This window comes from Pelodiscus sinensis, chromosome 2 (assembly GCF_052426305.1).
Source record: "Pelodiscus sinensis isolate ZL-2025 chromosome 2, ASM5242630v1, whole genome shotgun sequence".
NCBI lineage: Eukaryota > Metazoa > Chordata > Testudines > Trionychidae > Pelodiscus > Pelodiscus sinensis.
This window is the reverse complement of record NC_143053.1, coordinates 85,029,840-85,606,555: the sequence shown is the minus strand read 5'-3', so window position 1 is coordinate 85,606,555 and position 576,716 is coordinate 85,029,840. Positions and strand designations below refer to the sequence as shown.

The 576,716-nt window shown below is 42.4% G+C and overlaps 3 protein-coding genes and 2 long non-coding RNA genes across 10 annotated transcripts; 1 reads left to right on the top strand and 4 right to left on the bottom strand.

Moving 5' to 3' along the window:
- Positions 1–76,050: 76,050 nt before the first annotated feature.
- LRRC30 (leucine rich repeat containing 30) lies at positions 76,051–77,635 on the bottom strand. Its single transcript, XM_006139062.3, has one exon. The coding sequence runs from the start codon at positions 77,224–77,226 to the stop codon at positions 76,330–76,332; it is 897 nt and encodes a 298-aa protein (XP_006139124.1). The 5' UTR covers positions 77,227–77,635; the 3' UTR covers positions 76,051–76,329.
- A 26,322-nt stretch (positions 77,636–103,957) lies between these two features.
- Positions 103,958–267,024, top strand: LAMA1 (laminin subunit alpha 1). Of its 3 annotated transcripts, none has more exons than XM_075920947.2 (63): positions 103,958–104,231; positions 135,557–135,727; positions 136,039–136,151; positions 147,845–148,087; positions 149,775–149,954; positions 152,850–152,939; positions 154,581–154,698; positions 160,752–160,930; positions 162,901–163,006; positions 163,519–163,679; positions 166,668–166,808; positions 167,360–167,533; positions 169,576–169,677; positions 171,533–171,744; positions 172,721–172,832; positions 173,638–173,748; positions 174,532–174,659; positions 175,385–175,471; positions 175,711–175,922; positions 176,921–177,027; positions 178,117–178,297; positions 182,420–182,556; positions 186,082–186,318; positions 188,207–188,350; positions 188,699–188,878; positions 189,508–189,693; positions 190,380–190,507; positions 191,374–191,494; positions 191,631–191,768; positions 192,901–193,022; positions 193,694–193,780; positions 194,174–194,367; positions 195,689–195,831; positions 203,804–203,902; positions 205,931–206,042; positions 207,179–207,341; positions 210,472–210,682; positions 211,520–211,636; positions 211,721–211,884; positions 213,437–213,572; positions 214,692–214,785; positions 215,280–215,396; positions 225,853–226,035; positions 226,661–226,812; positions 229,978–230,121; positions 231,441–231,574; positions 233,381–233,531; positions 234,062–234,186; positions 237,842–237,992; positions 239,858–240,002; positions 243,517–243,658; positions 246,372–246,486; positions 246,699–246,869; positions 248,597–248,748; positions 249,276–249,461; positions 249,981–250,185; positions 251,667–251,779; positions 252,678–252,867; positions 254,481–254,639; positions 255,346–255,499; positions 257,190–257,323; positions 260,631–260,853; positions 266,804–267,024. In XM_075920947.2, the coding sequence occupies exons 1-63, from the start codon at positions 103,973–103,975 to the stop codon at positions 266,962–266,964; spliced, it is 9,507 nt and encodes a 3,168-aa protein (XP_075777062.2). In that variant the 5' UTR covers positions 103,958–103,972; the 3' UTR covers positions 266,965–267,024. The 3 variants fall into 3 exon arrangements, with proteins under 3 accessions (XP_075777062.2, XP_075777061.2, XP_089632427.1); XM_075920946.2 differs by having other exon boundaries at positions 226,658–226,812; XM_089776301.1 differs by lacking the exon at positions 103,958–104,231 and adding an exon at positions 126,742–126,865 and having other exon boundaries at positions 226,658–226,812.
- On the bottom strand, positions 237,476–259,783 carry LOC149525300 (uncharacterized). Its single transcript, XR_016348795.1, has 2 exons — positions 258,148–259,783; positions 237,476–237,990 (listed from the first exon to the last, which is right to left on the bottom strand). It is a non-coding gene; the product is annotated as an uncharacterized LOC149525300 (long non-coding RNA).
- A 1,422-nt stretch (positions 267,025–268,446) lies between the features above and the next one.
- Positions 268,447–380,218, bottom strand: ARHGAP28 (Rho GTPase activating protein 28). Of its 4 annotated transcripts, XM_089776302.1 has the most exons (16): positions 379,798–380,218; positions 361,112–361,415; positions 312,584–312,786; positions 308,544–308,761; positions 302,205–302,292; positions 300,720–300,877; positions 296,529–296,694; positions 296,326–296,417; positions 295,040–295,117; positions 292,105–292,267; positions 290,400–290,482; positions 288,646–288,843; positions 287,031–287,174; positions 279,490–279,614; positions 275,744–275,808; positions 268,447–273,736 (listed from the first exon to the last, which is right to left on the bottom strand). In XM_089776302.1, exons 2-16 carry the CDS (start codon positions 361,270–361,272, stop codon positions 273,645–273,647), a joined length of 2,034 nt encoding a protein of 677 aa, XP_089632428.1. In that variant the 5' UTR covers positions 361,273–361,415; positions 379,798–380,218; the 3' UTR covers positions 268,447–273,644. The 4 variants fall into 4 exon arrangements, with proteins under 4 accessions (XP_089632428.1, XP_089632429.1, XP_089632430.1 ...); XM_089776303.1 differs by lacking the exon at positions 361,112–361,415; XM_089776304.1 differs by lacking the exons at positions 361,112–361,415; positions 379,798–380,218 and adding an exon at positions 335,408–336,262.
- Positions 380,219–469,631: 89,413 nt separating this feature from the next.
- LOC142827116 (uncharacterized) lies at positions 469,632–493,909 on the bottom strand. The gene is made up of 3 exons (XR_012901545.2): positions 493,552–493,909; positions 472,460–472,577; positions 469,632–470,518 (listed from the first exon to the last, which is right to left on the bottom strand). It is a non-coding gene; the product is annotated as an uncharacterized LOC142827116 (long non-coding RNA).
- Between the last annotated feature and the right edge of the window lie 82,807 nt (positions 493,910–576,716).

Sequence of the window (576,716 nt, the reverse complement as noted above, 5' to 3'; positions counted from 1 at the left end):
AGCAGGGGCCCATCCCCCTCCCACACTCAGCAGCAGCAGCCTCCTCTCACTTTGCTTCCCCAGCCACAATGCCAGCTTCCGCCCAGGGTGAGCAAAGCAGCCCCACTCCTCCCCCAGAGCGGGGCGCTCCAGACAGTGCCGGACCGAGACATACTTGCACCCTGGGCGCGCGGTGCCTGATTGAAGTGGTAAGGGGCGTCGCGCCCCCAGGTGCACGGCGCATGCACGGCCCCACTCCCAGGCGCATGGCCCCCCTTACCACTTCAATCAGGCGACCCCCATAGGTTGGCGCCCCAGCAGCTGCCTGGCTAGCCCCTCCCTTAATCCATCCCTGGCTCCTGCCATTGCTGGGTGAGTGAAGGGGATCAGACCCCTGCTGCAGGTAGCAGACCCCCATTACTTCACCCACTGGTTGCTGGCTGGCTCCTCTTGCCCATATTATTTGGGGTACATAACCCCTTGTGCACCCCATGTGTCACCCCCGATTGCAGGCATTGGTGAACATGTGTGACAATTCCTGCATTTAGCACTAGCATTATTTGTGACCCAGCACTAGCCAAATTGATTACAATGAGCAAAAGCCCACTCCATCAGCTGAATATCTAGCAAATCTAAGCAAACAGGAGCAAACTGTATTCATCTGAACACTCCCAGAGCCTCGTTCTTTAAACTGAGAGAGTCTCCCTCCTTTGGGACATTTTAAGCACAGTCTTCCTTTTCCGTATTTCCACAATAATTACAAACATTGCATTTAGTACTAACACAATTTGTGACCCAACACCTGCTCAGTTGATTACAATGAGCAAAACCACACTCCATCAGCTGAATATCTAGCAAATCTAAGCAAAAGAGAAACAACTGTTTTTACATAAACACAGCCAGTGTCTCTTCCCCTTTTCTCAGCTAGCTGTCAGGAGAAGCATTCATTCAGACTCTGCTTACAACTGTAACAGAAGAGTTCTCTAATATGTGCTGTGAGGAAAAGGTATTATTAGAGACCATATGATACAAAAGGATTCAAATGTAGAAAAAAATCCGTATCTATTTCAGTAAAAAATATTGTAGGGAATAGGAGCTAGAATAAAAATCCATATTAAATTATTACTAAAAACAGCTTTCAAAAGTAACACAACCAACAGAACATAGATGTTGTTTTTGCCCTGACATAGCCTTGTGAACTCCATGTGTTCTCTGTTTAACCGCTCCCTTAAGTACCACATCGTGGCTAATCTCCTTCCAACGCTGGATGATGAAACAGTATTGGACTCCAGAGTTAGGCAAACACTGCAAAAATTTTACCATAAATATATGTTTGAGTATTTAAATTAAATTTGCTTTGCATTTCTTTTGTTTTCATATCCATAAAGATTCTCATAGGACTGGGCAGGAGTATATGCCAAAATAACATATTTTACACAAACAGAATATTTAGTGGAAGTATAGTGACGAGCAAGGTTCCCTCTAAGCTGCCCTGCAGCACAGCCCCACAGCTGCTTAATCAGCCCCACCAAGAGCTCAGGGCTCCATGCATGTAGCTGCTTGGCTGTGGGGGTATGTCTACACTACCCTCCTAGTTCGAACTAGGAGGGTAATGTATGCATACCGCACTTGCTAATGAAGCCCGGGATTTGAATTTCCCGGGCTTCATTAGCATAAGCGGGGAGCCGCCATTTTTAAATCCCCGCTGCTTCGAACCCCATGTAGCGCGGCTACACGGGGCTCGAACTAGGTAGTTCGGACTAGGGTGCCTATTCCGAACTACCGGTACACCTCGTTTCACGAGGAGTAACGGTAGTTCGGAATAGGACCCTAGTCCGAACTACCTAGTTCGAGCCCCGTGTAGCCGCGCTACACGGGGTTCGAAGCAGCGGGGATTTAAAAATGGCGGCTCCCCGCTTATGCTAATGAAGCCCGGGAAATTCAAATCCCGGGCTTCATTAGCAAGTGCGGTATGCATACATTACCCCGCTAGTTCGAACTAGCGGGGTAGTGTAGACATACCCTGGGAGAGTTACTTCACCCTCAGAAACAGCAGCAACTCCCCGGCTGCGTCTAGATTGGCATGATTTTCCAGAAATGCTTTTAACGGAAAAGTTTTCCGTTAAAATCATTTTCAGAACAGAGCGTCTAGATTGGCACGGACACTTTTCCGCAAAAGCGCTTTTTGCGGTAAAGCATCCGTGCCAATCTAGACGTGCTTTTCCGCAAAAAAGCCCCGATCGCCATTTTCGCAATCGGGGCTTTTTTGCGGAAAACAAATCTGAGCTGTTTACACCGGCCCTTTTGCGCAAAAGCTTTGTACAAAAGGGACTTTTGCCTGAACGGGAGCAGCATAGTATTTCCGCAAGAAGTACTGATTTCTTACAGTAGGAAGTCAGTGCTTTTGCAGAAATTCAAGCGGCCAATGTAGACAGCTGGCAAGTTTTTCCAGAAAAGCGGTTGATTTTCCGGAAAAACTGGCCAGTCTAGTCACAGCCCCTGTCCTCAGTTGCTCTGTCCTCAGCACGGAGCTGCTGCTATTGCTGAAGGAGCCAGGCAGCTCCCTGTGCGGAGCCCTGAGCCCCTGGCTTGGCAGGATTGATTAAGCAGCTGTGGGCCGTGCTGTTGTGTTGTGAAGCAGGAACCTTGAAAACAAATGTCTTGATTTTATAGTGATAGAAATGTAGCCGTGTTAGTCTGGGGTAGCTGAAACAAAATACAGGACTATGTAGCACTTTAAAGACTAACAAGATGGTTTATTACGTGATGAGCTTTTGTGGGCCAGATCCACTTCCTCAGATCAAATAGTGGAAGAAAATTGTCACAACCATATATACCAAAGGATACAATTTAAAAAAATGAATACATATGAAAAGGACAAATCAAATTTCAGAACAGAAGGGAGTTGGCAGGGGGAGGAAAATGTCTGTGAGCTAATGATATTAGAGGTGATAATTGGGGAAGCTCTCTTTGTAATGGGTAAGATAATTAGATTGTTTATTCAGACTCAGGCGTAAAGTGTCGAATTTAAGCATGAATAACAGTTCAGAGGATTCTCTTTCAAGTGCAGTCTTAAAAGGCTTTTGAAGCAGGATGCAAGTAATTAAGTTGTTGAGACAATGTCCTTTCTGGTTGAAATGGCAAGAAACTGTTTTTTCTTTGTAATCCTGTCTAATATCTGTTTTGTGGGCTCTGATCCTTTGGCGAAGTGTCTGAGGCGTTTGTCCAATGTACATAGCAGACGGACACTTTCGACACATGATAGCATAAATTATATTTCTGGATGCGCAGGAATATGTGTTCTTGATCTTATAACTCACTTGGTTAGGTCTGGCTACAGTGCCCGTGCCAGTTGCAAGCCTGCCAGCACCCAGCCAGCAGACCCTGAACCTGGCATGGCATGAGCCAGCCACCTGCTGTCACCCAGCCCTCCACCACTTCCCTGGACCAGGCTGGCGGCTCACAGAAGCCTGCCCGGGGCTGTAAGAGGCGGGCACCCACCTGGTCTAGTGCGGAGATTGTGGACCTCATCGAGGTTTGGGGGGAGGCCTCCAACGTCCACGACCTCCACACTAGGCACAGGAATGCGGCCATCTAGGGCAGGATAGCTGCCAGCCTGGCCACCAAAGGCCACATGCGAACCCAGGAGCAGGTTTGCATGAAAATCAAGTTAGTTCAGTGAGACCCCCGACCCTGAGCCCTGAGCTTAGAACGTAAGAACATAAGAATGGCCGTATTGGGTCAGACCAAAGGTCCATCTAGCCCAGTAGCCTGTCTGCCGACAGCGACCAACACCAAGTACTCCGGAGGGGATGGACCAAAGACAATGACCAAGCGATTTGTCTTGTGCCATCCATCTCCAGCCTTCCACAAACAGAGGCCAGGGACACTGTTCCTACCCTCTGGCTAATAGCACTCCATGGACCCAACGTCCATGAATTTATCTAACTTCTCTTTAAACTCTGTTATAGTTCTAGCCTTCACAGCCTCCTGTGGCAAGAAGTTCCACAGGTTGACTATGAGCTGGGACGGGGGGCTAGGGAGCGGTAAGTGGAAGGAGGTGAGGGAGGAATGGGGCATAAGCCCCCGATGGGGAGGACTGGGGTGGCTCTGCGGGCTCCTCGGGGTAGGAGCTCTCCTGCAGGGCCTCCTGGATCCTGACAGCCCGCCGATTGACTCCCCCCGGATGGCAGCCTGCAGCAAGTGCAGCCGGGCTGATGGCCGAGTGCTGTGATGTGCCGAGTGTGGGCACTCAGAACACTCTACGTCAGGACTGCTGTGCTGTCCCTCATCGAGGAAGACAAGCAAGCGGGGAACCCTGAGAACTGTCTGTCCGGGGTGGGGGTTGGGTCCCTTTAAGCACAGCCCTCAGCTAGCCTGAGGCAGCAGCTCCACACTCTAAGTCCTGATCTGATGCCCTGCCAGCACTGGTTCCAGCCAGCTTTAACTTCAGTTCAGGGTCCACTTAATGTGGACATGCTAATTCGAATTAGTTTTTAGGTCTAGCTGCACTAATTCGAATTACCTTAGTTCGAATTAACTAATTCGAATTAAGTTAGTTTGAATTAGTGCTGTAGTGTAGACATACCCTTACTTCCTAAGGGTGTGTCTACACAGCATCCTAAACTCAAAATAAGACAAGCAATTTGCACTAAGCAAATTGCGTATCTTATTTCCATTCTATTTCAAAATAGCTTATTTTGAAATTTGGCGTGTTTACACAGTGCTAAATTTCAAAATAATGGACTATTTTGAGACATCCCTTAACCCTTGTGGAACAAGGGATACAGGGATGCTGAAATAGCACGTCTGATATTTCAAAAAATATTTTGAAATAACAGGCAGTTTGTTAAGATGCAGGGTAGCTATTTCGGGATACTTCTAGTATCCCGTAATAACCGCATAGTGTAGATGTACCCTTAGATGTCATGGGACTCTTCGTTGTTTTTGCATGATTCAAAGAGCTGTGCTCAGTCAAGAAAAGGAAACATACTATGTGATCTGTGTGCCCTATCAAACTAGCCTGAATTTCACATATAGAAAATTAACAAGGAACTGCTTGTGAATTAGCTGCACACTAAGTTCTTCACTGAATAATTGAATAAAAATTGAAAAATTGGGATTTGTTCATGTACAATTTTCAAATAGAAAAAACAGGTCAATGTACTGGGTAACTTATTTTCTATGAAATAGTTTCCCAGATGAACTTATACGCAATTTGCTGTTGAGCAACAGGAAATGGTATTTCCTTTTGCATTCTCTTCCTCCTAGATCATGTGAGATGAAGGAGTCAAAACAATCTTCTGCTTATCTACACAGAATACGACTACGTTGTCCCTGTGCCCTGCCTATATGATACACTATTTCTCTCTTTAGTCAAAGTGTTATAATATAGGGGAAACTATTTCATTTAAAGAGTTTAGTTGAACTAAGTGCTGATATTGCAAGTTCTATCAAAATTTCAAAATTCCCTGTAAACTCAAAACCCTATTTTAACACAGCATATCCTATGTGGTTATGCTGTTCATCATAAATAGTGATGTTAAATAGAGTGTATGTTTTTACTAGATACTTCTCTATCCATAGGTTGCCAAATTAGGGTTTGCTTGTAGCCAGATGTTTGGGAGGAGGGTCTTGGAATAAACATCACTTCTTTTTCTTGCCTTTCCTCTCTATTCAAACTGGAATATACAACAACAAAACCTGTAAGCATACTATGCTTTTTAAAAGCTACTGTTTCATACTGATAGATTCCTTTGTAACACCATATTTGTGGCAGTCTTTCCGTCATGCAGAACTGTGAAATTCTTTCTTATTCCTCAAGTGAAGTTATCTTAGGTACATGCAACAGTATTATGCAACTTTTTGATTCAAATGACATAGAAATAGCTCAGAACTATGTTCCTGCACATGGAACACCTTCTTGGAATTATTTCCTCTCCATATGGGCAAACTCATTTATCAACTCAAATGCATATATTAACATTTTCTATAAAGACAATGCATTTTAGTCTGAATGACTTCTTCAGGAATCCTAACCACATTGTATGAAACAATAAACACTGGATCTATCATAGAAAAGCATCTTTCTTGGCACTGCAATCGCTGCTTTGCTTTTGAGGAAATGCACACAGACAGGATGCCACTTCTTTTCCTTCCACCAATTGCAAACCAGCATTTGTCTGAGAAAGAAATGTCTCCCCAGCAGTTATTCTTATTGGTCTTGCTAGGCCCAATATGCTAGGCTTAGCCCCTCTGAGGTTAATTGGCAAAAATGGTATTTCACGTGCCTTTTGCTGTTCCTGAGAATTTTGGATTATTTACTCTTCTGTGCAAATGTTATTTCATCTGAATGAAAAAAAAACTCCACTTGCTAATTTGTTTACATTGTTAGCTTCTATGTAATAGAAAATCTGGCTGTTTCTGAACTAGGTCTTCCAGTGACATCCCATTTTTTAGGATGGAAACTTTCTCTTGGTCCATATCTGCATACATGAACACAATCCAAAATGTAAATATTGCTTACTATATTAAGTCTTTTTTACTTTAGAATTAAAGGTAAGTCTTGAACAAACACCAAGATAATGTTTATCTGCAAATGTTTATAATTTGAATATAAAACTGTTGATTTTTATATGTTGGAGAAAATGCTTTTTCCCCCACTCAGTTTCTTTTCTTTAAAAAATTACTTTTCTCCTTCTTTCATTCATGTTTCCTTTCCAAACTTTCTAAAGTGGATTTGTAAAACTACAGATTAAGTTGCTGCTTTATACAGTCAAAAGACTGAAGCCATTTTTTTAAAATGTTGTTCATAAAGTTGGGCAACTAAATCCATAACTGGTATGATGGTCCTCAGTTCAGCAAGGCATCTACCCATCTGTAACAGCCCATTCCTCACCGCTATAGCAACTCCTGCTGGTCACTCAGGGAATCAGCTCAGTTCAGCCCTGGAGCATCCCCTTCCAGCCTTTGTCTTGCGCGCTGTTACAAAGCGGTGAGCAACCAGTAACAAGTCGCGCATCCCTCCCAGACCATGGAGTCCTTCCTCCAGGGTACTGCCCGACTGCAGTGCCTACTCACTGTGGGGACCTCCCCTTCAGACAAGCCCCAAACCCCTTTGCCCACCTTGCCTTAGTGACCCACTGTCAGTCTTCATCCGGACCTGCCTCAAGGCAGACTATAGTCTGAAATGGCCATTCATCATTGGCAAGGGAGATGGACCTGCTGTCTTCTCCTGCTCTGGCTGCCTCCCTAGTATATTCAGGCTTGGAAAGGAAGGCCTCATCCTTAAAGTTTGCCTGGCCAGAGCTCCCCGTTCTACCTGCCTTTCTTTAGTACTTCTCAGTCTCAGAAAGCCCCCACAGATTCCCTAGCAGCCAAGTCCCTCCTGTTCCACAGCTGGAGCAAGAGTGTGTTGCCTTTTTGCTCCTTCCTGGGAGCTCTTATTTATACAGCCCCACCTGGGTCCTAATTAGCTGGTATCTTCCACAGCTGCTGGCTCTGCAGCCCTATCCCTCTCCCTGGGCTGGATTGAACCCTTCATAGGGCCAAGGCAGGGCAGATGCCTGATCACACCATCTGACAAACAAAGCAGAAGTAATCTCCTTGATGCCAGTGGGAATACTCACAAGCATAGCACTGAGTACATGTGTATGTAACTTGCTGAACTGGGTCCTTAAATAAGTGGGTGATTTTCAAAGTTGTTGAACACCCTCATCTGTCATTATGTTGTCTTAACTTTACTTAACATTTCTGCATATGCAGATATTTCCTCACTTAAAGTAGGTTTGATTAGCTGCATAAGTATGCCTTGATGGTCAATTTTAATTGATCCTGGAGAATATGCTGTTGTACAAATGACGGGGGGAAAGCTATCCCAGTGGCGTTCCTAAGTGACAATAAAGCACTTGCCAGAGGTATTTGGAAGAGACATGAAAAAAAGAACCATAATGCCGTAGACTTAGGGTATGTCTAAATTGCATTCCTCCTTCGAGAGAGGAATGCAAATGCAGACAAATGAAATTGCAAACAAAGCACAGATTTAAATTTCCCACGCTCCATTTGCATAATTGCGGCCGGGCGCTTTTTCAAAATACCCCATTTCGAGATAAAAAACGCTCTTTAGACGCTGTTATTTCAAGAAAAAAACCTTCTTTTGACATAACTCTTAAAACTGAGCCACGATTATGCAAATGAAGTATGGAAAATTCAAATCCATGCTTCATTTGCAACTTCGTTTGTCTGCATTTGAGTTCCAGTCTCAAAGGAGGAATGCAGTGTAGACATACCCTTAAAGACCAGCCCAAAGCAAGGGTGGACCCTCAGATTTCTCGTTTTCAGAATGATAGTACTTAAAGATCATCCTAATGGTGATGCCCATTAGCTCCAGACCAAAGGCTGGAGTGTGAGTTGGGGAGTGTGACAGACCATCAGCGGCCTGCACACCGAATGGCCCGAACCACGGAGCTGCAGGACTATAGCAGAATGGCAGCGGGGCCAGACCCTGCCTCCGCGCCTCCACCGGCGGGAAGCTACTGGCCCCTCCCCTGGGAGGGCCCCGGGAGGGGCCGTTGCAGGGAGTGACAGCCGTGAGGCTGCTAGGGAAGCCGCCACACCGCCGGAAGGGGGGGGGCTCCCGGACTGCGTCTGGCGCAGCGGGCCATTTTAACGGTCCACCGGCAGAGAGGAGGGCGGCCTCCTCTCAGGGAGGGAGAGGTGAACCAGGGCCCAGGGAGGACCGGGTGCACATCCGAGACCAGCAGGCGGCCCGTCCCCATCCCCGGGGATCGCGGGACGGCCCCCGCAGCCGGCGGTCGGTTAGTCCCAGGTCGGAGGATGACCGGGACAGGCCCCGACACCCACGAAGGGAGCGACTCGGCCGGGACCGGACCCGCGGAGACAGACAGCCCCATGGGGCTTGGACGGAACAACCACAGACCTGGACCCCCAGTAGGTCAGGGGAGACAGTGGGGGTGCTCGAAGGACTAGGGGAAGAGAGGAAGCAGCCCCTGGTGGGAGCCTTCTGGCATCCTTGGGCAGACACGTTACGGGAGGAAACATCCCCCGTCTGCCGTGCGGGGCGACAGCAAACCCCTGCACTTAGGGCCCCGGGCTGGGACCCAGAGAAAGGGCGGGCCCGGGTCCCCCTCCCTCACCCCCCGTTAGCACCCGACCCCTTTTTGAACCTGAACACATTCCGACGTGCGAACTGTGGTGGCCGGATGACAGGGCCGGCCAGGGCACCGCCCCTCCGAGGGGCAAGACTTGGGGCGCGAGCCCCCTCCTTTTCCGCTAAGGCGGGATATCGGCACCGGGTTCGCTGAGCCCCCCTCTCTGGCTCTGCAGGGAGGGGATGATCACACCCACCATCTGGGATGTACGACCGAGAACTCTGGCTGGGGAGCTGGGTGGGGGGAGGACAAAGGGGTTCGCTGGGCCCCCTTACCCGCCTGGTAGGGGATGATCGCACCCCACTGACCCCCCTCAGGGAGGTTCAGCAAAGCCGATGCAATGGCTGTCTAGCTGACAGGGCATCATTTGCAATAGTTTCAGAAGCAGTCAGACCATTTGCAGAGGATGGCAGAGGGGTAAGTGTGGTATTTTGTTCTCTTGCCACCGAGCATCTTGTCACGCAGACACATAACAAGATAAACCCTGTGGTTAAAAGAATATGGTAGTGATCTTTTGGAAGAGCTTTCACAGTACGGCTGCTATTAGGGGTATAGGGAGTGTCTTATTCACATTTGCTCTCCTGCATGGTGAACTCAGAGGGCAGTCATGCTGATGGTTATTGATTTGTGAAAGGAATAAAACTAAACAAGGCATTTCAACTTTTTTTTAATTGAATATAGTTCAGTGGGGTACCAATTCAAGCCCTGTCTGATCTATAGTCTCATATGGGGACTGGGAAATAGCTATGTACGAAATTCCAATCAACAAGAGATCGATGAATGCATGACCTTGCTTTTATAGATAATGAGAAAAGGTTTACAAGCAGCACTATTACTTAGGAAACTGCCTATGTGAGCTCTTGGATGATATGCTTCTCTTCCCCCTCTTACAACAAACAATCCCTTTCCTTACAATCTTCAACAGGAAGCATTTGGAACACTCATTTTGACTTCCGAATAAGACTGTGTGCTTGACTCTGTGCAAGTGGCAATAGTTACCGAAAGCACGGAAACACAATGCTATGCCTCAATATGAATATTCAAGTCCATTTAGGAGAACAGCCACGAAGAGCATTACAATTGCTAATTATAAATGTGGTAGCCAAAACCCCCAGCTTCCTTCTATTATTCTTACATCCTGCAGATGTCCTGACTTAGCTAGCTAATCATCAGATTCTCTTGGGAATCATTGCTTTGCCCAATACAAGTGCTGTTTTAGGTTTGTAGTGTTTTATACATCACCACAGAACAGCACTTGGGAAACTGCTGTGTTTCCCAAGTGCTGTTCTGTGGTGATGTATAAAACACAACTCTGAAGCATGTTCTAGTTTCTAGAAAAAAAATATATTTCCCTTTAGTCAAAGCTGAAGTTGTGCCTTCAATCACAACACAACGTGCTGGCACACAGGTAAAATAAGTACTTAGATACCTCCCATCAATGCATATTTTGATTACTCTTGGAAGTATTGCTCTCAGTGCAAAGGACTCTGAAGAGCTGGGTTATATGCTTGTATACACTTGCTGGCCAATGCCTTGACATTATATCTAATAGAACTTCAGTGAATGCTGTTTTGGGGGAAATATAACAGAATGTTCCAACCTCTCATGCACTCTAAATGGACTTGGATTATTGCGCTGTCAGTGGATAGTATGAAAAGACACAATTGCACTCATACGTTCCTGTTGTTCATAACCTTATCACAAAGCACAAAATCTGCTAATCAATGCTTAATTTGTGTGAGGGCTTGCCATGGGCTGAGCCCTGATACCTCTAGATGAGGCTGTTCATGGCCCCAGCACCTTAGGGCTTGCTGCATGAATGTAAAGAAAAAAAGCTGTACCCCAGCATCTCTTTCATTACAAATCAAGCACTGCGGCTACCTCTTAGCCTGTAAGGAAAGGGAAGGTGGAGGGAGGAAAGGGTTACATCATGATTCCACAACTTTGCAGCTTAGGAACAGCCGCATTTTGCAAGAGATGTCACTTGTAACTCATTTATATAGTATTATGTTTGTAATGCATTTATGGTGTGGTATTCACCGCACTGCATAAGCTGACCACATGAAAACTCATATTCTTTGAAAAGGCAACTAAAGGAGCAGAGGAAGAGAGATAATTAGAAGAGTTGGCAGAGCTAAAGCATCAGATCACAATGGCAAATTTGGCCACAAAATTGATTAGCAGCATGAGAGACTCTTCTGCGACAGAACAAATTCTATTATTCTGCCTTCTCTTTCCAATAAACCAAGAGAGCTCAAATCTATACTTGCTACAGAATCCATGGATTATACCCTTTTATGGTACTTTAGCAAACAGATAACTTTTAACTGTTTAAGCCACTATTTTGGGGCACATTGCTGAATTACTTTATCTGAAAATACAGCCATCTTCATACACATATATGCTGCATTACATCTGAGGACTTGAGTCCCAAATCCTTAGAAAAAACATCACAAATCCAATTATGTTTACATTGGTTGGAGATTTTTCAGTCAGATTTAACAGTTGCTAGGTCACCTTCCTGGAGTTCTGGAACTCACTGGCCAGCCCAAGGGACATGAGGCAGGCTTTCAGAAGTGACAGATGAAGTGATGGGAAGAAGAGAAGCATGAAAATGGAAAAGCGATGTGGAAGGTTACATGGACAAGAGGTGGGTGATAAAAGGGAGGAGAGGTGAAAGAGAGAGAAAAAAAAAGAACTGAGATGAGAGTACAAAATTAGAAGAGGGAAGAATAGAGAGGTGGTAGCTCAAGTGAACCTTGAATAAAAAAATATGAAGAGTGTTATAAGAAATGTGAAACTGCATGATTTAAAAAAAAAAAATCTATGACCGGCATCGTTAAATGAGATCCTGAAGCCTTGACCCTGGAATTCATTTATATATAGTGTTTACCAATGCACTCATCAGATTAGCTAAATGACACAAATCCCTGTTAGAGAGTGATGTATAATCCCCTTGGAAGAGATGGGGAATAACAGCAGAGATAGGTTTAGGGTCTCATTCACTATTGTGTTGAACTTTCTGTAGTTATTGGTGCTAGGTGCTTCCTTTATTATTTGACAGTATATTGCATTTAGTCTGCACAAGGCACAAATCAATACAAAACTATAATCTTAGTGTCTTGTCCAAGATCATCCTGAACACCAATGGCACAGAATCCACATTTCCTAAATTCCAGTCTAATGCCTTAACCTCAGGACCATCTGATCTCAGAAATCTGAGATTCTTCTCAGATCTTTACATGGTGCACAAGACTGTTGTGTTTCAGTGCACATAAGGGCAAGTGAAGTTAAATATTGAGCATAGTCCTTCACAATGAGTGGCTGTAAATTTTACGATCCCAGTGTACCCATGCCTATAGTCAAATATGTTTAAGATTAAACACATGAGACTAGACAAAGAACAAGCATGCCTGAGGACAGATTGGCTTAAGTAACATGCTGAGGATGATAATGAGGCATTTGGCTGTGCATTACTCTATTGACAGATGTATCATCAACCGTATTCTGTCCCAAGCCAAAACCTCGAGGATTGGAGCTATGATCATCTACCACCAAATCCAGTGGGCTGGTCATTTCCTTTGAATGCCAGAGACTTGAGCCCTGAACAAGAGGTGTGAAAATAAAAGCTTCAAATATACCCTCAAAACCAACATGAAGAAATGCCATATTGACAGACTCATGGGAAACCCAAGCCCCCTTCGTCCACCCAAATGGAAAAAGGACCTTGTGGAAGAATCTGCAGCCTGACTCAACAATTGAGATCTACCCCTTCCATTGGGAAATGTCTTTCCTAGTTGTGACAAGATCTATGGGTTTCAGATCTCATTAGCCACCTGCAGATCCACTAGTGATAACTGGCTATCATTTTATGGAAGACAAATCAGCCTCAAACTCTGATGGATCAACAACAACCCTATTGGATATTACTCTTGCTATTAGGCAGGAATGATTTGGGCAGTTATTCATTGGTATTCTCCCATGCTGCTTATCTCTTTTCACCTTGCATCTCCACAAGAGTTTGCTGATGATGTCTCTTGTTTGTTTTCTTTCTGTGATATAAATGCTGGCTGTTCATACATGTACTTATCGTCTTGGAAATCTAGACTAAAGTACACAAACTTGGTTACACATTAAAGCTTATTTAACAAAACACACAGAGAAATTATTTTTTATAGCTCAGGTGACAGAAAAGTGTGTGCACAATTGATTGATCATACCAGACACAGATCAGAAAATCCAGAGAGGGGGAAAATTAAGAACACATTTTCCTGAAAAATCTTTAGGGTGGTACATAAAAGTCAGTGCAATGTGGAACACAGATGAGAGTTTTCTGAATGATGTCATTGTACTTTGAATCTAAACACAGTAGCTGAGAAGATATTCCATCACTTTTACTGATATATCACATCTAAGCATGAACATACATTTTTAAAACCCCGCAGTATTAAAACTATATTTTTGTGTCAAGTGATATGAACTTAATCTGTTTTGTAAACATTATGATCTCAAAACCCTGGGACAAATTGTGTCATCAAAAGTACACACACAATTCCCTCAGGCTAAGAGCTATGCTTGAACTACTAGGTGCATAATTTCACTTTCTGGGTCTGATTCTACTCTTATAGTTTCAGATGTTAGGAGTAACTCCACTGAACTAAATGAAGTGACACTCATTTAAATACTTCAGTAAGAGAGATCAGAGTTGAACCCCCTGTGTTTCAAATCTTTGCAGAAGAATTCTCCTTTCAGATCGCATGATATTCTGCACTGGTGTCAAGAATTGTGCATGCTGAGAAAGCAGAATATAAAAATATAGATCCATTGTATAGATGTAATTTGCATTATGCAAATTGTGTATCTTATTTTAAGTCTATTTTGAAATTTGGTGCATCTACACAGCACCAAATTTCGAAATAATGTGCTATTTTGAGTCATCCCTTAACCCTGGTGCAATGAGGCTTACCGGGATGCTGAAATAGTGCACCCATTATTTAAAAAAATATTTCAAAATACTGGGCAGCTTGTGTAAATGCAGGGTAGATATTTTGGGATACCTCTGTTTTCCTGAAATAGCAGTGCAGTGCAGACATACCCCATGAGAGTCAAATTTTGCTCATTAGATCTACTAAGGGCTAGATTCTGTCACTTACCTCTGATGGAGCCCATAATTCCATAATTCCACTCACTTCAGGAGGTGTTACTCAAAAATCAGGAGTCAATAAATTTAGAATTTGGACCAAGATATTCTGAATATACAGAACCCACTTCTATTCCATGCATCACATTGTAAACTAACTGCTGTTGAAAGGAATTCCAAAACAAGTCAGTATCCCAGAAATGAATTTGGGTACCCCCCAATAAAAATCAGGATGATTTCAAAACTACCACACGCTTTGGAATCTGCACTCAGGAGAGATATCCTGGTTCAGGAGTATGCTGCCCAAGACATTTATAGGTATTCTTGAACAATTTTCTCTACCCTTAAGTTCCTTAAGTTTTTCTTTTCCACAGTCAAACTCACCCACATTCATCCAAGCTATATATTTGAGGGAGTTTGTGTCTCTCTCTGTGTCTGTCCATCTGTCTATGTTCAAGAACTCTTCGTAAACATTAAAAACTAGGACCACCAAATTTGGTATGCAGCTTCCTCTTATCATATCTGAAAGCAAGGTCAGGGATTAATTGTGCCAGGACAATGGCATATGCCTGGAATATGATTGTTTCTCATATAATGGAAAGGGAGGGGGGTCTCCTAGCAGGGACAGTAGAATGACCACAGGCACACTGATAAGAGAGTGGCCGACGGGGGGCGGAGCTCTGGATGTTACTGGCCATCTAGCTCCCTGGCCACTCAACAGTACGTTTTTTTCATCCATGTGTGGAGTGAATTTTGTCATGTGCACCAACTTTGAGGTCAAATGTGCTTGTGTGAATGTGTGCCACCATAGCACCCGCCAGTTACTAACAAAAATCCTTCATAGAATATCTATATTATTAAAATGTTATCGAAGAAAAAAGAATACTAAAACAAAGGATAATTAACAAGGTGCATGACTTTCAATATTTATGTAATATGAAATCAAATAAAAAAGAACATTAATATTGCAAAATGTTCAGTAGCCATTTGGCATCTTATTAAAAAAGGTGTCTGCTCTTGCTGTCTTTGCCCCAAAGGAGAGTTGAAGGCCTGGGGGCCTGAGCTGGCAGGGATTGGGTTGGGCTGTTGGGACAGATGTTTAAAAATTTACTCAAGAAACAGGATTTTTTAATATTTCAGTTCTGTTTACGTATCTCAAATCTTTCAGGCAATTTGCTTTGCCATTCATCAAAGCTGGTGTGATTCAGCTCTGGGGAGAGATAGAGGAATGAATTCCTTGTGCATATTTTATTAATTTATTTTCATTTCGGCGCCTAAGCAGTGTCTGAATAACATGGGTGGGCATCAAGCTTCAGCATCGTAGCACCAAGTTAGCACAGTCTCCTTCCCAGATCTGAATTGCTCTCTCTGTTGTATGGGTGCTTCCAGCCTTGTGCTCTGAACAGCAGCCAAGCAACTGGAGTTACCTGGGAGGGAAGTGGCAGAGAGGACAAGGAGGTGCGGACCAGCACCTGGGAGGGCTGCCTGAGAGGCGGGATTGAGGGGACAGAGAGCTTCCCCTGCTTTTACTTTAAGCAGCCCAGCACATGGGGCTGCCTGGGAGGGAGAATGGAGGAGGGGTGCTGCTTCCATTTGCAAGCTCATTCATTGACTGCAGCCCAGTGGACTGGCTGAGGAGGAGGTGCCGCTTCTACATGCACAGTGGCAGCAGCTGAAGCTGCCTGAAAGAGTTGGGACTCTCAGGGTCAACTGTCCCTCTGCCTCCCCACCTCCCTGCTGACTGCCCCCACTCTTATGCACCCACCCAAACAGACCACGCTCACCAGCTTCTCTTTTCCTACTTTCTCCACCTACAGGCTCAGGACTCAGGAGGAGGTAGCTAATTAGTAAAGGCACCACTAACGAGGTGGGCATGTATTAATTTCTTCCTAAGCAGCTGCTCAGCCACACACTTTACAGCAGGGCTACTCAACTTTGGAAGCCCTGGGGGCCACAATGATACTGTCAGCACATGCTGAGGGCCGCATCTTAAGTGTGGTTGCATATACATGCAAATATATATGCAAATATAAATGCAAATAGCTTTTTTCACACTGAGGGGCATGAATACAAAGATTAAAGCAAGACTACACAACACACAGGCCCCATTTAAGTCGGTTCTGCTGATATTAATAAAATGCAATATTTACCCGATTTCCACCCATAGGACAGCACTTTTAATGAGCAATGAAGTCCAGGAATTTAACTATGAAAACACATATCAACAGAAGACCATTATATTGTCTACTCTTTTGTTTTGGCTCCCACCCAAGGGCTGTGCGTTGAGCCCCGCGTAAACCCAAACCGCACCATGGGCTGCAAACAAAAGGGCTGCGGGCTGTGTGTTGTGTAGTCCTGCTTTACAGGGAACTATGCCACCCAGGCAGCACAGTCCTTGCTGTCCTGGCCATCCCTGGGGAGCTTCTGACCACCAGGCAGGCCCTGGAAGCCACTCTGGGAAACTGCTTCACTAACCCCCATAAGCCATTGGGAAGGCAGCATGTTCTCTACTGCCCCAGCTCTGCCATGAGCTTTTCATACACTCAACCTCCTGCCCTGACTCCTGCACCTCCCCACCCCCATTTCTGCCCTCCAACCGTTTCCCTGAGTTTGGGATTGGGCTCATCTTTAATGTGTAGTGTTTTGTGATATGGGCTATAAAAGGTGTTATCATAGTTCAATTGGTGTTACTAATATCTGAGAAAAGGGCATCCTATCAGTAAGAACAAAAAAATGCAACTTGAAATTAGCATAAGCCATATTACTTTTGAAAATGCTCCCATTGAGGGGGACCATAAGTTAATTGTGCAAAATAATACTGCATGTGCAAGTGTCATATTTAAGTGTTGATGTACATTTAAAGTATACTGAATTAATAGCCCTAAAATAGTGATAACAGACATGGTTCCAGCTGTGTTTCATGAGCTGTATTAAGGAAACTAATGCACACTTGCCTTTCATCAGACTTAATGACACATTAAATAACAGTTTACAATGAATACAGTTAGGTGAAAATATTAATAGGAATTTAATTTAACATTTATCCTGTAGTAACAGATAGTCACAGTATATGTCTTACCATGTGATCTGGTTTAAAGATAAGGGACATAGCTTCCAAATCACCTTTTGGACCCTTTACTACCTAATATTCACAAAATGGCACTGGTATGCCAACCACTGCTTTGATTGGAGTTGTGCTTAGCAACTATACGCATTGTGGATCTGCACTGTGTGCATGTAGCCATCCTGCTACTGTCCCAGAGTCCATGTAGTTTACTTCCTGAACTGAACTAAGCAGAATGAAGGCTGCACAATTTATTTTATAAATAATTCAGCACAATGATTAAGTCAGATTAGGAACTTCAGGATTTGCCAGCTTACAGATGCTGACCACTACTAAAAAGGAAATAGTGACTACGGTATGGTTTATATACACTCCTTTCCTGTAGATCCGATGGAATTTCCAGGACTGTATTTTATATAAGGTGATGTATTTAATGGTTAGTCATCGCTCAGGACAAGTGAACTTTTAGATTTTCAGAGGTGGAGAGGGGAATTAGGTGTCTTATTCCTATTGATTTTCCATAGGAATGGAGCATCTTTTGTGCCTTTGAAGATGTCCCCTTTAAATTTCCAGGATTGCCTGGCCATTCCATGGCTGGACTGAGCTAAGAGATGCAAAGTGCTTGCTGATTTTCTAGTGTTCCTATAATAGTTGCAAATTTACTTAGAGATTCACATATGCTTGAAAGAGGAAAGGAAAAAATTCAGAAATGTGCAGGTGAGTTTTCTAAACTCATCTTCTCCAAAAAGAGGGAAAAATCTGTTTTCCTACATTGTGTAGCTTATGACTGTACTACTAAGTGTGACTGAGCATCCTAGACAAACCAAATGATTGAAGTACAGTTGTATCTGCTATAGAATTATAGAGCTTTGCTGAAAGGGGATTTTCTTTGAAGACAGGTATGTGAGTTACAGTGGAATGATCTCAGAGGGAAACTAAATTCCTGTGACTTTCACCTGCATCTATCTTAAGGACAGCTCTACCAAATAATGAGGTGCAACAATTTACTTAGACTCCTGGCCATACTGGTATATGATTGCTATAAGGAAGAGGCACAGGATAAAGTAAACAAGTACATTACTATGCAATGCACACTCAAGAGTGTTGTAATTGTGGACATAATTGTAACAGCAGATTCACATTGTCCAGCTAAATGGAAAAACTGTAATGCAGACCATGAAGATGACAGCTCGGTTTATGGCTCTCAGTATTATATATCTAAGGTTGGAAATCTTCCCCTGAATGAGTTACATTGCAAGTTTCCTTTTTATATGGTTTTGCCATCAATAGGAAAGATAAGCTCATATGTCATTTCACTACTAGTAGGGCTCAAGATATACTATCACCTAAATGTCTCTAATTATAATTTTTAAACATGTCACTCCAGTATAAATATCCTTTAATACCACACAGTACCTTTAATACCACAGAGCATTTTTGCTGCTTCTGAAATTACATAGCATGGGGAGGATAAAAATTGCAGCCTGAATTGAAACTTTTTACAGCATCTTGGTTTTTTTATAAGCACTGTAAGTATACTATTATAAGCAAGGAATGAATATATATATATATATTCCAGCATATTTTAATTAAATCCTGATCTTCATTCCAGAAAACCACAACAAATGTTTAGTTTGTCCCCATACACTATATATTAGGGAAATAATATTTAAAGGAATGAAGCTTCCCCCTTTAAACCAGTGAGACTGGTCTGACATTTTATTCCGCCCAAGTTAGATCCCCTCTTCCTAAAAACTCAAAATTGTAATAACAGGGGTAAAGGGAGAGGCAGATTTACAGTTTGAGTATAGGAGAGACAATAATCCTAATAACTCGAGAAGAGAACCCAATATAAAACTGTTTTGATTTCATCTTGTCCCTGACTTGTCCCTCAATCTGTCTGTGGAAGGACATAAACTGCTCGCCTACTCCTTCTGAGGATTCCCAAAGTCATTTTTCAATATTACATTTTAGCATGAACAGGAAGCTGTCATTCTGTATCACTGCTGTGTATTCCTTAAGAAGCTTTAGCCACAGGACTGAAAGCTGTTTTTATTTTGTGAGATTCTTTGGACTAGAACATTTAGAAGAAAAACAAATCACTTATGTCCCATCTGTTGCATGGAGACCAGCAAACACTGAGAGCTTGAAATAAAGCATTTCCAGGGGAAGCAGCAAGGTCTAGTAGACAGGTCCTGGGCTGGGAGTCAGCAGACTGGGGTATTATTTCTTACCGTGCCTCTGATGTGGTATATGACCTTGGGTAAGTCTGTTCACCTCTGGGCCTATCTCTCCTCTAACTATCCTTTATTTAGACTGTGAACACTTTTGGCTAGAGAAGTGTTTCTCAAACTGGGGCACCCAACCCCAAAAGAGGGGGGATCATATAAGACTGTAGTGAGGAGGGTCAAAAAATAGCGGTATGGTATGGTATGGCCTCCAGACCCAGGCTTCTGGAAAGTGGCAACAACTGGCTGGGAACCCAGCTCTGAAGGAAGTGCCGCTGCCAGAAGCAGTGGAGAAGTAAGGAATATGGTAGTTGGTACCGGGGTAAGGGTGTCATCACCAGTGTTCCCTGTAAGCTGAGTGCTTGGGCAGCCACCTAGGAGAGATTCAAATGCTGCCCATTTGATTAGCAGAGTGCCCACAGCCGGCAGCATGTGTTTTTAATGGCAGTGCACATCTGCACTTGCCTCAGTGCACATAACAACATTTATTCTGCACCTGGATGGAAAAAATTAGAGGGAATGTGGGTCGTCACTGACAGAAATATTTTCAAAGGGGGGCCCCTCAAAAAAGTTTGACAACCCTTGGGGTAGAGACACTCCTGTGTTTGTACAGCACTTGGCACAGAGGCTAAACCCAAAAGACTACTGTAATACAAATAATCAATAATGTTAACGGAGCTAAGAAATAGCATATTTTCATTACTAACCAAGCTCTTAGTTCTCGTTAAATTAAGGGGTTTTCCCCTATTTCTGGCTACCACAGATTTGAGAGTGGTTGCTAGATAATATAAAAGTTTCTTTAAGGAATCCTGTGTCCAATTTGACTCTGATATTCTATGTAACCTGATAGGCAGAGAAGCTTCTATCTGCCTCTATTTATCCCTCTTGAAAATGGAATTGCCTTTATAAAACACATTGAGATCTTTGGCTGAAAGGTGCATTGTATATGCAAATTATTAATAGAGATGGACTGAAGCAACAAATCCAGAATCCAATGTCTGAGAATATTTGATTGGATAAATCAGTCCAGTTCTCAATCTATTTATTACTCAGTGTCCAAGATATTTGGGAGCCTTCCTGCTAATCTATATTTTTATCATTACTTTTCATAAAGGAGTTAAAGGACACTCTTAATGATTTGCAGGGTTGTTTTTTTTTAAGGTAAAATAACCTGTACTGTGCCCATATCAGATGTATACTGTGAGTAAGTTCTGCATTTGTCTGTATTTAATCCTTTAAAAAGCAATCCTTTCCCATGCCATTTGCATGAAGCAAAGGCCTTCTGTCTCCATTGACTGTGACCAACATCTTCTGCCTTTGTGACAAAGTAGCCAAGCGCAAAACGTACAAACAGAAGTTCAGTCGGACTACTCATGAGGAAAGTTACTCACAAGCTTGAGTGTCTCCAGGGTTGAGCTCCATGATAGGTAGAAAAACAGCAAGTTGAAGAAATTGAAGTGATATTGTGATAGACTGTTTCACCCCCAAACGGTGCTGTGTGATTAAAAGTATAATAGATAGCAGCAACCTGCAGCAGCACAATGTATCCGCTAGAGTGGGGAGCAGCTTTCTGTGAAAGTCATGCTCCAGAAATTCAATCTGCACTCCCTGTACAGCCCATTAGTCAAAGATTTTGCCACCCATCTAAAGGGCAGATCATGGTCTGGAAACAGAGAGAGGGAAAAGTCAGAGACAGATATAAAGAGGATTGCAGAGACACAGAAAGAGGGTCTGAGAACAATAGGAGTAGAAATGAGGACCTATTGGAGAACAGCAGGACTGTGTGGGAAAGGAGGATTGCAAGCAGGATATTGAGGGGGCTGAGAGCATGAGCATGGAAGAGAGGTGTGATACAGAAAAAGGCAAACTTTTCCCTTTTAACCCTAAGAGAGGAGTTTTAAATAAACCAGGCTTGGAAAAAACAAAAACAAAAGAAAGGAGCTGAGGGTGATGGTGAGTGTAATGGAGAGGGAGAGTAGAAGAGAGAAAAGCATTCTGGAGAAATGAAAAGCATCTTAGAGGGAAAAAAATCTCTGACATTATCAAAGACGTTAACTAATATATCGTAGAAAAGTTTACTGCTAAGACAGACAAAAATATGAAGAAGCAAGAAGACAAGGAAGGCAAGATAAAACAGTAGAGGAAGAAAATAGAGAAATTTGGATAAGCAGAGAAATGTCAGAGTATGTTCATCTGTAGTGGTTGTATAGACGTGTTACTGTCAATAGAGTGTTAAAACATGCAAAACCAGTGATTAGTATGAGCTAAACTCTGCAGTTGAGGAAAACAGAGATGCTGGCCAGTACATCCTCGGGTGAAGAAAGTCAGCCTACCAGGGCAATAGAACACACTGTGGAGCTCCTTTCACTTCCACCTAAACCTTCCATCCTGTGCTGTTTCAGCATGTGTACTAGCCAGCTATGTGTATGCATGCACCAGGTAGGGAGTGGATAGACAATCTGCTTAACCTGCAAACAATATTTGTTTTGGGAGATAGGCTGCGATTAAACAATTCTCTCCTTTGATTCTGTTAACTATTAAGGGGAGACCTGCCTGCTTTGGAAGAAGAGTGTCTTTGTTTTTTTACCAGCACAGATTAAGGTTTAACATGAGCTAATTAATTTATAAATTAATACTCAGAACCTAAGCAGTTCTGCCAACTCCAGTGAACTATCCAAAGTGTACCAAGCTAAGCACATCTTTTCAGGACCTTCTTTTTTTCTATTTATAGAAAATATGTGAAAAGACTGCAGTTTCTGCCAATTAAAGTATTATCTTAAAACACTAAAATAAATGGTTCCATATAATTGATCACAAACACTTTGCTGTAAGTGACACTCCATGTTTAAGCTGTCATTGAAGATAAGAGTCACACAGTATTGTAAGCGTGGTCTGAATCAATGCTTCCATTACAGCCAGCTGGAATGGGAAAGGAATCCTGGGTGTGGTTATGCCCACTCTGTTGCTTAGATCTGCTAGGTATTCAAGTGTAGTTATGAAAATATTGTTCACACTGGTATGGGAAAGAAATCCTGTGGTTATTATGTAAATACAGTTTACTCAGTTGCTTAGGCCTGCTAGATAGCCAGTTGTTGGAATGGTATTTTGCCTATGGGAACCAATTTGGCTGTTGTGGGATCTCAAACCATGTTAACCCTAAAGGTAGGAATTGTAAAACATGACCACCAATACTTGCAGTTATTGGGAATGCAGAAAAAGCAGATTCAGTGTTTAACTCAGTTCAAAGGAGAGACACTGTCATTGTGAAGAACCTCCCATGGACAAAACTTTCTCTTCCAGCAGGCTACATGTCCTCCAGGCATGAGCTGTAAGACTGGTTCAGCCTGTTTCTCTTCCCATCCCCCCTCTAATGGTGGCACTAAGACTCTATAAAGAGTCTCTTTATTATTTTAAAATGTTATTCCAGTGGATGCTGGAATCTTTTGGCTGGACTGTGCTGCGGGCCAAGAGCTGAAATCACTGAGAAGCTGACATCACTGAGAGTTGAAGCCACTAGGTTAGGCTGGCCGGCAGGAGCGGCGGCAGGTAACCAGTGGGGCAGCTGGCAGGAGCAAGTGGCTGGCAGGTGGCTGGTGAGGCGGCTGGCAGGAGCAAGCGACCGGCAGGTGGCTTGTGGGAGCAACTGACAGGTGGCTGGTGGGTGCAGCCAGCAAGCGGCTGGCAGAAGTGGCCAGCAGGCGGCTGGCAGGAGTGGCTGACTAGAGCAGCGGCAGGTGGCCGGCAGAGCAGCTGGCGGGAACAGCATGTAGGTGGCATTGCCTCATGGCCAATGAGTGGAGACATCAGGATGATGTACATATGGATTCTGGATCTACACTGACTGGACAGAGCCATGAGTGTGGTGTTTGAAGTGGGGGAAACCACACTATATGAGTTGGAGGCTGGACTAAAGATCTTTAAGCAAAACACTCTGCCCTGCAGACTCTGGGGATGGTACCTTGCTTACGGGCTTTCTTTGTTTATATCATGGGTTTTCTTTGTTTATGTGTGTTCCTATGTATTGATGCTAGGTTTCTGTTATTAAACAAACTGTTTCTATCTCTGACTCAGTGCTTTTGAGAGAGGAAGAATTGTCTCTAATGACACCCAGTGGGTAGGTTGGAATTTTCCCAGTATACTAGGTGGGGCTTGAGCCAGTTTGATTACCTTGTCGGATGGATGGATAGAAACCCCTAGATATTGAACCCGGCCCTGACTGCTACTGGTGCTACCTGGCAGAAGGGATACAATATTATTTCCTATTCTACAACCTAATTAGCATAGCTCAAGTAATCAGATGGAGGGCTTCCAAAAGTCACTGTGCCTAAAAGAACTTTACCAGTTTAGAGAGATCAGGGAAGAAAAGACTAGGAATTGTAGAAAATGTTAATCCTTTTCCTTCCTGGTACACAGGGGCTTTGCCTGTGGCATCATTCCTAGAAAAATTAGCCTGTGTTAAGATTTAACTGGCTGAGTCCAGACTGGGTTTTGTCTTATCACATTTGTACAAAGTGTGTAGGAATACATGACTCTGACGACATGAGATATGAATAGAATCCTTTCTGGCTTATATAATTGCCTGTGCAAGGACTCTAGTGAATGGATTTGGGTTCCCTATCTCCCTGCTGTTTCAAGCCATCTCCTAGTCCAATATAAATTACACCGTGCATGTATTAAGGCTCCATCATTCCAAGGTCAGTAGGAAGAGAACACAAAAAGGAGGAAGGACAAAGTGAATGGTCTCTACATTTTTTGCTCACCTCTCCGACTGTAAGGTCAGAAGGGACCATTATGATCATCTCCTCTGACTTACACACAGCAGGCCATGGCGCCTGACCCACCGACGCCTGTAATAGCAGGCCTATAAACTCGGGCTGAGTGACTGAAGTCCTCAAATCCTGATTTAAAGAATTCAAGTTAGAGAATCCACTGTTTACTCTTTCAAGCCCATGCCCCCGCTTCACAGAAAGCCCAAAACAACTTCAGGATCTCTGTCAGTCTGACAGGGAGGGGAAATCCCTTCTTAATTCCAAATATGGTAATCAGTTAGACCCTGAGACCCTGGTTCACCAACTAGACAAGTAGAAAAGAATGAACCCTATCTACAGCCCTACTTTGGACTATTAGAAGTCTTTTCTAATAGCAGTCATGGATAGGCCACATGCCATCGTAGGGAATCTCATCATACCATTCCCTCCATTTTCATCTACTTGCCTGGGAAGGCCGTTGCAGAGTTCTAGTAACTAGTTACAAATTAGATGCTCTTTGGGGCAGAAATCACATCTTTAGCTTGATTTTATAAAGGTACCAAACACGTTTTTGGGTACTTGATAAATAAAAATGGACAACTAATATACCTCTAATCTATCTAGGCATTTCTAATATGGCTATCACTCATACACAGGCACTGCTGCAATGATGGGTAATGCAGTCATTACAGATTCAGCTGTCATTCTGTTTTATCATCTTTCCTTTTAAACCTGTCTGTAAGAGAAAGGAAAGAAATTTCTGTTTGACATGCATGTAAGAAATTTTCTTCCACTGCTCATGTGCATGTGATATTGAAGGCTTTTGCTCTGTTTTGTATTAGCATAATCAGAACCACTGCACTCTGACTATCATTTCATTAAAGTAATTCTTGTTGTTAGTCTGGAGAGAGACATCTGCCTCAGTGGCATGGGGGTATATTCAGTGGAACTTTCCTGAAACTGGAACTATTCTGGAATTATATGGGGTTACATGAGATGAGAATATGTACAACAGACATGGATTTTAAAACTCTTAATGGATGCCCAGTGTGATGCTGAGTTGGGGTTCCCCCCAAATCCTGCACCCCATCTGCAGCAAGACTCCACCTGCCAGTAGAATAGAGGGTTTATTGCTTCTCCAGGATACACCATAGACGTGATGTGGTTACAGGAGCCAGGGCCAGGATGCCTCAGACCCCTTGGGTTAGGGGTCCATCACCCCTTGCCCCTCAGTGCTCAGCCCAGGCTGTTCCCTTCATGTTTCTCCGCCAGCAACTCCCCTTCCCCCGAGCACTCAGTTCCTTAGTTCCAACTTGTCTGGCCGGTTGGGTTTATGTCTATGGGACTTAGGCAGCTCACCTGCTGACCAGTAGGGGTCATCTACAGCCCACAGCCCAAGCACAGCAACCAGCAAGGTACTGACACTGCATCACAACATGTGGGTGAGTCAGTGGGAATCACACATCACAGCTCAGAGGTACCCTGGGTTACAGAGCAGACAGCACCCCCACTATGCCTCACCCAGTTTGGGGAAAAATCACCCTCAAGCTTTCCTGCTGCATAAACGATCAAACATTTCTTAAGAAATATTCAATCTTTCCTATCTCAGCTACAGGACTGTCATTTTAAAAATGGGATTGACCCTTGGTATCCCAGGATATCACCTTCTACAACTGTGAAATCCCACCACCCTGCAAGTCACAAGAGATTGGCCAGGTTATAACAGATTATGAAAAATATTTAAAAGGGGCTCTTGAACAGTTGTGTCTAGCAGAAAACAAACTAGCATCCTTTTCTGTTAAAGAGAAGAGATTATTTTAATAAATTTTACCAAGGATTCTGTTCTGTGTATTTAGGAAACAGGGAAACAGAGAATATCTCTGGAGAATTGTGTTAAGTCCACTTTGTAACATGCCAATGTAATACTATACTTCTTAGAATTCAGAACACATGAACCTAAAGAGAGAAACAAACCAGACTGTTCCCTAAAACATAGAACTCATGATTAACTGATCACATATTTACCTATGGAACCCCTGAGCCTAAAAAAGCAGGATGAAACCTGCAGAGCTTCCAATTTTAACACAGTTTTCAATATACCACAGAGTGGTTAGTACAAGCCTTTGGGCATTTCTAAATATACCATTCTAAATGGTTTTAGACATGAGATTCTAAGAACTGCAGTGTTAAGCATTATTAAACTGTTTTTTCGTTCAAAGCACAAACCTCCATTTGTTTCTGGAAGAGCTTATTATTCATAAAGTAACAAAGGATATTTCACAACATACCTCTTTGTCACTCATAGGTTAATGGAGCTAAGAAAAGTTTTCATAGTAGCTTCTCATGACTGCAGTACCAGCTCAGAGGAAACAAAAGAAACAGAATGGAAATGATATAATGATATAATTGTCTGGCTACAAATTAACCTCTTCCAATGACACCCAGAAAGACAACAAAATATTTAGGTCCTAGAGAAAGAAAACAATTAAAGTGATCAGATGTCAAATGAGTTCAAAAGGCTGACATTATATTAAGTAAATAGATTTTAAAAGGACTATCATCACAACACACAATGAAAAAAATGCAGGAGAGACAAATATGAGATTATGTCATACTTAGGTAAAGGCAGAGAGTTTCCCAAGTCCCTGTGCTTTGGACACTTATGGAATGATTATTACATTTTTGACATTGAACATCAGAGGGCAGGGCTGTTCAGTGGTTGTGATGTATACCTGCATTGTGCTATAAATAAAATAATTTTATTTGTTAAAAATAAACAAAACATAACTGTTTACCAAGGAAGTAATAATATGGATTGATTGTATACACATATTACATTAAAAGTTACATACAAACAAAGGTTGCAAAAAACGAAGTGCCCCAAAAGTAGGAATTGTCAATTTTATAATTGTCTGCAGTCTTAATTCACCCTCCCTCACCCGGCTCATGCATATGCATTTTACTGCTGTCTTTAGGTACTTGGTCAATATAAGGCTCCAATTTAGTCAAAGCCATGGGCAATAACTAAAAATTCACAGCCAGTGACCTGTTCATAACTTTTACTAAAAATGTGTGATTAAATCTTTAGGAGTGCTACTGGGGTGGGGAGAGGGTGCTGCTGAGGGGCTCCTCAGGATCAGCTGCACCAGCTGCTGGGACCAGCGGACCATGGCTGCTTTGGCCGAATGTCCAGGGTGGGGGCCACTGTCAGGGGCTGCTGGAGCAGTGGCTGGTGTGATTGTCCCAAGGGCCACCTGAGTAGCATGCTCCAGAGCCAGCTGTTTGAATGACCCTGGGGTCAATCACACTGGTGCTTGCAGAAATCATGGAGGTCATGGAAAGGCATGGAATCTGTGACTTCCATTACTTCCATGGGGATATGTCTACACTACAGCACTAATTCGAACTAACTTAGTTCAAATTAGTTAATTCGAACTAAGCTAATTCGAATTAGCGCATCTAGACTTAAAAACTAGTTCGAATTAGCATTTTGCTAATTCGAACTAGCATGTCCACACTGAGTGGACCCTGAACCGAGGTTAAGGATGGCCGGGAGCAGTGCCGGCAGGGCATCAGATTAGAACTTAGAGTGTGGAGCTGCTGTCTCAGGCTAGCCGAGGGCTGTGCTTAAAGGGACCCGACCCCCACCCCGGACAGACAGTTCTCAGGGGTGCCCCGCTTGCAAAGCAGTCCTGGCTTGGAGTTCCCTGAGTGCCCTGAGTGCCCACACTCGGCACATCACAGCACTCGGCCATCAGACCGGCTGCATTTGCCAGAGGCTGCCATCCGGAGGGGGGGTCAATCAAGGGGCTTCAGGAGAGCTTCCACCCCGAGGAGCCTGCAGAGCCACCCCAGTCCTCCCTCACCTCCTTCCACTTACTCCTCCCTAACCCCCCTTCCTGATGTACACAATAAAGGACACGTGTGGTCAAAAATAGAAACTCTCTTTATTGAACAAAACTCGGGGAGACTGGGAAAAGGAGGTGGGAGATGGGAAGAGAGAGGGTGGGAAAGGGAAGGGCAACTAAAATGATCAGGGGTTTGGAACAGGTCCCATATGAAGAGAGGATAAAGAGACTGGGACTTTTCAGCTTAGAAAAGAGGAGACTGAGGGGGGATATGATAGAGGTCTATAAAAGCATGAGTGGTGTGGAGAGGGTGCATAAAGAACAGTTCTTCATTAGTTCCCATAATAGAAGGACGAAAGGACACCAAATGAAAGGAATGGGTATCAGGCTTCAAACTAACAACAGAAAGTTCTTCTTCACAAAGCAAATAGTCAACCTGTGGAACTCCTTGCTGCAGGAGGCTGTGAAGGCTAGAACTAGAACAGAGTTTAAAGAGAAGTGAGATAAAGTCATGGAGGTTGGGTCCATGGAGTGCTATTAGCCAGGAGGTAGAAATGGTGTCCCTGGCCTATGTTTGTGCAAGGCTGGAGATGGATGGCACGAGACAAATGGCTTGGTCATTGTTTCGGTCCATCCCCTCCAGGGTACCTAGTGTTGGCCGCTGTCGGCAGACAGGCTACTGGGCTAGATGGACCTTTGGTCTGACCCAGTACGGCCCTTCTAAGCTCAGGGCTCAGGGTCGGGGGTCTCACTGGACCACCTTGATTTTCATGCAAACCTGCTCCTGGGTGGCCAGGCTGGCAGCTCTCCTGCCCTAGACGGCCACTTTCCTGTGCCTAGTGCGGAGGTCGTGGATGAGGTCCATGATGTCTGCATTAGACCAGGCGGGCGCCCTCCTCTTGCAGACCTGGGCAGGCTCCCAGGAGCCACCAGCCTGGTCCCGGGAAGAGGCGGAGGGCTGGGTGGCAGTGGGTGGCTGGCTCGAGCCGTGCCAGGTGCAGGGTCTGCTGGCTGGGTGCTGGCAGGCTTGCACCTGGCACGGGCACTGTAGCTAGCCCGTGCCCCTTTAAGGGCTCTGGGGCTGGGAGGGGGGCAGAAGAATTTCCCTGGTGGTGCCCAGAGTGGCCACCAGGGCAAACTGGGAATTGCTAGCCTCCCACTAGTTCGAATTAAGTGGCTACACAGCCCTTAATGCGAACTACTTAATTCGAACTAGGCTTAGTCCTCGTAGAATGAGGTTTACCTAGTTCGAATTAAATGCTCCGCTAGTTCGAATTAAGTTCGAACTAGCGGTTCGCGTATGTAGCGCCTACCAAAGTTAATTCGAATGAATGTCTGTTGTTCGAATTAACTTTGTAGTATAGACATACCCTGGCATCCTAATCGTATATTTTTTCCTACAGGACCCTTGACTCATTTGATGCACAGGTTTGTTGGAGCTCATTGTATGTATCACTCTTCAAAATCTTTTTATCCTCATTATTTACTATGCACCATCCAAATCATACACAGAATACAGAATTAATTTGTTTGTGGGCTTTTCTAAGTCACTCTCGTACAATATGAATTTATATTCACAGCCCTCTAGTGAGATAAAATGTTATTATCTTTCCCATTTTACAGCAAGAAAATGGAGGTACAAAACTATCAAGTGTCCGTTCATCTTGACGGCCCAACTTTAGATGCCTTGAGCCTGATTTTTCAGAGCACTTTGAGCTTTTATAGCACTGAATATGTTCAAAACACAACTCCCATTGACTTCAGCTGTGCCTCTACATGCTTGCTGTATCTGCAAGCATATCCCAGGTGTCTCAAATTGGGCACCCAGAAATTGAGGAGGACACGCAACTAGTGACCACTCATTAAAAGGTTAACTGGCTTTCCTAGCATCACAGGAACTCTGTGGCAGAGGAAGGGATAGGATGCTACCCTGATTAACTGGATTCTGCAGTCTCAGTCATGATACCATCCTTTCTCCTATAATCCCGTTTCATAGAATACTAGAACTGGAACGTTACCTTGAGAGGTCATCTAGTCTGGTCCCCTGCTCTCATGGCAGGACCAAGCATCAGCTAGACCATCCCTGACAAATGTTTGTCTAACCTGCTCTTTAAAATATCCAATGGTGGAGATTCCACAACCTCCCTAGACAATTTATTCCAATTCTTAACCAACCTGTTAGAATTTTTTTCCCTAATGTCTACCCCAAACCTTCTTTGCTGCAATTTAAGTCCATTGTTTCTTATCCTATTCTCAGAGGCTAAGGTGAATAATTTTTCTTCCTTCTCCTTGTAACACCCTTTTAGATATTTGAAAGTTGCTATCATGTCGGTCTTCTTTTCTCCAGATTAAATAAACCCAGTTCTTTCATTCTTCCCTCATAGATCATGTTTTCTAGGCCTTTAATAATTTTAGTTGCTCTTTTTTGGACTTTCTCCAATTTGCCCCCATCTTTCCTAAAATGTGGCACCAAGAACTGGACAGATTGCTTCAGTTGAGACTTAATAAGCACAGAGAACAGTGGAAGAAGGATTTCTCATGTCTTACTTATTAAAGTCTTGCCAATACATCCCAGAACGACATTTGTGGGGCTTTTTTTCCAGTAGTGTTATACTTTTGATTCATTTAGCTTTTGGTCCACTATGATACCCAGATCTCTTTCTGCAGTAATTGATCCTGAGTAGTTATTTTCAGTTTTGTATATCTTCCTTCCCAGGTGGAGTATGTTGCATTTGTCTTTGTTAAATTTTGTCCTATGCACTTCAGGTCATTTCTCCAGTTTGTATTTTTCATTTTTCATTTGAATCCTATCTTCTAAAGCACTCATAATCCTTTCCAGCTTGGTATCAACTGCAAAATTTATAAGTGTACTCTGAGTCTATGCCATTATCTAAATCATTGATGAAGATATTAAACAGAACCTGTCCCAGAACGGATCCCTGCAGAACCCAACTTGTTATGCCCTTCCAGAATGACTGTGAATCATTGATAACTACTCTCTGGGAAGGATTATCCAATCAGTTTTGCACCCACATTATTGTAGTTTCGTTTAGGTTGTATTCCCCTGGTTTGTTTAAAAACAGCATGCAAGGTGGTATCAAAAGCCTTACTAAAGTCTGGATATACCACATATATCACTTCTCTTCTATGCACAAGCCTTGCAACACTGTCAAAGAAATATATCAGGTTGGTTAAACATGATTTGTTCTTGACAAATCCATGCTATTAGTTATCACCTTATTATCTTTTCCATGTTTCCAAATAGATTGCTTAATTATTTGCTCCGTTATCTTTCCTGGTACAGAAGTTAAGGACAATCCAGGGAATTACAGACCAGTCAGCTTATTCCCCGTTTATAAATGGGCACTATATTTGTCTTCTCTCAGGCTATGTCTACACTACAAAGTTAATTCGAACTCACAGACGTCAGTTCGAATTAACTTTGATAGGCGCTACACATGCAAACCGCTAGTTTGAACTTAATTCGAACTAGTGGTGCGCTTAATTCGAACAAGGTAAACCTCATTCCACGAGGACTAATGCCTAGTTCGAATTAAGCAGTTCAAATTAAGGGCTGTGTAGCCACTTAATTCGAACTAGTGGGAGGCTAGCCCTCCCCAGCTTGCCCTGGTGGCCACTCTGGGCACCACCAGGGAAACTCATCTGCCCCCCTCCTGGCCCCAAAGCCCTTAAAGGGGCACGGGCTGGCTGCGGTGCCCATGCCAGGTGCAAGCCTGCCAGCACCCAGCCAGCAGACCCTGCACCTGGCACGGCACGAACCAGCCACCCGCTGCCACCCAGCCCTCCGCCTCTTCCCGGGACCAGGCTGGCGGCTCCCGGGAGCCTGCCCAGGTCCACAAGAGGCAGGCACCCACCTGGTCTAGTGCAGAGATCGTGGACCTCATCCACAACCTCCACACTAGGCACTGGAAAGTGGCCCTCTAGGGCAGGAGAGCTGCCAGCCTGGCCACCCAGGAGCAGGTGTGCATGAAAATCAGGGTGGTCCAGTGAGACCCCCGACCCTGAGCCCTGAGCTTAGAAGGGCCGTACTGGGTCAGACCAAAGGTCCATCTAGCCCAGTAGCCTGTCTGCCGACAGCGGCCAACACTAGGTACCCTGGAGGGGATGGACCGAAACAATGACCATGCCATTTGTCTCATGCCATCCATCTCCAGCCTTCCACAAACTTTGGGCAGGGTCACCATTTCTACCCCCTGGCTAATAGCACTCAATGGACCCAACCTCCATGACTTTATCTCACTTCTCTTTAAACTCTGTTCTAGTTCTAGCCTTCACAGCCTCCTGCAGCAAGGAGTTCCACAGGTTGACTATTTGCTGTGTGAAGAAGAACTTTCTGTTATTAGTTTGAAGGCTGCTACCTATTTGTTTCATTTGGTGTCCTCTAGTCCTTCTTTTATGAGAACTAATGAAGAACTTTTCTTTATGCACCCTCTCCACACCACTCATGCTTTTATAGACCTCTATCATATCCCCCCTCAGTCTCCTCTTTTCTAAGCTGAAAAGTCCCAGTCTCTTTAGCCTCTCTTCATATGGGACCTGTTCTAAACCCCTGGTCATTTTAGTTGCCCTCCCCTCTCTCAACCTCTCTCTTCCCCTCTCCCACTTCCTTTTCCCAGTCTCCCCGAGTTTTGTTAAATAAAGAGAGTTTCTATTTTTGACCACACGTGTCCTTTATTTTGTACATCAGGAAGGAGGGTTAGGGAGGGGTAAGTGGAAGGAGGTGAGGGAGGAATGGGATACGAGCCCCCAATGAAGAGGACTGGGGTGACTCTGCGGGCTCCTCGGGGTGGAAACTCTCTTGCAGCCCCCCGATTGACCTCCCTGGATGGCAGCCTGCGGCAAGTCTAGCCGGTCTGATGGCCGAGTGCTGTGATGTGCCGAGTGTGGGCACTCAGGGCACTCCAAGCCAGGACTGCTTTGCAAGCGGGAAACCCTGAGAACTGTCTGTCCGGGGTGGGGGTCGGGTCCCTTTAAGCACAGCCCTCGGCTAGCCTGCGATAGCATCTCCACGCTCTAAGTCCTAATCTGTTGCCTGCCAGCACTGCTTCCAGCCAGCCTTAACCTCGGTTCAGGGTCCACTCAGTGTGGACATGCTAGTTCGAATTAGCAAAATGCTAATTCGAACTAGGTTTTAGGTCTAGATGCGCTAGTTTGAATTAGCTTAGTTCGAATTAACTAATTAAGTTAGTTCGAATTAGTGCTGTAGTGTAGACATACCCTCAGTCTCCTGGAATCTCTCTACCATTCCATGACTTTTCAAAGATAATTGCTAATGGCTCAGATATTTCTTCTGTTAGTTCCTTCAGTTTTATAGGATGCATTTCATCAGGCCCTGGTGACTTGAACACATCTAATGTGGCTAAATAATTTTAACTTGCACATTTCCTATTTTACCCTCTGATCCTATCTCATAGTGGCATTCAATATGTTAGGCATCTAATCTACATTGTTCTTAGTGATGAAAATTGAAATAAAGAAGTCATTAAGTACCTCTGCCATTTCAACATTATCTGTTATAGTTCCTCTTCCCCTCTCCCCACTGAGTAATGGGCCTAGCCTGTCCTTGCTCTTTCTCTTCTTTCTAATGTATTTGTAGAATGTTTTCTTGTCACTCTTTTGTGCCTCTAGCTAGTTCGATCTTGTTTTGTGCCTTGGCCTTTCTAATTTTGTCACTACATACTTGTGTTATTTGTTTTTATTTATCCTTTATAAATTGATCTAGTTTCCACTTTTTGTAGGATTTGTTTTTGATTTTTAGATAATTGAAGATTGGGTAAGCCACACTGGTATCTTGCCATAGATCTCCTGATTAAGCCTCAGTGCCATTCATTCCACATCTTTCATCATCTGCACAAACCAGAAAAGACTCCTACAGATAGAAGTTTCTTTCGCCACATTCTCTAGTTCCTTCTATGAGTACTCACCATTCTGTGAGCTGAATAAGGCAGAGGTCATGTATAGAAAAATAATCTTTCATTTCATTATCATATGCTATCATTATGTATATGCACAAAGAGGGCAAATTAAGTTTACACAGACAACCTTAATTCTGGTATTTCCTAACCCGAGTGCTTGACTTTGAAACCTTAATATTCTTTTTAACATGAAATTTCTTTTCTTTTTTAAACCTCAAAGTTTGGAAACAGCAGAACACAAAATAAAAGCACCTCCATGTAAAGCAAAACTGATCGCCATCCCTTGATCCTCAACGTGTCATTAGAAAAACTGGGCTCTTTAATTCCAAAGCTCAGTTCTCTACTACTTTAGCAAACAGATTAACTAGTAGCAGTGGAAGGTTATTATCCTTTTTGTGAACCAAACACTAACAGGGAAAGGAGACAGTTTGCCAGTGGATTTCACAACTATTTAATAGATTAAGTTGAGTGTCAAAGGAATGTATGTTCTGTTAGGGAGTTCTCTCTAGTGGTTCATAGAATCATGGAATACTAGAATTGGAAGGGACCCTGAGAGTTCATCAAGTCCAAGCCCCTGCCCTCATGGCAGGACCAAGCACTGTCTAGATCAGGGGTGGGCAAAAGGGCCTCCGGGTTGATCAGGCCCGCAGAAGCCCTGCTGTTCCCTCTGCCCCCAGGCCAATTAGGCAGAGCGGGGCAGGAAGAGAGTTTGCATGCTTCCCCATCCTCAGGCCAATCAGAGTCTGGGGGCAGAGGGAGCATGCACAGTTTCTTCCGCCCTGCCCCCGCCCTGAGAGGAGCGTGCAGCACTTAGAAGTGCCACCTGCTCCTGGCAGGGTGGGAGGAGGCTTCACGTGCTCCCTTGCCCTCCCGGCCTAATTGGCCTGGGGATGGGGGAGCATGGGAAGTCTATTCCCACCACCAGGGGCATGAGTGCTCAGTGGGAAGGAGGGTGGGAAAAGGGGCTCCCCCACCCCCTGACCAATCATGGTCAGGGGATGGAAAAGTGCAAAGCATCCTGGCTCCGCCCCTTCCTTTTGAGGTTCCACTCCTTCCGGTGCGGTCTGGGGCCACTTCAAAAATTATTGCCCACCCTGGTCTAGATAATCCCTGAGGGTATGTCTACACTACAAAGTTAATTTGAACTAATGGACGTTAGTTCGAATTAACTTTGATAGGCGCTACACTAGCGCTCTGCTAGTTCGAACTTAATTCGAACTAGCGGAGCGCTTAATTCGAACTAGGTAAACCTCATTCTACGAGGACTAAGCCTAGTTCGAACTTACTAGTTCGAATTGAGGGCTGTGTAGCCCCTTAATTCGAACTAGTGGGAGGCTAGCCCTCCCCAGCTTTCCCTGGTGGCCACTCTGGCCAACACCAGGGAAACTCTATTGCCCGCCTCCCAGCCCTGGACCCCTTAAAGGGGCATGGGCTGGCTACGATGCCCGTGCCAGGTGCAAGCCTGCCAGCACCCAGCCAGCAGACCCTGCACCTGGCACGGCTCGAGCCAGACACCCGCTGTCACCCAGCCCTCCCCCTCTTCCCGGGACCAGGCTGGCGGCTCCCGGGAGCTTGCCCAGGACCGCAAGAGGCGGGCACCCGCCTGGTCTAGTGCGGACATCGTGGATCTCGTCCACAACCTCTGCACTAGGCACAGGAAAGTGGCCATCTAGGGCAGGAGAGCTGCCAGCCTGGCCACCCAGGAGCAGGTTTGCATGAAAATCAAGGTGGTCCAGTGAGACCCCCGACCCTGAGCCCTGAGCTTGCAATGGCCGTACTGGGTCAGACCAAAGGTCCATCTAGCCCAGTAGCCTGTCTGCCGACAGCGGCCAACCCTAGGGACCCTGGAAGGGATGGACCGAAGACAGTGACCATGCCATTTGTCTCGTGCCATCCCTCTCAAGCAGCTCCACGCTCTAAGTCCTCCTCTGATGCCCTGCCGGCACTGCTTCCGGCCATCCTTAAGCCTGGTTCAGGGTCCACTTAATGTGGACATGCTAGTTTGAATTAGCAAAACGCTAATTCGAACTAGTTTTTTAGTCTGGATCCGTTAGTTCGAATTAACTAATTCGAACTAAGTTAGTTCGAATTAACGTTGTAGTGCAGACATACCCACTGGTATAAATTGCCTAGGGAGATTGTGGAATCTCCATCACTGGAGATATTTAAGAGCAGGCTGGATAGACATCTATCAGGGTATGTCTACACTACGGCAAGTGTAGAGGGGAAGAGAGAGGGTTGGAGAGGGGAGGGCAACTAAAATGATCAGAGGTTTGGAAGACGTCCCATATGAAGAGAGGCTAAAGAGACTGGGACTTTTCAGCTTAGAAAAGAGGAGACAGAGGGGGGACAGGATAGAGGTCTCTAAAAGCAGGAGTTGGGTGGAGAGGGTGCATACAGAAAAGTTCTTCATTAGTTCCCATAAAGAAGGACTAAAGGACACCAAAGGAAAGGAATGGGTAGCAGGCTTCAAACAGAAAGTTGTTCTTCACAAAGCAAAGAGTCAACCTGCGGAACTCCTTGCTGCAGGAGGCTGTGAAGGCTAGAACTAGAATAGAGTTTAAAGGGAAGTGAGATAAAGTCATGGAGGTTGGGTCCATGGAGTGGTATTAGCCAGGGGGTAGGAGTGGTATCCCTGCCCAAGATTTGTGGAAGGCTGGAGAGGGATGGCACAAGACAAATGGCTTGGTCACTGTCTTCGGTCCATCCCCTCCAGGGTCCCTAGGGATGGCCGCTGTCAGCATACAGGCTACTGGGCTAGATGGACCTTTGGTCTGACCCAGGACGGCCATTGTAAGCTCAGGGCTCAGGGTCGGGGGTCTCAGTGGACCCCCTTGATTCTCTTGCACACCTGCTCCTGGGTGGCCAGGCTGGCAGCTCTCCTGCCCTAGCCGGCCACTTTCCTGTGCCTAGTGCGGAGATCGTGGACGAGGTCCATGATTTCTGCACTAGCCCAGGTGGGTGCCCGCCTCTTGCGGTCCCGGGCAAGCTCCCGGGAGCTTTTTTTGCAACAGTGTCATACTGTTGACTCATAATTAGCTTGTGGTCCACTGTGACCCCTAAATCCCTTTCTGCAGTACTCCTTCCTAGATAGTCACTTCCCATTCTCTACATGTGGCGCGCCTTGCATTTTGTCCTTATTAAACTTCATCCTGTTTACCTCAGACTATTTCTTCAGTTTGTCCAGATCATGTTGATTTATGACCCTATCCTCCAAAGCAATTGTAACCCCTCCCAGCTTGGTATCATCTCCAAACTTAATAATTGTATTCTCTAAGTCATCATCTAAATCGTTGATGAAAATATTGAACATGGTCGGTCCCAAAACAGTCCCCTACGAAACCCCACTTGTTATGCCTTTCCAGCAGGATTGTGTTAATAACTACTCTCTGTGTATGTCTACACTGCCACCCTAGTTTGAACTAGGGTGGCTAATGTAGGCATTCAAAGTTGCAAATGAAGCCCGGGATTTAAATATCCCGGGCTTCATTTGCATCTTGCCGGGCGCCGCCATTTTTAAATCCCCATTAGTGCAGACTCCGTGCCCGCGGCTACACGTGGCACAGAGTAGGTAGTTCGAATTAGTCTCTCGAACTAGGGTGGCAGTGTAGACATACCCTCTGAGAATGGTTGTCCAGCCAGTTATGCATCCACCTTTTACTGGCTCCATCTAGATTGTATTTCCTTAGTATTTTTATATAAGAAGGCCATGTGAGACTGTATCAAATGCTTTACTAAAGTCTAGGTATACTATGTCCATCATTTCTCCACTATTCACAAGGCTTGATATCCTAGGAAAGAAAACTATCAGATTGGTTTGACATGATTTGTTCTTTACAAATCCATGCTGGCTGTTACCTATCACCTTATTTTCTTCCAAATGTTTGCAGATGAATTTCTTAATTACTTGCTCCATTATCTTCCCTGGCACAGAAGTTAAACTGACTGGTCTGTAGTTTCCTGGGTTGCTCCTATTTTCCTTTTTATAGATGGGCACTATATTTACCCTTTTCCAGTCTTCTGACTTCCTCCTGACTCCATGACATGATGCAAGAAGCCACCAGTGTAGACATAGACTAGGAGTTTCCTACCATGAGCAGAATGAATTTTGTGTTGTGCACCAGTACTGAGTTCACGTGGCTTGTTTGGATGTACCACTGTGGCATCCAAGTTATTAATAAATATTTTATGAACCCTTACCTTTTCTCTCTGCTTCCATGTCACTTCCCCTTGGCTCCATCAGTTCCCCTGGTGCCTGCTGCCCTCCAACTCCTCACCCTCCTCTGCTGTCCTGACTCCTTCCCTTCTCACTGCCCTCAGCCCTTCTGCGACCTGCCCCCCTCCACCAGCCCTTCTCTGCCCCCTGTGCCCGCTCCTCCAGTAGCCCCACTCTGATCATGTGAGCTACCCCTCCTCATCCCCTCTTCTAACACCTCCCTCTACACACCTGCCCTGCCTCTCTCCTCTGGTGCTGGTCCATCCCCTGCAGGTCTCTGCTCTTCTGCTTCACCCCCAGAGTCCCCTGGCACCTGCACCTTCCCTTAGCCCTGCACTCTCCTGGTGCCTCCCCCTTCCCCTACTGCCCCTGTCCCCTTTGCCCTTTTTTCCCCTGATGCCCATCCCCTCACCACTCTCTGCTCCCATTCCCCTCATGCCCCTCTGCCCTCACACATGACTTGCTCCATCCCCTTCTTTCTCATGCCCACCTCTTCTTTCAAGCCTTCTCCCAGCACCTCCCCTTTTCCCCTCTAGCCCCCAATGCCCTTACCCTCTCTCCTCCCAGCATCACCTGGTTCCCCCACCCACTGACACCTCCCCTCTGCCCCTTTTCTCATTGTCTCCACTTGGCCCCCTGGCATTTGTCTCTCCTCCATGCTGTTCCTTGGTGCCTTCCCTTTTCTTCCCCCTCCTTCCCCCCCTCCTCAGAAGTCCCTTCCTCCCCCACTCCCTCCCCCTCCACAAGCTGCTCACCTTGAAGAATCGGGCCTTTACTGTTATGGGAGGAATGGTTTATTGTTTCCTTTTCTGCAGTGCATTGCATTCACAAGCTTCTTATCCTAACACTCAAAACTCTCCATAATTTCCCTCCCTCCTTGTTGAGCCGATTCTGTCTCACACCATACCATCGCCTCCATTGGCCACATATGACAGTCTCAATTCCCAGTTTGTACCACAATGGCATTTTTAAAAATAATCTCATGAAATAGTATTTTAAAATTCTCTAGTCTGTACATAAGCACGTCCATACTGGGTCAGATCAAAGGTCCATCAATCCCAGTATCCTGTCTTCCAACAGGGGCCAGTGACAGGTGCTTCAGAGGGAATGAACAGAACAAACAATCATCAAATGATCCACCCCATCACACAGTCCCTGAACACAATTGAAGAGAAAGACAAAATAAATGCTTTTTGGAATATCTGAACACTTTTTATGATGGGACTATACAATCAATATTATGCCTTTTGTATGGTGCAACAAACAGTAGCTATAAAAAGTCACATGAAGCAGAAGAACCATAGAAGATAAGTGACACAGAAATATTTACTGGAAAAGATACAGGGAATGTCAGCAAAATGACAAGCTACCCCAGTTAAAGTTTAAACCCATTAGAGCTCCCTCAGATGAGGGGAGGTCATATACAACTCAACTCCCCTTCTAGAGAAGAAGGAATGTTTATGAAGCTAAATCTCATCTAAGTTCCTCACAAGTATGAAATGTCACAATGGGATCAGGACTATTACAAAAGTCATAATATAGACATTGCTGATAATGTAACAGATGCCCTGGATATTATTCAGAAAAAAGTGGGACAGAGAAAAGGTGCATTTAAGGAGACAATACATTTCTTTGGTTGAGTTGGCATAACCTAATCCAATTTTCCTTTCAATTTGCTGCAGTCCCAGATGTAAGTCAAACAGAGCAGTGACACATGTATCCCCAGCGGCTGCAACAATAGACTCTTGTTTGGACATTGCTTTTGTGTCACATGTTTAATTTTGTTAGGACATCAAGGGATTGACATTCCTTTCTTTATTTTTAAATAGATCTGCTTTGTCCTGATGATGAACAGTCCTTTTACGGTTTAAAAAGGATGTTTACAGCCTCCTTGCTAAGTTTTTCAACATTCACATTGGTACAAGGTGTTTCTGGCAATGTTCTTTGTAACTCGAGCAAAACTAAAACTGGAAATGCTCTGCTTTGCAAGGGGAAAAAGCCGTCTTATATTTACAGTAATCATCAATAGCCAGAGCTGGCTTTCTGGTGCCTGACAAGGCCTGGGGCTAGGCACTCTCTCCCATTTTGAGGAAACAAAGGAGAATTTTAGTCATGGATCTAAATTAGTGTCTTGCCCTTTCCATTGCCAAGGCAGTGTTGAAAACAGAAATGGACAAAGTGTTGAGTAGAATGGGAAGATTATCACATAAAACCTCCACAAATGAGACAATTCACAGTCCTCCACAATGCTAGGCTTGCTTTTTTGACTCATGAAAACCATGGCTATTGGATTGTGGTGAGAACAGGGAAGAATTCTGTGCAGTCCTGCTCCTGGTTCTAACACTAGCCATGTTACAATTCCACAGAGTCACTGAAGCCTTTTGGTGGCAATTAATACATAGATTGATCAACTTGCCCACCATCTCTGAGGGTATGTCTGCACTACCCCGCTAGTTCGAACTAGCGGGGGTAATGTAGTCATCCGCACTTGCAAATGAAGCCCGGGATTTGAATTTCCCGGGCTTCATTTGCATGAAGCCGGCCGGCGCCATTTTTAAATGCCGGCTAGTTTGGACTCTGTGCCGCGCGGCTACACGTGGCACGGACTAGCTAGTTCGGATTAGGCTTCCTAATCCGAACTAGCTGTACACCTCATTCCACAAGGCGTACAGCTAGTTCAGATTAGAAGCCTAATCTGAACTAGCTAGTCCATGCCACATGTAACCGCGCGGCACGGAGTCCGAACTAGCCAGCATTTAAAAATGGCGCTAGCCGGCTTCATGCAAATGAAGCCCGGGAAATTCAAATCCCAGGCTTCATTTGCAAGTGCGGATGACTACATTACCCCCGCTAGTTCGAACTAGCAGGGTAATGTAGACATACCCTAAATGTGTGGATCACCAACCCCTGTGTGACTGCTCTTTTCGTCTGGTACCATGATATCACAGTTCAACTTACAAAGCTCCCTTAACACATATATGAAGGCATTTCCTTCTTATAAGATTCTAACCTCAATGACTAGTCAGTAATTCCCAAGGAGTGCAATGAGGAGTCCTTCCATAGTTACAATTTCCCAATGTATAATATCCCTGGAGACCTAATGGTGGGAGACAAATAGTCAACCACAAGGCAAGCCAAATTAGTCTGATGGTCAAGACCTCAAGAGCTCCTTTCAGTATATACCTACTCTTTCCCCCTGGAGAACATATTCCTTCCTGGATTGCAGAATTAATCAGTTAAGAAAAATAAAAGTAATAATGTAAAAGTAATGTACTACAGGCTAAGAAACAGAAAGGAAACAGATGAGGAGAAAGAGAAAGTCCATGGTGAGGTGTACAGTGTTTCTGACTGGCATCCAATTCTGGCTGAAAAATCAGTTGAATTTTAACTTAGATTTTTACTTAAGAATTTCCAATTCCCAGGAAGGAGGCTGTTTCTGTACACCTCTCAGAGTCCCATTTGTGGGAGCCAAATCTGTTGCCTGATCTTTATCTTATATATAATTATATAGATTACTTATGGATTTCCAGGTACCATTTTGAGGGTTGATACATCCTTTTCCTAGAATCAGGCCCATAATTTAAATTATTCTATGGTTGGGAACCTTGATGTAGACAGTTGCAACACTCACACTATAGGAACTCTTTTAAATTTACAAATATAGTTTATTAATACATGTATCACAGTCACAAACATCCAAGGGAGGATTTTTGGAAGGGTAGGAGAGGCAGCAGCAATGCGCTCCAGGGTGCAGCTTGCTTTTCATCCTGTTCCCTGGACACTAAGGGAGTGAGAGGAAAGTATTTGCATTCTGTGCATGCCTCTCACACCTGGCCGGTGAAGGAAAGATAGGGAACTTACATTAATGTTTTCATATACTCACACCATTCCTTCTAGAACAACCTGAAGTGTTACTATCATTCTCCTCATCATCATCAGTGGCAATATTTAGGCACCTCCCATGGGCTTCTCCTATCGCCCCTAGGCTGGGATGCCACTTTTATGTTTATATGTTACATTGACATTGTTATGTTTGATACATATTCAGTAGGGTTTTCCCCTTTCTCCTTATTTGTATTTCTCCCCCCCTTACTAATGGTGAAGTGTCTTTTACCTATAGGTCAGTGTTAGAAAAAAAACTGCCCCCCCAGTAAAAAGTTTGGCCAGGCCGCTCTTGCTATAGTGGGGTGCAGTACTCCTCGGGAGAAACCAGCCGCACCCTTCCTGCATACCATTGCCTTTAGAAAAAGGGAAGGTGTGAAAAGGGGAAAATAGCCTCAGACTCTCCCACCCGTCACCTTGGTGTGAGAACTGCGGGGCTTACCTGGTCGCAAGAAACCTGCTCAGCTTCGACCCAACCCCTGGGACACAGACCCCCCACTTGGTGATCATTGGGCCATATATGGTAATATGCATGCACGGGAAAGTGATGTGCAGATTTGGGGATAAATACCCATCACACAGCTCGCTCGAGGAGGTCTTCGCAACACACGTACCACCGTGCGTGTGCCTTCCCGTATACTTCAAAGCGCTGCCGGCCTGATCAACCAACCAGCCACCTCCCCCGACTCTCGGGTATAACCAAGGCCTTCGCAACTGAACTGATATCTTCGAAATGTTCCGTGTGCTGTGTAAGTTGGTATGTATGATATGATTTTTCTTGTTGTATAAGCTTAGTGTTGTAGTTGTTTTGGGTAGTACATAGAGTTTGTAGTTATCACTGTTATTTAATTAGTGTAGCTGGATATTTTTAGAATAGAGACTATTCCCCTCGCCATTCCCATCCTTATATATCTGACACGTTTAACTAGAAATCATAGAATAAATATAATAAATACTGTAAAATCATTATTAACGCGATCTATTAAAAATCTCAGAATAAATACTATAAATTCATCACTGTTATAAATAAATATTTTTTATTTGATAAAACGGTCCACCCGGTTCTGTCCTTCCCTCCTTGGTTATGAATCATCGGACCTGTGATTCTCGCAACAGTCAGTATATCATTGATGTCAACTTATTATCATATATATCAATTCATTATCATGGGTCTTTTGTGGTTATCTATCACTTTTGTTATTTCTGTCCTATCTGGTTATTCAGTCTGATCTTAACTGGTTATTTTGGGTTATTCCAAGTAATGATGTACCTGTTACATTTGAGGATATTCTTGTAAGCCCCTATGCCACTGCACATTGGTTTATCTAGAAGGTGAAAGTTCCTGAATATATGCACATTGACTTTGATATCTAGGTGATAGGTCCCAGGCATGTGTATGCTAGCTTTGTCTTAGCTAAACATATAGGCTACGTCTACAGTGGCCCCTTTTCCGGAAGGGGCATGTTAATTTCAGCGATCGCAATAGGGAAATCCGCGGGGGATTTAAATATCCCCCGTGGCATTTAAATAAAAATGTCCGCCGCTTTTTTCCGGCTTTTAGAAAAGCCGGAAAAGAGCGTCTACACTGGCCCCGATCCTCCGGAAAAAGCGCCCTTTTCTGGAGGATCTTTTGCGGAAAAGCGTCCGTGCCAATCTAGACGCTCTGTTCCGAAAATGCTTTTAACAGAAAACTTTTCTGTTAAAAGCATTTCTGGAAAATCATGCCAATCTAGACGCAGCCCTTGTGTTATAGCCAAACTGCCAAACTACTTTGAAAAAAATCTATTGTAACTTATTCTAATAAAGATATAATCAAAACCATAAGGAAATTAGATAGATAGATAGATAGATAGATAGATAGATAGATAGATAGATAGATAGATAGATAGATAGATAGATAGATAGATAGATAGATAGGCAAGCAAGTAGGTTAGACCTATAGGCTGCACCAAATATCTCAAAACTGTTCCTAAAAAGCAGTAGACCACTTACACCTCAGGACTGAAAAGACAAAAAAAAAAAATTATACACTTCGGCACTTTCAATGTAATTAGAATGTATCATGTGGCGTCTATGTTCAATAATGTTCCAGTGTTCTTTTGGAATATCAGGAGGGGTGGCTGAAAGCATCCTCCCCCTCAGTCTTACTTTTCTTAAGTGTTCAGCACACAAAAGTTTGTATTGTTCCTAATGATACATGATTTCCTGTACCTTTTAACTCTCCCACAGTGAAACTGGGGATAACCTCCAGAGATAGCAGAAAGTCTCTGAAAGGTGGGGATAAAGATGCTAGAAGCTGCAGATGTAAATGGTTTTGAAAAAAGAAAGGAACTGAAAACAAAGACAGCATCAGCCGAGGATACTTTTTGCTTTTCAAATCCTACTCCTTTGAGGGAGAAGACAAAAGTTGAGAGAGAAATAATTTATTTTATGCAAAATTAGACAGTTTTAAGCATTTGATATAAAAAATAGCAAGTCCATGTTTATGTATGATTGTATGTTTAAAAGCTGGAAATAATAGCCTGCAAGAGCTTTTTTAATTTTTTTTGTGTGTGGGGGGGAAAAAAAAGTTAAAATCCCTTCCTAACTAGAAAAGCAGAGATTGGAAATAGAATACAAAACAAATTGAGTTGAATGCTGCTTTGTGCCAAAATGGAGAAAATTAATCAGCTTACCATACAACATATATGAGAACACCTGCAGTATTTTAAACAAAAAGGAAAAGAACAGAACCAGAAACATCTGACGAATCTAGTATTCAAGCTGCTGATTTTTGTCAAGCATCCTACAAGCACTTTTTCCTTTTTTCTTAATTTAACCATAATATGGGCAATTTTTCATTTGTTCCAGGCATATATTTAGACCAGGCTCCTCCCCAAATTTAAGTTTCATTTTATGGAATCTAAAAGCAATATAAACACTTCCATTAATTTTCTGTTTTAATCCCAGTGGTTCCAGGCAAGGCTCTTTTTTGTTTTCAGAAAAAAAAAACCCTGCAAAAATGTAAGCTCTGCATCATTGCACAATGCATGAGAACAGGGAGTGGGCAAGTGACCATAGGAATGAAGTCTCATTGTCCAAGACAGAAAAAATGCAAAAGATTAAAAAAAAAGAAAGCCTGATTGCAAGAGCATATCCATGCCACATAATCATTCAAAGTGACCAGTGACTATTAATAGTTACTGGCTAGAGAGAATGGTGAAAAAAAGCAGAATAACTCTATAATGATGATAAAAAAATCTGTGGTCCGTGCACCCCTCTCTGATTTCTTCCCCCACGCCTCCCATGCACAGGGATACTGGAACCTTGAACTTGCCTCCCCCCCCAGAACTCAGCTGATTCATGCTCTATCCCCACTCCTTCCCAAGTTTGTGCAGCCACAAATTAGCTGGGAAGGAGGAGGAGCAGGGATGGGGCATATATCTGCAGATTCATGCTGCTCCAAAAGCACCGGGAGGGAGAAGAATAGGTAAGTGTGGGGTTCCAGTGCCCCAGTGCACAAGAGGTTTGGGAGAAGGGGGCAGAAAGGGGGTATGTGGGCTGCAGGTGGAACCCTAGGGTGTGTCTACATCACACACTTATTTCGAAATAACAATGAAAGTGTCTACACAACAATTCCATTATTTTGAAATAAATTTGAAATAATGGAGGGCTTATTTCGACTTCTGTAAACCTCATTCCACAAGGAATAATGCCTATTCAAAGCCAGCTATTTCGAAATAGCAGTAGTGTGGACACTCCACTGGTGCTATTTTGAAATAGCTCCTCTCCAGGGCCATTCAAAGTAATTACTCCCCAGTGCCTCCTGAGGCACTAAATCGTGGTAGCACATCCACATTAGGGGAGCCTGCCTTGGACTAATTTTGAGGTTTCCCTGTAGTGTAGACGTGCTATTTTGAAATATTTCTTCCAGAATAGCTTATTTCAAAATAACTGTGCAGTGTAGATGTACCCCTAATGTGCTTCAGGCTGCCCCCCAGTGCATTTCAATCTTGTGGCCCACTGAGATGAAGGAGGACCACTCAAACAATGCACTCCTTGGTCTTAGTTGTCCCATCACTTCTCTATCACCTGGTGGTTAAGGCATTTACCTACAATACAAGAAACATGTTCAAGTCCTTTCTTCAGTGGCCATTGAGTAATTTAAAGAAGAAATGACAACTTGAACAGAAAAGACCCATGCCAGATTATGTCAATGGGTGGGGCACTCTCCTACCATATGGGATACCCCCTTTCTAATCATCACCCCACTTCAGGCAGAAAGGGGAATTGAAACCAGATTTCCAACCTTCTAAGTGAGTGTACTAACCATTATGCTATAACTGTTGAAGGAAAACAGTCTACCTTGTTTTAAACTGATTTGTTTCAACCCAAAACACAGCTTTTTCTCAATTCAAAAAGTGCCAAAAAATTCAGTGGATGTGGTTTGACCCAAACATAAAAAATTGATTGTTTCAGAACTTTCAATTAACCAAAAAGGTCAGTTTTTCACCAAGCTCTATTAATGACAGTAAAAGCTTCTGTGGGAATGGCATGTGTATAGTTAAGGGAAGAAGAACTGACCCTCTACAGATAATGCCATTTCAAGATAACATTAGTTAATATGGATGCATTTTACCTGCCTAGATCAAGACCAGTCTTGCTTCCCTTTAAGTTAATAGCAAAATTCATCGATTTTAATAGAAGCAGCTTTATACCCCTATATGCTTAATAGCTTTAATATAATCACTCCCACAGGTACAGCTCAGTGCTTGTGATAGAAGCCTAAAGTTAGTAATCCTTTTTATATTGATATTTATATGAAAGGCGCAATTATAATATAACACTAATATGGTCTGAGTAGGTAATTTGAAAGATTAACCCATATGACATGTGGTGGAAAATGTATTTCCAGATTCTAATTAGAACTAAACTGAACTCTGTGGTCTCATCTTAATTCACGTGGATTATCTTACACATTATGTTAATACAACTGGTTTTATTATTAAAAATGAGTTAGGAAGATTTAATGAGCCTTCAGACTGATTGAAACTTTCACACAGGAACAAAGTAGAACTCCACTGTTGTCTGTTGGTGGAACAATTTTTTTTTAAAGTCAACTTATCATTAGTTAGGGTCTTTTGATAGGCTCAGACCTTCAACTCTGCTAAGGAAGAGATGTGTTATATTATCTTTTGAAGTACATAATGTGAATTTTCATTTAAAGTATGTCTTTACCACGTTTGTGAATTACATAGATGTCATTTCAGTTTCATATAGAACTATCTTCTCTTGGAAGAAATGCCCACAGCCTATACAATTAGCTATCAGTTCTTTGGAACACATCTTTTTACCCAAATTGCCTCATGTAATGAACATTTCTGAAAATTCTAACAAGCTAAGAGAGTATTTTGTAACAATGAGCCTTATGCAAACAGACAAATTAGCACATTGATTGAACACAATTATTTGTGCTAAGAAAAGCATGCATTTGGCAGCCCAAACTTAAGGTAATTTATTGTCAAGGCCAGAGGGCATTAGTAGATCAAGCATTTGATGACACAGACCATATTTCTTTAACTCCCCAGGGTACACAAAGGTTTAAAGCAATTCAGTTTACGATTCAAGTAAACACACTACCTAGTAGATGTGGATGGACTCAGAACATATTGCAGTGAAGATAAAAGATTGAGAAACATATTGTAGCTTGTTACCTGGGGTTTCTTTTGCTAAATGTTTGACCTTGTAATCAAAGTGACTTCTACCTTGTATTGCCACTTCTTGTGGTGGGGCTATTCCATGCCTCGCTAGAAGATTATTGTATAATGCTGAGCCACATCTGGAGAGTGCATGGCACCAGTTTATCAATACAAAACAGATATTTATGATCATATATGTGTGTATTAGATTGCAGTTGCTGTGTAAGACTATGGGAACGCTGAATAATTCCTGCCCCTGAATCAAAAGCTAATGTGAGGAGGCCAAGGGGCCTTGCCAGGAGAGATGTGCCTCTGAAGTGGGCTACCAGTAGATGCTGTATGAATGCTTGATCCCAGGTTCACAAGCTTGTGTCAGTCTGGCTGGTAAACAAAATAACTTTATTCTGGCAATCACATATGCATGGTATTTGCACTAATAATTACCTAGTTGGAAATTTACCAGGCCAACAGGGCCCGCATCTCTAGTGACCACAGGAAAAGACTTAATGGAATGTCAACACTGATTTCGCTGCTGAAGTTACAGCCATATCAGGAGAGCAATGGAAATCAATGGGACGAGTCTACTCCATTCTGTGTCAAAATTGTTCAGGCATTATGCTTTGAACCTAATGAAGGCTGCATTTTGCAGTTAATACCTTAGTCTGACTATAAATTAAGTTATACCCAACATATGTAAAGAGCCGAAGGGAATATAACCTGTCGTTAAGAAGGTTACCAGTTATTATTTACAGAATACCATAGCTGTGTCATATTAAACAAAGAAAATTAAGATTGAGTACCTGCTCTCAGAGAAAATTTTACAAGGGGTAAAATTTACAAAACCAACTGTGTCTTAGAAGTTTAAAGTGCATTTCAAAAGAGACGTAGGCATTGAGGAGCCTGAACATCTGTAATACTTAACATACCAAACCACTCAAGTATTTTTGAACATTTTACTCAAGAGCAACAGAAGAAGATGACAACTGAGAGGGAGAGAGTCAACCGTAAAGTGTTGGGAATGGATCATCTCTTCAGCAGTAATGAAGGAAAACCACAAGTATATAGCAGCTGGAAGAAAGAGGGGTGCAACAAGCAACACCTAATTGCAAAGGAGCCACTTTAGGGCTGCAAGTACTGGGCTCTGACAAATTTAAAGGATCAGTTCAGGAAACGCATGGTGGGGAAACAGTTCCTAAAAGAGTCACTTTAGACTGACAAATATTCATAGAGTCCAGGGAATCTTCTAGGATGGTGTTGGAGCTGGATTATGTTCATGAAACTGCACAGGAAAGCTGTCTTGAGGCGTATGAAAATATTAAAATATATTGAAATGGTCTGGATTCATAAGAGGGACTAGGCACCTAATTTTCTCCATGCCTGAGTTAAGTACCCAGGCATGGAGAGAATTAGATGTTTCATAGTAGGCATCCTTCAATCTCGAGAGATCATGGGTATGGGTCCCTGAAGAATACAGAATGTACTCAGTTGGTTTTATGGCAATGTAGGTATGGCTCAACAGACATTTAAAGATGATTTTTTTTGTCCCCATGGACTCTGCTTTCTGTGAGATCTTTTTTTCCTGTGCTAAGCTGGACTGCTTCCTCTCATAACTCTGAAGACCTTTGTTAAGCTCTTGTTTCCATCTCTTAGCATCTCATTTCTTAAGGATCATCACTTTCTTTCCAGCAGTGGAAGAGTAACTCATGAAGATGTTTCAGTAGAATAATTTTCTGCATTTTATGACCTCTGACAGTACATAGTCTTTTCTTGGGGCCCTTTCTACTGCAAAGTCCAGCTATGGCAGGGCAAAGCTCCTCAACAGCTAGTTCTTAACGGGCAGGCTTTTCATGATGGTGTAGAGCTCAGAGTAGCTTACTACCCAGCAATCCATCTGCTTGGTGCAATCCTTCATTGTTTATGCCTGTTGACAGGGGCAGATGACCATTTTGCGGGGCCCAGGGCAGCAAAATTTCGCGGGGTCCCCCTTTGCCACGGCGCATGCGCAGTGACGCCATGTGCAAGCGCAGCGGCACCACGGCACATGCGCGGGGCTTTTTGAAGCGCGGGGCCCGGGGCAGCCGCCCTGCTCGCCCTGCCCTATATCCGCCCCTGCCTGTTGAATTCAATGGAACTGTCATCTTTGAAATTGTATGATGAGATCAAGAAAGCCTTGGATCTATTTTTGATGTTGCCTGCATCAGCTGCTACTTGGATGCTTTCATCTAAGTGCAGCCAATAGTTATTGGTGAAGCATCAAGCAGTTTGTTTTATGTTGCTTCTTGCTTGTAAGGTTTTTTTTTTCATGTGGGTATCTCTTCGTTGGCTTGAGCTGTGCATTTGGCCTCCATGACTGGTGTCATACAGGGACACAATGGGGTATGCATCAAACCAGTTATTGGTCTTGTTTTCCTTTTTCCCAAAGACTGACAGAGCTGTGTCATAGATTGTGTTCTTCAGCTGCTTCTGCTTCAGCTGGGCACAATCACTAGCATTGTCTTGTACTACTATGACTCTTCTTGGTTTGCCGTGGCACAGATGTTAATATGAGGGCATCCTTTTACTGTGTATTTCCTTTGGTTTACATCTGAGCTTGCTGTATATTAGAGAGTGGTCTGTGTAACAATCAGCATGTGGATAGCTGCAGGTAATTAGGGCAGTGCTGAGGTTGGTACAACTTGCGATGAGATCCAGTTGGCACCAGTTGCAAGATCTGGGATGTTTCCAAGACACTTTGTGTTGAGGTTTTATCTGAAAGAATGAGTTCAATACACAGAGATCATAACAGGAACATAATTTGAGCAGCCTTCAACTGTCTTCATTCATCTGACCAGTTCCGTGTTGACAAGTTAGTCCATACGTCAAGACAAGTTAGTCCATACGTCATGATCAGCTCTTATCCATGCACTGAATTCCCCTGTCAGGAAAATATTCATATTTCAGAATCCTGTTGATGGTATTGTTCAACTGGTCATAGAATTGGCATTTGATATCAGAAGACGAGGAGAGTGTTGGGGCAGATAAATATGTAGTCTTTTTCCCTGAGAGATCCACTTGATGCCTGTGTTTCTTGGAGTGATGTGATATCCACATTGAAGCATTTCAGCTTGTTATTGACCATGGCAGTTTTATGTGCATTGTTGATTTGTTAAAGGTCTTCAGATAATCCAGTTGTTGTGGAGTGAATATTCCAGCACCCTATAAAGTAAAGATGTTTTCTTTCCTTTACTTGATTTGTCTGGTGCATTGGCTACAGTCCACTTGTGATGTTATAAAACTCTAAGCATCAAGTATCCATTGAAGCAGGCAGATGGTGTTGAGACACCTTATTGTCTGAGGGCTACCCAGTTTTATGGATGACAGTGTTTGTCCAATGAGATATGACCTCTCCTACTGCTGGACCCAGACCCTGATACTCAGCTCTACCCAATCGAGGAAGAACTTATAACAGGTGACTACCACTTCCCATGTTATATCAATTCTCAAGGTGAAGCTGAAGTACCTCTCCAGGGCACAAGCATGGCCAGATGATATGGAGGCCCTAAGTTACCCATGCATCAGGACTCCCCTCTTTGCATCACTGATAAAATCCAAGAGAAAAACACCCAATGTATCTGGTACCTGATCTGGTGCAGGAGTTGCCAGAAAGATACTAAGATGCCCACACTAAGGGTACGTCTAAACTACATGCCTCTGCCGACAGAGGCATGTAGATTTGTTTGTTCAGCAAAGGCAAATGAAGCCGCGATTTAAATGATCGCGGCTTCATTTACATTTACATGGCTGCCGCGCTGAGCCGACAAATAGCTGATCAGCTGTTTGTCGGCTCGCGCGCTAGTCTGGACGTTCCCCCTGTCGACATCAAAGCCCTTTGTCGGCAGCCCCTGTAAACCTCATTCCACGAGGAATAACAGGGCTGCCAACAAAGGGCTTTGATGTCGACAGGGGGAACGTTCAGACTAGCGCGCGAGCCAACAAACAGCTGATCAGCTGTTTGTCGGCTTAGCGTGGCAGCCATGTAAATGTAAATGAAGCCGCGATCATTTAAATCGCGGCTTCATTTGCCTTTGCTGATCGGTCTAATCTACATGCCTCTGCCAACAGAGGCATGTAGTCTAGACACAGCCTAAGATACTTAGGTGCCCATAAACACATGAACCAGCAAACTGAGTGGGGAGCTGCCTAAACTAGTCAGTCATAAAGGTCCTCTAGATGTTTGTAGCTTAAACCCTGCCCCTCAAAGGAAACTAGGTACCTAAGGCTGGCCCAGAGGAAGGCATTGCACTCCATTCAGAATTCATAGTGCTCTTTTGGAATTAGATCCTTAAATCAAGAATATACGGGGATGGAGGGCGGGGGATTGTGAAAAATATTGAAGCAGAGCTCCTGGTTGTTACACAAGAACCCACTGGTTAAAGCATTGACCGGGGATGCAGGAAAGCTTCATTTAAGTCTCAGCTTTTTCATCTCCTAGGGGCAGCAGCAAGCTACTTGTCTATAGGGTATTCTGGAATGGATTGTCTTCCATCTCTCCAGTTGGAATTGTTCCACTGTGTGAAAACTACCTATTCATTGCAACAAAAAGAGTGAGAATGACTTTATAATTCAGTGGTTGTGGCACTCATGTGGGGGAGACAGCTCAAGGCCCTGTTCCGGTGAATATTTAATTATTTATAGTGAGTGGCGCAGCTTCAATAGGAGAGATTAGAAAAAAATCTGCCCCACAATAAGTAGAGCCCAATGGCTGTGGGACTCACATGGCACCCTCCCAAAAAACCAATTTTTATCCTTCTCACCTAGCATGTGGGAGACCTGGGTTTAAATTCCCACTTCTGCCTGATATAGAGCAAGGACAAGAATCAAGGTCTCCAACAGTTAGCTAAGAACTTTAACTGCTGGATTATTCAAGAGGCCTCTGAGACCCTTTATGCAAGGTTAGGCATGCTCCAAGCACACCTACCTGATCAGACCTAGCACACAAGATAAGTGAGGGAATGCCCCATTTGTAAAGGCCACTAGGGTTTGTATAAATTTGGCACTAATTTGGGGTTTGTGTAAATTTGGCACTGCAGAGCAGTGTCAGAATTTTGCTGGCTATTTGTGTTCTAGCTGTTAAAATTTAGGAGCCTCAACCCCAGGGACAAGCAATTAAAACTAAGGTGCATAGAACTTCCTTGGTTCCTACAGCTGAGTGGTGATTTTAGGAATGCCAGTGCTGCCCAAATGTTGGCCTTAGGAACCTAATTCCTTTGTGAATCTAACCCTATAGTCTATTCATATCCCTGAAGTGAATCATGTATAGAAATCATAATTTGTTTTGTTCTTTAGGGTACATTCCATGATGTAAAAGTATCCTCCAAACACCTTATATGGAGGTGACATTCTGAACTGATGCAGTCTGAAATGGAAGAAAAAGAGGCCCCTACCACATTAGAAAGAGCCTTCAGATCTCCCAATATGAAGTTAGTCCTGCACCAGCAATCAAAATGTGTGACAAATGGCTAGTGTAAATTATGGTGCACAGTGCAACAGCATACAGGGAGGTGTTTCCCATATTATTATGCATTTTGATTATAAAATCTGTTTTAAAAGAGGCTCTCACTGAATAAATTGAATTGCATTCTTTAAAAGAAAGCAAAAATAATTCTATCCTATGCAACCATAAGCCTCTGCCCCTCAGAAATCATCAGCACAGTTTGAATCATAATTCTTCAGATCCCCTAAAACCATTTTTTTTTTAGCCACTTCAGTTATAAAAGTAATTTCTATCCTCTGTAAGCCAGGTCCTGCGACAAGGATGTGACACATGCTTTGCTAATAGGTTACACAATTACATATATTATAAAACCAGGGGTTCTATCCATAGGTCTCCAGGGAGACTGTTTTTTTAGTTAAGGTAAGATACCATTTGACACATTTAGTCTGCAAGTTTGGTTGACTGATAAGATTTGGGTTTCCCATGTTAGAGTCGTAGGATAAAATGTATTTAAAGGTGTAGAAATTACTTAGGAGCCTAAGGAATAGGAGTCCTAACTTTCCATGGGACATAGCTTTTAAGTCACTTCATCACTTTTTGAAAACGTTAGTTAGGTTTCCATTCCAACTCTGCATGAAATAACTGTTAATTCATTTGTAAAACCAGGGGTAATACTCAATAGCCTTCTAGGCTGAAGGTAACAAAAGGCAAGCAAATAGAAACAGCAATCTGTAGAATTGAGGGCCAAAGACCCTTGCTCTTTTGACTTCGAACTCAGTGTACCTTTACTTCAGCTACAGGGTATTTTGTGGGTCTGAGTCTGTCTCTCCTGTCTGCAGAACATTGTCTGACTGCAGTTAAGTAGAAGAGATAACCTGATTCAGCAAAAATACAGACCATCCAGCAAAATCCACTATGCTTGTGAAGTATGGAAATACTAATGTCTCCTGCTGCAAGAGATGGGCAAACTGCCTGAGAGAAAATCAGAACCAGCCAGACGATTTCCTATCTTTGCAACCAAACATCACGGAACTCTTTTGGAGGCTTGAAAATAATATTGTAGTCCCTTTTATAGACATTATGGATTAAATGAGTGAGTAGTGATGTGGGTAGATCATCTCTTCTTATAACTGACTGGTTAAATAGCCACCTTAGTCAAAAAGATATAGCCAAGATATAGCTAGATATGCATAAAAATCATATTATCTGATGTTTCCAGCTTTTCAAAAGTGTTACAGCAAACAATGAGAGAGAGACAAGATGGATGAGACAATATATTTTATTGGACCACATTCAGTTCGGGAAAAGAGGCAAGCTTTTGAGCTTACTCCAGGCTCTCCTTCGGGTTCTCACCAACAGAAGTTGATCCAATAGCAATATTGCCACATCCACCTTGTCTTTCTAATATTCTAGGATGGACGCAGCTACAGCACTGAGTTATATTTTTTATTTCACAAATGGAAACCATTGTCTATGACAGAGTTCTATCCAACTGTCATGATCTCTGTTTTTTAAATACATTTATTGCAGAATGTCAAATCTGTTATTGGTTAATTTCCATGATCGGTGTGCTCATTTAATGCATATTGGATGAGTGCAGACTGCACTTCTTATATTAACATACAAATGCCAAAAAGACTACATTGTTTTCTAGCTCTTTGATCAAGGACCATGTCTAAAAAGCTATGAGGGTTGATTCTCCACCCCTTACTCCTCTGAGAGGTTCCAGTAAAGTCAGTGGTACTACTTGTGAGAGTCAGGACTGCAGCACGTGACCCACAGTGTTCTTTTTGATCAACAATGTCAGCCTTTCGGCCTCATTTCTCTTTTGTACTCTTTCCCCCACCACACACGTGAGACCCTTCCTATGCTAACAGAACTAACTGGAAACATATCAAAGGAGCAATAGTTCAGTCTAACAGCTGTGTACCAGTTTGTGAGCTATGGATAAGAACCCTGCACTTACACGAAGAGAGAGAGAAATTAGGTCATCTAGTCTCTCAATTCTTTTTCAGTTAAGATAAAGACAAAAGGAGAATTTACAGATTGACAGAGAACTATTTTGCCAAAAAAGCACCCAAATCTCAGCCTTTTCAGGCCTGATCCTGAAAACTCTTAATCATTTGAGTACTCCAACTTCAGTCAGTGGTTCCAATCCCACAATTGGATCCACACAAGTGAAAACCCCCACTCCACTGGTTTAATTTGACAAGTCTTGGCCTGAGCCTCATTCATTATACACTTCATGAAATCAGTGGAGCACAAGGTGGGGCCAGACCTGATTACATTTTCAGGGTGCAAAGGAGTATGCTCATATGAAGCAGGATTGTGCAGGTAAAAGTTTGTTGGATTAGGCCCTTCAAGTATAAAATCCACACAAAAAAATCCAAATTATTCAAATTAGGCCATTAGGTGTTTAATCTTGACAGTTGCTGGGTGCCCCCACACTCAATGATATTAGTAGGAGTTGGGATCACAACAGCTTTCAGGATGGACCATTTGATCAGTACAGCCACCTCATACAATGTGATTAATATAAAACAAACCAATCTCTCCAATTAAAAAACATACCAAACAAAGGCTAGACTTTAATTTAGCATTTAAATGATTCATGATAAAGGACACAAAAGAATAGAAATTTTAGACTTTTTTTTCATATGTACTGTTCATAAGAATTATAAAGTGAAAGGAGATAAACATCAGGAGCTTCGGAAATAAAAAATCCGAATGAGGAGATATGCTGAAAGTTACGGAACCAGATAAATGTCTGATGGCAGAAACATGCTCAGCTTCCCCAGCATGTTATTAACATCCAAGAAAAACACTACTGAAACGTTACAAACTAATTAAATTGGGCATACAAAGAAACCAATGGGAATAAATTATGCAAATAGATTTTCACTACATGAAGCAACCGCTATGAGTCAATGTAGTATTAGCCAAACACTCTAGTGACTCCCCACCCTAGGGCCTTGTGTCTAGAAAAGCACGTGCACACACACAAAGACTCATCTATTCCAGGAGTAAAGCTACACGGCAGGATTGCAAATGAACCTGATTGAAAAAAATGGAGTAGAATCCTGGCAAGGGGGAAAAACAAAGACCAACAGCCCCAAAACGAAAAACTTCCCACAAAGAAAAAAAAATAGATAAGTTACAATGTGAACAAGAACTCCTAAAGCAAGAGCACCATCTGCTGGTCAATAGTAAATGGAAGAAGGGAAGTTTTAATACTATACTATAATAGTTTGAGTACATTTACAGTAGCTGATTTAAAATTATGATATAGTAATAAAGTACACTGAGTTATGTGGAGTAGGGTCAAGCCACCAGCAGCTGCATGGTACTTTATATTGGGCTCACCTCCAAGAGACCAACTGCTGTCTCCTTTCTCTCCAGCCACTTTCACACTATAATTACTCTCTTGATAATAACTAGCCTGCTCCTTCACAGCTGGATTTCATAGAATCATAGGACTAGTCCCTGCACCAATGACAAGACTAGGTATTATCTAAATCAGGGTTTTTCAACCTCTACCAGTAGAGACAACACATACAGTTCTTGGTGTGCTATTTGGGCTCCATCCACATGCACATATACTATATATACTACTCAAATAGCCCTGTATGCTGATTGGACTACAAGCAGCTCCTGGGCCATGCATTGAGAACCACTCATCTAAATGATCTATTATTCATGTTCAGTTAAGTCTGGCTGTCTCTCCCGGAGCCCAGGTGTAGCCAGGTAAAACAACTGGCTTCTCTGGACCACATTCATCTCTTTGGGGCCTGTAAGGGGTACGCTCCCATCATGTGTGTCCTGCAACAATTATAGAAAATCTTGTTATCTTGTAATTATGAAAAATTGCTAGTAATTGATATTTTACACTTACATTACATTGTTTCTCTGCAGCCTCAAAACTCTTTAGAAATATTAATTATGTCTCTCATCATTCCTGAATGGTACGTTACATGGGAAACTATAGAATGGGGAGGTTAGACATAGAGATTGGCCCAAGCCACAAAATTTGATTTGGTTTGGTTTGAACTCCTCTATCCCTGTGCCAAAGTTTAGAATGGTAGTACTCTGGGTTTCAGTTCAATTCCACCCTGTTCAAGGAAGTTCCCCCAAATCATACAGGGAGATAGTTCCAAAGATAGAAATAGAACGCTGGCTTCCCTAGTCCCAGTCTTGGGCTTTAAGTACCACTAGACTTGCTCTCTTTGAGTTGCTTGAATACTCACATTTTCTCTAGCATGTTATTGCTTTTGGTATGATGACCTGTTATCCCTGATGGGCTCTTTCCTCTAGTCCAGACACATGCGATACAATAGCTTTGTGTAGATTCTCAGCTGATTTAGCTGTAAAAAAAGTTTGTGAACAGTCTTTTCCACAGCCTTTAAACCACCTCCCCACTTTAAAACAGTAATGGAATTTGATCAGAGTCTTAGGAAAATGAGCAGGTTTTGATAATGTCAAAAGCATTTCTCCATACTCTCCCCAAGTGGTTCCACTGGAGGGACAGGGTCCAGTGAGTGAAACAAAGGGTACGTCTAGCCAGTGGTGCTATTTTGGGATATGTCCAGTATCCCAAAATAGTGATTTCTGTGTCTTAATAGCATGCCCATTATTTCAAAATTCAATCAAAATAACGGGCTTGCTATTCTGACATCCCGGTAAACCTCATTACACGAGGATTAAGGGATTAATCTGAATAGTGATCTATTTTGAAATTAGAAATAGACTATCTTGAAATAAGTTTGAAATAAGCTATGCAATTTGCATAGCTCAAGTTGCGTTGCTTATTTTAAGCTAGCATCACTGTGCTAGATGCATTGAGTAGTTGCAATTTTGCATTGTTGGCTACATTGGGTGTTAAACTCAGTATATCCAGCTAAACAATCCATGCTAATTGGATAGCCCTATTTAAAAATCACTGTAAGGGATATCAGAAGATATAATCTTGATGTTCTCTAATACCTACTCATTTTCCTACCACATACATGCACTCATTCATCATGCAGACTTAAAAGAGTCTTGCATGATGAAAAGTAACAGAGAGGTAGCAGTGTTAATCTGATTTTAGTAAAACAAAAAAAAGCAGTCATGTAGCACTTTAAAGACTAACAAGATAGTTTATTAGGTGATGAGCTTTTGTGCGGAAGACCCACTTCTTCTTTCACTTCTTCGTGGTTCGCCCCACAAAAGCTCATCACCTAATAAACTATCTTGTTAGTCTTTAAAGTGCTACATGACTGCTTTTTTTATTTTAAAAGAGCCTCTGAGACATTTCCACTCTGAGTATTAAGTTCTTGAGTTTTCTATTAATCTGCTGTCTGCTCTGTTATTTGGGTGTATCCTCTTAGTTTGCTCTTGCTCGTTAGTGAGGTTTGGATTCCCCCACAGTATTGCTTCCGCCAGTGTTTTGTAACTCTTCAGTCTGGGACATAGGAACACAGCCTTCCCCTCCTCCCCAAAAAATGGGTCATTGGGAAGACAGAATAAGTGCTACATTGTCAAATTAACAGCTGTGTGTGACACATTGGCTACGTCTACACTGGCCCCTTCTCCGGAAGAGGCATGATAATTTCGAACTTTGGAATAGGGAAATCCGCGGGGGATTTAAATATCCCCCGCGGGATTTAAATAAACATGGCCGCTGCTTTTTTTCCGGCTTGGGGAAAAGCCGGAAAAGAGCATCTAGACTGGCACGATCCTCCGGAATAAAGCCCTTTTCCGGAGGATCTTTTATTCCTACTTGAAAGTAGGGAAAAGCCGGCTTGAAAGTAGGAATAAGAGATCCTCCGGAAAAGGGCTTTATTCCGGAGGATCGCGCCAGTCTAGATGCTCTTTTCCGGCTTTTCCCCAAGCCGGGAAAAAAGCGGCGGCCATGTTTATTTAAATCCCACGGGGGATATTTAAATCCCCCGCGGATTTCCCTATTCCAAAGTTCGAAATTAGCATGCCTCTTCCAGAGAAGGGGCCAGTGTAGACGTAGCCATAGGGTTGGGATAAAGTAAAATAAATGTATTTGCAATTTTCTCAGTGGCATAATGCCTCAGATCTAAAACAAAGATTGCTTTTCAAGGCCTTGTGTTGTGCACATGACTCTTTCAGTTGAGATTCTCAATCCTCATATGGAAGAAGAAGCTGCTTGTTGTGCTGAAGTTTTGGTAATAAGGAGAAATAGCCATCAGGAACTAAAAGATCACCAAACTCATTTTAATCTGGGTCCCAAATGGATCTGACTTAAGGTCACTAAAGCGGACAATACCTAATGCATTAACCAATGAAGCCTCTGTGATCCAATGCCAGCTGGCAGAGAGCATAAAAACAGGGTGCGTCTAGACAGCGGCACTATTTTGGGATATTTCCGGTATCCCGAAATAGCATTTTCTGTGTCTTGACAGCATGCCCATTATTTTGAAATAGCTTTCAATATAACAGGCATGCTATTCCGACATTCCTGTAAATCTTGTTCCATGAGGGTTAAAGGATGTTTCGTAATAGTGCTCTATTTTGAAATTTGGTGCTGTGTAAACAGCACCAAATTTTGAAATAAACTATTTCAAAATTAACTTGAACTAAGATAGGCAATTTCCATAGCTCAAACTGTGTGCCTTATTTCGAGATAAGTGTGCAGTATAGATGCACCCTCAGAGTGCTCAGGGGTTGGAATGTGCCTATTGCATACTAACAGAGGGACAGTGAAGGTAGTACAGGTACTTGTACTACTTGTAGCCGAGAGACTCAAGGAGCTGTCCCATGGCAGACACACATAAGGCTTCCTCATGCTAACAGCAGATGATAGTGACGTGTCTCACATCCCTGGGTACCACTGGGAAGCATCACAACCATTTCTGTGCATATCAACTAGATAACAAGGCCTGACATGAGGACTTAGCGTATGTTGTCTTGCAGGAAGTACCAAAAATTCCTCCAATAACTATCTTTCACATGGCAATTTCTCGGTCTCTTTAATTCCTTGGTAGAAGATCAGTTTAGACTGAAGTAGTTCTCAAATTGGGAGGCTTCACATCAATTATTTGCCTGAATGACAGACTGTTATGTTTCAGACTCCACAAGTGTCCAATCTTGGGAGGTTTGAGATTTGTGATAAGTGGAACAAATGTATGCTGTCTTCATCTCAGAAAATTGAATTTTGGTAGTTAATTTCCTTCTACTCAGAACTTACTGAGACTCCTGATTCAAAAAGATAGTGAGACATTGACAGTGAGACATTGGCAGTGAAATGGAGACATTGGAAGTAAGATAAAGAAAGCCCTTTTATCTCCTTCCCATCACACAAAGCCTGTTAGAGGTTCTTGATCTCATTCTACAGCGAAGTCACGTTCAAAGTACATTATCGGGACCTTCAAAGACAGAAAGTGTAGTCTCTGTGTCTCAAAAAGAGCTACAAAAGCACTTATCATTTCAAACTCATTGAATGCAAATTCAGCCATAGATTTATGACTGTCCAGTGATAACAGCAAAATGCAGGACAATGTAGCACTTTAAAGACTAACAAGATGGTTTATTAGATGATGAGCTTTCGTGGGCCAGACCCACTTCCTCTGGCCCACGAAAGCTCATCATCTAATAAACCATCTTGTTAGTCTTTAAAGTGCTACATTGTCCTGCATTTTGCTTCAACTACCCCAGACTAACACGGCTACATTTCTATCACTATTCAGTGATAACAGGTTCTTTAGTCATAAGCCTCTTCAGGCTGAAGGCCCATAGCCTGGAATTTTTGACAGAATCCTTGGAAACTGAGATCCAGTGCCATATTTCCTCTGCCAAGACAATTGACTAAACTCAGAGAGCTACACTAAAGTTAAATTTAGCTCAAGAAATCTTTGTTAAAATGTTCAAACGACGGTGGTGGCCACTCATGAAAGAGGTAGCAGGAGCACTGTAAATGGATTTTCTTGCTTGTCAGCTAGGTCAACAGGTGGAAGAACTTTGCAGGAGAATGTAGGCTTCTTTCCCTCCTCCCAACCCTTCCCAAGAAAGGCTGCTCCTTTGTAAGTCAGGAAAGATCATAAGAGGCTATATCTTGCTTCATTTGCCTCTAGATTGCTTGACAGCTGAGAGGGGATGGTGACGTAGCTTCTTGCCCAGAGCTAAACTAGCAGCTAATGGGCTCAAATCACTCTTGCTGGTCCTGGGAAGTGAAGACTATGCATTCTTTTCTTCCCCAATGATCAGGGGATCAACATTTGCATTACCTGATACCCCCACAATTCTGCTAGTGGAAAGCAACTTAACATTTCCATAGGAACCCCAGTGGTGAAGCTGCCTATGTGTTGTGACAAATCATCATACCCCTGCATCCTATGGCTAGCATTGCCTATTTCAGGTCTGTGCTGGCTTCCAGAAATACCCCCGTGAAAGGGAAAGATTTTTTTTCTAAACGCAACTTTCCGTTGCCATGGCCTTGTGCTGGGATTAAGACATCAGACCCTGGTGTTATCTTTATCTAGCCTTACATCCTGGTGCTCATAGGATCGTGCTATTTCACAAGCAGAACAACCAAGGTCAAGGTTCATGGAAGATTTATAAAAAAGGGCACAGCATGGCTTGAGCTTATATAGGTTGTGGAAGAGGGCATAGGAATGAAAACACGATTTTCAGTGTTGAAAACTCCTTTCACCGAAATAGGAGAGTTCGAAAGCATATTAATGAACAGCTACTTCCCCATGAGAACTGTTTCTATCAGCAGCTCTTCTCTTTGCTTCCGGTCATTATCCTGAGCAGTGACGTGGAGATGCATGTCTGGCCTGGAGGTAATGAAAAGGTAGGTGTTTGAAACAGCCAGAAGAGCTTTGGATGTAGAAACAAGTATCCTAACTTTGAACTGACGGTTCTTTTATTTGAAGATGAGGGATGTTTTCTTTTATAGTATCAAATAAAAATCATGACCAAAAGGATCACCCATCCCACCACGAGCCTGTTGTTATGAAAGCACACAAACTGCGGGGCCTGAGGTAAATAGTTTCTATTGTGTTTAGTTGTAATTCCTGTGCTGATACAAAATTACACCGTGAGGCCATATTTAACCTGTGGAAGACTTGTTTTGTGAGGAGGGCCATGTGACTATTATGCCAGAAATTATATGTTGAGCTAATGATATATTAGACAGGAGCTACGCCTTCCAGGAATCCCTACATGTTGTGTTCGTTAATTTAGGAAGTATCATGGGTGAGGCAGCAGAGTGATTCCACCTGCTGCAGGGCTAAAATGTAAATACCACTGTCCACAAGGGAGAACACAAAAGAGCTCCTTCCAAGCCATCTACAATCTTCCAACCCTCCTTCTTTAACCACAGGGGACACTGTGATTTAGAAAGCAGCCTTCTAGCATGTTGAACCATTGTGCTGCCTTAACAGCGAAACCTTTAGTTTAACAAATGCGATCATTTTTACGTGACCGGAGGGATTGTTACATCTTGTTTAATATTTCATGTATTTGACATCAAATTACCAACTTACTGCTATAATTTATTAAACTACCCTTCTGGTCATGTTATTTGCTAGATTTTTTTGTAGCATGGTACTTCCTTAGTTTGCTCTATTATATTAAACAGTGATTTAATTTGTATTTTATTCTCCTGGGCCTGGAAGGAAATTTAGCTGACAGTGAATAACCAGCTCAGGTCTATTTCTGAGTCGTGAAAAGGTCCTGAAATCAGAAATCTCACCATGGTGTGTGAATAGAAGTTTTTCTGTCCTTCCCCAAAGTGCATGCCCTCTTCCCCCCCCCCCCCCCCCCCAAAAAAACCCCATACACCTGACCTAGCTTTTATGGGTGGTCTTAGCTTATGCAAACCCAGTGAGATGCATGCTGCAACTAGACTACCAATAGCTAATTAGAGCACTCTTTCCCCAGTAAGCACGATTTGGCTCTGGCTTTAATGAGCAACTATAGAGAGTAAATTAAATTCCTAACACATCTCAGTACCACACCCTGAGGTGAATTTCACGTACTGGTTCAGAGTAGGGTCAAGGGTCCCCATGGACAAAGAATGGGCTTTTATTATAAAGGATTAGTGTAATGGAGTTGGTACTCAGCTCACACAAACACCCACATTTGGCTGAATACAGGTTTGTGCACTGCCTCAGTCTTAAAAACCTTGCAGCTACTCAGCCTTCTGGCCAAGTCACACTCCTTGTGCAATCACAACCCCTTTCTGAGTATACCTCTAGCAGGGGCCCATCCCAGTGCCCTCTGTAGAGTGCCTCTCTGTGTCCAGTCCAGTCTCTCAGTCTATTTCACCACTCAGTAAGATAATGGTGCTTCCAGGGCTTTTCCCCCTAGAGACAGTGTCCTAAACAGCTCCTCACTCTGTACCTGCCTGCCTGCCTGCTTGCTTGCTTTGCAGGTCTGGACTGCAATTGAGCTGCTGCTAGTCCTGCAGCTACTTTTGTAGGCCTTCCCGGTTCCTGATTGGCTGGTTCCTCCAGAGCTACTCTAGCCTGCTGGGAGGACTTCTCTATGACCCTTCTTTGGCCTCAGGGCTTGGTCTACCCTTTCAAAGCTAGTCTGACCTGATGCATCCTACATTTGATCTTCAAACTGACATGGAAGTGTAAATAAGAGAACAAAAACCTGGAGGATTGAAAACCTGTCAGAATCTTCCCATGCAAAATAGGTGACACTTGATAATCTTTACATACATGTAGATTGCCTATGTAAAGGCTGTACCCCCCCTCTGGCACTGTGAGTGCTGAATGTGGGGGGCTCATATGAGACTTTAAAATACCCTGCCACTAAAGGTTTCTATTTAAAAACTCCACAAGATTAGACCTTGGATAGTATCACTGGCACCACCCAAATGCAAAAAAACCCTTTGAGAATCCAGGGAGACACATTGGATAATCTCTTCCTGTGGGATACCCTCAAGCTCTTTCACCCTCCCTCTGGAGAGAGCTTAAAAAACCCTTTAATTTCTTAATAGCTCACCTTACAGTCTCAGGCATGTGAACACCGAAGCTCCTGCCTTCTAGGACCCAGGAATGAAATCATGATCTTAAAAATGTGATGTTTATTATTAAAACAAATGAGACATGCTTGGTAAAATATGGTTGCTAGATGTTACAGAGCAACTGAAAAAGAAAGATTAAAAACTCAGGGTATGTCTAGACTGCAAGCTTCTTCTGAAAGTGTCCATACTTCAAAAGCAGAAAGAGAGTATTGAAAAAACAGAAAGAGAGCATTCATACTCATTAGATGCTCTCTCGCATGTAAGCTATGATTACTGTGGTTGGAGTGGCCACCAGGGCACCTGTGCTTTTTCCTGGAGGCCTCTTCTTTTGAAAACACTCCATCTTCTGCATCCACACACACATTTTCCCGAAAGAGCTCTTTCAGAAAAGGCATTCTTCCTCATAGAATGTGGTTTACCAATGTCAGAAAACCCCCTGCATTCTTTTGATGTAAGTGGACATAAGTGATTTTTTTTCGGAAAAACAGCCGTTTTTCTGGAAAAACCCTGCAGTTTAGACACACCCACAGAGAATTGCTTCCCTGGGATTCAGTTTAAAAGTTACTGTGTAGGGGGAAAGAGGGGTGGTAGTACGTGGGCTCAGCACAGAGAAGTCCAACAAACCCCAAACTAAAGAAAATAACCTAACTGCATCTGACTAAATATTCTATTAACATATCTGTTGGTCCAAGGTTTAGTCCTATCCGAGGCATGGATGTTGCTGAATTCTCCATGCCCTGCTTCCTGACTTCATTCATCTCTCTGAACTTTCCTCTGGTCATGCACTCATGGACTAATCAAAAGAGTTTTTAATATAAGCTGGAGATGTATCAATCAGAAGTGCCTGACAGAAAAAGACATGGGTGCTTTGGTCAGTTCAGAATGATTATGATCTGCCAATGGGATGAACCCAGTCGTAGGATGCATCAGGTGAGGTATTGCCAGTAGAAGTAGGGAAGTGTTATCACTATTATACAAGGCACAGATGAGATCTCATCTAGAATACAGTGTGCAGTTTTGGTCTCCCATGTTTAAGAAAGATTCAGTCCAACTGGAACAGGTACAGAGAGAAATACTAGAATAATAAGAAAAAAAGAGAACCTATTTTACTGGAAGAGACTTGCTGTGCTTTGTTTGTTAAGCCAAACAGAACTAAAGCTGAGGGGGAGATGTTATTGTTGTCTGTAAATACATCAGAGGGATAAACATAAGGGAGAGAGAGAGGAGTTATTTTAGTTAAGGAACAAGGATGACACAAGAAACAAATAGCTATAAATTACATCAGTAAGTTTAGGTCTGAAATTAGACAAAAGTTTCTAACCATCAGAGAAGCGAAGATTTGGAACAGCCTTCCAACAGGAGCAGTGGGGAAAAAAACCTAATTTGTCTCAAGACTGAACTTGATAAATATATGGAGGAGATGATAAAATAGATTGCCTACAATGATATATGTCCCAACTGTGACTAGCCAACAGCTGGAGATATGACAGTAGAAGGAGAGGGCTCTGAGGGTAAATCTACACTTCCACGAAGATCAACTCTTCAGAGGTCAATCTTCCAGTGTTTGATTTAGCAGGTCTGGTAAGAACCTGCTAAATCAAACACCTAGGCTGCATCTAGACTGGCATGATTTTGTGCAAAAGTGGTCATGCAAAATCTTGCCGCCTGTCTACACTGGCCGTGAGTATTTGCGCAAGAACCACTGACTTTGTAATGTACAAAATCAGTGGTTCTTGCACAAATACTCTTGACGCTCCCGCTCAGGGATAAGCCCTCTTGCGCAAGTATTCTTACACAAGAGGGCCAGTGTAGACAGCAACGTTAATTTCTTGCGCAAGAAAACCCGATGGCTAAAATGGCCACTGGAGCTTTCTTGCTCAAGAGAGTGTCTACACTGGCATGGATGCTTTTGCGCAAAAGCAAATCTTTTGCGCAAAGGCACATGTCAGTATAGACGCTCTCTTGCGCAAATACTTTTAACGGAAAAACTTTTCCGTTAAAAGTATTTGTGCAAAATCATGCCAGTCTAGACGCAGCCCCAGAGTGCCCCCATCAACGCTGGACTTCTCATGACTAAGGGGAATAAACTGGAGAGTTTCTCCCATCGACCTCTTACTGTGGGGCTATCCCCAAAAATCGATTTTCTCCACCAGTATAGATCTGGCGTTAGTTACTACAGAGAATTGTTTCCCAGGTGTCCAGCTGCAAAGTCTGGCCACGTGCTCAGGGTCTAACTGTTTGCTGTATGTGAGGTCAGGAAGGAATGTTTCCAAGATCAGAGTGGCAAAAATTGTATGCGGGGGAGGGGGCTAACCTTCTCAGCTTGGGCACAGGTCACTTGACTCTTTGAACTAGGGGTGTAAGCAACTAGTTTAGTAGTTGACTATTTGATAAGCAAAAGCTTGTTAGATAGTCAACTAGTTCCTCAACTAGTCACTTCCCACCCCCTTTGCTACCTCTATCAGCAAAGGCCAGGGGAGGCAGGGCGGGTAGTGCGGACTGGCCGCAAGCCAGGAATCATCATCCAGGAATCATCCTTCACCTCTGCTTTTTAAATGTATTAGGAGTCTTCCAGCTCTTAATACATTTAAAAATCAGAAGTGCAGTGGGGGGATGGGGCAGTGTGAGCCAGGACAGCTGATTCCCAGCTTGCACCTGGTCCCACACTGCTCTCCAGTCTTTTTACATTTAAGGCTGGTGTGCAGTGGGGGGACCCAACAGGCTCTTAGTACATTTAAAAGGCAGAATCACTGCCGGGTTAGCTCTGGGGCCAGGAGCTAACCCTGGTGCAAGTTCCCCACTTATCAACTAATCGATTAGTCGATGGAAAATCCTTCGACTAGTCAATTAGTTGATTAAACAAAATTTAAAATCCCTAGTTTGAACTACAATAAATACGGCATGCTCTATAATATGAATTTTTTAAATCAAGATTTGAAGATATCAGTAACTCAGCCACAGGTTATGGCTCTACTACAGGATTCAGTAGGTGAGGTTGTATGGCCTGTGCTATCCAGGAGATCAGATTAGATGATCACAAAATCCCTTCTGGCCTCAAAATCTAAACGTCTATTGCTTATTATATTTCATTTACTTACAGTACAAAAATTGGAACTGAACTCAATCTATTCATACCTTAGTACAAAATTTAACACGAATAAGGGCATACCATTATGCAAATTTTGTATATTTACAATGAAGCTCCACAGAAAATTATTTCTCCTGTAGAAATGTTTTGAGGAAAACAAAAAAATGACAAAAAATGCTGAATTTTTGTTTCTAAACTGAACATTTTCAACCCAAATCAAAAAACTTTCAGTTGAAATTTTAAAGTTTTTGGTTGACATCCAAAAAATTTCTATTTGGAAATGCCACAGTGATGCCTCATGGGAGTTATTTCTGGCAAAAACATCTTGACTAGTCTCTCCCCCTTCCCTATAAATTACTGTCTATAGCTATCCCAGCAAAACCATCTTATGAACATACTAGTGTCATAATATCCTTGCCTACCGACAGGGCTGGCTTTAGGCACCAGCAAACCAAGCACATGGTTGGGGCGGCACATTTCCAGGGGCAGCATTCCGGCTGGCCTTACCGCCCGACGTGGGCCTGCCTGTGGCCGCCCAAGGCAATGGGCGGGGCGGCGGAGCTGGAAGCCTGCAGAGGGCGCACGTGTGCTCTTGCTGCCTCACGTGATCGCCTTGGAAGAAGGATCAGAGCCTCAGTGCCGGGCGCGGAGGGAGGGGAGAGCTGCCTGTCAGCCAGGGGAAGCTCACAGCGCAGCTGATGGGGGCCTGACTGAAGCCAGCCCTGGTGCGGGATCCCAGCCCTTTCCAGGCACTGGGCAGCGGTTGTCACTGTCACATCCCGAAGCCAGCCTGGGATTCCCACCGCTCACATGAGCCCGAGACGGGCAGCCATCCCCTGCGGGGCTCGCCACCCGGGAGGTAAGCTTGCTTCGCGGGCAGCTAGGGAGAGAGCTACAGCAGCTGCGGCCTGCCCTTGGCCCTGCTCCATGCCCTGGGCTCGGTGGAGGTGAGACAGCATGGTCGTGCCAGCCCCAAACTTGCCCTCATTGCAGGCCTGCTGTGGGGCGCACGCACAGCAGACCCAGGGACGAAATGCGCTGCCCGTGGCAGATCTCTCGCTAGTGGGTGACTGGCCCTGCCTGTGGCTCACTCGGTGGCGGGATCCACAGGCGTGCAGTGCTCGGCAGCGGGCAGGTGCGTGCACAGGGTGGGGAGCGCAGTGGGCTGGGGCGGTCCCGTTGCCCCGCCCAGAGTGAGCGTTGAGGCGCGCGGCAATTCAGATTAGCGGGGCCCCCGGGTGTTGCGTGGTCAGCTTTGGGGGATGGCGGCCCTGTCCCGTGCCCCTCTGTGGCCCCCGCATTGTCTGCCCGGGAGTACGGCGCAACACCCAGTCCGTGGGGCGCAGGCTCCATGGGCCGGCTTTTCCGTCACCAAGGCTGGGCTGGGGGCCGGCGCGGGACAGCCTGAGCCGGAGCCGGAGCTGGGCCAGGAGCAAGCTGGGAACTTGGGCAGCACTCTCAGCACTGCCTTGGCCCTGTGCATCTTCCCAGCGGTGAGCACACAGAACCCAGCTGTGCTGCACGGAGATGCGCAGCTCTGGCCTGTCCCGGCTCGGCTCACAGGGGCTTCCCCAGCCCGGGAAGAGATTTCCCCACAGGGACTCGTCACCATGGGCTCTGCCCGCCTGTCCCCTCCCACAGTGCCCCCCAGTGGAGGGGCGGGGTCTCGGGGGGCGGTTGACGCGCATTGCCAGGGGAGCGGGGTGTTGGCGGGGTCGGGTGGCATGCGCTGGCTGCCAGTTTGTAAACGCAGATTGGCTGGCGTGGCCTACATGCGGGTGGGGATAGAGGGGGGGCCTTGCCTGCCCCGGCTCAGAGATTTGGGGTGGGGAGGGAGAGAGGTGTTGCTGCCTCGCTCTGGGAGCTGAGCTGCAAACCCCTGGCCTTGCAAGTTATGTTTCGTGGCTGTGTCTGCGCGCATCCCCAGGGGGACTCGTGCCACTTTCACCCCTCCACCAGGGTGCTCCGACATTTCCGCGTGTGCTGTGGGGAGGGGACACGAGGGTTTGGCGGGGAGACGGAAAGGAACCGGAGTTCGATCAGTGTGGGGAGATAGGAGGGGGAGCGGACTGGGTCCAGTCGGGATCGGGTTTGTCTGGGAGGGAAGAGAGGGCGCAGGGTGGATTAGGTGAGGGAGAGTAGGGGCAGGGGGAACTGGGTCCAGTCACTGAGGGGTCGGGTTTGCCTGGAAGGGGAGAGAAGGTGAAAACTGGGTTCGGTGAGTGGGGGTGGGGGGTTGGGATGTGCGTGGACGGGGATGTGTGTGGAGGGGAAACAGGACATAGGCTGGGTTTGAACAGAAGCTGTGGTGGGAGTCAAAGAGCTGCAAGGTGAAAGGGACGCTTTCCTCCTCAGTGTCTGTCCTACGGCAGCAGGCCAAGGGGGGGTGGCCAAAAAATGTTTTGCTTGGGGCGGCAAAAAACCTAGAGCTGGCCCTGCCTATCGATACATGAAAAAAAAACTTTCCAGGAGATTAATGTCCTGGCATTTAACCTTCCTGTACACCTCTAATGCACGGCTGTCAACACTTACATATGCTGCTAGATATAGAGCTTTTGGAGTGGACATTTAATAATGTAATTATCTATGTCTGAAATAAAAACAGGGTTTGTATTTTATCTCTACTAATAATTGCAATATTACGTTGCTTATCACTCTTTGAAACACAAATTTATGCACAACAAAAGTTCATAAAAAGCAGAACTTACATATATCCTGCTACTTCCATAAAAATAAAGATTGTAAAGCCTGAGTATGCACTAATTGTATTCATCATCCCTGTTCTTCATTAGCAAGTTAAGTTATGATGACATTTTGCTGTCTCATACACAGCAGATTCGTTCATTTCTTATATTAATCCTCAAATAGATGTGTCTTTTAGAAAGGTTTCCCCCTTTTCTAGGAACATAGGACTTAATGCTTAATTGTATACTTGAAAACTGCAGTTGCTGAGGATAACACTAAAATTCCTCTCTTAATAGAACCCAGTGAGATGCAAACCATACCACTTAGGGTTACCAGTCCTCATGCCTTCAATTAGCAGACTACTTAGCTCTGTTTAGTACTGTATTAATACCTCAGCATTAAAGTAACAGCTGAAGCTCTTGCCTTTGCAATTTACAAAGTATATTGTATGTATCCACAATTTAACTGTTTGTTATTAGGCTGTTTCTGCTGCCAGTGAAACAAATGGTTATTCACAGGAATCAGTTGCTTACCATTCATTTTTTTGAGGGACATGATCTAATACCTACGCCCCTCCCCCCAGGTCTATATGTGAAGAACAAATTAAATTTAAAATGCAGTGATTTCTGAGATTAAGAAGTCAAACACTGGAAGGGTTTTTTTTTTTAATTTTCTTAAATAAATAATTTTAAAACAATACACCTGCTTTACCTCTGATTTTTACCATCTTTACACCAGTGTTTCCTTACTGACCTCAGTGGAGATACTTCAGATTTATTTTTAGGTATAGAAGGATAAGATTTTTAATTGGTAAATGTCAAATGCATCATTCACACATTCATGCAGCATTCGATAAAATATTTCCATTGATAACAGATGTTTAAAGCTCTGCTAAGCGAGATCTTGTGAGTGTATTAGAGTTTAAGGATATTTACTTGAAACCTGAAGTTGACAATTCATGTTTGAACAATTGCAAAGCTTTAATTTTTTGCCTATATCTGCTACCATTAAATAATTATTATCCAAGACACCCACTATCATCCTGCAACTGAAAATGTATATAAACATTGAAAAATGCTTTAAAATAAGTGACATTCTCTGTCAAAATTATAAAAAAGTTAAAATTGAATTCTATCAAGTCTGTTTATACTGGTTTAAGAGGAGAACTGGCTTGAAAAACCTTAACAGCTCTTCTGTATTACCTGCCCTTATTGAGTATGATACATTAATGAAGATAAATATATAGAACCATATCAGCCATTACTTTTATGTTCCTTGTTAATGATGAAAGTTACAGAAGAAGTTGGCTTTGAGGCTCTCACGAGCTGATGATTGGATGCATAGTGCTTCCCTTAATAGAAAAATACTTTCAGTTCACTTAAATATATTCTGTTGCCTGAGTAAAGTTACTTCATGGCTCAAATTGCAGGGACACGTGGAAAGGAAATTAGTGCAGTTGTTCATCGAGTAATATTAGTCACATCTTAATCAGGCAATCAGTATTTGGTAGAATGATGATATCTCATGAACGCATGTGTGAATTCCATGTAGAAATTCTGATGGGCTAGGTTTCAGGGATGTACTGTGTACTGAAACCTATGCTGTAGGGACCCTGAAAACCTTTGTGGGAAAGTTTTCAGGTTGGAGATAGGTGTGTGAGAGACTTGTTTCACTTTGAGGACATTTAATCCAAACCACGTAGAGACCCCCCAACTGCCTTCAATCTTTACCTGTAATTTACAGTGATTATCTCGTAGATGTAAAATGGAACACAAGAACAGCCATACTGGGCTGGACCAAAGGTCCATCTAGCTCAGTTTTCTGTCTTCAGAAGGAATGAATAGAACAGATAATCATTAAGTGATCCAACGCCTGTCACCCAGCTTCTGGCAAACAGAAGCTACAGACACTATTAGGGTATGTCTACACTAGAAAGTTAGTTCGAACTAACGGACGTTAGTTCGAACTAACTTTCCTATGCGCTACACTAGCGCTCCGTTAGTTCGAACTTAATTCGAACTAACGGAGCGCTTAGTTCGAACTAGGTAAACCTCATTTTACGAGGACTAACGCCTAGTTCGAACTAGCTAGTTCGAACTAAGGGCTGTGTAGCCCTTTAGTTCGAACTAGTGGGAGGCTAAGGCTTCCCAGGTTTCCCTGGTGGCCACTCTGGCCAACACCAGGGAAACTCTATTGCCCCCCTCCCGGCCCCGGAGCCCTTAAAGGGCCACGGGCTGGCTACTCACTTTGTGCCAGTTGCAAGGCTGCAAGCACCCGTGCCTGCACAGCCTGCACCTGCCACACTATGAGCCAGCCATCCGAGGGCTCCCAGCCCTCCACTGCTCCCCACGACCAGCCTGGCGGCTCCCGGGAGCCTGCCCGGGGGCGCAAAAGGCGGGCGCCCGCCTGGTCAAGTGCGGAGATCGTGGACCTCATCGAGGTTTGGGGGGAAGCCTCAAATGTCCACGATCTCCGCACTAGCCACCGGAACGCGGCCGTCTATGGACGCATGGCTGCCAGCCTGGCCGCCAGGGGCCACCAGCGCAGCCGGGAGCAGGTGCGCTGCAAGATTAAAGACTTGCGGCAGTCCTACTCCCGGGCCTGCCTGCCAGGGGCTGACCCGGAGGCCTGCCCCCACTTCCATGCCCTGGACCGCATCCTGGGGCCTCATGCCGTCCCTGCCCCCCGGGACGTGATTGACCCCGGGGCAGAGGGACCGCTCCTGGACACCGAGGAGGAGGAAGAGGGCTCTGAGAGCCAGGAGCCTGCTGCCAGCCTTCCCAGGACCCGGGACCCCCGAGGCACCCCACAGAGCCGCTCGCCTGCATCATCAGAGGCCGGGGAGGCATCCACCTGTGAGTACCCTCGTGTTCCCCTTATGTGTACGGGGGGCTGGGGCGAGAGGGAGCCCCGGGACCGTGCGCCTGGGCCTTGCCCACTACGGAGCAGCAGCTGGGGATCCTGCAGGGGCCCTGGCCTTGCAGAGGGGAGCTGGGTTTCACACACCTGGGCCCCTGGGGTAATTGACCGCTGGTCTTCTTGCACCACAGCTGCAGCACCGGGGACTGCAGGGCGCACCACCCCGCCTGCAGCAGCCGCCCGCGCCCGGGCAAGCAGGACAGCCAGGAACCAGGAGGACTACCAGAGGCGGCATCTCCGGTTCCTGGACCGACAGCTCCGTCTCCAGGACCACTGGGTCCAGGAGGACCTCAGGCTGCGCCAGAGGAGTCTGGAGGCCCTGGAGGAGCAGGGCCGTGCCCTGCGAGGCCACCTCCAGAGCCTGCTAGACCGCTTTCCATTTCCTCCTCCCCCTGCTCCCCCTCTTGCTCCCCCTCTTGCTCCCCCTGCTCCCCCTCTTGCTCCCCCTCTTGCTCCCCCTGCTCCCCCTCTTGCTCCCCCTCTTGCTCCCCCTGCTCCCCCTCTTGCTCCCCCTCTTGCTCCCCCTGCTCCTCCTGCTCCTCCTGCTTCCGCTCCTGCTTCCTCCACACCCCCTGTCCTCTCTGCCCCCCCCTCCACAACCATTCCCCACCGACGCCCCCGGACCCGCAGTGTGGCGAGACGGGAGAGGCACCCAGACTCCCACCCCTGAGCTTTCCTTTCCCTTCCTCCCTTCCCTCCCCTCCCCTTCCAGCTCCCTCGTCCCAGGTTTCCCCCTCCCTTCTCCCACCTTCATTCCTCCCTCCCCCACCCCAGTTCTGTGAAATAAACAGACGTTTTTGTTGGAAAAACAGGTGTCTTTATTTGACAGTAGGTAGGGAGGGGAAAGGGGAAGGGGGGGGTAGGGTGGAAGAAGGCCCCGGTGGGGTATGCAGGGAGAGGTCAGTCCTCCTCCTCCTCCACCTGGAAGCTCTCCCGCAGGGCTTCCCGGATCCGGATGGCCCCCCGCTGGGCTTCCCGGACGGCGGCGGTGCGGGGCTGACCGTAGTGTCCAGCCATGCGGTCAGCCTCAGCCATCCAGGCTGGCAAGAAAGCCTCCCCCTTCCGCTCACACAAATTGTGGAGCACACAACATGCCGCCACCACGGGAGGGATGTTGTGCTCGGCCAGGTCCAGACGGGTGAGGAGGCATCGAAAGCGGGCTTTCAGTCGCCCGAAGGCCCCCTCCACCACGATGCGGGCCCTGCTCAGCCTGTTATTGAAGGCCTGGCGGGAGGGATTGAGGTGTCCCGTGTAGGGCTTCATGAGCCAGGGCTGCAGTGGGTAGGCGGCATCCCCCACCAGGCAGACGGGCATGTCCACGTCCCCGACCCTGATGTGGCGGTCGGGGAAGAAGGTCCCGTCCTGCAGCCGCTGGCACACGGAGGAGTTCCGGTACACCCGGGCGTCGTGTGCTTTGCCGGACCAGCCCACATTTATGTCCGTCAACTGTCCCCAGTGGTCACATACGGCCTGCAGGATGACGGAGAAGTACCCCTTGCGGTTCACGTACCGGGACGCCTGGTGTTCCGGGGCACGGATGGGGATGTGCGTCCCGTCGATGGCCCCCCCGCAGTTGGGGAAGCCGAGGGCGCCGAATCCCCGGATGACGGCATCCGGGTTGGCGAGGCGGACCACCCTGCGGAGCAGCACCCGGTTGATGGCCTTGACCACCTGCGGAGAGAGACACAGCAAAGCGTCAATCAGTGGGGCGCCCGGGTGGCTGGGAGCGTGCGTGCCCTGGCAGTGCCCCGCGCCCCACTCCCGGAAGCAACCCCCCTGGCGGCGTGTAGTACGGCCGGGACAGCCCGACCCCTCCGGTGCGGGGCGCTTTCGCCTCCTCCCACCCCCCCCCCCCCCCTTGTCCCTGGGGCGGCCCATCCCCTCCTCGCAGCCCCCCTCCCCCCCGGCTCGGTGGCCGACGAGCGCCGTACCTGCATGAGCACTGCTCCGACAGTGGATCTCCCCACGCCGAACTGGTTCCCGACGGATCGGTAGCTGTCCGGCGTGGAGAGCTTCCAGAGGGCGATGGCCACCCGCTTCTGGAGGGGGATGGCGGGCCTCATGCGAGTGTCCCTTCTTTGCAGGGCAGGGGCGAGCCACTCGCAGAGCTCCAGGAAGGTGTCCCTCCTCATCCTAAAGTTCTGGGTCCACTGTCGGTCGTCCCAGTGCTCCAGGACGATGCGGTCCCACCAGTCGCTGCTGGTGTCCAGACGCCAGATGCGGCGGGGCACGCCGGTGCCGGGGCGCCGCTGCGGCTCCTCCACGGCCCCCAGGGCGGCCAGGCGGAGAGGCAGGGGGCTGACGTTCCCCAGGTGGTGCCAGGCAGCCTCGAGCCATTGCTGGCAGGCTTGCAGCAGCAAGTCCAGAACGTGCACCAGAAGGTGCAGGGCGAGCCGTGGCTCCATGTTGCCACCTGCGGCGGCCCCCCCGAAGGGAAGCACCGACACAGACGGGCACAGAGACCGACGCTTTGCTGTCCCTCGGCGAGGTTGGCAAGCAAGCAGGAAAAGCTGAGAACCGGCTGTCCAGGGGGGGTCCCTTTAAGCACGAGCCTCAGATAGCCTCAGACAGCAGCCACACAAAGCAACTGCTGACCTGATGCCCTGCCAGAACCGGTTTCAGCTGCCCTTAAATGCCCCCCTGCGTCCAATCAGTGTGGACGCGCTAGTTCGAACTAGCAAAACGCTAGTTCGAACTAGTTTTTAGTTCTAGATGCGCTAGTTCGAACTAGCTTAGTTCGAATTAACTAATTCGAACTAAGTTAGTTCGAACTAGCGCTGTAGTGTAGACGTACCCCCTGAGATATAGTAGCAAATCTATTTTGTGAATAAAATTAAATATTCCGCCTTGAAAGTCACTTGGATTGCAGTGCATGTTTGTGTGTGTGTGCGTGCAGGAAAAATGAACAGGAATTAAAGTGCAAATGACACCAACTACAGTAAAGCCCATTTAATATTACTGAAGTCTGAAAGATGACAAATATACCATTTATAATGGTTTAGGCCGGCTTTAATTTGTTTATTTATAGTAAAGAGCAAAATTTTGCTCACAGTTTCTCCTAAAAGACATGCCAAACACTGATAGTTACAGAGCAGGATGTTGTAGAAAATACACTTTATGCACAGTTAAACTAGATAGTCAGATTTGACTCACTTTCAAAAAATTTTACTGAAACCATCTTTAGTCTTTATCATCTTCCTGTGTTAGGAAGTGGCAACCACTAATTAAGGAAGTGCACTGACATGACTGAGTCTTGGTGACAGCGTTAATCTTGAACACAGTGCAAGTTTAGCTGTGTTGTCTTTTCTCTTTAAGGTAGCTGAAGAGCATATCCAGTCCCCCCTCTACAACCTCTGGCAATGGTCTGGACAATGGGTTATGTGAAATATGGAGCCCTTTATCCATTGGATTCCAAGCAATTTTTGGCAATCTGTGCAGCAGATATAGATCATCTGGAAGGGTCTGGATTGAATTGTAAGCTACATTTAGTAGCTCAAGAGCAGTGATGGAGCAGAGAGACCGTGGCAAGGTGCGAATATTGTTATCTTCTACTATAAAGATCTGCAAATGTATTAGGTACTGGACACTTTCTGCAATGTTTTCAAGTCTGTTGGAGCCTAAGTGCAAGAAATCTAATCCCCTCAATGCAAAAACACATAAGGGGATGTGAACAAAATGATTGTTACTCAGGTTCAGCTTCCTCAGGCTCGTCAGCTCAGTGAAACTTGAAGGGAGTTGTGAGATGCAATTGTGGGAAAGACTCAAAACTTCCAGCTTTCTGCACAGACTGAGCTCTGCTGGCACTTCACTCAGGCAATTCATATCAACAAATAAAACCTTCAGGTTTTTGAGTAGCCCAGTCTCTTTAGGCAGGCACTTCAGGCGATTGCCACATAAGTTCAGCACTGCTAATCTGTCTAGTCTCCCCAAAGCAGGAGGAAGAGCCACCAGCTGATTGTGTGAAAGGTTCAATTTCTGCACCTCCGACAAGCTCCACAAAAAGTCAGGCACATTTGTCATCCCCTTCATTATGAGGCTCAGACTGACATAACGCAATCCACGTTTTAGCAGAGACTTTGGATCTTTTCCTGAGATGAGAGCTTCTTCCCATGCAGGAAGTCTCTGGCCTTTCCTGAGCAAAAACATTCTTCTTTGATGCTTGTCTTTTGAGTGTTCAGCTCCCATTACACTCCAGACTGATGCTTTTGAAAGAAGTTAGCTTTCCTTCCTTTCTAAAGTCAGTAATGAAGAGAGGATTGCAGCCTTCTGAAGAAAGTAAATCAAATCAAATCAAATCAAATAAAATAAAATAAAATAAAATAAACCAAAGAGATCTGGAGAATACTATGAAGAGCACCTGCTTCTGGGTACCAAAACCATCTTCTGCAGCTGCAAAGGGAAGGTTTCACTTTTTTAGGATGGGTTTCAGTTGCTTTTCTTGGTGCTGCAGATAGTAATGAAGGACTTGCTCCCAGTGCTGCTGGCCAGACCTGTTCAATTCAAACTGAATATCACAATGCAGCTGTCACTGTCATTTGGTCGAGGCTTTATTGGACAGATATTATCTTCATTGCAAAGAGGTCAGAGATGCTGTATATAACTTTACCATCTCAGCTTTCTTGGATATCTGGTGTGTGCAGGATAATTAACAAGAGTGACTTAAAAACAAACAAACAACCATCCAACCAACCAACCAACCAAACAAACAAACAAAATCAAACATACAAAGGTTGGGGGAGTGGGCAGAGAAGGGAAACCTTTTACATTCCACAGAAGAACTGGGGAAGAATCTTCACATCTTGTTTTCCTTGCCTGAGTTTGGGACAGGTCTGGAGTAAGCTGAAGGAGCTACGCCAGGGCTATGCCGGGATCCAGGAGCTCAGCTCTCACTCCAGGAGAACCCCACTCCTGCCCCTATTTCCAGGAGCTCCACCAGATCCTGGGAGGTGAGAAAGCCCTTTCCCCACCCGTGGTTGTGCACTCGGGGCTCAAGATACTCATTGTCACCCACCCGGAGCTCCCTGCTGAGGAGGAGGATGATGATGAAGAACTGCAGGTTCAGGAGGAGGAGGATATGGCAAGCACCATGACTCTGACCCTTGAACTGCTACCCCAGGGCCTGGACGTGTAGCAGGCATCCTCTGACAGTCGGGAGGGATGATCAGGTGAGTGCTCTCAGTTTTCCACACACACACAGGGTGGGGGATGGGGTGCAATTGTTGATCAGCCTTCTCGGCCTGGACATCATGCTGCAGTCGGTGCATGTGGAAGCATGTGCAGCACCAGTTTACACCATGCGGCCTCAGGAGGCAGCCCCAGAGCATCCCTGGGATCCTGCTTACGGGCTCAGGGGTGGCCACACACACATGTCTGACCCCTGAGGATGATGCCCTCTCACCACTAGTCACTCCTGGATGCAGGCCGGGCACAAGGGCACACGCACGACTCCATACAGACTGAGGAGTGCCACACACAGCACACGGCCTTACCTGCACACGTGAGGCACCACCCGCTCCCGTGGACAGCGCTGCCAGGTGCAGGTGTGTGTGCGGGCCTCATGCAAGGCTAGGCTGCTCCAGGCCCCTCTCCTGCCCATGGGATCCCACTGTGGCTGGACAATTCCCTTGCCTGAGGGACCTGGAAGCGGGTGGTATTGGGAAGTGTGGTCCCCTGGGCACCTCGGGGTCCCTGTGATGCAGGTCCTGCTGTGCAGGCCACACATGGCCTGACTCACGAGACATCACCGTCCTCTGGCCCAAGGACTGTTGCTCACTGTTCATAGAGGAGGACACGGCGTCAAGGACTGTATGGGGCGGGATGGCACAAGCCCCCAGGGACAGGGTTTCCCCTCTACTCCCTGCCCATCCCTGCACTGCCCACCCCCCATTTCCCTAGGGGTCCCCCTTTCCAGGACTCCCCTCCCCCTTCCAGGGACTGCAGCCCGAAAGTGCCTTATATCCATGAGGAGGGCCCCAACAGTGGACTTTCCCATGCTGAACTGGTTGACCACCGACCAGTAAATGTCTGAGGAGGCGAGTTTCAAGATGCCAGTGGTGACCCATTTTGCCAAGGGGATGGGTGGCCACAGGTGGGTGTCATAGAATCACAGAGCTGGAAGAGACCTCAGGAGGTCATTGAGTCCAGCCCCCTGCCCAAGGCAGGACCAATCCCAACTAAATCAACCCAGTCAGGGCTTTGTCAAGCCGAGACTTAAACATCTCTAGGGATGGAGATTCCACCACCTCCTAGGTAACCCATTCTAGTGCTTCACCACCCTCCTAGTGAAATAGTTTTTCCTAATATCCAACCTAAATCTCTTCGGGTATGTCTACACTACCACCCTAGTTCGAACTAGGGTGGTAATGTAGGCATACCGCACTTGCAAATGAAGCCTGGGATTTGAATTTCCCGGGCTTCATTTGCATAAGCCGGCCGGCGCCATTTTTAAATGCCGTCTCGTTCGAACCCCGTGCCGCGCGGCTACACGTGGCACAGGCTAGATAGTGCGGAATGGCTTGCTTGTCTGCACAATCTAGCCCGTGCCGCGTGTAGCCGCTCAGCACGGGGTTCGAACGAGCCGGCATTTAAAAATGGCGCCAGCCGGCTTATGCAAATGAAGCCCGGGAAATTCAAATCCCGGGCTTCATTTGCAAGTGCGGTATGCCTACATTACCCTCCTAGTTCGAACTAGGAGGGTAGTGTAGACATACCCTTCCACTGTAACTTGAGATCACTGCCCCTTGTTTTGCCATCCGTCACTACTGTGAACAGTCTTTCTCCATCCTCTTTGGAACCTCCCTTCAGGAAGTTGAAGGCTGCTATCAAATCCCCCCTCACTTTTCTCTTCTGCAGACTAAACAAACCCAAATCTCTCAGTCTCTCCTCATAGGTCATGCGCTCCAGCCCCCTAATCATTTTGGTCGCCCTCTGCTGGGCCCTCTCCAATGAATCCACATCCTTTCTATAGTGGGGGGCCCAAAACTGAGCACAATACTCCAGAAGTGGCCTCACCAGAGCTGAATAAAGAGGAATAATGACATCTCTGGATCTGCTGGCAATGCTCCTCCTAATGCACCCTAATATGCCATTAGCCTTCTTGACTACAAAGGGACACTGTTGACGCATATCCAGCTTCTCATCTACTGCAAGTCATTGGAGGGCAGGGGCGAGCCAGGCACACATCTCCATAAAGGTGGCTTTCTGCAGGCAGAAGTTTTGGCGCGACTGCTGGTCATCCCACCTCTCCATAACCAGCCAGTCCCACCAAACAGAACTGGTGTCCAGCCTCCAGAATTGTCTCTTCACTATGGGGTGCGGGTGCAAGGGTCTTGCTCCCGCACGCAGGGAGAGGGCCATGAAAACAGCCTGCACAAACTGCTGCACAAACCGCAGCATGGCAGTGTGGGGCTATTGCATGCTCAAGGGCAGCTCCGGCTCCATGGCAAGAAGAATGCTGTGGTGTCCAAAAGCTGGGCAACCAGAGCACATACTGCTAAAGCATTGCTGTCCCTCAGTGAGTTAGGCAAGCACGCAGCAGAAGCAGAGAAAGGACTGTCGAGGCGGGTCCCTTTAAGCACGTCTCTCCGCTAGGCTTAGGCAATAGCACTCGCAAGCAACTGGTGACCTAATGCCCTGCCTGAACTGGTTCTGGGTGGCCTTATATGTGAGCTAGCGAATAATCAATGTGGACGCTATCTTTCAAAAAAGCAGGTCGCTTTTTCGTTGAGCTTTTGCTGTGTAGAAAAAAGTTTTTCCGAAAGAAGCTTGCAGTCTAGATGTAGCCTCTGAGTGAAAGTGAAACTGAGCTCAGCTTCACACCTCCAGCCAGGCCAGTTAGTTCAGGCTGAAAGCACCCCTGGACTTTGATGAGATGCTTTGTGTGTGGACCAGATGGGGATTACAAGCAACATCTAAGTAACAGCTAGGATTAACCCTGGAGTGAAGACATATTCTTAGTGTTGCAATAACGTGCTGAAGTTTGATCAGGATGAACCCTCCAGAAGACGCAAGTGAGTAGTTCAGTTTCAGTGCTCAGCCATTGTTCTCTCTCCTGAGACTGCCAGTGAGGATGCACATTGTGGTGCCCTAGCAGTGATTTTGTAATATGAAAACTTGTCCACTATGCACTGGACTGAAACTACTCCATAATTCTACACAATTCCCAACTAACCATTCAGTGGGCATAGAATCATAGACTACTAGAACTGGAAGGGACTTTGAGAGGTCATCAAGTCAAGTCCCCTGTCCTCAAGGTAGGACCAAGCAGCATCTAGATCATCCCTGATAAACGTCTATCCAACCTACTCCTAAATATCTCCAGTGATTGAGATTCTGCAGCCTCCCTAGGCAATTTATTCCAGTGTTTAACCACCCTGGCAGTTAGAAAAATGTTCCTAATTTCCCTTTCAGCAATTTAAGACCATTGCTTCTTGTCCTATCATCAGAGGTCAAGGAGAACAGTTTTCAGTTCTTCTCCCTTCTCCTTGTAACACCCTTTTAGGTACTTGAGAACTGCTCTCATGTCTCTTCTCAGTCTTTTATTTTCCAAACTAAACAAGCCCAATTCCTTCAGCCTTCCCTCGTAGGTCATCATCTCCATAAGTAATCATCTCATAGGTCATCAGCTCCACATACAGTTCTACCATAACCTAACCCAGTGGTTCAATAGACGAACCTGTTACGCTGCCATTATAATCCCTGTTCTACTTCATTCCTGCCATATGGTAACTCCTGCCATAATGTTGATGAGCCTTTATTTACCATTCAGTCAGCAGCAGCAGGGATAAAAGAATCCACCTCAGCAGATACCATTGTTCAGCATTCTTCCTGCTTCTGACTTTAATGTAACCACAGGACACAATAATAACCTCATTTCTTGTATTTTCCAAGAGAACCATAATTAATTGAGAGTGCTCTCTTAGTATCAGCGAGACAGAAGATTCATAGGTAACTGAATTAAATTCTTTTCTTGAGAAAAGAATAAGAATACAGTGACTTCATCTGGATTGCTCAGAACTGAATTTCTAGTCAGAATTGTCCCCGGCCCTGTGGCTGTTCAACATGTTCCTAGTTTCCCTCTTCTGCATTATGGTTAAGTCAGTGCTTGCAAGTCTATGCCATACTGGAGGAAAACTACTATGTCCTAGTCAAAGGACTTTCTGAGGAATCCCATATTGCTTTTCTGGATTAATGCAAGAAAAACTTAGGGTACGTGTAGACTGCATTACTCTTTTGGGATACCGGAAGTATCCCGAAATGGCAACGCTGTTTCTTTAAAAGCATTTGCTATTTCCCAAAATAGCAGGCGTGCTATTCCGGTGTCCCTGTAACCTTCATTCCATGAGGTTTAAAGGATTTATCAGAATAGTGCCTTATTTTGAAATTTGACACTGGGTAGACAACCCTGAACATTTGAAAATCATCAGACAGTTGCCCCAAAATGTCATGAGACTGACTTACAGGTGAGGTTTGTTTATAAATAAAAACAAATTTAAAATAAATGCTGGGTTCTATTTATTCACCTTCATTTCTGAGCTTCTATCATGCACTTGAGACACATTTTCACACTTTAATCAGAATCATAAGAATTAAAAACTTACTGTACATACTCGTTCATTAGCCCATTTGTTTATAAGATGACCCCCTCAAGCTGGAAAAGAAATATGACCAAACCCTGGCATGACAGGACATTTTTTACCTGAAGCATCTGCGGGTATAGAGCCCTGCAGCTCTCAGTGTCTGCAATTTGCCATTCCTGGCCAACAGGAGTGGTGGAAAGTGATGGCCAGCATGTACTTCAGCCTGTGCTGATTCCTGCAGCTCCCTTTGGCTGGGCACAGTGAATTGAAGCCATTGGGAGTTGAAGGGCTCCATTTCTGTGGACACTCCACTGTGCCAGAGGATTACTCTGATGGACCAGGAACTGAAGTTTGCCAATCCCTGAAATATAGAGTTGTCTTATGAAAGAGTCATAGGGTTTTGCCATTTTTACCTATCCATCTTGGGGAGCCGAAGTTTGCTAACCCCTATTGTAGATCACCAAGGATGGAATGTCAGTTCTGGGCTCACTTCTTTAAAAAACAGTGCTAAAATGTTATTTTACTTAAATTGTATATTTGTTATGTTATAATTGAGATAAAAGTAGTGTTAATATAAATAAAATGTATGGACAGCAATAATATTTTTCTCCGTTCATGCCCATGTAAGCAAATCACTTAAAAATATGTTTTCCTAAAGTTCAATTTTTGTAGTGCTTACTGTTTGCTTTTCCTAGTACTGTTCTACTACAAGACTAGATTATAATTACTGTTTTTTTATAGCGTGTACTTACATTGATTGTAATTTATTAACATCAATATCGCAGCCATTGAAGTAGCAAAAGCTTTATTTAGTGGAGTAGATTGGTTTGAAATGAATGCTAAAAGAGTGGTGATGCAGATCTGCATTCAGTTTGACCCATACATTTCACAAAATGATAGGCCTTACATGCCAGTCACAAAAATACAATGAACGATAATGCTATGGCACTGGTGTCAGTCTGCTACAGTGTAATGGTGTAATTTGATCTCTTCATGCATGTCGACCACTGAACCTCCTAAGTCTTGAGCCAATCTGAAAATATAATGTGCAGAATCAATGGAATGTGTAATAAAATGAAAAGAACTTGTTATCGCCTCAAACTTGCCAATCTACGGGCCTGCTTGGAAATAAACAAAGAACAAGTATCATTTGAAAGTGATAAAGCAGGTGACATTCCTATATAAAGTCCTACGAAATTTAATTATTTTCTATGATTTCCATACTAGTAATTAAAATAAACAATGGTGAAATCAAAAGAAAATGGCCTTCTTATGATGAAGCATTCAAACTTAAAGTTGTTGAATATGCAGAAGCAAACAATAATTACACTGCTGCTCATGAATTCTGTATCCATACCTTCAACCAAGCTTGTAACAAATAAATAATGTTATAAAAGACCTTGATGTTTAGGTGCACAATTTAGGATACCTTAAAGAGTGATGATTTTTAGAAAGCAGTGAGTACCTCTCCCTGAAAACTAGATCCCTCCAAAATTTCAGGTTAAGAATCTAAAAATTGAAGCCTTCAAAGTCAGTTAGTTACTTTTTTAACATATTTGCCCTCATCAGTAGTCTCCATGCCACATATTATGGAAATTGGGAATGTTTGGCATTATACTCAATAGATATTTTTTGATAGGAACCAATTATAAATATTTTGAGCAAAATGGCCTTTATGTGCACTCTAAATTCTGGCTCACGTTAGATGCTCTTTGATCAATGACCAGTCCTGCTCCTCTCTTGAGATGTAGGTCTCCTTGGCATATAGTGTTGCTGCGGCTGATAATGTGAGATAGACCTCAAACACATGGTATCACAAATAACAACATAACACATTGCAATGACTATACTAACATTTATGAATACATTTACAAAAAGGAGGGTAAGTAACATTTATCTCTATAGTTTAGATTACGTGGGGAAATTGAGTAAAGGAAAAGCTAAGAAACTATCTCAAGGCCACATTGCAGGTCAAGAACTCCTGGCACCCTGTTCATTTCACTAGACTGGGGATACATTTTTCAAAGGAGACTAAATGATTTAGGAATCTAAGTTCCATTTTCTAAAGTGACACAGGCACTTAGTAGTCAAAGGGACTTAAGATTCAGGTCAATGGGACTTAAGCTGCTAAGTACCTATATCACTTTTGAAACTACGTTGCTTAAGTGCTTTTGAAAATTGTACTGTACACCATAATGTCTCTAGGGACTGAAAATAAACACTGAAAAGAAACTGTGAGGTAACTGATTAAATAAAATACCAAATGAACTACCTGGTTCTGACTGCTATTGAATTGACTAATGCACATAACTCAAATTGAGAATTTTGTCATGGCCATGATCAAAACTGGCAAGTCAGCACTATAAATCAATGTGAAGGTGTTTAGGAAGTTTCAATTCCAATTCCAATACATTATGGCAAAGATTACAAAGAGAATCAAGAAGTTAATTCAGTCAAAACTGCTGTGGTACCTTAATCCCAGATTAATGTTTCATACTTTATACAAATTTTACAGATATAAAAAGGAATTAAATTCATTTACCTTGATATACCTGATAAATGTCAAAACAGAATCCAATTAAAATCCTCTAAAATGCATACTACTGTTTCAGTCCTGGTTTATCAGAGATACTATCAAGTGAAAGGGCAGGTATCTCACCATTTTTAAGGATTGAATGCTGACAGTTACAGGTGAATTTGACTTTTAAATTATTGGTCTGTAACTTAAAGCACATTAAATACTTGGCTTTGAAAGGTTTAAATGAGCAAACAGAAGTTCTAAAGGAATCAGCAAAGCAATATATCTCAGGGTGCATCTACACTGCACCCTTAGCTCAAAATAATCTACACAAATTGTGTATCTTATTTCGAGTTAATTTTGAAATAGCTTATTTTGATATTTGGCACTGCCTATGCCACGGAATAGCTATTTTGGGTTACTGGAAGTATCCCGAATCATAGAATATTAGAAGTGGAAGGGACCTTGAAAGATCATCAAGTCCAGTCACCTACCCCTGTGGGACTAAGCACAGGACTAAGCACAAATAGATGTCTGTCTAACCTGTTCTTGAATGTCTCCAGTGATGGAGATTCCACAGCCTCCCTAGGCAATTTATTCCAGTGTTTTACCACCCTGACAGTTAGGAAGTTTTTCTTAATGCCCAACCTAAACCTCTCTTGCTGTAGTTTAAGCCCATTGCTTCTTGTCCTATCAATAGATCTCAAGGAGAACTATTCCTCTCCCTCCTCCCTCCCCCCCAAAATAGCGCTGCTGTTTAGACATACCCTAAGTGTCAGTGGTAAAACACTGATATTTGAAATCTTCTGACGTGAGTTGGGGTATTATATGAAATTACCGTATTTTCCGGCGTATAAGGCGACTGGGTGTATAAGGCGACTGGGCATATAAGACGACCCCCTAATTTTCTATAAGACTACCCCCCCGTTAAGAGGCCAACCGGCAGCGCCCAAGCGCCCCTCCACCTTCCCGGCTTTGCTCCCGGTGTCCCTGGTCTGCTGGAGACGGTCCCCAGCAGACCAGGGGCACCGGGAGCAAAGCCGAAGCGGCGGCGGGATTCCGCGCTTCTGAGGCTTTGCTCTGGCAAAGCCTCAGAGGCGCGGGACCCCGCCACGGCTGCGGCTTTGCTCCCGGTGTCCCTGGTCTGCTGGAGACGGTCCCCAGCAGACCAGAGGCACCGGGAGCAAAGCCGCAGCAGCGGCGGGGTCCCGCGCCTCTGAGGCTTTGCCAGAGCAAAGCCTCAGAAGCGCGGCACCCCGCCGCCGCTTCAGCTTTGCTCCTGGTGCCTCTGGTCTGTTGGGGACCGTCTCCAGCAGCCCAGGGACACCGGGAGCAAAGCCTCTGAGGACGCCGGCAGCGGGGCAGCCCAGGCGCGCCCCTCTGCAGCTTTGCTCTGCGTCTTCCTGGTCTGCAGACCAGGGAGACGCGAAGCAGCTTTTCTCGCAGTCTATGTCCTCCGGGGCGAGAAAAGCCCCGGCATATAAGATGACCCCCGATTTTTGGGGGATGTTTTTTAGCATAAAAAGTCATCTTATACGCCGGAAAATACGGTATACAGAAACTGATCCCGAAAGGTGCAGTGTGATTTTAATACTCAGTATATGTTAGAGGAGCTGAGAGCATGCTTAACCTCACAGAGGCCGAAAAACAATAGCCTCATCAGTGAATTTAAATTTGAAAAATAACTTGCAAGAACAACAGTCAAAAATAACCAACATAGTGTAAGTCAGTACAGTAAAAGGGAGGCCTATCCAAAATGATCTTCTCTTTTTAAGACCATCTAAATGAGCAATTTCCTAAGAAAGGAAATAAAATATGAAATTATTCTGTAGCAAAATAGCATAAAAGATTAACTGCAGCATAAGTCAATGCAGTTTCACTACAGCGATCGGGCTCTGGGAAGATTTGTTATAGCTAATGATTCTAGCTGAGGTGGAACAGGACATTCGACAGCCTTGAAAATAAATAGGTGTCTGAAGAGCTATAACTTGTAACCAGGGCAGCCAACAGTGAGACAAGTTTCTTTGTAAAGAAAAAAAAAAGAACATGCAGCTTCAAAGGAGTGGAAATGTTGCTTAAGAAAAACTAAGGATGTATCACTCTAAAAACAAGAGGGTTTCTTTTCCACTAGGCTCCTGAAGACCTTCGTGAAACACTTGCAGCAGAAATGATAAAATAAGACTAGCCTGTCTGTTAGTGGCAGAGTCTGTGCATTTGTCATGAAAAAATTTGTCAGCCGTGGCAAAAGTCTGATCCACCTCTCCTGCTCCCTACACAAAAGGCAATTCCTCTCTTTCAACCCTGTGCAACATGCAGCAGATTCAGTCCACAGAGCACTATGTGCACATTTTGTTGATTTGTATGCATTCCCCTTCCATGGGTTTCAGTTTCAGAATTTGAACAAATATAGATCATCACAGGAAGAAAGCAATTATAAAGAGAATTTTTTCTTTGTTTCCTCCCCTCAGAACAGGATTTAGATTTGCTCAACGTTTATGAACTCTAGTGAATTGGTACATGAATCTAGACTGAGTTTCCGTGCCACTACATGCCCATTATTCGGGCCACCAGTTTGACACAATCCTGAACTCCCAGTCCCTCCCCTTCATTAGGTAGCAGCCTGGAAAACACCAGCATTCTCAGTGTTAAGATAGGTCTAATTTCAGGCCTACAAATCTTAACAGCTTCACTCTGTATACATATATTGGTTTCTGTTATTTCCACTCCAAGTCATCTGATGAAGTGGATTTTACCCATGAAAGCTCATGATGCTATATATTTAGTTAGTCTTACATTTAAGTCATCAAATCGGCATGTTAAAATAAATATTCACTTGCACACTTCTGACACTAGAAGGAGATGTTGCTCTAAGCTTGTTGATAACATAAAAATCACATCTGTGTAGCTGCTTTGCTCTTATTATAACGCTACATTGACATTTTTCATATTTTAGAGTAACTGAACAATCACTGAACTGGTACGGCAGGGAAAACTCCAACGATAGGGGCTTATGAGTCACATCTGTTTTTCGGACCAAGTTTTCCATGCACTGCTAAACAGATTTCAGTTAGCACTTGGCTTCTACTCAAGTCTTTCCCCTGCTGCATGTAACTGTGAAGTTTAACCAATGAGCCAAGTATTATCACATCCCTACTTACCTCACCTACTTTGTCAATGCATTTATGCTAGTCATTTATTAATTTAAAATTTCTGGTGGCATATGATATTATCAATATAATTTTATTTCCTAGATTTAGTCAGTGTTATGCTTTTTAATTCAAGAATTTTTAAAAACAAAAGAAACCATCAGAGAAAAAATGCCACTATTTGGGAAATTCTGGTGCTGACCATTTCTTGCAGAGCACAAAGGAGGCAGTGAAAACATTATTTAAGAACAATTACTTGTATATGCTCAAACATATATGCAGTCACATAATAATCAAATGATAAGATCTAAGTATGATATTAATATTGAATCCACAATAATTATTGCATGGTTGAAAATGTACCAATGAGCTACATTTTCAGGAAGAGCTAACATTCTGCATTTGTTGTGGTGGGAAGAAATAAGTTGGAAAGTACAAACATTCAGAAAATTCCATTCAGGAAAGTGCAAACATTCAGAGAATTCCAACACTGCCCAAATATTTGCAAGTTAAAAGTTCTTTTAATCAGACCATTACTAAGGATAGGGCTTTTAATAACATCTGAGTGATTTAACAGCGCAAAGCCCTTTAAGTTTTGTTTTGTTCCGTTCATTTATTTTTTATTTGGAGCAACTGATTTTAAAACCTGAGCTGTGCAGTCCTTTTTACTGTTTCTTTAAGACATGCTACTGTAGAGGGGCAAAGCTGTTCCCTGAACGTTGTCAGTATCATCTGCCCTGTAGCTCAGAGCTTTCTAGTTTCAAAAGATGACTCCACTTGGAAACTTACCCAGGGTATGTCTACACAGCAGGGTTAAACTCGAAATAAGCTATGCAACTTGAGCTATGCTAATTGCATAGTTTAAGTCAAAATAGGTTATTTCAAATTTGGGCATGTTTGCATAGCGCTTATTTCAAAATAGAACTCTCTTCTTCTGACTTCCCTTACTCCTCATACAATAAGGTTTACAGAAGTCAGAGTAAAAAGCCCATTATTTTGAATTTATTTCAAAATAATAGACTTGCTGTGTAGACGCACAATACGTTATTTCAGAATAACATCTATTATTCCGAAATAATGCTGCTACGTAGACATAACCTGGACACACAAGAATCAGTTCCTTGGGAAAGTAAACTTTTAGGGAACATATTTTGAATACAGTAGTGTATTCAGTTTAACAATCATTGGCTGTGTCTACACTGGCATCCCTTCCGGAAAAGGGATGCTAATGTAGCACTTTGGAATAGGCAAATCCATGGGGGATTTAAATATCACCCGCGGCATTTGCATTAACATGGCTGCCTCTTTTTTCCGGCTTGGAGATAAGCCGGAGAAAAGCGCCAGTCTAGATGTGATTCTCCGGAAAATAAAGTCTTTTCCGGAGGATCTCTTATTCCTACTTTCAAGAAGGAATAAGAGATCCTCCGGAAAAGCCTTTATTTTCCAGAGAATCACGTCTAGACTGGCGCTTTTCTCCGGCTTATCTCCAAGCCGGAAAAAAGAGGCAGCCATGTTAATGCAAATACCGCGGGGGATATTTAAATCCCCCGCGGATTTGCCTATTCCAAAGTGCTACATTAGCATCCCTTTTCTGGAAGGGATGCCAGTGTAGACACAGCCATTATGTTTGAATCCATTCTTATTTTATAACCAGCCTCTTGCCTCAGGATTCAGCAGTTAATAAGATGATGAGGAATGCCCTCCTGATTAAGGGTCAGATTGTCTCCTTTGCCACTGTAAGAAAACATGGCCGTTCTGGGCAGAGAGAATGAAGAAAGCTGTGCTTCCGCTACATTGTGGCTGTTGGCCCTACATGTGATTCTTCACAAATGTTGGATGTACGCCAGGGAAAGAAGGGAGAAGGATTTTGGTGGTTGCCCTTGTCTTAAAGGCAGACAATGTCATTATTTTAGAGTGCATTTCTCCTGAAGGTATTTGTAGTGGTTGGGCTATATCCATGTCATCACACAGGTCCAAAAGCCCAGTGTAGAGGAAAATGAGACTTGTATTGATGCAGATAAACTTTTCAATTTGTACAACCTGCATTTGGTGTGAGCCCTGCATTACCCTACTGCACTGTATTTACACTGGGGCTTTGCATTGATGTAGCACCAGTGTAGCTACAGCCGTATGACTATCCACAGCATAATCAATCCCTGAGCCTTTCTCCCCTTCTTTGCAGGGAAATCCCGCCTGGTGAACAGAGGTTTGGGAGACTCCATCTTTCCATTTGTCACAGAAGGGTGGGTCCAGTCCAGACAACAGCAATGCAAGCTTCCCAAGACCAATCACCAATATATCTCAATCCTGATTTAGGAGGTTCATCTTGTGGTGCGGAGAAGGCTAATGAGTAACTTAATCTCAATTTAGTTTCTTGTCCTTCCACCTAGATACTAAGTATGGTCACTTATCACAATGCCTTTTGTGATGTGGTTACACCTGTGTAGCCATTTCACACAGTCCACCACCAAACAATTTTTTAAACAGTTTTTAAAAAGTATGAAAACACACAACAAATAAATCTTAATATTTACTTGGGGTTTTTTAAAGGTTCTAGGCAGATTTAATTAGCACAAATAAGAATTGGTTGCTGTAAGTAGAAAGCTCTGAACTCAAACAATGTATGCTTTAAGAGTTCTTGGCTTCACACTGCAAAATCTAGCATATGATATTTACAAGTTCTGGGCCCAATCCTGAAATGTTTGCTCAGTTAACACTCACTTTGGCCACTTTACTGGGAGGTTTGCTTGAATCAGGAATGCAGGACTGAGTCCTCTGTCAGCAATATGCAAAAGTAACCACACACATCTTTACAAAGCAATTATATCCAGGAACCCAAAGCTTTCACCTTCTTCTGCACATACCAGTCAAGCATGGAGCATAGTTAGAACTAGTTTTAGAAGGGACCAAAGATCAGAAGCTTTTGGGGAATGTCATGCCCCACCAGTGCAGGAAGATATGTGTAAAGTGGCATGGCAATGAAAGAAGACAGTCATTATTTTCTTTTAATAGAACTAATCCCAGCAGGTGGGAAGTAGCTGGTTTTAAAAAAAGTGTAAAAAACGAGTGGTCCTGTAGCACCTTAGGCTATGTCTACACTTGCGGCTTCTTTCCCAAGTATGGCCGTTTTTGTGCAAGAATCCGCAGAGCATCCACACTGCCTGCCCGCTCTTGCGCAAGGAAATTTACAGTATGGCGTGGTAAGTGAGGGCTCCTTGCGCAAGAGCTATGCTCTTTTTTAACAGGTTTAAGCCCTCTTGCACAGGAGCTCTTGCGCAAGAGGGCAGTGTAGAGGCTTGGCAGGGATTTCTTGCGCAAGAAAGCCCTATGGCTAAAATGGCCATCAGAGCTTTCTTGTGCAAGAGAACATCCACACTGCCATGGGCGCTCTTGCGCAAAAGCACAGCTCGCACATGGCAGTGTGGACGTTTTCTTGCTCAAGACTTCTTGCACAAGAACCCTTGTGCAAGATGTTCTTGCGCAAGAAGCCACCAGTGTAGACATAGCCTTCGAGACTAACAAAAAATACATAGTATCATGAGCTTTTGCAAGCACAACCTAATTCTTCAGATGAATGAAGAAGTAGGTTGGGCCCAGTGTTCCCTCTAAGCTGCCAGGCAGCACAGCTTCACAGGTGATTAATCAGCTCAGCCCAGTCACAGGGTCAGGGCTCTGTGCAAGGAGCTGACTTACGGGGTGGGGCTGATTAATCACCTGTGAAGTTGTGCTGCTCCGCCCCCCCCCCATTTTAGAGAGAACTTTGATTGTGCCCACAAAAGCTCATGATACTATATATATTTTGTTAGTCTCTAAGGTGCTATAAGACCACTCATTTTTAAATTGTTTTTTTTTTAAAAGTTACAGGCTAATATGGCTACCCCTCTGAAAATTTAAACATGCAAGGCACTGGTTTCAAAAGACACTGCATCTCCTTAAGCTTTATGTTATTTGAAATGATGTTATAAATAGTAATTCTGTCCATTTTGTACATTAATTGCAGCATCCATGCACATTCTCTGCCCATCTGCATTACTCCCCTCCATGGGACAATTTCTTACAAAGATGCAATCCTGCTAAATAGTGTGTGATGTAAAAGTAATAAATTCTGAATCTTTAGTCATTTATGTGCATGTTGAGAATTTTTTTTGAAGATGAGCTACATTAGATTGGATAAAAAGTGCATAAAGGTTATAGATATTCGTCAGAGACCAAGTATAAGATACTACTAGATGCTCCTGGGCCAATGCGATAATTCCTGTGGTCCTATCAATAAAAATGAAGCTGACAGCATTGATTTTCATTGCCTGTGCTCAAAAAATACCACAATTAGACAGTTAGTAAGTGGATTTCAAATTTCTTTGTGTCAATAATCTAGTTGTGATTATTTCAGTAGAACAGGTACTGGTGTGATTTTGAAAAGGATTCTGAAGTGCTCTTTTAATGACACAGTTTAATAGTGCCATCTAATGGACATTTAAAATGACTACAGAATTAAATTCCCAGAATGCACAGAAATGATGCGCTTAGTAAGATTTCCAGAGTGGATAGAAATAGAACATAGGACCTTGCTAGTAAAACTAAATAAAATATTCTATGTTGGTGCATAAATAATAATAAACCAGAACAGATCTTTTTTCACAGCTGTTCTAACTACAATGATCAGAAAATGAAAACTGAACTGTGGCTAAAAATTAGAATGAGGAAATTTCTTAAGTCACATGCTAGCAATATGTTTCTATCTCTGCAGAGAAACTGTTCTTTACATTCTCTCCTATATGGTTTTGTGTTTCTAAGGGCACGTCTATACAGCAGGCCTAAAGCCGAAATAAGTCAAATGCATAGCTTAAGTCAAAATAGCTTATTTTGGCTTTTGGTGTTGTCTACACAGCAGGAAATCTGAGAGGGTATGTCTACACTACAATGTTAATTCAAGTTATCTTAATTCGAAATAGTTAGTCTGAATTAAGCTAATTCGGATTAATGCGTCTATACACAAAAACTATTTCAAAATAGCGTTTTGCTACTTTGAAATAGCGCATCCACACTGATTGGATGCTGGATCGCATTTAAAGCCAGCTGAAACTGGTTCCAGCAGGGCATCAGGTCAGTAGTTGCTTTGTGTGGCTGCTGTCTGAGGCTATCTGAGGCTCATGCTTAAAGGAACTCCCCTGGACAGCCGGTTCTCAGCTTTCCCGCTTGCTTGCCTAGGGACAGCAAAGCATTTTCCTCTCTGTGTGCTTTGGTCGCTCTCATTTGGGACACCACAGCACTTGGCACCATGCAGCAATTGCTGGAGCCTGCCTGGCACCATCTGCTGCAGGCTGGCCCTCCCCCTGTCCTCTCTGGGGGCCGTGGAGGAGCAGCAGCAGCACCCAGACACCAGTGTGCCCTGCCGCATCTGGACACCAGCAGCGACTAGTGGCACCACATCGTCCTGGAGCGCTGGAGAGACCAACAGAGGACCCAGAACTTCACAATGAAGAAGGACACCTTCCTTGAGCTCTGCGAGTGGCTCGACCCTGCTCTGCAGTGACAGGACACATGCATGAGGCCCGACATTCCCCTCCACAAGTGTGTGGCCATCGCCCTACGGAAGCTCTTCACGCCGGATAGCTACCAATCCTTGAGGAACCAGTTCGGCGTGGGGAGATCTACTGCTGGAGCAGTGCTCATGCAGGTACGGCACTCACCGGCCACTGGGCCAGGAGGGGGGGGCTGCAAGGAGGAGATGGGCTGCCCCAGGGAAAACGCAGGGGAAGTGGTGTAAGTGCCCTCCTTGGAGGGTTCGGTCTGTCCCAGCCATGCTACAGACTACCTGCGGTGGCCAGCATTGCAGCGGGGGTTGCTCCTGGGAGTGGGGTATGGGGCAGTGGTGGGGAACGAACACTCTCAGCCACCCAGGCACCCAAGTGACTCTCGGTTTTGTGTGTCTCTCTGCAGGTGGTGAAGGACATCAACAGGGTGCTGCTCTGCAGAGTCATCTGCCTCACTGACCTGGATGCGGTCATCGAGGGATTCGACGTCCTGGGCTTCCCCAACTGCAAGGGGGCAATCGACGGGATGCACATCCCTATCCGTGTCACCACTTCTTGGTGATCCTGCAGGCTTTGTCTGATCACCAGGGCCAGTTCATGGACATCAGTGTGGGCTGGTCCGGCAAGGCACACTACACGCGGATGTACCGCAACTCCTCCGTGTGCCAGAGGCTGCATGTTGGGACTTTCTTCCCCGACCGTCACTTCAGGGTTGGGAACATGGACATGCCAGTGTGCCTGGTGGGGGATGCAGCCTACCCCCTACAGCCCTGGCTGATGAAGCCCTACACAGGACATCTGAACCCCTCCTGGCAGGCCTTCAATGCTAGGCTCAGCAGGGCCCGCATTGTGGTCGAGGGTGCCTTTGGCTGGCTGAAGGCCCGGTTTAGATGCCTCTTCACCCACCTCGACCTCTCCGAGCATAATATTCTGCACGTGGTGGCAGCGGGTTGTGTGCTCCACAATTTATGTGAGAGAAAAGGGGAGGCTTTCCTGCCAACCTGGATGGCAGAGACTGACTACCTGGCTGGCCAGTACACACAGCCCTGCACAGCTGCCATCTGGGAGGCACATCGGGGGGGGGCTGTCCGCATCTGGGAAGCCCTGTGGGAAAGCTTCCACGTGGAGGAGGAGTGAAATCTCCCTGGTGTGCCCCACTGGTGCCTTACATTCCACTCCCACCTCCTTCTCCTTTCCCCTCCCTAACCCCCCTTCCTCATATACAATAAAAACACCTGTGTTGCCACAAAAAACTCTCTTTATTTAACATAACTGGGGTGGGAGGAGAGGGGAAGTGAGGATGGAAGAGGGGAGGGGTAAACCTGGGAGGAGGGAGATGGAAGGGGGAGGCAAGGGGAGGAAGGGGTAGGGGAATCTTAGGTTTGGGGGGGGGGTCTTGCCGGTCCTCCTGTCTCCCAGCACTGGCCTCGGCGCTCCCAGGGGGGAGTGGGTATGTAGGGTGGGGCAAGAGGGATGGGGACAGGGGCAGAAGAAGCGGGAGGGGGAGCAAGGGTGAGAGAAGGAGCGATAGCTGAGGCGGCCGCAGAGGCTGGAGCAGCAGGAGGCAGCAAGCATTCCAGCAGGGTCTGCAGGTGCTCGCGGTGGGCTCAGCCCTGGTCACGCAGCTCCTGAAAGCTCTCCCACCACAGCTGCAGGTCTTCTTGCACCCAGTGCTCCTGGCTGTAGACCTGCCTTCCCACTAACCCCAGGTGCTACCGCTGGTGGTACTCCTGGTTCCGGGTGCGCCTGCTGGCCCGGGTGCGGGAGGATGTTCCAGGCAGGGTGGTGCGCCCTGCACTCGCAGGTACTGCGGCTGTGTTGAAACAAGAGAAGTGGTCAGTTCTCCCTGGGGACACAGTGGGTGAAGCCCAGCCCCCCTCTGCAAGGCAAGGATGGCAGGTCTCCGCACCATCACGTCCTGCTATCCCCAGGAGTGTGAGCTGGCCTAGGACTGCACCCCAACCCCTGTGCTGTCTATAGTGTGGTGGGGGGGGGGGAAAGAGGGGAGATGTGCTCTGCCTCTGTGCAGAGGGGGCATCTGGAGGGAGGGCATTGTGCAGTGTCTCTCTCCGAGGTCAGGAGCCTGTCATGTGCCTTCACACGTAGATGCATGCGGAGAACAGGCCAGGGCCCCTGCATGGCACTCAGTTGAGGCCACATGTCCCAGCTGGCATGGCAGATGCATAGGTTGCCGCCTGCTCCGTGGTCGGCAAGGCCCACGCGCATGGTCCCTGGGCTCCCTCTCCTCCCCCCATGCCCTGCATAAGGGGACTGTGATGGCACTCACATGTGGAGGCCTCCCCAGCCTCGGATAAGACCACTGACTGGCTCTCTGGGACAGCTCGGGGGTCCTGGGTGCAGGGCATGCTCCCTGCAGGCTCCTGCAGCTCCTGGCCATCGTCCTCCTCAACTTCCTCCTCTTCCCCTGTGTCGGGGCAGGGCTCTCTGCCCCAGGGTTGATGAGCACCAGGGGGGCACGGACCATCTGACCCCCCAGGATGTGGTCCAGGGCCTCATAGTGTGGGCAGATGTCCAGGTCAGCCCCTGGTTGGGAGCCCCTGGCATAGGCCTGCTGCAGCTCCTTTATTTTCATCCGCACCTCCTCCTGGATGCGCATGTGGCCTCTGATGGCCAGGCTGGCAGCCATGTGGCTGTAGACGGCCTCATTCCTGTGCCTAGTGCGGAGATTGTGGGCAATGGAGGTCTTCCCACAAACCTCAATGAGGTCCACGATTTCCGCACTAGACCAGGCAGGCGCCCACCTTTTGCGGCCCCTGGCAGGCTACTGGGAGCTGCCAGCCTGGTCCTGCGGAGCAGTGGAGGGCTGGGTGGCAGCGGATTACTGGCTCATGCTGTGCCAGGTGCATGGTCTGCTGGCTGTGTGCTGGCAGGCTTGCAACTGGCACAGGCACTGTGGCCAGGGTCTGCCCCATTAAGGGCTCCGGGGCTGGGGGGAGCAGAAGAGTTTTCCTGGTTGTGCCCAGAGTGGCCACCAGGGCTCCCTGGGAAGGGTTGGAGGCCCCCTATTTCACAGCACTTAATTTGAAATAGCTATTTCAAATTTGGCGTTATTCCTCATAGAATGAGGTTTACGAAATTAGAAATAAGTGCTCCGCTATTTCGAATTAATTTCGAAATAGCGGTTTGCATGTATAGACGCTATTAAAGTTAATTCGAAATAATGGCTGTTATTTCGAATTAACTTTGCTTTGTAGACATACCCAGAAAGAGCACTCTTCCTCTGACTTCCCTTACTCCTTGTAAAATGAGGGTTATAGGAGTAGCAGTAAGAAGTCTCCAGCTCAACATTATTTTGACATTATGTCGAAATAACTGCTTATAGTGTAGACTGGGAGGCTATCAACTGCTGGCAATTCAGCTGCTCCTCCCCATGCTCTTCCCCAGAACCTTAGAACTCCCCCCCCCACTCCCCGGAGCCTGCTGCTTGTTGTGTAGGGTGGGGGAGACAGAGGCAGGGAGGTGCTGATGTAACTCTATCCCCCTCTCTTGTATCCCATCTTCACAGAGTTAGGAGGGTGGGGCCACAGCGAAGGGACAGGACTGGGATATTAGGATTTGAGGTAGATCCTGGACTGAATTAAATTCAAAAAGAGATCTTGTGCTTAAAAATGTTGGAGACCACTGGTGTAGATGCAGACTGACATTATTCCGAAATAACACTGCTGTGTAGATGTACAAAAATTGCCTAATAAAGTATGCTGAGGAAATAGTGGAACTGAATGTGCACATAGTACTCTCAGATACACAAAGGAAAATAACTGGAAAAAAAACCAGAGAAAATAATTTTTGTAACTACAGTAAGAATAGAATTTTTCTGGCGCAAGTGTGATTTTCAAAGTTCATTTAACTGAATTTTCCATATTCGTGATTTAAGCTATTTCAGGTGCATCATGATGGAAGGAAAAGTGCCCAAGGGAAATACACTGTGGTTTTTTGAGGGAGAAGAATTTTAATTGCTGCCTAGAGGATGGTACCTATGGCTCCTCCACACCTAAAGGCCAGGGATTTTGTCACAGCAAATCAGAAGTGTACAGCCAGGAACTTTACCTAAGATTAAGGTTACAGGAATTTCTACATTGTAAACAAACAGCTGAAGTGCCTTTAGAGATAACTCACAAGCACCTGAAAATGTTTTCACTTGTCTAACCACAGACATCTCCTGATGGAATCACTGATAAATTCCCTCAAACTGATTCCATTGTTTATCTTTCATTCCAGGAAAAGCCTCTAATTAACAACCTGGTTTACATGGAAACACTATCTTCATGAATAAGCAAATCCATTTTATCAACCCATCCATCAAATGTATAATATTTGCTTTGACAACATTGTAAAGACAAGGATGTCCTTTCTTGTAAGACAATTCAGGACTTAAGCAATTACAACTTCTCAAATTAATTTTCTCTCTGTCTTATGACATTAGAAATTTGGGTATTCAAATCATTTTATAAATTAACTTCTATTGGTTTTGAGCAGTATTATTTTATGTTTAATATTTAGGATATGTTAGTGCTCAAAGTCCTAAATCATGATCTGAGCCCATTGTGCTTTGGCACTGTATAAACATGTACAAAGGTCCAGTCTTTGCCCCCAAAATGTTTATTTCCAGGGTTTTTTTCAGTCTCTTATGTGGTGCTCCTACCATTAAACATCTTACCAGCATGACTACATTCCGTCCATCTCATAAGACTGGTTTGTCAGGAAGTAAGCACTTTCTGATTCTTCATCTATGATAGCTAATTGGGCAGATCCTCAGTTGATGCACATTAGCAATGAAACTACACTTGTTTACTAGTGGAGAATCAGACTCAAAATTATACCTATTTTAAAGCTGGTAAAGTACCATAACTAAAGTAAATATTACATTGACAAAAATTTGTTTAGATTTAGGGTCATTCCAATTAAGCGACTAATCAGTATTTGATAAACATAGCGACTAATCAGTATTTGATAAACATAGCAATCAACAGTGGCCAAAAAATTATATAGAACATGTTATGTTTTTAATCTAAGCAAAGCTAAATGTTCAAGGGAAATTTGACCTGGATCAGTCTACTATGGAGATGACTGTATCAGACACTGAAAACACCAATATACTCATGCAGACCACACTCTTCAGTTGCAAGGTTTTTACACAGCTGCTTTAATTAAAAATGAGTAACAGGTCTGAGGGTTTTGTTGTGAGCTGTGCCTCATATGCAGTATCTAGCTTCCTTTGGAATGTTGTGATGCCCATTAAATTAAGAAAGAAAGAAAAAAAACCAGACACATTTGTTACATCAGCGTAAGAGATCAATCTTCATCTGCTGGAACTTTGAGGATTTTGTAAATACATTTTACACGTACTTTAAGGATTGTGACCTGGTGGGACTTTATGTTGCACATATTATGCTCCTCTTTCCTTTACCAACATTTTGTCCTTTGTTCTTAGCCCCCAACTGGTACTTATGGCCCTGCACAGTGAGTTCTTTAGCCTGACTTCTATGATTTTAAGACATATGACACTTTTCTTCTGGAAATCTGTTGACTTTTCTTTCTATGGATGTTTTGCTTTCCTCCTTCATGACTGCAGTGAAATGTAAGAAGTTCCTGGAGTTAGCAAATGACTAATCTACTGAAAGGGACAAATGTTGTACATGATTTATTCCTAGGCTTAAATGCCCTTGATAAAATTTTGTAGCGGATATAGGAATTTTGTTTTTTTCTCTTATTCTGTCCTTGACCTGATTTTTTCTTATTTGTCTGTTTTGAATTTAAACATTACTGTGTTTAATCTCGAGTACATTACATTGTGTGATAAGGAATAGCTTCATTTTATTCATATGCTGCTTATTTATGTTTTTTTAATCTTCGTCTATACTAGTACAGATACATTTAATCCTTTTATAACTCCTGGGCTGGACCTTGTTTATGGCCATATGATAAAGTACTTTGGGAAGAAGACTAAAGCCAGCTTGTTGGACATTATAAACAAATTGTGGTAAAAAGAAAAGTTACCTAATTTGTGGAATTTAGCAGTTATTGTTCTTCTTCTACTGGCAGTGATCTCTCTTCACTGGGCTGCTATACATCTATCTTTAACCCGTCACCATTGAACATTGAAAATGAACAGAACCGTGCAATTAAAGCTGCTATGGTGGCTTTAAAAAACAAATATGGTAAAAGGAAACCTGCCCAAATGGCATAGAGGCCCTTGCACTTAATTATGGCCCTACTGTTGGCCTTCTGTCAGCCTATTGATGGATTCCAATAAAAAGAAAGTTTTTTTGAAACTCAATGCAGTATTTCATAGAGTTTGGCATGATAAGCTCTTAGTTAAACTATATGATCAAATGTATCTTTGGATAAGAGATTTCCTAGAGTGTGATGTTCACCATCTTAAGAATCATAGAAATGAACACTTAGTTTGGTATGAAAATTGACTTCATTCTCTACCTAAATATATAACTGTTCAGGATCTGTTCAGAAACTGGAAAACAAGATCAAGGCTGTCATAATCACCTTGGCTATGTCTACACACAAGCAGTTATTTCTACGTAATAGTGAAATAATGTTGAGCTGGAGGACTGCTTACTCTGACTCCTGTAACCCTCATTGTACGAGGAATAAGGGAAGTTGGGGGAAGAGTACTCTATTCCAAAAGTTGAAATAAGCTATTTTGACCTAAGATATGCAATTAGCGTAGCTCAAGTTGCATAGCTTAATTTGAGTTTAGCCCTGCTGTGTAGACGTGCCCCTTGTTTGAAAGGTGTGTAAAGGCTACTGAACAAATAGAAGCATTTGATAATGTTAGGAAGATAAAGTGAATGAACAAGTTTCCATGCCCAGTAAATTCTTCTCATGAGCCTATTTGCTTTAGTAAATATTTTTTACCTTTGGAATCATGTTCAAAGGAACACAGAGACTTGGCCAACTAAAGGAAAATGATAGAAACAGTATAAGTCACAAGGCAAACTCATTAAATATGTACACTGATGGTTCATCAGACATGTCTTTCAAGAATGGTGGTGTCTTTACCCAGTGGCTTAAATGGAGAGAATGCAAGAAAGAAGCACTAGTTCAGCATCTATCAGTTCAGTCTATACGATTGAACTGAAAGCAATTCTCACTGCAGAAATAAATACATAGAACAGAAATAATGGTGGATGTTGTGATACATCATTGTGATAGCAGATGGCAAAAATTAGAAGATTGGAAACTCAAATTGGAATGACAATGTCAATGATACTGTCACCCTACCAAGGAAAATATTAGCTGACATCCATTATTGTGAAACTGTGGACAGAGTACTCTACAAGAATAAAAATCAACAGAGATGGGACCAAGATATGTCACTCTGCAAGATGTGTCAGGAGCAGGTTTTAATACCTGCCCCTACATGATGTGCATATGACTCAGATGCCTTATTATACTTAGTAATCCACTCTGGGTATCAGAGGGGTAGCCATGTTAGTCTATATCTGTAAAAACAACAAGGAGTCCTGTGGTACCTTAAGGGCTAACAGATTTTTTAAGCATAACATTACATGAACAAAGGCCCACTTCATCAAATGAATTACATCCTGGATTGTCAGTGACAATACATAATTTGTAACAGAGGCAATATTTGCTATGTCAAATATATTCACACCCCTCACAACCTCACCTTAACTGTGTACTAATGGACAGATCCTGTTCTATGCATGCTGAGCAGGTATTTTAGGTCTAGACTGCACTCTAAAATCAAAATAAGAAACGCAATCTGTGCAAATTGCATATCTTATTTTGATTTTATTTCAAAATAGACTATTTTGAAATTTGGCGCACCTATACGGCACCAAATTTTGAAATAAAGCAGTATTTTGAGACATCCTTTTTTCCTCATGGACCGAGGTTTACAGGGATGCTGAAATAGCACATCTGTTATTTAGAAAATTATTTCAAAATAGTGGACGCATTTCTTGGATGCAGGGTAGCTATTTTGGGATATCTCTGGTATCCTGAAATAGCCTTGCAGTTTAGACATACCCTTAGTTATAAATGAAATTTCAACTCAGCCACTGTTCACTTAGTATGTTCAGGAAAAATGCTAAAGAATCTCTCCTTATCTACCATCTATCTGAGAAATGCAATTTTCAGTCTTTAAAATGAATTTTCACTACAATACCCAGGGGGTATGTCTAGACTGCATCCCTCTGTCGGCAGATGGATGCAGATTAGGGAGGTCGACACTGCAAATTAGGCAGGGATTTAAATATCCTCTGCCTAATTTGCATAAAAATGGCCACTCATTTTGCTGACTCAGCACTTTGTCAGTAAAAAGTGGCAACTGTCGAGAAAAAAGCCTTTTTTTGACAGATCCTGTAAACCTCCTTGCAGGAGGCATAAGGGATCTATTGAAAAAGGCTTTCTTTCTCGACAGATCCCCTTCTAGACTGCCACTTTTTGCTGACAAAGTGCTGAGCCAGCAAAATGTGGTGGCCATTTTTATGCAAATTAGGAACAGGATATTTAAATCCCTGCCTCATTTGCAATGTCGACCTGCCTAACCTGCATCCTTATGCTGACAGAGGGATGAAGTTTAGACATACCCATAGAGTCTTTTTCTCAGAGATTTTCTCCCTGACATTCTCAAGTTTTTATAGCTTATCATTGCAACTCAAGAGCTGTTAAATAAAAGCTCACAAAACAGCCTTCTAATATGCAAAATATATATGCATTCAGAGGCATCCAGTGGCTATAGGCGACTCGGCCGCTGCCTAGGGCGCCACTGCCCGGGCACCCAATGATGACGTCACGGGGGTGCCCGGGACGCCCGACGATGACGTCAGTCCATTGACGGCCCTGCAGGCAGGGGTGCGGATCGTGCGTTTTGCCTGAGGCACCAGCTTCCACAGCCTGCCTCGGGCTGCTCCAGTATGCATGCAAAAACTTTCAGTTTTAAAAAATGGCTGAATACCTCCACCTGGGCACAGACTATGACAGAAAAATGACAACATAAAACTACAACTTTTCATATATTTGTGGATGACTGAATGACAGGGTTTTAAAATGGAACGGCTCTAGTAACATTAACTGCAAACTGTTACCATGCTCTCCAGTTCCAATAAACACTACAGATATGATTTAAATGTCTCAGATTAAGATAATCAGAAAATATTTATAAACAGTGTAAAACCAGCAAAAGAAAGGTGTAGAGAAAAACTTTCTAAATATTGTTTTGTCTAACAAGTTTCTTTGATCAACATATAAATGTTAGACATTATTATTAGTAATGATGATAATAAAGGCATCTTCTTTATATTTTGTTAATGTTGTTTAAAGAGTTTATTTAAATGTCCCATTGTTAATGACCTACTGTGTCTTAATGCTCAATTGAGTATTTCTGTAGTTAAATCCTAACTACTGATTTGACATCTCAGTATGGAAAACCACATCTTGTAAAAAATTAGGTCGTAAAAAGAAAACAAGTCACAGTACTGAGAGTAGCTGCACTGTAAAAGAATCAAAGGATTTTTTTTATGGAAAAGACCACTTCCTTTGAATGCAGGATAAATCTCCATAGTGTTCTTCATTGCATTGCCCAGGCTATTCTAAAATGTGGAAAACAACGGGGTTTCCACCGTTTCCTGTTCCCTAGATTTCATTGCTAGCAAGTCTTCTCTGATATCCTTTAATTATCTTTAATTTTATTCCTCTACTCCTAGTTACACACTTACTACATAGGGTCTACCAGCAGTCACTTGCTGAATACATGTGTTAAATGATATTTATTTAATTTAAAAGAGGATGCTGAAGTTAAATGGCTCACGGCCACGTTTCCTTGCTGCTCCACTATTTCCACCACAGGGGAGCTCGGAATCCTCTTCGCACATGGAACTTACACCCCCAGCCCTAACTCAGCGTCTCTTGCTACCACAGCTACTGGTGGAGCAAACCAAAGAGAGGGGGTTCCAGGCTCAGTGCGGTGTCTGTGAAGTATTCAGAAGCCACACTGGATCTGAGAAGCCCTCCCAAGTGGCCTCTGAGTTTGGAGCAAGGGGCAAGCCCATTGCACAGACCCCCAAACTGGCACGCTGGTCCCCAGGAAGGCCAGTGCTCTGCAAGAGCCTCCCCCCCCTCGAAGGAGAGGTTTGTGCCACACCCTGTCTGGCTATGGCAGGCTCCCTGGCTGCTGTGCAGAGTGCAGGAGAGATAAGAAAGGGTGAGGGGAGGGGTGGGTTTCCCTGGAGGGGGAGGGCAAAGCGCACTAGAAGAAGTTGCTCTCCGGAACAAACCACGTGCAGCGTCCTCCCCAGCCACCTGAGCTACCGCTGTCGCTGCCTGGGCCGGGAGGAGATGTCCGGCTGCTGCCCCTGCCGATGGCTGCTGCTGGCGTCTGTGCTCTGGGGGGCCGGGGAATGCCAGCTGCGAGGTGAGAGTCCCGCGCTCCCCTGCCCGGGAGAAGAGCGCGCGCGCAGCGACTTTAGCGCTGGCTTTGGAGGGGCCGCCACGCTGCCCCGCTGGCTTTCCGGGCCGGCTTTGGGACCTGGGGGCGGGGGAGCAAGGAAACGAGCTGGGAATTGCGGCTCCCCAGGGAGCTTGGCCTCTGGGGACGGAGCGATGAGGCTCCCCGCGAAGGTTTAGCGCTCGCTCAGCTGCGGGCTGAAATGCAGCGTGCCTGCCCCTGGCTCGTAGACTGCCTCGGACTCGCCTTTCGGAGCCCACGCGCTGCTGTAGCCCCAGACAGCCCCACAGGAGTGATCTGGGGAGCGTGGTTCAGTGTCTCGTGTTTTCTCCCGTATCCCGCGGTCTCTCTAGCCCCCATTCCCGTGAGCTTTGCCCGCTTCTCCCTTTTGTCCCATTGCCCCATCTCGCCCTCTGCAAATCACAACCCCTTCCCCGCCGCCCTCGGTGGCTCTTTCATCTCCTCCTCTGCTGGCCCGGGGGTGGGTCTGCCCGGCTTCGCGGCTGCCGAGGCGAAGGGGCCGCCCCCTGGTTTTGCAGGGGCTGAAACACCAAGGGCCCTTTTGAAGTGCGGAGCGAGCCGAGGGCACGATCCCTCCTGCGCGCTTCTGCTGGAGAACCGGCTCGGCTGCCCCCCGCCCGAGCACGGACTTGCGGGCGGCTCTGGGAATGAATGGGGAGCCCGCTTTGCATTGTCTCCTAGCCGAGGCAGCCAGGCAGAAACACGCTCTTCTCCCTGCCCCCCCGCTCGCCTCTCCGGGCTGCGGCTGAGTCAGCCCCTTAGGGCTGCTTGGGGCTCCGGGAGCCATCGTGAGCCTGCTTAGCTCTTAACCCTTCCTTCCCCTCCTTGCTGGGGCTGCATTTTCACCTCCCTCCTGCTCCGCCGGCTGGAAAGGGGACGGACTGGGCAGCCCGCTCTGCGCTGCTCGTGAACCAGTCGGGATCCCCTGGAAAGTCAGAGGCTGGGCTAGAGTCGTGGGAAAGCATTTAGATGTACTAGGGTGGGTTTAGGATCAGTAATTTATCACATTGATAAGGAGCCTGCCTACCACTGTGGCGTCTGGAAAACAAACTAGACACCGTTTCGATGAGTCCACAAATACTTACGTGCCACTGCTGTTGCCTGGAGGGGGCAGAGATTAACCCGAGGGCTTTACTCTGTCGGGGCCTGGATTCCGTATCATTTTAGGCTTTAATATTTGCCGCTCCTATAATTTTCCTCTCCCCTTGAACATCGCTTCAGCGGATGTTTGACAAATAAGACGCGGTCCTTGCCTCCAAAGTACTCTTAGTTGGAGAAAGAGGCTCTGGCACAAACATTTTCTCAATTCCCCTGGTGTAAATCAGAAGTAACAAACTCCACCGGATATAAGTGGAATCGAGCACATAAGGGGAGGTCATTTTAGCTGGCAGTGAAATAAACCAGTGTTGGTCAATTTCAAAACATGTCTTTTGCGAGGATTTTTTTAAAGCATTTTAATACTGAATTAACTCTGCTCAGATTTGTAGTAAGTTTGATTGCTTGTGGCATGTCCTCCTGTTTCTTTTGAAGTATTGGGTGGCCAGTCATTCTGGGAAGTTGGAGACACTATTAGTGTTTGGAAACACTGCCTTTATGAGGGATACATGCTGCTTTAGGTTAACATAATAAGACTGTGCACATTTGGAGATCAATCCAGTCCCAAGTTCCAGTTTGCATCTCTTTATTGGACGCTGGGGACCTTAATAGGAGAAAACTTGTCTGGAATAGTTTCTGCATATGTCCCCTCATTGAGAACAGAACTGCACTGGTTTTGCTGACTGGGGTCCCATAAACTAATGGTGGAAAGGGCTGCTGTTTCCCTAGTGACTAACTTAAATGCTTTGGTAGTCTATGGAAGGAGGGTTTATTTGCATAAACTAGACAATTGCTACATACAAAAATGAGTGAAGTCTTTCACACATGTAATTTGTAATGGGCTGTTGGAGTCAGCTGTTAGAAGTCTTTGTTTTTCTAATAGCTTTCTCATACTTTTCCTTTAGGACTAAGCACACTATTGAATATTTTTTCCCCTTTAGAAAGCTAGAGAGAAAGTCGCAGAGGTTCTACTATTTCTTGAGTTCTTAGGACTGTTTAATGGTATTAGTTATAGACCAAATACTCTCATCTGGGGCTTGAGCCAGCTCCTGGTGAAGTGAGCAGCAAAACTCTGATTGATTTTAGTGCTTCAGGGGGTAGCCGAGTTAGTCTGTTACAGAAAAAACAACAACAAATGGTCTGGTAGCACTTTATAGACTAACAAAACATGCAGATGGTATCATGAGCTAACCCAGCGGGGTGGGAGACAGAGAGCATCAGTAAGTATCTGAAGATTGGGTAATCTTCAGATACTTACTGATGCTGTCTCCCACCCCTTCTCTTTTTCTTTCCTCCCCCCTTCCTTTCCCCTCTCCTATTTATTTTGGGTGTACACATCTTAAACTCATAAATCCGGTCATCTGAAAAAGTGGGCTATGCCCACGAAAGCTCATGATACCATCTACACATGTTTTGTTAGTCTATAAAGTGCTACCACACCATTTGTTAATTTTAAGTGGTCAGGATTAGGACTCTGCTGAAGAAATTAAGTAGAAATGCTGGATACATGTACAACTTAATTTTCCTAAATGAAACCAGCAAGCTGAGGGATGGCATTCAAGACAGATATTTGTAGTCTTCTAGAATATCTTCAATATTTCACATTGAAATACAGGTTGGAATTCTCTGGTCTGGCATCCTGGGGATTGACCTGAGCTGTCCTTGACCAGACAGTCTGCTGGACCAGGGAAAGTCAGTGCTCCCCTGCTGGCTGCCCTGCTCTGGGCTCCTCTCCTTGGGGCTTCATGCCCTGCCTCTGGCATCACTAACACTGGCCTGGCACAGCTCCCACCTTGCTGCCTGCCCGTTGCCCCAGGTCTTGGTCACTGTGGGCTCTGCTGCTGAAGGGTGTTCCCCGAAGCTCCCAGATGGGGCCACTCAGCACCACTGGCCCTGCTGCCACCAGGGGTTCCCCAGTCGGGGTGTCTTGTTGCCCCACTCCGCTGCTAGGGCTGGCTCTGCTGCTGCTGGCGATTCCAGCCGCCCGCCTCCATCAGCTCTGCTTCAGCCAGAAGGTTCCCTGGCAGAGGCTGCCCAGTCACCCTTGTCCCGCTGCCCTTGGATTCCTGGCTGGCGCCGCCTGGCACCTCTTCTGTAGCCAGGGGTTCCCCACCTGGGGCTGGCCCTGCTAACACTGTGGGTGCTGGGGGTTCCCTGGCTGGAGCGGGAGCTCTCTGACTGCCCCCTGGACCCGCTAATGGCGTGGTTTCCGGGCCAGGGCCTGGGCTCTCCAGATTCTGCCTGGCCCAGCCATATCTGCCCAGTGCCTGCCTTGCTCCTGACTCCTCCTGGGCTCTTTGGTCCAGCAACACCGCCAGAGAGTCCCAGATTTGGGAGGTTCAACCTGTAATGCAAATGTGTTTATCACTATGATTGTACTTTCAAAACTTTCATTTCCCGAGTAAGGCATGTGGGATTGGGCCCAAATATTCACTGTAAAATTTGGACTCCATATATATGTGAGAGCTTAGAGGAAATGTCCTATACCTCTTTAGGTGAACAATCTATTTAAAACAAACATACCAATATAAGGCAAATATCTATAGCTATGTTATGAATATTTAGATAGAATATTTAAGTGCATATTCATCAGGAAATTTAAATGCCAAAGTTTTTTCAGTATTCATTTAAAATATATAAACATGTAATTTTAACAGTGTAAACAGTAATCAAAATACTGCACTTTTACAATATAGACAAATTAATGTGAGTGTTGGAACCCTAACTTTAACACAAAGGTAAAATTGCAAAAATGCTGTAAATTAATGCAACATGAAATGTATCTTGACTTCGTATGAAAGATTACACATGGCATCAAATGTAATTGTAGCTAGCCCTCATCTTGTCAGTTTTCTTAGTGGTTACAGAAATCTTTTCTTTCATTTGGTTGTTTCTTTTTCAAAGACTGGGTTAGAAAATCATTCTTCTCATTAGCTTACACGTTGACTTGAATGATACCATGGAAGTGGTGAATATCAGAACCTGTGTGGTGGATAACAGTCTAACAAAAGTTAGCATTCCACTATTTATCTCATGATACTAATCCAAAAATGATATGAGGAGTGTGATGGAAATACAAGTGACTTTATTACTTTTGGAGGAAGTAAAAACAGCTAAAATTAAGACTATACTTTTTATATTTCAAGGTAATCTTAAAATCTTATTTGCTGCACAGCTGGAAAGGTTTGAATGAGTAGACCACAGCTAGTGCTGAGAGCACAAAACAAAAATGATCATAGAATGCCCATGAAAATACCATTGATAACATTATCTGTTCAGCATTTCCTGCTTTTCAGTACATGTCTGCATATTTCCTGCTAGCAAATCAGGAAACTATAGAATACAATAGTTGTGCTGGTTTGTCAGAAGATGCTAGAATCTCCTGTGTGGAAAAGCAACACAGCATGGTAAAGACAATTCTGTGGTATAGTCTTTCAATTAGTAATATAAACACTGTAGAACAGTATTAATTTGAATGATTAATGCATGTGTTTTTTCAGTATAAAATTTATATTTTACATACACATTCAATTTATTAGGTATGTTGATAGCATATCTATCCTATTTTTTCTTGGTTATGGAATGTCAGGTATTGATTACAGAGCAAGGTGTGTGAAGTAATCTCTCTCTATATAAACATTTTTTTCTGCAGAATGACAGAGTGATGTCATCATGTCATCTGCATTGCCTCCCCGCCACCTCAGCCTCAGCAGAGTCAGAAGGGGAAGTGGCGTCCATGGCTCAGGGCAGGATGGGAACTCTTAACCACTGGGGCTGGGGTGATTCCCCCCCTCCCCCAGGAGCGAGGCCAGGACTGGGCGTGGGCACAGTGTGTGTGTGTGGGGGGGAGGCTCCTAGGGGCTCCTGTGGGTGAGGGTCCTGGTCCAGCTTGATCGTTCTTCTGGCCCCTCCCAGGGAGCACCCCGGGCACCCCAATGGTCCTTGACCCCCCCTGCAGGAGGGTCAGTGGACAGTGGCAGCTCCTCGCTGTGCTCTGGGTCCCAGGTGGAAAACGGCTCTAGCTCCCCACTCAGCTGCCTGCTGCCAGGCTCTGGCTCCCGCAGCCTGGCAGCCTCCTGCACCAGCTTCTGTGTCCCACCAGTGGCCAGCGGTACCGTGGTGGGGGACGGCCAGCACTCAGTGTGCTCTGCTGTTCCCGCATCCCCATTGCTTCCCATCCAGCTGCTTACAGCCCTGCTTCTGCTTCTAGGTCAGGGGCCCTGCTGCTCTATGACACAGCAGGGAACTGCTGCCACTGCCTTCCTCGGGCCAGGCCACCGGCCTGGGATAGGTAGTAGTGGCGGTTCCCCACTGGGTCATGGACTAGCGGGGCCCTGACTCAGAAGCAGAAGTAGGATTAGAGGTGGCTGGATGGGAGGCGGCGAGGTTTTTGGGAGGGGGAGCAGCATAACATCATCACGGCTTTGCTGGCACTTCAACTTTGGGCGGGGGGAGAGGGGGAGGATGAGGCTGGAGCACCAGCATGGCCTCCATGCTGTGGGAAGAGTGGGGGTTCGGAATGAGCTGGAGTTGGTGAGTGAGGGGGCTGGGGGTCTCGGTGGAGGCAGTGAGTGAACAGGATGGGGTGGGGAGTCTTGTCAGGGTGGTGAGTGAGGGGGGTGGAGGTGTGGGGTCTCAACTGTGATGTTGTGCCCTCATATTTTTATGGAAATATGTTTTTGAATATGAAAATGAATAACTCAGATATGCTTTATGCAAAATGGGGCATGTAACCTATCATTGAGGAGCTAGTAAATCCTTGAATGTGTATATTCTATTTGGGTATGTCTACACTACCCCGCTAGTTCGAACTAGCGGGGGTAATGTAGTCATCCACACTTGCAAATGAAGCCCGGGATTTGAATTTCCCAGGCTTCATTTGCATGAAGCCAGCCGGCGCCATTTTTAAATGCCGGCTAGTTTGGACTCGGTGCCGCGCGGCTACACGTGGCACGGACTAGCTAGTTCGGATTAGGCTTCTAATCCGAACTAGCTGTACGGAACGAGGTGTACAGCTAGTTCGGATTAGGAAGCCTAATCCGAACTAGCTAGTCCGTGCCACGTGTAGACGCGCGGCACGGAGTCCGAACTAGCCGGCATTTAAAAATGGCGCCGGCCGGCTTCATGCAAATGAAGCCCGGGAAATTCAAATCCTGGGCTTCATTTGCAAGTGCGGATGACTACATTACCCCCGCTAGTTCGAACTAGCGGGGTAGTGTAGACATACCCTCAGTGTGCAAGCATCATTTCTGTATTTGAAGTTAGAAATATGAAGTATAAACCTGTTTACTTATCTAGGTGTGCTAGTGAAAGTACTTAAGGAACATAATGGTCCAGTGCTCAAGACGATATGTGAATAGTTTTGTGCTTCAGGTAAACCTGAACTATCCTTGGTCTTATCAAGACATGTGGCCAGATTACCTGATGCCGGAACCTATTTTAAATGTGGTACTTTTCTAGGGAGTGTAAAAAGGTTCCCACCTTAGGCGAAATTTATTTATAGGCAGGAACTAGACAATAGAGTAGTTGGCAGTTGCGAGACACCAAGGCACCCCTGGCTTGCTACCAGTATGACTGCTGGAAACAATTAAGATTGACCGGGTAAAGGAGGCTGCTTAATTCGTGAATGAGATGTTTAAAACTACTGTTAGGGTAAGAAATTTCATGCAACTTGTAAGGATGTAAAATCTTGGTTAATCAGTTAACTGGTTAAATGCTAATGTTTAACCGGTTAACCGACTAAGCGGGATCTGGGTTCAGGATGGTTTCAGCCCAGCTGGAGCCAACCCCCAGTCCGTGGGGCTCCGGACTGGCTGCCAGCCCCAGACAGAGATTGCTTTGGATGCTGGAACAACCCCTGCCTGTTGGGTGCCTGGGCTCCCCATGGACCGTGCCTACTCCAGATACTGGAGCAGCCCTGCCTGTGGGATGCCAGGGCCCACTGTGGACAGAGGCTGCTCTGGACAAGAGCAGCCTCCGTCCGTGGCATGCCCCGTGTGGGACTGGAGCAGCCCCCTGCCTGCAGAAGGCATGGAGTTGCTCCAGCTCCCACTGGTTACCAGTTAATTGGAACTGGTAAGCATCACCCTAAATGAGTGATGCTTACTGGTTAACCAGTTAACTTTTTACATTCCTACTGACTAGTTTCTTAGAGTGTTAAACTAAGATGGTATATTTTGTTTTATTTTGCTTAGTAACCCTGACAGGTCTGTTATCACCTGCAAGTTGCAACCACTTAAATTCTACTTTTTAGACTTAATAAAAGTAATTTTGATTATTAATGAACCTGGATGGGAGAGGCATAATTATGCATATCTCTTTTTCATTGATAAAAAGGGTGTGTGTGTGAACTTTATGAGCTCCGTGTAAAACTTTTATGCAGAATAAGAAGAATTTGTCTGGGGCTCTGGTCTCATTGGGACTGTTCACCAGGGAAACTGGGCTGCACTCTGTTCATGTTGCTCTGCTGTGGGCTCTGTAATCCCAATTCTGTACTTTTACTGGGGGAGACCAGAGCTTCAGGCTCAGCATGGCAGGGTGGCAGGGCATGCCAGAGAGCAGGTAGGTGGGCTCAGTGGTACGATCTGCCCAGCAGGTGACAATCACAAGAGGATCTCTGTGATGAACCTGTCATCCATACAGACATTAATCAGGTAATTAATGGACCTCATTCTTGTTATTGAATTGGATTTCCCACTACTTGTCTATCTGTTGAAGTGTTGCTTCTGTAGATTCAATACCCTATCTCTCAATAAAGTGTTTTGAGGGACTCTATCGATGATTTCCAAGTTTAGATAATGCTATTGGACTTCTGCTCCAAAAAAATTGTAATCAAAGTAACAATGAAATCCACACATTTTAGTTGAAATGAGTGTTAGTGTAGATTGATTTACAAGGGTAATGTGGTTGGTAATAGCCACACCGATTCATACAGATTGTCCTATGGATAGATGCCACTGATAGATGCACTTGTATAATAAAGAATATAAGCAGGTAGCAGTGGTGACTTTCAAAGTGATTACATTGTAGTTTGCAGCTTTATTTTGATGCCTGTCAATGGACTTTAAGATGTGCTGGGAAAATATGTACCTAAATATTGCATGGTGTGGAATGTATTGCATAAGAATTTAGGAATTTCTATACTGGATCAAGGTAGTAATCCTTCTAGTTTAATATTTTGTTTCCAGCAGTGATAAGTACCAGATGTTTCACAAGCAGGTATAAGAAATTTTGTCTTATGTGATGATGGGCTCCCAGGGGAAGTTTCTTCCTGAATGCCAGTAGCTGGCTTATGTTCCCCAAGAGGAGACATTTTCTTTCTTCCAATCCTTTTTATTTGTAATGTTTATTATTATAACTCTAGATATGCTTTTATCCATATAAATATAATAAACAGTTTAAAATCCTGCTAAGATAAAGATAAAAGAAGCTGTAAATCCCTTGACATTTGGAAAAGAAACCGAGTGCTATGTTTCAATCTATATAGGCATCTCAGGAAGGCAGTAGTGCAAGCAAACTGAAACTAAGAATAGTGAAAAGATGAACTAAAAAGGTGCGAGAAGTCATGAACAGAATGAGTTAATAGATGCCCTATGATAAAACTGAAAACCTACATATCTTCGTATAACAAATAGCAGTTGGGCAAATGCATCTGATGCACAAACAGTCTACAATGCTCATTGCCCTCATTACCACTGGTCTGGGAGTCTCAAGTACAAACGGTGCTCTACAGGTTGGATCTTTCCTATCTGGTACCCTTGGGACCTGACCAGTCCTGGCTGAAAGATTTTGTCAGACAAGAGAGGTCATTTCTGGCTTCTCTGCCCTTAGCCCTGGTCTGACTCACTGGCCTCCCAGATGGTTCCCCACCTGCCACAGGACTCCCTGCCCTACCGACCCCACCGGGCAGCCACTGCTGCTGTGCTCCTGGCCCCTCCGGGCAGCCACACACTGGGGCTCCTGGCTCCAGTGGATAGCTGCTGCCATGGTGACTCCTGGCCCGACCAGGCAGCCACCTGCTGGGTCTCACAGCCCCACTGGGAAGCCCTGCTGCTGCACACTGGGTGGCCCTTCTGGCAGCTTGTTGTGGGCAGTCCGCTGCCCTCCTGTCCCTGCAGGACTCCCTGCTGCTGGCCTTCCACTGGACTCCCTGGTCTGGATGTTGGCAGACCAGGGAGTCCTGGTTTAGTTTCAACTTGTGTCACTTCTTGTGTGTGCACCTGTGACAATGTGGGCCACCATTACAATCCCAAGTTCTGGTGTTGAGGGCTCCGTGCTTTCTTTGAGGCCTGGTGAGGCTTTTTAGTCATGCATACTACACAAGTCCCATTTTAATTGTCGGGTTATCCCGAAAGAAGGACAGAAGACATTTGACAAGTGTTTAATCAGTCTGCAACATTTTTATTAAATGTCTGGGACTACCCAGCAGATAACAGTGTACAGAGCAGGTAATCTCATGTTTTCCCATAATTCCGGGGGGAAGGGGAGGGAGGAGGAGCTTTTACCAGCTCCCCATCTTTTCCATCCAGGTCCCTCTACAAATCCATTGATGGGACCTTACTTTACCCATGGTGGGAGGGCTTCCATCATCTCCTGCACTTTTTCCATCCAGATCCTTCCAACAAATCTCCACCTCTCCTACACAGGAAGGTTAAGGTGAGCTATGAGAATGTGGGAGGAGGAGGATGGCTCCCTGTGGTACCAATCATAGGAGTCCCCAACTGCTCCCTGTTCATTCCTTTGATGAAAACCTCTTTTAAAGGCCTTTTTCAAGCCATATATCCCATCACTGAGTACTTTTCTTACGAAGTACCTGCACTGGACATCCACCCTACACTTACATAATGAGTTGTGACATATGGACTACCACCCATCATGCCATGTATGTACAGATCCCATTGTGGGGAAGGCAAAGCCCCGCCCCCTACTGCACCCAAGCCAGTATGGTAGTAAGGGAATAACTCCTTCCAGCCCCCCTAAAAGAGGGGCGGCTAGCATAATGTCAACAACAGGTCTCGTCCAAACCTGGTATTTTACTGCCTAAAAGAGAGGGAGGGTAGGTCCTGTTTCAGCCTTGGTCCAGTACAAAGGAAAGTTGGAGGCACTGAGCTGCCCCTTTTTAAACCCTGCATTCCCAGGGCATGAGTCAATTACCTTTGCTGTTCCTTTTTCCTTTCCTGTTTTCCTTTTTCCCTCCCCACCCCAGCCATAAAGCACTTTTTCCTGCAGGGCAGTCTTTTGCCTACTTATCAGGTGGGCTGATGTAGTGCTCCTTCGCTGTATATCCTTTAGGAATGTTGCTCCCGTGCAATAAAAATATATGGCCCTTAGACTGATATTAAGCAGCAGCACAATACTTTGGGAAATTTTTGTCACTTAGATATTTAATTTAGAGGAAAGAATCAGGAGATACTTCAGCTATCCACAGTGACTGACGAACAAGATACATTCCTGGATGAGAAGCTTTCTAAAATAGAACATTACATGCCAGCCCTAATTCTAGTATCTCTACATGTCAAATTTTGCTCCAATTTTTTTTTAAATTTCCTTCTGTTTTATTTGAAAAGAAAATGAAAGCTAAAGAGCAACATGGGCCTTTGGTTCTGCCCATAGAGTACAAAGGTACGTGAAGGAGAAAAATGTGGCAAATGCATTCTAAGAAGGCTGAAGATTAAGATGAAAAGCCACTTGTCTGCCATAAATATTTTTTCCCATGCCCTTCAGGCTAAAAAGTATATCTCCTGAAAATTATCAGCCTATCTTGATTAGTTGTTGGTATTTACTGCACTTTCACACAATGAAGGACAGAGCCTGTCTCCTTTTCCTATGACTTTGTTTAAAAGGGGCTAAATGACTGAGGCATTCCATGCTGGGAAGCCCTTCCCTATGGAACAAAGAACTATAGTATCTATGTTAGAGAGAAACTCTGGAAGGTGAGATTGCTTAAGTTCTTTGACTAATAGAAACCAGTAGCACACTTGCGTGCATGAAAACTCTCAAATTATGTGTGTTTGAGGACCAGTTAGTGATTACCTTACAAACATCTTCCTTTAATATTACAGGGGTCAGTGATTCTCTGCTTTGTGAGCTGGCTTGGAATGCTAATATATGCAGCTACCATAGACTGCACTGAATTTTGGCCTTCTATTTTCCTGCTTTTTTCAGTGGGACTGTTTATGGGGTACTAGTTCATATGATAAGGGACAGTCAGATCTGTCAGAATGTAGAATGAACAGTAATTACTTCTACTGTTTCTTTTTAATTAAAGGTTTTATTTTTATGCTTTTACAATAATGTTGCTCTGTTGAGAAAAAATTACGGCATATCTCCTTAAATCATGATGATACATTATTATTAGGTGTTAAAAATAAGTATATATGTAAAATTGTACAGGAAAACCAATAGATTTATTTTATAATTACACTGATGATTACATTAACATTTTACAGGAAAACTAAAAGCCAGGGAGGAGCATAGCTATATTGATATATAATGCCATAAAAATACAAGCCTTCACCCCCCACCCCTTTGCAAATGGGTAGATGAAGAAATGTTGGGGCCAATCCCTCTATTTTTTTCCTACAAGGAGCTTCCCCCCCATGTGTAATTTTTTTCCTGATTGCCCCTGACAAGACAATGTGGGTGGGTCTCTCTGAGTTGTTTTCATCACAGGAGAAGATGATCTGGTTTTTATAGTATTTGCTGTAAAACCCTGCTGATTTAATCCCTGCTTCATTCACTGAGACTTTTCCATAAGTGCATGCACACTGACTGTTCTTCTGTCCTTACCCACTTTCATGCCTGGAAACCTTCCAAGAATGACAAAAGTCTGTAGGACACCTGCAGAGGACACCTATTGAGTGGAGAGGAAAGAAGCATGCCACAGAATAGATATTTCCACTCCCCTTCTATATTTTTCCCAACAGCCATGTTTCATATTGATTCTGTTACTTTCTTCTTCTGCAAGTGGTGGGTAGAACCGAGCCTTTAGTTTCTGCAGGGGTTTATCCACGTATGTGGTTTTTCAATGGTTTATAAAAGACCCTACTTAAGGACATTCCCTGAGCAATTTCTTTTAAATTCAATTAAAACTTATTTGTTTTAAGATTGTTTTACAAATATAAGATGCATCATTTTTTGAGCTTTTTCATTGTTCTGTGCCATCCAGCCCTCCTTTTGATTTCTATATGAGAAGTTACCATCTTTAAGCAGCTGTCTTCCTGAAATGAAGACTTTATTTTCTGCTTAGTTCTTTCTTCATTTTTTTGAACCATCTACTCGCTGTAGGTATGTCTACACTGCAAAGTTAATTCGAAATAACAGCCGTTATTTCGAATTAACTTTAATAGCGTCTATACATACAAACCGCTATTTCAAATTTAATTTGAAAAAGCAGAGCCCTTAATTCGAATTTGGTAAACCTCATAGCTATTTTGAATTAAGTGCTGTGTAGACACTTAATTAGAAATAGGGGGCTTCCAGGCCTTCCCAGGGAGCCCTGGTGGCCACTCTGGCCATAATCAGGAAAACTTACTTTCCTCTCTCCTAGCCCTGGAACCATTAAAGGGGTAGACCCTGGCCACAGTACCTGTGCCAGCTCCAAGCCTGCCACCCCAGAGCCAGCAGTGACCATCAGGGCCCCTGATCCAGTGGCCCCAAAACATGAGCCAGCAAGCCACTGGCAGCCAGCTCTCCATCGCTCCCCAGGAGCAGTATGCCAACCCCCAGGAGCCTGACAGGGGCTGGAGAAGGCGGGTGCCTTCCTGGTCCAGGGTGGAGATTATGGACCTTATTCAGGTTTGGGGGGGATGCCCCCAATATCCATGATCTCCACACTAGATGGAGGAACGTGGCTGTCTACGGCAGGATAGCTGCCAGCCTGGCCATCAAAGGTCACATGCGAACCCAGGAGCAGGTTTGCGTGAAACTCAAGTTGGTACGGCGAAACCCCCAGCCCTGAGCCCTGAGCTTCCCCTCCCCCTTCTTCCCCTTGCTTCCCCCTTCCAGCTTTCTCCTCCCGGGTTTCCCCCTCCGCTCTCCCACCTTCTCTTCCCCTCTCCCACCTCCTTTTCCCAGTCTCCCCATAGGTTCATCCCTCTCCCCCAGTTTTGTTCAATAAACCCAGTTTCTATTTTTGAACATACGTGTCTTTTGTTTGACATCAGGAAGGGGGGCTAGGGAGGGGTAAGTGGAAGGACGTGAGGGAGAAATGGGGCACGAGCCCCTGGTGGGGAGGACCGGGGTGGCTCTGAGGGCTCCTCGGGGTGGACGCTCTCCCACAGGGCCTCCTGGATCCTGACAGCCCCCCGATGGACCCCCCGGATGGGAGCCTGCAGCAAGTGCAGCCAGACTGATGGCAACGACCCCACAGATTCACTGGCATGCCCAGGGGCAGCTCTGGCTCCATGTGGCCGAGTGCTGTGGTGTCCCGAGTGTGGGCACTCAGGGCACTCCAAGACAGGACTGCTTTGCTGTGTCTCATCGAGGTAGACAAGCAAGCTGGTAACCCTGAGAACTGTCTGTCCAGGGTGGGGGTAGGGTCCCTTTAAGCACAGAGCTCAGTTAGCCTCAGGCAGCAGCCCTACACACTAAGTCCTAATCTGGTGCCCTGCTGGCACTCATTCCGGCCAGCCTTAACTTCGGTTCAGGGTCCACTCAGTGTGGATGCGCTATTTCGAAACAGCAAAACACTATTTCAAAATAGTTTTTGTGTATAGATGCGTTATTTCGAATTAGCTTAATTTGAATTAACTATTTCGAATTAAGTTAATTCGAAATAGCTCTGTAGTGTAGACATACCCTGTCTCGCTCTGTATTTTTTCTCATTTCCCTCTCCTTTTTTCTCCCCTCCCTTCCCTTATTTATTCTTGCATCTGAACTTCTAATACTCCTGTCGAAGAAGTGGGTTGCCCCCACAAAAGCTCATGATACCTACCATCTACATGTTTTGTTAGTCTTTAAGGTGCTTACTAGTCTGTTGCTTTTTAAGTTTTTCCTTTTACCGACTAACTCAGCTATCCCTCTGAAGCTTTTGTTTTTACTGTTAGTGGCAAATGACCTTGGAGATAGACACATATCCTCTGCATCCTCTCTCATTTGTTTAAGCTTTTCTTTGCTAACAGTTTGCAGTGATTTAGGCTGGCTTGGTGGGAAGGAAAGGAATGAGTAGTAAAAGTCTTTGTAGTCAGTGTACCCAGTATATTTGCATATATTTTTGGGATACAGTCTGACCCCAATAGAATAAAACTCTACTTTCCATACACTTCAGAGCGCGCTCTCTCTCTCTCAGAAAACCCCCCAAACAAACACAAGTTCACATTCCATTGTTTTCTGCTTTGGAATGTGGTAAGGGAAGAGACTCTTACATAACTTTAGCATCTTACACCAGGGAGGAATACACTGTTTTCCTTTAGTAAATAAACACCAATAAACCACCAATAAACAATTAAAGCAACACTTATTTAATTTATAATTTTCTTTTCGTTTTCTGTCACTTGTTATGTCAACTACACTTTTCAGCCCACTGACTCCTTTAAAAGAATTTCATAGTGTTTTGGACAGTCTTTATTTTTTTCTCTAGTTTTCGTTATATTCTACTTTGAAATAGTTGGCTGGTGAGTAGAAAGCCTGTTGTAAAAGGCACAACTGTTGACTTGCATTTAGAAAAAAAGTTTAACCTTCATGAACAGTTTATAAGGGGGGAATAGTAAAGTTGACTACAATCATTCTTGAACATTCAACATTGTTGCTCACTTCAGTTTCTAATTTCTTCCTGAATTTGATAGAACACTTGTTCTTTGTGCTGTTGCAATGTTCATGCTTTCTCCGTGCATTTCTAAAGACTATGGCATTTATCAGCATGTCGTCTAACTCAGTTCAGAGCTTTTCTAGACAATACTGAGTTTAAAACACCAGTAACTGCCAATGCCTGTCCATATTAAGGCTGAGCTCTCTTTGTTGCTGCCAGTGATAGAACGTAACTGGTGGTAGCAACAGTGGGACATTTTTGGCAAAAAAGCCTAGTGGAGACAAACAAGCCTTTTGTTGCTTACATGGAAGCTGGGGAAGAGAAAGAAGGGAAAGACCTAGGTCTTCTGAGGTTTGTTTGTTTGTTTGGCCTAACTAATTTGGTGAATTCTCTGCAGCTGTCTTTTAAATGCCTATCAGATTATTAAAATGCAACCATTTACAAATCTGAAAACCATGCAGTTGCCTGCAGAATGGGCTAAAAACTATCCAGCCAGGATCTAAATGGAAATTATCTTTGTTTACAACTAACTTGTGTCAACTGACATTACACCGGCCAGTTCTGTTCTATGCTATTAGGGTGCATCTACACTGCAGTGCTATTTTGGGATCCCAGAGTATCTCAAAATAGCTATCCCGTGTCTTCACAGCAAGCCCGTTATTTCAGGCTTAATATTCCAATGTCCCTGTAAACCTCATTCTACGAGGAGTAATGGACATTCGGAATAGCACTTTATTTCAAAATTTGACACTGTGTAGACAGCACCAAATGACGAAATAAGCTATTTTGAAATAGCATTGAAATAAGATACGCAATTTGCGTAGCTCAAATTGTGTATCTTATTTCGACTTACAGCGCTGTGGAAAACCTTAAAAAACAACAAATAGTAGCACCTTAAAGAGTAACAAAACATATAGATGATATTATGAGCTTTTGTGGGCACAACCCACATCTTCAGATGACCGGTTGTGTAGATGCACCCTTAGTAAGAAATGCAGTGGAACAATGGAGCCACTCGCTGGGGGAAGATCATGGCCTGGTTTGCAGGTTTTATATTTATATAAAACAGGTGCCATGTACTAAAATGGTCCCCTTATCTGAGCCCCTGTTTAGGCCAGGATGACCATATTTTCCAAAGTAAAAATGGGGCACTGAGTAGGGCTGGCCTGAGCCATGTGGAGTTGCTGAATGCCAGAGTGCCCCTCCTCCCCTGCACAGGGCTGGCCCAAGTGCTTCCCTTCAATCTCCCCCACACCACATGCGATGGCCTGTGTGGCACCCGCTGCCCTCATGCCAGCTGGAGTTGGGGCTTACTACCTGAGCCTCATACCACCAGGGGCTGACAGTGTGACCCTTGGTGGCAGGGCTGCTAACAGAATTGTTAGGCTCCTGGGAAGGGTGTTGGTGGGGGCAGCTTAAGGCTGCTGAAAGTTGGAGGGCCTCAGGTGGGAGGGGTGGCGGTGACCAGGAGTCCCGGACCCTTGTAAATTCAGGGCCCCTGGGCAGGCGTCCCTTTTGCCCCCCTCTCAGCAGCCCTGCCTTCTAGACTGATGATCAGATTGCAAGACCAAATTGGACCAATGCTTATTTTTGCCAAAAAGCTAGAATGTCTGGGACAAGGCTCTTATAAGGGGGACTGTCTTGGCCAAAATTGGATGTGTGCTCAACCTGTCACTGTTACTGTAGTGGAAATTCAATTAGCTGAGTTTTTGCAGCAGAGTAGTCAACCTGTGTCACATCAAGACTTTATTAAACTGGTTGAATACAATTCATTACTTGATATTTAAGCATACTGTGAATTTCATTCATGAGAGTGGGTCAAAGCCACCTTTGATGCAAATGTTAGAGAAGAGACTGTACAAAATAGTGAATAAGGTAGATCATACATTATAGCATATAGGTCTTGCTTTATATTCCTATAGAACAAATATAGAGGATTATTTTTTTGCAATTATCTACTGTTATTATTATTAAATTTCTGTGATTTTCACCATTCATCAGGCAGGATTACTCACACAGGGTATGTCTAGACTACATGCCTCTGCCAACAGAGGCATGTAAAATAGGCTACCCGACATAGTCAATGAAGCACAGGGATTTAAATATCCCCGGCTTCATTAAAATAAAAATGGACGCCACGCTATGTCGGCTCAGCTGATCGTTGGCACAGCACGTGAGTCAAGACGCGGCTCGGTCGATAAGGGAAGCCTTTGGCGACCGCTCCCTTATTCCTAGTGACTCGTGCTCTGTGCCAACGATCAGCTGAGCTGGCACAGCATGGTGGCCATTTTTATTTTAATGAAGCCGGGGATATTTAAATCCCCTCTTCGTTGATGTCGGGTAGCCTATTTTACATGCCTCTGTTGGCAGAGGCATGTAGTTTAGATGTACCCACAAATGTTACAAAACTGAACCCTTAAATGTGAAGAAATTGCTCAATAAAGAAAGGTCTGGGGATCCTATGTTACTGCTGGCATAAATGAGATTTAATTCTACAAAGTACAATGGAGAACATAGCTCCAAAGTTAGAAAGTTAGACATTGGAACAAGGAAAAACTAAAGATAAGTGTACTCTTGGAAACTATCTTTGGGTATGTCTACACTAGCTCATTAGTTCGAGCTAGGTAGGGTAGTCAGGGCAACCGGAGTTGCAAATGAAGCCCGGGATTTAAATACCCCGTGCTTCATTTGCATGTTCCTGGGCACCGTCATTTCTAAATCCCTCTTAGTCCGAATTCCGTGCCCGCGGCTACACGCGGCATGGAGCAGGTAGTTCAAATTAGAGATCTACCTCCTCGTGGAATGAGGAGTAACGGTAGTTTGAATTAGGATCTCTAATTCGAACTACCTACTCCGTGCCACGTGTTGCCACAGGCACGGAGTTCGGACTAAGGGGGATTTAAAAATGGCGGCGCCTGGGAACATGCAAATGAAGCCCGGGGTATTTAAATCCTGGGCTTCATTTGCAACTCCGGTTGCCCTAATTACTCTACCTAGCTTGAACTAACGAGCTAGTGTAGACATACCATTTGAGAGTTTGATAAGGAATGTGACCTCAGCTTGTGAAGTCTAAAACTATAGTCTATTACATATTTTATGTATTTAAATGGTATAACATTGTATTGCTTTTTGCCTTTCATAATTCTTTTGTTTTCCTTCAGTGTTTGAAAGTCTCATAAACAGCTGCCACTGTATTCTGTGTAAATGTTTTCAATAAATGAAAATCTATTACTGGTGAACAACTTGAACATGGCCTCTTTGTTATAATTGCTGACTCTCTTACATTTTAAGAACACTAATTTGTGAATGAAATCAGATCCCTTCCATATATTTTTGTGCTCTGAAAACTGAATCTGTAAAAAAGGCCCATTGTTACTGCTATTTCTATCAGTTCTTCCTATGTTTTCCCAAGTCACATTGCTTTGTTCACAGGCAAATTCTTTCTTTGTTAATGACCGCACAGAAAGGCCAAGAGTTGTTGGTAAGAAGAAAGGAATCAACTGGTTACCCTGCAGAATGCATCAGTAAAATTTTTGGGAAAGATATGGTTTCAGTCTTTATTGTGTGTGTGTTGATATACAGTTCAGAAAATATTATGTCATTCCCTTGATCTAATACCCTGTCTGACTTCAGATAATTGTTATTTATGTCCCAGTAGTTCTTTGTTTTCTAATTCTGGGATGAATAGGTTTTTTCTTATCTAAACTATAGCAGAGCAGGGAATTGTACCTAGATTACTCAAATCCCAGGTTTTTGAGTAATTACTCAATTCATGACATTAATCTTTCCTGTTAAAAGAATATTTTAAATTTTCACATACAGTAGTCATAAGTTCTTGGAAATTGATGCTTGAAAAACAAAGTATCTTTCTATAGTCTACTTTTAGGTTATGTTTACACTAGTACTCTTGTCAATAAAACTTTTGTTAGTCAGGGTTGTGAAAAAACACCCGTGAGAGATGCTATCCCTAGACATAGCTACTGCTGCTCATTAGTGGTGGTTTAATTATGCTATCAGCACAGAATAACTGCATGGGAGACATTACAGCAGTGCAGCTGCATCGGTACAGCTGCACCAATGCACAGGTAAGTACAGCCTGAATAATTTTACATACTGTTGAGTTTTACAAGAGGTATGGTTTTACTACAAGCCATCATTTTGGAAAGAACTGTAATTCCGGTGGAAACTAGATAAGCATATTCAAAGAATACTTCTGTAATCCAGAAGTATTAAATCCAGAAAAAAAGTGGGCTTTTATATAAAAAAAAATCAATATTTTCAGCTCACATTTATTTGAATGGTTAGTGAGGACTGGTAAATCTTTATAAAAAATGTGGATGAAAACAAGACTCTCTAAATTGAACCTTAGCATTATTATTAGAACACAGTGCTCAGACAGCATTATAATAGGTGGCAGTAACAAACTTCTAAAGTAGATACTGTTTACTAGACTAGTTTGGGCTATAAGGATCTATAGAGCAGCAGCAAGGCTGAAATTTAGAATTCTAAGGCTCAAAATTGTCGTCTTAAGCCATATTTTTCTTTTAGCAGTAGTAAGCTTGGACCCATTCTTGCTACTAGGATCTAAAGAGAGCTTTAAAAGAATCCTAACTATGAGTATAATATAGCTTTATACCCTGCTCATTTAAGCCCCTTTCTGTGTGGTTGTATGCTCAGACGAGTGGGCAGTCTCCTACTGAAGACCTATGGTTTTTTGAGACACAGCCTTTTTGTCTTGGTTACTTCTCAGCATAATGAATACAAATCAGAGTAGTTTTAAAAATACTTTAAAAACATTTATTTCAATTTTTAAAATTTAAACTTACATAAGAATAACCGTACTGGATCAGACCAGAGGTACATCAAGCCCAGTTCCCTGTTTTCTGACTGTGACCAGTGCCAGGTGTCCCAGAGGGAGTGAATAGAACAGGGAATCATCACGTAATCCATGCTATGTTGCCCATTCCCAGCTTCTGGCAAACAGAGGCTAGGGACACCATTTCTGCCCATTCTGGCTAATAACCAGGGCTCGACAAATAATGCAATCTACTCGCCTACGGCCGCAGTTTGCCGAGCCCTGCTAATAACTATTGTTGGACCTATCCTCTATGAATTTATCTAGTCCTTTTTTGAATCCTATTATAGTTTTGCCTTCAAAACAAGTTTTGGCAAAAGAGTTCCACAGGTTGACAGTACACTGTGCGAAGAAATACTTACTTTTGTTTGTTTTAAACCTACTGCCTATTAATTTCATGTGGTAAATCCTAATTTTGTATTATGGGAAGGAGTAAATACCTCTTCTTTATTCACTTTCTCCACACCAGTTATATTTCCCTTTAGTTGTCTCTTTTTCCAAACATGGAAAATATCAACTAAAATGTGAAATTACGACCTCTCTCAAAGAGCTAAATTCCCTTGTATAAAATCAATATATTCATTGTGCCTTGTACTGCATATCTATTGGAGTTGTGAAAACTTCCAAAATTTTGAACTTTTGTTTCCCAGAATGGGAAAGAAGCCCCATAATTTTGTATAGACTGGCTCTCCAACTATCCAGGTGTAAACTGGCTGCTCAACTCCCAGGAAACCACTCACTGCCTGATTTCCATTGAAATTTTGTCAAAATTTATGTTCCTTTGGAATATTTTGATAATAATTTCCGATCTGTAATATCTACACAACTGTTACTCTATTGGGACTAATAACAAGGTTTTTCAATTAAGCTAGTGGTGCCAACCTTGTTTCACAGGAGGGCTATACAAACCTAAGGATAACTTTGTGTGGCCCAAACAGATTCTCACCTGCATTGTACTATATATTTTAGAGAGTTTGTTTATTTAATCAGGGACTCCTCCTAAAAGGTAAGAGCTAAGACCACCAAATTTGGTATATAGCTTCCTATTATCATAGCTTAAAGCAAAACAAGAGGTTGGTTGTGCCAAGAAAATGGAATATGCCTGGAATGGGATTGCTTCTTATAAAACCAAACAGAAAGAGAGATTCACCAAAGCAAGTACAGCCCTCACAATTGACATAACTGAGGCTACAGCTACACTCTCATTTTTTTGCAGAAGAGGATATGCAAATTGTGCTCTCATTTGCATATCTTCTTCTGATTCTTTTTGCGGAAGAGGTTTTGCTGAAAAAAGCCCTGTGTAGCTGAGGTCATTTTTCGGAAAACCCCCCTTTTTTGCAAGATCCCTTATTCCTCAAAAATCGAGGGTTACAGGGTCTTGTGAAACAGGGTTTTTTCCTGACAAATGGTCCTGTCTACATGGGGCTTTTTATCGGCAAAACCTCTTCCGCAAAAAGAATCCGAGGAAGATATGCAAATGAGAGTGCGATTTGCATATCCTCTTTCTGAAAAATAAAATGTCAGTGTAGCCGTAGCCTGAGTGAATATTGAAAAAGATTGAATCAAGATGAGCCAGAAAAATGGGATGAACCTGGAATAGGTTTGCTTCTCAATAAACCTTTCAGAAAAGGGCTAAAACAGAGAAATTGGGAGTAGTTTTCTGGTTTGGCATTACCGGGAAATGCCAGATAAATCTGCTAGTGATTTACATTTTAAGTTTAGCTTGTTTTGTAGTCTTCAGACAGATGGTTTCTATGTACTGCGTTGCCTGTTTACCCACTTGTATAAACTAAAATTATGTAAACATGACATCAGAATGCTAATGAATAGATATATTGTATTGAACCAGGCTGTGGACCTTATGAACTCCTCAGGTGAGTTCTGTATGGCCCGTGGGCCATTGATTGACCACTCCTGATTTAAGGGAATATGGAATACTACTACGTGTGTAGCGTAATAAATATACCTTTTAGGTATTGAGTACAATGAAGAGTGCCTTTTGCTACACCCCTAGAATTAGGACATCCACCACTTACTTATTCCATGTTCCATCTCTATCTTGTTCCAGGCATTCATGCTTGGCCTGTGCTCTGAACCTAAAATCTGAGCTGAGTGCACTGAGGAATTGAACTGAATTGAATTGAAGTTGATTCTTGGACATTGTTCTTCTGTCTCCAGTACTCTGACACCTGAAAGGTCATAATGTGACCATGTAGCCCACTGAACTGTGTAAATAAAACAGATAATTTTCTATCCTGCATTTCTGAGGCTGCAAGTATTAGTCAAGTCTCAATGCTTTTGAGTTTCCCCTTGGCTAGAATTTAAACAAGCATGTTTCATGTTAATATTGAGCAGTTTTGCTGCGGTTGCTTCGCTCAGCTCCTTTTGTTCTAGAGAGAGGAACAAGACAAGGCTGTTGTTTATTTCTGTACCTTTTAAGTCATTGATACTGAGCCTGGGACCAGGAGCAATAAATTAGTTGAAGGAACATTCAAAAGGGCCTCCTTTCTGCCCTATGACAGGATTTGGTTGACCCCATTTAGTTGCTCAAAAAAGAAGGGTGATTTTTCAAAGTAGTGCATGGGCGGTGCATGTTCTTTGAAAATATAATCACTTTATTGCGTGCCCAAACTGCCTGGATGCTCAGATTTGATCTGGCATTCAGCCAGTGGCACTATCTGATTGCTATATGCTCTCCAGGTCCTGCTGTTTCCTTATGTTCAGTTTTCTGCCTAGTCCTAGGTCACTACAGACGCTTCATCAATCCCCTCATGGAGCACCTATGCTGTCACATTAGAAGGATTAAAGAAAGAAACAAACAAAAACCAGCATTTATTTAAGCCCTCATGCTTCAGGGAATAAGACAGTCTCTGATCATTGTGGGTTAGTAATTTTATTCCTTTATGTCCTCTGCAAAGTTTTTTGTGCTTTCATCTGAGTATCTTGTATTGCTCTGTTGGTGCATTGATCTAAGATGACAGTTCCTATGTTCCTAGGAATATATTTCCTGAATAATTTGATGCTGGGTATGGATATCTATATGGGTGGTCGGTGAAGGCAGGGCTGGGGGAGGCAAGCCCCCAGTCTCACCTCTAGCCCTGTCCCTTCTGCTAGGCCCCACCCCTTTCCCACCCCCAGGAGGCAGGACAGCACACCATGTGTGTGCTCCCCTCTTCCAACCATGGGGAGGGGAGAGGCGGTGAAGTGGGCACGTGCTCGCTGCAGCCTCCCCAGTCTTGATGGAAGGCACACCGTGCCATGCAGCCCAGCCGAGCCCAGCCCACCCTTTCGAGTGGCGCAGCAAGCCCTGCCTCCTCCCTGCCCCGTGCTCTGGGGTTGGAGCGGTTGAGCTGGGCCGGGCCGCGAGGAGCACTGGGGAGGGAGGGAACTGGGTGTGCTGCACCACCCAACCCTGCATCTCCAGCCCCGGAGCACTGGGGGAGGGAGGAGGGCGCACCACGCAGCCAGGCCGGCCTCCCCTGTCTCTGAGCACTGGGAGGATGGGTGCTGGGGGCAGCAACACTCCGCCCCCAGAACACCTACAGCAGGCGCTCTGGGGGCAGAGTGGTGGTTTGGGAAGGCAAAGCCTTCTCCTACCTTACATACCCGACGCTGCTGGATATCTGTATGAAAATGATTTGTTGTCTGTAATCCCGTGGATCATGGCATTCTGATAGTGCTTGGGCACAAAGACAGCTGACTCCCAGTTCCCTGAAAAGATTTTGCAAGGATAGCAAGTGCAGTAGTGACCCTGACTGGTGTGGTGGAATGGGGGTGCTCTGCAGTACAAAGGGGATCAAGATTTGTTGACTCCATTGGCAGGATTCACAGCTTCCCCCCCCAATGCTGTCCGTTCTGTGTCCCAGCTGGCAAGGGTTTAGAGGGGTGAAAAAGAAGCAAGCATGAGTGGATTTGCTGCTCAGTAGGTTTATTGGTCATGTTCCACTGTGGAAAGGAACATTTACTGTGATTCTGTGGCAGTGCTGCTACACAACAGTCTGCGGGGGGTAGATTCCTTCTTTTCCCTAGTCTCTGAAGAAAATCACTTGGGCTGTGTGCAGAGTTAAGTATTTGATTTTTAATTCTTCTCTGTGTTCTGCCAAATTATCCAGCAATTGCATGGGTCAAGCATTAATGTGAAAAGGTCTACCACGTCCAGATTGCAATCCTTGAAAGGCAAAGTCGTTACAAACAGGAGAGGCAGACTTCAAAAGTGCCACTGTCTGGATTCTTAGAGTGAGAAGTACATTCCAATTTGGTATTAACTTAGTGCTTCAGGTGTAAATCTTATTCAAGGTCAATTGGTGTATCTTGGGCACTATTCATTTCCTGATACTGTTGTGTTTTACTGTGGGAACCTCTTTTGTTTTGAAAAAATGGGCAGCTGAGTAACTGAAGGAGAACAGATTAAAGACAAACTTTGAGTTATTATGTGAAGGGCTGGACAATGATCAGAAAAAGCATGTATGCTTATTTAGGTTAACAGTGGGGTCTCTTTCTTCCTTGTTTTCTCAGGCTGTGTCCAGACTCCATGCCTCCTTCGACGGAGGCATGTAGATTAGCCACATCGGAAGAGGGAAATGAAGCCGCGATTAAAATAATCGCGGCTTCATTTAAATTTAAATGGCTGCCCCGATCTGCCGATCAGCTGTTTGTCGGCAGATCGGGAGAGTCTGGACGCGATGCCCCGACAAAGAAGCCTTTCTTCATCGACACAGGTAAGCCTCGTGAAACCAGGTTTACCTGTGTCGATGAAGAAAGGCTTCTTTGTCGGGGCATCGCGTCCAGACTCTCCCGATCTGCCGACAAACAGCTGATCGGCAGATCGGGGCAGCCATTTAAATTTAAATGAAGCCGCGATTATTTTAATCGCGGCTTCATTTCCCTCTTCCGATGTGGCTAATCTACATGCCTCCGTCGAAGGAGGCATGGAGTCTGGACACAGCCTCAGAGTCATTGTTGCCACTTTTAAAGTGGTGGGCACTAACTCTTGCAGCTGCAAAGCAGAAAGTAGGGAAAAGAAAAAATGCAGACTGCATTATTAAATAAATATATTTGTTTCTATGTGGGATCTTTGAGTACAAATGGGAAATAGACACAATTGCTGGTTAATTATTTTAGCAAATGAAATTCAGTCAACCAAATCTTAATTGTGTAGCTGGGAAAATCATCCTTCAAAATGTACACAAGTTAATGATGTGATAATGGAGTCTAATTGAATACCTAAGGAATAAAACAACAAGAATTGCATATGTGAAACTTCCTTTCTTCCCCGAGGAGAGATTAGATACATCTAATTTAATTTACTGTGCTGGGTATTTGTGAGAAAAGGTTAGAGTAGATCATTGTCTTTCAGAATCTAGACAGTTGCATACTGGATAACATTTATGAAATACAGTGTCTTTCTCCAGACACTGTAAGCTTATGATACCATAGTATTCCAGGTGTAGATATTAGTCAAATTGGTGTATCTTGAACACTATTCATTTCCTGATATTATACATTGTTTGTCTTTAATTTCTTCTCCTTCATTTACTCATCTTTTCTCCTTTATTTGGCTCAGTTAGTTCTGACAGTATCTCCCTGCCCCCGATACTGTAAACAATGGCATATTTCACAGATTTTTTTTGGAGAGTGGAAATGGAGGAGAGCCCTTGAACTCATCAACTATGTAACTCAGGAACATTTTAACTTAGAATGGAATGTTCTAATGCAGTGATCTCCAACCTTTCGTGACTGCCGGGCGCCCAGGGGCGAGGCTGCTCACGCGCCACACTTCCGGGGGTGGGGCCACGCATGCGCTGCACGCTCGGGGGTGGGAGCTGCCCATGCGCCCTGAGCCATTGCTGGCACCGCGCATGTGCCGCACGCCGGGGGCAGGGCCAGCCTAGATGTTTCAGTGGGCGCACATAAATGCTCTGGTGGGCGCCATGGCACCCGCGGGCACCACGTTGGGGACCACTGTTCTAATGTAAAGCTGTGAAACTCACATTTGGTTTTGGTGGATTTATACTCACGGTGGGCTTGCTCTTGCATGGTACAGAGCAATTCCTAAACTTCCACCAAATTGCCAGTGACCAGATTTATCTAACATTCATTGTTTTGAAGGGTAACTAGAGATTAATTGGTTCCATTGGGGGTTGTAAGTACTCAGCATCTTGGAGGATCAAACTCTGAGTCATTTGTTTCTATCTGAACCCAAAGGCTAAGTGAGAACTGTAGCTCTGTTGCTCTGTATCTTCAAGAAGAGCTGCCATGTGATCAACTGTCACAAGTTTAATTCTGTCAGTGTAATTATGGGAGCCAGTAAAATGTTTGCTCGAAAGGGAGAGCAGTGCAAGATATTCAGATGAAACTCTGTTTTGCTGCTGATTTTGAACCCAATACTAATATGACTTGGGGTTTGGAATGAAACTTTCACACAATACCTTTCTTTAGTGCCTCTTTTCTTGGCACTAATCCATGGTTTTAAGATTTGGAGGTCATTGTGGGGTAGGCTGTGTCCCATGTAATTGCCGCCAGTGAAACAAATGACCCTGGAGGTGACAGAGCTGAGGAAGGCTCGTTGATATTGGGAACTCTGAGGGTGCATCCACACAGCACCCTAAACTTCAAATAAGATACACAATTTGTGTTACGCAAATTGCGAATCTTAATTCAAAACTATTTCAGAATAGCTTATTTTGAAATTTGGCGCGTCTACACAGCGCCAAATTTCAAAATAACTCTCTATTTCGAGCCATCCCTTATCCCTCATGCAACGAGGTATGGCGAAATATTTCGAAATAATGGGCAGCTTGTGTAGATGCAGGGTAGCCATTTCGGAAAACCTTTGGTAATCTTCTTTCCTCACCCATTTAGGCTTCATCTATATTTCTTGGGGGGGGGGGGGGGGGAAGGAGGGATGGGAAGAAGGGCACGTTTTTCTCATGCTCATACTAGTAACTCGGGAGTAAAATTAGAGTAAATGAGAAAAGAATCAGGGCCTTATTCAGCATGTGGCATGCAATGATATCAGTGAGTTGGCCAGAAATAAATATTCAGTTTTACAGAAATACTCATCTGCTTCCAATTAAAACATTTAGTGAGAATAAAGATTATGCCTGATTCAGCAGTTATAGTTTATAGCTCTTCTCCCTCCTGTCCTCTTTAATGTTTTCAATACAATACAATTAAAAACACACAGAACACTATTCAGATTATATTTGAGAACATTAGTATTTTGCCACATTTTGAGCTGAAGTTAAGATTTAAACCGAGTTAAATGCTTCAGGCTTTTCATGGGAGTGTAATTACCATAAAGACAAAGACCTCTTTGGTTAAATTGTAGTCATTTTTAGCTCTGCCTTAGAAAAACAAAACACTGCTATTAAAAGTTTTCCTCATATATGCTGTACAAACTTGAGAAATGAAAGAAGGCATATGTTACTGGAAATGCAATTGGAATTATTTCTATTTAAATAATCATTAATTTAATTCTGTATAAATGGAAAAAAATCCATTTATGGCCAGTCTCAGAAATAGCCTCTTTGCTCCAGCAATACATTTATGATTGCTTCTGGCACTCTTAATATGCCATACCTGATCTAGAAGTAGGGGCTTAATTGTGGCCCATCATTTTAAGTCTTTAAACATAGCTTGGAAGTTTTTTCTTTCCCAAAATTACTTCTGATTTTAACTTCTGCACAGGAAAGGGAGTGACTTGAAAATCTCAGACCAATAAACACAAATGATATTACCGCCTTGAAGTGAGCTTAGTTTTCTGGAGTATATTTTATAGAAAAAAAGCTGGAAAACAGAAAAAGGTAACTAGGGGCTGTAATAGAAACAAAATACAGGACTATGTAGCACTTTAAAGACTAACAAGATGGTTTATTAGATGATGAGCTTTTGTGGGCCAGACCGACTTCTTCAGATGAAATAGTGGAAGAAAATTGTCACAACCACATATACCAAAGGATACAATTAAAAAAATGAACACATATGAAAAGGACAAATCACATTTCAGAACAGAAGGGGGATGAGGGGGAGGGGGAGGTAAATGTCTGTGAGCTAATGATATTAGAGGTGATAATTGGGGAAGCTGTCTTTGTAATGGGTAAGGCAATTAGATTCTTTATTCAGACCCACGCGTATAGTGTCGAATTTAAGCATGAATGACAGTTCAGAGGATTCAAAATACAGGATTATGTAGCACTTTAAAGACTAACAAGACTAACATTTTTTTGATCTGAGGAAGTGGGTCTGGCCCACGAAAGCTCATCATCTAATAAACCATCTTGTTAGTCTTTAAAGTGCTACATAGTCCTGTATTTTGTTTCAGCTACACCAGACTAACATGGCTACATTTCTATCACAGTTCAGAGAATTCTTTCAAGTGCAGTCTTAAAAGGCTTTTGAAGCAGGATTCAGGTAATTAAGTCATTGAGACAATGTCCTTTCTGGTTGAAATGGCAATGGCAAGGGGCTGTAATAGTGACTGTCCTTCCTGCTGGGAGTGAAGTTTAAGCTTCCAGCTGCATCAGAAATCTACCCCTTTCAGTGTAACAGGCGTGGGCAATAATTTTTAAAAGGGGGCTACTTCAGAAATTTTTTAAGTGGCCCTGGGCCACTCTGGAAGGGGTGGGCCTCAGGTAGAAGGGCCAGAGCCAGATCAGGAGACGTCGTGTGCTTCCCCCAACCCCGATTGGCCTGGGGTGGGAGATCGTGAGAAGTCTTCCCACTTGCTCTGCAGAGAGAAAAGGCACCTAGTGGGAGTTGGTGCCTAGTGGGAGGAGACCTCATGTGCTCCCCCTGTCCTCAGGTTAAACAGGGCCTGTGGGCGGGGGAGCGCGCGAAGTCTCCTTGCTCCTGCAAGAGTGCGCAGTGGCTAAAGAGACACTTGTCAGTTTTAAAACATCTACCATGTCTCTCTAGCCCATTGGTGGGCAAAGGGCCCTCTGCAGGCTGGATGTGGCCAGCCAAGCTGGTGAATCTGGCCTGCGGTCACCTTGCAGTCAGGGCCTGGGGGCGGGGGAGTGTGCGGCAGCTAGAGACACACACACCAGCTGCTTTAAAACAGCCTGTGTTTGTCGCTAGCCGCTGCGCGCCCCTGGCAGGGTGGGGACAGGACGTGAGAGACTTCGTGCACTCCTGGGCCCCATGCAAAGCTCCCCCAACCAAAGGCTCGTGGCAGCTAGAGATAAACGCTGGCTGTTTTAAAACAGCTGGAGTGTCTCTATAGCCAGCCTGTGTTTTTGCAGTAGTGAGGAAACTTCAAGCGCTCCCCCACTCCAGGCCCTAATTGGCCTGGGGTGGGGTAGTGGTAGGGTGGGCATGGGACAGATCAACTGGCTTGGTGGGCTGGATCTGGCCCATGGAGGGCCGTTTGCCCATTCCTGGTCCAGATCCTTTACCCTGTCTTTTTCCAAGGCTATAGGGAATCCCCAATGGTATATCTCTTTTTCCCCTCAATTAGGGTACAACACCAATGCCCCTCAGAAACCGAAGGGGTTGTTAAACCACCCATACTCCAACCATAGGGCCCTCAGCCATGAATAGCATCAGGTCTGCCCACTAACTCTCTGCCACTTTTCTTCCCTCAAGGCTCTTTTCTTACCTTGCCACAGCCTTTTAATTGCTCTCCAAGGACTTAGCTCTTTCTGACCTTTAAATTCTAGCCAAAATAATACCTTCTCCTCTTCCTCCTCCTCCTCCTCCTCCTCCTCCTCATGGTATCATATCCAGCCATCCCCAGGTTTTCCCAAGCCCTTGACCTAGCGCTCCAGCCTCTTCCCTAATCACTCAGTAAAAAAAGCTCATGACAAATCCCAGTCCTCATCTGGTCGCTTAGGGTATGGCTACACTAGCCACCCTAGTTTAAACTAGGGTGGCTAATATAGTCATTCGAACTTGCAAATGAAGCCTGGGATTTAATTATCCCGGGCTTCATTTGCATGTTCCCAGGCGCCGCCATTTTTAAATGACCAGTAGCTCGAACTACCTGCCCATGGCTACAGGTGGCAAGGACTAATTAATTCGAACTATCGTTAGTCCTCATTGCAGATATTTAAATCCCGGGCTTCATTTGCAAGTTTGAATGACTACATTAGCCACCCTAGTTCGAACTAGGGTGGCTAGTGTAGCCATACCCCTGGTTCCTATAAGAGAGGCTTATTTGTATATCTGCCCCCTTTCCAGCATTGTTCATTGTAATAGCCTATAATTCTCAGTGGGACTATAATGTACATTGCCTCTGGGAACTTTCAACCCCAAAATGCTTTGGTTCTTCACTGAACTGGAATAGGATCATGATACGTTAGCCTGTCTTTAAGGGACAGTTACAAGGATCATTGTGCATTATTGCTATAACCGCAGAGGTTAAATGTAGCCACGGATACAGCACAGGGCATCCCCACTATATGTCATTTCTGCTTTAACGCTGATGCTTGTAGGTACTGTTGCGTTATAAGTCCTCCCATTCCCTGATCTTATATTGTGCCAAAAAAAAAAACCCTACTAATTTGTGCAAATGCAAGTCAGCTCTATGCTTTATGTCGTTTCAGTATATGCCCACTTTTTTATATAGTGGGGAGGCCCTGCACTACTATGGTGACCCTTCATTTTTGGCAGAGTTTAAGATTTCATTAGAAAAAATATTAGCTATTAATTTGGGGAAGGTAATTAGTTGTTTCATTGTTTTGATGTATATGAAGCTGGTCTTTGTCCCCCTCTAGTGGTTGGATTGAGTAAAGAGTTTAATGAGCCTCTTGCCTTAAATAATTACCCCTGTTATCTGAAGCAGACAACCTGTCCGTGAATTGTTATGAGTAGAAGCAATACATGAGTGGCACAGACTGCTCCCATTCCTATCAGTGGACTGTACTGAAGCAAGATAGTGATAATTTTAAATCATTATTTACAATTTCTTGGACCCAGAATAGCTGGAGCTCACTGCATTTCAGCTAATACCTTTTCCGGATATGTGTCTATGTACTATGACACAAACTGCAGAAGGTGGGAGGCAACACATGAAAAATCCTTCCTTAAACTTTATAGGGCTGCAGGAGAGCAGAGAGCAAGGCACTAAAATTCAATATGTACGGGGATGTGCAGGAGATCAAATAAAGCATAGCAGTTCAAAGTACATTGCCAAAGTCATTAGTATTTCCGTATCTGTGAATTCCAATTAAAGGTCACCTTCCACAGAAATGAGATATCATTTATGTAAGTCTTCATACCTAGGCACTTTTAAATTTGTCTCCTGGATTTCATTTATTTTCACTGTGGAAATAGGTTTCAGTTTCCATCCTTAAAAATAGCTATTTTATTCTTCATTAACAATCCAGGCATGACATAGAATGATAGTGCTATTGGACTCTTACAATATCTGTGAGATAATGCAGAATTCATTTAATGAAGGTTACTTATTCTCAGCATATTTTTTTCAATTTTCCAGACACTCAGACATACACGGGGAGACAGACATTTGCTATAGAACCCCATATGGTCACACATATCCATCAATAACCATTACTTTTGTTTTAATCATTCATCTTATTACATGACCGGTATTCTTTTTTTTTTTTTTTTAAGGTTTGTTTCCTGCTATTTTAAATCTGGCTAGCCATGCTCATATCAACACCAATGCCACCTGTGGTGAGAAGGGACCAGAGATGTTCTGCAAACTTGTGGAACATGTGCCGGGCCGACCTCTACGGAATGCACAATGCAGGGTGTGTGACCACAACAGTGCTAACCCCAAAGGCAAGTTTATGATGTTATATCTTTCCTAGGACTGTGTGTAAAATACATGTCTGCCATGAATACTCAATAATGTTAGTCTGTGGATGGAACTGACCTTTGTGCAGAGTGCCAGCATGAGCCCATTGTACCACGTAAGCCCTCAGGATAGACCTAATAGTGGTTTTTGCTCGGGGTAAATTTTACCTGTTATGTGTTTTATGGATGATTAATTTTCCCTTCATAATATTCAGCATGCAGCTTAGAAATACTAAGTAAGACAAAGAAGATAGTGACATTTATTCTTAAGAGACCTTTTTGTTATTTACAAACAGAACAGCACCCTATCTCCAATGCTATAGATGGCACGAATAACTGGTGGCAAAGTCCCAGCATTCAGAATGGAAGGGAATACCATTGGGTCACCATCACACTGGATCTAAGACAGGTGAGTAATACCACATGTGCAAAAGACTTTATTTTCTACGTGTCATAAGCCTAATAAAATCATTGTAGCTGTACTTGATAGAATTTAAGTACCCAGACAATTAGCAATTAATGATGAATAGGTATAGTCACTATGGCATTTAGATGAAGGTAAAATTTGCTGGCTCAATCTATTTAATTTCAACAACTGCGTTTTGTCAGTTGTTTGTTTGAAAGCATATTACAACATTGACAATGATACTGTTGCAAATTTTAGTCCTATTAGGTTGAAAAGGGAATTAAGTTTTCTGTTTACCAAAACATATACTCTCCTTTGATGAGCATGGAATATTTTAACAAAGGGAGTAAATGTTCTGGAGTAAGAGCTAGCCAGAAAGTGCTTAGAGGTTATTATAAGATACCAGTGTGTAGTAGGGATGTTAAATATCGGTTAATTGAATAGTCGATGAAACTCATGAATTCTTATCGGTTACTTGACTATTCTATAGTCCCCAGGGCTGAGACTGACAGCCAGTGTGCTCTGGCTCCACTCCCGAGGAGCTGCCTGTCACTCTGCACTGCTGTCTCTGAGTCAGGTGGCAGCGGGGCTGCCAGGCGGAGCTGGTCTGCAAGGGGAACCAGTTTAAAAACCAGCTCTCCTAACGGACCAGCTGCCTGTCACCCTGGGCTGCTGTCCAGACCGAATGCGAGCTGGAGCTGAGCTGGGCTGCCTAATATACTTTAAATGCAGAGCCACAGCATGGATTAGGTCCCGGACCTGGCACGAGCTAGAACTGAGCCAGGCTGCTGGCCAGTCTGATAAAATATGTACTGGCAAGGTTTGCGTGTATGTGTGTGTGTAGGGGGCCGGGGGGGGGGGGAGTGGGAGGGGGGAAATGTGTGTAGTCTATGGAATTAACGTATATGTTTTTTGCTTATTGATTAATCAGTTAATCAACTACACTATTACATCCCTAGTGTGTAGTAAGCGTCCAGATACATACAGCCTTTGCTCTGCAGTAAGTGCCGATAATCAAGGTACTGTATTTTGGAGGAAGGAAGGAAGTTAGAGTGACTTTGGCTTTGAGGATAACTCAACATAAATCAATATTGTTTAATAGTTCTTAGAACTTAAACTTTTCAGTTAGTTTTAAATTATCAAACATAAATCTATGAAAATCTTAACATACTCATATTGTATCTGTTTTTCAGAGCATTTACATTAAATACAAAGGTGTGGTAATACAATGTAGTTGTTCAATTTCAAATGACAGGTTCCAAGTTATGGTTCCTAGAACAACTAAACCACACAAATATCCATTCTGATGGATGAATTTTCAGGAACAGAAAATGATGCACACATGCAATAGGGCTGTTAACCCTGCTGTCAGAACCTTAGTTCTTGGATTAATTGACTTTGGTATTACTTTGCAACCTTAATATTGTATTAACACAGGAGCAACCAAAATATGGCTGTCAGGCTGGATAGAGCCTGGCAAGCCAGGTCAGTCCTGCAGCCCAGCAGGAGTCTTAGGCAGGCTCCCTGATTTCTGCATCCTGCACTGCCCTGCCCCCAGCACTATGGTGCAGGCAGCATGTGATGCTGCCTACCCCCCACCCCAACGGCTTGCTGCGCTCAGAAAGCACATGGCCCCTGCAGCTGGGCTGCTTTTTCAGGCAGGGAACCTGCCTGGGGGGTCCCACTGGGCTGCTGGCCAGGAGCTGCTGAGGTAACCATCAGAGCCTGCACCTGGCACCCAGTCCTCCCCCCCCCCCCGCCCTCTGCTCCCCCTCCTGTATCCCTGTCCCAGGTAACAACCCAAACACTCTGCACAGCCGCTCCTGAACTCATACACCCTCACAGACCCTGCAGCCCTATCTCCTTCTCATCGTCACAACACCCTCCTGCCGTAGGTCACAACCCAAACCCTCTGCACCCCCTTCTACACTCCTGCCTCAGGCCACAACCCTCTCTGATTCTGCATCGCCTCCTGCACCTTCTCCTCCAGGGCAGAATCCTCTCCTGAATCCATATCCATACCCCCACCCAGTACTGCACCCTCTCCTACACCCCATTCCCCTTGCCCTAGGTCACAACCCCCTCCTTCACCCAAACTCCCACCCAGACCCCACACTTCCCTCTGGTACTCACATCTGCTACCCTGAGCTTTCTTCTGCACCCAGCCTCCATCCCAAACCCCACACCTCCTCCATTAAGATCATGGAAGACCGCAGCCCTTGACACTTATCACATATTTAAAGTGCTCCCCCCCCATCAAAATTTTTTGCCCAGCTCTGTACTAGCATAACTTATGGCCATTTTTTTGTCTTTTTTGGAGGGGGAGGGGAAAAAAATGCCTACCATTGACTTTAGCCTTGAAATAGTCCCCTTCAAGCTCTGACACTGAAATGTAGGTCAAAAGAAGGCTGATTTCCCACTTTTGCTGCTGCTGCTGGTAGTGAGTTTGATCATCTTCTGCACAGACAGGAGGAAGCCAGAGAAGAAAACTCAGGCTACTACCTGCAGAGAGTATGCTAATGAAGCACTCATTAGCATTTGTCATGCTGTCATTTGCATATCTCTGCCAATGCAGTGAGAGAACCTGGGGAAATCACAGGAGGCCAGGTCTATCTGAAATAGTGATAGAGATGTAGCCGTGTTAGTCTGGGGTTGCTGAAGCAAAACATCTCACAAACATCTCACAAACATCCCACTCTCCCTACCTCTAATATCATCAATTCACAGGCACTTACCTTCCTTCCTCCCCCCCCGCCCCGCATTCCCCCTCCTGTTCTGCAATATGATTTGTCCTTTTCATATTTGTTCATTTTTTTTAATTGTATCCTTTGGTATATATGGTTGTGACTACTTTCTTCCACTATTTGATCTGAGGAAGTGGGTCTGGCCCACGAAAGCTCATCATCTAATAAACCATCTTGTTAGTCTTTAAAGTGCTACATTGTCCTGCATTTTGCTTCAGGTCTATCTGAGGTGAAGATAGTCCTTTGGCACTAACTCTGTGGCTTACAGTGTTGCTTGGAGTCATAGTGCTAGGTTCCCTCCCCCATGTCTCCTAAGTCTGAGGGTCCACAAACTTTTTGTCAACTTGTTCAGAGGGCTTGGATGCATGACAGGTCTCCATAGAAAAGGTGATAAAATCAGCCTCAAGGAACAGTTGCTTATTTTTAAAGAAATGTGCTTCTGAGAGCGTGTGTAAGGTGTAGATATCTTCAATGAAGCTTTTCATTGATGAACATAAGTTCTTTGTAAATGAGGGCCCACAGACCTTTAACCACCACAAGGAGGGTTGGTAACCCTAAAGCACTTCTAACATAGTGGAGAAATGCCGCTCACTGACAAGATGCAGATTTGTGAATTGCAATTGGTAACAAGGTTTTTCCAGGAATGTCTGGACTTTTATGCAAAACAGTTTTGAAAATTAAAATAGAATCTTTGTTTGATATGCCTTCTAAAAAAAAGCAAGATTTTCTCTTTTATTAGGAAGCAGCACCGAGTTGTGGAAACATAACCACAGAATATTTTTTGTCAGCTACAGCGTATCTGGATGAGAATTTCTTGTTGTTTGCATAGTTTGCATTGTGTTTGGTTTGTAAATGAATAAACAGGAAGGACATAGCAGGAGGGGGCCTTAGCTTTTTGTCTTCCCATACTACTCTGCCAAATGGATCTTCCATAATATTTGTATTCAGAAAATAGAGCAGCTGACCTGCCCTCTAACTTCTTTATTCTCCATGGTCTATCTACTACTAATGGTCCCTCATAGTTTTCTCTTCTGACACATGCTCAGATTCATTAATTTGGTTTGAAAAGTGTTATCCTCTGAGAACCCTTTCCGCTGTGTTTCCTTAGAGCACTTGAAAGAAAAGAGACATCTAGGACTATGAAACCTGAATGTAAATTACTATTTCACAAGGAAGAATTTTGGTTAATAAAGATTGCTTGGTGCCAGTGAGTTTTTAGAGCACTGATTTGTTGATTTGCTCAGAATGTTAATACCGAACAAGTCAGTGCAAGTAAATGGTAACAAAGGAAACTTAATGCATGCATGAATAGTTTTAGGGATTTGGGGTAAATGTTTATTTCTAAAGGTTGATTGTGAATGGATTAGAAATATTCCTCTGGCGATATTCTGCATTTTCTATTTATGGACATTTCAAAGGGTTGTGAAGAATCAATGTCTCTGTGTACTTTGTTCTCTGGTTGTTATGAGTACTGTCATATTTGTGCCATATTTCCCATACCTTACATTCAAGTACTTATAAACTTTCAATTTATTTTTGTTTATAAAACTTAAGTGTTTTGTGATGAATATTTATCAGGTGAGACTATTTCATAAAGACTTACCACAGAATGGATGAAACACTCTTTGGGATTGCTAGCTATGTACTTTGTACAATATTGAAATCCATTTTTCATAGAGTTGATGAATTCTAGACACTTATGTATATAGCCTATTATTGAGTCCCTGGGGGCAGATCCTCATGTGACATAAATTATCACTCCACTGAGGTCAGCTGATAGCAGCTGAGGATTTGCTGCCATGCATCCACTAGAGTCTTTTGGCTGGAAACTCCAGGAAACAGACATAAAAATAAACTATATTCTAGCTTGTACCTAGGTTTGTATAGTCCAGACATAGCTGGGCAGAACAGCGGCTTAACAGATGCTAGTTAAAAGAAGAGTGCTGTCTAATACGATGATTAGATTGATCTTTAGGTCTTTTCCCTTTCAGAATCTCTTTTCAACATGTAGAAAAAGTTTAGCATTTTGCAAGGCTAGCCAAGGGGATACTTTATGAAACGTCAGCATGTAATATGTATCATAAACACTAGATATATAATATCTGTCAGGGCCAGATATATGAGGCTTTATACTAGGGATGAAAAATCTTGTTCAATCCATTAACCAGTTAAAAGTTACATTTAACTGTTTAATTGATTAAACGGGGTTCTGCATCATGGTGTGGCAGGCCCAGCTGGGCTGGCCCCCCCACTTGCTATGCAGTGTGGTGCTCCAGACTTGCCGGACCGCTGGTTAACCAGTAACCAGTAAGCATCACCCAGTGCTACTTTTTAGAAATTATAGTAAGAGTTGTTGTTATTATTATTATTTTCTTATTATGCCACCACTGTGTTTTGCATTGCTGAGTTGGGGTTATGTGTGGATTGTGCACTGTTCAGTGAAAATCAATGATCATTATTAATATTTATTGTGGCTCAGATTTTCAAGTCTGTTTAAGAGTGTCTGTTAGGTGTCTTCAAAATCTCACTTTTTTCATTATTGCAACATAATAATGAGGGCCCACCTTGTGCTAGAGGCAATGCAAACCAAAAAAGAGTTCTTGCTGTAAACAGCTATTCCTGATTTTGAAAGTAAATCCCTATATTTTAGTACAATCTTGGGTAACAAGATGTCAAAATAGCTAAGCTTCTGATAAATGAATGACTGATATTAAGGTATTATATTATTATTATTATGTAGAAGTTGGCACACCATTAATTTGTAGTTTCTTCTATTGATAAATAACATGTAATAATATTTACAATTTGTATAGGGGGTTCACCTTGAAATCACTGTTCAATAAGTGATTTCTATAAAGCCATATCCCTAACTGACATAAATTGTCATCACCAGATTGACTGCAATGGAGCTATCCAATTTACTTAAGTGGAAAATCTGACTCAAAATCTTTGTTACTTTAAAACTGGTACTTTTGTTGATTGAAATGAATTTAAAGTATCAAGATCATAAAACAAAGCTAGCTCAGGAATTTAGAATCTTTTTTGGATTGAGATTAGCACCTACTATAATGTCACTTTAACTCTTGAGAGTAAAAACCAGAAAGTACTTCTTCATTGATTTCTGAGTTTCTAATATGAGACTGAAACAATCATTGTTCCCGAAACAAACATTAAAGGGGTACAGGCTGATGCTAAGAATATCTCCCAGCACTTTGGAAAAGTTTGCATGAATTTACTTTAGATTTTATTTGCAAGTAAAATCTGGATCTTAAGCATAACAGACTTTTCTGTAGCAAGGGGTTTAGTTGTACCTATAATACAGAGTAGATTTTGCCGTCTATTAAAAAGGAATAGCATTTACAGCCCTTTGTATATGTTTTAACCACAAGCCTTGTCAAACCATTTCGAAAAACGCACTGTTTTCTTTTCTAAATTGCCTTTTTTGGCGTTTCAAGGTACATGTTTCTATGCTCTTACCCTGGAGGGAAGATTTAGAATAACTTATTAAGACTAGTAGAAACCAGTCTGAAAAAACAAGTGCATTCTTCAGGGCTCGTTTATTGTGCAGTCTTGTGCATTATGTGGTAGGCATCACACTACTGTCGTTTTAGCGGGCAATGTAGGCTAGTTAATGAGGTCCTGAAGTTCAGTAGAGTATCTTACCCTCAATATTCACTTTTGGGGAGGGAGATGGCACAATTTGGTGGAATTTGGATTAGGATGTGGATTTGAACTTTCCAACTGGCCCCTAGAAACTGGCATTTCTAGTAGAACACTCTAGAAATGTGGGGACATCAGAATTGCCCAGGTTGGACTAACCTTGTATACTAGCCTTTCATTTCTGGTCAGTGGGGCTCAATTATTTGTGGTTACAAAATAAATGGGCCTCTTCCTACAGAAGTCTCCATTTTTGCAAATCAAAAAACTGCTGCACAGTTGGAGTTTCTGTGCGAGAGAAGCCTGGGGCTAAACTTGCAGAGATAGGATCCGGTCAAGCTTTTAGAGCAATGGCAAAAGTCTATGGAAGAAGTTTGAATATCATCTGCTGCCTTGGCTATTGCCAGTCCAATTAGTGTCTCACTCTCTTGAGCAGTGGAATGTGCAAAATGGCTAGAAGAATCGGGGGAGGAGGAGAGTTCACTTTTTATGTTGAAAATGACAAGAATTCTGTTTAAGGAATGAAAATGCACCTCATCTAGCAGGAACTGCTTTTAGGGAAATACATAATAGCAACAGTTGCTAACAATTTTGGAGAATTCTAAACTAGTGGCGCTGGAACAATGTTTAGGGTGCAGGTGCTGCTCAGCGCCCCCCTCGCCTTACCACATCTGTGATCCTCTGTCCCAGGCTGGGGCCACAGCGGTGGGTGGCTGCAGAGCCCTGGGCAAAGGGCCAGTGGTCGATGCCGCGAGGTCTGCAGTGCAGTTGTTGGGATCCAGGGCAGCAATGGATCCCTCAGTAGCTGGAACCCCGGGGCCAAGAGTGGTTCCCACAGGGCTGGCAGTTGAGAACCTGGGGATCAGCAGGGCTCCTGGCAGTGGGGATACCCCAATGCAGGACACAAAATCTGGGAAGTGCTGCAGCACCCTTCCCCCTGCACCTCTGCATCCCATACCTATGCGCATAACAAAACAGAAGGAAGTGATAAGGTTTTAAACAGACTTGTGACTCTGTTTAATACAAGGTTATTTGTTTGGTCTCTGCGGTGAGTACTGCATGCATTTAAAATGACACTTTCCGATCCATAGTTGCCTGGGAATCACTAAGTTGCTTTGTCTTGCCCTTTTTACCCTTGTAGTCCAGTAAGGAAAGCAATTCTGTGGAAGTTACAAAGTCAAATTAAAATGCGCAAATGATTAGCTCTCACAGCACAGCTGTGCAAACGAGGTTATCATGCGACATTAGTGGACCCAGAATGAGTGAAAGGGTATGTGGTAAAGCTTGTAAATCACCAGTAGTGGAGTTAATCTTCAGAGTTAATAAAATACAAAATCTTGCTGGAAAATATTCTCAGTATTGTATACAATCATTTTCATTATACAGAGTTTCCAGTACAGGATCCACTCAAGCTGGGAGTGGGGAGTGCTGGTGTTAGCAGAGACTAGAAAGTCTGAGATTTCACAAGCCTCTGGATGCTGAGGATCTGCAGGGATGGAACCACACATAGTTGCATAGTGATAGAAATGTAGCCGTGTTAGTCTGGTGTAGCTGAAACAAAATACAGGACTATGTAGCACTTTAAAGACTAACAAGATGGTTTATTAGGTGATGAGTTTTCGTGGGCCAGACCCACTGATCTGAGGAAGTGGGTCTGGCCCACAAAAGCTCATCACCTAATAAACCATCTTGTTAGTCTTTAAAGTGCTACATAGTCCTGTACATAGTTGCAGACATTGAAGAGATACCTGTATAGATGACTGTGTTTGTGTGTGCTTCATTCATACTTCTCCTGGCAGCTCAACTTCTGTAGGAACCCATGCAGCAGTGACTGGATGTCTCATAACTGCTCAATAGCTGTATTAACTCTCAGGCATATTTCAAAGATAGGTGAAAATCTCCGTGGCTGTGCAAAGCCGTGCCAGTCCCTTGAATCAGACTTCACTTTAAAAACTTGCGTAGTCCCATCTCCGTGAATCCCCTGTGGAGGGGCATCCAAAGATTTTCAGCAAGGTGGACACAGTGCTGTGGATGTTGCCTCTCTTGGGAGCAGGGGCACTCATGCCTATGCTTATCATATTTTTCAGAAGCAAAGATCTCTAAATATCAAGATGGTATAAAATGTCAAGTATTGTATTGCATTCTGTTATCATAGTTAATAAAAATATTTCTCATTAAGGATTCAGTTAAAATCTATTTTTGCAAGGGGGCCGAGTTTTCCTGTGTTGTTCATGTTTTGTGTCCTATGAATGCACTAATGAAAACACAGAATAGAGACAGGGCAGGGGACAGGCCACAGAGTTGTGTATCTAGTTGATACGCGTTTACATGCAGTGGAATCCATTCTCTTCCACAGAGAAAGATTGGGAGTTGATAGTTGCTCTGTGCATAGGCTGACCATGCGCAAGCAACTGCATTTTCAAAACCATCCAGTTATTTTTGGGTACTTCTATTTTTGGATGTCTTGGGACTGATTTTTGAAGGTCTCATACAGTCTACACTCTAATTAACATTGCTTGGATTTCTGAGTATTCAGGGCTTCTGAAAAGCTGGCCTTTAATATCTGAAGTATGGCACCTAAAATCAACTGTCACTTTTCAAAATTTTGACTTTAACGTCAGGTCTACACTATTGTCTTTTTTCGGAAAAAGCTACAGAAATTGCACTCCGCAATTTGCGTAGCTTTTTCCAATTGCTTTTCCGGAAGAGGCTTTTCCTCTGTTTGGCCCCCTCTAGACGGGGCCAAATGGCGGAAAAGCTTCCTCTTTCAGAGGAGCCCTTATTCTTCGTAGAACGAGGTATACAGGGCTCCCTGGAAGAGCGCATCCGCTCTTCAGCAAAAAAAAAGTGGAAGAGCAAACGTGTTCCCTGGACATAGTCTAGACGTAACCTAAATGACATACACTTCAGTAGGATGAACAATGTATGTTCATAATCCCTGTGAGAATTCCACTGTTTGACTGACCCTCCACAAGAAACTTGATATTCAAAATAGATTAAACTTAATGTATTCTTGTAATACTGTTTATTTTTATTCCCATAGCAGTGACTGCTGTTCGTGTGCGATGAAGGGTAACTTGTTGTTGTTACTTGTTGAAACTGGATTTAAAACTAGCTGCGTCAGCTGCAGTTTGTCGAGACTATAACAGCTCTCGAAAAAACCCTGTGTAATCAAAAGTAACTCATTTGTTGTTCAGCCAACTGTGTAATAAGCAAAGAGGCAGCTTTTAGTTAACTATGGTCAATGGTGAGTAAAAAAAAGTATAATATGTTTCAAGTAGAGAAACAAGGAAGTGAATGTCCTTTTTTTGAAATAAAAAATTCCCCTTCAGGGATTTCTACTGTACCGTTGCAAATAAATGGCAAAACTTCAGTTGGAGCAGACAAGGACTTAAGTGATAATATTGTAGATTCTCCTTTTATATATTCCAGGTGTAATTCCACTGACATCCATTACATCAGTATAAAATCAGTGAGAGACAAGAATCAGACTATTTTGTACGGAACACTGAAGTTGTCTGATCCAGCTTTTGTTCGATTTTCATTTTTTTTCCACGTTGAAAGGAGATACTAGTACATGATTTTTACTAAAGGAGCCTGTTGGTGGCAAATAACTTTTTCAAATGGGACCCTTCAATGGACTAGAAGCCAGATTATAGAGCCATATATTCTTGGTATTCTGATGACTTTGCTTGGCTTTTAAATGTGTACAATACTAGAGGGATGTAAAAATCTCTAGGTTTTTCTCTTACTAGGAATCATGTTGCAATTAGCAAAGATCTTGATTCTCTAATTGCTGACAGTAATGCAAATCAGAAGTAGCTCCACTGAAGTCAGTGGGTCAGATTCTTTGTTGGTGCAAAATAACATCTTATTCGGCTTGACTGAGGGGAGTGCAAGTATGCTTTATATCAGTTGAGTATCTGGCCCAAACAGTAAAACGAGTTCAGGAGAAAAGAATCCAGCTCAGTGGAGATCAAGTTATAAGAAAATATTCACACCCAAAAGAAATGAGATAAAACTTGTCTTTTACTAGTGGGTATGAACTGTTTGGCCATTTTTTTTGGGTGGGTGGGGGGAAAGCGTGTGTGTGTGTGTGTGTGTGTGTGTGTGTGTGAGAGAGAGAGAGAGAGAGAGAGAGAGAGAGAGAGAGAGAAAAAGCGAGGGCAGTGTTCAAAAGCAGTTTTCTGAGCCCATATATTGATTAAATAATATTTATTTCTATCTAACCATGGTTTGGCAACATATAGAAAACATTAAACTATTGTCAAGTATATCATCTACCTTCAAACACTTTATTTAGGTAATAATGCATTTGGACTGTGTTCTGGAATGGAGGAGTGTTCGTGGAAGTGTTTTGATAGAACTGATGTACTTAAGTGATCCTGGCTGATGAAGTAGCTCCTTTGGAGCTGTTATCCATTCACAAAAGTTAGCTGTAAAGCTGCTGTAACCTACCCTGGGGACTGGTTTGGCTCCTGGCTACCCTTAGGATTGAGATCTGGAAAAGTGGTATAAAATCACCTCTTGCTGCTCTCCCCTTTCCTCGGGCTCCCTTGATCTCAAGTGTGCTGAATGCTATTATAGTGCACCTGAGGATCTGGCATTAAATATAAAACTGTAAATGGTTTTTGCATTTTTAAAAAACTTGGCATTCTTAGTCATGGCAAGGGCATGATGTGATATTTACATTGCTTGCCTTGTAGTATACAATCTTACTTATTTACCATTCAGTGGTTATGTTTAGAAAAGGATATTGCTTAAAGTAATTCCAAATTTACTGCAATATATTTGCAGATACATCATAGGATGAACATATTTTCGAGGGAACGCAAAGAAAAGGATCACCAAACACGGCTTTAGAAACTAAGCAGAGAGCAGACACTTATTACTGAGTGGATTAATGTCACCAGACAATTTTAAAATAGTGGTGTCCCATCTGCATGTACTGTAGAGACAAATATATCCAGCTCTTCCTGAACTACTATGGATAAAAAATATTTGATCTTCACTACTATAAAATTGTTCAATAAATATGTCTGTCACTTTCTGCATGAGCCAGGTATTAGAATTTTACAACAAAGTGATTCACACTTCTGGTAAAGCCAATGAAAAATCATATTAGTTTTTGTCAAATATTGCTTTATTCACAGACATTCCAAGCAAATGTTACCAAAACCCCAAGCAAAATATATAATACTTATTAAAATGTTCATATATTTTAAATTGACCAGCTGGTGCTTGTTTTATATGGCAGTATCATGTGTTAAAAGTTTCTGCCTTAATTTTATGTAGGTCTTTCAAGTTGCATATGTGATCATCAAAGCTGCTAATGCTCCTCGACCTGGAAACTGGATTTTGGAACGTTCAGTGGATGGCACAGAGTTCAAACCCTGGCAGTATTATGCAATTAGTGACACAGAGTGTTTAACTCGTTATAATGTAACACCAAGACTTGGGCCTCCTACTTACAAGAGAGATGATGAAGTGATCTGCACCTCTTACTATTCCAGGCTAGTTCCATTAGAACATGGAGAGGTATGCTGTTTGTTTCTGCACTTGTCATTTGTGAACATGAATTTGAACTAATTACAAGCTTCAGAAATTTTTAATTATAGTTGCACAATTTATGCCTTCCATCATTGTCAGATACTTTGGATTTGTTATGATGTCTTTCAGGATCAAATCTCAGTTTCATTTACCAGTATAATAATTTAAAAATACGTTAGGAAAACATACCTTTGGCTCTGCATATTCTAGTTTAAAATGACTTTGTAGTAGCTCTTCACATAATTTGAAGACGGCTACTAATTATGAATTAGGTACTTAATCTTGAAAGAATAAAGGAGAGACTTTATCTATGGCCAGGTGTTTAATTTAAAAAGAGCTTCTTCAGGAGCACCTGGTTTTGTAAGATAAAGCTGCAAATGCTGTCTGACATGCCCTGCACAGATGGACTGGAAAACAAGCCCTGGCATTGTTTCAGGAACAGCACATAATTAAACGAGCTATACATTATGCAGGCTAACTGCTGATTGTTCTTTTTTTAACCAAGACTCTTCTTTCTGTAATTTGTTTCAGAACATAATGAAATGATGCATTAAAATCAGTGGTTAGTCTATTGTGAATTGCCTTTTTATCAGAGGTGCTGGAACAATTTTTATAGTGGGGATACTGAACTCCATTGAACCAAACCATAAATCCTGTATATGATGGAAACCACTTTAAGTCCCTGCACCCTTACTTCCGGCATTATGCTTCTTATGTGGTAATAAACCCAATAAGCCTATGGAGGTTGCTAGTAACCCTTTGTTTAAAAGCTCTTTTCTAGAGTAAAATAAATTGGAGTATGCACAATTAAGGATTGAAGTGTTATTAATGTTGCCTTTTTTCAGATTTAAATCACAATTTTGGCCCCTCACAGTGAAAGTTATCCTGATTAATCTTGAATGATTTTATGTCAAGCATATTTGAATCAAGTATTTGTTGTGGGGATGTCCAAAATGGGTGAAACTGTACACACTGAGAAATTTGGACCAGGTTAAAAGAAAGCCTGTACATTCCCTAATTATAGAAGTAATTGTTTATAAAACATTATTTATAAATATTTTCTGTTGAAACATTTGTATTGCCTTAGACAAAACTAAAAATCTAAATAAAAGAGAAATACAACAATAAAAAACCAGGGTATGAGGAAATATGCATACAAAGTAGGACACAGCTAAAACCAAATTAGTTATGAAAAAAATGGAATAGCTAGTTTTACCTCTTACCATATAAATCTTTCCAAGTTGTACAAGAGACATTCTATGAGGGCTAAATTCTGCACTTTTTACTCATCGTCAGTATGTTTTTTCCACATCGGTGAGCAAAAGGATCCTAGATTCAAACTAGTGCATAGAAGGAATGGTCTTCTGCACCCTTCGTCTCCCATCCATTTCTTTTAACCCTGCAGAAGTCCCACCTTAAGTACCACATAGACATTGGAGTCTGTGACCTGGAAATGGTGTTTCCAGGTATATGTGAGTGATAAATTAGACAGATGACATTACTAATATTGAAATTGTGAACAGAATAGATAAGACAATTGATTTGATGCCTTTGTTGATACATTGCACCCAGTTATCCATTTTGTTTGTTTTTATGGCTTTAAAGTTCATAGAAAAAATGTTTATCATAAGCAGGTTATAACTGAGGATATGGTGAAGTTAGTTCTTCTCTCTAGATTCACACCTCATTGATCAACGGTAGACCTAGTGCCGATGACCCTTCGCAAACACTATTGGAGTTCACCTCTGCCCGATACATTCGTCTTCGCCTGCAACGTATTAGAACTCTTAATGCTGACCTCATGACTCTTAGCCATCATGATCCTAAAGACCTGGATCCCATTGTTACCAGAAGGGTAAGCTGATCTTTTATATCTGTTGTTCACCACACTGGACAACAAAGACTAAGTCCTGCCTGTCCTAATAAAGGACTTGACCCTCAACATTCAATGTTTCATGAGGTTAAGTAAACATTACTGTCTCTGTGACGTTACTACCCATTGTAAGGCTGCAGAGATAGTTGTTCCAATGAAAGACTTTTGATGTTTTTTTCCTTCAGAATTGCCATTTAGTTACTAACCATGAGGTTGTATTGCTAACATTTCATCAGCAAAGATAAAAATGTGATTTGTTTGATTAAAATGTCACTTTAGGCAAAAAAGTAAATATTTATGTGAGTTACATTTTATGTTAGGGTACGTCTACACTACATGCCTCTGTCGGCAGAGGCATGTAGATTTGTTTGTTCAGCAAAGGTAAATGAAGCCGCGATTTAAATGTTCGCGGCTTCATTTACATTTACATGGCTGCCGCGCTGAGCCGACAAACAGCTGATCAGCTGTTTGTCGGCTCGCCGCTAGTCTGGACATTCCCCCTGTCGACATCAAAGCCCTTTGTCGGCAGCCCCGGTAAACCTCATTCCACGAGGAATAACGGGGCTGCCGACAAAGGGCTTTGATGTCGACAGGGGGAACGTCCAGACTAGCGGCGAGCCGACAAACAGCTGATCAGCTGTTTGTTGGCTCAGCGCGGCAGCCATGTAAATGTAAATGAAGCCGCGATCATTTAAATCGCGGCTTCATTTACCTTTGCCTACAACCCTAATCTACATGCCTCTGCTGACAGAGGCATGTAGTCTAGACACAGCCTTAGTGTACAGTGATTTCTGGTGTGTTAAGGACAGGCCAGCTGATGGGGGGGTAGGGATGAAGGAGGCAACTGCCCCAGGATCTGGTGATTCAAAAGCATCGGTGACAGTGGCCAGAGCCCCAGGCCTCATCACTGGAGTCCTGCGTGGCACCCTTCAGAGACCTGGCCGGAACACTCTATAAGGCGCTGAGAGTAGAGCGGGCCTACAGCCCAGGCAGCATTGAGGGCTAGCTGCCCTGGCCCTGGCCCTGCCCCTTGCAGGAGTATTGAGCCGCTGCCCATCCTCCCTCTCCCTGCCTCCTCAGCCCCAGGCCCCGGCAAGTCTGTTGGCTTGACTAGTTTGAAATGTATTACATTACAAGCTGTGTTATCTGGCACATTAATATCCTGAATACTTGGTTAACCAGTATCTGTCTCAGATGGCAATACAGTTCCTCCTTCAGTTAACTGTAAAAATTCTGATAGCCACCCAGCATAGTTTTTTGACGTTTTCCAGCACTTGCGGAAGTCAAGCTTGTTAACTTGTGGCAGTAAAGTGTTCGTTTTGTGCTTTTGCATATAATTCCATTATTGGATATTATCTAACCCTTCCTGCAAAAATTGAGGAAGAAGGGATCTTGCGCAAAAGGGGGGTTTGTGCAAAAAGGTACCGTCTACACAGTGCTTTTTTGTGCTAAAACCTCTTCCGCAAAAAGGATCAGAAGAGAATATGCAAATGAGAGTGCAAGATATGCAAATGAGTGCTCCATTTTAATTTCCTCTTCCAGAAAAAGTTCATAGTGTAGCCATAGCTTTATAGTCTAAGGAGTCTCTGTTCAGCCAGAGTCACTGAGGACTTTCTCCAGCCCAGACCAAAGAAAGAAGAAAAGAAGAAAGCTTACTCCCTTCAGAAAGTGAAATCAAATCAAAACAAAACAAAAAAAAAAACCTGTCTGTAAACTTGTCTGTGCACACAAAGCACCTACTGTGCTTGTCCCAGACTTGTGTGTCTTAACTCTTTCCCCAGAACTCTCAGACACAGCTTGTGCACAATCCTGTGAAGTGCCTGCCAGCCCTGCTTATTCTGGATCTGTAACTGAGCCCAGCTGCTTCACATCCTGCCTCTTTCTTGCCCTGAACATTAATCCCTTCCCTGCTTTCCAGATGTATGGGACTTATATACAGCATCTGGTACTTTGCTGCCCTGCTGTTCCTTAAGCTAAATATTTGAGTAGAGCAAGACAATACATTTAAACTAGTAGTACAGAGCTAGTGTGAGGGGAAGCTCATGAACAGATTTTGAATAAAAGTGGAAACCCCCAGTTTTGAAAACATATACAGTGATGCCAGAATTTTCCTAAATTAAAATTTAAGTCTTCAGGTTGTTACCCAGAAAACATTCCATTATGTCATGTGACATCTTACATGGCAAAAAAGGATTTTTGAAGAATCAGATTCTGGAATCAGAAATCACTGAAATCAGGGTTGTACATGCTTGTTCAAGATCAGAATGCGTCTTTTAATTCCTGTGGGTACGTCTACACTGCAAAGAAGAAGAAATAGAAGAAATACTCTGAAATAGTTTATTTCAAAATAGCACATCTACTCTACAGGGAAGCCTCAAAATTAGTCCAAGGCAGGCTCCCTTAATGTGGATGTGCTATCTTTTTTTAGAGCCCTATAAGGCACTAGGGAATAATTACTTCGAATGGCCCTGAGGAGGATCTATTTCGAAACAGCAGCAGTGGTGCGACCATATTACTGCTATTCCGAAATAGCTATTTCAGAACAGGCGTTATTCCTTGTGAAATGGGGTTTACAGAAGTCAGAATAAGCCATCTGTAATTCTGAATTTATTTCAAAATAATTAATTGCTGTGTAGATGCTCACATTGTTATTTTGAAATAATGACCGTTATTCCGAAATAATGCTGTTGTGTAGACACACCCTGCAAGACTACAGAGGAAAAGGTCTAAAAATTTGCAAAATGTCAGGCTTGCCTAAGTTGAAGGTATTCAGTGTTGTTAAACTGTTTGGAACAGATCTGTTTTCAACTTAAAACACAATTTTATTGGCCAATTTTATTTCCAACTCAATTACTTTTCAACCTTACTTTTGTCCAGTATTACTATTCAATAAAGGATATCTCTGTTGGTGGCATGTGTATTTGCTATGGCCATGCTCGAAGCTGCCCATTGGATGAAACCACAAAGGTATGCTTTCTTATTTTTATTTTTACAAAATAGCCTTTTGAAAAAAACATTTAGTTCTTAGAGTGAACAAGATACTGTGGGTAAAATACAGAGGAACTTATACAAACCAACATACACCTTGATTCAGCAGGTACTTAAAGAGGTTCCTAACTTTACGCATGCCCTAACTTAAAGCTGTGAATTGTCTCATTGACATCAATGGGAGTAACAGCGCCATTAAAGTTAGGCACATACTTATGAACTATGCTGAAATGAGGCCTAAAAGCTTGAGCCTGCATTTTACATACAACGTAGTCTTATATGATTTTGATGGGACTATCCACATGAGTAAAATTATGCAAGTGCTTAAATCTGCAGAATTAAGTCCTTCATGCTTGATCCTTTTAAGTACTTTGTGGGTGGAACTCTCTTTGAATTCCGTGGAAGTTCCATGAAACCAGTGCTTACAGAATCCAGCCTTAGGTGCATATAAGGAAGAACACTCAAGTTAGTTACATTTCATTACTGCATTTGAACAAATTACCATCCAGGGCAGTTCTTTTGTTGCGTATTTTCCACAGAAAATGTTAACTGGTGTTAGTACCACAAGTGCAAATTTGGATGTTTCCTTTTTTGTCCTCTCCTTCTGTTTACTTTATGATATGGTTGGATAATCACAAGTTCTGAATTTCAACAGAGAAAATGTTCATTAGTAATTTTACTTCATAAATAAACTTAAAGTTCCTTTGAATGAAGCAATATCAATATACATATGCTACAATTTTTACTCGTGCTGAATTCTGAAGTACTTCTGTGAGTAAAGGGCTGTAAAATTAGGTCCATAATGTATGCTTTTATTTTTCATTTTGTCTACTTGCTGTAATTTTCTCCCTTCACTACCTAAACATACACATTTCTCAGATATTGCACTTTGCTTGGAAGTCAACTCTTTTTCTCTTAGGGTATGTCTAAACTACATGCCTCCGTCAACGGAGGCATGTAGATTAGCCAGATCGGCAGAGGGAAATGAAGCCGCGATTAAAATAATCGCGGCTTCATTTAAATTTAAATGGCTGCCCCGCTCTGCCGATCAGCTGTTTGTCGGCAGATCGGGGCAGTCTGGACGCGACGCGCCGACAAAGAAGCCTTTCTTGATCGGCACAGGTAAATCTGGTTTCACGAGGCATACCTGTGCCGATCAAGAAAGGCTTCTTTGTCAGCGCGTCGCATCCAGACTGCCCCGATCTGCCGACAAACAGCTGATCGGCAGAGCGGGGCAGCCATTTAAATTTAAATGAAGCCGCGATTATTTTAATCGCGGCTTCATTTCCCTCTGCCGATCTGGCTAATCTACATGCCTCCGTCGACGGAGGCATGTAGTTTAGACATACCCTAAGTGTCTAAATTTAAACAATGCTTTTGAGTATAGTGTCTCTCACATGGGAGAGTAGTCCCATCTGTTCCAGTAGGATATGTACCTGTGTAAGGACTTCTCACATCAGCAAAGGTAGCAGGATTTAGTTTTAGCATGTCCATATGATTGCAAAATAATTGTGATATTTAAAATTCTGAAGTAGAGTAGATTTGATATTAGTCACTTGGTTGGGTTTTCAAGACCTTGGGAAATGACCTATTTTTTAATTTTTACAATTTCATTTTTAGAAACTGCAATGCCAGTGTGAACACAATACCTGTGGAGAGAGCTGTAATGAGTGTTGTCCTGGTTACCATCAAAATCCATGGAGACCAGGAACCATTTCTGCTGGCAACAAATGTGAGAGTAAGTAGTTACAAAAGTTGAGTTGCTTAATGGTTCAATAAATGTTTACTGTTTTGTTTAACAAAAACCTGATCCAAACCTAGTGTGGAATAAAGAAAAAGTTTCGGGAATGTGGCTAGTCCCAGGGAGGTGCAGAAACAGGCAAACTATTACTAAATATCTTTAAACTTTTATTAAAGGACTTCTACGTATAAATTATTATTTTATCAATTTCTTACATACGTAGGCACCAAATAATTATTAGAATGACCAATAAGCAAAATGCAATACAGTAAAGAAAATTCCTTGAGGTTTCTCTAAATCCCAATAGTTGTTAAAAGGGACCAGGGATTATTAACAGTTACATTTACATCAGTCTTACTTATAAGACTAATTATTTATCTAAAACTTTTAACACTATTACTTAACAATACCTCTAAACAATTTCAGATAACCATACTTACATTTAACAGACACACAAACTACAACAATAACAACAACATATTCGGTATACGTTATGTTTGGTATACGTTACACTCTACAGGAACTCATTTGGTTCGGTGAGCAGGAGGTGGCCCTTGGGTGATCAGTCCTCGGACCTGGCTCATATTCTGCCTTCCAATGTTTATTCGGTATTCCTCAATTTGATACAGGAGGGGAAGCTGTTTTATAAAGAAAGCTTTTGTGTGCTTTTTGTGATAGGCTAGCAGATCCTGTGTGTTAAGTGACAGGAGTAAGGGGGTGAAATGGTTTCCTGTTTTTCCCTTTTTGCCTTATCAGGCATGGTACAGCCAGCACAAACTTTACATTAACTTCTCATGTCTGGTTTTTGTTCCTGCTTCCTAAATATTACAGCATGGGGCTTTTTCATCAGGAGGAGGGTGACCTTTAGCTTGGAGGCTATACGCGTGAGGCCTGGCCAGCAAAGAGCCTGCTTTCACACTTAGGAGTAAGGGTATGTCTACACTACCACCCTAGTTCGAACTAGGGTGGTAATGTAGGCAACCGGAGTTGCAAATGAAGCCCGGGATTTGAATTTCCTGGGCTCCATTTGCATAATGCCGGGTGCCGCCATTTTTAAATGTCCACTAGTTCGGACTCTGTGCCCCGCGGCTACACGCGGCATGAACTAGGTAGTTTGGATTAGGCTTCCTATTCCGAACTACCATTACTCCTCGTGGAGTAGTTTTCTGAAAAAAATATTAGATGTGGAAGATATGGTCAAAAATGGATTTCATTGGAAAATTGCACAATAACAATACTGAGGCTGGGGAAATTATATTAATGGATGATCAGACAGAAGAGAGTTTGGTTTACTGTGTTACAATGAAATCTCCTCTAACTTAAATAAGTTTTTTATTCTTGTGTAAAGCTAGTGACATCACTGGCATTAGTCAGTGTTTTAAGTAAGAGAAGAATAGTAAGCTGATTGTGTGTGCTGCAGAACACTATTAAAAAGAATGTTGTTAAAGTTGTGATTGTTGTTTTAAAAGTTACCTGGCCAGGAATAAGCTAAATGGTATAACTGTTTTTGTACAGGACAATCAAGACAAAGCATACATCTGATATGGATTGTTTTATTCTGCTTGTATGTTTTAGTCTTTTGGGGGGTACTTCTACACTATAACTGCCTACTTTCGAAAGTAAATCGAAAGAACAGAGCGGTTTTTCTGGCAGTGGTACTCCTCTTTCTACGAAGGAAGAACACCTTTTCCAAAAGAGCTCTTTTGGAAAAAGGCGTGTGTGTATGGGGAGGAGGGTTTTCCTTTGAAAGAAGAAGCCTCCTGAAAATAACACTGGTGCCCTGGTGGACACTCCTTCCATACTAATCACAATTCCTCAGTTCCTGTCTCCTGCCAGCTCTTAAAGCTGCAGGCACCCAGGACAAGCCCTGTGGCAGGAAGCCAGCCGTGGAGCAGTCCCTGCCACACAAGTCAGAGGTATGGCTGAAGAACAAGCCCCCTATACCTCTCTGGCCCTCTCAAGGGAGCAGCACCAGGGCTCCCAGGACCCAGCCAGGGGCAGCAAATGCCATATACCTTCCTAGACCGGGGCAGAAATCCTGTCCCTCCTCGCGCTGTGTGCGGAGGAGGCCATCCTGCAGGATCCCTGCTCCTGGAGGCAGAATGCTGACATCTATGGCTGGATGGCTGAGAGGGGACACCACCCCCGCACCTTGGACCAAGTCAGGAGCAAGATCAAAGAGCTGCCCCAAGGAGCTTCCCCAAGGATATGCCAGGGCTAGGGAGTGCAGCTCTCGCTCCGGGGCAGGACCACACTCGTGCCCATATTACGAGGAGCGTCACAGAATCCTGAGGGGTGGTGAAGTCCATTCAAAAGCTCACCTCACCTCCCTGCCTTCAGTGGGTCACTTGTGCTGCCTTCCTAAGGATGGAGCCAGGTTTAACCCTGGCCCAGTCAGTGCCTGAGTGGACTCGGGACTTGAGACACCTGTGGTCGCCCGGCTGAAGCCCCTTGAGGAGGAGGAGGAAGCGGAGGAGGAGGACAAACAGCAGCTGCAGGAGGAGGAGGAGGGGATGGCCTGTATGGTCACTGTCATCCTTGAGCCAGTACCCCAGGCCCTGGACATCTCCTGGCATCCTCTGACGCCAGGGAGGGATCATCAGGTGAGTGCTGTCAGTTTTCCACACACACACAGGGCGGGGAAGGTAGGTGCAGAGGGGATGGGGAGCGATCGTCGCTCGGCCTGGGCAGCCTGCTGCATTCTGTGCATATTCAAGCACATGCAGCAGCAGTGTGCACCATGTGGCCTCAGGAGCTAGCCCCGGATCACTCACGGGCTCGTGCTCACAGGCTGTGTGGAGGCCCTATACACGTCTGACTCCTGGGAAGACGCCCTCCCACCACCAGACACTGATGGAAGGAGGCTGGGCACAAGGGCACAGGCATGACCCCAAGCACTCCAAAGAGCGCAGCACAAAGCACACGCCCCTGCCTGTACACTTGAGGAGCCACCTGCTCTCGTGGACAGTGCTGGCAGGCACAGGTTTATGTACGCCCCCTATGGAAGGCCAGTCTGCTCCAGGCCCCTCTCCTGTCCATGGGATCCCACTGTGGCTAGACATTTCCCTTGACTGCTTGTCTGTGCGACCGGGGGGATGGGGATGGGCATGCGGGAAGCATGGTCCCTATGGCACTCAGGGCCCCTGTGAGGGAGGTCCTGTTATGCAGGCCACACATGGCCTGACTCGCGAGACATCACCGTCCTCTGGCCCGAGGACTGTTGGTCGCTGCTCACACAGGAGGGCACGGCCTCTTGCAGTGTCTGCATGGATGAGTGACCACCTCTCCCTCTTTTCCTCCACAGCTGGACCAGCCATCGCTGAGGGGCAATCCACGCCATCAGAGGCAGCCGCCTGACCGGGGGGGAGCTACAAGCTCAGGAGGGTCCACGAGGACCTTTTGAGAGAGCACGTGGCCATTCTGCGTGACATGCTATGAACCCTGGCCCAAATGGTCTGGAATGATGCCAAGTGATGCAACCGAATGTGGGAACAGCTTGTGCGACAGAGTGAAAACTTGTGTGCCACCATCCGGGAAGTGATGGCACACCTGGTTCCCACTTTAGCCCCTGTCCCTACTCCAGCTCCCCCTGCCATACCTATGCCCCCTCCCCAGGCCCAACCAGCCATCCCTGATCCTGCTCCAGTCCCCCATCCTACCCACCCCTCTGTGGTCCCAGGCCCCAAATGCCCCTGAGTTCTCTGAGGTCCCCGGACCCAAGGTGGCTCCACCAGCCACCCCACATGCCACTCCCAGCCCTGAACGTCCCTCCCCGCTCCAGAGTCTCAGCCCCCCCCTCCAGTTACTGTTATTTGAAAAAAAATACAAAGTTTTTGTGGTTCCACTCAAAACTGGTGTGTTTATTGTGAGTACAGGGAAGGGAAGAAGGGAGGAATTAGGTTGGAAAGGTATTGGGGGCAAGGCAGAGGCCCCTAGTGGGGAGGCCTTGGGGAGAGTTACTGGGGTTCTTCAGTGATAGAAATGTAGCCGTGTTAGTCTGGGGTAGTTGAAGCAAAATGCAGGACAATGTAGCACTTTAAAGACTAACAAGATGGTTTATTAGATGATGAGCTTTCAGAGACTGTACCTCAGCACCTCCCAGATGCGCACTCCAGCCCAGCCTGATGTGCCTGGTGGATGGCAGCTGTCCATGGCTGCTTGAAGGCCCTCCCTTCGCGACCAGCCTCTGCTCCCCCACCCTGGGAGAGAGGCCTCCCCCTTTCTCTCCACAATGTTGTAGAGAATACAACACGCCATGACCACCTTGGAGATGTTGTGCTCCCCCATGTCGAGGCAGGTCAGGAGGCACCTGAACTGCGCCTTGAGGCACCTGAAGTTGCATTCCACTTGTATGTGGGCCTGGTTGAGGTGCGCATTGAATTGTTCCCTGCTGGGGTCCAGGTGGCCAGTGTAGGGTTTCCTCAGCCACGGCATGAGTGGGTAGGCTGCATCCCCAATGATGCACAGTGGCATGTGGACGTCCCCCCACGTGAAAGTCCTGCTGGGGGAAGAATGTGCCAGCCTCCAGCTTGTGGTAGAGGCTGGAGTTTCAGAATATTCAGGCATCGTATGCCTGCCTGACCAACCAACGAAAATGTCCAAAAACTGTCCACTGTGGTCGACCAGGGCCTTCAGCACCATGGAGAAATAGCCCTTCCTGTTGATGTATGGGCTGCTCAATGATGTGGTGCATGGATCGGGATGTGAGTTCCATAAATGGCTCCCCCACAGTTGGGGAACCCCAGGGCAGCAAATCCTGTGACGATTGGGTCCAGATCTCTGAGGTGGATGACCCTGTGCAGCAGGATGGAGTTGATGGCCCTCACAATCTGCAGGAGACAAAGAAACAAACAAAACAGAGAATGAGGGGAAATGCCTGAGCCCTTGGGAGATGCCCGCCCCTCTTTCCTCCCTCCCTCGAACACCCCTGGAGCCATACCTAATAATGCCACCTCCCTCCCCATCAGTAGGGCTGGGTGAGGGTGGGACTGCACAACCCCCCAGGTATGGTGCTTCCTCCCACCCCCAGGCCATCTATGCACCCCCCACTCTCCCTTTTCCCTAAGGTCCCCCTTTCCAGTACTTCCCCGCCCCACTGCAGGTACTGCAGCCTGAGCGTGCCTTACCTCCATGAGGAGGGCCCCGACGGTGGACTTCCCCATGCCAAACTGGTTGACCACTGACCAGTAGCTATTTGGGGTGGCGAGCTTCAAGACGGCAATGGCGACCCGCTTCTCCTAGGGGATGGCTGGCCGCAGGTGGGTGTTGTGTCGTCGGAGCGGGAAGAGGCGAGCCAGGCACACAGCTCCAAAAAGGTGGCCTTCTGCATGCATAAGTTGTTGAGCTACTGTTGGTCGTCCCACTGCTCCATCACCAGCTGGTCCCACCAGTCAGAACTGGTGTCCAGCCTCCAGAATCGTCTCTCGGCCATGGGATGCGGGTGCCAGAGCATTGCTCCCGCATTCAGGCAGAGAGACTCACAGATGAGCTCGGAGTCAAGCTGGGGCAGGTCCATCAAGACAGTCTGCACAAACTGCTGCAGAACCTGCAGCATGGCAGTGTGCGGCCATTGCATGCCCAGGGGCAGCTCGGGCTCCATAGCAAAAAGAATGTGGTGGTGTCCAAAAGCTGGGCAACCAAAGCAAGCACGGCTAAAGCTTTGCTGTCCCTCAGTGAGGTAGGCAAGCCCACAGCAGAACCTGAGAAATGGCTGTTCAGGGGGTTCCCTTTAAGCACGCGTTTCAGACAGCCTTAGGCAACAGCACCCGGAAGCAACTGCTGACCTAATGCCCGGCCAGAAATGGTTCCAGGTGGCCTTTTATGTGAGAGAGCATCCAGTCAGTCTGGACACTCTCTTTCAAAAAGGCAGATCACTTTTTTGATGCACTTTTGCGTGTGGATGTGCTCTTTCGAAAGAAGTTTTTTCAAAGAAGATCTCTTCCGAGAAAAATCTTCTTTCGAAAGAAGCCTGCAGTCTAGATGTAGCCGAGGTATGCTGTAACTGCTATCAAATACAAATAAAAATGCATTTCTTTGTGATTTCTTCTTAGAGTGCAACTGTCATAACAAAGCAGAAGATTGTTATTATAGCCAGAGCGTGGCAGATCAGAATAGGAGCATAAATATTCACGGCCAGTTCATAGGAGGTGGAGTCTGTATAAACTGTACACAACACACAACTGGGATCAACTGCGAGATCTGTGCTGATGGATACTATAGGCCATATAAAGTAAGATTTATCAGACTACACCCCATTGCTTTGATTAATAATAAATGTCATCGTATGTACATTTCTATCCATTGTATGTTATTAAATTTCACTCTCGAGTGTGAATAAAACTGTAAGGTCTTCATAGATCAGATACCAGCGTGACAAGTTCAGAGTAAATTCAGGCTGATTCTTTACCACATTGAAGGGATAGTGCCAATTATTTTGTGATTAAAGAGAATGCATATGATTCTTGGAGAAGTGATGAGCTCAACCTCTTTATATAAAGTACCCCCTTTAAAAAAATATTATAAGTACCCCTGGTACCTACAGTTTTCAGACACACAGGCTATGTCTAGACTGGCAAGTTTTTCCGGAAAATCAGCAGCTTTTCCGGAAAAACTTGCCAGCTGTCTACACTGGCCGCTTGAATTTCCGCAAGAACACTGACGATCTCATGTAAGATCGTCAGTGCTTTCCCGGAAATACTATGCTGCTCCCGTTCGGGCAAAAGTCTTTTTCCGAAAAACTTTTGCGCAAAAGGGCCAGTGTAGACAGCACAATACTGTTTTCCGTAAACAATGGCGATCGGGGCTTTTTTGCGGAAAAGCGTGTCTAGATTGGCCACGGACGCTTTTCCACCAAAAGTGCCTTTGACGAAAAGCATCCTGCCAATCTAGACGCGCTTTTCTGAAAATGCTTTTAACGGAAAAGTTTTTCGGAAAATCATGCCAGTGTAGACGTAGCCACACAGTTTTTTTTCTACCATTGCAACACATTGTTTAAACAACTTAATTGTAGGCGGGGCGGGCAATGGAATTTTTGGATGTAAAAAGTACAAAAATAATAAAGCGCTGTAAAACTTCAAATCAAAATTCAGTTTTCTCCAAATTTCAGTTGTGTTGACGTACTCCCCCAGACTTCTCTCGAGTACCCCTGAGGGTACTCCTACTACTGGTTGAGAAACATTGCACTAGTGTCTTTCTAGTTCAATGGTATTGAAATAGGAATTCTGTCCTTATCCTCATTCATTGGATACATAGAAAGATAAATTTGTTATAATATGGCTAAAAAAGGATAAACATTGCTAAAAAAATCAGCAATCTAGATGGGTCTTCCTATATTGTGATGTAGTGTGGCCAGGAGAGTAACTTCTTGTACCAAGGACATTTAGGCTATGTCTACACTACCAGGTTATTAATATAACTCCAGAAATAACTGTTTTGAAATAATTTTATTTTTCTGCAAAGGCAGCAGTTATTATTTCAAAATAACAAGATGGTTATTTTCAGGGCTTGACAAGTAGCGGCGAGCCCCACTCGCCAGCTGCGCGGTTTGGCACGCTGTGCATGCGCAGACTGCTCTGAGCATGCGCTGACTGCGCTGCGCGGCTGCACCGGGCTAAAATCTACTCGCCACAGGTGAATAGATTGCCCTAATTGTCGAGCCCTGGTTATTTCAAAATAACCAGCTTGGTTGTGTGGACCCTTGCCTAGTTCATTTAAAATAAGGGGAGTTATTATAAAATAACTTCCCAGTGTACACATGCCCTTACTTTCTTCAATAAGGAGGTTTCCCTTCTCTTGATAAACATTGATTCAGTGAGTGCATGCACTGGGGAGCCCAGGTTTGTTCTCGTACTGTATGTGGCCTCTGCTCACAGTTGTGTTTAAGGATGATTAGGTAGTAAGCACACTCTGTCTCAGAGAGAAGTAAGTATTATGTTCCAGGCACCTCTGCTCCCTTGTTCTAAAGAGCACTGAAGACATACGAGCTTAAGTCTGTTTCTGAACCAGTGAATGACTTGTGTGTCTAGGGATCCAGATTGCCTTTGTCTGGCCCTGAGTATGTGCATGGCTCTCAAAGATAAATTTGGGACTTCCATTAAAAAGAAAAAATCCCACTGATAAATGAAGCTTTAGTTAAATTTCTGTGGTATCTGGCAAGAAACAATGAAGAGTATGACAGTTAAAATATACCATTCGTTTCAGGTTTCTCCCTATGAAGACTACCCATGTCATCCTTGTGACTGTGATCCATTTGGGGCTCTGAGTTCTGACTGCATTAAGGATGTTGATCATTCTGATCATCAGCATGGTAAGGGACCATGACATGCTTTTTCTATAAACTTCAGGTGCTCAGGGGAGTGGAAACATTGTGCTGTTAAGGTCTCAGTCCATGCTGATTAGGGATTCTCATCAAAATGCCATTAAAACCTAAAAAGGGACGGAAGACAGGAAATATAACATGCTACAGAAGTAAAAGTTGCTTGTAGGTCTTAATCCTGAAACTTGTTATACATGTGCAGAGTGTTCTTCTTGTTAATAAGCTACAAGAATGGAACCTAAAACTTTTATATATATATATTAGTTCAAACTGTGAACTGATACATTGTTTTTTACCCTGGCAGAGGATCTGTGGATCTGGTACTCTATCATGAAAAAAATATACATTGAGTTGGTAATACCCCAGTTCTTTTTGCAAAATGTGACTAGGAGCTGTATAGCTTGATAAATAGGACAGTTACATTGCTTCTCCCACTATTCCATATTTTACCCCAGCTGTCTCCTAATTCTTTATTTTTCCCCATTATCCTTTTGTATTTCAAGGGACTCAGCCAGGTCATTGTCAATGCAAAGAAGGTTACACAGGAGAAAAATGTGACCGCTGTGCATTTGGCTACAAGGGCTATCCAACCTGTGTGCACTGTAACTGCAGTCTGGTTGGAAGCATTAATGATGACCCTTGTACAGAACCTTGTCTTTGCAAGGTAAGCAAGCAGTTGAGTCTCCCTTTGATCTACTGCAAAATCAGTAGATGAGTTTTTAAGTGCATTTGTAATAAGGAAGGTTATTAATATATTTGTCATATAGTCTGTCGTGCTTTCATAAAAAGTTTAAACATATTCCCTTTGACAGGGACGTGAATAAGAATTAACAGTATATATCTGTTATTATTGCTGAGATGTGATAAGCTATGTATCATGATTCTGAATATTCTAGATAGAAAGTTCTATGTAAAAGCAAATGTCAGAATGCATTAGAACAGTGTGTGTGTTTTGTGGATGGGTTGGTGTTCTTTAAAATACATCATTATTGATGAGCAGCTAAAGGGTGTATTGAATTATTTAATCAATACCACATAATTCTACATATTCAAAAAATATATAAATTTTGAAAATTTACATTGAGAACTATGCCTGAAACCTAATTTTATTTTAAGTATTTAATTACAAAGCATAAACTTGTCAAATGAAAAAAAAATTGAGACTTGATTTGCAGACTATTTTTCTTGGGCAAATGCTAATTTTTTATATCAGTAAATGCAAGTTTTCATTAAATTTCGCACACCTTTGGTTTCTGCAGAACTTTGAGGTGAAGTTCTGTTTTAATATTTGATGCTGTTACACTTAATTTTCAGCAACTAATGGAAACAAATTATTTCCTTTTTCCAGATATAATAACCTTACCCAAAAAATGAACAACAAAACATTGGTTGATATGACAATTTTTGTGAAATTGCTGAGACCTTTTGCATAAGTTATCTGATCTAAAATATTGAACACATAAATAAAAAGTCACATTGTAAATATAAAGCAGCTTTAGTGGCCAAGTTAAACAAGAAATATTAATATCTACCTTACTCTGATATAAATTATGAATAACATACATGTAGTCAATGAAGTCAACTAGTGAAAATTTAGACAAGAATCAGGCACCTTTTCTGTGCATTGGTAGGAATGGACGTAAGATGTCACCTTCACAGAATTAGATCACAGAGAGAAGCAGACAGTCAGCCAAGAGGCACTAATGAGAGGAGCAAGTATATAGGTCTGGATGAGAGAAGACAGTTTTCTGCCCTAGAAAACATGGAGATAAGGAGGGGTGACTGGATACTCCAAGGAGACAGAAATTACAGGATTGACAAATTCCTTCAGTTTTAGCAGGAGCTTTGTGATCATTTGTATTTATTTTAAGAGCCTAGCTCCTGGAGTCATATAACTTGGTAAGTATCTCAGCTCTCATTTAAAAAAATAAAATTTCTAGCACTCGTGCTTATAGAGAAAAACTTCAAAATATGACCCAAATACACTTTGAAGACTCAGAAATCAGATGGAAACCAAATGAATGCCCCCAATTTATTATTTTTATTTTAAAAAATCATTTTTAAACCAGTGATTTTTCAAACTTGGGCTTGGCAATTCTACAGAGAGTGAGAAGGTAGCGTGGGCCTTTGGAACAAAATGATAGACTGAAAATTGCCCTGGGTATTCCTAAGATTAGCAAACTGGGTAGAGCATAGGTTGGCATTAAAAGCATACAGCATGCCTTTTTAGAGTGTTTGTTAGGAAAACTTCACACAACTGATTTATAGCCATGGGAATTTACAGGTAGTGATCTGTCCACCAGGAGGCACTGACATTTTTCTGAGTGTTGTGAGTGACTAAATACTGAATAAAGCAGGGATGGGCAATAATTTTTACTGGGGGCCACTTCAGAAATTTTTGAACTGGCCCCGGGATGCGCTGGAAGGGTCGGGGCCTCAGGCAGAAGGGGCGGGGCCAGGATACTTCCCTGCTTCCCCACCTACGACCATGATTGGTCTAGTGGTCAGGGAGTATGTGAAGCCTTTGCCCCCCCACAGAGGTTCCTGCTAGGTGCCCATGCCCCTGGTGGTAGGAGGAGTCTTTGCGTATTCCCCCTTCTACCCCCCAGGCCAATCAAGGCTTGGGGGAGGAGGAGCACATGAAAAATCACCATAAATCACAATCCTTTTATATCTTATGCCTGGGATGGTCCAACTCCGTAAATCTTTGGGCCTGATACAAAGCCCACTGACATCTGTAAGGGTCTTTCCGTTGACTTCACTGGGCTTTGGATTGAGCCTCAAATCTTGTGATCCAAAGGTGAGATGCTAATTTTTATTACATATAAGTTTCCATTCTCAGAAGTTCTCACTTCGGTGACAGCAGTTAAATCTGCAAAAAGTCAACCTCTGAACTTGAAATTTATGTGACGGGCTACTAATAATTTCATTTCTTAATGAGAGAGTCCTAGCATAGCATAGTCATTAGGGGTCAGTGCTCAGTGTAGGAATTGAGATTTTCTCTTTCCTACATCAGTATTGTCAAATTACACTGTATTTCCTGACTAAAGACATAATGAATACTATGTGGAATATTTCAAAGCCTGACTGCTCTAGCTATTTTAAGTAGAGCTAGACAGATATAGATATATTCTATTTCACAAAGGATTTTGCTATTTTAGAATTTGATTTCATTCTGATTCAGAATGAAACCCAAAATTTGCAAAAATTCTCTGCACAAGAGGATGGAACCTGGTTCTGGAGAAGTCTATGTGGCTTGCGTTTCTAGAACCATGGAGCATGAAAGCCATGAAGGTCCCTTCTCAAGGGCAGTCCAACTAGTAGGCTGCCAGGAAACTTATACTGTCAAGAGCCAGCCGGGTGAGCTGATGGAAAGGTTTTAAAACCTGCCTAGGTTCTGTCACAACTTACTTGAGACGGAATCTGTGTGGAATTTTTTAATTTAGATAAATCAGCAACTTCCAATAAAAAACTGTTCTGTTGGAACTTTTCTGACCAGCTCTTATTTTAAACTTAGTGAGTTCAACGTATGCCTAGTTTACTGAAGTCTGCTTTGTTTTATATCTTCCTGAATGCTATTGTACATAAATTCAATCTAATCCACTAATTTGCTACCAACCTTGTACTGATATAAAACAAATGTTTTTCACAGGAAAATGTAGAAGGTGAAAACTGTGACCGCTGCAAACCAGGGTTTTACAATTTACAAGAAAGGAATCCTCATGGCTGTACAGAGTGCTTCTGCTTTGGGGTTTCTGATGTCTGTGACAGCCTTGCATGGCCCATCAGTCAGGTAGAATACTATGGCTGTGACTTAATGTTCCAGAAGATTCTCTCTGTCAGTTCCAGAAATGAATTACTGATTCCCTCTTGACTTACAGCCCACCTCCCTGAACATTCTCACAGAGGACTGGACTGGGGTTGTAAAGTCAGTCATGAGGTCTGCTGACTGTAAAGGAACCCAGCCCCCACCAGAACTGCTGGAGTCATTATTATGACTAGTCAATCCCAGTGCTTTTAGAAGTACCACTGTAGTGCCCTCTATACCCTTTGAAAGAGCATTGTTCATGCTCCATCTGATGGAAAAACTTGTCTTGATGGTAAAGTGGGGAATATAAGTGCCCCTAGCTCTGATGCAGAAGTGCAATAGAGAAGAATGACTTGCACTCTTTTTCCCACTCTTTTCTTTTGATGACTTTACAAGATTAGTCAAAATCTAGCACCAAATGTTTCGCATACCAAAAAAAACAGTAGAAGAAAATTCATTGCATTCTTTTTAACTTTCTCTCCACGTTCCTCTTTCTATTGACTGAAATTCTAATTTAGCTCTCTTCTTTTTCTAAGGTGTCAGATATGGCTGGGTGGCTTGTGACTGATCTGGACACTAAAAAGAGTGTGGAACCTCAACAAGGCCAGTTTGATGGACCTCATCAAATAAGTGTCAACAACACAGCTGCTGTGAAAATACTGAAATCTACTTATTACTGGTCAGCACCAGAGCCATACCTAGGAAATAAAGTAAGTTCCCAAGTGAAAAAAAAGTTGCCTTTTATTGCATATTCTTCACATTTTATTCTCACTGGATTGCTCTTAAAAGATCGGTGTTGATCATTAAGAGTAAATGTGAACTATTGGTATTGAGAAGTAAGTTTTCACCTTTAATAAACACTGATTACATGGTAAATTCACTTAAATGTCTTTAACAACTTTTTCTTAGATTCTCTACTTTTTTAATATGGAACATTATTATTTTTCAATTGTAGTGTGTTCTTTATTGTGCTTCATAAATGTTATAACCTGTAATTTGTCATTTTATGCAACTTGTTATTGTTCCATAGATACTTTGTTTGCAGTGTTGTAGCAGGCATGGTCCCTTGGTATGGAAGAGACAAGATGGGTGAGATATATCTTTTATTGGATCAACTTCTGTTGGTGAAAGAGAAGAGTTCTGTGTAGTATGAAAGCTATGCAAAGCTCCACTCTTTCACAAACAGAAGTGGGTCCAGTAAAAGATACTGCTTCATCCTTCTTTTCTCTCCCATAAAGACTTTGTCATGTAACATAAAACAATTGAAAATTGCATGGCAGAAGTCATTAAAGTGGATTTAAAGGTTCATGCTGATGTAACTGTGATACATTTTTTATTTCATCACACACACGCACAAACCAATGTCCATTGATAACAGTCAAAATATTCACATATAGGCTAACCAATCAAAATGCTGCTTGAGAACTAAAGCTTTGTCTACACTACACAGCTTTTAGTGACACAGTTATGTCAGTGCAACTGTGTTGCTAAAAGTTAGGCAGTGTAACCACTGTTGGTTGGCTCTCTTGCAGACAAAATACTTCAACCCCCAATGAGTGGTGTTAGCTGTGTCAACAGGAGAGTGATCATGCTGACAGAGAGTTGTTCACACCAGCACTTGTTGGGAAAACTTTTGTCTTTCATGGGGATACCATTTTAAGACCTCTGAATGTCAAAAGTTTTTTGTCCTTCAGTTGCCACTATAGACATAGCTTGATTATAGCTTGATTTAAGTTTATTTATTTTGTATATTTTGACATGCTGTTGACAGTTTCTGTTTTAATGCATTTTTGCACAAGCACTATGTCCCAAAAGTGCAAAGCTGGAAAATACATAAAATTGAATAATTGTATAATTCAATGTTTGGTGAAATTCTGATCTCAACCAAATCTTATACTGATGAAACAACATTACTTCAATGTGGTTATTCTCAGTTTACACCGGTGTAAGTGATAGCAGACTCAGGGTATGTCTAGACTGCGGGGTTGGTATCCCGAAAAACTCTGCTACATCCAGAGAACGCGTTTGCTCTTCCGCTTTTTTTGTGGAAGAGCAGGCACGCTCTTTTGGAAGCCCTGTCTTCCTTGTTCCACGAGGAAGAAAGGATCTTCCAAAGGAGTGTTTTTTCCCCCGGAAATTTGGCCCAGTGTAGATGGGCCACATTTCAGAAAAGCCTCTTCAAAACAAAAACAAACAAAAAAAAAAAAGCGGAAAAAAGATACGCAAAATGCAGAGTGCATTTTGCGTACCTTTTTCCGGAAAAAGTAAAAGGTTTAGACTAGATATACCCTCAGGGCTAAGATGTCTAAAAGTTGTTTAAAAAATGAAATAGGAATGTTGAGGATCTATCAGACTATGTTTCAAAAAGTTTGACTGACTTAAATACATTGTGCTGATTTGTTACAAAGTAGCATGAACTTGTGATGTTTGTTGGAATTCACACTGTGGGTTTTATAATACTCTGTTTAATGCATCAGTGCAGTTCTATAGAACCTATTGCTGGCTTTCACAAAGTGCACAGCATGGACTCAAGACTTTTGTAGATATGGGAACGTGCCAGGTATACATCCTGTGACTTTCATTGATGTTAGATTGAAATCAAATCCTTACTGTTTTAAACATTGAAGTGATAATCAAAGCGTGTCATACCTTCTGTTTAGTTTGGTGCATATATGTTGTACTTTTCAGCATCTATCCTTTGGCATTGATTGCTGATAATTTTCTCTTAAGATTTTGGATTTTATAATTTTAGCTCACTGCCTTTGGTGGATACTTGAAGTACACTGTGTCTTATGATATTCCAATGGAGAGCGTGGACAGTGACATGGTGTCTAATGTGGATGTTATCATTCAGGTAAGTTTTTATTTAACAGGATTTTCATAAAAAATTGATGAGAAATAATGATATGTAAAAACAGTATGTAAAAATGAAAAGAATTTGATATAGTAACTATTTACAGCAGTTTTCCTTCATTATTAAAGGGCAACAATATTTTACTGCTTAACTTCCAAATCTTTCCAGACATTTATTTTTAATCCTGGGTCCTCAATCCCTATCTTTAAGTAATAGATGAGTGCATGTTAACATAAAATTTATGGAGCTGAGCAAATGCAATGATTATGATATGTGCAGAGCGCTGTGTACACAGGGAACCAAAATAGGATGTTTTTTTATTTATACAAATAGGTCTCTTTTATAAATAAGAAAACATCCTATTTTAGTTCCCTGAGACCTGTTTGTTTATTGTTTTAGATTGATATGCTAATTAACAAAATGGATACACAACAGCTCTAGGCCCACAAACAGTGCATCTTATAGCATAATGCATTCGGCAGTGGAGCTGACCAGGGAAAGTTAATTCCATTTGGCAGAGGGTTTGGATATTTAAAATTGGGGTTTATTCTCATTCAGAATGAAAAGCAAACATTGTCTGTGAAAGGACATGGCACCACAGCTCTGACACGGTCCATATAGTGGAGCCATAGGCCTTGAAAGCTCTGGCAGTCCCTGAATCCAAACCAGTTTATGTGGACCTTTGGAGTCTAGACTGCTAATGAGCAGCAAACTTTGCAGGTGGGAATCACGTGGTTTCCAAGCTCTAAGCTGTCCATCAGCCATACCAGGCAGGCTGCCAAGGACACCTGGTAGACAGGATTCCATTGGCCTCCTGCACATGTTCTGTCAGGATTTGACCGAAATCCAGCTATCTCCAAGAAATGCTTTAATTTTGACAAATTAGCAAAGCCTGATGGAAAAACAGTTCCTTGGAATTTTTCTGATCAGCTCAATAGTGCCAAAAAATTATTCTTTCCTCTCCTATCATTCTTGAAACATATCTTCAGCTCTTTCCAAAAACCCTGTCATGCTTAAAGCCTTGGAAGTCATAATCAGCATATTAAACTCTACCCAGAAACTAACAAATAGCTCATGGAGAGCCTGAGCCACTGGTGATAATACATTTGCAGCAAAGCATTCTGCTTAGGAAACGAGCTGTGTTTTTCTAAGTGAACGAGTACACAGCAATCAGAAGCCCATAGCTGTGAGGCTGAGGACTGGGGTCTACACTCATGCTGCTGTGTAGATGTTCATTCTCAGGCCCTGAAGCCTAGCAAAGGAGGGTGAGCTTCAAAGTCTAAGCTCCTGCCCAAGCCTGAACACCTGCACTTCTATTTCTAGCTCCGCAGCGCAAGCCCCACATGCCCAAATCTGCTGCTGCACTGTGCTGCTCACAGGTTTAAAGGTGTAGCCTCAGTGGAGTATATTGCAGTAGTCATTTTAATTTAGCTTCATTTTTGACCCTCTAAAATCTGAGGTAAGATTAGAGCAATCTTCTTTAAAATTGACCACATGATCTGTTGCAGTGGGCTGAAGTAGTAATGGTCAGTTGTTGAGACTGGCAGACCTGTGGCTTTTCACTGGCTTCTATGCAGTAGGTGAGTCTGTGTGGACAGATGCATGCCATCATGCCATGCTGTCAGGCATCTCTACAGAGACCTCACAGTTTGTGAATATGTTTACAGTGACCAGTGGAAAAGTTAAAAAAAATCCAACCCACAAAACACACAATTACTTTACCAGTTTTTTGAAGTACGGTGGGTAAATATATTGTGTGGACTGAAAATGAACCTAATTATTGACTAGTACCTTCATGCTAGCACCTGTACTTAAACCTAGGCTTTCTGTGTCAATGTATCTGTCTTGATTTCAGGGCAATGGACAGATTTTGAGCACCAGATCTGAAGGGTTGTCATTGCAGCCCTATGAGGAGTATTCTAATACAGTGAAGCTCATGTCTGAGAATTTAATAGATTTTAATACAAAAAAGGCTATAGATCGGGACAGGCTGATGACTGTTTTAGCAAATGTGACTCATCTTCTGATCAGGGCCAGTTACAACATTGCAAAGAGAGCCATATACAGGTGAGTGATGAGAGATGATTCAGATTAATTAATTTGCTTTTGGTAATTTTATTTATACTAAACATCACTGACTGTGGCAATATTCCTAAAGTGTTGGCAAAAGATGCTCAATTTAAAACCTGATTTTAATTTCCTTCCTCCCAAAGAATTCTCTGTGAGCTGAATCATCTCTTGCATGGTCTCATCCCAAAAACGAATTTTTCTGGCATGTATAAAAAAAAAGTGTGTAGTTGTTTCAGAGTTATCCCATAGTAGTAACGTATTCTGTGTTAAAAAAGAATTGCTTTATAGCCACATGGTAGTGACAGTTGTCTCTAGGCTTTTTGGGTGTTTTGTAAGAAGGATACACCTTGCAGACACTCAATGCAGTGGTTTTACTTTGGGATGTAACAAGCAAGCCCAGCACTGGTTGAGTTAACGTGTTTGTGCTGATGATAAAGGAATAGGTTGGCATGGTACCTGAAGGGATGTTAAAAGAGGCCCAGTTCAAGGGACCATTTAGCATTCACATCCCTAATGGGGAGCTAGGAGGTGACTGGGTCTGGATGTAAGTGCGTGGGCTGCAGTCTATCTAGGCCTACCTATAGCTATGTCTCTGTGGTACCCAGACAGTTGTGCCCTGGTTTTCTTGACAAAAAAAGGGAACAGGAATGCAAATTTTCAGTTAAGGATACACAAGAGATGGCACTGCCAGGAGTGATGCTATGATAACATTGATAATGGGACCACTTCAGGAGCTTAGGCCATTGCATTCCAGTTAACTGCTATTATTCCCAGCTTGCAGTTATTAGTTTTATAAATTATGTTCTGGTGAGTCTTTAAAGTCATGGATTTTTATCTGGATTGTATTTGACATCATCGTGAAGCAGCATTTAGCAATATTCTCTCCACAAGATTTATTGTTCACAGCAAACCTTTCTGTTTATAATGAATACTGGTCAAGCAAGTCATGTGATGGCTTCCTGTTTGGTCACAGGCTGGACTCTGTCACCCTGGATATGGCAAGTGCTAATGCTATCGATCTGTCATCGGCAGCAGAAGTGGAACACTGTGAATGTCCCCAAGGGTATACTGGGATTTCCTGTGAGGTAACTTCTCAGATTGTTTTATATTTACCCAAAAGGTGCACATTTTTTAATCATCTAATTATTAGAAATTGTCTTGTACTGTTATGGGAAAATATGTTTTGGCTAAGTGTTGTATATCCAATTTGACACACATACTGTATATTATCACATGGGGGCAGCATACTCTAAATAAAATCATAGATGTTAGCATCTAGAAACACCATCTGGCATCAACATCAATTCTGCAGCTGAAATTAGCTGTATAAGCTCCCCTAAGTTTGCCACGGTGTGGTAATTCCATTTTTCTTGAGCCTGCCACTGTTCAAAATTCCATTTTCATTTTCTGACATCGGATTGTCAGCGCTGAGTTTATTGATGTGACTTATGTGATGAAGGAGGCATCTTGATGACTAGACCTGGAGAGAACATTACAAGTTTGCAATGAATTCTATAAGATGGCATGGCCATATCCTCCTGGGAACATGAGTGGCAGAGCAGAGGGGAACTTTTTAGCAAATCATGCCAGTGCGAAGCACTACTCTTTTTGAAAAGCACCATTAAAACTTTAGCAACTATGCAAAGCAGACAGAATCTGTTTTGATTGTCTCATAAGAAAGAGTCTTATATATGTAACTGTTATAGACCTAATACTTATCTTCTTTATATCAGTGTAAATCAGAAGTAACTTCACTGACATGAGTAGAGTTACAACCGCAGTCTATTCAGTGTGAGAGCAGAATCGGACTGTATGTTTTCAGAAGTGCTTTCTTTATTAATTTCCAATGTGTTCTTTAACACATACTATACTGTATTTTTTTTCTTTCAGTCCTGTCTCTCTGGATACTACCGGGTGGGTGGAATACTCTTTGGAGGTATTTGTCAACCCTGCGAATGCCATGGCCATGCAACTGAATGTGACATTCACGGTGTCTGCTTTGTAAGTCATCTTTCAATGTGTTTGTGCTTTGAGCACCTATTTAGGAATTAAGAAAGCATTTTTCTGTGGGAGAGTGAGACAAGTAGTTTTATAGTAGATTTAGACATTGCAGAATTTACTAGATTGGTTATGGAATTGTGTTCCCAATGTGTGTAGTTAAGAAGTCCATTATAGTCTTATACTTGAAATGAGGAATCGGTAATAGTTCTAGAATCAGAACTAAGGTAAAGAAATCCTTTTTCATTGTGTGTTAGCGAACAAGAAATCAGTCCCTCCCCCATTCATAGTGGTGGTAAAACCCCTTTTGAGCAGAATTGGAACAGAATTATGTCACAGCGTAGGATGAGATTCTGTCCTCAGATACACATGTAATTCCACGGAGTGACATCAGTGGGAATTAAGCATTTTTTGTAGGGGAAGGATTTATTACTCAGAAGTTTTTCTGAAATTTAAACCAAAAGACATATAATAGCTATAAACAAGCACGAACTATGTAATAGGATTGTTGTTGTACTTGTATACATTTATCAGAATAGGTTGAGTTTTGTATATAAGCAATGCTTTTGTCTAATTTAGTATATAGGGCATTCTAAAATGTTCAAGGGGGTTTAATTAGAAATTATTGTTATTGATATAGACAGATTAACTGTATTTCCAATGGTTTGCTCTGTTCTTCATGTGCTCTCCTTGAATCTTAATTCAACATGGACTCATGTTGAAATCTCTCTGGGGATGAAAAGCCATCAGGAACAAATATGAAAAGATTTCTTGCATGTCTTACAGGCATGTCAACATAACACTACAGGACTTTCCTGTGATCAGTGCTTGCCAGGGTTCTATGGAAATCCATCCCAAGGAACACCAGAGGACTGCCAGCCATGTGCCTGCCCACTAAAAACTGATACAAACAAGTAAGTTGCTTGCCTAAGACTTACAATTGCATCTTCAGCAACATCTGCTGGGTTAGTGGAGACAGAAAGCAGGAGAAAAAAAATTAAGGTGATAGTCAAAAGGGAATGTAGAAAAACATGAAAGTAGAGGAGAAATTCATAATTCATCCCATAAGAAATACTTTTTATTAGACGGACAGGGGAAAGACAGAGTCACAGGTGAAACTCAGAGAAATTAAGATGGTGTAATTTACACATTGAGAGGAATGAAAGAAGATGCAAATGATCTGGGCTGAATTGTGGCAGGAAAGGCCTGGTTCTTGTTTATACTAGGGCCATATTATTCCATTCTAGCAGAGTAAAGGGGCCTTAATGTAAATGTGAAGCAGGACAGAGTTAGTGTTGAGAATCAGTGTTGCATCTGAAAAAGTTACGTGTGGTGAACGGACACGTTATGTTTAATAAGGAAAGGGCCAAATTTTAGAAAGCTAAAAATTGTAAATCTTATTCCTAAATATCTCCCGAGGGGCTATTTTTAACAATTATAATCCCACTTTAACATTATATAATCCTTTGTGTTTTAACTGTGAAGTTTATTTGGATGAGTTCAGTTAAGACTTACCCAAATTTGGAATAATTAGCTGACCAATAAATGTGGATACAGTGGACCTGAAGAGTATATATTTAAAATTTTACAGAGGTTTGAAACTATTGCATTGATAATGACATTGTGAAAATATTGATAGTTTTAGTCCCACCTGCCACATGGACAATAGTGGTGAAGTTATCTGTGACAAGTGTCTGCCAGGCTATGCAGGATCACGGTGTGAAAGGTATGGGTAAAATCTATATTGTTGTTATCCTCAGCCACATATCTGTTTACATGGGCAGAAGTGTTTGTATCAATGTATGAGAATATTCCTGTCATAATATTGTCCTCCCCCTCTCGTTATATCTCCATTTGGTTTTATTCTGGGGATTTTTGCATTGGTCAATAACAAAACTTGCTGGGTGAGGTGACTATTTGAAATGCCTGCATCCAATATGATAACTCTTCCAAATTATTGTGCAGATGTGCTAATGGTTACTACGGAAATCCATTGGTGTCTGGCGAGTCATGTGTTCCTTGTGACTGCAATGGCAATATAGATCCAACAGAAGATGGAAACTGCGATGCACTTACAGGAGAATGTTTGAAATGTGTGGGGAACACTCAGGGCCCTCACTGTGAAAAGTGTGCGGATGGGTACTACGGGGATGCAGTGATTGCTAAAAGCTGTCATGGTAAGTGCTTACTGTTATCGTCTTGTTTTAAAGCATCCAGAAATTTAGCAGGCACCTTGTAGAACAGAGAGAAGGACATGATCCCTGTTTTGAGAAACTTATAGTCAGTGAAGATATTTGACCTGACAAGTTAGGGTGACAAAGTGTAGAGAGGGTTTCAGTGAGCAAATATAGCAGTTAAGTTAAATTGTTCCCCAGTTTTAGCTTGTACATGTCTAGTTGGTTCAATTAAAATAACTTATTTTTAAAAATAATGACAAATTGATTCATTTCTTGGGTCATTGCAGATAAAAATGGATGAAATGGGCAGTGCCAAAATGTATTAAGTGTACCTGATCGTAGGCTGCTGTTTGTATTCAGCTTAACATTATGTTTCGTGAAACCTACTGTTGCACTCAGCACTGACATTCATGGTACCCATACCAGACATTTCCTACCTTGCTGTGTTGTTTGTGGAACTGGATGTGCTGTTGAAGTGGTACACTTCTTTCTGAGACATGGGAGACACTCAGTAAATATAATAAACTCTGGCTGATTTAAGAACAGCAGTGATTGGATCAAAGGTACATTTGTGGACAGTGGAATTCCTGTCACAGGAATACTGGCCATGAAAGACAGCTTGGCCAGGACAGTGTGGATGTACAGCAAAGGGAAGTGTTTAAAAATTAACTACCACTTTCAAAGCAAAAATGCTAAAACTATAACTTGAATATTGTATGTAAACCACTGTAAAGGAACAAGAGGTCTGACTACAGAGGGAGTTATACACATCTAAAGTTTCCAAGCAAGGATAACCTGCTCCTTCTTTGTAAGGAAAAATAGTATCAGAAAATAATTTTTTGCAATGTACTTATGTAATACACATAATAGGTAATTAGGTGTATTAACACATGGGAGACAACGGTTGGATTTGTGCTTTCTGCAGAGATACGTTGTTCTGTATAATAATGAATTCATATCTGTAGGTACTAATAGAAGTTCCTTTTTCTTTCTTTAAGTCTGTGAGTGCCATGTGAATGGTTCCCTTTCCAACATTTGCCATCCTGAGACTGGCCTATGTCACTGCAAACCAAATGTGATTGGACCAAGATGTGATACATGCTTGGTAAGAAATGAACCCCCCTATTGCCAACATATAGATTTTTTAACACCAGGTTCAAAATGCAATGGCAAAGAGGAAATTATTGGCCGAGTTAAATGCACTACCATTGCATAAAAAAGAGGTCAGAAGGGGAAGGTGATGTCTTCATGAAAGGTTGAATTGAATTTCAGCCAACTTAGCTGTTTTCAGTGTTGCATTTAGCACACACACACACTGATTTCCTTCCCCAGCCCTGAAGATTTCTGTGTCACTGGAAAGCTTGTACTAGGGATGTTAGAATGCAGCGTTATTTTGTTTTGTAAACATGCAACCGCTGAAATTTTCAACCATTACATGTTTACATGCGGGGGGTGAGGGGAAGGAGGTGGCTCTGTGGGAGCTGGTATGAGTGGGGAACTGGCTGTATCAGAGGAATAGTGTGGTGAGGGAGGCAGGCAGGAGCTCCCACAAGCATGGGGAAGGGCAGCCTTGAGTGTAACCTGAAGGTTAATTGATGAGCACAAGATCAGTGGTTTACCATTTAAATGAGTACACAATCACATACCTACCTTGTACCATCCCATCAACAGAAGTTGGTCCAATAAAAGATACTACCTCAGGGTATGTCTACACTACCCCACTAGTTCGAGCTAGCGGGGGTAATGTAGTCATCCGCACTTGCAAATGAAGCTCGAGATTTGAATTTCCCTAGAAACATACCCTAGAAAACCTTAAGAGTATCTTTTTAACAAATTAGGTTAGAAGATATTACAGCATTCCTGTCTCTGAACATGCCATGTTAAGCCTAAGGGCAGGTCTATACTGCCCAGAGATCGGTATTGGGGCGATCGATACCCAGGAATCTATATAGTGATTCTAGAAAAGAACCACTAAATTGACTACTGATCGCTCTCTCATCGACTCCAGTACTCCACTGAAATGAGAAGTGTAAGGGGAGTTCTTCCACCTGCTCCCCCAGCCAAACAAAGCCTACATTCATGGAAGTCAGGTGGCAGGAGTGGATGATATGAAGTGATCAAAGAGAGAGAATACGTTTGCATTTTAGAGAGTTAGGAAATTTAGCTGAAATGTGATTTCCTTCCTGTCTAACAGAATGGCTTTTATGGCCTGAATACTGGACTTGGCTGCCTTCCCTGCAATTGTAGTCAATATGGCTCAGTGTCAGAGGACTGTACTGATGAAGGACAGTGCCACTGTGTACCAGGAGTGACTGGGGAGAAGTGTGATCGTTGTGCTCATGGCTTTTATGCATTCCAGGATGGTGGCTGTACACGTAAGCCCTAATCTGGGTTCTTTTAGAGTTTGTTCCACTTTGGGCATTTCTCTCAATGAAGTATTTTATGTTACACTTCAGGAAAGGTCAGTTGTTTAAGAAATATTCATATGTCCCTGGCAATACTTCTACTGAACATTTTTTTAAAAATCGGGTTGTTTAAACGTTGGTTCTTTCTAAGAAGTGATTACTTTTAAATATTGAGAAGTAATAAAATATTGGCAGGAGAAATATACAGATGTAAATTGTTCAGCAATCTCTTGCCAAAAATCTCTACTCCTCCAGTCGCTTTCTCCTCTTTGCTCCCAAAATATAAAAGGTAAAAATGAATAATGTTTTATATTTTTTTCTGTTTTCACTTTTCCCCTTTCCTCATTCTTTTTTCTGCATTTTGTGTGTTCCAAAGCTTGAGAGGTTACATCACTGATATATATGCAATATTATCATCTGGTTGTAAAACAATCTTTAGCTACAGTATGATGATCAAATGTTAATCAAAAAAATAAGCAAATCCTCATTGTAATAAATGGTTCGATATGCTAAACAGTTCATTTGAAACACCACATAGCTAAAGGAATATCACCTCTTATCTGACTGGAAATATCACCATTGTTTCACACAGAATACAACAGTGGGTAATATGTAATGTGGAGATTGTACATCTGTATGTATTGTAGGCATTAAATCTGAAATTCTCAAAGGGTGCTAAATCTTTTAGGCCCTTTGAGTTTTCCAGACATAATTTTTTATATATTAAATAGACCTTCACACATTCACACTTTCTCTTAAACTCTATATTTTTTGTAGTTTACATTTACATTTTTCATAATATTTAGGGTAATTATTGTAAGCAAATACAAAATTTGACACTAAATTTCTAAAAAGAAATCCTTTCCTATGGCCGTGTTAAATTATACATGTCTAACAGTCTTTCCAAGTGTTATAATATGTTTTCAAACATTACTCTCCCTCCTGATAATGTATATTTTTCTATGTGTCAGTCCAGGTTCTTCAATTAAAGCCTATCCCCATAATGTTTGAATAATCTATAGCAGATATACTGGGCTGCATTTTCATTCCAGCTTTTTATTAATTACTGATTTTGTGTGTGTCCTCTCACGTCGGCTTCCCTGTTCCATTAATAATGCAGAGCATGGGTGAGAGTGGGGAATGGTTGTGTTGAGACTCAGGACCAGGGATTCAGCCAGCGTCCTCTCGCGCTGACTTCCCTGTCTTTTTAATAATGCAGAGCAGCAATGGGGGAGGAGGGAGGTGTTGTGCTGAGATTCGGCATAAACTGGGAGTGAGTGCTGAAATTGCCCTTATTGACTAATTGAGTAGTCGATGGAATTTCCGTTGTCTGCTCGATTAGCTAATTAACCGCTACTTAACATCCCTACTCTTTACACATATCAGAAGCTAGCAGCAGCAGCCCAATGGAGAATTCCATGGGGGGAGTGTCAGCTGCCCTCCGCTGGAGATCAAGAGGAGGTGAGTGGGAATTGCTCCACTCAATTCCTCCAGTCATCTCCTGGCATATAGTCTTTTAGGGACCACATGCCAGTGATGGGAGTCAGAACAGACCCTAGGACTAGAGCAGAGCTACCCATGTATAACTGGCTTCCCCCTCTTCCTGGCACCAAGCAGAACTCTGATATAGAAGAGAATTTGACCCATTATTTAGAAAATTTATTCACAGGTGTCCCTATAGGGTTCATCATTGTATCTTATGTAGTAAGTTAGAACAATGATGTAGTAAACTCAGGATTCACTGATGTGACATACTGACAGGTGATCTGCTCTGTCAGTGATGATAAATGTTCGTCTGCATGCGTTTTTATACGTTCCCTCAGGATATCATGCCAGCTCTATGCAGGTAGCTAGTGTAATAGTCCCAAAGACCACAGACTCAGATAAGATATGAAGGCACCCAAGGTATGCTTATTGCCGAATGAAGTACATTATGGGTACGTCTGGGTGTCCCCGCTATAAGTCGCCCCGGTATACATCCATTCCTCACTAAAATCATTGACGTTTGCAGGTCTTCCCATTCCCATGCATTGTAAGTCTTCCCATTCCCTGCTCTTAAGTTCCCCCACCCATGCCCCCTGCAATTTGCGCAAATGGAAGTCAGCTGCAGGTGAAAAAATTCCTTGCTTTAAGTTGTTTTGCTATAAGTCCAAGTTTTCTGGAATGTATCTTGGACTTATAGCGAGGATGGCCTGTACAATGCAGCACTATTTCGGGATGTCAGAGGTATCCCGAAATAGCTATCCCACATCTTAACAGCACGTCCATTATTTCAAAATATAACGGGCTTTGTATTCTGACGTCGCTGTAAACCTTGTTCTATACGGATTAAGGGACATTTTGGAATAGTGGGTTATTTCAAAATTTGGAACCGAGTAGAGCGCACCAAATTACAAAATAAGCTATTTTAAAATTGACTCAAAATAAGTTACACAATTTGCATAGCTCAAATTGCATAGCTTATTTCGAGCTACGGGTGCAGTTTAGATGCACCCTAATAGTCATTGGTAGTGTGGAGGCAGGAAAAGGGAATAAGGGAATTTGTGTGCAGCCATCTTGGTCTTGTTAACAAGAGAGCAAGAGTCAGGCTAAGTCTGTGGCCTGACAACGCGAGATCTGTAATTAGACGCTGCCTTTGCCTCTCGCCTCCATATGGAGATAAGGATAGAATGCTGACTCTGGCAGGGACCTTGAGATAAGGAGCATCTGGGTGGGACTAAATAACTGTTAGCCATTGGTGTTTGTAATGGGAAGGAGACTAATTGTTATTGTTATTATATCTAATAGACAGTATATAAACTGCTTCATAATTGCTTGTATTCGAAGATCTGCCGGGGGGGGGGAGGGGGAATTCCCCCCTGTCCAAACCAGTTTTTCCCTTGCTGCAGCTCGTAATAAAACTGCCTCTAGCTACTTGTTGCTTACAAACTCAGAGTGAGGACAATGTTTTCTTCCACAGTAGCCACACAGCCCCTGAGCTGCTATGTGTTTGTACCTGTGACAGTGGACATAGCTCAGTCAATAATAATGGATTCACTATTGCTCCCTAGGCCAGACAGAGAGCAAGCTACCCCAACATTTATAGAAGGAGATAAGCAATCTATGATACACACCTTACGTATCATCTTATACATTAATGATACATTTGGGAACCTCTCTTAGTACTTTCCTCCAAAGCATTCCTATTCACCATCCATTGTTATGTTTTCACTCCTGCTGTTTCAAACTGTTTTATCATTTACTAAGTTGAGGTGTCTTTATACTGTCTGGGTGGAATGTATTTACATATTTCATGTGCTTTTAGCTGTGCTAGCAGTTCTAGTGCCAAGAGACGCTGACTTACAAGCAACCATCTGCTTCTGACAAGGCCTGTCTGTTACTCATAGAATAACTGTTTTATGTTTTTTGGTTCAGGCACCAGGCCCATGCTTTAGGCTCTTTCTTTCGCCTACATCTATAGCGCTTAAGCAGATGAAGGCAAAGAATTGAAAACGTAAAGGCTATGGGGACTGTTTTACTGTTAACAATCATATGGAACTCCTCTGCTCTCTGAATAGTATTATGCACATGTATCGAGCACAGTATAACTATAGTGTGACACAAAAGTCTGTGTGACTAAGAACTAGGGACCAGATTGTGGTGAGCCCTGATGTGGAAGCCCAGTTGGAAGGGATTAGGAGCTGACGGCACTATTGTGTTCAGTGTGCTCAGAGCAGTCCCTCCTTACGCCATGAGCCCTTGAAATGAGGAGAAAGACAATAGGGCCATAAGCTACATCCTCTTAGGCATCATGAATGCAGACATGCTGCCTCTTGGGTATGTTTCCATAGGGTGGTAAAGCTTCACCCTCCATGCAGAGCTGTGCCTTACATATACAACTACCCATCATGAATAGGTACTTGAATTATGTTCACATTTTGTTCTTCAATGATCTAGGCTGTTGGGGAGCTTCCACTGTAATGGGTGAGCTATAGAGAATAATGAAGGAAAATAAGGCTATCAGTAATGTTTGAACTTACTTTCTTGCCCTGCTATGGGGAAAGGAGCCCAATGAATGGCAAAACTAATCATTTGAACCTATTTTTCTTGCAGCTTGTGATTGTGCTCATACTCAGAACAACTGTAATGAGGATTCTGGACAGTGCATCTGTCCTCCACACGCACAGGGACCAAAATGTGAACTCTGTGAGGACAATTTTTGGGGTCTTCATCTTGAGCTTGGCTGCAAGGTATTGTATGCATCCTAAAATTCTGCTATTATTTTAAGAAATGCATATTGTAGTAAGGGATTTACCAGTAAGTAAGTTGGTCAGAAGTGTCCTCAAGTTTTGAATGCTGCATGCCTGATTTGAGTGGAATCTGCTGGGCACTTAAGAATTTCAATCGTGCTACTTTTGCATAGACATCTGTGTGTGGATTTACAACCTTAAGCGTGTAGACATCCATCTTTGAAAATCTTGGATAGAGTGTGTGCTTTGGACTGCAGCAGAGTTCCTTTTAAAACTTTGCCCATATGTTTTTTTGTCGCTAGCCAATGATGCAGTAGGTCTGGAATCTATAATAGTTACTCTTCATAGGAAATCTGGTTACTGTGCAATACTGTGCTTCTAAGAACAATAAAAGCCACTATATCTGAGTTAATTCATTTTAAAAAATAGCTATTGTACATTGTATGTTTTCGACTCTTTGGCCATTATATAAAAAATATAGACTATCATAAACTTATCTTAACAATATATTTATATAAATGTTAGGGGATGATTCCTGTTTCATGCATGGAGAAGTAATTTGGTCCAAGTATTATGGTGGTATTTAGTATAGCTCTGCAAATCCATATATATCCATGGGTGTCCATATCTGCAGATATGGCTGCAGATAGGTATAGCTCATTTTTGTGGATATGGATGTGGATACAAATTTTGTATCCATGCAGGGTTCTAGTGAGTAGCTTGAATGGCCAAGCAAGTAATGTGGAGATCAGAAAAACTGAGTCTTTTATTGCTTCGGCAAGGTCCTCTTCTCAACAGATCAATGAAGTACGCTAAAAGTTTATAATTAAGCAGTGAGAATACCAGCTCAGGACAGTTCCTGTGGAGCAGTAACCAGCTGGGAGAGTTTTCATTTTTAGGCAATTAACCTCAACCAGTTAATTCCCTCCCTGAAAAAGGCATTGGGCTATACTTTAATATAGCCACAACATGTCACTAAACACAGTCCCATAATTTGGTACACTGGTGATTCTTGGAAGGGAACTAGATCTAAAAAGTAATGCAAGAATTTAATGCTGAGTAGACTTTAGTCAAATTATTGCATTTATTTAATTTTTTAAAAATCAGGATTGCAACAAAATTAGTGTAATCGCTCAATAAAATTTGCAATCTCATTGATTTATAACAAGTTCTTGATTGTTTGGCAGCCAAGGTTTAAATTTTTACATCATCAGCTAATTATGAATATTTGGGGCAGAATCGTGCCAGACCTCTGTGTCTGTTTGCTCAGCCAGAGGAGGAGTTGGAAACACCGTTCCCTCTAATTTTTTCCTGGGTGGAATGTATTTTCTTATGTGCACCGATGTGGCAGTGATGTGCGTCACATCACCTTTATATTGGTGCACATTGCAAAATTCATGTGGTAGGAGTGGAGGCCAATGGATGCTGACTGTGGGGGGCAGGGAGGGTGTGCTCAGGCCTAGGGCAAAGAGATGGGGTGCAGGAGTGTGAGGGCTCTGGCTGGGGTTGCGGGCTCTAGGGTGGGCCTGGGGTTGAGGGCTTAGGGCTAGGATGAGGTTGGGATAGGGATGAGAGGTTTGGGGTACAGGAGGTGGGCTCTAGACTTGGGAAGGGGCTCAGGATGGGGGTTGGGTTGGAAGGTAGGAAGGGGTACAGGCTCTGGGCTGAGGGTGTGGGCTTTTGGAGTGGTGCCAGGGATGAGGGCTTAAGGATGCAGAAGGGTGCACGGGGTTAGGAAGGGATTCAAGGTGAGTCAGGTGGCTGGGGGTTGGGCTTACCTGAGTAGCTCCATGCTGGGACCAATGAGGAGGAGTCCCTTTTCCCTCTAGCTATGGAGGGTTTGTGCCAGCTCTGGCAACTTCATGGCTTGGGGAGAGATAACTCTCCCTGCTGCAGCCCTGATCCTTGTGCAGAGCTTTATGGGAAGCTACGCAGCCATGAAGCTTAGGGGGAACTGAGGTGAGGAGGCACAAACCCTCCTGGGTCTCCCTGTTGAATGGTGTGACTCCACACTCTGTCAAATGGCCCAGTGCTTTATTGACTACATAGCAAATCCTGAATGTTTCCTAAGGCTATGTCCCCACTGCGGCACTATCCTAGAAGTATCCCGAAATAGCTATACTGCATCTTTTGAGTGTGCCTGTTATTTCGAAATATAATGGGTTCGCTTTTCCGACATCCATGCAAAACCTCATTCCACAAGGGTTAAGGGACGTTTCCGAATAGTGCTTTATTTCGAAATTTGGTGCTGTGTAGACAGTGTCAAATTTTTAAATAAGCTATTTCCCTCAAAATTTCTATATAAGCTTATTTCGAGGTAAGGGTGCAGTGTAGATGCAGCCCTAACAGAATTTCCCAGGCTAGAAAAATAGAGTGTTGCATTTTCATAAAGCTGTCACAGGGAAATTATGCACATCTTTTCGCTACCCTTTGCATTTCTCTTTTATATTTTATAAATTAGTTGCATCCTGGAACCAAGCAATACACTCTGGGCTCAATCCTCAGCAGCAGTGAGTTTTCACATGGCACAGCTGAGCTGCAAACCATCTTTCTGCTCCCCACTGTAGGCCAGCCTGGAACTAAAATGGCCCTGGTGCAGTTGAGTGCAAACTAAATTACATCAGCTGCAGGTAGCCACTGCTCCAGACCAGGATCTGGTCCAATGCCATTTATTCCTCCTGGTCCCTTCCAACCTCAGGCAAACCCCAACATGCCCCTGGGATGGAGCAGGAGAGTGAATGTCAGCCAGCCAGCTACTCTCTTGTCAGCCAGCTACTCTCCAGGACTCTCCTGAAGCCGCCTGCCATGGGTGGAGGGCTGCTCCAGCCCCACGGCCACCCACGTGGCTGGTGACTGAGGCTGGGAGCTGGCCCTGGCAACCAGTCCTACGCAGCTGGCTGCTTGGACTGGGGTCCAGCCCCGCGTGGGGCTAGGAGCAGAAACCCCGTGGGCTGGGAGCTGCTTCAAGCTCTGCTGGAGAGGTCCCACACCTGGGATTCTGCTTAGTCGGTTAATGGGTTAAATGTTGGGTTAGTTAACCTAAAGTTAACTGATTAATCAGGATTTTAGTTCCCTAGTGCTCGGTGGCATTATGCCCTCTAAACATGGGCCAAGGATTGAATAAAAGCATAATCAAGTAATTTGAACGCAGTTCCCCTTTCTACACTGTAGGGATTTATAACTTAACTTTCTTGTACTTTGAAGCAAGTGCAAATTGGAAACTTAAGAAACTTAAACTGATTGTATTTAAGAAACTTAAACTGATTGTTGTATTTAAACACAAACTTTCTCAATATTTACCATAAGGTATTAGAAATATCACGGTTTTTTCTTTTCACTGCTCCCCACTTAGGAAGTCTTGCCTTATATCATATATTGTTGTGTAATAACTGTTGGAAAATGTTGCTTTCTTTAATATTTGCCACAGTACACTGACTAAGTAGTGTGTTAAAATAAAGTTGCTTCTTTATATCTACTGTATATGAACTATGAGAACTTAAAATTCCTGCTTATTTTTCTTTTTAGGCCTGTAACTGCAGTGATGTAGGTTCTACCAGTCTACAGTGTGACTTACAGACTGGTCAATGTCAATGTAAAGATGAATTTGGAGGAGAAGACTGTTCTAGGTGTGCCTTAGGCTATAGGGACTACCCAGATTGTGTTTCCTGTGACTGTGACTTGAGTGGCACCAAAGCAGACAGGTGTGATGAGAATCAAGGAATCTGTAGTTGTGAAGAAGAAAGTGGCATTTGTGCCTGCAAGGTATAATATTCAACAGGAATAAGAGATTGCTGTTTTTTGTTTGTTCCATTGCTGTAAAATTGCCCTATAACTTTTATTTCCAGCTTGTGGTCATCAGATTATTAGATATGATCCTGAAGGTAAAATTCTCAAAAAAATCTATGAGGATTTTTCTGTGTTAGGAATCCAGAATCAGGTCCATATGTATGTTGAATCATTGATAAGCTTACAAAACTACAGTGAGGGTCAAGAAAATATCTGTGACAATCTTTTTTTATGGTGCACAGTGCCCTCTGGGACATCAGCTCATGTTGTAGATCGAAATGAATGATGGTACACTTGTTTTATTTTTATGCTTCATTAATAAGCTTCTCTCTGTTTCAAAATGGGTACAAAAGCCTGTTATCACAAGACAAAAGACTGGCTGTGAATTCTGAGAATGTTTGTAAGAGTTATTAAACTTATAGGTGTTTTGCCATTGACTTAATGGAGACCAGGATTTTACTGGTTAGCTATGTAACAAAAGATTTTCAATGGCAAGAATATCACATCAAAAAGTTTTAATTATGCAAGTTCCTCGTAGTCCAATTTTGTTTCATTCTTTATTTCTTGTGTGATTTTTGCCTCATCAGTAGGGTAAAGAATAGCAATATCCAATATCACAACAAATATTTTCTGATTTCATATTTAAAGGAATATTTGGGATATTTTCTTAGTGCAACTCTTGAAGATATATTACACAAGAGAGAGACATATCCATACAGAAAAACTGTTCTGACAGTGTTAGTATTTCAAAGATAACATGTCAACCCAATGCCAGAGAAAAATCCATTGTCTCATTCTAAGTCGCACTAGGGATGTTGTGCTACAGGTATGAAATCTTCAGAATGCACCAACTGAAAGGAGATAGTTGTAAAGCTTTTGGGAGAACAATTTTTTTCGTGTCATTGTTTAGTAATATACAAGCATATGCCCCTCTCTTCTCTCTTTTGGCAGATAATTATTGCTTTCCCCACTTTGTAGAGATAGCTAATGCAGAGAAAACATTTATACACAGTAGGGATGTAAATAACTACTTATGTTTATCTGGTAGTCAGGTAGTGACTTTCTCTCCCTCCTATCCTCCCACTGCTGCCTCTGTTAGAGAGAAGCAGAGGGGGGCGGGAAAGCAAGAGCCAGTGCTAGAGCATCCACTGCAAATGGCCAGGGTTTCATGTAAATCTATTGATATTAGTAAGATCTGTGATATCAGACCTGTGTCCAAAAAACACTGAAGATGTTCTTGTGCAAGTAAATTTAGGGATATAAATAGCCCAAAAAGATGAACATCTACACCTAAAAGTCAATACACGATAGAACAAAAGTTTTTCTCCATAGACGTGAATGAGGAGATGTTGAAATGGGTAAAAGGCCTCTCTCTCTTGAGGGTTCTGTGAAGGGGGCTGATCAATGCTCATTGTAGTACTGTATTTTTTTAATGAACTCTGTCTACTCGAAATCAAATTGAGCTCACTGATGCATTTCATAGAAGCACACGCAGGGCCAGAGTCTGCCATCCTAACTCACATTGAGATATACCTTTCTCTGTGACTCATCCTATTTATTAGAAATAAAAAATCAATTTGGAATCAATTTTTCCATCTTTTTCTAAATTGTGGTTGCTGATTTTTACTTGAATATTCCAACATCTGATTTTTGCTTGAAAATAAATTAGATCTGTGTTTAAAAAATGTCAATAATATATAGCAATAGAAAATTGTATCTACTGCACAACTGCTGCAATCACAATACCTATTATAAACTTGTTGCTGCACCATTTGTACAGCAGGTAAGCGTTGCCTTTCCTAAAGGATTATCTTTTATTCAGAACAGAACAATAAAATGTAAACATATGTATTTTTTTCTTCAGGAAAATGTATTTGGGTTGCACTGCAGTGAATGCAAGACTGGAACCTTTGCTCTCCATGCTAGCAACCCTTTAGGATGCACTCCTTGTTTCTGTTTTGGGCTGTCTGAGATTTGTTCAGAATTAGAAGAGCATGTGAGAATTCCGGTATGTAAAGCTATATAAACTTTTGGGTCCAATTTTTGAATGAAATTGCATAGTTCTGTCATTCAGAGCTGAATTTGGTCCACTGACTCATGTATGGAAAAGATGTGGGGAGAGAATGAAAGAAGAAAAAGTTATGTTGAGGAAGTTAAGCACTAGTATTCCCTTTTCTAAAAGCACGTATTTCACTGCTGAAAATATTTAAAAGATAATCATAAAGACTACAATTCCATTTTAGTAACATGGCTATAGTCCTCCTAAATAGAGTTTTTAAAATTTCACATAAGCTGAAACTATTTACAGTACATTAAATAATACTGTGTGGTGTTTCTATTCTTCTTGGTATTGTAGGTAATCTTGACTCCAGAACAGTCCATTCTGCATGTGGTTTCTCAAAGTAATCTCACTGGGACAACTGAGGGGGTGTTTTCTCAGTTTTCTGATGTTTTGCTGGATGCCGCAATTGTCAGACAGCACTTGAAAACTGAGCCATTTTATTGGAGGTTGCCAGGCCAGTTCCAGGGAGACCAGGTGAGATATTTTCAGCTAAGAAGAATTCATGAAGATGGTCATTTTATCATGATAATGGTGTCTTACCCTGATTGCATATGTTTTTGCATTAAATCAACTATTTCAATTTAAAAGTTGAAACACTCTTAATTTAAAATTGTTGGACTTGTGTCATACATAACTATTAATTCACATTGCATGTTTTCCCATGCGGTTTTACCTATCTGTTAGGTCTTGGGGCATCAATACTGTATCACTATGATATTTTGAAGGGTTAGTATGGGGAAATGTTGGTGATATAAATAACCAGTGACATCAGCCATAATATGTCCTATAGTAAATAGATTAAATAAACTTTTAATACCGAGAAATTAAATGAAAATTCATAGAAAACCTTGAAAGAGCAGAAGCCTATAAAAAGTATTTTATAGGCTTCTGCTTTTTCAAGGTTTGCTATGAAATGAATAGGTTTGCAAGGTTTGTTAAGAAATGCATATTTAACGTTGTTGCAGGATTTGCTGAGTTTAAGTCTATAACAAGTCTATAAAAGTCTTCAAAGAACAGACAGATGCAAGTCTTCTGATTGCAGTGATATATTTTTAAACAGTATCCTTAGAGAGAATAAATGCAATAATGTGTCATCCAAACAGCTTATGGCCTATGGAGGAAAACTGAAGTATACTGTTGCATTTTATGCTTTGGATGGCTTTGGCACCTCAAACTTCGAACCACAGATTCTGATAAAGGGGGGTCACACTAGTAAATTGGTCATCTATGTGGATATCTCTGCCCCACAAAATGGAGTAAGAAGTGAGGAGGAAGTAGAAATGAAGGAGGTGAGCTAAAACATTTGAACAAGGGAGGGGTGATAATGTAAGTGAATAAAGATGATCTTTCATAAAAAAAAATATTTGTGAGTTTTTTGATAAATGAATATCTTCTTAAAGTGAAACTCAGTGAATAAAGCATTTGCATTAAGATACACAGTAAGAGAAAAATGGCTGACTAATGTCATTTAATGAAAATGAATGGGAATGAAACAGAAACTGAGTTTCTTTACTTGTTTATTTAACGCTTTGAAAATGTTAATTATAGGAAGCTTTTGAAAATTAGACTGAAATCTGCATTAGCAGATGTAATGTCCTGGAAAGTTGCTTTCATGGGCCAGTCTAGCAGTTTAGTGATATTACTTTGCTCTGTCAGAAAGGATATTAACTCTTGGGAGTTGACTCGTAGCCTGGCAGGGACTAGGAATGTGTTGGGGCCAGCATGCAAAGTGCAAAGGGAGGAAAGGAACGGCTTCTATTGCTCTCTATCAATCACTTCTGCCCAGCTTCACAGAGTGGTGCAGGTGTATTCCAGAATGAGATGCACTTAGCTTCCTTTGACCAGGTCACAGTGATTAATGACTGTATTTCTCAAGGAAGGAAGGCCGCAGGGGGAAAGACTGTTTCTTCTATACAAGTATGTGGCCATGAATATTTCTGATTTAATTAATGCAAATGAATTTTCTTCCATCTAGCATGTTTGGAAATACTTTAACTCCGTGTCTGACCAATCTGTCACACGTTCTGATTTCATGTCAGTGCTTAGCAACATTGAATATATCCTTATTAAGGCATCGTATGGTCAAGGATTACAGCAAAGCAGGTAAAGCATCCTATGAACCTGGTAAATGTTCTTATATTAATTTGATCTTTATCTAGAAATACTCCTAACTAACCTTGGCAGATGTCAATTTTTATTTATTATAATTTTGATGGATTTAATCTTATTTATTATAACATTGATGAATAATTTTATATTTGTATCAATTTAAATTGTCACAGTTGTGCAAACTGATGGCTAATTTTTCATAGTTGTGGGAAATTATGATGGGATCAGAGTATAGAGGGGTTCAGCCATTATTACTTATTAACTGTGGACATGAGGTTCTAAAAGTTAAACCTTTAGAATAATTAAGACATAAGCATCTATTGCCTGAACAGAAGCAGGGTCTCCTCTAAATTCCTTCATTTTAGTGCCAGACTGGAGAGGATCAACCTGTAAATACTCTAAATGAACTCTTTAATTTTCAAATGAAAAACAAGCTTTTTCATGGGAAAATAAAAAGAGAATTTTATTGCACGTGAAAGTGTTGGTCGTGATTGTATGCTTCCTCGCTACTGTCGTAAAACACTTCCACATCAGAATGACCCCACTATGCATTCACTTTGAACAAGTGTAGATGACTAAAATGGTACTGAGATGATATTTGTTTGCTAAGCAATAAGAGAATACTTATCAGAGATGGGCCCTAACTAACCCCCCAAATCAATACACACCTGAATTTTGAAGAAGTTTAGCTCTACATCAAACTCTGTGGCTTTGACATGCTGAACCAAAAGCTTTGTTCCAAAAATCTTTGATCCTTGAACTTTATACAAAAGTTTGGATCTGAACTTTTTATCATTAGGGTTCATGTTCTTCACTAGATAGTCATGTTCTCTTCCTCTTCATCTAAACATTTTTTGTAGAATTGCAAATATCTCAATAGAAACAGCAGTGAAGGCTGAGGAGATGCATTTTGGCAGAGAAACAGCACACCTCATAGAGCAATGTGAGTGTCCTACTGGTTATGCTGGATTCTCATGTCAGGTACGCAACTGCTTATCAGACAAAATACCTTTCAACGTGTCTTTATTTCAGATAAAACATCTTAAAAGAGCTGAAACTGTTTTCACCCATTTTTATTTATTCATTTTTCTTATCTACCCCACATCTACCCATGCAGAGCTGTGCATCGGGGTATTACAGGGCAAAACATGTAGGCCTGAATGTGAAAGAACCTCGCCAACTGATTGCACCTTGTGTGCCATGTCAGTGTAACAACCACAGTGAGATCTGTGATCTGGAAACAGGAAAGTGCCTGGTATGTACGTTTCCATTGTTGCGTTGGTTTTGCCAGGACATCCAACATCCAGAGTATACCAGATCAGGAAAGAATTTCTGAAGCACAGGAGGCTGGGGTACTTAAGTGGGAACACATGCATGTTAGCTTAATAGAAAAATGTTTCAGTAGGTTTTTTTTCCTGTGAAATCACCAAATGTTTAAAGCAGATCTTACTCAAGTCCTCAAACTTACGAAATTCCTATTACATGTGATTGTCTTGGTTTCTATTATGTCCTAGGCAGTTGTTACCTATTTTCTCTTTTTGCTGTGAGATTTAAAGGCCCAGACCTTGGGCCTTGTCAAGTTTAGCATAGATACCTTATGGTGGAAGATGAAAAGTAGCAATGTACTAGCTCTCACCCCCAAAATTATACAAGGACCAGACAATCTCTTGTAAGAATTTTCTCTGATGTGTTTTGTTTTGAAATAATTGTTGCACTTGCTTTTCAAGGCTGGCTTGCTTTCTTTGAGTTGCATTTTAAATTCACATTTTAAAATAATGTTTCCTACTCTCCCTCAGTCTTATGAGCATTTTTTGCTTTGCCAGGCCTAACCCTATGCTAAAACATGAGTCAGAAAGAACCCTGGGGGTTTACAATCTTACAAGTTTAAGACCACAAATTATAAATCCAAAGTTTGTTACTCCAGTAAATGTCAGCCAATCTTACTGGGTTTAAGTGTATACAAGTAACTGCCCTGGATGACTAATGTTAATTTGTATGGACTAATTAAATAGGGGGTGTGCGGACTTGTTTTGTAATTCAGTTATCTTAACTATTGAAACATCGTTTTACTTCCAAGCAGCCAGCTGATTTTTTAATAGCTTTTGTTCCTAGTACTGTCATTTCCTGTCTTTAATGGAATTCATATTAGCGTATATCAAAAACATCTGAGGATCAGGAAAAAAAATTAGGTCAGCATGGTTGGCAGGGAACTGAGGGAAAATAAAAGCATGCTTGTGATCGGCTGATTTGTAGAAATACAAAAAGATTTTCAACACAGAAAATGCTGTCTGTGATATTAAAGATCATTAGTAAAGACTGTACCTGTTTATTGATTGGAGAGATGATAAAATTCTCGTGGCTGTTTTACATTTCTTGTTGTGTACCAGAACTGCAGAGATAACACAGCTGGCGAGCACTGTAGTGCTTGTGCCCCAGGCTACTATGGGAAAGTAATTGGATCTGTCAATGACTGCTCTCTTTGTGCCTGTCCCCGAACCAACCCCATGAGGTAACCAAACATTCTGAATGCTGATGAGCATTTGATCACTGTGCTGGGGCTTGCTAGTAGCCTGACAATAAAGGGGCCCATCTTTATTACATCTTATTGGTAGGGGTTTGTATGTCATCTATGTTTATCTGTATGGGGCTGAAACTTGTTCTGGGAATTATCCAGCCTCCGAGTTAACTTTGAGAGGATTTTGAATTGCATAAGTCAGAGAGAATAAACCAGTTAAGTTTCTTGCTGGATGCAGCTTTGCCAAATAGAACAGCACTGCAGCTTACAATATTTAGTGTTGTGAAGACCAGGACTTTAACAGGGTTAAACAAAGAACTAGATAAACTCATGGAGGTTAGGTCCATCAATACTTATTAGCCAGGATGGGTAGGAATGGTGTCCCTAGCCTCTGTTTGTCAGAGGCTGAAAATGGATGACAGGAGAGGGATCACTTGATTGCCTGTTCTGTTCATTCCCTATGGGGTATCTGGCATTGGCCACTGTCAGAAGACAGGATACTGGGCTAGACAGACCTTTGGTCTGACCCAGTATGGCCATTCTTATGTTCTTATTGTTTTAAATGTTATTTATTCATCTGGTAAGACTGCTACAATAGACATCTGAACTTTCGTAGTCTTGCATTTGGGTCATATCTGTTGTTTAGCAATTCTTTCTTCCTCTAGCTTTAGTCCCACTTGTGTTCTGAAGGATGGCCATGATTTCCTCTGCAATGCTTGTCTCACTGGATATGAAGGGCAATACTGTGAAAGGTGAGACACACACACACACACACACACACACACACACACACACACACACACACACACTCTCTCTCTCTCTCTCTCTCTCTCTCTCTCTCTCTCTCTCTCTCTCTCTCTCTCTCTCTCTCTCTCTCTCTGAAGTTTTTGAGAAGACCTGCACATGTTTGTATATTTAATGGACTATTTAATTTTCATGTGATGCTTATTATAATAAATGGAATGGCTTAAAGTGATTTGTGGATTACTGTATATAAACTAACAATTATAAATATTATGCTCCTCAAACACCTATACAACATCTCAGATCAGCTAGAGATGATGAAAAAGAGGAATTTTTTGCTAATAGATTTTAAATTAATTTTCAACATTCTTTGATTCTCTCCCCCCCCCTCCCCCCCCCAGGTGTTCTCTAGGCTATTATGGTAATCCTGAAGTGCCTGGTGGCAGCTGTCAACAGTGTCAGTGCAATCCAAGTGGGTCAGTTCACAATAATTGTGATCACGTATCTGGACAGTGCCTCTGTAAGCAAGGTGTAACAGGACAACTGTGTGATGTATGTGAACCAAGACACATCCTTGTGGAAAACGACTGTATTTGTAGGTTGTTTTTTCTTCTTGTCTCTCAGTGGGTTTGGGGTGGTCAGATGGCATTTGTGTGGCAGGTATGAAGTGCTTGATAGTAAAAAAAAAGTATCAGACTTATGCATTTACCTACTTTGACACTGAATTACTTATTCTGGATCAGATTCTGCCTGATTTTTACATGGCTGGTCTATGGAATGTGAGAGGCAGTGTTCCTTATAGGTTGCACAGCAGCATAGCATCATAGCAGATTAATCAGTCTTGCCCAGTCAGAGGCTCCGGGCTCCATGTAAGAAGCTGACTGACTGGGCAGGGCTGATTAATCACCCAGTGAAGCTTTGCTGCTGCACCACTTAGAGGGAACCCTGGTGAGGGGTGCAAGAAACAGGGCCAGATTAATTCTTCTGGGGGTCCCAGAGCTATTAGATTTTGTGGGGCCAAAAATGTGGGGCTCAGTGTGCAGGGAGTGCTGTGGGTTGCGGTAGGAGGGCGGGTGCGTGTGTGTGGGGGACTTGTGACTGGGGATGTGGCTGTAGGGCAGGGCTGGGTATCAGGAATTTGGGATGCAGGAAGTGGCTCCAGGCTGGGGCTAAGGGGTTTGGAATGCAGGAGTGGGCCTCAAGCAGAAGATTGAGGTAGGGTGCTCACCCAGGGAGGGGGCGGCAGTGAAGTGTCTTCCTGGAGGCACCACCTCCTGCAGATCTCATTGACAACAGTTCCTAGCCAAGGGGAGTTGTGGGAGAGGATTCACCAGGGGAGGGCAGTGTGGGGACAGAGCTTCCAAGTGTTCACAGCCAGGGTGACGTGGCTCCAGCCAGGGTGGATGGGAAGTGGCAACACACAGAGCCACCTCTCCTCTTCCCCCACCAGAAAGGGCTGGCCCAGAACACAGGAGCTTTAGTGGATCCAGCCTTCGCTAAGGGAGCCCCCTTGCCCTGGGGCCTTGGGGAACAGCCTCTAAAGCCTTTTCTTAATTCAGCCTTGGGAAGGAGCCAGCGGAATTGCAGCTGCATAGAATATGTTTTGTTGGGTCTGATTCTCTTGCCAAAGCAGTATAAACGCATCAACTTCATTGGTATAGTCTGGATTTATATCAGTGTGAGGGGATCTGTTAAACTGTGATGGTAAACTGGTGTGTGTGTAGTCAGAATCAGATCATACATTTTAAAAATATAATACAAAGTGTACAATATTGTATGCTATTGATGTTATTTGTAGGCTTTCCTAACATACAAAGTAAATGTATTGCTAGATGTCGGTAAAAGTAATGTTTACTTTTTCAAAGAATGTCTTTTTATAGTAACATTACTCCTCTTTTTTAAAATGGTTTCTTCAGCTTGCGATGATGACTGCACTGGTGTTTTGTTAAATGACTTGGATCACATTGAGAAAGCCATAATTTTGGTAAACTTCACTGGTGTTACCTTTGTACCGTATGGCATGCTGGCAGATTTGGACAATGCAACAAAGTACCTAAAGGTAAAAAAAAAAAAAAAAAAAAGGAAATATTTACTGGTACCTTATAAGCATAGGATCAATTCTGATCTTACTTATTTATATTAAGGTGAGCCAGGAGTGACAAAATTAAGAGCTTTAGAATGGTGCCTGGTATAAATCTCAGATCAGAATATGACCATAAATTTGCCCTGCCATCCCAGATGTCTATACAGTAAATTTTTATATAACACTGTAGTTAATGTTCCTAGAAAACCATGTGTTACATAAAAATGCACTATATAAACTGAAAAATACATGGGAAAAATAGGGTTACATTCCTAGACATGATAAAGTTGTACATTATTGGCTATGTCTACACTGCAACGCTATTTTGGAATACTGGAGTATCCTGAAATAGCTATCCCGCTTCTTCACAGCAAGCTCGTTATTTCAGGCTCGTTATTCCCATGTCCCTGTCAACCTCATTCTATGAGTAGTAAGGGACATTTTGGAAGAGCACTTTATTTTGAAATTTGGCACCGTGTAGACAGCACCAAATGATGAAATAAGCCATTTCAAAATAGCATCAAAATAAGATATGTAATTTGCATAGCTCAAATTGCATCTCTTATTTCAAGTAACGGTGCAGTGTAGACGCACCCGTTATGCATTTTTATTTATTTATTACAGTGTCTTAAAAATGAAGTGATGGCTAGGGAATATAGTTACAGGGGTTGGACCTTCCTGGTCTGACACTCTCAGGATCTGTCCTGTCCTGGATGAGGAATTTTGCCAGACCCGGGGAAGTCATATCTGGCCCTTTTCTACCAGCCCCCCTCAGCTCTGGACCAGCTGCAGGCCTCACTGCCCCTGCCCCTGCTACTTGCCAGGCTGGACAGCCCAGTTCCCAGTGCACCAAGCTCTTGCCTCACTGGGCAGACCAACTGGGGCACGCTGGGCAACCCTGCTACAGCGTGCTGGGCTCCTGACCCTGCTGGTAACTCACTGCCAGCAGCCCCCAGTCTTGCCAGCATATAAGGCTCTTAGCTACCAGCACTCCACCTGGACTCTCTGGTCCTGGAACATCCATGGTCTTACTTAGACCATGGATGTTGCTAGACCAAAGAGTCCTGGTTTACAGAGTTTCAACTTGCAGTGCGGTGAGGATATAATGGTATTTTCTGGCTACTTCTTGGCTGACAGGAATGCTGAAGCTGATGCATTTGTTGATTGATGTTTAGAGGGCCTGATGTAGTCAGTGAGAAGACTACATGAACTGTTTTGCTCATTCAGCAATGACTTGTGCAGCTCATGGTAGGGTGGTATTGTTGCCTCAGTGCCAAATTTGCCTGTAGGCTCCTGTTCATATTTGGATCTTTCTCCATCAAATTACTTATGAATTTATCTATGATTTGTAAGCTTTCCCTCAAATATCCTGCTGTGAGTTTCTGTTCCTCTTGCTTGTCTTCACCTTCACTTTCATTATCGGTGGCCTCCTGCACCTCCAGTAACTCCTCAATCTGCTCCTCCTAGTGTGAGTCTATCAAATCTTCTACTTCAGTTTCCTCTGCATCTGAGAATCCCTCACCCCCAACATTCCTGGCCACCTGCATTATCTCCTTAACCTCCTTGTGTACTGTAGGAAAGCCAGTGAAATTTTTCACTGTTATCGGTAGGAACAATGACCTCATCCCAGGACTCCTTCCTGCTTTCAATTGCATGCACAATGTTATGTGATTGCCAGAAGTCTGGTACACCCATTGCTGAGTATTCCTCTTGATCAAGCATCCTCTTGATCGTGCACCTTGTATAATAACAATTGGTCTAATGGCTGCAACAGTGAGGTTGTATTAAGTAGAAGGAAAACCAATCTCAACGTTTTTGTTTGCACCCCGTAGAGCTTTGGCACAGTGATCTTGGGCATTGTCTGATAATATCAAAACCTTGAAAGATAGGTTTTTTTACTTGAAGTAAAGTTCTAAGGCACAAAGTAAATTGTTGTGTAAACAATTTAGATGTTATCCAGGATTTTTTGTTAGACCCCCAGTAAACTGGCAAGAAAGACTTCTGCGTGCCTTTCAAGGCACAGGGTTCCCAACATGATAAACAAGCACTGGTTTTCACTTACAATCCCGATACATAGGTGCAGAGCGGCAATGCGAGTCAGTCTTTTGTCGCTTTAAATCTTGGTGCTGAATGCTCCTGCAGAGTGATGAAGTTCTGTATGACATTCATTTCCAGAACAAACCTGTTTCATCAGCATTAAAAATTTGCTGGGGCTTTTAATCACCATCCTCAGTAATTTTTGCTAGTTCAGCAGGGAAGAATTCTGTTGCTTGGTGAACACCTGATGCAGATTCTCTTGCAAACTTCACATTACGGATATTAAAGTGCTTCCTAAAACTATCACATCAGCCACTACCAAATGACATTCCTTTGAATGGGTCACCTTCCTTCTCACACATGGCTGCGTACAGTTTCTGTATCTTCTCATGAATAACTGCCACTGAATGGTGCCCATTTCTGAGTCTGATCTTCAATCCATGTATTCAACAAAGTCTTGGTTTCATTAAGCTGAACATCTTGCCTTGTTGTTCTCCTAATGGTAAGACTAGTGTTACCCACAGCCATAATTTGTGGTGTAAGGCTATCTTCATCTCTCCTAATTGTGTGAATCATAGATTCAATTCCTAGCATATTCCTGGCCAACCAGGTTGACTTGGGCACCAGCACAAAGCTTATCTTGTATCTCAATTTTCTTAGATAAATTCATCATTTCCCATTTCTTTTCACTTGTTACTCATTTCTTCTTGCTTTCTTTAGTACTGCTATTCCTCTTAGGTGGCATGATAAATGCAAATGTTGAGGATGATTGTAATATTCCAAAACTTCTTGCAATGCAGTGTCAACCACACAAAAGCCACAGGTACAGCTGGACTGAGGAGAGAGCTGAGTTGATGGTTCTCTTGCCTGACCTGAGTGGACAGATCTGCGTGATGTGAGCGAATGCTGTTTAAAAATAGTGTGTGTAATAAGGATGGTAAAAGACTAGTCGACTATCCAATAAGCACTTGCTTATCGGATAGTGTTTTGACTAGTCAATATCCCCCCCCCCTTTGCTGCCTCTATGAAATAGGGGGGAAGGGATACTTCAAAATGGCAGCACCGCACAATGGCGCTGCCCCTTTGAAAACCCAAGGCGGCTTTTCAAAGGGGCAGCCGCTACACAGCTGATCAGTAGATCAGCTGTGTAGCGGCTGCCCCTTTGAAACTGCCTCCTCTGCCTGTTTTAAAGGGGCAGTGGAGCCCGGGGTCAGCTGCCCCTTTGAATTGCTGCAGAGGCAGCATTTTAAAGGGACAGCTGCCATGGAGCCCGGGGGACTCACTTATGAGGCATAAGGGATCGGCCGACAAAGGCTTTCTTTGTCGCCCGATGCCCGTCTTGACAGCCGCTTTTTGCCGACAAACTGCTCACTCGGCAAAACATGGCTGCCATTTTTATTCAAATGAAGAGCGGGAGATTTGAATCCCCGCTTCATTTGCAATGTCGGCATGTCTAATTTACATCCCTCTGGTGACAGAGGGATGTCGTCTAGACATATCCAGAGAGAGCAGTATGGGCTGGCTGTCCAGTGCAGAGCACATATGGTCTGCATTGACTGCTTGCTTTGCTTATGCTTGCCTGACAGTAAGTGCTTTCCTTTTTGATGTATACCAGGAAACAAATACCAGATAAGATTTTTCAGACTGTCAGAAGATTTCAATTTCAGAACTGCATGTTGTGTTGCACTAGGGATGTTAGCAAGTAGTCAACTGGAGTATCAATTACTTGCTGCCCCCCACTTTGCTGCCTCAGAGGCAGCGAGAGTAGGGGGAGAGTAGAGGAGGCTTCTGGGTCCCCCTGCAGATGGGTTCTGCTGCCACCAAGCAGCCCCTGTTCACGGCAGCCTGGGCTTACTACATTTAAAATGCAGAGCTGCATCATGGGTGGCTCCCGGAGCCAGCATGAGGTGGGACTGCTCAGTCCAGGCTTAAGCCAGCTCCTGGAGCTACCCCTGCTGTGGCTCCACAGAGTGGTCCTTATCGTCTAATCATGTAGTCAATACAAATTGTATCGACAACACGATTAGTCAGATAACTGCAATTTAACATCCCTATGTTGCACCCAAATAAAAAATTTCAAATGCAAAATTTGAACGGAATATATTGTTGAAAAACTGGTTAATTATGCTGACAGGAGATTGAATTGGAAGCAGATGACCCAGCATGCAGATACATTTAAGACAAGTTGTGGTAAGATGGGTTGGGGGCCTTTGTGTTCCATCTCCATTACATTCTTGCTACTCAGCAACCTTCTGTTTTCTTTTCCGGGTCATTTCTATTAGTAGTAATAGTGCCTTGGAGCTCTAGTTTTGAACGTGTAATCCATTGTGCTAGATGCTGTGCAAAAACAGAAGAAAGACTGTCTCTGCCCCCAGAGAATTTACCATCACATTCTTCCTTAAAAACAATCATCCCATTCGTGGTGGAGGTCTGTAGTTCCCAAAGTTTGGCTGCAAAAATGCTGTAAACAAGCTGTCATGGTAGCTTGTGCAAAGAATGTTGGGGAACATTTAAGGAAGTACAATTTTCACATTACTGACCAGAGAGGGTTGGGCTGGATGGGAAGCAACTTAGCAGCTGGAGAAAAGCACAACAGTACTGTCTCTCTGGTGAATTTCTGGCAATGCCCTGTCTTGGTTCTGGTGTTGTCCCCTTTGTGGCTCTTTTTCTGCTGCAAACTTAATCTGTGCCTAATAGTTTGAATCTGAATTTTCTCCATAGATCTTTGAAATGTGTCTTAGCAGTAAAGAGTTTGGGGCACAAAGAGCCTAGTCCTCTTTGAGGAGAAGCTCAATTGCTCCATCTTAGCTCACTTAAATTGTATTTCAAAGTGTGATACTCCATGTATTCATGTGCTTGGAGCATCACAGCTTTGTAAAGTCTTTTAAAATATTATAGGGGCACTTGTTGTTTCGAAGTAGATTCATGTAGCTCTGCCTTTGTCCTTGCACAAAGCCAGGATAAAAGGCATGAAGATTAGTGGAACAGAATCTTCCTTTCTTCATGGCTGCTAAAATAAGTGTGGATAGTGTAAAGTGTCCATTCAGCAATTACTGTAGTGAGACAAAATCTGAAGTATAAGTAAAACCATATTTTTCTTTGTATTCCATCATATCCTGACAAACACATGACAAAGTGAGACCTCTTGTGCAATGCATGCTGCAAATTAAAACAAAATTGAGTTAGAAGTATAATGTTTTCTTTGGTAAATGATATCCAGATTGAACACTTAAGAATGTAATTTAATATTTTGATGTTGATGATAACAGAATCACCTTAATTGAGTGACAGTTTTATAAGATCATCTTTCATTTTAATCATGTTGCCATTGCTTTATATACCAAATATATAGAAATACTATACTATACCAATACTTGTGTTATGGTAGAATTAGCTTTTGCTTTTGAATTGTTTGTTATGGTTGCAGGAAAATAATCTCTTTTGGCATTTACTTGTAAATACATACAATATGTTTAACACTTGAATTATAAAATGAAAACAGATTTTCTTGAAAACAACATCAGTTTCAGTTTTCCCTTCAGTGCACATATTTTCACATTTAAGTCAAATGATCTAAACCAGCTGTCACTGTGCAGATAATTGAGATGCTCAAAAGAATGCAAAAAAAGAAAAAAAAAAGTAAGAAACCTCTGTGGAATTTTGGACTCCAGGATTAAGTGTCAGGGTTATGGCTATAGTACAAATATTCCTGTTCATTTTGTGCCAAAATAATTTTTAACTATTGTGCCCAAAGAAATTATTTGGTAACTAGAGAATAGAATGGTAACAACTATTTACCTTCTCTTAGATGTCATACATACCTATTTCTTGCTCTTTTTGGCTTACCTAAAAATTATACCCATTCTGAGCTAAACAAATAACTGAAAACAAATTTTTTAAAAATGCCGTCTCTTTCACTGGATCACTAGGTTTGTCAGTCTTCTCTCCTCTCCATTATATTGCATCAAAGCCCTCTGATCAGGGTTGCCAACCGTCAGTAAATTTACGGACAGTCTGTAAAAAATTAGCCAAAATTGGACATGTCCGTAAAATCTGTAAAAAAAAATTTAGGTGTCCGTAAACTTCATAAAAGTGAAATAAAATTTCAAAAAACAGCAATTATGGTATAGCAATTAAATTTCTTCTGTGCTGCTTCAGCCATTTTATTGTGGAGCAGCGGAAATTGGACATTTTCGTTGTTTATTTAGCATTTAGCAACCATTGGGTTGAGGTGACGTAACGTGAATTACATGATCCATGTGATGTTATCATCCATGGTTAGTAGCATCAGGGTTCGGATGTACAATCACAAAATAGAAAACTTCCAGGACCATGACTAAGTAAATGAAAGTGAGTTAAATAGCATATTGGTCTTGTGATGTATGAATGACAATGATTAGTTTTCACTTTTGACCATTTCTGTGTCTTAATGTAGTATAAAAATTATGTCCCTAAAAAAAATTGTCCATAAATTTTTCCCATTTTGTCTGTAAATGAAATTTCTGTGTGTTGGCAACCTGCCTCTGATGGTCCTTCGGAGTCAAAGGGAGAGATTTCTTTCATCCTCCCTGTTCCATATGTGTCTTTCTTGGGAACCTGGACAATGAATAGGCGTTGGTCCTGATCACCAGCTCTGCTGCTTCTCATCCTCCAAAACTAAACTTACTCTGCTCTGCCAGGGTACGTCTGCACTGCAACACTTATTTCAAAATAACTAGGGCTATTCCAAAATAACGTAGTCCGCGTCTACACAGCAGGCAGTTATTTTGAAATACTGTAAAAATACTGTCAAGCTGGAGGACTTCTTACTCTAACTCCTGTAATCCTCATTGTACAAAATAAGTTATTTTGAAATAAGATACACAATAAGATACTCAATTTGCGTAGCTTATTTTGAGTTAAGCCCTGCAGTGTAGATGCACCCCCATAGTCCTTAGTTTCTTCTATTAGGAGTTGGATATCCCTGTCTCTCTGGCTAAAATATCACTCCTGTCCAGCTGACTTACCCAACCACCAGACTGTCTGCTTTTAGGCTTCTTCTTGGGCTCTTCCGTAAGCTTTTTCAAAAACTACTGCCAGGATTTCCAAGGGACATGCCCTTGTGAGACCCAGAGCTACTGCTTTCCAAGTGAGCAATTGTCTGTCTGTCTGCTTAAAAGAATTGTAAAAGGTCTTGGTCTTTCCCTCGCCTGTACCTGTTCTGAGGGAGGGTCCGCTTTACTTGATATGCCTACCCAGCATTCCTTCCTGTGAGGCTTACTGCTCCCATCAGTTTTGAGAACTATGTATCTGAAGCCAGGAATGGAGCTAACTGGATGTATGCTATCTTACAGACTTACAACTCACACCTATTAGAAACCCTAACTCACACCTATTTGTGCTTTGCACAAGCATATAAACCTTTTATATCTTACATCTCTTGACATCTTTTGAGATGCGTTATTGTGTGTCACCCATGTTTGTACTAAATATGAAGGGACAAGGTGAGTGAGGTAATATCTTTTTATTGGATCAACTTCTGTTGGTGAAACGACATGCTTGTGAGCTGCCAGGAGCTCTTTTTCAGGTTATTTAGCATACATTTACAGTAATTCTAGAATTGCAGAGTAGGTCAGAAAGCTATATATAGAGGTATCTGTCCTGGAATTCCAGCACTGGTGAAAATCCTCAAACTTGACTGGATCCTGATAACTGGCCCTTAATTTTAACAATGGCCTACTTTTGTGCACCAGCAATACTTCTGAGCTTATTTTGTCACAACAGGTTTCAGAAGTTTAAAACTATAGATAAGCTAAATTGTGTACATAGTTATTTGCATCCACAGTTTTCTGCACACAAAAATGGTGGTGGCTTCTTTAAAGGTGAGCTAAAATAATCAGGTCTTAAAATGTCAGTATGTTACTGTTTTTAGGGGTCTCTATTGTCTAGAGAGGATCCCACCTATTCACTGGAGATGGCAAAAGGAGATCTTGTGAATATATCAAGAGGCACAGATCAACTGCACAAAGAGGCAAGTACTGTGCACTTTCATTCCTAGCCAGAATGATTTTTGAGGAGCCCCTCATGGAAAAGTTTTATAGAATGTAACAGACCTGAAGCAACAGGATTCTATAGAAAGGTAATAGAGTTGTATGGAGTTACAAATCAATGAAGGATACTACAGGTTTTTGTGGTGTTCTATGTACAGTAAACTTCCGATAATCCGGCACCTTCAGGACCCAGGGGGTGCTGGATTATCAGATATGCCGGACTATCAGAAGGGGGGGCTATGAGGGGTCTGGAGTGGGGTGGGAGGAGATGCCACCCCAGACCCCTCATAGCCCCCCCTTACGATAGTCCGGCTCTGCCCCAGGTGTCCCTGATTCAGCCGCTGCTGGTCAGTTTCAGCAGCAGCTGAATCGGGGATGCCTGCAATAGAGCAGCTGGGGTGCTGCTGGGTTGGTCCCGCAGCGCCGAGGGGCGGCGCTACAGCACCAACCCAGCAGCACCCCAGCTGCTCTTGGGGACGCCTGGGGCAGAGCAGCTGGAGTGCTGCCGGGTTGGTCCCGCAGCGCCAAAGGACGGCGCTCTGCCCCGGGCTTCCTGGAATCAGCCGCTGATCTGTTTCAGCAGCGGCTGAATCGGGGACCCATGGGGCAGAGCAGCTGGGGTGCTGCCGGGTTGGTCCCGCAGCCCCGAGGGGCAGCGCTACGAGACCAATCCGGCAGCACCCCAGCTGCTCTGCTCCCGGATTCCCCGATTCAGCTGATCAGTTTCAGCAGCAGCTGAATGGGGGAAGCCTGTCCGGCTGCCCCAGCATTTCCGGGTTCCTGATGGTGCCGGACCATCAGGAGTTCCGGAGCATTGGATGCCGGACTAATGGAGTTTTACTGTAATTCCATAGCCCAGATACAAAGTTAAAATATTATAGAAGGATTATAGATTTTCTGTTACATTATAGAAGATTTTTCAGTAAGGTGCTCCTTTTGTATCATGATCCTTCACTGGTTCATGTGGTAAGAAATGGAAATATTTTCTTTTCATTGATTTTTGGCCCACATAGCTTATTTAACCTTTTGTCATTGCTTGATCATTTCCAAGAAGTCTAAGACCTCAATTTTAGTTGTGCCAACTTTTTGTTACAAAATGATTTAAGTGTAAATTAAATAAACTTCAAATACATGGGCAAATCCGAAAGTTTGTATTACGTTTTCACTTAAGCAAAATTCCCAGTGTGGTAGGATGGTTTACTTGAGTCATATTTTTGTCCCCTAAAGAGTAAAAAATGTGGATAGAAATATACATCAATGGAGATATCTGATGTCATTTGTTGACGACATATACCTTCCTAAATATGTAATTTAACTCAGCAGCTGCAGTGATGACCATATTGCTGTAATTGTCAGAGACGATTGACAATTCTTCCCTTTGACATCAGTGCTGTATTTCAAAGTATTCCCTTTGGAAGTAATAATGTTGGATAGCATTTTTTCACTGATATTTGAGTTTGAGACTGGGGTACGTCTACACTAGCTCGTTAGTTCAAGCTCGGTAGGGTAATTAGGGCAAGCGGAGTTGCAAATGAAGCCCGGGATTTAAATATCCCGGGCTTCATTTGCATGTTCCCGGGCGCCGCCATTTTTAAATCCCCCTTAGTCCGAACTCTGGATCTTTAATTCGAACTACCTACTCTGTGCCGCGTGTAGCCATGGGCACAGAGTTCGGACTAAGGGGGATTTAAAAATGGCGGCGCCTGGGAACATTTAAATCCCAGGCTTCATTTGCAACTCCGCTTGCCCTAATTACCCTACCTAGCTCGAACTAATGACTAGTGTAGACGTACCCTAGCAGAATAGTTGATAAAGGTACTCATCACTTCAGAAAAACCACCAAACAAATTTGATTTGTTTCCTCATGAGCTGCTAATCTTTTTCTCATACAATTTGTTGGTGACCTTAGAAATGTTCTTTATTTAGTGGAAAAGTCATCAGAAGCTAATCATCAATCTCAATTATTGTAATGTTTATCATAAATATACATTCTTATATTTTTATGCCAGTTGACTAGAATATTGAAGAGAGGTTGGCAACTCAACAATGCAACTCAAAGAACCATGAATGAGACTCGACGTTTGACTGTATTTATTGACACAGTTCATACAACCATCAAAGGTATTGCATCTGATTGCAAAGCTATGGCCACTTACATTATTGAAATCAAAACATAAATGCGAGAACTGTTTGCAAAGAGAGGGCATTTATGCTGTTTGTCTCAGGCAGGGGTGGGCAAAAGCCTCTCAGTGGACTGAATCCAGCCTGCCTAGGGCTTTGATCTAGCCTGCGAGGCAGTTCTAGGCCCTGCCCCCTAGCACATTGCCTGGGAGCCGGAGATGCGCAAGCCCTTTTAACTGCTTCTATTTAAAGGGCTCACGTCTTCCCCACGCCTTGCCTAGCAGCCCCGGGGAAGGTGCGAGCCCTTTTAATAGAAGCAGTGGAAAGGGCTCACGTGATTCTGGCTCCCTCGCAAGGCGCTAGCGGCACTGGAGTTATGAGCCCTTTTTACTGCTTTTATTTAAAGGTCTCGTGCCTTCTCCATGTCTTTCGGGCAACATGTTGCCTGGCAGCCACAGAGAACGAAAGCTCTTTAAATAGAAACAGTTAAAAGGGCCCACAGCTCCCAGCACCTCTAGCGTGTTGCTAGGAAGCTAGAGACATGCGAGCCCTTTCAACTCCTTCTATTTAAAGGGCTTGTACCTTCTGGGTGGTGGCATTGCCTGTCAGTCACCCTGCAGGCACAAGCCCTTGAAACAGAAGCAATTGAAAAGGCTCGCAGCTCTCGGTCCCAGTGGACTGTTGCCCAGGAGCTGCCTGGGAGGCGCCCTTTCCACTGCTTCTCTTCAAAAGGCCTCTGCCTGCCGGGTGGCTGCCGGGCAACAGGTTAGCAGCGAGGGTCAGGAGCTGCCAGCTGTGTTAAGTGAATTCTAAACCTCCCCCAGGCAACTCTGGGAGGAGGCTAGCGCCCAGCACCCTCCCCTCTGCTCCTTCCATTGGCCAGAAGTCAGGGGGGAGAGACCCCAGGCCAAGCAAAGTTCCCAGTAGGGCAGCTCTCAAGCCTGCCCCTTCAGCCCAAAGCCCCTTCCTCCCGAGGCCTGCCCCTTCTTCCCAGGGCCCCGCCCCTTCTAGGTCAGCCTGCAGCCACTTCCAAAATTTGTGAAGTGGCCCCTCCTTCAAAAATTATCCCCCCTCAGTCTAAGGGATTCAATTTGCTGTTTCTCAGTGAAGTGACTAATGGTTTCCTTCCCACTTAGTACTTGCTGAAGTGGCTGCATCTCTAAATGAGACACTGGGACCGGATTTCCAGTTGTCAAACAGTACATCTCAGAGTCTCCTGGAAGATACCTCCGCCATGCTGGAAGCAATGCGAAGAAGATATTTAACGCATCAGGTCCAAAATGTCACCACTGCACTGAAGTAAACCTACTGTCTTATTCTCTATTCATGGATAGTTTATCATTTGTATAAGGAACTATGAGAGGAAAAGTCTCAGAGGAGTAATCATGTTAGTCTGTAACTTAAAAACGAGTGGTCCTGTAGCAATGTAGGGACTAACAAAAAAATTATTTCTGAAGAAGTAGGTTGTGCCCACGAATGCTCATGATACCATATAATTTTTTTTTCAGTCTTTAAGGTGCTACAGGATCACTAGTTTTTTAATTTTTTTCTTCGAGAAAAAATGGTCTAGAGTGGGGCCATGCTCAAAAATTAAAAATTAAAAAACCCTATGCAACCGAGGGACCCCCGCCATGCAGCTTTTTCTGGGAGGGCCTGCCTCCCCTCCCCCCATGCATAGCTTCTGCTACTTCTGTGTCTTAGTGTCATTGAATAGTTTTATTTTCATATGTTAATGTGATCCCCAAGTATAGTGTGGTTGCCGGGCATACTGTACTTTGCTCACCTGTCTCTTATGCTTACTTTGAACCTGTCTGTTAATTTATGTGAGAGTCAGATGGCCATGGGAATTGACTAAAAATAAAACCTGATTAGCGTTTCAATGAATTAGGACTTGGAATAGCTTCCTGGCCTTATGAAAGTTTCTGAGAACACCCATTTCCTAACAAAATATTTCTGACTTTTACAGCAGTTTTAAGGCATTTGTAAGTTAACTTTTTCAATTGTAAGCTTTCTGTAGACATTTCTGAAAGTTCTCTGCTGAGCGACCTTTCACACACTGAAGAAGAGAGGTAATAAGATTTATGCTAGCATGAGAGTTTGCTTTACAGAATCTATCATGCTGCAGAGCTGCAAATTTAAAGCTAATTTAAATAAGCTGTTTGATAGTGCATTTGTCAGGGAGCAGACAGATACCTAATGGCTCTTGGTGAATTTTGTTTGTGATGATACATCATTAAATAATATCTAACTGAAACCTCTCTACATTTGCTACATAAGGTAAAATTCCAGAACTATAGTATAACCTTGTCATGGTACACAAGTATTGGGAGAATACGGCCCTGTAAATTACTGCATTGTTATTTCATTCTACCCATTCTACCACTGCCTGCGTTTTGTTATAATTTAAAACAGGGGTCAGCAACCTTTTCAAACCAAAGAGCCAAACTACATTAAAAGTCAGAACAAGTGGTCTGTAAGAATGCACATTTGCATGACTAAAAATATACAACATAATATTATTGATAATTGACATGATGATTAAAATAGCATAAATTAAACATTGCACTCACAGACTTTATTTAATGGGACTTCTGCTACAGCATCTTTTTGCACATTTCTTTGAAGTTTACATCAAATTCAGGTTCATGTGTGCATTCAAGCTACATGAGTAATTACACGTTTTTAAATTTTTAAATTAATTTTCCATTTTAATTTAAAAAGTTGCATGCATTTTGGGAATGACAGAAGAGCCATATTTGGTTCCATACTTAACCATATTTGGCTTGATAACCATGGGTTTCAGACCCCTGATTTAAAACAATGGTTTTTGAGGGCATGAAGTGTGGATCAGTGATATGGAAATATAAATGTATATCCATATCTAATATGAGTAGGGAAAAAATCAGTATATTTCATCATTTGTTTGTGGTAACACTATAAATCAGGCTTCATTTGCTATAACTGAAAATAGAAAAACATTTGAAAGCAGATTAAAAGATAAATCTGTGAAACAGAATTATTCGTGTATGTGTCATGGGAGGGCTACACTGTCATGGGAGGGAGGGAGGGAGAGGCGGCAGCTGCACTAGAACCTGTAGATTTAAAATGGCCCAGGGCTCCTGGCCGCCACTATAGCAGCAACAGCAGCTGATGGAGCCCTTGGCCCTTTAAATTGGTGCTAAAGGGCTGTCTGGGGGAGTCTAGCCCCCAGCTTTGCCCTTTCTGCCTAAGGCCTTTCCCCATCTCCCCCTACTCCCTGTGCCCAGACTTCTGGTGAAGTCTATTGGACATTCTTTACATTGTGTATCTTACACAGGAATTGCCATTCAGGGTCACACCAGTGACACTTTAGGTTCCCCTCAATAGTGCCCAGCATCAAATGCTTCTGGTTAAAATTCAAAACTCCTGATAATGGAGGCTCATGGAATCATGTAGCAATTGACTGATTCCCTGGGTTTGGGCTGTAGTCCTGGGTCACAGCTCTTTTTTTAAAGCAGTTCAACTACTGGGATGTATTCTGTTCTATTCTGGTGACTTGCTGCTGTTCATATTATCAGTATGTTCCAGTGCCTCCTCCCACACCTTAGCACGTTGCCCCTAGATTAAAAATGTTTAAACTGGAAATGTCTGAAGTTGGGCATGGAACCATTCCAGATGTATGAAATCTATGAAGGCTTTCAAGTCAGAGGCACCCCAAATGGAACTTTAAAAATAAATGCTCAAAGGATTACAGACCCCATTTCTTTACAACTCCAGGGCTAGAACAAAGATGATAAGCTGCAAGGTTGTATTGTTTGCTAATAGTCGTCTGACCATGGTGAGACAAGTTTAATAAATATGGCAGTAAGTATTTATTACTGATAAAAAAATTGACATGCAGTTATGTGCAAGTGAGTTGCAAATATTAGTGCCACACAGTTTGGGTAACCCTGGTTTCAGTTTTTCCTTCTTTAAGAAACACACCTGGGCTGCATCTAGACTGGCATTATTTTGCACAATTACTTTTAAAAGTATTTGCGCAAGAGAGCGTCTATACTGGCATGTGACTTTGCGCAAAAGATTTGCTTTTGCGCAAAAGCATCCGTGCCAGTGTAGACGCTCTCTTGCGCAAGAAAGCTCCAATGGCCATTTTAGCCATCAGGCTTTCTTGCACAAGAAATTAACGTTGCTGTCTACACTGGCCCTCTTGTGCAAGAATACTTGCGCAAGAGGGCTTATCCCTGAGGGGGAGCGTCAGAGTATTTGTGCAAGAACCACTGATTTTGTACATTACAAAGTCAGTGTTCTTGCGCAAATACTCGCGGCCAGTGTAGACAGGCGGCAAGATTTTACGCAAAAGCGACCGCTTTTGTGCAAAATCGTGCCAGTCTAGACGCAGCCCTGAATTTTAGTGCCTGCATTTGTTTATTATTTTCTCTCTGTTTCCTAGTGCTGCAGAGAGGTTGTTGTCACAGGTTCAGGAAGAGTATTTCAAACCCCAGCAGGATCTTGCAGAACTACAAAAAAGAACAAGACATCTCTTAGCAAACCACAACATCCAACTACAGCAAGCTCAAGAACTAGTGAATGATGCTCAGACTAACACCAATGAGACCAGCCGTTTGCTTTCCCTTATCTACAGCAACCTGGCAGAGTTAAATGTAAGACTGTAGAATCCTCATTGTTTGCATAATAAATGCCAGATTGATAATATGTTTTAATTACCTCACTTTTCAGACTGAAATGAAACAATAGACTTTTACAAATATTAATATTTTTAATATTCTTAGTACACCAAAGAGAAACCATGCAATTTGTTCAAAGTGGGAAGGGTTTAAGTAGATTAGCTTGGTAACATCTAGACTGCAGGCTTCTTTCAAAAGAAGCTTTTCCAGAAGAGATCTGGAAAAACTTCTTTCGAAGGAGAGCGTCCACACAGCAAAAGCGCATCGAAAAGCAATCTGCATTTTTTAAAGATAGCGTCCACGTTGATTGGATGCTATCTTGCATTTAAGTTGTGATTACCAGGGCTCGCCGAGCCACAGCGAGCCCCGCTCGCCAACCACGCTGTCCGGCGTTCTGCGCATGTGCAGATCATTCTGCGAATGCGCAGATCGCTGGAACCTGGCTCTTCCGGGTTGTAATCTACTCGCCACGGGTGAGTAGATTACAAAGATTGTTGAGCCCTGGTGATTACTATGGACGGAGTTGCCACTAGGGCAGCTGTGCTTTTTTCTGGAGCCCTCTTCTTTCGAAAAAAACCCAACAAAACCCTCTTCCCTGTCCATACACACCTTTTTCCAAAAGAACTCTTTCGGAAAAAGGCTTCTTCCTTGTAGAAAGAGGTTTACCGCTGTTGAAAAACCCCCTGTCGAAAGAATGCAGTTGCAGTGTGGACATAAGTGTAGTTTTTCCACAAAAACTCTGCAGGGTAGACATACCGTTCATCTGTACCAGCTGACATTAGAATACCATAAAACAATTGATTTATGCCACAGGATAAAAAGCTAAACATACAAGAAAACAAGGAGCTTTCCATCATGCTAATTAAAGAAGGGAAAGAATTGATGGATGTTGCTGCTGCCCTTGCCACAGATGTAAAGAACTCTACGTCAGTAAGTTATTAAACAATCTATCATTGATTTAATATAGTGAATTGCATTTGATTCATTGATAAAGGAAATAATTTCAATGTTTAGAATCTAGAGATCCATCGAGATGGACTGGTCCTATGGAATGCCAAATTGAGGTATCACGTAGATAATCTGGTCATGCAGATGTCCACGAGGGGAGCACTTGAACTAGTCTACAGAGCAGAAGATCATGCAGCTGAAATTCAAAAACTTGCAGAAGTGCTGAACAGGTGAGCACACCAAGATATATGAACTTAATAGCTGCTTCATCTATATTACTGCCAGCTTTAATTTAAATAGATAACAGGTTAGTCTGTGAAGGCAGCAGGTCATTTTTTTCATTTAGAATTGCAATACATTTAATTGCTTTTGCTTTTCATTAAGTGAATGGTATTTTTATTAATGATGCAGAATAAGTTGATTTACAGCCTTGTGATTCATATGAATGATAATTTGTAATGTGATTAGTTTTTTAAATTAATAAATGTGCAGTGAATACTATGTGATCTAGCTTCTTTATGTAGCTGTCAGTGGTTAATAATACTCAAATGTTTAAGAAAGAAAAATCGTTTTTATCATGAAAAGATGTCCATTATGTGAATACTTCTTTGTCAGTGTATACAAGAGCTCCATGAAAAATCCATAATCATCATTCAAATCATAACCTTCAGAAATGAGCAGGTTACACATTCAAGGTTACATATAGACGCTCTTTCAAAAACTTCCTATATTCTCAGAGCTCATCCGATATTAACACCAGGAGTTATTAGCCGGACAGAAACTCTGATTATTAATATGAAAATAGAGACATTAGATATCTCTATTTTTTTCAGTTCTCCCTGTCCTACCTTTTTAAAATTAGTACACAAGTTTTTAAAATGAAGTCAGATCACAAAGCACAGGTGTACTGAATTCCTGAAAGCAGAGAATTGTGCTTATAGTTATACTTGTACAACTCTATTGGCTTCAGCATGGCTGCACAACTGTAACCAGGCAGAACATGACCCAGAATATCTTTCATTTCTATCCTGAAAGCTATGTTGCTGTACATTGAAAATGTCTGTTTTGTTTTAGGCTACATCTACACTGCATGATTATTTTGGAATAAGCTATTCCGGAAGAAATACTCTGAAATAGCTTATTTCTAAATAACACGTCTACACTACAGGGAAACCTGTAAATTAGTCTGAGGCAGGCGCCCCTAATGTGGACGTGCGACCTCAGTTTAGAGCTCTAGGAAGCACTGGGGAGTAATTACTTTGAAAGGCCTAGGGGAGAAGCTATTCTGAAATAGCAGCAGTGGCCTGTCCACACTACTGCTATACTAAAATAACTATTTTGGAAGAGGTATTATTCCTCATGGAGTGAGGTTTACAAATGCTGAAATAAGCCGCCCATTATTTCAAAATTATTTCGAAATAATGGGCTAGCAGTGTCGACGCTCACATAATTATTTTGGAATAACGGATGTTATTCCGAAATAACGCTGTTGTGTAGATGTACCCTTAGTGTGTGAGATCTGGTTTGTATTCATGGAAAATGTTACGTATGATTAGAAGATTTTAAAAATTCAAAACATACTAAAGATAAAGAATTAAAAAAAGGATAAAATCTGGAAGGAGGCCAGAACTTCAGCCTGAAATAATCAAGTGAAACGTATTGTGTAATGTGCTCATTCTCTCAACATGCCTTACATATTCTGAAAATCTATGTACACATGGAAGCATGCTACTTGGTTAAGACAACTGTGTAAAGGATGTACAATATATTTTTCTATGGCAGTGGTCTCTCAAATATAAGAAATGTATCTCTGAAAGAAAATGCTGTCCACACCCACTCCAACATTACAAATATGATTGAAAGAACTGAAAATCTGGCAGATGATGCTTCTAGGGTAATATTTAATCCCTTGACTTCAGTAAGTATCCATGTTGGGATTTTAAGTTACCTCCTGCATCTGATTCTTTTTTGAATACCTATTTATATGCTTTTCCGCCTTCTTCCCGGCATTTAAATCTGTCTACTGGTCTGATACTTGTGCAGCAGACACATTCACATTCAAATCCTCTACCCTCCCACCATCCTTTGTCATCGCCACCAGATTTATCATCCTTGGCTGCCACCCTCAGCCTCTCACTCCACACTTTAGAGTGCTCTACTGAATATTCTTTCTCTTCATATATCCATCATCGGTCATTACACATCTTCTTTGCTGACCGACACCTGACTCTCTGGCTCATCACAGCTTCCTACTCTTATCTTTTGATTACTTCAGTGTCAGAGCTATCATTCGCTCTGGCATCCCAGGATCTGATGTCCTCCCCTTCTTCTCCTTGTTTGACCTTTTTTGGATCAGCTCCCTACTCACTCCTACTAACTTCACTAAACTCTGCTCCCTGTCCAGTCCCTCAGTATCAGAATTCTCTTCTGTTTTTTCTCTTCAAACACCTGATTAATTAATTTAATTTAACATTGTCTACTTGCCCCATACCTCCTGGTCTTCCTGGGATCTGTAGCCCACAAATATCTATCACTTCTCTGCTTCAGTCAGTCTTTCCCTCAGCCCTTTTGCTTCTTTCTTCCACTGATGCACTTGTTGATTCCCTCTGTTGTACCCTCTTGTCCACCACAACATCTTTGCCCAGCTCTGACCCCTCAACATGTATTCCACATACCCCCCTCACACCTACCATAAATTCTGCAGCTGAATCTCTCAGGAGGAAGTTCCATGACCATATGTATTTTACCCCTGTATGTTTATTTTCTTTTTCTCTAATCTTGCCACCTTCAATATTTTAGGACAGATTCACAATTGTTGTTTTAAAAAATCAGATTACTATGGCATGAAATAAGTTGATGCCTTCTGTAATCATACAAGTTTGTGAGACTGGCTTTTCTATTCGCTGTTACACAAATAATATATCTTTAAAAGCACTAGAACATAAAGTAAATGAACGTTATCATTTGGAGATACTTAGAATTTCTTTCAGTTGAACCTACCCTTTCCATACATAGTAAACATTGTTTGGTTTTTCAGCCAGAGGAATCTCTTGATTCTCTTGGGAAAGAAGCTTTTCTGCTTAGTTCTAAATGTCTAAATGAAACAAAATATCTGAAGAGGAAAAATGAAGGTCAGTTTCACAGAGTGTACAATTTTAATGGCATTTTGATAGAATTATTCTTGCACTGTTAACAAAGTTTTTGATGTTTTTAATGAATACAAATTAAAAGTTAAACATTGTACATAGTCAGGTATATAAAGTAAAAGAGTAAAACACTGTGTCATGGATAAATTTTGTTATTGGTCTATTGTGCTGGCAAATGAAGAAAGTAATTTTCTCTTGTGATTATTTAAAGAAAACCTGTTCTTCCCTACATCTCTTTTCCTTCTTGAATCCTCATGGATTTGTAATACTGTAACTGAAGATGTGATCTACAGGCAGTGGGAGGAAATGCTGAATTTATTACACTTCTATGCATTTGCTGAAATACCTATTCTGTTCAAGAAAACAAAAAGCTTTTTGGATCAGTTATTGAATATAGTAAATATTTTTTAAAATTTAGGATTAGTATTGTCCTAACATTTGTATATTCATAGAACAATCCCAGCTATTTATTCCAACAGGCCTTGTGTCTAGACTGAATGGACTGAAAAAAAAGGTGGAAAAGATTCAAGAGAGCGCTCATAAAATTACTAACCAATTTAATGATTCACTGTTGGCACTGAGAACATTGCCTAATGGTAAGTGAAATCTTTCTGGCTATACATTTCCTTATAGCAATGCCATCTGATACAAACATTACCTGAAGTCTGATATAGCAGCTTAGTAATAAATCAAACTGGAGACCGATTTAGCTTCTTGCCTTAACAGGAATCTGAATGAAATGTTTTCCACTTCTTTAATTAACATGGAAAACAGTGAAACAGCATTGAGATGTAAAGATTATAGCCTGATTCTCCTCTCGCACAGATGTGAATGAGTAGTTCTGAAGGCAATGGTTTGAAACTTGTGTGAAAAAGAGGTTCTAGAATGTTTAATTGACTTTAAATGGAAAAAACTATACTGGGGGCTTTTTTTTGTTTTTTGTTTTCCCATAACAAATGTCTGTTGAAAAAAATCACCTATATATGTTTTAACTGTTAAATCTAAGGCTATGTCTAGACTGCCCCCTCTTGTGCAAAAAAATATGCAAATGAGGTGAATATCACCTCTCCTCGTTTGCGTAATTAATGAGGCTCTGTTTTTGCACAAGAGGCTTTTGCGCAAAAAGGAGCCGTCTTCACCTTTTTTTCAGGAAGAACGGCTCTTTCACAAAAAAACGGAGCCTCATTAATTATGCAAATGAGGTGTGACAATATTCCGCACACCACCTCATTTGCATATTTTTTGTGCAAGAGGGAGCAGTCTAGACATAGGCCAGATGTTTTGACTGAATAAACACTGGATTTCTTTATTCTCTTACTTCCTATGTTGTTCAAAAGCCTTACTGGAATTATTTCAAACTAAGAAGAACCCCAAAGTTCATACAGGATAACTGGTAGAATTGAAAATGAAAAAAAAAAAAGATACTTCTCATGTTTCTTCAGTTATCGGAATTATTTCTAAGGCTTCCATAGCTGGATGCCAGAGTTGTAGTTTGTCAACATTAGAACACTCTTATTTCATGAACTTTCAGCATTTAAAAATATACTGCTTCACAATATAGAAACTTAAATTGCATTAAATGCATCATTAATGAAAATTAAAAGGTATGTTTTTCTGGTAGTGGTGGGTTATTAACTGACATGTTCATCTTGCCCAGTATCTTGTTTTCTGAAAGTTGCCAGTGCTATGTGCTTCTAAGGGATTAAACAGAAAAGGGCAATTATCAACTGTTCTGTTCCCTGCAATCCAATCACAACTTCTGGCAGTCAGAGTTTTTGGAACACCGTGAGTATGGGGTTGCAACTCTGACTAGCGTGGCTAATAGTCATAAATAGATCTATTTTCCACCAACTTATCTAATTATTTTTTAAAGTGAGTTACATTTTGGGAGTTTACAACATCCCCTGGCAAGGAGTTCCACAGATTTGACCATGCGTTGTGTTAAGTACATAGTTATGTTTGTTTTAACATGTTTGTAGCCAGTGAGTTTATTTATTGTTAATTTATTGTGTGTGGTTATAATTAGCATGTTATGTCATATATAAATTGTAGAATTATGAAAGTATAAGATTAATATAGTTGGAAGAGATAATTATGTTATTTGGTATCTAAGTAAGTAAGGTTGTAACACAAGGCTTACAGGATGAGGCCTGTGAGATTTTAGATTGTTCATATTAGGTCATAGACTTATACAAATACTTGACATATATGTTTGAGAATCATAACTTAATAATCATAACTTTAATAAAATTTGTAAAATAGACTAGATCCCTTTACTTGTAAACATATATGTGGTCACTACCCTGTGTCTTTGTGTTCCTAGAAATGCTACATTTGAAGCAAGTAACAGAGGTGACTCTGTTTAGCTTGAAACTGTAGCCACCATAGTCGAACCCACAAAGGCGTAATATCACATTACAAAATTCACTTTTAATAAAATAAAAGGCTACAACCTGCTGAATACTAATTTTGTTTGTTGATCCCTGGATCATGTATTACGTGAAGGAACAAGTAACACTTCCCTATGTACTTTCTTCACACCAGTCATGATTTTATAGACCTCTATCTCCTTCCCCCTTCATCTCTTTTCTAAGCTGATCAGATTTAGTCTTATTACTCACTCTTCATATGGAACAAAATACAGGACTATGTAGCACTTTAAAGACTAACAAGATGGTTTATTAGATGATGAGCTTTCGTGGGCCAGACCCACTTCCTCAGATCAAGTAGTGGAAGAAAATAGTCACAACCATATATACCAAAGGATACAATTAAAAAAATGAACACATATGAAAAGGACAAATCACATTTCAGAACAGGAGGGAGATGCAAGGGTGGGGGGGAAGGAAGGAAGGTAAGTGTCTGTGAATTGATGATATTAGAGGTGGGGAGAGTGGGATGTCTGTGAGCTAATGGTATTAGAGGTGATAATTGGGGAAGCTATCTAGATAATAGGTAAGATAGTTAGAGTTTCTATTACTATTCTTCATATGGAAGTTACTCTATAACTCCATTTCTCCCCTTCACCCTCCTCCCCCCCCCCACTTCTCTGTATCTTTTCCAATCTAATATATATTTCTGAGAGGGGTGACTAGAACTGTATGCAACATTCAAGGTGTAGCAGTACCGTGGATTAATACAGTGGCATAACAATATTTTTTGTTTTATTGTCTCCCTTTCCCAATGGTTCCTAACACTGTTTGCTTTTGTGACTGTGGCAGCACACTGAGCAGAATTTTTCAGAGAACTAACCAGGATAATTCTTGATTGGTAACAGCTAATTTAGACCCCATCATTTTATGTCTGTAGTTGGGATTATATTTTCCAATGTGCCTTACTTTGCACACGTTAACATTTCATCTGCCATTTTATTGCCCAGAAGTTCAGTTACTTTTGTAACTCTTTGCATTCAGCTTTGGATTTAACCACAGTGAGTAATTTTGTATTATCTGCAGTTGTTGCCTCCTCACTGTTCACCCTCTTTTCTCGATCATTTATGAATATGTTGAACAGTACAGGCTAGGGATGTGAAAGACTAGTCGAGTCATCAACTATCTGATAAGCAAATGCTTATTGGATAGTCGAATAGTCATTCCTCCCCACTTCCCCACTATCAGAAAGAGGCAGCAAAGTAGGGGAGGTGGGGAGAGCAGGGGATGCTTCAAAGTGGCAGTGCTGTTTGGAGCCCAGGATCAGCTGGGGACTCCCCTGCTAACTCCAGGCTCTGTGTGGTGCTGCTGCTTTAAAATGCTGTATGGAGTCTGATCCTGAGCTCCATGCAACGCTGCCTCTTTGAAATGCTGCAGGGAGCCCAGGGCCAGTGGAGGACTGGGACGCCTGGCGCTGTTGCTGCATTTCAAATTGCAGCGACTATTCGATTAGTTAGTTAATTGAAATTTAACATCTCTAGTACTGGCCCCAGTAGAGATCTTCAGGGGACACTGCTGCTTACCTCTCTCCATGGTGAAAGCACTGTTTAATCCTACTTTTAGTTTCTTGTCTTTTAACCAGCTATTGATCCATGAGAAGATCTTTCCTCTTACCCCAGGCTGCTTACTTTGCTTAATAGCTGTTGGTGCGTGGCCTTATCAGAACCTTTCCAAATGTCCAAGTATATTGCACCAGCTGGTCTGCCCTTGTCACATACTGTTCACTTCCTCAGAGAATTTTAATAGATTGATGAGGCATGATATCTCTTTACAAAAGCCATGTTTATGCATCCCTGTGAGCGGGCGCCGTCACATTCCTGCTGCACTGCTCCTCTATGTCCACTCGAGTCCCCTTCCAAGATTTCCCCCAAAGTCACTTTCAATGTCCCTTTTGCTCACCACTCCGTCAACACCTCTGTTGTTCATTTTAGTGCGCTGGCTCCGTGCCCTCCAGGTATTGTCGCTCGGTCTCCTCTCCTTTCACGCTATCCCCGAGCACTCTGTCTACACTCTGGGGAAGAGGGTGCGAGAGAAGAGCCGACCCAGATCCCTCCTTCCTTCCCTCCCACCTCTGCGCCTGCCCTGGCGTGGTTTTTGAATGCCGGAGCCCTTTCCCATGCCGGCGTGCCTCTCGGTGCCCCTGCTCCCCCTGGGTCTGACTGCCCACCGGTCTGCAGACCAGCCGGCGCACACTGTGGGGACGTCGCTCTGCATGCCACCTCTGCACATGCGCCGCAAGCCCAAAACAGTGGCGGAGCCACCAGCAGGGTTAGTGCAGGGGCTGAGACCCCCGTCACAATCCCCAATATATCCGTGTCTGATAAATCTGTTCTGTACTATAGTTCAACCAATTTGCCTGCTACTAAAACTAGGCTTCCTGGCCTTATAATTGCCATGAATGACTCTGGAGACTATTTAAAAAATAGGTGTTACATTAGCTATTCTCCAGTCATCCGGTACAGAGGCTGATTTAAGCAAGAGGATACATTCCATAGTTAGTTATGCAATTTCATATTTTAAGTTCCTTAGATCTCTTGGATGAATACCATCTGGCCACAGTAATTTGTTACTGTTTGAGTTACTAATTTGTTCCAAAACCTCCACTATTGACACATCAATCTGGAACAGTTTTTCAGATTTGGCACTTAAAAAGAATGACTCAAATGTGGGTGAATCCATCATATCTTCTGCAAAGAAGAGTAAGCAAGAATTCATTTATCTTTTCTACAATGACGTTGTTTTCTTTGAGTGATCCTTTAGCACCTTGATTGTCCAGGAACCCCACTGATTGTTTGGCAGGTTTCCTGCTTCAGATGTACATAAAATATTTTTGCTGTTAGTTTTTATTTTTTGCTCATTGCTCTTCAAAGTCTTTGGCCTGCCTAAGACTTTCATCAGTAGGATTTCACTCTCAGTTTGCATTTAACCATCTTTCTTACTCTGCTGTATACCCTTGGGTGGCATTATTATTATTATTTGGTCCTTTTACTTTTTCTGTTTTTAACTTGAGATTATTCTTTTAAAATTTATAGTTAATTTTTTATTATTTGAAGATTATATAAAGTAAGAAATTCAAAATGGAGGCTTCATTTCTGGCCTGATATAAACTTTTTAAACTCACAGTAAGAACATAAGAACAGCCAAACGGGATTAGACCAAAGGTCCATCAAGTCCAGTATCCTGTCCTCCAACAGTGGCCAATGCCGGATGCCCCAGAGGGAATGAACAGAAAATCATCAAATGATCATCCATTTCCTGTCATCCATTTCCAGCCTCTGACAAACCAGAGGCTAGGGACACCATTCCTACCCATCCTGGCTAATGGCCATTGATTGACCTAACCTCCATTAATTTATCTAGTTCTTTTTTGAACCCTGTTAAAAGTCCTGGTCTTCACAACATCCTATTGCAAGGAGTTGCACAGGTTGACTGTGGTCTATGTGAAGAAAAACTTCCTTTTGTTTTTTTAAAACCTGCTACCTATTAGTTTCATTTGGTGACCCCTAGATTTTACATTTTGGGATCATAAATAACTTTTCCTTATTCACTTTTTCCATACCAGTCATGATTTTATAGATCTCTATCATATTCCCCCTTAATCTCCTCTTTTCTAAACTGAAAAGTCCCAGTCTTTTTAATCTCTCTTCATATGGGACCCATTTCAAACCCTAAAATCATTTTCATTGCCCTTTTTTAACCTTTTCCACTGCCAATATGTCCTTTTTGAGATGAGGCGACCACATCTGTACACAGTATTCAAGATGTGGGCGTACCTAAGTTTTATATAGTGGCAATAAGGTATTCTCTGTCTTATTCTCTATCTCCCTTTTTAATGATTCCTAACATTCTGTTTGTTTTTTTGACTGCTGCTGCACATTGAGTGGGTATTTTCAGAGAGCAATCCACAATGACTCCAAGATCTCTCTCTCGAATATTTATAACTAAATTAACAGTCTTGTAACAGTCTTGTTACTGTTAAGTTTATCATTTTGTTCACAACCCCCTCTTGTGATATTGCAATCTGGAACAAATTCCTCAGATTTGAATAAAATAAATGAATGGCTCGGGTTTGGGAATTTCCCTAACATCCTCAACCATGAAGACTGAAGCAAATAATTCATTTAGTTTCTTCGCAATGACTTTATCATCTTGAGTGCTCCTTTAGCATCTCGATCATCCAGTGGCCCCACTGGTTGTTTAGCAGGCTTCCTGCTTCTGATGAACTTAAACATTTTGCTATTACTTTTTGAGTTTTTGGCTAGCTGCTCTTCAATCTTGGCTTTTCTTATTATACTTTTACACTTAATTTGATGGAGTTTATGTTCCTTTCTATTTTTCTCACTAGGATTTAACTTCCACTTTTTAAATGATACCTTTTTATCTCTGACTGCTTCTTTTTCTTGGTTGATAGGCCACGGTGGCATTTTTTTGGTTTTCTTGCTGTGTTTTTTTTAATTTGGGGTATACATTTAAGTTGGGCCTCTATTATGGTGTCTTTGAAAGTTTGCAGGGATTTTACTTTTGTCACTGTACCTTTTAATTTCTGTTTAACTAACCTCCTCATTTTTGTGTAGTTCCTCTTTCTGAAATTAAATGCTACAGTGATAGGCTGCTGAGGATTTTAAATTTTATTACATCATGGTCACTATTTTTTTCAAGCGGTCCAGTTATATTTACCTGTTGGACCAGATCCTGTGCTCCACTTACTACTAAATCAAGAATTGCTTCTCCCCTTGCAGTTTCCAGAACTAGCTGCTCCAAGAAACAGTCATTTAAGGTGACATGTACCCGGATAGTTGTAATCTCCCACTATTACTGAGGTTTTTTTATTTTGATAGCCTCTCTAATCTCTCTAAGCATTTCATAGTCACCATCACTGTCCTGGTCAGTGGTGGTCAAAAATATAGCCCTACTGCTATAGTCTTATTATTAGAGCATGGAATTACTACTCACAAAGATTCTATGGAACATTTTGGCTCATTTCAGATTTTTACTTCATTTGATTCTACAGTTTCTTTCATGTTTACTGCCACTCCCTCACCAGCATGACCTGTTCTGTCCTTCCGATATATTTCATTCCCTGGTGTGACTGTGTCCCATTGATTGTCCTCATTCCACCAAGTTTCTGTGATGCCTATTATATCAATATCCCCCTTTAATATGAGGTACTCTAGTTCACCCATCTTACTATTAGACTTCTGGCATTTGTGTATAAGCACTTTAAAAATTTGTTATTGTTTATCTCTCTGCCATTTCCTAATGACTCTTTTTTATTCGATTGTTTCTCATCTGATCTTACCCATACTTTACTATCTTCCATCTTCTCCTCTGACTAGAACTAAGGATATGTCTACACTACCGTGCTATTTCAAATTAACTTAATTCAAAATAGTTAATTTGAATTAAGCTAATTCCAAATAACACATCTATACACTAAAACTATTTCAAAATAGTGTTTTTGCTATTTCAAAATAGCACATCCACACTTAGTGGACCCTGAACTGAGGTTAAGGCTGGCCGGAACCAGTGCCGGCAGGGCATCAGGTTAGGAATTAGTGTGTGGGGCTGCTGCCTGAGGCTAACTGAGCTCTGTGCTTAAAGGGACCCTACCCCCCATCCCGGACAGACAGTTCTCAGGGTTCCCTTCTTGCTTGTCTACCTCGATGAGGGACAGCAAAGCTGTCTTGGAGTGCCCTGAGTGCCCGAACTCGGGACACCACAGCACTCAGCCACATGGAGCCAGAGCTGCCCCAGGCATGCCGGTGCCTCTCTTGGGGTCGTTGTCATCAGCCTGGCTGCACTTGCTGCAGGCTGCCATCCGGGGGGCCCATCAGGGACCAAATCAGGATCCAGGAGGCCCTGCGGGAGAGCGTCCACCCCGAGGAGCCCTCAGAGCCTCCCCGGTCCTCCCCACTGGGGGCTCGTACCCCATTCCTCCCTCACGTCCTTCCACTTACCCCTCCCTAGCCCCCTTCCTGATGTCAAATAAGACACGTATGTTCAAATATAGAAACTGGGTTTATTGAACAAAATTCCGGGGTGGAGAGAAGGAATGAACCTCTGGGGAGACTGGGAAAAGGAGGTGGGAAAGGGGAAGAGAGAGAGTGGGAAAGAAGAGAGGGGGAAACCTGGGAGGAGGGAGCTGGAAGGGGAAAGCAAGGGGAAGAAGGGCGAGGGGAAGCTCAGGGCCCAGGGTTGGAGGTCTCGCCAGACCAACTTGACTTTTATGCTAACCTGCTCCTGGGTTCACATGTGGCCTTTGGTGGCCAGGCTGGCAGCTATCCTGCCATAGATGGCCACGTTCCTCCGTCTAGTGTGGAGATCATGGATGTTGGGTGCATCCCCTCCAAACTTGAATAAGGTCCATGATCTCCACTCCGGACCAGGAAGGAGTCCACTTTCTCCGGCCCCTGTCAGGCTCATGGGAGCTGGCAGACTGCTCCTGGGGAGCGGTGGAGAGCTGGCTGCCAGTGGCTTGCTGGCTCATGTTTTGGGGCCACTGGGTCAGAGGCCCCGGTGGCCACTGCTGGCTCTGGGCTGGCAGGCTTGGAGCTGGCACAGGCACTGTGGCCAGGGTCTACCCCTTTAATGGCTCCAGGGCTGGGGGAGAGGAGAGTAAGTTTTCCTGGTTGTGCCCAGAATGGCCTCCTATTTCAAATTAAGTGTGTACACATAGCTATTTAGAATTTGGCGTTACTCCTCGTAGAATGAGGTTTATCAAATTTGAAGTAAGGTCTCCCCTATTTCGAATTAAATTCGAAATAGTGGTTTGCATGTATAGACGCTATTAAAGTTAATTCAAAATAATGGCTGTTATTTCGAATTAACTTTGCAGTGTAGACATATCCATAGAGAATATTAATAGACCCTCCCCTAAGAGATGTCTCTGTCCAATCCACGTGCTCTTCCACACCCGTCTGCTTTCCCCCAGCCTTTAGTTTAAAAACTGCTCTATAACCTTTTTAATGTTAAGTGCCAGCGTCTGGTTCCCTTTTGGTTTAGGTGGAGCCCATCCTTTCTGTGTAGGCTCCCCCTATCCCAAAAGTTTCCCCAGTTCCTAATAAATCTAAACCCCTCTTCCCTACACATCATTTCATCCATGCATTGGGACTCTGAAGTTCTGCCTGCCTACCTGGCCCTGCGCATGGAATTGGAAGCATTTCAGAGAACGCTACCATAGAGGTCCTGGATTTCAATATTTTTCCTAGCAGCCTAAATTTGGCCTCCAGAGCCTCTCTGCTACCCTTCCCTATGTCACTGGTACCTACATGTACCACAACCACCAGCTCCTCCCCAGCACTAGACAAGTCTATCTAGATGTCTCGAGAGATCCGCAACCTTTGCACCAGGCAGGCAAGTCTCCATATAGATCTCCTGGTCATCACAAACCCAGCTGTCTATATTTCTAATGATCAATCTCTCATTACTAACACCTACCTTTTCCTAAAGACTGGAGTTCCCTTCCCTGGACAGGTATTCCCAGTGTGAGAGGATACCACAATAACATCTGGAAGGAAGGTCCGAACTATGGGATGGCTTCCCTCTGCTCCAGATGTTCTCCTTCCCTGAGCCTTTCATCTTCCTTAACAGCACATGGGCTGTCTGACTAGATGTGGGACGGTTCTACAGTGTCCTGGAAAGCCTCATCTACGTACCTCTCTGCCTCCCATAGCTCCTCCATTTCAGCCACTCTGGCCTTAAGTCCATACTTGGTCTCTGAGGGCCAGGAGCTCCTTGCACCGAATGCACACATACGCCACCTGTCCATAGGGCAATTAATCATACATGCTACATTGGGTGCAATAAACAAGATAGCCCCCACAATTAAACTGTTTGATTGCAACTCATATTGAATTTCTTAGGGTTCGTTCTCTTTTAATTAGCCAGACACTAACCTTGGAAGGTCCCCAGTGCAGAATCCTTGCCGTAGGCACGGAGGTGACACAGTCGCTTGTCCTGCCAGCTCTCCTTCTCTCCCCAAAGCTGTAATATGTAGGGGAGAAAGAGACATGTTGTATTTGGGTGATGAAGCTGGTCTCCACTCTGTCTGATTTGCTATTAGAGCCATCCCATCCACAGGATGATCCTTCATATTGATATTAGCCCATGGGCACCAGGGTGGCCTGGGAGATTATGTGGGGGTCATGGAGCGGGGCTGGCAGGAGGGGTCCCCCCCCCCCCCAGACACACACACTCACTGACATGGCAGGAGCCATAGGAAGCGAGGAGATCCAGCAGCCTGCTCCACTCTGCTACCCACTTCCAGTCAGGTCGCTCTGCTTCATTGCGGCAACTGGTAGTGAAATGCCCTGGCTCTGACCCCAGCCTGCTCTGCTCCATGTTCCTGCAATCCCCCAGGTTGCATCTCTTGGGGAGGTGGCTTGTGGGAAGGAGTACAATGGATGCAAGAATAGGTGGTGGGGATGGAGCAGGGGAAAGGTTTGGGAAGGGGTGGAGTGGGGCTGGAGTAGAGGGTGGTTACTTTGTGCTCTCTAGCCTGAAATATTTGTTATGAACCTGGCCCTGCCTTCTCTACTTACATGACTCTGTGAAACGTCTAAGAAAAATGATTTTTCAGATCCATCGGATATGTAAATAATCCTTAAATGTAAATATCTTCTAGATACCAGTGTCAACATTTTTAAAGCAAAAGAGTTGGCTGTGTCTGCTAACACAAGTGCTGTTGCTGGCCTAAGCCACATTATGGACTTCAGTCAGAAGCTGCTAAACACTTCTTCTGTACTGTCAAAGGTTAATGACACATTGAGGAAAACCAATGAACTTATAATAGAGTCTTCAAAAGCTGGTAAGTTCACTGTTTCATGGGACTGGAGAAATATCAATGCATGTTGAAATGATGCTAATACTTAAACTTCATTACTGTAGTATTAAAATAAGGATAGGTGTGATGGACTGACAGGACGCTTGGCTAAATAAAAATTCATTATCTATAGATTTCCCTTTTAAACTGAATACATTGAAATTGTATATGCTTGTTTAATCCCGCCGATGGGAGAGGGCAGTTGCCCTGGGAGTGGAGATTCAAAAGGGTCCAGAGCTCTCCCCACTGCTACTATGGCGGCAGCTGGAGTCCCAGGCCCTCTTGAATTGCCGCTGGAGTGCCGCTCCTCGCAGTTGGGGAGGGGAAACACTACCGTCTCGGCAGTGCTACGAGCCAACTGCCCAAGGCCCCTTCCCTTCTGCCTCAGGCCCCAACCCTACTGGGGCGCAGAGCTGGGCACCCAGCCCACACACCTTACCTTGGGCCCCATGGGGGCTGTTGGCTCACTTTTTATAAAAATGTTTCTCTCTGACATTTAAAGCGACTGAAAAAAATTATCTCAAATATCCCATTTTCGCCAAAGAATTCTAGGAACAAATAATGAACGTCCCTCTCAACCTGTCTGAACGTCTCATTCTTTTGGCAGCAGCCTCAGCTGAAAGACAAGTTAAGGAAGTGGAAGCACAAGCCAACCTTTTATTTGATAGGCTGAAACCTCTGAAAACGCTGGAAGAGAACCTGAGCAGAAATCTGTCTGAAATTAAAGAGCTCATCAGTCAGGCCCGCAAACAGGCAGCATCCGTAAGTACCTCTTCTCTGCAGTTTCAAACCATTTCCTTTGTGCCTCCTCAATAATAACAACAACAACAAAATATTTTAGAGGGAGAAAAATCTTGCACCCACCTTCTTTAACCCATCCTGTTTTAATTTGGAATCACACAAGTTATTGGTGTTGAATATCATACCAATATTGAGGCTTTTGGTTTAAGTTTGGGCTATGAGCTCTGATCTCTTTGCCTTTGTGGTTTGACAGAGCAATGAGGCATTGAGCTTTAGTGGGGATTCTTTCCCCATGTTCTCCCCCCCCCCCCCATCATCTCTCATTTTTAAAGGAGTCTCTCCTTTTAAAGTAATCCTGTCATACTACTGGGCCCTGAACTGAGGTTAAGGCTGGCCGGAAGCCGTGCCAGCAGGGCATCAGATTAGGACTTAGAGCGTGGAGCTGCTGTCACAGCACTCAGCCATCAGCCCGGCTGCAGTAATGGAGTAAGGGCCAGGAGGGCATATTTAAGGGAGGTGGTGTGAAGTACTGCAATGGATTTATTGATGATTTAAAAGGTTATGATGAGATTCCTTGAATGAATCATAGCACGAACATCAATTCTGTAAATAAGATTGCCACACATATCTAACCAAATCATCAATAAATCCATTGCAGTACTTCATACCACCTCCCTTACATAAGTGTGTAAATGCCCTCCTGGCCCTTGCTCCAAAAGCAATGTTTGACTGATGCTCACACACATCTTTGCTTCCTGGCATATGACAGGATTATTTTAAAAGGAGAGACTCCCTTAAAAATGAGAGATGATAGGGGGAAAAAAAGAACATAGATAAACAATGAGCCCTGTATTTGTAACAATGATAATTGTGAGTCAGAATCTGCCATATGAATGTATCTTTATTAATTCAAAATTTAGATAGCTCCTAAACAGATTTTCTAAAGAATTAGATATTTCTGTTAGTAATTTAAAATTCTGGGATTGATATTTCTTACAAAATGAATATTATTTGGGTTTTTAGCTACTTCATTTTTTGCCTCATTGTAAACACCTAAGGGTATGTCTACACTACAGCACTAATTCGAACTAACTTAATTCGAATTAGTTAATTTGAACTAAGCTAATTTGAACTAGTGCATCTAGACCTAAAAACTAGTTCGAATTAGCATTTTGCTAATTCGAACTAGCATGTCCACATTGAGTGGGCCCTGAACTGAGGTTAAGGCTGGCCGGAAGCAGTGCCAGCAGTGCATCAGATTAGGACTTAGAGCGTGGAGCTACTGTCACAGCACTCGGCCATCAGCCCGGCTGCACTTGCCGCAGGGGGGGGGGGGGGGCAGGGGCAGGGTGGTGTCAATCGGGGAGCTGCAGGAGAGCTTCCACCCCAAGGAGCCCGCAGAGCCACCCCAGTCCTCCCCATTGGGGGCTCGTACCCCATTCCTCCCTCACCTCCTTCCACTTACCCTTCCCTAGCCCCTCTTCCTGATGTACAAAATAAAGGACACGTGTGTTCAAAAATAGAAACTCTCTTTATTTAACAAAATGGGGGGGGGGGGGGTTAACCTCTGGGGAGACTGGGAAAAGGAGATGGGAGAGGGGAAGAGAGGGTGGGAGAGGGGAGGGCAACTTAACTGATCAGGGGTTTGGAACAGGTCCCATATGAAGAGAGGCTAAAGAGACTGGGACTTTTCAGCTTAGAAAAGAGGAGACTGAGGGGGGATAGGATAGAGGTCTATAAAAGCATGAGTGGTGTGGAGAGGGTGCATAAAGAAAAGTTCTTCATTAGTTCCCATAATAGAAGGACTAGAGGACACCAAATGAAATGAATGGGTAGCAGGCTTCAACTAATAAAAGAAAGTTCTTCTTCAGAAAGCAAATAGTCAACCTGTGGAACTCCTTGCTGCAGGAGGCTGTGAAGGCTAGAACTAGAACAGAGTTTAAAGAGAATTTAGATACATTCATGGAGGCTGGGTCCATGGAGTGGTATTAGCCAGGGGGTAGAAATGGTGTCCCTGGCCTCTGTTTGTGGAAGGCTGGAGATGGATGGCACGAGACAAATGGCTTGGTCATTGTCTTCAGTCCATCCGCTCCAGGGTCCCTAGTGTTGGCCGCTGTCGGCAGACAGGCTACTGGGGCTAGATGGACCTTTGGTCTGACCCAGTACGGCCATTCTAAGCTCAGGGTTCAGGGTCGGGGGTCTCACTGGACCACCCTGATTTTCATGCAGACCTGCTCCTGGGTGGCCAGGCTGGCAGCTATCCTGCCCTAGACGGCCACTTTCCTGTGCCTAGTGCGGAGGTCGTGGATGAGGTCCACGATGTCTGCACTAGACCAGGTGGGCGCTCGCCTCTTGCGGACCTGGGCAGGTTCCCGGGAGCCGCCAGCCTGCTCGAGCCGTGCCAGGTGCAGGGTCTGCTGGCTGGGTGCTGGCAGGCTTGCACCTGGCATGGGCGCACCGTAGCCAGCCCGTGCCCCTTTAAGGGCTCCGGGGCCGGGAGGGGGGCAGAAGAGTTTCCCTAGTGGTGCCCAGAGTGGCCACCAGGGAATGCTGGGGAGCGCTAGCCTCCCACTAGTTCGAATTAAGTGGCTAGACAGCCCTTAATTCGAACTACTTAATTCGAACTAGGTATTAGTCCTCGTGGAATGAGGTTTACCTAGTTCGAATTAAGCGCTCCGCTTGTTCAAATTAAGTTCGAACTAGCGGTCTGCTTGTGTAGCGCCTATCAAAGTTAATTCGAACTAATGTCTGTTAGTTCGAATTAACTTTGTAGTGTAGACATACCCTTCTCTTGTGTTTGTTTTTGTTTTTTATTCCTGAGACCGTTCACAGTTTCTCAAGACTTCCAATCTTTTGTTGTTATTAATACAGTATTTTTTTATATGTGGGTCTCAAGCTCAAGGTTTATTCTTGGATGATGAATTTCTGGCTTTAAATCCCAGGATTGGATGACCAGTAGGTTCTGCAGTGCCTCTTTCTTCCTTATCCTATATAGTCTAAATCACTTTTTCAATTCATGTCAAGCCAGTCAATACTTGTGTGTTTGTAGCTAATCTTACTGACAAATAGTTAGAATCATATGAACCTGTCTCAGCACGTGGCTTGAATTTAGCTTGCCAAGGGCTGTATCTGTATTCTAGTGCTATGTGATCTGTACATAGGATGTACCTTTTTTTCTCTCCTCAGATTAAAGTTGCAATATCAGCAGACAGAGACTGTATTCGTGCTTACCAACCCCAGGTTTCTTCCACTAACTACAACACCTTAACATTAAATGTGAAAACAACCGAACCTGACAACCTCCTCTTCTATCTGGGCAGCAGCAGCAATGTAAGTTAGTGAATGTTTCACAACACTGAAAGGTGTTGTGTATCTCTGAATATTTAATATATTTTACTTCCATCTCTCCGTTTTAATTTGTACTAAGTGGCCAGACTAGGGAAAGGGCAGATATATATGGGAGAAGCAGGGAAATAATCCTCTTCCCCAGACTAAATAAACTCCACAGAGTCTTACATGCCGTCCCCTCCCTCCCCCTCCAGCAAGGAGACTGAGAGAAGCAGATCCAGTAATTCTGCTTTTAAATCTCAATCTGTACCACACACCTGCACAGTACATTGGTTTTTCTGCCAGAGTGGTCCCCTGCACTTCTATAGGAAGCAAAATTTGGCTCTGCTGGGTCATATGCTGAGGTCCTTGCTCATGCGATGGGATAGCAGGATACCGCTCACACAAGATAAAGGTGTTCTTGTGCACATTATCTTGCATGGAATCCTCCTTCCACAGGGTGGACTCATCGTTCATCAGGGTGCTTGAGCTGGGATCAGGCAGGGCTCCAGTGACAGCACAGTAACAAGCTTCCCACCATCCCAGTAGCTCCATGCACTCCCTGGCAGTGGATCATGTTCTTGTTATTTCTCCATTGACTTTTTGAGGTCTTTCCATGGAGTAAGAGAGAAGAAGTAGGGCAGAGAAAATGGACACATACCACAGGGATGAGTTTGCTGGTTCTACTGCAAGTTTTTCCTTCATTGGGCATGATTTGGCTCCTAGTAATGGCCCATGAAGGTAGGATATATAGCAGTGGTGGGCAACTTGCAGCCTGTGAGCTGCATGCAATCCGATGGGGTTCTACCTGCAGCCCACTCTCTATCCCCTTCTCCCATACCTTTTGTGCACTGGGATACTGGAGCCCTGCACTTAATCACTCCTGCCCCCCCCCCCCCCCCCCCCCCCCGCCCTCCCAGCACATTTGGAGCACCACGAATCACCTGATTTGTGCTCCATCCTTGCTCCGCGCCCTCCTTCCCAGAACTTGCCATGTGGTGTTCAAGCTATGGGTGGCAGGGGGATGGAGTGCAAATCAGGCAATTCACAGAAGTGTGGAGGAAGGGAAAGGAGTAGGTAAGTGCGGGGCTCCAGTGCCCCAATGCACAAAAGGTGCGTGAGCGAGGGCGCAAGGAGGGGCTGCACGGGCTGCCTGCAGGTTGCCCACCTCTGGATTTCAATCTTGTGGCCCACTGAGCTAAAGGGAGTTTTAGAAACAGAGTTGAGATTTTATCATCATCCATCTAGAAAGAAACTTGTGAAACAAAATCAGGTCACATAGCCCCATGTAGTGCATTAAAGCGAGAATCACTGTTTTCCAGAGTGACTTCTTGGCAGTGGAGATGCGACGTGGTAAGGTGGCCTTCCTTTGGGATGTGGGCTCAGGAGCAACAAGACTGGAATATCCCAATCTTCAAATCAACAATAATAAATGGCAAAGAATACATATAACCAGGTAACAGAGATGTCATTCATTCATTATTAATATTTGTTAGTATTAGCATACCACCTATGAGTCCTACTCAGAGACCAGGACACCATCAGTGTGGGTAACACAAATATTGTATTCTGTAACCTGAAGTTAAAATGAAAGTTCAATTTCTGCTAGCAAATTCAAATGAATTTTTACCTACCATAGAAGTGTGGTTCAGTACAGCATGGAAGTGTGCTGGTCACTTAGGGTATGTCTAAACATCAAAGTTATTTTGAAATAACAGCTGTTATTTTGAAATAACTTTCCTAGCATCTACACAAGCCAACCGCTATTTCAAAATTAAATCGAAATAGTGGAGGGCTTATTCTGAAATTGGCAAACCTCATTCCACGAGGAATCGCGCCAATTTCAAAATTGCTATTTCGAAATAAGCACTGTGTAGACACTTATTTCGAAATAGGGGGCCTCCAGCCCTTCCCAGGGTGCCACCCTTCCCAGGGTGCCCAGGCCACTCTGGCCTCAACCAAGAACACTCCTCTTCCTCCCCCCCTCCCGGAGCCCTTAAAGGGGTAGATTCTGGCCACAGTGCCTGTGCCAACTCCAAGCCTGCTGGCCCAGCCAGCAGTCACTGCCCCTGACCCAGTGGCCCCAAAACATGAGCCAGCAAGCCACTGGCAGCCAGCCCTACACTGCTCCCCAGGAGTGGTCTGCCAGCTCCCAGGAGCCTGCCAGGGCCCGGAGAAGGCGGGAGCCTTCCTGGTCCAGGGCAGAGATCATGGACCTTTTTCAGGTTTGGGGGGATGCCCCCAATGTCCATGATCTCTGTACTAGATGTGGGAATGTGGCAGTCTGTGGCAGGATAGCTGCCAGCCTGGCCACCAAAGGCCACATGCGAACCCAGGAGCAGGTTCACATGAAAATCAAGTTGGTCCAGCGAGACCCCCAACCCTGAGCCCTGAGCTTCTCCTCCCACTTCCTTCCCCTTGCTTCCCCATTCCAGCTCCCTCCTCCCAAGTTTCCCCATCCCCTCTCCCACCCTCTCTCCTTCCTTCTCCCTCCTCCTTTCCTCAGTCTTACCAGAGTTTCATTCCTCCCCCCCACCAGTTTTTTAAATAAAGAGAGTTTGTGTTCATGAAAATACGTGTATTTTATTTGACATCAGGAAGGGGGGTTAGGGAGGGATAAGTGGAAGGACGTGAGGGAGGAATGAGGCACAGACCAGGGAAGTTATTAGTGCTCCCGCAGGGCCTCCTGTATACTGACAGCCCCCCGATGGAGCTCCTGGATGGCAGCCTGCAGAAAGTGCAGCCAGGCTTGTATCAACACATCCACAAGAAGCACCAGAGTGCCCAGGGGCAGTTCTGGCTCTATGTTGCAGAGTGCCGTGGTATCCCGAGTGAGGGCAACCAGAGCACACAAAGACAAAATGCTTTTCTGTCCCTCATTGAGGTAGGCAAGCAAGCAGGGAAAGCTGAGAACTGGCTGTCCTGGGGGCTCCCTTTAAGCACAGGCCTCAGATAGCCTCAGGCAGCAGCCACACAAAGTAACTCCTCACCTGATGCCTTGCTGGACCTGGTTCCAGCCGGCCTTAAATGTGAATCAGTGTCCACTCAGTGTGGACCCGCTATTTCGAAATGCATTTTGTGTGTAGATGCGTTATTTCAAAATATCTTATTTCAAAATATTTTGAAATTAGATATTTTGAAATAACGCTGTAGTGTAGACGTACCCTTAGTTACCCAATGCAAGAAGTAGGTCAACAGTAAGAAGAGACCATGCACAGTAACTTCTGAAAGCGTTTAATCCATTCACATTTGCGATTGTCAGGTTTGGGAAAACCGGTACCTTGAACGTAGAGGAAATGAACTCTAATCAGAAGTCTTTAACTAAATCTGCAACTTCTCCTGGCACAGCTACTATACTGGATGTAAACAAATCAACACTGATATTTGTTGGAGGACTTGGAGGGCAAATCAAGGTGAAAATGCTATATTGTAAAAGGTTCTTATCCTCTTGGAAGTACTTTTTTTTAGTAGAAATAATCACACCAGTTGGATAGTCTACAGAAGTGACTGACTAAGGAATATCAGGCATGCTGCACAAAAGGCAAGGATGCAAAATGGTATCCAGAACTATCTTCTCCTTATAAAAGTCTCAGGAAACTGTGTTTAAAATAGCAATTCTGAAGTGCTGAGTGTGAGCCCATAGGAGATCAGGAGGTATTAATTCATACTAAATCGTTTCCTTTTTTCTCCGTTTTTCCTCATTTCCTATCCTTCATGACTTGTTATAATTTGTTGTTGTTATATATGAAATTGAGTATAAACGGGTCAAGGACTTATCACAAAACTCCATAGTGATGTAAAGTCTAATTATTAATATTAAAACATTTTTGTTATTCTTCTGTTATGATTTGCCTTTTATATGACTTAGAACTCAACGTTGCTGGAGAAGTTCCAAAGTATTTAATATTAATTGTATTAATTTAATACATTTCCTCTCTAATAGAAATCACCTGCTGTTAAGGTGACTCATTTTAAAGGATGCATGGGAGCAGCATCCTTGAATGGAAAATCTATTGGTCTTTGGAATTACATTGAAAGAGAGGGCACCTGCAATGGATGCTTTGGAAGGTAGTAACCTTTTACATGTTTGTGTGTTGTGAAAAATGCAGTACTTCAATTTATTATTAGCATAGTTTTCAAAAATATGACTTCTTAGAGGGTATCAAAGGTGCATGTCAAATTGAGTCATCACATAGCTCTGCAACTTGCCGCATATATTTTCACATTGGTGTTTGTTCATTGAAAATAATGATGACTAGTGTCCATCTATATTTTTTGGAATAAGTGGTTTGTCTAATCATTTCCTCCGCAGTGAAAGAAAGAAATCTAAAACTTTATAAGTCCACTCAAATTGTGGCTATTGTATTTATTAGTCTCATGGTAATTCTGGAAAGGGACCATGGGCATGTAACTGGTTATAAAAACACCACACGGAAGGATAAGGGGTTAAGGAGCTGCTCTGGACCTGGTGGCTCTACCCTACTATACCTGCACAGAGAGCACAAGCTGGAGGCAGAGTTTAAAAAGGGAAACAGAGCAGCTCAGTGGGAAGCAGGCAGTGGAAAGGAACAGACTTCTGCTTTGAGCAATGGGGAAGGATAGACGAAAACTTGATAACACTGACACAGACTGCAAAGGAGAGACTTTTCTGTTAAACCTGAAAGGTGTGAACTGGGACACGTGAGCCAACTGGGCAGGGACTGGGCTACAAAAGAAGGGACAGACCCACAAGACAGAGCTATAATGAAAAAGGGGGGACATCAAAGAGGGAGATATACTGCTGTGCCCTTGCCCGATCTCTAGGCAGCATTGGGGGAGGGTATTGGGAAGCATGTCCCAGCCCTGATGAAGGTTAAGGGAAGAAGATGAATACCAACCCCTCTGTCCCCAATATCTCGCCTCATCAGACAGAGCCAGAAGAAAGATGGACCTGGAGAAGCTGTTAAAGGGGATGACTGATAACTAACAGCAAAAAGTAGCTCAGCAGCAAAAATGCCATCTGTCACAGCAGATGATGGCACCGCAGCAGCAACATGCAAGAGCAACAGCAGCAGCTCATTTGAGAGCTGGCAGCACAACAACAAAGATGAAAACCCAACAAAACCAAGAAAAGATCTATAACAAAGGGAATTTAGACCTAGCGACTGGCTACTGTTATTGCTGGCAAATTCAGTGTCAAAATTATTGGCCCGGTGTTAGGGGCCATTTGAGGGGGTGAGACAAGTGGGATCAATCAGCATGCATCTGGCAATCAGGAAAGAAAAAGGAGACTCAAGTATACCACACCAGGCCTAGGAAGACCAAGAGATGCTCCTCATAACACCTGATCCACCTGAGTCTGAACTAGGCCATCAAGCATCATTGACCCCAGAATCCCAAGTCATACCGTTGGGGGAAGTGCTTCAAACAAAGTGGAAGGCCCAAATGCAAAAGCTAATTGAAGCCTTCCGTGTCGTATTTTCATCCTTGCTATGTTGAATTGACACACCTGGTCCACCATAACACAGACACGAAATCAGGACAACCAGTCTGTAAGATCACAGGACCACTCCAATGAAAGATGTGGGGCACCATGGAAGAGGAGCTGTGAATCATGTTAGACCTGGCAGTAGTGGAAATGTCTTGAAGTGGATGGAGAAGTCCCATTGTGCCGGTAGGATCACCTGCTTCTGTATTGATCTGAGAAAGGTAAATGCAGCTTTGAGATTTGATACCTGTATTATCCACCCAGCATGGATCAATTACTAGACAGTCTGGGAGGGACCAAATACATCATTGTCATAAACTTCAAGAAGGAGTACTGGCAGATCCCTCTGTACCATGGAATCACAGGAAAAGACAGCTTTATCCATCCAAACTATGTCATTCGGTCTCCATAGGACCACAACCACCTTCTTAGACCAAGTGCTGCAACCATATATTCAACATGCTGCAGCCTATATTGATAACATGATTTACATCTTTAATTGGGAGGATTACGTATGATAGGCCCTTGAGAATGCTGGACTCACTGTGAACCTGTCCATGTATAAGATGGTGAACTGGGAAGTTACATGCCCATCCTGCAGTGTAACTGAGGTAAGTTATATACACTAATTGACAGAGTACATACCTTAACAACGTGCCTCATTTTGACAAATAACAACAACAACAACAACAACAACAACAACAAAAAACAGACAATGCTTTTAAGACTAACAGGCTACCATTGACTTTGTCACAATTGCAGCACGCTTCACAGACCTCACAAGGGATACGAGTCCTAAGAAAATCATTTGGTCAGAGGCCTGTAACGGGGCATTTAGGACTGTAAAAGATTTTCTGTGTCAGGAACAGGTACTTTTCTATCCAGACTTTCCCATAAAGTTCACACTAAAAATGGACGCTTCTGGTATAGGACTTGGCGCAGTCCTTTCCTAGGATGTTGAAGGAGAGGTACCCCTAGTCCTCTATAGAAGCAGAAAACTGTTCCCATGGGAGGTGGCACGTTCAGTAATAGAAAAGGAAACCTGAGCTAAGAAATGGGTGGTAGATGCCCTAAGATACTGTTTGTTGGGAAACCGCTTTTCTTTAGTAACAGAACGGGCCTTCACTGGTTGAACATCAGGAAGGGTACCAACCCCAGAATTATGCAGTGGTAACTTTCCTAACAGCTAAGTGGTTTTCAAGTATGGCACCAAACAGAGAAGGCCCACCAAAGCACAGAATTTTTTTCACGAGAGCATGGGGTCCTGGGTGCAAAAGATAAGACCTGGGAAGAGTGTGAAATGGGATGTACAAATTCCATTCTGGTGAACAAGGCATTGAGAAGCACTTTTATGACCTTTGCATTGGCGGGGAATCCAGCAGATGAAAATCTTCAATGTGTCATATAGTCTAAACTCCAAGTCTCTGGATTAAGGATAAAGCCATGAAGCCATTGCAAGCACCAAAAGACTTCCCCATTATTGGGCTTTCTTTTATAAAACCCCAAAAGGGAGGGCTGGAATGTGTGCTCTTGCTAGAGAGGGGGCTGAGCCATAAAAGTAGAGGGAGACCTCACAAGACAAAACTAATGGAAAAGGGGGAACTTTAAGGGAGATATCCTGCCATAACCCTGTCTCACCAGTAGGTGACACTGTTTCACAGGACTGTTTTCTGTTTAAATCTCTAGTTTTACATGTTTTTGTATTTAACAGAGTTGAAATGAAATAGGTCTGGCCACAGCTTTTTGTACAATGTCCCATTTAGAACCAGCAGAGGGTGTTGCAACTTTATGTATAAAATATATTTTAGAAGCACTGCAAGGGAAAAAAAAGGAAACAAGACTATTTGCTGTAAATGCAGCTATGCTAGGAATCTGGGAAAGTGCACAGTATTTTGTAAATTTGAGAATAAAGGTATATGAATGGTATCAATTAATTATTTCCCTCGGGAAATGTGTTTTTTTTATAAAGACTTGCAAAGATGGGTTTTTTTTCTGTCTTGTGTAAATTCTCCCATAAAGCTAAACTAGATACTCAGAGATTCTATAATAAAAGTGGTTCTTGGCTAGAACCCTTTAGTTATTCATGACATGCAAGATTCAAGCCTCCTTCTCAGTCTTCCTTCCTAATTATATTGCCAGTGGCTGCCCCAACTGATTTCACTCTCCGAGGTTGCATATGAAATAACTGTGTTTGGAAAAATGCAAATCTGTCCTCTAGTATTCAGCACTTCAAATATTCCTTTCTTGTTTTTATAGCCCACAGGATGAAGATACTTCTTTCCATTTTGATGGCAGCGGATATTCAGTAGTGGAGAGGGCCCTCCGCTCCACTGTGACTCAGATAATCATGTTTTTCAGCACCTTCTCACCTAATGGGCTCCTGCTGTATCTTGCTTCTAATGGCACTGTAAGAAAATTGTTGAGATTTTAGATTGATTAAAATTGTATTTGATTTTCCCTAACCCTCTGCTTCTCTGTCTTGGAACCAAAATCATCTTCTATTATGACATGGATATCTTATATTATTTTGAACCTTTAGAATCTTTTAGAAGCATTAGAATTAAAATACAAACATTCATCCTGGAGAATTAATCTGTGATGATAATTCAAAAGATGATAAAAAAGGCAGTAATCTGAGGATATAACATGAAGGGGCCCAAAATCAACAAAGGAAATTTATACAGGCAGTCCCCGACTTACGCGGATCCGACTTATGTCGGATCCGCACTTACGAACAGGGCTTTTCTCGCCCCGGAGCTCACGGGCGGCGGGTCGCCACCCGTGTTCTCCGGGGCGAGAAAAACTTCTCCTGGTCTCCCTGGTCTGCTGGGGGGGTCCAGCGGCTTTTCTGGACCCCCCCCCCCCCAGCAGACCACGGGGACAGGAGCAACGCTGCGGAGCACGCCCGCAGAGGGACAGCCCAGGCGCGCTTGAGCTGTCCCCCTGCGGGCACGCTCCGCGGCTTTGCTCTCCGTCTCCCTGGTCTGCAGGGAGACGGGGAGCAAAGCCTGGGAGCACGCCCGCAGCGGGACAGCCTGGGCGCGCTTGAGCTGTCCCCCTGCGGGCGTGCTCCGCGGCTTTGCTCTCCGTCTCCCTGGTCTGCTGGGGGGGGGGGGTGCAGCTAGTGCCCCCCTCCCAGCAGACCAGGTTTTTCTTGCCTACCCCTGGAGTAGAGCAGCTGGGGGCTGCTGGGTTGGTCCCACAGCGCCGCTCCGGACCAACCTGGCAGCACCCCAGCTGCTCTGCCCCAGGCGTCCTGATTCAGCCGCTACTGAAACTGACCAGCAGTGGCTGAATCAGGACGCCTGGGGCAGAGCAGCTGGGGTGCTGCTGGGTTGCTCCAGTAGCGCGGAGGAGCCGCGCTACTGGAGCAACCCAGCAGTACCCCAGTTGCTCTGCCCCAGGCGTCCCCAAGTCAGCCGCTGCTGAAACTGACCAGCGGCTGACTACAGGAAGCCCGAGGCAGAGTTGCTCTGCCCCAGGCTTCCTGGAATTAGCCGCTGATCAGTTTCAGCAGCAGCTGACTTGGGGACGCCTGGGTTTCTAAGTTGAATCTGTATGTAAGTCAGAACTGGCATCCAGATTCAGCCACGGTTGAAACTGATCAGTTTCAGCAGCGGCTGATGCCAGTTCTGACTTACATACAGATTCAACTTAAGAACAAACCTACAGTCCCTATCTTGTACGTAACCCGGGGACTGCCTGTATATAACGTTTATTGTTGAAACCTTTCTGCAAATGGTGGGGTTACCAATCCTGATGGTGGGTCAGAGTGCTCTGCATAGTGATGGGGTAAAAAAAACCCAAAGGAATGTAAATATGGGAATAGCCTTCTAGAGTATTATTATCAGTTATTCTAGTTTTCCATGATAAAAACCACAACATTCTCTGATTAAAAAACCATAAAAATTCACGTTTTTCTGCAATCGAAATGATTTTTTCACTGGGGCTTGGGCTGTCACATGTGGGCCGGGAAAAAAAAAAAAAAAAAAAAAAAACTAAAGATTTGCTGTAAAAAGGCAAAATTATGCATTTTCCCATGGCAAACAGATTTCTAGGATTATTACTAACTTACTGTTATTGTTTTTATTGTTATTAAAATGGTATTAAAATTAGATTTTCAAAACATAGGAAAAATAGGTACCCTGAGTACAAGATATTCTGGATATATTAGTCATTTGCATTTTTACTAAGGATATCCCATCACCTTTGAAATGTTCATTATTGCATATTTATTTTTAATTCAGTGTATCTGTATAATTTTCTCTGCAGAGAGATTTCTTGTCCCTCGAGCTTGTAGATGGCAAAGTTAGACTAACAGTTGATCTTGGTTCAGGACCGCTTACACTTACAACTGAAAGTCGATACAATAATGGAACATGGTACAAAATCTCATTCAGTCGGAACAAGAAGCAAGGTAGGACACAGACTGAAAAGTAAATGTTTGTGATTTTATATCTAAAAGAGTCATCAGGAATGTCACCATTCCATACCAATTTTGTCTGAGTATTTCCAATGCACGTTCATTCTTTGACAGCCATGGAGCTATCTTGTTAAAAGGTATGGTAATGTCAGTTGATTGCATGGCATATGAGCCTTCTGATGCATGAATGAAGCTTGTTGTTGGCTTTATTTCCCCCCCTTTTTATATGTAATGTGAAGGAGGAAGAAAAATGCATTTGAATAGTCTTTACATTACTGAAACACTGTTATATTTTTCATTGACGCTCTCTTTCGAAAAAGCACAGTTTGCATGCAATAGTGCCTTTTTTTGAAAGAGTACTTTAAAAAAAAAGGCATAATATAAAATGAGGTTTACCACTGTCGACAAAACTGCCACTTTCTGTCAACTTACTGTCGACAGAACGCGGTGGTAGTGTAGACGTAGGTATAGTTTTGTCGACAAAAGCCAACTTTTGTCGACAAAACCCTATCGTCTAGACATACCCCAAGGTACCTTCAGCTTATGTGTTTATTCTTTGTCTCTTTCTTAAGCTTCAGGTATATAGCATTAGTTGTGAGGAGTCCCTTCCTGCTCCCTGGCTTAGCCTTTTCAACTTTCTGCTTTCCTTCCTGGCTTGTCCATCTGGTGATCTAACCACTTCACAAACTCATGATCAGCAGGCGTAAGAGCTGTGTCCTACCGTAACAACCTCAGAGTCCAGGATGTTCTAAGTGACCAGACTGCTGGCTTCCTTAGAGCTCAGTTTGAAGCAGTTAACAGCACCCAGTCACAGGTCTGGTCTAAGTTGATATAAGGCAGCAGAAGCTGACCTAACTCTGTGTTTACATTAAAATGCAGCTGCCATGGATGTAAGTTGCCCACTGCATTGACTTAACTTCACTTCTGTGAAAGGCATAGCATGTAGTTAGATACACACAGTGCCAGTGTAGACATTGCATTGCTTGAACTGTTACTGCCTTTCAGTGCAAGTGCTCCTGTCTAGGACATGCGCCACGGAGACAAGGAGTGTGGGCGCCCTTGTTGGACCACAAGGGGAAAATACAGTGCAGGTTCCCTGATAAAAGGAAACCTGAAGAGAGAGACAGAAAGCCTGCACTCTTAAGGGCTAATTACACTGGAAACAAAATTGGCCGACATAACTGCTCCCCAAACTGCAGAATCTGTTTCGAAGAGGACGAGATGCTGCCATGTGTGTTGAGCTCCTGCAGGAGCTAGCTAGGGGGGAATGTATGAACAGGCACAGTGAGATTGTCAGTTGGAGTCACTGGAGTCTCTGAGCAAATAACAATTTAAATGAATCGTGGCATTCTGACTGTCAAATTTGAAGTGCTCTGGAGAAGGAAGAGGCTAAGATTTTATGTGATCTGGCAAATTTCATAGTGCAGGCAAAAAGGATGGACATAGTTTTTGTAGAAAAGACAAACCAGAACCTGATAATTGATATTGCCAAGTCAGCAGCCAGGAACATTTAAAAAAACAAAATAAGAGAAGATGGTGAAATGTGAAGAACCCTTCCATGAAGTGAAACTATTATGGACACTTGAACAAATATGATTCCAATGATTACAGGAATACTTTGAGCAATCCTTAAGGTCACGAATGAGCAATTCAAGAACACATATAGGTAAAAGACATCTTGATCAATGACCTCCAGAAGATACCACTCTTAGGCACTGTGCCCTAGTTTATACTAGGGAGTTATTTCAAAATATCTCCCCTTATTTAGAAATAACAAGCAGAGCATCCACACCCGTTCTTTTGAAATAAGGGGCTGGTTATTTCTAAACAATAACTCCTATGTCCTTGGGGAAATAAGCTTATTTCAAAATAGCTATTTTGGGAATTGTTATTTCAAAATAAATTATTTCGAAATAATTTCCTAGTGTAGACGACATGCCCTGTGAGAATTTTAAGGAAAGCCAAAACAGAACATGTGCATTTGAGCAGTTAAAATGCAGGAATTCTATAGAAGGTTTAACAAAACTCCTGAATGCTCAAACCTATGGAATTGATTTGTGGTCAGGATTTATTGCTGACTCATGGGGATACATTTTAGACAGTAGCTTTCCTATTTTTATGCTTAAAAATCTTGTGTTGTGAAGCTGTGAGAGAGCTGGGGCTTTCTCAGGTCCCCTCTAGACCCCACTTCTGTGCATTTATAATGTCCTTCTCCCTAGTTCATAGAACTGCGGGGTGCTCTTAGTAAAATAAACAGCCAAAAGGAAGGTTGTCTTCCCTCTATTTCTGTTAGAGAAGGAAATCTATTTGAAAACAAAGAAAGGCAAAGGTGGCCCTGCAATCAGTCAGTCTTCCTGGATTCAACCCTTTGGGCTTATCTTGTTAACACATTTTATTGCCTTTTAATGGGGTCAAGTTCTGGCCTCTCTTCACAGGGCATACTGCTTTGTAGTTGGGCTGTGCAGTTCTGGGAGTGGGGAAGCCTGCTGCTGTGTCCTGTTTCTGCTGTAGCACTCTCTGAGGCAAAGCAGCCCTCTGTCTGTTCACTGCCCCTTCCTGTGGGATGGATTTCCCTTTTAAAACTCTACCCACCAGGGGCAGAACAGGCACTGCAGGGCAGAAGAACTTGTTCGTCTCTTCCCCAGACGCGTGAGGGCATGTCTATTCACCGCCGGCTGTTTTGTTTTAAACCCCCATGATGGAGGACTGAGGGATAATGACAATAAGTGTACTTTAGGATTAAGGTTAAGATTTGTTTTCTTAGGTATTTTTAATAAAAGTCAAGGGCCTGGGTCACAGGCAATACACAGGAATTCATAGAAGCCTGTGACCTGTGTGTGATGTCTATTAAAAATGCCTGGGGAGGGGAGGAAGCAGTGGGATCCCACCGGGGGCTGACTGCTGGCCATTACTCCAGTGCAGTTGCTGCTCCACTCTTCGTGGTTGACCTATCCTAGGTTCTGCCTTACCATTGGGACTGCTCTTGACCAAGACACTGCTCTGGTCCCATGGGTTGACCTGTCCCTGGCTATTTCTGCAGTGTTGGCAGCTGCTCTGTCATTGGCTGCTGCTTCATCTCTGGCGTCCCTTGGCCACAGTTTGGGCCACTGCTCAGGTTACAGCTCTGATGGCTCCGGACAGCTGCTCTGGCCCCCGAGGAGCTGGCCCAGTGGCCCAGGGCTGCAGTGGGGGTTAATGACTGGCTGCTGCTTCTGTGGCCCAGAAAAGTCCATGATCACTAGGAGAAAATTGTATCCTTATTTATTATCCCTACATACTTTTCTGTTTTTTTTTCATCCAGATCGGTTTGTTTTAGCTAAAAGAACTGGCTATCTTATTTAAAGTCTTGAGAGTAAAATAGATTCAACTCTGATCATGAAAAAAAAGACTATATGTACACTCATTTCACTTGGAAAATTAATGTACACTTACTACAAAAAGATTCCTACAGCAGAAAATCATATCTTTAGTGTTCTGATCCACTGATCTGTATTTCCTTTCTTTGCAGGAGTTTTGACTGTCATGGATGCTGATAATCTTAATTATAAAGAAACTAAGCAAGGAGAGTCCCCTGGGGTAGCCTCAGACCTAAATCGCTCAGATAAGGACCCTATTTACATTGGTGGACTGCCAAGATCTAGGGCTGTGAGGTACAGTGTTAATGCTTCTTCCTGTCTTTCCCCCCTGCTTACACATTTGTAAGTATTGAGGAGGATCTTCAGCTTCTGAAAATGTATAGTACCACTGAAATAACTAAGGGCACATCTACACAGCAGGGCTAAAGCAGAATTAAGCTATGCAACTTCAGCTACATCAGTTGTGTAGCTTAAGTCAAAATAGCTTAATTTGGCTTTTGGCACTGTCTACACAGCAGGCGGTTGAAGGAAGAACATTCTTCCTTCAGCTTCCTTTACTCCTTGTGAAATGAGGGTTACCATGAGTCGGAGTATGAAATCCTCCAGCTTGACATTATTTCGAAATAAAGGCTTGTAGTGTAGACGCACGTTACATCAGTTATTCTGAAATAATGCTGCAGTGTAGACATTGCCTAAGTTACAACAGTTTGCTGTTTTTAAGTTACAACAGTTTATGCCAGCTTAATTATTCTTACCTGTTTTCATCAGTGGATCTCAAAGCTCTTTGCATCAGGAGTTAAGCAGCATTATCACCATTTTACAGATGAGGAGACTGTAGCAGAGAGGTGCTCAAAGTCACAAGCAGAGCAGGTCTCCTGGGTCCCAGTCCAATGCTCCATCCTCTAGGTCAGTTATGCTCAGTCTGTGGCTTATGAGCTGCCCGTGGCTCTTTGCCATGCAGCAAGTGGCTATTCAGAACTCTCTTGGAAGTGCCACAAAGCTGATTTGCAGGGCTTCTAGAGGGAGGTACGGCCAGATTAATTTAAGAGCTGTAGGGACTGCAGCCAGGGCTCTGGGTAAAGAGGGCCCTCCACAGAAAGATCTCTGGGCCACCAGAAGCCAAAATGTTTTGTGCTGGGTTTATGCACAAGCCAAATAAGCTACATTTTAGGGCCTCAGATTATTAGGGGTAAAAAATTACTGGTTTTTAGTATCCTCACCTTATATGCAGATATAAAACATTATTGTTTCTGTTTTCATTGTCTTTTCTGTTAGAAAATACAAATTTTTTGGTAATGGTACGGGATCTCTTAAACTTGACATAGTTTACGGCCTCAGCATGACTTAATCCAGCTCTGAGCCTGGACTGCACATACTAAAAATCCTGTGTTAATCTGGCTAGCGAGGTATGTGTGTGTGAGAGGAGGCGATTCTGCATGCTGCTGTTCCCACACTCAGTTTGTGAGCTGCCTGCACCAGCAGGTGCTACTCTGCAGCTCCCATTGGCTGGGGATTGTAGCCAATAGAAGCTGCGGGGATGGTGTCTGCAGGCAAGGGCAGTGCACAGAGCCACCTGCACCCTGAGCTGGCTGCTACCAGGATTGGTGGTCGGTTAGAGTATGTAGGGAGCCTGCATCAGCCCTGGGAGCTGCCTGAGGTAAGTGCCCTGCACCCAAATTCTCTGTCGAGCCCTGCCTCCTGCCTACAGCCCACATCCCCACCCAACTTCCTGCTCTGAGCTCCCTCTTGTACTTCAACACCCTTGGCCCTAGCCCAGAGCCACATCCTGCACTTACAACTTCTCATCCTCTGCCCCAGCCCAGAGCCCACGTCCCTAGTCAGAACCCTTACCTCCTCTTGTACCCCGATCCTCTGCCCCAGTCTGGAGCTCTCTCCAGCATTCTGAACCTCTCATGCAATAAATAAGTTAGCTGAATTTAGTTTTATTGAACATTTATTTGAAAAGTTTTGAATATTTTATTATATTTATAGTATTAATATTATTGTGTTTGGTGAGGTGGTACTTAGGGGCACGCAGTAGTCATGAAGTTATGTATATTTTACTGAGGGCCTTCTTTCTTTTTTTAAAATAGTCAAAATAAGTCTGTTTTATTGAAGTGCAAAATAGAATCAAATAGGACCATAGTATAAATGCATGTACATTTTAAGTACACGTCATGGTTTCCAGCTTAGTGTTAATGGAAAAAAAACTTGTTCTTTAGCATATGTTTTTGTAAATGTAAAATGGAATTTATGCAACTCCGTCTCAGTACTTAGACTAGAGGAAGACCAAAAAATAAAATATCCCAGTAGGAGCTATTTGAAAAAGAATAATTTGCGGATCTCTCCAATTTACAGCATATGCTTTTTCAATTATACACCCACACTGGTCAATTCTTCAAGAGGCTTCAATTCACCCTCAATATAATGGCTCTGAAGTATGTATCTGATGATCCCTGCAAATAAGGAAATTAGATTTTTACCTCATATCTGTGCCTGGATAATTACTGCCCACAGCTGAACCCTTAGGAAAGGCACAATGAACCAGTGCAAGTTAGACCAGGTCTTAGATTGTTCTAACTTGCACCATAGAACAATTTATTTTCCTAGCAGCTCTTAATAAGAAGGAAGGGGTGGGATAGGTAAAACAGAGCTGTGGTCATTGCATCTGAGGATGTACCCCAAAGCTTTGGAAATGAATCATACTTTAGTTTTGCAGTGCCTTGCTGTCCATTTCTGTGTTTCAGCTTTTAGTGCTGTCTCCTCTGGATTTGGTAGTTCAGATAAGATTTAATATATGTTATGCAGCTACATTTTGACTCAATTTTATTCCCATTAAAAATGAGAAAACTAATCCTGACTTCGAAGAGCAGGACCAGGCTTTTAAATCAATTACTCCTTTTTCTGATGAGTAGTGTAACTTTATATTTTCCCCCAATAAATTCCAATTTACATTATTAAACCAATGTTTTGTTTTTACCATGGAAACTATTTTTCCTCCTTTCAGGAAAGGACTTAACAGCAGAACATATGTTGGATGCATTAAGAACCTGGAAATATCCCGTTCCACCTTTGACTTGCTAAAAAACTCATATGGTGTCAGAAAAGGCTGTGTCCTGGAGGTAGGAAACTCTGGCATCTCTGATGGGTTGTTATAATCTGATTATTACTGTATATTAAACAATGAATCAGCATTTGTGGTGCAATGTAGAAAGTAGAAGTGTATTGGTTTGTTGATAAATTATCAGTTAGTCCACTAATGATAATGTTCTTTCTCACTGGACATGTCATAGGGGATAAAAGCTATTGATTATTTTTCTCCTTTTCAAAATAGCCAATCCGTAGTGTTAACATCTTGAATGATGGCTACATTGAGTTGCTACCTAAGTCCCTGTCTCCAGAATCAGAACTGATGGTAACTTTTGCTACTAAGAACAGTAGTGGCATTATCTTGGCTGGTCTCAGCAAAGGAATGGAGAAGCGAAGACGCAGACAAGCACATTTGGTTAGTACTGACTGCTTTAAACTGTAAATACTTTTTTATAACTTTGCTTTTAGATCATCTGTTTAGTTTAAGAATGTAAACTGGATAGCAGTGGTAGAAAAAAAATCCATTTGGGAATAAGTAGGGTGTTTTTTTCAAGCAAATGAAATCAATTCATTCAGAATGTAAACTTTCATTACACATTAAAAAAATATATCTAGCCCTTATGGGTGCATAGAAAGTCTTCCAATGCAGTGTTGTGTTCCTAAATCTGCAGACAGACAACTCTAGTACTTCTGTTGCTGCTCATGGTTTTGCAGAATTGTGGCAGAATGAAAACTGACTAGATTATTGTTGATTGTGCTGCTGCTATGTGGTTAGGTTGAAATTGAAAAGAATCAGGCCAGTTTCACTGTGGTACTACTGAGAAAAGCTATGAGCAGCCACAGAGGCAGAGGCCACAGAGGAAGACCTAAACACAGAGATTTCTTAGGAAATAGAGTAGCAAAGACACCCCAGAAATCTGTTCATTGCCATAGTCAGAAGGCTGGTAAAAGGATAGGATAATAAAGACTCATTCAACTTACAACATTTAAGATGCTCTGGAATGAAAGGGAAAACAGAGAGAGACAATGATGTGTTTTTTTCCCTACAACCAGGGGGTAGCTGTTGGATTCAAATATATTGTCTCAGAGGGGTAACCATGTTAGTCTGTAATTGAAAAAACTCAAAAAACAACGAATGGTCCTGCTGCAACTTAGGGTATGTCTACACTACCCCGCTAGTTCGAACTAGCGGGGTAATGTAGGCATACCGCACTTGCAAATGAAGCCCGGGATTTGAATTTCCCGGGCTTCATTTGCATAAGCCGGGCGCCGCCATTTTTAAATCCCGGCTGGTTCAAACCCCGTGCCGCGCGGCTACACGCGGCACGAACTAGGCAGTTCGAACTAGGCTTCCTAGTTCGCTTTCTAGTTCGAACTACCTAGTTCGTGCCGCGTGTAGCCGCGCGGCACGGGGTTTGAACCAGCTGGGATTTAAAAATGGCGGCGCCCGGCTTATGCAAATGAAGCCCGGGAAATTCAAATCCCGGGCTTCATTTGCAAGTGCGGTATGCCTACATTACCCCGCTAGTTCGAACTAGGAGGGTAGTGTAGACATACCCTTAGAGACTAAGAAAACATGTAGATGGTATCATGAGATTTCGTGGGCACAACCCACTTCTTCTGATGAATGGAGTAAGGAATCCAGGGTACAAATAAATAGCAGAGAAAGAGAGGGGATGGGGAGGGAAAGAGAAGGGAAAAAATGCCCATTAGAGTGTCTGTGCTAGTTCTTTAAATTGCTTTGTAATAGGTCACCTAACCATTAATGATAATAAAACGATTGAGCTTTTACCCTGGACTGGGGGACATCCAGATTTCATGTCTCTTAAATTAAAATGCTTAGTTTTCTGTCCTGTTATCTGTTCTCATTCATTGTCACAGTGTTGCAGTGTTTGACTTGCAAACAGTGCAGGGGGCCATTTGTGCATTTTGGTATTTTATTTTTGAACTACTTCAATTGAAATTTAAAAAAAACCAAATAAATAAAAATAGATGATGAATATTTTCTTTTGGTTGTGGAGTTCATTAAAGTTTGCCTATAATACCTAAATCTGGGGGTAGATTTGATCAAATCACCCTTTTAAGTATTATTTATAGGGTATGAAAGAAAACGCAGTTTCATTAAAAATATTTTCTCCACAGCCCTTCTTTTCCATCATGCTGATTGATGGTCATCTTGTAGTGCATATTAATGCTGGAGACAGAGCAAGTACTAGAAAAATCATCCTCCAACCCGCTAATGGAACATACAGTGATGGGCAGGAACATTCTGTCATCCTGATCCGGAATAAGAGGTACATATGACTGTGAACAGTATCACTTGTTTAATTACTGTATGTCATCCTTGGTTCACTATGTTCCCTTAAGAAATTACTTTGCTAGCTCATTTCAGTGGAATAATCAGGGTTGTGTGTTTCTGTTGTTAATGGAGGAGTCTTGATTTATATGGTAATTGCATACAGCCACAGATTAAGTTGTGCATGAAAGCTTCCTTGAACACTTTAGACAGCCTGGGCCACCTGAGGAAAATGTACTAAACATTTCTAGAAAAAGTAACATTTAATTGGCCATTTATGTATTTGACTAAGAAACATAAATGCCCAATTTATTCCTGTAACAGGATTAGTTATTGAATTTATAAATGCAAAGATACTGAACAAATTCATCTGAGTATATCTTTCTTGAAAGACCCTCCTTAGTTTTAAATGATATTAGTTTTTAGGTGGACTGTAAAAATGACTGAATCTGTTTCTTTGCACATGACATTCCTCAAGTTGAAATGAAGTTACTTGTGGAATAATTTTACGCTTCACCATTTCAGGATGATAACAGTGCAAGTGGATGAAAGTAATCCTGCAGAAACGAGACTTGGCTTGTCGGCAGAAATGAGCCCCATGAATATTTCCAACTTCTATGCTGGTGGGATTCCAGCAGGAGAGGGCATTTCTGGGTTCAAGATGACAGGATCGTTTTACGGCTGCATTAGCAATTTGATCTTTAATATGCAGTAAGTCAGAGCATATGGCAGCACTTTTTTGAGAGTGGCACTGCAGTCCTATGTATATAAAATATAAACTCTCGCTTTTGACTACAAGATTTCCAGGGCAAGGACCATATCTAATTATTTTTCTGTACTGTAAGCAAGCTGCCAGCTCTCTGTAATGAACAGTAAAATGAAAAAGAGATTAGTACCAAACTTACATCAGTGAGTATTGCTGGACACATTTTCAGATAATGTCAGCCCCAAAAGTGCCTTTAATGTGTACGGACACATTGCACAAAACACCTAGTTAGGTTCTCAGTGATCTGATTTGCATGCATAAATAAGTTAATTGTCCAAGAAAACTGTTGTATAAATATTGTTGTGTAGAATTAGAGGATTTTAATGATTTAATGGGTTTCTCCTACTGTACTTAACCCTTTTGAAACATTTTTCACTAATGTGCAAGTCTTCACCCATTGACAAGTCAGTGAATTCTGGAAAAGTACCTTCATCTACTTAGAGTCCTCTCATTTGCAAACCCAGGCTTTTGGATTTCACCACTGCGGTGAGGTACAAGCATGTGGATATGGACAGCTGCTTGCTTTCAGAGAAGCGTAAACCTGTCATACAGGCAGAAGATATTGAAATTCAACCTGAACTGCAGGCTTTGCCAATTCCTCTGCAACCTCTTACAGATATTAAGAAAGTACATACTACAAACTTAATGCATGCTGCCCCTGTCAGCAAAGTGAGTATTGAATGAGTAAGGTCTCCTCTAAGCAGTGTTTTACTTAACCCCAAATACAGAACCATACACTTTATTTCCCTTCTGTGTCATGGCAAGACAGATGAACACAGAAGGGGATTGAAAAGGGGGTTGAAAAGATGACTTGTAAGGAAAAAGAGCAATAGCATACAGTAGCCATCTGGTCTTATACCTGGAAGGCCATGAGCATGAGGACAAGAAAGGTAATTATGTGTGCCATTCATCAGCCACCCATAACACTTGCAACTGAGGAACTCTGCATAAAAAAGGCAGACAGAGCTCTCAAGGCAGGTGAAGTTAGAGAATAGTTGCAATTCTTGGCATGAGCTCTTGCCAAAGTGACTCTATGCTGAGATTTGCAATGCCAGTGAAAGTTGATTGGATCAGGGTTATGTCACCACGGAAAGCACAGTGATCCTGTGAATGCCGGTGCTACTCTCTGCTATGCTTTCATTGCCAAGGAGCAAGCCAAGACCACTGTGGAGGCACAGGATCACAGTTTTTATCTGTGAGTCTTGGTTCTATATGTAGTTCACACATAACTTGTGTGTGCTACATTCCCAAGAATACGATGCAGCATTACTTTAGTCTCTTTGGAGCTGTATATCTTTATGACTGTGTGTTTCCTGAGTGTCTGGTAATTATTTTTCGGGTGGAATGGCATAGATTTATGATTTTATACCACATGCCTATAATAAGAAATGATGAGCTGAGACCTGTAGTATAATTTTGTTTCGTACTCTGAGTCAGAGCTATTGATGCTCTGAATATCTTTATTTAGATATAGATGAGACTATTTCCACTAAAAATAGCTAAGGAATTTCACATCAAAATTCTTTTCTGACCTCTCTGTGACACAGGCTGAGAGACTAATGAATAAGTAAAATGGAAGTAAATTAATGAATCAAAAGCTATAACACCTATCCAGCAGAGACTTGTTAATGCTGTGAAGTGTAGTTTAGTCATTATAAGTAAAGGTTGAACCTCTCTAGTCTGGCACCCTCAGGATCTGACCGGTGCTGAACCAGAGAATTTCACAAACTATGGGAGGTCAGCATTTCCAACTCTTCCACTTCTTTTGGGGGCAATTAGGAGACATTTAGGTGTAAATTAGAGCTAAATAACAGCACAGAACACTGAGAGCCAGGAATGCTGGCTGTACACAAACTTTATGGGACCACAGTAAACTTGGCCACACCCATGCTAAGGGGACATAAGGCTAACTAAAATCATGCCAGGCCACGGATGTTGCCGGACTAAAGAGGTTCAGCCTGTAATTTTCTTTGTGCCTGACAAATGCCCCAGTAATGTGAGATTACAGAACAGTTCACATTTTTTCAATGTGTCTGTTGCACAGGGAGCAAACACCACAGCGATGTCACCGTAAAAGAGTATTACTTAAGCAACACAATATTTTAATTCCTCTTGTGGACTATTCTCTAATAAAGCTTTTTCATTAACAGGCACAGTGTGCACAGGATTCAATGCCAGATCATGTTCCTGGTGCCCACCAGTTTGGCCTTGCTAAAGGCAGCCACATGGTACTGCTTTTTAATCAGTCTACCATCAGGAGGAAGTAGGTATATCTTGAATGAAACATGACACGTTATCTTGCATTTAGCTTCATAGAAAAGAACAATTTCTATGAAGGATGGTGTAGGAAGGTCTTTCCCCAAACCCAGCATCAGACCTTGCCTCTGCCTCAGTTTCTTTACTCTGCCATTATGTACTAACGCACCAAACTTGGTGGACTGTAACCACACTTCTCTCCCGGGATCTTCTTTATTAACATAAATTAATAGTTCAACTCAAAATCAGAGTCTCCCAGACTAGCTCTTAAGGCTAGCAGTCCTTTGGCCCCCTGGGCATCTAAATCCCCCAAGGGGATTTCCCTTCCCAGATAGCTCCAACCAGGCCCCATTCCAGAAACGTCTTCCCCATTTCCCTCTGGATCTCCTGCAAGAGCCCACTTCTGGTCTCATTCACTACTTAGGCTACCTGCCTGGAAGCTAAAGAGAGTCCTGACCAGTTATTTCTCTGGTGGGCTGGTTTGCCACCCTGCTCTTATATACACTTCCCAGATATCTATCTTTTGGGGTAAGAAGCATCTCCCTGCTCTTGAACTTTCAGGCTTCTTTATATATCCCAAAAGGCCTGGCTATGAGTCACTGGCATCTACTAAATTAGACCAGGGCTTGTTTCTGTCACCTGGAAAGGTGGGCTGAGACTCTCACAGAGTGCAGCAGAATCTAGCCTCTTTAAAGAGTCCACTCACCTGGTGACAAGCTGTTGGTATGTTTCTGAGACATGATATTGCTTTTTATTATGCAAACTCCATTTGTCAGACTTTCAGACATATATGGTAGGTTATAAATTGCTTTTGTTCTTTTTAAACCAATAACGTTTAGTCTCAGGGCAGGTTTTCTGTCACTACAGAGCAAGGATTTGAACATTATTCTATTTTTATTGTCTAGACTTTCTGTCCAGCTGAAGCTGAGAACATATGCCATTAGTGGCCTGATTTACTACCTGGCTCATCAGAACCAGATTGATTATGCAGCCCTTCAGCTTCATGGAGGACAACTCTATTTCTCATTTGACCTTGGAAAAGGAAAGGCAGTAGCCTTTCACCCTGCTGCTATCAGTGATGGCAAATGGCACACGGTGGGTACCCCAGAGACTTGAACTCACTAGGGATGTTAAATATCAGTTAATTGAATAGCCGATTAACCTCATGAATTCTTACTGGTTACTCGACTATTCTATAATCCCTGGGGTTGAGGCTGGCAGCCAGCGCACTCCTGAAGGTGCCAGTAGTGTGCATGATTTGGAGGCGAACATTGTAGGTGCTTCAGCAGGTAGGCTTTATGGTGCTAGTCAGTGTTCCCTGTAAGCTGTGTGCTTGTGTGGCTGCTCAAGAGAGATTCTTAATGTTGCCCAGTTGATTAACAGAGCGCCCACAGTTAGGTTTACGTTTTTCCTTGTGGTACACATTCAAACATGCCTTGGTGTACATAACAAAACTAATTCCACACAAGGAGGGAAAGATCCACACATGGATGGAAAACATTTGAGGGAACATTGGTGCTAGCCCTTGTGAACCCCAGTAATCACCCAGAAATATCATATATATAGTAGCCCAATGTCTGAGTCTGTAACCCTGAAATGCTGGCTGTTCCCTCTGGGCGGCACTGTTGCCTGAAATGCTGGCTGTTCCCTCTGGGCGGCGCTGTTGCTGAAATGCTGGCTGTTCCCTCTGGGCGGCGCTGTTGCTGAAATGCTGGCTGTTCCCTCTGGGCGGCCTATGCTGCATGGGGAGTGCGGGGCCCAAACGGCCGCTTGCTCTGCTTGCTCCCTCATGGCGGCCCAGATGAGCGTTGCAGAAGTCAGCCGAGTGCCACGGCGGGAGGGGAAGGGGAGATGGGGCAGTGACATGTGGCATGACAGCAGCTCCAGGCCCCGCCCCCTGGCTGTGAACGTCACCGCTCCGCCCCCCTTCGCCTCCCGCAGTGGTGCTCGGCTGACTTCTGCGCCACTCAGCCAGGCCGCCGCGTGGGAGCAAGTGGCGGAAGTGACCGTTTGGACTCCATCAGAGGGCAGGGGTTGGCATGATGTAGAGAAAGCATGTTTGTTGGCCACAGATGTATAAGAAGAGCAACAAACAACATAAGCTACCACACAGATAAAGCAAAGATGAGCTTCAGCCGGAGACACTACAGACGAGCTCTAGTGTGTGTTGAGGGCAGAATATTCCAGAATTATGGTCCCTGTCAGCAGTTCTGAAGCTACCCTAAATATACCTAAATAGTCTTTAATTCTTTTATTTATTGCATTTAAAACTAATAGTAACACCTTGAACTGCTCCCACAGGACAATAGGCAAACAGTGCTGGCTATGGAGTGTTTGAGTGTCAGTGCTTTGGAATGAAAGCCCTTGAGCAGCAATGCTCTTGAATTCTGAAACAACCTCAACTTGTGGATGACGTCCAAGAGTAACACCAAATGCAGTGTGCTAATGCAATCTAGCCTCTAAGACCGTGGTATCCAACCAGTTCTAAAGCAGTAGCCGCTCTAGTGACTACTGCTATAGCAAACTAGTCACTCTCAACCGGCCCAATAGCCACATTGTTCAAGCCAACTAGCCACACTCAACCAGCCAAATAGCCACATGTGGCTAGTGTGTTGGACACGATGGCTCTAAGGTCATCTTCAGAAGTGGCTCTTTGCCCACTCTTCTTGTGGGCAGCAATTTGGTTCAAACTTTGCTATTTCTTCTAGGTAAAGACGGAGTATGTGAAACGAAAAGGCATAATCACTGTGGATGGGCAGGAATCTTCAGAAATTAATGCTCTGGGCGACGGTAACACGTTGGACGTGGAGGGGAAGCTTTATCTGGGAGGGCTTCCTTTAGATTATACAGCTAGAAACATTGGAAATGTAAGATTGCTTTTGAAAATACCTTACTTAAAAAGGTTTGAGAGAGAACCCAGATGGTTCACAGCATAAGCTAAGCCTCAACTCTCTGTCTGGGGCTAGGAAGCATAGTGTTCCAGTACAGGTTTCTTTCACCTTTCTCTATAGTATCTGATACTGGTCACTAACACAGGCTGCTGAACTAGATGGTCTGTTATGGGTATCAGTTCTGCCTCCCTGTTCATTGTAACTCTTAACTCTTCCATAATTGGACACACCATCTGTGTTAGCTTGTAATACGTTAACCCTTTGAAGCTATAGTTTTATCAGAACAAAAATGAAGGTTAGAAATATTAGTACTGTTCATAATAACGTACTGAAACAAATTCAGAGCACTTTTGATTGATGGGCTTGTTCTCTGTTCCCAATAATGGCAATGGCAAACCTCATGTATTTGTATCAGAGCAAGAGCACACCCTTCAGGCATTTGTCTCTGACTATTAGCAATTCTATGCGGAGATTGTTTTCTATTTTGATACACTCCGTTTATTTTTAATGCTGCAAGGCATCATGTACACTTGTGGCACTGCATAAATAATTATGTTGGTGCTTTAAATATTTGAATGTTCTCTTCAAGGATTCCTTAATTTGCAGTAATGTCAGGCATTGCTGTGAGAGCTCAGCCTGCAGTTTGCCTTATGTTTTAACTGTCATATCTCACTATGCTTAGGTCACTCACAGCACCCCTGCATGCATTGGCAGTGTGATGATTAACAACAAGCAAGTCGATAAAGAGAGCCCCGTCTCCATTCTTTCTGTGACTAAATGCTATGCAGCAGCACAGGAAGGCACTTTCTTTGATGGAAGTGGGTTTGCTGCCCTTGGTAAGTGGCATTAATGGAATCGATAACTTATTGAAGTAGTGCTAATGAAAACATATTAATTTGATGTCTAGCTGAAGTGAACATAATTAAATGACACTTTCTTCAACTATTGTATCTTCTGGGTATGTATTTCCAACTGAGCCTTCCTCCTTTATGTCCAAAGCTGCCCCCTGACCACGTGCCAATGACCTGGTAGTCTGTAAAGGAGTTTCTGACAAGTAAAAGACCTAACTTTTCTTCAGCTGAGAAAAGAAACTGTTACATGTACATGTGTGTGTATAAGTAAAAGAGTTTAAGACAGTGTAATTTAAAGGCTGAGGAATCAGAAGGTGTAGGAAAGTGAAGTTGAAGAAGGGTGGGGCTCATTTTACACTTTTTCCATGGGTGCTGGAATTACAGATGTGGTGGGTGCTGCTGAACCCTCTGGTTTGAAGTGGTTTCCATTATGTACAGGGGTTATAATTTGGTTCAATAGCTCTTAGTATCCCTCCTATACAGATTGTTCCAGCACCTCTGACTTTTTCTGTTTCCTCAACATATTGAACTATACCAACGTAAACTCCCTAGATCTACTTAAACCCAGTGTACTGATGTAAAAGTCTAATGGAGTTGAAAGGAAACAACTACATGTAAAGGAGTTTAATTCTCACTGCTTTACACATCTGAATTTGGATTATAGTTTACAAATAACTTTCTAGAAATTGATAAAAAATGGTGTCCAGTCAGGGTAATTGACATACTTTATGCCAACTGATTATCATATGGACTATTGACTACTTGTCTCAGTTCAAGGCAACAACACTTGTATTCCCCTCCATGCTCCAGCAATGGCACCCACTCTTAGGTACATCTACCTTACACTCTTCTGGTAGCATTGTGCAGAGTGTTTACACTGAACAGCAGGGAAGATAGTGAGACATGGTTTAGGTGAGTAAAGACATGCTGGAGCCCTAGGGGTGTGACCCTGGGGGTGTATACCCTGTACAGCTCTCAATATATCCACATAGTGCCTTTCCGTGTCCACAGTGCTATTTTTAGCAGTATGGTGTGCTGTGGTGCCCCTTTCCTCACTGCAGGGGAAAGTTCAGGCAGTAGGGAAAGGCTTCCTGCTGCTGGAGCTTTTACCCGCTGCGTCCCAGATGCCAGTCTTTTATAAACTGCTTAATTGCTCACAGTGACATGTTACTACACGGTTGTCTCTAAGCAAATACATAAGATAAAGGCTTTACAGAAAAAAGAATATTGAAAACAATAAACAACCTACACACATGCTACTCAGTTTACCAGGGATTACTCCCACCACCTCCACAAGGGTTCTGACCAGTGTCAACCCTTTGAACCGTTCCCTGAGGATTGCCGCCCTCACCTTGGACAGAGGGTTCTGTCTTGTCGCCTAGCATCAATTTAAAAAGAGGCTTTTATCTGTTGGCCTTCTGGAGAACCTACTTTGTGCTAGCATAGGCAAGCCTGCCACAGGAGTTGGCACCTCTCCGGAGGTGTTTCAACCTGAGAGAATTTGCTTACTGTTCATAGTTCTAGACGGGCTATGACTACTGTCTCTCATGGATTTTATACCATCCTTGGCTCACAATGATACATAAACTCAAATACTGTAAAAAGATATTGCAGAAAACTGCCAGATCTGCTACATTCTTAATCTTCTACTTTATGCTTGTCATTTGTTTTTCAGTCAAAGAAGGTTATAAAGTCCGATCAGATGTGAACATTACGCTTGAGTTCCGCACCATTGCTATGAATGGAGTGCTTCTTGGAATCAGTAGTGCTAAAGTAGATGCCGTTGGACTGGAGATTGTGAATGGCAAGGTGGGTTGCCTAGTTAGGGGTATGCTCAGTAAGGGTATGTCTACACAGCAAAGTTATTTTGAAATAACAGCCGTTATTTCGAAATAACTTTCCTAGCGTCTACACAAGCCAACTGCTATTTCGAAATTAATTCAAAATAGCGGAGGGCTTATTTTGAAATTGGTAAACCTCATTCCATGAGGAGTAGCGCCAATTTTGAAATTGCTATTTCGAAATAAGCGCTGTGTAGACACTTACTTCGAATTAGGGGGCCTCCAGCTCTTCCCAGGGTGCCCTGCTGGCTGCCCTGGCTACAAGTTAACTTCTGACCTGATGCCCTGCCGGTACCAGTTCCGGCTGGCCTTAAATGTGATTCAGCGTCCAATCAGTGTGGACGCTCTATTTTGAAATAGCAAAAAGCTATTTCGAAATGCATTTTGTGTGTAGATGCATTATTTCGAAATAACTATTTTGAAATTAGATATTTCGAAATAACGCTGTAGTGTGGACATACCCTAAGGGGGGAGTTGGAGGAATAGTTTTCCAAAGCTTGTTAATGTGATTAAAAAACAAAGATGTTGCCATGATTCATAAATAAGACACATCTGAGCAAACTTACGGCCACAAGGAAACTAGGCATACATCATGATGTTCACCACAATATGAAGCAGCACAGGGACTTCTCCAATAATTATGAACAATAGCACTTATGTCCACTTGAAGAATTAGTGCGTTCTTTACTAGTTGTACTAGATACTACACCTTGTCTGCTGTTTGCTAGACCAGGAAAATACCTTTAATATAATTTAGTACCTTTTTAAATTAAATTTTAAACTTGCCCTTACCCAAATATGCTCTTGCAGAAATCATTTAGCCGCTGTGTCTTGGCAAGAATTTTGTTAGCATAGGTGAAAGTTCTATGGTTTTTCTGAGATGAGAAATTATCTAGAAATAGAATGAGTCACCATTCAGTAGTCAATCATTTTCTTTTAACATGAGGCTGAAAAGCTTTGATGAAAGTATATGTAAGAATGTTAGCTTAAGTTTTCCTGTTTCTTTTGCTAGAATTCTTAGTTATTTATAAATTGATTTATAAATCCATCCATTTAATGTTACTTAGGAAAAGAAAATAATGTAAGATTTAGTTTCTTCTTTTAGCTATAGTTAAAGAAGAAATGTAAATCTGTAAAACAGGATTAATATCAACAGATGAGGCTTTTAAAATGAATTAAAACAAATTCTGTGATTACTTTTCAAATATAAATGATATTTTGAGTTATTTATTTTGGGATACAATTAATAAGACTAAAAGCTAACAATATTATTAAAAAAAATCAGCATGAAGGGAAACATAAAACAGCTCAGAATAACAGAACCCAAAGAAAATACAATTGCAGTTTGAACCAAACTACCTCATAAGCACTATGGAAAAATATTCCTTGTAAATTACAATATAGTTATTTTTTTTTTTATGGAGGTGGTTGATTTTATGCCTTTATCTGAGACTTGGGTGGGTGGGTACAACTATTTCCCCCAATGCATACACTCACGCTGAAGGTTTCATGTCCCAACTATTCTCTCTTCAGTTGGATTGGAATGGACACTACATCTTTGGACACATTAGTGGACAGAAAAGTAGTTGCATTACCAAAGTATCATTAGGGTTTTGAGAGAGTCCCAAATCTATAGGGACACTGCAGTGAAGAACCAGAGGATATGCATATAAAACATCTCTTTATTTAAATAGATTAAAAAGAGAAAAAATTATGCAGCTACAAAAACGAGCTACTTTTAAAGGAGTTATGTGTTAATTCGCACCATGAATAAATTAGTCTAAGATCACTGCAAGAACCAGGCTTGTGCTGCCTCCATATTAATTCCAAAAATGCCAAGGCCCTCTTGAGAGAGACCCTATGGCTGTTCAGCTAACACACTGCGAACCAGACAATTTAAAATCTTCATTTAAGGAAAAAGAACCAACTCACATATAATACAATTGACTAGGGCAGTGGTTCCAAACCTTTTTTATACCATGGACTGTCAAACTCACTCACAACCTTTTGGTGCACTGGCAATGTTTTATTTCCATATTTGCATACGTTTTATTTCCATACTTCCAAATAATGAATATGCAAATATATTGCTGCCTGGGTTACAGCTTCTCTAAGTCTGCTGTGCCAGGCTTCATGTGGCACTCCCGCTGCGCAGCGAACTGTTCTTCCTTGTCCAGGAGGAGACCCCACCCCTGTCTGGTGTTGGTTGGCTGAGAGGCAGAGCAGGACGCATCTCTCCCAACAGCTGCGGCGGGAGGGAAGGCACTGGGCAGTGTACCTTAGCCCCAGACTTAGAGCCACTGCAGCGTGGCAGCCAGTGGTTTGTGGCCCAGCACCAGTCTGCGGACTGGCGGTTGGGAACCACTGGACTAGGGAACTCATCACGCTATTACAATAGAAAAATAATTCCTTATCCAACTCTTTAATTTACCCATTTGCAGACAATGCCCCTGATACATTTTCTTATCTTAATAATGCACATTTCCTAGAGTTTGTGTCTGAAGTCAGAGTTCCTACTCTTTTGCTTTATAAAAAATGCCCAGCTGCTAGCCATGCCTCCATTGTAGGGAGCTCCATTTTGGCTCTGGGTAATTAACTGCGTTCCTGATCTCTCTGGCCATTATGATCCGAATATATACACAGAAAGCTCTTTTAATGATCAGTACATAGTTCCCCGCTCCTTCTGTACAAAATAAATAAGTAAATAAATAATAAATTGCTGTAAAATGTTTTCCCCAATTTGCACTTGTTTTGGGGTAATATATACATGTCTGAGGATCAACGCAAAAAAGGTATCTCTTAGTCTGCTTAAAAAAAAAAAGAAATAGAAACACACACTTTCATACATAGGTGTCCATATGTTCACACCCATATTGGCTCTGATCTAGTGATATCCCATCCTATAAGTGCTGCCTTATTTGAAGCAGTTACTGGACTAGACATGATAGTTTTAGTAGTTGAAATTAAATTAGGGGTAATGTCTATTAAGTTAGTGGAATCACACTGGTGTAGAAGAACCAGGCCCCATGTTTATAGCAAATATTTATTTTCCAAATAAAGAATACCTAGCTTGTGGAATGTATCAGGTTTAGAAAATACTTTAATAGATGGTGTTTAAATCCTTATTAAATTGATCACTGTGCTTTAGTTAATTGCCAATTGTTTATTTAAGAAAAAAGAATTTTTGCAGCAGCATGAATGTGCTTTTATCCAAGCAAATTGATCTACATGGTCTTGCCCTCTGTGTTGTTATTGGCATCCGGTTATTTGTATAGGTTTTGTTCCATGTCAACAATGGAGCTGGCAGAATAACAGCCGCATATGAACCAAGAAGGGAAAATAGCTTATGTGATGGAAAGTGGCACAAGCTTCAAGCAAACAAAAGCAAGCATCGCATTGCGCTGATGATTGATGGGAATTTGGTTCAGGCTGATAATCCCTACATCCAGTCAACATCTGCAGATACAAACAATCCCATTTATGTTGGAGGCTATCCCGGTATGTACAGTAGTATTTCTCTCTCGCTACATTGCCAACTAGACATTTCACAAAGTCTGTAAACCGTAATAGTTCAGTGATTGTAATGTGAGATCACAGCTATGCTAAAACCTATTAACATTTTTGGGAACTTTGTTGGGGATGGGCTAACTCCATTCATGAAAAATTGATTCTGGTAGAAATTCTTTTGATGTGGCTCTGTTGAATTAGGATCAATTGAACTTGGCACAAGAAGGTGTAAATTTGCACTTCCCTGCCAAGTCTCATGCCTAACACTGGAGGAGAAATGCGGCCTTTGAAATACTTTCCTCCCATTGGGGTTTCCATGGAATGGGGTCACTCTTCAATCTGAGGTGACACAGGATCCTCACTTGTGGAGCATTTTGTGAGGATTTATTATATGAATGGGCACATTAAGGCATCTCTTCCCCCCCATCTGTGTAGGTATTTATACCACATTCACCCTCACTGAGGTCATGCCCATTATATGGCTATCATGATGCATTATGAGGCTGTGCTTGTCCTCTGAGATTCCTCCTGCTCTGCAGTGGAAGGGAGGTTGCCAACTACTCTTTGGATGCCTACAACTGTTGTTTATCCCTCTTCCTTACTAAGAGAGAGATTGTCTGATGCTAAGCTGAGTGGCAGCTCCCTGTCTTCCCATTTGTTAAGCTCCACAAACAAATTTCTCAGGAGTCTGCCAGCCCTTCTTTGCTTTGCAGGTAAAGCTTGGTACACTCCTGAACCCAAGTTCCCTTGAGGAATGCTCCTCCATGGTATCTAACACCCATCACTGTATATGCACAGTAATTACCAATTCTGCAGTCTCCAAAGAGACTGTGTACACGCCAAGTTACCTACCAGCAGCCACACATTGCTTAATGAGATTTATTTAGGATAAAACCAAGTGAAGTTTATTGACTAAGATAGTGATTTAAGTGGATTGGAGGAAGGTGGCTTGGTCAGTCAGCAGACCTAAGTGTCTGGGACTCCACCCTCAGTCTTTCATTTACGTATATCTCAATCCCTCTGAATAAGGTACCTGCTGGACCAGCTTCTTTGGTGGTAACTCCTCTCCCTGACCTTCTTAAGATCACGAATTGGAACTTCGGCCTGGGCTGAACCCAGACTTTCCTGCTCCACCAGGTCCTGGCCTGGGCCCTGAAAGTGCAATAGGATAGGATGGCATGGATTCAGCCTGCCCCCTACTGACAATCTCCTGGTCCACGTCCTACCACAGCCTGTGTCTCTGAGAAGTAGCCACAGCTGAGTTAACGTCCTTGTCTCAAATCTCTATAAGCACTGGGCTGTTGCCTGCAATCCTCTGGTTTTACTTCACCCTGGAGTAATGTGAAGATGATTGGCACTGGAATGGTGACTCTCTTCAATAGCAGTTTCTTCTGCTGCTGTTGTAGAGCGGCGCCTCTCCAGGAAATCATTTAACTTTTTCTATGTTTTTTTTCTCCCACCAATGAGGCTTCCTTTATACTAGTCTTTTCCTCAAGAGCATGCTAGGCAGTGGCTTCCCCTGGCTCAACACAGCTCTAGCCCTTCCCCTGTCTTGGCCTTCAAGTGGGGTTTTAAAAGACCATCCCAATGCTACTGAGCAAAGATCATGGACACAGATATGCTTACAAATAAAATAAAGGTATAACAGGTTTCTAACACTGAGCAAACCTAAGCAGGCTAAAAGTTTTGTCTGAGTTAAGTTTCTCATCTAAAGCAACCTCTCAGCATTGCTCTGCTTCTTCTTTAGTCCAGGATCCTGCTTTAATGGATACAAAAGGTGCTGTCCTGTTTACTCCCTCAGGGTATGTCTACACTACCCTCCTAATTCGAACTAGGAGGGTAATGTAGGCATACTGCACTTGCAAATGAAGCCCGGGATTTGAATTTCCCGGGCTTCATTTGCATGAAGCCGGCCGACACCATTTTTAAATGCCGGCAGTTCGAACCCCGTGCCGCGCTAATGAAGTGGGGGAGATTTATGCTAATGAAGTGGGGGAGATTTAAATCCCCGCTTCATTAGCAATTGCGATATGTCTAATTTGCATCCCTTTTACGAAAAAGGGATGCAATCTAGACGTAGCCCTGAGGTGTATGCTTTGAAGGGTATCCCCAGATAAAGTTTTCCTCTCCACTACTTGTCTCCTATTGTCGTGACACCATGCTGCCTTTCTCCTCCTCCAATTAATTTGCCTTTTTCTGTTGACTCAGTATGGAAGTATAACTTCCATTTTCTTTGGCTTTGGCTTATGCTGCTCCATTTACAGCTGAACCGTAGGCAGACAGGTAAATCAACATTCTTTTGCCTGAGACCAACTTGTTTACCAACTCTGACTGTTTACTTGGTTTAAACATATTTTTAGTACACACAAACAGCTTCTTGCATTAGACCCACACATAAATGATGACCAGTATGACACAAACTTTTATTTGATACCATACATGACGTTCTTGAAAGATGAATAGTGTGACAGCAATGTGCTAGGCATAGTGAGTTAGGCATTGCTCTTACAGGACAGTGACTCCTTTACAACTAGTGCTGAGTGGGTCATACTTGAGTCTGTAGGCCAAGTTAGACAGTAAGGCTATGTCTAGACTGGCACGATTTTCCGCAAATGCTTTTAACAGAAAAGTTTTTCCGTTAAAAGCATTTGCAGAAAAGAGCGTCTAGATTGGCACAGACGCTTTTCCGCAAAAGCACTTTTTGTGGAAAAGCGTCCTTGCCAATCTAGATCGGTTTTGCGCAAGAAAGTCCCGCTCGCCATTTTCGCCATTGGGGCTTTTTTGCTCAAAACAGTTTTCAGCTGTCTACACTGGCCCTTTTACACAAAAGCATTTGCGCAAGAGGGCTTTTGCCCGAACGGAAGCAGCATAGTATTTGCTCAAGAACACTGACAATCTTACATGAGATCGTCAGTGTTCTTGTGGAAATTCAAGCAGCCATTGTAGACAGCTGGCAAGTTTTTCCGCAAAAGCAACTGCTTTTGCGGAAAAACTTGCCAGTCTAGACGCAGCTTAGGTGTAAATTTATCTCTAGGTCCCATTTACTCCGCATTTTACTTTTTTAAGTATAAATATTTGTTGTCATGAAAGTATTATAATGCCAGGAAAAATAGAGCTTAGTGCTTTTAAGATCAAACTGTCTAGCAGACCATAAGTTGGGTTAGGCCACATTTTGTATTGAAGGATTCCATTAAAAAGACTGAGTCTGTAGCTTCAGAAAATTAGCCACTTTGCACACAGAGTAAATATTTATTTTCAGCTTTTTTAATAACGCCTGTTGAATCTGAATAGATGTCAGCTGATGATGAAATATTAAATACAGTGTGAAATGCCCACATAAAGTCATCTCTGAAATGGCTGTTATTATTAGGACAGATAGGCTTATTTGGTATGTAGCACTTAGGTTGGTGAAATCTACAGAACAAATATGGCTTTCAAACATTTGGAAAGCTTTAGGGATAATACTTTGCATTTGTACAACACCTTTCCATGCTGGAGCTCAGGACAATCTACAGATATTAATGACAGACTTCAGCAAGCATGTCTAGAGCTTCATCTCCTAGAATTCCATGAACAGTTTTATTGGAGTTATTTTTGCTTAAATGGTGCTAATGAAACAATAATTGATCCTCTAACAGGGTTTCTCTTGGAAATGTGTGTCAAAGACACAGAGAAAGGAGAAATTACACACTATAGTGCATGCTACAGAAAGCATGCAGTGCAATGACACCCCTTGCATGCAATAGCACTGGTTTTGGAAATGGTTTTGTGTAGTTCAGCATGAAGGGATAAGCTGGGGGAGGGTACGTCTACACTACAGCGGTAATTCAAGTTAGCTTAATTCGAAATAATTAATTCGAATTAAGCTAATTCGAATTAACACATCTACACACAAAACCTATTTCGAAATAGTGTTTTGCTATTTCGAACTAGTGCGTGCACACTGAGTGGACCCTGAACCGAAGCTAAGGCTGGCCGGAACCAGTGCCGGCAGACATCAGGTTAGGACTTAGTGTGTGGGACTGCTGCCTGAGACTAACTGAGTTCTGTGCTTAAAGGGACCCTACCCCCAACCCGAACAAACAGTTCTCAGGGTTCCCCACTTGCTTGTCTACCTCGATGAGGGACAGCAAAGCAGTCTTGTCTTGGAGTACCCTGAGTGCCCGAATTCAGGACACCACAGCACTCGGCCACATGGAGCCAGAACTGCCCCATCTCATGGGGTCATTGCTATCTGCCCGCCATTTGCTGCAGGCTGCCATTTGGGGGGTCCATCAGAGGTCTGTCAGGATCCAGGAGGCCCTGTGGGAGAGCGTCCACCCCAAGGAGCCCTCAGAGCCATCTCAGTCCTTCCCACCGGGGGCTCGTACCCCATTCCTCCCTCACGTCCTTCCACTTACCCCTCCGTAGTCCCCCTTCCTGATGTCAAACAAAAGACACGTATGTTCAAAAATAGAAACTGGGTTTATAGAACAAAACTGGGGGGAGGGATAAACCTCTGGGGAGACTGGGAAAAGGAGGTGGGAGAGGGGAAGACAGAGGGTGGGAGAGGGAAGGGGGAAACCTGGGAGGAGGGAGCTGGAAGGGGGAAGCAATGGGAAGAAGGGGAGGGGAAGCTCAGGGTCCAGGGTTGGGGGTCTCACTTGATTTTCTTGCAAACCTGCTCCTGGGTTCACATGTGGCCTTTGGTGGCCAGGCTGGCAGCTATCCTGCCGTAGACGGCCACATACCTCCATCTAGTGTGGAGATCATGAACTTTGGGGGCATCCCCCCCAAACCTGAATAAGGTCAATGATCTCCACCCTGGACCAGGAAGGCGCCCATCTTCCCCGGCCCCTGTCAGGCTCCTGGGAGCTGACATACTGCTTCTGGGGAGCGGTGGAGGGCTGGCTTCCAGTGGCTTGCTGGCTCATGTTTTGGGGCCACAGGGTCAGGGGCCCCGGTGGCCACTGCTGGCTCTGGGCTGGCAGGCTTGGAGCTGGCACAGGCACTGTGGCCAGGGTCTACCACTTTAATGGCTCTGGGGCTGAGGGAGAGGAGAGTAAGTTTTCCTGGTTGTGCCCAGAGTGGCCACCAGGGCTCCCTGGGAAGGCCTGGAAGCCCCCTATTTCGAATTAAGTGTCTACATAGCACTTAATTCGAAATAGCTATTTCAAATTTGGCGTTACGCCTCGTAGAATGAGGTTTACCAAATTCGAATTAAGCGCTCCACTATTTTGAATTAATTTTGAACTAGCGGTTTGCATGTGTAGACGCTATTGACGTTAATTCGAAATAATGGCTGTTATTTCAAATTAACTTTGCAGTGTAGACATACCCGGAGTGACTAAGGCAAGAGACTACAAGGTTGTGCAGAATGAGCAGCTGCAATGTCCTGGTAGATGTACTGGGCCCCATGTCAGGGGCTTCGTCTATACTGCACCCTTCTTCTGCAAAAGCTTATGCAAATGAAGCGCAGAGTAAAATATTGCCACACTTCATTTGCATAATTAATAGGGGCTTTTTTACAAAAACGGCCCTAATTAATTATGCAAATGAAGTGCAGCAATATTCTACTCCATGCTTCATTTGCATAAGCTTTTGTGGAAGAAGAGTGTAGTATAGACGTAGCTTGAGTGTTCTATGAGTGTGGCACAGCTATCAGGCGGGGGTGATTTCTTTCCCCTACTGCTGGGAGGTTTGCCTGTCTAGTTTGGCTGGTGTGAACCATGGGGTAGCTATTGAAAATTCTGAGCCTGCAAGCATGGAGCATGTCTTGAGGGATGTGAGCATCTCAGCTCCCACCCCTCATAGAATCTGTTGCTCTAGTGGCCCAAGTTTTATGTCTAATGACTTTTAAAGAATAGTTTCTAAGCCTGGTGCTTTCTATCCTTCTTCACATGTAGCTTCAATTCCCTTCCAACAGAAGCAGATAATATCTATTTCATGTTTTCTTTTGCAGGTGACATGAAGCAAAACTGCCTGACAAGCAAGAGCTCTTTTCATGGGTGTTTGAGACACCTCAAGCTGATTAAGGGCCAACAGGTAGAATCCTATGACTTCAGCCAAGCCTTTGACCTGCGTGGTGTGTTTCCTCATTCATGCCCCGGGGCTGGTCACTAAACTTCAGGGAAGGATTTTTGGATTGAGATGGGTTTTTAAATGTTTTAATGAAAAGAAGAGGGTTTTTTTGGGAGGGGGGCTTGGGGGGTTTCTGGGTGAGAATCCAGGTCTCTTTCAGTTATTTTCCAACTCAGGACAAATATTTTTTAGAAGAAGTTCTAGACTTACATTTTTGGAACTAAAACCATTTTGAACAACCAATACCTCTGCTAAAATGTTCACAGATTTAATTGGGTATTTTTCTTTTGGAAACTAGTAATCAGTGTTTACAAAGCACGTTCTGTTTGCTTGGTAGTATTTCATTCTATTGTATGTTGGTCTTTTATAATAAAATAAAATTGGACCATACAAATGAAAATAATAATGCACGTGCATTATTTCATGTGACGTAGTTGTACATTTTAATTCTAAGAAAAGAACTGGCTACTATGAAGTGTAATATACAAGAAAACAGCATCCAGCAGAAGACTCAGGAAGCTAATGGGATAACTGTGACAATATTAAGCAAATAATATGAGTATACAGAAAGGCTGTGTCTACACTGCGCCACTTATTCCAGTAAGTGCAGACTGGGAGTTACAGATTGGGTGAGATGTCACGGGGTCAGTCAGTGCATAGGCAGCAACTGCATGGTGTGGAGAAATGTGCACCATGCTGTGCATGGCAAACCAGCCACCTCATTTCCCATGCGAAAGGGGGCACAGACAAGGTTCTGTATTCCAGGCAACAGTGCTGAATCCTAACCCACATTGAAGAGCACAGCAGGCTCTTGGAAACTCTTTGGGAAGTGGTGTCCCTGCCCGCACCCCTGCCTTCAGCAGAGGTGGGGAAACTCAGGCCTTGGGACCAGATGCATCCCCTGGCTTGCCTGGATCCAGCCCTCAAGGCTCAGGCCTCCTCCCATCATTGGGGAGCCCACAACCCTTGCTGCCCCAAAATCTAGGCTGGGCCCCCCCTAGGCTCTGGTGTGGGAGGAACTTGGGAATGCCTTTCTCCTTCTCAGTTGGGGGCCATATCAGGGAGGGTTTTTTGCTTTCTGATGTTTGGTTTTGCTGCTCACTTGTGTGCGGCCCCTGACTGATTTTTCTGTGGCTCAGCGGCTCCCCCAACCCAAAAAAGCTTTCCTGCCCCTCGCCTGCAGCTCCCATTTGCCATGAACAACAAACTGTGGCCATTTGGAGCTGTGGGGCTCTGTGCCTTCAGATGCTCAGTCCCTTTCTCCCATCTCCAAGGCTAACCATGGCAAACTGCTTCTTCCTTACTCCACGGGACAGGCATGGAGAGTGGAGTACTTCTGCATTTTAGAAAGGGTGGCAGAATCAGGCCCTTTATTATTGTACAATTTTTCTCCATATAGTTCCAAAAGTGCCCTCACAAAGAGGCTGCTTTTAAAATAAAATTGACTCATTTCCCCAAATCCTGAATCCCCCATTTTCCAGCTAACCATGTCCTTAAACATGCAGTAAGAATTTTTATGAGAGGGTTAGTATACATTGTTTTTATTTTTGGCATGGATAAAATACAATGTACATGTTCTACTTTACAAATACACTACTATGCAGAGAATGAAATGTATTGTAACAAAACAGTCAACAGGGAACAGTAAGGAAAAAAAAACATACATACAAACATTTGCTTCAACTAATGGCATTATATTATTTTCCAAGTGAATGACACATTATGGAAAACTGAACCCTCACACAATGATTCACGACAATAGTTTTGAATATGAGCAGAAAATACAAATAATGGGTGAGGCAGTATGTCCGGTGTGCCTTAGCTAGAAATGTGTCATTCCGGTTTTCAAAACTAGCTGATTTCCAGATCTTGCCCACTGAAAGGAAACGCTGTTAAACAGCAAATCAAAGGTTGTGAGGCAAGCAGAAATAGGTGATGCTACTATTAAGGAAGCTTTGGAAGAAGCCTGATTTTTTTTTTCCTGGCAAATACAGTGAGGTAGTTTACAGTGTATATATACACATTATAAAGACATTAGCAATATGCAAAAGAATTGGATTGTTCCAGTATGTTTCTAATACCTACTTCTTACATACTTCTCTATAGCTAGTGTGTTGATGTGGAAAATGTATTTTTTGCAGCCCACAGAGCTTGAGAACACTTAAGGCATCTCTGGGGGTTGTTGTATAGGTTCTACTCCTGAACACATCCACTCTTATTAATATTTCACTGCACAATTTTGTTACCTAATAAAACATGTTAGACCAATGTTCAATGAAACTGCTGCTAGTGAAAGCAGAAATCCAGAAGTCAACCTTTCAAAATGGTAGGCCTAATGTCCAGACTTCATGATTGAACATTTTGGCTGTAATATTTATTTTCCTCTTAGCCGAGGTGGCCAGTGTAAATCTTGTGACATACTATGTAACATACTATGCATACACCACCAACTACAATAAATGTGATTTCGGTAATTCGTTCCTGCTCTCCTTCATGGCAATAGGAATTTTACCATTTTACTAAGGGGCTGCACCCCCTGCTTGCTACACTTGCCAACCTCCCTCTCTCTGGCAGCTTTCACTGCCAGAGAGTGTAAGAGCTAGGCTCACCAATCCCCTTCTCTCTGGGGGTAGGTGTCTGGCTGGGGGGTGAGGGTGCAGGAGTGGGCTGGGGGTGTGGGGTCTTTTCCTGGGGGGTATGAATGAGGAGGGGGGTGCAGGGTCTCAGTGGAGGGAGTGAATGAGGGGGCTCGGAGTGGGGTCTCAACAGGGTGGTGAGTGAAGGGGCTGGGGGTACAGGGTCTTGGTGAAAAGGGGTACGAGTGAGGAGGGTGGGAGTGTGAGGTCTCGGTGGAGGGAGTGGGGGGTTGAGGGTACAAGGTTTTTGCAGGGCGGTGTGTAAGGGAGTTGGGAGGGTGCAGTCTTGGCTTGAGGGAATGGGGGCTCATATCCTGAGCTCTCCCTGCTGCAGATACATTTAAAAGTCCTCCCAGGCACGGATTCACCCCCACCCCAGAGTGAGCAAGGTCAGGGTGCAGGGGCACGCGTAGCACCAGGGAGGAGGAAGGCCGCACATCTCCCGCCTCCCCAGAGCACAGTGGGGGAGGGGGGCATGCCGCTCCCAACTTCTACTTCCCAAGAACACCAGGGAGAGGGGAGGGGAGAGGGGCTGCCTGGAGCGTAACGTGGGCGGGGGGTGGGGCAACGCTAATGACGTGATAACGTCAGGTCACTGTCTTCCCGCAGGAAATTTTTTTTTAATATATAAAAAGTTTTCAATGACAGCAAGATTTCTGGCCCTATAGTACCAGTCTGTAGACTGTTCATAGAATCTAGTCCAACTGCTTATACTTATGTGCTATGCAAGGATTAAAGTAACAGACAGTTATAATTTAAAAAGTAGCCATACTAGTATCAAAGAATGGGTTTACTTAAATCACATTTGGCTTTCCTCTGTCTCTATGCAAAGGGTGGTGTTGGTGGCCAAGGTATTCCTTGCAACTTTCTTTTATATGTAAAGTACAGGCATATTTATTTTATCTAGATTTCCTGAGGCATCTACATACAGCATAAGGGCATGTCTAGAGGGCCTGCTGGATGGACAGGCAGTGATCCATCCAGCTGCAGTGAATTTATCACGTATAGTACAGACATGATGAATTGACTGCTGAGCACTCTCCCGTTGACTCAGGCACTCCACCACAGCAAGAAGCACAGGCGGAGGTGATGGGAGAGAATCAGCTGTCAACTTACCACAGTGGAAACACCATAGCTGTGTCTACATTGGCATGATTTTGCGCAAAAACTATGAAATCAGTGCTTCTTGCGCAAGAACTATGATGCTCCCACTCAGGAATAAGCCCTATTGCGCAACTGTTCTTGCGCAAGAGGCCAGTGTAAACAGGCAACATGAATTTCTTGTGAAAGAAAGCCCGATGGCTAAAATGGGCATCTCTTGTGCAAAAGCACATCTCTTGCACAGAAGCACATGCCAGTGTAGACGCTCTCTTGCGCAAATACTTTAACGCAAAAACTCTTGCGTTAAAAGTATTTGCGCAAAATCTTGCCAATGTAGACGTAGCCCATGATAAGTAGATTTAAGTACATCAGCTTCAGCTATGTTATTCACCGAGCTGTAGTTATGTTATTCACTTAGTGATGTTGCGTAACTTACATTTACAGCCCGTGGTATTATGGACTAGGCCTTTAGTCTACCTGCTTGGGAATAAGGTGGGGGAAGTTAAACACTTTAGAAAGTGGTATCTTGGTTTCTGCATTTTAAATTATTTAGAAGATGTGCAGGATTTCTGTGAAATCACAGAAATGTTTTCCATGGTAATAGATATAATACCACTTAGTAAAGGATTTTGTAGGAACCCTAGGAGCTGTTTATACTTCTATAACATGCTTACAACTCCTGTTCAATTTGCGGGGTTCCATGCACACATCTGAAAGCAGTATTTGATCTGAATAGTCTGGTCAGCATAAGAATTAGTTATTAACCCTATTTTATAGTCAAGACCATGGCAGAGAGATGAAGTGACTTGACCCAAAGGAACCAGTATAAGAATCAGGACAGGAGCACTTGAGCTGAAAGGCTTCCTGCCAAACCACTGCCCTACATCTCTCAAATACATGTAAATGAAGAGTTGTGAAAGCAAGAAATACATTGTTTTAATTATAGCTGTACTAGCACTAGCCTAGCTAGAATTGAGCAGAGATCAGTATTCTGCCCTGGAATTGAAGAAAAGCAATTTTGCTCAATTTAGAAGAGGGTACTGAATGATGCTGTTGTTAAATGTTATCCTAACCTTTAGCTTGAAGAAAGGAAACCAAATATTGCCTCCTATAGTCTCAAATAAAAAAGCTACATAGTCCATATTCCACTGGTTGGCTTTTTGTACTAAGTTCCACCAATAAGGTTGCATTGGTATAATGGAGGGCATGATACACAGTCATTTGAAACCTAAAGCAAGGTTTCAAAATGTATAACAATAGTAATTACACAAATATTGCAAGCCATCACAAGTTAGATGCTCCATCAAGATTAAAGTACTTCAGATGTTATCCATGGCTACCTTATGAACGATTATTTCTCTCCATATTACTGTAGTCAATTCATGGAGGGGGAAACCCTCCTCCAAAATTATTATACAGGTCTTACCACAGATGAGTTTATTATACAGTAACTATTCCAAAGTCAGAAATATCCCTTGTTAAATCTGAATGATCTTTAACTGTCTGGGTTTGCAGCTCAAGGGGAAAAAAAATTGATTTCTAGAATGTCAACACATCTCTTCTTAGCAAATGTGCAAGCATATGTCTCTGCATACACCAAGTACAGTTTTATAATGTCTAGCCAGCCAGAGAACTGTGAACAAAACTACTGACTGGCTAAGACATGGGCATAGTCCAGTACATTAATTTGTTACACTGTTTCCCCAACCCTATCTCCGGCCTGCCCATTGGTTTTGGCTGATGAACTCTCCTTATATATTATATGCAAATTGCAGTAGGGGCTTGCTATTTATTACTTGTTTGTACAGGGCCTACCACAGGTGGGGCCAACTTAGTTGTGGCACTACCACAGTAGCAATGTTCTATAATAATATATCTTACTTCTCAGCAGAATCTCTTCTAATCTGCCTCTGTGAACAGGAAAGCCTAAAATGCCTGCTACAGTTCACAAATGTCAGGCAAGATCTTTCTTCTTAACACTGCCACCCAGAATTAAAAACTACCGACATATTAAACTAAAACAGACCAAGGAAAAACAATTAGTCTAGGGCAATGTCTGTAACTGGCACCTTTCAGCACACACACTAAGATACTATGCAGAAAATATTTTAAATCTATGTCTAGTCAATGAAAACTGGAGTGGGAAGAATCTGAAAATACCACTTTCTGCCTAATCTCTGGCTCAGAGCCCCATGACTTTTACATGTGTGTAGGGAGCAGGAATTTGTGAGGCAGTAGTGCTACAAATACATTGGTATGTGGTCAACACTGTAGAAAGCCATATCAGAAGGCTGATCACGGTAACATATACAGTACAACATACATAAACAGTACGTTTGTCTTTACACAGTAGTTCTTTCCCCTCGCAATGTCAGCTACTAATGAGGAGTGAGTCAGCGGCATAAATATTGTAACAATGTACATTGTCCTTTAGAAACTGGTTTGCTTTTGACAGAAGGGTTCGAGTTTATCTCGTAAACACATTTTGGCACTGCTGCCAGTCCAGCTCCCATAGGCCATGTTTAATAGATATGTTTCCCTTCTTGCATACTACAGTAATGCCTTTGCATTACCTTGGTCATTACATTCTAGGATGTCATTGTGTTATCATCAGTTTATAAAAAGTGTGTTTTCTTAGAATCAAGTCAAGAAGTGAAAAAAATACTCCTGTCCACAGGTTGTTTCTAAAGTACCTCTGTTCCTTCCTTCATCACGTCTATTGATCAACTGGCACAGATATAATCCATGTGGAAGTGTCAATGTTGCATTATATTGTGCGATGTTCCATCCATTGGAGTAACAGCTCTCATGACATATTTGTGTTTGGAAAGGCTCAATGGTAAAGTACATTGTCAGGAATTCATATATCTATATAACAAATACTTTGGTTTCATCTGTGGCAAGGTCTTATTGAGCCTGAGAGCATCTGGCCCTCCTTTAAGCTTTTTTCCCCCAAATCACTGTCCTATGAAAGTTTTGCCAGCTTCAACTTGCCTTTGGTTTTATCACCCACTCTGCTTGAGGATTTGCACGGTAAACATCCAACATGTATGCATCTGGGTCCAAACAGTGCAGTCCTGCAACAAATATTAAGAGTAAGTGTTCACATATTGTTCAGGGCATGTTAATAAATCCAACAGACCTAGATTTTCAGACGTGCTTGAGCAATTTTCCAAACTGCACAGAAGCAAGTCAGATTTTTGTGTGTGCAAATTCCAACTTGAATGTGCATGCAGTAAGGTGGCTTGGAGGGCTGTGCTGTCTAGTGAGTAACACGTGTCTCACAACCCTCCTGCTTGGCTAAGGAGCGCCAGAGCCATGTAGATTAGTTTACTAGACATATCCAAATGAAGCGGCGATTTAAATAATCACCACTTCATTTAAATTAAAATGGCTGCCGCGCTGAGCTGATCAGCTTTTTGTCGGCTCAGCGCGCTAGTCTGGACGCTCCGTGGTCAACATCAAAGGCATTTGTCGACGCCCTGGTAAACCTCATCCCACGAGGCATAACTGGGTGGTTGACAAATGCCTTTGATGTCAACCGCGGAGCGTCCAGACTAGCGTGCTGAGCTGACAAACAGCTGATCGGCTCAGCGCAGCAGCCATTTTAATTTAAATGAAGCGGCGATTATTTAGATCGCCGCTTCATTTGGGTATGTCTAGTAAACTAATCTACATGGCTTTGGCTCCAGAGCCATGTAGTCTAGACACACCCTTAGTTCCCAGCCCAACATCCTGTGTACATCAGCCTCCTGAAGAAGGGGAGTTACTGCTAGCAGGGAGTCAAAAATCTACTGTCCTGGGCTACTTCCTACCAGACTGTTCAGTTTGGGGTATGGCCCCCTCCAGTCTAGTTTGCTAGGCAGACTCCTTCCTGTAGGGTCCTCTCCTGGGAAGCACCTTGCCACTGCTGCAGGCTTCTTTGGGTGGGGAAGCTGCTTGTTGATGAGGGCAAGGCCCACGATGTCTCTGGGAGCTCAATTGCTCAGTTACCTCAGATTCTGAAAGCTCCTAGATCTCCTTTGTAATCCTCCTTGGCCAAAGAGGCAGTGGGTACTCCCTGCTGGCTGCCTTGTCTGTCAGACTAGGGCTTATTCCCCTCAGTGAGCTTCTGCCTCTTCCCCAGTCAGTCTTGAACTGAACTACACTCTTCTCTCTCTAGCCTGGCACTTGCTGGTCATTTGCTGGTGTTCCTGAAAAATTCCTTGCACTCTGATATAGGCCCAATGCACAAGCACTGTGGCTTCACTCTAACCAGTGACCATATTGCTGCCATGAACATAAATTGTAGGTGTATGAATCTGCAAGAATCGATCATTTTAGGACTGTAACCAATAACCTTCCTTCTACCTGTATCTATTTTTTTTCACTGGCATTGATCAAAAAGAATCTTGATGGTGCAGATATTCTCTCATCCAGGCATGAACTGCCCAAGCAATGATTTAAAACGTAGTCCAAAATAACCTTTAATTGGAAGGAAGAAAGGAAAAGGACTTGGTGGTATAATATTGAATTAAAAACTTTGTTTCTTGACCTGTTGGGGGTAAGATTATATTTAATTTCAATCCATTGTTACGGTTATATTTATTCCCAAGATTACTCGGCACTGTAGAGAACATGGATATAGTCCTGCCTCAAGGAACTTACAATCTATGTAAATATCAGTACGTGGGCAGTTGTTGAAACCCCCCCAGTTTCTATCTCAAGATTTGAGGAGGGTCTCACTGAAAGGTATCAAGGGAAAAAAAATACTGAAATGTAGAGAGGGCATTAGCTGGCAAGCAAGAAGGGTGCCTGAACGATGTGGATTACATGGAAGAAGGCATGAAGAAGGTGTCAGTGTAGTAAGCAACAGGTCAGGTGAGCTTGGCAGGAACATTGACTTGTACTGCAACAATGTCTTTACTGGTCACTGAACTTTCTCTGAAGCCCTTGAAGTCAATAGGAACCTTTCAATTGACTACTGGGCCTTGAATCAGACCCTATATCTTGCCCTCCATGCTGCAGATGGACCGCAGTATATGCTGTAAAGTTATTTCAAAAGAATTAGAAATGTAGAAGTGAATTTTTAAAATAATGGTTACCTATATTTCCTCCAATTTCATATAAACGTTGGGTCTGGACTTTGGTGTTCTTTGACGGTGCATGGCTAGCATGGAGAAGAAAAAGAGTTTTAGTCTTTCATAGTATTACTATGATTTGCATACATTGAAAATAACCATTATACCATAACCAAATATAAAATTCTATATATCTCATTCCAGTACTGACAGATTTATGCACTGAAGCTAAGTTGTTATACCTCTTTGAGCACTACAGAATGTTATCTACAGCACTGTGGGGCTGCCAGCTCTCTCGGACTGGAGGGACTGGATGCCATTTCTGGCAATGGTGTCCAGTCCATTTAGTTCAACCAACTTGGTAGCCCTATATAGTAGGATAGTGATAGAAATGTAGCCGTGTTAGTCTGGGGTAGTTGATTCAAAATGCAGGACAATGTAGCACTTTAAAGACTAACAAGATGGTTTATTAGATGATGAGCTTTCGTGGGCCAGACCCACCTCCTCAGATCAAATAGTGGAAGAAAGTAGTCACAACCATATATACCAAAGGATACAATTAAAAAAATGAACAAATATGAAAAGGACAAATCACATTGCAGAACAGAAGGGGGATGCGGGGGGGTGGGAAGGGGGAGGAAGGAAGGTAAGTGTCTGTGAATTGCTGATATTAAAGGTAGGGAGAGTGGGATGTTTGTGAGTTAATGGTATTACAGGTGATAATTGGGGAAACTGTCTTGGTAATGGGTGAGAAAGTTCAAAGTCTTGTTAAGTCCTTGTTGGCAAGTGTCGAATTTTAACATAAATGACAGTTCAGAGGATTCCCTTTCAAGTGCAGATGTAAAAGGTCTTTGTAGCAGAATGCAGGTGGCTAAGTCCAGAAAGGACACTCTCTAAATGACTTAGCCACCTGCATTCTGCTACAAAGACCTTTTACATCTGCACTTGAAAGGGAATCCTCTGAACTGTCATTTATGTTAAAATTCGACACTTGCCAACAAGGACTTAACAAGACTTTGAACTTTCTCACCCATTACCAAGACAGTTTCCCCAATTATCACCTGTAATACCATTAACTCACAAACATCCCACTCTCCCTACCTTTAATATCAGCAATTCACAGACACTTACCTTCCTTCCTCCCCCTTCCCACCCCCCCGCATCCCCCTTCTGTTCTGCAATGTGATTTGTCCTTTTCATATTTGTTCATTTTTTTAATTGTATCCTTTGGTATATATGGTTGTGACTACTTTCTTCCACTATTTGATCTGAGGAAGTGGGTCTGGCCCACGAAAGCTCATCATCTAATAAACCATCTTGTTAGTCTTTAAAGTGCTACATTGTCCTGCATTTTGCTATATAGTAGGGGTTCTCAAAGTTCATTGCCCTGTGACTCCCTTCTGACAATTAAACTCATTTCATGACATCAGGAAGGGGGACTGAAGCCTGAGCCCATCCAAGCCCCAATGCCCCAGGCAAGGGGGTACAATGCCCTAGCCTCACTGCTCTGGGTGGAGGGCAAACCTTAAGCTCAATTTGAGCTTTGGCTTTTGCCCTGAACAGCAGGCACGGGTTGCAGAATAGAAAGTATATTAGAGAAGCAGAATAAACGATAGTCTATAGTAGTGGTTCTCAAATAGGGGGACACATACCCCTTGAGGTACAGAAATGTCTTCCAGAGGGTCCACATCAGCTCATCTAGATATTTGCCTGGTTTTACAATAGGCTACATAAAAAGCACTAACAAAGTAAATACAAATGAAAATCTCATGTTGCATTATTAGTGCCCTACTAATTTTATGGCCATGAAAAATACATCACAGACCATGAAGTCTGATGTCTCCTTGTTCCTAGGAGCACCCCATGAAATAGGACTTCCTACTTCCAACTGGGCAGGATAAGGACAGGACAGGGCCTGTCCCTCCCCTGAAAACTGCTCTGGTGGTGGGAGGAGAGGGGTCCAGACCAGCCCCACCCCTGCCTTTTGGAACCTCGTGCAGCAGCAGGAAGCTTGGTAGTTGTTGCATTCACAGTCCATCTCTGAAGGCAGCACAGAAGTGAGGGAGGCAATCCCACGACCCTCCTGTAACAGGTTTGTGATCCCCTCTTCCCCCCATCTCCTTTTGAGTCGAGACCACATGGTTACAACACTATGAAGTTTCAGGTTTGAGCATTTGAAAATGTGAAATTTACCAACTTTTAAATCCTATGGTTGTGCAACTTGCCAATTTATGCCAATGACTCGTTTATAGTGCTCTATCTAATCTACAGTGAAATGTAAATACAATATTTATATTCCAATTGATTTATTTTACAATTATATGGTAAAGATGGGCAAGTCAGCATTTTTTCAGTAACAGCGTGCTCTCACACCTTTGTATGCTGCGGTCCGATTTTATAAGCAAGTCATTTTGATGTGAGGCAAAACCTCGGGGGTACTCAAGACAAATCAGCCTCCTGAAAGGGGTATAGTAGTCTAGAAGGGTTGAAGTCACTGGCCTATAGCAGGCCAGATTCTGCACCAATTTACCCTGTTCAATTTCCACTAAACTCAGTAGGACTCTATTGGGTGAAAATCAGTGGAGGAACACGTTTCTCTGTGGCTAGTGGTACAGTTATGTCATGGAGGTGGCAGCAGGGCCAACAGCTTCACCAGGCCCCTGGGCAAGGTGTGTGTGGGGATCCTACTCTGTGCCCTAGAAGGGGTGGGGCTTTGGCACAAGGGGCAGGGTGGGGCTAGGTAGCCCACAGCGCCTCCCAGAGAGCACCTCCTCCAGAAGCCCTCAGTGCTGCCTGGTGCGCGGCACTCTGACAGCAACACAAAAAGGCCCGGGGCTCTGGCTGCTGCTGCCGCATAGTGGCATGGGGAGCTCCGAGCCCTTTTGTATCGCTGGCCCCTGGGGCAATTGCCCCCTTTGCCCCGCCTGGCTAGTAGGCTGGTTATTCTGTTAATAAACATGGCCTTAAAAAAGACTAAAAAAATGGTTTGGAGCAACAAATACACCAAAACACTGGCAGAACTCAGACTATGCAGTTGTTTGTTTATGGTTTCCTCCTCCACAAAGCCTTTTGGCCAATTCTACCCTCAGAGATGTGTGCATAAGAGCCATTGAAAACAATGGAATGCACACATCCAATTGATCTCTTAGCTTGCACTCTGTTTCTATGATTAGTTTTAGAAACTATAATCTATCAACAGAGTAACAAGGACAATTGCCACGTCACATTATGATGACTGAGAGAATTGTTATCATATTAGAACTGTAATCATAGAGGCTGTACCTAATGAGCCTGTATCACCAATGCAACAAAGGATTACTGCAGGCAATTGATGCCAGATTTATTTTTAAGAGCAGAACTATGTAATAGCACCAGAGGACTTTGCTAAAGGACTTTTGGAATGGGACTAACAGACTTCTTCCTCTGACAAATTATACCATGGGTATTCATGTACAGAAACAACAAACACATTAACATTTGTATTTATATTTACAGCAGTCTTTCTAGCTTCTGTCTAGAAAAAAATATGCTTCAACATAGGCATGAAAAAAGCAAGATTGATTCTGCATAGGTGCCGGTTCTTAAGTAGAATATGAAGAGCAGAATTCAATTTTTGGAATTTTTTTAATGGACCGACATTACCATAATTACTATTGTCAGTGTAAAAAAAATCAATGGGCCTCTGAAAAGGAACAGCCTATTCATTAGTGACTGTGAAGATATTACTCCAGAAAAACAAAATGTTCTGATGTCCTCCTGCTTTTACCCACCTGTTTTCACAGTGAAATCGAGCCAGGATGTCTTTGGCTTTTGTTTGACTGTTCAATTGAATTGCCATAGAAACTTTTGAATGCAGTGGAGCATAAACTCTTATCACCCCCTCAGGTATGTCACTCTGCAGGCACAGGGAAAAAATGACAGCCCCCTTAAGTCAATATTCAACAGTGTAAGTTTAGTTCTATACTGTCAGAGCTCAGCTCCGGGGCAAGGAAGCACTTTCAAGTTACTTTTAACAATCAGTGACTTGGATTGCCTGACTCATTTGATTAGAGCAATACATCCATGAGCTACAAATCATATATTTCATATAATCACATATGTACACATTTGATCTAACAAGGTAGTACACAGAAGATATGTCCTCACTGCAGGTAAGCCCAGGGTTAATAAAACTCCAATTAGCAGACCCTGGGTTTCTTAACCTAGGGCTTGGTTATCTACCCTTACAGTATAACCCCAGATTAGGAAATCTTGAGACCTGGTTCCCAATATGGGGCCTCAGCATTTACATCCAAATCTTAGACTTGCTAGTGCTCAGCTACAACATGGCTCCTCTAGCTCTTTATATGTGGTGCAGCATGGGAAAACATGACCAAACTATACTGTCTAGAACATGGATCCCAGGGGATCATGGGATACTTTTGGCAGTCTCATAGAGCACCAGTCTAATGGGACTATGTCCACACTGCAAAAACAATAGGGCTTGAACCCTGAGTCCTCAGGCACAGATCCTTCATCCTTTGGGGTCTTGGCTATGAGCTCTGGGTTAGTACCATTATGTATACAGTCAGAAAGAGAACATGCAAACCAGCAAACTCACCAGGTCCCTGGGGTAAGATGCGGGAAGGGGGGGGGGCGAGTGCACACTCCCAGAATGGGCATGGCCTCAGGGAGAGAGTCAGGGGTCGAGGAAACCAGCCCTCAGCACCGCCCCGGACAATCCCACGCTAGTGCCATTGGAGCACACTGCCCGGGCTCTGCAGCACAACACCCAGGACTCCAGCAGCTGCTGCAATGGTGGTGGCTGTAAGACCCACGCCCCTTTGAATCACTAGATCCTGGAGCATTTGCCTTCTTTGCTCTCCCTGTTAGCAAGCCTGAAGGGGGACTAGTGATACCCCCAAAAATCAGACTCTCTGGCATGCTTTCTATACAGGCAGTCCTCGGGTTACGTACAAGATAGGGACTGTAGGTTTGTTCTTAAGTTGAATTTGTATGTAAGTCGGAACTGGTACATATTGTAGGGGAAACTCTAGCCAAACATTTTTTTTAGTTTTGGATAGCATAGGGAAAGGTTAACTCCCCTCTAATGTTTGTTTTGCTGTCTGTTCCCCTGTTCAGAAGATTTCACATCTATTTCTGTCCCTGTGACAAACTCAGGACTAAAGGAGTAACTCATCAAATACCAAACAGCTCTGCACCATGCTTTGAGCTAATAGCTTTATTTCCACACACCACCCAGGGTTCTAGGAGGAGGGTCCTTTTTTTGCTAACACAATGAGGCCAGCACTTTGTTTGTTTTGGTGGAGTCTTTGTTTGCCCAGGGAGCCCAGCCTGTATAGGGGGAGGAGGGGCGGAGAGGCTGCTTTTGTCTGCTGTTCTGCAGCCTGTTGCTCAGGGGAGGGGGCAGCCTGTTGCTGGCAGGGGGGAGGCGTGCAGGATGCGAGGCCGCGGGGGGGGGGGGGGGCAGCGGGCGTGGGGAGGCACTTTTCCTCTGCCCGGCAGCTCTGCGGGATCCCTGTCCCTGTGGCCAGCTGCTGCAGGAAGAGGCCAGTTGGAGCCGGCCGAAGAGCAGGAGGAGGTGGATTCTAGGACCCAGGTGAGCGAGCCCCGGGGACGCTGCTGCGCTCCGGGAGCCCGGCATGTATAGAGGGGAGGAGGGGCAGAGAGGCTGCTTTTGTCTGTTCGGCAGCCTGTTGCTCGGGGGAGGGGGCAGCGGGCGTGGGGAGGCACTTTTCCTCTGCCCGGCAGCTCTGCGGGACCCCAGTTGGAGCCGGCCCGAGGAGGAGGAGGATCCTAGGACCCAGGTGAGCGAGCCCCGGGAATGCTGATGCGCATGTGCGGGAGTTGCCTCACCCCGTTCGTATCTAGGGATCCGACATAAGTCGGATCCATGTAAGTCGGGGACTGCCTGTATATAGAGTCTGGCAGACTCTCTCTATATACAGTCCAGATATTAACTGGGATCCCTATCACAGTAACCAGTGGCCCAGCAATTGTTTCAAAACTGTACTGTATATTTGAAAATATTCTCCTTTCCAAAGAAAAAAATCCCCAGAGACAAAGAGACTGAGTTCACTCTGTGCCCACTACATAACCTCAGCATGATCCAAATTTATTCACAGCAGAATAATCAAATCCCATATGGTTCTCCTTAGCTGATATATGACCTGGTACAGAGTTCAGACTATCAACTATGAAGGTCTACTCATTCTTCTATGGTTAATGGCAGGATAAATCAACTAGTAAGGTTTGCTTCCCTATTCTAATCTAGTTAATACCATCTTGAGCAGAGAGCAATAGCAGTCTCTCTCTAGTCTCTGGGCTACTTTTGTTACCGTATAATTTAGAACATCTGAAATGTTTCGCCCCCCTCACCACCATTTTCCTTTCCCATTCCAATTACTCGGTAATGCCTATTCCCTTTCTTGTCAGATACAAAGACTTTTGACATCTGCTGACCAACTTGTATTTCAGAACGCTGAAGTAGCTGGATGCCTTATAATTTTTCTCTCCCAGCATAAACTGGTTTTGTCCCATCACTTACTGTAAGAACATAAGTCTAAAATGCAGTATCTTGTCCAGCCTGGACCTGCCTTGAATGTCACCCTGGGGACCTGACCCATTCTCCCGCACCCAACTGGGGATTCCCCACCAGGGAGAGGGCTTGCCTCTCCGTCCCACTGGCTGAGGCTCCCCGAGGATGGAGCTCCCTAGCTGCATGGCCCGTTTCTCCCCTGCCAGACAGAGGCTCCCTAGGGATGGGGTTTGCACTGCTGGGCATCAGTTTTCTCTGATCCAGGAACATCCATGGTCCCGCTGGACTACGGATGTTGCCGGACCACAGAATCCCAGATTTCGGAGGTTCAACCTGTACTAACATTAGAACAAATATGCACCACACACATATGTATGTGTATAAACCATTCACAAAACACCTATGTTAGTCATCTCCAAATGTCTGAGTGGGTAAAGACTAATCAATAATTCTGAAAAAGTGGGTTTTGCCCACTTCTATATATATGTTAGCCTCTAAGACGGCACAGGACTGCGTGTTGTTTTTCAAGCTACAAATTAACACAGCTACCCTCTGAGACTTTTAATCAATGACTCATACATAAATACTTCCTCGTCATTCTTTTCCAGTGGCCACTCTGCTTCCCAAATTCTTTTAGCATATGTCTACACTATAAAAATACCCTCATGGCAGTGGGGGTATGTCTACACTACCCCGCTAGTTCGAACTAGCGGGGTAATGTATGCATACCGCACTTGCTAATGAAACCCGGGATTTGAATTTCCCGGGCTTCATTAGCATAGGCGGGGAGCCGCCATTTTTAAATCCCCGCTGCTTCGAACCCCGTGTAGCGCGGCTACACGGGGCTCGAACTAGGTAGTTCGGACTAGGGTGCCTATTCCGAACTACCGGTACACCTCGTTTCACGAGGAGTACCGGTAGTTCGGAATAGGACCCTAGTCCGAACTACCTAGTTCGAGCCCCGTGTAGCCGCGCTACACGGGGTTCGAAGCAGCGGGGATTTAAAAATGGCGGCTCCCCGCTTATGCTAATGAAGCCCGGGAAATTCAAATCCCGGGCTTCATTAGCAAGTGCGGTATGCATACATTACCCCGCTAGTTCGAACTAGCGGGGTAGTGTAGACATACCCTGAGTGTCAAAGTCTGGATCAACAGATTCAGATGTGCAAGGCAGACTATTGGATCCTGGGCTATGGCCTAAGACTGAACATTTACACTTGACTTTTCAGCCCCATGGTGTGAGACCTGAGGAAACCTTCTGGAGAAAAATGGCATTTTACAGGAAAACAACACTTTGTTGAGTAATTCCCTCTAGCTCTACACAAAATCTCAGTTATTTGTCTTAGCAACCTATCAAGTTTCAAGATTGTTCTCAAATCAGCTTCTTGTGCATGACAATTCAGTTTGCTTCAGGCTTGTCAGATTTATAGAATCATAGAATATTAGGGTTGGAAGAGACCTCAGGAGGTCATCAAGTCCAACCCTCTGCTCAATACAGCACCAAACCCAACTAAATCATCCCAGTCAGGGTATGTCTACACTACAAAGTTAATTCGAACTAACAGACGTTAGTTCGAATTAACTTTGATAGGCGCTACACTAGCGCTCCGCTAGTTCAAACTTAATTCGAACTAGCGGAGCACTTAGTTTGAACTAGGTAAACCTCATTGTACGAGGACTAACGCCTAGTTTGAACTTACTAGTTCGAACTAAAGGCTGTGTAGCCCTTTAGTTCGAACTAGTGGGAGGCTAGCCCTTCCCAAGTTCCCCCTGGTGGCCTCTCTGGGCACAACCAGGAAAACTCCTCTCCTCTCCCCCAGCCCCAGGCCCTTAAAGGGGTAGACTGGCCAGACAGCACTTTGCAGAAACAGCCCTGCCAGCAGTCTCTGCCCCTGACCCAGTGGCCGCAGGATGAGCCAGGCAGCCAGTGGCAGTGACGTGTCCCCTGCCCAGTCCCCCAGCACCCAGGGGCCAGCCAGGGGCCGTAGAAGGCGCACGCCCTCCTGAACTAGTGTGGAGGTCATGAACCTCATTGAGGTTTGGGGGCAGGCCGCCAATCTCCATGATCTCCGCACTAGGAGGAGGAACGCGACTGTCTACGGCTGCATAGCAACCGCCATGGCCCGAAAGGGACACAGGTGCACCCAGGAGCAGGTGCGCCTGAAAGTCAAGCAGCTGCATCAGGCGTACGCCAGGGCAGCCAGGGGCGGCGCCGCAGCATGGGCTGCCACCTGCCCCTACTTCCCTGCCCTCAACCGACTCTTGGGGGTGGGGCAGTCCGTGCCAGCCCGGGGGACAGCGAGCTGGGACCGGAGGGCCCTGACCCGGGCACACCAGAGGGGTCACCGCAGGATGTCCCAGCACCGGAGTCGGCAGGGTCATCCAGGGAGACCGTACCAGGTAAGTAGGGGAGGGAGACCAGAGACCACGCACGTGGGCCATGCCTTCCACAGATCACGCAGACACCTGTGCATGCGCCATGCGTCCCTTGGGCAGGTGGCTCCAGCTGAGTGACACCCAGGGGCTATGGCCCAATAGGCACATGCTTGTGCGAAGAGACCTGACATGCTCCCGACCCCGGGGCGGGACCCAGCAGGATGCTTTCCCTTCACATGTCCCCTCTACGTGGAGGCAGGGGACATCACCCCTCCTCCCCACTGCCCCGGCCACACTATACATGGCACAGGGACATGGGTGCGGTCTTGGGGCAGCTCCCAGTCCCGGGGAGAGCCAGACATCCTGACCATGGCCTCTGTACAAGCACAGCGGCTCTGACGGTGCAGGACACGGTCACCCTCACGTTGCGGGGTGTGGGAGGGGGCTGGGCATCATCCTCTGCGTCCCCAGGGAGAACTGACCACTTCTCTTCTTTCTCTACAGCTGCACCAGCTGCTCGTGCAGGGTGCACCACCCCACCCGGGACATGCTCCCGCACCCGCGGCCTGCTCCGGACCGCCAGCATGGAGCAGGAGTACTGGGACCAGCACCTGGGGGACCTGCGAGCCGTGCACCGCACACTGGAGGCCTGGATGCGGGCAGACCTCCAGCTCCACCAGGAGCAGCTGGCTGAGGTCCGAGGGCTGAGCACAAACCTGCAGGTCCTGCTGCAGAGCATGGTGCCCCATGCCAGTCCTGCGCCTGCTGCCCCCCCAACTACTGTCCCTCCTCCCACTCCTGCCCCCCCTCCCACCTCTTCCTCCTCAACCCCCACACCCTCTTCCTCAATGTCCACACCCCCCACCTCAACTTCCGCACCCTCCGCCCCATCCCCCAACGGACGCCGAGGCCCCCTCCCTCGCCGTGCTGGGAGGCGGTTGGCCCAGTGAGACCACCACCCCTGATCCCTGAGTTTCCCCACCCCCTCCTTTCCCTTGCTTCCCCCTTCCAGCTCCCTCCTCCCAGTTTTTCCCCTCCCCTCTCCCACCCTCTCTCTTCCCTTCTCCCACCTCCTTTTCCCAGTCTCCCCCAGTTTTGTGGAATAAAGAGAGTTTGTATTTTAGAACACATCTGTCCTTTATTTTGTACATCAGGAAGGGGGGCTAGGGAGGGGTAAGTGGAAGGAGGTGAGGGAGGAATGGGGTACGAGCCCCCGATGGGGAGGACTGGGGTGGCTCTGCGGGCTCCTCGGCATGGAAGCTCTCCTGCAGCTCCCCGATTGACCCCCCTCCCCGGATGGCAGCCTGCGGCAAGTGCAGCTGGGCTGATGGCCGAGTGCTGTGATGTGCCGGGTGTGGACACTCAGGGCACTCCAAGCCAGGACTGCTTTGTAAGCAGGGAACCCCTGAGAACTGTCTGTCCGGGATGGGGGTCGGGTCCCTTTAAGCACAGCCCTCGGCTAGCCTGAGACAGCAGCTCCACGCTCTAAGTCCTCATCTGATGCCCTGCCGGCACTGCTTCCGGCCATCCTTAACCCCGCTAATTCGAACTAGTTTTTAAGTCTAGATGCGCTAATTCGAATTAGCTTAGTTCGAATTAACTAATTCGAACTAAGTTAGTTCGAATTAGTGCTGTAGTGTAGACATACCCTCAGGGATTTGTCAAGCTGGGCCTTGAAAACCTCTAGGGATGGAGATTCCACTGCCTTCCTAGATAACCCATTCCAGTGCTTCACCACCCTCCTAGTTAAATAGCTTTTCCTAATATTCAACCTAGACCTCCCCCACTGCACTTTGTGACCATTGCTCCTCATTCTGTCATGTGTTAAGATCCAGGTGGGAGCCATACTGAGTAAAGTTAAGTGTCTAAGTCAAGAGCATTTTTCTTTTAAATTGAAAACATTTTTTCTGTGAATATGAAGCCTATTCTAACATGTTAACTCACATTGTTCCTCTCTGGTAAAATTTGTCTCATAAAAGCCGCAGGAACATGTTAATTATTATTCATCTGTATTATAGTAGGGCCTGGAAAATTTGCAGTAAATGTCCTGTTGCTCTAGGTACTGTATGGAAAAGAACAAAGATAGTCCCTGTCCCAGAGAATTCAGTTTCTGCCAGACAGGATGTAATAGGGGGGACAAAACAGTCAGACAGAGACGTGAGTGGAAGATAAGGGAAAAAATATAAAGTGGGAGCTTGCCACTTGTCTAATCCAGTGCCAGAGGGGAGTGATTTGCTAGTATCACAACATTGGTGGATTTCAAGAAAGGATTTAAACTGGTAGCTGCTTGAGGCAATTTGTCAGGAGATTTTTCACACACATGGGAGAAAGCACTGGGGGATTGAAAAGATTAGTGGACGCGATGGAACTCAAAGCTGTCATTTATGTCTGAATGTACCTCTGATCTTTCAGGTCTCTCTCGCTCCATGGTCTTTCTCCTCAGCAATCTTCTCACACCTTTGTCAAACATCATCTGTCTCTTGGTGTTGCTCATTGCAGCCTCATTCATCTTTCTTACTTGAGAAATCAGGAAGGATGGGACCTAGGGAGAGGAAACCCAGAGTGTATGCAAGAGGATGAAAAAACCCTTCTCCACACCAAAAAGCGATGCCAGTGATTGTGACAGGTGCCAAATAGAAAGCACTGAACACCAAAGTTCCGTTTATTCCCAGGAGACATCCCCAATAACACTCGCCCACCCCTTGGGTTAAAATGATGGCACATTTCCCATGCCATTTCAATCTATGACTTCTGTGATGAAGCTATCAACAAGGATGATTACTAACGCCAGTTATAATAATATATTTTAGCTCTACCTTATGGATTTACATGTCTTCCATTACCATAGTTCCTGAGCACCTCAGATCTGTAATGCCACACTCACAACATTTCTGTGGGGAGCAGAAGAACTATTATCCTTGGTGGAGGAGGCGGGGAGAGTGCACAGAGCTCGTCACGCTGCCTCTACCCCAACCACTAGCTCTGCACTCCCATTGGAACTTGCTGCTGGCTGCTTCTGGGAGCGGCATGGTCTGCAGTGCCAGGAGAGGCAGGAAGCCTGCCTCAGCATCTCTGATGCACCGCTGAATAGGAGCTGCTCAGGGTAAGCCACTCCTACCCCAGCCCTACTATCCACAAAGCCGGAGCCCCCTTCTACACACCAAAGCTCCCATCATTAGCCTCATCCTGGAGCTCATACTCCAGTCAAATGATGTTGGGTTGCGGGCATCACCAATTTTCTTTAACTGGGTCATGAGAAAAAAGTTTGAAAACCCTGAACTCTAAGGCACACACAGAGTAAATGTTTGCCCCAAGTCATACAAGCAGTCTATGGCACAAGCAGGTATTTTCTGGGTCTAGTGCTAGTGCCCTAACCATGGGGCTGTCCCCTTTGTCTCCTAGGAAAGGAAGCAAGGGTTGCCAAGAAATTCATGCAGGCCACCAAAAGTTGTCAGATGGTAATGACTCCTGTTCAGTATTGATATGGACTGGATTTGAGTGAGTAATCTTGGAATGAACAGCTCTATCCCGACCTCAAAAAAGTGAATAAAAGAGTGACAAGCCAGTGAGTAATGCTGGCCTCTATCTTCAGTCACACTCTTAAGTAATACAATACAAGTGAAGAGTTTCATGCTTGCCATGCTGTAGTAAAAGCCCAATGCCACACTGTACACATAGAAAGATAAGTATAAGAGCTACCAAATTTGAAGGCATGAAAGAAACCTTTATAGAAATGGCCTGCAAACAACATTTTGGACAAACTTAAAGCTAGCTGGTGGTTACAGTATATTAATGCTCTCACTTGGGGCAAAGTTCAAGCTTACATAGCAAGTGAACAAAAGGCTAATGGATCAAAGCATTGTACAGAAATTAATTTCAGCATTGTCATCTATGTGTTCTAGGCATGTTTCCTTGTCTATTTATGGCTGCATCTTATAGCAAAGGTAGGCTCCGAAATCTAGAAAAACTAATATGGGAACCAAAGCACATATACTATAGTCAGCATTACTCACTGTCCACAGGATGTCCTGGTACTTAATTAAAAGTCTCACAATGTGTGCCGTGGTGGCTGCTGCTTGCATCTCTTCTTTGTTTGCATGTTTGCCTTTGTAGATGAAGAGATTTGGTGCAACAATCATGGAAACATTCCATAAATTCATTTTGTTTTTCCCTTCATTAGCAACTATCTTCTTCAGGAACTGCAGAAAGGCCTAGGGAAAGCAGTACCGCTCATACTTAGTACAATGCATCATCACATACAACGTGAGTACCATGTTTTCAAATCCACAGTGCACTTGGCTAGATGGATGGAACCTCTCCTCTTGGATGTGGTACTTAGAAAAGTCTTTGTGTCCTCCAGATTGGACTACTACAATGTGCCCTACCTGGGTTGGTTCTTAAAAAACACTTAGTAATATCTCATATCACCAAGTATATAACATGAATAGATCTTATCCAAAGTATGCAGCACACAATCTAAAACCCATTAAAGTCAACTGGAGGCTTTTCACTGACTTCAATAGAGTGTGAATTAGGCCTTTACTTAGCCCATATTGCATCTCTATTCTATAAATGATGCTAACTATCTGGTTTCCACATACAATTCAAGATACTGATTTTGATCGAAATGTCCTACATTGTTTGAGTCCTGACTACCTTAATGACAACCTCTCTCCTTAAGTAGCAACCCTACACGTCTGTCAATAGATCCAAGATGCTAACTCTGGGATGATAGAAGTAAGGAGTTCTCAGTTGGGCTTCAACTCTAGAATTACTGTTGAGCATCAGTTCCAGTATCAAGGGCAGTTTGGTGCCCTTTTGGATGTAGTTCAGGAATCAACTATTTATTCAGGCTTTCACTCGAATGAGTAGGCTGCATTTTATAACATTATGTAAGCAACTGCCTTGTACGGTAAACACACAACAGACATTTTGTTGAAGACATTTCTAAGTTAGAATGATGCTTTGTTACAGATGGGGAAAGATAAGAACATTCACATTTTGCCTTTACTTTTCTAATTCTGTTTCATTTAATAATTTATCATCCATAATTATTAGCACTACTGGCTTGTGGACTGCCCTGTGAAATACGGTTCATGGGTATGAAATTTGGCCAAATGCAACTATTCATATTATCTATTTATTACATAGCATTTTTTATCATTAAGATTTCAAAGTGGTTTGTAGTGGAGGTCGATATCAGGATTCCCTTGGCAAAGGGACAGGGAAATGGAATGTCTTATCTGAGGTCACCCAGTAAGACAATGCCAGTTCCAGGAACAAAGCCCTACTTGGTTGGCCATGGAACCCTACGAATACATAGTATTGGGTATATATGATTAGAAACAATTATAAACAAAATCTGAACATCTGGAATGTAGACAAAGTATGAAACAAAACTGGAAATAAATGGATACGTAACACACATGATTTATGAACCATCAAAGAGAACACTGTGCAAAAGCCAACAGTGTGAATGTTATTGATCTAAACTATCTGGTAAATACCTACCAATAATTAATACAATTAAAAATAATGTATTTGTGAATCACCCACTATCAAGCAAGGGGCTACATCCATAACAGATATTATTCCTAATAAGCACAAATGGCTGTGTTCCATTAGAAATTCCCCAGAAAACTAGAGAAACTTTAAGAATGATACTAATATGAATATTTGTGGGTGGGAGGGAGAATCTGATCATTTGCTGTTACTAACAAACCTTGACTCATTTAAAAGTAAACAAAAGGCAGATGAGAGCACCTACCTTGGCTGTATCCCTGTTGGCATCAGGCAACAACATGATCAGCAGATGCAAAGCTTGTAACTGTAACTTGACATTGGAGACTTCTAAGAATATAATAATTAATATTTTAAAAGTCATAATTTCCATGAGACCTGTGCTAGAAAGAGCTGTGAAATGCATGGTGAGGCTACTTCGTAACTACAACAGTGTAATCATAACTCCTATGTCACCCCCCTCCCTGGAGTTAATTTAGGGAAATACTGGTTGGGAATGAATGGCCTATAGTCATCACGGGATCAGGGAAATCATAAGGTCTCTTTTTCACTCACACTCTTGAGTTCCTCTATAGCTGTGGATCTGGAACTTTATCTCTGCTTTCATCTTCAGCTACTATAGGGCCATAAAGACAAACTATAGCATTACTTTTAAAGGGGAAAGGTTACACTGATAAATTATTCAGAAACTTCAGATGCTGCTCTGATACATGACATTTTTTTCTTCTAATTAAATGTTGGCCTTTCACCAGAGTATCCTAAGTGTAATGAGTGTTTTTCCCTTAACATGACTTGTGTCTATAATTCTACTGGACTAGTCTGGGCAAATAGGAAGGAGGAAATTGAATGATACAAGATGATGCACAGAATTTTTAACTCAAGCTTTATAGGGTGCAAGGATCATAAGAACAATCTCTTCTCTCTGGGGAGATGCTCCCTGAATAACCTATTCCCTGGCTCACATAAGGCCAATTCTTCTTTGATGTCACTGTGGGATTCTCTTGTGTATCAGATCACCCTTCTACAACATAGTACTTCTGAGTTTAAGTTGGCACAGCAAAGTGTATTTTCAGGATAATTTCAGACTAACTTTGTTAAATGATTTACTGAACCCAGCTGCCACTAGATTGTGGATGGATTTTGTATTCTTTTTAGTTATAATTTCACTCTTGTGCCTACTCCCAAATCTGTCTCTCTGTAAAAATGCATAGCATGAATGTAGGTTTGCAAAGGACATCATGCCATAAAGGCACTAGCCACTGCTGGCAGGGAGGGGCAGGATATGACTCCTGGAAGCACCATATGGAGCTACCTAATATGAAGAGTTGATGGTGGGGACGAGAAAGGGGAAGAAAAGGAAGTGTTGCTGCTGCTATACTGCGTATGGAGTGAAAAGCACAGGCACCTCTAATCAACCTCACTTCTTTCATACTCCCCTCTGTGGGGTCCTAGCTCCATGCATTCAGGTAAGCCTCATGACCAGCCTATGTGCTGGTTTGCAAGATGGAGTCAACTTGTGGAACTGCCCTCCTTCTTTGACATAGACAGACTGCTTGGTCACAATTTTCTCAAAATAGAAAAAGTGGCTCAGGAGCTGAATGCATGAGAGAATTAGGACCCAAAACTTAGCCGCCTGAAGCCTTTCACAAGCATCTTGCCTGCAGAGCCTGATCAAAAATAACCTTTCATGAAAGAAAACAAAATCTAATAACAATCAAATATGGTAAAATCCATGTACAAAAGCCAGTTTTCAACCACTTATTTACAACATTCTGCTTTAAATAGCTGTTTGCTAATACACCTATATGTTTAGCCAGATACTCCAAGTGCCATTTGAGAAGAAGGCTTATGGGACACCAAAATGATAATGAGATACTGGCAATCTCTTTTCTCTTTTTAGCTCAGTTGTAGTTTACAGATGTGTCCATTTACATTCATTTCTTTCTACATACTTTCCACTAGTGTGATGAAGGCAGGCAGATATTCTACAGTGAAGAGGGGGCTTGGGAGTTCTCTTATAAACATCTTCAGCAGTCCTGCTGCATCATTGTTTCGAACTTGGTCCCAGTCAAATGTGTCTTCATGAAATTTTGTTTCAATTTCTTGATGGAGAATCTGTAAGACAAAAGAAGGTGATTTATTTTAATTATAGCTGCTGACAGGTGAGCTTTATTTTATCTCCCGAATGCCATGAACAACAAAGACAGTTTTGTGAAGTATAGAGTTTGAAATGGAACAAACATTTCTACATCCTCTTAAACACAAGGGATTAGGATCCTCAAAGTCATTTAATCTGTATGTGTTTTATACATGCCAGTAGTTTCCATTAGAGAGACAAGGTACTTGAGATGATATCTTTTATTTGATCACCTTCTTTTGGTGAAGGAGGCAAGCTTTTGACCTGTACAGAGCTCTTCTTCAGGTAGCCCCAGCTGGCTCTCCCATGTGTGGTCATAATGGAGGCTGCTTTTCAGTAGACAGAAATCCTTGCTTCTCTTCATTAGTCTTATTTTTAGATAAGCCTCAACTTGTTTGACCTACATGGTACCAGTTCAGTACTCTGACATAACTCTACCACCTCCAAAACCTTCAGGCAGGTAAAATAGTAGTTATTCTATCAATCTGGCTTCCTATTTAAACCTTTCTGGCATCTGTGCTCCAGAACAAGGTCCAATCAGCAATGAAATGTAAGTAGTTAAAATCCTATATGTGTGTCAATGGAGAACATAAAGAGACTCAGCAGAGAAAAAGAATTTGGTCCAAGCTTTGAATTACAGTTTGGAAACAAACTAAAAACAAAAATGACCCCACAAAACAAAACAACCAAACCCTGACTGTGATATCTGAAGAAGATTCCAGGATTGGGAAGATAATGTCTTACAATGAGATTCACCATTGTTATCCTGAATGTGAAAAAGTTCTAAGTGAAGAGGAATATTTTATTGACAGTGCTGAAGACCACAACACAAAACTGATAAGTTACCATCTCCTAAGAGGAGAAAACTTGCCAATATAAATTAAGAAAAACAGCCCATGTGTTATATGAAGATCAGAACTAGCCTAGGCAAAGGGTAATTTTCCTTTTAACAGATTGTTGCTCTAGTCTACTTGAAAGCTAGAAAGCAAAGCTTCTTAAAACACATGTATAAATCCTGTTCTCCAGAAGGCCTTACAAATATGGTAGTCTGGTTTGTGCCTTTGTCTCTTGAAAATGGCCTTGTCTGGCTCACTATTGTCTTCTCATTCATAATTATTACAAGTAGCATTTCTAATCACTCATAGCTGTTTTTGCCTTACAGACACAAGGTGGTGTTGATTTCAATGGGACTGTTTATTTGAGCAGGATTTGGTTCCACATTTCTTGGGCAATTTTTAATCAGATTTTCATCAAATCTGCATTAGCAATTTGCAAGAAAATATTCAGAAAGAAGAGTTGCTAAAAATGAATAGTGGGCTGAACATGCCTCACATCAATGGAAGGAAGTTACATATCAAATACTATTACCTATAATGAAGCAAAACTATTGGCACAAAAGAAATATAAAGTCATTCAGGATTTGGTGTATAGTGTTACAATACCATTCTTACTTGCACACTTCTTTGGCTGAATTCTCTGTCTTCTTAATCTCTTTTACAGTCTCATCCCTTAAACCTAATCCATTCAAACACCAGGAAAACATGCCCTGACTGATGAGCATAGAGCAAGGCTCATCCCCTCATTGAAAGCACAAGGGCAGAGAGCGAGCCTTCAAGATTTTGCTGTTAGTATTTCAAGAACAGAAGGAAGGTTCTAGAAATAGAGAGAACTGAGAGGAGACATCGACTTCTCAAGACATACATAAAAGAAATTTGTGAGTAATTATGTTGTAGAAATATATTCTTGTAATAGCCTTCTGTGTGTATTTGTTATTTCATTTTGTTCCTGAGCTCACCAAAGAATACTTTAACATGCATTTTGACATTTTGCTTCAGTATCTACCACACATCTGAAAGGCAGAAGGAAATATATTTATTTCTTCTTCTTTTTTATTATTTAAAACAGTAACTTTTAATCACATCCATATGCCTTTCATTTTTTTTAAAACAAGAATTTACGTTAAATTGGAATACCCTCAGATCCTCATGAAATGATAATGTATAATGGCTCAGAAGGATGAAATCTGTAACTACTTAAGGAAATCCTTTCCCCTGCCCTTCATTGGTTGACTTGTTGGACACACTTAAATGAATACAAACTCAAATAAAACACATGATATGGTTCATGTGGATGTTTGACTTAACCACCCAGTATAGGAAAGTCAGACACACACAGACACAGATCAAAGTGATTCTCTGGATACAGGTCACAAAAGCAGAACAGGACATGATATAGCATGTGCATATGTAACCCACATACCTAGTGTGGTTCACTGTTCCATGTAGAGGCACTTAGATCATTTACAGCCAGAATTCAGAACAAGAGACCTCTACAGCCTAAGCTAAGAGCCCACTGGCTTCATAGCTCAAGCTCAATTTCAAAATAAGCTATTCCAGAATAGTTATTCCAAAATAGGTTATTTCAAAACATACCCTCAGTATTTCTGAAATAAGTTAAAATAAAAGAAGTGAGATCATAGCAGTTCTGAATGGCATGGAAGTCAGATAACTTCTAAACCCCACAGGTGAGGAAGTTAATAGTTAATAGTGAGTTAATAGAGCAGAACTGCACTTGAGCCAATGTGCCCTCTAATATTAGCCCATGCTAAGTTATGATCCTTGGTTTCGGGAAGCAAATCACAAGTCTCTGCTTTTGCTGGTAAAAACGGGGACTGGAAATCTTTCTATACACACTTTGCCACTTTCTACAGACTAATGGTTACAAGAAGGAGAATGAGAAAATACAGGTACCTTAACTCTGGAGGCAGATCCAGGAACTCGCAGAATCCCTTCCGTTTCTAAACCCGTTGCCTCAAGCTTGAGTAACAGCTAAAATGCAACAGCACCATTTAAAAATAGTAGTTATCTTTTAGCAAACCTGCTTCCCCTAAAAAAACATTTGATGTAGTTTATCATCAAGAATAACAGCAAATCACTTGGATCCTACTTTCTGTATTCCTAAACCTGTGCTTTTTCAGGCTATGTCTACACTGCAGGGGTTTTTCTGGGATGTATCCTGGAAAAACCCCACTGCATCCAGGGAACACGTTTGCTCTTCTACTCTTTTTTGCAGAAGCGCAAACGTTCTTTCGGAATCTCTGTCTTCCTCATTCCATGAGGTAGAAGGGAACTTCCGAAAGAGGGAGTTTCCAAAATTTGGCCCAGTATAGATGGGCCAAATTTTGGAAAAGCCTGGATTTTTCCAAATTCTGGAATAAAAATTGGAAAAAATAATTGTGTTGCATTTATTCACATGACACTGGATTTTCATTATTAATTGTTCTCCTCCAAATCTAGCTCTATTTTTCTAATAGGCAATCAGATCTACAGTTGGGCAAATTGATTCAAATGAAATTTTTTTCCCACCAAAAATACATTTTTGGATTGATGAAAACAAAATGAATTGTTTCAAAATGAAAAAATTAACTCTATCTAAATTCATATATATTAGTTTGTTTTCTTTCAGGCAATATTTTCATTGAATGTGACTTTAATCTTAAAATTGGATGTCTATATACATTTTCATGTATATGTGTGTATATGTATATGTGAGACTAATTGAGTCATCCACTGGATGTCGCTATTACTTCACACTAGTACAGCTGAATGACCATCTTCTTGGCTCTATGAATTTCATTCAAATGACACCAGTTCACTTTTTATAGTCTCAGAAAAGACAACACGTCTGCAATTTGAATTCATGTGACATTATAAATGCTCTCCTTTCAAAAATATTTCATCAATCCAAATATGCCAAATAAAAAAAAAGGGAGCAGAATCCTATGCACTTGGTTCTGTGCCTTTCCTATGCAATATTTTATAAATATACCACCGAAACTGGAAAAAACTCCCAGCATGCACATGATATTAAAAAACAGCGGTTCAGTCTCATGAGAAATTTAAATAACAACGTAAGGACAGAAATAAATTGCAAACTCCTGAAGCCATTAAAGACTGTCATCTTTTATCTGATGTCTGCATTGAGTATCGATGCTAATGATGAAAATTCAAGCCATACATGATTTTGTTCTACTCACTTTTTGGAATATGAGAGGAACTTTTATTCCTGGCACCTTCTTTTGATCGTTTTCCAGCAGGATCGTGAGAGGGACTCCAAAAAGACCATTTTCTTTTTGAACAAGATTTGAAAAGAAAGAGAGAAAGTGAAGCCTAATAAGTGTCTTCTTGGTAAGCAGTACAAATCACAAAACACGTCAGCCAGCTACCACCGTACATTTACCTCGTCCTTTGATTCTTTCTGTTCTGTTCCTCTTTAGTTCTATTCCCAAAGCATCATAGAAGGCTGTTAATTCAATCAGAGAGAGATAGCGAATTTTCTTCATGTCTTCAAGAGATAGGTCTCCGACTTCTGTCAGGCCAAATCGACTTTTTCGAACAATAAATTTCTAGAAGAAATATATATAAACAAGTTTTTATTTCACAAGCTCAAGAAATGCATAGCTTTTAAAATTACTCTTTCGGAAGACTTTTTTTTTTTTTTAAATAAAAGATATGCCCCAGTGCTGCAAAAAGTCATGTGGTAGTGATTTGATAGTTGTAATAACTCTGAGCTAAGCCCATACTCCTGGCTCTTGGGCTGGTGACCATTTTAATCTGAGTTGTAAGACTGAGCACCTGATCCTTTGTGCTCAATTATAGATCTCTTGGCAATTTTTGTAAAAGCAGGGGTGTTAGCCTTGATGTCCTGGACATGTTCCAATTTTTAACAATTAGCTAAGCTACATTCTAACTACACTTTCCTCTCTAGTTCCAATAGGGTTTAATTATCCACCCCATGTCCCTTAAGTCTTCCATACACTGCTTGATGCTGTTAAACAGAGGCCACATTTCATCACAACAATGGCTGCATATCAGTGATGGAGAAAGTGGTTCTGCATATTTTTGGCACTTTGATGGAAGTGTGGTCTGATGTTCTAAGTACATTACTTAGAAGCAAGAACACTTACATCCTAATGTCATGTTGGTGTAACCCAAGCCTGTTTGCTGTGGCATTCTGTCTCCCTCTACTGGTACCTACATCAGCTAGAGCCAGCTTGTTAGTTACATCCTTGGCTAAAAGAAATGCATGTTTTAGCTCATGCAGTCGTGGCTCATGCATTAAAGCTCCAGAGATCCCAAATTTGATCCTGGCCAATGATGATTGGGGTCTGCTGGCATTACATAGGCACTGGGTCTGGCTTCTTACAAAGAACTGCTTTAGGGTGAATAATATGAAACTTAAATGGTAAAAGGTTAAGAGATACTCATGAAAGTAAAATCCATGGATTGTTTACATGAACTGAATGCTAATTTGCAGCTTCTGGCACATGAAAATAGGAATATTGCTGCATCGGGATATGTGTTGTTCTAACATGGTATCCATGCTATAAAACTGTAATAAGAAAGAAAAAAAAGCTCTTTTTATGCATCTTGTTGTCATTATGATCATTAGTATTATCCAAAAAACCTTGACTGTGCATAGCTCTATTAAACGTTGGCATCGTTATGCAATTCAAGCCAGTGACTACCAGCCATAAGCACTTACTAAATAAATGGTGCTACAAGTCAATTCTACTTGGGCATCCATCTTAAAACCAAAAACCTTTTTGGGATGTCATTCCAATCCTCTCATTTAATTAAAATGCAATCAGGTTCAGTGCCTCGGTTCTAACTCACTCTCAATAAAAGCCATCAAACAGAGAAACAATAGTCAAAGAAAAAGCTAACAAAAATGACAGGTCTTGCATTGTGCTCTAAAAGCAACAGAGGACAAAACTCTGGCAGATCACAGAGGAACTGAGTGCAGAAGGCTATGATCTCCAACACACAAAGCAGGATATGATCCTAAACAGGGTGCAAGAGGAAGCATAGCGAGATATCTTCTCTGGGCCAAATTGGCAAGTACAGAAAATGACCCCAAAATCCAAAAATTAATTAATAAAACATATGATAAGAGATGTTGCCATGATACACCACCAAAGCAAAGTAAAACAGCGATGTACCTGAAGGATGAAACAGAAGGCTAAAAAAACCATATTTAAAATAATTACTGTAAGTGACTTTGATGATGGATTGCTGTCTCCTACAGTCATTTTGATGTGATGTAGTCTTAACATGAGGTTTGGAGCTCTCTCTTTGTAAGAAAAGCACTGAGAATCTATGGCATAGAGCACCACAAACCACAGAGTTAGCAAGCTATACAGCATTAAAATTGTGACACCTCATTGTGATAAACTTTAAATTTACTCAATCTCTATGGTTTTAGAAATTAGATTTCTGGTATTTGGCTCAAGATCATATGCTGCAAACATCAATTTACCATCTGACACATCGCCTGTATGGGGGATTATGTACTGTATTTGACTGGATTTGATGTGATAGTAGGATGTTACTTCTCCAATATCTATGATTACATTCCTTTAATCATGTTCCCAGAGGGCTAGATTATGCAGTTTGAACACAGCCCTGTGTAGGGATGGTGTGGACGTGCATCATTGCTGGAGTAGCACTGGAAAAGATTGCACTTTAGGGGTGTGTCTAAACTACATGGCTCTATCGATGGAGCCATGTAAATTAGGCTGATCGGCAAAGGGAAATGAAGCGGCGATTTAAATAATCGCGGCTTCATTTAAATTTAAATGTCTGCTGCGCTGAGCTGACAAAACAGCTGATCAGCTGTTTGTTGGCTCAGAGCGCTAATCTGGACACTCCCATGCCGAGCTGAAAGCCCTTTATCAACCTCCCCATTATACCTCGTAGAATGAGGTTTACCAGGGAGGTCGATAAAGGGCTTTCATGTCGGCAGAGGAGTGTCCAGACTGCCCCGATCTGCCGACAAACAGCTGATCGGCAGAGCGGGGCAGCCATTTAAATTTAAATGAAGCTGCGATTATTTAAAGCGTGGCTTCATTTCCCTTTGCCGAACAAACAAATCTATATGGCTCCGTCGACGGAGCCATGTAGTCTAGACGTACCCTAGGAGGCAAAATTTCTTCCAGAGCTTCTTAGTTGTATAAGTGCATATAAGATACTACATACTAGTCACAAATCCCCCAGTTTTGCATGCAAAATTGTCCACTTGAAACACATCTGTGGGCTTCTCAGAAGTTATTCATGTAAGTATACCATCAGTACCAAGACACCTTCTGTGTGCTACTTGCCTCAGATTACTCTGCCAGGCTAGTTAGGAGGTTTAGATTTATGGCTGGAAGAGTGTGCAGGATAGGTAATATCTTTAGAATTCAGAGTGGGATGTTATAGTGAGGATTAGGGAAAGGTTAGAGGTTTTCTAGTAACAGGAGCAAGGAGAACAGTTCAGTATGATAGGAGCAGGATAACTAGGAAGAAAGCTTGTTTCCTCAAAATTGCTCAAATTATTATCACCACAGAGGAATCAGACTATATTCCATGGCATAAATAATCTACTTTATACTTATTTACCTAATGCACTATGGAAATGTGGGGTTCCTGAGGTCTTCTCCATTGGTGGTATGAGATATGTGCAAACTGATGGTTCTTGAATTCAGTGTCCATTCAGACAAGAACTATTCTTTCAGTTTAGGACCTCATAGTTGTGTGATGTTGATGGGACTTTTCCATATGGTTAATGGCTTGATTCATACATCTGGCTAAAGTCTGGAACCAGTGTTCAGACTTTCATTGGATGGTGGGATGGTGGTTTTGATTACATTCTTGACATAACTGATCATAAAGACCTCAAGTTTGGGAGTCAGGGCACAAGTTTCCTCTCAAGATATGAATCTGTTTTAATGGACAACCCTTGGAAGCTGACAGAATCAATAAGCTGCCACCTGGCTCAGAGAGAGAATGCCATCTGGCTGAAAGACTACAACTATGCATACCTGGTTGGACAATAACTTTCTGTCCCTGACTCCTTGATCTAGTATGCTGTATCTTTGCCAAACACTAATCTGAGACAATTTGTGATACTGGAGAACAGAATCAAGGTTCACGCTTCCTCCCACATCTAACAGATCTCAGGAAACTAAAACCCATATTGAGGAAAGTAGAGAATATGGATGCAGATAAAGGGAGGGAAGTAGGTAAAGTAATAAAGGTGGATTGGCAGAATTGGTTCCAGTAACTGATCTTTGTTTTTATGTGAAATATTAGTGGGTGACACTTTGCAATACCATTTTAAGTATTGGGGTATATATCCTAAATTGTGCTGGGTATAGATGTGTCTATGACTAAGCACACATTTCAGTTTCGGTGCCTCACTGTGAATGCTGCCTGGTGGGTGACAGTCAAGTACAGCAAGAAGCCTTTACAAATATAATAAAGCTTAAAACACATATATAGAGGGAAATCCAATATAGCTTAAGAGACTTCACTGTAGTGGGCAAAATGAAGCAGGAAATGAATGGAGTAAAGAAGAACTATTGAGTCAATATGAGGGGTTTAAACTTACAGACGAAGCAGAATCATCCTTTTTGAATCTCTGGTTGTTCTGCCGTTCTCTGCTTTTTGGGACCACTGTAATGGATTCTGAGAAAGAAACCTCATAGGATAGCTCTTCTGTTACTGATGGGCTGTCTTTATCTAGTCCACAGTCTAGACAGCTATTAGCTGAAAACAAGGGAGACTATATATGAATAATGGAGGTTTGTTTGTGTTTGGTTCAGAGATGTTAAAAATGGTAAAATCAAAACAAAAAGCTTGGGAAGGTGTTAATGGAAAACAGACGAGTGATTAGGCTGTAACTTAATCAGTGGAAGAACCTGTTTATCAGTAGAAAAATCAACCCTTATCATCACATTTGTGCATAATGATCTGACCTCTCTTGTCTAGGGAAACTATTCCTGCATTTGTCCAGTGAACACTCTTTTTTTTAAAAGTTATTGCTAGAAAAGTGCTGTTAACATTATTTCTCTGGTCATTATTGTTTATACTTTTTTTCCTTACAATTTCTCATTATTGCTGCTCTTGGGGAATACAAAAATATAGGACAGGCCCAACCTGTTCAGACAGGGCTCTGTATACTACCATCTGGTTTGCAAAGCTATGCCAGCCCTCGTGGAATTTCTAATATAATCCAAGAACCAAAAGACAAGATGATCAATAGCTCTGTTCCAGAAATTAGTTGCCCACTGCAATTAGTAGGCGTAAGAGGGAACTTTCTACTATGGCAATGCCTTGTCTCTATAGACTTCTAAGTATATTAGCCTGAATGAGCTCTAGTGTTGTGCCAACTTTCATGAGTCTTATAATACTTAAAGTCCCACCTCCTGGAATTATGCAAGTAGGTAAGAATCTCAGCTTTCATTAAAATAAAAAAGTATGTTTTTAATTCTCATGGTTGCAGAGGAAGCTTAGGAACCTGACCCATGTGCATCCTAAGGCCTTAGAAATGAGAAGATGAATAAAGCAATCCCCAAATGTATGATCATAATTATTTAAACCTTAGGATTTTTAAGCCAAATTTATGGTTATTGGGGACATGACTCATCATATTTGAACACTTGAGATTGGCAGTTCTGGAAGTTCAAACATAATTCTTGCAATACAGGTGCTATTGCTCTTTCAAATTATTACAGGGTAAACAAGGCTAGCTATCTTATGAAACACTTTACAAAACAATATGGTGGTAGGTCTCAGGAATCTATTAACATATTTTGAATTACAGTGCACATTGGGTCATAGACTAGAGACTACAGGCTCTGTTCTGTGTAAAGTGTTCAGCACACCACAGCCCCAATTCAAAACAGGGACTTTGAACTCTTCTGTGATATAAATATTTACTGAGAAATAATTGTAATGAATAATAATCTTAACAAAAAGCACATAGGGTATCTCAGAACATAAAATAGCAGATTAACCAATTGACCCTAAAAGGTACTTGCTAGCTCTCATTTCTAAGATCAAGTAAAGATTGGTTAGAGGTTGGCATACTCACAACTCACTGATGTCCAAGCTGGCTTCTGCCCTGGAAGCTGGATACCATTAGAAGGAATTGGTGACACTGGAGCTGTCTCAAATGTGGGCTGATAGGCAAGGAAAAATGATCAGACTAGAATGAAACTAAGAGGATAGAAACTTTTACAACTCAATTAACGATGTATCAATCCACAGTTTATATTTTTTGTCACTACATTTAAACAATCCATTCTGATCTTCCAGAGAGTGATTTTCATTACTCATCTTTGCAGGTAATCGTCTTCAGGCAGCAGATGTTGAGGTCAGTGAGTATTGCTACAGCTCTACACAGTTAATGAGTTCTCCCCTATGTAACGACTGAAATTAACTAATGAAACTGCTTGGTATAACTGCAGCAAGTTAAAGGTTCATATCAATTTGTAATTCATCTTGCTTTTAATCACTGTGGTTAAGGTGCAGTGCACATCCTGAAAAGTATTGAGCAACTTCATATACCACTGACAGTCTCCAGGAACTTCAGCATTTTCCTCCCATAGGCTACACTATATATAACTGGGATTACACGAATAACACAGGTTCTTAATCAGAGTGGCAAACAGTTTTTTTAAAAAAATCTCTTTTCTATTGCTTACTTTTGTTTGGTTTTGCTCAGTAAACCATTTTGCACTGTGTAAAAATGGTGTGTGTGTGTGAAACAGAGGAAGAGAGACAAATATAAGAGCTGAAAGACAAAGGAGCTTTCACTTGGTGTGGCAGTTTTGTGTGCTGAATTTGCTCTTGCAGCTAGGAGCTTTGAACTGGACTAGGAGGAGAATCTGAAGCAGGAAGACATGTTCGGGGATTAAGAAAGTGCAGAAATATTAAAATGATTAAAAGGGCACCTAGCGAAACCAGCTACCTTGGCTAAAATCTTTGTTTTAAAACCTGTGCTGTTCTATGCCTACTGCTAGGATCCTAAAGAACTGTGTCATTTCTCCCACTCTCTTGTTTTTACATGCTACCCAGTCCCTTGAGGCTCGGAAGTATAGCCATCATCATTCCAGTGGAGGGGTGCTGATGAGAACCCTGCTGAAACCATCAAAGCTGCTCTTTAAGCAGCTGAATAAACCATTTAACAATCTGTAGTGATGCCTTCCCCAGAGGCAGAACACACTGTCTTCCCAGTTTGTAGTTAATACACAATGGAGCAGCACTCAGACTGATATAACATGGCAGGTATTTAAAAGGAAGGCAGACCTTCCAACTTGAAGACTAAAATAATGTTGCAGTTGTTTCATACAATCTTATCCTTTGAGTTATTTGGATAACAAAGTCAAATGAAAGATGAATAGAATCTCTCCTGAGAGAGTCCATTTAATAAGCTACCAACCTGATAGCAAACAGGATTTGAGGCACAAGGTTTGCTTTGAACTATAAACCATTAAAAAGCAAGAGCTGTGTAATAAAAGAAATGGAATATTGTAGCATGGTTTTATGATTTTTAAAAACCCTGTATTAAAAGAAATGTTTTATGACAACCCAACCAAGTGCAAAAAATAGGCAAATAAGAAAAAGTAGTGAACATGAATTAGATTTGTAAAATCCTTCCAGCATTGATAACATAAAATATTATAAATAACACAGGAAAAATATCCTGCTTCTGATGGGTATACAATTTGGAAAAAGGAGATTGTTATGGGGCCAGCTACAACTCAATTATTGTCTGCCTCGACCCCAGCGTAAGTTAGAGTAGCCTGCAAAATGCTCTAATATGAGTTTGTTGAGCAGAGGTGGGCAATAATTTTTAAAAGAAATTTCTGAAGTGGCCCTGAACCACCCCCCAAGGGGCGGGGCCTCAGGTGGAAGGGGTGGGGCCAGGAGACTTCTTGTGTTTCCCCCACCCTGATTGTCCTGGTCTTCTCCCTTCATCTCCACCCCATTCCCTAGAGACAAACATTACCTCTAGAAGCCTAGTGGGAGGAGACCTTCTGTGCTCTCCCTGCACTCAAGCCAGTAATGGCCTGGGGGCGGGAGAGTGCTCCCGCAAGAGCATGCGGTGGCTAGACAGACATGCCGGCTAGTTTAAAACAGATAGAGTGTCTCTGTAACTGCTGCATGCCCCTGACAGAGTGGGGACAAGACATGAGAGACTTCTGATTGGCCTGGGGTCAGGGACTGTGTAAAACTCCCCCCTGCCAAAGGTGTACAGCAGCTAGAGATAAACACTGGCTGTTTTAAAAGAGCTGGCGTGTCTCTGTAGCCACCACATGCTCTTGCGGGGATGAGGAGACTTTGCTTGCTCCCCCGCCATCAGGCCCTGATTGACCTGGGGAGAGGGAGTGGCAGGGCAGCCGTGGGCTGGATCCACTGGCTTGGCGGGCTGGATCCGGCCTGCCTCCTGCTGTTGAGTATAGTCCCCTGTAAACAATGCTGGGAATAGCTAAAATACATGACATTCTGGATTCTTGTCTCCCCACCAATAAAAGGAGGGAAGGCCATGTTGGGGAATTTCAGGAAATGTTGCTTGTTTATATCAACTGAGCAACAAAAAGGGAGCTGATTGGGACAGAGACTCTCCTCCATTTTTGTTAGTACATGATTTTTATATATTGATATAGTCCCTTGAAAACAAACTGTTAAAAAGTTAGAAAGCTTGCAACTTAGTGGATCCAATTCTTCCTTCAGTTACATGTGTGAAACACCATTGGCTTGGATGCAGTTCCAATGACAGCAGAATTTGATTCAGTTAGATATCCTGGTTCTGGCCAATGGATAATAACGTCATTACAGATACTAAAAAAGCCTCCAATGTTTACTTGCACGATGTGCACAGGAACAGGAAATTTGACTAGCAAAAGAAAGGTGGAGCTGGAAATGCTCATTTCCTTTAAAAGCTTTCCACTATCCAGAAGAGGTAAAAAAAAAATCATCTCAGCATCACAAAGGCAAAATTGCTTGCACTGCAACCAAGAAACATAAACACTAAAGAGATGTTTAAGTTCTGCTCATGCTGCTAGCTGTCTTTGCTTTTTGAACGACTCAGTTCCAGGCATTTTAAGTGCAAATGCCTTTTCATGCAAATACCTCTAGTTTAGTTAGTGATTTTTTATTAGATCCATCTTCATCCACTACTCTGAGGAAACCTCCTCTGAAAATCAGGTGTGCAGGGTCAGGTACGTCATTAGTATGGAGCTTAACTTGCTCCCCGCTTTTGGACTTTACGGATAGGTTGCACCAGGCAACAAACAGATTTTTGGATCTATTGAGCACTTGCAGCTCCTGGAGATCTTAATGGAAGCTGTGGGCAGTCAACACCCATGAAAATCTAGTCACAGTGACTGATGTGCAATAACATTTAAACAGTTGGGCCTGATGTGGCAGCCCTGTTTTAGAGGTGGGACAGAGTTGCCTTATTAAGAGGAGGATAAGATTGCTTCAAGGAAGCACTATCCTCCTAGAAGCCGCAGGGAGCTCCTGAGTGACATACACTTGGCATCTTGCCCTAGAAGGATGTAGCAGGTTTCCCACTGCAAAGCCAGGTTAACCTTTCCATCCGGAAAAGGGGCAGCCTATGGCCGTATTGATCACATTTCCTTGCCACTAATGTTGGGTGGTTTGGGAGCAGTCCTGTGTTCAGCAGAGTGAAGGATCTGGAACCATGGCTGGCCTCTAAACGTGGGTACAAGGACTCCTCGTGTCCTAGTCCCCTCCTGGTGCACCCACCCAGGCGTCATTCACAATCTGGCCCTATCTCTGTTTCAGTTTGAGTTAAGCCTGATGGTAAGAGCTCCAATTCATTTAGCAAGCGACTGCAGCAATAGGTGGCAAATGAACCTAGAAACACAGTTTTTCCTTCTCTAGGCAGTGTGGAAAACCTCAATAAACCTGCCAATTTGCCTAGGATGCTTCCCTCCCCCAGAGCCTGTTGGACTCCCCACTGGCTGATAGCAAAGTAAATTAAAAATGGAAAAAAGAAAGGCAGAATGCTCTTTTAGAGGGTTGGAGTATGTGTATGTGTGTGTGTGGGGGGGAGGGTGTATAAAAGCAGGAAAGACAATTTTTCTTCTACAGGTGATAGCTATTTATGCAACCAAAAATGCTAACAATTTGTATTCTTCCTCTCCTCTCCTCCAATTTGTATTCATCCTCTCGGTGGGCAAAGATGAGTGTGTCACCCTTATAAAAAGAAATCTCACTTTGTGGTTTAATCACTGTTTCCCTCTGTATCCCTCTCCTCTGCGCAGCTGTAGTGTTTATGATGCCTAGAGGGCGGGATGAAGACTGCACCTCTTCTTTTAACGTAGAGGGTTACATAAACTATTATGTGGAGTTTCACATGGCATTTCTGATGAGCATGCAAACATTTGAAGAAAAGGCGATTTATCTGATATCAGCAATTCAGCCAATGTACATCAGTCATTGTGGACGAAACTGCCAATATTAATTCCTCACATTTTTCCTAATCACTGGAGAAGTGATAAATAAAAGAGTCTATCAAAATCCCATAGCAGTGGGTCATGTAGTGGGGATATTTTCAATGTCACACAGCAGTTGAGAGCCCAACTCATATTGATTTTCAATGGGAGTTTGTTTCCTGCATGTCCTTTAGAGCTCTCCCCTGTATTCTCTTTAAGTAGTGAAGGCAAATGTGTGAAATGTGGCTGTGATGGCAATAGGTGCTTACCAATGCAGGCAGAACTAAACAATTTCATGGGAAGAAGGAATGAGAAATCCTAAGACTGGCAGAACGGTTACTTTTTAAATCTGATCTGAGACTTTCACAATACTGAACAATTAGATGGGCTCAATTTAAAAAAAGGTAATTGTAAAAAGGAAAACTTGAAGACTATGCCTTTAGATAGCTCCAGAACTTACAGTCCTTTAAGTGAGACAAAAGGAGAAGACCAATAAATCAACAAAAGATAATCTAGATAATACTTAGTCCTGCCGTAAGGGCAGGGGGCTGGACTTGATGACCTCTCGAGGTCCCTTCCAGTCCTATTATTCTATAATTAACTCTCTGTGTAACAAAAAGAACTAGTGTAATATTTTTTCTGGTGCCCATTTTTTATTGGCATAATTAAACTTCATTTTGTTGCAGAAACTGCATTCTGCTATACATATCATATCTAATAAGTTTCAGAGGGTGACTAACATGCCAATACCTCATGGTAAAAAGTGAGAAGAAGGCTGGAGCTTTAAGATAAGTGATAGATATTCTGCCTAAGGAAAATGCCTAATCTTACAAAAAGTGCCATGAGATCTTTAATGTCTGTGCAAAGAAGTCTGGGAAATTGGAGTCTTAACCAAGAGACTCTAAACACAGGAAACCATGGTACTTGTAGGACGTGGTACTGTGCCAGTCTTGCTGGGATATGAACTTGTGGTTCCAGAGAGGCTATTTTAAACTGGAAACTGAGCCATTAAGTTAATTCTCCACATGCTTTACTTTTGAACTCCTATTTTCATGTGAAGCAGCTGTGCTTTGTCTTTTTAATAGCCTTTTGCAGGTTATTAGTGCATAGTGTGAACCTTCTGGAAAAAATAAACAAATGAGAAAGGACTGAATATTTTCAAGGAAAAGGGCAGGTTCTTACTACTTTTCAACAATATAACCAACACTATCCATTTTTTAAACCAGGGCTTGGTAGTTTAGTGATGATCTGCATTAAGGACAACAGGAATTACACATTTAAATTCATGAATGCTTCTTTTGATTTTTTTTGTATGTGGACTTAGGGCACACAATTAAATAAAACCATATAAATACAATGCCCAGGGATAAGTAATGGCAATTCTGTATCTGTCATCGGGGACAAGTGGAGGAAGAAATGTTCATTCCTGAACAAATGAATAAAGAATGGGCTTTTATTTGCCTTATTAGTGAAATAAGGTTGCCAATGAAACAATCATAAAAATGCGTGCAGGTGTTTAACTGCTTATGCACACTTGCCCCCTATTGCTTCACTATAGAGGTTTTATCTCACTGCCAAGATTGCTGAGTAAATAGCATGTGTCCTCAGAAGCAAGGAAAAATTTCCACAACTGCCAAAAGTAACTCACTGATATCCAAAAAATAAGGGAGTAAATGTTTATCTTGATAGTGGATTGCAGAATGAAAGGCAAAGGACACGGCATTTTAGTTGCAAAGCTTTGCACCATCTATTTTAGCTGGCTGTAGCGTTCTTTTCAAAGGATAGCTTATTTGCTTATATGGTATCAAAAAGGTCCAGACATCACTCTTTGAGGCAGGGACTGTCATTTACTACTTCTACATTGCCTTGCAGAGTGGGCTCCCTGGTTGAGACATTTGTGTGCTACAGTAATATAAGTAAGAATAAAGTTCAAAACCCTCCATTAGCAAGTATTTGCCACTTACAGAAGAGTCATTAACTCCAAAGATGTCTCGCACATCCCTGACAGTGTGTTTGTTCTTCTTCCTCATAGTCTGAGTGTAGGTATTGTACCTTCTTTGTACTGCGGCAGCTTGCGTGCGGGTCAGTGTGGACAGCAGGGCTTGCCCATCCTCTTCTTCAGCCCCCGAAATCAATGTAGATAAGCCCGCATCTTGCAGCCATTCAGCTTCAAGTTCCCCCTCTGAGAAGGAGTGAGAGTGTTAACATGCCTTGTACGGGGTGGGTAGGGATGTAGCATATTTGGGTTAGTGTGCCAGCCTTTACTCAGGAAGGCTCCATTTCCAATCTGTATCAGGCCACACAAGTAAGTACAATTTAGTTTCGTCAACAAATTGTCAATCCTGAAAACAATCCCCAGCTTGGCTGTCTCTGCACAATGGCTGTTTAGAAGAACAGCCTGGCAGGGGTAAATCAAGCCCGCTAAAGTACACTAATGCAGCATTGTGAAACACATAGCATAGTGCCTGCCCATAATTACCTAGAAAGTTCACTAAACATCAACCCTCATTAAAGAAGATCAATGAAACCCCTTTGAGTTTCCTATATGAGTATACATATGTCCTGTATGGATGTTTCCATCTAACAACGGAAGGTTGGCAGTAATCCTCTCTCTACTTTCATGATATCCTTTTGAGATGGGGTGACCTGTACTTCATGGGGTGGTCCAGTTGAGGCTACACCCTTGATTTACAAATAGGCAACACAAACATGTCAAAGAGGAAATGGATTGATTTTGTCTTTCAGAAACAAAAGAGCTAGTCAACGAGCTCTTTATTAACATATTATTTTTTTAATAGCACACCTGCATTTACACATTTGCTCTAATTTCCTTCCTGACATTCCAGAATCTAGATCAGGGTGGGCAATCATTTTTGAAGGGAGGCCACTTCACAAATTTTGCAAGTGGTCGCAGGCCGCCCCTCAAGGGGCGGGGCCTTGAGTGGAGGGGGCAGTGTCTTGGGCAGAAGGGGGCTGTTTCCTCTAGGTGGGGCCCATCCCTTGTGTGGGGAGGAAACTTCTCACCCTCCCTCACCCAAAGACCCTGATTGGCATGGGGGTGGGGGAGCATGTGAAGTTTTCCCCCCTTCCCTGCCAGGGGTGTGTGGTACCTAGAGAGAACTGCCAGATGTTTTGAACAGGAAGAGACTTTTTTGGCCTGAGGGGGGCGGGGGGGGGGCGGGCATGTGAAGTCTGTCACAACCCCACCCTGCCAGTTTTGAACAGTTTGCAGTTCCCTCTGGTGCCGTGCGCCCCTGGAGGGAGGAGGAGATTTGCACACTCCCCCGTCCCCAGGTCTCAATTGGCTTGGGGGTGGGGAAGTGGCAGGGCAGCCGTGGGCTGGAACAAATGGCTTGGTGGGTCAGATCCAGCCCATGGACCAAGTCTTGCTACTCCTGATCTAGATAGCTTGATAGACCCAATTTACTGAACTTTGGCAATTAGATGCACAAAGAGACAATTCAATTGCTAGGGTTTACGTAAGCTATTGACCCTGTTGCTTACTTTGTTTGCCTTTCCACAAGCCGCCAGAAACACATCTAACAAATCTCTCAGCTCTGTATGTACGGCAGTGTGAAAACACAGGAAAATGGAGTGTGAGCACAGTCAAAAAGTCATTCTGCTTAGATGTCACCAAAAGATTGGTGGATAATTTTCCTCATCATTTGTCCAGTTGTAGCACTTGAAAACAATAGCTAAGTAGCACTGTGAAAACCAAAGTGATGATCAAATTAGAGTGAAACTATTTCATAGAAGCAATTGCTGCATAAAATGATTCAAATTAATTTTATGTTTTAGATAAATGGGTTTAATTAAGGACTAGTAATCATTTTTTGTTTTGTTTTAAAGTTATTTTCACACAGTACAATCCACTGGTTTTTACTTAGAAATGAAGTCTAGATACCATGATAAGGAGCCATAATCCTCAATGTACAACTCCCTTCTCCTTTCAGAGAATATTAGGGAAGAAATGTTTCTTCCTAGGGGTCATGACAATCTCCAAAGTATTTAGGTCATCTCAACTGTTACTAAATTCTCATGCCATCCATTAAAAATTCAGCTTTCCCCAACTGCTTCTGCCCAGCTCAGTGTGCAGCTCTGAAATGAACCTCTGCTAAACCAACTGCAAGTTGTCCCACTTCTCAAAAATACAAAGGACCTGGATTTTGTTCCTCCAGTGATTCCTTGCACAATTTCCAATTCCATGGCATATAGATGTATGTCTAAATACCTCATACTTTACTGCTGATGGTAAAGCTACTGTTCAGCCCTCTTTGATGTCACTAATATGTCCATCGCTTGGCCCACTTCTTCAGCCCTTTATCTGTCAAGATGAAGTCCTCACTCCCATCCCCACTCCCTAACCCCCTGTTATTAATGTCAATGGTATGGAAGTTTTTTTTAATCTTTTTGAAAACACATATTCATGAGAAAGTTTATTCTCCTCAAAAGATCTGCTTCTCTTCCCCTCCCATTTTCCTCAAAGATGTATCAAAAGGTTTGTATTCTTTTTAATGGATTTACATTTTGGTTTTCTTGAGTTTTGAGCAATAATAGTGGTATTATCTAAACTTGACTGATAATTATAACTGAATATTTAAAAGAGTTTAGATCCAATACCAAATATTTTCCTAATGCTCAGTTCACTTCCTCACTGAATATGTTTCCAAAAGCAACAATATTGGAGCCATTTAGAGGTAAGTGCAATATAGAAAGGTATTGGATTTTACCTCATAGTCTCATTGTTAATTTTAAGCAGAGGGGAAAAAAATCAATGAGACAGGAACATAATCAGACTAGCAATAAACCTGAGAATGCAGAATCATTTGTATAGTTGTGAGTGTTTCAGTTAACAGCAGCGTATTGCGATGTTTCTGAAAATGAGGATAATTAGAAACAGCTCAGATGTTGCCTGAACTCCACAAAGGTTCAGGTACATAAAGAGTGCAATTAAATTGCATTGAATGTGGCAGTAAGCCAGTAACATTCTAATTCTCAATAAGAATTGAATCAAAAGAACACAGTCCAATGCTTTTAAAATATAACCCTAGATGTTATGTTAGCTCAGGCCTCTGATAGTGTTGTACAGTTTGCTTTTGGATTGTCACAGACCTGTGTAATAAAAACAGACATGTCAAATATCAAACATTCCCCATCTCAAATTTCCATTTCCAAATATATTAGGAAAAAGGCCAGGGTAATTTATTTTTGAGGTGGCATATCAAAGTGGTAGCATATTAAGTGTGGTTCATATTAATGGTGTGAATTTCAAGAAGCTTTGAAGTTTGGATAACATGAATTTTCAAAAAAATACAGATCTCTCTTTGGTTAATATATTGGTTTAGCAGTCTCATAAAAACAGGTCCTTGCAAGGATACATCTAAATGACATCCATATTGAGAAAGGTTAAATACATCCACTTTTCTGGATGTGGCACAACTTCCTCTTCAGGTTGGAGGAAACAAGGAAGAGGAGGTGCACAAGAAATTAAAACAAAACTAAACAAAAAAACTAGATTCAGTTTTGGTTTGTTTCATGTTTGGGATGAAGTTTTGTTGAAATTCCTTTCCTAACTACTGTATACCATTTCACACATCTTCTATCTCTTGCTGAAACATAGGAAAGATCAATTCAGAAAAATCTGCTCCAGAAATCAAAGTGCCAAATACCTGAAAACACAAAATTGAGTAAATCTCTCTCAAGAAATTACTTTGTGTTGTCTGTTAAATTCAGAAAGGGAGCTACCATGGACACAATATCATTTTGGCATGGTTGTGATTCTTGATTAATACTATGGATGGGTGGACTCAGACCAACTCCCCAGATGTGAATCCCTCTGACTTTAAAGGAAATCAGAGTCCCAGTCCACATTTTGTGGTTAAAGCCCACCTGTACTTTAATTGCATCCATACTGGGAGTTTGTAGAAGCCTTGGTAAGGGTGTCAGTGAAAGAATTTAGTCACAGTAAAATATGGGAGGACGAGTATGGAATTTGTATGCTCACCATCAGCTGGCTTGACTTCTAATAGTGTTTGTTCTTCTTGCCCTTGTTCACTGTTTTCTTTGATACTTTCTACTTCACACCAGAAATCCTCCATTGAGGTGCTATCCACGGAGGCCTGGGAATTGGATCGGCTGAACATGGGAGGATGTATGGACTCGTTGGAAAGCATCCTATTAATTCTTCGGCACAGAGGGAGGGATTTTCTGGAAGAAGATAATGATCAAAAATAGAAATACTGTATCTTTGACTTTCTGAAGTTCTGTCTTCTAACACAAAAGACGAAGCTTACAGTCAACTCTGTTTTGAGTTGGGCAGTGGACATAATGGTGGAAATGAAGAGCAGAATGCAGTCAGTCTCCTCTCTGAATTTTCTCATTTGGCAGTTTCAGTCACAATCTTAGGGCTACCTTTGTCATCATTTTTTCATTTCATAATTTTTTTTTAATTGTGAAGTGTTTATTATTGGGCACTGGCCTGGACTTCTCTTCCCAGCTCTATCACTGCACTACTGTGTGACCATGACATGTTATTTTACTTTGTGGTGCTTCAATTTCCCCTGCCAGCTTTACTCTGTCTGGTGTATTTTGCTCCTAAATTCTTCTGGGTGGAGGCTGTCTTACGCTATATGTACCGTGTGGCTACTATATGCGCAATGAGTGTCTGCTCTTAGTTGAGCTCTTTTGTGTGACTGTAATACACACAATAAATAATACTAACTGTACAATGGAATTTGGAGAGAGGATCCTAGTGGCCCTGGAAATGGAGAAGGGCCATCCCGTCCTTACCTATTTAAATTAACAGGAATACATTCCCCATTTCTCTTCCTTTTCAGTGTCCTCATGCTGCAACAACACATTATTTAAACCCACACACACCTCACTAGCTCCATAAAAATAGCCCTTTTCGGGCTTCCTCCTCCCATCACTGTGTTTTCATGGTGGTTTTCTAAACAAAACAAATGAAGGCCAAAGAATTAACTTATTCTTTCCTCTTGTGCAGTTGTTCCGAGGTGAAGTGCTGGCTGTTTCTCTGAGAATGCTGGAGCACTCCCTGATCATTTGGGTAGTCTAAGCCGATTAGTGCTGCAGTCCAGAGCTGAACTCAAGGCTAGGGATCAACGGTGGGAACAATGGAACCACCAACTCCAGCTGTGGACATTACCAGTTCTTATACAGGGCAAAGCAGAGCTGCTCTCCCAAAGCTTTGATTATGGGATGTACATTGCAAATGGTACACTTGCCAAACATGACTGTCTGTCACTAGCCAGATGATAAGGAAGGAATTAAAGCTTTTAAATGGGTGGAAGAAAAAGCTTCCAAAAAAGCAGAAAAAAATTATTATTTGGATACATGCTTTTTTTGGAAGAGCAAAATTAAAGTCAGTGTTTCCACATATTTTCGCATGAACTGCAAGTAGTGTAAACACACACAGTCCAACCATTATTGTTTTAATTAGGGCAAGGCACAATCAAGAAACAAGGGGGAACTCATGACATCAAAGTGGTTAAAGCTATTTGAGTGATTTCCATGGAGTTTGCCTATTGGAGACACCAGACCATCTCACTTGGCTTTAGTTCATAAAGCCTCAGATGACTGAGTCACCAATAAAATCATCATATAGCTCCGTGTGGAAACTATTCTTCTGGTTATTTCCCGGTTCACCCTTTCCTCCCCCACATATCAGCAAGAAAAAAAATGTAAATAAATTACAGTCATTAAAATTCATGTGGCAAGAGATCACAGAAGGCTCTAATAATGCTTCAATTATTAAAATAAAACACACCATAACCAATCCAAGTAACCCCAATTCTTTCATTGCGGGTGTGGTGAGGGAGGCAACATTTGTTAGCCAAATAGATCCAACTAGTAATGTTTCCAATATGACATTCTAAATGTTAATACAGAATATAAATAAGATAAAAAGGTGCACTCCTGTAGTGACTACAAAAGGATTGGTGCCACGTTGTACTTGGCAATGCAGATAGACAGGCACCTTGTGCTTCAAAGAGCTTATAATATATCAGTTGTTTTCATCCAGGTGCTGTCTGACACAGGGTAGTATTAGGAAGCTGTGACCACTTTGTTCTATCTGTAGTCTTAAATAGGAGAAGGTTCCCAGATGAATGAGAGGACAGGTCTCATTATAGAAAAAATTGAGAAGAACTAATCTAAATAGACAAGATAGATAAAGATTAGGACAAATAATGATTGTTTTCATTTTACAGATGGGGCAACTGAGGCATGGCTAGATCAAATGACTTGACTATGGTCACGCACAAAGTTTGTAGCAGAGCCAGGAACTGAGACCAGATTTTAAAAATCCCCATCTAGCATTTTTATTACAAGACATCTTTCCCCTTTTCTGTAGTTAAAATGCAAGTGACGATTCTTATTTAAAAAGAGCTTCTGCAGGAGCCATTTCAAAGAACAGTCTCAATGTTATAAACCTTTGTAAAAACAATCAAGCACATATATCAGGTCAGAATTCCTTTAATGGCAGTCATTAAAATGAACACTCCTTTCATTCTTGCAATGAAATCTATGTTGAAGAAGCAGCAGAACATGTTCCCAGATAACACAACTGGCTTGGACTAAACTGTCTTTTAGTCATTGTCAGGGAATTCAAACATTTTCTGCCTTTCAGTGTGTGGAATACTAACTGTGACCCTAGCGCTCCTTTAGCATCACACCAGTCTGATCTCTGGGCTCTGACTCCTTCAACACTTCAGCTAACTCAAACCAAGGCCTTACAGCACCATATTAGGAAGAAACAAGAGCTGGTGGTTTCAGCAGTAGCTCATAAGGTATTTTGTAACATAACCATACAAAAAAATAAAATGCAAAACAGATGTGTGACATGGCAACATCTAATGTGGCAACATGGATCATAAGGTTACAGAAAATTAACCTATATGCAGAACAAAATTAAAAGTACAGAAGACATTTTGAAAATCAGAACAGTCTCTCACGAGTTGCATATGTGAGGCTTCTTATCTCACCTCAGATTAAATCATGCTGTGTAAGAGTCACATTACAAGAAAAGTTAGACCATGACCCATTGGTAACAACCGAAGATTGCTTACAGGAGGTCCGGTTCACAAATTATTCTGATGCTTGCTACCAAAAGCATGTGTATAGACTTCTAGCTGTCATACTGACCCATATACTCGGTCCTTTAGTCCTGGAGGAAATGTTTTTGCCTGTAAATGATAATGGTGCTTGTCTGCATTTCCTTCTAGCACATGTTTTCCAAAACAGATTCAGAAAATATATCTCAGGAGGAGCAAAGTAGGTCTATGTTCTTCATCACTTTAATTTGCACTGACAGCACACCTGGCGTGAGTGCTGTTCATGAAGGAACAGCTCAGCCACCCCCGAACAATGGAAGCAGTCCATCCTACCCTCCAGCCACTGTCTTCACTCAAAGGGGCAGGTTTTTTATTTTTCTTGCTGGCTAATAGGCATCTAAATTCCTGAGCTGATTCTGCTGTTTTTTAAGAAACACTTGAAAAGAAGTAACAACACAGGAGTAGCAGTAGCCAAGTTTAATTTTCATCTACTTTAGTTATCCTCTCGTCCTTTTTTGTTTTTGTTTTTAAACAAAGGCAGTCATGAGGGGATCAAGTAACAGTCTGGCCAAAAATTAAGAGGAGAAGCTTATGCCTTGGCCTTCTGGAAAGAAGAAAAGACAGTGCAGAAAATGGTTGGAGAGAGAAATGAGGCTTAAAACATCAATCAAATATTTCAATGGCAGGACTAAAATGGATGAGGTAATTTTCAGGGTTGGGATTTATAAAACTTGCAAATGAAGAGGTTAAAAAAGATACAGTGAAAGAATTTGCAGCAAGGCTGAGCTCTGACATCATTAATTACAGAAGAGTTAACTGGCAGTAAAGAGCATTACAATTTGGGCAAAGGTGATTGGAAGACAGAATAAAGCTTCTCACGATTACTGTAGCATCAAGATCACTTGTTGCATACAGTGTTCAGTGTTGTGTCTGACTCACTAGATTATCTACTGAGTATTAGGATGCCTCAGGGGTTCAAACAATGCTGTAGGATAACATTGAATCTGGCCCCAAACTTCTGAACTCCTGAATTTCTGACATAAACAAAAATGCATTTCTGTCTCTCATCTCCCTCTATCTGCCTGTTTAGTGGGCACTAAGTCATACATTTCCCTATGTGACTCATCTTCACTGTAAGATGCTGGAAGTTGACATTTCCTTACTAGTTTCATTTACAATCTACTTTGAGAGACAGTGTTCAAGAGAACACATACAACGGATGAAAAATATCTCTAAGACCTATGATACAGATACCCAGTGTGAAGCAATAAGGTAACCTACATTATGCCTTTTGACCCACATGTTTGAGATCTTGTGGGCTATTTCCATGGGAGAGAAAATGGATGTCAGATATTTATTTGATATAATCCTGTTTATTTACACAGAATATATATAAAGTCCTGTTTCCTTGAACACAGTAGTAATTAAACAATAGAAGGCAGTTTCTTTGGTCGTAGTTACAAGCTTCTTTCCAGCTAATAGTCTGGCTACAAACCTCTCTCTTCCCTTAGGCTACATCTATACTTCGGGTGTTTTGAGGGAGAGGAAAAGCAAATGGAGTGCTCATTTGCATATCTTGCACTCTCATTTGCATATCTTCTTCTGATCCTTTTTGTGCAAGAGGTTTTTGTGATAAAAAGCTCTGTGTAGATGGGGCTATTTGTCGGAAAAAAACCGTTTTGCTCAAGAGCCTTTATTCCTCAAATATGAAGTTTACAGGCGCTTGTGCAAAAGGGTTTTTTCCGACAAATGGCCGCATCTATACAGGGCTTTTTATCACAAAAACCTCTTCCTCGAAAAGGATCGGAAGCAGATATGCAAATGAGAGTGCAAGATATGCAAACTAGTGCTCCATTTACATTTCCTTTTCCTCAAAACACCCGCAGTATAGATGGAGCCTCAGGGTTTTACTTCTACTGTTTCTCTGCTGGTATATACAGCTGCTTGTCTTTCTCTGTTCCTGGTTGCTTCCTGGAGCTTTTGCTCACAGACACATATATGTCCATTAGACAGTGAAAGTGAAACTTCTCTGCCCACATAGTTTTTTTTGACAAGTCTTGCATGTGGCCTATGCTTTATGTGATGGCTCATATTTCAGGAGCCATTAACCAAAACAGGAACTTCTCCATGTTTTACATTTATCCTGATTGAAGGGCATTTGTTGTGCCCCAACTTCAATGAAGCTTCACCCAAACTCCATTGTTACATTACCATGCAGCTGATATACCACACAAGAATGAACAGACAATACCAGAAGATTGGTAATACTGGATTTTGCTACTGATTTTCACAAAGGACCCAATCTCAAAACCTTGCAGAACTGAGTCCCTAAATCACATGCCTAATGCTATTGTTACATAATCTGAGATCTAATGTTGTGACATAACTTGATTATTGTTTTACAAAGCATGTGGTATGTCAGTCATGCACATTGACTAGTGAGCTATGAAGTATGATTATAAATACTGAGTAATATTTTATCTTTCAAGACCTTTCTTTCCCCTCCTCCAAATACATTTTGTCTTGTATTCTTGATACTTTGATATTATGTTCAATTGCTTAATCATAAAACTATTCTTTCAGTCATTAATAGGAACGAGTAAGGCTGTGCTATAATGTTTGTCCCAAATGTTGTGCCCAAATATTACCTACCACCAGTTAATAATTTTTTTTAAATTTTGTAATTATAACTAGCTTTTATAAGTCATGTTCAGAAAGAGGAATTGAAATCTTGCTAATCTCTCTATATAATTTGGAGTGTGTCTGTCTGTGAGTTTACCTCTCTGTCTGCTAGGGCCAACAAGTTTAGTATTCAGCTTCCTCTAATCCTAACTTAAAGCAAGGTCAGGGTCAGGGTTTGGTTGTGCCAAGAAAATGGGAAGTCGCTGGAATGGGACTGTTTTCCATAATATGGAAATGAAGGGGGCAGAGAGGAGAGACGTGATACTCACAGTGGCTAGTAGAGGTAGCAAGTGCAGGGGAGAGCTATACTGCAGAGTGACTACAAGGGGAAGCCACACCACCAAGAGAGTGGCCAGCAGGGGCTGGGGCTCACCATTTTGCTTGCCACCAGATGGGTAAATAGCCCCCCAACACTTGGCCACAGTGTCAGAGAAGGGGAGGGAGAAAGCCCTGCCAGATGGTTGGGGAAAGACCCCTGCCAGCCAGGGAGGGCTGGGGAGAGAGGGAAGACCCCACCAGCCAGGAGGGGAAGAGAAAACCCTGCCAGATGGGACCCCCCAGCTCTGAGCCCCTCCTCATCTCCCAACCCTCAATTTCATACTCCCATAACCTCAGCCATCTGTCCTGAACACCTCTTCAATCCCCCACCCTGACCCCTACACCCCTACCCCCCACCTCCAGCCTTCTGCCCTGCCCTCCTGCATCCCTTTGACTCCTGCACCCTTGACAGACCCAGGCTTCACCAGGTAAGTCTTCTATGATATTAATAAGGAATACAAAATACCTGGCCTATTCATGAGCAGTAGAGCATGTGCATGAATCCTCTGTTAATCAGTGTTCTACATCAGTGTTTCTGAACCTTTTTTCATAAAGTACCCCTTAAAAATTATAAGCACACCCCCTTTAAAAAAATCAGCACTGCCAGTACCTACAGTTTTCAGACATACACAATCTTTTTTACTATTGCAACACATTTGTAGCAGGGTGGGCGATGACATTTTTTGGTGTAAAAAGTACAAAAATAATAAAGCCCTGTAAAACTTAAAACAAAAATTCAGTTTTCTCCAAATTTCAATTTTGTTGACACACTCCCCAGACTTCTCTCGAGTACCCTTAAGGGTACTCGTACCATTGGTTGGGAAACACTGTTCAACATGAAGACCAGTCACAGTGAGAGTCTTTTAACTTGGAGCATAAAGACTATTATTTCTAACTACTTTCCGGGGTGGATAATGACCCAAAAGGACAGAGATGGGCAAGAAGAAGGTGGCTCACAACCCCAAATCTATCTTACACTAGTTTTCTCACCAAATCCATTGGTCCAATGTACCAGGAGTAGCATATAACACCCAATGAATACTCCTGAAAGTATTTTGTTTCTTCTTGCCCCCCCAAACAAAACTGTTCCTTAGAGGTATGCCTGAATTCTAAATTATTCAGAATAAGATATCTGTGTATTACCAATAATAAGAGTGCACTTTGAAAATGTTCCTCTTTACTTTGGGAGGCTGGAAAATGATGCTTTCTATAAATATGGTAAGAAACACCTTTACAGTTCTTAGTAAGGTTTGTATTTAAAAGCCAAATGTGATAGTTTAAAGATTTTATGAAATTCAGGCACAAAAAAGTTTTTTTTATGTATGTAACTTTGTCCGAGACCCAACGGGACAAAATTATAATAACAATCATAATATTCAATTAAACATTCCCATTTGAAATATCCTCAACAGTTTCCAACACCATAAATGCAAGAGAAGTAAGTTCTACAGACCCCTTGGTGTTTGCATACGACACGTTTCACTATAAATGAAAACCTGCCCATACGATTAGATTATCAACGTTCCTCACAAGCATTAGCATATTATGTCTCTTTAGAACTTATGTGAAGAAGATGGATTTCATTTAGAACATGAATTAACTCAAGCATAAAGCTAAGTGACTTGCCTAGGGTCATATAGTGTGTAGAGTCAGGAATGGAATCTAGAGGACTCTACTCCCAATCTTCCGCATTAGATATTGCTGTTTATTATAGTCTCATTTATGTATGGTATTGCACAAGTGGTAAAGAGGAGAACTAGCCTTCCCCATCACCATGCCCTTGTGCACAGGCAAAACCTAATCTGATCTTTAAGTAGTAAAAATCTATTTATTCATGTCTGAATATTGGTGACATTACAGCAGAATTACCTGGGGCTTTTGCCATACATTGCTAGCTTTGAACACTCAGCAGCTGACCTGTTAGTGATCTATACACCCTATCTATCCATCTTCTCACTGGCTGACAATTATCCATGTGTTATGACTGCCACCATTCCTTCCATTATAACTTTCTCGCGGTTATGTCCATCCCTATGTCTGATGTGCCCAAAGTACATAGGTTTGTACCAGATTATATTCGACAGCAGGGTCTGCTTCTCTTTCTAACATAAGCATTCATCTTCTTTTCTATCCACGAGATATGTAATGCTGACAAAGATTATTACATCTCAAAGGCTTCAATTTTCTTCTTGTCAGCAGCATTTATTTCCCATGAGTTATATCCATACATTGCTATGGGAAAAAATTAAGCTTTTCACCAACCAAATTTTGAGATGCCATGGTTTTTCCAAACTTTCATAAAAAATGTCATGGCTGAGTGAGCCATGCTTAATCTTCTTTTGGTTTCTTTAAAACTACCTCCTTGTTTGGATATATACGATCTCATATAACTGAATTGATCTATTTGACTGTTGACTGTTAATTGAAATGTCACTTGCATTTTTTGTTGTTGATCATAACAACATACATGTATTTTGTTCTTGCCTCAAACAGGGATCATTAATATTTCTCACAACATTTTTTAACAGACTCTAACATTCCTTGTACTGCATTGGTGGCTGTAGCAAAGAGCGTCCTGCTATCAGCATATTTGAGGTTGGTTAAGACGTGTGCTTCAGTAGAAATCCCAGCTCTATTCGCTTTGTCAAAACTTTTCAGGTTTGTCTCATAAAAATTCTGTATGCATGTTGAGAAGGCTCGAATACAATTTTGTTTCACACCCATCCCATTGGAAAATCACTTGTGACTGCTGGCACCGTATAGTCTGTTGTTGACAGTAGAGACTTTAACTGAGTTTAATGAGATGCTTTACTGTCCCTCCACATCTGCCAATATTTTCCATAGATGGTCATGCTGGACTTTGTTGAATGTTTTTAGTTAATGAAACGCAGGATAAAAGAGGGTATGTCTACACTACAAAGTTAATTCGAACTAACAGACGTTAGTTCGAATTAACTTTGATAGGCGCTACACTAGCACTCCTCTAGTTCGAACTTAATTCGAACTAGCGGAGCGCTTAGTTCGAACTAGGTAAACCTCATTCTACGAGGACTAAGCCTAGTTCGAACTTACTAGTTCGAATTAAGGGGTGTGTAGCCCCTTAATTCAAACTAGTGGGAGGCTAGCCCTCCCCAGCTTTCCCTGGTGGCCACTCTGGGCACCACCAGGGAAACTCTATTGCCCCCCTCCCGGCCCCGGACCCCTTAAAGGGGCACGGGCTGGCTACGGTGCCCGTGCCAGGTGCAAGCCTGCCAGCACCCAGCCAGCAGACCCTGCACCTGGCACAGCTCGAGCTAGCCACCCGATGCCCCCCAGCCCTCCCCCTATTCCCGGGACCAGGCTGGTGGCTCCCAGAAGCTTGCCCAGGACCGCAAGAGGCGGGCACCCGCCTGGTCTAGTGCAGACATCGTGGACCTCATTCACGACCTCCACACTAGGCACAGGAAAGTGGCCGGCTAGGGCAGGAGAGCTGCCAGCCTGGCCACCCAGGAACAGGTGTGCATGAAAATCAAGGTGGTCCACTGAGACCCCCGACCCTGAGCCCTGAGCTTACAATGGCCGTACAGGGTCAGACCAAAGTTCCATCTAGCCCAGTAGCCTGTCTGCCGACAGCGGCCACCCCTAGGGACCCTAGAGGGGATGGACCGAAGACAGTGACCAAGCCATTTGTCTCGTGCCATCCCTCTCCAGCCTTCCACAAACTTTGGGCAGGGACACCACTCCTACCCCCTGGCTAATACCACTCCATGGACCCAACCTCCATGACTTTATCTCACTTCTCTTTAAACTCTGTTCTAGTTCTAGCCTTCACAGCCTCATGCAGCAAGGAGTTCCACAGGTTGACTCTTTGCTTTGTGAAGAAGAACTTTCTGTTACTAGTTTGAAGCCTGCGACCCATTCCTTTCCTTTGGTGTCCTCTAGTCCTTCTATTATGGGAACTAATGAAGAACTTTTCTTGATGCACCCTCTCCACCCCACTCATGCTTTTATAGACCTCTATCATATCCCCCCTCAATCTTCTCTTTTCTAAACTGAAAAGTCCCAGTCTCTTTAGCCTCTCTTCATATGGGACCTGTTCCAAACCTCTGATCATTTTAGTTGCCCTCCCCTCTCCCAGCCTCTCTCTTCCCCTCTCCCACCTCCTTTTCCCAGTCTCCCCGAGTTTTGTTCAATAAAGAGAGATTCTATTTTTGACCACACGTTTTCTTTATTTTGTACATCAGGAAGGGGGGCTAGGGAAGGGTAAGTGGAAGGAGGTGAGGGAGGAATGGGGTACGAGCACCCGATGGAGAGGACTGGGCTAGCTCTGCGGGCTTCTGGGGGTAGAAGCTCTCCTGCAGTCCCCCTATTGCCCCCTCTCCCCAGATGGCAGCCTGCGGCAAGTGCAGCCAGTCTGATGGCCGAGTGCTGTGATGTGCCCAGTGTGGGCACTCAGGGCACTCCAAGCCAGGACTGCTTTGCAAGCGGGACACCCCTGAGAACTGTCTGTCTGGGGTGGGGATCGGAACCCTTTAAGCACAGCTCTCGGCTAGCCTGAGACAGCAGCTCCACGCTCTAAGTCCTCATCTGATGCCCTGCCGGCACTGCTTCCGGCCATCCTTAACCCCTTAATGTGGACATGCTAGTTCGAATTAGCAAAACGCTAATTCGAACTAGTTTTTTAGTCTGGATCTGTTAGTTCGAATTAGCTTAGTTCGAATTAACTAATTCGAACTAAGTTAGTTCGAATTAGCGCTGTAGTGTAGATATACCCAGAGAGAGTGATTGTAGTTCTTGCATTTGTCATTTTTCAATGATGTGATGGATGTTCGTGATTAAATAACGTGCCTCATCTCTTTCTGAAACCATCTTGTTTTAGTGGTAGTTCTGCTTATAACATATGCTTAATCCGATCCTGTCTTAGGTAGAGCACAACTGTGTTTGCATGAGATATTAGGGGAATAATAAGAGTGTTATTATCTTCTGATTTGTTTCCTCTCTTTGGTAAGGGCAGAAAGATTCCTTTCATTCAGCCATCCAGCCAAAATCTAGTCATTCATAAATCATTACAAATTGTCCACGTCAGAATAATATCATAGTCACCAATCACCTTTAACAATTCTGCTGGTATGTTGCCTACCCCTAATGCTTTCCAGACTTCATTTTAGTAATAGCACATACCACTTCTTCTTGCAGCATTGATAGCTCCAGCTATCAAACTCCCCATCCTGTTGTTCTGTTTTGTAAGTAGCTCTGATGACACAGGCTCAGTAATTTCTTCATCAGTGATTGATAAAGGAATCACTTCATAGTCCTTCGCTTAGGATTGTGCCACCATAACCTTTTATTATTCTGATTGCAGGGAAAACTTTTTTTAAGAAATAAGAAGTAGGGATATCAATTAATTGAAGTTAACTCATATGATTAAGTAAAAAAAAAATCAATCACCCTTAAAACATTCATCACAGTTTTAATCATCTTGTTAAACACAATACTAATTAAAATGTGTTAAATATTTTGGATGTTTTCTACATTTTCAGATATATTGATTTCAATTATAACATAGAATTACAAAGTGTACAGTGCTCACTTTATATTATTTCTTATTAAAATATTTGCACTGTAAAATGATAAACAAAGGAAAGTATTTTACAATTCACCTCATACAAGTACAAATAATAGGATCTCTTTATCATGAAAGTGCATCTTACAAATATAGATTTTTTTGTTACATACAGTTGCACTCAAAAACAAAACAATGTAAAATTTTAAAGCCCACAAGTCCTCTCAGTCCTACTTCTTGTTCAGCCAATTGATAAGACAAACAAGTTTGTTTACATTTGTGGGAAATAATACTACAGTCTGAATCTCCCAAATGTGGGACTCTCTAGTCTGGGAACACCCGTGTTCTGTCAGGGCCACAGATATCGTTGAACCAAAGAGCCCTGGAGGTGGGAGCAATGCAGGGATTGGGGAGCCCTGGTTGGGCCAGGTGGCATCTGAGGACACCCCGCCCTGGCTGAGGAACCCCCAGCATCAGTAGGGCCAGGCAGTGGTTGGGGAGCCCCTAGTGTCAGAGGGGTCAGATGGTGGTCAAGGAGCCCTCATCCTGGACAGGGAAACCTCAGCATCAATGAGGCCAGGTGGCTTCCAGGGAGCCCTCACCCAGACCAGAGAACCCTTGGCATTAGCAGGGTGAACCAGGGAACCCCCAGTTGCAGTGGAGCTGTCTGAAGTCAGGCGACCCCAGCCAGGAACCTCGGTGAACCCCTGGTGGCAGCGGGGCCGGGATGACTGGGCAGCCTCCACTGGGGAACTCCCCAGCTAAAGCGGGACTGGTGGAGGTGGACGGCCCCGGCTGGGAAACCCACAGAATCCCCTGTGGCAGCGAGGCGGCCCTAGCAGAGGGGCAGGGTGGCTGGGTGGCCCTGGCTGCTGGCAGGATGGCCAGTGGTGCTGTGTGGCCCCAGTTGGGAACCCTGGGGATCACCTTGTGGCAGTGGGTCCGGCAGTGGCCAAGCAGTCCCTGCCAGGAACCCCGGGAAACCCTGGAGCAGAGGGTGAGCAGCATGGTGAGGAGCCATGGTGGGCTAGCTTTAGCAGGGCCAGCAGCAGGGCAGGAGCCTGGGAGCAGGGTTGCCAAGGAGAGAAGCCCAGGAACGGGGCTGCCAGGAGGGGAGCACTGATCTTCCCTGGTCTGGTAAACTTCCTGGTCCGGGACACCTCAGGTCCCAAGTGTGCCGGACCAGGGAGGTCCAACCTTTACCTGCTTTTTTATTTACACTGTCACCTGAAAATGAGAACTGTTGTTTGTATGACACATTTTGTAACTTGAAATGCAAGTTGTTTTCCAGGTCAGGGATGCTAAATATTCGTATGTCCTACATGTCTGCATTCCAGAGGACATGCATCCATGCTGATGACACTTATCAAATAAACAATGTGTTAACTAAATTTGTGACTGAACTCATTGGAGGAGTCTGACATGTCTCCTGATCTGTTTTACCCACATTCTGCCATATATTTCTTGTTATAGCATTCTCTTAGGATGACCTAGCACATGCTGTTTGTTCTAAGAACATTTTCAGTGTAGATTTGACAAAACGCAAAGAAGGTACCAATGTGAGATTTCTAAAGATAGTTGCAGCATTCGACAAGGATTAAGAACCAGAAGTGCTTTCCAAAATCTGAGAGGGACAAGGTGTGGAGCTTTCTGTTAAGAAATCTTTAAAAATAAATACTCTAGTGCTAAAACTACAGAACCCGAACCACTAAAAAAGGAAATCAACTTCCTGCTGGTGGAATCTGACTCATCTGGTGAAAATGAACACATGTCAGTCTGCCCTGCTTTGGATTGCTATTGAGCACAGACGCAAGCCCTCTGGAATGGTAGAGACATATGAATCTTTATTGCACCTGGCATGTAACTATCTTGCACTGTACACTGTGTATTTTGTGTTGTAACTGACATCTGTATTTTTGAAAATGTAGAAAACATCCAAAATATCTAAATAAATGGTATTCTCTTAACAGTGCAATTAATCATGATTAATGTTTACATTGCGCGATTAATTATGGTTAATTTTTTTAATCACATGATTGATGGTGATTTTTTTTTAAATCACTTGAATGCCCTAGAAAGAAGTCTGACTACTCTGAACATAACTTTTTCTAATTATTGTCCTTATAATCCTCAGATTTGGAGCATTTTGCCTTTATGTATTCCCTAAATGTGAGAACTCTTAAAGGCTAGTGCCTGCAATGGAATTGGACTCCCTAGAATAGGTGGGTAAGGTGCATAGTCATGCTGTCTATGGATTTCTGTACTATTGGTTCCACATGAGACAAAACCTGTCACTGAACCTTTCCAAAAAGCCACTGATTTTGTCCCAGAATGTTGGGTGGCATCCAATTTAAGGTAAGCCAAAACATGAATAAGATTAGAGTGGGCTAATGTGCAGGCTGCTCCAGAATCTGTTCATACCACGTAATGTGGGATGGACAGGCCTTTGCCAGCAGCTCACACTTAACCGGACTCTCATTATTTACAACCTGTCGTATGGGATACAGCTCCAATTGCTTCAAATCTAGTGAGCCTAGAAAACAGATGAGGTTTAAATAATTCAACAAGCAAAGACGGAGACTAAGTAAAACCTACATGTGCTGGTGTGCAGAAGGCTGTTAAAAATTTGTTTTGCCTGTAGAACCACCAGCTAGTTTTCACAAGAAAGGAGAAACACGGAAATATTAAACATACAAAATAGTGGTAAAACAACAGAAAGGGGCAAATTTTCCATCATTGTCAATATAGCCTCTAATTGGCAAATACAGTAATTGTGCACTTAACTGCTGGGTTTGCATGCAGAAATACTTGTTTGCAAGTAGAAGATTATCTAGGTACCTATTTATCATATTTCAGATACTTCTAATGCAGCTATCCCCTTCGCACTGAAACACCATTATTACTGTCATTAAATAGTAATTGAGAAAAGAATTTGGCCCTGTAGTGGGCTCAGAGCAGGGTTCCTCCCACTCCAGGTCCCTAGGGGCCAGTCCACCTACTATATCTCAGGCTGTGGTTGTCATGGGGAATGAGTAGTGCCTGCAAGAATATATGGCTTGGGCCCTTAATTAGGGGCGGAGTAACCAACACCATTTATTAGCCCCGAGGCCGTGGTCAAGGTGATGCAATAGAGTATTGATGTGCATCACCTTGTTAGCCCAGGCTCTGGGACAGGGCAGGGCAATAGAGCATATGGGGACTCAGGCCTGTTCTGAAGCTGACCAGTAAACAGCCGTGCCTCCTAGTGCCAGTGGAAGGCCAAGAAGTGCAGCTTCTTGCCTAAGAGAGGGTTGGGGTAGCAGGAGGGACACAGGCCCATGCACTCCACGATGTCCCAGCCCAGGGCCTCAGCAGTGGCATAGCAGTCTGCCACTGGGTCTGCAGGGACCCTGATCACAACACACTGACTCACTTGGCAGCAGCATTGCAGCCAGACAAGGGGTCAGATATCCCTAGGCCACTCCCCCCCGAGCCAGTAACAACCCCCTCCCGGCCAGTAACACATAATGCTCAGTAACACTTGCTAGGTTGGTCTGAAATAATTTAAAATGATCAGAAAGGAATTTTTAAAGACATCTAATTAAAAAATCATTTGGTGGGGACTTCTTGTTAAATATTTCCATAGAGGAGGAACCAACACTGTTGCAATAAAAATGCTGTGCCAGATTCTCAGATAACATAGAGTGTCATAGCACCAGTGACTTTGTTCCCATATGTTTAAATCCAGACATCTCTTCTTTGTGGTAATAATTAATACTTACCAGCTTATTACAAATGGAAAGAATTCAAAAACAAATGTACGTCTCTCCATTTCTCTGTGCTATCCAAGAGCTTTGGGTTTGTCCTAGGACAATTTTGAAACTTCACGCTCTCTTTTCCATGGTATATTGCAATTTATGACATATTGGGTCACTGTGATGGAATGAAAATTTGTTTGGAAAGTTTTATTACCCAAATAAACATTTGAGCATAGTACTATTTTATGTTACACAAGCACACTTGTAGGAATTACAGAGTACTTTGGAAAGAGTCCCAAATCAGCCAAGTAGAATATACAGTGAATGTGCTGGTAATGCTTTTTCATAGAAAACGAGGTAGATGTGATGTCTAGAAGAATTACTTCATAACAACCCACTTCTGCTTTTGCCTAAAGAAAAACAATGGCGACTACAGAAGATTATCCATTAATAAGATTATCCATGAATCTTCTAACAGAAGATTATCTTTCCGTATTTCTAGGTACTTAATAGGGACCTTACCCCCAAACTATCCAAATCATTTTACCTGCCAAAAAGTAAAGATATAAAACATGAATTTCTCGTCCATATAAAGATACAGGTTGAAATCCTGACCCTATGGAAATCAATAATAGTTTTGTTATTCACTGAGGCCAGGATTTCACCCATAGCCTGTATAAAACCAGTCACATTAGACTCACTATTAGCAAACAAAATGTTTCAGATGAACAGGAAACAATTCGGGCTAACTCATTTATGATCTTATAGGTTAGATTTTTAAGTTAGAAAGAAATTATGTAATAGTTAACCTCATCTGTCACTCAAGCGATCATTAATTGGCATTTTTTTGAAGGCATCAGGGAAGAGATAGGGCTGGAGTAGATATTTAAAGGAGACAATGGTAGTAGACTCACATACGGGGGCCGGAGGTGGAACCTAAAGCCTGGGGGCCACTTGATTGGATCTGAACCCCCAAGGCTCAGGACTCCCCCCCCTGCATTTAGGAGCCACTGGCACTCCAGCCGTCCCACCGTCCCACCATTGGGCTGGAGCACACAAGATCTACTAGTCTGGGCCCCCTTAGGCTCTGGTCTGGGAAGGGAATGTGGGAAGTGTCTTTCTGCTTCTCAGTAGGGGGCTACATCAGTGAGAGTTGTTTTATTTTCTTTTTTGCTTCTCACTTCTGTACGGCTCCTGACTGATTTTTTGGGGGGTCAATGGCCCCGACCCAAAAAGGTTCCCTACCCCTGTTGCTTTCAGAGAGAGAAAGAGAGAGAGCATTAATTTATAACATAGGCACAAAGATGTTTGTGCAAGAAGTTATCAAATGGGTGGGTGCGGGGCTGATGTCACTGATTTACGGTGGGTGGAGTGATGCAACAGGAGACAAGGCCAGTTAATCAGGGAGGAGCAGATTTAAAGATGATAAATAAATCTGATGCAGGAGTAGGGTTGCCAGGTGTCTGGGTTTGAACTGGACAGTCCGGTATTTGAGCTTTTTGTCTGGGAAACAAATTGAGAAAATACCGGACATATAAATGTCCGGTATTTACTAATTAAATAAGTTTTATTATTATCAGGAGTATCAGTACGTAGTTGTGTACTGCCTGCCTGGTAGGCAGTATGGAACTACACAGTAGAAGGGGCTGGTAGGGCCAGGGCGGGATGGAATCCCCAGGGCCAGACTCACCTTTGCACCCCGCCGGGACTGTGCATGGGATGGGCAGCACCCCGGGATCTGCGTGTGCCCGGGCCAGCCCCGCTTCCCACTGGCCGGTTCCCCCTCACTCTCCTCAACCCCCTCCCGGCCAGCCCCGCTCCCTGCCAGCCGGTTCCCCCCCAGCCAGCCCCGCTCCCCCCAATCCCGTCCAAGCCAGCCCTGCTTCCCGCTGGCTGGTTCCTTCCCCCAATCTTCCCTAGTCAGCTCTGCTCCTCCTGAAATCATCTAGTAACCCTATTCAGGGAAACACTCCTCATTTGTATGTGTGGAAAATGTCATGAGAATCAGATTTCTCTTATTCTGTATTTCAGTTTTTCACGGAGGTGTGTCAAAAAAGATGGAAAATAAGCATTTCTTACATTTTAGCTACCGATCAAAAATGATATAATAAACCTATCAACATAAATGATCATCTGTGGTGTTAAAATGTTTACTCAGCCTTGTGTAAAACTATCATAAGACTAGCTTCTGCATGTGGGCTTGTCAATGCAAAACCCTAAATTCCAATTGTTAAGGGCTTGAATCATTTATACTGAGAGTCTCAGTACAAAATGGGTTTTAACAGATTCAACAATGGTTCTAAACCACTTGGATTCCACTGTGGGCCAAAGCTAATTGGCCATATCACCTTTCTTTATAACAAAATATTTTAAAAGGGAACATTAGAAACAATATGCCAAAGGGCGATCCAGAGCCTTCAGTTATACTCAGCAATCTTAATAGTGGTCAAATCCCACAACATTTTGGCTAGGTATTTTTTCCCCACTTATTTCCTTTAAAGGCATTTGGTAGACATTTCATGCTGAAGGACTCGGAGGGAGGCTGTTGTATGCAGCATGCCAGTTACTTCAAAGCAAGCTATTCACCTTGCCTCCAGATTCTTTGAAGGTTCTGTAGCTGGAGGGAAACTAATCTTTATAAAAAAGGATCATTAAAAGATCTGATCTTGCAATCCTTTGCTCATGTGAGTAGTCCTAACTCACAGAAGTAACCTTGTGTAGTCAACCAAAGTATTTTCATGAGTAAGGGTGCATTTACACAGCACTCTAAACTTGAAATAAGATATGCAATTTGTGCTATGCAAATTGCATATCTTATTTCGATTGTATTTAGAAATAGCTTATTTTGAAATTTGGTGCTGAAATTTGGGGCATTCCAGCCCCCTCCCCAATCCCTGGTCCCTGACTGATTTTTCTGTGGGTCAGCAGCCCCCAACCCAAAAAATGTTCTTTGCCCATGGAGTAGAACTTTTTCTGCATTTAGCGTGTTGTCTGGCTAGAGTGTCTAGCTGAGTTTTGTCAACCCACCACACATTCTTGACTAGATGTTCTATAAAAATAATTAATATCACCATGCAAATAGAGTAGATCATGTCCAAATGCTCAAATGTAAACTGACTAGTAAAATTAAGCTATTGTTGTTCTCCCTATCTTCACAAACCCATGTTTCTCTTTCCTGTCTTGTCGAGATAAGGTTCATGATGTATGCTAGGGGTGAACATTTTCAAGGCGATTGCCCATCTTTTAATGATTGTATCAACTCGGTGACTATGCAGGCACTTGATGAACATTACAAATCTGCAATGCTGTCCTCCCACGAAGATACTGTGTTGCGTATCCCTGCCACTGTCATAATACACCTTTGGAGAAATGCCAGTCAGTTACAATGGATTCAAAATGCTGCTGCCAGGATTTTTAAAACTGACTAATACATCGTCCTATGTTTCACTTGAATTGAGGTCACTACATTGCTTCCTTCTAAAATCTTAGGCTGATTATCAGTTTCATGGTGGACATCTCAGACATTTAAGTCTCAAAAGTCAATGAGAGTTAGGCACCTAAATTACTTTGAAAAGGTGGGTCTTACCTCTTTTATTTCAACTACTATTGCTGCAGTCTACAATTTGCTGTTGATGGGTCATTTACCTGTTCCTGGAATCCCAGAAAGAGATGATGGGTAAAAATGTTAAAGTGCTTGCGTGACTGAGGAGTCCAATTTTCAAAAATGACTTAGGCACAGGGGAGTGTAAGGCTCACCTGTTGGTTTTCAGTTATCACAAAGTGCATAAGGTGCTTACAAAAGATCTAATTTATTTTGTGTCTGGTTCCAACTGGCTGTGCATAACAAGAGCTGCACAGTGCCTTACTTAGTCTCTGTGTCTGGGATGCTCAGATCTTAAAGGCACAGACCCCCAAGAGTCAATAAGACCTCTGTGCCTAAGTCATTTTCCATATGGGATGCAAGCTCCTAAAATCACTTGTCCACTTTAGAAAATTTTACTCTGAAGCTTTAAACTACGGAGTGCATTCTACTTGAAATTCAGTGGAGGATAAGCTTGCCTATTTTACTGGCATTTCCACATCTAAATTCTAGCCTTATCTTTTGAAACTTGATTAGCACAGCTGTTATTTATTCTTTTTTACTTGGCTGGGGTTTCTGCAAGGCTCTGCGGAGTAAGCCTGTTTGTATTATATTGTGTTCTTAATCTTTTTTTCTTAAGAAGTACATGCATAACATTGGTCAGAACAAAATAATGGAGGGGAGGAATAGTTTCATAATCTTCCATGAGCCTTATGAAGAAGTCTAGATAATATGTACAGGGAGACCCTTCGTAAGACATAGCTCAAGGGACCAACAGAAATTGGTTGCTTAATGGCAGCAGTCTTTAGAATAAAGATGGAGCAGAACTATAATTAATATTTTCAGTATATTTGGAAATCATTTTAGGCATGGTATATGTCACAAAACAAGATGTTGCCTCAAAACTATGTTCTCTTGCATAGGCTTTAGTCTATGGAGTTTTCTAAAATAACTGACCAGTTTTTACATGGTTCTAAAATAAAAGCAGGGGTTTTCTAATACAGGTTAATTAAAATGTTTGAATAACATATTGCAGCAGTTTATAATCTATGTTGCTTTTCTCATTTATAAAATCTAAAGATCTGGCCATTATGTTCAAACAACATATCACCAAAAACCAGAGAATTTCTAGAAGTCTACGCCTCTCCCATGACGATGACAATGGAAGCCTTACTTCTCTTCCCCATCCAGGGAGCCAGGCTAACCCACACGAAATGTTGCTGAACCATAAATCACTTTGAAAACCCGATCTGCCTCCACTTTGCCCCTAGAGCACAGCTACAGCCGTAACATGTAAGTCTAACCTTAAATGTCCTTCAGAGATGTAATGAGTGTTATACATTAGACAGAATAGGCAATTGTTCTGTTTACTTGACACAGGAGAAGCCTGAGCTGGAATAATGTGTTCAGTTTGAGGCACCACTTTAAGAAAGCTCTGAACAAATTGGAGCTAACTTGACAAGAGGTTGTTGAAAGCATGACCTGTGAGGAAAGGTGATAAGAACTGGGGATGTGAGGAAAGAGTCTTGGGAAAAGAAGGGCGAGGGAGGACTGACAACAGACTTCAAATACATCAAAGAGAATAGTGATCAATTGTTCTTTTACGCTGAAGCAAGCATAAGTAGTAATAGGCACAGTTTTCGGCAAAGGAAACTGAGTTAGATTTTAGGAAAATAATTCTAATGATAAGGATAGTTAAGCAACTAAAAAGGAAAGTTGCAGGTTTTTAAGAACAGGTTAGACAAAAACCTCTTAGGGATGATCTAAGTATATTTAATTCTGCCTGAGCACAGAGGGATGGATTAGATGGCCAATTGAGGTTGCTTCCAGCTCTACTTTTTCAGGGTTCTGTGATTGCAGGAAAGATCACCAGCATGTATGATGCCTTCATAGACCATTGAAAGGAAGCCTCAAACATAGCCAGAGGGGGAAAGTGTCCTTTCTTTCTAAGGATGCATCACATTCACACATGTAACAGTGAGGGCAGCCAGCCACCGCTGGTGATTGACCCTGGCTCATGTCCCTGGCAATGAGTCCTTAGAACTCCATAATAATAAATTTTCAACACCTCCTTTAATGCAGGGAATCTACAACCCATCTTAAATCTGACACTAAGGAAACCACTGCTCAACAGCGACATCACAAAATCTGTGCAGTGCCTAATCTCTCTCCTTTTTCTAAGCAATTTAATCAAGAAACTTGCTAGCAAAAAGAGTCAGTTGCTTCAATGCAGTCAGCTGCTTTTCACAGTCAAATATCAGGCCCGGGCATAGGACAGAGAAAATATCTGCAGCTGAGAACCTCCTCACCAAGACAATTGGGATAAAATACATGGTTACTACTGATGACGTTGCTTCCAGTGGATTCCCAGCAACTTGTCAGGTTTGGGGCCAGACCCTGAGGCTATTCAATGGGTTGGCAGAACCTTTTCAACAGATGGAATAATAGGAAAAGAACTCCTTGAGGAGCTTCCCATAAAGTACCAGCCATAAATTTTTATGTGGGAAGTGATGATCTAGGCTCAGTGGATTTTGAAGGAAGGGTGGTTGTGTTGACCATTTTATCAGGGACCTGTGGCCATTAGAGCTATTAAAAGAATTTCTCTCGTGGCTCCAAAGCCGTTTAAACAGAAGGGGTACCAGAATTGTCCAGGTTAACCAATCAGTGTGATAGAAATCAAAAGGAATGTTGAAATAAAAGATGAGGGTGTGTGGAAGGAAAGGGGAGCAAACAGGACATGGAAATGGAGAAAAATGGGGATATTTTTATATTTATGTACTTAATTGTATAGATATATTTTCAAATCCTTTTTATTTTGAAATATTGTATTAGTTCAAAAAAAAAGCATATAATCTGAGTTACATTTCACCAGAACAATGAGATTGACAGTGACAAGGACGGATGATAGTTTATAACTCCTTTGAAAATTTCACACACTACTAATGACAAACTTTTTTATAACTGATCTTCAACATATTTTTCTGGATTTCACCAAGTTATCAGATTTAAATTCCTCTAGGTTAAAAAAAAAGACTCCTTTTTTATAGTTTGCAATATTTGAAAATGCTGGCTTCCAAATTCTCAGAGCTGAATTACGTTTTAGATTAGTTCAAATTCAAAGAACATTTGAAAATTGCTGATCATTGTTGATGCTGGATAATGCATTTGTGAATTTAAACTGTGTTGCTTCTCATCTTGCTGTGTAAATTGTGACATTGTGGCCCATTCACAATTAAGGGCCCTAATTCTGCTCTCCCTGAGGCTGGTGTAAATGAAGGAAAACTCCACTGAAATAAATAGAGAGTGAAACTAGTGTTAACAAAAACTAAAATCTAAAACCAGATGTTATATATGTATTAGATATAACATGAAATTCAAGAAAATTAATTTCTGATTAAAACTAGGGGAAGTACACAAAATTTTATTTTTTTGTAATTTTAAGCAAAACAAAAATTCCACACCAAGGGGTAAGTCAGGAGGCAGTTACTGAAACTTGTGTTGTGGGAGTAAACAATGATTAAAGTGAGTCTTAAACAACACAATAATTGCAGAAACTACATGCGATGTTAACAGGATCTTTAAAAGTTTAATGACATTAGATTGCCAAGTAGTTTTGTTTTGCTTTACAGTCAATCAACACTTTTGGAAGCACACAACACACACTTACGCCTGTCTTGCAGTCATTTTCACTTACAATGTATCCTATTGTTTTTCTACAGTGGATCATTTGGTTCTCCCTCCCCCTTTTCCTTTCCTGTGTAGCTAGAAAATGTCACAAGTTACATCTTTGACAACTTTCTCCCTGTCCTGCCATTTGTTATTTAAGAGAAACAAGAAAGGAGAGAACAGGACTTGAAAGGTTGAAAAATGATTGACTTAGTAAATTCTGTAAACTTACCTTGGAGCTGAATAAAGTCTCACTGATGATATCTTTAAAGGAACAGAGAAAAATATCACTGAAACCAAGTTTCTTCATGCCTCCAGTGGCAGTAAATGCTTCCCCGGTCTACAGTTACAGACATGCATACTTTGAAAGATATCTGAACATACTGCGATAGGATAAAGCTTTATGCCTGTAGTCATACAAGGACTAGAGAAACAAAGAGCAGTGAAGTTTCTGGCCCTTGTGAGAAACAGTCACACTGCTGAGTAGCTATTTAAAGAGTTGATGCCTTCAGGATAAATGTTCATAGTCTGTTTTCCTGTTTGTGCCAGAACTTAACCCTTTCATCCATTTCCTAACAGGAGAAATAAAAGCATTATCTGTTACTAGTAGCTCTGTGATTCATGGGAGCCCCTGTAGTGTGAGTGAAACAGAAAGGCTGGGCGAATTTATATGTTTTCCACTGAAAGGATGTAAGGCATTTCCCATTAGCATTATTTTTAAAAAAAATCACAAAGAAGTGACCACATCTAATGTAATGAAGAATTCTATCTGTACTGATATTGCAACCCCACCCAATCCAAAACGTCAGTGCACAATGACATCTAGGAAGGAAAAGTGAGCCAAAACGGGGATTACAGGAAAATCTAACATGTATGTGAAAGCTTTCAGCTTCAGGGCATATCCAAGAAAGCAGATCAGCCCAAACATGATGAAACTTTTAGAGAATATGCAACAGGTTTTACATGAAGAAAACGGTAGAGCTGGGTTTGTATCACAACATTTGCATTCAAATCCAAAATTTCTGTAGTTTGTGCATGACTGGATCCAGGTTTTGGCTCAGGTCCACTTCTGGAAAATAAACCATAGAAACAATCCTTATACTGCAGACTGTTAACTGACCCAAAGGAGGTCTAATAAATAGTGTTGAAACAACGTAAGTATTGCAAATGTTCAAATTTTCTGAAGAAAAAAAAGCTTTGCTAGACTGTTCAATTATCTAAACAGGTGTGTCTAAGACCCATTTCCTCTACCCTTTTCATCCCCGAGTTGTAGGAGGAAGAGCTGAAACTCTGATTGTAGACTCATCTAACATCTCTGTTTAGGGCCTCCAGAGACCTTGTTCAAGTTATCCAACAAAGTGAGGAAGAGAGAACCTGATATTTCTAATGTAAAAAATCAACCCAGTATCAGGAGGGAAAAAAAAAGAAGAAGAAACTGTCTCTGTAATGGCCATTATACATCTGCAGGAACAGTAGACGGAAAACAACATGGGATTTTGTTTTGTAATTCAACTTGAAACTCAGACTGTTTTCTTGTGTTTGTTTAGGAAATAAAAAATCTCTCAGTCTCATGTCACAAAATTTTGTCTTCATGTAGCCTTTCAATTTCATTAATCCCATTGGATTTTAAAGGGTATTATCCATGGGATCAAGAATGCTGCTGCTTGTCACTGTAATTATGGACAGGCTAGTCATGCTTTAAGGATGAGTTGCAAGGAACTGGGTGACTCAGGAGACAGGCTGTGTGTTTTCAAGCTATGAAACCAACTTGCATTGGTAATGACTTAAAAATGTTGTGGTCTCAGTCTATATTCACCTGAACAGACCCCATATACAATACCATCACCACAGGCATTACCTGAGAGGCTGAAGGCTGTAGCTTGTGGGGAATCTTTTTTGGGTCGGGAGCTGCTGACCCACAGAAAAATTAGTCAGGGGCCAGAGGCTGCGCTGGGGGTGGGTGGGCTAGAGTGCCAGCATGAGCTCTAATTCTCAGGGGGCCCAGATCCAGGCAACCCAGGGGCTGCATCTGGCCCCCAGGCCTTAGATTTCCAATCCCTGCTGTAGCTCATGGAAACTGACCTATTTCTCCATCCTTAGAGCATCTCTCTCACCAGTTAAGTGGTAGGATAAAAGGACTGAAAAGCTGGCAGCTGGCTACTGCTTGTGCTGTGCCTGTTCTATGGATAAAGGATGAAATTAAAAAATGCTGTCTGGTCATTTCAAACCTAGTTTCCAGCTTTGTATTGATGTTTTAAAAAAATATCAAATATTAGAAGAAATGTTTCCAAGATCCCTTTCAAAATTCAGTGAAAACACTATATTTGGATATTCTCTACAAGTGTGTGCACAATATGTAGCGTGTTATTAGTAACAAAATAAGGCTGTACAAATATAGCCCATGCATTTTAACCTAATAGCATCCCTTTAGCAATTTCCAGAACCACAATCCTGGAAGGAGCTCATCCATGGGTGCTTAACATTTCCAGGGCAGGGACTGTGCACAATGCCCAACACACAATGAATAGTCAACCTGTGGAACTCCTTGCCATAGGATGTTGTGAAGACCAGGATTTTAACAAGGTTCAAAAAAGAACAAGATACATTCATGGAGGATAGGTCCATCAATGGCTGTTAGCCAGGATGGGTAGGAATGGTGTCCCTAGCCTCTGTTTGTCAGAAGCTGGAAATGGTGACAGGGGTGGAATTACTTGATAATTACCTGTTCATTGCCTCTGGGGCACCTGGCATTGGCTAATTTCAGGAAACAGGAGAATACTGAGCTAGATGGACCCTTGGTTTGACCCAGTGTGACAGGGTCCGTAATGGGCGCGAGCTCGTGCCCCTCCCCGAGGGTCACGGCCCTGCGAGCCCCACCGTCTTACTGGTCTTTCACGTCCGTTCAAGACTGCGGGCACGAGCTCATGCCCCCTCTCCGAGGGTCACGGCCCAGCAAGCCCTGGTCCCCCCCCCTTCGTCCGGGAGGTGTCGGTCCCGCCTCCCAAGGGGGTCACCTCCTACTCCGGGTCCTTGTCTTGAGTCCCCCGTGGGGGAAAGTGTGTTGCGTTGCGGGCGGGGCCTAGGGGGACCCGGGCCCGCCCTCTCCACCGGGTCCCAGCCCAGGACCCTCAGGGCTTGGGGGTTGCCACTCCCGCACCCAGCTGACGGGGTTCCAACCCGTAGCGCGTCAGCCCACGGGCGCCAAAAGGTCCCCGTCCCGGGCTGCTTCCTAGCCACCCCCGTGGGGTCGTCCCTGACCCCTGAATCGCCCGGCCTCACCTCTTTGCCCACAGCGCCGGGTCCTTGGGTCGGGTGCTCCCCCGCTGTCCGGTGCGTCCGGCTCCACCGTGGTGGGAGGGATCGTCTCCGCAGCGTCCCCCCCGATGCCGGATCCGCGGCCTCCTTTTAAATGCCCCGCTTCCGCCCTCGGCGGCGTGGGCGTCCCCCTGCCGGCACGGAGGGGGAGGGGCCGTCTCTCGGCGCGCCCTGGCGGGGCCGCGCACGTCCGGCTCGCTCCGCCGGCCCCAGCTGTCTGCACCGGCCGACCGGCTTTGCTCTCCGCCGCGAGTGGCGGGCGCGTTTCCCCGCCGGTGCGCCGGTGCAGCCGTCCTTCCCGGGGTTTCGGTCCGCGGCGGGGCTGTTGCCCGCCCCATTCTAGTGCGGGCCGCCGCTGGCCCGTCACACCCAGTATGGCTGTTCGTATGTTTATATGTAACAGGGCCATGATATTGCTTGGCCTGTAGGTACATATAATAAATAGCAATGATAAATAATAATGGACTGCTCAAGCCCCACTGAAGCTAGTAGGTCTATGCATGTCACATTGCCAATGTTCTCTGCAAATGTTGGTCTGCTTGCCAATGTTCTCTGCAAAATCAAGGCCTTCATTTGTCAGTCCAGGAAAACTTTTTTCATGCCATGTGCACAAGAAACTCTGAGCTGATTTTGAAGATAATTCATTCAGTGGGAAAAGGGAGTATTGTTTTAGAAGCAGCAATGCTGAGCAATGACCAATAGATCTGGTTTTGAAGTATTATTTTCCTCAGAATTAAACAAATGAGACACACATAACAGGAATGTAATTGACCCAAATCTTTTTAAAAAAATCTATTTTATTGCTGCATACATATATGAGCTGTCCCTGTGCTTAAAGTTAAGTATGTGCTTAAGTACTCTGATGAACCTGGGCCTTAAATAGTTAATTAGAGCTCCCACTTTAACAAGTAAAAGTTATGGTGATTCTTCTTGAAGGACTCCATTAAGCTCTCAGATACGGGCTCACAGATTTCAAAGCTAGGGGGGACCACTGTGCTATCTAGTCTAATTTACTACATAACACAGGCCAGAGAACTTCCCCCCAAATAATCACTTGAGCAGATTATATCTGAAGAGCATGAACAAAGAGAATCCTTCAGAAAGTCTCTGGAAGGGTCTTAGTTTGACTAACCATTCTGCAAAAACGAAGCTGGCATGATCATAAACTCTTATGCCAACTAGCACTGAAACATCATTACCACTCCTTTTACAAAGGCTCAACATATTGATCTATTCCAGCTCACAACGGGCAGAAATCAATGAATCTTGCATAAAAGAATTTTGCATTAAGTCAGAGATACAGGAACCACATATACTCCAGATCTGGCATGATTTCATTGGAGTGAAATAACATTATCCTGAAACTCAAAGGTACACGAAAGATAAGCCATTATAGGACATAAAGAGGAAGCAATGATGGCCAAAATATTAATATCTGACATATGTTAAATGATTGTGATAGACCTTTGGAATCCTAATAAAGGAGCGTGCAATCCTGAAAGACAGTGGCATCTGTGGGAGGTTTGTCTATGTAATGGCTGGAGAAGCAATTCTATGTATTCTTTCTAACTCATCCGGTGGGTTTTGCAGGGGAGTCTTGCTATATTTTAACAGGAATTTGTGATCAACAGAAAACTGCTAAACTTGAATGATAATCCCATCTCTGACTAGGAAAGCCTATCATTGTATTATTATACAGTGTGTGAAATACGGATTTTTAAAGCATTTAACCCCCAAGCCTGTTTAAACATAAAAGCAGTCATGCAAGAGGAGATTTACAGAGCATGACAAAAGAGAGGAAAGATTTTGGAATGTGTCGTGCCAGCAGATGAAGACTAGTGGAAAAGAAAATTTGCATTTATTGTAGCAGTAATTTTTCTTTTGCAGTGCTGCTGTGCATTACAGAAGTCCTGCTGCCTGCTCACTTAGCTGAATTTCATAACCAAGCCAAAATGGCATTCTTTATCTGGAGTAAAAAAAAATGTTGGCTCTGAAAGTCACCTTGACAAAATTAATATGCTTGTTGGATAAACCTCCTTCAAGAAGAAATTAACTGCGAGAGTACTGAACTTGTTTTCAGTGCCTCATTACAAGGGCTTTGAAACAGGGATGAATGGACGGATGTACAAGTTAAGTATCTGTACAAACTGGGAGATATACACAGATTGGGCAAGCAAAATATACTTTAGGTCAATCTAGAACCATTAGAAACAAAATATGCATGCATTTTAGTATTTGGAGGGAAAATTTCAATGACCTTAGAAATTCAGAGGTAATGTTTCCCCGCTTTGATATCTTTTGACAATATTCTCTCGTTAGAGTTCTATAATGGGGTTTATCTTTCTTCACTTTGCATTAAGTCATGTCATGGAGAAACTGCCTACCCCAATCCATAGAATTTAGAGTAAGATTCCCAAAGCAAAGTCAGACGGGAAAAATTATTTTCCCTACAAGCCAACAATTGTTTAAAAAAACTAAACAAATATCACCCTGGGGCCAAGTTAGAAGAAGGCAATAGAGTGATGGAAATGAGCCATAAAGTAAGGGGGAAATGAGTGAAAGCCTGATATGATCAGTTACTAGGCAAGAGGACAGAAAGGCAGTTTTATTTGTCAGTATTTCTGAATTCAGATGTGTTTTTCATTGTGTGAAATAAACTTGAGCCAAAATCCACACAGATGGATCCAGAGCTAAAATTTCCCAAACTCACAAATGATTTTTGGATTTGTAGCCCTGTAGCAACAGTCTAACAGCCATTAGGAATGTGTGATCCTGAAAAGGGCAGCAGGTACTATCTGGGTAATTTCCCAAACGTTAATGAGAGAAATCAATGGAAAAATGGTCATTAATATTAGTAGGGCCAAGATTTCATTCTAGAGCTTATCTATTGTTGTATCTTCTTCCTATTCTTTCTGTTTTTGATCATGCTTTTTCCTTCCCCAACCTATCTGAATCTTTTCCCTTTGCCCTAATGCTGCTGGCTGACATCCAGTGTTTGGTAGCTTTGCAAAAGGTGTGTGGAGTTGTCTGGTCTCGAAATCTGTATGCTGGGCTCTGATTATCCAGGCTCTGGTCAAACACTGTGCGTTCTAGTTGGATCTTTCCCAGAGTGACTGCCCATCTCTGATCCCCTGAAGAACCTACTCACAACATGTGATGACAGCTGCTGGACCAAAACTGGTTCTCAAACATGGTGAGACTCCACAAAGGATTTCAGCAAATTCTGGAAGACTTTGACAAGGGAAATGGGAACTTTGTCTCAATCCAAACAAAGCCAGGGAAGAAGTCCTGGTCTCCCTGATATCAATGGCAAAACTTCAATTTGCTTTAATGGGGCCAGGATTTGACAAATTTGCCATTAGTCTCAGGAACAGGGTTATATTTCTGGCTAATTTCAGATGATTAATTGAGCAAACTCCCCTTCATAAAGGTGAATATTTAATTTGAACTAAGTAAATTATAATATTTTCTATTGGATAATAAACTTAATCAACTAAAGTACTGCAATATATGCAAGGGATTTTTTTTTAATGCATCATGAAATGTGCTTTGTTAAGGTGACTCTTCAAAGTCATTGTGTAAAGTCAGAAAATTTTGATGGAGAATGGAAGTGTTTAATATTTTGGTATAAGCTTTTTAGTAATTTTAAGGAGAAAATACTATGTATGTCTCTGAAAATGTTCGTTATATTTAATATTTAATCTTCAAGATTCACTGTACATTTTCTTTAAAAAAAAGACCTAAGACAAATGGCTGCCATGTGAAGTTACAGTGTGGAGTGAGCAAAGATTCCGTGTGCCTCAAATTTGTATTCATGGCTTGGCATAGCCCAAAGAGTAGACGTGTATTTGGCAACCAAGCAAAATATTTTTTTTAATTTTACAAAAAACAGACCTCAGCAACGAATTTGAAAACTACCCAACGGAACTATTTGTAACCCTTGGCCCACAACAGAACATCATAAATAATGAAAGGACATTTAATAAGATAAACAATGAAAGGTCGAAACACACACACACACACACACACACACACATACACACCCACACAAAGCCATACAACAGTGCTGTCAATTAAGTGAACAGTTACGTTAACTGAGGATTTAGCTCATAAGGCCTGATTCTCCACTGACTTGCATCTTTATTTATTGTTTGAATTCTTAAAGGCAGTAGCCTAATCGTGCTTGGCACAGTACAGATTTTCTGCACTTAATACAGCAGTGCCAAGTGAGTATAATAATGCTAACAGGTCAGAATGACAATGTTTTACACCACGCTTTGCTCAGGTGTAACTAACTTCACAAGATGTAAGTCAATGGAGAGCTGGGCCCGTTAAATGTATGTGGTTAGCTGTAACACTTAAAACATAGACCTGAATGGAATCTCTGCATGCTTACAAGATCAAGACCATAATTAACATTTATAACTAATTATGAAACCAAGAGAGTAACTTTCACAATTTTTTGTTTATTATAATATGTGAAATATGTGAGTATGGTGAATACAGTGTATGAAATATGTGAATACAATCTGTGAATTTCAGGTCTAACAGTAACTGTATGTTGGGATTTTCGGTATCAGTTCCTGACATTCACTTTAAATCAAACTGATGCCTGGGAAAACCAAACAAATAGAACTGTTATAGCTCTTATATATTCTTTATGTGTGATACACAATTATCTGAAACTGCAGCTGTTCCCCTGGCAACATTCCTTCTGATATCAACCCCCTCCTGAACACTGGCATGTGTTTGTGCAATATTTTTCAGCAATGCAAGCTCTGCACATAAGAAAGTGGAAGTGGTGGGTTCACAATCTGTGCGGTCCTTGCTTTTTGTAAGAAAAAGGTGCTGAAAGTGAAAGTAGTGGATCAAAGAGAGGCTAAATGCATGAGATGTGATAAGGTATCAAATTTCAGATGGGGGTGGTGCTTCCAAAATTGCAGAGACAGCTTCATTAACCAATCACTATAATTGTAGGCAACATGCTCCAGACTCCACAATGTACTAATCTGTCACAGAGTCTGCTTTTTGTTTTTGTGTAGATACAGTTAGTGAGACTGTGCAATCACAGGTATTTATTTGGCTGCCATAACCCAGGATAGCAACCAGCTTTTGTTTACAGCAGATGTGAAAACATCCATATTAGAAGCGATGGGAGGTACCAACCTTGGCAAGATCACATATTAAGTATAATATAAAGAAATATTCCCTTCATAATCTAAGGTCATGTCTATACTAGGTGATTATTTCTAATTTACTAAGTCTGGGCACCTGATTTTACAAATTTGAAGTTCCCATGTCCTCACTACGGGGAAGAATCAAATGTAGTCCGAGGTAGCGCATTCACATTAACGGAGCCTGCCTCAGACTTAGAGCCCTAGGAAGCACTCTCCGTAGACCTCCCGGAGGCCAATTAGTTCAAATTAGTGGCACTAGAGTGTCTACACTAAAGTTATTTCAGACTTGCAAGTTTAGGAATAGTATTATTCCTCATGAAAAACAGGACTACAGAGTTTGAATTCTGCGATCCCTTATTCTGGAATCATAGGCTTGGTAGTGTGGGCACATCGCTCAGAAAATCGACCGGGGGAGGGAAGGGGGGCTAATTTCGAACTAAGGTCATAGTGTAGACCAGGCCTAACTGTATTGAAACCAGGACTAAATTCAAAATTCAACCCTTTGATCTGGCTTTTCCTTCTATGAAGAACATACACAGCACACTCCTGTAGTTTCTAGTTTTTAGAACACGGAGACATGCTGAAGCACTACATTGAGAGTGGGCATATGTAGAGAGAGAAAACCAAATATTCAGGCATAACTGAGAAGCAATTGACATACATGGTAGGGTTTCCATCACCAGTCTGCTCTTTATCCCAGTACTGGGTAATGAGGGCCAGTTAGGGGTCCAGTAACTTGTGCCAGTCATAATGACCCACCCCTTGGGGGCTACTACTGCCACAGAATTGCTTACAACAAATAAGCTCTGGGCATTCAGGAGTGCAGTACTTTCTGACCATGTTCCTTCCCCATCCAGAATACCTGCTATGCCACAGGAGGAAAATAGAAGATCGTATGGGGTTCGGTTACACTAGCTTTCTGACTTCAGTCTTACCCACACAACGAACTCCCCAGCTGGATATTTAAGCTGGTTCTCCATTGCCAGAAGAGCTAGGTCATTGGCCATGGCTGAAGAAACAATCTATCAGAACTACCAGCAACTGGGAGTATCATAGAATTGGAAGAAACTTCAAGTGGTCATCGAGTCCAACCCTCTGCTAAAAGCAGGACCAATCCCAACTAAATTATCTCAGCCAGGGCTTTGTCAAGCCAGAACTTAAAAATCTCTAGGGATGGAGATTCCACCACCTCCCTAGGTAACTCATTCCAGTGCTTCACCACCCTCCTAGTGAAATAGTTTTTCTTAATATCCAACTTAGATCTCCCCCAACAATAAGGTTGTGATATTGAACAGACTGGAATGGCTGCTTTCATTGGGAGTCCCCACACCCATCTTTGGCTTACCTGGTTAAACCCTAACTTGTGGATTGGCTGGGCCCTTAGGACTTGCAGCAAATTATCTCAGATCACCCATCAGGCCCAGTGATGACTCATCAGACTCAGAACACTCATCACGTCCATCCCTTTTGCACTCTTAGAGCAATGCAATGTGAATACAACGGGGGCCAAGATCTGAGCACAGTATTCATACTATTTCCCTTTGCAATTCATAGCTAAGGCTGTATTAACTATTGACTGAGTGCAGCAGAAGTTATATATAGGTACATATAACAAATAGGTCCAAACTTCTGATCATTACTGTCACACCCATATGGTTTCAATTTTATACTGTAGAGATCAGGCTGCTAATAAAAGCCAACAGACACATTAATTTTCAAACACCGATATTCGCACACCAAAAAGCCAAAGAAACATCATGTATAAGCACTTCTGAGGTGGGCTGCCAAAGTGAAAGCTCCCCTTAATCCCAGGTTCCCCAGACTGTGCATCATTTGCTAATGAAAGAGTGATGAAATAATGGAATGTGTCAGTCTGGAATGAGAAGGGCAAAGGTGAGCACAATGCACAACTCTGAGCTCACTAAAGCTGGCACAGGAGAAGAAAGAAGTCAGTTTTGCTCTGAAAATTGAAATAATCAAAGCACTTCTGTGAGGCATTACAACCACGAGCATCTGCAGCCCTCATATCTGAGGATGTGAAGTTGTCAAACATACGGGAAGCTGTGGTAAATACTTGGATGGAAGACCTTCAAGGACCTCTTAGGATGCTGCAGGAAGCTCTGCCGGTGACTCAGTAGATAGCACTCTTCCCAAACTGATAGTCCAGTATGATAGGAGGACAGATCCTGTAGTGTTCAAGGTCCCCTTTTATAGAAAGTACATTCATCTAGGGGCTCAAGTTTTTAAGATTTTATTAAGATACTATGGTAATTTTTGCAGGAATATCAGTGTTACTCTTGCAACAAGGTGGATTTGGTAATATCTTTTATTGGCCCATCTTCTATTGGTAAGAGATACAAGCTTTGGAGCTCACAAAGAGTTTTTCACCTTGGCTGTGTCTACACTGGCATGAATTTCCGGAAATGCTTAAAACAGAATAGTTTTTGTTATAAGTATTTCTGGAAAAAGAGTGTCTACATTGGCAGGCTGCTTTTCTGGAAAAGCCCTTTTCCGGAAAAGCATCTGTGGCCAATGTAGATGCGCTTTTCCAGAAAAGAGCCCCGATTGTCATTTTCGCGATCGGGGCTTTTTTCCGGAAAAGACTACTGGGCTGTCTACACTGGCCCTTTTCCGGAACAGTGTTCCGGAATAAGGACTTATGCCGAAGCGGAAGCAGCATAGCTTTTCCGGAATAGCGGCTGATTTTGTACAGTAGAGCGTCGTTGCTTTTCTGGAAATTCAAGGGCCAGTGTAGACAGCTCGTAGCTTATTCCGGAAAAGCGGCTGATTTTCCAGAATAAGTGGCCCAGGCTACGTCTACACTGGCCCCTTTTCCGGAAGGGGCATGTAAATTTCAGCAGTCGTCGTAGGGAAATCCGCGGGGGATTTAAATATCCCCCGCGGCATTTAAATAAAAATGTCCGCCGCTTTTTTCCGGCTTTTAAAAAAGCCGGAAAAGAGCGTCTAGACTGGCCCCGATCCTCCGGAAAAAGTGCCCTTTTCCGGAGGCTCTTATTCCTACTTTGAAGTAGGCTACTTTGAAGTATTCCTACTTTGAAGTAGGAATAAGAGATCCTCCGGAAAAGGGCTTTTTTCCGGAGGATCGGGGCCAGTGTAGACATTCTTTTCCGGCTTTTCTAAAAGCCGGAAAAAAGCGGCGGACATTTTTATTTAAATGCCGCGGGGGATATTTAAATCCCCCGCGGATTTCCCTACGACGACTGCTGAAATTTACATGCCCCTTCCGGAAAAGGGGCCAGTGTAGACATAGCCCCAGTGTAGACAGCGATGGTGTCTCTAATATCCTTGGATCATCACAGTTATAGCAACACTGAATAGTGTTATTCCGTGTGTTCTGGCCAAATTTCAGTGTAAGTAGTTGCCTACTCCATACTTAAATTGCCCCTTTTGTTTCAACCAATTGTTATATACTATTTCCTTACTCTACATTGTTTTTGCTGTGTGTCCAGCTAAACTATTACTACAGTATTATTATTATTTACTATCAGATTTACCAGCATTGCACAGATCCTTAATTAAGGTTTTGTTTTAAATAAAAAGAAAATGTACATGCTTTATTTAAACGAATGTATTTTTCAAAAATACAGTGTCATTTTATGAAGTTAATTTTTATGTTGGATTTCTTTAAAAAGGGCATTGTTAAAATTTATCCCTTTAAATTTTTTTAGTAATTGTTTACAAATGGAAATTCCATCAAGCGTGTTTTTTCTTCATCCCAATAAACTCTTACCATTCATTGGCTACGTCTACACTGGCGCTTTCTCACGCAAGAACTCCTTTGCGGAAGAGTTCTTCTGCAAAAACTCTTCCAGAAGAGAGCGTCTACACTGGCATGTGCTTTTGTGCAAGAGCATCCATGCCAGCGTAGACGCTCTCTTGCGCAAGAAAGCTCTGATGGCCATTTTAATCATAGTGCTTTCTTGCACAAGAAATTCATGTTGCCTGTCTACACTGGCCTATTATGAAAGAGCTCTTGCGCAAGAGGGCTTATTCCTGAGTGTGAGCATCAGAGTTCTCATGCAAGAAGCCCCGATTTCATACATTAGAATGTCAGTTTACTTGCGCAAGAACACGTGGCCAGTGTAGACAGGCAGCAAGTTTTTGTGCAAGAGTGGCTGCTTTTGCGTGAGATCGTGCCAGTGTAGACACATCCCCGATGTTTAAAAAAAATTGGCTATATTTAATATGGTTTCCAATAAGCATTGATTTAGCTGCCAAAACAGAGCACTACTCCAAAGTTATCCATTTTATCCCTTTTCTGTAAAGTTTATTGAGAAGCAATTCTATTCCAGGGTCATCCTATCTTTCTGGCTCATTTTGATTCAGTCTCTTTCAATATTTGCTCAGTTATGCCAGTTTTGAGGACAGTATTTGATTTAGTGATTCTGTCTCTTTTTGTTTGGTCTATGAGACGTAATCCCATTCCAGACACATCCCATTTTCATGGTACAATCAAACCCTCACATTGATGTAAGTTATGTTAAGAGGAATTTTGTGGTCCTAGCTCTTACCACTTAGGAGGAGTTCTTGATCAAACAGACAAACAATGTAAAATGTATTGTAGATTATTATATTTTGATCAGACCTAGTTTTCAAAGATGAATCAGAGCCCCACCAGAAAGTTAGTCCCTTCATTAAAGAATTTACCATAGCTCAGTGATTTGAGCATTGGCTTATTAAACCCGGGGTTGTAAGTTCAATCCTTGAGGGGGCCATTTAGGGATCTGGGGAAAATCTGTCAGGGATGGTATTTGGTCCTTTCATGAAGGCAGAGGACTGGACTGGATGACCTCTCAAGGTCCCTTCCAGTTCTGTGAGATAGGTGTATATCTCCATGTATATAAATAAGTAGTCATCTTTCACTCCAAAAAGACCTGCATTTCAGAGATGGATCAAATGATTCCTTTTCAGATTGCATGAATCTCTAAGACAAAGAAATTGCAACTAATAAAATGTTACAAACATCTACAAATGATCTGAAGAGCCTTTGCCACATGCAGTAATGAAGTTTTTAAAAATAATTTGGTATCTGGGGACATTCTACCTATACTGGAAGTGTCATATCCCAGTTAGGAATTAATTAGGAATTTTCAGTAATACAAAACTTTCATTTCAAATGCTTGTGTAGGTCCTGAGATATCAGACATTAAACTTGTCACTGGTCCAGAACAATACGCTGTGTTTCCTGGGCTTTGGGCCAATGTAATTTTATAAGCATGGAGGTAGATGATGAAGAAGGAAAGGACTTTCCCCCCCTGTCCATTGTTAAAATAAACAACAACTGCTATTTGAGGCTGGTGAGAGATTTGGATTGTTAAAATGAAACTTGTTTCAGATGGACTAGCAGGCAGAGTGAAGGTATGGCAAGGTAATTAAAGGTGCATGATGACTGCAATTTGTCACCCATGGCTAACATCACTGCATTTGCAACATGTGTGGGTGGGTGGGGGGGGGGGAGAGTATATACAGTATTGGTGTAGTGTGTTAGAATGTTTATATTGTACACTTGTGATATATATTCTCTATGGAGAAAGAGAGAAAGAGAGAAATATCTCAATACAGAGTTTATGAATTTCAGGGATTTGGGGTTCCAGGTTAATCATTAGCTAAAAGTAAGATTACACAGATGTTCATTTTGGCTGAGACTTCGAAACTAAAACTACTACAGATTTCCCATGAGAGCAAAAAGATTCTTTACTTGCCTTGGCTGTTCCCCGCTAATTATAATCTTAGGATTTGCTGCTGATCTAGTTACACAGTTTGGAGGTTTGCTAATGAATTATAACTCAAAGCTCTGAAGAGCTGGCTGGGGGAGGCCCTCCCTTCCACCAGAGGCCCAGACTCTTCTCCCACCTATCCCAGGGGTCTGGTAAGTCGGTGTCCCTTGTTAATGCTCACCAGAGTCTCTCTTCTTCACACTGAATTTCATTTCTGCTTTTACATTGAATTTTAATATGGAACATAAGGTGTAAGTAAAGGTTTACCGTTAGTGTTATTATTACACATTTTAAAAGTGTTGACAAAATGGTTTGCGATATAAATTATTGTCCAAGATAAGCTTTGATTAATTGTGTATTCTGTTAATTGTGATTTAATTCAATTACTTTGTTGTGTAAAGAACCTAAGTGGGGTCTTTTTACAATAGATTGTGAAGTAATTTCATTTTTATAAGTAGGAATATGCAGCCCCTAATGACTTACCAAAGTTTGTGGCTTCCCCATGAAAATTATTGCCCATCCCTGGTCTAGTCCTCTAGAAATCAGGGCCTAAAAACTTTGTGATTTGCACACAGATCTGTGCTGAGGGAAATATTTTAAATAAGTGATGTTGGCAACCCGTGGTTTGACGCCGCTTCGTGACCAATAAGGGGCCAATCTGAAATACCATTAAAGCAGTGAAAAAGAACACAGCAATTTTTTATCAAAATCAAAGCATTACTCTGCACATGTACAAGGGTTTTTCTGCAAATCAGAAAAAATAAAATAAGGGTTCAATCCTGCAAGGTGCTGAGCAATCTGGCACTGACATGCTTAGCAGTGCTTTACATAATTAGCACCAGAATGCAGGATCAACTAAACTGCTTGATTAGAAATGTTCCCAAAAACTCTCTCCATATTATGTTGTACGCAGCACATGTGAGGTACCAGATAGAAAGCTCTGCTACCTGAAGCCCTTTCTCTGCACAGATGGTAGCAGACAACTCCATACACTCCCTCCACTGGACCTCAGCAATAAGTATCCTAAGAGAAAGACTATTTCTAGCAGTAGCTGAGCCTCTGAGCTTGGACAAAACTCTGCTTTCCATAATGCTGAGTCAACCAGCTACCTCACCTTCCCATTCAGGTTTGGGATTACAGACATCTTCCAAGTAGACTGTAGCATCACTTATTTTACTAGACTAAGCAACCACATGAGTTACACAATGGAACTTCTGAACAATTTTCTGGGATCATTTCAACATTTGTGCAACTGGAATTGCACTGGCGAGGGCCCATGGCCATTCCCTTCATGACTGTTAATCCTATCCCAGCCCTGGGGAGAAGTGTGAAATGAATTTAACACACACCAGGAAAGAGAGCTGATGTTTTTAATGCTTAGAGAGCCTGCACTCACGCATGTGCCTGTGGAACAAATTATGCAAGTCAGACATTATTCAAGGATAACATGAGACAACCATTTTAAAGGCACATATCTGATAACACACTGTGATTTACAAGGTTTGTGGTGAATGTCTTGGCACTGAGCCTTTTAAACATCATGTTCAACTTTTTCATATAACTAATTAAAAAAAAAGAATAACCCCTTCTCCATACGCTCTAGCCTAGTTGCTGCATCCCTTTTAGCTGAGAAAAAAGAATTTCAATTCAATGCCATTCCAACAGACCAGAGATCTATAAATGCACAGGGGCTTGTTAGGGGTGTCATATAAAATAAGAACCAAACCTTTTCTCTTAATGAGCTACATTTCGAAGCGCTCTTTTCCATGCTATCGACCTAGCATGAAAAACTCTTGTTATGATTCCATAAGGCAGGGATTCTCAAACTTTCTGATATCACAACCCTCCTCTAAGTTGCTCATGACCCTCCGGGAGTCGGGACCCACAATTTGAGAAACATGGCCATAATGTATGAAGGTTACATTCATTTTGCCAACATTATCCATAATGCACCTACTCTATCCAATGATGCAGTTCTACCCATTCCTTCCTGTCCATACAGGGTGCTTGCTTTGTGTACTAATTGTGAGACTGGTCTTTGCTCATCTTTGCTGGTATTAGTTACTATTTGTATTCCAGTTGTCCTAACGGCCAACTGAGAATGGGTGCCAATTTTGCGAGTCACTAGACAAACACAGAATAAGAGGTGGTCTCTCCTCCGAAGAGTTCATAATCTAAGTAGGCAAGACAGATCAAGGGTAAATGCTTTGGACAGAAAAAGCATTTTTTTTTGCATAACTACAGATAATGCCCTTTCTTATGCAGAATAGCACTTTAATCCATTAATGGTCCCTTTGAGGTCCCACACACAGAGTAAGGCATTATTCACCCTAAGTACGGATATCTGAATGTGACCCATTGTCAGTAGCAAGAAAATTGTGGACTAGATCCAGCCTCTCTCACTTATATAGAATAGCACCTTACCACATGAGCATTCCCATAGAAACAATTACATGTGACTGTCACCAGTTCCCCTAAATCGTCCCCGACTCCACCCGTACGAGACAAAAAATGTCTACGGCTTTAGGCACCTCTATGTGGTTCTCTCTGACCGGTCTTACTCCAGACCGTGTTTGTGTTTGCAAGAGCCCTAGGGGTTCAGCGTGAAAGGACCCCCCAAGGTCGGGAAAGGGGGCGTGGGCCCTCCCTCTCTCCGAGCCCCGGCCCAGGGCCCTAAGGCAGGGACACTCGTCCCTACTCAGTGGAGGGGTCTGTAGCCCCTAAACCCTCCACTCACGGGTTCCACGGCCCTGCCCTGGGCCACTTCTTTCCTGACGATTCCTATGGCTCCCAGTGCGGAGCCAGGCTTACCGTTCCTCTCTTCCCGGGGTGTGCGCTGCCTCGCTCCGGCTCGTCCCCCCCTTTGTTGCCCGTCTCGGCGTCCACTGCCGGCCTCGCCCCCGCGCTCCCCACCCCGCTCCTCCGGGGCTCGTGCGTGACGTCACCGGTGGCGTCATCCAGCCGCGCCGCGTTTGCCCGGTGGTCCATGATCGTGGCACTGCCGGCGGCCTCTGGCACACCCGCTCTGCCCCCGCGGCTATCCGCCGCTTACCCGCAGCCGTGCAGACCCCCATCTCATCTCCAGCCCACGATCCGGGGCTGCCTCTAATGCAGAGCGGCGCTGCCTTGCTGCCTGCCCCGTCACAGTGACTAATTGTGGAGCAAGGTACTAATGAAAATGAGTAAGGGGATCAGAATCTGGCTCTAAGTTTGGAAAGCAGTTCTAGTTGCTGTGTATGTGACTAGGGGAGCTGACAGACTCACCAGGCCCCAGGGCAATGTGTGGGGGGAGGGCTCCCAGAAAAGGGGAGACTCAGGCAGAAGGAGCACACTGAGGGCAACTAGCCCTCAGCACCGCCCAGAACACAGAGCACCCTCACAGTCCTCAGTGCTGCTGGATTGTGCTGTGCAGCCAATAGCGCTTCAAAGGGCAGGGGGTTCCAGGTGCCACTAGTGCTGCAGTAGCAGCGGTGGCAACGGCTTGGGATCCCTGGGCCTTTTTGACTCACCAGGCCCTGGGGCAGTTGCCCTCTTTGCCTCCCACCCTCCATCAGCGGCCCTGCATATGACAGGTTATCAAAGATCTGCAAGCACCTAGAAATCTGGATAATTTCATCCTTGTTTAATCACATCATGATGGCTCCAGCTCAGGATCATTGTTGTATCTTTTATGATACCTGTTTTCTACAGTACCCTTCTGCCCTTCACACCATAACATAAGGTCAGATGCTGTAGTTCTTACTCAGGGAGAGTTGCTCTCCAGATACTGCCGTTGGGTTCAGTGCCACCGCTCACAGAGTAAAGCACTACTTACTGGGCAAAGAGTGGCAGAATCTCGCCCTGAACTACTTTCACTATCCTTTTTCCTAGCCAGCAGGCAGATTGTTACTCTGCAAGTTGCTGCTCCAGGGACAGCAAAGCAACATACTGACTCTTGCTTCAGTAGTTCATAGCAATATCACAATTCAGCTCCATGTGTATTAAAAGCACCGTATATGACTCACTCATTCCAAGCAGGCACTGAAGGGAATGTGGGACACCTCAGCAGGATTAAATCTGGGGCCCGGCCCAGCCATAATGTAAATCAATATCCTGCCATTGATTTCTGCTGCACTAAATTAGTTTATCCCTGTGGTGGAGCTGGGCTTTAATATTCACAAAATCTCTGCAAGGACAAAAACTGAAGTTGCTTAGATCAAAATATTTCAGAAGATCTTCTGCAATAGGATTTAAGTAAACAAACCATTTCTATCCAAGATAGCACCTAATCATTTGCTTCTTGCAAATTAACCTCATTTCAGCTAAAAGTAAACATTGATACTTAGTACAAGCTCATTGCTAACAGAGAAGCAGAAATTCTAAGGAAGCAGGATTTTTTTATTTCTATATAATATGGTTTGAAAGGAGTAATAACTCATTTCAGGTCTTGGTCATGAAAGGACTGTATAGACTGACCCTTTTACAAGTAGTCCTTCCATCAACTGTGCTTTTTCTTTGCATTGTTTGTTGAGAAAGCCAGTTATACCCATATGCTTCAGCCACTTGTTTAGACTTCCGGATAAACATCTTGATCCCAACACATAAAACATTATTTAATATTCTAGCCACAAATAGGGTTGCCAATTTTGGCTGGACCTATTCCTGGAAGTTTCATCACATGATATAATATCTAATTAAAGATTAATCTTTAATTCCTGGAGAATCCAGGACAATCCTGGAGGGTTGGCAAAGCTAGCCATAACAAGCCCTTTCACATAATTCTGTGTTAGCTTCTTTTCAATCATTTGAAATGCAACCATTAGGTTGCCAGCAGATCTAGAGAAGTGATTATTCCCTCTGGTGAGGCCACATCTGGAGTACTGTGGCCAGTTCTGGGCCTCCCCCTATAGAAAGGATGTGGATGCATTGGAGTGGGTCCAGTGGAGGGCAACCAAAATGATTAGGGGCCTGGAGCACATGACCTATGAGGGATTTGGGTTTGTTTAGTCTGCAGAAGAGAAGAGTGAGGGGGGGATTTGACAGCAGCCTTCAACTTCCTGAAGGGAGGGTCCAAAGAGGATGGAGAGGGGCTGTTCTCAGTAGTGACAGATGGCAGAACAAGGAACAATGGGCTCAAGTTACCGTGGGAGAGGTGCAGGTTGGATATTAGGAAAAACTATTTCACTCGGAGGGTGGTGAAGCACTGGAATGGGTTACCTAGGGAGGTGGTGGAATCTCCATCCCTAGAGGTTTTTAAGTCTCGGCTTGACAAAGCCCTGGCTGGGTTGATTTAGTTGTGACTGGTCCTGCCTTGGGCAGGGAGCTGGACTTGATGATCTGCTGAGGTCTCTTCCAGCTTTATGATTCTATGATTTGGATTTTGGCAAGTGCAACATCCATTCATCAGTCATTAGAACTAGTTAGTGTTGGTGAAATCTGTTAAAAACGTTTCTTGATTATAGTGATTTTTATGATCTTCCATTTACTAATCTCATACCTCTTTAGTCTACTCCTCACTTCATTGCTCACTAGTGTAGCCTTTCATGAGATTATTTGTAGCTAGTAAGATCTACTCTAGTGCAACCTTAGGGTGCGTCTACACTGCAGGGGTTAACTCGAAATAAGCTACGCAAATTGAGCTACGTTAATTGTGCATCTTATTTAAAAATAGCTTATTTCGAAATAGGGAGTGTCTACACAGCACTTATTTCAAAATAGAGTACTCTTGCTCCAATTTTTTTTACTCCTCGTACAATGAGGGTTACAGGAGTCAGAGTAAGAAGTCCTCCAGCTTGACTGTATTTTGACACTATTTCAAAATAACTGCCTGCTGTGTAGATGCGGACTAAATTATTTCAGAATAGCACTAGTTACTTTGAAATAGTGATGCAGAGTAGATGTATCCAAAAGCAGTTCACTATGGTAAAAGTTGGCTAATTTTGCTTGTGCTGGTGTTAGTCAAAATGCACTACATAACCCTCACCTGCTTTATACCATCACCCAAATGTATAAAATAACAATTACAAAATAACCTTTCAATATAGTATTCCATTTGTACATTCATGTTTAAATTAACCCATAGCAAATATCCTTTTACAAGACAATTTTCTTAGCTCCTACTTTTATATTTGTTCACGGATTGCGAGGTCCTCATTTTCAATTTGTACAAGACAAACATTCAAGAACATATCATTAGCATGGCATAGTTCTCCACCAGATCAGTACAAAACCCAGATGCATTGGTCACCATCTCATCTTAGGCACACAGCAATTATATTTTCATTAATGTAACTTATTGCCTCTGATTAGAAGTATTTGTACAATCAATATCTCTATGAGCTGCAGCAGCAATTTGAAGGAAAGACACTTTATTTTTTCGCCCTCTTAAAGTCCCAAGTAAAGAGTTTAATATTAATAACAGAAAAAGAGGCATTAATGAAGAAATCAGGGAGTGAGAGACAAAAGGAGCTATTATAGGTAACGAACAAAATATTAAACACATAACTTGATGAGACCAATACTCACATACTTCCTTAAAAACTTAGCCACCTCTTTCCAGCAGCCTGCCAAGGGTCAGATGTGTATGAAGCAGATATTTCTAATTTTGAAACACCAAATCTTTTGTTACCTCTCCACACGTCTAATCTGAACTTGGTAAGTCACCAAAAAAGCAAACCTATATGCGGTGACATAATAACAAAATGACATCAAGATCTGCTTCTGAACAATGATTCCCTTGAGGATGGCAATGCAGATTTCTCATTGTTATTTTTTGTTCGCTGTGGGTTTATGGCTGGTTGGAGCTGCATTTCATTGTATTTGATTTCAACTTATCAAGCATACAAATGAGCAGGAATGCAGACACTCAACACCGTGAGAGACACATAAGGAAGTTTTTTAAACAAAATGCCTTTATTAGCCAGTGATCCTAGTGATGCAATCAGAATAGGAAGGAAAGTGTGTGTTTCCTCAATGTTTTATTTGGATTTTTGAGTCCCGTGCTAACTTGTGATAACATTTCCATACACACACATTATATTGAAGCTAAGAGAAAAAAAATCCCATGGAAATCTGCTTTTTCTTTCTTGACCCTAATTGAAGAGTCCCAATGAATTTAATAGAGAATGGTAAATTTTCTATAGAATTTTTAAACCAATCTATAGAATTATACAGAAAAGACAGAATTCTCTATTAATTCAGGTAAAAGCTTTGAGTGAATTCAATACAAACATATTTATTTTTTTATAGATAATGTGATGAATAAAATAAAGAATTAAATGGATATTATAATACATATCTAGGATAATGAGATATTAGCAGCACTGTTAAGAGAAAAAAAGTTAGGCCTTTAGGATTCAGGCCATAGAGCCCTGCAAATGTGATACCCACTTTATACCTATCGTCGTATCAACCATTTTTGCAGCTTCAGCATCGGATGAAGATACAAATGTTATATTGACGTAGGGTTCTACCAATCCAAAAGCCAGTGAAATCAGTGGGAGTTTTTCGATTGATTTTAATAATTTTTAGATCTGCCTTAAATGTTAATTGATGGGAATTAGATTTGTAATCCAAAAATTAAACTATATAATCTAATTAGTTCAACAATGAAAACATAAAACAAAATCATGTCTCTCTCACAAACAAGACCCTTATGATATGCTGATCACATATTATGATTCTGAATAGAATTTTCTGGGTTTTGTTAACTGAAATATTTATTTTGTGTTTTGGCATTAGATGTTGTAGTTTTAATGTGGGGGTAGCTCATCAGGAATATTGCTTTAAACAATGAGGGCTGCTTTGTTTACACCTTCTAAAGGAAAATTCATTATAGCAATCTTGTATGCCTATAAAATTCTTGCCTTCAAGTGGAAACTTAGAGTTAACAATTTTCATCCCTCATATCTACTTAGCTATTATAAGACTATTAGGGGGCTGTGCCTGCTACTCACTACGCTTGCCAACCCCCTCTTTCTGGCAGCTTTCGTGACTAGTGAGTGTGAGAGTGGGATGACGTCCAGAGAGCATGAGAGCATGATGATGTCATTTTGTTGCCTGTCAGGAAAAACCTTTTTATATATAGAGAGAGATGATAGTTCTCTTCAGTGTTTATAAAAGGCTATGTCTTATGTATTGCTTACTCTTGAAGCCTATTCTGTTGCTTCTGCAATAGCTCTAGAGTATATTTGAATCCATTTTTACTGTAGTACAGCACATTATTCTTGTTTTATATGTTGCCATATGTTTTGGATATTCATATTCAGAGATTTCAAATAAGTTGGGGATCATAGCAAAACAGAGAAATAAATGCAACACCTATCATTTTCCCAAAGGAGAGTAAGTATGTTAATGAGACAATGTTATGTTTGTGTGAGCATTGCTTAAGTAATATTAGGCTGTTGTGAGGATGCACAATGTAAACCAATAATTTTCAGAAACCAGAGCAGATAAATACAGACTATGCAGGATGCTCAAACTCGTTACAAAGTCTTCATTCCAGGAAATCTGACAATCTAGTCAAGTATATGGAAATGGCTAAATCACAAACCAATTTCCCACAAAGTAATTCAGTTTTTGCAACTGAAAATTCACATGACAAATAGCAGCAGAAGCACAAAAACACCTCATCTATGAAGACCTCAGAGAAAGCATTCCCTACATCTCTTCTTGCTGTTATCGGTGCCTGGTGTAAATTGCTTCAATTAATGTAAAGTTCTACAAACTTAATTATTTATAATAGCTTTCAAGCACATTTAGCAAGACTTGTTATTACTACATACAGTAAAGCTCTATCATGGCCTTGGATAAACTGTAAATTCTACCCATTGATGGGAACTCATAGGGGTAGACTCAATGGTGGTAAATGAATCTAGCTCTCCCCTTTGTTGATACAACTAGGAATGTATTTTGTCAGCCTTTGTGGCTTTAACTACAGCTGGCTGAGTTGGAGGCAGGCTTAAAAATTCAATCTGGTCTTAGTAACACTACCGCCTCCATAGAATTACAGTCATACTTTCAGTGGGCATGCCTTGTAACTGCTGAGTGATGATTTTCCATCTGTACATACAATAGTCAATATCTTTTTTTGTTTGTCTTTTGTTTGCATAGTTGCAGCACAGTATGAACGCTGTTAAATCACGTGGGAATCAAAGAGTTAAATGATCAGACAAAAATAAAGTTTATGGGCCCTCATTTTGGGATTCAATAGAGTTACCTAAGGGCTGACTTTGGCTTAGAATTTTATCTGAATATCATGGTGATCCTCCACTGATGATATTTAATTGGAAAAGAGATTTTATTAGATGTGATGGAGGTGATCCCATCTGACGTACACATACATTCTGAGCCTATTTAAAAATCATAGACATTTTAGGAACTATTTCTTAGGAAAATCAAAATTCTACTATTGAGTTAGGAAAATGCAAAAGCAATCTAACCAAAAGATTATCTAAATAGGTATACTTGTAGCCAACAGTCCTGATTCTGACCTCACATAGCGTTAATCCAGAAATTCTTCACTGGAATTTTACACTAATTCAGACTCTGGTCATTAGTTAATATCAAGCCTCTGAATATATAAGACTCTCCAAAAAGACAGAGGAAGATCAATCTCTGGGCATGTGTACACAGCACGCTTATTTCAGAATAAGCTATTTTGGAGGAAATACTCCGAAATAGCTTATTTCAAAATAAAGTGTCCACACAGCAAATGCCCATCAAAATAGCACTGAGCTATTTTGAAATAGAGCGTCCACACTCACTGGACACTGAATCACATTTAAAGCCACCTGAAAGCACTTCAGGCAGGGCATCAGGACAGCAGTCACTTCCCATAGCGGCTGCCTGAGGCTAAGGCTCATGCTTAAAGGGACCCCTTTGTACAGCCGTGTCACAGGTTCCTCTCCTTTGCTTACCTCTTTGAGGGACAGCAAAGCCTTTTCTCTGCTTTCTGTGGTTGTCCTTGTGGACACCTCAGCATTCTAACCATGGAGCTGGACCTGCCTCCAAGCAATCAATGGTTCTTTTATGACTTGGTGCACCTCCTGCTGCAGTTTCTGCAGGCTTCCTTCCAGGCCCTGCGGGAACAGGATCCCCAGCTCAATGTTGAGCAGCTCCTCAACTCTCTCTGGGCGCTGCCCATGAAGCTCAACCCCACTTGCCCTCCCCGGCACATTGTACATCGCTGCTTCTAGCGACCGGGCACCAGCTCCAAGTGGTGGGATCAGATCAACCTGGAGCGCTGGGATGACCAGTAGTGGCCTCAGAATTTCTGTATGCAGAAGGACACCTTCATGGAGCTGCATGAGTGATTCGCCCCTGCCCTCTGGCAATGGGACACCTATATGAGATCTGCAATTCCCCCTCCAGAAGTGGGTTGCCATTGCCAGCTGGAAGCTCACAACACTGGGCAGCTACCAATCTGTTGGGAATCAGTTCAGCATGGGGAGATCGACCTTTGGGGGCATGGTCATGCAGGTCTGCTGCTCTAATGCTAGTGTCCCAGAAGGGTGGTGAACTGAACTGCTGGAATTGGATTCCCTAAGCAAGGGTGCTGGTGGTGGTGGAGACCCCCTCCCCGGGAGGTTTTTCAGTCCCATCTTCACAAAGCCCTGACGGGGGATGGGGCAAGTTGGTGTTGTTACTGGTGTGTGTTTTGGGGAGGAGAGGGGGCTTTGAGTACCTCCCGAGGGCTCTGGCAACCCTGTGATTCTCTGTTTGTTTGTCTCCTTCTACTGGTAGTGAGGGCCATTAACACTGTGCTGCTACACAGGGTCATCAACCTGGGCGATGTGGACCCCATCGTCGCCGGTTTTGCCACCACTGCAGGGGGAGGGGCTACTGATGGCACCCATATCCCCTTCAGGGCCCCTGGTCACTGGGCAGCCAAATACATCAACTGGAACGGTCACTCTTCGATGGTCCCGCAGGCCCTTGTCAACCACCACGGCCAGATCACAAACACCTACGTCGGGTGGTTGGGGAAGGCGTTCAACACACGTGTCTTTTGAAACTCCAGTCTCTTCCAGAAGCTGCATACTGGCACCTTTTTTCCTGACAACACTATCACGGTTGGGGATGTGGACATGCCGATCTGTATTGTAGGGGATGCAGTCTACCCTCTCCTCCCCTCGCTAATGAAGCTCTACACCAGGCACCTGGACCAAAGAGAGGGATGCTTCAATTCCAGGCTCAACAGAGCCCGTATTGTTGTTGAGGAAACCTTTGGACATCAGAAGGGGAGGCTCCGTTGCCTCCTCACCCAGCTGGACCTTGGCAAGCAGAACGTTCCCTAAGTGGTGGCGACCTGTTGTGTCCTTCATAATATTTGTGAAAGCAAGGGGGAGATGTTCCTGCCAGGGTTGGGGGCAGAGACTTTTGAGCAGTTCTGCATAGTTGTGTGTATCCGTGAGGCCCTGAGGGAGAGTTTCACAGAAGGATCCCCGTGACACCCTTCCCTGGGCCTCCCCAGGAGGGGCCTATGCGTTGCCCCTCTTTGCCTTTCCTCAAACTTCCTTCTTTTCTCCCCTCCCCTGCAGAGACAATAAACTACACTTTTTGTTTTGGAACAAAAAATTATTTTTTTTATTGGGATAAATGTAACTGGGGAGAGACTGGGGAAAAAACCTGGGGCAGGGGGAGGAGGAGGGCTGGGACTGGGAGTGGCACCTGCCTTAGGTGGTCCCACTGCCTTGGCAGCCAAGGGGGCGGGATGAGGAGGTGTACCTGGAGGGGTGGGAGCTAGCACAGGAGCAGCAGCAGGAATGGCCACCAGGCAGTCGATGACCATGTTGAAGGCTACGCCGATGGTTCAGCCCTGCGGCAGCAGCTCCCTCCAGGTGTTGCAGCGCAGCTGGAGGTCCTCCTTGAGTCTCCGTTTCTACCATTCCATGGAGTGCTGCAGGGCTAGCGGAGGGGATGATATGTTCCCTGTGGAGGTTCTCATGGGCTCTACTGCACTGACAGGTCACGCAGAGTCGGGAGGATGGTATGGGAGATGTTGGCCACTTCCCTCTTGCAGCTGGTCTACCTAAGTAGAACAAAGAGTAGGGAAGTCAACCTGGGAGACACTGTGTCTAAAGCCAGCCCTCATCTCTGAACTGAGACCAAAAGGCCATGGGTCAGTTGAAGGTGATGTGCTTCGAGCAAGGTCACCCAAAGCCTAGCTAGTGGACCCTTTCCTACTGGGGCACAGATGTCCAAGGGGGGAGTCTCAAAACACCCACATTCCAGAGATAAGCAGGCATTATATTAGAAGGTGCCGGCCAGACTGGGAGCCTGTGTGTGTGTGGGGGGGGGGGGAGGGGGGGACGGCAATGGGGTGCCTGGGAGAGAGAGTGTGGGCTTGCTCATGTGCCATGTGTGGCACTCCTGAGTGTGTGTGTTTGTCCCCATCCTCCTTCTAGTGGTGTCCCGGTGTCAGGAGTAAGGCAGGCCTCTCTGGACATGCTGTGAGCCTAGACTGGTGCTCCATGTGCTCCCATGTGCACAGGCTGCTGTACAACCCCCCCCAGGTCAAGAAGGCCAAGTAAGGAGCTCGCAGCAGCCCCTCACTGCCTGCCGCCTCCACCTGCGTGTGTCTAAGGAAAGTAATGGCACTCACCTGATGGGCCTTCCCCTGCTTGGGATGATGCCTGGGAGACATCCTGGGTGGGGGGTACCAGCTCCAGGGTTAGCATGACCTCCTGGCTGGTGGGCATGGATAGGGTGCTAGCCTAGTCCGGCTCCTCCTTCTGTTCCTCCTCATCATCACTTGTGCCTCTCAGGAGGGTGACGATGAGCGTCTCCAGCCCTGAGTCCACAACATGGGGGGTGGGAGGGAAGAGACTGCCCCACCCCCAGGATGCTGTGTAGCTGGGTGAAGTATGGGCAGGCCTGAAGTGCCGCCCTGGTGCAGGAGCTGTACTCCCAGCCTTGGCACAAGCCTGCTTTAGCTCCTTCACCTTTTTGTACACCTGTTCCTGGGTGCGCATGTGGTCCTTGATGTTTGGCCATAGACATCTGCATTCCTGCACCTGGTGCATCTGGTGCAGAGATCCTGGAGGTTTGCCTCCTTGCCCAAGACCTCAATGAGGTCCAGGATCTCTGCACCAGACCAGGAAGACGCACACCTCTTCTGACCCCGGGCAGGGTCCAGGGAGCTGGCTGTTGGCTCACTAGGAGAAGAGGAGGGTGAGGTGGGAGTAATAGAGCTGCTCATGGTGGTAGAAAATGCTGGTCTGCAGCTTCCGTGTGGCCTAGGGCTGTTAGGACATGCTGTGTTCCACACATTGTTTCCTCTGAGGCTGCAGCTTTAAGGGCTGCAGGGGAAGGGAGACTGAAGAGTTTTGATGAGTGTGGCCAGAGTGGCCAGCAGGGCACCTGTGGAAAGGGCTGAAGGCCTCTTATTTTGAAATATACCTGCCCTATTCCAAAATAGCTATTTCAGAATAGGAGTTATTCCTTGCACAATGAGGGTTACAGAATCCAGAATAAGATGCCTGTTATTTCGATATTATTTTGAAATAACAGACTTGCTGTGTAGACGCTCCCACAGTTATTTTGGAATAACGTCCATTATTCCGGAATAATGCTGCTGTGTAGAACTGCCATCTGTAAGGGTATGTCTACACTACAAAGTTAATTCGAACTAACAGACGTTAGTTCGAATTAACTTTGATTGGCGCTACACATACAAACCGCTAGTTCGAACTTAATTCAAACTAGCGGTGCACTTAGTTCGAGCTAGGTAAACCTCATTCTACGAGGACTAAGCCTAGTTCGAACTTACTAGTTCGAATTAAGGGCTGTGTAGCCACTTAATTCGAACTAGTGGAAGGCTATCTCTCCCCAGCTTTCCCTGGTAGCCACTCTGGGCACCATCAGGGAAACTTGTCTGCCCCCCTCCCGGCCCCGGAGACTTTAAAGGGGCACGGTCTGGCTACGGTGCCCATGCCAGGTGCAAGCCTGCCAGCACCCAGCCAGCAGACCCTGCACCTGGCACGGCACGAGCCAGCCACCCGCTGCCACCCAGCCCTCCCCCTCTTCCCGGGACCAGGCTGGCGGCTCCCAGGAGCCTGCCCGGGGCTGCAAGAGGCAGGTGCCTGCCTGGTCTAGTGCGGAGATCGTGGACCTCATCCAGGTTTGGGGGGAAGCCTCCAACGTCCACGACCTCTGCAGTAGGAACAGGAAAGTGGCTGTCTAGGGCAGGATAGCTGCCAGCCTGGCCACCCAGGAGCAGGTTTGCATGAAAATCAAGGTGGTCCACTGAGACCCCCGACCCTGAGCCCTGAGCTTAGAACATAAAAACATAAGAACGGCCATATTGGGTCAGACCAAAAGTCCATCTAGCCCAGTAGCCCATCTGCCGACAGCAGCCCACACTAGGTACCCTGGAGGGGATGGACTGAAGACAATGACCAAGCCATTTGTCTCGTGCCATCCATCTCCAGCCTTCCACAAACAGAGGCCAGGGACACCATTTCTAACCCCTGGCTAATAGCACTCCATGGACCCAACCTCCATGAATTTATCTAACTTCTCTTTAAACTCTGTTATAGTTCTAGCCTTCACAGCTTCCTCTGGCAAGGAGTTCCACAGGTTGACTATTTGCTTTGTGAAGAAGAACTTTCTGTTATTAGTTTGAAGCCTGCTCCCCATTCGTTTCATTTGGTATCCTCTAGTCCTTCTATTATGGGAACTAATGAAGAACTTTTCTTTATGTACCCTTTCCACACCACTCATGCTTTTATAGACCTCTATCATATTCCCTCTCAATCTCCTCTTTTCTAAGCTGAAAAATCCCAGTCTCTTTAGCCTCTCTTCATATGGGACCTGTTCCCAACCCCTGATCATTTTAGTTGCCCTCCCCTCTCCCACCCTCTCTCTTCCCCTCTCCCATCTCCTTTTCCCAGTCTCCCCAGTTTCGTTCAATAAAGAGAGTTTCTATTTTTGAACACACGTGTCCTTTATTTTGTACATCAGGAAGGGGGGCTAGGAAGGGGTAAGTGGAAGGAGGTGAGGGAGGAATGGGGTATGAGCCCCCGATGGGGAGGACTGGGGTGGCTTTGTGGCTCCTCGGGGTGGAAGCTCTCCTGCAGTCCCCCGATTAACCCCCCCCCGGATGGCAGCCTGCGGCAAGTGCAGCCAGGCTGATGGCCGAGTGCTGTGATGTGCCGAGTGTGGGCATTGAGGGCACTCTAAGCCAGGACTGCTTTGCTGCCCCTCATCGAGTTAGACAAGTGAGCGGGGAACCCCTGAGAACTGTCTGTCTGGGGTGGGGGTCAGGTCTCTTTAAGCACAGCCCTCGGCTAGCCTGAGGCAGCAGCTCCATGCTCTAAGTCCTCCTCTGATGCCCTGCCGGCACTGCTTCCGGCCATCCTTAACTTCGGTTCAGGGTCCACTCAATGTGGACATGCTAGTTCGAATTAGCAAAATGCTAATTCGAACTAGTTTTTCGGTCTAGATGCACTAGTTCGAATTAGCTTAGTTCAAATTAACTAATTCGAATTAAGTTAGTTCGAATTAGTGCTGTAGTGTAGACATACCCCAACATCCTATTTAAAGGTAATTACAGTGAAAGCTTTATCAGAAAGCCCGCAACCGCTGGCTGGATGGGGTGAATCAGGTGTGTGTGCTGAGGACGGGGCAGTATTGTGGCTGGGGGCAACACAATTTTTTGATCAACAGAGTGCTGTATAACAAAGCTTCCACTGTATATAAAGGACTGTATTTCCAGTTAGTCTCCACATTTTTGCTAACAAATTTGGCAAATGCAGTCAGTCGTCAACACTTTAGCCACTTTTGTGCATTCAACTCAGGTAATTAGCTCTTTAATTACCCTATTTGTGTTGCTAAATGAGAATGTTCTGTGTAGGTTAAATTTTCAAGTTTGTGTTAGAAGTTAGTTAATGATTTACCATATGAGTTATCAAAAATGTAAGACAAATATTATTTGGGCCTTTTTTGAATACATAAATAAGTTCTTTTGTTTGCTTGTCTCTTTCCCTCTCCTTTCACAATGAAAAAAAATGCCACACAAAAGAATATGTAAGACTATCTGGGAGTTTTATCAAAGTTTGGTATTTCTTCATATATAATTTCATTTGCATGTAATGGTATCACTGAAAATTAATAAAATATTACAAACAATGAAGAAACTATACTTAGAGACTCTACCTTGAGCAAATTGGCTACATGCTCAAATATGCTTCATGCAAATTCCAAATAGCAAGTAATCAACTATTTCATTATAATATTAGAATTCTCACAAACTCTTTATTAATGTATAGTCCCATTCTCATTTCCAAACATTCTTAAGATTATGTTGTGTGCTTTAGATTGGTTTTAAAAGTCCCTACATATATTTTATCTGGATTCAATTTAAAATCTGTATCCCTGAAGTCTGGATCTAACTTTCTAGTTAATGATTACTGCAATCCACAAAGCCGCTGCCCAAGCTATTGCAGATTTATATAACTGAATACCTACAAATATGTGCATGCACACTGAAAATTACACTCCGGGCTTGTACTGTAGATGCAGCCATAGGCTCTATCCAGCTAGCAAAGAAATTTTTCTTTAGCTCAAGTGATGAGAGCCTCTGCTTTTTAGAACAGGGAGGTTTGAGTCATCCCACTGAGTGTTTATGTTGTGCAACCTAGTGATGACAAACATGGAATCCCCGGTGGCCACAAGCTTTTATGCTATTATTAAACTACTTGGTAGGAGATTGTATTTTTACTGCTTTGTTTGACTTTTTGAGGGGCCTGTTCTCTGTGTTTCAAAAATTAGCTAGGAATATAGGAACCACCATACTGAATTAGATGTATGGTCCTCTAGCCCAATATCATGTCTTGGAGAATAGCATGGGAAAGAGGAAAGAAACCTTGCATTAGGCATCCATTTGGATAATCAGCCCTGCAAATTAGTTCTGCTCATAATTCCTAATAATAGAGATTGGTGTAAACTCTAATTCAAGAGCTTTAATATATGTTCTAGAATTTTTGTTCATGCTAGCTGTTCTAATGCTGGACATTCTTGTTATTCAGAAGAATTTCCAAATCTATTTTTAAATCTCATGAGGTTTTTGGCCCCCAGTGGCATCCTGTGGTAATAAACTCACTTTCACATTCTTGATTACTGTGATCTGAGCTGTGTTTCATCAAAGAAAACTTTTCCCTAATGGATTCCATATCCTATGATTTTTGTAACCGTGTAATTTTAAAATGAGGTCCCTGGCAAGCAATGCTTGAAGTTAACTCTGTCACATTCTGTGAAGGGAGATAATACAAATCAAATCAGCTTGTTTAATTCTATAGTGTGCACAAGGACATCTGAAGTCAATTATGTCATACTCTGTTTTGCAATGAGTCAACATAGTTTTAGCAGTCAGCTGCAGAGTCAACCCTGTAATTTTTTAACTTATGATTAAAATTAAAGAGTTTTTTTATTTGTGGTTGCAAGACAGAGTCTGGATGCCTTCTATTACTGAAGGAAAGCTATACAGAAATGTATATACTATTTGATTTTCCTAAAACTGCAACACTTCATCCATGTCAGCAGATGGTTTAAAGAAAGTTCCAAATGTGCTTCAAGAATCTTCAAGTTAACAATAATTTTGTGAACAGTTGTGATCTTTGTCATGTATTCTGTGAATAGTGCAGAACCTATGTTAATTTAATACATGTGTGTGATCGAGCACACACATTCCATTTTACCTTCCACCCTACCATCTGTTAAGTATTAGATCAAACAGTGGAACTGAGCATTTCAAGTTGAGTTAGAACTTCAACCCTACTGAACTCACTCTGCCATTAATTTTTAAGCTAACACATGTTAAAATGCAATTTTACTCTCTGAAGAAAGATCCTGCTTTTGTCATGAGACAGAGAGGGTTCTAGTTCTCTCTCTTTGCTTCTCAACCTTAAAATCATTCCAAGCAGAAGAGGAGCATCATTTAATTTCACATTATAGTTCTTTATATTTACTCTAAGGTGCTCTAAAAATCCATACAAATAAAGGACGCGAGTCTTTGTGCAACTACTATTTCTAGTCACTGCAGATTTACTCTGTACCAGTGATGCTTGTCCAGTCTATCTCTCTCTCTGTTTCTCAGTTTTTAATCCCTCCCTGCCCTTAAGGCTTCTTCCATCATGACCATCATCTGTCCAGGAAAGGGAACAGGATGAAATTTCCTTCAGATCTCTTAATTGGTCAGAGGGGCTGATGTTGACTGACACAAGGCACTCTATCTCTTCCCCCAGGGTTTGAGCACACTACCCTTGTGGCCTAGGTAATAGCATTGTTATTGATGCCTGGTAAATGCATAAAGAAGCAGGTCAGGAAAACAGCACTCAGTGGGTCAAATTCAGATCTAGTGTGAGTTCTTTCCTCTTCAAAATTCATGTACTGACAAGCCAGTATTTTTTTTATTAGCTTCACTAAAATGTGAACAGTCAGACTTTATGCCTTATGGACCCAGCTAAAGCTATGTAGTCAACTATACGAATGGCCCAATGTTTTAGGTTGGGCATACAGTTGTTAAGTTTGACCTGTAAATGACAACCATTCCAAGTGGATTAATGGATTCTTTTTCCTCCTGCATGTAACAAAACTCTCCAGCACACCCCACCTTCCATAGCCTTCAGTAAATATAGCACTGGTCCAGTATCAACAAAAGGATTTGTGCTTGTTATGTTTGTAAAAATCAGTCATGTGCTAAAACGGATTTTCTACAGTAAGAGATTTTACAGCGAATTTATAAAGGCTCAGATAAAAGCTGTGTGAAAATGCTCATAGGCTCTTAGCTACAGCAATACATTTCCCCCTCACTCTTTCTTTTATTAACATTGATTAAATTCCCATCCCCTGCACTGACTTAATTAACAGATATTAAAATCCTACAACCACAAAGTTTTTGAGTGTCATACGTCACACAAACATGCAAATGCCCTTCCAAGCAGATACCTCCACAAACCTCACCCACTGTCACAACACCTTCTTCCCTCTGGGTATGTCTACACTACAGCACTAATTCGAACTAACTTAATTCGAATTAGTTAATTCGAACTAAGCTAATTCGAACTAGTGCATCTAGACCGAAAAACTAGTTTGAATTAGCATTTTGCTAATTCGAACTAGCATGTCCACATTGAGTGGACCCTGAACCGAAGTTAAGGCTGGCCGGAAGCAGTGCCGGCAGGGCATCAGGTTAGGACTTAGAGTGTGGAGCTGCTATCTCAGGCTAGCCGAGGGCTGTGCTTAAAGGGACCCGACCCCCACCCTGGACAGACAGTTCTCAGGGTTCCCCGCTCGCTTGTCTACCTCGATGAGGGACAGCAAAGCAGTCCTGACTTGGAGTGCCCTGAGTGCCCACACTCGGCACATCACAGCACTCAGCCACCAGCCTGGCTGCACTTGCCCCAGGCTGCAATCAGGGGGGGGTCAATCGGGGGCTGTCAGGATCCAGGAGGCCCTGCAGGAGAGCTTCCACCCAGAGGAGCCCGCAGAGCCACCCCAATCCTCCCCATCGGGGGCTTGTGCCCCATTCCTCCCTCACCTCCTTCCATTTACCCTTCCCAAGCCCCCCTTCCTGATGTAAAAAATAAAGGACACGTGTGTTCAAAAATAGAAACTTTCTTTATTTAACAAAACTGGGGAGGTGAGGAGGAGATTTACCTCTGGGAAAACTGGGAAAAGGAGGTGGGAGAGGGGAAGAAAGAGGGTAGGAGAGGGGAGGGGGAAACCTGGGAGGAGGGAGCTGGAAGGGGAAAGCCAGGGGAAGAAGGAGGAGGGGAAGTATAAAACTATGATACGCCATATCTTCAGTACAGTGTATAGACGTGCTCTCCTCACCTCAAAAAAGATGTTTTGGCCTTGGAAAGGGCTCAGAAAAGGGCAACTAAAATGATTAGGGGTTTGGAACAGGTCCCATATAAAGAGAGGCTAAAGAGACTGGGACTTTTCAGCTTAGAAAAGAGGAGACTGAGGGGGGATATGATAGAGGTCTATAAAATCATGAGTAGTGTGGAGAGGTGCATAAAGAAAAGTTCTTCATTAGTTCCCATAATAGAAGGACTAGAAGACACCAAATGAAATGAATGGGTAGCAGGCTTCAAACTAATAACAGAAAGTTCTTCTTCACAAAGCAAATAGTCAACCTGTGGAACTCCTTGCCACGGGAGGCTGTGAAGGCTAGAACTATAACAGAGTTTAAAGAGAAGTTAGATAAATTCATGGAGGTTGGGTCCATGGAGTGCTATTAGCCAGGGGCTAGGAATGGTGTCTCTGGCCTCTGTTTGTGGAAGGCTGGAGATGGATGGCACGAGACAAATGGCTTTATCATTGTCTTTGGTCCATCACCTCCGGGGTAGCTGGTGTTGGCTGCTGTCGGCAGACAGGTTACTGGGCTAGACGGACATTTGGTCTGACCCAGTACAGCCGTTCTTACGTTCTTATGTTCTAAGCTCAGGGCTCAGGGTCGGGGGTCTCACTGGACCAACTTGATTTTCATGCAAACCTGCTCCTGGGTTTGTATGTGGCCTTTGGTGGCCAGGCTGGCAGCTATCCTGCCCTAGACGGCAACTTTCCTGTGCCTAGTATGGAGATTGTGGACGTTGGAGGCCTCCTCCACAAACCTGGATGAAGTCTATAATCTCCGCACTAGACCAGGTGGGCGCCTGTCTCTTGCAGCCCCAGGTAGCAGCCTGGTCCTGGGAAGAGGCGGAGGGTTGGGTGGCAGTGAGTGGCTGGTTCGTGCCGTGCCAGGTGCAGGGTCTGCTGGCTGGGTGCTGGCAGGCTTGCACCTGGCACGGGCACCGTAGCCAGACCATGGCCCTTTAAGGGCTCCGGGACTGGGAGAGGGGTAGAAGAGTTTCCCTGGTTTGGCCCAGAGTGGCCACCAAGGGAAGCTGGGAAGGGCTAGCCTCCCACTAGTTCGAATTAAGTGGTTACACAGCCCTTAATTCGAACTACTTAATTCGAACGAGGTGTTAGTCCTCGTAGAATGAGGTTTACCTAGTTCGAATTAAGCGCTCCGCTAGTTCGAATTAAGTTCAAACTAGCGGTTTGTATGTGTAGCGCCTATGAAAGTTAAGTTGAACTAACAGCTGTTAGTTTGAATTAACTTTGTAGTGTAGACATACTCTCAATGGCTAGAGAAAAAAGACAGGCTCCACAGACAAGAGAGGAAGTGAATTCCTGAGTTAAGGAGACCTTCTCAGAAGATGTGAATCTTTCCCTAATATTACTGACAAGGGAACTCGATGCTGTTTCTGACCACTACTGTAGCAGCAGTGGACTTGGAAAAGTTTTCAAATAATTTGGTATAAAATCACCTGGAAACTCACAGGCAACCCATGGAACTACAGTGTTAGTTGCAAATGGTACCTTTGTAACAAGCACAGCACTAGTGCAAATTCCTATTCAGACATATCTTCTCCTCCCTCATCAGTATTCCTGACAATTATTCTTGCCACCATCAATGGCTGCTCCCCATTTCCCAACTACCATCTTGTTCTTCTTTTGATGGTTCAAACTCTTGGTGTTTCTTCCCTAATGTGATTTGATGTTCTCAGGGGCTGTCTTGGCATCTGTCACAGGATTGGAACAGCTGCGCAGAAGAGTCACAAGGAAAAGCGGGAGGAAGTTAGAGTGATGGGCCAGCTGCTTCTGCAGTCTCTCTAAGACCTTGTAGAGTATCCAAACTGAAGTATAATGGCAGATAGCCCCAGTGCTAATCTAACTTCTGCCAGGTTCTTCCCAGTTGAGAAGTCTAGCCAATTGGAGCAGAAAACTACTAGGGAACAAGCAACTGCTGGTTCTGCAAGAAGTCAGAATCCAGGACATTTGTCAATTTATCTGACACTTGAAATAAAGTGTGGAAAACAAGTGCTACATTGAGGAATGTTGTTGCTATTATTCTGGATCGAGCTTCGTGTTTGCATAATTCAAATATTAATTAGATTCCGGTTCATATATTGAATCCATTCTCCCACTCTTCCTAGTAATACTTTATCAGGGTGTTTTCTAAAGGAAATAATATATTGTAATTTCATTCCTCCACAGTTTTCACAGTTTATAATATTCACACTCAATCATTCTGAGCTGTCATGCAAAAAATAATACAGCAATCTTCTTAATTTCTTACTATTTGTTATGCTGTCTCTTAGTTATGTCCAACTCAATAGAAAAGAGCCTACACAGGGCTCTCACATCTCAGCATTTTTGCAGACAACTCCAAGCATCATGTAATCAGAGATAAGTGACTTAGTTAAAAATGAATGGGGCAACTGTCCAAATGCTCAACCAAACAAAATGATCAAAGGGGCAGTGCCAGATGTTTTCTATCAGCTTTGCACATGAAGGTACTCGGGAGATCAGCAGGAGCACTACACTAAAAAGAAACCAGAGAAGCCAACTCTAGTTTCAACCATAACATGAAGAATTGACTGTAAATACCACATTCCTTAGTAAGAGTCCCAGAGGTCATTCCGTAGGTATTTCTAAAGCCTACAGGAGAAACGTGCCTTCTATTGTCTGGCTTATTTATAAGCCCAACATTTTAATAATAGTGCATAGGAACTTGCATATATATATATATGTTATAAGCAGCTTCCTAAAATGGGTGGTTATGTACCTATATGCATAACCTATATATATATATGGTGTAGACGGAGCTTGATCCTGCCTTGAGGGTGGGGGGCTGGACTCGATGACCTCTCGAGGTCCCTTCCAGTCCTATTATTCTATGATTCTATGAGATATATATATATATATATATATATATATTATATATTATATATTATATATATATATATATATATATATATATATATATATATATAACACCACCCATTTTAGGAAGCTGCTTATAAGTGAGTCAGTGGAAGATGTCAAAATCTTCTGTTTTTCTTTGCTAATTTTAACTTTAATGTGGCCCAGTTCTTACCCCTATTTCTTTTACCATTTTCAATGACTGCACTTTGCAATTTTGATGTTATAGGCTTGGAATTTTAATGCCTGTGAATGGTCCAGAGATGCTTCATAATTTGTTCTTGAAAAAGAGGCTGTCATGGTTTGTTTTTTCCCTATTTTTGTTTTCTGAGAAAGTTTATAGTACAATGATCTAAATATAAAAAATAGTTAAGATTGTTTACACTGCACTGCAGCAAAAGATGTTCTCGGCATCATATGTATGTAGGTGAGCAATAGGGCTGCACATCCAGCCAGCCACAGGGCTCCTACCCTCTGGACATGCAATGTGATGTTAATTGTTGAACATGCATTGCTTCATACACTTCTGTGGTGAAAATAACTAAAATGTTCTTCACCATCACCATCACGGCTTTTATCACAACCCTGGTGTAAATCCATTAGGTTCCTCTTTCAGTTTTACAGAATCCTCCATTCACTAGCTCACTAGCTACCACCAGCGCCACACACAACATTTAAGGATAGTTACGTGTCCCTCACCTAAATCACATCACATAGGAGTTTGGGGCAGATAAATGGTGGCGGGGAGAGGAAGGGGAGAGGTTAGAAGGGGAGAATGTGGCATGAGAATTTTGTGCCATGCAATGCCCAGTCCCCCAATTAAATGGCTTTGCAGAGGGCCCCAAATCTGTGAGAATTGTCCCTGCTGACCAAGAATTTTGGAAACTGCTGCCAAGTAACTTGAGACAACTGAGTAACTGAAGTCATTTTTCACGTTCTTTTTTGACTCTCTTGTTTAGTGTTGCCTATGAAACCCACACACTTGCTGGGTATGTGGTACTGGCTAGAGGCTCCAAGGCCACTTATAGAGAGAATAGTGAATCCATTCTACTGCCTTAGCTAATAATCATCTGGCTTTTAGCTCACACAGAAGAGGTTCATGCACTAAGCCTTAAAGGACCCAGGTTTAATTCTGTCCTCAGATAACCGGGCTCTGTGAGCATTACATCTGCCTGACAATGGGAGGAGATGTGCTGAACCTGCAGTCAATGATAATACTTCTTTCCCATGAAACAACTGAAAGATCTCAGAATTGACTTCCCGACTAATGTGCCAACTAATCAGATTGCTTAAAGCAGTGATTCGCAACGTGGTCTGCGAATCCACTCTGGGAATCCCACTAACAGTGTGCTCCCATTTGTTTATTTACCGGCTCTGCAGCCTCAGGGCTCCCATTGGCTCCAGTTTATCTTTTGCTGCTGCGGGAAGCAGTGGCCTGGCCCGTGCCACTTCCCACGGCTTCCCTTGGCTTCAAGTGGCAAACCGGAACCAATGGGAGCCATGAGGGTCTCTGGCTGAGGAGCTGGTAAAGAAACAAAGAGGAGCGGCCAGTTAGCAGGTTTCTCAGAGTGGATCCGTGGATCACTTTGAGAAACACTGGAACATCATTTCTCCTTCATACATTCATCAAGTCAGTAGTTATGTATTTGTGATCCAAAATGCTTATTAGTTATAGGGATGAATAGTAGTGAATAGTAGTGAATGTATAACTGCATGATTCCATCTCTAGAAACTATTTTAAATTAATTTCACAAGAATAAAACCACTTTGGTCTGATTCTGAGATCATATTCATTCACTGCAGTGGATTAACTCTGGATTTGCATGGGTGTGATTGCCAGTGGAATCAGGACCCCCACTGGTAGCCATGCTCGCCACGAGTGCAGAAGCCACAGGCTAGACATTGTACTTGAGTCTAAGTACAACAAGCCTAATCTTTAAACTAACCCAGTTATGATGGCTTTGAATCCAGCAGATCCATGGATGAGTGTGGGAGCCTCCTCTTTGCATTGCACACAGGCAGCTGTGCGTGCTCACAATCCCCGTGTTCCTTTGAGTCCAGCGACTGCTCCCTCCTAGCACCTTCCTGAGTACAGGCTATGACAAATGGGACACAGCGGGATGAGGTGGAAGCAGAGCTATAACCTTACTGCTCCTTCACCCTATCTAGCATAGGTAGCTGAGCACGATGAGAAAATCTTCCTGCCTCCCTCCTGGGAATGGTGCTGTGAAAGCCCTCCCTCTGCTAAGGTATGTCTAGACTGCATCCCTCTGTCGGCAGAGGGATGCAGATTAGGCAGGTCGACATTGCAAATGAGGCAGGGATTTAAATAACCCGTGTCTAACTTGCATAAAAATGGCCACCGCGTTTTGCTGACATCACTTTTCCGGCAAAAAGCGGCAGTCTAAAGGGGGATCTGTTGAGAAAGCAAGCCTTTTTCAACAGATCCTTATGCTTCCTGCAAGGAGGTTTACAGGATCTGTCGAAAAAGGCTTTCTTTCTCAACAGATTCCCGTCTAGACTGCTGCTTTTTGCTGACAAAGTGCTAAGTCGGCGAAACGCAGCAGCCATTTTCATGCAAATTAGGTGTGGGATATTTAAATTCTTGCCTCGTTTGCAATGTCGACCTGCCTAATCTGCATCTCTCTGCCGACAGAATGAAAACACTAGAATGAAAACACTGAGGCTACATCTTCACTGCAGGCTTTTTGTGCGTGCATTCTTGCACAAGTAAATTTACAGTTGGAACAGAGGGCTTCTTGCACAAGAGTTATTCCTTTCCCAGGAGGAATAAGCCCTCTTGCACAAGAATACAGAGTGGACAGGTAACAAGGGTTTCTTGCACAAGAAACCCCCATGGCTAAAATAGCCATCAGAGCTTTCTTGCGCAAGAGAGCGTCCACACTACCATGGACACTCTTGCGCAAAAGCACATCCCTTGTGCAAAAGCACATGGCAGTGTGGACACGCTCTTGTGCAAGACCTTTTGTGTAAGAACTTTTGCACAAGAGGGCTTATTCCTCGGGGGGAAAAGAACTCATGCGCAAAACAGTTCTTGCACAAAAAGCCTGCAGTGTAGACGTAGCCTGAAATTGGTATTTTCAGCTTTGGAAACTCTTTTCTAACAAGGCTTTCATGAAAGTTATTCTTTCAAATTCCAATTTCCCTCCTTAAGAGGTCATTTAGAGCACTCTATCAATATGCTTGAAAATCATCATCTGTTATACTCAGCGGCTACGTCTACACTGGCATGATTTTCCGGAAATGCTTTTAACGGAAAAGTTTTCCGTTAAAAGCATTTTTGGAAAAATTGCGTCTAGATTGGCAGGATGCTTTTCTGCAAAAGCACTTTTCGCGGAAAAGTGTCCGTGGCCAATCTAGACGCGGTTTTCCGCAAAAAAGCCCCGATCGCCATTTTCGTGATCGGGGCTTTTTTTGCGGAAAACAGTACTATGCTGTCTACACTGGCCCTTTTGCACAAAAGTATTTCGGAAAAAGACTTTTGCCCGAACGGGAGCAGCATAGTATTTCCGGAAAAGCACTGATGATTTTACATGAGATCGTCAGTGCTTTTCCGGAAATTCAAGCGGCCAGTCTAGACACAGCCAGCGTGTTCTTGGCTTTGTTGCTTCAAGAGAAAGATCAATTCTAAATAATTTCAGAAGCACAGTTCAATAAGAAAGAAGCATATATCCCTCAGTAGCTGTTGTTGCCACAAGCTTCTGGGCCATAGAAAATTCATGTGCACACTGCGGTGCTCCAAGGAAATGGGTCCATCAAAATTGTAAGTTCAAGTAAATATTGGCTAGATAGAAAAGTGAGAGTATTTGGAAGAGCATTTGGTGAGTAATCTTTCTCTATTATGCACACCAACTCCAATATTAATTAGACTAATTGCTAACAGAAGCAAAAAGCACACCAGTATTTCTGTCTTTATGAGTAATAGGTAAATGTAAATAAGCATGCTCTGAATAACCATGTGAAATGTAAGACATGAAAAAATTAAATATGTGAAAGTAAACATCCCACAGGGCAAGGGAAAAATTATTCTAATTTACAAATCCACATTGCCACTTACATTGCATTTTGATTGCAAGATAGAAAGGAAATTTGGGGCTTCATTCCCATGGATCTTGCAGTAGTAGCAACACAAGCAACGTTCCCTCTCAGCTGTGGGGCAGCACAACTTAACAGGTGATTAATCAGCCCTGCCCAGTCAGTCAGCTCCATGCAGGGAACCCTGTGAAGCTCTGCTGCCACCCACCTTAGAGGGAACACTGAACACAAGCTTGTTTCCTAAGCTGCATGCATTTCATGTGCGGAACTTCCACTGATATCAAAGAGAAGGTCTGCAGAGGAAATAAAATGAGCCAAGTAGGCAATTTCAATGAGAGGTATAGATAGTTGAGGAGAATTTTATTTAGTTTATAGGCCTATAGAGCCCATATTCTGACATTTTTTTCAGTTGACCTATGGGGAGTTCTGCACATAGAAAGAGATGGCATCAAAGATGTGATCATGCAGTCCTTACTGAAAGCCTGGAGGAGGTGGGCCAAGGGCAGGAGTGGCAATTTAGAGGAGTTGGTTGGGTACCTCCATATTCTCTCCCTTCAGGCCCATGGGTGACGCTGAGCAAGTGAACAGTGTATGAGGCTGCATTCACGTTCACTGCTTTGCTCTTTGTACTATGAAACTTGTGCTGGGGGACTGTGTTTGGGACAGGCCCTGAAAATGACCAACCCTGGGCAGCACAAGTAAGGTTGGGCAGCAGTGCATCTGTGCAGATACCTGTTTCCTCTGATGGATTGTGAAATCTGCATCGCTCTGAGTTTATAGTGGGTTCAAGGCTACTTCCCAAGAGGAGCAATTCATATCTCTCTGACAAGAACTAAAAAACTGAGGTACTGAGGACACAAGGGAGAATGGGACTTTCATAGGGAGAAGGACCATTTAAGACAATGGGACATTTTTGATGGGGAGGGACAGCAGGCCAAGATTTTCCAACAATCTCTACTGAGGCCTAATTTACAGCGATGCTGAGTAACAACAACTGTAAAGGCAAGTCAATGGGAGTAGTGGGACATAGAAACCCCTGAAAGGCTGTAAACATCTCTAATTGGCTGGCATTTGTTGTCAGCTGCTGTTTTTGAAGAAATAACTGAAAACCAATGTACTTAAAGGATCTTTAAAGTAATATATTTGGACCTTATTTTTCTCACATGGAAATTTCATACTGGTATAACTCCAGTCACTTCAAAGGAATTACTCCTGATTTACCCTCATGTAAAAAAGCACAGGAACAACTTCCTTATTTCTGTATCAAACCAATAATTTTGGGCATTTTTAGCAACTTGTTCTCTTTCTTTTGAAAGCCAGACATAAAGCTATAAAACTGTGCAATTATGCATTCCTTCACTCACTACTGGAGTCACTTGCGCTGATTTTCTGATAAAAACAACACATCATTTCTCCCAGACAAGCAAATTACTGGATATTTTCATTTCCACTTTTAAGGAAATGGAAATGAAACATCCCAATTCCCAAGATGCTAGGATTACTGCTTAAGTCAAAGGGCAGTCAAGACCGGATCTTTTTTTTTTCATTTACACCAGTGTAAATCTAGACTTACTTCATTCTATCCACCTGTATAAACCCAATGAAAGGAAGAGGGAACTCAGGGCCTAAATGCTTGCTTACTTTCTGTTATCAAATGTGAGATACATGGTGGCCTCTGACTGTCTGCAGATATAGTCTCTAAATACTTTTCCAGATTGCTATCATCAGGAACCAGAGAATTCTCATACTGGAGTGAGAGAAGTAAGACTGTGATTCAACAACCCCAGAAATAGCCTGTACCAGAGAAACCTCATGCGATAGGATAGTAACAGAGCTCTCCATGTGGAAGCTGAAATGAAATACAGAACTCTCAGAAACTGAAGCAGGGATTAAGCTAGAGACTAGTCTACCATTTGCTAAAATGTTCAGTGCATTTGCCTACATGCCTTCTGCATTCCACAGGGCTGCATGCTGAGTTAATAAAACCTTTCTTGGAAAATGCTTTGGAAACACGAACGGAGTCCTTGACTGGCCATATGGTAGAGTCTGGCTATTGCTACCAGACAGCTGCAGGAAGTGAAAAACAAGAAATGGGAGACTGCATCACCAGAGTCATATACAAAATCTTAGTTTATGACAGCAGCTTCCAAAATACTCAAAAACACCAAGATCTTCTTTCTTTTCAAGAACTTTAAGATTCATGCACATTACCAGCTGAGCTTTCAACAAGTTTTGAAACAACACAAGTATGTGAAATGATAACAGACAACCACTTTTTCATTGCTCAACTCACAGATAAACACTGAGATTCCAATTTACTTGCTCTTTTTAAAAACAAATCACCAGTAACTGAATGCCAAACCATCATTCTATGACTTGAATAACAGGAATCATTCTTACTATATCCAACACCAAAACAATACGGTAGGTTTCTTTTCTGAAAATGAAATTGTATATTTATTACTTCTGTGAGGCAGCATTTAAATGGAACAAAGAAGTTATCCTTCTCAGATAATCAGGAATAGTGAAAACAAAGAACAGAAAGATGCTTGAAATGTTCATCTTTTCATGTACATTTAAACTAAACGATAACTTTGAAACTAACTAGCATCCTGTAAAGTTCACTTAGCAGCACTCTCCTTAAGAGCACCTCAATAAAAATAAAAGTTGATCTGACTGTCAATGAGATGAATCTAAACTACATCCATTATTTCTTCATATTATTCAGTTAGACCATAAAAATAACTTTGCCTTTTCAATGCTAGCATTCCCTAAACTTTTGTTTGACCATACAGAGATTCATATTTTAATTTTTAGAAAATAGTGTAAATCTATACACTCCTCTATGTAGGAGAAAGGTCAAATTTGTCAGGTTAAATGCATTTATATTGAAATTGTCAAGACAGTATTGCTATGTCAGAACTATATACACACGTGGACAAGTGCACAGAATGTACCTAAACAAATTAATATGTATGAAATACCTGATTTATTGCAATACAATCTTTTAAAAGAAATACTCTCATTTAGATGACATCTTTCAAGAACTAGCCTTTGTGAGCCTGACTGCATGAGAATCAGCAACCACAACTTCCTAAAAAAAGCAAGTCTTGATCCTTGTCATTTTGGGGGGTGAATAGGGGGAAGGGACAGGGAGCATAGGAAGTATATTGTTTTAAACCAACACCAAATCCAAAAGTGGACTGAATTATCTGATGAATTATCTCACCTAGCACCAAGCCTTCTAATTGTTCATAGCTTGGTAATAAATGAACCGAGAAGAAACTAGATTTATGTATTGTTTAACAAGGGGCTATTTTGCTGCTAATCTTTGATAGCAAGCAAACCTTATCTCTCTCTCTCTCTTGTACAAAACTTAAAGTAAACTCTTGTGTTTTCTATTTCTAATCAAGAACACCAATCCTTTTCCCACAACAGGAAAGTAATCAGAGTACATAATAATAAAGTGATGATTAAATGGCAAAGTGATCTGAAAACATCAACACACTGCCTAACATACGGGCAGAAAATATGACTGCAAAGCAAAATCATCTCAGACCAAACTTACTGACACAGTACCCATTACAATCCTCATGCTTTACCTGCTGATTGGAGAGTGGTTGGAGGAAATCTCTGGCACAAAACTCTGTTCGATTATTGGTATCCTAGATGGAGTGTAAGAGTGGTAGGCTGTCAGAACCACGCTGCCCGAGTCCTTTATCTCCATTATCACAGGCACATGTCGTCTCTACTGTCTGGCAACAAAGACAACTGCCAGCATTTACTGACTTATTGGATCAAGTGACCCTGTCACAAAAGCAAATGCATGGCCTTACTCTATAATAGCCTCTTACTACTGTTTGCTGTCAAGAGAGCTGTGTAAATGAGATGGCTCTTTCTCCTGTCAGGAGCTGAATTAGCATATATTCAAAAACGCCGCCCACAAACACAACTCTGTGGGGGAAGTATCCATGTTTCTAGGAAACCAGAAACCCGATGTAATCCTACATAGCTCAGGGCTGCAGCTCTGGACGTGTTCTTCTTGTGTTATTTCTTTTTATGTTTCTTCTCAAGGGCAGACTTGTTAGGATTTCTCATAGGACAGTAAGGACCAAAATAAAATGAAATCATTCTTCTGTGAAGCAACATGGGAATGGAGCAGTGATTTAACAGAAAACATGTGCTCTGGAAAGGAGAAAGGGAATGTAATTTATAATGCCCACATGAAACATTCATAAACTAACTAGCCTGCACTGCTGTTTAAATAATCAAAGAAGAATAAGCCTGATTTCTGTAGATCAGGTAAATTCTACAAGCTGTCTGCAAAGAACTGGCTTTACTTTCCACTAAATACAGACTAGACTTTCGACAATCTTTAATACTTGCTAATTGGATAATTAAAAGGCAGGAGGAAAACAGTGAAGATTTTTCCACAGAATTTTACAGAAAATGGCTATTATTATGAGCCTATAATTCCACTGATTATGAAGTTTTTGTGAAATGGCAGTTTCTTATATTAAATACATGTATATATATTACATTTTTCATTTTTTCAAAAATTTGATCTTTCTTAGAATAAAACTTTAGAATTTCACTGTTAGCACTCAAAAACAGATCCATGGCTGTATTCTGAAGCAACTTCACAGGTTTTTTTGTGAAGCTGGAATATAATGTGAAAGCTTTCACACAACCCTAATTTTTTCTGTAAAACAACTTACTCTTATAGTAGTCCACAGCAAATGAATTCAATGGAATGACTTTCTATGATTTCTAGATATCACGGCTCAGATCCTTACCCTTCCTCCTACTCTTTTACTTTGTTTAAAAGTGCTGGCATGGCATGCATGACTGGCTTGAAAAGCCTTAGTTCCTTCTGGGGGAGAATTTGCCCAGTACAGGCACTGCATAAGGCAGCCCATAAGAGTGTCTTTTGACTTTGAGAAATCCAAGTACAGGAATGATTAAATGACTTTGGGGGCTTCTTCAGCACTCAGAGCAGATCAGGACAGGGATGAAGCCTGAGTACCCCTGTCCCCCGTCCTCAAAATGGGCTGTGAATTTTGTGCTGTGTCTTTTAGTGGACTCTCAACCCAGAAAGCCTGTGGAGGAGCCTGAAAGTAAGCACAGGAACCTTTAACTGCCCTGTTCTGAGTCAGACTGAGTCAAAGCACCTCACCCTCTGGTGTGAGTGAGTTGTCAAAACACCTCATTCTCTGGTGTGAGTGATTTGTGCTTTGTCACAAGTCCCCAGGATGGGTGGGATACAACTACCATTTGTGCTCCTTGATCTCTTGGCTGTGAAGGGGTATCAACTAGGCTGCTTCATGAAGCACTAATGACCCCACGAAAGCTCATGATACCATCTACATGTTTTATTAGTCTATAAAGTGCTACCAGACCATTTGTTGGGTTTTTTTTGCTTCCATTTAGATCGCTGACTTAAGCTGATTAAGTGAACAGAGAATGGGAGGGTGATCAGATAACCACTACCTTTTGGTCCCCATGATTTATCCTGCAATGTTTGTGTTCCCTTGTTGGTGTTCAAAGTGAAATGTATCCTAGGCGGAGTAAAATTGAACCCAGTGTCATCTGAAAGGCATCCTCTAAAATTCACTTAAAGATGCTAACACTGCAGCTGGAAAATACTGAAAGTACCAGGAGCCAAATGGGAAGCTGTAGTTGAGACAGCATTGGCTATCTCTGAGAAGACGAGACCTGAGAATCCAAGAGTGAAGCATTTATTTTATTAACTACAACCCCAGAAAAGCTATTCTTACTCCACCTTCCATCAGCTATAGCACTTTGCTTCCTTCAGAAAACAATGGTGACTGTCATCTGATGAAGTGGGCTGGGCCCACGAAAGCTCATGATACCATTTACATGTTTTGTTAGTCTATAAAGTGCTACCCAACCATTTGTTTTTTAACTTTATCCTGTACAGACTAACTCGGCTACCTCCTGAAGCTTGTGTAATTTAGATTATGTTTGGATGAAAATCACCCTATGAATGCAATATACTTGTGTTATTATTACCAGTGTATTCTGTTTTAGTATACCTGCTTTAAATAAAATATTTAATAAAGAAAATAGGATCTTACAAATAACATATCTTGCTTTAAAAGTTAGGAGAAGAGGAAGCTGCATGCCAAATGAGGTGGTCCTAGCTCTTAGGCTGTGTCTACACTGGCAAGTTATTCCGGAAAATCAGCCGCTTTTCCGGAAAAACTTGCCAGCTGTCTACACTGGTCACTTGAATTTCCGGAAAAGCACTGTCAATCTAATGTAAAATCATCGGTGCTTTTCCGGAAAAACTATGCTGCTCCTGTTCGGGCAAAAGTCTTTTTCCGGAAAACTGTTCCGGAAAAGGGCCAGTGTAGACTGCACAGTAGTGTTTTGCGCAAAAAAGCTCCGATCGCGAAAATGACAATCGGGGCTTTTTTACGGAAAAGCGCGTCTAGATTGGCCATGGACGTTTTTCCGCAAAAAGTGCTTTTCCGGAAAAGTGTCCTGCCAATCTAGACGCGCTTTTCCGAAAATGCTTTTAATGGAAAAGTTTTCCGTTAAAAGCATTTCTGGAAAATCATGCCAGTGTAGATGTAGCCTTACTGTTTAGGAGGAGTTCTTGAACAAAGAGACAGATGGACAGTTTCACTTTTTGCTCACAAACTCTCTGAAGTATATAATACATAATGATAGACTCAAAAAATGCAATCTATAATCTCAATTTATGTTAACACAGAAAAGGTTGAGAGGTGACTTGATAACAGTATATAAGTATCTATATGGAGAACAAATTTTTAATAATGGGCTCTTCAGTCTAGTAGAAAAAGATACAACATAAATCCAATGGCTGGAAATTGAAGCTAGAGAAATTCAGCCCTGCAGTAAGGCATGAGTTTTTTAATGCTGAGTGTATTTAACCATTGGAAAATTTACCAATGGCTGTGCTGGATGCTCCATCACTGGCAATTTTAAAAACAACATTGGATGTTTTCCTAAGAGATCTGTCCTAGGAATTATTTTGGGGAATATTCTATGGGGGGAATATTCTATGTGCTGTACAGAACATTGAACTAGATAATCAAAATGGACTCATTTGGCCTTGGAATCTATGAATCCACTGAGTTCTAAACTTGATCCTACTCATATAGTAGTAGCTTGACTTAAAACCTTTTCAATCAGTTGTCAGTTGCAAATAATCAATTGCACCACAGAGTTTGCAAATACCCAATAGTAATCTTAATTAGGAAAAAGATAAGATTGTGAGGATTTTATTAATGGTGACCACTGTATGACTGGAGTCACACCTGAAATTCTGCATACCAGATCCTCATGCTGCACATTGATGCTGATGGAGGTAAGTCAATTTGTGTTAAGTAAGGATCTGGCCTTGGGTTTTAAAATTTATTTTGGGTCAAAATGGACAAACATTACTTCCATTGGAGTCTTCCAATGGGGGGGCGGGACAACTTCCAAAACCCAGTTACTTTGAAAAATAAGCCAGTTTGTTATGTACCTAAATATGGAGTTAAGGGCTCAACACTTGAGAACTTGGCTTGAAAATTTTGAAAGTAAAGTTAAGACTATTTTTTCTATTTTCAGAACCAGTCTACCTATCTTAAGTCCAGATGCAACTTTTTGCTTAAGCTGTAAATTTTTGTGCAGAAGTGTCTCGATATAGCTTCTATACATAGAGTACAAGCATACAGAAGGATAGTGAAAGACATTCAGTAATTGTTACCATGAAATTATGCCATCTCCAACAGACTTTTTAAACAGGTACTTTTATTTCTTTTGGTAAAAATTCTTTTTAATTGGAGAATAGACAAAAGAATTGTATTCTCTAAATTACACTATAAGCTTTGTAGGATACAGATCATGTCCTCATAGATCTGAAAGGCATGATCATACAATGCTATTACTATTAATTATATGTATAAGAATGTGTTTATAGAAAAACTGATGTATGTTGCTTATAAAAACAATTCTGAAGTATTTTTTTACAAGCAGAACATTTATACTGAGCTTTTCACCAAATGGAATTAGTGCAGATTTAGAGAGACCCAGTTTCACAAGAGGCTTAATCCTCTTACAAGTAAAGTCAATGAGAGTTTTCCATGGAGTACCGTGGGAAATTTCTACCTAAGGCCCTGATCCTGCAAAGACTTTTGGATGTGTTATTTATGCATGTATAACAGTTCAATTCAGTACATTTATGAATCCTGAAGGCTCATGGCCTAGAAATGAGTAGAAATGTGAAAAAATATCATTTAAACAACAAACCATGGAAAACTTGCCCTGTACTAACTTTTAACTCAGCTCAGCTTTGACAAACAGGTTATTCTATTTTGCAAAACTTTTGGAACAGTTCGTGAACAGTTTGGCTGGAGTTAGTTTTACTGGGAAACCAGATAACAATCATTCTGTTTCAACTGATTAAGTCAAAGGAAAAATGAAGCGGGATACAGAAAGTCAAGTCTTAGAACTGGCTTCCCCCATCTCTCCTCTACTTGAGCCAGCAGTTCCATGTGAAAAAAGTTGTTTTCCCTGCATTGAATTTATCATTAAGGCTGCATCTATACTGCACCCTTAAGTTGAAATAGTGCAAACTGCATATCATATTTTGATTCTATTTTAAAATAGGCTATTTCAAAATTTGGTGTGTCTACACAGCACCAAATTTCAAAACAACACACTATTTCAAGATATCCTTTATTCCCCGTGGAACGAGGTTTACAAGGATGCCAAAATAGCAGGTTTGCTATATTTCGCAATAGTGGACGCATTCAAAAGACATGGGTTAGCTATTTCGGAATACCTCTGATATCCCAAAATAGCCTTGCAGTGTAGATGTTCTCTCCAATTCATCTTTTGGAAGCCAAAAGTGTCACCCTTATATAACATACCCAAACCCTTGGCCATTTCAAAGAGCCCCATGAGTCTTTACTACAGAATAATAGCACTCCCAATCATTAATGTCCTCAGCTCTATGACAGGAGGTGAGGACTATGGAAAATAAATGTTCTATCACTCAATTGAGATACCTCTTGGCTGATTTTTAAGGCTCATCTGCACTACTCTGGAGGTCAACGCCACAGTGATGAGTCTGCTGGCAGTTGATTTATCACGTCTGCTTAGGATGAGAAGAGTAGCTAGCGTTGATAGGAGAGCAGCCCCCACCATCCTTACCACACATAAGATGCCATGGTAAGCTATTTGCAAAACTGAAGTGACAGATTAGGTCAACAGCAGGGCTTCATGTAGACAAGGCCTCAAAGAAGCATTAAAATAGCTCTGACCAGAACTCAACCTAAGTCTTTCTGTCAAGAAAATTGTCAAGGTGATTTCAGCCTGCTTACCCTGAATGAGTATATTGTATAACAGGAAGAGAGAGGTTGTCAGTAAGGTAAGACCTAATTCTGGCACCTAATTGCTTCCTACTGGGGTGTCATGATAAATATATTCCTTTTTCCTGAGAGAGTGAGCAGTTACGAGCCTATCTATGTGTGTAGGAAAAAGTGGGCGTGTCTGTGCTGGTAAAAGGCTGCAACATTTTCAGACACATAAACCAACCAACCAAACAAGAAGCAAACAAGCTTTATTAATGTTTTTATTTTTGGCATTTTCAAATTGAGTTAAAAACAATACGAAGAAAGAACAGAGCTTGGGGCTTTACAACTGCTAAAGCAGTGACGCTATTTATGAGAAGTGTTTAGAAGTGAAACATCATAAACATCTGATGATGCTTCAAAGAGTTACAATTAGAATCTAAAATGAAACATTAATCTTTGTTACATTACAATGCAACAGTTTTCAATCAAAGTTACAGAAAGGAACTTAATAATACTTCATACTTCAGTGTATTCCAAAATGAATATATTTTATTTATTGGATAGCTTGTTCTCTTTTATCTTAAAACAAAACAAATAGTTGTAGTTGCATGAATAAAAGGAAGTGCTTAAAGAGAAAGTTGCAAAACTGTTTGCTTAATAATTATTCATGTTTATTTTGTAGGAGTTCAAAAGTTGCTTCTCCTTAGGACATATTAATCTACCCACCTGGCATTGTTCAAATATTGACTGTATACAGAAAAGGAAGCTTCTTTAATCTGTCTCCTGGAGTAGGACTTTCTGCAGGCATAGAATAAAAAGGACTTATATATCATCCAGTCATCTATTAGGCTCATGCTCTTTCAGACCTTGTTGATCTAACTGCTTCATCTGGGACAGCTGACATCATCACTGAATGTTGTGGTCAGGTTTTTTTCTAAAGCAGTAAAACTACCAAAAGGAATGGTAGGTTGTTTAGCTTGGAAAAAAAAACCAGTTGTGGGAGAGGTTGGCTTCTCCTCTGAAATATTTCTGATGCTGAAAATGGGAATCTAGTATAGAACTCTGAAGCTGGAAAGGCAAGACATAGCAAATAGCAGATACTTATTTTAAAACATGCATTTATATTCATTCTGAAGTCTCAAAACAAAACAAAAAATCCAACCAAAACCCCAGCATCAGGGTAGGAATTTCTGTACAGCAGGAGAAGGAAGAGTAAAACAAAGTGACAGGCAGGCATACATGTGACTACAATATAGAATAAGGGAGGATCAACTTAACACAAAGACAGTCAAGGAGGACTTCTGTATTTATTTGGGGCTGAACACAGGGTTTATGCAGTGGGTTTGGATTTGGGAGCTGAGAAGCATAGAGAAATGCCACTCATTGCAATGGATTTACTTAAGAAGTACCCTGGTGTAACTTAAAACAGAACTTTAGTTCAGTGTGTTTTAATACTGTTCTTTTAAGGTAGGCTTGGGAAAGCTGAGAATTACACAAATGAAATGTAATGAAAGTCTCCATGGGACCAGGGGCCTTTATCAAGTAAAATAAGAAGGTGGTAAGTATGGATATGTCTACACTAGCCCCCTAGTTCGAACTAGGGAGGCTAATGTAGGCATTCAAAGTTGCAAATGAAGCCTTGGATTTAAATATCCCGGGCATTATTTTAATTTTCCCGTCCAGTCACCATTTTGAAATTTCACTAGTCCGGACTAACTGCCCGTGGCTACACACAGCAGGGAGCCGGTAGTTCGAATTAAAGCCCTAATTTGAACTACCTGTTATTCCTCCTGCAAGAAGGACTAGACTTGGACTTTTAAGTTAATGTGTAATCAGTCCAATTTGTGAAATAAAACAGTGTCAGATTTGAATGAGTCTTTGAAGCTTATGAGGCACAGAGTTAGATGCCATACCAACCATCATCCTTCATGTGTTGATTGCATTCAACTCCAGGTATCATGAGGGTTGCAGTTGTATAAGTCAGGAGGAGACAAAAGAATTGACCACTCTGGCTAGGTCTTTCACCCTTGGGAAAAGGGCACAAAATTTCCTGGCCAGGCAAAAACAGATGACATTTGACACCACTGCTAGAATCTCAATACCCAGGAGCGCTGAAGGAGCCATACTGATATTAATCTTCCTACAAGTTTGACGATGTGCAGTCTGATGCCCTGAGTTGTGAGTTTCTGAAGATGTTTCTCACTAAATTCACTTCTGTCATTCCTAGGCAGAACTTGAGTGAATGGGAGGTGGCGTCTAGGGTGGTGAGGATGATGGCTTCACTGGTGGAGGGGGAGACAGACCATAGACTGCCGTCCATCTATTGCTTACTCCATGGCATCTCACAGTCTCTCTGTGTCATCTCTTGTAGAGATCAGAGAGGAGTGAAGAGAAAATTGAACCTTCTAGTATCTGCATGATAAGGGACAGTGTGATGAGAAGCAGTTTCCCAGATCATGACTCTGGGATCTAAGGGTTTAGACTACATGGCTCCATCGACAGAGCCATGTAGATGAGTTTACTAGACATAGGAAAATGAAGCAACGATTTTAATAATCGCTGCTTCATTTACATCAAAATGGCCACCGCGCTGTGCCGATCAGCTGTTTGGTGGCACAGCAGGGCAGTCTGGATGCGCCACGGTCGACAAGGGAAGCCTTTGTCAACCGCTCCAGTAAACCTCATTTCACGAGGCATAACAGAGCAGTCGACAAAGGCTTCCCTTGTTGACCGCGGCACGTCCAGACTGCCCAGCTGTGCCACCAAACAGTGCGGTGGACATTGTGATATAAATGAAGTGACGATTATTTAAATCACCGCTTCATTTTCCTATGTCTAGTAAACTCATCTACATGGCTCCGTCGACGGAGCCATGTAGTCTAGACATACCCTAACTGACTAGAATGAGAGGGTTGAACTAAATCTTTCCTCATTCCCTCCAGCAAATTTCAGCATGCTTGTGGCCATCAGCATAGGCTCAAGGGTGTTGAAAGCTGATAAGAGATCTATTAGCACTCTCACAATAGAGGTGTAGCTCCTTAATCCATATTTCCTAGTTTAAAAAAAAACATTATTTGGCTCAGACTTGATGAACTTTTTGGGGAAGTTCTATGGTCAGCTTAGATCAGGGGTGGGAAAATACTGGTCTGTGGGCTGGATCCGGTCAGCTAGGGTTAGCCCTGGCAGGCCCCCCACTGATGTATTTACCTGCATCTCTGCAGATCCTCTCAAGTGGAGCTCCCCTGGGTCATGGATTACTGTTCCCAGCCAACAGGAGCTGTGGGAAGCAGTGTCACAGTCCATGATGCTTCCTGCTACTCCCATTGGCTGTGATTGCCTATATGTGTGGTGGTGCAGGTAAATATAGAGGCAGAAGCCCACCAGGGACTAACCCGGATTAATTGCTGCTGTTTTATTGCTCACCCCTGACTTAGAGGATCATAATGGTCACTTTAGGCCTTAGAATCCATGAATCTTTGAAAGTTGGCACAGGCATTACAAAAGTTCTGTGAACTTCAGCAAATCTTTTGTTGACTCTTATCTGAGTTAGGGAGTTGAAATAGAACTGCAAACGAAGTGAGATTTATTATGGAAGTTTCTTATAACCCATATGTGTAATCAACCCATAATCCCTACACCAAAGGTTCTTCCAACAACTTATCTTCCTATTTTCATAATGTCAAGTTAGTACCATGTTAATATAACATTCCAGGGTATTAAGACAATGAATCAAACTTTGTTCTGTGGCAAGTGCAACTAGATTTCCACTGGCTTAAATCAAGTCTGAAAATGGAACATGAGAAGCATGAACTAAAATTCTCCAAGTGAATGCAAAATTATAATTTTATCTGCAAAGTTTGTTAATGGTGTAAACAAAATTCATATGGGTCTATGAATAAACAAGAGGAGAATGCTCTCATATTAAATATTGAACAGTTAAACATACACACTAGCACATTTACCTGGCATTGCTTGGGTCCTTAAGGAGGGGCTCAGGGCAGAGGACTAAAGTGTGGAGGGTGCAGGCATCAGGATTGGAAGGTGATGAGGGGCTCTGGGAAAAGGGACTGGGTTGGTGGGGAGGGCACAGGGGCCAAAACCCCCAATCATGAGAGTCAAACCAGGGCTTACTCTTCCCCTTCCTGTTCCTGTTAGGGAGTGAGAGCAAAGTGCACAGCTCGTCTGCCCCCTGCACACTCCAGCCAGAGTGAGGAATGCAGCACATTGTGCACTTTCCCCTCGCTCTCTGATGTAGGGGAAGAGCCAACAATGTCCCTGTATAAATCAGGGAGAAGCTTTAACCCTGTCAAGCCTCCCTAAAGGATCCCTGTGGGGTATGAGGGTCAGGGCTGTCCAGTCTTCGGTGGGGGAGGGTTTTGTGCCAGGCCAGGCCCTTTCACCTGCCCGGTGATTTTGTCTCTTCAATATGGTTTTCTGAGAAGCAATCCCATTCCAGGCACCTCCCATTTTCCTGGTACAACCAAACCTTGACCTTGCTTTAAAACAGGCCTGGACAAATTATGGCCCCATGGGCCAAATCCAGCCTGCGGACGCCGCAGGGAGCCCCAGGCAGGCTCCCTGCTTGCTTTGCCCCACCCACATGCCACTCAGAAGTGGGGCGTTTTTTCTTTAAAAACTGAGAGTCCAGAGGGGAGAGGGGAAGATTTAGGAGCTTCTCCTGCCCCCCAGCACAATCCTATTGGCTGGGTTCTGGCCAGAAAAAGGCCAGTGGGAGCTATCTGTTTCAATAACAGGCAGCCATGAAGCACAAGGGGCTCTTGTGCGGGGGAGGGGCAGGCAGGGAGGCTGATTCAGGAACCGCCGCTGGGTGGTAAGTCTCCTAGAAGAGCCTACCTCTGGCATCCCAGTCCCTTCCTTCTGCAACCCTCTGACCCCCACTCCTGCCCCCTACTCCACATAACCAAATTCTCCGCCCTCCCATACCCATTTCCCCTCCCAGATCCAGCACCCCAATCTCCTGCCCCAGATCACAATCCCCTCCTGTCCTAGCTCACAACCCAAACCCCTGCACCCCCTCCTGTACTCCAATTCCCTGCCCTAGTCACAATCCAACCTGCTCCACCCCAGTCCAGTGCCTCAGGTCACAACAGCCTCCTTCACCCAGACTCCCTCCCTTACCCCAAGCTCCCTTCTGCACCCAACCTCCATCCAAGACCCTACACCTCCTGTATTAATATCATGGAAGAGTATGGCCCTCGACTACTTTCCAAAATTTTGGAATGGCCCCCTATCAAAATTATTTCCAACCCCTGCTTTAAGGTATAATAAAAGGAAGCTGCATACTGAATTGGGTGCTTACCATTTAGGAGGAGTTCTTGAACAAATGGACTTACAGATGGATGGACAGACAGACATACATTTCTAAAATATATAGTAAGATACACAAAGTGCCTCATTTTAACTATGATATGTAACATAACAAAACAATAATAATATTTGCAGTTTTGAAGAATCACTTTTCCAACCATTTCCAAATATTTTGCAGTACTGTTTGTAGAAGCTGTAGAAACCATTTTCATATTTAGCTTGAAGCCATCTTGTATATCAGAAACCATTTCAGCTTTTCTCTCAAGCACGTAGACCAGAGTGAACTTTCTGTCACCCCGTGAGAAGAGGCCTACAGGATGGGCTATTGGTATGTGTTAATTGGGCTGGTTGGGACAGGAGATGTACTCCCTCGCACCTGTCCGCCATCTTGTTGATAAGGCTTTGTTTTTCCAAATTTAATTGAGGATTTCTGTAATTGGATGCCCTGACGTCAGACTGTTTGGTTAAGGGTATAAAGATACTAGGATTGATTGTATTAGTAGCCTTACTGGGTCTAGCTCTGCTGTGACCACGTTTGGCTCATGCTGTGCTTTATTAATTAATAAAGCTGCTTGTTAGCTGCCTAAACACAGAGGAGCGTGTTTTTGCTTCGACAATTTGGAGGTTCCACCGAGATTCCTAACGCGCCACTTGCCCGTATGGATGGACCGGCACTCCACTTCCAAACCTCTCAGAGCGCTCAAGAGAAGGTAAAGGGGATACCTGTTACGAAATCTCCTGGTTGAGGGCTTGGGATTTGGAGTGACGGCCGGCCATCGGGGTAAGGGGAGCTACGGAATTCAATTTTGTGGAGCGGCTAACATTTTTGTCTGTCTGTGTCTGTCTTTGTCTATTAGGCCTGTCTTATGTGTCACAGTTCCAAAAGGGCACACCGGTGTCTCTAGTGAGGCAGCCATGCGCTGGACCCTCTGTGTTCGGACGCTAAAAGCTGGTGTGGTGCCATTACTCTCTCTCGGCACACGGAACTGTGGGGAAGCTTTGTTGTCTCTCTCTGTTATTTGTGGGCGTAGTACTGACCTCTGAGGCTAACCCCAGGCCATAGTGCCCCATTCCGCCAGGCTGTCTCCAGGCGCCAGGACGTGGTGTTCTGCCGGGCTGGGGCAGGTGCCGGAAACCCCTGCGAGGCAGGTGGACCTTGAGTCCAGTGCTTCGCAACAAAAAGGGGGGGGACCAGTGCGAGCAGGTGAATTCTTGATTCGGTGACTCGCAGAGCGAGCAGGCGGATCCTGATTCAGTGACTCGCAGAGCAAGCAGGCGAATCCTGTTTCGGTGACTTGCAGAGCAAGCAGGCGAATTCTGATTCGGTGACTCGCAGAGCGAGCAGGCGGATCCTGATTCGGTGACTCGCAGAGCGAGCAGGCGGATTCTGATTCGGTGACTTGCAGAATATGGTGTAAGCAGGCGGACTTTAGTTCGGTGTCTTACAGAATTAAGCGCGCGCAGGAAATGGGGGTAGGTCAGTCTACAGGAATTCCAGTGCCTTTATGTTAAGTGTTTTCTGGTATAGGATCCTAATGAAGTCTGATATTAAGTGCCGGGTGTCTTAGGGCAGCGTCACTTAATAGAAACCCATGGGAACTAGACAATAAATAAAGATGCAGCTAAATGTGGAAACTATAGGAAAAATGTGAAAAAGGAGGAAAAAATGTGTGTGGAAAATGAGTATGAATGTAATGAGTGAAGAATGAATGCCGTTGCATAGGTCTGAGACTTGAGCTGATCCCAGCTGCACCAGGGCTCTCCCACGAGGGAGCTCTGAACGCAATGGGGGGGGTCAGCTGAACCTCGAGACTCAGCGGATATGTGAGGGAGTGACGACTCCCCTTATTTCATGAGCTGCTAAGGTCTGACACTCTAGACCCGGCAGACTCTTTCTTTGGAGTGTGTAAAGTTAGTTTAAGTGGGGGTTAGTCTAAACACCTCCCACTCTGCCGAAAGGCACCCCTGTGTACTACATGTACGTGCATAATGGTCCAAGGACCTGTAAGCATTTAACAAATTGGAAAAGAAGAAAAATTAAAGCTATGAGGGATGAAAGTAAAGCTCAGAAAAGCAAAAATCCACCCTGCAGTAAGATAGGTAACTTAAAAGTTGCTGCAGCACCTCTGTGCCAAAATAATACATAAGAAGTGGAAAAAGAAAAAGAAAATAAAATTCTCAGTTGGCACACCCATATCAACCAAGCTTAGGGGGAAAATCTGGCACAACATCACCCCTCTATCCCTCTTTATAACGCATACACAGATAGAGAGGAAACATGAAAAATAACTGAAAGGAATTAGCTCTTCCCTTTGAAAACACGGGCTCCTGTAACAAACTTGCCCGATCCAAAGCAAAACACAAAGTTTAAAATAAGTTTAAAAGTTTAAAGAAAGTGTTCCTCCAAATCCTAAAGGGGAGGAAAAAAACAAACAAACCTGCTTTAAGAAATGACTCGTTTCTTGCAGCCTCTTCTAATCATCTTAGCAATGAAACAGTCAAGTTAAACATTTGGCTACAGATACTTTGTTAAAATCTATTAAAGAGAAAATAAGGAATTCTACTGAAACTTAATTGGTTAACCGCATAAAAGAATAGAATCTATACATTGTAAATTTGTAAAACCTGCACCCTAAGGGTTAAATGTGTCTTCCAAGGAACCTAATTATTGTTTAAAAAAATCCAAGCCCAGAAACTTCACAGTGTTTCTGGTCAAGGCTGAGCTGATAGCACTTTTGGCTTGCTTTCAGATCCAAGGTTGTGTGTGTCTGCAAACTGCCTGTCTGTTCTGGAAGGGGGGGAGCACTGTCCCCCATAAGTAAGTCTGTAACATTGCATGTGATTCTTTTCAGGAAAGGAAAACCTTTTTGCTTGCTGGAATAGTAACTAGCAAGCACCTTGTTCTAAGAGTTTCTGTGGCAGTAAAAAAGCCTGGTCTGCAGTACAAGAGGGAAACTGAGGCATGCCACCTTTAACTTAATAATTAAATAATAAAGTAATTTACTCAAACCCTCTGAAGCTAGTGTTCAAAATAAAAGCATACAATTGGGTAACAGCAGGCTGATCAAAAAGTAGCAAAAATCTGTAAAGAAAAAGTGTTCTAAAATATAATGCACCACCCCAATATGGGTAGAAATGTTTTCTTTGTCTTTCAGATCATCAAGAAGTGCTAATATCATCTGAAAATTAACTGAAAAAAAAAAACATGGTTCTGTGTCATGACATAATAAGTTTGTGTTCTGTGTTCTGTCCAGATTTGTCTTGTGTGTGTCTTAATTGTGATATATGTATTTCAAATGTTGTGTGTACAATATTGTTGTTTTAATGAAAGAATAATTTAAGTCCCTTAAATAATCTTAACATTGTGCTTTATATAAATGGTTCTTGCCTTTATAATTTTAGTAGAGTTTTAGTAGCAGGCTATGCAGTTTGTACTGTCTAGAATGTAGTGAAATCTGCTCCTCTACCTGCTGTTTTTCCCTTCTGTCCTACCATCGCCAGCTCCTATGCCGTCTCTTTCAGAACTGGCCCTCCTGCAAGACCAAGCCCCAGAATCGGAAAAGCAGGAGTGGAGACTGGCAGGGTGCACTTTGCACCCAGACCACTTGTGGTGCAGCTCTGATGGCCACATTGTTGCCCCAGTGGTCTTGCTACCTCACCTTGCCCCCGTGCTCCCTAGATTGTCGCACGTTGGCAAAAGGGGGGATGGTAGCAATCCTAAAACAAAATTGGTTTGCTCCCAAATTCTCCCAAGCAGCCAAAGATTACTGTCTGGCTTGCCCTGTCTGCCAAGCCCACAACGTGGGTAAACCTGTAAAGACAGTTCCGGCAACCAGACCTCCGCCTTTAGGACCATTTCTGAATTTACAAATGGACTTTATTCAATTGCCTAAATGTCAATCCTTTGAATAATGTGCTGGTTATTGTTTGCTTGTTTTTGGGATGGGTAGAAGCTTATCCCTGCAGGAAACATGATGACATCACAGTAGCTAAGAAACTTCTAAATTATTACATCCCATCATGGGGAATACACCTTGTGATCTCCGGTGATAAAGGTACCCACTTTACTGGGCAAATTGTTCAAAAAAAACTAGAGAAGTACTACTCTCCCAGACAAGCACTGCACTGTGCACGACACCTGGAGAGCGCAGAAACAGTAAAAAGATGAAACAGGATTTTAAAGAACGAACTTGCTAAAATATGTGAGAACTCTGGCTTAACATAGATAGTAGCACTCCAGATTGCCCTAATGAGCATGAGAGCCACTCCTAATCAGAAAACTGGACTCAGTCCACATGAAATTGCATGTGGCCAACCTATGAGACTGTAAAGTAGCCCAGAAATTAACCTGGCTGATGCCACACTTGTTAAAGGAAGCATAGTCAAGAATTGTCAGGAACTTATGAGGTGTGTACAGTCTTATCATTTACAGGTTAAGGACGCCTTCCAGGAGGCCCCAACTGAGCTGTGCCTTAAACTACAACCAAGAAACTGGGTTTGCGTGAAAGTTCACCAGCGGAAGACTGCCCTGGAACCCAGGTGAAAGTGTCCCTACCAAATCCTTCTGACCACCCATACTGCTGTAAAGTGCGAAGGATTGCCCACCTGGATTCACGCATCCCACTGCAAACCCGTCCTGGCTCCTACAGAAGTCGGCCCCAATAAGGAGCACCGCAGACCTGGTACCGGAGACCCAGGTCCAGAAGCAGATGGGAATCACCACAGACCTGGTACCAGAAACCCAGGTCCAGAAGTAGACGAGGATCAGCACAGGCTTGGTACCGGCAATCCAGGCCCAGAAGCAGACGAGCCTGAGAGACCAAGGCTAAGGTACCAGCTGCGGCCCAGAAGAACCTGCCAGCGATAGGTGAAGCAAACTACGAAGTCCTGAAGAACAGCCAGCATGAGGCTGGACAAACAATTCATGTTGAGTTTATGCTTAATCTTGTTTTTAATATTTAGTAGTTATAACCTATATGGTTCAAATGTGTTTATGCTTTTAATGAACCAAGTTTCCCAAGAATTTAATTCTACAGGTTGCTGGATATGTGCTCACAGTCCAGTACATTCAGAAGGAGGCATCCCAATAATTCCAGTCCCACTAAACAACACTCAAATGAATGGCACACTGTTTAGTAAACTAAGCCAAATGATACTTGGCAGGATAAAGAGTTTACTAACCCAGGGTATATCCGCCTAGCCTTGACCCCAATTGGAAAGTACTGCTAGACATGTAACGGTTCAGGAGCCAGGGTGAGAAAAAGCCAAAACCGAATGGCCCTAGACTATGTCCTAGCTAGTAAGAGCGGGGTTTGTGCCTTAGTAAGAAGAAAATGCTGTGGGTATATTTCTGACACCAGCAAAGAAGTAAAGGAAGATGCCTCAGAAATTAAAAGAACTGTGAAACGCCTAAGGCAGGGGGAAGACTGGACCCTCTGGGATTGGTTGGGAGGCTGGTTTGGACATGTGGGAACTTGGATTTTGCAAAGAGTAGTTTTAGTATTGGCTATATTCTTTTGTGCTTATTGCTGTTTCTTGTTAATCAAATGCTGTATTTCTTGTATTCTAGAAAACACAAGATAGACCCTTACCAAAGGGAATGTGGAACTCATGATGTTAAAATAGGATGAGCAGAGAAAGGAACAAGAAATGTACATAAATACTTTAATGGAAAATGGAGGTATAAAATGGTTTCAAGGTTAGCCTTTAAAAGGCTAAAAGGGGGGAGTTGTAGAAGCTGTAGAAACCATTTTCATATTTAGCTTGAAGCCATCTTGTATATCAGAAACCATTTCAGCTTTTCTCTCAAGCACGTAGACCAGAGTGAACTTTCTGTCACCCCGTGAGAAGAGGCCTACAGGATGGGCTATTGGTATGTGTTAATTGGGCTGGTTGGGACAGGAGATGTACTCCCTCGCACCTGTCCGCCATCTTGTTGATAAGGCTTTGTTTTTCCAAATTTAATTGAGGATTTCTGTAATTGGATGCCCTGACGTCAGACTGTTTGGTTAAGGGTATAAAGATACTAGGATTGATTGTATTAGTAGCCTTACTGGGTCTAGCTCTGCTGTGACCACGTTTGGCTCATGCTGTGCTTTATTAATTAATAAAGCTGCTTGTTAGCTGCCTAAACACAGAGGAGCGTGTTTTTGCTTCGACATGTTGAATGAAGCTTTTCAACCCATTTGTGAAATAGGGACGTTTCATTAACCCCATTTTTAAGATGAAGAAATTTAGGAACAAATTAGTTAAAAATGACATTCCCCAAGGAAATAGAGAAAATCTGTGGCCCAGCCAGAGATAGACTCCATGCTGCCTGACTCATAGTCCGGTGCTCTAACCACAAGAATTTTTGAGGAAGCAGATGAGTTATATGTAGTTGGCAGTGGACAATTTTTTTGGGGTAAGAGATAAAAGGGGAAATACATTGTGTGACCTACAATAAGCTGTAAAAATACATGGCAAATCTTCTTTTCACATAGTTATTGATCACTCTGTTCCTACAGACCATGCATGCTAGTATTGATGGACGGTTCAGGGAAGAGCAGAGAAAGTACTGCCTAATTATTGCCCACAGACTTTTTCATTGGAAACATGCCGGAATACATGGGAGGTATCTTTGCTAAGCAGCTAAGTAGGCCTATGATTCCAGGTTAGCTTAGAGGCACATTGTTAACTGAAATACCTTAACAAATACTGAAAATAACCTTTGTCAGAGCTCCAGCTAGATGGCTGCATCACACCCATGGGTTAAACATGCAATGATAAACAGAGACTGATAGCAATGTTCAGGAGTGGATGGTATCCTTGAATCATAAGCTTGGGAGTCTGATAGGAACATTACCCATTCGTCTGGAAAGGGTCGAGCAAAAGTCATTGCTTTTGTGCCAGTTAGTGCCAGGAATTTTTGCTTCAGACTTGATAGATGCATCAGTGTTTGAGGGAATGGAAATTTAGTGTTAAAAATTGCCTTATTTATTGCTCATATAAAATTATGCTATGCTAAAGCTGCATTTGCCAATTATGCAACTGTAACTCTCTAACCTTTACAATACTATTAAAAAATTGGCCTTACTTCCATTACAAAGACATTTTTGTTAGTAACTATGTGTCAATCTTTTTTCTATTTATCCATTTTTATCCATTTAAATTTCTTTTAGTTCACATTTTATTTATATTTGGACTCAGAGGATTAAAATCATCTTTGGCATGTAACTCTACAGATGCAAAATAAGGTCACACGAAGGATTAACTTGTTCAGTTTCCTCATAGTAATTTGACAATGGAATATGTCACATAATGAAGATGCCAAAACACCAGATGACTCATTTTTATCTAGGGACATCAGGAGAAAGAGATGTAAGTGGCTGTACCAATATATGCCAATTGATATGACAGTATTATTTATTTAACTTTATTGATAGTTTTGGTTGCCGAAGATATATTCCTTGCTGAGTAACCAACCACATGATCTTATTAGAAATTTCCTGTATCTCCTTACTTTGTCCCTTTTTTGTCTTCTTTTGACTTTTGTGTCTTGTCTTAATATAGACTACAATCTCTTCAGGATAGTGATTGCATTTACTTGTTTCTGTAAAGTGCCTAACAGTTCTAGGTGCCCAAAATTAATCACAGAAATAGAAATAGCCGTAACAATTATTATTATAATTGAGTGGCATAGAGAAGAAATAGGAATGGTATTATGGAATTGGGGGCTGCATGGCCAGACTCCCGATCTGATAAGACTGCTTACTAAAGAACTTGGATGAACCATAGACTTTTAGATAATGGACACAGAGACAGTCAATAATGACAAAAATATTAAGCCCAGTAACAGAACCAGCCACCTCCTGAGCACCCATTTGTGGCCAGTGGGTGCCTCTCCAATGCTCTGCATGGGTTTGTTCCTTCTTTAGGGCTCCTTAAACTCCACACAATCTCTTTCATCCAATCACAGCTCTTCTTGGGGTCCATTAAAAAAATTAACCAAAAACCCACAGATACACAAAAAATCTTCCATTTAGTCCTAAGTTGAACATAGCTCCTCCTCCCTGAGACTCTGTCCCTTTCTTGTTTCTAGACAGCTAGAGGAGATGCAAGGCCTGGCCTGGACTGACTTTCTTTGCCTTCACCCAAAATAAAAACAGACCTTTCCACTGGGTCTTCTTACCCATCCTGAACTCCTTTTCCTCTGCAGTTCCTCCTTCTAGCTCAGCTTTCACTAAAATGCCCTCTGATAACTTGATAAGCCAGGTGCAGCTCCACCCTTTTAATTGGCTCAAGGGTGCCTGCTATGGCACAAGGGAGATGGATTTACTTTTAATCACATGGAGCAGCCATCCTATAACAGGAACTATTTAGGAAAGGAGAATGAGAAAAACCAGAGACATCAATGGGCTGCATGTCCCTTGTTTAACGCTGTACAAACCTAGTTGACAGAGTGACTGTCTGTGGAACATTCTGGGAAATATTTGTCATTGGAGGATTGGTGAATGAAATGGGGCTTGATGTAACTTAAAAAGAAGGGTCCTTTTACTGTGCTAACTCATACCTTTTGTTTCTATTCTGATCTAACAAATCATTGTCATTATACTTACAGTTGCCTCTCTAATCTGGAGCCATAAAGTTTTTGCCAACCTCATATATTTCAAAGATCATCAACAGTAGCCATCATTAGAACTTTGGTACCTAGATTCTGTAAATTGGTCTACCTGCCAATTGCCCTAACATTCAGAAAGGGCAGGTGGTTTAATAGGAGCTCTGTCCATGAGGATTATTTCAGGCTCAACTTTCACATTTTTTATAACCTGGCAAACAGAAATGTATCTTTGCTAATAGCTGTCTAAAGGGATGACATGGATCATCTAGTAGTCTAAATAATACTTAGTCCTTCTATGAGTGCAGAGGATGGGACTAGATGACCTCTTCAGGTCCCTTCCAGTCCTATGATTCTCTGAATGCAATTCCATACAGAGATTTTTTCTTTGATTTTACTGGGACATCACGTACCAATATAACACGTACCAATATAATATCATTGTGGAGTATACCAGGTGTCAGCCTAATGTAATTCCCACAGGGTGCAGATAATATATGTAACATTTAAAGAACCTTTTAAAATCATTGCATTTATGATGTGTCTATTTCCTTCTCGTGTGGGGGGTGGAGTGTCTCTTCTGAATACTATGTGAAGACTTTCTTCCTCCTCCTCCTGTTATTTTTGAACACAGCTGTTTCATCAATTGGTTTAGCTTCTGACATTTCAATCTGTCTTGTCTTCACTCACCCCTCCTCCACCCCTCCAAAATTTACTTTTCCTTAGAGAAGCTGGGAAAGGAAGATGGGACACCAAAGAATGCATTAAGACTTGGCAAACATAAGGGACGTATCAGTTCTGTGTAATTCAACATCTCAAATTGGTATTTTTCATTCACTTATGATGAGGCAGATCACAAATGATCAGATAACAGTTAATCGAGAGTCCTTCATCCTACTCAAAGAAACGTAATCTGATGAGTGAGATGCTTCAAGTCTGTTATATTGACACATCTCTTATATCATTGTGTTAAGTGTTAGGCTGCATATCTCAGAAAAGATGTAGATACTTAGATATACCTAAATTACAGAAATCATGGGCTTTTTCTTTAAGCACATATAAAACTGCTACGTTTTCAGTTGCCTAGCTAGTATGTGTACAAAAATGAGCAGGCACCTGACTCTTTGTTTCCCTGCACAGTGACCTAATCTGGTAATGCAAATGCAGTTGTTCATATGCAACAAACTTATTTTCTCACAGCTCCATGTGTGGCTCACTGTATTTTAAAACAAGAAATATAAATAAGCAAACACTTGTGTGCCTTTCAATGCTGGGTATTATATTTTGAAGCATTTCAGCTGGTTATTTTTTACTTCCATTTGTTGTGCCAGACTAACTGACACTCACATAACTCCCACACCCTCAGAGAGACAAATCAAGGAAAATAACTAAAGATTAGGCAAGAGGCACCAACTAGAAACAGCCTGAACCAAACAGGAAAGAATGCAGGAAGCTATACAAGACAGTTGGGTTTGAATGAAGAAAACCTTAAAAAAAAGGATCATTTGCTTTAAATACTCTGACTTTTCTCATTCTCTATCAAGTTCCTTTTAGATTCTTTAATAAAAGAGGAATCAAGAAGAACGAGGGTACATTTTTCAAGTAAAAATCAGGGACCTGCCTGAAAAACATTTGAGATATTTGTGATGTATGGCCCCCTATGTACACTGACATCTGGCACTCAAAGTCAGTCATTTCCCCTGAACAGTGTTGTGAAACACTGAGAGGGATGTGGGATATTAACATCAATTATATACAAATTTCTGTTCATGTGCGTTTTATCCTTTTATCCAGGCAGAGACACATTTTTATATGGCACACAGGAAATTGCTCTTACGGAGTTAGCTTTAATAATATGAGTGCTGATCCTGTAAACACATATCTTCTCTAGAGATTGGGATGTTGGCAGTCATGCCTAATGGGTAAGCTGGGAGCCATTGTCAGAGTCAGGTGAGGAGTCGAAGGTCAGAGCTAGGGCAGAGTTAGCAGTCAAGCCAAGGGTCAGAGCCAGAATTAGAGTCGGGAGTAGGAACAAGAAACCAGACTGAAGCAGGAAAATGGATCAAACCAGGGTTTGAGATAAGGAGGACAGGAACCAGGAATAGGCTTTGAGGCAGGGAACAGACAGAGAGGCATAGTTCAGGAGGCAGACAAGTAGAAAAGGTCCATTGTGGTGACAAATCAGCAATTCACCTAATTTGTTTGGACAACATTTTGTACCTCATACTGGATAAATAGTATATCCCAGTCATTAGGTGGAGCTGGATATCAACCCCACTCCGGAGCTTTGTGGGCCTGGCCTTCAAGAGCAGAGCTTCAGTAGCTCCCTTCTCAAAAGATTTACAGAGCTGCAAGATGGTGGCCTTGGTCTGAGCAGAGCCTGGGTACCACCATGGAGTTCCAGGTTTGAGGCCTATGACCCCACATTTGCTAGCAACAACTTATGCTCTGCCCCACTGATGTCAAGATATGGTTGATATGCTTATGTTAGTGTTCCAATGCAACATCAAGGGCCTACTTTTCATTATTTAGCATCCTTAGAATTATAGAATCATAGGGTTGGAAGAGACCTGAGGAGATCATTGAGTCCAATCCCCTGCTAAAAGCAGGACCAATCCCAGCTAAGTAATTCCAACCAGGGCTTTGTCAAGCTGGAACATAAACACCTCCAGGGATGGAGATCCCACCACCTACCTAAGTAACCCATTCCAGTGCTTCACCACCCTCCTTGTGAAATAGATTTACCAGATATCCAACCTAGCCCTCTCCCACTGCAACATGAGACTATTGCTCTGTGTTCTGTCAACCCTCACTACTGACAACAGCCTCCATACACTTTGGAACCCCCACTTCAGGTAGTTGAAGGCTGCTATCAAATCCCTCTTCTTTCTTCTGTAGACGGAATAAGCCCAAATCCCTCAGCCTCTCTCCATAAGGCAGGTGCTCCAGCCCTAGCCCTTCATCAGAGGATTTAATTAATTAACCAGCATTCATAAATTGGCTTCTATTCCCTCCAGTACGGTGTTATAAATATTTTACAGATTGGCAATCTGAAACCCAAATGACTCAGTGTAATGCCATACCAGTTTTATGTCAGTATATCTTATTTGACAATAGTAGAATTGCTCTTTGTTTACAATCAGGCTCAAAGTGATTTCCCCAAGATCCCTCTGAGTTCTGTCTTTTGCCTTGCTCTAACCTCTGGAAAGTTCTGGAAAGGACTGGAAAGGACTGGAAAGTTCACCAGAAAACCCATTCTCACTATGTAGTTTTGCAAACATAGGAGTTTGGATAAAGTTCTGATAAGCATACAAGACTTCTGGGGTTGATCCATCTCTATAGTAATTCTTTGTGTCTTGAAAGAATATGAATGGAGCTTAATTTAATGCTCTGTTCTCTTTCTACTCGTCTCATGTTTTGACTTGGTCCAGTCCTGTTTGTCTTGAGAAAGCTGACAAAGTCAAGGCTTGGATGAAAGGGCTCCAAAGAACAGCAGGGAGTGATTATTTAGGGCAGGTCTGCACTATGGTGAAATTGCAATTTGAGTTACATTGGTAGTGTAACTCAAATCAATGTATCTTAGATCTCCTTCCCCAGGGGTCACACTGTGCTAGATTGACAGAAGAAACTCTCCCATCGACTACCCTTCCTCATCTTGTTTTGATGGAGTATTGGAGTTGATGGTAGAGTGATCTGCAGTTGATTTAAGACCTGCTAAATCGACCCCTGGTGGATCCATCACTGCAGTTTCAATCCGCCCTTTAGTGAAGACAAGCCCACAGTAGGTGGCACTCTTCTATTGGAGTGAGGTACTAGAAAACACATTAGAGTTATAGAGCATTCTGTGCTGCTCATCATATTCCAGTAATGGATAAATTCATTTGTGCCATCAATTTGTGCATTATTTATTTACATATGAATACTGGTATCTGTGCATGCAGTAGTTAGGTAAACAACTACCCAACTTTCAAGTGTAAATGTTCCTTGCTGTGCCAGAAATACAGTGTTTTGTGTGCACAGACATACACTGAATATGGCAGATTCCATTAAGATATAATTTGTCCCTTACCATGTAATCTTACTCCTATGTCAATTGTGTACACCAGCACACTTTACTTAATTGAATATTTGAAGTGCACTGTGTTGCAGGCTGTGTACTGAAAACTGATAAAGTTAAAAACTATCATGAAACAAATTCTTCTGCAATTTTTAATGATTATCAAGATTTTTGTGCTTTTGCAATTACAATACCAAACAATAGAGATACCATCTCTAATAAGTCACTCATAAAGTAGCCTTTGGTCAATAGGAACTTGATCACTAAACTTTTTTTTATATTACTACACACACAGGAGATAAGAAAGATAAACTTCTGACTTCTTGGTGAAGAGAACTGCATGAAACATATTGGAACTTGGTGTAAATAGAGTGCTGTATGTGATATTTCAAATCTAATTCACAGATGCCACAAACTATCTAAAATAATACTTTGCATCACACTTCACTGATCAAAAATAGTGAAAGATGGATAAATGAGCCCATAGATCAATATTTTGTAACTCGCTTCCATAACCCATGGCTTCAGGTCTCTATGACTGCTTTCTCTGATGAATTGTTTGCTGGTTCCTTTAGGCTCAGAAATTGCTAACTTGCTCTTTAGGAAAGAGAGCAGCAACGGTAGTTATCATACTCATGGAAAGAAAAACACCAGAACTAACTGTGCCCTTTCAAGTGAGTATATTATTATAGTCTATGATTAAAGACTGGACAAGGCAACATAAGAACATTTTAAGAACTGTAACAGGAAAAGGCAGTCCAACCCTGGTCTTGTTTTTATCTTAAACCTACTTCCCTCCTTCATTGTATTCCTCAATTCACTTCTCCTCTAGTAACAAGTCTAAATGTCTCTTGAACCCAGTTTTTGCTTCAAATACCTTTTCCAGTTGCATTGCTTTTTTAGCTTTAACATAAAGTGGTTCTATTATTTTCCCTATTATATCCCTTATTATTTGAATTCCAAAGCTGGCCTGGTTTTACCCTTCCTTGATTCCAGATCCTGTGCCCAGCTAGAGCAGCCCAACAGGTTTTCTAATGTACATTATTAATGGCCACAAGAAGTTGTAACTACAGCTCAGTGGGAAATGTATTTCCAATCTGCTAAAACTTTCAAGATTTCAGAAATGCTCACTGGAATAAAAACAAGAACTTCTGAATTTTTTTCCATAAGAAAACAGTGACACCTCTCCTGGACATCCTAGCTGAGTGCCTCAATCACTGGGATATTGACATTTTTTGAGTGGACTGTCTTTCTCTCTGTACCTGAGCAACAATCTTATCCTTGATCCAAGGCACCTTCCTATTGAACATTTAGTCAAAATCAGCCCTTTTCTACAAATTTAAACATTTCTGATTGTCTGTAATGACTATTAAGGATCCATGAGTTACTGGTACATTCCAACCACGGCTTCTTTTTCCTTATTATGTAGCACCAGAGAGAGGATTTGGCATAAAACCCTACAGCTCACAGTAAACCACCAGTGTCACCGTGTAATGGGGTGATTTTCCCAAATGTATGCTGGCTGTGTGGCACTATATGACCACACTGCCCTAGAGAAATCCAACCCTTTGTTTAGAGTACTCCCACTACTTACGACTCAAAATCTCCCTTGAGGTCCTAAAATGGATACTTGAGGTATTTACCTCTTCCCAGTTGAAGAATTCCTGTATGTTGCTATCCAGTGTTGTCCCTCTCTTGAGAGTTTTCTGCAGAGAATCCTTCTTTAGCTCTTACCCATTGCACTGTATCTTCTCCATTAATTTCAAGAGTGGAATAGTGTAAAATACCTTTTGAAAAGGTAATTACATTGCATCCACTTAATCTCCCTTATTTATCATGGTGGCAATTTTATCTTCAAAAAATGCCACCGGGTTAGTTAAGGGTGACCTCTATTGCTTGAATAGACACTAATTTTCTAAAGATATTATCTTCACTATGCCCCCTTAAAATAGCTATCAATAATTTCTTTACAGCCAATTTTAAAACCATTGGGCTATTGTCTCTTCTGTACCGCATCTCTGCTTCCTTTAAAAAAAATAATGGCTTTATCCTTGCTGTTCTACGCAATAATCTCTCCTGAATGTAGTGAATCTTTTTTTTTTTTTTTTTTTTTTTTTTTTTAAATACCACCTCCTTCAAAAGTTCCATTGATTCCTTCTCTCTTTTTCCATTCAGTGCTCACTGATGGATATTTTCTGAACTTTGGCATGCTATTTGTTTTAAGTGAATTTCTCTCATACAATTCTGTTCTCTGAACAATATTGAATACTCTGTACATGCAGGAGACTGCTCAAGCAGTGCTGTATCCATATCCTCTGTAAAGATGGAAATCAAGTGATGTTTTAACAATTCTTCTCTATTTAAGTTCTTCAGGGACTATTTTGCCTTTACTTTGTTGTATATTGGGCTAGCTCGTCAGTGAGTGTAAATCAGCATAGTTCATTTAAAGTCAATGCAGCTATGCCATTTAACTCAGCTAAGGAGGGGCTCATATATCATAGCATATATCATATCATATCATATCATATCATATCATATCAATCTATTTTTAAACTCCTAATTTGGCTTTAGAGGGGGTTTTATTTCTTTCTCAGTCTCTTCCTTTTCAGCTTCTCTTTAATATCCAAAGATTAACACAAGGCCTTCAGACAGCTGTAGTATGTTCACATTCTGTAACTTACTTTCTCTGTTAAGATGTAGGGTTTACTCAGCAATTAACTCCTACTCAGCTAAAGCTCTTTTGTAATGACTCTGTTGCTGCCTCTGTCTGGCGTCTTACAAATTATGATGACATTTCACTTCCTTTTTGGGTGTTCTATGCTTACAGTAAGTCTCTCATTCCTCCATAAGAAATGGTATGATCAGTCAGCACAATCATTTCCATTTATATCTATTCAACAGTCCATGAAGGGCCCTCAACAGCACAATTACATAACTTAGAGAGAGAGAGAGAGAGAGTATAGCATTTTGGTAGTGAGAGATGAGCAAGAATGGCACCAGAAGATCAGCTGCTGCTCCTTGCACTTCATTCATCTGGAGATATATTGGGATTGTAGAATAGTAATGGAGAAAAATAAGGAACAGATTAGCCAGTAAGTCCAACTGATCTGCACCATTCCAGTTGTGCTAAGCAACAGTAAATCCAGCTTCAGAGCCCATTACTAGGATATAACCATATTTCCTGATCTGAGAATTCATAGTTTAGCTGAATTTAAGAATTAGGGCCATCGTGTGCCACACTAAATATTCATTATTTACTACTCATTTGTGCTTGCTGTACAGTTATTATTTCTAGTTCCAAATACAGGAATATAAAGTGCTCACTGTAGGTTTTGGGGCAGTGAATATTCAGTTTTTAATGTCTCCCACTGTGAAAATTAAGATACAAGTTGATAATCTAAAAACAATTATTTTCTATTGAATCTTTTGACCATCTTTAATGTTACTATTCTTTAATAATACTCTAAACAGTTGTATTAACTAAACAAATCAGATGTATGGAAAAAGTAGAACAGACACCCATTTTTGAGGCCGATTTGTTCTAGTAGGAAATCCTTTCTTGGCAGATTTACAAGCATGTGTCAGACAAATGTTTTACAACAAAAACATTTTGCTATAATCACAGGCTGATAGAATGACTGATTATAATTTAAGAACTCTTTTGTTCTTACTCCTCAGTGGTCTCTTCATGTGCTTACAGTATGAGATTCTTTTCTATCTAAAATTGAGTTCATATGTGCTGGAGAAAAATCTGTCCATTCTTCTACTCTGATGTCTTTCTTCTGCATGACATTTTCACAGTACAAGATAATTGTTTTGGAATTTTAGCAAATGCAGCAGAAAATTAAATTTAACTCCTGAGTGCCCAAAATATACCCAGTATATCTCTAGAAAGGACCCATTCAAATTCATTGTACATCTTGCCTATGCATTAGAACAGTATCTTAAAAAATAAAGATTTGCATCTTGAATGAGTTTATAGCTAAAAGGAAGAATCCAGAATTGCACCTATTTATATGCTGTCCCTGCAATCACAATACTCAGGCACTTCACAAACAATTTAATAGAAGTTCTCTTAGGTAGTGACCCATTTTAGAGATTAAGACTTGACTAGAATCTCAAAGATACAGTCTGGTGTTTTTACAACAAAATCATCTTTCCTTCACTTGATTAAACCGGAGACCTTTGGAAAGAGGCTGATACTTATACCTGTTCATATTTTTTTTAGTTCCAAAACATCCTTGAATCCTTTGCAATCAAAAGGTCCCTGAAATTCTTCAGCAGCTTAGTGAGACCTCTTGGGCTTCCATCCCCAGTCAACACTCCTTAAATTTTCAGTAAGGAGGTTGTGCTTATTCCCATAATGACATATATCAACACCAATACCACAATGGGTACTGAGGCTACTGGTGCCAAACAGTAATGTTCAGGGACAGATCCTAGGCAGCTTCTAGCCAGACAGATACCAAGAATGGCTGGATTTGTCAGCCACAGAGCCTCTGAGGACTAGCAGGGCCTGCCTTGAGGATGAAGAATAAATGGAACTTTAGAGAGGAGGGACAGAAGTCACTAGGAAACATATGTAAATCTTTTATGCAAATTTTGGATTTTTATGTTATTTGCTATTTGGACCTAGATCCACAAAATATACAAGTAATGTTCATATTATGTATTCAGCTTAGTTTCATGTTCAGGACTGAATGAAAATCAGCATTGATCTGTATTTCCATGCATATTTATTTAAAACCAACACTACTTCAGGTTTAATCTAGCACTGAAGAAATACCCTGCACAGTTATACACTTCCATCCATGTTTTACTTTGAAATATAATTTATCTAAACAGAGAAAATTATGTGATTCATGTGTGCCACACTTTCTTGTTCTGAATATTCTTCTATGGCATACCGGTGGTTAGTGCTCACAGATGTTCAGAGGATAACTTAAATTGTTTACTTCTCAGGGTTTTTTTTCTTTTCTTTCTGTACCTTTATATGCATAGTACAGACACCTGGTGTTAGTTCACTGTTTGCCCCAAGTCTGGAGTGAATAGTGATTCAAAGCTGACAAGATAGCAACACCAAAAAGTCACAAAAATAAAGTGAGAGGTTTCTTTTCTGGAAAATATTTTAACTTCTTATTCTGTTACTGACAGAAGTTAACATCCCTTGAAATATTAGCTTTTATGATTCCACACAATGCACATCTCATGCAGGCTCTCAAAATGAGTTAACAGTTCACAGCTTCACTAAGACTATTATCCTAATGAGGCCAACCATCCATAAGAATCAGCATAGCTCACCTAGGCCTGGTCTACACTAAGAGAGAAATTGGTTTAGGATACAAAACTCCAGCTACGTTAATTGTGTAGCTTCCGTCGAAGTATCTTAAGTCAAATTAGTGCCGTCCACACTGCAGGAAGTCGAGGGGAATGCATTGTCCTTTCGACTTCCCTTACTCCTCCTAGGAGCTGCAATGCTGGTGGTGAAGGGAGCATAGTCTCGGTTCCAATTAGCGTGTCTTCACTAATTCGAGCCCCTGAAGAATAACTGCGGCAACTTCGATCTTCTCTAGAGTAGACTTTGCCTTACTGAGAATTCAAACAGACTAGTTCCCTATTACTTTTGCTACACACAGAAAAGCAAGAGGGTCTTTCTTATACTTAATGCCACTATGGAATAAATAACAGATTATATTAGCACAGCATGTAGCGCAACATGAGAAAATACAGATACTTTATTTTTATTTTAAGATCTAGAAATTTAACAGCACCAAACTGTATGGGAGTCTTATGGGTCTGTCCTAACCTAAATGTTACTCTCATAATGGTAAACACTGTACAGCATCACTCATTACAGTAGTCCTGTGTCACTTGAGAGACTAACAAAAAAATATAGTATCATGAGCTTTTGTGAGCAAAACCCACTTCCTCAGAAGAAGCGAAGAAGCCTACTCATCCCAAGAGCACCCAGCTCATCATCTGATAAAGTGGTTTTTGCCTTTTTGCCCATGAAAGCATATACATATATATATATATTTACACACGCTTTTATTTATATATATATATAAAAAATAAAATCAAAATAGTGGTGGAAGGATCAAAATTAGTCTGAGGTGGACTCCATTGACTTAGAGTTCCAGGAATCACTGGGGAGTAATTAGTTTGAATTACTCTGGGGAGTAGTTATTTCAAAATAGTGGCACCAGAGCATCCACACTACGGCTATTTTGAAATAACTATTTTGAAATTAGCGTTATTCCTCGACGAAACCAGGAGTACAGATTTTAAAACAACAGGCCCCTTATTTTGAAATAACGGGCTTGGTAGTGTGGACACTCTGCTTATTAATTTGACCTAAGGGGGGTTATTGTGAAATAAAGCTCTAGTATAGATAACGTACTACAGAATTACTCATTGTTTATAAAATTACAGACTTATGCGGTTCCCACTCAGAGATCATTATTACGGGGTTGTAATAAAAATAGTCACAGATTTCCTGAATGATTTATTTGACCATATGGTGAACAAGTTGCCTAAGGACTTTATAGAAGTAAAACCTTCTACTCAGTCTATTACTTAGTTGTCCTGGTCAGTCACATTGTAAAATGTTTAATGTGTCAATGCAACCAATTTTAAATAATTTCACAGATGTTATTAGTGCCTCTCTTAATATACTGCACATCTTCCAAAGACTCAGCCCATTTCTACTATGAGTTAGGGAAGTTTAGCAGTGGGAAGAAATCTGTTCTAAACCAGACTTAGTTGACCACAGACATATCAGAAATACTTCTGTTGGGATATTTCCAAGTAACCCAGAGATGCTGTAGGGATTGTAGGGAGTTTGGCTGGGGAGGAATGAGTTGTTGGACAGAATATAAATGCACTCCAGCAGTATCTGGGTCTCTTGGGGTCATTAGAAGCCTGTGTAACTTAGAGTAGCCCTCATACTCTTTAAAAAGGTGAGGCCCAGGGTTTAAGCAGAAGAGTGACGTACAAAAGGCTTACATTTGAGAATATCTGTAGTAAAAAGAAAGCTACTTTCAGGTAATTTGCCAAGGACTTTTTTTCTGACTCAAAGAAGTTCCAAGATGTTTCTGCTGTAAAAAGATTCCTGGCATTATAAATCACTGTAGAGAAAGTCTTACTAAACATTTCTCATCTAATAAAAATCATAAGAGATCTTCATAATGGTCACAGTTTTTTTAATCAGATGGAGCATACAACAAAACACATTTAATAAAATAATATGACTGACACCCTCCCCTCTCTTTTTGCAAACTATCTGACAATGGCAGAAATAGACACATTTTCTTATGGGTTAGGATCAGTGCTCACACAAAGGCAGCCAGAAGGAAACCAGAAACTGCTGTATTCATATCAAGGAGCCTCTCAGAAACTGGACAGCAGTATACTCCAATGGAAAAGAGAGCACTAGCGGCCACTTAAGCCTGTGAATAGTACAGGACATATCTGTTTGCTTGTGTTTTAACACAGGAACAGCCCACAAGCCCTTAGCATTGTTATTGGTTTAAAAACCACTGGATGACCTTCCACTACTTACTTCTTCAAAGGTTTTGACTATGGCTGATGAGATTGCTTGTCAGGACTGAACACATACAAGGGAAAACACTCATAACAACACTTTATCTAGATTTCCAGTTAAGCCACCACCAAAGGAAGAAATGTTTTAGAAAAAGTTGTCAAAGTCTACACTGACCTTGTGCTAATAACAATTCCGCCATCTGCCAGATGACTTCAGAAAATGAGAAGAGAACAATTGAAGGATGACACTTGCCAGAAAGTGACTCAAATTTGCTAAAGAGGTTGTGGCAAAGACATCAACTTCCAGTATAATCAATACCATATTTTCAGGACCAAAATGAGAGGACAATGCGTTCTTAATCTCTACAGTGCTTCAGGAGGAGATGCTTTCCAAAATGCATGAGGGATACCAAGATATAAACAAGTGCAGGGAATGAGCACAACAAGCTATTTGGTACTTAAAGTCTCATGGATCTGTTCTCCTAGAAAGGTCACGCATGTGTTATTGTAGACTGCATTGGCACAGTTGATCCAAAAACTAAAGTCAATATCTGCTAGAAATGGAGTTTCTGACGTCCTCAGTTATGATAAAGGGCCTTGGTTTACCTCTGAAACAATCAAGCCCACAGATCAATGGTGAGGTGGAGCAAGCACTGGAGGCTTTAAAAAGATTTCTTCAAAAATCAGTAGATCCATACAAAGCACTCCTTCTGTATTGACAAACCCCACTTGTGACTGAACTATCTCCAGCAGAACTTCTGATGGGAAGATATCTGACACTTTTACCTGTGGCAGTGATACAGCCTGAAATCAAGGAATTTCAGAAATGTGATGCTGAAATAAATGTTTGGCAACAACAAAATTTCAGTGTTTGGAGGAGAACAAAAGTAGCTTGTGTGCTGAGATCAATGTGAAAAGTGTGGCTCAAAACCTTCCAGATGTTTTAAACTGTTCTACACTAGGCAGAAACTACCAGATGCTCCCCACTGGAGACTCCAAAAAGGACTCCATGAGAGGAATTGGATTCATCTTCAATTTTTCCCAGCACAACAAATAGAGAATAGGGGACCTGCACTTCGCTGTCAGGAAGTGAGCCCCTTCTACACAAAACTCCACACACAAACACAAGAAAAGTTAAAACACATCTGAAAGAAGGGGAAGTAGCCATATGATCTGAAGAAATGGGTCTGCCCCAGTGAAAGCTCATCACCTAATAAACCATCTTGTTAGTCTTTAAAGTGCTACATGACTGCTTTTTTTGTTTTATCTGAAAGAAGGGTCAGCTTCCCTCAAAGACTAGATCTTTAAAATATATCTTACAACTATTTTAATGCTGTTTATAATGGAACATGGTAGTGCAAATAGTTTTAAGGGACTTAATGTTTATTATGAATTGTTGCATGTATATAGATTGGTACTGAAAGCATGATTGAGATTATGTTCTCACAATGGAATCAAAGATGATTATGGTTGGAAGAAACCTCAAGAGGTCATCTAGTTCAACCCCCTGCTTGAAGCAGGACCAACTCCAACTTTGTTAAGCTTGGCCTTAACAATTGTAAGGATAGAGATTCCACTATCTCCCTAGATAACATATTCCAATGTTTTAACCCCCCCACCCCATGAAATAGTTTTCCTAATATCCAACCTAGACTTCCCCACTGTAACTTGAGGCCATTGCTTATCGGTCATCTGCCACCACAGAGAATAGTCTGGCTTCATCCTCTTTGGAACCTTCCCCCCCTTTCTGGTAGATGAAGGCTGCTACCCCCCCTAATTTTTTCTTCTGCAGACTAAATAAACTTAATTCCTACAGCCTCTCCTCATCAGGCATGTGCTCCAGCCTCCTAATCATTTTATTACCCTGTGCTAAACTCTTTCCAATTTGTCAACATCATTTCTGTAGTGGGGAGCCAAAACTGAATGGAATACTACAGGTGTGGCTTCATCAATGCTGAAGAGAGTGGAATAATCACTTCCCTTGATTTCCTGGCAATGCTCCTACTAATGCAGCTCAATACACACTTAGCCTTCTTGGCTACAAGAGCACACTGTTGACTCATATCCAGCTTCTAGTCCACTTTAATTCCCTGGTCCTTTTCTTCTTTGCTTAGCCAGTCAGTCCCCAGCCTGTTGTAACTAGAGGTTTCTTTCCTCCTAAGTTCAGGACTCTGCACTTCTCTATGTTGAACCTCATCAAATTTCTTTTGGCCCAATCCTCCAATTTGTATAGATCACTCTGGACCCTATCCTTACCATCCAGCATTTCTATCTCTCCCCCCAGATTAGTGTCATACACAAATTTGCTGAGAGCACAATCCATTTAATCATCCAGATCATTAAACAAGAAGTTGAACAAAACCAGCCCCAGAATTGACTCCTGGGGCAACTACCAGCTGCCAGCTATACATTGAGCCATTGATCACTCCCTGTGGAGCCTGGCATTCATCCAAGTCCATTCATCCAAGCCGTACTTCTTCACATTAAAAACAAATACAGACTGTGCATTAAAAACAACATTTTAAAAAGAAGAGAATAGTCCTCTGCATTCTGGAAAATTGATCAATTCACACAAATGAGAGCAGCAGTGTTAAAATTCAATGTCCCTACTTGGCAATCTTCACTTACATACTATGAACAGAATGGTCTCCTACTCTCACTCTCTGCTCCATACTGTAAGCAAGAAGTGTTATGCTGTACTCAGACAAACATTTTTCTGTAGCCCACCTGCTCAGAAGAATGGAACAAATGAGTTGTATGCTCGTGTACAAACACCAAAACCAAAACACAGCCGGTAGGTCTAATTTTAGGCCCATTTGCCCTACAGTGTTCTGTTACTAATCGCTCTCTTTGGGAATTCATAGATTCACTTAGGACATACCTCAAGTGACCAAACCAGTCCTTATAACTCCTGCTCACTTGTATTATGAGTCTGATTTTAGCAATGAATGATCAGGTGGCGCTTGTACACAATGGTTTGACCATGAGTTCTTCCTCTGATGTAGCTGCAAAACTAGAGGACTTCTCACTGTTGTAACATATTTGAGAGTATAAACCACACATAAAGCTCTCATAAAAACTAAATGTTATTTAGAAATTTAGAAAACGTAGAAATTAGAGGTGGAAAGACTCAAATCCAGCTTGTAACATTTCAGTGAAAATAAATGTGCTATGAGCTTCTGAACAAGACAAAGGCCCTCTGAGAAAAGAAAATCTGTAAAAGCCAGTTCTTTTTTTGTTAAGAAATGAAAAATTCCATAATAAAATTAAAATGTCTCAGAGTTTTGTGTAGACCAATGGAGTTTCCAGCACAATACTTTACTTTAGTAATTAGGTGTATAATAATACCTTGAGCAGGCCAAAGTTGGTTGGGTGAATGGCAAGGAATTTAGATTTTATGAACATAGGCATTTTTTGTCTTCACAAAGTTACTTTGAATTTTCAAAATCTTTTATTTATTTTATATGAAACCTTCCTGCATGATGAATCACTTACCAAAAACTCCACAAAGTTTTGCTAGTAAAAGAGAAGACTGCTATGCAATGAAGAATACAGGAGCTCTTCAAAAGCCAGAGTAACACAAGGGGAGGGGTCACTAGCTACTGTATGCATGTAGTATATATATATATCTTCCATTTCCTATGTGTGGAATTCAGTATAGCATACGGATGTGGAAACACGACAACATGTGAATGCTGTCTGACACAATCCTTCTAATTCATGCTGTGAGGATGAGACGAACACACAATCATATCAGGGGACTGCAAAGTTGAGCTCTGTTTTGCCTTTCACTCCAACTTATCCTGTGTCCATGCATTTACTGAAGTTAAAAATCTCACCCCTTATTATTCCAATACCTTTCGTAAAGCTAGTAAACATAAATAAAAAGATATTTCACCATGATTCTGTATCAGAGGAAAATCCAACTGCAAAATCCATTGCAAATCGATTTCTACAGTATAAATACTATTCTGTGCACTTTCCCCTCTTCAGCTGCCCTATTTTATCTCAGAATAAAAATGATTCCCAGATGACGTTTTTGGTTAGTTCATATAAAGGTTAAACATAAACCAGAAACCAACAATGAGTATCATTAAGCATTCCTGTGTCAAATATCTCACTGATGCTAAATGATAAAACCTCAGAATGCCATGCTTGGCAGGTATGAATGAACCTTTTTAATACTTTTACTGTTATCATATGCCCATGAACTTTTTTTCATTTAGATTATTTCATTTTTTTTTTAGTCATCTGTCTGCTTATCTCTGGTACAAATCAGCAACACATATTGCACAAAAACTCAGCAGACTGCTCACAGTGCATTACTACTACAAGAGGTAATGAACACTATGGAGAACACTATGGAAAGTGAAATTTAGCTCTGAAAGGTGATGAATTAAACTGCCACCTTCTTACTCTAACTTTATCTCTCCCAGCCATATCCTGCAAGGGGAGAGTGTCACCTTTCCTCCTTTCCAACCTGCTCCCTGGTCTCTGAGTACAGACTCTTCCCTTAGAGGAGCCCATGTCTAGCACATGTGCATGGTCACCCTCTGTTAAATACAGGGATTCATCTCTTTCTACTGTTCCCAGGAGTTCAACTCACTCCAAAATGGGATGGAAGGAGAAGTAAAAAATGATGGCAGAGCCCCATTATTTTTTGTACTGCTAACAACATTTCTGTATTCTCTTATGGGGCAGTGGCACATGGACCTATTGTGAGGCAGGGTGAAGATGCACTACACTCAATGGAGTCCAATGCTTCACAGGCAAAATTTGGCCCGGTGTGCATCCATTCATATCTACTTACATTTTTGACTTTTTACTAGTTTTTTTCCTCCCTGATACCTTGCCAAGGTAACACAGCTGGATATTAAGCTGGATTCTTTCCTGCCTGGTGTTATCCAAGTTATGAATACAGAAGATCCGTTGTGATTATGCCTGAGACAATTGACCTTGATTTGTAGAGTCAGCCATAGTTTGCAGTTGAGTTAAAACTTATACAAAAATGTGAACTGGAAATCATGGAGAGACAGTACAGGTAGTCCCCGAGTTACGCGGATCCGACTTATGTCGGATCCGCAGTTATGAACGGGGATTTTCTCGCCCCGGAGGACTCGAGCGGCGGGACGCCTGGTCCCACCGCCCGCCTCCTCCGGGGCGAGAAAAGCTGCTCCCCGTCTCCCTGGTCTGCTGCGGGAGCCAGCAGACCAGGGAGATGGGGAGCAAAGCGGCACAGGACCCGGGGCCGGACCCGCGGCCGCTTCCAGATCAGCTGGAAGCGCCGCGGGTCGGGCCGGGTCCTGCGCAGCTTTGCTCAGCGTCTCCCTAGATCAAAGCCGTGCAGGACCCGGCCCGACCCGTGGCGCTTCCAGCTGATCTGGAAGCGGCCGCGGGTCCGGCCCCAGGTCCTGCGCCACTTTGCTCCCCGTCTCCCTGGTCTGCAGACCAGGGAGACGCTGAGCAAAGCGGCGCAGGACCCGGGCCAGACCCGCGGCGCTTCCAGCTGATCTGGAAGCGCCGCGGGTCCGGCCCCGGGTCCTCCGCCGCTTTGCTCAGCGTCTCCCTGGTCTGCAGACCAGGGAGACGCTGAGCAAAGCCGTGGAGGACCCGGGCCGGACCGCGGCGCTGATCTGGAAGCGCCGCTGTCCGGCCAGGGTCCTCCGCCGCTTTGCTCCTCATCTCCCTGGTCTGCTGGGGGGAGGGGGGGGGGACACGCAGCTAGTGCCCCCCCCCCAGCAGACCAGGGAGATGTGGAGCAAAGCCCGGGGCCTGTGGTAGAGCAGGTGGGGCGCTGCCGGTTGGTCCCGCAGCACCGCTCCTTGGCGCTACTGGACCAACCCAGCAGCACCCCAGCTGCTCAGCCCCAGGAGTCCTGATTCAGCCGCTGCTGATCAGTTTCAGCAGTGGCTGAATCAGGACACCTGGGGCAGTGTAGCTGGGGTGCTGCTGGGTTGGTCCAGTAGCGCCGAGGAGCGGCCGCGCTACTGGACCAACCCAGCAGCACCCGAGCTGCTTTACCCCAGGCGTCCCCAAGTTAGCCGCTGCTGAAACTGACCAGCGGCTGACTACAGGAAGCCCGAGGCAGAGTTGCTCTGCCCCAGGCTTCCTGGAATCAGCTGCTGATCAGTTTCAGCAGCAGCTGACTTGGGGACGCCTGGGGTTCTTAAGTTGAATCTGTATGTAAGTCAGAACTGGTGTCCAGATTCAGCGGCTGAATCTGGACGCCAGTTCCGACTTACATACCGTTTCAACTTAAGAACAAACCTACAGTCCCTATCTTGTACGTAACCCGGGGACTGCCTATAGTCATAGATTCCCATCATGCCAATCTTAAAAAAAGCAAAACCACCATGAAAATGTTATAACCAGCTTTTCAATGTGCTCTGCATAAGCTAGCTAAGGATATTATTGTGTTACACTTGTGAAAACTGGAATGTGGCTCTATCACGTATCATGCACAAACATTAACCCGCTCCATTGTTCAGCAAGCAGCAGACAGTTCTGGCTCCTTCTCAAATCCATTTCTTCAAAAATCAGATAAAAATGAAAATGTTGTGACACATAAAGTGCCTCACTGCATGATCCATTCACTGTCTCATCCCCTATCAGCGCACCAGCATCATGTACTCATAACCCAATCTGTTCCATTTACTGCATGTGCCCCTGTGACCCAGAGAGCTTTGCTCATGGGAACATGATTCCTGGAAGGGTCATCTGAGCCAGACAGGTTGAAGGATAGGCCACAGACTCAAACCAGTCCATTGACCGGTTAGGGGAAGGGGCTGGGATTGAGCTAATGACCCACTCCTGTAAATGCCATTGCAAATACCTAAGCTGCTGCTCAGCTGAAGAAATGTAGCTTACATTAAGTCAATTTTATTACATTGTATATGACACATATATTTTGCAAAAACCAAAAGAAAAACATACACTATCTTAACCAAACAAGCATGTCAATCAGAACTTATAAAAATTCCCTTCTCTGGCACAGAGCTAATATGGCAAAAATTGTCACCAATTTGATTAGTACACCAGGGATTGAGAAAAGATTGAAAACATGATCTTTTGAGATGTCAGAAAAGATTTTTTTAATACAAACGGGGGAGGGCAAAAGGGGCAATTGCCCTGGGGACCAGAAATTCAAAAGAGCCACCCCTTCCCACCTCGCCCAGGTGCCTATGGGGGCTGTCCGTGCCCCTAAATACAAAAGAGATAAAATCCAGCCTGTTGGCACAAACTAGACAGCTCTACAATCCATCTTCCAGCACTCCAGATTTACCTGGTCAAAAACAAAGGAAGTAGCCCATATTTACCTTTAAGTACAGCAGCTTCCATGGTTTGGAATCTTAAGTGAGCATATGGCTTATGTAAATGAGAATTTGATAACTCATTCAGATATGGCTCAAAAGTATGGGCCATCTTCAAAGTAGTAAACCAAAAAGTAAATGTAGAAACATGAATCATAGCCAGATTGTCTTGATGGAAGTACCACTGAGCTAAATTTATCCTTAATTGTAGAAATCATCTTCCTTTAAAACATCACCCATATCATTAATATAGAAATAAAAAGAAGAGGCACTAGAAGGTCCCCCAAAATAGGGAAAACATTAGCACATTCTCTGTGGACTTAATTCCTACCCCAGCCATATTGCCATGGTGTAGAATTTCCAAAATATGCAAAAGCTTTAGATCAGTAGCCATCCGTCTTCATCTTTTCCTAAGTTTACCTTGGTTAAGAGAATCTTTAGAGCTATCTTTAGAGCTATTACAGCAGCATACTGTCTAGTATCCTTAACTACAGTATGTTTATAAAGCCTATAATAAAGTGAAATAAAACCATCAATTGTGGCTCTACTACCCCTGAAACCAAACTGCTCCTTGTGTGGTTAATTAGCCTATATTTTACATTTCTTCCTGAAATTTCTACATGTTTAGTGTTAAATGTTTACTTCTCCTTCCTTCACCCTCATATCTTCCCCCATTTTATTATGAGTTACTCTGTGAGTGCCTGGATAAGCAAATTGAAACGCTAGATTTTCAGTTCTCAGTGGCTCATCTAATTATTTTGGGAGGATTTCAAGCTTGACCAGATCCTCCAATTAATTTAATTTTAGCAAGGAAAACATTAAGAAGATTTTAGAACTTCCCTTGCTAAACTCTAGTGATGGAGTGGTTAATACATCTGGACAAAAATTAAACAGCTTTGTTAGATAATTTTAATCTGATACCTGCAATGGAAGAAATACAGGGGATAAAGGAGGTTATATTGTCCATACAATAGAACCTCAGAGTTACAAACACCAGAGTTACAAGCTCACCAGTCAACTATGCCAGCTACACATCTTGTTTGCATACTTCCAGTTCCAATCAGGCAGAAAAGACAATCAATCAATCAACGAAAAGCAGCAAATACTGCATAGTACAGTGCTTTGTAAATATAAACTGCTAAAAATAAAAAGGAAGTTTAAAAAGAAAATGTATGACAAGGTAAGGCGGTAGTAATCAACCACTAGATCGGGATGCTGGAGTCCCTGACAAGTGATACTGACTGCTTCAGCCAGGAGATTATCAAGTTCTGGAACTTCAGCTGCCTCTGGCCTTGCAGAAGGGGCGGGCAGAGCTTCAGAGAAGGGTCAGAGAAGGGGTATGTCTACACGACAGAGTTTTTTTTGGAAAAACTTCAATTACGTCCACATTGCAATTGCGTTCTTCCAAAAGAAAATCGAAAGAACAGAGGGGGTTTTCTGACATTGGTAATCCTCATTCTATGAGGAAGAAGCTTTTTTCCAAAAGAGCGTGTGTGGACGGGGAAGAAGGAGTTCTTTCAAAAGAAGAGGAAAGAGGAAAAAGCACAGGTGCCCTGGTAACCATTCCGTCCACAGCAATCACAACTTACATGTGAGAAAGCATCCATTCAGTCTGGATGCTCTCTTTTGAAAAAGCAGATCGCTTTTTCGATGCGCTTTTGCAGTGTGGACGCTCTCTTTCAGAAGATTTTTTGGAAGATGTCTTCCGAAAAAAGCTTCTTCCAAAAGAAGCCTGTAGTCTAGACTTAGCATTAGTGACCACCAATGTCTCTCTATAATTATGATTGACATTCCCTTTTTAGAGAAAGAGTTTTATTTTAATAGAAGAGGATGCCTTAATTACTCTTTTGGAGCAATGTGCTTGTAAAAGACTGAAATGGATCCCTGTCATTTGTAAGAAATTATCTAGAAGATTGGTGGATTATTGATGTTAGAGTTTTCAGAAAATTATTCAATCAAAAATTCCTTTCAAATTTGTGAATCATATTAGTTGCTGGTAAAGTTCTTGCAAGCACTTGTCTCTAAATAAATAGATTTTGGTTTTAATCATTCCCCCCTAATACTTTCAGAGATAAGCACTCGTTTTGATGTGGAACGTGTGAAGGAAAAATCTTCTCCAGTGCTCATAGCTAATAAAATAAGATGAATGCTCTCTCCTAATATACTTCTGAATTTAGTAGGCTCTGGAAGAAGATATCAAGGTTTATTATATAATGAAAACCAAATACATCTTTAGATCATTGGACAGTGATTTTGAAGCAGCAGCTAAAACTAAAAGTTCTTCCATATTTTGGAAGCTGGTGGCCTCTGTCTTGATAGATATACTCCAGTTTAGGAACCTCATATTAAGGATGAAGGGTGATCATTAATCTAATTTGCCATAGTTGGTGAAATGAGGAATCCACTCTTTCATTTACTGCTTTGGCCTTCAAAAACAGAAAATGACATCCAGTCATTTATTTTAGCCGAATGATGGAAAAAAAGCCAAAGGGAAAGATTTTTCACTGAAGATGTTCAAGAGAATCTTGATTGGTGATCCCCAGCTAAATTTTTAGTGTTATTAATCATCCTGGATGGTTTTCATATGTCTGGAAATCTAATGTCATAGTCCCTATTTTTAAAAAACGGGGACAGAAAGAATCCTGTTTCTTATAGATTTATTAGTCTGTTAGATATGGTAGGGAAAAAATATTCTAGAATGTTACTATGTAAACTTGAAACTCAGTTCACATTCATTCAATTAGATTTAGAAGACAGAAAATTACAAAAAGTAGTCAGATCTGGAATAAAGCTACTCTCCTGATAAACTTGTTCTCTCCTAAATACATAGTCAAAGTGATGTGTGGAGCATGTGGACACTATGTGAGTCTGATAAAATGATCCAAGTAACAAAAGAAATGAGTAGATACTAAGCCCAAATGAAATGAGATGTGAAATATCAGGACTGTAGTGGGGCAGAGTGGCCATCCACTGACGCAGAGGGGGAAGAGTTCCTCCGTGAGTCCTTTTGGGCAGAGCCTGACCCCACCACCTCACCGGAAGTCAGGAGGCATGGCCAGGACTGTAAAAGGCCTGCCCAGGAGCTCAGTAGTGGCCCAGCCAGCAGAGGAGGCCGATATCTGCCCAGTGCTCCATTCTGGGAGGCTGAGGACTGCCCTGAATCAGCAGACTTTTCAAGCCCCAGCTAACCAGCAGACTTGCTGGAGACCCAGGTAGGGGGATGGAAGTAGCCCAGAGATAGCCTACCACAGTTTGGCTGGGCCACGGCTGGGGTCAGCACGTTGTGGTCAGGATGGGACACAGTGGAGTAGGTGGGCCTGCGTCCCCCCGCCACCCAATCCCTTAGTGGCAGTCTTCCCCCTTCATCTCAGGTGAGCCGCCTCGTTACCCTGGATTTCCACCCAAAGGTGGCCCAAGGGTGTTTGTTTTTGCCCCACCCTGAACCAGGGCCTGGGCTCTTGAACTTTTTCATTCCAGAACTGGTGGACTGACTGTGATATGGCCTGATCATAGGCCTGAGACACAGGATCCCAGACCCTCGGTGAACAAGGGCGGAGTGGTTGCCCACTGAAACGGAGGCAAAGAGTCCCTCCATGAGCCCCAACAGACTACAAGGACAAATAACTTTGTCTACTGGGTACACTGTACTTTATTCTGTGCTACTGAATGAGGTAAGAGATGGTAAGGGTCTGATACTATAAAGGAGATAGAAGTCTGATTGAATGAGCACTAGTTTCAGAAACTCTTCAGTACTATTTAAATCAAAGTTTCAGAAAGCGTCCACTATTCAATATTATATTCCTAACAAATCAAACCAGTCAGGAGAAAAAAGAAAACTCCTACAAACAGCTACGGAGCATAATAGCAGGGTCCCCAAAAGAGTAATTGGAGATGTGATGCTCAAGTAGGGAAAAATATTGCCAAAGATGTAATTATGGGGCAATAGGTCCTCAGTAAAATGACCAAATATGGTGACTTGTTTGCTGATTTTTGTGGAATGAATTATCTGGCCAAAAGAGGAACTATTCCCCATTGTAATTTTCACAAGATAATTTGGAGGTCACCAGACCACAGAATAGGCAACCAAACAGATAACTTTACAATTTGGTCCAAATGGAAAAAATTTTTAGAAAATGTACATATTGGGAATGGGGTACATGTTGGAATGGACTACACACTAGTGGTAAGTAAACTGAGAATAAATTTTTTAAAAAAAGGGAATTGAACAAGAGAGATTCCCACATCATAACATCATCAAGCTAAAATGGACAACATAACAAGAGCTTAGATTTGTGCTACCAAATATATACCAAGAACTTGAACATGAAAATGATCGAACAGTAGAAAGCAAACAGAAACTTGTAATGGAAACTTTCATCAAAATCTGTAAAGAAGTGCTGGGATTTAGAAAGAAATTCTACTGTGTGAGGCTATGTGGTGGGAAATAGACGAAAGCTGCAAAATCAAGCAAACTAAATTAAGTAAGAACAAGAATGCAGAAACAGAAACTGCAGGGGGAATATGCAGTAATGAACAAAGAGAACAGAGAAATTGCTGGGAAACACAAACAAGATTTTATAGACAAAATGACAGCAGATGCACAGGTCACTGCAGTACAAAACAAAGACACTATACAATGTCACCAGACAGTTGTCTGGAATGGGGGAGGGGAACCCTAACAAAGTAGTTCAAGACAGCAAGGATAACATAATAATGAAGACAGAATAATAATAAAATATGTGGCGGCAGTAGTTTAGTCAACTACTGAGTGGCATGTCCCCTGATATGGAGAAAGGAGGGGATTGGATGTCAGATTAGGATATGTCATTGGAGTAAAAGTACAGAAGGCAGTCAGCCTGTTAAACGGTGAAAAGCTACCAGGTCTGGACAATATAACAGTGAATGTCCTTAAAGAACAAAGTAGATACATAAACAGACATCTTACAAAAGATAATGGAAGAAGAAAGAAAGAAAATACCAGATGAGTGGGAAAATGGTCATATGGTAAAGCTGCCAAAGAAAAGACATCAATGCAATAACTGGAGGGATATTCAGTTGCTGTCCATCTTAAAGTAATGTACTTACGTGGCATTGTCCTAGATCGACTAATGACAGAATTAGAACCAGGGCTATGACAAATACAGGCATAATGCCCAGGTAACGATTGGCAGCAACAGATAGATGCTCAAGGAGAAAGGGCCAGACACAAGGTGGACAATTGTTGAAAAAGGGATGCCATGTCACTCCACTGTTTTTCTTTTTAAGTGGAAGACTGTCAAGGGATTTTTCCTATTAAAATTCCACGTCCTAAGCCCAACAGTTTAATTCTGGTTTCCAGGACAGAATCTCAGCAGATGTAACTTCCTTCAAAGTCAATCCACCTTTTGAGACAAGGGAGGTTATTGTAGACCCTGCTCCCTTCCAGCATAACTGCAGAGATGGCTTACAAGTTCCATCAGCTTTGCAGGCTAAAAGATAGAAGATAGTTTCTGCCCACGATGCTAGGGTAGTTTGCAACGTGGGCTGTGAATGGACAACAATCTGAAGTTTCTTCCTAAACTACCCCTATATTCCTCATATTACAGCCTCCCCCTCCACGGCCATGTTCCATGGCCCTGAGGTTTGCAAGGCTATATCGCTATCGGTTGTGGCTTCCTTCACCAGTTTAAAAGAGCCAGCATTCCTTCCTTGCAAAGGGTGATATCATTAGTGCAAGGCATTCCCTCGACAGTAGTTTGGAACCTACAGATCATTTCTCTTATTAGCTGAGTTGAGCTCAATATCTTCTGACTGCAGCATTGTTTGTATTAGCTCTCTGCCCTGTGCAGGAATTTTCCCTTCATCCATCATTCATAACTTGCTACAGCAATTTCACGGAATCAGAACATATTGTGAAAGAATTAGGGATAAAAATATTTTTATTCTTCAAGCCATCAGACAAAAAGGCTAATTGTGTATGGATTTCCTTGCATATAGATTGCTTTCCTGCTTTATTTATTTAATATATTTATTTATTTATATTTTCAGTTAGAGCCTTATCACTAAGTAAAGAAAGAAAAGAGGAAAACATTTTTGCTCTATTTTGGGGTGGTGTTAAGCTAAATATGTTAAGTGCCGATACCCAACCAAATCCTGATCTCATTTACTACATTACTAATCCAGAGCAAATCCACTGAAGTCAGTGGATTTTTATTGGTGTAAAATAGTGTCAGATCAGGCCAGACTTTCTAGGATTGCTGCTTAGTCCTCTCCCTGGACTTGATGTTAGACTCCAACCTAATATAATAAACTAACAAAATGTGTGCTACCCAAGAACAGTTGTCAAAGATTCCATTTTCAAGCCATATTAGCATCAGAAGTTGCACTGACTGAAAAATATGAGTAACTGAAATCAGTAAAAAAGGTAAAATAAAGAACTATATCACACTGTTTTCACTATCTAAGTGTCAGAATCATAGAGCCAACTTTGATTAAATCAACAAAGTTATACCAGGTGTGTATTTGAGATGAACTTATAAAACTGGCCATATAAATTGCATCTATAAAATTAACTGTCAATATGCAAATAGTGTCCACAATGAGGAGTGCATGAACATTTTATATGGTGTAATCTAGGCAGACTATTTTGAAATATAGAGCATATTTAGTCTATTTATATGTGGATATTTGAATGTTTATAGTGACGTGTCGTCTTACAAGCCCATTGCTAGCTTTGCATATAGGCTTCTTGTGACATTCTTTCTCTCCAAAATTTGTGGGTGGGAGGCACCACAACAAAATTAGTTTGCCATCTTCTTCTATTTCTATCCAATACGCTTTGAGATAAACAGGAGGCAGAGCCTCCTGCAATTACAGGAGCAAAGCGCTTTAGGGAGGATTATAATGGTTGTGAAATGGAGTAATTAGAGGGGGATTTACAAACAGAAGAAAATCAGAGGAGAATGTGAGTTCTAGAAAAGAAAACACAATTGTAAATCCTTTTCTCTCCAACACGCCCACACAAATACATTGATCGTTGATCAGGGGGCCCATCTAAAAGACAACTTGCAGTCTGTGCTTATAAAAGTGCTAGAATATCATACAACAACTACTACTGATAACATATTTGGCTCTTTTATAGTACTTTTTCGTGTGATACATGACTCTTCCTAGCTTTTGAAAGTGTGGTCAAAGTTCTTTGCTGTAGTTGCAATAAAACAATGAGACATCCTAAGCCTGGAATTTGTGCTGGCAGGCCTTCACTTGGACACTGTCTAATATACAAGCTGTGTATTACTAGCAATATGCCGCTGTTTGCCAAAATGAGAGAAATAGCAATAACTGCCGGTTTAACAAGACATTCCTAGTTTCCCTCTGTTTTCTGTGGTCACTGAACAAACTGTTAAAAGCACACTAGGGCTCTAGAAGAACAAATACTGTAATTCTGAAGTATTTGCCATGGATGGGACAATTTCATCCTGTCATTCCAGCTCCAACAATCTTTCTTCCATTTTTAGAGAATGTTCTGGAGATTCACACTTGGAGTATGAATTTGGCAAGGGTAGCAGCTGGGGCCCAAGTAATGAACTTATTACAAAGAAGTATGATCATTTTTAATGTCAGTAGACATTATACAGTTCTCTCTCTTTCAATGAAACAGATGTGGGGTATTCCCAAAAACATCTGTCTCATTCCTGGCGGGCTGTAGACTGAAATACCTAATGTGCCAGAAATGTTTATGAGCAACTGCTAACCCATCTGCCATGTAAGATACATGACACTGTGGGAGAAAGCTCCATATTGTAGCAGACAATCATTCCAGCATGGTTTATACCATGAAATGAAGGCATAGTAAACACTCACGCTTCAAACTTCCTCAGCAATAGAACTATGTAAAATACTCAAAAGGTTTTGTGATAAAATAAAACTTGCCAATTCACTGGGAAGATATGACCTCTATTATTCACGATCTTACTGAGTTTTATCTAATCATGAACCAATTAGTTTCCCACCTGGTTCATCAAAAGCACGCAAAACAATGAATTCACATGCTCTACATATAAAAACATAAACCAGCTTGATTTTGTGGAAGATAACAAGCCTTCAGTCTGCATTGTGTTTAAGCAACAAGTTGCCAGAGGCAGTTTATTCAAGCAATATTGCGAGGGAAGACAGCATAAGCGGATCTTCAAATACAAAACAATTAAAAGCCAATATATATACCTTTCCGTTACATATAACATTAAACAATTACTTCTCTGCCCACTCAATTCCCATCGGACACTGTCTTATCTCCAAGGTTCTCACTGAGGTCAGCATTCCACTCTTATCTTGGAGAGTGAGGCGAACGCAGCGTCTCTGCTAGCTCTTGCGTTAGCAGGAGTCAGAGTGAACCAGACTCTTGCTCTGCTACTGACAAACCCTGAAATGGCCACTCAAATCCCCTCTCCCTTAGTCCTGCTTCCACAAATTTGGCAGAAATCTCATTTGCAAATCTTTCAGCAAACCTGGATTTAGTTTCCAGTTTCTAATGAAAACTGAAACTAGTCAAGTATGATTCTCCACACCTCTGGGCCCATTAGCTCAGTCAGCAGAAAGGCCCTCTAAGTATTTTTGCAGATATGATATATTGCATTAGGCAGCCGGCAATAGTACACACAAAGCAGCTTCTCACAGTGGAAGGAGGTCTCTAAGCACCTAACATTTTCCATTTTAAATGTCAGCATGAGTTCAGGCCCTGTTATACTAATGTTCATGACAGAGTGGTCAGGCGAGTGAGAATAGAAAGCATTAGGCCCAGAAGAGAACTTAAACATAGTAATGGATATTACTCTGAGCAGTTATGAACAGTAAACAAATGGTGACTGATTAAATACAGCAATTGAGAAATAAATCAATATAAAATATCATGCTATTCAGCTACAATAACTGATCTTGAAGCACCCACTATTATCAAATCTGGCTGGCAAGTCTCAAATAATTAGTTTTGAAAAGCATTGGCCTGAGGAAACCTCTTCAGGATGTAGATGAAACACACTCATATTCTGTCAGCAGCAATCAAATGCCTGGAAGTAGGTTATAAAATGTCCTGATACAAAAGATATTTGTCTAGGTCTACTAGCCATCATGTATCAAAAATAAATAAAATAAATAAAAATCAAGCAATGATCTTTGCAGAACTCCAGAATGGCCATCTTTGTGATTCTGCTCAGTAATCCAATGCAACCTATTTTTGCCATACTTGTGGAGACGAAGCTGACACTATATTGACAACTTTTACTCAGGGTTATAAAAGAACCTGTAAATTGTGAAGAGACTGGAAATAAGCTGTGTAGCCTTTAGAATGTTATGAGGGGAGAGTAATCAAACACAAAGCATTACAATCCTTTAGAGCCACATCCCTTTTCCCTCCCGTGTTGTGTGTTTCAAGTATCAGCATCTATCAGGTAAGGAAGGTTACTTGAGAAAGGCAATAATAGCTGCTAATTTAAGCAAACTAGAAAGACACCCTATATTTGATCTGAGGAAGTGGGTCTGGCCCACGAAAGCTCATCACCTAAGAAACCATCTTGTTAGTCTTTAAAGTGCTACATAGTCCTGTTTTTTGTTTCACCCTATATTAGGGTGTGTCTAGACTACAGGGTTTCATTGACAAAAGTGGACTTTTGTCAACAAAATTATACCTGCGTCTACACTGCCGCTGAGTTCTGTTGACATAACGTCGACAAAACTCAGCAGTTTTGTCGACAGCTGTAAACCTCATTCTACGAGGAATAACGCTTTCTGTCAACAGAGTTCTGTCGACAGAATGCGTTATTGCATCTACACTGTCCTTTGCGTCTACACTGTCATGTCAACAAAGCGGCTTGCTTTGTTGACAGAACTGGATGTAGTCTAGACGCTCTTTGTTGACAGAAGCTTTGTCGACAGTATCTGTCAACAAAAGCCTGTAGTCTAGACATACTTCAAGTTACAAAAATATGAGGCACAACCTCTACATATTCAAGGAAAATGGAAGGCACGAGTCTGAAGGAAGTCTATCGGTAGCAGGTCTTCTAATACAGCACATGCTCACTGTTTTGAATGGCCACCAAAGCAAAGGTATTTGCTGGGCCTCAAGTGACCTGGTACAAGCTTAGACAATCTTATGCTCCCACCCTAACTGTCAGGTGACTCACACAGAAGTTAAGGGAACAGCTATTACAGAAATATTTGTATTTATTATTTACACTGATACAATGCTCCAAACATAACAAGGGCTTTTCAAAAAGAGAGGAAGATGCAATTCCTTCATGAAAGGAAATACAAACATACTTTGCACTTCTGTAGTGCTATCTGAGAACCTCGAATCTCTGTATCAACTAAATGAAATGGCCTAACAAAAACCTTGTGAGATAGGCACTTTTTTTATCCCTGTAGTACAGACTGGGAAACTGAGGCCCAAAATGATTAGTGATTTACCCAGGATCAGACACAACAATTTGTGGCAAAGCAGAAGGTTGACCCTCAATCTTCTGGCTCCCTACTAAAATAAATAATCTAAAATTTGTGAACGTTTTTAAATGGCTCATGTGTCGTGCCATAAATTAGCCTCTTAGTAATGAAAATTATCGACTCCAAGCAGTCTCCAATAACCTACTGCAAAGTTTCTTGCACTGTCTCCTGATGCATCATGTACTAGCCACTGTTAGAGACAGAATATTATATTAGATGAACCACTGGTCTGAGCCAATATGGAAATCCTTATGTTCCTGTTCTTTCCACAGCCAGAGAAGTTATTTGTGCACTCCTTGCATTTGAATGTAGTTCCCATATTTCAAATGACTCCTGTGAAGTAGAATTGTACTAGTCAAACTTTTCATTTCTAATTGTTAAGGTTTGTTGGTGTCAGTTTTTTAAGTGAATTTTCTCCAACAACTAGCTTGCTTTTCATTAAGAAAATGCCACTCTTTGAAAAATGGTACTTTTTGATCATGATTGTCCTGGTTACCAACTGGTTCTATAGAGCTGGCTTAATCATATTTTGTTTCCCTAAGATTCATTGTTTGGCACTAACCACATATTTGGCTGTCCTACTGGTGGGTGGTGTTATTTTGTCTTGATTCCTTTGGCCTGTGCAAAGTTACATTTCTTTCAGTGTTTTCCATCAAGAATCCTCTTTTTTTCTAGAGTTTCTAATTAGTGTATAAAAGCTGCTTCAGTCTGAAGCTTACCATATAAAACAACCAATCCTGCTTTCAATTACACAAGAGTCAGTCTAGGGTAGTTAATGGAGTTATTCCAGATTTATGCTGGTGAGATCAGATTCTGGCTTGAAGTTTCTGCTCAAGAATATGTTTTCATCTGTTTTGGCTAAATAAATTATTTGCGCTATTTTTATGTTTCAGCTGGCAAGAAAATAATTTTCTGGGTAAAGTTGATTCCCCTTTTTTATGTTGACTTTCTTGCTGCAAAAGGCTTCTATCCCTGACACATGAATTATACTTGATTGTGGTATCTTGATTCATGCATGGTGGTGGACCTTAGACATGGGTCTCCTCAGTTCACAGTCATTGTTCGTCACAAAATCAGGGAGGCTGTGGCCGGAGGAGACAGGAAGGGGCCAGACACATTGTCACTTTACTTTTTTCACAAAGTATCCAAAGCACAGTTATGATAGCATGGGACTTTTGACAGAGCCCTTCCAACTGGGGTATCTGTTTTTAAAGTTGTGGGGTCGGGGACAGTTGTGGGTGATGCCACTGGAGTGATGGTCCTAGGGAATTGAGGTGGCAGAATGGAGCTCAAGAGCTGGTTCAAGTCATAACGCCTTTGTGTCATAGCCCAGACATTAGGGGGACCCCCGAGATGTTTGTGGCACATCTGGGTTTGTGAGGTAAACACCTGGCTTCTTCCATGGAAGGCAACAAAAACATTTAGAGGAAAATCAAGTTCTCTACCTTCCTTCCCAAGTGCCTTCTTCCCCCACTTCCCTGTAGATTTTCCATGGAGAGGGGAAAGTCTGATCTTTTATTTCCTAGAATTGAATTGCTCTGGTCATTTTGGCCATATTAAGGAAAACCTCACATGAATTTGCTATGCCTTCTGCCACAGTACTACCATAGCAACCTTTCATGGTCAAGCCAGTTTTCTATAGAATTTGACTTTAGTTTGTTTGAAATAGAGCAACTTTTCTTTTCATTAGTCACTGCAACTAGATTCTCAGCAATCAAGCTCTCCCTAGGGGTTTATTATTTTGACTTGCTAGATTTGAAATAATCTTCTCTATTTTCAATACTAATTTATTATAAATCTACTTTTATTTTCTGTGTCCCAGTTGGGCTCATGAAGGACATGATCTCACAATACTGATGTCAGTGGGAGTTTTCCCACTGATGTCAAAATCTATGAAAACTTTCAGAGTGAAAAGGCATTTTTGAGTAAACATGTGAGTGTAGCACATTTTAGCATTATTTTAAGGCCCGAGTCCTCTATATTGTTTGTTTTCTGACAATCCTTTCTTGATGTCATTAAAACATTTGGTTACCACCAATGTTAATTAAAATGTAAACTATTAAAAACATACATAAAAGTCTGGTTCTCAGTATCCAATGGCTGTTGTGCATGCAGTATCTAATAAGAGGCAGGGTCAGGTGAGTACTGAGCATGTGTGAATATGGAGATGAGGGTGGCACAGAAGAGAAGAGCTCTGCAAATAGGTGTTGGCAAACCTAAGGCTCAACATTTAACTTTGCTGGGTGTTTTATATTAATGGCTCATACGTCAAGCCATAAATTAGTCTCTGAGGCTACGGGTACACGGCCATTTTTTGCAGCAGAAGATTTGCATATCTTCTTCCAATTATTTTTGCTGAAGAGGTTTTGCCTCTATTTGGCCCTGTGTAGACAGGGCCAAATGTCGGGAAAAAACCCTCTTTTGCAAGACCCTGTAAACCTCAATTTCTGAGCACGATTTGCATATCTTCTTCCACAAAAAAAACCCCAGCAATGTAGCAATAGCCTGAGTGATGAGAGTTATTGTCTATCAGCAGGTTATTTCAGAACAACCTACTACAGAGTTTCTGGCATCTTCTCCAGAGGGTATAAGAATATGGAAATGAGTACAGGATCCAAGGATTGGTTAGGGACCAAACAATAGGGCTGTTCCAACTTATTGAAATAGTTCCTGGGTGGCTGGTGAAAATAGGGCTGGAGCAGGCAAGCCCTTAACCCCGCCATCAGCACTGCCCCGTCTGCTCAGGCTATGCTCTCCATCAGGGAGGGTGGGCCATGTGCTACTCACCCTCCCCAACCCTGGTGCACTGAGAGGGCGCACAACTCGACTCTCCCCGGCACTAGAGCCCGGGGAGGGAGGACAGTGCACGGCATGAGCCTTCCCGGCTCCGGACCGTGGGAAAGTCTGGTGGTGCATTGCCCAAGTCTCCCTAGCCCCAGATTATGGGGAGGGCAGGTGCTGGGGGCAGCAACCCTGTGCCGCCAGAACGCCTGTGGTAGGCTATCTGGGGGCAACATGTGGGTGGTTTGGGAAGGCAGAGCTTTCACCCACCTGGCATACAGGCCACCCCTAAAATGGTCCTTTAAGACATTGCATGCAGTATCTGGGGGATTGGTAGGGAGATAGGGAGGTAGGTGCTTATTGGTCAGGTCAATCCTTTCATTGAAAGCTTTAAAATAGGCAGCCTTTTCAGTTGTAGTGGACATTTTAAATAGTTGGGGCCTCAAAACAAATTGGTATGTCATTCTGGTTCATACTATATTGTACCAGCACATTGTCCCATCTCAGTTCAAGAACTTATTTTTATAGCAAAAAATGTGCTGCTTCAATGGAATCATGGCTATACCTGTGTCAAATAATTTTGAAACTGGCATTAAGATATTAGGCACAGGGAAAAAACACAGTGGAGAGCTTTTGAGGCAATTTAAGACACCAGATTGTTTTAAAAAAGAATTGCAAAGAAGGGGGCTGATTAAATGATTCATCCTGAAGAAATGCCAGAGTTCAGAAGACATGGTTGATCCAAGACAGCATGGAACACAACAGCATGTTACTGAAAGGAATTTGCTGACTAATTAACAAAGGGTAGTTTCAAACCATCCTGCTCCATAATCAATCAAGGTTTCCTTCCCAGTGAAGGTGGATGAGGTTTGAGAAGAAAACACATGAAATCATTTGTGTAACCACAGTGACGTACGTCTTTAGCAAAGAAGCAAGCTGATGTGGCAGGCTGTACTCAGAACTCTTCATCAAGACAGATGTTCAATTGAAAAAAGGACTTATATTTCTGCAGATCTCATAGGAGGAGAATCGGGGAGTTTGTAAATGGACATGGTCACAAAATCAGCTTAACGTTTACCTTTCAGACAAGCAAGCCAAACAGGATAATCAGCCAAATAGATAACCATTATCAGTAAAATCAACTGTATGGTGAAAAAGCACATATGAGTAATTTCCCAGTAGGATGTGTTGAAAAATCCAATATAAGAGTTTCCTCCCTTTCCCTAATTCTGTAGGCTGTAGGCATTTCCAGTGCCAGATTAAGGCGTAAACTAACTAAGCTACACTTTAGGGTCCTGTGATATGTGAGCAGGGGGGCCTCCAACAAAGAAAAATGACTCAATTTCAAATACTTAAAAAACAAATAGTCCTGTAGTATTAACAACTGTCATGAGCTTTCATGGGCACAGCCTTTCAGAAGGTTGTGCTACAGCACCACTCATTTTTTAAGTTTTTTAAAGTTACAGACTAACACGGCTGCCCCTAAGCCTTTAGTCAATTTCAAACATTATCAAAGTCAGTTGATAAATAAAGGAGACATAGGATAAAGAAGATTCTCTTGAAAGATAGAAATTTTCATTGAAATATGACAAAATATACACATTGACTACACAAATTCCCTTACCATTCACTAATTGTTCATTAATGACAGGAGGGAGGCCAGGGCTGAGAAATAATTGTAATAGCAATCGTAAAATTAGAATTTCCATGAGTAAGTCTGCTATCAGTCTCTTAATGCGGTGTTTTGTTGGCCAGTAGCTACTGGTTAATTTCTCTCCATGCCTTCATAATTTATTTAGAGAAATAATCCAACTGCTGATAAAAATCAGGAAAAATGTGAGGTCGGAGATGGCAGTATTGTGAATCAATCCTGGCAACCTCAGACTTGTATGGGACTTGTCTTAGGCATGACATGATCCTCTCTGGCTGATAATAGCTAGGAGACTAATTTTTTTTTTTTTTTTTTTTACAGTCCAGTCCCTCTGTCAGTTTTGGGAAGCTTCACTGTATTTGTATAGCATGGCAAAATAAAAACCCCCAACAATTCATTGTTTCATAGTCAAAATTAAATCCGAATAAGCATCTGTAAATATATTTTATATGTAGTCTGGATAAACTTTGTGTTTGCCTATTTTATAATGCTGAATATTGCAAGACATGTTTTATAGTTAGATTATTCTATGTTTACAACTTTGTCTTTGTATATATGCAAATATAAAGCTTTTGTGCTTATATATTCAATGTCCTTTCTGTGAAAACAATAAAACATTTTTATGATATGGGGCCTCTTACACTTGACATAGTATAGGGCAGGGGTGGACAAAATCAGGCCTGGGGGCATTTCTTTGTCCCACTCAGCTGATTAGCAGAGGTGCATACTTATAGCTGGCAGCCTGTGTTCAGCTGCCCTCCCTACACCTTGGTCCCTCCTGCAGCCAAGCTGCTCCCAGGATTCTCCTGCTAGCTGTGCAGAGCAGGGGTTGGGGTAGGGAGTGGAGAGGAGAGGGCAGAACTGAAGTCAGGTTGTCTCCCTTCCCCTGTACCCAGTCTTGGCAAAGCACAGGTAAGGGAGAAGGAGGCACAAGGTGGAGCTGCTGCAGTCTGAAGCATGGATGATAAGTGACTCAGAGGAATGCCTGTCTTAAGAGGTAGTGCTCTATTTTAAAGATTTCAGTGCTTGTCTTCCCTGTCTCACACATGCACACTTTCCTGCCCCATACCTCATCTCTGCAGAATGGGGAAGGGAAGAGACAACAGAGCAGGACAACTGTCTTAAAGAGACAGCACATGGCTTCTTTCAGAAACTTAAACAGTAGCAGGTAGCACACACACACTCTGTGTCACTATCACCCTAAGGTGGCACAATTTTTTCAAAGATGTGTTTGCCATGGTATAAAGCAGTCTTAGGTGACTGTATACCAAACCCTGAAATTTGTTTGAAACTTTTTAATGCTGGACATTGGCTGGATTGTGTTAACACATTTGGCCATATATTTAACTTACACTAACGCAACAGAGTTCACTCTACTTAGCTTAAGAAAGAGAAGGGGTGTGGGGGGGATAGGGAGGGTGATCACTGTTTAGAAGTATTGCAAGGAGGAAACATTATTTGATAATAGGCTCTTCAGTCTAGCAGCCAAAATTACAACACAGTCCAGTGATTAGAAGTTGAAGCTAGACAAATTCAGACTGGAAAACAGGTAGAATATTTGAACAGTGAGAGTAATTAACCTTTGGAATCATTTATCCAGTGCCGTGCTAGATTGTCTACCAGTGGCAATTTAAAAATCAAGATTGGATGTTCTTCTAAAAGATATGCTCTAGGAATTGTTTGGGGGAAGTTCTAGGGCCTATGTTATACAAGAAACCAGATTGGATGATCACAACAATCCTTTCTATGAATCTGTAGGTACGTCAGCACAGTGAACTAAAAGACAGGACTATGCAGCACTTTAAAGACTAACAAGAAGGTTTATTAGGTGATGAGCTTTCATGGGTCAGACCCACTTCCTCAGATCAAATTGTGGAAGAAAATTGTCATGACCATATATACCAAAGGGATACAATCAAAAAAAAGTGAACACGTATAAAATTGACAAATCAGATTTTAGAACGGGGGGGTGGGTTGGGGGAGAGGTTAGTGTCTATGCGATAATGATATTAGGGGTGATAATTGGAGAAGCTATCTTTATAATGGGTAAGGTAGTTAGCATCTTTGTTAAGGCCCATTCGTAAAGTGTCAAATTTAAAAATGAATGACAGTTCTGAGCTTTCCCTTTGTAATCTGGTGTTAAAGTCTCTTTGAAGTAGGATACATGTAGTTAGGTCATTGAGACAATGCCCAGTCTGGTTGAAATGACAAGAAACTTTTTTTTTCTTTGTGAAACTGTCTGAAGTCTGATTTGTGTGCATTAATTCTTTGGTGAAGTGTCTGAGAAGTTTGTCCAATATACATAGCAGATGGCCACTGTTGACACATGATGGCATAAATTATATTTCTGGATGAACAGGAATATGTGTTCTTGATCTTGTAACTGACGTGGTTAGGTCCAATGATGGTGTCAGCAGAGTAAATATGTGGACAAAGCTGGCAACGGGATTTGTTGCAAGGGAAAGTTCCAGGATTTCTGCCAATTTTCTTCCACAATTTGATCTGAGGAAGTTGGTATCGCCCACGAAAGCTCATCATCTAATAAACCATCTTGTTAGTCTTTAAAGTGCTGCATGGCCCTGCCTTTTGTTTCAGCTAGACCAGATTAACACGGCTACATCTCTATTATTATTCCAGAGCACAGTGAACTGTTTCTTACTAACTAATATAGACAAACAATTGCACACCATATGCTTTAAAATATATGTAAGTGCACAGTTCAAGAAAAATATGTAATACTATAGCCTCAGAAACTGGACAGAAGTTTAAAGTAAAGTTTGTTTCGTGTCCAGCACATGACATGGTAAAATCTTCAGAAGAAGTCGCAAATAAACTCTCAGAAACAAATTTTCTTCAGTATTAACCACAAGATATGCACTTAGCAAACAGATTGAGATATGTCATGCTGTTATTTGGCAAACGTAACATAGATGTTATAAATTTAAGCAAATATCAGTTATTAGTGTTTTTTTCCCAAAATATTTTGATGAGTAATTGCACATAACTTTGATACATCTCCTGGTGATGAAGTTTTACCTTGAAAGACAAGTTTCAAGAATAATAATTAAAAAAAGATCTAGCAGAACTTATCTGTAATGACAATAATTGAGCAAAGATGTCTTAACTGCAGATAACATAACATGGTTAAGGCAGTGGGAGATGTAACCAAGGCATCCCAGAGATTTGCTGATGCAATAAAAGAAAAGATAAAATCTTATTTCTGCAAAAAACAGATCCGGGCATGTGAGAACATGAATTAGAGCCAAGAAAATAATTACAAGAACGAGTACTGCCACAGTCACCAACTGCAGAATCATTACAGGCATCAACATCCCCTACTTTGAGAAATCCACACGTCACATGACTGAAGCCAAAAGCTAATCCATCTAGTTGGTATCTTGGTGAGTATGTGAGTGCAGCTCTAATCAGTGAGGGTGGGATTTGAAATGCAAGCGCCTAGTGGGAACTATGTATTCTTAGAAGCCTGGGCAAATTTACATTCAACTGAGTGATGCAAGTGTCTGAGGAATTCTTATGAGTGACATACCTCCTAGCAAACCTGACTTTAGTACTTATTAAACAGTCCACATGCAACTGTCTGCATGCTGGTAAACTTGGCCATCTCCCCTGTAGCATAAATTAGGGTCAACGGATTGTGACATATTATGTTATTGTACCAATATGGCATGAGCTGTTAGAACAAGTATTCTATTAGCAGAGAGCATTTCATAACAAAGGTGATGGGTGCACTTCAAATAATTCAGACAGAACAAGCTGGTATACTTATTCTAATTTGTATAAACGTCTCCATTCCGAAGAGGACTTTAGACTGGAAATTAGTTGTAATATTTAAACACCCAATTCCACAGCAGGGAGCTTTTCCACAGAATGTTAGACACCTGTGGCTGTGTCTAGACTGGCAAGTTTTTCCGCAAAAAACTTTTGCGAAAAGCATCTGTGCCAATCTAGACGCTCTTTTCCGCAAATGCTTTTAACGGAAAAATTTTCTGTTAAAAGCATTTGTGGAAAATCATGCCAGTCTAGATATAACCCTGATGTTTTGGGCAGAGCTGGTAGTACTATGAGAATAGCCTTTTTGAACTATTTTAGTGTGTCTTAGGTAGAATCAGAAAGTGCATAAGCCATGAAAATGGGAGTGGAGGGGAGAAATAAAAGTGAACAAAGCTGTTTTTGAGTTTGAAAAACAACATGGGACAATAGTCTGTGAAGATCTGAGTTAGTTTTTTTATTCAGAATGATTTGTCAATCCGTCTGTCGTGCTGTACATTTCAGAGACAGCATTTTTTTTATTAGTGGACCACTTGTTAACTTTTATGTGCATAAGTTTGATTAGTATAGTAGAACTTGTAAATGTGAAAGATACAGTTATTATTGTTTGGTGACATTCTCTGGGGATCAAAAAGCATATTTCCTGCCTCTAGTTAACTAATATATATATATATTTTCACATCTCTCTTCTCCTTAAGTCTATAATTGAACAATACACTACATAGATCCCTATATAAACCTACTCGAGGAGGCTCACTCTCAATACTTTTCTACAAGCTTCTTTCTAAGTATTTCACTGTCATTTACCTTTGCCAAAAGGAAATGTGTCATGGTAATGTCCATTTAGCTGCTATCTGAATATTTTGACTTACACTCTTGAATTTGGAGCAGCAGCAGCAGTTATGAAAAAGAACAAATTGTCTCACAGCTGCAAATCACATTTGCTCCAAACATAAAGGTAACAATATTTTTGTCAAAATAACAGATGTGTTTTGCATGTTTGTGTATGTGTGTGTTTATCAGGCTATATATTTTAACATTCCACCCAGGTTAAGACTTCTCATGCAGCATTTCTGACTCAAATGGTAGTTGTTTAAGCCTGTATATAAAAATCTGCCTGAAAACATAGGTCGGGGACCAAATTCTGACAGGTGCTGTTTGCAAGAGCCTAACAGCCTAAGGCTACGTCTACATTGGCCCCTTTTCCGGAAGGGGCATGCTAATTTTTCAGATCGTAATAGGGAAATCCGCGGGGGATTTAAATATCCCCCGCGGCATTTAAATAAAAATGTCCGCCGCTTTTTCCGGCTTTTAGAAAAGCCGGAAAAGAATGTCTACACTGGCCCCGATCCTCCGGAAAAAAGCCCTTTTCCGGAGGATCTCTTATTCCTACTTCGAAGGAATTCCTACTTCGAAGTAGGAATAAGAGATCCTCCGGAAAAGGGCTTTTTTCCGGAGGATCGGGGCCAGTGTAGACGTTCTTTTCTGGCTTTTCTAAAAGCCGGAAAAAAGCGGCGGACATTTTTATTTAAATGCCGCGGGGGATATTTAAATCCCCCGCGGATTTCCCTATTACGATCTGAAAAATTAGCATGCCCCTTCCAGAAAAGGGGCCAATGTAGACGAGCCCTAGGAGTCCAATAACAGTTTAGTGAGCTGAGAACTAACTACTCATGTTATGGCTCCTCACATAATTCATCATTATGGGAGGCAGCTCCACATACTGTTCATAAGAGGAGCCATGAAGGGCTATTTTTAGTATAGCATGATGCCATCTTGTGACATTGTAATTAACAGGCAGAGCAAAGACAAGCAGAAGTATACTAGAAAGTGTGGAGACTTTGGAAGTTCAGGGATTCTCTGAGAGTGTGTCTAGCCTACACGTTTTTTTTAAAAAAAGTGGCCTTTTTCGAAAAAAAACTTCTCCTGCATCTAGACTGCTGCCACGTTCTTTCGAAAGTAAATCAAAAGAACGCGGCAGTTTTTTTTGACTGTGGAAAACCTCATTTTACAAGGAATAATGCCTTTTTTTGAAAGTGCTCTTTCGAAAAAAGGCGCTATGTAATGCAAACTGTGCTTTTTCGAAAAAAGAGGCTGCTGTCTAGACACTCTCTTTCGAAAGAGGCTTGTAGTCTAGATGTACCCTGAGAGAGACAGTGCTAATGAGTATATTGTGAATAATAAATTAAAGCCTTTTACTGAAACCTATGTACTTTACTTGAATAGGGAACCAGAGTCCATGGGTGGGAGGTTGTCTTTGGCCTACCATTGGTCTCTATGAGGGGTATTTGCCTCATACAGACTATATTTGTTTGGAACTCACATTGGCTGCTTCATACATGTATGTTGTTTTCTCATTGTGCATTCATATAAGTACATATAAACACTGAACAGTAGGTTTTCTCATGTGGGAAATTGGTTTGCAGAGATACAGATTTTAGCTCTTAGACTGGGAAGGCTGACAAAACCATAACTAAAGTGGCACCAAAATGTGGTATTAACCCTCCAGCCACGACTGCAGACAGTAATTTAGAGACTCACTTTTTATGCTTTAAATTACACAAATGATGCTTTGTAGTCTGTGATATAGTTCATCACTAAATAGAGAAATTATTCATGACTTAAAAGTGAGCATGGAGCCCATTAGAAAGACATTAACAATATAAGCATTGTGACTGGCAGTGCTGACAACAAGGGCACACACGTTCTTCCAAAGGAAAACAGCAGGGCAGCTTTAAGGTCTAAACTTTTCTCTTCGAAAAAAAGGAACCAGGAAAGAGCCTGAAAGCAGGTAATGCATCTGATGACTAATTTAGGGCTAGCCACAAAAAAAATCTATTTGATCCAAACAAGTTATAACATTCAATATTATCCTTTAAGATACAGGACAGAACTGCTCCTTATAGCTGCAATGACACGGAAATAGAGTCAGCACTTCATAGTTGTTGTCTTCGTTTTTCCAACTGGACACAATATTGATTAAAACAACAAACAACAACAACAACAAAAAATCTATGAAGGTCTCACCTTCAGGCCAAATCAATTTGCCCTATAAAGCATTCTTGGGAAGTTGCATTTTGGAATGTTCACATTAGTTATTCTCTACTGTTCAATTTAGATAAATGGGATTTTTTGAAAAAAAAATCGAATAAAAAAATAGCACAGTATGTATTATGCAAATCATTCTAGCTACACCAGCTGAGCTTCGTCACACTCTATAAACCTGTCAGATATTTGCTCATGCCTTTTTGTTTTAAACCCATTAATACTAACGAAGGGATTCCATACTTTATCCATGACTCCCACCTCAAAGCACTACAGACCATTGTGAAGTTTGCATATTTACTGAACCAAAACACTCAAATTTTACTTCTGTTTTACCCATGCAAACCCTTTAAAGGTCATTTCAGCTCGAGTTCCAAATGACAATCAGTGGGAATACTTCATATGGCCCTTAAAGCATGACATTAATAAGCCAAACACAAAAGTCTGTGCATATCTATTCAGGCACCAAACAAACATAATAAAGGAGCCAGCAGATTAAATCTTTGGAAGGGTATCAAAATCTATTCCCTCAGTTTTTAGTACTAAAACCATTAAGGCCCTCCATTGCAGCCACTAGTTCTTTTGCAAAACATGACTGGGAAAGACTTTTTTTTTTTTTCCAAATGCAAGCTTTTCACTTAATATACAGAAAGATTACTTTTGAGTTGACATGCATACTTCCAGTTTTAATGTACAGATGTTGCATTGGCATTTTAGATCCTGCAACATTTATGGAGGTAGCTCACACTCATTCATAATGTTTTTACATTTTATATTTCTGAGTTTTTTACTATACTGTTGAGATTTTTTATGGTTAATTTTACACCACTTATGCATCTACTAAGAAAGTTTTAAATTGTGTTTAACTAGCAGTAATGTATGTATAGTGGGTAAATAGTTTTAGGATAGTAGTTAATTATTGTGTTACTTGGGTTCAGAAGTTGTGAATGAACTGCTAAATTCACTACAGTATTTTGAATGATAAGCTTTGGTTCCAAATCACTTCAATAATCCATTGGGAATTAAAATATGTCTAGGTTAGGAATTACCTCCTTTCTGTTTATTTGGCATCATTTGTATATTTTCTCTTATGCAATAACTTTCAATTAAACATTGGAAACAACTTTATGCACATTTATACACCCTCACACTTCCACAGTGACATAGTTAAATATCAATAGCCCTATTTTTCAAATAGAAAACAAAAGCACAGACTTGCCCAAGCTCAAGGTGACGCAGTGAAGGACAGAGAAATTCAACTGGCTCTAACCTGTAAATATATTCCCTCCCTACAAAGTCCAGATGCCAGTTCACTAAAGATAATAGGAGTCTTTTCCTGCAATTGTATAATTCACAAGGTAATTAATATATTCTTTAATGTTTAAAAATGCAGCACAAGAAATTTAAGTTAAATAAGAGTATATTGCTAACAGTAGCAGCTTGTGGTTTATTAGAACTAGGGTAAAAAACCTACTGTGTGCCAAAGTGAGAGTCACTAAGAAATAAAACCATAATTCTGAGCTTCTGAGCGCCATGGACTGAACAACAAAATGTGCCCTGAGCTTTTAGGAAATTGACAGAATTTTTTTAAATAGAATTAAAAAAAATAAACTTGTAATCCCAGTTACTCAGTTCTTTCCACCCTTAGTAGCTGTCCACTTGCTCTAACAGCACTTAATTCCTTTTACAGTGTTTTTCAACAACTGGTCTGCAAACTAAACATCAGTCCCGGAGACCTCCCTGACACAGTTTAGAAAGGCAGTAAGTCAATCCATAGTATTAAAAAGTTTGAGAAATACTGTAACCTATCACATTTACTCTGTCCATTCTTTTGCTGGGAGGAAGGGGTGCATGTGGTCAGTGTCAAAGTAAATAATAAAGGGATAAGGAGGAAGACAGGAATATTAGTAGGCTTCTCTTTTGGTTCCTGATTCAAAGTCCATAGCTCAAGCCTTTAGTTTCTCAGAAGGAGACTAAGCAAATTAGTTCCATATATCAGTATCAAGAGAAATCCTGTAATGATCATGAAGACTTAAATAGCTAAATGTGCTAGATAGCAACATTGAAATGGAATCAGTAGCACAGGAGTAGTACTAGAGCATGAGGTAACAGCCATTATGTACTGGCATAAACCATCGAGCTGCAAGAAATCTTTTGACAGAACCCCCCCCCCCCGTGGTTATTGACTTAGAAGTCTGACCTAAAGAGGTTTCAACAGCAGTCCTATCACAAAAACAAAAGGGGAAAAATATTCCCTAGGGTTTAAACAAACAGAAAACAAAAGTGTCCCTTGTAACTCTGACTCCATGCCTAATATGCTCCATGCTAACCCTCGCTGGCTCTCAGGGAGCTTGTATTTATAAGGATCCCTGATGAAAGGTCTTAGCTCCTCATTGCCATCAGTCAGGAGTGCTGGTTTATTCCCTAATTCTTTCCACCTGCAAGGAGAAGCGCTCTGGAGGCTTGAGAAAGGAGTTAACTGTTCATTTGCCAAATCCAAAATTGGCTGTTTTGACACAGTGAGCAATAGTAATGCTAGCAATAAGAAGTTGCTTGTTCAAATAATTATTTATGCCAAAAAAAGTTCTGAATAGAAGGGAAAATGTTTTAGGAAAAGCTAAATTTTAATATCAATCACAATTTAAAATGTGGACAAGGGGCAAAACATGAAGTGAGAAAAATCAAAATATTCACCTAATACATAGACCCTAGTTTAGAATTTCCTCTTGACTTTGTGTTACCTGATTCTAAATATTTTAAACTACTAGGGCTACAATTTCAGCTGGCTTAAATCATATTGTGTGGCTGAATCAGTTCATCCTAGCAATTGGTTTGTAGCCTGAAAAAGGAAGAACATTACTGCCACCCGAAATTATTAATTTTAGGGCAGGGCTCTTGGAGCTAGATAGATTCCAATTTCTTGAACACTGCTTCAGAAGGGTTTTTATTTGTGTGTGCACTGAAAGCTTGTTTTCTGTGCAAAGAAGTTTTAAAATGTTAGACAAACATTGTGATGGTCTGGTTTGTTTAAACTAGCATGAAGATAAATAAACAGACATGAGTCAATAGCTAACTGAGCAAAGGGGAGGTAAGGACAGGGGAAGTTATGGAGAAAGAGATTAAGAAAAACATAGCTCCATATTTCAAGACCAATACAAAGCCAACTTCCTTCTAAATTCCACTCGGTAGGAAATTATTAACTCTTCTATCAAGTGCCAGGGAAGAAAACTGAGAAACCAGTTAAAAAATCCATAATCAATAGGTTAAATATTGTTACACTCTTAACTTCTTATAAAAAATGTGTACAAATGCAGCACTGCAAAATCCTCTGCCCTTACACAACACAAAGGGGGAAACTAGCCACAGCTGCTAAATTGAAAATACTCTCACTGCAGAGGAATTCTCAGCTGGTGTAAAGCTAGCTTCAGTTCCTCACCCATGCTGGGGAAGAGAGGAGGTTTGGTCAGGGGGTGGGGAAGCTATGTTAAGTCACAGCTGGCACATGTCCTTATCCTTTAGGGCATTACAAGTCTCAGAGGGGTAGCCATGTGAGTCTGTAAGTGAAAAAACTTAAAAACAACAAATATTTCTGTAGAACCTTAGAGACTAACAAAATGTAGATGGTGCTTTTGTAAGCACAATCCACTTTATCAAGGAAAGTAAATTAAAAACCAAGGTTCAACCAGTGTGTGGTTTAGCATGCATCGACCATTAATTATGAGTCTCTTCCCCTTCACACTCTAATAACTCAGTTATTTATTTCATTTTTATATCTGACCGGGTGTATCCTTTTTTTAGGGCCCTGGGTTACCACAACCATGATTTCATACCTTTGTCAGCATTAATGTTAGATTATTTTTCTAAATGCATGCAATTTTTATTGTGAACTGACCTTGAAGTTATTTGCACATCATCAGCTGGCGTGGAGAAATACACACACAGTGTTTATTGTGACTGTGGGTTGTTTCAGATTTTCTGTCTTAAGAACCTGTTCTACTATGCATTCTGATGAAGCATTGGAGGTTCTGTTTATCTGACCTGTACAGGAATGTACAAGTTCTCTGAATTGCACGACACAGTCTGACTCTGAACATGCTAGTTTTTAAGGTTGGTATTTGGGCACCTAAGTACCTTTGTTGACCTGAGCTTTGGCACCTATCTTTTCTCTCAGCATGGGAAGTTCTGTTTATCTGACCTGTTATGGAATGTACAAGTTTTGAATTGCACAACAGGCTTTAATTCTGAACATGTCTGTTTTTTTAAGGCTGGAATTTAAGCACTTAAGGAACTTTGTTGATCTTGGTTCACAGGCAATTCAACTTGAAACAAGGCACGCTTTTTTTAGAGTGAGGGCAATTCACCACGAACAAACTAGCAAGGGAAGTGTTGGATTCTCCATCTCTGGATGGATTCAGAGAAAAATTGGATGCCTTTTGTGAAAATATGCTTTAGTCAAACATAAATTATCGTGCTCATGCAGGGGTAATCAGACAAAATTCTACGGCTTTTTGTGACCCAGGGACTGCTTGGTGCTATCTGGCAAAGGGCACATTGGGTGCTTAGGATTTTATAGGGATCCCCTTGGTTGGGATATCTGTAAAATAGTTCACCAAAATGTGGCATGAGAGTCAGCAGTCCTCTTATCACCGTAATCATTGTGACATGTGAATACAGACAATATTTAAGGAATTATATCTATACGGAAAATTATGCTCTTGAGGTCTTACAATTAAGGCAGGACATATCTAAGATATCTAAGATATATTCCTTTCAAGTGGGAGGAACAGACACCTATCTTCCTGTCTGGCCATGTGTGTATTATGCATTGTGTGCCTCGCAATTTATTTGCATACTGAGCCAAGTGCCTGTTAAAAGACTGTGAAATCTACAAGAGAGGAAATATACAGGAAGGAACAAATAGCAGGGTTGTCCTGTTTATGAATAAAGACAAGGGATTGTTCTGGAATATCATGACTGCAAACGATCCAGATGCACTGGATCCTTCACTGAAGAGGCAAACTGACACTATGAATGTCTCATGAAAGAAGCACTGCAAGGATTTGGGGTGAGCAACATTCTACAATACATGAACATATTTTGAAAATTAAGTCTAAGGCTTAAGCTTTGGAACACATGTTATAATTTTATATGTAGCCATGTTTCCAATACTTCCACTTGCTACTGATTGAATGTTTATGCTTTGTTAAAGAAACTTATACTTGGCTTTATTATAAATATATCTACACGGTGAGTGTTAAGGGTCACAATGATGTGAGGTGGGACTGTTTCTTTGGAAGCATGAGTCTGAATACTACACGTGTCCAGTGGACTAGTGGCTGGACACTCCAGGAAGATGCTCAGGGGCATCAGACATTGGGATGTGCCAATTACTAAACTATAGAGTGTCAGCAAGACCTATGAGGCTGACACAGAGCACTTGCCCTGCACTGGCCCTTTAAGGGCAAAAACCCAGCCTTGAGTGAGGCAGTTGTTGTTAATGAGGACCCAGCTGGGAGCTATATAAGGAAGGGCTCCTCGAGTGAAAGGTCAACTTATTGCTGCTTTGGATAGAGAGTAGGAAGGACCTGTCTGGGGGTAGCTCTAGCTCAGCAGACTGCAGGGCTTGAAACAAGGCCTGAGGTTCCTAGGGCTGCAGAGGGACAGCCGTGGTAAGCAAAGGCAGTAAGTCCATGAGGGGCTTAGGGACACTGAGTGAACCGGAGGGCAGTGTCCTGAAGAGGACACTGTGGTCCAAGAATAACACCGGTCTGGACTAGAGAAGCAAGTAAGAACACGGGGAGATACTAGCTAGAGGGAGGCATCTAGAGAGTTGATGAATTAATTCCCAGGGCTACCAGCTGGAGGTGCCATGGTGGTGAGTCTGGCCCATGACAGAGGCCTTGAAGGGAGTGCTTCTATTGCCCATGGCTGCTGTGGTCAGAGAGCTGTCCCCTAGTTGGCACAGAGAAGGGTTCTTCACACTAAGGACAAATGGTAACCATGGTAGTCTTTGAAAGTGGTACAAGAGGTCAAAGAAGATGATTGACTAGGCTGTTCTGGCCTTAATGTCTGTAAATATGATAATCTAGTCTCCTTATTAGCCTAGCTTAATTCCTCTAAGACAGTGATTTTTAAATTTGAAATAAAATATAACTAGTTAATACATTTTTAAATACTTTTCAAGTCACAAAGTCATTCAACTAGTAAACTATAGATAATTTTACCAGAGCTGGTTGACATTTGATGATTTTATATCATGGGTTTCAATTAAGTGACTAGAAAATGTTTCATTTTAAATGAAATTGAGTGGTGTGTGTGTGTGTGTGTGTGTATATAAATGTTTGTTATTCAAAATGGTGGTGGAAAGAAAATTTCTTACCATCTCATTTTTTTTTCCTATTGGAGAAAAAAGTGATGTTGCAGGAAACAAATTTCTAAACAATTTTTTTCTAGAGAAAACAAATTTTAATTTTGAATAAAAAGGCATTAGTTTTTATCAAATAAAATAATTGTGAAAAGTTTGAAATGAAATGAAAGCATTTTTCCAACATTTTCAGCAAATAAACACTTTGTCCATCTTTAATTGTCATTGCTTCAGATAGATGTTATATACACTTAAGAACATTGTGCTGACTCTGCTAGTACTGACAGTATTTTCTTTTTGCATTATGCTGTGATGTAGCAGACATTCCAAGCAAATATGGCACATTGGAAAAGCCTGTTTGTTCTGAAATATAGGGCCATAGAATTCAAACTCTGTAATCCTGCTTTTCATGAGGAATAACATTATTCCTGAACTTGTAAGTCTGAAATAACGTTAGTGTGGATGCTCCTGTGCTTCTAATTTAAACTAATTGGCCTCTGGGAGGCTTCCTACAGGTCCCCAGAGTGCTTTCTAGTACTCTGAGTCCAAGTAGCACATCCACATTAACAGAGCCTGCCTTGAGTCAATTCTTCTCTGTAGTGAGGAAATGGAACTTCCAATTTATAAAATTGAGTGCCCAGAAGTTGAGTTTAGTAAATTCAAAATATCTCCTAGGATAGACATGGGCAGACTGTACTGTAGATTTTAAAGTGCTTAAAGGTCTGTTGAAAATTCCTCAGTTTAAGTCAGTTCAGGCTTCTAAAAAACAACTAGTTCACAAAGGCCACACTCAAGTGTGTAACACAATTATTATCATGCTAATTCCCCTACTAGAACTATATCATCTGATTCTTGCAGTCATTCTCATAAATATAACTTGATACTTTCTTCCTTATAGGCAGCATGGTGATTAGAGAAAGTGGATTTCAGCTATTTGAGGGATGTTGACCTATAGCATTACCTCAATTCACTGACTCAAATCATGCACCAAGATTGTAGTTCTTGTTCCTATTCTTTTTCATGGTACCCAGCACACTCTTATTATTATTGCTTGGCCCATCTCCTTTCTTTGTCCTTGTTAAAATTTGGCAGCAATGGGAGCAAACAGAAACTGCTGATTACATGTACAGCTGCTACGCTGCAGTTGCTATGCAGAAACCAAATTATTATATTTTTAACACAGTGCAGTGTTTTGTCAGCTTGCACTGGGTATGCTGGCACTTACTTGTGTCCCGCAGTCTGCATTATGAATACTGCATCTACATACCAAGAATTAAATGGTCAATTAAAGACACAAAGGTCAGATGGCTGAATTCCTTACTCACAGTGGCAAAGCAAAGCAACTTTCCACTAAGTTGAAAAAGTTCACAACCTATCCCTAAATTAGTGGATATCATCACTAGTAGATCAAGATCAAAAGCCTAGGTAGGGCACAGGTCCTAGCCTTGCTTTCTGATGCGGGCACTAATGAAGACCCTTTTGACAATGCTTCATTGTGGCTCCCACGGTGATCATTGAAATCCTGGTTCTGCAACTTCGGAGCACGCTACTGGGGTGGATGCTATGCTGGTTGGAGCCAACTTGGCTCATTCATTTGGAAGTGCTACTCTGATAAATAAAGAGCTGTTTCGAGCACACAGGAGTGGAATGACAGTAAATACATTTTATATGAATTTTAAATGTCTAAATATGGTAGGACAGTGCCCCAGGTTCCTCAAAGGAAAAGCTGCAACTACATGATAACATACTCCACTTAGAAAATTGCTGGCACTATCAGTATAGTCACATACTTCATTATGTTACTTATGATTATGCTGAACTTGTGTCTTTTTTTTTCAGTACAACCATTTTTCATATTCATATGCTTTTAGTGTTAAAGGGTATGTATATGTATAAAATACTTCTATCCTTAGGTCTCTTGCTTTGTATTTTTGCTTGCTTTTTTTTATCTGTCAGCACAGTGTGATGTTTTAACTGAGAAACTTATGCTTTTCCCCCCATACCTGTTGCACCTTTACATTTTTAAGTACTACTCCTTTCATAGAATCATAGAATAATAGGACTGGAAGGGACCTCGAGAGGTCATCGAGTCCAGCCCCCCGCCCTCAAGGCAGGACCAAGCTCCGTCTACACCATCCCTGACAGATGTCTATCTAACCTGTTCTTAAATATCTCCAGAGAGGGAGATTCCACCACCTCCCTTGGCAATTTATTCCAATATTTGACCACCCTGCAGCTTTGTTTGTCCTCCTAGCTCAGTGCAGAATCAATGAAGACAAATGGTGTGTATTCTTTCATAGGGACTTTACATTTCTTCTTTCCTGCTTTATTCTTTTACCTAAAAAAGTCTGGGGGTAACAATATTACGATCTCCAAACATTGAAAAGAAATGAGTCAGGCACCCAAATTCAGGAGCTAGGTTAAAAAATAATTATTTTTTTTTAAATGTTGGGGTTTCTGCCAACCCTTCTGGTTTTTGAGCCATTATGATTCACATTTGCAAGAATTTATCTGAAGACAAAAACCTCACTTCTTTAATAAAAAAAAAAAGTGGAAGCTTGCATTCTCATATAATTAAACGTATCCTAGAAGTGGGACTTTAAGTAAAACACCAATACGCTAGATAAAATTGAGAGAACTATTAACATCTAAAATATGCAAAGAAAATCAGCACTTAGGTTTTTGTTGAAGAAAGGAAAGAAGGAAGGAAGAAAGAGAGCCTTTCATTGGAAAAAAATTTTGAATGAAAAATTTTGGTTAACTCTCTCTACTTATTCACTTTTCATGAAGGGACGGGTTTTACCATCCACCCAAAAAACTAGAGGTTTAATCACTTGGATTTCACCAATATATTAACATCAAAATCATTTTCATTTATTTAGATACTTTAAGACCTGGTCTTGCAGTGTTGGGTACTCCGGCCTTAGTCCTGCAACCTACTTACCACACACTCAGTTTTAAGCACATAAATAGCCCCATTGACTTTCATGAGACTTAAAAAACAGGTGGTCCTATAGCATCTTAGAGCCTAACATAAATATAGATAGTATCATGAGCTTTCATGGGCACAACCCAAGTTAAGCGTATGTTTAATTGCTTTGCTATAGTAGGCCAGAATTTTCAGCACCTTATAGGATCAATCCCTACCATATAAAGTTAGGAGCTTAAGTGCCTATTTTAGAAAATCTTCTCTTTTTTATAGCTGTAGGTTATTGCTTTGACATACAGAAGACTCAGTGGATCTAATTTTTAATTTGCTCCACTCTCTCTCCTCTCTGGGATTGTATTAGATTGCTTCTCTCCTGATTAAATGAATGGATCAATTAATACATCTTCTTACAACTGAAATAAAAACAGTACAAATCATCCTGGGAGAAAAATGTTATAATTGATTTTTAGACAAAAGACAAGCGATGAACTTACTTTTTAAGCCTTCCAAAGCTCTGTCAATTGCAACTTCAATGTGTGTCTCAGTTTGAAATACATGTCCTTTTAGTGACTTCAACAAACTACTTATTGCAGTCATGTTTTTGTCCTAACATCAGATAAAGTGCAGATAGGAGAGTTCTCACACAGAGTATGTCAATAGTTTAATGTTCTGTACACATAAATGCTGTGCTAATAAACTGTCTGGAAATTTTGTAACTGAATATAATATTAAGACACAACAAATTGCGTATTATGGATTAGCAAATACATGATTTGGGTGCTCTCAACTTGGGAGCTATATCTTAATCCTCATTTTCAAATACACCTTGGCATATTCAAGTGCTACTATGTTCAAGAGTTTTTAACGTTAACTGGAATTGAAATTGTTCCATATACTGAATAGGGCCAGATTGTCCTCTCAATTACACTTTTAATCTAGCTCTCAGGATTACCAAGTCAGTGGTGAAGTGGGGCTAAGGAAGATGTCTTGCTTCCCGTGGCCCTATGTCGCTCCTGGAAGCAGCTGGCATGTATCTATAGCCTCTGGAGGAATTGGAGGGTGGGGCGGGAGATTGGGGGTCTCTACATGCTGCTCCTGCTTCTAGGCATTGCCCTCTATTGCTCCCATTGGCCAGGAACAGGGAACCACAGCCAATGGGTGCTGTGGAGGTGGTGCTTGCAGATGATGGCAGCATACCTCTCCCCTCCCTGCCCCCACTGCCCAGGAGCCATGTGGAGCCAGAGCAGGCAGGCTCCGCTTAGCTCCACTGCACTAGCACCCAATTGCTGCCCGAGATGAGCAGCACTAGCCTAGGGCCAATGCCCCTCACCACCTCCCACATCCTAACCCCTGGTCCCAGTCTTACATTCATGGCCTGCCATTCAATTTTCCAACCCAGATGTGGCACTTGGGCCAAAATATTTGCCTTAAGGCACCACTGCCTTAAACACTGTTTTTAATAGAAGGATAGAATAGAATAGCCCATAGGGAATAAAGACTCTTCTACTGGTTTTAACTTTTTTTTTTATTCCACGGAGTTTTGAAACAATCTTTATCTCCATGGACAACCAAGAAGTGGGGAAGATCAAATCCCACTTCCACACAGAAATAGCTAGGCAAGTTGTTCTTTATAGAGAGGGGGTTGTGACAGATATAGCAATCTCCTGCTTTATCCTTGAAAGATCTCATGTTGTGAGGGAAGAGGTGACAAATATTGCAACACTATGCAGTAACGTTAGGGTCCATCGTTTGAATTGTCTGTGTTAGGCTGTATTCTACTCTGTGGGGAAAGGCTACTGCAGTTCTTACAGTAACTAAAACCAGTAAGGGATGATTGATTTATCTTAATCAGGTTGCAGTCCCACAAGGAGAGGTGTCCATATATTACTTCAAACTAGATTTTCCAGAGACCAACAAACAAAGTTTAATCTGACTCAGTCTTCTTTTTGGTTCAGCAAATGGACAAAACTTTCTGTCCACGGGTGCCCTTGTCCTCTTGGAAAAGGACTTTGGTCTACTGAGGTCCGATGAGACTGATGAGTAAGCTTTGGTAAGCTTTTAGCATTCATATAGGAACTTTTATTGTTTGTATATATTTTTTTGGTAATGCTTTCACTTTAAGGATAAAGATGCTTTTTTTATGAACACCTGTGTGGTAACTCATAATTGCTTGCAATTATGGTGTTCATAGCCTTTGAAGAGCAAGCAAAGCAGCCATGCAGGTCTACTTAGGCAGTCTGACATGCTGGAAATATAAGAGTGTAAATATGGAACTGTGCAGTCTGGCAGAACCCCTAGTCAGGAGGGAGAGAGACATGGGTCTGAGCCTGCGGGTGTTGATGGTTCAGGAGCCTAGAGTTGGTACTCATGATGGAGGTGGAATATAGGTGCTGTTGCCCTGAACTGTAATAAAGTGATCTGGTTCATAACAAATTTCTATCGGGGCTGGATTAAGTCGGGGCTGTAGCCCAGGGCACCGGGCTAAGGGGGGGATATTGGAAAAAGATCTCTGGGCCACCAAAAGTGCAGATCTTTTTGCAGGGCCCCCTTAGCTTGGGTCCCAGTCTGCAGTCCCTAAAGCCTTGCATGAAGACTTTGCTCCCCACTAGCTCCCATAGGCTGGAAATTGCAGCCAATGGGAACCGTGGAGGAGAGCAGTGTCTGCAAGTGAGTGCAAGGCAGTGCACATAGCCACCTGCCCCCTCCCCTCCCTGTGGCCTGCATCACCAAAAGGGACCTGCCCCAGGTAAGTGCCCTGCATCACAACCCCCCCGGCCCCAGCCCTGAGTTCCCTCCAGCTCCCTAAGCCCTGCCCAGACCTTGCACCCCCACCCCAATCGCCTGCCCTAAGCTCCTCCCACAATCCCAACCCATTGACCCTACCCTAGAGCCCTGTTCTGTACCCCAAATGACTCATCCCAAGCCTCACCCCTGAGCTAGCATTCCTAGTCAGAGTCCTCACCCCTCCTACATGCAACTCACTGCCTCAACTCACAGCCTCCTCCCACGCTCTGAATCCCTCATTCTAGGCCTCACCCTGGAACCTAAGGGGGGTCTCACAAAATCTAATAGTTCAGAGACCTCAGAGCAGTTAATATGGCCCTGATTCCTATATACCCTGTATTACACCACAAAGTATAGATCATACTTAGCAGTCAAGAGCTGGGGCATAGTAAGATAAACTGATTTGTAAATAAACATGCCATGCTTAGTTTTGTGGGGGCCGTATTGCTATTTACAGTTATTCAGACATCTCCAGAGTATTTGTGAAAAGGTTTGAGAATTAGTGCCATGTGACACAAGAGATAAACCTAGCTCAGCACAAATAAGAAAAAGTAACTAGTCGGAGTGAACACGGGGTGAGCAACTCAGAGTGCTTAACTTATTCATACAGATTTGTCAGTTATTTTTTTTATCCATAACAAAATACTTTCAGAGGAAATCAAGCTCAGGGCCTGAACAATTTGATAATCAAGGAAAGGGCTACATTCATAACTCATATTATTTATGATGTACAGTTTGACCTATTTGGCTAGCCTGTTTTCTGCTATCTGACAAAATAGATTGTACAGCCCATATTAATGACACCAGAACATTTTAAAATATACCTCTAATTTAAGTGGTAGTCATGAAAAAATTGTGAATTTTAAAGTGGAAATATTGTAAACAGTAGTTTACAAGAAAAAGTTGAACTAATTTTGTCTTCTAGACCATTTTTTTCCCCCAAACAGAAGCATATCCATGGAGGACATGTGTTAGATAAGATATAGAATCTATACTAGACAAGATTACCTTTCAAGGATGTTTTTTGAGTTCCCACAGGAAATAATGGACATTCCAGAAAGGGCTAAAGAAAGAGCTAAAACAATAGGATTTTGATGGATAGGTTCCTAAGATTTTGTGTTCGTTAGGCACACATTCCTTAGACAGCACTGAAATTAGACTGTTACCTACATCTGAACCAAACCACTGTCTTTAATTATATAAAACTTGCTCCTCCAAATTCTGCTGCCATTCAAGCTTATACCACCCTACTGAATTCACAGGCATTATTTTGGGCTGAATTTGTATGTAGCTTTATATATACAAACACATTTATAGTCATCTTGCTGGCAATATTTGAAACAAACAGAAAGATTTTAGGAATTTCAATGACTAAGGATGCATTTCATAGGTGGTTGCACCAAGGAAGGGCTATTCCGATATACACAATAAATTGAAATAAATAATATCAGTGAAACCTAAGGAAAGTATTTAGTCTTTTATATTGTTCATCTTGATGTATTAACCAGAATAAAAGATCAAGTGCTTAATATCTGATGTCTGATCTAAATAAAGTTCATGGACTTCAATAAACTTTGAAGCAGGCTCTCAAGAGCACAAAGCAAATGGTAAGCTACATTATATTGCATGGCCCTAACTTAAACATTTTTTCTATTTTAAGAACTGATAACGTACAACCTGCAAGAGATTTTTTTTCTCTGAGGGAAAAATATTGTTTCCAGGCAGTTTACAGGGTTCTAAGTATCTCTTCATACCTTTGAATTATTAATCTTTTAAAATCCAAGATCCTTGCATTAAATATTAAAGAATAAGACACAGCATTGTAAATTACAACCAAATAGTGAAGATACATTAGTAGCTGGAATGCCATCTGGACAATGCTATTAAATATCCATCTGCTTTCAGTATCTCGCACATGTGGCTGACAACAGGGTTTTCTTCTATAGGCAGAACTTTTTTGATTTCTTGAGACATACCTCTGAATTGTGCAGTTAGATTTTTCCATACCTATAAAAGGGCAAATCTGCATTTATTGAAACATGGAGCATAATATATTGTTAAAGAAACTGAACTGAGTGGACTAACTTAGGGAGTTGAAGCAGGAATCAGGCTTACAGGCTAAAGTGAGGGTCAGCACCAGAATCAGAGTCTGAATGCCAGAGCCAAGGGTCAAGACAGAGTCAATCCCAGGAATCTGAGTTGAAGGTCAGAAGCAGATTATCTGCAGTCAGGTTAGGAAGAAGCAGAGTTGGATTGAAAGTGGAAGCATGAATGGGATAGGCCTGGAACAGGGGCGACTCTTTGCTGTAGCAGAGCAGGATCTATGCTGTAGTCAGTCTGGGTAAAGATATCAAGAATAGTAATAGAGATGTAGCTGTGTTGGTCTAGTCTAGCTGAAACAAAATACAGGACTATGTAGCACTTTAAAGACTAAGAAGATGGTTTATTAGATGATGAGCTTTTGTGGGCCAGACCCACTTCCTCAGATCAAATTGTGGAAGAAAATAGGCATGATCATATATACCAAAGGGATACAATAAAAAAAGTGAACACATATAAAAAGGACAAATCAAATTTCAGAACACAGGGGATAAGATAATTAGCTTCAAAGGCATTTTAACACCAGACTTGAAAGAGAAACCTCTGAACTGTCATTCATGCTTCAATTTGACACTTTTCACCAGGGTCTTAACAAAGATGCTAATTATCTTACCCAATACAAAGATAGCTTCCCCAATTATCACCTCTAATATCATTAGATCACAGACATTTACCTCCTTCCCTCACCCCCTCTGTTCTGAAATTTGATTTGTCCTTTTTATATGTGTTCACTTTTTTAGTCCTGTTTTTTGTTTTGGGTATCAGAAGCAAGATAAGCACAAAGGAGAGAGGGTTGGAGGTGTGTGTGTGTGTGGGGGGGGGGCATCCTTGAGCTGCTGCTGGACTTAAGGCCTGTGCCTCAATCTTGAGAGGTGAGTTGATTCAAGATTTTGTATGGTCAGCCAGATATTATCGCCTATGGCAAGGTCATGGACAGTCTGACAGCACTGATTAGCATATGTTTGTATGCCTCCATAGATGCTTGTAATTTCACCTGGAATTCAGGTGTACCAGGTGGAGATGGATAGTTAAGTCTGTGGCAGCAAAGACGAGGCAGTTCATGGGGATGTTCTGGAGAAAGCCAGGATGAAAACTGTAGCTGGGGTAGGGGGAAGTTTTGCTAAGTAGAGGCTTGAGGGGCATTATTGTTAGCAAACTCAGCACATGGAAGCAGCGACAACCAGTTATCCTAAAAATAAAAAAACCATCACAGGCTTTGCTTGAAACCCAGGTTGACCCACTTCCTGTGCCCATTGGTGTGTGGCTAACAGGCAGATGAGAGATGGGCCTCAATTGCCAGTAGCTTTAGAAGTTCCTGCACAAACGAAGAAACAAGCAGCACCGTGGTCAGGCAAGCAGTCATGAAAGTTATTCTGCAGGAAGACACTAACCACTGTGAAGTAGATACACATGGTAGCCCATGGCTAAAGTGGAATAGAGAAGCCCCTAGTGGTTTTGAACAGGGATATGTGGTCCCAGTACAGTGGTTACTGGCGCTCATATAGCTCCTGAATGAGATATAGAAATCTGGCCACCAGAAACTCCTTACAATTAAGTTCCAGGTCTTTAAGTGGCTAAAGTACCCTACAAGGTATATGCCATGACATAACTTAAGAACCTGCAGCATCATTTGCCCCCTCGGGATATAGATACAACCATTATGGTAGAAAACCCCAGTGCAGAACCTGAACTCAGGGACGGGCAGGGTGTCCTGTGTATCATAATTCTTTTCTGCCAGGGCTTACTTTGTGAGAGAAATAGGCACATGGATGAATGGAAATGTCAAGATCTGCTTGTTGAAACAGTACTCCATCTAGGAGAAAATTGAGTGAGTTGACTTCCACCACTATTGGATCTGGGAAATCAAAAGGCAGTCTGGGCTTCCAAGTGCACTGGGCTCCTTTTCATAGAATGCAGTTAGAAGATCAAATAAACTGGAAAAAAAAACCCTCAATGCCTATAGAAATTAGAGAAGCCTAGGAACCATTGACTCCTGCTGATGTCTTTTGGTGTGGATCAGAAATGGCCACAACCTTGTGTGGGCCCGTGGTTAGCCTCATAGGGAAGATAATAGAATTAAGAAATTGGATCTGAATTGACCTCACCTTTTTTTGGGCTTTGCATATAGATGGTATTAGTGAAATCTTTCTAGGTCTCTGAGTAGGTGCCAGTCAGAAGAAACCTGATGAGGATGTCATCCAGTAATGATGTGTGACACCAAAGGAATTAATTATAATGCAGTTATTGTCCATGTATGGCAAAGCACTCCCTGACATTCCGAATGTCAGATTTGGGAGACAATTATTAATGCTAATCTGTTTGCAAAACTAAATATAAAAATATCTAGATCAGTCCACCACTTTCCTATATTTATACTCTTTATTGTTTAGAGAAAGATGAGTGTGGAGCTAGATTCTGTATCCATTTATTTTGGACTCAATACAGGGGTAATTGGTTAAAATTCAATGACCAGTGTTATATAAGGGGTAAGACTGGGTGAGCTAATGATCCTATTTGACTTTAAAATCTAATACTCTGTCGGTCTATTTATGTCCTTATCAGAGGTGAAAGTAAGCGGGTGCACCCTGGTGCTCATCTCTGGCAAGAGCTGGCTGAGCTGAGGCAAAAGCCAGTAGGGAGCTATACTTTCACCTCTGGCTCTTATACTATAGCTATCAGTAGGATAAGATACTAATACTTAAATTAGTATTAATAATACTCACAAATTATGGGTGTACTTACACACCCTGCAAAAACATATAGCTTGTCAAATTATTCATCCTGAAATATATTCTTTACCTATTCAGAGCCTGCCAGGGACCTGGCCAAAGGATCTTTAGGCCATTTCAGGTTTAGGCCCTCATCCTGCAGACACTTACGCATAGATATATCTCTGGCAGAAACTCCACACAATCCAATAAGAAGGAGCGACACTAGGATATAGTCGGTAGGCTAGTTCCTGTTCCACACCCGCATTTTGCCAGCTTTGCACTACTCTGACATTTTATGTGAGTGATTGGAGAGTCTCCTGGTGCAAGGGACTCATCAGGTTACACAGAGCTGGGATAGGCCAAAAGATGAAGCTGGTTTTCCATACTGGTAGTTGAGAGGAGGACAGGCAAAAGAAAGTTCAAATGTGTTAATGGTAATTGCTATGGTAATACAGACTTGCAAACCAGCTTCGAGTAATCTCTGAAACAATAACACTGTCCAGCAAACCTTTGGCACTGTTTTTCTCTGTTAGAATTGTTATGAAAACGTTACTAGGCAATACTCAAACGATGAACACTTAGTAATAATAAATTCTGCTGAAACCATACCAAGTTCCTCTGCACAAAGATTGCCTCTGTAGTGCCAGATGTGCAAGTCCTCATTCATGGGAAGTAAATGACAAGGCTTGAATTTCATTAACTGTTAGTTGTTTCAGTCCTGAAGTGAAAGCTTAAAAAATGGATGAATATTTTAGTGGAAATTTAAACAGCTTCTCTTATGAGTATTATTTTTATTTCATATTAATATATATATCAGCTGTATATTGCAAAGAGCCTGTTTCAGTCCCTCCTTAATCAACTGTGAAATGAACTTTGACATTAGTGTATGTATCTGTGCACCTTCTCATTTTTTAATATATATTTCCTTCTATATGTGATGAAAGCCAATGTTAATTCAAATGCTACAAAATGATAACACCCTCTTCTAGAATTCCTTTTGCATGATAACTCATTTACTCATGTTATATGCCAAAATGCAATCTTCTTAGCAATGAATCATTCTAATCACATGCAGGTGCATAATTATTTCATATTAAGTAGTTTTAACAGCCCAGTAGTTCAGATCACAACTGTAACTGAAATTTTCTCTGTTATACATAAAATGTGTCTTTGAGATAATGGCTTATATGTGAGTTTGTATTTCTTTTCAGCACAGGCCAAAAACATCCTGGCTACGTCTACACTGGCCCCTTTTCCGGAAGGAATAAGAGCCTCCGGAAAAGGGCGCTTTTTCCGGAGGATCGGGGCCAGTCTATTCGCTCTTTTCCGGCTTTTTTAAAAGCCGGAAAAAAGCGGCGGACATTTTTATTTAAATGCCGCGGGGGATATTTAAATCCCCCGCGGATTTCCCTACGACGACTCGTGAAATTCACATGCCCCTTCCGGAAAAGGGGCCAGTGTAGACGTAGCCCCTGACTCCCATTTCCAAAGCCCAGACACAACATGAGAGAGTCTCACTCACTCTCAGGGTGAAACAGCAGATTTCCTTCCTGGTTGCATGTTGGAAATTAAAGTCAGCAAGCCTGAGTTTGTGAACACTACTGAACCCAAATAACCAATTTTTTAAATCACACAAGATGTGACAGTTAGCCATAGACATACGTTTCTGATGATCTGAAGACTTACTAAACACAATATCATTCTCCAAGAACTAGGTGAGTTGCAACATAGCTTTCAAGAAATATGCACTAAAGTATACTTTTTCAAAGAATATAAGAATTATCTATGTTTTCTGGCTTCGTTCTGGGGACTCTTCCATAATTCATATTTCTTGGCAAGAGAAAATGGCCTCCTGCCTAGTCCATTAAAAATGCATTTGCTAAGATCATCTTCCTTGCCCATCAGTCTGCAATGTTCATAATTCAAACTCAGTGCATCACTTAGACATAAAATCAGTAGAGCCTTGTGTGGATCTAAATTTATATCCATGGAGGTGGACTTTTGTTAGCCAGTGTGGGGAAACAGAAGCTTTCTTTTTGACTGGTTTGGAGTGCCTTATGGTGGAGGAACACCAGACTTGGGCTGTGACAGCCTTGTCTTGAAACAGTTCACCCCAATTTGATACTCTCAGTAGTGTCTCAGCAGAGAATGCTGTCATAATGAAATTAGGGAAATGTGGTTTTGATTAAATTGCTATAAAGTGGGTGCACAACTGGTTGAAAGACTGTACTTAAAGAGTAGTAATTAATGGTTCATTGCCAGACTGGGAGAGTGCATTTAGTACAGTCCCACAAGGACCAGACCTAGCTCCAGTACTATTCAATATTTTTGTTAATTACTTGGATAATGGTGTGGAGAGTATGTATGTTTATAATAGTTCTGGATGACATAAAGCTGGCAGAGGTGGCAAGAACATGGACAAGATTAAAAGTCAAGACGACAGTGAAAAATTCAAGAATTGGGCTGAAATCAATCGGATACAATTCAATAAATTCAAATATAAAGTACTTCACATGGAAAAAAAATCAAATGCAGCACTACAAAAGGGCAAGTAACTAGTTAGGTGACAATACTGCTGAAAAGGATCTGGGAATTACAGTGGATTATGAATTCACTATGAGTCAACAATGAGAGGCAGTTGCAAAAGAAAGCTAATATCAGTCTGGGATGTATTAACAGGAGTGTGGTCTGTAAGACATGAGAGGTAATTGTCCCATTCTACTTGGTACTGATGAGGCCTCAGCTGCAGATTCTGTGAATTACTCTTTAGGAAAGATGTAGATAAATTGGAGAGAGTCCAAAGGAGAGTAATAAACACAATACAAGATTTAGAACACCTGATCTATGAGAAAAGTTGAAAAAACTGGGTATGTTTTATGGATGTGAAATGTTAACTAGTAACCTGAATGGGCGATGCTTACTGGTTCTGGTTAACTCATAACCAGTGGGGGCTGAAGCAGCTCTCCACCTGCCACGGGCAGGAAGCTGCTCCAGCCCCGCAAGGGGCCTCTCTTCTGGAGCAGCCTCAGTGTGTGGGGAGTCTGGACTGCTTCAGACTGGGACTACTCTAGTGGGGATTGAGACCCAGCCCCATGTGCGGGGTGGGAACCAGGAGTAAGTAGCCAACCCCAATGTGGGGCTGGGAGTGGGAGCCCCATGAGTTGGGGGCTACTCCCTCTAGGCAGGAGCAGTCCCCCCCCTGGATCCCGTTTAGTCAGTTAACTGGTTAAATATTAGGTTAAATATTAACCTAACATTTAACTAGTTAACTGATTAACCGGGATTTTACATCCCTAGTATGTTTAGTCTTGAGAAAAAAGATAGGACAAGAGGATATGGGCTTAATCTACAGCAAGGAAGCATCACAGGTGTGCCTCCTCGTGGCCAGGTGTGGGATAGTAACTGTTTTTGACACTCGGTCCCCTTCTCATGGTTTCCCCATTGCAGCAGTGATCTGCCGTCAAGCAGGTTGGCACTCTGGAGAGGTTGTGCTTTAGTCCTCCCCTTCTGAGGTTACAGAGAGTCCAGTGACCTTACAGCAGTTCTTCCATATGTTTCTGGGATCCATTGAATTTATACCTTTACCTTTGGGGCTTTCATCATCCCCCCCTTCTCAGTTTCTTGTAGGGGAACCTAGGTCTACTCTCTACTCTAGGTCTACTCCCTCAAGTTTCTTGCTTCCTCTTTGGATCACTTCCTGGCTCTTATATCCTTTGGGGAGTGATTGTAGACTCCCTGCTACATCTTGCCGATACAAAGCTTCATAGTTTTAGAATTATTACCCAACCCATCATCATCTAGGTGTCACTATGAGTTCAGCAGGACTTTTTCTCTCTTACAGGTGTTGCCAAGTATGTCAATTGGCCTCTCAGGTCAACATTAATCCCTTCGGGATCTGTGTTGGGTACACAGCCCATCACAGGGAGATTTAAATTAGATATAGGGAAAAACTTATTAACTTCCAAGGGAGTCTGTGGAAATCCTGTCTTTGGAGAATTTTAAGAAATGGTTGGACAACACCTACCATGGATGGTCTGCTTTTTCTTGGTCCTGCCAAGAGTGTGGGCGGGACTTGATGACTTCTCAAGGTCACTTTCAGCTGTACATTTCTATAATTCTATGATGGAACGGGTGTGAATTTTGGTAAAGATGACTCAAGATTTGATTAATGTGTTATGTTATGTTGTGAAATACAGAGCAGGCCCCTGCTGAACTGTTTTTATTCCATTAATGATTGTTTGCATTTTAAATCATTTTCTCAATCATATTTGGATGTACACACACATACACTATATAACTATAGACACACATTATACACACATAACTATGTATACCCAATATTTTTTATTTTTAAACAAAGTGTTTTAACTTGGCACACTTTCCTCTCGGTGTTTGTTAGAAATGCCAGTCTTTCATGATACAACATTTACCATTGCAGTAATTCAGTCAACACTTCATTAACAAAAGAAAACATGAATAAGTAAATAGACCTCCATAAAAAGTAACAGTGAATTTACTGGTTTTATTTGTTATGTACCATTTAATTACAAAGCTGGTTCAGCTTATTTTGTCCAATATGTACTTAAAATATTAGCCTTCTACTAAAGTGCTAAATTAAAGAATAATCAAAATAGAAACTTGAACTGGTTATATTAAAGCAAGATCTGATGTAAAATGGAAAACTTTTATTATTCTTGGCTCAGTAATATGCAACTATGATAATCTCCACTAGCATGGCCTGTGCCTGTCTTTTGTGACAAAACAGAACAGGCCTCTGCTTAGCTGTTTTTGTTCCATTAAGGGTATGATGACTTAACCATTTTGAGTCAGAATAAAGGCTCTTCCTATATTTGAGAAAAGTATGAATCACATATGGACTTTTGAAAACAAAAGTATTATACCCCAAGGCACAGACATATGTGAACACAAGGCCCATTGCTATTCCCAAGTGGGAGAGATTTTCCTAAATTTGATGGCCGGCTCTCAGGAAGAAAGGAGACTTAGGGTATGTCTACGCTACAGCACTAATTCGAACTAACTTAATTTGAATTAGTTAATTCAAAATAAACTCATTCGAATTAGTGCATCTAGACCTAAAAACTAATTCAAATTAGCATTTTGCTAATTCGAAATAGCATGTTCACATTAAGTGGACCCTAAACCGAAGTTAAGGCTGGCCGGAACCAGTGCCGGCAGGGCATCAGGTTAGGACTTAGAGGGTGTGTGGTTTCACGAGGCATACCTGTGCCGATCAAGAAAGGCTTCTTTGTCAGCGCGGCCAGACTGCCCCGATCTGCCGACAAACAGCTGATCGGCAGAGCGGGGCAGCCATTTAAATTTAAACAAAGCCGCGATTATTTTAATAGCGGCTTCATTTCCCTCTGCCGATCTGTCTAATCTACATGCCTCCGTCGACGGAGGCATGTAGTTTAGACACACCCAGAGTGTGGAGCTGCTGCCTCAGACTAGTCGAGGGCTGTGCTTAAAGGGACCTGACCCCCACCCTGGACAGACAATTCTCGGGGTTCTCCGCTTGCTTGTCTAACTCGATGAGGGACAGCAAAGTAGTCCTGTCTTGGAGTGCCCTGAATGCCCACACTCGGCATATCACAGAACTCGGCCATCAGCCTGGCTGCACTTGCCACAGGCTGCCATCCAGGGGTGTCAATCGGGGGACTGTCAGGATCCAGGAGGCCCTGGAGGAGAGCTTCAAGGAGCCCGCAGAACCACCCCAGTCTTCCCCATCGGGGGCTCGTGCCCCATTCCTCCCTCACCTCCTTCCACTTACCCCTCCCTAGACCCCCTTCCTGATGTAAAAAAATAAAGGACACGTGTTTTCAAAAATAGAAACTCTCTTTATTTAACAAAACTGGGGGGGAAGGGAGGGAGAAATTAGCCTCTGGGGAAACTGGGAAAAGGAGGTGGGAGAGGGGAAGAGAAGGGGTAAGAGGGGGAGGGGGAAACCTGGGAGGAGGGAGCTGGAAGGGGGAAGCCGGGGAAGAAGGAGGAGGGGAAGTATAAAACTATGGTACACCATATCTTCAGTACTGTGTATAGATGTGATCTCCTCTCCAAAACCAAAATATCTTTTTTGAGGTAAGGGTTCAGAAAAGGGCAACTAAAATGATTAGAGGTTTGGAACAGGTTCCATATGAAGAGAGGCTAAAGAGACTGGGACTTTTCAGCTTAGAAAAGAGGAGACTGAGGGGGATATGATAGAGGTATATAAAATCATGAGTGGTGTGGAGAGGGTGAATAAAGAAAAGTTCTTCATTAGTTCCCATAATAGAAGGACTAGAGGACACCAAATGAAATGAATGGGCAGCAGGTTTAAAACTAATAAGTGAAAGTTCTTCTTCACACAGCACATAGTCAACCTGTGGAACTCCTTGCCACAGGAGGCTGTGAAGGCTAGAACTAGAACAGAGTTTAAAGAGAAGTTAGATAAAGTCATGGAGGTTGGGTCCATGGAGTGCTATTAGCCAGGGCGCAAGAATGGTGTCCCTGGCCTCTGTTTGTGGAAGGCTGGAGATGGATGGCACGAAACAAATCGCTTGGTCATTGTCTTCGGTCCATCCCCTCCGGGGTACCTGATGATAGCCACTGTCGTCAGGCAGGCTACTGGGCTAGATGGACCTTTGGTCTGACCCAGTACGGCTGTTCTTATGTTCTAAGCTCAGGGCTCAGGGTCGGGGGTCTCATTGGACCAACTTGATTTTCATGCAAACCTGCTCCTTTGGTGGCCAGGCTGGCAGCTATCCTGCCCTAGACAGCCGCATTCCTGTGCCTAGTGCAGAGATCATGGACGTTGGAGGCCTCCCCCCAAACCTGGATGAGGTCCATTATCTCCGCACTAGATCAGGAGGGTGCCTGCCTTTTGTGGCCCCAGTCAGGCTACTGGGAGCCGCCAGCCTGGTCCTGGGAAGAGGCAGAGGGCTGGGTGGCAGCGGGTGGCTGGCCCATGCTGTGCCAGGTGCAGGGTCCGTTGGCTGGGTGCTGGCAGGCTTGCAACTGGCACAAGCACTGTAGCCAGACCGTGCCCCTTTAAAGGCTCCAGGGCCGGGAGAGGGGCAGAAGAGTTTCCCTGGTTTGGCCCAGAGCGGCCACCAGGGCAACCTGGGAAGGGCTAGTCTCCACCTAGTTCGAATTAAGTGGCTACACAGCCCTTAATTCGAACTACTTAATTTGAACTAGGCGTTAGTCCTCATAGAATGAGGTTTACCTAGTTCAAAATAAGTGCTTCGCTAGTTCGATTTAAATTCGAACTAGCGGTTTGTATGTGTAGCCCCTATTAAAGTTAATTCGAACTAACGGCTGTTAGTTTGAGTTAACTTTTTAGTGTAGACCTACCCTTAGATAGAGCCAGCACAGTCATTATATTGTTGATTCTGCCACTGCCAGATAATGACAAGAAAACTTTTACATGCGGTTCCTAACAAGTTCCTGAAATTATCGCTGACCAGACAAAATGATACATATGCCTATAAAGAGCAATAATTTATAAGTTACCTAGTCAAGATCCTGATTCTACAAAGTAACTTAAACAGGCACCTAATTTAATTTTAAGCATGTGAATAGTCCCATGGAAGTAATAGCTGCATAATGAAGGAAAAGGGGAAAAAAGATTCCCTTTTGAAAAATGATGATATTCTGTTGCTATCATCTCTGGTGAAGAGAAAGAGAGTCCTGTTCTGAGTTCACAGAGGATAGAATGTGTCAGAGAGGTTCACTCTTGAGTTCCGGGATAACTGAAAAGTGTAGCATGAGGTGGAGAAATGGAAAAGCTAGGTGCATTCTTAATCATGTTGTGGACATAGGAAGATGACAAATCCATTCTTTTATAGTCATGGACTCACCATCAAGAAACCCATGTGAAGAAAACAAGGGACAGATTTTGGTATTCTGTCTTCAATCCCTGTAAAGATCAAGAAAGAAGAATATTAGGCTTTTGCTCTTAAGCTACTAAAAGATAAAAGATATATAGTTGGACCTAATTTATTTCGAAGACCTTAGTGTCATTATGTGGCACTGGTATCTGAGTAGTAACATTATTCCAGGCTTACAAGTATCCTTTATACAGAGAAATTACAAATATAGATCTCCAGTCATAAAAATCACTAGCCAAAACTTACAATTGTAAATAATAATAATAAATGTTATCATTATTTCGTAGCACCCAAAAAGGCACAGAAGTAGAAAGACATAAGTATTTTCTGGAGGCAATTAACAGTCTAAATTGGATATTCCAATCTACATGAAAATACAATTCAGGTTCATGGAGAAACTTTGCCAGCCGGCATTAGTATATAGAAAGTGGTTTATGACACATGCTTGAGAAGGTCTCATATCCTACACAGCAAAGAGTGTGGTGTACACTCAGAAATGCACACAAACACAGAGGATATGATGTCATGAAAGACTAGAAGTTACTGAGAAACAAAAGGTGCAAGATGAACTGTTATGTCTTAAAATTCACCTCACTTAGAGAATTTGAAAAAATGTTTAAATGGTATGAAAAATACATGCTGAGAAATAGCTAGGAAATTAGCAAGCGTTCCGGGTTTTGTAAATGACAAACTTTTATTGTTAAAAAAATTTATTATTTAGCCATTGATCAAATACTAACCACATTAACTGTCTAGCTATTGTGCATTGATAAAGGACTGTTTAGTTTGCAGTGTGCTTCCTAACGATCAGTGTCATCATCACATGCGACATTATGATATTGCCATTGAGAGGAATGCGCACGTCAATTTTAAGGCAGAAATGAGAGGTTATTGAAATTTCCTAATTGAGAACATTGTCGATTATGAGGGTATGCATTATTAATCACACCTCATCTTCTCACAAACAGACACTGAATTGATCAGAAGGCAGAACCAGTTTAGATGTGAAGCATTCAAGGTTGCAAAATTCAGTTGTACAATTTAATGTCTATAAAAAAAATCTCCAACTTGGTAGAATGTTTGTCTGATTTTTTCTGTACAGTTGATTCAATTCCGAAGACCACATTTTGCTTTTGCATCTTAGCATAAATCTTTGCCCAGCAATTCAAGAGACATTGTCTCCAAACTCACAAGAAGTGATGAGTTATGAGGTAGTGATGCCAATTTTCCAATACATACGAGATGGGAGATATAAACTATCACTTCCTCACAATAACAGCTTGAACTAAGCAAGGCTCAATCAGACTGAAACAATATCTCCACAGTAAAACAGAGCTTAGTTGTTTCTATGTTTTACAGTTCAGATTCTCTTTTGGGCCCAGTATTCTGGAATCTACGAGTACAACACTTAATGATATTGCATTTTATATGTTATATATTTCACACACATAAAAATGCCAAGAAACTGTAATGTTAATCCATGTGTTCGTGGACATGCACACATATAAAAAGCAGGTATCGCTAGTACTCCATAAAAATATTACAAAAGGGATAACTTCGTTTTGAGCCACTATGTTGGGTTGCCTTTAGACCTCAAATAGGGTTTCTCCAACATTCAGCTTTCTCTACCCTGGATTTGAACTTTGTCAGCTTTGTGGCTTGTCTCTTTCCCACCAACAGTTTTCCCGTGGCTTTGAGTTTGGGGTAAGTTGTAGTTTCCAAAAGCTTTGCCACCTTTCCCCTTTTCCTCAGGGACTTTCCTCTCCATTTTATTTCAGACTTTACTTCTACAAAGCAGTTCACTAGCTGTAAGAGTTTTTGGGGGCCAGGGCCTGGTTCTCCGTCTTCTCTCCTGGACACTCTACAGCAGCTGTGATGTTCAAAAGACAGCCTATGGCTTCTTTTTCTTTTTTACCTCATGGCATCAGGCTTCATCAGTACAGATTCCACCTCTATTGCAGCACTCACTAAGTCTTGAAAAATGAACAGACTGAACAGCTAGGAACCTGATAGTCACAAATGGATGGATAATGGCACTATATAAATTCATGGCATGGCCACAGCTGGAATACTGAGTGCCGTTCTGGTCACCCCATCTTTAAAAGATATATTAGAAATGGAAAAAGTACAGGGAAAGGCAACAAAATGATAAAGGGTGCTGAACAGCTTCAGGATAAGCAGACACTAAAAAGATGGGATTTTTCAGCTTGGAAAAGAGATAACTAAGAGGGGATATGACAGAGGACTTTACAATGACTGGCTTGGGGAAGGTAAATAAGGATGTATGGGCTGAACCTCTCTAGTCTGGCATTTCCTGGTCCATCAATATCTGCGGTCCAGCATGATTTTACAGGTTGCATCTTGAAAATATTGGATTCTCTGGTCTGGCAAAATGTTCCAGGATCAGAGTCCCAGTGCATTGCAGGAGGGTGGGGGCCTGGGAGCTGGAGTGTGGCTCAGTTGGACTGTGAAGGGGGACTGGGAACATAAGAACATAAGAACAGCCGTACTGGGTCAGACCAAAGGTCCTTCTAGCCCAGTATCCTGTCTACCGACAGTGGCCAGCACCAGATGCCCCAGAGAGGGTGGACCGAAGACAATGATCAAGCGATTTGTCTCCTGCCATCTCTCTCCAGTCTCTGAAAAACAGAGGCCAAGGACACCATTTTATCCCCTGGCTAATAGCCTTTTATGGACCTAACCTCCATGAAATTATCTAGCTTCTCTTTAAACTCTATTATAGCCCTAGCCTTCACAGCCTCCTCTGGCAAGGAGTTCCACAGGTTGACTACACGCTGTGTGAAGAAGAACTTTCTTTTATTCGTTTTAAACCTGCTACCCATTAATTTCATTTGGTGACCTCTAGTTCTATTTAGGGAACTAATAAATAACTTTTCTTTATCGGCCCACTCCACACCACTCATGATTTTATATACCTCTATCATATCCCCCCTCAGTCTCCTTTTTTCTAAAGTGAAAAGTCCCAGTCGCTTTAACCTCTCCTCATATGGGACCCATTCCAAACCCCCAATCATTTTAGTTGCCCTTTTCTGAACCCTTTCCAAGGCCAAAATATCTTTTTTGAGGTGAGGAGACCACATCTGTACACAGTGCACTGCTCAGCTCAGATGCGGGGGAGGAGAGGGACGGGAGCTGGCATGCTGTTCATCTGAGCTGTGAGGGGCTAGAAGTGCATGCAGCTTAGCTGGGCTGCAGGGAGAGCCAGGAAGCCCAGTGTGGGGAGTTGCTGTGGGGGATCAGCAGCATGGGGCCTGAAATGACCTCCCCTGGTCTGGAAAAATCAGTTTACATATTGTCTTCTGAATCCCAGTTACATATGATTACAACATTTGCTATTAGAAAATGCATTATTTATTGTCAGCAATAAAATATTAACTAGATTCCACTTCCCATTTTCTTTTCTCCACCAAAACTTCCAGTAGAGTCACTGCAAATTTTGCCTAGGAAGGAAAGGCAGATAGTTCACCTATGATTTTGATCTGGTATTAATGCCAAATTATCTCCTGTGCCAATAACTGCCCTCTACAATGGTGTTTCCCAAATGGTGTTCTGCGGAACCTCGGGTTTCTGCAAAATGAAAATAAAGGTTCCGCGAGAAAATTCCATTACAATAACATTTTATGATTTAAAAAATAATAATTAATATTTAAGCATTTATGAATTGTATTGAAAACAATTTTCATTTGTGTTTGCCACAATAAGTGTCCCTGTGTAATGCCAGCTTAGCCAAAGAGTGGGGACAATAATGTCACTACTCAGCACTGCACACGCAGTTAGTCAGTGGTGGAATCGCCTTCTATATGCCACCGTAAATCCCCGTACTCACTCTCAGGGAGCGTGGATCACGTGGGTGACTGAATACGAATACAGGCAGTCCCCGACTTACGCGGATCCGACTTATGTCGGATCCGCACTTACGAACGGGGCTCTCGCCCCGGAGGTCGAGGTGGCGGATTGCTACCTGCGAGCTCTGGGGCGAGAAAGCCCCGTTCGTAAGCTGCTCCGGTGCCCCTGGTCTGCTGGAGACCATCTCCAGCAGACCAGGGGCACCGGGCGGGTTCCCACGCTTCTGAGGCTTTGCCAAAGCAAAGCCTCAGAAGCGCGGGGAACCGCCACTGCTGCGGCTTCAGTCCCGGTGCCTGTGGTCTGCTGGGGAGCTGCCAGAGCAAAGCCTCAGAGGCGCAGCACCCCGCTGCCGCTGCGCTCCCCGTGTCCCTGGTCTGCTGGGGGGGGGGGGCACAGCTAGTGGGCCCCCCACCTCCCCCAGCAGACCAGGCTTTTGTTTTGGACCCTGGGGCAGAGCAGCTGGGGCGCTGCCGATTGGTCCTGCAGCGCCGCTCTGGGCACTACTGGACCAACCCGGCAGCACCCCAGCTGCTCTGCCCCAGGTCCTGATTCAGCCACTGCTAGTCAGTTTCAGCAGTGGCTGAATCAGGACGCCTGGGGCAGAGCAGCTGGGGTGCTGCTGGGTTGGTCCAGTAGCGCCGAGGAGCGGTGCTACTGGAGCAACCCAGCAGCACCCCAGCTGCTCTGCCCCAGGCGTCCCCAAGTCAGCCGCTGCTGAAACTGACCAGCGCTGACTACAGGAAGCCCGAGGCAGAGTTGCTTTGCCCCAGGCTTCCTGGAATCAGCCGCTGATCAGTTTCAGCAGCAGCTGACTTGGGGACAGTTGAATCTGTATGTAAGTCAGAACTGGCGGTCAGTTTCAGCAGCGGCTGAATCTGGACGCCAGTTCCGACTTACATACAGATTCAACTTAAGAACAAACCTACAGTCCCTATCTTGTACGTAACCCGGGGACTGCCTGTATACTAGTGCCACGTTGGACAAAGTCGAAGCTTCAGTTGTCAAACTAGTTGCTGTTGTTAGGGGTTCCGCAAAATTCTTTTGAGTTTAAAAGGGTTCCATGGCCAAATAATATTGGGAAACACTGCTCTACAAAAACACTATCATGGTTATTTATTTGTTTCAAGTATCTCTGACGCATCTCTGGTTTCATTAGTTCTGAAAAGGGCACATTCTTCAGCAATGACACATTGTTGGACATTGATACAAAATGGAATGGCGTGTACAGGATATGTTATCTGTTTTATAATATGTAGACTGTAAATCAATTTATGTCAGCCAGAAGACAGACATCTATATTAAGCACTTTCATGTACACTTACCTGTTATTGATTGTTTTTCTATGTACCTATCTCATGTGTAATTAGTTTTATACAAGAATTGACAAATCAGTGCTGTCAAAACAAAGGAGATTACGGACTGTACAGTTGAAGGGACTTACAGATTGAACTGTTAGAAAAGAAATGTGTCTTGTTGCATAATAAACTGATGTCTCAAAACATATATTGCAAGCAATTACAACTTATTTTCATGGTTTATGAATATATACAGTACACGTACACATTCACACCCTTATAAACCTTTGGGAAGGGTGGAGTCACAGCTTCACAACAGGAGCCTGTAGGTGCTTTTGCCATGAAAGGGGCTGAGAAATCATATTTTAAATCTGTGATATTTCTAGGAATAGAAAGAATTTTAGGTCACTTTTGGCAAGTTCTTTATGGATCCCTCTGAGCTCTGTACTGTTCGGTCTTCTAGTGACTGAAGGTTTTGGACATCTGTGGGTATAGATCCAAAATTCAAAATAGTTTATTCTATATTAATAAAATCCACACAGGTAAATTTCAACTAAAATACAAAAATAAGGCATTCCAGCAGAAAGAATAGTACCAGATTCTCTCTTGGGAAACTGACGTTTTTGCATCTATGCAGGTATCCATTAGTTAGTAGAATATGAGCAAAACAACCATATGTCTTTTCAGTTCACAATATATGGATTTAAAAATGCCAGAGCCTATTGCAGTACTAGAATGAGCTAGCATTCTATTACATTTATACATAATATGGTCTCTCTGCTGCTCCCCAATGACTGGGCGATGTTATGTTTTTAGCAGTAATGAGAAATGCTGTCTATACAATAGACAGGTAAGAATATTATATTGCAGGAGTTCTCAACCCTTTTTTTTGGAGCCCCCCCCTCCATAAGCTATAACAACTCCTTGGCCCCCTTTGCCTCAACAACTATTTTTCTGCATATAAAAGCTAGAGCCAGCAATTGCCTAGGATCTCATGTCACAGGGGCTCCCATGAAGTTACATTGCTCAAATGTTGGCTTCAGCCTCAGGTGGCAGGAATCAGGGTGACTTAAGTCCCATGCGTTGGGCTTTCAGCTTTCTACCCTGAACCCCATAATGCTGGTCTGGCTTGGTGGACCCCCAGAACCTTCTTGGGTTCCCTATGGAGCCCCGGACACTAGGTGGAGAACTGCTATACTGCATCAGCAAACCCCAATTGTTAGCCACAGATAACTGGAGAGGTGTCTGTATTTTAAAAGTCTGGTATAGCCTAATATTCTTTGTTACTTATAGTTATTTATGTCATGGGTTGCAAGGGATATTTCCTAAATAGCCAGGACATTTCTTGTATTAGTCTAGCATAAGCTGTATCACGATTTGGGTTATTCTGCTGCTTCATCTGGAAGCCTGTCATGTGCAGACTCTAGCCAAAATAAATTGTCACATAGGCAAATACTGTCTCACGTAATGTGTCTGTAAGTGTCCTTTAATGCCCAGTAGAGCCTTTTGATGTCACAGAACCTGTCTTGTGGCAGTGAAAAGCCATTGAACTGATGGGAGTGGAGCAGACTGTTGCAGTAGGCATTCTGTTGTCATGGTTACCTTTTGAGAGGGGATTGATTGATGCTAAGAGATTGCAACTCATGGATCACAAAGCTAAATTATTGCTAAATAGAGATGTAAGCAGGCCATATAAAAATGTGCTTTAATGTGTCTATGTGTGTCTATATATCTTTTGATGAGAGAATACATAGATTTTTCTCTTCTGTTGTACTCAATTATATAATCTCAAGACCTCTGCTCTCTTATTTTTCTACTTTGTAATCTCATTTTCATCCATATTCATAAGTATTTCCCCTCAATTCTCTTCATCTAGAATTTCTGTTATGTGCCTCCTACATTTATAAGTCTACCTGATATGTGAATCTTGCATATCCTTCCATGACTTTTTTTTTCATTTATAATTTCTCTTTATCCTTTTTAGAGTTCAAAAATTCTCCAATGTTTTCCTAGTCAATGGATCCTAAATCAGACATTTTTATAAGAGAAATAGTCTCCTGCTATGCAAGGCTTCTGAACTATGAATTATTCAACCTTTATACTTGCAACTGTTATCTATGTTTCAGTTCACATACATTTAAATACAGAAGTGACATCTTCTGTCCAAGTTTTATTGTGATGTCCTTGCAAAATATACACAAACAAGACTTCAGCTGTAGGTATGATGGGCTATTTCCCAATGATTGCAGAAAATTGCTTCATTATAAAATAAAGTGCTATATTTATGAAATCTGGTAAAAGTGGTTTTTGTCATGCTTTAAATAATATATGAATTTTATATTGACCTTAGAAAGGTTGTTGAAAATACTCCTTAGAACAAATTACTTGGCCCCATTACAAAAATCACAATTCACTTCTACTCACATATGGTCTTTTGGGTGATAAACACTGATCACTGGCAACTGTGAAACTTTTGGGATGATGAATATAGAAAACATAGTTGGAGATATCTTCCTTAATCCAAGTTTGTTTGTCTGCTTCCCTATAAATGAAAAGTGGAGGGTTGGCAAAAAAATGAAAGAAATTAAAATTAATAATGAATCCTCTGTTCAAATTATGTATCCTGATTTTGTAACTACATATTTGATCACTTATAAAAACAATGAAAGCCTAGGTGCCAAAGTACACGGAGGAAAAAAATCAGTCAGTAATAGTTTTCCAAACTACAGATACTGAAATAAATGGAAAAAATAAAATTGTTGTTGGCGGAACATAGAGGGCAGAGCTTAATCTCAGGAAGAAAGGGGCAGATGTCAGGCTTTCAACACAATTGAATAGTATTTAGAAAAACAAGACACTGGTGTCTTCCCAGGATGGATCATCTTTCAAGCAAACTTTGTAAGTGCAAGCAATTTGGTAATTAACCTCAGAATGTTTTCCAGGAGGGATGACACCACCAGCTGACATTATTTTCCTTTCCTTCAGCATTTTCCCCAGTATAAACTTTGTAGGAGAGGCTGATTCTTTGAGAAGAGAGAGATTGTTAGAATGGAATTAACGATATAGGTATTGTATAATAGAAAAGCAAAATCTTTTACTCATTGAAGTGCCTGTAAGATTCTTTTCAGTCCTGGATATTGATTAGAAAGGCTTAATTGATTTTACTAGAAATACAGCGCAAATGTCTACATGTAATATTGCTTCCTACTTTAGTGCATTAAGCCTCAATTATTTTGTGCTAGTAGCTTCATCACAGCTGTGGATGAAAGGAACTATTAAGGTTCTTAAGTTTATGGATGCTTTGTACACCTATTGGGAGCAGGCTTAATTTTTCCACAATGATGAAGGTGTTTGCCAGTCAGATAGGGTAGACTAAAAGCTACTAACAGACACTTAGAGTTGATAGATACACAGGCATTCTTCTTCTGGTGCTCTCTATTCCTTATACAAGACATGTTTTAGCAAAGGAATGTTAGAGATTCAGGGTGAAATCTGTATATTCTGCCACTGCCTGTAGTCACATTCTGTAACAGTGGAGAATTAACTATGTTCTGGGTGTAACTTTCTGCAGAAGAATTGCTTTTATAATGAAAAATGATAGATAAAACCATCACTCCAGATTTTCAGTTCTCCCTAATTCAGTTCTGCACGGTCATGATACAGCATATTAAATTCATGATTTTTTTAAAGGACATGACCAGATGTTTAAAGTTTTTTTTTTTTATGGTAAATTGTACATGTTGTAACTAATGAATACTTCAGCTAAAGAACAAAAAATGTTTAAATTTTGGTTCAGCATCTTCTTTGTGGGATTATACTGGACAACTTATTCAATTTCTTCTTGCTCCAATCCCTCCAGCCGTAAAATGCAGAGCTAGCTACTTCTGCCGTGTGTGTGTGTGTGTGTGTGTGTGTGTGTGTGTGTGTGTGTGTGTGTGTGTGTGTGTGTGTGTGTGTGTGTGTGTGTGTGATTAGAAACTGCAAGGGACTTCACACAATGCCACCATGTATTTGAGCATCTGGTACAGCAACTGTGTAATGTAAAATAATACACGGGCAGGGAATATTTTCATCTGACAAACACTTTATACAAATATGTGCTTTTCCCAAACTCTCTGAATGTGGTGCTCAGTTAAAATTAGATATGTTCTTGATGCTCTATACAGTGGATGACCTCTCATTTTTTAAATGCTTCCATTTTATTTTTTAAAATATTGGGTAATAAAATCAAGATCATGATCACATACTGCTACAGATACTATATGGCTCAGTGCCATAGCAATGCTCCTTAGCTGTTGGCCCATGACGTCCAAAGAAGCAGAATAGAAGAGTCTTGAGATTTTTTTTCAGTTTTAAACTTTAAAAATGCCCTATCATTCAGAAGCTTCAGCAGCTCAATTTACAAAGTTAAAAATTGAAAGTCAGAATCTAAAAATGCTTATGGCTGTGATACACATAACAAGAGAAATTATAAATGTTGGTCTATAGATGAAAGGTTAGGACAACTCAGAGAAGATGCTGAAATTTTGTATTAATCAGGCTAAACTCTTTTTGCAGGTAGAAATGCGATAGGAGGCTGAGGGTATTGCTAAATAAATTCATAGACTGAGATAATCCCCATAGATATAAATACGATAGCACTAGATTACAGAAGGCTTGACAACTAGGTTTACACTAATCTATGTACTGATGGCTAATCTGTCCTGGTCCCTTCAGAAACTATGCACTGATTTAAAACCAGACACATTTCCTAGTTTTATGTAGGAGTTCTGGGCAGTATCAGACAAACTCAGAAAATGATTTACTTTCACCAATCTGATCTACAAGACATCCTTACTGAATCAACGTAAGCAAAGCAATTGATCAGAAAAGAGGGGTTACTGTAATTCATTAATTATTAATAGATGGCAAATTGTACAAGAATTATTCTGAAGAATAACAAGGAAGACAAATTCAAAAGCCAATGTAATTGTGAGCTACATACTCTATTAAAAGGAATCATGTCATAGAGCATAGAGGTATCATTTCCACCTCAATATGGGCTTTGAGAAACTGCATCTTTTATTGCATTCATTTTAGGACAGCTCAGTGAAAGATGTAGACAAATTTTAGAGAATTCAGAGATAAGCAACAACTTTAATTAACTGATTGAAAAGACTGATCTAGGGTAAAAGATTAAAGAAGTCTGGACAGATTCTGATTCCAGTATGTTGTGTAGTACCCTATTCTGCCAGTAGTTCTACTGGCGGGAAGGGAGAGACAAAAGGTGGCAAAGAGCAGCAAAGACAATAGAAACGGTGAGACTATTCATGGATTAAGGCACTAGTCAGCCAAATAAGGATATCAGAATCTGTCCCCACTATCTGAAGTTTAGCTAAAAGATGAGCAATAAAAGGGAGGTACTGGAATGAAATTAAAAGCCATTAATCTTAACATCAGCAGAATTTCCTATGAGACCTATTTTAACTTAAAATAGTCCTCTAAAATAAATGCTAGAAATGACACTGCTTGAGACAATTAACAAAGAATAATAGGAAAAGGTGTTAGAAAATATTGTAGAGAATAACTCTGCATTTGGCAGTAGAGATGGACCAATGTAAAATACCAGAAATATCTATTACATCTCAAATTTTCATGTTTTTAAAAGAATTACAGGATAGTCAGAAAACTGAGTATTGCAATTGTTCAGGTCAAATATAAGAGAACTTTCCAAATGGCTATCTTGTTAACTTCACCATTGACATCACCCATTCTACATTAATGTGCACCTTTTTAAATCTTCTTATTGCTTCTCAGTATGCAAATTTTACCCATTCAAACTCCCTCACATACTGATATACACAGAGTAAGTAGTCATAAGAGGGAATAAGTGGGTATAAGGTGTTTCATTACATCCTCTAATGTGCCACTTCTGACTCTGCAAAAGCGACGAGGAGTCCTGTGGCACCTTATAGACTAACCGAAGTGTAGGAGCATAAGCTTTCGTGGGCAAAGACCCACTTCGTCAGATGCATGTAGTGGAAATTTCCAGAGGCAGGAATAAATATGCAGGCCAGGATCAGGCTGGAGATGATGAGGTGATCCAATCAAGGAGGATGAGGCCCACTTCTAGCAGCTGATCTGGAGGTGTGAATTCCAAGGGAACAGAAGCTGCTTTTGTAGTTAGCAAGCCATTCACAGTCTTTGTTTAATCCAGAGTTGATTGTGTCAAACTTAAAGATGAACTGTAGCTCAGCAGTTTCTCTTTGAAGTCTGGTCCTGAAGTTTTTTTGCTGCAGGATGGCTACTTTTAGATCTGCAATTGTGTGTCCAGGAAGATTGAAGTGTTCCCCTACAGGTTTTTGTATGTTGCCATTCCTAATATCAGATTTGTGTCCATTGATTCTTTTACGTAGGGACTGTCCTGTTTGGACACGAAAGCCCACGAAAGCTTATGCTCCTACACTTCGGTTAGTCTATAAGGTGCCACAGGACTCCTCGTCGCTTTTGCAGATTCAGACTAACACGGCTACCCCTCTGATACTTGACTTCTGACTCTGCTGCTGAATGTTTTTGGGAATCTATTTAACGTGATATATGAGAAAAATTCAGAATGTAATCCTTTAACATTCAAGAAGTCTCTCCATTTTTGTGTTCTAGATTTCAAAGTAAAATTAAATGATAAACAGCCACTTGTATCTTTAACTCTGCCTCTTCAAATGAAAAGGAAACAACTGAAAATATTAGACAGGTCCAAACCAAATCCCTGGATCTGAAGGCCCTAAGCTGGTGTTACTGGGAATTGAGTTTTGAGTGAGAAGAGATATGGTACTGATTGGAATCCACATTCTGTCACTATTACTCAATTTGAATAGTCGTTACTCCACAAATAGACCCACCTATTTCAATCAGCCCAGAGTAGTGGTTGCAGAATAAATTGCAGAAATTCTCCTCATTCCACACACAAATTCCAATAACACTATTCAGAGATATACACTGAGAGGATATGTATCTTAGTATGTACATCTTTCTTAGCCAATATCTACAGTTTTTAACACCATGTACTGGTACAAGTTAGTCCATTGGTCAGCTAATTAGGAAGTTTCCACTCTTTGATATGATCTCCCAGGGATTGTGAATTTTGCTGAGTATAGCTTTTTTCTTTTCTTTTTCATTAACAGAGCTGCTTGAGTTGTTTTCATTACTCCTTCCATAGTTATATATTTCTGATTATAAAACACGTGTATGGAATAAGGTCTGCAGCTAGTGAGAAATAGAAAAAGTCATATGACCAGATGACTTGCTTGGATCTTTTTATGATATGATATGGAATAATCAAATATTTTAAATCACTGACCCAGACCTTGGAAGAATATGAAAAAAGAGCCAAATGATTGCCTCTCTGTGGCAGAAAAGTGTAATTTTTTTCCAAAGGAAATGTAGCCTTCCTTTGATTAAAGGAAGAATTTATGCCAACACACTATGCCACATGTTCCATGTTCTCTGGCTCAGCTAAACTCTCAGATGTAATTCTGTAAATAACTCACATCTGGAAATCAAAAAATGATTGTAGATGTCTTGTCAAGTAACATGTCACTGATTATTAAAAGAGTTCACATATGGAAGGATATGGAGTCATACTGGCACCTTATGAAATCCTATTTTCTCCTCTTCCTCTGTCATTCCCAACACATTTATATACCAAGACAACCTTTGACACATAGAATCATCTGGCTCCAGTATTATATCTGCCCCATCTCTCTTCCCACATGCGTATAATCTATAAGAAATTTGGCTTCAGCTCTAGGGTGTGTCTAGACTACATGCCTCCTTCGACGGAGGCATGTAGATTAGCCAGATCGGAAGAGGGAAATGAAGCCACGATTAAAATAATCGCGGCTTCATTTAAATTTAAATGGCTGCCCCGATCTGCCGATCAGCTGTTTGTCGGCAGATCGGGGGAGTCTGGACGCGATGCCCCGACAAAGAAGCCTTTCTTCATCGACACAGGTAAGCCTGGTTTCACGAGGCTTACCTGTGTCGATGAAGAAAGGCTTCTTTGTCGGGGCATCGCGTCCAGACTCCCCCGATCTGCCGACAAACAGCTGATCGGCAGATCGGGGCAGCCATTTAAATTTAAATGAAGCCGCGATTATTTTAATCGCGGCTTCATTTCCCTCTTCCGATCTGGCTAATCTACATGCCTCCGTCGAAGGAGGCATGTAGTCTAGACACACCCCTAGAGTGAATTTGTGATCTGGAATTGAACAGCAATTATTCTTTGGCGTGAAGACTTTTTTGTAATGCACAGTATGCAGTTGTGAAGAGAGAAAAAATACTAAAGACCCCATGAGTACTATCGGAGAAGCATCCGATCATAAATCTCTTGGAAAATCTCACAAGTCTACAGGAACTGGTGCTATTTCCCAGTCCTTTCTTTGAAAATGGAGGCGGGAAGACATGGTCAGTTCTTGCTCTTTGCTTAAAAAGTTAAGAATCTACCCTAGCCTTTAAATAGTTGCATGGTGATTCGGGAACCTACAAGGGGAAGTGGAGAGTGCTCTAGCTGGACCAATGGACAGCCAGAGAGCTACATACCTTCCACCTATGGAGTTGTTGGATCCAGGGAAAATCTGATTATGTTTGCCACAGACAGTACTACTTTTGGATCTGGACCATGATTGCCTCATATTCTCTTGTCTGAGCAGCAGTGATGGCATAACTTCAGTATAATGAAGGAAGGAATGTTTTCTGTATGTCTCCATCTCAGAACTGAAGTGATGTACCTATTTAGCAATGTGCAACACCACCACACACTTGCAGAGGCGAGAAGGAAAAACCATCTTAATTAAGTACAGATAACATGTACTCTCAGAAGATTGAAAGGGTTAATATTTCTGCATCATTTGTTATTAGTCCTCTGAATGGATGGAGATTAAGCTGTGCTAAGGTTGTCTGTATTTTGAGTTTGGATGCTGAATCAGTGCCATCTAGTGGTGCTAATATTTTTGTAGCGTTGTAAAGTAACTAGCCGTTTAAAAGCACCATGGTTCTACTTAGCCTGTGGGGTTGTGATTTCTGTTTTGGTACTTCGTACCAATAGTCTGCATTTCCTCAGGGTAAATGAATGAAAGTAATAGAAATATAACAGTGAAAAGAAGAGCAATGTTATGGGTATCATTGATAACCACTAACACTTAAGCCTGTTCTTGCCAAGGACTGAGATGGTTTTGTTTTTGTTTTTATCAGAATTGACTTACTGCAGATAATCCAGAACTCCAATTTTTAAAACCAGCCTCTGTCTTTTATTTTTGATAAGGGGGGGGGGGGGGGGAGAGAAACAAGGCATTATTCCTGAGACACCTAAAAGCAATCTGCCTTGCCCAGATCTTCAGAGGTTTGCAAGTGCCTGTGTCCCAGGAGGTTTAAAGACTTTGAGAATCGCAGCTGTCCTCTGTTTTACATAGGGATGTTAAATTTAGTTTAATCGACTAGTTGATATCTACTAATGGATGGAAATGCTAAGTTGATAAGTGGAGGAAGCTAACCCCACTGCAGCTTTGCCTTTTAAATGTATTAAGAGCCAACTTAATACATTTAAAAGGCTGAAGTGCAGTGTGTGTGGGGGGGGGGGGAGGGAGGGTAGGGAGGTAGGAACCCGGCATGAGCTGGGACAGCTGATTCCCAGCTTGTGCTGGGTTCCCCCCATTGTGCCTCTACTTTTTAAATGTATTAAGAGCTGGTAGACAGCACTGGGGGGGGGGGGGGGGGAGAACTGGCTTTTAAGTCGGCTCCCCCAGCACCGGCTCCTGCTCCCCCCTTGCTGCTTCTGATTGGAGGCAGCGGGGGCAGGGGGAGGGTAGAGAAGAAGCGACTCGTCAAGGGACTAGTCGACTAGTCACTTCTATCCCTAGTTTCACAGTAAGTTTGCTGCAATAGCTCCTGCGCTCTATAATCTCTTTCCATCCCACTATCATCTCAGGAGGATGCTAAACAGCAGTTACTAATGTCTGGTATTTTTAGATCAGCAGGTTCAGATTCACTTTGTCCAAGAGTTCAAAAAGAACCTTCTAATGACTGTTAATATTGATTTTCAATAAGATTTAGAACACTGGGAAGTTGAAGAATACTGGAAGAAAGAGAATGTTGTGCAAATATTAATTAAAAAGGTAAATGGGAGGTAACTATAGGCCTGTCAGTTTGACATCGATCCCAAGCAAGATAATAGAGCAGCTGATACAAGACTCCATTAATAAAGAATAAAAAGAGGGTGATATAATTAATGCCAATCAATATAGGGTTATGGAAAATAGTTCCTTTCAGGGATGTTAAGGCCACTGATCAGTAGCAACAAATATCAATAGAGAGACTAAATTGGACAATGCTTAAAAAAACCAAACCACTGACTCATTTCTTTCTTGTTTAGAGGGGCCCAAAAAGGCAAAGAGTAAAAGTGGCTGTAAAACCTGAAATCTAATCCTGGGTCTACAACTCAGCCATTTGCCCCACAATGAAACTTAAAGCAACCTCAGAGTCTCCTCATCTTAGAGCAGCTACAACAGGCTATTCTAGAAGCTAGAGATAGCAAGCTTCAGCACTGCCTCTCTTTGTCACAATTCCAAGTTTTCCCCTCTGCTGGGAATTTTCAGTGTGACACGGTGTGAGACCAGCAATGCTTTAGAGAATTCCTCTGCACAAAATGTATCATTAATTGGCCACCCAGGCCAACTTTCAATCTACTTTCTCTCCCCTTTTCACCACTAGTGGTCTATGCAAAACTGGAGTATTGGACTGTTTTTAAAGGTAGATGAAGTAAATTTCACCTGTGAGTTTGATTTGACCCAGGCATTGTCATTCAAGTTGGCAGAAGAGCTGCAACCTTGAGGTGTGCTTGGTGAATCATTGAGGTGGAGTACAGCCTAGTTGCTTTCAGCTGTGGCACAGATTATGGGTATGTGAATGCAAAGTATACTAAAGACGTGCTGGTGCAAATGAAAAGATACCTGCTTTGAATTCACATGGTTCTGTTCGAAAGATGACTACATTAACTCAAACTAGTTACCTTTTAGTTTGTGCCAGCAGTGTCCATGGGGGTCAAAGTAGATTGCAACATTTTGGTGTACTCTACAGTTCACACCTCTTAGCCCACAGAGTAATACAGTGTGGACAAGCCCTAAATCTCATTTTCAAAAGTGATTTTGGCACCTAGAAGTTTAAATCTCATCAACTATCAATGGGATTTTGGCTGCTACGTGTACAATTCTTTTTAGAAAATGAGGTCCATGTTTCTAAATCAGTTGTATATGACCACACTGAGCACAATGGCACCATTTCAGATGGGGGGGGGGGGGGGGAGGAGAGTACATGTACATGCCACAGTAGTAGGGGGTGGGAGGGGCAAGTGAGAGCTGGAGGGGACAGATTTAGGAAAGTGGGTTTAGTAGTGTTATTGAGCATGCTCAGTACAAGCCAAGCAGCAAATCCATTACAGTCACTGTTAAATAAGCACCTCACCCTTCAGGTTAACAAGAGGACATGCTGCATTCTCACTTACTGCCCCCAAAGCTACATTTTCTTCAAGGGCCTCAAAGGCTGGACACTCAGCAGTGTAGGTCATTATTTATAGATAATTCAGTTTGCTAACTATCCTGCTTACTACACACACTTCAGATATAATAGCTAGAACTTCATTAGTACACACAATAAAAGCCCTATCAAAGAGCATGCTGTTCTTTCATTCTTTCCACATTACTTCTGGTAAGTTACTTGTACAAAATTTGTGAAAATGCCTTTTGGCTCTGTTAGTTTGATTACAGTTCTAAAGTACTTTACAACTTTATGGTGTCATGAGTGCTTATTAAATGAACAAAACTGATCATCCTCCATAAAAAAAAAAAAAAACAATTTTGTGGTCTGTTCCTTTGCTTATGTTAAGAAATAACGTCAGTCACCAAAAGGATAAGCACTGAGGGTTAAATAAATAATTATAAAGGGATTAAAACTAATGGTCTGCTGCGCTATTCCATTCTCTATAGCATGCATACCTTGGGACCCAGCAAGTAACAGGATAAATATATTATTGGGTGAATATTAGCAGCTGATGCCTATTAAGAGAAGAAATCATTTTTTCCCCAATTAGATACTATACCTTTTATTGAAGAGCCCATAAAATGCATGAGCTTTGTGACTCTCTGTAGACAAGATAAACTAAAAACTGTGTAGACAACAATAATTTATCATAATTTCTGTAGTCTCCAATTTAATCGTTAACTTCGTTTTTTTGCCTTTCAAACTGAAGGTTACGTACTGAAACTAAACAGCCAAACAGCTTTGCATAATCTCTGCTGTTCTCATGAGCAATGCTGAGCTTTGATAGATCCACATGGAAGAAAACATGAAAAGGACAATATCACTCTAGAAACTATATCCTGTCTCCATTTATAAATTGATGGGAGCAGTGGGAATAAGGACACGAATAATTTAATTGATATTTTATGTTTTTGATGCTTTATTAAACATTAAATATTTAAGATGTATGTATTATTGCAAGCATTTTGGAGGATGGGGTTATAATTCAAAATAACCTGGACAAACTGGAGAAACGGTCTGAGGTAAACAGAATGAAATTTGATGGGGACAAATGCAAAGTACTCCACAGAAGAAGGAACAATTAGTTGCACACATACAAAATGGGAAAGGATTGGCTAGGAATGAGTACTCCAGAAAGGGATCTGGGGATCATTGTGGATCACAAGCTAAATATGAGTCAAAAGTATAACTGTTGAAAAAAAAAAAAAAAAAAAAGGAATATAAATCTGGGCTGTATTACCGGGAGTCCTTGTAAGCAAGACACAAGGGCTACGTCTATATTGCAGGCTTCTTGCGCAAGAACTGTTTTGAAGTTAGTCCCCACAAGGGGTACTTCTCCATAGTGCTCCAGGCCCTTGTGGACCAGCATGACTGCTTCACAGACATATATATGGTGTGGTCCGGCAGGGCACATGACGCCCGCACCTTGAGAAACTTCAGCCTCTATCTCAGGATGGAGGCGGGCATGTTCTTCCCCTAGCGGGAATTGATGGTTGGGGACATCCGCATTCCACTCTGCATTGTGGGGGGCATAGCCTACCCCCTCATGCTCTGGTTGATGTGGCCGTACACCAGACGCATGGACCCTGGGCAGGAATGCTTCAACCACCACATGAACTGGGCCCGCAACCAGGTGGAGTGCGCCTTCAGACGGCTGAAGTCACGATCCCATTGTCTGCTCACCTGCATCGAAATGGATGAGCAGAACATCACAGAGATTGTGGCAGCATTTTGTGTGCACAACATAGTGGAGAGGAAGGAGGAGGCCTTCCTCCGGAGGTGGATGGCAGGCAAGGGCCGGGCATTCGAGAAGCCTTGGACAGCTGCCATCCGGCAGGCACTCCATGATGGGGTGCACATCCAGGGATGTGTCTAGACTACATGGCTCCATCTACAGAGCCATGTAAAGTAGTTTACCCAACATAGTCAATGAAGCAGGGATTTAAATAATCCTCACTTCATTAAAATAAAAATGGCCGCCGCGCTGTGCCGACAATCAGCTGATCCGGCACAGCGTGGCAGTCTAGATGCGAATCGGCCTCATGAAACGAGGTTTACCAGAGCAGTCGACAAAGGCTTCCCTTGTCGACTGATCCGTATCGGCTCTGAAGGAGATGTTCTCCCCAGCCCCACATCCATCCCCTCACCAAGAAGCCTGCTACACTGGGCAGCCAGGCTATGTCTAGATTACATCCCTCTTTTGACAGAGGGATGTAAATTAGGCACTTCAAAATTGCAAATGAAGCCGGGATTTGAATTTCCCATGCTTCATTTGCATAATCACGTAATGGCGCTCTTTCGAAAAAGCGCTATTTTCAAAGTAAAACTACAGTCTAGACGCGGTTCTTTCGAAAAGGGAAGGCTTTTTCGAAACATCCTGTAAACCGCACAGGATCTTTTGAAAAAGCCTTCCCTTTTCGAAAGAACAGCGTCTAGACCCTGTTTTTACTTTTAAAATAACGCTTTTTTGAAAGAGCGCCATTACTTGATTATGCAAATGAAGCATGGGAAATTCAAATCCCAGCTTCATTTGCAATTTTGAAGTGCCTAATTTACATCCCTCTGTCAAAAGAGGGATGTAATCTAGACATAGCCCAGCTGCCCAGTGTAGCAGGCTTCTTGGTGAGGGGATGGCAGCAAGCCTGGCCTAGCATGTGTTGGCTGGGGCTGCCACACACATCCCAGTTTCTCTCTCTGGTGCTCTGGGGTTGGAGAAGGCTGCCCTCATGCCACCTGATGGTTCTCTGGAACTCCAAGGCAGGTGGCAGCCATGCCACCCACTGGCTCTCTGGAACTCCAGAGCTGGCTGGGGGAAGGCTGGGACTATAATATCCCAGCTGGGGATGCTATCCTAGAACAAAGGAGTGAAGGCCAGCAGCTACATTGGGCATGTGTGGGTCTGCAGGGGCCAGCAGTGGCCATGAGGGGTGGGAGCTTAGCTTTGATGGTCAAAAAGAGAAGGCACCTCAGTCAGAAGGAGTGGAGCTAAGAGATGTTGCTCCCCAAGCTATGGAGTCACCCACTGCCCATGAGGAAAGGTTTATACTATGACGACTATGCCAAAACAACTATGCTGACATAGCTCTGTAGTGTAGATGCAGCCTACACCAATAGAAGGGTTTTTTTTCCTCTTGATTGTGCAGGAATAGCACTTTCCTGAACAAAAGCTGCCTGTGCCGACAGAAGCCTCTTGGAAATTACTACCACTGGTAATGATAATAATAAAACATTATTTAAGAGAACACTTTTGAACATATCATTTTAAAATTATTAGAACTATCATCATCTATTATAGAGACAAGGTGGGTGAGGTAATATCTTCTATTGGCCCAACTTCTGTTGATATAAAAGACAGGCTTTTGAGCTTGTACAGAACTTGTCTTTAGGTCTCTTTCAGAAACAGAAATTGCCCCCTTCTCCTCAAAAAAGGCATTTCTTCATTCATCCTGTACTGCAACCAACTTGCCTATAGTACTGCAAACAATTTATTATAGTAACATTGGTGTCAGAAGTCTATGGAGTTGAGAATATATTGCACCTTAAATTTCTGTTTCTGGAGGGTCATAATAATAACCAATAAAATTCTTGTAGATTGAAATGTGATATGAAGCAAGTCACAATTTGGGAATTATTAGCATTATTTTGGCAGAAAATATGGTTTGCCCATTTTTCTAATTGCATGGTTTCTTTTTTAACTCCTTCAACACAAATTTATAGGTTTCAGATTTTTCTTACCATTCAACAAATGATGCAGTTAACAAACAAACAAGTGATTTAAAGTACTTAGTGAAAATGAATGGCTAATTTTTGTGTGGAAAAAAAGACATTTCAAAATAAGGACTAAGATTTTTTTTTTCATTTCCCTAATGTTTTACCTTTCATCAAAACTGGCTGATGGGCTAATTTTTAATTGATAGCTGTCAAGCAGGTGTCTTTGAAACTTGTAAAAGGGACTGTGATGGGACATTGAACCAGAGAGGGAAGTAGAACAATATTGGTCAAGGAAAGCCCTTCCCCGCCGATTGCCAAAGAGGGCAAGGCATGTTTCCAATGGATCAGCAATTTAAAAGAATACTGGAAGCCTGGGGAGGGGTGCGGGAGTGGGAGTGGAGTGAACTCTGTGGCACCCAAAAGCAAAGCCCATGTTGAGATCTGGGCAGGGAGAAGCAACAGCTTTTTGAACCTGTTTTGGCAGCAGAGCCTTGGATTCCACCGTTTTTGAGAGTTGAAAGCACAGAAAGAAATTAACTGACTAAACTGGACACTTAGGCCTAGTCTTCACTAAAAAGTTAGGTTGATGTAAGCTGCCTTGTGTTGACCTAGTTGTACATGTCTACACTTCTCCGTGTCTTCTACCAATGTAAGCTCTCCATTACTTTGACATAATACACCACCTCCCCAAGTTGTGTTAAACCATGGTTAATGTACTGAGGTTGTATCAGTGTGCATGTAGGCCTTGTATTACCTATATTGACCATAACTATCCTTCAGCAGCTATCCCACCTGACTGCTTTAGTATTATGAACTCCCCTGCCCAGGGTAATGGGGCCTGGAAAGCCCCTCACTCCCTCAAAACCCTATGATTTTTGAAATGGCTTTTCCTGATTGTCCAAGTTGGAGAGCACACCTGGTAACTCTCCATTATTGTGCACTTAGCTACATGCTCCAAAAGCACTCTGGCTTCCAGCAAACAGGAGATAGAGAGCTCCTGAGCCTGTGAGGAAAACAGAAAGTTCAGGCAAAGTTGTGGAGTAGCCATAGAAATATTCTCCTCAACTAGAGTACTGTGTCCAGTTCTGGGCACCTTATTTCAAGAAAGATGTGGAAAAATTGGAAAGGGTCCAGAAAAGAGCAACAAAAATGATTAAAGGTCTAGAAAACATGACCTATAAGGGAAGATTGAAAAAAACCCTGAGTTTGTTGGGGGGTTTGATCGAGGTCTATAAAATCATGACTGGTGTGGAAAAAGTGAATAGGGAAAAGTGCTTACTTGTTTCCATAATATAAGAACTAGGGGTCACCAAATGAAATTAAGCAGGTTTAAAACAAACAAAAGGAAGTTTTTCTTTATGCAGTACACAGTCAACCTGTGGAACTCCTTGCCAGAGGATGTTGTGAAGATTAGGTCTATAAGGCTACGTCTAGATTGGCATGATTTTCCGGAAATGCTTTTAATGGAAAAGTTTTCCATTAAAGGCATTTTCAGAACAGAGCATCTAGATTGGCACAGACGCTTTTCTGCAAAAGCACTTTTTGCGGAAAAGCACCCGTGCCAATCTAGACATGCTTTTCCGCAAAAAAGCCCCGATCGCCATTTTCGCAAACGGGGCTTTTTTGCGGAAAACAAATCTGAGCTGTCTACACTGGCCCTTTTGCGCAAAAGCTTTGTGTAAAAGGGACTTTTGCCTGAACGGGAGCAGAATAGTATTTCCGCAAGAAGCACTGATTTCTTACAGTAGGAAGTCAGTGCTTTTGCGGAAAATCAAGCGGCCTGTGTAGACAGCTGGCAAGTTTTTCCGGAAAAGCGGCTGATTTTCTGGACAAACTGGCCAGTCTAGACACAGCCTAACTGGGTTCAAAATGAGCTAGATAAATTCATGGAGGTTAGGTCCATCAATGACTATTAGCCAGGGTGGGTAGGAGTGGTTCCTTAGCCTCTGTTTGTCTGGAAATGGATGACAAGAGAGGGATCACGTGATGATTACCTGTTGTGTTCACTGCCTCTGGGGCATCTGGCATTGGCCACTGGCAGCAGACAAGATACTGGGCTAGGATACTGCGGTCTGACCCAGTATGGCTGTTCTTATATTCTTATGATCTTACGTTTAGTCTGGAAAAGCCAGAGAGGGGACATGATAGCATCTTTCAAGTACCTAAAAGGATGTTACAAGACAGAGGGAGAAAAATTATTCTCTTTAACATCTGATGATAGGACAAGAAGCAATGGGCTTAAATTGCACCAAGGGACGTTTAGGTTGGACATTCGGAAAAGCTTCCTAATTGTCAAGGTGGTTAAGCACTGGAATAAATTGCCTAGGGCAGTAGTGGAATCAAATCATTGGAGATTTTTAAGAGCAGATTAGATAAACATCTATTGGGGATGGTCAAGCTGGTGCTTAGTCCTGCCATGAATGGACTGGATGACCTTTTCCAATTCTAATGTTCTATAATTCTGTGATATTAGCTAGCTAGTGGCAGGCACAATTTTTAAAGATCCTTCAATTTCCTTGATTTCTTGGAACAACCCTCTTCCAGAAGCCATTGATCCCAAATACAGCATTTGTTGCTGCAGAGCAATAATGCTTGTGAGAGTAAGTAATGGATGGGTAGTGAGGCTAGAAACAATGGGTCAAATTCATCCTATTCTTGAAATCAGTGGATTTATACTCGGGACAGAATCTTCTAGTTTAATGAACACTTAATAAGGGCCAAAAAATCTTTATGAATAAAGAATTAAGGTGGTAACTCAATAAAACCATTAGGCTATGTCTACACTGCCCCCTCTTGTGCAAAAAACAAAAAAAAATGTAAATGAGGTGAAGCGTGGAATATTGCCATATCTCATTTGCATAATTAATGAAGCTCTGTTTTTGCACAAAAACCCACTCTTGCCCAAGAGACATTCTTCCATATTTTTTTAATTTCTTGCACAAAAATGGAGTCTAATTAATTATGCAAATGAGGTGCAGCTATATTCCACGCTTCGCTTCGTTTGCATATTCTTTTGTGCAAGAGGGGGCAGTGTAGATACAGTCGTGGGCTACGTCTACACTGCGCATTGTTGCGCAGGAAGATATGCAAATGAAGTACAGCAATGAATATCATCATGCCTCATTTGCATACCTAATGAGCCATCATTTTTGCAGAAGGGGCTTTTGCGCAAGAAGGAGCTGTCTACACAGCTCCTTCTTGCGCAAAATCCCCCTCGTGAGCAGAAGCTGTTCTTCCTGAAAATAAGCAGCAGGACAGCTCCTGCATAAGAGAGGTTTTTTGCGCAAGGAGTAGTGTAGATAGCTCCTTCTTGCACAAAAGCCCCTTCCGCAAAAATTGCAGCTCATTAGGTATGCAAATGAGGCACAGCATATTTATTGCCATGCCTCAATTGCATATCTTCTTGCGCAACAATGAGCAGTGTAGATGTAGCCCCCCCCCGTGTATTCCTCTAGTTAGCTTCTTCTGCAGTGGCTAAACTCAAGGGAGCAGCCTGACTAGTCATCAGAAGGTAAGCAATATAAATTCAGTCCCTTAAGAGAGACTAATCTGATGTGGCAATGATATAGCCTTAGAACTCAATGTGTCTCCAATGTATTGCTTTCTCTTGCTTTTATAACCTGCTCAGAACAGCACCACACTCCATTGTTTTCAGATTAAAGAGATTAAATGAGACTATTTATAAACATCGTTGACACAAAGATATCACAAATGCAAAACTGTCAGTCTCGGAAGAGAGAAAGAAATCTTGGCTGACTCCATAATACCTAAGTATAGATAGAAACTTGGAACTTTGGCAAAGAGATGATTTCATGATTTAAGTAAAAATCCTCAGATTAGATGGTTGCCTAAATGGTAGGGAAAACATATCTTGAAAGAAAAGCAAAAATGTGACACTTTTATTCAAAGGATTGAGTAAGATAAAAGTTCAAATAGATATTTCTCTCCAAGAAACAGGAAGAAAACTTAGAAAAGGGTAAATATGGATCAGTAATTGTGTTCTGGTCATCATAAAATAGGCCTTTTCGCGCTTGTTCATCAGAGAAATTCATCCCCCTTTCCTCAAGCTACTAGATTGAACCACTGGTGTTTTAAATGGAACCACAAAGAGAAACACACCCTTACACCCTTGCTAGTTCTGCAGTGCTTTGAGCACTGTGATAGGGCTAATAAATTGAACTTAGTTTCTTACATGTTAGCAGGAAGTGGTAACCACAGGACCAATCATAAAATAGAATGATGTCTCTGTTGCCAAAAACCTGTAAACCCATCTAGCCATGCTCAATGCCTGATATCTTAAAAAACTAAAAGTTTTCCAATTTTGTTCTTATAGATAGTACAGGTAAAATGGTCATGAATAATAGCTAAACAATCTTCCAAGAAAAATTAATTATATTTGAAGATGTGTTTATAAAAGACACACTGATTAACATAAAAAGCAAAGTAGAATCAAACTTGAAAAAATGTATATTTTATTTAAAATATTAATTTTTAGCTGTTCAGCAGTTGATGGCTAGTTCACAAAAATCTTGAGGTCCTGTTTGACATTCATATTAAGATCACTTTACCCTGCTATAGCACTGTGAAGAGTCCTTAAGGTCAAATGTATATATAAAGCTGTGCTACATCACAAACTTATGTCAAGATAACGTACATTGGCACAGAGTCACTGCAGTTATCTAATTGCTTATGCATGTGCACGCTTGGCTCAGGTCAGTGGTGTGCATCCTACCCCAGGACAGGACCACTTGTACTGTCAACATGTCATTGCAGGACAGCTCCAGAAAACCAGTAACAGTCAACATAAGCAGTGCAGTGTCTACACTGACACTGTGTCAACCTAATGTCATCAGCCGTGACTACACACCAGCTTATATCAACCTAATTCTGTAGTGTACGCTAGCCCTATGTCTTAACCATTTCAAGGATACTTTGCATTGCCAGAGAGACAGAAAGTGGCCTTATAATAAATGTGAAAGGTCCTATGGATTTCATTAAGATTTCAGTTTAGAACAAACTGTTCACTATTTTGTATAGTACATATACATCTAAAGTTATTTAATAGGTTGATTCGTAAATAAATCAAAAGAGAGCCATCTATTATAAAAAGCTGATAGAATACATTCACATCGCATTGTAGACTTTGACAGTATTCTAGGTCTCATGTTTTTGAAAATATTAGCCAAATCAATAATAAAAATGAACCATGAAACATAGCCCATTACTGCAAACATAGACCATTTAATTTTCACTTGTCTTTCATGCTGAATCTCACCAAGGAACTGAGTTTTCTTGTTTAGACACTAGACTTAGGTTACGTCTATACTGCATTAAACTCCCATAGCTGGCCCAGGTCGGATGCTACAATATTGCAGTGCAGATGTTTGGAGTCAGGCTGGAGCCCAGGCTCTGGGACCTGTTCCCTTGCAGGGTTCCAGAGTCTGGATGCCAGTTCAAGCTCAAACTTTGCAATCTCATAACCCTGCAATCTGAGCCCCACTAAGCTGTGTCAACTGGCATAGGTCAGCTGTGGGTGCTTTACTGCAGTTTTAGACATACCCTAACCCTAACAAATTCTTGCACCCAGATCGTCCAATGGGGGGGGGGGGGTCTGCTCCTGATGTATATTCACACAGAAATGAGGGTAGGAGACTCACTTCCACTTTTGATGGGAGGTGATGGTGGAATAAGGATGCACACGATCCAGTTCTAAAGACATGCAGTGGCATGTGCAGTCAACTTGACTGCCCTCTCCCTTGGTAGTTCTATCAATGATTGGTTTTACTTAGCATGTAATTTAATAGAGCTCAATAAAAGACAATGGGTTAGTCACCCTGTAGTGTGAATGGGCACATCCTTAAATTTTTGGGGAGCAGATGTGGAAGGGTGCTGAGGAGAGAAAGGGAGGCAGATAAAGAGGGCCAGGAACCAAATAACTTAATTTTTTGTCAATTTCGCTGCTTCAAAGAGACCAAAAAGGCCTTGCTGAGCAGACTCTTCACTAACCGTCAGCCACACTCTGCTGTGCCAACCACAGCAAGAGCTGAGAGAGCAAGGAAACCTAAAGAGGGGCAGCACCCACTTTACCACAGTAGTCTGCAGGTGGACCTCATCACTGAAGAATTCACAGTGGATTGGCCTCTCTATCTTCTATGTCCTTACCTTTGTGAGTATGGAGTCTCAGCAGCTCTGTGGTGTTGGCTCCTTTCTGCGTGAGGTCAGGTTCATCGCCGATGTGTCATTGTCATTCATGATGGGTTAAGATGTTACACCCTTGTCATTCATTACTACTGACATGAGGGAAGCCAAGGTGAGGTTACCATTTTCTCCTCTCAGTCCTCAGTTGCTGTCGTCCAACACTGCCCACTCTGCACTCTCTACAGAATGCAGCTGTGCCTTCTGCCTGGCTTACCCTGATTTCCCTGGGCAAAGCAGCCATCCCAAGGAGGGAGACACCGATACATCTATGTAATTAAATAACAGCACCATCCAGAATTATACTCCTCTTGAAAGGGCGAGGTGGGGGGATGATTATTAGCTTCTCTGCATGGTGGCTATTTTAAGAATTGTAGCTCTTAGTTGTTTTTATGTATTTACTTCAGAGTGAGGAAGGAGGATTTGACTTTTTTTAACATCATCCATCGTAGTGCTGGCTAATTGTGCCATTTGTACTATGTAGACTGGCTCCTTCTATTTCAATATTTTGTGTCTGAACAATTTCATTTCTTCCATCTTTTTTTCATTTGATCAACGTGTGTGAAAGAGTGAGCAAGTGAGTGGGGAATGAGTGAGCACTATCCTTGACAGATGGGCTCTATAAAAAAATCCATATCACATACCTAGAAACTGTGACTTCAACTAGCTACCTGTCCACGAGAAGCTGTTTCCCTTGCATCTTTTCCATCTCTTGAAAATATAATCAGGTCAAGAAAAGAAACCAAACAAACCCAAAAGTTTCCATCCAAAAGCAGAACTCTTATGAGCATCATACAAAAGCCTTAATATCATACCAGATCCTGGGTATAGAAATTGTTAACAAGTTAATAAAAAATATATTGTCCTTTGCTGTCTTGTCAGAATTTTATTGCCAATCTCATTATAAATTTGTCATAAAAATAGTCTCTTTTTTCATTTTTGCAGAAGTGCGGAGTTTGGAGAAACTTAGTTTTAGTTCTGAATTAGAGAGGATTACCCGTCTCTTTTATGGTAATCATGGGAAAAGGTGGTATATAATACAGCAGTACTGATACAGTAGCTGTGATTGTCAGCATTTCTTCAAATGTAGTCATCGCTAGCACATGTGCTTGTATCCAGAAATAGGAGGCTTTTCACTGAAGTTATTTTTAACACAAATAGGAATCTGAAAATGCTGAAGCTCCTCAGATGAGTGGGTTGCTTTTCAAGGATACAGTTTAAGCAGCAGTTTTTAGTTTCAAGAGGTAATCGATTAGAGAAGTCAAAAGCTGTAGAACCTCAGAAAAGATTATTTAGAAAATACACTAACTGATGGAAATATTTTAGTGATGACTTTCCATAAAGGTAAGCAGCTCTAGGTGAAATACTTAAAAATGTCTTCAGGAGACCAAGGATTTGCTTAAAATGCCAAATGTAGATGCTACCTTGTGGTTAACATCAGATGTAACTCTAATCCTTTTCTTTGTAATGTAAAATGCAACACTTTGCATTTATGAATTTTTGACAGTGTTTGAAAACAGCAAAAAAAAAAGTCAAGAATATGATGCATTTGTGCAAGAGGGAGTGTTGTGAATAAGACACGGGAGGTAATTGTCCCAATCAGCACTGTTAAGGCCTCAGATGGAGTACTATGGCCAGTTCTGGGCACCTTCCTTTGAGAAAGATGTGGACACATTAGAGAAAGTCTAGGAAAGAGTAACAAAAATGATATAAGTTTTGAAATCTTGACCTATGAGGCAAGGTTAAAAAACAGGGCATGTTTAGTCTTGAGAAAAGAAGACTCAATGTGGATCTGTTAACAATCTTCCAATATATTAAGGGCTGCTAGTGTGGAGAAAATCAAATAACTCCAATTGTGTCTAAGGGGGGGACTGTGCAGAAATCAAAACTCTCTAAAAGAAAACTGCTGTAAGGGTTAAGTTTTCCAGACCTCTCTCCCTGTATCAGAGTGAAATCAAATTAACTCTAATCAAAGACCCTTACAAATGCCTATCTCAAATTCATGGATACTCCTAGTTTGTCACTTTGAGGGGGTCACTCACCACCGTAGCGGGGGTCCGTCATCTGTCCCCGGAATCAGTCCATTCCGCCCGCACAGACCTCCGCTTACGTGGCGTTTCCCCTCTGGAATCTTCCGGTCGCGTTGCTCTCTTCGCCACACTGCCCTCCGGCAGTGCCCAAGTCACTCGCTCTGAGCCCCCCTTCCGGGGATTGGTGTCTCTCCAGCAGGCCTTGCCGCAGGCCTAGCAGGCTGGCCGGTTGGCTGTCCGAGCGCCCTGGCCCAGCCTGGCTCTCTAGCCCTGCCCTAGCTCCAGGGAGCGTCCTGCTCCCTCGGCAGCCAGGCTCACACTCCCTTTGCTGAAGCAGCCCTTCCCTTTTATAGCTCCCAGCTGGGCCTTAATTGGCCAACGCCGCCCAGCTGGGCTGAACTCCCGGGGCCTGCTCCAGGCTGGGGTTTGGCTCTTAAAGGGGCCAGTACAGGGCAGCTGCCCTGCTACAGTCACAAATTATCATGTATACTCTTATCTTTGTCACAGTTTGCCTTGTAAGACTACTCACTCCACATTCTCATGTGCCTTTGTTTTGTAAAACTTACTTCTAGCACTCCTGGGGTGAATAGAAGTCTCAGAGTACTTCTGCTGAGACTCTGATATGTTAAAGAAAAACAATCCACAACTGAACTGTCTAAGCATTCTGTATAAAGGATCCAAAAACCTGTAACTCAGGGCTGACTGCGATGGCTCTGCTGTCAGCCTGCATGCATGCATAATAAAGTTTTCCTTTCTAGATTTCTCTCCTGCCTCACTGATTTGACCTCCAGCCTCGGACCCTTCTGGGGGCTCTGTACCTCAGGGGAATGAGATTTCCCCCACACTAGAAAGAGGACATTGATCACTTGTTCTCCGTTTTGTCCTAGCCAAACACAAAAATCTCTACATTGTTAATGTGTGCTCTAAACTCAAACTAGCTATCCCACTAAGACTATGTCTAGACTTCAAGCCTCTTTCGAAAGAGGCTTTTTCAAAAGATACTTTCGATAAAGCCTCTTTTGAAAAAGAGTGTCTAGTCTGCAAGCGGAACTTTCGAAAAAGCAAGCCGCTTTTTCGAAAGAGAGCACGCAGGCAGTCTGGATGCTCTCTTTCGAAAACCCCCTGTTTGCATTCAAGAACGCCTTTTTTCGAAAGAGCACTTTCAAAAAAAAGGCGTTCTTCCTCGTGAAATTAGGTTTACTGCCGTCGAAAGAAAAGCCGCGTTCTTTCGATTTAATTTCGAAAGAACGCGGCTGCAGTCTAGATGCAGGTGAAGTTTTTTCGAAAAAAGGCTACTTTTTTCAAAAAAATCCCTGAGTCTGGACACAGCCTCATGAGGGAGGATGAGGTTGAAGCTTGAGTGCTACTGATGTGGGAACTCATGATGCCATGGGGATGTAGCAGCTCTGGTACAACTTATCAGCTGCTAAATCAGTTACTCTGTGTTGCTAATCAAATCACTGTAAAGCTCCATTATTTCTCCCTGTGGTCCCTCTCAGTCTGCTCTCCATCCAGTTAGGCTAATCTGAGTAACTCAGGTGTACTAATGCCAGCTACCTGTTGCCAAGAAGACACGCTCTTGGGAAATGTACCTCAGAACTTGTCATTTCTAGATTTGGGAAGCATTTTCAATTTCAGTCGGGAGTAAAACTGCTGCCTATTTTCAACCTTTTCTTTTTGTGAGATGCAATGCAGGGACATGAATAAAAATGTGTGAGAGAAAAAGATGAACATTGCATTTAGGGGAATGGAACTTAAAGATATAAAAAGAAAAAAAAACACCCTGAAATGTTTCCTTTTTTTTTTAGGAAAGCACAGCACAAGCACCTTTCAATACTTGTAAGCAACTGAATTAAAGCTATTCTTATGCATTAGAATTTATAGTCAATATTTGTAGATGTGAATATAAATACTCTTGTCACTGAAAATACACAGATTTTTAGAATACCACTTAAGAACCTATGATACTTATTGAATATTGCAATTCATTTTCTAATTCATATTTTAACGTTTCCATTTTGATCATTGTGGTTAATGAAACACTGGAAGAATTACCAGATGTGCAGCATTTTTACATATTGTTTTAATGGGTGTGAAGATGCAGTAACATTGATTTAATAAGTAAGGGCCTGATTCTTGATTTCTTGCATACCAAAACATCACCATATTTTGGATACAACTTCCAGGTAAAAGTCACCATTGTGCTACTGCATAATAATTATACTACCACAATTGTCCCATTTAAGTCATCAGATTAATGTATTTAAAAGCAATCCAAATTAAAGTGTATAAACCACAAGATCAGTACCCAAAGAATTCTTAGTCTGCTTTGGATTTTGAAACTACTATCACTCCATCATTTTGCAACCATCATCTTGATCTCAAGTGAAACAGATTTCACTGGTGCCTTTAAACTCTGTTCTTACTGGATAAAAAGAGAAAGTAGGTAGTACATGAGGCTCCTATTAATACAGATTGGCAATGGTTTCTTTTATTGAGGGAACCTGTTACCCATCCTTAAGTATTAAATAATTGTCTGAGAGTGAGCTATGAGAGGCCATGCTGAATGACTGGTGCAGCAGTCTTGTCTAGCGGTTAGTACAAGAGTTGGTAGCCAGGAATAGAATCCAGGGTCAGAACTGGAATCAAAGGCCATGTGCCAGAGCAAAGGTTGGAGCTGGTGTCAGAAGTCTGGAACCAGAACCACGGGATAGACTTGGGTTACCTGGAGTAAGACAAGACAGTGGCCTGGCGTGGGACAGGAACAAATAGGCGCACAAGCAGTTGTAGCTGTGAGCAAAAGTTTTGAGCATACACTGAATTTCTGATGCAGTTTAGTATCAGAGCTAGTCTGCTGCCTCTTCCCACCAGTCATTGGTTGAGCCAGTGAAGTTGCCTACAACAGCCTCGCTCTACTCATTAGGTTTCCCACAAATTGGCTGTGTGGGCCCTGACTTCTGATGGTGTTCCCCTTTGAAGGCTCCTCACAGGAGCCTTGTGGCTTGGTTTCTTGGAGTAATTCCAATGGAACTCTCACAGTAAGTTCAGGGTGTGGATACTCCCTACTGATTCCCAGGACATCTCATCTGGACAGCAGTCTTCCCAGTCCACTAGGGACTAAAGCCTTTCCCTAACATGCTGAGAGTTAAGAATTTGGTCAACCACACTCTCTTTTAGTCCATGAACTGTTATGGGTGATGGATTGAAGTGATTTGGCTACAAGTTCTTGGCATAGAGCTTTACAAGTGAGATGTGAAAGATGGTTTGGATCTTGAGCAACCGTAACCCGAAGGCCATTAGGTTTACCCATTCTGTAATCTTGAAGGGACCCTGTAGTTTGGCAGCTCAGTGGCTTGATTTAAGGTTCTATGTAGAGCACCAACCTTTGTTCCCTACTGGTGAGGGTATCCTGATGGTCTTGGTCCATATTTATAGACTTCTTCGTAAATTGCAAGTGTTCCTTGAGCTCTTGGTGCATATGGAGGCTAAACTCATGGCAGTCAGTACTGGGAAATGTACAGGTAAGTCTGGGTGGCTGTGGGGATGAAAGCCATAGTTTGCAAAGAATGGGCTATGCTGGAGGCATGGATTGCATGATTATATATGAATTTGTCATATAATTCAGGAGGAGGAGCCAGTCATTCTGGTGGAAACAGAGAATGCAGAAAGATATTGCCTCAAGATTTGATTCACTCTGTTTTCTCAGTTTGCAAGTATACGTGGTGAGAAACTAGAAGTCAAGGAGTCTGATAAATTCATACCAGAATTGGTAGATGCAGCAGAGTTTCTCCAGTATCCCAGAAAAATCCTGTAGTGTAAACATAGCCCCAGTGTCAGAAGTCAGGAATCAGAGCCAACCGTCATGAGTCAGAGGCCAGGTGCCAAAGTTAAGGGTCAGAGCTGATGTCAGAATTCAGGAATCAGGGCTGGGGATCAGAGCCAGATTACATGAAGCAGGGCAGGGTCAAAGATAGGAGCTAGTATAGTTATGGGCAAATGCTTTGAGCAGCCATCAAACTGCTGCTGGTGGTGGATGTGAGAACTGGCTTGCTGACTCTTTCCACCAGTTAGGCAGTGCAGGCAATCAGACACCCTGCTACAGGATAGCTATGCTGGTTAAGTTGCCCAGAGATTGGATTTGCTGCCATCCCTGATTCCCAACAATAAAGTGATCAGTGCTAAAGAAAAAACTGCTTGAATTTAGAAAAATCACAAATCACAGCCTACCAACTAATCTCTCTTTTCTACGGAATTGAATCCAGAAGCTAGCAAGCAAGCACACAAAACTGTCTCTGGAAAGGGGGCCAACAGACTCACTAATCTCCTAAGCGTGCTGGTAGTGGTGGTGGTGGGCAGAAGGGGCAAGGCTGGGGCTAGGCAGCCTTTAGCACTCCTGGGAGAGTATCATGCCTCCCCCAGGCAGCCCTCAGTGTTGCCCAGAGTGCACCTTGTGCCCCCCGGCAGTGATTTAGAGGGCACAGGGCTCCAACCCTTGTCACAGTAGTGGCAGCTGCAGCAACGGTCCAGAGCTCTGAGTCCTTTTGTATTGCCAGACCCTGGGAAAGTTACCTTCTGTGGCGGGCCTAGTCTCCAATAGGGATGTAAGCCAGTAGTAGGGTTGCCAGATACTTTCATAAAAAATACCAATCATGGCAGGAAAAAAAATTTGGTTGAGCAAAAAAATAAAATAAAAAAAAAAACTCACACAAAAACAGGCACTGCAGGCCAAAACTGGACACTTGGCAACCCTAGCCAGTACGCAAGTAATCAGCTACCCAATAAGCCTAAACCTCTTAACATCCTTAGTCTCCAGTGATTGTTCAGTACTAGGGTACCCTGGATCCTTCTCAACTAGGTCTCAAATCCAACCGTAGTATGGAGACAGCATTTGTTACTCAGGTGGGTTATCTCCTATGCATACGCAAGGGAAATATATGCACACTCATCCTGCTGGGCCTCTCTGGAGAATTTGAAAGCTGTAATCACCCACTACTTCTGTATTTTGCCTGTGCATACAACTTGTTCTCAGCATGTCTTTGCTGACTCAGGGAGAGACAGACAGAGCTGTGTTGATAAGGCTCCATTATTTTCTCTCTGAGAGGACTCAAAGGATAGTATTGGGCTATTGAGCAACTGACCATCTGTTGCAATAGTTCTGCTGGCAGCTGGGGGTGGGGGGAGAGGGGAGGAGAAGGAAAGAGGGTGAAGCAGATTTCTGCTCTGTCATCCTCTTGGTAAACAGGGAAGACAGTGAGACAGCCTGGGGTGCAGTGTCTTCAGAATACTATATTGACAGAACTCAGCTCTATATCTCTATTCCATCAGACCTGGAGGCTACGTCTAGACTGGCATGATTTTCCGCAAATGCTTTTAATGGAAAAGTTATTCCGTTAAAAGCATTTGCGGAAAAGAGCGTCTAGATTGGCACGGACGCTTTTCCGCAAAAGCACTTTTTGCGGAAAAGCATCCGTGCCAATCTAGACATGGTTTTGCACAAGAAAGCCCCGATCGCCATTTTTGCCATCGGGGCTTTTTTGCGCAAAACAGTTTTTAGCTGTCTATACTGGCCCTCTTGCGCAAAAACATTTCCGGAAAAGGGCTTTTGCCAGAATGGGATCGTCAAAGCATTTGCGGAAGAAGCACTGATTTTGGACAGTAGAATGTCAATGCTTTTGAGGAAAAACTTGCCAGTCTAGATGCAGCCATAGGGTTTGGGGTTACCTGGTTTTCCTGGTGTCTGGCCATAAGTGTGATTTGGTTGAAAGTAAGAGCAGTCTATGTTCTTTATCAGAGGGGCAGCTGTGTTAGTCTGGATCTGCAAAAGCGACAAGAAGTCCTGTGGCACCTTATAGACTAACAGATGTATTGGAGCATAAGCTTTCATGGGCAAAGACCCATTTCGTCAGATGCATGTAGTGGAAATTTCCAGAGGCAGGTGTAAATATGCAGGCTAGAGATAACAAGGTTAATTCAGTCAGGGAGAGTGAGGCTCACTTCTAGCAGCTGATGCGGAGGTGTGAACAACAAGAGAAGAGAAACTGCTTTTGAACTTGGCTAGCCATTCACAGTGTTTGTTTAATCCTAAACTGATGGTGTCAAATTTGCAGATGAACTATAGCTCAGCAGTTTCTCTTTGAAGTGTGGTCTTGACGTTTTTTTGCTGCAGGATGGCTACCTTTAAATCTGCTACTGTGTGTCCAGGGAGATTGAAGTGTTCTCCTACGGGTTTTTGTATATTGCCATTCCTAATATCTGATTTGTGTCCATTTATTCTTTTACATAGGAACTGTCCAGTTTGGCTGATGTATATAGCAGAGGGGCATTTCTGGCACATAATTGCATGTATTACATTGGTAGATGTGCAGGTGAATGTACCAGTGATGGTGTGGATGATCTGGTTAGGTCCTGTGATGGTGTCACTGGTATAGATATGAGGGCAGAGTTGGCACCGAGGTTTGTTGCAGGGATTGGTTCCTGAGTTAGAGTTACCGTGGTGCACTGTATAGTTGCTGGTGAGAATTTGCTTCAGGTTGGCAGGTTGTGTCTGGGCGAGGACTGGCCTGCCTCCCCAGGCCTGTGAAAGTGAGGGATCATTGTCCAGGATGGGTTGTAGATCACTGATGATGCATTGTAGAGGTTTTAGCTGAAGACTGTAGGTGATGGCCAGTGCTGTTCTGTTGGTTTCTTTCTCGGGCTTATCTTGTAGTAAGAGGCTTCTGGATACATGTCTGGCTCAGTTAATCTGTTTTCTCACTTACTTGTGCGGGTATCGTAGTTTCAAGAATGCTTGGTGAAGATCTTGTAGGTGTTGATCTCTGTCTGAGGGGTTGGAGCAGATGCGTTTGTACCTTAGTACTTGGCTGTAGACAATGGATCGTGTGGTGTGTCCAGGATGGAAGCTGGAGGCATGAAGGTAGGCATAGCAGTCGGTAGGTTTTCAGTATAGGGTGGTGTTTATGTGACCGTTACTTATTTGCATCGTGGTGTCCAGGAAGTGGATCTCTTGCGTAGACTGGTCCAGGCTGAGGTTGATGGTGGGGTGGAAGCTATTGCAATCTTGGTGGAATTCTTCCAGAGTCTCCTTCCCATGGGTTCAGATGATGAAGATGTCATCAATGTAGCGTAGGTAGAGAAGGGGCATTAGTGGATGAGAACTATGCTCTTTGTCACCTTCAAATTGGATTATCAGCAAAGTGGTTTAGGTGGGGCTGCCCTTAAAGGTGACTTGGAAATTTCAGATAATGTACAATCCTGCTGACTATTTATTCAGCTATTTAATGCATTGCGCACATTACACATTTCACCATAGACTGTGTGAGCTTTTAACAGGAATAAAGAACTATAAAACCGTATTCAATGGCTAAGGTGAGAAACCATGACTTTGAATGAACATCAGGGAAAACATCTGATGAGTAAGAGAGTGTCATGTATACACATTCACTTTTCAGAGAAGTGCTACACATTAAAATAAACGTTGTCCCTTGTTCCTCTTTTCCTTGCAATTTTATTGAAATGTACAGAATCGCCCTAACTGAATTTAATTCACATGTTGGATCAAAAATAAAAGCTGTGGTGCCATAGATGAAAAACACTTTCAAAAAATGACAAAATATACAGTTACTAGCAAGTTACTTACAAGCATTTATGAGAAAACACTATTAATCTAGCTTTTTTTTAACCAATTTAATTGTATTAAGTCTGTAATGGGTGGGATTGTTGATTAAAACATATAGATGGTATTGTGAGTAGAGTGTGAAGTCCTTTTGTGTTGTTTAAAAACATTTGGTTGTTGCATGTAGCCGGTGTTTTACTTGAATTAAATTCAGATTTGTTTTACAGCTTTGTTTCTGCTGGAATAGCAGTTGCAAATATACTTCAATTAGTATTCATAGTCCTTTTGGTAGATGTGTATCCTGCTACATAGTAATAGACTTGTACTGCTGCATCAAGGGAAAAGATTTTCAATAGATAATATAATCTAAAGGTATTGAACATTAAATGAAATTGCATTATTATATGTGAATGACATTTTATTATGACATGACTAAATGTGATATCTAATAAACCCAGGTACTGTAAAAGACTTAAGCTTGTAATAAAAATATTAGTACAGCTGAAGGGAGATAGGTCTAGAGTAGAAATAAAGTGCACATTTTTAATAGTGAGGGTAATTGACCTTTGACACAAACTTACCTTGGAATGTGGTAGATGATTTGAAGTCACTAAATCAAGATGTCTTTCTAGCTCAACCAGAAATCTTGGTCTTGATGCAAGAATTACTGTGTGAAATTGGATAGCCTGTGTTATATAGGAGGTCAGAATAGAAATTCGTAATGATCTAGTCTGTTCTTAAAATCTATGAGCATACCATTTGCATGGGAAAATATCAAGAGTTGTTGACTTTTCAGATACAATCACAACCTTAGACCAAAATCATTGCACTCTTACGGTATGTCTAGACTACATGGCTTCATCGACGGATCCATGTAAAATAGTTTACTCGGCATAGTCAAAGAAGCGGGGTTGTAAATAATCCCCACTTCATTAAAATAAAAATGGCCACCATGCTGTGCTGACGATCAGCTGATCCAGCACAGCACGGCAGTCCAGATGCGGCATGGTCAACAAGGGAAGCTTTTGTCGACTGCTCCGGTATGCCTCATGAAACGAGGTTTACCGGAGCGGTCAATAAAGGCTTCCCTTGTCGACTGCACCGAGTCTAGACTGCCGCGCTGTGCTGGATCATCGGCACAGCATGGCAGCCATTTTTATTTTAATGAAGCGGGATTATTTACAACCCCGCTTCTTTGACTATGCCGAGTAAACTATTTTACATGGCTACGTCGACAGAGCCATGTCGTTTAGACAAACCCTTAGAGTCAGTTCATAAAAATCACCGTTGTATGCTGCTTGCCAGAGGAATGCAGTTTCTGAGTTGCTGTGATGTGGCCTGTGGAACACTTCTGTTGCATTCCCCCCAGTCAGCGAAGCTGGAACAATGTGTGTGGTGGGGATGCCGAGAGCCATCGAACCAAATTGCAAACCCTTTATTATGAAAATCACTTCAAGCCAGGAAGTGCAGCACCTCTGTCAGCACACTTGGTTCCAGCACCGACACTCCTAGTTAATACTTTAAAAAAGCCAGTCACTGATCACACCTTTAAAAATGACTGTAAATTAACTGGTTCTACCTGAATAAAAAGCCTGGTGAAACACAAAACATTAATCTTTGCAGCTTTAAAGATTAAAACCAGGACACAGTTAGGGGGCACTGTTCCCTTTTTCTTTAGCAAATCCTTGTTTCAGATGCTGTAAGAAGATGCGATTCAGCCCTTTCCGATTAAATAGATAGAATCAAGTCCATTTGCTGGAAAGGACTAGATAAACATTTCTCTGTTTGACAGTCTCCTTAATAATTTACTTCCTCACTTCACTCTGGAGCTAATAGTTACCCTCTATAGAACATTTTGAATTGACCCTTCACCCTGTAAAGCCCTGAGATTGTGGTGTCTGCTGGCTGGGAGAATTGCTGAAAGTGAAATTCGAGGCCTGTCCCTATGTCCTGCATAAAGTTCTGTGTCTTACTTTAATGTCACATTAAGGATGACATTCACTTTCACAAGGAAATGGAGGGCATGCACCCCACGACCACTACAGCCTTATGCTGTGGCAAGGTTAATGACTGTGCAGTGCAGCCACAATGCGGAGGCTTTTCACTCTGCCCCAGGTGCAGGGAGGTTCCATGTTTATGTGGGTACAATGTCTATAATGGACACATCACAATTGATTTAGAAGGGCCATGCCTATGTAGGATTATAGGGGTGGTCAGAGGGTCGGAGCTAAACCCTGCCTCTGATTTGGTGGGGGATGGAGTTTACATCCCAACTCCATCCACATGTAACCATTATACTTGTGTAAAGCCCAGTTACTCTGCCATTGGCTGTATTGAAATGCCCTCAGAGATTTTGTTTAGCAATATAAAATAGCCAAAACAGGGCAATAGCTCTCACTAATCCTTACAGAAGCAGTCTGTACTCCATCACCCCTGAGATCTGGTTAACATAATGATAGGGACAGTAAGGGATGGAGCAATTAGTATGAAAATGTTATAAAATCATGATATTTAAAAGTGTACTTTGTAATCCTGGCATCCTCAACATTATCTTGTTCCAGAATTCCACATCACTTTCATTCTTGTCTCAATTTACCTTGTAAATTGCTCCACAATTACAGGAATCAGTTCGTATTAAAAATTAGGCTACTAGCCACTCATGATCTGGTTGTTCAGGAATTTGTGTACTTATGTATTATGGCAGTGTTAGGATTCCCAGTCAGCAACCGTACAATACAATGACCCCCTCCCACACCAAAAAAGTCAGACAAGCAGCAACTAGTGGGGGGAAGTGCCAACTCAGTGGGTAGGAAGTATGTTGGGAGGACAACACAGTCATAAAATGGATGGTTTTTGCAGAATAAACAAAGTCCTCCCTTTTAGCACCCACCTAACTACCACCCTAAATAAATGTGTGTCTTGATTTTAAAAAATGCTGAGTAGTCACAACTTCAGTTGCAGTTCTTGGGAGCTGCTTGTGCTCAACACCTCTGAAGTTCAGTTCCATATTTTATGTACTGCATCCCATAGACTACTATTATGTTCCATGTTAATCAAAATGGTAGTTCTTTTCATTGCTTTCCAGCTTATAAAAGTACTTCAGTAACATATTTATGCGATGGGTTTACCCATCCCCACTTGTACTACTTTTAAACATTTGTGTTGCCTCCTGATTTTAAGTACTATCTGGATTTGGCTATGTGGATATCAGTGGATGCTTTTAATTAACTTTGTAAAATTTCATCATATGACAAGTTTAGCTAATATAAATCCACACGTGATAGAGAGCATTGTTAAGGAGGAGGCAAATCCTCAGTTCCATACAGTTTAATATTACATTTAAATAAATATTGCACCAGAGTAATTGTTAGTGCCTTTCTAAAATTTACATCTGAACAGCTGCTTTTCTGTATGCAGTTTGTTCTGCTGCATTATATTATGCTAATTTTGAAAGAACTAGCTAAATAAACCATGTAATGCAACTCCTGTTAATTTTCTCCTGATATGCTTCACGTACCCTATCTCTGTTCTTTAATTCAGAGTAGGCGCTATGATCATTACAGAGCTTATTAGTCTGAACGGTCCCAACTATAAATGTACTATAAATTGCTATACAGCATCTCAGAATGCTTAGCTAGTCTAATGCCTCTTTTCCAAAACACAATTCCTGCTCATGCTGTGGACTTGCTAAAAGACTAGTCTGTTGTTACTGTTATTTATAGAGTGCATGTCTTGTGAGTGAATTGATTGGACAAAAACCTTCCTCAAGGCCAGACGCTGACCACATCTGCATAAGCGATGCAGCTGGTGACTCATCTGGATAATTAATCTGTTGATAAAAATAATCATTGTTTACTTACACTGGAAAAATGTGGAGAGTGCAGATGCGCTCTGTGTGCTATTTCTCAAGAGCTGTAGCAGGAAGCCATGTAGGAGAGGCTGAGATCTGAATAGGAGCTCTACAGTGATGCAAAGATTCAGAGTAACATCAAGGATAATATAGACTTTTTTTTATTCTAAAGAATATTCGTTGTTTTGTGTTAGAACAAAATGGCTCCATCGGTGAGACTTTGTTGTTGTCACATAGAACATGGAGGCACAGAGCTTCTGTACTAATGGAACTGATATCTGAAGATCTACTGAAACTGCTCTGAGGTTTGCAATGGTCAAATGCCTTCTCAGTTCAATAGTGTGGCAAGCCTTGGTTACGTAGCAGGGCTGTAGTCAATCTTGTAGAATGGTCAGACCCCTATCCAGAAATAATTTGGCTCTATATAAACAGATTGGGATCAGTGCTTTTTCTGGTACTGCACTATTATCTCTCAAAACTTTTAATATATAACTAGAAAGTCAACATTTCTCTTCAGAGGTGGCACTGACATGTAGTTGTGGTTATGTGAATACTATAAATACAGATCCTTCCCCCCAAAGTACTTTTTTTTTTAAATGACAGACAGTCAATTGAATATCAATCTCTGCATAAACAAAACAAAAATCTGCACTGAACAGAGTACCTATTGCTCTGTCTATTCAGAACAGGTGTCTTTTACGACAGCTCTTGTTGGAGCTCTACAAGTCAATGAGCAATTCTAAAGCACATTAATAGATATATATTCAGTATTAGCATAATTCGGATTTAAGCTGTCTATGAATACTCAGACTTTGTGATTCTCCTGAGCTCCCTCTGCCATCTTTAACATATATATTGGTCTCCCTTCTTTCTCTGACCACAAAGTCCCTTTGGATCAAACTGTGCCTGAGGATAGATTATTATACCATATATAATGTATGTGGAGGTGAAAAAATAATTGAAATACATGAAAAAATTAACCACAGTTCTTCAGTAAATAGTTGTTCAAGTACTCTGATGCTATTATAGATTTTTTGGGGAACATCAGTTAATCACTGTTTGTAACAATATGGCTTTTCTGAGGCCATGTTGGAAGGCCTGTGCTAGGCCTGAACCAAAGCTGCCTTCTGCAGACAGACTGAAGAGTAGCAGCCATTACTGTAAGACCTGGAGTCACATACTCACAGTTCCATCTATTTTGTATTGAAAAGTGTCACACCAGGCTGTGAGGTGCAGACTTTGCCCTGATAGCTCCTCCACTGTCACCAGATAAAGAAACAAATCCCAAGATGAGTAAAGAAAACTTAAGTAACACCATTCTGTCTGGCAAGAAACTGCTTATCAATAGAGAATGTTGTGGAATCCTCATTCTATGATCATTGTCATTATACTTTCCTATTGTTTGACTGTGATATCTCCGTCTGGTTTGTAACTGTTTCTGTCTGCTGGATAATTAATTTTGCTAGATGTAAATCAATTAAGGTGGTGGGGTATGATTGGTTAGGTAATTTTGTTATGATTGGTTAGTAAAATTATACTAAAATAATTAGTTAATGTATAGCTAAGCAAGACTCAGGTTTCATTATGTAAACTGGGGTTCAAGAAGGAGAAGAAGATGATGATCAGAAGTAATAGAAGGAAGAAAATGCTGGAAGAAGACCTCGAGGAGGGGGAAGACCTAGAAAGAAGAACTCATCTCTGAGACACAGCCTAAGACCAGGGAGACTGATATTGCCTGGCAAACAGGGGAAGTCTGCCTGTACCCGGATTGGTGAGCATGACACTGTGTGCTTAGCATGTGTATTCTGCTTGTTTGGGAATTGTCAATAAATAGAGGATAAGAATATTACTGTGTGAGACTCTTTCAGTGGCTAAAGATCCTGAAAAACTCGCAAGAAGATATGCCTTGAGGCCTAGGAATTGGGTAAGGGTGGATGTATAAATTAGCAGGGTTGCACCTTGAGCCCTAGGAACTGAGTAAGGGGGGTGTCCCTACAGTGTGGATGGGATAGGCAGTGGTCCCCAACACGGTGCCCGCGGGCACCATGGCACCTGCTGGGGCATTTATGTGCGCCCGCCTAGTTGGGGTTGCGACGCAGGATGGCTGAGGGAGGACAGGCTGCATGAGCTGCGGGGCCGAATTCATGCCATGACGGGGTATGGAGAAGTGCCAGCGGTGGGAGAACCTGCTGGGGAGCATGGCGGGGAAGCCACGGGAGCAACGCTGCCAGTCCGGAGCAGCGAAATGGCTGTGGTGGGAGGGGTCTGGCGCCAGCATAGGCACACTGATTATGGGGCCAGCCGGCCGGGCGACGCAACGGGATGACGTCACCCGCCAGTGCAGTCCCTGCCACACAAAAAGGTTGGGGACCATTGGGATAGAGAAATTTGTGCGGGTAACAAGTTAACTCAAGTGATTAACTCAAACTTAATTAATTCAATTAAAATCATAATTAATTTTAGTTGAAAAATTAAACTAAGCACTGTGAAACAATAATAGAATACCATCTGAAATGTACTATAAAAATGTTTCTACATTTTCAAATATATTAATTACCATTACTTTCTTTATCATGAAAGTGCAATTGAAAAGTGGAATGGAGACTGAAGCATGAAGGAGCATACAAATGTTTAATATAGGTAGCATGTAAATACCTTGCACCAGCAGCTACAGAAGTGCCAGTGAAAATAACTTTCCTCACTTTCAGATGATATTGAAATAAGAAGTGGGTAGCAGTATCTCCCATAAATGCAAAGAAACTTGTTTGTGTTAGTGACTGTCTGAATAAAAAGTAGGACTGAGTGGACTTGTAGATTCTGAGGTTTTACATTTTTTGTTTTTGAGTGCAATTATGATAGAAAAATATCTACATTTGTAAATTGCACTTTTACCATAAATAGCTTACTCTACCATACTTGTTTGCGGTGAATTGAAAAATACTATTTCTTTTATAATTTTACAGTACAATATTTGTAATCAAAATAATGTAGAGTGAGTACTACAAATTTTATATTGTGTGTTATAACTGAAATAATATATTTGATTATATCCATATAAAGCCCAAAGATATTTAAGTAAATGGTATTTTATTATTGTTTAATAGTGGGATTAAAATGGCAATTACAGTAGACTTCTGATAATCCGGCACCTTTGGGACTTAGGTGGTGCCAGATTATTGGATATGACAGAGTATCAGGAGGTACTCGTCAGTTTCAGCAGCAGCAGCGGCGGACTTGGGGAAGCGGCGGAGCTGAGCAGCTGGGATGCTGTCAGGTTGGTCCCACAGCACCGCCCTTCACTCCCCTGCTTGGCGATAACTACTGCAGTCTAGGGGGTAGGGAGCCCACTCCCCTCCCAGTAACTCTTGGCGGCGGTGTGGGGCTGAGTGCAGCGGAACAGGGCAAGTTCGGGGACTTAGGTCTCGCCCCTTCTCCTCCACTGCTGCTTGCAGGCTGGCAGCTGCACAGGGCTTCCCCCGCCTTCCTGCAAAACGGCAGAGGGTTCGCCCCTTGCCACACCATTCTTCACCTACTCCCCAGCTGGATGCAGTGCGGGTCTTGGCAGACCCATCACAGAAATACAATCCCCTTCCCCTCTTCTCCCCTTTCCTTTTCCAGCTGTGAGCACCCATGGGGCTCACAGCAGCTCCAATTGTCCAGCTGGCTGGAGCACTTCCGGGTTCCAGTTGGTGCTGGACTATCAGGAGTACTGGACCACTGGATGCCGGACAATTGGAGTTTTACTGTAATTAAAATTTTTTAAAATCATTTGACAAATCTAAATTCTTTCCTTATTTGTGTTTTGGTTTCAATCTGTCACTATTTCTTGTGATTGGATCCTAAAATAAATGTGATACATAACCAGGGAAGTTGAATTTTGGGTTGTTGTTTCTAAAAACAAAATTAAGAGACATATATTTATGCAAAAGAATAAGACTGTTTAGTTGTGTTTTAAGTATCTGGGATTTTAAGAAGTATACTTTCTGAAGTGGCTAATTTTAGATTCATATAGATGTTGCCATACTTGTGCCTCAATTCAACTTTTTAATTGTTTTTGTTTCTCCCCTCCATCTCCTAACAATTAATTTCTTTCAAAATAGCAACTAGAAGCTGTTCTGAAGTCAGGACAGCTTCCAAGTTTGACTTAAATTTATGTGAATCTCAAAATGCCACAAGGTTTAATACGATAAAAGCTAGGAAATGATGCCTGTGTTATTATTCTGTGCCAAGCTAATCTACCTGTAGGCAGAGATCCAGAATCTGTTTTTTATTATTTGCATTCATATACTTCTGTACATTTTCATTTAAAAAAGATATGTAAAAAATGTAACCAGTAATTCTATTTCATATACGGAAGGTACGGTTTTCTGATTTTTGTTCTTAAATATGGATTATTTTCCATTGTATTTTGTATTCTAGTTTATTGGTTGTTGTGGCTAGAAATGGTTGATGAAAACTATGGAAGAAAAATACAATATTTTATTTAACACAACTTTTTAAAAAAATATTCAAGTATATGACATAAGTAATACCTTTCCAGTGTGTTTTGATACATTTCTTTGTCAGAAAAAGAATGAAACTACTCTTGCTGCCACTGAAATCAACAGAAGCTTAACTATTTACTTCAGTAAGAACAGGAGTTATGAGCCTATGAATCTGCTACAGAATATGGAACAAAATACATCACTAGGCTTCCAATATCCTTTTTATTATGCAGAGTAAGTTGATGAACAAGCAACTAGATAACCTATAAGATTGTTTTAACTAACTCCTTTTCACCATTTCCATTTCATTTTCCTTTCAGTGCAAGCACACATAATGAAGACAGCAGTGTTCATTGCTAAATCTGATTTTTTAAAAGAATGTATTCTGTATAAAGTTGCAGCTATTTAACTTACCATGCAAACAAACAAAAACCATATATGAGGAGCTATAGTAAGTAAATAGTTTGATAGTAGTAATTGAAACATTAATTACAGGTTTACCTATCAAAGGAAAAGAATATTTTCTTGCAAATTGTTCTTTTCAATGTTAAAACTGCTATCACTTAGGCATCTATTGAAAAACATTACTTTTGCTACTAAACTGATTCTTAAGTAATTTAAAGTTCTATAAAAATAATATAAAAGATTGGAAAAATATTTTCTTTTAAAGACTCTGGCCATTCCCTTACATGATCTGGGACTTCATAATCAACCAGAATTAAACAGATGTAGACAGCATAGTAATAATCAATTAAAGGAGCTTGAAAAAATACATTCTATAGGAATTTCAATAATGGCAGATGAATTTATGTAATGCTCAGGATGAGTTAAGTTCCATTTTAATGTCAACATTTTTCCCTTGTCAAATGAAAATGCTATTTAAAGGTTTTAAAAAAGGATTAGAGTTGTGGACTAGATCCTGCTTGTCAAGCCTCTGGATCTGGCCTGTGGGAGCCTCAGCCAAGCTCCCTGCCAGCCTCACCCCCACATGCTGCTCAGAGCAACTCTCAGAATACTCTGAATATGGGGGAAGGAGAGCGGCTTTGAGTGCTGTCCCCACCCCTCGCACAATCTCACAGCTCCCATTGACAAGTTTCCAACCAATGGGAGCTGCCTGTTTGCAGGACAGACAGTGGTCAAAGTGCCCCTTCCCCTCTGGGCTTGCAGTGTTCACAGCCATCCATTGTCCCCACTGCCGGTGCAGGGCTCCTGGCTGAGGAGCCTGCTGGGCTGCTGGCTGGGAGCTGCTCAGTTAAGTGACTCTCAGCCAGAAACTGCCTCTGGTACCCCAGCCCCTCCCCCCCATCAAAATTATTGCCCTTCCGTGGTTTAGGGAAAACAGAACATCTTCAGAGCTACATTCATATGTTTACCCTAATCTAGCCTATCATGAAAAAAGTTCATCCACTTAAATAGTTAGGAAGTGTCTAGTGTTAGCGGCAAACCAATATATATGAAATGCAGGTGCATAGAGACAAAAGAGAACTGATGAGGACCAACTAGAGTTTAACTGCATTTGTGGTTAATCATTTCACATATTTGTTTTCTTCAGTTGTGGCTTAGTGACATTTTATGTTTTGCAGTCAGAGATTGACCAGTCAATGTTTGGAAGATGTTTGCTCCAATAGTAGATATAGGGATGAATACATTTATGACATAGGAACACACTGGTTAGAGAGAGCTTAATTTTAGAAAATTTTAGATCATCTGCATTTTGAATTGTTCATATTTTAAGCATGGTTAGATCCAAAATACCTAGAGAGATAGGGAACAGACATGAAATTTAGATCCAAGTCTTTATCTTAACAGTCCCCAAAATGGAGACTTTCCAGTTTGGCCTTTGGTTGAAACACAAATCTCAGAGCTAGCCTCTAAATCTTGGTATCCCACAGAATCCTTGTTTCAAATCTGGAGCTAAAATACCCAAATAAGCACACACACACACACACACACCCCTACCCCCCAAAAGAATAAATAAATAAATAAATAAATAATACAATCTAGGATGATCTTGCCTCTCCTTGTCTGATTCTCTCATCCCTTTCTAAAAATTGCTTTTAGTTCTCCTATGCTTGGTCACTCCTTGTGAAGCCACTATCTGCAAAGAACTAGTGCAACATTCCTACGCTCAAGTGCTTTCTAACTGTTATACATACTTCTTGTGCAGGAAATATCCCAATTAATCTTTGTTTTTCTTTTTCCAGAAGGCAGATAGCAAAGGTTAAACACTTTGGGACACTTGTGCGTTCTTTTGATTCCTGTGCTGTTGGCAATTTTGTAGGCTTCCGCAAGGGAAGATGACAAGATGCACAGTCTGCATCATAAATACCAACTAAAAAAATATTGGTTTACAACTACTTACACAGAGATCACATTCTGCGAGTATCATACATTATGTCATTTTTCAACATGATAGCTATCTGCAGTAGTATACTCAGAAATGCAGCGATGAGGGATTTAGCTAAAGTCTTCATAAACTGATGCATAGAGCATTGTTCCTGTTCAGGTCACAATGACATAATTCACAGGTCTAAAATGAATGGCTGACATTCAATTATATCTTAAAATCACTAAGCACATTGAACAGTTAACAGAGAGGCAAGCCTGAAAAAGAGTGTGAATTAGTTTTGTGAACATGAATTGAAATCATTGGTCTGTTCACTCAGATTGCACTTTTTTCTTTTGCACCATCACCATGGCTGCCATGACTGAAAACATAGGGAATACCTTACATATGAAGATCACAATCCAGATTGTAAAACTACAATTTGATTTTTTTTCCACTGCTTTTTCTTTTATAATTTTTTCTATTCCATCTATTCCAGCTCTCCTTCTTGGTATCCTGCTTCCATCTTCTTTCCTTTCTTTCCTTCTGTTCTGTTTTCTTTGGGCTATGTGTTGATTTTTTTCTCTTCCTATAGTTCTACTTTTTAAAAATGTCTTTGGGGGAAGAAAACTCTTACCTTTTCGTCTCCCATTTAGAGGATTTTTTCTCTCCCTTTTAGAGGATTTAGCAGCATTCTCTTTTCCATTATTGGTTCTTTCTCTCCTTCACTTCCCCATATTTTGTTATTTTCACACCTCTTTTTGCCTGTTGCTATTTTGATGCTTTTTCCCTTTTACACTTTCCTGGCTATTCATTTGTCTCCTCTCACTTATCACTCTGCTTCCTCACCTACCTCAGATTCTCTTCTACCTCTGCAATTGAAGAGCATGTTTTTTCATAATGGTGCTTTCTGCACCATTCCATCCGAGAGCAGAACTGAACTATCTCACAATGCTTTGCACAGAAAGAACTGTTGTCACTTGCAGGCCACAGTATTTTCTTGTGTATGTGAGGAGATCATCTTATTAAGGTGCTATTTAGGTGCAAAGATTATTTTCACTGGAATTTGTACCTTCAGAAGAGAGAAGTTAGTAACTCACTGCATCATCCAGTTTTCAAAGTTTTAGAAAAATCTGATTTTGTATTAGGTATTGTATTGACGTGACAGAGAATTACCTTTTACTTGCCAACTTGTTATTAGTATGTCATACACTGGTTCTGAGCTATCAACTCATTGTGAAGTAATTATTAAACAGAGAAAGAAAGAGAGACGCAGTTGCAAAAATTACATAGGTTCTGAGTCTTCGTCTTGTGCCTTTCACACTTCATGCACTTCAGTTCATCTGTATGTCACTGTGGAGAAGATATGATAGAAATGTAGCCGTGTTAGTCTGGTGTAGCTGAAACAAAATACAGGACTATGTAGCACTTTAAAGAATAACAAGATGGTTTATTAGATGATGAGCTTTCGTGGGCCAGACCCACTTCCTCAGATCAAATAGTGGAAGAAAATAATCACAACCATATATATCAAAGGATACATTTAAAAAAAATGAACACATATGAAAAGGACAAATCACATTTCAGAACAGAAGGGAGATGGGGGGGGGAAGGAAGGTAAATGTCTGTGAGCTAATGGTAGTAGAGGTGATAATTGGGGAAGCTATCTTTGTAATGGGTAAGGTAGTTGGGGTCTTTGTTCAGCCCCCCGCGGAGAGTGTCGAATTTTAGCATGAATGACAGTTCAGAGGATTCCCTTTCAAGTGCAGATTTGAAAGTCTTCTGGAGTAGGATTCATGTTATAAGATCAAGAATACGTATTCCTACGCATCCAGAAATATAATTTATGCTATCATGTGTCGAAAGTGTCTGTCTGCTATGTACATTGGACAAACGTCTCAGACACTTCGCCAAAGGATCAATGCCCACAAAACAGATATTAGACAGGATCACAAAGAAAAACAGTTTCTTGCCATTTCAACCAGAAAGGACATTGTCTCAATGACTTAATCACCTGCATCCTATTCCAGAAGACTTTCAAATCTGCACTTGAAAGGGAATCCTCTGAACTGCATTCATGCTAAAATTCGACACTCTCCGCGGGGGGGCTGAACAAAGACCCCAACTACCTTACCCATTACAAAGATAGCTTCCCCAATTATCGCCTTTCCCCACCTTTCCCCACCTCTAATATCATTTCCTCACAGACATTTACCTTCCTCCCCCTCCCCCCCCCCGCATCCCCCTTCTGTTCTGAAATGTGATTTGTCCTTTTCATATGTGTTCATTTTTTTTAATTGTATCCTTTGGTATATATGGTTGTGACTATTTTCTTCCACTATTTGATCTGAGGAAGTGGGTCTGGCCCACGAAAGCTCATCACCTAATAAACTATCTTGTTAGTCTTTAAATTGCTACATAGTCCTGTATTTTGGAGAAGATATAACATTTCTCAGATACCTGGAAAAGGAGGTCCAGAAAATTTCCTAAGAGAAAACCATAGCATTAGTGGAGAAAAATAAACGATTTTTATGTTTCTAATAGGGTAAATGGAGAAAGAGGAAGAATAAAAAGATCTGAACCAAAGCCCACTTAAATCAGTGGCAAGTTTTCTATCGATTTCAGTGGGCCTAAAATGAAAACATTTTATAATTAGCTTTCAAAAATGCTGTTTGTAATAACAAGAACTATTTAAATTATTCACTGTGAATAAGTTATACAGGGAAAAAAATCTATTTACAAATTGAATGCATTCTAGTTTCTATTAATATATTTGTTATTCACAAGTATTTGCTAAATATTTTATGTAAACCAATTTCAACCTGCTGATTGTTAGCAAAGCCTACTTTGAACATGACTGTTCACTATTCATTATTTTTGGTGCATGGGATGCCATCTAAATTACATCATAGTTTTTCTACTTCTTGATTGGACAACTGAGACCTTTTAAATAGGAGTATAACAATTGAAAATGGCTTATACTGGGTAACTTACCATTCAGCATAAATTGTCTAATGAACAACAGGTTATGATACAATTCATCCAATGGATTGGATTCACAAACATTTTCAGGAAAAAGCTAACAGTTATCAAAATACACAAAAAAGAATAAATATGACTCTATGGGTAACAGTGGAGCAAGTATGTCATATTTATTGAAGATTCTTGACTCAACAGAAAGATTTAAATCCTCTATCACCTGGCAAATAGATAGGATTAATACAACCTCTCTCAGCCCTCAGAGCATTTCCCAAAACTGAATGGTTACCTTGTTGTCAAGTAATACTTAGACCATCCTTTCCCCTGATTTGTGTGAAATGTGGAGATTGTCAACATTCGGGGCTGTTAGGCCCTGATTCAGGAAAACACCCTGTGACACTTTACTTCTTCACCATAGTGGTATATGATTATCCTATTTGTACAAATGTATCATGTTGTATCTAGAGTTATGGATATAGACTATGAATCTGTATTTCAGATGTGCTTGTTCTTGGGTAACGCCCACAACTAATTTTTCAGGTACAACAGTGAAGAAACTAGATAGCATTAATGGCCCATATTTGAAAACAATGGGCAATAGAAAAGGCTTGTCCTCACCTGGGGATGCCATGGATAATGGCTGCCAGGACTCAGGAGTATGTTATTAGAACACATAATACTGAACTCCATTTTGTTTTTTGTCCCCCAGGAACTGGGCTGGGAACTTGGCTGGAAACAAAGGGATTCTCACCTATGAGGGAAAATATAAAAGTAGGTGTGACATCACCAAAGGCTCTTACATCCCACACAACGGAATACCTGGAAACTCCTGAGGAACAAAGACTGAACTGGAGAAGGGGAGTCCCAAGCAGGAAAGAAGGCCTGTGTATCAGTGGTGCTGGAACAATTTTTGGGGTGGGGTGCTGAACTGCGCACCTCCCCATCTTATGCTGTCCATGCCCCAGAGCCTTTGTCACAGGGCTGGCAGCTGGGACCACATGCAGGAGCTAGTAAAGTGATCTGTAGAGCAATAATTCATATAAGGTTATAAAGGGCTCTCTATCTTCAGCATTTGAGGAGGCTTTTCTGCGTTGAGGCATAAAACTGTAGTTACAAAAAATTATTTTCTTTCAAGAGGAATTTGTTTTTAAATTATTCATTGTTGCACCTTCCTCATTAATACTTAACACAAAACCCCCCCTCATTGCTGGCTATTTCTCTGATATAGTGAATGGGTGATGGTATTTTGCTTTTTAATTTTATTTTTATTGATTTTAGGCATAGGAATTAAAAGGCCTACAAAAGGAAAAAAATGGTAATAAATTAGATGTAGCACTCAGCTTTCCAACATTTTACCAATTATCACCATGAAATACTGTTTGATAAATATGAATATTTTAGCAAATTTTATCTGTCTCACACATGCAACCCTTATGATTCATCTAGTCATGGTCTAAAAATTACTCATCTTCATTTTCAGTGTTGTGCCTTTAAACTTGAGAATGAACACAAACAAGTCAAAGGAACATTTTAGTGCAGAATGAGCCATGATTTCATTCACAGTCCAGTTCAGGGAAAATTTATAAGATATAAATCAGAGACAAAAAGGAATGATCATCTGCCAGGTTTGGATCTGTATTTAACATGCTTTGATTATTCTGTTCCATACATCCTGCAGAAAATATAATTTGATCAAATCAGCATTCTTTCTCTAAGAACTTTCAAATAAAATATTCTTTCCAGTAAGACCTTAGCACAGCCGAGCGCCTAAAAATGCAGGGCCAGATCCTTAGCTGAGATAAATCAGCATAGTTTCTTTGATTTCAACTGAGCTGTGCTAATTTATATGGGCTGGGAATCAGGCCTATGACCCTTTTCCTTTTTAAATATATCAGAGACTTGCAAGGGAGAATAGACTATTATAGGCCCTGCTTTTTTCAAATGCTTGCTTGATTCATACATACTCTTTCTGATATACTTTTGTGTATATTGCCTGACCCACCAATTTCTTTTAAGTAACAAGTTTGTTTTGGACATATGGTGGTATATAAGTACAAATTATTATTATTTCTTTTTGTCAGGACAATATATACATCATTAGCATACACCTCAATTGTGTACTCTAAGGCTTTGTCTACACTGCCAGCAGAGAGTATGTAACTGAAGCCCTGAATAGCATTTTGTCACACTTTGGATAATCTATTCGAGTTGTTTTTGGTGCAAGGCATTTGCCTCCTGGAGGCATAAGGATCTTGCACAAAAAGGGGTTTTTGTGCAAAAAGGAAATGTCCACACTGTTGGTTTTTGCCAAAAAAAAAAAACCCGTGTGCAAAAATGGCTCAAATAAATTATGCAAATGAAGTGTGACAAAATGCTAATCTGCACTTCATTTGCATACTCTATTAGACATAGCCTAATAGTGTTTTGTTAGCCTAATAGTGTTTTGTTAACAAGTATATTTGGGAGATATAAAATAAGGTCCTAAAATGAAAATTAAATTAAGTGTTTTCAGCCTTGGAAGAATCAATGTGGAGTGTTTATTAGGGGCTGGAACTTCCTTTCTCTGGTTCTTTAATCTTAGCTTTTAGAATTGCCTGAGGCCCATGGAGAAGGACATGACCCAGGTGGCACAGACTGGTGACAGCTATTTTCAGGAAAATAATTTGACAACTAAACTAAATATTCCTGTTTGTAATGTTTTCTGAATTTTGCACCTACAGCCTTCTTAGCTTCGGTAGATCAAAATTTGATGGCTACTTGAGTTTGAATGTTACCAGTAACTCTGATTAGATCACCTCCTCTCTCTGAACCCTTCCATTGGCTCCACTTCCTTCTTTCTATCAAGTTCTACTTCTTGTTCTGACTTTTCAGGCCCTTGATAACTATGCCTTCCCAACTGATCCAGCCTTGTCTCTTACCACATGACCTCAGGCACCTCTATTTCAGCAAATATTATACCCCATCTTCCCACTTTGTATCCAGTCATATTTGCTTTCTTCCACAATGCCTTGTGGAACGTCTTTCCTGGAACGTGGCCCACAGGACGCTATCACTCCTAGACATACGGGGGCCAGGGAGTCTCCAGGCACTGTCCCAAGTACTGGTTCCACAGCTCCCATTGGCTGGGATTCACAACTACTGGTGTGGGCAGCTCACAAAGCGTCCCTGCTTCTCCCAGGAGCTGCAGGGATCTGCCAACCATTTCCCAGGAGTCACTTCAAGTGAGTGTCGTCTGGACCCTGCACTGCCTCCTGCTCCCCAACCTTTGTTCAGACCTTAAACCCTCCCTGCAACATGAACCCCTCAGCCCCAGCCTGGAGTTCCTGCAACACTTCAAACTCTTCGTCCTTGGCCTCATCCCACAGCCCACACCCCAGCCAGAGCTCTCAATCCCCTATAGTTCCCAACCACATGTCCCAGCCCCGAGCCCACTCCTGCGCACAAACTCCCTCCTAGAGCCAGCATCCCCTCCAGAACTCTTACCACCTTGGCCCCAGCCCAGAGCCCTCTGCCTCATAACCCCTCTTCCCTCCTACAGTCTGAACCCCATCTGTAGCCCTTACCCCTCCATACCCCAACCAGCTTGGTGAAAGTGAGGGAGGGACAAGGGACAGAGCCTAGGTGAGCCTATGGGGAAGGGGTAGAGCAGGGGTTGGACAAAGATGTTCATGTTTTTGCCAGTGGAAAGTTGGCAACCCTAATAAATATATTTAATTATGCTAATAGTATGGACTAGAAGATTTCCCAGTGTTACTTGGGTCCTTAAGCCAAATAAGTTTTGGTTTTTCTTCATTTAAATCATTGTTCTGTGGTGGGGCTGGAGATGAGAGGTTCAGTATGCCGGCTTTCCCAGGGAGAGGACTACCTCAGTCCTCTCTCACTGTAGCAGCTTGGGGCCTGGTGCAGTGGGCACAGCTTGAGGAGTGGTGCATGTCCCCCAGTGAGTACAGACAGACACACAGACAAACAGACAAACTTTCTGAAATATATAGTAGACAGCTGTCCCTTTCTCCACCTTTGCCCCCTGCTGGCCCAGTGGGATTAAAAGTGTCCCTGTCATCATCTCTGGCCCCTTAGTGCCCCTCAGTGGTCATTCTGCAGTATAACTCCCTCCTACCAGACCCCTTCATTTCCATTTTATGATAAACAATAAAATTCCACACATATCACATTGTCTTGGCAGAACTAAACCCCGACCTTGCTTTAATTTAGGAGAAGAGGAAGCTGCATGCCAAATTTGGTCGTCTTAGTCCATACGGTTTAGGAAGAGTTCTCAAACAAACCGACACACAGACGGACAGACAGATGCACATTTCTAAAATATATTGTAAAGATTTATAAAATTAAATGCACAGATGAGTGCATTACATATACAACAAACAATATACCAATTACATTTAAATAATGCATTAAAGGGCAAAGAAAAAATAATGGCCTACCATTTATTTGCCTAAGTTTAATAATACATACTTCTAATGTCTATATCGCATATTTAAAATTTGTTTTGAGTAAGGGGTAGGGCGTAGCTTTGTTGCCTCAGGAGCAGATTAGTCAGGGTTCACTACTTTTCTAAACTACTTGTAAGTTATATCTCCTGCTACCATGGTCCAACTGCACTGTTTCTATCCTACCCTTCCATACCCATCCACATGGGAAAGGAGCCATGGGCTTTCTGGAAACTTCTCTCCACCCTGCTGGGTGTAAGGGACCTAAATTCACTATGCAGACATATAGCACAAGGGACAGTCTTATCTTATATTCACTGCACCTTGAAAATACCACTGAAATTATGTGAATGTATTCAAAAGGGCTGGAACATTGCAATTAGAGCTGTGTAAAAAAGTTCTTTTAAAGTGATTGTGGCAAATACAAGCCATGTCATCAGTAAAAAGCCTTTTCTCTACATCAGTAAACTGACAAATTTGTGCTATAGAACAAATAACATTTTTATACATTTGTCTCAGGCAAGTTTTGCATTTTCTTTGAGAAAGTATGGCATTTTCAGGAAAACCATTTCATCCCTGTGAAAAATTGCTTTTGGTTTTATAGAAAAAGTTAATAGGCTTCTACTTCACAAGGCTTACATTCATTGAAAATCAGCAGAAATATATTTTCCATTGGTTTATGTGTCTTTTCAATTTTTTTTTGTCCATCTCAGATTGCCCAATTACAGACAAAAGGTCTATCTTTATAATCAAGGATCAACCTGTGAGTCAATATGACTAAAGTATATCACGTTAGCTGTTTAGTAGCTTCTTATAGAATCATAGAATCATAGGACTGGAAGGGACCTCGAGAGGTCATCGAGTCCAGCCCCCCGCCCTCAAGGCAGGACCAAGTCCGTCTACACCATCCCTGACAGATGTGTATCTAACCTGTTCTTAAATATCTCCAGAGAGGGAGATTCCACCACCTCCCTTGGCAATTTATTCCAATATTTGACCACCCTGACAGTTAGGATTTTTTTCCTAATGTCCAATCTAAACCTCCCCTGCTGCACTTTAAGCCCATTACTCCTTGTCCTGTCCTCAGAAACCAAGAGGAACAAATTTTCTCCTTCCTCCTTGTGACACCCTTTTAGATATTTGAAAACCGCTATCATGTCCCCCCCTTAATCTTCTTTTTTCCAAACTAAACAAGCCCAGTTCATGAAGCCTGGCTTCATAGGTCATGTTCTCTAGACCTTTAATCATTCTTGTCACTCTTCTCTGTACCCTTTCCAATTTTTCCACATCTTTCTTGAAATGTGGCGCCCAGAACTGGACACAGTACTCCAGCTGAGGCCTAACTAGTGCAGAGTAGAGCGGCAGAATGACTTCACGAGTTTTGCTTACAACACACCTGTTGATACAACCTAGAATCATATTTGCTTTTTTTGCAACAGCATCACACTGTTGACTCATATTCAACTTGTGGTCCACTATGACCCCTAGATCCCTTTCCGCCATGCTCCTTCCTAGACAGTTGTTTCCCATCTTGTATGTATGGAACTGATTGTTCCTTCCTAAGTGGAGCACTTTGCTCTGCTATGAATTCATGCTCTGCTATGAATTTGCTGCAGTTGTTGCTTTTTGTTTAGGCTTTGACAAACAGAAGATACATGAATATTCCACAAGACAATGTCAAAACTGATTCAATGCACTGTCATTTCACAGCACCTAATATCAGGCATGTGATAAAGCCTTTCCTGCTAATGTGAAACCAACAGGGGACCATAACAAATAAATTTGAGGAATTATGTTCAATAGGAAGACACTTGAGATGTTCAACAATGTGGGATTCCTGGTAACTTTTCCAGTGTTCAAAATACACCACAGAACCTTTATTTGGGCTCTCAAGAATACTTTGACTTGGACAAAAGCTAAGGGTGGCTTTTGGGCTTAAGCTATAATGTGGTGGTCTTCCACTATCTCTAAAAAATAAATGTGCATATATCTATACATATATGGCTAGTTACTGGCCTACTGGCTGCCCTTGCCTGGGGTAAGAAGTGGGGAAGGAGACAGAGCAACGGGAGCCCATTTTCTGACCTCTTCAGCAACAATATTTTATAACACAAACAGCATTACATTATAATTGTGCATTTATTTCCTAATATAAAGTATTCATTTAGGCCCCAATTCAGTAAGTGACCCAAATACATGTCTAAATCTAAGCAAGTGATTATTCCCAATGAATAGTCACTTACTTAAAGAACATTATAAAAAAGTTAGGCTTATACCTACATAATGCAATTTGCCAACTCTTTTTAAATTAGGCCTTTTAACTAATCATTGTCCTTTTGATTATCTATGTATATATAATACACACACACTCACTTTTTGCCAGTTATGGCAAATGTTGTTGGGTTGAACACTAAGGCATACTCTTGGAAAATATAAAATAGGCCAATATTTCAGTTAAAGAAGGATAAGAAGAATTCTGATTCTTACCTCCCTGTGATGGGGTGTGACTCACCATGCTAGCACCTCCTGCTGATTATCTTGCAGATTAGTTCCACAGGTTGGTATACCAACTCCTGGTGGTGTCTGTCCTGCTGCCTCTTCTCCTCCAGGACCCATATTGCTCCAAGGATTACTGTATCCTCTTCCAGACACAGCCTTTCAATTGTGTCTCACTATATGCTACCCCATTGCCGGGCTAGTGTGGGCCCCATCACACTACCTCTCTTTAAATTAACATTAAACTATTGTGTAAAGCACTTGCTTTGGAGATTTGCTCCCACATTTAATATACAGCAGCCAAAATGCCTTTATTTAAAAAAGGTACTTCTTCAATAATGGGAGATCCCTTAATATTTTGCCTTTTTTGTCTGATTAAATAACTTATCACATGCAGTTTTTCCCCTCATTGCAGAAAGATCTTGAAATGAGGTAGAATAAAGGAGTTTCCTGCAGGTGTTTCTTCTTTGGGGGAAAGAAGGGAGGATATGTAAACAGTAATGAGCTAAAGTGCCGAAGGCCTAGTCATACAAAAACTGCTAAGATACTTTTAAATGGATTTGAATCACTGGCATTTTGAATCATACAGAGGATCCTCCAGATAGTGTTGCCTATTTGCTGCATCCATGGAAGCATTTATCCAAATAATTTAAAATGCTATTTTTACCCAGGAAAGCTTATGATCCTATATAGATATATTTGGTCTCTAAAGTGCCACAGGATTATTCATTGTTTTTAAAGTTATAGATTAATATGGCTTCCCCTCTCAGTCAAAATACTATGACATCCCAGGAATTTAAATAGGCAATAGTGAGCATAGAATGGCTCAGTATATGAAGAATATGATTTTATTGGCACCTGCATCCTATAGTGTTTTGTCAAACTTAATAGGACTCTGTGATTTATTAGGTTCAGTCTCAAGTTTTAAAATGAGTAGAGACACTTATAGAACCATAGGTTTAGAAGGGACCTGAAAAGGTCATTTAATATAATCCCTGACAAGATACAGGATTTCTTGCAGCTCAGCCATGCAAGAGACCCAGCCTCTTTTTTGAAAGCTTCCAGTGAAGAAGCTTCCACAACATCCTGAGGCAGTCTGTTCCATTGGCCTACTTTTCTTATCTTTATAAAGTTTTTTCCTGAGTTTTACTATAATTTGAGTCCACTGCTTCTTGTCCTGTCCTTGGTAACAAGGTAAAAAAACTTTTCTCCACCCTTTTTTTTTTAATGGAAACCTTTCAAGTCTTTCTTAATCATGCTATTATATGTCCAAATGGCTCTATGTTTGGAATTATTTCCTTACAAGTAACAAACATTTTATTCAATCTTTAGTCATTAAAATCTCAGTTAAGAGCCAGGACTTATTCAAACATCATGCTTATTCTACAGCTAGTGACAGTACTTTAGAAAATGGATAATTGAAAAAATGCTCAGATTTTCCATTTTTAACAGCATTTTGTTATAAAGGGGTAGTTATGATTAACCTTATCCCACCTCTCCTATTACAAGTCAAACCTCTCTTTTCCGGCATCCTCAGGACCTGAGTGGTCCTGAACCACAGAGTTTGCTGGACAAGGGGAGGTCAGGCTCTGCTCCCAGATGGGGCTGCTTTCTGTGCTGCCTGCCCCGCTGCCTCTAGTTCCGGTGGCAGCCGGGGCTGCATCCCCCATCACACAGTCCCAGACAGGGGCCAGCCCCACTGCCTCCAGCCCCAACCAGGACTTCACCCTCCATAGCGTTAGCTCAGGCTGCACGCCCAGCTGCCGGCCCTGATGGCTTCAGCATTGGTTTGGGCTGCATTCCCCATCACCTGCCTGATGGAGGCTTAGCTCTCCGCTGTGCTAGCTCCCATGGAAGTTGTTTCTCCAATCGTGTCAGCTTTGGGTGAGGCTTCATTACCCACCTCACCAGCAACTGCTGGAGCTGCACTCCTGGTCACTGGGCCTGCTGCTTCCAGCCTGCTCCTTTTCATCAGCCCTGCCCACGGCTGTGTTTCCCCTCTGCATAGCCGGGCTGCACTTTTGCACCTGGCCAGTTGGGGCTCCCTGGTTCAACAAATCCCTGGTACTGCTAGACCACAGGATGTTGCCAGAACAGAGAGTTCTGGATTTTAGAGGTTCGACCTATACTTTAATGATCATAACTTAAAGTCCATTCTTGGTGTCATTCCTTAACTTCAGGAATATGCATTGGAAATTGAATTTTTGTGGTATATGTTCTATGGAATGATATGCCAAGTTATTTCTCTGATCACCAATTTTCCATTCAGCTCAGGCTACACAATTAAGATATTTATATGTGTGTGAAGATAGCTAAATATGTTGGATGGTAGGGGCTAAAAACCGAATAACTCAAATATTCCAGCTAATCTTCTTTAATAAAATCTTCACACTCAGACAAGGATTTATGATATGAACATTTAACTGCTCACCCAAATTTCAATAGTCAGGAAATATACTGTGCAAAATAATAATATGGCAGTATTAGATTGTCTTAGTACATTGGAGATGCTTTCTGTGATAGATAATGCTACTGACTTGTTGGCTAAAATATGCACTGCTTCCTTATTCAACAAAATGGTTCAAACTGAGCCCAGGGAAAGCAAAACTAATATATGTGTCCTACATTTTGGTTTACAGTGTGCAAATATATCAATACACTTTCAAGTCCTATTTCTGAGTGCCAGTTGGTTTTCAGGATAGATAATATAAGGATATATGTCAAGTGGGTTCTACTCAAAATGAACACTTTGGAAGCATTGAGGGCAGCTTGCTTGTAAGCGATGTATATTGTAGGATGGAACTGCACAAATATTAAAGGGCTTTGTTTGCTTTAGAATGACAAAGCAGTCTAATAAAGAATAATTATTTGGCATTGTCTCTTATGATAGCATTTCTATGACAAGATGATATTATTTCTAATCATGATCAAAATATACTGTTTTGATTTTAAGGTTTGGTCCACTGAGGCACTGAGCACTCTTCGTTTCTATTGTGGTCAATGCTTTTTGCTGTCAGTCAGGAGATGAAAGTGCTTAGCACCTCTCAGACTCTGGCCTTGTATTATTAACTGCTCATATTATCAGGTAATTGGAGAGAAATAAATAATCCCATTCTGGACAGATGGTTCATCAGAGCAGGGAAGTTTCAGCCATGGAAAAATTCTAGCCTAAGAACTGATATATACACTGAATATCATGCTTGGAAACTTGACTATCATTCATTACATAGATAGTATTCAGGGAGAAAAACTGGATTGGCAAGTCTCTCTTTTTATTTAAATTCTCTTTATAATGAAATTGTACTGCTTTTATAGTCAGTTTCATTTCTTTTTTATATTTAAAATATTTAGCCTTTGACATAAATGACCTGGTTTTTGCCAAAGTAGACTATGTTCTTCGGAGAAGTGATTTACATTATTCATGGGGACATCTCGTGGGAGGCAGTAACAAGGAGGAAATTTCACTCAGCTTTTCCTTCTGAAGATTCCTCCTAAGTCCTTCTGCTGTGGGAGAAAGGCAGGACTTACAAGCCATAGGGCTCACTTACAAGCCCTGTGGGTCCCTAAGAAAATCTGTGCCATCCATATGCAAGTCTTGAGTCTCTGCACAAGTTCTAGTGCAGCTTCTGAGTTAAGGGTAGTTGTGCCTTTTGGAGGCATAAAAAGATATTTAAGATTCCAATAAGGGAAGAAACAGTTCTCCTTTATGGGGCAAATCCTGTTGCACTGATTTCTGAGTCAGCTAGACATCTGGGGTAGAGCCCAGTGTGTTTTACTGAAGTACAGATGATCTATATAAAAAACTGGCATCTGAATAAGCCCAGACTTATGCCCAGTTCTCTGGGCTCATTAATGGCAACATCTTCCGTGGAAGCGCAACACTTGGGCTGTGTCCAGACCCAAGGTTTTTTCGAAAAAAGTAGCCTTTTTTCGAAAAAACTTCACCTGCATCTAGACTACAGCCACGTTCTTTCGAAATTAAATCGAAAGAACGCGGCTTTTCTTTTGACGGCAGAAAACCTCATTTCACAAGGAAGAACGCCTTTTTTCGAAAGTGCTCTTTCGAAAAAAGGCGTTCTTGAATGCAAACAGGGCTTTTTCGAAAGAGAGCATCCAGACTGCCTGGGTGCTTTCTTTAGAAAAAGCGGCTTGCTTTTTTGAAAGAACTGCTTGCAGTCTAGACGCTCTTTTTCGAAAGAGGCTTGCAGTCTAGACGTAGCCTTGAAGTCTGTACTGTATCTTCAAGAAGGGGTTATAGTGGACCACAAGTTAAATATGAGTCAGCAGTATGATGCTGTTGCAAAGAAAGCAAACATGATTCTGGGATGTATTAACAGGTGTGTTGTGAGCAAGACACGAGAAGTCATTCTTCCACTCTACTCTGTGCTGGTTAGGCCTCAATTGGAGTATTGTGTCCACTGCATTTCAAGAAAGATGTGGAAAAATGCTGTACATCCAACCAGCAAAACAATAACCTGACCCAGTCTATCCAATCCTGTTTACCTCCTTTAGTTTATGCTGGTGGAAAGCCTCAGTGCAAAGTTGTTCCTAGAATAGAATCATAGAATACTAGAACTGGAAGGGACCTCGAGAGGTCATTGTGTCCTGTCCCCTGCCCTCAGGACCAAATACTGTCTAGACCATCCCTGATAGACATTTATCTAACCTACTCTTAAATATCTCCAGAGATGGAGATTCCACAACCTCCCTGGGCAATTTATTCCAGTGTTTGACCACCCTGACAGTTAGGAACTTTTTCCTAATGTCCAACCTAAACCTCCCTTGCTGCAGTTTAAGCCCATTACTTCTTGTTCTATCCTCAGAGGCCAAGATGAACAAGTTTTCTCCCTGCTCCTTATGACACCCTTTTAGATACCTGAAAACGGATATCATGTCCCCCCTCAATCTTCTCTTTTCTAAACTAAACAAACCCAATTCCTTCAGCCTTCCCTCATAGGTCATGTTCTCTAGACCTTTAATCATTTTTCCACATCTTTCTTGAAATGTGGTGCCCAGAACTGGACACAATACTCCAACTAAGGCCTCACCAGCACAGAGTAGAGCGGAAGAATGAGTTCTCGTGTCTTGCTCACAACACACCTGTTAATGCATCCCAGAATCGTGTTTGCTTTCTTTGCAACAGCATCACACTGCTGACTCATATTCAACTTGTGGTCCATTATAGCCCCTAGATCCCTTTCTGCCATACTCCTTCCCAGACAGTCGCTTCCCATTCTGTAAGTATGAAACTGACTGTTCCTTCCTAAGTGGAGCACTTTGCATTTGTCTTTATTAAACTTCATCCTATTTACCTCAGACCATTTCTCCAATTTGTCCAGGTCATTTTGAATTATTACCCTATCCTCCAGATTAGTCGCAACCCCTCCCAGCTTGGTATCTGCAAACTTAATAAGTGTACTTTCTATACCAATATCTAAATCGTTGATGAAGATATTGAACAGAGCCGGTCCCAAAACAGACCCCTGTGAAACCCTACTTGTTATGCCTTTCCAGCAGGATTGTGAACCATTAATGACTACTCTCTGAGTACAGTTTTCCAGCCAGTTATGCACCTATCTTTTAGTAGCCCCATCTAAGTTGTATTTATCTAGTTTATTGATAAGAATATCATATGAGATCGTATCAAATGCCTTACTAAAGGCTAGGTATACCACATCCACCACTTCTCCCTTATCCACAAGACTCAGTATCCTATTAAAGAAAGCTATCAGATTGGTTTGACATGATTTGTTCTTTACAAATCCATGCTGGCTATTCCCTATCACCTTGCCACATTCCAACTGTTTACAGATGATTTCCTTAATTACTTGCTCCATTATCTTCCCTGGCACAGAAGTTAAACAAACTGGTCTGTAGTTTCCTGGGTTGTTCTTGTTTCCCTTTTTATAAATGGGCACTATATTTGCCCTTTTCCAGTCTTCTGGAATCTCTCCTGTCTCCCATGATTATGCAAAGATGATAGCTAGAAGCTCAGATACCTCCTCTATCAGCTCCTTGAGTATTCTAGGATGCATTTCATCAGGCCCTGGTGACTTGCAGGCTTCTAACTTTTCTAGGTGATTTTTGACTTGTTCTTTTTTTATTTTACCTTCTAAAACTACCCCCTTCCCACTAGCATTCACTATTTTAGACATTCCTACAGACTTCTCGGTGAAGACCAAAACAAAGGAGTCATTGAGCATCTCTGCCATTTCCAAGTTTCCTGTTACTGTTTCTCCCTCCTCACTGACCAGTGGGCCTACCCTGTCCTTGGTCTTCCTCTTGCTTCTAATGTATTTATAAAAAGTCTTCTTGTTTCCCTTTATTTCCGTAGCTAGTTTGAGCTCATTCTGTGCTTTTGCCTTTCTAATCTTGCCCCTGCATTCTAGTGCTGTTTGCCTATATTCATCTTTTGTAATTTGTCCTACTTTCCATTTTTTATATGACCCCTTTTTTATTTTAAGATCATGCAAGATCTCGTGGTTAAGCCAAGGTGGTCTTTCCATATTTTCTATCTTTCTGAAACATCGGAATAGCTTGCTTTTGGGCCCTTAACAATGTCCCTTTGAAAAACTGCCAACTCTCTTCAGTTGTTTTTCCCCTCAGTCTTCCCATGGGACCTTACCCATCAGCCCTCTGAGTTTACCAAAATCCTCCTTCCTGAAATCCATTTTCTCTATTTTGCTGTTCTTCCTTCTATACTTCCTTAGAATTGTGAACTCTATGATTTCATGAACACTTTCACCCAAGCTGCCTTCCACTTTCAAATTCTCAAACAGTTCCTCCCTATTTGTTAGGATCAAATCTAGAACAGCTTCCTCCCTAGTAGCTTTTTCAACCTTCTGAAATAAAAAGTTGTCTCCAGTGCAGTCCAAGAACTTATTGGTTAGTCTGTGCCCTGCAGTGTTATTTTCCCAACATATATCTGGATAGTTGAAGTCCCCTATCACCACTAAATCTTGGGCTTTGGATGATTTTGTTAGGTGTTTGAAAAAAGCCTCATCCACTTCTTCTACCTGGGTAGGTGGCCTGTAGTAGACGCCTAGCATGACATCACCTTTGTTTTTAATCCCTTTTAGCCTATCCCAGAGACTCTCAACACTTCCGCCTCCTATGTCCATCTCCACCTCACTCCAAGTGTGTTCATTTTTAATGTATAAGGCAACACCTCCTCCCTTTTTTCCCTGTCTATCCTTCCTGAGCAAGCTGTACGCTTCCATACAAACTTTCCAATCATGTGTATTATCCCACAAAGTTTCTGTGATGCCAACAATGTCATAATTGTACTTATTTATTAGCACTTCTAGTTCGTTCTGCTTATTTCCCATACTTCTCGCATTTGTATATAGGCATCTAAGATCCTGATTTGACCTTGCCTCCCAGTTTTGCCCTGACCCTCCTTTCTCTCTGACGTTGTAGTGCATGCTCCCTCCCATTTCTGACCCATCTCCCAGGTCTCCATGTTCTCCACTTACCTGTGGGCTTTGCTCACCTGTCCCCATCGAACCTAGTTTAAAGCCCTCCTCACTAGGTTAGCCATTCTGTATCCAAATAGGGTCTTTCCCCTCCTCGTAAGGTGGACACCATCCCTGCTTAGCAGTCCTTTCTGGAATAGCATCCCATGGTTGAGGAAGCCAAAGCCCTCCTGGCGACACCATCTTCGCAGCCAGGCATTCACCTCCAGGATGCACCTGTCTGCCTGGGCCCCTACCTTCGACAGGAAGGATCAAAGAGAATACCACCTGCGCTCCAAACTCCTTTACCCGTACCGTACCCCCAGAGCCCTGTAGTCACTCTTGATCTGCTCAATGTCACACCTCACAGTATCATTAGTGTCCACATGGATGAGTAGCATGGGATAATAGTCAGAGGGCCGGATAATCCTCGACAATACCTCCGTAACATCTTGGATACAGGCCCCCGGCAGACAGCATACCTCCTGAGATGAAATGTCAGAGCGACAGATGGGTGCCTCCATCCCCCTCAGAAGAGAGTCTCCAACCACCACTACCCTACGTTTCCTATTCGCAGTGGTGGCAGCAGACCTCCCAGCCTTGGGGGTATGGGGCTTCTCCTCCTCCGGTGTAGGGGGTGATTGCTTATCTCCTGTATAAAGAAGAGCATAACGGTTTCCTAGTACCATGGCGGGAGGGGGTGAAGCAGTGCCTGCTGCCAGAAGTAACCAGCTGCCACTGTCCACCCTGAGCCCTCTCCTCCTCCACCAGTGGTGTGTCCTCCACCAGTGGTGTGTCCCCCAGCTACCTCAGCTGTTTCTTCATGAACATGGTCCAGGGATTTCTCATGGATGCGGGTGCTCTTCAACCTAGCCACCTCATCCTGTAGCTCTGCCACCTGCTGCCTGAGAGATTCCACCAGCAGACACCTTTTGCATTGGATGATCTCCCCAGCCTGGATATCAATAAGTGAGAATTGCAATCCACAGTCCCTGCAAAACCACACCAGGATCTGGGTAGAGGCATCCATGCTCAGGTGCTCTGTCTGGCTATAGGCGCCTGTAGAGGATACAGAAGCAGTGCTGGCACAGGTGTTGTGGGTCTTCCTGACCATTGTAGGCCTCCCTCTGTCAAACTCCCTCTCAAACTCCCCTGAAGCTCCTGTCTGCTTCTCTCCCTGGTCGCTCTTCCTCTGGCTTTTAAAGCCTACTTGCCTAGGCTAGGCCTTCCCCCTCATGAGTCACACAGGGGACGGCTGACCAGATTTTATAGACCTCTATCATATCCCCACTTAGTGTCCTCTTTTCTAAGGTGAAAAGTCCAAGTCATTTTAATCTCTCTTCATATGGGACCCTTTCCAAACACTTAATCATTTTTGTTACCCTTTTCTGAACCTTTTCCAATGCCAATATATCTTTTTTGAGATGAAGCAACCTCATCTGTACGCAGTATTCAAGATGTGGGTGTACCATGGTTTTATATGGAGGCAATAAGATATTTTCTGTCTTATTCTCTATCCCCTTTTAAATGATTCCTAACATTTTACTATTTAGACTTCTAGCATTTGTGTATATGCACTTTAATAATTTGTCTCTATTTGTCTATCTGCCATTTTCTGATGTGTTAGACTCTTTTTCATTTGATTGTATCTCATCTGATCAGACCCATACTTCCATCCTCTCTCCGGGTATGTCTACACTACCCCGCTAGTTCGAACTAGCGGGGTAATGTAGGCATACCGCACTTGCAAATGAAGCCCAGGATTTGAATTTGCATAAGCGGGGCTTCATTTGCATAAGCGGGGAGCCGCCATTTTTAAATCCCCGCTGGTTCGAACCCCGTGTAGCGCGGCTACACGGGGCTCGAACTAGGTAGTTCGGACTAGGTTCCTATTCCAAACTACCGGTACACCTCGCTACATGGGGTTCGAACCAGCGGGGATTTAAAAATGGCGGCTCCCCGCTTATGCAAATGAAGCCCGGGAAATTCAAATCCCGGGCTTCATTTGCAAGTGCGGTATGCCTACATTACCCTCCTAGTTCAAACTAGGAGGGTAGTGTAGACATACCCTCCCTGACTAAAATATAGAGCATCTCTATTATTAGACCCTCCCCGAAGAGATGTCTCCCTCCTATCCATGTGCTCCTCTGCACCCATCAGCTTTCCCCCAGACCTTAGTTTAAAAACTGCTCTACACCCCTTTTAATGTTAAATGCCATCAGCCTGGTTCCATTTTGGTTTAGGTGGAACCTATCCTTCCTGACTATAGACCTGATACTCTCCCTGAACCCATATGGGAGTTCAAGTTTCTATGCATATTGGATTTCGATAAACATATGGATCCAATAAAGTTCATTGGATTTTTTTATGTTCCCCATGGGTTACATTACTTTATAGGATATCAGTGATTTATATAATGTATCAAAGAAGCAATGAAGTGGTTTAAAAACAAGAAAACGGGTCTGAGTGTGGATTTAAAAGGACAACGCAAGGAGGACAAATATTTTAGAATCCTATCCTTTTGTGTGTATTGTTTAATTGCAGTGTATCTGAACTGTGCCATGCAACAGTCAGCATGGTGGCTCTCAGTTGCTCTATAAAATGCAGAAAATCTCAAGGAATTTGTATATAGCAAAGCAGAAATAGTAATCACTGTCTTTTGAAATCTTGAGTATACCAGCAAAACTGCATGTGGCCTCTTCTAAATGGAAAACACTGCACAAAGTACAAAATGCTACAAAGGTGAACTGAAAAGCTCTTGTAAAAACATAATTAAGATACCAGAGCCTTGAACCTTGGGCTTAATTCAGCTCTGGAAAATGCCAGCATAACCCAGGGTACAGGACTTCCTGCAACGGAGAGAGAGTTATGTGCCCTCAATCATTGCCTTGCCACTGGGTCTGCAGCTACTCAGCACAAAAGAAAGCAATGCTGGATGGGAAATTAACCAGCCAGTTCAGCAAGGAAATGCACTGATTAGGCATGTTCCTCCTGCAACCTCCACCTACAGAGTTTCTGGGGAGACCTAGTTGCAATTTAAAACTGCCCCCTCTATCAGAATGCCTAGAGGAAGAAGGCAATGCAAATACTCTCTAGCCTTGCTCTGGGGAAAATCTCCCTTGAGGCATAGGAGATCCCTGTGGTACACTGGGTGCAATTTATAGGGCCTTCAAGACAGCATAAGAGATTCAAATCCTATGGTTAACCTAATAAATTACAAGAACATTTACATTTTAAAAGTAGTTCTGTAAAGAAGTGCAAGGTAACCACAATCATTTAAACTACTTGTGCATATACTAAATTGACTATAATTACTTAGGAAAGATACCTGGGGACCCATAACGGGCAGCTAAATGAAAGGATGAAAAATTATACCAAAAATATGACAGTGCCATTATGTAACTAATATTCTCCCTCCCCTAGTATACCATGTTGAGATCTGGTCAGGAGAGATCAGAAATAAGGGGTGGTGGTTCAAAGATGGTTGATGAAAATGAAGTAGGGGCGTGGAAAGACTTCCTGAAAGAAGATATTGAAAAAATTGAATTATTTCATTCAGACTGGAGCTTAATACTGTTGGACATAATAGAGGTATACATGCACATCGTTGATTATGTGTACATAAAACAATTAAAGCTACGTCTTCAGTTTTTGTGTATATCATATCTGCTTTTAAAACAAGATAAGGTTAATTGATAGAGTTTCAGAATATATTATAAATGGAAAGAAGCTATATTTTACACAATGTAAATTAGTGAATTCCCCAAGAAGCTTGAGCTAAAATAATTTTTGGCATCCTTTGAAGTATATTATTTATAGCAACTACATTAACTGATGGCATGAAACAGAGCAATCTTTCAGAACACAGAATCTATAGATATTCTGTCTGTAAATGAATAATAATATTACAGCACACACCTTGGGATCTCAATGTAATTTAAAAAGGAGTCAGGGATTGGTATCATAAACTGCATTTTACAGACTGAGAAACAAAAATGCAGATGTTGAATAATTTGTTACACAAATGTGGGAAAGAGCCTGAACTGGAGCACCAGACAATTTGACTCTCATCCTATGTTGTTACCTGCACAAATTTCTCAATCCGATCCCTTCCACACTGTAGGGACACACACCTTTACCCAATTCCTAGGGCTCAAGGTGCAACCCTACGGGTTTTGCAGGATCTTTAGCCACTGAAAGAGCCTTAGACTCTATATATTGACAATTCCCAAACAAGCAGAATACACATGTTAAGTACACAGTTTTATGCTCACCAATCCTGATAAAGGCAGGCAGACTTCCCCTGTTGGCCAGGCAAGGTCAGTCTCTCTGGGTCTTAGCTGCTGCACATCATGGTTGTGCAGGAGAGTCCTGGCAGCTCTTATCTTAGGCTGGGTCTTGTATTCTTCTTGGGGTTCCTTGTCTCCCTTTGGTCTTCTTCCAGCCTTTTGCTTCCTTCTTTCTGCTTCTGTGAATTCTGATCTTCTTCCTCTCCTGGTCTTCTTGGATCCCAGTTTATATAACGAAACCTGAGTCTTGCTTAGCTATACATTAACCAATTATTTTAGTATAATTTTACTAACCAATCATAACAAAATTACCTAACCAATCATACCACACCACCTTAATTGATGTGCACCTAGCAAAATTAATTATACAGCAGACAGAAACAATTACAAACCAGACAGAGATCACACAGACAAACAATAGGAAATTGTAATGACAATGATCATAGAATGAGGATTCCACAACATTCTCTATTGATAAGCAATTTCTTGCCAGACAGAATGGTGTTACTTAAGTTTTCTTTACCCATCATGAGATCTGTTTCTTTATCTGATGACAGTGGGGGAGCTATCAGGGCAAAATCCCCTCCTCACAGCCTGGTGTGACACTTTTTAATACAAAATATGGAACTGTGAGTATGTGACTCCAGGCCTTACAGTAATGGCTGCTGCTCTTCAGTCTGGCTGCAGAAGGTGGCTTTGGTTCAGGCCTAGCACAGGCCTTCCAACATGGCTACAGAAAAGCCATATTGTTACAATGTCTAATCTACCATAGGTATCCCAGAAAAACTATAATGCATCTAGGGAACACGTCTGCTCTTCCGAATTTTTTTTCGGAAGAGTAGATGCATTTTTTCGTCATCCCTGTAAACCTCATTTTACTAGGAAAGGATGTTCCGAAAAAGGGTTGTTTTCCAACATTTGGCCCCATGTAGATGGGCCAAATGTCAGAAAAGCCTCTTCCGAAAAAAGAAGCAGAAAAAGCTACGTAAATTGTGCTTCACAATTTGCATAGCTTTTCCCAGAAGAACAGTATAGTGTAGACATAGCTTGATTCTAATGCCTAATCCTTGGGGTATTATTAATTCAACCTTTAATTTTTTACACAGCTATGAAATATTACTAACTGTAAATATTGTGTCTTACAGGAACAAACTAATAAATATCTAAGGAACTAAAAGATATCTGAGGAATGACATGGCTATTCTTGCCTTGGTAATTGTAACAATTCAAGATTAATTCTATAATGAGCTACAAAATCTCTTTGAAGAGAAACTAATCTGCTATGGCATGTTTTTGCTTTGGCTGTTAAATTCTTTCATGTAACATTTTCTGCTGAATATTACTGTGATATTATTAACAAGGACCATGCACTATGAGTGTAGGAAATATTCCCATTTTAAACATTTCACTTATTTTGCTTTGCCTCTCATATGTATATCTTTAGATAAACCCACATTTATAATTTTTTTGATATTTCAAAGCTAAGGAGAGTACATGTTGTAGTTTAAGATATTTAACCAAAATATGTTTCTAGTTATCATTTCAGTTTTCCTCTTCAAATCCTGGTAGCTTTGTTTCATTCAGATGCTCTTGAAAATGGTCAGCACTACATGGCATTTAATGCATGGTTCCTGTTGCACAACCCAGACGGCTGCTTCAAGATAATAATATGTTAATGGGAGTTTTGCCATGTTCCTCAATGGGGACAGGATTTCACCCTGACTGTTAAAGATTACAGGTGTATTTTCTTGCCTCAATACATTGGCTTTATCCACATACATTCCCCTATACATCTAGATTGTATAATACCTTATCATATAGTTATACTGGACAATTTGGGTACGTCTAGACTACATGCCTCTGACAACAGAGGCATGTAGATTAGACTACCCGGCATAGGAAAATGAAGCGGTGATTTAAATAATTGCCGCTTCATTTAAATTTACATTGCTGCCGCGCTGAGCCAATCAGCTGTTTGTCACCTCAGCGCGGTAGTCTGGACGCTCTACTGTCGACATTAAAGGCATTTGTCGACCTCCCAAGTATTCCTCATCCCAGGAGGCATACCTGAGAAGTCGACAAATGCCTTTGATGTCGACCACGGAGCGTCCAGACTACTGTGCTGAGCCGACAAACAGCTGATTGGCTCAGCGCGGCAGCCATGTAAATTTAAATGAAGCAGTGATTATTTAAATCGCCGTTTCATTTTTCTATGCCGGGTAGTCTAATCTACATGCCTCTGTCGCCAGAGGCATGTAGTCTAGACGTACCCTTTATCTCATTCCAAAAGATAGAGGATTTTCTCTAGAAGTAATTGTTTACAGCTTTACAAATTTAGTAGACCCAAAGGAAAAATGACAATCTGCAGAATGAGCTTAGCAGAATCTCTAAGGGTACGTCTACACTGCACAGCTATATCGGGATATCAGAGGTATCCCTAAATAGCTACCCTATGTCTACACAAACCACCCCTTATTTTGAAATATTTTTCAAAATAACAGGCTTGCTATTTTGCTATCCTGGTAAACCTCGTTGCATGAGGAATAAGGGATGGCTCGAAATAGTGTGTTATTTTGAAATCTGGCTCTGTGTAGATGCGTAGTGCAAATTGCATATCTTATTTTGAGTTTAGGGTGCTGTTTAGATGTGTCCTAATTGAAATATGATTCATATAACACTATTTCATACCATGTGGCCTCTCATATATGTGGCCTCTCATACCACATACATACACACTATGAGAGATTTGCAATCCTTCACCCTTCCCAAGTGGGGCAATATTAATGTATTTAGTATCTTGTTCCTACAAAGAGCTTTCATAGTTGCTAAAGAAGTACTCAGAGATGACAAGGCCATTGCAGAGAAGCAAAATGAATTATATGCATTGGTCTTCACAACAGAGGATGTGGGGAAGATCCCCAGACCCAATCCATTCTTTTTTAGGTGATAGATCTAAGGAACTGTCACAGATGGGGTGTCAATAGAGGAGATTTTGGAACAAATGGATAAATAAAGCACTAGTAAGTCACCATGACCGTATGGTGTTCACCCAAGAGTTCTGAAGGAACTCAAGTATGAAATTGCAGAACTGCTAATCTATTGCTCCAGGCAATCTTTGTACCAGATGACTGGAAGGTAGCAATGCAGCAGAGCTGACAGTCACTGTGGGTCCCTGGGCAAGGGGAGCAGCTCTCAGGTGGAAGTCTGGGGCAGCCAGCCCTGAGCTCCACTGGGAGCACAGCACTGCTGCCCCACCCTGCCTTCAGAGCTGTGTGGAGTGTGTGGTGCCACACTCTGCCAGGGATTTAAAGGGCTGGGGCTCTGGTTCCTCCTTTCTGCCTCAGTAGCAGCAGTGGCAGCCAGGAGCCCTGAGTCCCCTTTGCCCTCCTCCTGTTGGTGGACCTGTAGCAATGTAATACTATAACATGCTGTTGGGGGTAATGTAATACTATAACCAGAGCTGTCAGCCATTGTGTGACCTCTCCCTCAGCAAGAATGAGTTTCACTGGTGATTAGACTCTGTGTCAGATCTGTGCCACACCAGTCTATCATCATCACCAGCAAACTACTCCCCACTCTTCCAGACCAAACCTCACCTTATAGGTAAGTATCAGACATGTTTCTCTGCAATGCATTGGCCGGCCATACCACTGTGTATTCCCAGAAGATATTAAATTCACTATTTTGTTAAGGCCCCAATACATCACAGCTTATTAATATAACAGGGGTGGACACATCACCCCCTTGACATCCAGCACTCAATAGATTTATAGTAAAAGTTGAAACAGTTAATTAACAAAAGAGCAAGGATTAAATGATATTTAGTAAAAGAGATAAAGGTAGAAATGGTTACAAGCAAATAAATGTGAAAAGATTTATCTAAAATATAAAACTTAATCTAGCAAGGCACAGTCTTTGTTCAAATTTCTCTCTCTCCTCCAGTCTCCTTTCCAGATTTTTATTGGCCAGAACCTATCACAGAGATCAAAATATTTTACTTCCCCATCTCCTAAGGTGAAAGATAGAGCTGGGGTCCCTCTCTGATTCTTATACTCCCCAAAGGGACAGTATTGGTCTTGCAAGGCAGGAAGGCCTCCTGAGGATTCAGTCTCTTGTGTTTCTCTGGGGTTCAGGAGCCATGTTAATTCTCCAGCTCAGTAACAGGATAGTCCTCGCTTTGTGCACTGCTAACGTGTAAATTGAGGTAAACGCACAGTCCTTTGTCTAAGACAGACTTGTTTAACCTTGAGAAAGCAGTCTGGGTTTTAAACAATAACATCATACAGAGGAAATTCCTAACTTCACATATCACATCCACACATGAATTTTACAATGGCATTAAAACCAGTGAATTATTAGTTTTCCAATTACCAATATGGTTGCAGCAATGGGATGTCCATACTGGGGTCCCCAGAGTCACAAACAATTATTTGTTAAAAGGTTCCAGAGGCTATTCTGCAATTACATCCCAGTAAGTCTAACTTCAGGCAAATGAGTTAAAACTATAGTAAAGAACAAAATTGCCAGATCTATAAATGAACACAATGAGATGCGGGAAAATCAACAGAGTTTTGTAAAGAGAAAATCCATTCGAATTTTTTGAGGAAGTCAACAAATATGTGCATAAGAGAGTGATCCAGTCAATACAGTATTCTTGGACTTTCAGGAAACCTTTGCCAAGATCCCTCACCAAAGGCACACATGGGATAAAACTGAAGATCTCTTAAGGATCATTAACTGTTCAAATAATACAGTATGAGAGAAAGCATAGGATCGTAAATGATCAGTTTTTAAGATGGAGAGTGGTAAATAGTAGGATTCCCCAAAGATCTATCTGTTCTGGCTGTTCAACATGTTCATAAATAATCTAGAAAAGGGGATGAACAGTGAGGTGGCAAAATTCGCAAACAATTCCAAATTACATAAGATAAGTCCAAAGCGGACAGTGTTACAGGAAGTGTTACAGGAAGATCTCACTAAACTATGTGACTGGGCAACAATGGCATAAGAAATTCAATGCCGATAAGTGCAAGGTAATGCACACTGGAAAAAGTAATACCAACTGTATGTACAAAATGATGGGATCTAAATTAGCTGATGCCACTCAAGAAAGAAGTCTTGGAGTGACTGTGGACAGTTCTCTGAAAGCATCTGCTCAGTGTACAATGGCATCATAAAAGCTAATACAGTGTTAGGAATCATAGAAAAGAGATAGACACAAAACAGAAAATATCACAATGCCTATATAAATTCATGGCATGCCCACACTTTGAATAAAGTGAGCATTTGTGGCTGCCACATCACCGAAAATATATATTATACTTGGCAAAGGTGCAGTGAAAATGTTGAGGGAGATTGAACAGCTTCCACATGAGGAAAGCTGTAAAAGGCTTGAATGTTTTAGCTTAGAAGAGAGATGACTAAGGTGATAAGATAGAGATCTATGAAATCATGAATACTGTGGAGAAAGTGAACAGGGAAGTGTTATTTACCCCTTTACATAACATAAGAACTAGGCATCACCTGTTTAAATGAACAGGCAATAGGATTAAAACAAATATAAGGAATTTTATTTTTTCACACTGTATGTAGTCAACCTGTTAAATCCCTTGATGGGGGATGTTTTGAAGGCCAAAAGCATAAGTAGGTTCAAAAAAGAATTAAATATGCTAAAAAAGGATAGGCCCAACAATGAGTATTAACCAAGACAGTAAGGGATGCACATTCATGTGCAGGATATCCCCAAACTTCCGACTACCAGAAGCATCTGGAATTGCCTGCTGTCAGAGAGAGAATACAGAGCTAGGTGGACCATTGGTCTGACCCAGTGTGGCCATTCGTATGTTCTTGTGGTTCTTCACTGAAATAGGCAAAGAAATTGCTGTTATCTCAGTAATTATAGGACTTGATATTCAATTTTATTGAAACATGTTTTACTTAACTAATGCTGGAGGTACAAATATGATTTGATTACATTTAACCCTAACAAATAGAATGTACATTTCTCTCGGTCAGAGATTAATTGCAAGTTATTCTGAATTTCATTGCTTTCCCTTGTAGCTTTACTAGCAAAGATTTGAATTAATTACTTTTTGCCTACACCGCAGGCCACATTCTGCTACTCATTCTCATATTGAGATGAATCTTTCTTTTGTGAGTAGTCTACTCACTATGGAAACAATTGGAAGACAGAATCCGCTCTAGCTCAAATAAAATACTTCTACAAAGTTCAAAATTATGTTCTCTGTGTATGAGTGTATTTTCTCATTAAAACATTTTTCTGCTATTGATGAAGTACTTTTGGTGGTGTTCTGGAATTCTTCCTTTTCAATCTTTCTTCTTAAACCTTCACATGGCTATGACTCAAGGCAAGCACATCACATTAAGATAGGACAATATGGGTTTCCAAGGCTCCTAACCATTGCTGACCCTGTAATATAGGAGACTGTGCTTGGAACTGAACTTGGACACGCATGGGTTGCCAGCCAATTTGTCCACTCATATATTCTTTTAACAATCCTTTATTTGACCCTAACATCATGTGTAAACAAAAGCTATAGCTTTTGTTGAATGGAATGTAGTTATCTGTGAAACAGTTGTGGGGCCATTTAAATATAATTGAGATATATTACCTTTTACATACTATTTCTGATTAAAATCCAGTTTGAGTTGCTAGTAAGTTTAATATGCTTGAGTATAATGGTCTCACACCAGGAAAAAGTGTCCTTGTCATATCAGACCAACCAACCAAAGCACCACATTTTTGTCATTAATGCATATTTTTAATGGTAGTCTTACCAAAGAAACAGGAGGATTGGATAGGCATGGAGATTTAATTATACCTTTAGTACTAAAAGTAGTGACTACAGGCTAAAGGTGAGGCACAGCCGTGGGGAATGTGAAGTAAATTATACTACAGTTGCCCTTGTGTGGAGAAATGAAAGTCTTCATCCTTAATTAGTTCATAATCACTAAATTCACATGAACATTTTTTAAAGAAAGAAGAGAAGGTCATTAACATGATGAAATGAAGCTAACTTTTCAGGCCCTGATAAAACAGAATATTTAAGCCCATAACTAACTTTAAGCATTGTTCCCATTGTAATTCCCATTGACTTCCACTGGAGTACTCATGTGCTTAAAATTAGGCAAATGTTTCAGTACATTACTGACTCAAAACCCAGACTGAGAAACAACTCTTCTTGGCAGGTGAGTCAAACACTTAGAGCTGTTTAAAGTTGGGAGAATAACTAAGGGTACGTCTAGACTACAAACCTCTTTCGAAAAAGCCTCTTTCAAAAGAGATTGTCTAGCCATCCACAAGATTGCTTTTTCAAAAGAAAGCATCCATGCAATCTGGATGCTCTCTTTTGAAAAAGCCCTTTTTGCATTCAAGAATGCCTTTTTTCAAATGAGCTCTTTCAAAAAAAAGGCATTCTTCCTCATAAAATGAGGTTTACCACTGTCGAAAAAAACGCCACGTTCTTTTTATTTAATTTCGAAAGAACACAATGGCAGTCTAGATGCAGGTGAAGTATTTTTGAAAAAACTCTGTAGTCTAGACATAGCCTTATTAAATGTATTTATCTGGAGTAACAAGTCTGTTCTCCTCCCCCCACATGCCAAAAATAGAACAATAGTTTTTAAAACTCTCTTGTTCATACTGGAATCACAATTAATAAAATCACATTCTTAAAGAAAAAGTGTCATAATTACTCTTCTATGACCCTCTATAAGAAGAGGATATTAAAGCTGAAAAGACCTGAAAAACACTATTACTATATCCAGTGAAGCACAACACTGAAACCAGCAAGAGGAATTTTTTGATTACTAAGTACAAATTATTTTCTAGCATTTCACACATAATTCAATCAACCATGTTCTTCCTTACTCAGTTCTTAAGTGGAACTATGACTCTTAAAAGCTATGAAGTTTGTAGATGATGAGCCGCCTAATTTGGATCAATTAAAGAACACCAACAAACGTTGGGGTTCCAGAGAAACTTTGTGTTGTCTGTCAGGACACAAGGTGCTTTCCACTGTCCTACTTGTTAGCCTTTGTGGAAGAATGGGTTTTCTCCTGTTGAAGAAGCAGAAATTGTAGTAGTGACAGGGACATTTATTAGTCAGTGGAAGAAAAGATAGCAAAGACTGACCCTTTCACTCAAATCTCAGCTACCCAAATCAAAAGCCTAACATACCCCTTTTCTTACTACAATCCCTACTGGATAGACTAAGTTGTTTCTTTAACAGCAACTAGTTCTAAAAAAACTGTACATTCTTGTGTGTGTGTGTGTGTGTGTGTGTGTGTTTGTGTGTGTGTGAGAGAGAGAGGGGGGGTAGGCGGGGATTCTTACTTAAAATGCAAAAGTCCAAATGTGCATTCATATTTGAGTTCTTCCTTTTTGAAAGGTTCTGTATTTTCAGCATTTCTTATCTAGGGAACAGCAAATGTGGTTTTTGTCGTTAGCAACTCTGTTCTTTAAAACAGAAACATTGTTATGAATCTTCATCAGCGTTCATCCCTTAATTTTCATTCTTTGTTCCTTCTTTTTGAAGAACATGTCTCTGAATCCATACATCAGTGAGGGATGTGCCTTGTTGTGCTTGTCCTGTTTAGTGTATTTCAGGTACCTCATCCACACTCATCTAGTCATCTTCTGAAGACAATGACGTACAACAGAGAGATGAAGAAAGACATTCAGGAAGATGCTCCCTCCTTTCTTGCTCAATAGCTTGTATGGAAGAATTAAGAGATGTGAAACAAAAGTGTGTCTAGACTACAGAGTTTTGTTGACAAAAGTGGACTTTTGTCAACAAAATTATACCTGCGTCTACACTACCACCGAGTTCTGTCGACGGCGGTAAACTTCATTCTACAAGGAATAATGCCTTTTGTCGACAGAGTTCTGTTGACAGAAGGCGTTATTGCATCTACACCGTCCTTTGCAGCTGCACTCTCATGTCGACAAAGCGGTTTGCTTTGTCGACAGAACTGGATTTAGTCTAGACGCTCTTTGTCGACAGAAGCTTTGTCAACAGTATCTGTCGACAAAGCCTCTGTTGACAAAAGCCTGTAGTCTAGATGTACCCAAAGACAGCTATTTTATACTAGATACCCAAAGACACAGAAGCATCTTTGGTAAATATGTTCAAAGTGTGTGACCTTTTAAATCAGAATTCCCCAGTTATGGCCCAAATTAAGATATTTTGAGCAGAAAGGTCATTTGTTTCTTCATTTGTAGGCTTACACTCATCAACTGAAATGCTAAACATTCATATTCTGAATCACACAATCAAGGTGTTGCCATCACTCCCTGTACATTGACTTTTTGTCCAGAAAAAAGGGGTTGGTTTCCTTTGGGTTTATACATATGTAAGAAAGAGTGTATCAATGGACCGAGATCCTCATGACAGAAAGCATGGCATTACAAAACTGCCACTCCATATTCTTATATGAGGGAGAAGGGGAAAAGGGTCTGATCTGTGTACAAATTGACCTTGACATTTTGTAACAGCAAGCTGGCTACTCCCAGTTCTTTCTCTCCTGAATCTATTTCACAGTCACATGCCATCTCAACGCAATAGTCAATTTGGGGTGCAGATGCTTACTTAGATAATTCTGTTATCTGAAATGAGTTAGAATCAGCACTGTGTAGTTTAGCTGACACCAAGAGTGAGCCACAATGAGACTGAAGATTGAAAATTCGGAGCATTCCAGCTAGTCAGAACAAATTCTAGCTCTAGCTCTCTTTTTAAGCTTTATATCTCAGAATCAGAAAAATTTACTGTCATTTATCTGTCATGTCTGCAATTAATGCCTAAGCACCCAAATTCAATATTTATGGGAATGCCACTGGGTAATCCACTCTCTGCAATTTACTAGGAAAACAATCCATCTTCTTGTTCAATGTGACAGGACATCTCCTGCATTCTGTCAAACATTTGTTTATATTCATTGAGGAACATTTTTGGGTTGAACTTCATTCATGTATCTTGTAAAGTCATTCATCTTAATTTATCACATCTTAAATTGTTAGCAAGTTGTGTATGCATTTCTTGTAAACCCACGTAATTTTTCCATCTCCTTATAGATTACCCGATTATTGTGTGGCTCTTGGTTGAAAGCTATCACGAGTCAATTCTGAGACTCTCATCCCTTTCTTTTTAAATGTCCTTAGCTGTCAAAAAGCAGCAACCTCAAGAGGGAAAATGAGTTACCAGCCAAGGTATGCAGGGTGAAGGCGGCTCCATGCCCCCGAAAGGAGTGGAACCTCAGGCCAAAGGAGCTGGGGCAGCCAGCCCTCAGCGCCACCTGGATAATGGTGGAAGCCCCTCCAGCCCTCAGAGTCATGAGGAGTGGCAGAACATTGCTCCCGCAGTGACTCAAAGGGGACTAGAGTTTCAGCTGCTACTGCTGCCATAGTAGCAGCAGCAGCAACTGGGAGCCCAGGCCCCTTTGAATCTCTGGGTTTTGGGGCAATTGCCCTTTACTCCTCCTATTGGTGGGCCTGCCCATCCATCTATGTCACTTTGGGCATGTCTAGACTACACGACTCCGTTGACGGAGCCATGTAGATTAGGGTTGTAGGCAAAGGGAAATGAAGTGGTGATTTAAATAATTGCCGCTTCATTTAAATTGAAATGGCTGCCGCGCTGTGCTGATCAGCTGTTTGGTGGCACAGCGCTGTAGTCTGGATGCTCTGCGGTTGACATCAAAGGCATTTGTTGACCTCCCCGTTATGGCTCATGAGATGAGGTTTACTGGGGAGATCGACAAATGCCTTTGATGTTGACCACGGAGTGTCCAGACTACAGCGCTGTGCCAACAAACAGCTGATCAGCATAGCGTGGCAGCCATTTTAATTTAAATGAAGCGGCGATTATTTAAATCGCTGCTTCATTTCCCTTTGCCGAGAAAACAAATCTGCATGGCTCCGTCAACAGAGCCATGTAGTCTAGACATGCCCTTTAAGTCTCACCCTTTTGGAGTGATAGTTCACCCTCATAATAGTTCAGTTACCTTGTACTAGGCCATCAGCCTGACTCTAGGGTCACTAGGACTTCTGATGCTCATCCCAAGGGTCTTTCCTTAATGGTTTGTAGGGGAACTCAGTCTCTCCCTCTATCCCAGTTTCCAGTCAAGGGCCCTGAAGCAGCATATAAGGTCTCCTTCTTCATATCTCCAGCTTCTTCCATGGGCTTCTTCCTCCCCAGCTCTCTTTGGGCTTCAGAGACAAAATACAACAGGAAAGGTACAACACAACAATAATCCAAACTTTTCCCTCAACTCTCTTTCTTCAGGAGATGCCTGACAAGCCATAAGATGCTGTGGATTTGCACATCATGTCACAACACAGAGAGACTGGACTAATAAATGGTAGAAGACATCTTGAGAAACAGACAGAAGTTCTCTCCTGAAGAAGGAAGCCTGCCCTTTAGATTTTGAGGTGATGTTTATAGTAGACAGTAGCAGGGTCCACATTAAATTTTCACTTCTGATTGGCCAGGAAGGCTTACTTCTCTCAGTGTGGAGCAAACCACAGTGATCAAGGCTTTTTCTGTGCAGTGCCCACCATTTCAAATTCACCAAATAGCATTATGCACTCTTAATTCTGTGTGTGGTTACCGATGGTAATCAATGAGCCATAAGTGCCAAATAAATGCATTGTTGCTTGAAAAAATATTCCTGCCTTAATGATTATTTAAGCATTTTTATATCAGCTATCACCATAATAAATGTTTTATGTGAGGAAACTACCAGATGGCATCTTGAAATACATGTATTCCTCTCTTACATTTGCATAATTCCCTACTCATCTGTTTTCATGGATTGCTTAATGTGCTGTTCATCTATTTGACATCTGGCTTCCTGATGCCTCTTTCAAACCTGCTAGTGAGACAGCAGAAAATTGATAACAATCACTGACATACTATAAGAGAAGAAAAATGTGGGAATTTCAAACTACTGGAAACAGGTTGACTCTTGAGCGTCATGGATTTAGATTTTTCTGAACATCCTGAAAGAACACATAATCCATCCACTGCAATGTCCATACTGAGATCTTGCAGAACCATTGAACTTCTTTCATGTCCTGATTATTCCCAATGCAGAGAATATTAATTCTGAATAATCTTGAACCACAAACCCCTTAGCGTACCAGTCAGGATGCAAAAAAATAATGGAATAAGTCCTCAATAATGAAAGAGACTACCTTATGTAGGCCTGACTTGACATAAATAACGTGCCTCATTTCTTAGTGGGTGTGACGGGCCGACGCTGGCCCGCACTCCCGGGGGTCCGGCCGCCCGGGGGGCTCGCGCGGTGGCAGGCAGAGCACACCAGCGCCGAAGCCGCGGCCGTGGCGGTGGCAGCTGGAATCTGCCTCCATGGCTGCGCCAACGCGAGGCAGGCAGCCCCCACCCTGAGGCGTTAGGGGGAGGGGCCACGAGCGCCGCACGGGATGCCGCCAACATGCTGGAAGTGTCATCAGGGAGGCGGGGCCGGCAGCTGACGTCAGGGCCGGCGGGACAGTTTAAAATGGCCCGCCGGCACAGGGAGAGGAGGTCTCCTCCGGGGGAGCGGGAGGTAGATCGCGTCTCAGGACAGACCAGGGGCGCACCTAAGCGCGGCCGGTGGCGCAGCCCCGCGCTTGGGGATCCCAAGCCCGCTAGCCCGGTCTCCAGCAGTGACCCGGATAGTGCGTGACGACCACGGAGGGAGCGGCCCGACTGGGCGAGAAGACGTGGCAGACGGCTGGCCCCCAGGTTTGGTATGGACCAGCCCCCAACTCCTCCAACTGAGGCACGGTAAGCCGGGCGAATGGACGGATCGTTCAAGGGCGTGGGGTGAAGGGAGGAAGCAGCCCAGGGCGGAAGCCTTGTGGCGCCCGTGGGTAGACAGGTTACGGGTGGAGTGACCCCCGTCTATCGCGTCGGGGCGTGAGCAAGCCCCGACGCTTAGGGCCCTGGGCTGGGACCCGGAGAGAGGGTGGGACCGGGTCCCCCTCCCTCCACCAGAGGAGCGTCCAGCTCCGAGCGACGCTGGCGTAGGCGTGTAGCAGAACCAAGTCACGCACTTCCAGGAAGTTGAGGTCAGACTAAGGGGCTCAGGCCCCACCCCGCAGGGACGGGTAATGACTACTGGGTCCGCTGACCCCCCCTTCCTTCCAGGGAGGGGGGTGATCGCACCCAATTGCCCGGGCTTCCGACTAGGAGCCCAGTCACGAGACGAACCAAAAAGAGGCGAAGGGGTCCACCAAACCCCCCTCTTGACCTGGGAGTGGGTGATCACACCCCTCACCCCTCACAGTGGGCATAATTGGGAAGGTGAATGGAAGGCTTGACAAACAGCATGCTGGAGACTGGATGTCTTTGCTAAGATAAGCAGCAACATCCTGATGCTAAGGACTATGGACAAGATAAACTTGGAATGTAAATCTCACATTTCCACTGAATAGCATGTGGGCAGAACATGCCAGATAGGGACTGGTTCCTACAAAGTTACCAATCCAATAAAAATGTGTGATTTGATGCACAGCAAATGAATGTGACACATAAATATATATAAAAGAAGGAGTTGACTGTGTAACTTTGGATGTGTGGTATGCCCTCTATCCATTTCTTGTTCTTGTGTCTCATTAACTCAATAGTGTAGCTTTGCTGTATGCCAATATAGGAACCTGAATGATGAAATCCACAGCTGAGCTGAGTATTTTGGATTCTGGAGAACTGTATGAAAGAACTCTCCCAGAACTGGGCAAGGTGTTTTCTGGATAAGCCAAGTGGAAAATTTCTTGGAGGGAATCCCAAACCCCCATGCAAATTAACATAAGTATGGGCTTGGAAAAAGTTAGCTTTATTAGAAGCTAAACCCTCTGAACATTTACCGAATCAGAATAGTAGACAACTAAAATATTGGAAAAAGCAGATGTAAAATAATTTACTATGTAAACATATAAACTCCAATAGTCCGGCATTCAATTGTACGGCACTCCCGATAGTCCGGAATCAAAATGGCAAGAGCCTAGTGAGTGAGCTTCAGCAAAAAACGAGTCACAGGGCAGCAGCAGCTGAACTGAGCAAAACCGGACAGGACTGAGTCAGTCTGCCACTGGCATTGTGTGATGATAGACAGTGCTTGTGCTACGATAAAAAGGGTTTAAAATACTTTATATACAGTATATACTGTGTGTGTGTATATATGGTTATATATATATATAACCAGCTTATAGTACCTCCTGATAGTCCGGCATATCTGATAATCCGTCATCACCTAGGTCCCAAAGGTTCCGGATTATTGGAAGTCTACTGTATAAAGGTTTCTAATTAATACAGAAGGAATGTGGTATACCAATGAGTGCTCATAAGTCTCTATCCAAAAGCTATTGAAGTTAGTGGAAGATTTCCATGCATTTCAGTAGGCTGTAGATAAAGTATAGTATTGGTGGCAGTTTACTTTACCAGGAAATAGCTACTGATCTAAACTACTGATCTAAACTACTGAGAAACATTAAGAGATTGTGTATGTCTATATTGGGAAAGAGAAAATAAGATGTGTTATATAATGAGCTGCAAACATAAAAACCTCTCTGACTTCAATGACAACAAATAAGTTCTGCTAATATACAAAATGCCATACCAGAGATAATGATAATTAGAAATAGGAAGTAAGGCTGATCAAGACAGCAGGTTACTGCATCTTGTATTAAGACTACTGCTGGCATTAAAAGGTAAATATTTCTGGACATTTAAACCACAATGTTCAGATCTGAAAATATTAGTATATTTAAACTAGGGCTATCAATTAATTTGCAGTTCTCTAAAGTGATTAACTCAAAATAAATTAGCTTGATTACAAGCCACAATCAGTTTGAATCATATTATTAGTAATAGAATACAATCTACATTTTATTATAAATATTTTGGGTGCTTTTCTACATGTTCAAATATATTTATTTTAATTACAAAACAGAATACAAAGTATACAATGCTCACCTTATTTTTATTGCAAATATTTGCACTGTAAATAAGATAAACAAAAGAAATAGTATTTTTCAATTCACTTTATACAAGTAGTACGAATAGTGCAATCTCTTTATCATGAAAGGGCAACTTACCAATGAAGAAATTATTTGTACATAACTACATTCAAATAAAATGTAAAACTTTAGAGCCTACAAGTAGCAAGGTAGTTACCTGAAAGTTATACTGAACATTTGTATGTCCCTTCATGCTTTGACTTGTAGATTTCACGATCTTTATTGTAATAAAAAGGCGCATGCTACTCTTTGAATTCTGCATTGTAATTGAAATCAGTATTATTGAAGATGTAGAAAAACATCCAAAATATGTATAACAAATTTAAATTGTCATTCTTTTATTGTTTAATAGTGGAATTAAAACCACAGTCCATCACAATATTTTAAATCTCTTGACTTATTCAATTACATTTTTAATAGTTTGACAGCCCTAATTTAAACTACATTTTTAAAATTACATTTTATGTAACTAGAGACCTGCAAGGGAATATAAAATAGTTTCTAGTTGCTTGATCTAATATAATGCATGACTAACACCATTAGTTTAGAATACCCCATAGTTATGCTATCAGATTGTATATTATTTTGTAGCTCACAGTTGTCCAGATAGTGTAGATGTTGAGATATTACCTGCAATTTTTAATTTCTGCTGTATAATTTCCTTCTTTAATTTGCTATATCATATATTTTATACCTGATTATGTTCTCACATAAACTAATAAAATGGGCAGTAATTCTGCTTGATTCAATAGAATTATACTGCTGTGAAACCAGTAAGAGCAGAATTAATCTCATTTCAGAATACAGTGCCCATATAAAAAACAGCATCAGGTCAACCAACTGCTCAGCAATGTATGTATTCAGAATAGAAGCATAAGTGGTAAAATTAGGTTTTTATGGATAGTTTTTTGATCTTGTACACATTAATGAGCCGGCACATAAATTTTTGATGGTTTACATATCAATAGATTAGTAACTAAGACATGTTCTGCAAATTTTTTATGGAGGTTGATCCTTCTTCCAATGCTGTAGCATCAGGGCTAAATTCCAGGTGCAGAATCTTAATGTTACTGGCAATGATCCACAAAACTGAAAGGATCCTTCTTGACCTACATGCTGAACCTGGGGTTTGAAAAACTGGCTTTTAGGAAAATGAGTTTTTACTTGCACACTGAGGAAATTTGGTCTGGCAGCACTGAATGAGAAGAAAAATGGAATACCGTGATGTGTTGTTATTTAGTCACTATTCAGAGACACGCTTGATATTTTTCTGTTGGAACCAAGGCAGACGACAATATAATTCCACTTTTCTTTTAATACTATGACATATTTTGTACTTTGTTTCTCACCTTTATTTTGTATTAACTCGCTTTTTCTTCCAGTCTGAAAATTCCATATAACATCTGAGGTGTATCTTGTGCATTAAAATACAAACTCACAATTAAAACACTTCATAATAACGAGTGTCATTCATTCCTAAGAAGTTGCTCAGGCTCAGAAGCTAGAACCATCATGTTCTCCTTTTACTGTGTCAAACTGTGGAAACAGTCACCCAGATATCATCACTGGCAGTAAAGGAGCAGGCTCCAAGTGCTGGGGTGCTCAGACAGACTCAGGAAAAATAACATTCTGAATAGCCATGTAGGAGAGTAGGTCAAAATCTTGACACAGTGAAGTCTAAAATAGACTCTGCATTTTCCAGTCTGAAAATGGCAATAGACTCTTTTTTGTCTGGAATGGATGACAAAGTGGAAAGCATATTGATTCAGGTACAGTTAGGCATAGACTTCAGAATAGCAGGCCATTGTTTAGAAAATAATGATTAGATAATTGTTTAGATAATAATAATAATAATAATCATCATCATCATCATCATCATCATCATCGAATCAGATAGATTGCTGCACAGCAAGATCCCAGACTTGTGCTGATCTTGAGACTTTACCTGCAATCTGGAGCAGCTGCACGAGCAAATATAGTTCTAGAGTCTTCTCTCCCTTCTGACTACATGTAAGATAACTGCTCACTATCTAAGCCCCACCCCATTCCTCCTTCATGGATGTCAACTCCATTGGAAGCAGCACAGTATTCAGCATCCAACTTTGTACCAGCACTAACACTATCATTGTCCACAAATGTCAATTCCACAACTACAACCACTGGGGCCACACATTTCACTCTTGTGGTTGTTGTGCACATACCAGCTCTAAAGCCAGCCTCAGTTAGCAACCCCCCCTGTGCTGTTCAGTTCTTTGACCGATGATCAGCTTCCTACATTCCTTCTCATGGAGTCATCTGGGAAATCTTGTAATTCCCCAAAATTCCCCTGATCATCTCGAAAATGAACTGGAATACATCAGCCTAGAGCCCGATGACAGGTTATTACAGAAGGCAAATGGAAGTTTAGCTCTGGAGATTTCCAAACACAGTATGCCAGAGGCCTATGATAGAGGTTGGTGGAGGGAAGATAATGTTGGAGGGCAGCCGGCACAGGGCTGAGATCTTAGGAAGGGTGGCACTAGCACCCGGGCGGAGGTGCTTTTCTGTCGTCATGCAGGCTGATTGCAAAAATGTGAAAATTCACAATGAACGACGATGTGCAGCAATCTATGAAAAAAAGGCCATTGTGACTCTTAGTGACAGAACATTTTGTTTAAGTAGCTCCAGAGTGTTAAGCCTTAGAAACACCTCTCCAGCACAGAGCTAGCTAAGAACTACAGGGCTCCATCCTCTGGGACTGCAGGTTTAGGGTCAGTGTGAAAGCTGACGGTCTATTTTCTAATATTTCCCTTTGTTTTAGGAATCAGTGGGTTTTTTTTCATTTTAATATAAAAGCTAACCCCTAATGTGCATATAAGGGTATGTGGTCAAGATCCTCATTTAAAAAATGCATGAACAATACATTTTCTAAACAATGCTGCCTCTATAATTGCTTGTAAAGCACTGTGTGTCAGTAACACTGTATGGGAATTCTGAGGATGGTAAAGTTCAATCAAAGCACTCTGTACATTAGTTGCAGATTGGCTTTCAGCCATAAAGACCATTATGAGTTTGTGAAATTCTTAGACAGTATGCTCCTGGGATAGCGTACTGATAATCTCTATGTTCCATACAGCTCCAAGAATGCTCTTGAGACGTGAAGGTTACCTCATATTATTATGAACCTACCTTTGGAAAGCAGAAGATTTTTAGCTCTTCAAAGGACTCACATGGTGGGACTTGAGCATTTCTTTCATCATCCAACTCCTTTTGGTGCCTGGTACCTGGGATGAAAAATCAGCATAACATTAACTGGGCTCTTACCTTCAGGAGAGAGACTGGAGATGGACTAAGATATTCCAAGCATGGAGCAGATTTTTTTGAAGGCATGATGAACCAAGACTTGAGTACTCCATCATCATTCAGTTCTGCTTGCATTGTGGTAGCCATAACTAGACCATTCATTACTATGGCAGCTCATCAGGGTAACCAAGCAGTTGTTGCTTTGAGATGTCATGTCCCATCACAGAGGCCATGCTTTTGAAAGGCAGTTATGTGTAAAACTCATTCACACAAAGAAATGAATTATTATATTAACAAGGAGTGGGTGGCATTTTAAAGGCTAACAAATATTTTAGGTATAAGCTACAATGTTATTGAACACAGAAGTCAGTCATATTTGTTTTTTGTAAATTAAAAACCTAACCAGATCAGAGGAGCATTGCAATTGTTCAGAGTGGTGTATTTTATTAACCATAACTCACCTAACTAGGTCTATACCATATATGACTATTATGCAAGCCTTGTTATCAATATCATTACTATTTATTAAAGCTATAGCAAACCTGTGGAACACTTCCTTAACCACGTTTTTATTTCAAAGGACAAGATAATGCAACAAACAACTCTAAACCAAACATTTTCAGTTAATTTTAGCTCTGCTTTTGAACCTGGATGGCTTGCTTATTAGGCTGATGCTGCATGTTGTAAGCATGTCCTTGTAACATTTCCATTTGGTTCAGTAAAACCATAATCATCAGTCTCTGGAAGGAAGTTAGGCCTGAAAGCATAAAGAGTGAAATAGGTTTGGGGGCCAGTTTAGGGGGCCATTTGGTGCCAGCACAGTCCAATATCTATGTAACAGCATGTTAAACTAGGTTCAATGGTGCAGGCACGGTGATGTGTGCGATGAGGGTGGGAGCATGTGATCCGCTCAAACACCGTGAGAGGGAGGGGAAAGGAGCCAGATATTATGGGCAGCCCATGGGACTAGTGTGGAGGCCTGGTGCCTGAAGCAGGGCTCCTCCGCCACGCACCAACTGGCAGTGGCTGCTGGAAGCAGAGCAATGTGGCTCTGCTCCCCCAGCTCCCAGCCACATCATTTGGGGGAGGGGCATGACTGCTCCCCTGCATTCACCAACAGGAAGCAGAGCAACACATCTGGGGGTATGTCTACACTAGAAAGTTAGTTCGAACTAACGGACGTTAGTTCGAACTAACTTTCCTATGCGCTACACTAGCGCTCCGTTAGTTCGAACTTAATTCGAACTAACGGAGCGCTTAGTTCGAACTAGGTAAACCTCATTTTACGAGGACTAACGCCTAGTTCGAACTAGCTAGTTCGAACTAAGGGCTGTGTAGCCCTTTAGTTCGAACTAGTGGGAGGCTAAGGCTTCCCAGGTTTCCCTGGTGGCCACTCTGGCCAACACCAGGGAAACTCTATTGCCCCCCTCCCGGCCCCGGAGCCCTTAAAGGGCCACGGGCTGGCTACTCACTTTGTGCCAGTTGCAAGGCTGCAAGCACCCGTGCCTGCACAGCCTGCACCTGCCACACAATGAGCCAGCCATCCGAGGGCTCCCAGCCCTCCACTGCTCCCCACGACCAGCCTGGCGGCTCCCAGGAGCCTGCCCGGGGGCGCAAAAGGCGGGCGCCCGCCTGGTCAAGTGCGGAGATCGTGGACCTCATCGAGGTTTGGGGGGAAGCCTCCAATGTCCACGATCTCCGCACTAGCCACCGGAATGCGGCCGTCTATGGACGCATGGCTGCCAGCCTGGCCGCCAGGGGCCACCAGCGCAGCCGGGAGCAGGTGCGCTGCAAGATTAAAGACTTGCGGCAGTCCTACTCCCGGGCCTGCCTGCCAGGGGCTGACCCGGAGGCCTGCCCCCACTTCCATGCCCTGGACCGCCTCCTGGGGGCTCATGCCGTCCCTGCCCCCCGGGACGTGATTGACCCCGGGGCAGAGGGACCGCTCCTGGACACCGAGGAGGAGCAAGAGGGCTCTGAGAGCCAGGAGCCTGCTGCCAGCCTTCCCAGGACCCGGGACCCCCGAGGCACCCCACAGAGCCGCTCGCCTGCATCATCAGAGGCCGGGGAGGCGTCCACCTGTGAGTACCCTCGTGTTCCCCTTATGTGTACGGGGGGCTGGGGCGAGAGGGAGCCCCGGGACCGTGCGCCTGGGCCTTGCCCACCACGGAGCAGCAGCTGGGGATCCTGCAGGGGCCCTGGCCTTGCAGAGGGGAGCTGGGTTTCACACACCTGGGCCCCTGGGGTAATTGACCGCTGGTCTTCTTGCACCACAGCTGCAGCACCGGGGACTGCAGGGCGCACCACACCGCCTGCAGCAGCCGCCCGCGCCCGGGCAAGCAGGACAGCCAGGAACCAGGAGGACTACCAGAGGCGGCATCTCCGGTTCCTGGACCGACAGCTCCGTCTCCAGGACCACTGGGTCCAGGAGGACCTCAGGCTGCGCCAGAGGAGTCTGGAGGCCCTGGAGGAGCAGGGCCGTGCCCTGCGAGGCCACCTCCAGAGCCTGCTAGACCGCTTTCCATTTCCTCCTCCCCCTGCTCCCCCTCTTGCTCCTCCTGCTCCCCCTCTTGCTCCTCCTGCTCCTCCTGCTCCTCCTGCTTCCGCTCCTGCTTCCTCCACACCCCCTGTCCTCTCTGCCCCCCCCTCCACAACCATTCCCCACCGACGCCCCCGGACCCGCAGTGTGGCGAGACGGGAGAGGCACCCAGACTCCCACCCCTGAGCTTTCCTTTCCCTTCCTCCCTTCCCTCCCCTCCCCTTCCAGCTCCCTCGTCCCAGGTTTCCCCCTCCCTTCTCCCACCTTCATTCCTCCCTCCCCCACCCCAGTTCTGTGAAATAAACAGACGTTTTTGTTGGAAAAACAGGTGTCTTTATTTGACAGTAGGTAGGGAGGGGAAAGGGGAAGGGGGGGGTAGGGTGGAAGAAGGCCCCGGTGGGGCATGCAGGGAGAGGTCAGTCCTCCTCCTCCTCCACCTGGAAGCTCTCCCGCAGGGCTTCCCGGATCCGGATGGCCCCCCGCTGGGCTTCCCGGACGGCGGCGGTGCGGGGCTGACCGTAGTGTCCAGCCATGCGGTCAGCCTCAGCCATCCAGGCTGGCAAGAAAGCCTCCCCCTTCCGCTCACACAAATTGTGGAGCACACAACATGCCGCCACCACGGGAGGGATGTTGTGCTCGGCCAGGTCCAGACGGGTGAGGAGGCATCGAAAGCGGGCTTTCAGTCGCCCGAAGGCCCCCTCCACCACGATGCGGGCCCTGCTCAGCCTGTTATTGAAGGCCTGGCGGGAGGGATTGAGGTGTCCCGTGTAGGGCTTCATGAGCCAGGGCTGCAGTGGGTAGGCGGCATCCCCCACCAGGCAGACGGGCATGTCCACGTCCCCGACCCTGATGTGGCGGTCGGGGAAGAAGGTCCCGTCCTGCAGCCGCTGGCACACGGAGGAGTTCCGGTACACCCGGGCGTCGTGTGCTTTGCCGGACCAGCCCACATTTATGTCCGTCAACTGTCCCCGGTGGTCACATACGGCCTGCAGGATGACGGAGAAGTACCCCTTGCGGTTCACGTACCGGGACGCCTGGTGTTCCGGGGCACGGATGGGGATGTGCGTCCCGTCGATGGCCCCCCCGCAGTTGGGGAAGCCGAGGGCGCCGAATCCCCGGATGACGGCATCCGGGTTGGCGAGGCGGACCACCCTGCGGAGCAGCACCCGGTTGATGGCCTTGACCACCTGCGGAGAGAGACACAGCAAAGCGTCAATCAGTGGGGCGCCCGGGTGGCTGGGAGCGTGCGTGCCCTGGCAGTGCCCCGCGCCCCACTCCCGGAAGCAACCCCCCTGGCGGCGTGTAGTACGGCCGGGACAGCCCGACCCCTCCGGTGCGGGGCGCTTTCGCCTCCTCCCGCCCCCCCCTTTGTCCCTGGGGCGGCCCATCCCCTCCTCGCAGCCCCCCTCCCCCCCGCTCGGTGGCCGACGAGCGCCGTACCTGCATGAGCACCGCTCCGACAGTGGATCTCCCCACGCCGAACTGGTTCCCGACGGATCGGTAGCTGTCCGGCGTGGAGAGCTTCCAGAGGGCGATGGCCACCCGCTTCTGGAGGGGGATGGCGGGTCTCATGCGAGTGTCCCTTCTTTGCAGGGCAGGGGCGAGCCACTCGCAGAGCTCCAGGAAGGTGTCCCTCCTCATCCTAAAGTTCTGGGTCCACTGTCGGTCGTCCCAGCGCTCCAGGACGATGCGGTCCCACCAGTCGCTGCTGGTGTCCAGACGCCAGATGCGGCGGGGCACGCCGGTGCCGGGGCGCCGCCGCGGCTCCTCCACGGCCCCCAGGGCGGCCAGGCGGAGAGGCAGGGGGCTGACGTTCCCCAGGTGGTGCCAGGCAGCCTCGAGCCATTGCTGGCAGGCTTGCAGCAGCAAGTCCAGAACGTGCACCAGAAGGTGCAGGGCGAGCCGTGGCTCCATGTTGCCACCTGCGGCGGTCCCCCCCGAAGGGAAGCACCGACACAGACGGGCACAGAGACCGACGCTTTGCTGTCCCTCGGCGAGGTTGGCAAGCAAGCAGGAAAAGCTGAGAACCGGCTGTCCAGGGGGGGTCCCTTTAAGCACGAGCCTCAGATAGCCTCAGACAGCAGCCACACAAAGCAACTGCTGACCTGATGCCCTGCCAGAACCGGTTTCAGCTGCCCTTAAATGCCCCCCTGCGTCCAATCAGTGTGGACGCGCTAGTTCGAACTAGCAAAACGCTAGTTCGAACTAGTTTTTAGTTCTAGATGCGCTAGTTCGAACTAGCTTAGTTCGAATTAACTAATTCGAACTAAGTTAGTTCGAACTAGCGCTGTAGTGTAGACGTACCCTGGGAGTTGAGGAGAGCAGAGCACGCTAGGGTTATGGAGTTCTGCTTCCCCACCCCGCCACTGGCATGCCAGGCCCCCAGTAGTCTCCTGGGCTGCATTGCTGGGGGGAGGGGACTTGGATGAGTACTCATCCCTCCCCTGGGCTGGGGGTGGTGCAGGAAGTAGTCATGTGAAGGGGTTGCCCCGGGGCTTGTGCCCCGCCATATCCTTCCTCACTCGTTGCTCCTGGAGGCAGGAGACCAAAGCCCAAAGGTAAGTTATAAACATGAAGATAAGTCAAAAGTTGGAGGAGAGCATGGGCTGTAATAGCTGAGATAAAAAGGAGAAACAAGGCAGAAATAGAGGGCAAAATCAAATCAGTATCTTAGTTATATGTATACTAATGTGAGAATACATATAATCAGGAATAAGCAGGAAGAACTTGAAATACTAGTAAATGAACATAATTAAGACATAGTTGGCATCACAGAGACATGGTGGGCTAATACTTGGCATATTGGTATAAAAGGGTACAACCCACTGAGGATGGACAAACGGGGAAAAAAATCAAGGAGGTGTTACCTTATATGTTAAATATATATATATATATTTGGACTGAAGTTGACATGGAAATAGGATACAGACTTGTTGAGAGTCTCTGGGCAAGGATAAAAGGGATGAAAAAAGGATGATGTCATGGTAGGGGGTCTACTATAGACCACTTAACCAGGAAGAGATGGACAAAGCTTTTTTGAACAACTAACAACATCATCCAAAGCATGGGACTTGGTGGTGACTCATCCAAAGCATGGGACTTTAGCTACCCAGACATCTGTTGGGAAAACAACACAGCAGAGCACAGATTACCTTACAAGTTGTTGCAATGTGTATTGGAGACAATTTCAGAAGATGGAGAAATCTACTAGGCTGTTCTATATCTGAGGCTGCTCTCCTTTATCCTGGCTATTTCAATCCATGCTCCCCCATTTTCTGAACTGGTTGAGAATATGAAAGTGGAAGACAGGTTGTGAGCAAGTGATCATGAAATGGTAGAGTTCATAATTCTAAATGGTGATAGGAGGGAGAACAGCAAAATAAAGAGGAATAAAGGACAAAGTGTGGCTCTTATGGTAGAGTTCTTGATTCTAAGGACTGATAGGGAGAACAGCAAAATAAAGACAGTGGATTTCAAGAAAGTAGACTTAGGAAACTCAGGGAATTGGTAGGTGAGATTCCATGGGAAGCAAGTCTAAGAGGAAAAACAACTGAAGACAGTTGGCAGTTTTTAAAAGGGACATTATTAAGGGCACAAGAGCAAACTATTCTGCTGCATAGGAAAGATCGGGAGTATGGCAAAGACCGCTTTGGCTTAACCAGGAGATCTTGCATGATCTAAAAATAAAAAAGGAGAACGACAACAAGTGGAAACAGGGACAAGTTACAAAGGATAAATACAAATAAATAACAAAAGTATGTAAGGGCACAATTAGAAAGGCCAGCTCAAATTAACTAGAGACATAAAGGATAACAAAAAAATTACAAATATATTAGAAGGACGAGGGAGGCAAAGGACAGTATAGGCCCTTTACTCAATGAGGAGGAGAAAACAATAACAGAAAAAGGGAAAATAGTAAATGTGCCTAATAGTAAACGTGCCTTCTTTTTTAGCTTTCAGGTGGGTAGTGATTGGACACCTAAGATAGTTAATTCCAGTGAAAATGAGGTAAGTTCACAAGTTAAAATAGGGAAACAAGTTAAAAATTGGATAGTTAGATATCTTCAAGTCATCAGGACCTGATGATATGCATCATGGAATTAGGAGCTGACTGAGGAGATGTCTGAACCATTAGCTATTATTTTTAAAAAGTCTTAGAAGATCGGAGAGATCTTAGAAGACTTGAGAAAGGTCAATAGAGTGCCCCTGTATAAAAAGGGAAATAGGACAGCCCAGAGAATTACAGGCTAGTAAACTTAACAACCCCATTCTCAAGCTGAGATTTTTTCTGTGAAAATGGCTTCTGCTGCTCTTTACATTCAGTATGTTTCTATTACTTTGTACCCAGGAACCCGTGACAGTAACTTCAGTCGACATTTGTGTCATGTAAGATTTTGTATACTTCATTTAAAGCCTCTTTTTTTGTTAGGCTATGAACATTTATACTTTAGCCTGTCTGCCTCAGTTGGACCTATTCAATTCAGGAGCCACCTTTTATCTTTCCATGTCTTATATTTGGAACAATGTCCCTGTAAATAAGACAGGCTGAATTTTATAAAACGGATCCCTGTAAGGGCCTGAATACCCTCATTTCCCATTAACTTGGGCTTGAAAGTGCTTAACACTTAGGGAATATTCATCTTTTAAGGGCTGGGACATTTACCATCTGTAGGTTATTAACAACTATCACAATTAAACCTTCATCTCCACATTTTAATACACTTTAAGTAGTTTTTCTTATTAAAACATGTTCTATTTCCCAGCCACCCTTATTTTTACTGCATTTATTCACACTGTAGATAATTCTCAGTTTGTTTCTGTTTTATTTTGTACTTTCATTGTTATGTTGTATTTACCAGCATATTTCATTTCCCAATGTTAGCTTGCTTAAAATAAACCCATAATTTTATGAAGTAAGAGTTGCTTGGTACATGTTCACTATTATTTCAATTATAGTATGCTTCACAGCACATATATCTTACAGTTTACAGTTGGTCCCTGTGTGCATGTCATTTATGCAGATTAGAAAGTGCAATGCTCTGAGCAGTGATTTCTCAGGCTCTTTACTGATTCTTAGCCCCAGTTTATTGAACTGTCCTTGCAAATATGGTATGTTGTCATATGCCCTCAGACATATCATGAAGGGATCTTAAGGAAAGGTAGAAGGGAGACCAGCACAATTGAGGTTATGGATTTCAGGAAGGCAGATTTTGATAAGCTCAGAGAACTTGTAGGTAAGGTCCCATGGGAAGCAAGACTGAAGGGAAAAACAACTGAGGAGAGTTGGAAGTATTTCAAAGGGACGTTGTTAAGGGCCCAAAAGCAAACAATTCTGCTGTGTAGGAAAGATAGAAAATATGGCAAAAGACCAGCTTGGCTTAACAAGGAGATCTTGCATGATCTCAAAATAAAAAAGGAGTCATATAAAAAATGGAAACTAGGACAACTAACAAAGGATGAATATAGGCAAGCAACACGGGAATGCAGGGGCAAGATTAGAAAGGCAAAGGCACAAAATGAGATCAAACTAGCTACAGGCATAAAGGGAAACAAGAAGACCTTTTATAAATACATTAAAAGCAAGAGGAAGACCAAGGACAGGGTAGGCCCACTGCTTAGTGAGGAGGGAGAAGCAGTAACAGGGAACTTGGAAATGGCGGAGATGCTCAATGACTTCTTTGTTTCGGTCTTCACCGAGAAGTCTGGAGGTGTGCCTAACGTAGTGAATACAAGCAGAGAGAGGGTAAGTTTAGAAGATAGGATACACAAAGAACAAGTTAAAAATCACTTAGGAAAGTTAGATGTCAGCAAGTCACCAGGTCCTGATGAAATGCATCCCAGGATACTCAAGGAGCTGATAGAGGAGGTATCTGAGCCTTTAGCTATGATCTTTGAAAAATCATGGCAGACAGGGGAGATTCCAGAAGACTGGAAAAGGGCAAATATTGTGCCCATCTATAAAAAGGGGAATAAGAACAACCCAGGAAACTACAGACCGGTCAGTTTAACGTCTGTCCCAGGGAAGATAATGGAGCAGGTAATTAAGGAAATCATATGCAAACACTTGGAAGGTAATAAAGTGATAGGGAATAGCCAGCATGGGTTTGTGAAGAACAAGTCATGCCAAACTAATCTGATAGCTTTCTTTGATAAGATAACGAGCCTTGTGGATAAGGGAGAAGCGGTGGATGTCATATACCTAGACTTTAGTAAGGCATTTGATACGGTCTCGCATGATATTCTTATTGATAAACTAGGAAAATATAACTTAGATAGGGCCACGATAAGGTGGGTGCATAATTGGCTGGATAACCGTAGTCAGAGAGTTGTTGTTAACGGTTCTAAATCCTGCTGGAAAGGGATAACAAGTGGAGTTCCTCAAGGGTCTGTTTTGGGACCCGTACTGTTCAATATCTTCATCAATGATGTAGATATTGGGATAGAGAGTACGCTTATTAAGTTTGCAGATGATACCAAACTGGGTGGGGTTGCAACTTCTTTGGAGGATAGGGACATAATTCAAAATGACCTTAGCAAGTTAGAGAAATGGTCAGAGGTAAACAGGATGAGGTTTAATAAAGAGAAATGCAAAGTGCTTCACTTAGGAAGGAACAATCAGTTCCATACATACAAGATGGGAAGCGACTGTCTAGGAAGGAGCATGGCGGAAAGGGATCTAGGGGTCATAGTGGACCACAAGTTGAATATGAGTCAACAGTGTGATGCTGTTGCAAAAAAAGCAAATATGATTCTAGGTTGTATCAACAGGTGTGTTGTAAGCAAAACTCGTGAAGTCATTCTGCCGCTCTACTCTGCACTAGTTAGGCCTCAGCTGGAGTACTGTGTCCAGTTCTGGGCGCCACATTTCAAGAAAGATGTGGAGAAATTGGAAAGGGTGCAGAGAAGAGCGACAAGAATGATTAAAGGTTTAGAGAACATGACCTATGAAGCCAGGCTTCATGAACTGGGCTTGTTTAGTTTGGAAAAAAGAAGATTAAGGGGGGACATGATAGCGGTTTTCAAATATCTAAAAGGGTGTCACAAGGAAGAACGAGAAAATTTGTTCCTCTTGGTTTCTGAGGACAGGACAAGGAGTAATGGGCTTAAAGTGCAGCAGGGGAGGTTTAGATTGGACATTAGGAAAAAATTCCTAACTGTCAGGGTGGTGAAATATTGGAATAAATTGCCAAGGGAGGTGGTGGAATCTCCCTCTCTGGAGATATTTAAGAACAGGTTAGATAGACATCTGTCAGGGATGGTGTAGACGGAGCTTGGTCCTACCTTAAGGTGGGGGGCTGGACTCGATGACCTCTCGAGGTCCCTTCCAGTCCTATTATTCTATGAGTCTATGATTCTATGAATGATCCCTCTGAGGGAGCATTATGAAAAAAAAATCTATAAATACCTATTTAAAAATTCAAATAAATTAGTTAATGCCTATTATACCCGCTGGCGTGTAGGGCAGCAACAAAGGTTCTCCATTTTTGTCTGTCATTGGCTATTTTCTCCAGTGTGTCCCAGTTGTAATTCATTCTCTTTGTGTCTGCCTCAACAGTACACCGCCATGTTGTCTTGGGCCTCCCACATTTACGTTGTCCTTCAGGTGTCCAGTGAAGTGCTATCTTTACAATGGCATTTGGCTCCCTTCTCATCACATGCCCTATCCATCTCCAGCATCTTTTCATAATGTTAGTGGTCATGTCCTCCTGGTGGCATTACAGGAGCAGGTCGTGGCTGGAGATTGTTTTTGGCCAAAAGATGCGAAGTATCTTACGAAGGCTGCTGGTATGAAAGGATGAGAGCTTGGTACGGTTGCATTCTGTCATCCACCAGCATTCTGAGCCATGCAGTAGTGTTGATATGAAGCAGCTCTGGTACAGCTTAAGCTTGATGTGGACACTGTACTGTGTAATCTGCTCTGGATGTCATTCTTGGTGCCTCTATCATGGCGGATGATGCTGCCTAAGTACGTAAAACTGTCTGTGCTGGGTAAGTCTGCATCATCTATCTTGATTGGTGCTGGTGAATCTATATTGAGAGTCATAATCTCTGTTTTCTTCTGGCTAACTCTTAGTCCAACCTGGCGTTCAAAGGTGCATAGGCGTTGCGTCTTTTCCTGCATGTGTTGATGGGTATGGGAAAGCAACGCAAGGTCATCTGCAAACTCAAAGTCTTCCAATGTGGAAAAAGGTGTCCATCTGATACCCCTTGATGCATCTGCTGTTGTTCTCTGCATCACCCAGTTGATCACCACATTGAAGAGTAGTGTAGACATGATGCATCCCTGTCTGACACCAGTCTTGACTTTGAAAGACAGATCACAGTATCCTATGCTGCATGTGAAGTTGGTGTAAAAACTCTTAATGAGCTGGACCACTTGTAGAGGGATTCTGTAGGTTCTCAGAATGCCTGTATGACTGACAGTAGTGAAAGCCATGAGGAAGCTACTGCCACAATGATGGACACCAAGACAAAGACCAGAATTGGATTCTGGAATGTATGAACCATGTATGATATTGGCAAGGTAGTACAAATAGTTGCCGAAATGAGACAATACAATCTACACGTCCTTGGTGTTAGTGAGAGTAGATGGACAGGATCGGGGAGACTGAAGACTTCTGCAGGGGAAACAGTGCTTTACTCCGGAAGAGACAATGACCAGCATCATGGGGGAGTGGCCATCATCCTTAAGAAGGGGATTGAAAAATGCCTGCTAGAGGGGAAACATGTCACCAGCAGATTGATGAGAGTCAGACTGAAAGGAAGACAAGTGAGCATCACCTTGATCCAGGTTTATGCTCCAACCAATGAAAGTGGTAAAAAAATTAAAGACATCTTCTATGAGCAGCTACAGGCAGAAGTGGAGTCTATACCACACCATGATCTTACCATCATCATGGATAATCTGAATGCCAAAGTGGGAAATGACAACACACACTATGACAGGGCCATGGGCAGACATGGGTGTGGCACCATGAATGATAATGGTGAGAGACTTGTAGGGTTTTGTTCCGTCAAAATCTGGTCATTGGAGGGACTCTCTTCCCAAACCATGACATTCACAAGCTGACTTGGTTTTCACCAAATGGCAGAGACAAGAACCAGATTGACCATCTGATGATTAATGGTACATGGAGTTAATGCTTGCACAATGTGAAAGTGAGGAGAGGAACAGACATTGGTAGTGATCACCAGTTAGTGATGGCACATGTGAAACTTAAGCTGCAAAGAACAGGTATTAAGACATCCATAGAAAGACGATTCAATGTTGAAAAACTACGAGACGTCACCACAAAGACTGCCTTCACCATTCAACAGAGGAACAGATTCCAATCTTTGCAAGATTTAAGGGATGATGTATCTACCAGTATTACAGATAAAATCAACACGGCATGGAAAGAGATTGCATCAGCCTACACAAAGAGCAGCAAGGCCTATCTGGGTTTCAAGGATAGGAAGAAGAGGAAGGAGTAGATTAAGCCTGATACATTGAAAAATTCAGATAAGTTTCAATATAAAAATGTTTCAGGTTAGGGAGACTGATTAAGAAGGAAAATAAGCCACACTTATATAATAGGGATGTAAAAGATTAATTGGTTAATCGGTTACCTAGTAAGCATTAGGCTTACCAGAATGCTTACTTGGAAAGTGGTTAACTGGACTGCCAGCTAAGTGGAGACAGCCAACAGGAAGCAGGTCAGGATGGCAGGTGGGACCACATAGTGAGCAGGTGGGACCCAGTCATGGCTGCACTTCAGCGGCTCCAGATCCTGGCTCCGGATATGCCACGGCCCCAGCTGCAGTTGTTCCAGATCCTGGCTGTGGCCCCAGAGGCCCTGGCCCTGGCCTGGCTATAGCTGGGTGCCATGGGCCCGGATACTGAACCTGGACCCAGCAGTCCTGGCAGCCTAATGGCTCTGCCCAGCCACAGCAGCCCCAGATCCAGTGGCCCCAGCCATGGCAGAACTGGTCCCAGCTGTGGCAGCCCCATACCCAGGTCCAGCAGCCCCACTGCTGGAGCCATGGCGCCACTGTGGCAGACCTGGCCCCAAACTCAGTGGCTCTGGATCCAGCCGCACCACAGTGGACCAAGATCCCTGCCTGCAGCCTAAATAAGATCTCCCATCTTGGCTGCCATACCCCAACCAATGGTTAACTGATATAATTTGAATTGGTTAACTGGTTAACTGTTTTGATTCTTATTTACTTCCCTAGTATACAACGTATACAGGCTAAGGACAAAATTCTCTAAGCTGTACACGTATTTTAAACTAAAGAAATGACTTAAATTAGATACTAAGGTTAAGCATTTGATCTGATGTACCATCTAAAAGTTGGCACCTTCAGCACCATACTGCCTGCGCTCAAAGAACTCAGATATTGGTTCAGTACTGTGTCGGGGGGAATGGGAGGAGTCCCTCTTAATGAATTACTAACTCTTTCTGTAGCATTGAGGAAGTCACTCACAGAAGTGATCAGTCAACCTTGCATATCTCTGGAGAGCTAAGGAGTAGTGATGAGAAGCTGACACATTTTGAGAAGGTATTTAATAGTGGGAGTACAAATATAGGTGCTGGAACTAGGGGTGTGTCTAGATTACAGGGTTTTATCGACAAAAGTGGACTTTTGTTGACAAAACTATACCTGCGTCTACACTACCGCCGAGTTCTGTCGACATAATGTCGACAGAACTCGGCAGTTTTGTCGATGGCTGTAAACCTCATTCTACAAGGAATAACGCCTTTTGTTGACAGAGTTCTGTCCTTTGCATCTACACTCTCATGTTGACAAAGCGGCTTGCTTTGTCGACAGAACTGGATGTAGTCTAGATGCTCTTTGTCGACAGAGGCTTTGTCGACAGTATCTATCGACAAAGCCTCTGTCGACAAAAACCTGTAGTCTAGACATACCCTAGGAAAGCTGCAAGACACATGGACTTGAAGTTGTTTCCATTATATACAGAGTTTACAGTTTGAGTCAATGACTCTCAGCATCTCCACATTGTTACAGCACAACTGAGGACAGGTGATATATGATTCAGGCAAACAAATTCCCCATATCTCTGTCAAAGGATGGTCTACAGTGATGGATGGAAGCAGTGCTCTTTGCTCAGAATACGTAGAAAGAAAACCATCAGGATATTTTCCTTTACATGTCATTGGTGTAAATATGCGCTGAGGTGGCAAACCTGCGAGGAATAACCATACTCCCAAGTTACATGCTGTTAAAAGAGCAACAGAGAAACTACAGGCAACTCTTCTTGGCGGTATGGCTGCTTGATGGACAGCACTAAGCTCCTGAACTCTCATCAGGAGCCAAGCTTAATAGATAATTACCTTTACTAACAAGGGTTGCAATTTACAAAGAGGTTGTTTGGCTTGGCTGATTTTAGAAGTTGAATTGGACAAGATTATGGTAGTTTGGGGAACTGATATGATTTCTCTGTAGGTGGCTATGTACTCCAAGATGTATGCTTTCATGGGAAAAGAACCCAAACCCTCTTGACCTGAGTAAGAAATATAACCTTCAAAATGTGAAACAAGGGCAAAATAGTTTCCATGATGTCTTCCAAAAGCCTGAAACAGTGGCTTTGAGAGTCTGAACTGTCCCTTCATCACAAATGGGGATGAACCCTGATAACTGAAGTGTTCACATTAGTAGCTATTTCACAACATAGTAGAGCTGTGAGAAAGAACAGGGACAACACTCAAATAATTCTGGAAAGAAGACAGTGATTGTAAGAGGAAGATTGTCAATATGTACAGAACAGTGAGCAATTTTAGCATCTCAGATGAGTGGGGCTTAGTGTACGAGTAAGTCTTGGTTTCTGCATGGAGTCTGGGAGAGTGCCCCATCTCCCAATCCTTGCAGATGGAGGACGGTTGGAGTATAAAGCAAACTGCCAAAGGCAAGGCCGTGTACATCGATTTTGGAATGATTTTTGCAGATATTGCTTTACAAGAAAGGTATGGCTATGGGCAGGAGAGAGGAAGAAAGGACAAAGTGTAGCTTTTATGTGTATAGTACCTAAGGTCTGACTTAAGAGTTCTGATAGATCATATACTGATCTTTCCTTTTTAATACAGTACCAGAACATAAGAATGGCCATACTGGATCAGACCAGCGGTCCATGTACCTTAGTATCCTGCCTTCCTCCACTGCCAGATGCTTCAGAGAAAATTAACAAAACAGGGTAATTTTGATTGGATGACAGGAGATGGCTCATTCCTAACTTCTGGCAGTTGGAGGTTTATGGACTCTAGGAGCATGAGGATGTGTCCCTTATCACCACTGATGGACCTATCCTCCACGAACTTATCTAATTTTTGAACTCTGTTATAGTTTTGGCCTTCATAAAATCCCATGATGAGTTTCCCAGTTTGACTATGTGTCGTGTGAAGTACAATTTACTTTTGTTTGTTTTAAAACTGCATTTTAAATCATATGGAGTGTGGTCAAATCACCTTATTTAGATCATTCCTATAAACCCAGAGATTGTTGGATCTGCCACCTGAACAATTTTGGTTCCCAGCTGATTACTGCTACCTGCAGGGTAGCCGTTGTCCTGAGGCACTGTTGTTAATATAATTTGTAAGCATTATAGTTTCCTGGATTAATTTTATCTCAGTTTTGAACAAAATTGGTAGGTATTAGGAGTAGCTATGAATAAGATGGCATTTGTTATAGCCTAAAACTATAACTGATGAATTCATACATAGTTACACAAATTATCCAGGAACCAGCTGATTCTTGAATTTAAGGAGTGAAAAAGGCTGGTGTGATATTAAACTCTTATGTAGCATTTCACTGGAAAAAAAAGTTCTTGTAAATGTCCCCAAAATCTTTTTATATGAACAGAAACAATTATTTGTATATCAGATTCAAAGAGGATTTATAAAGCTTTTCAGAGGCAGAAAACCTCCTGCCAAAAGTGCTAACATTCAAAGAAGGGCAGTTTTCAAATGCTGTGAACAGAAAAGTCAAAGGAAAGTGGTGCAGCCCGAAGCAATACAGTTCTTGATCAATATGGCCCTCATAAAAGTCAGACACAAAGATACACTATTGAAAGCTGTTCTTGTGTTAATACAAAATTTTCATGGGCAGGATCCTTTATAATATTTTGGAAACTTTAAAAAATATGTTTGGATGAGAACTCTTCCCTGCTATCATAATTTTTATAGCTAAGACTAGATCCTTTCAGTCTCTTAAGACATAGGGTGGCTATTGAAGATGCAGAAGAGATGATGAGGAATGAAATGACAATATTGTATTGAAATCAGCTATTTATATTGACATAAAATGTCTAGAGATATAACTTTACTAATTACTAGAAAGATGTGAATGCCTTCCAAGACGATGGGTAGGCATGGAAAAAGCAGCAGCATAAAAAATGTCAGAGGTTCACTAAACTATGTAAATAAATTACTCAGAAAGAGGCTTCATCAGTATCCTCTCATAGCAGCCACAATGCAGAAGGTTAAACTCTCTGATAATTAGTGATAATAAACAAACAATGAAAAATGTTACATTATTTGTATTGTGGTGCTTTTTAGGGCCCAAATCAAGAATCAGGTCCCATCATTCTAGGCACAAAATAGAAACAAAATAAAACAAAACAAAACAAACCATCTAACTAGGGAGTTCATGGTGTTCATGACAGACAGAAGGCAACAGAAGGACAAAAGGTATATCTACAAGTAAGCTGCAAAGTGTGATTTCCACTCGTGTACATGTACCCCTGTTAACTTTGCTCAGTTTAGCAACTAAATACAGTAGCTCAGTCAGTGGCTGCATAGTAAGCCACTTGAGCTAGCCACCTCAAATACAATCCTGCCCAACCCCTTGAGGACATAAGTGAGCAGTTGCCCAAGCTGATGTTCATAATGCCTCAGCCACAGCTATTGCAGGTATGTCTAGTGGATCTGGGAATCACACCTTCCCACTCACATGTAGATGTGCTCAAAGACAAAAAAGTAGGGAAGGGTGGGAAACTGAGGTAATAAAGTAAAGAGAACCGAGCAGAAAAGCAGCTGTCACAGCTTGCTAAAGCCAATCTAGCTGTCTAGCTGAGAATGAGTGCTAAACCCCATGCCAGAGATGTGAGTTGAGGAACATTTAAATGTGAGGAAGTGTGGAGTGTCTGACATTTTCTCAAGGTGATCCTACCCACAGTGTTATCAGGTCTCTCAAAGATGTGATCAAGGAGGAAACACTCTTCCCCGCGGAGAGAGAAAAAAACAGAACGGGAAATGTCACCTCTCAGAAACCAAACATGTCAAAGAATAGCAGGAATAATGTCGGTGGGACTGCATTTCAATGCAAATATTCTGGATTTAGGTTAGACCTAAACTTTGATTATTGAGACCAAAATTATTTTGGGCTTTACTCACAGAGAACATTTAATTGTAATATTCTGCCAAGTCAAAATATACCTCCAAGTCATGAGACAAGAAGAATGTCATTCAGATGACAGTTCAGATGGTGATAGAATTGAAGTAAACTATTGATGGCAATGCAAGGAAGACAAGTGAATACATATTAAAATAAACTCAGTTTTAAATGCTTAGTCTCTTTGTGATTTGCACAGCACTAAATGTTTGCAAAGCTGTTACACAACAGACTACTTGATAATGCACATGTCCACAAACAGTTCACAGTCCAAGTCTCTGATTCTGCAATCAGATCTGCCAGTGTGAACTCCTGTGCCCCCACACGGAGGGCAAAAGAGTCTGCACTTGGGATCTAATTGCAGGGTGAGGATCTTGTGGAAACCATTTCATATTTAGCTAGAATCCATTCTGTATAACAAAAGCCATTTCAGTTTCTTGTGTCTGCACGTACACTAGAGGGAGTGAACTGGCTTTCATCGAGGTGGGGAGAGGCCAGAAGGATGTGCTGTTGGAATTTGTTAATGAATTATTTTAAGCTGAAGCCCTTACTCCCTAAAAACCTGTTTCTTTCTTTGCTGATAATAATTCCTCTTTGAAGTTCGCTTTGATTTCTTGCTGGGATGTCAGACTTGTTTGGTTAAGGGTATAAAATACTAGGATTGATTGTATTAGCCAGCGTTACTGAGCCAGCTCTTCTGGGGTCACGTTTGGCTCACTTTGTCTTATTGATCAATAAAACTGTTTATTAGCCGCCAAACCAGACAGAAGTTTTTGCTTCAACAATCTTAATAGACAAAATGGAAATATGTAAGAGTAGGCCAAAAAGCACCATTAGAAAACTGAGATTTGGCACGTGTCTTGTCAGACACATGATTTTACTTCGGAATGTTAAAGAGATTGTGCATTGTTTTGTCTAAGGCTCCCCAAAAGAGATGCATGTTGAAATTAACTTAGATTGTAATACAGTGTGTAGTGGATTCACAGTACACAGTTCAAGAGATTCAAAAACAGCCATTATGAAGTAAAAGATAAACACTGTGGCTGCATCTAGACTGGCATGATTTTGCGGAAATACTTTTAATGGAAAAGTTTTTCCGTTAAAAGTATTTCCGCAAAAGAGCATCTATATTGGCAAGTGCCTTTGTGCAAAAGATTTGCTTTTGCGCAAAAGCATCTGTGCCCAGTATAGACGCGGTTTTGCGCAAGAAAGCTCAGGCGGCCATTTTAGCCATCGGGGCTTCCTTATGCAAAAAATTCCTGTCCCTGTCTACACTAACCCTCTTGCGCAAGAACACTTGCGAAAGAGGGCTTTTTCCCGAGCGGGAGCATCAGAGTTCTTGCGCAAGAACACTAACAATCTTACATTAGATCGTCAGTGTTCTTGCGCAAATTCTTGCAGCCAGTTTAGACAGCTGGCAAGATTTTGTGCAAAATTTTGCCAGTCTAGACGCACCCTACAAATAAGATGTCATTGATGGCATTAGCAGATGTATTTATTTTTTGGGGGTGTCACCTTAGGTGTACCAATCTTGGTATCATTTTTATCCCTCAACAAGAATTAAGTCTATAACCAAGTTCAGCTTGATACTCATGAGCAAGGAACCAAAACAATTTTGCAGCTGAATAATGCTGGAATTTTCAGCATAAGCTGGTACTCCTGCTTTGCTCTTTGGAAACAGTAATATTATATTTCAGGAGGACTTTGATAGACTCATTGAGAAGGGACAAGAGCAGGATGATGAGTGGTGTAGTCTTCTTTTGGAGTATGTCTACACCGCAAAGTTATTTTGAAATAACAGCCATTATTTTACTAGCGTTCTACACAGCCAAACCGCTATTTCAAAATTAAATCAAAATAGCGGAGCGTTTATTTAGCGTTTGGTAAGCCTCATTCTATAACGAATAATGCCAAATTTGAAATAGCTATTTTAAAATAAGTGCTGTGACCACCCTGACAGTTAGGAACTGTTCTTAATGTCCAACCTAAACTCCCTTGCTGCAGTTTAAGCCCATTGTTTCTTGTTCTATCCTCAGAGGCCAAGATGAACAAACTTCCTCCCTCCTCCTCATGACACCCTTTTAGATACCTGAAAATGGCTATCATGTCCCCCTCAATCTTCTCTTTTCTAAACTAAACAAACCCAATTCTTTCAGCCATCCTTCATAGGTCATTTTCTCTAGACCTTTAATCATTCTTGTTGCTCTTCTCTGGACCCTCTCCAATTTCTCCACATCTTTCTTGAAATGTGGTGCCCAGAACTGGACACAATACTTCAACTGAGGCCTAACCAGCACAGAGTAAAGCAGAAGAATGACTTCTCATGTCTTACTCACAATACACCTGTTAATGCATCCCAGAATCATGTTTGCATTTTTTGCAACAGCATCACACTGTTGACTCATATTCAGCTTGTGGTCCACTAGATCCCTTTCTGCTGTACTCCTTCCTAGATAATCGCTTCTCATTCTGCATGTTTGAAATGGATTGTTCCTTCCTAAGCGGAGCACTTTGCATTTGTCTTTATTAAACTTAATCCTATTTACCTCAGACTATTTCTCTAATTTGTCCAGATCATTTTGAATTATGACCCTATCCTCCAAAGCAATTGCAACCCCTCCCAGCTTGGAATCATCTGCAAACTTAATAAGCGTACTTTCTATGCCAATATCTAAATAGTTGATGAAGATGTTGAACAGAGTCAGTCCCAAAACAGAGCCCTGCAGAACCCCACTTGTTATACCTTTCCAGCAGGATTGAGAACCATTAATAATTACTCTCTGAGTATGGTTATTCATCCAGTTATGTACCCACTTTATAGTAGCCCCATCTAAGATGTATTTGTCTAGTTTATTAATAAGAATATCATGCAAAACCATATCAAATGCCTTATTAAAGTCTAGGTATACCTCATCCACCGCTTCTCCCTTATCCACAAGACTCGTTATCCTATCAAAGAAAGCTATCAGATTGGTTTGATATGATTTGTTCTTTACAAATCCATTCTGGCTGTTCCCTATCACCTTACTACCTTCCAAGAGTTTGCAGATGATTTCCTTAATTACTTGCCTTATTATCTCCTCTCCCTCCCGCCTCCCTGGAGCCCTTAAAGGTTGACTCTGGCCACAATGCCTGTGCCAGCTCCAAGCATGCCAGCCCAGAGCCAGCAGTCACTTCCCCAACCCAGTGGCCCCCAAAAATGAGCCAGCAAGCCACTGACAGCCAGCCCTCCACCACTCCCCAGGAACAGTCTGCCAGCTGCCAGGAGCCTGCCAGGGCCTGGAGAAGGTGGGTGCCTTCCTGGTCCAGGTTGGAGATCATGGACCTTATTCAGATTTGGGGGGGATGCCCCCAACATCCATGATCTATGCACTAGATGGAGAAACATGGCCATCTATGGCAGGCACGTGGCCTGCCAGCCTCGCCACCAAAGGCCACATGTGAACCCAGGAGCTGTTTGTTGGCTCGCGCACTAGTCTGGACGTTCCCCCGTCGACATCAAAGCCCTTTGTCGGCAGCCCCGTTATTCCTCGTGGAATGAGGTTTACCGGGGCTGCCAACAAAGGGCTTTGATGTCGACAGGGGGAACGTCCAGACTAGCGCGCGAGCCGACAAACAGCTGATCAGCTGTTTGTCGGCTCAGCGCGGCAGCCATGTAAACGTAAATAAACTTCAGAGGGGTGTTCACATCATAGCAATAATCTCATGAGAACATCATTTAAATCGAGGCTTCATTTGCCTTTGCTGAACAAACAAATCTACATGCCTCTGCCAACAGAGGCATGTAGTTTAGACGTACCCAGGGAGTTCAGTTTTACAAAGTTCGGTTTTTTTGGATTAATGGCAATAGCTTCTGTCATCATCCTCTCTTTAATTGGAGAGAACTATGCTTTACAGAAAGTGTTTAATTTCCTGAGTGTTTTTTCCCTCTTTATTTCCCACATTACAAAACTTAACTCTCTTCTTGTATTCATTTAGTTTCAAGTAGGGCTAACATTTAGTTTTAAGTAGGGCTGTCAAATGATTTAAAAATGTAATCACGATTAATCGTGCGATTAATCATGTGAGCCTCCCCTTTGAAATGCCACAGTGGCATTTCAACAGGGCAGCACTGCACGGAGCCCAGGATCAGCTAGGTTCCCCAGTTGACCCCAGACTCCATGCAGTGCTGCGGTGGTACTTCAAAGAGACAGCACAACACAGAGCCCAGGATCAGCTGGAGTGCCCAGCTGATCCTAGGCTCTGAGTTTCACTGCCCCTTTGAAGCATCGTAGTGGCACTTCAAAGGGGAAGCACAGCATTAATGCCTGCAATTAACACATTAAAAAATTTAACGCGTTAATCCTGGACTACGTTAATTGCAGGCGCTAGCGCATGTTAATGGACAGCCTTTGTTTTAAGCACTTGAAGCATTATTATTGCTATACAAAAACACCACATTTCAGTAAATGTGACTGTTGTCAATATTTAGGTATTACTTAAATAATGCACCTAATTTCACAATTTGTTTATAATGAGGGGAAATTTTTATATTGTTTTCTCCATGCCTTATGTGACAGCAAAAGGGCTTTTGGTCAGGATTTTTCTCAAACAAGAATACAAGCAGTCCCCGGGTTACGTACAAGATAGGGACTGTAGGTTTGTTCTTAAGTTGAATCTGTATGTAAGTCGGAACTGGTGTCCAGATTCAGACACTGCTGAAACTGACCGCCAGTTCTGACTTACATACAGAATCAACTTAAGAACCCCAGGCATCCCCAAGTCAGCTGCTGCTGAAACTGATCAGCAGCTGATTCCAGGAAGCCCGGGGCAGAGCAACTCTGCCTGGGGCTTCCTGTAGTCAGCGCTGGTCAGTTTCAGCAGAAGCTGACTTGGGGACGCCTGGGGCAGAGCAGCTGGGGTGCTACTGGACCAACCCAGCAGCACCCCATCTGCTCTGCCCCAGACGTCCTGATTCAGCCGCTGCTGAAACTGACCAGCAGCGGCTGAATCAGGACCTGGGGCAGAGCAGCTGGGGTGCTGCCGGGTTGGTCCAGTAGTGCCCACGGGCGCTGCAGGACCAATCGGCAGCGCCCCAGCTGCTCTGCCCCAGAGTCCAAAACAAAAGCCTGGTCTGCTGGGGGGGGGGAGCACACTAGCTGCGCCCCCCCCCCCAGCAGACCAGGGACACGGGGAGCAGAGCCGCAGCGGCAGCGGGGTGCCGCGCCTCTGAGGCTTTGCTCTGGCAAAGCCTCAGAGGCGAGGGACCCCGCCACGGCTGCGGCTTCAGTCTGGGTGCCTGTGGTCTGCTGGGGACGGTCCCCAGCAGACCACAGGCACCCGGACTGAAGCCGCAGCCACGGGGGGGTCCCGCGCCTCTGAGGCTTTGCCAGAGCAAAGCCTCAGAGGCGCGGGGAACCGCCGCTGCTGCCGCTTCAGTCAAAGCGGCAGCAGCGGCGGTTCCCCGCGCCTCTGAGGCTTTGCTCTGGGAAAGCCTCAGAGGCGCGGGACCCCCCCGCAGCTGCGGCTTCAGTCCGGGTGCCTGTGGTCTGCTGGGGACCGTCCCCAGCAGACCACAGGCACCGGGTCTCAAGGGGCAGCAGCAGCGGTTCCCGCGCTTCTGAGGCTTTGCTCTGGCAAAGGCTCAGAAGCGTGGGAACCCGCCCGGTGCCCCTGGTCTGCTGGAGACGGTCTCCAGCAGACTAGGGGCACCGGAGCAGCTTACGAACGGGCTTTCTCGCCCCGACTTCCGGGGCGAGAAAGCTCCGTTCGTAAGTGCGGATCCGACGTAAGTCGGATCCGCGTAAGTCGGGGACTGCCTGTAGTTAAGGATAGTTTGTCACTCAAAGAAAAGCTGTCTTTTAATTGTTATTGACAAAAAGTCTAAAGCAGCATGTTAGTAATTTAGATAGGAACCACGTTAGCCATCTCTATGTTTTTCCAAATCCAATTGTATGTGAAAGGAGGTCAAGGTGAGTTTAATATTTGCTTAATATGCATGTAGTATAAAGTTTAACAAACTATTACAGCAGGATCCCTTTGATGTGCAACCTTGGATAATAGTTATATTTATAACTTTCATGCAATGCTGTCTTTTCCCAAACTTCAGAGGGGTGTTCACATCATAGCAATAATCTCATGAGAACATCAGTTTAATTTTATAAAGACCCTGTTATGATATTGGGATACATTGAGATAATGAATATGCATTGGCAACATTACTTCAACTGAGGCCTGTCACAGCTTCTGCTACAATGGTATTGGAAGGTCATTTGTGAGATTTTGATTGGTGTAATTGTTTCAGGTCAAGATCAAGGTGACCACTAGAGATTTCTATTAAAATGATATGTGATTACTCTAAGAAAATTATTTCATTTCAAACCTCAGTCCTTAGAGGAATCATTACACATTATGGGCCATTACAGTATTATGTCACTACAGTTATTTCAATATCATATTCAGAATAAAAAAGGGAAACTAGCAAGGCTAAGAGGAGTTTTGAACATTATATAGTCAAAGGAATAAAATCAAACAAGAACTTCTTTAAGTGTATCAGGAAGCCTCAGAGAGGATCAGTGAAATATAGCAAGCCAGGAAATAAATAAAACCATTAATAAGGAAACTGCAAAGAAAGTAAATAAATACTTTGCATCAGTGTTCATCACTTAGGTTGTTGGAAATACATCTGTCCTGCACCTCTTCTTTCTAGGTAAAGATGATGGACCGTGAAAGACTGAGCTGACAAAAGAGGAGATGCAGGAAGAAACTGATCAGGGTAACAAGTCCCAGTGACTGGGAATAGTTATCCAAGAGCGTTAAAGGAAATTTAAGAATGAAGTGACAGAAGGGCTAATAAAAATATGAAATCTCTCATTAAAATCAGGCATTGTCCTGGAAGGACTGGAGCAACAGTTGTACCTATCTTAAAGAAAGTTGTGCGAGTGATCCCAGGACCTATGTAAATAAATTGTTCTTAAGTAACAAGTGTATGGCTACGTCTACACTGGCCCCTTTTCCGGAAGGGGCATGTAAATTTCAGCAGTCGTCGTAGGGAAATCCGCGGGGGTTTAAATATCCCCCGCGGCATTTAAATAAAAATGTCCGCCGCTTTTTTCCGGCTTTTAAAAAAGCCGGAAAAGAGCGTCTAGACTGGCCCCAATCCTCCGGAAAAAGTGCCCTTTTCCGGAGGCTCTTATTCTTACTTTGAATAAGAGTAAGAATAAGAGCCTCCGGAAAAGGGCACTTTTTCCGGAGGATCGGGGCCAGTCTAGACGCTCTTTTCCGGCTTTTTTAAAAGCCGGAAAAAAGCGGCGGACATTTTTATTTAAATGCCGCGGGGGATATTTAAATCCCCCGCGGATTTCCCTACGATGACTAGTGAAATTTACATGCCCCTTCCGGAAAAGGGGCCAGTGTAGACGTAGCCTATTAGTTTAAATTGTAATAAGAAAATAGGTGAAATTTTATTTTAGTGAGGTGAACCTGGTTAAAGAAATTCTAGGAATCATCAGCTGAACTTCAAGGAAAGAGATTCTTTTTCCTAGCTATCTGCTGTTGAATTTTAGTTTTGAATTGTTTGTTTTATTCCTGTTACAATTGTCTGGTAACCAATGTGACAGAGTTTCAGTAGCTATCATTGTTACAGATGATGCCATTCCTGGAGCTTGGAACAGTGTTATCTTTAAAAACCTGTGAATTTAGATTATGCTATCATTAAAAAATTATTAAGTGAAAATGTTAAGAGTTTTGTAAAACCCAGAAAAGGGAACAATGTAATAAGTCTTGCCGAATAGCCCTACTCTACTCAGAACCAGAGGAGGAAGCATGGAACTCTATCATGGTAACAGGGAGTTCTTTCTGACAATGGATGTTGCATTTTCCACAAAGGCGAGGCAGCAGGGCCTGTTAACAAATATTCCCTCTTTTTGTTGTCACAACACTGGTATCACACAGTATAGATTTTTTTGCTCCTGGCAAGATAACATTCTTAATAAATAAGTTGCTGCACTCTCTA

Bases quoted from the DNA above. Each gene is read 5' to 3' on its own strand.
- LRRC30 (XM_006139062.3), bottom strand. From the start codon at position 77,226: ATGGGAGCTGAACACTCAAAAGACAAGCATCAAAGAAGAATGTTTTTG.
- LAMA1 (XM_075920946.2), top strand. From the start codon at position 103,973: ATGGCAGGCTCCCTGGCTGCTGTGCAGAGTGCAGGAGAGATAAGAAAG. The intron at 194,368-195,688 runs GTAGGTTGTTTT...TGGTTTCTTCAG, and splicing joins TGTGGAAAACGACTGTATTT to CTTGCGATGATGACTGCACT. The intron at 213,573-214,691 runs GTAAGTATCCAT...TTGGTTTTTCAG, and splicing joins TATTTAATCCCTTGACTTCA to CCAGAGGAATCTCTTGATTC.
- ARHGAP28 (XM_089776302.1), bottom strand. From the start codon at position 361,272: ATGGTAGAAACGGAGACTCAAGGAGGACCTCCAGCTGCGCTGCAACAC. The intron at 295,118-296,325 runs GTGAGTAGAACA...GTTGCATTTTAG, and splicing joins TTCCTCTCATATTCCAAAAA to CTGTTACTCAAGCTTGAGGC. The intron at 290,483-292,104 runs GTATGTAGAAAG...TTATATTCTTAG, and splicing joins CTTCATCACACTAGTGGAAA to AAGTCTCCAATGTCAAGTTA.